This window comes from Ambystoma mexicanum, chromosome 13 (assembly GCF_040938575.1).
Source record: "Ambystoma mexicanum isolate Mex_15411 chromosome 13, UKY_AmexF1_1, whole genome shotgun sequence".
Classification (NCBI taxonomy): domain Eukaryota; kingdom Metazoa; phylum Chordata; class Amphibia; order Caudata; family Ambystomatidae; genus Ambystoma; species Ambystoma mexicanum.
The window spans coordinates 534293714-534870429 of NC_090938.1; the positions used below are offsets into that span (position 1 = coordinate 534293714).

A 576716-nucleotide genomic window follows, 5' to 3' on the forward strand; every position below is an offset into this window, starting at 1 on the left:
TAGGAAAGTCTTTGTTGTCTTCCGGGCCGGACACAACACTGGCCGTCATTGGCTCAGCACAGACGCACCACGTCACCCCTACGAGCCACGTAGTGCATGTGTGCTGCACCAATGAAGTGCCAGCACTACGGCTGGCGTGACCAGTAAGGCTTGATGCCGGAAGGCATGTCAGCCTTGCTTGCCACGCCAGCCGTAGTACGATTCCACTTACCTCACCAGCGTTCCAGCTTACCTGCCTTCCAGCACGTCTCCGGTAAGTGGTCTGTGTGTTTGTGTCAGGTCTGTTCTGCTGTATGTTTGTGTTGTATATGTTGAGATTGGGGGGTGGGGGGCGTGTCGGATGTGTATGAATGTTTGTTTTTTAGTGTGTGTTGTGTATGTTGAGATGGGGGTGGGGGGGCATGTCGGATGTGTATGAATGTTTGTTTTTGAGTGTTTGTGTTGTGTATGTTGAGTTGCATGTATGGGTGCATGCTTCAGAGTTTGAGGGCTGAGTTGGGGGTTTGGGTCTGTATGGGTGCATGCTTGAGTGTGTGTGCAGAGTTGGGGGGGTGGGGGGGTTCGGGTCTGTATGGGTGCATGGCGTATGCTAGAGTGTGTGCTGAGTTGGGGGGGTGGGGGGGGTTCGGGTCTGTATGGGTGCATGGCGTATGCTAGAGTGTGCTGAGTTGGGTGGGGGGGGTTCGGGTCTGTATGGGTGCATGCTTCAGAGTTTGCGTGCTGAGTTGGGGGTTTGGGTCTGTATGGGTGCATGCTTGTGTGTGCTGAGTTGGGGGGTGGGGGGTTCGGGTCTGTATGGGTGCATGTTTGAGAGTGTGCTGCTTTGGGGGTGGGGGGTTTGGGTCTGTATGGGTGCATGCTTGAGTGTGTGTGTGCTGAGTTGGGGGTTCGGGTCTGTATGGGTGCATGGTGTATGCTGAGTTGGGGGTGTGGGGGGGTTCGGTCTGTATGGGTGCATGCTTGAGAGTGTGTGTGCCGAGTTGAGGGGGGTGGGGGGTTCGGGTGTGCACGAATGTTTGTTTTTGTATGTTTGTGTTGTGTATGTTGAGATGCATGTATGGGTGCATGCTTCAGAGTTTGCGTGCTGAGTTGGGGGGTTTGGGTCTGTATGGGTGCATGCTTGAGAGTGTGTGTGCTGAGTTGGGGGTGGGGGGGTCGGGTCTGTATGGGTGCATGCTTGAGAGTGTATGTGCTGAGTTGGGGGGTGGGGGGGTTCGGGTCTGTATGGGTGCATGCTTGAGAGTGTGTGCTGAGTTGGGGGTGGGGGGGGTCGGGTCTGTATGGGTGCATGCTTGAGAATGTGTGTGGTGAGTTGGGGGGTGGGGGGGTTCGGGTCTGTATGGGTGCATGCTTGAGAGTGTGTTTGGGGCATAGTGTTTGGTTGGGGGTGAGGGGGCCATGGGCATAGTGTTTGGTTGGGGTGAGGGGGCCATGGGGCATAGTGTTTGGTTGGGGGTGAGGGGGCCATGGGGCATAGTGTTTGGTTGGGGGTGAGGGGGCCATGGGGCATAGTGTTTGGTTGGGGGTGAGGGGGCCATGGGGCATAGTGTTTGGTTGGGGGTGAGGGATAGGGAGCATAGCGTTTGGTTGGGGATGAGGGACAGGGGGCATAGCGTTTGGTTGGGGGTGGGAGCCAGGGGGCATAGCGTTTGGTTGGGGGTGAGGGGGCTATGGGGCATAGTGTTTAGTTGGGGGCGAGGGGGCCATGGGGCATAGTGTTTGGTTTGGGGTGAATGGGCCATGGGGCATAGTGTTTGGGTTGGGGTGAAGGGGCCATGGGGCATAGTGTTTGGTTGGGGGTGGGAGCCATGGGGCATAGTGTTAGTTGGGGGTGGGAGCCATGGGGCATAGCGTTTGGGGTGAGGGGGCCATGGGGCATAGTGTTTGGTTGGGGGTGAGGGACAGGGGGCATAGTGTTTGGTTGGGGGTGGGGGCCATGGGGCATAGTGTTTGGTTGGGGTGAGGGGGCCATGGGGCATAGTGTTTGGTTGGGGTGAGGGGGCCATGGGGCATAGTGTTTGGTTGGGGGTGGGAGCCATGGGGCATAGTGTTTGGTTGGGGGTGGGAGCCATGGGGCATAGTGTTTGGTTGGGGGTGAGGGGGCCATGGGGCATAGTGTTTGGTTGGGGGTGGGAGCCATGGAGCATAGTGTTGCACTCCAAGAGTGAACTCAATAATAAAGCAAAAACAGGCACAGTTAGGAGACGTACATCCTTTGCTTTTTACTTCTCTTGGGCAACCCAAACAGCAAACTATAGCAGTCCAAAATAACGGTATGTCCAATCAAGGGTCAATAAAATATATATAATTTAAACAGACGATATACAATAACTAAAGCGAAATAAATGATAGCAATGGAAAATGTATAGTACAAAATGTAAGTTTGAAATGCAATAAAAATCGTTACCCCTCAAAAACATATTCTTTTTCCATGTGTTGAATACAAATTGGGGGTTCAAAAAGCCTCCTGACATGTCCCGCCTACCGCTCCGCCCACTTTTACTTTTCGGCCCACTATAGCCCTCATGTAAGGTACTTTCGGCCCTCTGTCAAAATCAGTTGTGCACCCCTGCCCTAGACGATCCTGTGAAGAACCCTGAACTGGAGTGGTGGTCTTCACCTGGGTACCGAGGGCCGGTGCTGAAACACGTATCTCACCTACTGGTACGGTCTCCCTCTTACCAATATCGCCCTCCTTCCTGGTTCTCAGGAAGTCCTTGTCGCCTTTGTTACCAGCCCCAGCTCTGACATGGAAAGACGACGACTTTGCAGAGACCTTGGGTGAATTCCATGACAGAAAAAACAACAGCTCACTGGGTGATGAATACCCAGGCATAAGGATCGGCCGGAGAGAACAGTTTCCTACAACGGATGCATTGTCTGAATCCCGTGGTAAACGGCATGCGTCGGAGGGAGGCACTGCGTAAAGGAAAAAAGGAGAAAAAAAAAAAAAAAATTCAATAAAAAGCACCAGTCCCAGGGGAGTGGACAGCCAAAAAGTAACGCCCCCCCCCCAAAAAAAAAAAATCGGGGTGTCAAGGAACGAAGCAATTCCGACCCACCCAGTAGGCAGAAAAAAAAACACTAACTGGGTGTGGACGGTTGGTGACATATGGGTGTAGGGTTGGACTGGCATACAGAGGGACGAATGCACGCAATTAAGTCGCATCATTCAAAAGTTCTTAAAAGTTCTTGTTCCGCGATTCTTTCGATGCATATAGCGCTGGGTTGCATTTTATAAAAGCACTGCTTATTGCTATGGGGCATGTTACCATCTGACCTTGGCCATCTATTATTGCAGGAATTCGTTTTGCTAGCTGATTTTTCTTGAATAGGTGGCCCAATAGCTTGCCTGTCTCATTTCCCTGCTCATAAGATAGGTGCAGACTGCTCTTTGTGAAGAAAGCCGCTAAACAGAGAGCAGGAGGTTGTTTGCTTTCCTCAGCTGGATCCCTCCTATGGAACAGCCTCCCCCTCCCCTCTGCAGCTTGAGCAGGACCCTCTTAAGATCCAAAAGCACCTCAAGACTTTCCTTTTATTCTCCTCCTTCCCTAATCTGCTAATCCCACAGTTGCTTTAATTGGTGTCTTGGACCCTTAAGCATCCTCAGGGCCCCTGACCACTCATCTCCCCAGCTTCGGTCTACCTTAAGCACTTGCCTCGGCACACTCTTTACTAGAGACTTGCACTTTCCACCCAATGCGGCTCCTGGCCGCACAGCACTTATACCTTGCAAATCTTCTGTGGCTCGACCTCAAGCATGGACACCCCAGCACCTATCCCACTGCCCTTTTCCTTGGTGCACTTGCACGTTATGAATACTTGCAAGGCATAGTAGGTTCGGCCTTCCCGTCCCCCACTGTATTTTTTGTATATTTTAATTGTACTGCATTCCCTTGTTGCCTCCCCGTTGCCCTGTGGGAGCTTTGAAACAGAATGTACTTGCTGTATAAGTGCCTAAGAAGCAAACCAACTAAACTAAAACAATTTGTTTGTAAGTTCAAATCATGTTTTGCTTTATTTGGGGTTGTTCAGAGATGCTGGTGAGGTTGCCCCTGTATTCTTCTAGCTGCTTTATTTTCAAGGTTAGTGGGGAAATTCAAGCTTTTCCTTCTATTTTCTTTCAGGCAACTTGTTCTATGAATTGGCCTCACCATGTGGCTTTTGCAGCGGTACAGAGACCTCTTCAGCCTGGTTGAGCTAAAAAAGAAAAGTCAGCTATGTTCTTCTGCAGTTCTTCTCAGTCTTCCTTTTCCTGATGTATTGATGGATTAAACCTCCATTCTGAAGAAGTCGTCCTCATTTTTGCATTCAAGTATCAAGCCAACATTGGCGAGTTATCAAAGATCCCTGAGGCCTTAATCTGGGAGCTATGCTGGTTCTTTAGAGATCATTAAGGAGTCTATCCGTTTTTACCCTAAATTTCCCAGGGTAATCCAGATGTGGGCCACTTGCTCATTGTGCTTAGAGAGGCACAGCTTCACTTCACTAATGAGGCCCATCAAGGCCAAAACAGGTGTCTGGGGTTTGGGATGGTTCAGAGATTTGCATCAAATTTTGGACTGCACAAGTGGGTGGGACCAGACTGATATGCAAATGCAGGCCTCCAGATAAGGTGAGTACTAGGCCTTTTTACACATGAAAATCTTGTAAATATGACAGCTTGATTATTTTCCTCTGTACATTTACACATACGTTTAGAGCAGAGGGCAGTGCAAAGGTCAGGTTCCTTGACACAAACCAGAACCCTTATTTTGATTTTCATTTACATGGATGTGATTGCAAGCCATGGATAAAAGCCTCTGAACCAAAATGCATTTCTCTGAAGCCTTTCAAAAAAAGAAACTGCAAGAAACTGCACACTGGGATGAAATGAATGTTTAATTTCCATTCAGCTTCTGCTGTGTTGTGTGTGGAGCAAACAGAAGCACTGTGCATATTTATTTTCCTAGCATTTAAGTATTGTATAATAAGATGGGAAAGCTGCAATTCATTCTTTCCTTTCAGTTAAAGCAAACCAGTATCGCCCAATTGTATTTTTTCAGAGTTCCAGTGCTGTGTCCATAATCATGCAAAGGCAGATCATTTTTATACATATAATTTACACTTTAATTATAAAAACAGTGTGTAAAATGATGACTATGTACGGTCTACTTTACATCCATTCAACCTTGCAGTCAATGGGGTACATGACTATAAATGGTCAGTGGTACCAGCGTCTTTGCTCAGGGGTGAGAGTCATTACACCAATTACAGGTGTTCTAGCCTCTCAAATCTTCAAGACTACAATTAAAACATCCAAAACATGACTCTCCAGGAAGTGCAAGCTCTGTTAAAAATCAAACAAATTAAAGTTACATTTGGAATTGAAATAGAAACTCAGCGAAACCGGTCCCTGTGATAATCCAGATAGGTATTTAACTTTATGTAGCGCTTCATACATGGTTTGTCCAACATCTATGTTCTGTGATTATTATACCTCAGTTAATACTTAGTTATCCGACCTCTGAAGGATATTAGCCAATAAGATAATTCAGCCAGTTGCACACTCAATGCTGCAATCTGTAGGTTGCAGATTCGAATCCCGACAAGGCCAACTCAGCCTTTCATCCTTTCGAGGTCAATGGTACTGACTTTGGTTTGGTGATAATTGTGATAAATATCTTCCATGTACAGCACTTTGCCAAAAGTGCTATATAAATAACCATTTCACCATGAGATTAGATACAGAATTTAGCATGGAGTCCTTGCCTCTCTGCACTGTTGTATCATAACATTAGCATACCATTAGGTAGTAATAGCTCCAAGAAATGAGGACTTTCATTAAACATCAAAAGATAATTCTGCCATCGAACCTCAAAACACACAATACAATTTATCTTTGCTGTGGCTATGTTTTTGTGTTTTCAACATTTAAATATATGCAGGAGAGATCAAATGGCCAGACCTTAGAGAAAAAAAATGAAAGGTGTATTCTGTCACAATGCAGAAAGCTGCCGTATAGTAATGATTTCCATACAGCTTTTGCACACGTCGGCTGGATGTCACATACATTTTACTTTCTTGCAAAAGTCATTTTTACTCAGTTTAAAATTAGGGAGTAAAATACTCTCATCTTATCTGGAGCACTGTGCAAATGGACATTACTCCTCTGTGAAAGGTACAGTGAGCTAAACCGTAGTTGTAGACTCTCCAGAGTGGGCACCTTACCATAGAACAGGTAACTTGGCCATGTTCGTTCTCATTAGAGGGTCTCCCAGACCTTTTGGGATTTATTTTCCTGCAAGTTCTGGTGCATTTTGTGATGGTTTTTTAAATCTTTAGGAGCTCTGGTAATGGATTCGGCCATGATGACGTATGTGGATGGATGATGCATGGAGAAAGGATAAAGTGGGTAGGACGAACGAATGGTTGCAGCGCATGGAACGGATTGGAGTGCATGGAATGAATTGGAGTGCATTGAACGGATTGGAGTGCACAGAATGGCGTGACGTACATTGAATGATTTGGAGGGCATGGAACGCCTGAAAGAAACGGTCTGAGTGCTTGAAACAGTCGTAATGCACAGAACGGTCGGAGTACATGGAACGGATGAAGTACATGGAACTATTGGAGTGGGCTCGATCTCAAGCACCATATTCACATCTCCACGCTTACTCTCTTCTTTACACCACCACTCAAATAGAACACAGCGATACTATGACACCATTCGGTATAACTGTTCTCATACCATCATCTGCCTCATGCTCTCCATCACCCTATCTAAAAACACTGCTGGTTACACACCCCCAGCCTAGGCGTTCTCCTCTGGCCTAACGCAGCCAGAATCGGTCTGGATTACAACCTGCCAGAACGAACACATACTCCTAATCACACAACCACCACACCTAGTGCTAAAAAGCAGCTATCACACGAATGCCACACCCGCTGCACACATCTGGCGCTCACACGCACCTTTTGACTCTCTGCTCTCTCTACTGACTTGAACTTTGGTTCCCGAGGGCGTTCAACCTACCAGCGCCTTGAGACTATACCAATGGTACATAAGGCGCTATATAAATGCAAAGTAACATAACATAACATAACATGAAAGACAAAATCTGCTTAACAATATCACTTTCAGACAGCACCCTGTATTTAAAAATAATACTGAAAAAGGATAAGTGCACACATGTATCACTGTATGAATGGTCTACTGATAAACCTAGAAGCTGCCATATACTTTAACAACATAGCAGTCATAGATAACATGTACACTGCAGTAAAAAGCCTGCTGGAACCCAGCTTCCAACAGACAGGAGTCCGTCTTTACCTAAATATAAATATAAGAGCCATGTTTGTTTTGACATGGGAGACTCCTGGGCCTATACAATTATAAAGGTCACAAGCATTTGGTGTCGTCAGCTTGGTGGACAGTGACTCATTCCTAATTGGGCTTATGTGTATTCTGAGTTTCACCCATTACAACCATTTGGGTTCAATCCAGGAAACCCTCCTTTGATTCCCATTAAAAGATATCTTGCCCAGGGAACAGAAAATCTCCCCACAGAGCTATAGTGGAACCAGTGCTTCAAAGGCAGGTGGGAAGTACAATGGACAGTTCCCACCGTGGGCCGATTACTGAAGACTAATGTACACTGACAAGGGACCAGGCACAGTTAGAGTAGCCCAGGAGAAGAATTTAAAGCGTGATAAGGATTCCACCATCTTGGTATGTCCAAAGGCTCCTGTGCCCCTCCCCATATCCTGCAGAAATGCTGTGGGTAGGACATCAGAAGGCAAAGGACTAAATAAATAAAGCAGTGCAAATTGGCCCTTTTACAGAAGACTTGGAATGGCCAATCCACTCTGGTATTATAAAGGGGGAAGAGACCCTCCCTGTACTTAATCTGGACACTTGAAGGACTCACCTGAAACCTAGTTGGGAGCACAGCCTGCTCCAAAGTGCTCTGGCGTAGAAGTGCAGACCAAGATTTCCAAAAAACAGGCACGCTCGCCCCACCCCAACCATCCCAAGGGAATATTTGGGTGATCTGATGGCTGAGCAAAGCCTACAGCAGCCAAGACCATTGATTGGTACCCAGGAAACTGCTCAATGGAGGTGATAAAGCCATTGCTGCTTCAGTGCCACAATGCCGTGTTTATAGCCAGCTGAGCCCACTCACTGCCGAAGGAAAGGCTTTGCTTCTCCGCATCGGAGACCTCCAAGACTTTCTATCCCGCCTACCTGACACGGTTTGCCTTATCCCAGTGTCTTGGACCTACAAGCCGTCACTGCTGCCGCAAATCCAAACTGCATTGTTGGATCCTGTAAACACTGCTTTTTTACTTGACACTTGCTCAGTGCTGAAAGTGCCCAAGTGCCTAGTTAGACATTAAAAAGGGTCCTAGTGACAATCAAGACCTCACCCCTGACCTTTTTAAGAAAATACCTGTCAAGACTCGAGTACCGTGTAGACTAAAATACCGCCGTCCCCAAGCACCAGTCAGGGAAATAAGAACCAACTCGCTGACCTTTCATTAGGGCCACAGGTGGCTGGAACAACTGCACCGTGTCCCCAGATAGCTGAAAACAAAAACAATCAGGTTACAGACAATACAGTACTGTGAATTACAAGAGCAATGAAGAATGGCAGGAAATGGGCCTACCAGTTGAATGGCTGGGGAACAAGCACTGAAGTGGAGAAAGGAAGCAGTGTCCCAATCCCCACTAGATGCGCTGCAGTGTTGTTGGGTGGCAAGTATTCAGCTACCCAGGTGGTTAGTAAATGCTAGAATAGACCAGGACACCGTCACCAGGTAGCGGTGTGGAAGACCGCATCGATAGGAACAGAATCTGGCAGTTCAGGGCGTGGTACAAAGGAAAATCAGGGAGGAAGTCAAAAAGGCACAATCCATGGTCCAAAGCAGTCCGAGAAATACAATTGCGAGGGGAAACTAACGGCGTAGCAGAAACAGTGTCCAAGAGCAATCCGGAGTAAGCAGGCCAAGGTCCGGATTCAGGAGCAAAGAAAGGCGTGGTATAAGGAACGCAGGTAACTCTTGAAGCCAGCACGAAACACAGCGGAGACGCAACGAACGGTGTTCCAAGTGTCCTTTTATACTGTTGCTGTGGTTACTGATCACGTGAGCGCATCACGTGATCAGATGGCCGCGTTAGCCGTCCATCCCGTAGTGTTTATGGCAACTGCCACCGGGAGCGTGGTCGGAACCGCAAATGTAATACCCTCCGAGAGGGGCCAGATAGACCTCCTTGATTATATTCAGTGGGGGTCACGAAGCGTCCACTGCGCCTCAGGCTGACAGTGTGCCGTCGTGAAGGGTGAGCGAGTCTTGTAGGAGCTGGGTCCCTGTGCCCTGAATGCATGACAATGCCTTGATCTGAAGATTAGCTGCAGAAACTGTTTGCCTTGTAACCTCGGTTTTAAAAGCCACAGCGCCCTCTTATTCCAGAATCTCAATTCTCCGTTTCCCTCTTACAGGGCTGAGTTAGTAGTGTTCTTATTTATTGTATGTACTTTTAAATTTGACTACTTTTTTAAAAAAAAAACCTTGGATGGAATTATTTTTAATTTTGGTACTCAGTACCATTGTTGTTTGAATTGCTTATGTGTGAGCTCACATCCCTACCGAGGAGTGGTTTTGCTTTTCTGTCACGTGCAATGACCCAGAACCACTTACCTCATTACACGGACTAAAAGTTCTTGGACTCAGGGAGGCAATAACACACACTTAGACCAATAATTAGAATATAATCGGCTCTTTACAGGCCCTTTAGTCATATAACATATGAGCATACAAATGACTCTTGAGCGTAAATAAGAGTTGGTTATGCATAAACAGACATAAACAAGGATAGAAAGTTTACATCACCGTTAGGACAGTTCAAGGAGAAAGCTTCATCTCAGCCACTTCGACACTAACCAGTCCCAAGGCAGGTGGGCAGAGAGATCACATGTGCCAACGGGGTCTGGAGCGGAGCATCCTCCCTCTCAGCGAGGCTTCATCACCCGGGGTTCAAATTCTCTCTATCACCAGGATTCCCCTTCTCTTATGGGGGCAAAAAAAAAGAAAAAAAATCCCTGCCCACCTCAAGTTGCCAACCGTCTCCGGCCGAAGGACAGACAGCAATCAGGGGGAGCATAGCGCAGAAATAATCCAGTTAGTAGTGAAAAAACCCAGGTTCTCTCCCGCACACCCCTTATCACTGCCCCTGCACAACTCTGACTCTTCTTCTTGGCTCATCCTTGATCTGAACAATACATCAGCTATCCTCTATAGTGATCACACCTGCTTCAAAATATAACATTGCAACCGTTGGCAGAATTCATGCCTGCTAACTGAGCCCACAGAAACGTAGACTTTCATTGCGGTTTGGAAGGGATTGTCCAAAATGGCTGCGCACCGGCACCGTGTTTTTAGCTCATTCTTGCACACGCATTACAGGAGTATAGCCTGCCCCGCCTGTGGGCATTTTAAGCAGCGCAGCCAACCCTCAACGCATTTAGTACAATCGAAGGGTATGTTTTCCTAACAAGGGGTTAGACAGCCTGAACTCTGGGAAGTGTTTTGTATACATTAGTGCCTCCAGGGATGTTTGTGCATGCAACATCACCATGATGTAGGTGCGTGAAATAATAATTTGCATGCCACGCCTGGGGTACAGAGTTCGATATGTGACCTGTTAAAGCTTTCGGCTTCGGCCAAGTGACTTGCTTGTGCTCAACTCCTGTTTCAAGCAGCTGAAATGAGAAGAGTTCTGCTACTAGGCCAGGTGAAAAAAAAAATTAAAATATAGATTGCTGCCGAGGACTCCCTGTCCCTCCCCTCACCCCAGCATAGAGGCTTGCTCCTGGGGTCCCTAAAAGATTGCACTGCCTCCAAGGATGCCAGTCATGTGGAGCAGAGCCTGGCATTGGAGCCTTATCAGCAGCGACACATTTAAATGGTGATGAGGCATGTGACATTCCTCGCTTGGATTCATTAATCCCAGGTAAGGTTCATCCACATGCCCTTCGTTGTTCTGCTACCTTCCTTGTCATGGGCCTAAGGGCTTGTAATGGGCGCTTTGGAAAGGATCAGCTGGTAAACCCCACCTACCAAGGGAATAACAGCACCTTGCACATAGATTATATCCTTTTATCAATGACATTTTGGGCTAGTGGAAAGGACTTAGCGGCTCTGGAAAAAACAGGGAAGTGATAAGAAGCCACTGTCCATAATGTTAATTAACTTGGGCGAACACGAGAGTAACTAGCAAAGTAACCCTAGCTACCCCATCCAAATCCAGGGACAATCCAAACAGAGAATCAAATGGCTTGACCTTGAGTTACTGAGACCAAATATCTACGAATCGATCCTGCCCGATTTGGAGTGGCTCTCACTAATGGACTCCAGTAATTATCCCATCTAAGATAACCGGATACGGTCCATACAACCCATTGTGACTAAGCCCAGTAACAATATAAAGAAGCGCGCTATAAAACATAATACATGGTTTGATGAGGGCTCTAAGATAAAGCACAACTTCCTGAAAAACCAGGCTCCAGATACAAATCCCTGATAAGATCAAAAAAGATAATTATGTCCTGCGAGAAAGGGATAAAATGCAGGTAGCCTCACAGTCTGGGGATATTTCCAAGTTTGGGAAAATATTAAGTGGGAATAAAGAAGGGTGTGGCAATGATTTAGTCGCTAATATGAGCCTGAACACCTGGAGACAACATTTCCAGAACCTTTATGGTCATGAAGAGTGATTAGGTACCCAGGACAGTGCAAGGCAGGACTAGAATAGAGTAAACCCCCCCAGTTCCAATCCAACTCAAATTACGGGAGGTCCAAAATGCCATCTGTTCCCAGAAGTGGGGAAAAAGCCCCCGGACTGGACCTTGTACTGATTGACCTAATCAAGGATGAACTAATCATATGGGCACCAGTGTTATGGCACCGGTTCACCACAATTCTTAGTTTTAACAAGGTACCTCCATCTTGGCAAAATGCAACAATAAACCCAATTTATAAAAAAGGAGAGAGAATCTGGGAAATTTTAGGTCGACCTCTTTACTGGACACAGTGGGGAAAGTATTTGCAAGAGTTATCTACGAGCGCCTACAGGAGTGGGTGGCACAGGAAAATGTGGTTGATCACCTCCAGGCCGGGTTTCGCCCCAAAATAGGTACCACTGACCAGGCATTCCATTTACACTTGGTCATGCAGAAATGCATAGTGCTGAAAAAAATGAAGGTGTTTTCTGGGTTAATTGATCTCAGGACCGCATGGACTCTGTCACAAGAGCTGCTCTGGTCAATATTGATAGAAGGGGGTACTAGCGGACCAATTACAAATTATAGTAGAACTTTATTCCAACAATAGCGCATCAGTGTGCTGGGGGTGAGCTAACGGTATCATTTGTGGCAACTAGGGGGGGGGGGTAACGCAAGGCTGCCTCCCTATTGTTCTTGTTATACATTGTTGAAATAATACATCATGTGAGATTGAAATGTCTGGATCAGGCCACAACGTTGTTCCAATGCTCTTTTTGCTGATGATGCTGTCCTATCTACATCTGCGAGCACCCTTAAAGCTTTTGTGGAGAAATGCACAGAGCTGCACTTTGAGATTAATACAGGGAAAACAAAATCACTCTTTCGCCCAAAATTCAAAATGTTTATGAAACTTCATCTGAATATAAATGGATCCCCTTGAATAAGTGCGATGTTACGATTATCTAGGGGTAAGATTAATGGCCAGGGTAATTGGACATCACAGTGGCTCAAATCCAGTGTAACACTGGCAAAATACGGGGAGTAATAAGGAGGTTTTGCTTTGCCCATGGCCAGGGTGCCATTTCCCCGGCCCTCACAATGTATGCTGCTCAGGCCAAATCTGCAGCCCTGCATGGGGTGGAGATTTGGGGCCATTCGACTGGTAACAACCTGGGGATGGCCGATAGAGCTTTCTTTAAAAGGCTACTGGGGTTATCATCGTGCCCGGGTAGCCCAGTCTACAAAGAGCTGGGCCTAAGACAAATTCAGAGTGATGTTACCCTTAGATTGCTACTCTACTGGCTCAGACTGTAGTCAATCCCATCCTAATCATGAGGCACCATTACAAATGTCGAATACTGAGGGCAGCAGATCCATATCATGGTTAACATGTCAAAAAATCCTTGTTGGACATGAACCTGAAAGATTTGTGGTACAACCCTTAAGGAATAACCCCAGGAGATGTGGGCAAAGTAAAGAGAACCTCAAGGGTGATAGCCATAGTCGAATGGTTAATGCTTGAATAGGTTGGCCATGGGACTTACATACCTGACCGGTAAGCCACCTTGTATCTGAGGTACAGGTTTTCCCCAACTGAATTTGGCATACCGCACTAAAAAGTGGGAGCCTGCAGGCAACGACCTGTGCTTGGTGTGTGGCTCAGCCAAGGGAATCCATCGGCCATTTCTTTTTTTCCATGGCTGCCATGTGGCCAGGTGTAGGTGTTTAAAGTCAATATGCAATGCACACAACATACGTTGAACAAGTGATGCCCTGTTGCTTTTTAGGCGTAGCAATGAAATAAACGTATTTATCATAGCAAATTACATCCACCAAGCATGGTGCATAAGAAGACGACCATTGAAAGCTGCAGTATTTGAGAATTAGAACGCCATCACTGTAAACTGCGCCTAAAAATGATCTCATATATCCCTTATTACTCATGCCATTGATATAACTGAACCCTTCCGATCCCAGACTTCTAATCATATAATCTCATATGCACTTTATTCCGGATTTGCACCTTATGATGCTAATATATTAAGTGATCTCACATATCCTCCATTATTCATGTGATTAATATAACCAAACTCTTCTGGATTCCAGACTTTTACTTATGTAATCTTATATGCACTTTATTGCGGATTTGCACCTTTATGATGCTGCTAATATTTTCAGTGATGCACTTTTACTTGCAACTCTTTGCATATTTTGCTAGGGCTGTGAATTAACATGTGTCATGTACTATGATACAAGGCCTTGTCACGCGCAGCCACGATCGCCATCAGTGCGCCATGGGGTCCATGAGATGTCTGCAGGAGCAGCGGGGCACCGGCAGGGTATCCCATGATGGTGCCGCAGTCGCACAGGTTTCCGGGGCTTGGGACCGTGCTGTGCTTACGGCAGAGACGTGGCCTTCAAAGCAAGGGTCATGTGACCTTGCTCCCAGCTTCTGCGTTCAGTTTGAGGGAACCGCTGACGCCGGAAGATCACCAGGCTCCCTATCAAAGGCTGGCATATTCTCTCAACAGTGCGTCTTAACGCTCCCATGGTCCAGGCCCGTTGTCATTCCTTTCCAATGTCCTTCTGGGTGTTTTCAAGCTCTTATGCTTGCCTGTTGGCTCTCTTCTCAGTCCTACTTGCTTGTTGCTTCTTTGCTGCCATCCTGCCTATGATTTTTCTGCCTCGCTCCAGTTTTCCTACTTCCTTCAATCCTGTCCCGTTTCTGTGACCAATGTCAGAGGGTGGCTCCTTTGACCGACTACTGGACATTTAATTTCCCGGCCCAGTGGTACCCTTGTCGTTCCACTGCCTTACACACCGTTAATTCCAGAAATGAACATGGCCTGTGGTGTGGGGGAACCAGTCCCCGACCCTAGGTTCCCAGGACTTGCTAATGTACATCGGATGCTTCGCCAATTGGCTGCAGATGCACAATGGCCTGTTGTAACAACAAACCCTGTTCAACTGCAGATTACAGGAAGAACTGAAGGACTAACTTGTGCATTACGGGGGAACCTCAGGACCTTAGCACCCTGACTGAACTAGTCCTCCGCATCGATAGTTTTACGGAAAGAAGGTGAGAAAGCAGACGAATGCAGCAACATTACCCTCTGGTACGACCTATCCCGCCTCAGCCTCCGATGGTCTCTGCCGAACCCATGCGGAACCAATGCAGTTAGGGGCGCTGCTGGGTCCCTTGACCGCGAAGGAAAAGAACAACAAACTGCCTATGTTTGTACTGCAGTGGTTCTGGACACTTTTTGGGATCCTGTCGGTCCGGTCCAGCCTCCCAAGGTAGCGAATAACTAGTAAGATTGCTGTCTGAAGTTAAGACTAAGCCTGTCCTACTCCTCGTCTCTTCCAGATACCAACCAGGGGCCAATGCCAACATCTTGTCTTTTAGTCCTGGAATGTTTTTTTTTGTTGGTTTGGTTTTATTGGTTATTACATTTAAACCTTAAACATTACTTCAACCTTAGTTCCTTTACAGATAAGTTCCAAAATTCCATTGTTCTGGCCGCCCGCAAGTTTCCTCTTAGCCCTCAGGCTTCGGATTCAATTCTAAGGATTCCACAAGTTGGAGAGCCAATCCCAGTTTTTCAACTGCCAATATCCCTTCCCAACACTCATCGTCCGTTTTCTTATCGAAGAATCTTCTGTATTTGTTCAAAAAGAACATTAGACTTTCGATCAAGTTCTTGCAGTTTAACACTAGATGTTTAAGTGTCTCGGGGTCATCAGGGTTGTTGCAGAAGGGGCAAAAAGCATAATCCGGAGAAATCTGTTTTCTCAACAGTTGAACTTCCCTTGTAGGCAGTGCCCCAGATAAGGTTTTGAGGTGGGAGTATTTTACTCCCCGTTTTTAAACTTTGAGAGTAAATGTGATTTAAGAGAGTAAAAATTACATTTTACTCTCTTGCAAAGGAGAAAAGTATGTGACATCCAACCGACGCATGCACAAACTGTATGGAAATAATTACCGTACGGCAGCTTTCTGCATTGTGACAAAATACACCTTTCATTATTTCTCAAAGGTCTGGCCATTTGATCTCTCCTGTATATATTTAAATGTTGAAATTACAAAAACCTAGCCAATTACATAGTAAAGCAAACTTGTATTGTGTGTTTTGAGGTTCGATAGCAGAATTGTCTTTTTGGTGTTTAATGAAGGTCCCAATTTCCTGGAGCCATTACTACCTAATGGTATGCCAATGTTATAATGAAACAGTGCAGAGAGGCAAGGACTCCATGCTAAATTCTATACCTAATCTTTATGGTCAAATGGGTACTATATAGCGCTTTAGCAAAGCGCTGCATATAGAAAATATTTATCACAATTATCACCAAACCAAAGTCAGTACTCCTTTATCAACCTCGAAAGGATGAAAGGCTGAGTTGGACTTTCCGGGATTCAAGCCTGCAACCTACAGATCACGCACAGATTGCAGCAATGAGTACTCAACCGGCTGAGCTATCTTATTGGCCAACATCCTTCAGAGGTTGGTTAACTGACTATCGACTGAGGTATAATAATCACAATACATAGATGTTGGACGAACATTTATGAAGCACTACATGAAGTTAAATACCTATCTGGATTATCACAGGGACAGGTTTTGCTGAGATTCTATTTCAATTACAAATGTAACTTTCATTGGTTTGTTTTTGAACAGCACTTGCACTTCCTGGAGAGTCAGGTTTTGGATGTTTTAATTGTAGTTCTTGAAGATTTGAGAGGCTAGAACACCTGTGATTGGTGTAATGACAATCACTCACCCTTGAGCAAAGACTCTGCTGCCACTGACCATTTATAGTAATGTACCCCATTTATTGCAAGGTTGAATGGATGTAATCTAGACTGATTAGTCATCATTTTACACACAGAGTGTAAATTAAATTATCAGTGTAAAAATTATCTGCCTCCGCATGATTTTGCACACAGCACCAGAACTCTGAAAAATACAATTGTGCAATACTGGTTTGCTTTCACTGGAAAAAAAGTATAATTGTTTACAAAATATTAGTTCTCAATTGCAACCTAGTTTTCCAACTAATTAATTATACAATCCTAAAATTCTAGGAAATTATGCACAGTGCTTCTAAAGCTGAATGGAAACAAGCCATTCCTTTCATCAGTGTGCAGTTTCTTTTTTTGAAAGGCTTCAGAGAAATACATTCTGTTTGAGTGGCTTGCAATTATATCCATGTAGATAAAAATCAAAGGAAACCTAGTTTCTATCAAGTAACCTGACCTTTGCACTGCCCTCTGCTCTAAACCTGTGTGTAAATGTACCCATGAAAATAATAAAGCTGTCGCATTTGCAAGATTTTCATGCATAAAAAGGCCTGGTACCCGCCTTATCTGGAGGCCTGCTCGTAGGCAAGATGTTCAGCCTGCATCTCAAGAGCAGATCCCTATAAAAAGGTGGATGGGAATTTAGCAAGGTACTTAGGCACTTGATTCAGTGCCTTCCATTCCCACCATGGGATAAAACCGGTGTTACGTTGTTCCCGCATTGCTAATGTCTCGATCCAATCCCTCCTTTGTAGATTCACTTTTAGTTTACTGGGGTTGTCCATTAACATTTTCGTGTCCTTCTCGTTCGCTACCAAGTATTCTGTACAACGTAATCCCCAGGCTTGTAGCAATTTATTCTTTGAGATTCCACGATTACTTAATATCTCAAAAGGGATTGCTGGAGTGGGGGTTATGCACTTCTCAAACAGGCAGAGGGTTTTCCACATAACTATGGATCTTAGCGATTATAGATGCAGTTCGTATCTTATCATATATATCGTAACTGAGTTGGGCAGTCTCAGGAACTTTTTCCAGAAGTAAGCTTCCATAGTTTCCCATACCTTCCAAGAGAGATCCAAAAGTGATGCTGAGCCATACGCCAGGACTGCCACCACCTTTTGTTTGTAGAAAGTCCATATCTGGCCTATTGAAAACTTCCCATAGCGGTAGTGGATGGCTTTCCCCTGGTTAGTCAATGTGTTCAGTTTGTCTTTTATTAGATTCATCTGACCCTGTTCATTGATATTTTTGTTGATTAGGACTCCCAGATAGGTAATGGAATTCACATTTTCCATTTATTTGCCATTGATGAACCAGCATGGTGTATTCCCTTTTCTGATTTTCTTCTGTGCAGATTCCATTATCAAGACTTTTGACTTGTTCTCATTAGCCTGCATATCATTTTCGTCAAGATATTGCTTGAAGGCGTCCATACTTCTTTATAGACCACTTTCTGTCTGGTCTAAAACCAGATCGTCTGCATACAAGATCCAGGGTATTAACCCTTCATTTATCTTCGTAGGGATAGCACGGATCTCACGTTGTGTATCACCCAGATCCGCCATGTAGAATATGAAGAAGAATGGTGCTAGGGCATTTATACCTCTAAGTTTTGATTTTTTTCGTAAGGACACCGTCCGTGGTTAATCGGACTTGTGTAGTTGTATTTGTACACAAACTTTGGATGGCTTCCACCAGGTCCGGCAGGCAGTTCCACTTTTTTAGTTTGGCCCATAGATGCTCTCGATTTAAAGTGTCAAACGCTTGGGCCAGGTCCATAAATCCGAAGTATAACTTACAATTGGACTCAAGCGTTTGTAGTTTTAGTAGATTCACAACAAATAAATTGAGGGAAGTTCACACTCCTGCTGTAAAAGCGGTTTGTCACTGAATCCCGGATGATGTTGCCCATTTTGAGGTCTCGCAACAGAAGTGATGCAAATAACTTCACTATTGAATCAAGAAGGGCTATTGGCCGGTAGTTTATTGGATTACTTCGATCTCCCTTTTTAAAAGATCGGGATGATCCTCACTTTTTCCAAGATGGAAGTTTTTTTGTTTCAACACTTGGGAGAATAGTAACGTTATTAGATCCGCCCAATGATCTTCATTTGCCTTTAATGTGTGATTCGAGATACGATCTGGTCCAGCCGCCCCTGAAATGGCTCAACCTCTTGATTATTAAGATATCCTCACGATCAAATACGGTATTCAGGGGTTATTTTTTTCCTCCATCTCGACTAATTGCATCACCCCTTTTTTTCCAAAGAGTGCAGTGAAATGATCCACCCATTGTTCCTCAGAGACTTGTGTTATGCATAATGGTGCTTGGAAATTGTCCCAGTGGTTTATAATGTCCCAGAGGATTCTTCCGTTAGTAGATGTCACTGCTAGCATGTTTTCCGCGTCGTATTGGACGCGTTTTGCTTGGGTGGCTTTTCTCCAGTTTTTAATACTTTTGTTTCTGTTTCCGCAACAGATACTCTTTGTCCACCTCTTCAGACTTTTTCAGTTTCCGTTTCTTTAGACTTTTTTCTGTATGCTTTTCTTTTTAACACCAGTTCAGTTCTAATCTCAAAAGATTTTACCCACTGTAGTAGTTTATCAGAGACTAAACAGTAATCAAGACACACTGTACAGAGGAGCGGGGTTTCACTAACGGGCCCATAGATCAGTGCACAACCTCTAGTACTTATAAAACAAGATAGCTGCACCATGTGAGGACTGGGGGTGCAGGATTCACTTACTCCAACACGACTCAATGAGGACGCAAGAGTTTGGCAAAGGGAAGTCCGTTTAATGACAAGTTCATCAAACAGAGAAACAAATGGAAATCAGCAGCATTCCGATCACCTGTCTCGCTCGAACTTCAGTTGAACAGCAATTCTTATAGGCAATATTCGTCATCATTGACGTCTAATTTTACAAAACTCGACATGCAATATAATTGATTAGGAAAGGTAACTTAAGTATAGGTGCTATATCTGTATATGATAACAGAGCATGCGGATTGGATAATTCTTATCGGGTGGGCGTCTACGCTCTTCCCACTACATCTCACGTGATTGACGTCACTACAAGTACAACGTCCTATTGGTTCTACTATCTATAGGACTCCAGATAACTTGGTCCATTGTGATTGGGCAGGTTACAACCCTAGACATAAATCCACATTATAATTAGCGGCATGCAGAATGGACACCCATGTGCCTGGTGTCCCAAGTTTCACCCTTGCTCCATTCCATCAATCAGTATCTTAGGGCTAAGTGTCAATTAGTTGGCTGGGTATGGCCTCGAAACTGTAGCCTCTTATCGGGAAAAGTTATGGCATCCTCAGGTCCTGGATGACATCAGGTGGTGGTACTTCTTTGCGCCTGGCTGATCACGTGTTAGTTCACCATGAATCTGCTTCAGTTTCCAGCTTTTAGTGCATTTAATTCTGCTTCAGCCTCGCCACCTGCATGGGCCCCCCTTATCTTAACCTTCATGGGGCAGGCTGGTATGCTCTGAAGTTTGAGTCTTGTTAGCTGACGCTCTCCTCCCTTCCTCTGGATGACCTAGTCTTCCTAGACATGAGCCGCTCTTTGTTGAGTTTCGATTCCACTCCTTCTCTTGCCTCTGGCTGGGTTACGAAATTTGGCCTGTCAGGCCTCTGGCAACCTGGGTACATTTCTGCTTTTACAAAATGGAGTCGCACTTGTATAATGTGCCTTATTAAGGTAGATATATAGTTGGCGCTTGCCGCTCTAATCTTCTAAGCATTGCAAGCAATATCATTTCTTTAGCCTCTTGCGTCCCAAGCCCATTTACACAAGTTTAACAGGTCGGTTGCTTCCATCTTGTCTCTTAGCAACGTTTACTCATGTTTAAACATCGTCTCTTCTCTGTGTCCATTAAATTTATTTTCGTAGTTACTCGCACTGGCGTGCTTGTCTTTGAAAGCTGATTTTGTTCATTCACGAGTCTGTTCAGGCCCTTGTGTCATTTCCACTGGCCTTCCATTAGGGTTCTTTGGGTCTCTTCATGGACCGTCTGTAGGTACTCTTCATTTCGTATCAGTGGCTGGTAAGGCTGTCTGATAAGGTACCGTGCTGCCCAGGGTTGTCTGGTTATGGGCGCTTCAACAGGTATGGATCTTCTGATGTATACTGGGCAGAGTCCCAGTGCAGCTCTTAGTTGATTAATTTGCTCCTCATACATCACATACCTTGGCGAGTATGCTCCTGGTACCTCGAACTGAGGGGATGGGGTGCAGGCCATATCTGGGACCTCCTCTACAACACTCCACTAGATCCTCTATGCCAGGTGTCAGCCCTCTAAAGTCACCTGGAGTTTGGGCATTCAACATTTTCATGTCTCTTATTTCCATTTCATTTATCCAACATAGAGCCCTATCGTTGAGCTGAGAAATGGTTTTGACTTCTCCATCTTTGATAGCAATTTGATATTTTAATCCCCACATATTATTGGTTTGTCACTTTCATGCAGCATTGCTTCATCCAAGGTTTCCAAGATGGCCGTTAAATAGCTCTAGATATTGGGGATTTTTTCACTCCAGTATGTGTTTATTAGCAAGCGATTCATTAGGCTATACTTTAGATGTTTCTGGATTTCCAAGATTTGGACAAAGGGATTGGGGTATGGTGGGCCATGACCTTAAGACCATTTCCTATTTTAACTAGAGTTAGTAGACCAGCATACGGTTTTCCCAAGGGCACCCTCAAGGCAGTATTGATAAACACCTCATAGTTCTCACATACAGGTTTGTTCCTAATCCACGTTTCCATTTCATACTCTTCCAAGAAATTGGCCTCTCTAGAGTAGAAATGTTGAAAACCACAGGTGTTCCCTGGACACAGAAGACCCTTATCACTTCCGGACTTCTCATTCTATATTGATTTGCCCGCCGCTAGTGCTCCAGAAATCCATGCCCAATCCTGATGCTGTTCGCTCATCGGCTTCCTTGATTTCAAGATCTGTTTTCTAGTCCTGGAAATCCATCGGTTTAATGCAAAGATGCACCAGATGATCACTACCATGGCATTGCTGGATTCATGGGGGCGTCAGGTAACTACATTGACCAGGCATTCACAGCCCTACATGACATACCGTTGGTGGAGAAAGGATGTCCGGCAGCAGTGGCCCTGATAAGACTGTTCATTGATCTCCTCTGGTCCCGTTACCCATCACTCAGTGCCTGTTGGTATAAGGATCAACCAACACCAAGAATGGATCGCTTTTGATGCCCTACAAAGTCCATCATACCCATTGGTACTTGGTCTCCCATGGTTAGCTGTCATGATGCCTACCCCCGGGGACCCAGACCAAGTCCAGCAACCCCGGAAGCAGGCATCAAGTTATCCCAAGCAAGCCCAACAACCTCTGCTAGGGGCTCTTTGGGTGCAGTCCTGGCGTCTATGGCGCCAGGCTCATATGGAGAGTCAGTTCTGGCACCATAGGCGCCAGGCTCATAGATTAAAACTTATCTGATGCAGACCATGCTGCAAGAGCTCCAAGCCAAAAGAGGCTTGGAAGGGACTACTTTACCTAGGGACTATTTTTTTAATCGGGTGGGGCTGGGGAGGAATACTTACCTGGAACTACTTTGGAGGCTATTTAAACCACGCCCGAAGAGCAGCACACGCTTCGCGTTATTCTGCATCCAGCAGGGTAACGCTCACCGTGCCTGCAAGTCTGCATCCAGTGCCACGCCCGCCTCAAGTTTGGAGCTCCTAGAAAAAGGGAGAAAGAAGGAGAAAAGGTTAGAACAAGAGCAATACCTTTGATCCTTACCTGAATTCCCGATCCATCGCGCCTTTAAGCTGGAAGAAAGAAGTTATTTTAAGTGCGTCGCCTAGCCTGCTGCAGCGCCGTGCTGAACTCACTGGCCTTCGCAGCATCTTCACATTCCACCGCATCCTCCTGTATGTTTCCGGCGCCTAAGGAGAAGACAACAGCAAGGTGAGCCAAGGGAATACACAGAGGAATATTAGTTACCCCCCCATAGACTTACCTGATTTTACCACCGGGGGTACTATTCCTCTTCACGGGTCGGCGCAGCTTCCACTGCATCTTCGCCGAACCCCGGCCCCTAAGGGGAAACAAAAGGACAGCAAGGTGCAACAAAGGGACTAACAAGGGGAACCCTCCTCACCACAATAGACTTACCTGATTTTACCGCCGGAGGTATTATTCCCCGAGACTTCATACTTTCTCTCAGCGCCTGAATAAGGGAGAAAGCAACAGGTTACATATTGACATTATTTTATCGAACTGTGTTGGAAAATACAAATCCTTACCAGAATATTACCGGTTGCCATGAGGAACTCTTCACTAGGGTCAAGCTGCAACCTGCAAGGAATCGGACAAGAGTGAAAGTCAGGCATTTGAACTCTTACGAACTACATACTTACGGCATCTTGCCAGGAATCTCCGAGTCAATATTGTTCTGGAACTCACCAATTCCTTCGAGCCAGTGAAGCAACTGGTTATCAACGCGCCCCTGCGCTCAATGCAGGATGGAGAGCTCATCTTTTCAAACCATCAGAAGAATATTCCTACGGGCCAAGCAAATGAAGCTAGGTGGGCCAGTCCAGTCCGTCATCTCGGCCCTACGTGCCACATTGGTGGAGACCGCAGCTGTCAGATCGACGCCTCTGTGGGAGCCAGGTGAGCGTAACATTAAGATACCACAATCGGGTCACGCAGACCATAATATTTAGTTCCGAAATGTGCACTACCTGGTGTTGTATTAAAAAGACTGAAGGAACACACGACTTCCACATTGCTTGCTTCCAACAGTGCCATGTCCAACATTTGTACCATTCATGGAGTCCCTTCAGTGTACTCAGCGTACAAGAGGGTCTTATCCCACCACACCGGCCCGTTGACTGCTCAATCACCCTTCTACCCAACAAGGCTGTTCCTCATGGAAGAAAATACTCGTCAACACGTGAACGGTAGGATCTCCAACAATACCTGAAGGAATGTCTACAGAAAGGGCATATCCTGCCATCTCAGTCTCCTGCAGGCGCACAGTTTTTTGTGCCCAAGTAAGAGGGAACCCTGAAGCCTTGTGTTATCGGGAGCTGAACAGCATCATGTTGAAGGGCCGGTATCCCCTGCCTCTTGTCCGTGACATTCTGGAATCCCTGAAGGGTGCCCACTATTTCACAAAACTGGATCTGCTTGGTTCCTACTACTTGGTCCGGATAAAGAGAGGGCACAAAGGCAGACAGCATTCAAGACTCCTCAGGGCCACTTTGAATAGAAAGGGATGCCCTTTGTCTCTGTAACGCGCCATCGGTCTTTCAAAGATTCATGAATACTATCTTTTTGGATCTCCTCGGATTGACCAAGTGGGCATACCTTGACAACATACTGATCATCTCCCCCACTCTCAAGGATCATCAGGAACATGTGGCACAGGTTCTACGCTGCTGAAGTCCAATCATCTGTATGCCAACCCACCAAATGCATGTTCCAGCAACAGAAAATACTATCAGCAACCAAGGCATTCAGATGGATGTAAGCAATAATATCCATGCCATTAAGGAGCCCCAACAACCAAAAAGCGGCACAACGCTTCCTGCGCTTTGTGAACTATTATCAGGATTTGATCACAGACTTTGTTCAGTTATCCCTGGACATAACCCAGGTGTTACGTGCCAATCAACCTTTCCAGTGGGGTACACCAGCCATCCCGACGATTCTGCCCGCTTCTTAATGGAAGCTGATGCTTCAGATAACGCCATTAGGGACGTATGATTACAGGCAGATCTCTAGACCTTGGTGGAACATCCCATCGCATACTACTCTCGCAAGTTAACCCTCAGTGAAGTAAACTATTTGGTGATTGAAAAGGAACTCTTGGCCATCAAAAGAGCCTTTGAACAATGGAGACATCACATTCAGGGAGCACAACATACCTTAACCGTCCGCACAGATCTTCGTAACCATGTTTGCCATGCCGTAACAGCCGACATGCCCAGTGGGCTTTCTTTTTCTCTCAATACAACTTCGTCCTTACGCACATCTCTGGTTCCTCCAATTTACGTGCCAATGCATTATCCAGATCTTTGGATCCTAATGCCATTCCAGGAGTAGCCTGCAACTATTTTGCCTCATAAGCATTTCATAGGCATTGTTCTCTCCTTCGATCATGTCCGTTCTGCTACTTCAGCAGACCCCACAGTACCAGTTCTTTTGAACCGGCAGGAAGTGCACACCAAGGACGGTGTAGTGTTCTACTCCAAGCATTAGTATATACTGTAAGAAACTTGAAGGGGTCTCACCCGCTAGTCCCCAGGGGTCAGTCATCCAGGTGGCCAGGACACGTCCATCGCTTTTGGATCTAGTTCCTGGAGGTGGACCAGTACGTGAGGATCGCCTGGTTGAGGGGTCTTCAGGGAGTAGGACACCGGATGGCGAGACACAGTATCCCCTTCTCTGTAACACCTTTACCCCATCCTACTAGGTAGGATACTTAGGAACTCAGGCGCCCCCCCTTACTTTCTCACGTACAGCTCACTATGAGAGAAAACGGACTAACACCTGAGCTGTGTACCCGACATGTCCCAATACAATGGTGAAGCAGGGTCAGGCAATTACTGACCATCACACACACCTGACTTCCATTATACTTCCCCACATGGATAAAATGGGGAGCATGAGAGCACACTCTGAGAAAGGCAATACACACGAGGAAGCAGCAGTTCCAAGATGGCACTTAAACACGAAGAGAAAGATGGCAAAACAGAAGGGGGTCGCAAGGAGGGAAGTGCCCTTGACCTTTTCGATGAGGAACCGTTACTTTCACGAACACTCGAGAATGGAAAGCGTAAGACCAGGAAACCAGGCTGAAGAATCCTTTAATGTGTGTCGGCAGTACACCGGACCCTCCCGTATCGATAATTAAGGCGGGGAGAATCCCCTGCCGCCGTGGTAGTGTCCATGGTTCCTACAACAAAGCAGTGCCAGTGAAATCAACACAGCTGGTTAGTTGGGGAGACCGATACAGACCGTTCTGTGCTGAAGCCAAAGTTGCAAGCAGCAACATTGTATGGTGAGCACTGAAGCGAACAGTAACCAACGCAAGTGAAGTTGAACAATAGATGAGTGTTTGAACTTTGAAAGCAAGATACAATACCTTTGACAGAGTGGTCTGGCACTGTTTGTGTGCGCTCATTCAAAGGTCTCTGAGGTAGCCAACTAAGAGTGGAGAAAGGTGAAAGAGTGGAAAAGAACTGTGCATCGAAGTGGTCCTGCAATGGGTCCAGCAAAATCCTGTGCACAATTGAAAGTCTTCGATGTTGACACTACCAAACGAGTTGATGACGAAATAAAGAAAATTGGTCCAAGACCAAAACGAGAGAGATCAATTGAACAAGTTAATGACAAAGTGAGCCCGGCAGAGGGAGACTGATTGAACATTGTGTTAAACCAGATCTGAGCCCAGCAGAGAGGGATCCAAGGTGAATAATCACCTGAGAAATTGAGTACGTGTGAAATTCTGAGAGGAATATAACATATTGTTATCAGGCCCTCTGAGGGAAAAAAAAAAACAGACTTTGAAAGGCACAGAAGACCCTGATAAAGTTTGAACTGCACCCTTGGGCCAGTGACTGTGCTAAGCTTGAGTGTATTGCCTTATCCTGTGCTGAAAGCACCGGGAAGGAAGGCCAATGGCTCCAACATCGCGACATATACTTTCTTGAACACTCTTTCTTTTACATAATATTGTTTCCCCACCCCATTTGTATTTAGAGGTAAGGATTGGCAATAGTTATAGGCCCGTTTATTTTGGCAAGACATCACTAAGACTGCGTTATTTTTTTTATGGTTGGTTTAGAGATGTAAATAGTGCGCCAGAGCCCCTACACTCATCAACACTGGATGATAATGTTCACTGTCACAATGCGTGTGGCAAAAGAAGACTCCCACTGCCTCTTTAAGTACAAAATCAACTGATGCCACACCACAGCTTGCACCAGTGTCAAACTTCATTTTTAATAGGTTTAAATAAATGATGTTCCCTCGGGGACTGACTGATGCAGCAGGGAGATTAACTCTGAACAAGGTATGGGGATTAAACCCAGTGACTGTTTCTTTAGAAGGACTGTGGAGAAGAATAAACATTTGTTACGATTTGTGGGACTATATGTCCGGCTGTGAAGAAGGCGACCAGCCGAAACATGTGTTCTGTTCACGGACACCACTTATTTAAACCTATTAAAAATTTAGTTTGACACTGGCGCAAACTGTGTTGTGGCATCAGTTGATTTTATTATTTGATGGTTGTAGCTTGTTCCCATCTTTAGATGGGTGTTTTTCAAACCCTTTCTGAAGTTCAATAAACACCCTTGAACTGTGGTCACTTGTGTCCGTCTTACTGTTGATACCATTCCTTCCTTAAAATACCCACTCCTCAACTACGGCTGCACCCCAGGGTGGACACAGAGGTTTAAAAGGAATTGGTCTCCCGTACCTTTTGGTGGCCCAAACTGAATAAACAGATTGTATCATATGTGAAATCCTGTCTGGTGTGTGCCCAGTCTAAAACCTCATGCCAGAGAGAGGTTGGCTTGCTATAACCCATCAAGAAACCTCCCAGACCCTGGCATACCATTGCCGTGGATTTCATTGAGGAATTTCCAAAGTCTAATAACGACACCTGCATAATGGTGGTAGTCGATTGCTTCGCCAAACTGGCCCACTTTGTACCCATGACAGGCTTGCCTACAGCTACACAAATGGCTAATTTTTTTCTCCACAAGGCCTACAGCCTGCATGGTTTACCCTCCAAGATCATATCAGACCGTGGATCACAGTTCATTGCCCATTTCTGGACGCAGCTCTGTAAGCATCTGAAAATACAAAGGGGAATTAGTTCCGTGTATCATCCCCAAACCAATGGCCAGACCAAGAGAACAAATCAAACACTCAAGTAATACCTCCGTTGCTATGCCACCGTTACACAGGACAATTGGTCTTCTTGTTTAGATATGGCAGAATTTGCCTATAACAATTCTTGGCATTCCTCCATCTAGAGTCCACCCTTTGTCACCTACGGCCAACATCACCGTCTGTCCCCAATGGAGTGCATAGCGGACAGCCCTGTACCCTTGGCAGATGCCATGGTGCGACCGTTAAGCAGATTCACCTGCTTACGGATTCCATTCTACAGGACACTAGGACCCATGCCAAACAGCAAGCGGATAAACACTGTTGCCTGGAAACCCTGTACCAGAGAGGGGGACCAGGTATGGTCGTCTTCTAGGAATTTGCACCTGCGTAATCTGCCAGTCAAATTGGCTTCTAAATATCTGGGCCCTTTTGTGGTTCTGAAGATGATGCATGGCGGATACATCCTGTGTTTCAGGTTTCCTTATTTGGAATCTTTTGTGCCCGATCCCTATGGGCGCCTGGCTGTCCGGCCTTCCCCAGTGGATGTTGATGGTTCTCCTGAATATGTGGTTCATTCGAGTTGTAATTCTAGTTTCCGTAGGGGCATTTGCCCCCTCCCAATCAAGCAGGTAGTACAGAGTGTCACGCGCAGCCACAATCGCTATCCGTGCTGCCCTCACCACATACCTACTGGTTCTTGGCAACTGTATCCCCGGTGGTGCGGGCGGGATGTCAGCATATGAGGTCCCTGGGATGTCTGCAGGAGCAGGGGGCACTGGTGGGTTATCCTGTGATGGTGTCGCAGTCGCACAGGATGCTACCGAGGTCGGGCTGTGCTCATGGCACGACGCAGCCTTTGAAGCAAGGGTCATGTGACCTTGTTCCCAGCTACTGTGTTTGGTTTCCAAGGAACCCACTGACGCCGGAAGATCACCACGCTGGCGTGTTCTCTCAACAGTGCATCTTAACGCTCCCATGGTTGAGGCCTGTTGCCTTTCCATGGTTCTTCTGGGTTTTTCCAAGCCCCTTTGCTTGCCTGTTGTACCTTTTCTCAACTCTGCTGCCTGGCTGGCTGTTGGCTCCCCTCTCAGCCCTACTTGCTTCCCCCATGCCCCCAACCCCCCCCCCCCCCCAAGCAGGTTTTATTATAGTTTTAGACGCACATATATTAAAAGTATAATGTGCATTCATAATGTATATTAATAAACAGTTACATTGCTCTCACATTATGAATTTAGCAGACTACTTATACATAAACCCCAACTTGCCCTCCCTCCCCTCAACTAGCCCCCCCCAGTGTTTCCTGTAGTATTAGCGTCTAGTCTATGCACTCACTGGTTTTCAAGGGTTGAGCTGCTTGTATTGTTTGTGGGGATGTGTGCTTTGTCTATGTTTCCACTGTCACCGGTGCAAACATCTGAGTCAGTGTAGTCCATGCTACTATATCCTCATTAGTGTCAGAGAGGCTCAAGTGTGCTGTGCGCCGCCAAGCAGTTCGGCCAGTGCCAATTTTTTTAAGTACACGCCACCAGTCTTCTATATTGGGACCCTTCAGGGATTTCCATGTCATTGCTACCCCACATTTAGCTAGTATAAATGCTAAGTCTTTCATCTTAGAGACATAATGTATATGTTTGGGACACGTAAAGCGTCTGATCATACAGGCTGCAGGCGATAGGGAGTTCATATTAAGGTCTCCTCTGTTCATTCTGTCCGCTACTCCCTCCCAGTACTTCTGTATTTTAGGGCAACACCAAAACATATGTAATATACCGGCTTCCAGGGCTGTGCATCCAAGGCAGTGTTGTCTTGCCGCGTCTGGAAATTTGGATATTCTAAGAGGAGTCAAATATGCTCTGTGCGTTACGAACAGTTGAATCAATTGCAATCTCGCCTTTTTGGGACACTGTCCAATGTGTGTCTTAAAGCAGAGCTTCCAGATCTTCCTCCCATTTGGCCCTTATGGTTGTATCTGTGGAGGGTCCACTGGTTAGGAGAAATCCATAAAACTTCGAAATTGTCTGTTTACCTTTGGCAATGTCGTACAAGGTGTCAATTATGGAGTGTGCTACCACCATCTCCTTGTACATTGTGGCCATCTGCGTACAATTGTATTTTTGAATGGTGCAGTGCCACAAGTATTGGCTCTGGTGGAGGCCTGTGTTATCCGCTAACTCCTAGGGTGAGAAGGAGGTGTCTGTAAGCAAGTCCACTATTGTGGCAATGCTTTTAGGTTCCCAATATGCACGGATTCCCAGTGGTGACTGGGTTCCGCTGGGACCATGGAGGCCAAGGGGATCTGTACCGAAAATGGGTCCTTCAGTTTTATTAATGTTAACGCCCTATCCCACAATTTCAGTCCCAGTGCTACCAAGTATGGGTGTTGATCTGTTTGGGCCCGTTTGTTCCATAACAATTCTTTCAGGAAGAAGCGCGGCACCGCAGGTTGGAGTAGCTTAGTGTCCAAGGTGGGTTCATCCGCTAAACAGCCCACTACAACTTGTAGTTGCCCTGCAATCTAGTACATCTTAAAGTGAGGTATTCTGAAGCCTCCCCTTTATTGGGCCTTTGTAGTGAAGCTAATTCTATCCTGCATCTGCCATCCTGCCACAGGAATTCCCTGAATAAGTAATCAATAGCATTAAAGAAGGCTTTAGGTATGTTGTGTGGGACATGTACAAAGTAATGTAGGAGCCTTGGGAAGGCAACCATTTTTAGCAGTGCGTCTCTGCCCATCAATGAAAGGGGTAGAACTTCATTGAGTTCCGTATACCGTCTAGGGCTTTTTGTGTATTATTGTCATGTTCCTGAACAGGGTCAGGATATACGACTCCTAGATATCAGAAAATGGGAGTGCTCCATTGTATCCTCTCGGGAGGATAGCCCAGGGGCAACTTGCTTGCCTTGGAAGCAAGATGAGCCAGAACAACACAGGTTCAAACCCCGGGTCCGCGCTTAGAAACCTCTGGGTATTAAGCGCGTTATAAATAACCAATCATATCATACCAATCTTATCATAGTACGAGCACTGGGAGTTTGTTTGGTTGCGTTTTGGCTAGTCCGGCTAATGGAAACAGATGACTTCTCCATACTAATTGTGATGCCTGAAATCTAACCAAAATGCACAAGGGCTTTGATTACGAATATATATATATATATATATATATATATATATATATATATATATATATATATATATACACACACACACACATTGTCGGCGTACATGGACATCAATGGTGTATTCCCTCAACTGGTATGCCTGCTACCATGTATTCCGTTCGGAAGTATGTAGCCCCCGGTTCCATAGCTAAAATGTACAGCAGTGGGGATAATGGGCAGCCTTGTCTAGTGCCTTTCTTTAGCACCCAGTGCTTTGAGAAGTAATTGCATGTCTTGACTCTTGCTACAAGGTCAGTGTATGTTAGCTTCACCCATCGTATATAGTACAGGCCGAAGCCAAACCTGCATAATGTAGCATAAAGCCAGTTCCATTTGATGGAATCAAATGCTTTTATGGCGTCCAGAGCTGCAATAGTGCATGGAGTACCACGGGAAGCGGTACTGTACATAATATGATGTAAACCTCTTAAGTTTCAGGACAGATCTACCTGGCACATATCCAATTTGGTCAGGATGCACTAGTGTGTGAATTACGTTTTGTTAATCTATTAGCTAATGTTGCCGTGAGAGTTTTGCTGTCCAGGTTAAGCATGGATAAGGGTCTATATGAACTACATTCCTGTGGCGGCTTGTTGGGTTTCAACAGGGCTATAATTAGTGATTCCCTTAGGCTGAGTGGAAGGAGGCCGGAGTCATACGCTTCAGAAAGAGCGTTCAGGAGATGTGGGGCTAATTCTGTAGCAAATTCCTTATAAAACTGACTAGGCAGGCCATCTGAGCCGAGGGTTTTCCCAGTAGGTAGTGACCCTATTGTGTTTATTAGAACACCCTAGTGGTGGTTCCACAATCTTGATGGTCAAACTGCAGGCTATATGAACTGGTATAGCCCGCAGATTGAATAAATATAGCCCAGAGTTTAATTGATCCTTGTTACCGCTGCTACCACCGCCCATTAAAAAAATACATACCGCCTTGCATTCAATGAAAGTGTTCATCTTCATGAAGCTGCGTCCCATTACGGAACTTAATCAGTTAACGTTCCGTGTGCAGTGTTGCCGGGGAAAAGTGAACTCCACAAATACTTTCGATTTCATCAGTCCGAGTGTGACTGACGTGGGCCCTCACAGAAGGTAAGGAAATGAACGCCTAATGTTTATGCTCCGGCAATAATTTAGGTGCCACATTGCCGTGTGAGCAGACATAACAAAGCTCAGCCCCTTCACAAAAGTGAACAAAATGAAAGCTTTCTTTTAAACTCGGTAACACTGTCTGCTCCATTGCTGTCCGAGCAAAAATAACGTCTCCTCTCAACGAAACTAAATAAAGGAAAGCTTTCTTTCTGGCTCCAAAACAGTGCAATACAAGCGCTGCAAACAAGGAAACAAACATCTACAAACCAAAGTAAGCAATCATTACAGTAGTGCACACCTACTGAATGTTAATTATACACTAGTTTTTGTGATATAAAATTACTACATTTTATATTTACATTTAAAACAACTAAACTTTGTCCCTGCATTGCCCAGCACCATTATAAAAAATAAAACTTATGGTACATTCAGTTGTTTTCCATAATTAAACACCCCCCCCCCAATGCTAATTACCTCCCACTACCCTATAAGAAAGCCACAACCCAAAAACAATACCTGTAGAATAGCAGCTTCCACTTTCTACTCCTACACTGTGTGTATGTTTACTACAAGGACAGAAACTAAAATAAATATGTTTCTTTTACAAAACTACCCTCCCCCTCTAACCCTATTCCCAATAAAAATAAATTTCTGATGCTTTCATTAGTCTATCTTTTTTCTAATTTAATTAAACACTGAAGGTGTTCTAATAGCTTTATAGACCTGCAGCAAGGGTCGTACAGGGCGTTATGGTCCCTCATACCTTGTTTAACTCGGTCTTCCGGACCCAGAACGCCCAGTACAGCCCTCGTTGCAGGTCTATAAAGCTATATAAATTCTCCTACCATGATCGGGGTATCTAGGTCGCCGATTGCCACTTCGTCTAACCTGGGGAGTCATATCTCGCTTAACACTTCTATATTTGTGCCAGTGGTTAGGGGCTTTTCCTGATAGAAGGTTCAGTAGAAATTGTGAAAAACTGCATTAAAACCCTCTTGGGTATTGCACGTGGTGCCCTGTTGTGTTTGTAATGAATAGATGGGTGTACGTTCTTCCTTCTACAGCCAGGCTAGTAGTCGGCCTGGCTTGTCCCCTTCCACGTGTTGCCACTCTATATATTTGATATAGCTATGCTTGCTCAGTCCTTCCAAGCAGCTCAGACATTCTGTTTCGTTTGCCTTGATCCTTATGGGACTGTGTCAGTCTTTGCAGCGCATCTTCTGCAGAGGTCAGTTCCCTACAAATGGTGGCTTGAATGATCCCCGATTTGCGATTGCAGTGCCTTTAATGGACACTTTTAGGGCTTCCCAAAGCCGATATGCTGCCATTATTTTGCAGGAAATATTCCGGAATTCTGTCTTTAATGTAGTTCCGTAAAAGGGGCGACCTGTAAGGCCTCGCTCCTCAGTTTCCACGTCGGGATTGGGGGCCTCAGGGTTGCATATTGCCACTTCAGTAACAGGGGGGCATGGTCAGACAAGACCACGCTCTTATATTCTGCCGTCATTGGTTCATCAGTCAGGTCTTTTCCTACGAGGAAATAATCAGCCAGGTGTGGACAACGTGCAGTGAAGAGGCGTGGGAGTAATGTCTAGAGTGTGGGTGGAGCGTTCTCCAAATATCAACTAGCTCGAATGATGTTGGAAGCGTTTGCAAGGACCTGGCTGGTGGGGTGGGTTTTTGGAATTTAGAGTCTGACCTGGACATGCACGGATTCAAGACAGAATTAATGTCCCATGCCCATATGACGTTACCATTTCTATATGGGCCAAATCTTGGGTATAGTGTCTGAAAGAAAGTCACTGTGTTATGATTGGGGGCGTATATATATTTACTAGGCAGGTATCAACATTTTCCAAGAGCCCTTGTAGGAGTATCATTCTGCCCTCATTGTCTGTTTTAAACTGGGTCACTAATCTGGGTGCGATCCAAGTCAGTACCCCATGAGCATACGCTGAATACGTGGAGCCTATAGTACATACATCCCATTTTCTGGCAATCAGCGCTGTTTATCCTCCATAAGGTGGGTCTCCTGTAGTAAGGCAATATCAATTTTATGTCTACAGAGATACGTGTAGACTATTTCTTTTCACATAATTATTCAAGCCCCAGAGGTTCCAGGTAAGCAATTTTATATCACTATCCATCATCTACTACTCGCTGCGATTGGGACCAACTGACAGCCTCCTCTCTTTACTCCATGAAGAGTGTACAAACCTTATGGAATTAGTGATTTAGTGGCTAATACAGGCAAAACAAGTTCCCTTTTAACTTCCCCAACATGCCTAACTAACAATCGCCAACATTATTACCCATGCTCAGACGTTTCACGTCCGCCTCTGGGGTATGGTCCCGAAGCTTGTGCGCAGCGGCTGGACACAAACAAGCGTCCAAAGAAGAAAAACTCTGTGGGAAGGTTGGCAGCAGCCGTGGGACTGGTCCTCTCCTTTGGGAATGATGAGCAAGTCTTTGAAGTGGGTCCTGCGATTTGAGCAAACTAGGTGGAAACTGTGATTCCAAAGGACGGCCAGCTATGTCGGCTACCCACTTGTCCTGGGCCACTAGCTGGCGCTTGGTAACCTGTTCTTTTCGACAAGTTGCAGCAATCCGTAACTGGGTCTCTAGGTCGTGCCGGCTCCGGCGTCTGAGGTGTCCTTGTGTTTAGTTGGTGCGGCATTGATTATCGGTCAGAGGGCTAATCTTCTCACTATCCATCCACGATTGTGCCTCTTTGGGATGGTCGAAGAATAGGGCGTGGTTTTTGTAAAGGACCTTTAGTCGAGCTAGATACATCAACATGGTCGCTGTTACAGGAATGGTTTGTTTTTTAGATGCGTAATTGTTTTTTTTTTGTCTTAGTTGCGTATTTATAACGCGCTTAAATACCCAGAGGTTTCTAAGCACGGACCCGGGGATCGAACCTGTTGCTTCATGTCGTCTTGCTTCCAAGGCGAGCACGTTGCCCCTGAGCTATCCTCCTGGGACTCTGTCGATCGTTGTTTGGTTTCTTTTTTGATTTTGCTGCCCGTTATGCATAAAATCATAGATATTACAGCTGTATTGCTGGTCAGTAGCACATGGGGGCTGTCGTGTAGTTGTGTTATGTCATCAAGCTCCTCTCCTGGCTCTACTTATTTTGCCACATCTTAGTTGTGAGGTGTAGAGAGGAGACTTCCGGTGCATGGTTATTCTAGTGGATTACTCCACTGGGTGAATCCTGTTACTCTCCAGTTGGGTGAGTGAGCAGGGGCAGTGTTTTATTACGCATGTTCCAGTGTCTTCTGCTTTTGGCATTAGTCAAAAGTTCATATGCCCTTCTGAGGCCGTTTGCCTTTCTATGGCAGCAGGAGACAACTTGGGCTGGTCTGCAGTACTTGCCTTATCCAATATGCAGAAGTTGGTAACTTTTTATCCTGCAGGCTACCCTCCGCAGGTTCGCAGACTTGGCGTTAATGTAAATAACTGCATTGGGGCATCTTATGCAGAGCTGGTATTTGGGAGCGCTTGTGCCTTCTTATGCGCTATGTGGATATATATCGGGAACAGGGTGGTTTATCGATTGGCTTTGCGCGAGTGCCCTCAGGCAGTGCATTATGTGCTGGTGTAATTGGCCCACCTCTCTGTTTTTGCTGTGCGAGTAAGCGTATGTCTGCTGGCGTCGCTTTGCTGGCGTCGCTTTCCTGAGATGTCCTCTAACACGGCGGGCGTTTCTTTACACTTTCGGCACCTTTCATCTCAGAGTTTGCAGCATCTCCATCACGGCCACCATTTTGATCTCCCTCCAGCCTCCAGCAGTCCATCTCCGAGACTCGCAAAGCATTTCTTCATTGTTCTGCTGGAGCAGCCCGTCCCTCAGATGAGGAGTCTGCTCCGCTAGCATTTGATTGGACTCGTTTCGTGTGTGGATTGTGCAAATGCAGTGGATCTGTCTTTTTGTCAGATGATACAGGAGCTCACTCAGAAGCAGCCTTACACCATGGCTGCTAGCCATGCCCCCTCAGCCCTACTTGCTAGTTTCTCCTTTGCTGCCATCCTGCCCCGCTTCAGTTTTCCCACTTCCTTCAATCCTTCCCTGCTTATGCGACTGTCAGTGGGTGGCTCCTTTGACAGAATACTGGACATCTAAAAAGCACTTCCTGGCCCAGTGGTACCCTTGTGGTTCCACTGCCTTACACCCCGTTAATTCCCGGGAAGTGAGCATAGCCCGTGGAGTGGGGGAACCAGTCCCCGACCTAGCTCAAGTCCATACATCAGCTTGGAACAGAAGGTGCTGCATCTCCTGCCTGCATTGACCCCAGTTCACCCTGGACGACTCGCAACCCGATGCCTCCAAAAAGAAAGAAAAAGGCTCATCACAGCAAGGACACGGTAAGCAACGTCCAAGTGATCAAGCCCTTGACACTTCGGTTTTAGACAGTTTGCATTTTATTCACTGTTCGCATAATATGATGGTACTAAGAGTAGCTCAATATGATGTATTCTATCGTGTATTGTATTTTTAAACATGGTGATATTATGTGTTTTCTGGCAAATGTCAACATTGTCAAATAAGAGGCAGTAGAGTGTTTGACAGCAGAGCGAGAGTTTAGAGTGGCAATATGGAGAAGGTTGCTGTCCTTGAAAGACTCCCGGGGAGGGGTACATATCGCCCAGTCGAGGTGTAGAAGCAGCCCGAGGGGGGGGGGGCAGAACAGGAAGGAGGAGGGGGCAGGGTAGCCTGAGAGGAGACATCAGGGAGAGGTGAGGGGACAGCAGGAGAAGTAAATTGATGAGGCGCGGGAAGCGTCTATCAAAGAGGAGAAGGTTGGCTTGAGGACCTTGGACAATGACGGTACCATTCAAGTAAACATTAATGATGACCTTAGAACAGTGGAAGGAGGCCAGGAGGGCCTCCCAGCGGGTGCCACCATTAATGGGAGAAAGCAAAGGGACCATATGTAGACTCCATAGGTCTGGCGAGGGAATGACAAAGATGTCAGTGAATGTTTGCCTGGAAGAGGCACTGGTATAGGCATCAGCGACAGGGAGGCCAGGGTTGGAGACTAGGATGTCCTTTTTAAAACTTTTTCCTACCAGATTTAGTGAGGAGAGCAGGATATTCGATAGAGAAGCATTTAGAAAAGATAGGAGAGACGGAGAGCACCATAGAGTAGGTAGGGAGAGGAGAGAAGAGGAAGGGAGTGGGAATGGGTAGGGGAGAACACTAGGGAAGGACACAGGGCAGGGTGCAAGCAGTTGAGACAAGTAGACAATAGGACAGATGACAGGCGCTTGAAGTTTCGCTAGATGAGTGCTTTTGCTAGGAGGCAAGCCACAGAGCAGCACTACCTTCACAAAGCAAATATAAAAACTGGAGAGAACACACCTAGGTTTGAGAGTCCTGAATAGTGGGAAAAAAGGCCTAGGTTTCACAATGCAATTTTAAATACTTTCCAATGCAATATTATAACAGCAGAAAAACACACCTAGGTTTGAGAGTCTGCTCAAAGGTCAGGTTAACGGGAAAGAGTGAAGGTTCTAAACTTAACGGGGGCCACTCCCATCTGCCTTAGTCGCAGCTGGTAGACAGCTGGCTTCCCCTGCTGACACCTGCAGACACTAACTGGAGCCGCCGCTGTGGGAGCCGCCCTTTGCCTTGGTGGCCCTTAGCTGCCGGGCAGTGGGCTGCCAAGGGAGGGCTACTTTAGAGGCCCCCGGCACAATGGGAAGGTGACGGGTGGGACGGGAGGAAGAGGGAAGACGGAGAGGAAACAAGAGAACCTCCCATCTCCCTTTGAGATCAGTTTAGTCCGGGGTATAGTCAACAGCATTTTATCTCCTGATCGGAGATCTCTCGTTGGTTGGAGATGAGGATCCTGGCAGTCAAATATTTTGGTGCATAATCGTAGAAGCATTTATGCATAAGGCAGGCCATCTTAAATTTCACCCGATCCTCCACCATCAACCAATGGAGAGATCTATGCGAGGCTGACACATGGTCTCTTTTTCGTAGATGGGCAATTAAACTAACTGCCGCATTCTGCGCCCTTTGCAGTCTCATCATCTGTTTGGCTGGGATCCCTGCCAATAAACTGTTGCAGTAATCAAGGTGAGAGTTGGTTAACGCCCCGACGACCACTGGGTGGTCTTCTACTGCCAGAAAGGGGAGCACATTCCAAAGAATACGTAGGGAGTGGTACACAGCCTTCACTTTGGCCCCTACCTGGGCTTCGCTCCCTAGGTTTTCCTGCCATGTGCATCCGAGTTCTTTATTTTCCTTGAAAATAAAATCTCTTCCCTTAGGATCCGTGGGGTCGTACTTTGTTTTTCGGCCCTCAGCTTGCTCCCTGCTCCAAATAGAATTACCTCGGTTTTAGCTGCATTCAGCTGTAGCTGATTGCGCGTCATCCATATTCTAATTTCCTACATACACCGGTTGATCTTTTCAAAAGCCTCCTCTATGTTCTCTGTCTCCACATAGATCTGGATATCATCAGCGTAAGAGTGAAATCTTAATCCATACCTCCTTAAAATGTCGAATAATGGTTGGATGTATAGATTGAAGATCAAAAGGTGACAAAGATCCCTGTGGAACTCCACATCTTAGCCATCGTAGTTCCGATAGAAAACCTCCCAGTGTTACTCGCTGGGTCCTATCCTTCAGGAAGGAACTAAACCAGTCTACCACTACTTTCGAGGGTCTCCCGACTGTCTCAATACGTTAGAGAATGATGATGAATCCTATCAAAAGCCGCAGAGAGGTCCAACATCAACAATATTGTACATCCTCCCCTATCTGCAGCTTCTAACAGATCGTCCTGGACCGCCAACAAGGCGGTTTCTGTTCCGTGATTGGGGCAAAACCCCGACTGGCATTCATCCAGGATGCTCTTGCTGCCCATGAACTCCTGAAATTGGCCACAGACCACTTTCTCCAGGATTTTACCGTGCCAGCATAGATTGGCTACCGGCCGATAGTTTTTAAGGACTGTTGGGTCTAAGTTGGGCTTTTTCAATAAAGGTTTTACCAGTGCTCCCTTCAGGACATAGCTCTCCATTAGGGATTTATTTATGAACTTTGTTAGAAATGGCAAGATTGAGGAGCCGATCAGAAAATGGCGGCGGCACTCGGTCAACAGATGCGTCCAAAGACCCTTTAACATCGCCGCCACATCAAGCCGCAGAAAACTCATGAATCATTGGACATAATTGAGCGAGGTAAGTGCGAAAACTGTGCGCAACCTCCTTCACAAATCCCTTGTCTTTCAATATTAGCGGCTGCGGCGTGCTCAAATGAGTAATACATCATTAACCACACAAACAGACATGCCAAATGCCGACATGCCACCAATTATGTCACAGACAGGCATCGAGTGGTTGAAATAAATACAGAGTTGTTTCTCTCTCCTTTCGATGTAACTGACACTCATTTTTTGGAAATTCAAGCTCTATGGCGTCAACGCTGCCGGTGATGGCAGGGAATCAACTTGCAGGCAGACATGATGAAGAAGTGGAGAGAAACGAGATTACCAGGCTGCATCGATCGATTGCAGTACACTTTAACGATGGAGGATTAGACAAAGCTGCAAAGCTTAGCAATAACGTGGCTACCATGAAAAAGACATCTGTGGGCCTGAGTAATCAAACTCCAATAGTTGACTTGCCCGCTATTCCGGCTAAGCAATTTCCGATCCCTTTTCAACAAAGACCAACTTCAATAGATTTGGCGGCTCGTGAAGGTTTAAACAGTTCACTTCAACAACATCTAGAAAGAAGTCGAACTAACAGCAAGATTGCAGCATCGTCTGAGTGAACTGGCATTGAGAGATCAGAAGGATGCAATACTGGAATCCATGAAATGGACGAGACATCAAGACAAGAGAGCGTCCAGTCAGTCTGCATGCTGCTCTAGCAAAGCAGAAAGAAGTCAACATCTAACACCTGCCCTCAACTCGCTACAGGCGAATCAACTGGGAAGTATGGGACTGGGATCAGCTGCGGTACTGACTGCCCCAGGTCAAGGACCAATGTCAAATCCAAACGTACCAGAATGCACGTTAAATCCAACTGAGCCTGTAAAATGTACGGCTGGAACTGTCTCAAAAGTCAGTTATGCCCAACGTTTCACTCCACACAAATGAGACCCAAATAAATGAAGGTCCAATGAAGAAAATCACTGAAAACATGGAAGTAGAAGCCTTAGATAATGCTGTGGATCTTTCCGCTCAATTAAAAGATGCATCAACCGGCCAGTTTTCTGGTGAAAATCCACTGCAAAAACCATGGTCAACTTTTGGGATATTCTCTGGTAAGGCAAAAACAGTGGCGATTCAAGACAACATAGCTGTAACAGCTGAACAACAAAAAGCCACGAAGAGAAAGAATCAGAGAAAAGGAAATACCCAAAAAGCGACACTCGTCTAATGCAAAGAAATTCATAAGAAACCGATCGACTCCACCAAAATCTGGACTATTTGAACAGAAAACAACGAATCAACCATCAATAAAACTGAAAGGTGAGACAATCTATAACCCTGAAGAGTCCAAGAAAGTAACTTAAACTACAAACCCAAATAAACATCCAAGAGTTCAGTCAGACGAACAATATGCCTGCTCTTTATCATCTTCCATCGATCTATGTAACCCATCTACATATTCCATAGATGAAGACGAGCCAGATGTTTCAAACAATCCCGCAGGAAATATATTAGTTCCTGGCTTTAATCCTCCACTGCCAGCACTCAAAATCACCAATCTGAAAATTACTGCCATTGGAGATTCATTATCGAAGGGGAATCAGTCTGGGGAACCTTGCGGCGCTCCCCTTATCAATAGAGATTTGAGAAGCGGCGACATAAAGGTACCGTCTGATTCTATCACAACGAAGACGGACAAAATGTCTTGAAATTTTAACCCAAAATTAACCGTAAAAACAACTGAAAAACTCAGTAAAGGATTCCCCGGTTCAGAGAATAGAACCTCAACCTAACATCTGGAAATTGAGATTAGAAAGCATTCTATTGGATGAAATGGAGGTCAATCTGACCAGAGGTAATATTAGGAAATTACTCCAGTGTATTCCTCTTCTTTTTACTATAGCTTCAGACAACATCATAATCATAGAATATGTTTCAGAAAACAGCTCAGACCAAGTTCTGCTACATATAAAGTCGCAGGCAGTGAGGAAAACACAACTGGCAGCAAAAGATTAATTTGCTTTTCTTTGGATTCGACCTCTCGTCGAAACGGACGGTGCATGATCAAAGTGACGAGCACTTCAGGCGTTCCAATGAGGATCACACAGCGAATGAACGAAGACGAGATGCCTTGAGGGAAATGCTGCATAACAAACCGTCAGATTTTTTCAGGACAAGCACCTCCCAAGTCAAGAGGACAAGTAACCCCTCATCCAAATTTCACCAGAAACATTAGCCACCAGGAGGAAGTTCCTTCTGTGCTCCTTTCATGGAAGACAAGAGGTTTTCGGCATTTGTTCAACGAGCATCCCCTTCACCTTAGAGAACAATTTCGTGATCTGCCTACAAGAAACTTGGTTGCAAGAGCCTCCACTTAAGGATGGCTATTTAACCTTACTAAAAAAAAAACAAGATAGGTCATCCGTACTCCTGCTTGTTGACATTGGTGAACATAAACAACTGGTGGGAAGTCATTGAAACTGCAAATCCAAATATATTTGTGCAAGGAACTATTTTGCGATCCAGAGAGAAAGAATCCATGAACCGAAAACAAATTTTATTGATACCAGCAATGATCTCTTCGAAAAACTACACAAAATCATTAATCGAAGACTGTGTGCTCAACTCTAATGAACTATCAATCATAATCTGTGGAGATATGAATTACTCCTGGTTCGAAAATAAGACCAGAGTAACAGTCCAACTCTGTCACACCGCTTCCTACTAAGTCAAGGACACGCCCCTCCGCGTCTACCTCTATCCGCGCTCCCCGGCACACACGCTCGGATTCATGTACTTCGTTTCCCACTCACGTTTCACACAACAGGGCACGGCATGGCATGTTTGGTGGAGCTGGCGTTTATCGCCCTTCACGGCTGTGGCAAACCAAGTGGAGACTCCTTCACTCCAGGAACTCACATCCTTCGCGGAGACCGGCGCTGCCCGGCGCGTCACGGATCACGTGACTCTTAGTTGCCTAGCAACGCTACAACGCTTTCGGTTCATTTCTCACGTGATACTGTCACGTACGTCCCTTCCAGGGATAAAGAGAGTTCAAAAACCGAAGGCGTTGCTTCACAGCTGTTTCAACTAGGATCACGTGACGCTCTCTCTTCGTTCAAGGACCTGTTCTATTCTGACCTACGCTTGCTCCACGGATCGTCTTTGCTTAACCCTTCACTGACTCTGGAACTTGGATTGCCTATTGCCAACTTACGCTTGTTACACGGATGGTCCTTGCTTAACCCTTCATTGGCTCTGGAACATTGAATCGTCTGTTTTCTGACCTCGGACTGCCTGGAGTTCTCTACGGATCACGTGTTTCATTAGGACCTCGGTCCTACAATAGGTGGTTACCTGCTCTACCTTACAGCCTTGTCCAGCCACAGTCTAGAGGTTCACGCCTCTTTCAGCCTTGGGAAAGACACAAGTCCTCACAGGTATTCCAGTGTTTTGGTATTTGCATTTGGGAGGATTGTGTCCTACTTACATAACCATTGTACCTTGCCTTACAGCGCTCAAGGGGTTCTTCCGGCTGTCCCGCGTCCTGGCTTGGGGACTTCCACCTGTGGCCTTAATAATCACGCTGACAGTATTTCTGGTGTTGTCAGGGTGTTTCTTGGGGACAGAGGGGTTGTTCATACTCTACACGACCAACGAACTTCGTAACAGACTGTGAAGCCTTTTTGGTCGTCCAGAGTATGAATCCCTCCGCTGGGGATCCAGTGACCGCTTTGTTGCAGGCAGTGGCGGCCCTCAGGACCGACATGGCTACCGCCACTACAGCCATACATCACCGTCTGGACGCCCTACAAAGCACACGTTTCCCATTACCCACGGATGCCGATTTCGGGGACACAGTTCCCCCAGCCCAACCAGCACCTGTCACGGCCCCTGCACCCACTCCTGTATTGCTTCCTACACCGGTCCCTCTTGCTGCGCCAGAACGCTACCAGGGGGACCCTCGGAAGTATCGTACTTTTGTTAATCAATGCAAATTACATTTCTTGTGCAGACCCTTAGCGTTTCCCGATTCTGTTACAAAGGCCGCGTTTCTTCTGTCCCATTTGTCTGGGGTGGCGGCCACCTGGGCGAACCCAATGCTGGAGAACGATCATCCCGCTCTATATGATTTTGATCTTCTTGTATCAGAAATGGCCAAAGTCTTCGATACACGCTATAAGGCCCAATCAAGGGATCTCGAACTCCTGGATCTAACACAAGGTAAACATTCATTGATAGAATACATTACTAGGTATAACCAACTCGCTGCTGAAACATCCTGGCCAGAGGAGAAAAAGGCAATCGTATTCTATCGTGGCCTATGCAACGCCATGAAGGATGCACTCTGTGGTTCCTGCCGTTCCCTCTGTGTTTTCGGATCTGGTGGATCTTGCTTTAAAAGTTGACGCAAGGAGATCCGAGAGAAGGGCCGAAACAACGTTCACTAGTCAATCGGGACATTCCGTTTCTACCACCCCTGCTGAACCCATGCAAGTAGGCGGTATCCGTAGTCCGATAATACCATCCGAACGAGAACGTCAGAGAAACGATAATGCCTGTTTTTATTGCGGGTTAAACGGACACTTTGTAAGGGAATGCCCCCGACGCCCCAAGAACAAAACCTCGGGTTTTCAGAAGGCTCGCCCATGATACAGGGGGCACCGGCGAGCCTGTCTATGACCCCCTCTGAACCCACCTTCGGGCCTGTCAGACCAGTGGTAGTTCATGCCCTACTGAAGCCCACTAGGGAGATCGCACACATAGTTCATATTGTAGTTGATTCTGGAGCCACTGGTTGTTTCATCGATATTCCCTTGGCCCATCGTCTCAATCTGCCCCTGGTCAGGAAAGAACACCCGGAACCTGTACACGCCGTGGACGGCACTTCCCTGTCTTCCGGCCCAATCAGGTTCCAGACTGCTCCGATGGAAGTGGTGATACAAAACATCCATAGGGAAACCATGTCGTTCGATCTTATCAATACACCACAGTTCGGCATCATATTGGGAATACCCTGGTTACGGCAACATAACCCGTTGATCAATTGGGGAAACGGACAAGTCACGTTCGAATCCGAGGTGTGTCAACAGTTTTGTCTCATCGAAGCTGACCCGCTGTCCACTCCTGCCACGATCCTTGGTGCCATGGCTGCCACCCATATCGATGACATTGTTCCAGACCCTGTGCTTTCGCACGCCGTGGGGGCCGTTACAGCTAACATACCCGTTGCCTACCACGATTTCCATATGGTTTTTGATAAAGCCACTGCTGAGGGTCTACCCCCACATAGACCATACGATTGTCCGATTGACCTGGTTCCGGAGGCTCCCATTCCCAGGGGTAGGGTCTATTCGTTGTCACAGTCAGAGGAGCAAGCCCTTAAGGAATACATACATCGGGCTTTGAAGTTGGGTCACATACGGCCTTCTTGTTCTCCAGCTGCCAGTCCGATCTTCTTTGTGCCAAAGAAGGAGGGCGATCTTCGTCCATGTGTGGACTACAGACGGTTAAATTCCCCTCACTGTAAAAAACAGGTACCCGCTTCCGCTCATATCCACGCTGCTGGACAGGTTGACTAAGGCTTCTGTCTTCACCAAGCTGGACCTAAGAGGAGCGTACAACCTGATTTGTATGCGGCTTGGGGATGAGTGGAAGATGGCGTTCTGCTCCCGACAGGGTTTATTCGAATATACGGTAATGCCCTTTGGGCTTTGTAATGCTCCCGCGACGTTCCAACGATTCATCAACGACGTATTCTCGGACATCCTGGATACGTTTGTGGTGGTATATCTGGATGATATTTTGATCTACTCATCCTCCCTGGAGGAACATGTCGGTCATGTTAGAGAGGTACTCTCTCGCCTCAAGGCAAACGCCTTGTTCGCCAAACCTAAAAAATGTTTATTCCATTCAAAGGAAGTGGAGTTTCTGGGTTTTCACATCTCCCCTGGGGGCTTGTCCATGAACCTGTCTAAGGTTCGTGCTGTCACTGAATGGCCAACTCCCGTGAACATCAAACAACTCCAGTCCTTTCTCGGCTTTGCTAATTTTTACCGGCGATTCATCGCCGGCTTCTCTTCTATCGTCTCTCCTCTGACCGCTTTGACCAGCCCTCTTGTCCCGTTCTCTTGGACCCCTACACATCAGAAGGCTTTCGAGGCACTCAAGGCCAGGTTCGTTTCTGCCCGTTTTGCAACACCCCGATCCCGACCTCCCCTACATTCTGGAGGCAGATGCCTCCTCGTTTGCTCTAGGTGCGGTACTGTCTCAGCCTTGCCCAACCACGGGTTGTTTATCTGGTAGCCTATCACTCACGAAAATTTTCGGCAGCCGAATCACACTATACTGTAACCGAGAAAGAGTTATTGGCCATCAAGGACGCTCTACAAGCGTGGCGGCATCATCTCATGGGGGCAAAGTATCAGACGGTGGTATATACAGACCACAAAAACTTAGAAGACTTGGCCTCCCTGAAATGTGCAAACAGCAGGCAGGTGCGTTGGCGTTTGTTCTTTGCCGCCTTTGATTTTGTAGTCAAACACAGACCAGGTCACATCCATGGCAAGGCTGATGCTTTATCCCGTTATCCTGGCGGGGAGTCATTGTCTCTGTTCCCCGACACACTACTAGGAAAAGGCCATATTATCTGTATGTGTACGCCATCTCCCACCATGCTTGCCGACATTAGACAATGGGTTTCCCAAAATCCTCATGCACTCACCGAATGGGACGTTGCCCTTCACGAGGGGTTACCATTCATCCAAGGCAAATTGTTCCTCCCTACATGCGATGTACGCAACCAGGCACTAGCCTGGTCACATGATGCTGCTATAAACGGCCATCCAGGGCAACAACGCACTTTAGACTTGTTACAACGTTGGTGCTGGTGGCCCTCCATGAGGAAAGACATTGAACATTATATTAACACGTGCTCCATATGTGCTCAATGCAAACCACGCAGGGGGCGGCCTTTAGGGCTACTCTTACCGTTACCGGTACCTCCCAGGCCTTGGCACACCATCTCTATGGATCTCATCACCGACCTGCCCCGCAGACAAGGCTACGATACCATATGGGTTATCGTCGATTCGTACACCAAAATGGCCCGCTTTATCCCCTGCACAGGCATACCGTCTGCCCCAACCCTGGCTCGCTTGTTCTTTAGAACTATCTTCTGTCTCTTTGGTTTACCGCAGGTCATCATCTCAGACCGTGGATCACAGTTCACGTCCTGTTTCTGGCGCGCTCTCACCAAACTCCTGGGTATAGATGCTCGCTTCTCTTCGGCTTATCACCCTGAAAGCGACGGGCAGACCGAGAGGGTGAATCAGGCTCTAGAGCAGTACTTGCGGTGCCTGTCCCTTCAGTACCAAGACTCCTGGTCCAAACTGTTATACCTCGCTGAATTTGCGTATAACAACTCCCGTCATTCGACCACTGGTTTCTCCCCCTTTTATGCTCTGTATGGACAACATCCGCGCACCCTGCCGCTCCCTGATTTCCCCTCTGCCACTCCTGCTGCTAATGCCTGTGTGCGCAATCTGGCCGGTGTGCATGCCCAGACACTGGTCCATCTCCGTGAAGCCCAAGCGGTGATGAAGACTAAGGCTGACCGCAAGCGGGCGAAGGCTCCGGAGTATCAGGTGGGCGACCGGGTGTGGCTGTCGACCAGACATTTGCGGATCCCTGGTTGTCGCAAACTGTTGCCCCGTTTTGTGGGCCCTTACCGGATTACCAAGGTCTTGAATCCCGTGGCTCTCAAACTCTCTGTTCCCCTTTCCTGGCGGATCCACCCGGTATTCCATACCTCTCTCCTCAAACCGTACCTTGCTTCCACTCGTGTCCTTGTCCCGCCTGCCCCCGTCTCTGTGTCTTCCCAGGACGTTTTTGAGGTTAGTGCTATCCTTGGTTCCCGTTACCATCGGGGTCGCCTTCAATATCTGGTGGACTGGCTGGGCTATGGTCCCGAGGATCGTTCCTGGGTTCCCTCCCGGGATGTCCGGGCTCCGCTTCTGGTGTCGCGGTTTCATAGGGACAACCCTGCTAGCCCACGTGGTCATGGGCCTTGGGGGGATTCTGTCACACCGCTTCCTACTAAGTCAAGGACACGCCCCTCCGCGTCTACCTCTATCCGCGCTCCCCGGCACACACGCTCGGATTCATGTACTTCGTTTCCCACTCACGTTTCACACAACAGGGCACAGCATGGCATGTTTGGCGGAGCTGGCGTTTATTGCCCTTCACGGCTGTGGCATACCAAGTGGAGACTCCTTCACTCCAGGAACTCACATCCTTCGCGGAGACCGGCGCTGCCCGGCGCGTCACGGATCACGTGACTCTTAGTTGCCTAGCAACGCTACAACGCTTTCGGTTCATTTCTCACGTGATACTGTCACGTGCGTCCCTTCCAGGGATAAAAGGAGTTCGAAAACCGAAGGCGTTGCTTCACAGCTGTTTCAACTAGGATCACGTGACGCTCTCTCTTCGTTCAAGGACCTGTTCTATTCTGACCTACGCTTGCTCCACAGATCGTCTTTGCTTAACCCTTCACTGACTCTGGAACTTTGGATTGCCTATTGCCAATTTACGCTTGCTCCACGGATCGTTTTTGCTGAACCCTTCACTGACTCTGGAACTTGGATTGCCTATTGCCGACTTACGCTTGTTACACGGATTGTCCTTGCTTAACCCTTCATTGGCTCTGGAACATTGAATCATCTGTTTTCTGACCTCGGACTGCCTGGAGTTCTCTACGGATCACGTGTTTCATTAGGACCTCGGTCCTACAATAGGTGGTTACCTGCTCTACCTTACAGCCTTGTCCAGCCACAGTCTAGAGGTTCACGCCTCTTTCAGCCTTGGGAAAGACACAAGTCCTCACAGGTATTCCAGTGTTTTGGTATTTGCATTTGGGAAGATTGTGTCCCGCTTTCCTACTTACATAACCATTGTACCTTGCCTTACAGCGCTCAAGGGGTTCTTCCGGCTGTCCCGCGTCCTGGCTTGGGGACTTCCACCTGTGGCCTTAATAATCACTCTGACAGAATTTCTGGTGTTGTCAGGGTGTTTCTTGGGGACAGAGGGGTTGTTCATACTCTACACGACCAACGAACTTCGTAACAAACTCAGAGCATGAACAAAAGCAATAGAGGTAATCGGTGGAAATTAGCATTAGAAATAGGTAATTGTTAAAAATGGCACTGAAAGGCGACATCCCACCGAACTACACATTGCATCGCAATCAGAGCCATAAAATTCTTGACCTCTAACAGCTTGCTTTTGGAATTGATCAGCTAAATGTCTTGAAAACCGTCCATGATGCACTCAAACTTACTTGGCATATGAAATGTGAGACCTTCTCACAAAATGTTGTCAGTAAACCATGGTGCAAAGAGGCTGAAGATAAATCAGTCTCAGATACACAGTCTAAGAAACATCACGGCAACCCTGATGTCGCCAAACAGCCAAAAATGATTCTCCTCTGCTGTTGCAATTCACAGTCAAATCTAAACAAACAAAACATTGTCACAAATAAATACACTTTCAGCTCATCAGTAACACTTTTTTTTTTTTAAACAAAAAATTCTACACAAAGACATCGGAATTTTTTTTTTTTTTTTAAAACCTTAGGGAAAGATGCAGGTGACAGACAAGCATACCGTAACTGGCCGAAATCTTTTGCACACACTCGTTATCAAGAGCGAGCTGAATTTATTCTACAGTTTATCAGTAAGCACAAGTCGAGAGATATGGGAAATATTAAATAAAGGCACAGCTAATCGCAATATATAAAGATGTCAATGGAGTATCCGCTGCGTCCTGGGATATACATTTCTCAGCTGTGTTTAAAAGGCCAACAATTGTTTAATCAAAAATAGAGTCAGTGTGCCATGGACCTTGGAATGTCTGAGTCATCTGAAGACATCGCCCTTGCAATTCAACAGTTGAAAAACTCATGTGCTGCAGGACCGGATGGCCTTACTAACCTAATGTTAAAGGCAAACAAAGATCAATGGTCAATCTTCACAGAAGCCCTATTTAAAAACATCTGCGTCCTGAAGGCACTCCCACAATCGTGGTTGACTGCCATGGTAGTACCGATTTTTAAGAAGGGCAGCCGGGTTGACCCTTCCAACTATCGCCCGATTGCCCTTCGACACAATCGGGAAGATATTTGCCACCTTTCTCCAGCAAAAGCTGACAAGGTGGGCCACGATTGCTGGGATTACGGACTGTCGCCAAACTGGTTTTACAAAGAGCGTGGGGACGGAAGTAAATGTAATCCTACTAAACATATTTAAACTTGAAGCCCTAAAAAGGGAAAAAGAAGCTCTTCTTAGCCTTCGTAGATATGTGCCAGGCGTTTGATCATATAAATCGTGAACTCTTATGGAAGAAATTATTAAAATGGTCATGTCCATCTGACCTTCTCCACCCAGTAATAGCATTGCACATCAATACAAGCATTCGAGTGCGTTGAAATGAAGCCGGCGATCTCCCAAATGACATCATGACGAAGAAAGGCGTAAAACAAGGTTGCTCTGAAAGAAGTCAACTTTTTTCCTCCCAAAGTAAATGGTCAGCAGATTAGTTGAACCACATATGCTGATGACCTAGTTCTAATGGATACTACCCAGATAGGGCTCCAAAGATTATTAAACAGTCTGCAAAAGTTTGTGTCAAAACGATCTTGAAATAAATGTAACAAAGAAAAAAAATGATATCTTTTGGCTAGAAAGTGGGGCCCAGAAACAAAAACTTTAGATGGAAAGTTGCAGGAGAGCTGATGACCACATCGATTCACTACCTAGGAGTGCTATATAACAAATCCATCCAGGAATGAGACTGGTGGCAAGACTTGATCCATCGTATGACATTTGCTCTACAAGGTGCCAAATTGCATGCAGAGTATGGGAAATGTACAGTTAGCCCAATCCTGACTTTTTATACTCAAAAAGTAATTCCGTCTTTAACCTTTGGTGCTGAAGCATGTTGGAATTTGAGTCAAAACGTTTGGTCCCACCTTGAAGGACTTCTGGCAAAAAGGTGCTCAGACTACCTTCTAATATCTCAATGACTGCAATTCGACACGAACTTGCCCTTGATTCCATGTATGGCACAGTTCTATGGAAATCATTTGCAGCCCTAAGAAAAATATATCTAAGCAATCCTGCTCCAGCATATGAGATATTGGCTCCTTCAAAGACATTTTCCACACGCTGGCCTTTTAAAGATCTGGGCAAGTAAAACTGTTAACTCAGCAGATATAAAGATAATTTCAGTTTTGGTACATCCACAATTGACAAAGAAAACATTGAAAATTTGGATTCAAAATAACGAGAAACGGAATAACCTATCTACCTCCATATATACCAGACCTTTGGCGACCGGTCTCGATCAACAACCGAAATATCTAAAGCAATTTGCGTCACGTTATCATTGTGACCAGTTTCTGAGACTACGTCTCAATGCTTACAAAACCAAAAATGTTATGGTTAAAGCACGACAAAGAGATGAAAGACAATCTATGCAGATACTGTAAACAGACGAAGGAAACAGCCAAACACCTGATCATTGAATGCTTGCTCTTAATTGAAATGAGATCACAATATCTAGGAAAATGTGCCCACTTAAATGGGAACATGGAAGACTGGTGGTTTATGTTGCTTTCTGGAAACATTGTAAAACTTACGGTGGACTTTATGGACAAGTTCTCACTGTCATTCCAACAGAGTAATGTTACATTTTTCTTAAGTCATTCTTTTTGTGGCGTTAGGTGGCATTGGAAGACAAGCTTTTGTTTTGTTTTTGGAAAATAGGAAATGCTAAATCATTTCTTATTTTTGTAATAAAAGTTTGTATAAACTAAAGGTTACAATAAAAAAATGAAAAAAAACAAGAGTACGTTTTTTGACTGGTGACATGATCACGCATGACGGTGGAAACTTGAGCTTTGTACGTGTCTTATGTCCAGGGGGAGGGAGAGGGCACCAGCTATGGGTCTTCGTGTTGTGTGGGGGCACAGGGAGGGAGAATGCCATGTACAGGTCTTTCGTCAATTTGTGTGTGGCTCTTAAGAGCCTCTGGTTTGGCACTGCTCTTCCCATAAATGTTCTCACTCCCCCACCTCTAGCGTGGTAGTTATTATGAAGGGATGCACACAGCTGGGCTTATTTTGATATAAAGATAGAAAAACTTGTTAGGAGATGCCACCATGCTATAAATAACTATATGGATAACGACATAAGTACATTCTCTATGGATTTATTAAGAAACCAACTAAAAGACCTGCCAAATTTAATTAATAACTTTGGTTTTATTAATGCATGTGTAATGTATGCATGTGTAATGTAAATGTTCCAAGAGCGATATCGGAATACACAAACTTTGAAAAATGATTGTAAGGTGTGAAACCGCCCAAATTAAAGTCAATGGGGCCGCCTCATAAATTGGTCTGCGTAGGCTTGGACCTAGGATGTGAGGGGGCTTTCCAATTTGCACATGTAGTGCCATAACAGACAATCGTCACAGAATGAGTCTTTAATATGCTAAGGGATCATGGGACGTTACATTTAAAGAACTTGGCGGAAGAAGGACAAGGGGCAAACTTTGGGATGTATATATATATATATATATATATCCACATGAATGATGACTAGCATTATAACATCCGTGGCAACAGCATGAGTGAGGCTATTTCGGAGTAGAGAACAGCGTGCATTGAATCAGTTAGGGACTTGTGTTTTGCTAACTGAAGTTAAAGTTTTGCTTTTACAGTTGCATAGTTGCTTTTATTGTATGGTGTAGCTAGCAATATGCCTTTAGTTCGGAAACTAGATTTGAAGATTATTTTGCCTGTCAAAAGAAAAATCTACAAGCAATGCTTTTATTATTTTCAAAACATACAGGTGAGCTACATACCTATATCTCCTACTGTAAACGCAGGTTCCATGGACGGCAGGGCAGTGATTGGGCCTGGGTCAGGCAGGGCAAAGTGTCGCTACTGCACACCTGTGCGGTCTAGAGGCAGTGAAAGTAGCAATGGTGGTCTTCAAATGTTGGACCCGAGAAAAACTAGCTCTGCCGTCTCCATGACCACACCTTTTCTTCCTACATCCATGGCAAATCACCATGACTCACTTGTCCTCTTATTTTCCCCTCCTCACCTTCAAGTTTGCCTTCAAGAATACACTGCTTTCAAACAATCAGTACACGAATTATAATAAAAGTATTCGCATAAATACGTAACCCCTTATAGACATGTTAAGAAAGAAAAAAAAGTGTATGATTGTAGGATTATTTGTACCAATATTTCGGTTTAATAAAAAAACAGACGAAACCTGTACAAAAACATTTCAAAATAGTCTGCCGAAATTATCGTCTGGGCCCACCTCTGATACTGCCTTGCCCTCTTGCACGGCATCTTCCAGTAATCGTTTCTTTTAGGGGCTTTAACTTTGGGTTGAATATTCACCAGTAACGTATCAAGATGAAGGCCGTCAGGTAGAATAATGTATTGGATATTATTTACCGAATACGTGAGGTCTCTAGTTGCACAGTTCTTCAGGGTCAATTTTACCACTTTAATATGTGTATTCATACTCACATTTACACCTGCATCTATTCCTTTGACCCAGGTTCCGTTTTTCAGTTCAATAGTAAGAGTTTATTGTTGAAATTATTTGTACCCATCTTAAATGAGACTACAAATAACAAAATGCAATTCGAAGGGCTAAAAAAAATTGTCTATTGGCTTTGTAAGTGTACTTTTAGGACATAAATATCCAGAACAAAAGATGCGTGGAAAAGCAATCTAGTGGTATTTCCGTGTTTGACAACGGGACACTGAATTGCCACATGTGCATTCTTATCGCCGAAACAGTCTTCAAAAAATGGTGAAAAAACCCATCGCTTATAAATTGCTTCCACTTCAAATGGCCCCAACTACTGAAACATTTATGAGACCCTCCTGGGGAATATTTATTTCGTGTAACGATGTGGGTGACTGCGTGGCATTCCTGGGACAAGCAGAAAACAGGGCTCCAGAAAGCAGCCCATGTAGAATGCAATCAGTTTTAAGTATACACACGCCAGCTGGTCACTGCTGGACCCGGGTACGCGCCATCTCGAGTTCGGGACCCCCCTGGGCTACATTAGACCTGGGCTACAGCAGACTGCCCATGCGAATCTGGGGCGGACCTGGGTCCGAGTACCGTGTGCTCCAAAGTGCGTTGTCTGCTGTCCCCAGTTATTGTGACTTTAGCGTCGGCACTGATCTGCATCTTAGTTAAAACTCAATAGGCCACATCGCCCAAAATGTAGCTAACTCTGCTTTGCCGCACCTCCAGTTTTAACACCTTTCGACCAGAGCGCGCACACAAAAAGCAGGGAACTTCCCTCCTCCCTGGAAACCAGTTGGGCAGCCAGGCCAACGCCATTAAAACCTACGGACTTGCTACGACACACCGTACGTATGAAAACAAGCACCTGCCCAATCTACCTTGCTACTCCTTCCGTTTTTTTCACGTCTGCGTATCCCCAAATTCCTCTTCCGTTCAGGGTTGCTTCTGAATGGCTGAAGTACGGAAGTTTCCTCCCATTTTTGTCAGGTGACTTTGCATCACCCAGCCCACGCGCAAATTGGTATCTTCTATCAGCACACGAGGTAAGCGGAGGTTTAAGTCTGTGTTATGCCCCTCGGGAGGGGAACAAAAGCGAGAGGCCGAGAGTGCGTAGCGGGGATGGTGTGTAATGGTGGCGGTTGAAGTTGTGCGCAGCAAAGAGAGCTGGTGTGCGGAGCGTGAATGGGGAGATCGAACCGACCCCCGTAACTGGTTTCAGCTTCTATCTGAGCCCAAGTTGATACCAAAAAACTAACATGCAACCAACTTTGAACAGCACAGCTCCGTGCTGTTGTTTCCAGCAGTGTACAACGACAGCCTGCATGTTTAGAACATTTGCGAGGGACACTTAACAATGGAAACATGAATGTGTACATATGTTTCCCTTTGGAATAAGTGATGTTAGCAAGGGGTGGTGTACAAATAAGTAAAGGTTGAGCAAAAATGTGGGCTTTTAAAACCCAACGGTATTTCCCCCTCTCCTAAATCTGGGCCTTTTTGAGTGTCTTTGTGTTGCACTTAATTACACGTTCGGCTGGCCGGCATATCCAGACTCTTAACCCTAAAGAGTGCCTGTAGCATCTAACTAGCATCACACTATCGGCAAATATTTTCACATTGGGCCAGTGGCATTGTCTAAAATATGGTGGGAGTTAAAGTAAACATGCACGTTTTTGTTGATTTCCCCCATATGCGCTTATAACGTTTGCCAAGTGGTGTGGGTTGCCTTTGTCAGTTGCTAGTGCATGTTCAGCTGCCTTGTGCCATTCAGGCCTATATGAGATTTTGATACAACTGTGATTGTCCTAGATAGATGTCAGTGGGATACCAAAGGGAATCCTGGGGTTAGCTGACTACAAATCACCTGAAATCACCTCTTTGTTTTGTCACACAGAGTGTGACCGGTATGCCCAGATCTGGGTCTCGTGCCATCTTGTGTCTGCTGGGCATAGAGAGCCAAGCAACTCTTCACTGATGATGTCCAATGCGATTGAATCATGCCTGGGAATGTTTGTGGTCTCTTGCAAGAGGGATGTGTCCTAGCAGTTTGGGCTGGACAGCCCCTTTTGGGGTTGGTGCAATGCCTGATTTGCATATGACCATTCCTCTTTCTGTAATGACTTGGCAGGAGAAGAAGGTTGCCCAGAGCAATGCCAGTGGTTGAAGATTATTTCTAAACCTTCCAGCCATCACCTATTTGTTTTGAATTTGGGCCCTGGCATCATAGTATGACTTAATTTAACATAACTTGCTCTAGCATAACATTGGCCCTCATTACCGATACTGGCGCTAAACCATGATGCTATTAGCACCATGGTTCGTGCCGGTATCGTAACAAGTCCGCCAATGTTCAATGGGGAATTACCACCCCATTCCAAGGTTGGCGGGCCGGTAATTCCCCATTGAACATTGGCCTTTCCCCATTCCCATTTTTCCCCCATAGGGCTCAATGGGTCTGGGGAAGGTGCTACTTAGCACCAAGGTCCCTTTGCGGGTCCCTACTTTAACGGCTGTCTAGACCAACCGTTCAGGTTGGGTCCCGCAAAGGGACCTCGTAGTAAGGCACTAATGGGTTAATGGTGCCGCAGCCTTTTACGGCGCTGTTAACCCATTAGTGGCAGGGTCGTAATGAGGCCCATTGCCTAGGAAAGAGTTTCACTCTGTTGAGACTTGCTGAAGCAACTGTGGTACTGGCGGCTTCACAGGAAGGAATATCTTTTCATCTGCTGCTTTTAGTCCTGTGTACTAGATGTCTGGTCCCCAGACTTGGTAGGGGGATATATATCCTCATTTCAAATCAAGCATTAGACAGTGCTGTAATAATGCAGTTTTATTTGACAGCAGCAGCTGAAATCCGGGGAACACCTTTTTGCCCCTATAATGCTCATATTTTTTTATTTATTTTTTATGGTCTATTACAAACCTTTAAAATGTAAATCAACTTGAAAGCAATTTTTCACACTTGTTATATCAAAATTATGTGTTCAAAATAATAAAAATCAGGAAAGTAAGAAGAAAGAGAATAAAAGCAATCTTCAATTCTATGGAAAAAAGAGACATGCACATAACCTATGTGTGATTATCATGAAATTGATACAAAGATAACATTTAAAAATGATCAAGTTAACCATTATTTCAATCGTCTATCTATTTGTGTCAAGAAATTAATTAATTTGATTCACATACAGGTACTTCAACCATGCGTTTTGTCATGTCATCAAGAAAAAAAGTCAAGGCAATTATTAATCCTCATATTTTGCCCAATTGTTCTGGAGGTGTTATGACAAAATGGCACTTTGCATGGAACACCTTCATGCATTAACCATCGATCGCCCTGCAAGGAGCTGAATAAACAGTAGTATTACCATTAACCCTGCATGGAACTGCTAAACATTCCAATTGACCAGTCAGACTGCTCAACTGAGATTCCAGGTAACGTTTCTTATTACGCAGTGTAGGACATCCTTCGGACCAGTCAAGATGGGTGTGGGTTCTTTATGGCGTTGGAGCATGCACAAAGTGTTGTAAATGCAGACTACTTAGTGTGATCATTTATGGGACTGGCAACCTACTAAATGGGGAAAGAAGACCTTGATCCCTGATAAAGTGGGTGATCTAAAATACTCTAGACACACATTAAAGTGAATGACAGGAGACAAAATAGATGCTTTGGAATGGATTCAGGGAGTATTGTATTGTGTTGCAAGGATATGTGTGCTTAGCTGATGCAGCAATTGGACAGATGCATTCATTAAGGGTTATAATAGTTGCTAAACTACCACATATGGCAGGCAGCGTTCTGGTAGCAGTGGAATGCCTTCTCCAGGTCATTGTCCGATACAAAGAAATGCCCCATCTGCTGCTGGAGCTGAGGCTTCTTCTCTTCCCGTAGCAGAGCCTGATCCCAACTGTGGGTACTGTTGAGTAATGCAAGTGTAGAGAGTTGGAGTTCCCGCCTGGTGTAGTCTCCCTATCTGCCAGGCAACACAAACATGGCCACAGTAACACAGCACCAAGGGCTCTTGCCCAAAGACACTTAACATTCTGGGAGGCGGCAGTGCTCTTATTCCAAAATGCAGAAACCCAGCTCCCTGCCCCACCCATTCCTGAGCAACAGAGCTAATCAGAAAGAGACGAGGGAGAACTCGCTGGGTCTGAAGCATTGCTCAATGCGCAAGGTAAAGCAGGCAGGGAGTGACGATAAAGCTAGGGCCGGGGCTACATGAGAATAAAGAGCGGGCTAGTCATGGCAACACATTTTATTTACAGATAAAAATCTCATGCACTTAAATGTGATTGGTCAATATCACATTTTGTTTCTCCACTGTCAACTTTCCACATGGCTCTGTAAATCTGGTAATTCATGGACACTAACCATCTTCCCAATCTAAATAAACCTTTATGGCAGGCATTGTGAGGGTTGGAAGAAGGGGTCATTGGACTCTGTAAGGACATTCTAATTCACTTTTATTCCAATTATAACAAGAAAAGGGCCTATATTTCCCTATTTCTAGAGGGAGTTCCCCATTTAGCTAAAGGAACTAAAGGTGCTTGTCTGTCGTCGGGCAGTCCCAAAGAAAAAAAAGTCCTCAATCTGAATCTAATTCTACCTGACCCTATCACTAAGATAACAACTAACTTAAACAAGTGTAGGGGATTCGCTTGATTCTCCTGGTGTGCAAATACGTTTGGACACCCTTAGTATCACTGTCTCTATTTCTTCTATTTCTTGGGCTGCTTGTCTTGCACAATCTTCTGTAATAGTCTCTCTTCTTTGGTTTAACTCTTTATAGGTTTTCTACAACAGTCTGTTTTTTTTACTCTCTATAGTGATGTATCTGTGACAACTTTACTCAAGATACTTTCCCTCGGTCTTGTTGAGGTTTTAGAGTTCATAATCTATTCATCCAGGCTTTCTCAGCTTGGCTGTGGTTTTTTAAAAATTATAATTTATTTTTAGTATCGTGCTTAATACCGAAGAGGTTTCTAAGCGCGGACCCGGGATCCAAACTTGTGTTGCTCTACGTCATCTTGCTTCCAAGACAAGCGTATTACCACTGAGCTATAGCCAGGCAGTAGGTTTCTTCCCACTTGATATTTCCCCTATCTTGGGTTCTCTAGGTAACTTATTTTGTTCACTTAATAGTCTTGTCTGTCCTTTATTACAAGATGTTATGCCACAGTTTCTCCCATTTTCATCTGGTGCTCATATAGTAATTTCCCTCCTTTATCATGTCTTCATAGACTTCCCACAAGGTATTATTCCATCAACTTTACACAGTTCAAATTACATAGGTTTGTATTAAGTCATTTCGTCGTGAGTACTGGGGCGAGTTTCTCCTCTCGTATTCTGTTGACCCGGCAGCCTCCGGCAGCCTCCCGCTTCTCCCGTTCTCCGTGTGACCTCTCTGTATGTCAGGAAATGTTGCGGGCCATAACATTCACTTAGGTGATCCTCTTCAATACTGCCTTTCTCGTTCTTTGGTTTTGTTGTGCTCCCGTTCTCGGCTTCCCTTCTGCCATGTTCAGAGGTTGACTTTGGGAAGTTTTTCACGTTCCCAATAGCCTTTTACATTTTCTGTGGTCTCCCGTTCTCATCATCATGCATGCTTACAAGCTTATCGTTCAGGAGGTTTTGAACTTCTGCACAAGCATCTGACCCAAAAGCAGCTCCAGTGGTCGTAATGTTCTAGATAAGTAGTCAACAGTTCTGTGGTTGAACTGAGTGCCTAGATCTTCAACTCACCAAAGTTCACATCAGTGTTTGAAAGCTGTGCCCTAGTGATACGCATAGTGGCCTGATGTTCTTAACTACCCAAATGGTCACTAATATTGACACTGATGCAGACTCCACACTGCAAAGGATGTGTTATCCTAGTCCAACAAATCCCTTCGACATCTCTGCGACTTCTACTTGCTGCTGTTAAGCTAGATGAGTGGCCACACCCTTTGTTTAGGTTGGGAACCGTGAAGTTACCTTTAAGGCAGGCAAAGGCAATGAAAAAGTGAGCGTTCCTAATGGAATTATACCTATATCCCAACTTATCTATCACACTAACCATCTAATACCGCAATGGCTGCAGAGATGCTGTTAAACCTTTGAAACGTCATAGCTTGGGAAACCGATGCCTGCACTACAGAACAGGAATAATGCCCTGGGTTATGTGATGAATCCAATGGTGTCATCACTCCTTTCCTGGCTCTGACATCTCCCCACGTGGCCAAGGGACAGCAGCCGTACCGTATCCTGACCCTGGGGGCGGCTATATGAGGGAGGTTCACGTGGGGCCGGGGGAGAAAGCCTGTGGAAGAATATCATGGCACCATCGGACGAGGCATGGTATCCCGCTTCTTCTCTTGAGGATACCCCATCCCTGCCCAATGCCTTAATGACATATTGGTATACCTCCCCTCATCCACTTAGGAAGAGTGCTGAAGACCTTTTCACAAGATCTGTATGTAAGATGTTAAAATCTGACATACCTTTTAGACTCATGAAAACACCTTTTCACACTCTACTTGCAAGTCATCGAGAGCTGACTTGCCCTAAAAGATCACTGAGAACTTCACATGCAAATCCTCAAGAATGGACTTCCATTCCCATAACTAAAAGGAAGGGGAAGATGAGCTGAGTAATGCAGAGCAAAGAAGACCAAAAACACAGGCTGCCCTCTAGTTGTTGCGAGTGCATACCTGTGGCCGGGAAATTTAAACCCCAGATGCAGCTGACAGAGGCGTGCTGCTGGCAGGAGAAAGCTGTTCCTCTCGGTACAGACTGAGAGACTGTAGGGCTTCAGTGAGTTCCAAAGGAGCCAACCGGCTTCAGGAAGAGGAAAAGGAATGCTGACCGCGAGAGCGAACACGCTGCGGAAATGCCAGAAGCCGACGCATGGCTCCTGGGTGTTTGCAGATGTTCAGAGGCAGCATTTGCTTTACAGAAGTCCAAAACGAGCTAAAGAGCCTAGCGGGAACTTCAAGCGGCAGAGAAGCCGAGGAGCGCAGGTGGGGAAATGGAAAGACGCGCTGAACAACCGCCACAGGCTTGCTGCGTGAGAACTTGAGTACGCCCGCAAGAGCCGGTGAGTCCACCCAAGGGAAGCGGGGACACCGGGGGGTATTATAAGCCATACCGAACCGGAATAACTGTTAATGAAGCAAATGAAGTACATGAAAGAGAGCAAGTGAGCATTTCTTCAAAAGGGAAAACGGAACAAAGACAGTTTGTGAGGGTTGTGAGAAACCTCAGGGCATCCTCATTCCTACTCCCCCTGCAGCCTCTGCTCAGATGGCCAGGGAATGGCCATCCCTTTTGGATCCGGACTGTGAGTGTGGAGAAACCAGGCGGGTTCACCTGGGCGGAGGGTACTTGGGGATTGGGAAAAGGGTTCCCACAGGCGAGATGTGGTATCCTCCTTTTCCCTGTGGAAACCAACCTATCCCTCCCCAGCCTTTATGAACCACTGTAAACAAAATCCCCCCTCTCCCCCCTCCATTTTTCCTCATATAACCTACTACAGTACTGGGACTAGGAAGAGGTAACTAGGAATAGTGAACACAAATAGGTCATTTCACCACTCTGGGACTGAAACAAGGAAGATGCCTGCAAAGTACTATAAAGGTCAGGCATCTCCCTTTTTAATTGTAGTCAGGTAGTGCTAATTGGCAACTCACACCTGCAACCTGTCGAGTGGTTTCAGGTGTATTAAAAGGGAGGCAAAGGCAATGCATGGACCAACAGGCAGACCTGTGTGGGGGAGACCAGCATGGATCCCTTTTGGTAAGGAGGCAACCGTGGTGGGGCCTGAAGGGAAGCCAGAATGCCGGCAGACGACCCAGAAGACCTGTGGAGCCCTGGGTGTGTTGGGCGGGCAGAATTCCTCAGGCGTGTGAGCTTCCGTGGTCGGAATGGTACAGCTGGAGCTGCGAGCAAAGGAGACTGAAGCAAGCTTGTGCCTACGCTCACAGAAGGGAAGCATCCAACGTGCGAACAGAGCTTGTGGTAACCGATAAACAGCCGGTGGGGCAGAAGTGAGGCGGCGTAGCTGCCCAAAGGGAATGCAGAGAACCACTGAGTGAAGGGGAGTGTCACTCGAAGCCGGGTGCTCTTAGGGGCTGTGTGTCAGTGAGAAGTGCCTAATGAAACAAATGGAATGCTGAATGAAACAAATGATATATGCAAGTTGAAATAAACCCACAGCCACAGGTTTAGTGAGCATTAAGCAGCAAAACAAATCTTCATGAATATTGAATACCGAACTGAATAAAAACATTGTAGGTAAAGCTACGATTTGATGAAAGATCAATATGAAGGCGCCCTTTTGAAAATAACACACAAATTAAGAAAGCAAGTGTGGAAGTTTGTTAACGAACATGACAGAAAGGTGGGGAAGAGATAAAACCACCATGCAATGAGCGTTGTGCATGAATACACTTCGGCAAGGTCAAAGACTGGCAGAGCATATACGACCGATGGTAGCCAAGCCAAGAGGCTAACTAGGAGAAGCCAAAAGAGTGTGAACTTTTATGTAAAGCCAAAAGACCAACAAGGAAGAAACTAAGTGAGAGTTTCTGTACACAGGGATAAATACAGAAGAACCTGTGTGGGCTGAAGAGCCTAGGGTTCCTGGTTGAGCGACCTTTGATGGGTGTACCCTGTGGTCTGACAACTGCGCCTAGACCAGGGAACCCTCCATTGTGAAAGACATTGTGGAAATAAACCATGAAGGAGTGATTTAAGTGAACTGTTAATGCAATCCAGGAGGAGTGCCAAGTGGATCTGAAGTTGTGTTCAAAGTTGAAAGACTGAAACCAAGTTGACAAGTTAGTCTTGGGGATGGGAACCCTGACAATTGATTAACTGTAATGCTGTCTTGAGGACAGGGCCCTCAAGACCCTTTTCTTTGAAACTATAGTGCTTGAACTTTGGGAAGGGAACCCCAAGGATATGTGGAAATGTTTGAACTTCGAAAGGTAATCTTGAAACATTTTGTAGAACTTTCTTGAACATGAGGGAGGGGAGCTGGAAAAGAAGCTAAGAGTGCTGGAAGAAGCTCAGAACTTTGTTTCGATCACTATTTCTTTTGTTGTTGACATCCCTACACTTTGTTTAGCTTTACTTGTGAGGGCGAGGATAGTTTTTGGACATCAACAGACTTTTAAGTTGAACTTTCTGACTCAGACTTTCCTTAGTTTTGTTCAGGTAGGGAAATCCCACCTTAGCATAGGGCAAGTTAGGCTTTTAACCATCCTGACATTTGAGTTTATAAATCATTTTATCTTGAACTTTGATTCTGTTTTCTGTATCTTGCTTTATGACTCCTCACAAATGGTATCCATAGTGGGATGCAGATAAACCGATACAAGTTGGGGGACCTTGAGATTTGAAAAGCTAAGTGCCAGAGCATCAGACCCCTCAGTAGCTGTCAAGGGCTCTATTGGGTTCGATATCTGTAGTTGTAGTGATGAGACTATTCCTCCAAGTGAAAGAAGACTGTTACCCACTGATTTCATGCTAATTCCACCCTCAGACTAGCGCCCAGATATCTAGAGGCCTTCATCCTAAAAGCCACCACCACCCAAAATCCTGAAACACCTGCTCCCTTTCTTCTCTCAGGTTTCCGAAGGAGACATTGAGTGACCAGGGCTCTACTTTCACGAGCATGCTTATGGGAGAAAGTTAGCATATCGCCACATTAAGAACATCCGTGTGTCATCCCTAGACATATGGCCTTGTGGAAAGATTTAAATGGAAAGTTCACTCAAAAATGTAATTTTTTTCAAAAGCTATAAAAATATATGGAACAAATATTTTTCAAGAAACTTGCTATGTAAACGTCTGGGGAAATGAGTGGGCGTGGCCTGGAGCGTCAGCAATGTGGCAGCTCTTCTAAGGGCCTGTGTATGAGGTCTGCAGCTTTCTTTAAATGTAAGATGTTCCCGCGCTTCTTTGTAGTAGAAATGCTGGTGACTGCAAGCAGAATATCAAGGCCACAGATGACAGCGAAATGAGCCCTTAACTCTGTCAGAGCCTTAAAACAGAGTGGCTGACGTTTTTGCGGTGCCGGTCGCCATGGTGGCTCAAAATGGCAAGCGGACCGCAGAGGTTACATCACAGCACCTTAACTGGCCTCTAAAGCGAACCCCGACTGGGGCGACCATCTGAGTGAAGGGCTTTACTCCTCCGTGCGCCCTCCACGGTGCTGTCACCCTTTGTCTGTTGCCGATGTCCGCCCATAAGCACAACGCTACAGAACCCCTGCCGCATCGATCTTTCGGATCCAGCTCTGAGCGCTGACAGACCATTCTGGCGACGGCCTCAGCGGATAAAGGCGCTGCCAGCACCAACATGACAGCGCCCCCCCCGGGAGTCTCACTGACCCCCGCCAGCGAGCAGGAGCACAGTTTGGTGGGCCAGCAGAGCCTGACGGCACAGCACTCTCCGTGCACCCCCCCCCCCCCCCACCAGGCTCTTACATAAGGAGCGTCCCTCCCCAGACATTCTTGATTCTTCACCCAGCCCCGATCCTCGCTGGAGGTCCGACCTGGAGAGGGATACTTCAGCGGCTCCTAAGGGGCCTACCCCTCTACATCAACAACCCCCCCCCACCATGCTCCATCAGCTTTGGCCTCAACATTAGCCGCATCCAGCCCAGCAACAGCCACCGGAAGCACCCTAGCCCACTTCTCCGCCTTACTCCAGATCTCCCGGCCCCTACTTGGGTTCTTTGGGGGATACCTTGGCCCCAGATCCAGAAGTTGCTCTTGACTGGCTCCCCTGGATGTGAGTCGGTGCTCATAATGACCAACCCTCCCTCCTTGTTCCTCCAGCCTGGTCTCCCACTACCTTGCTGCTCAACTCAACGAAGACCCTACGGGGACCAATATGACCGGTTTGAGCTCTGGAAGCACCCAAATACCCTCCATCCTGACTCCCAGTTTACGCCACAAGTGGCTCTAACCCCTGTGAAGTGTTGAGCGGGTCCTGGCAGCTCCCCGTCCTACGGCTGAAGCAACAGACATCATTGGACCCCCCCTCCTATTCAGCTGCCCTACCCCCAACGTCACACTGGAGTCCCCTGATTGGTGTCCGGGATGATGTCTAAGCACCTCATACCCCCTCAGAAAGCAGACATTGCCACCATGCTGCTTTCGACGGACAGGGGAAAAAATTCCAAGCCCCCAAAACTCATGCCTCAAAAGCTTTCGGAGGACAGAGGGATGCTAGTGACCAAGGAAGACCTTCAAACCTTCATGTATGACATCAAGGCGAAATTCGGGGACTGCATGTCCGTACTCATTACTAAGCTTCAGCAAACAGACCAGACGGTAACGAACACGGAGCAAAGGCTGGGAGAAGTGGAGGACCTGACCCAGGAACATTCTACAGCCTTTGTGGAAGTACAACGCTTGATCCAGGCTCTTCTTGACCAAACCAAGCTTCTTGAATTCAAACGGGAGGCCCTCGAACAGGGCCTGGCGCAACTTTCTGCGGATAAGGGGAGGTTCCCTCCTCGGTCCTTGATAAAGACCTGGCGGAATATGTAGGTGACTCTTTCCAATCGCTGCTGCCGCACTTGGATAAGTCACAACTCATCCTGGATCGCACGCATAGGCTGCGCCCTCGGCGGGGAGTAGTCGGACCCAGACGTAATAACAAGGGTGCTTTTTAAAACAATTTCTTTTTTTTTTTATTGGCATTTTAACTTAAGGCAGTACATCGACATTTCGTAAATTCCAGAATACACTACATCACATATTGATTTTAATGGTTTGGTGGCTTATTGGTGGGGGGAGATCGATTCTGGGTTGGGCATCGATTCAGTCTGTTGTAAGGGAAGAGGGGGTGGTAGCGCTGCTGCTGTAATATTTCGTGTTCTCTTGATCTTCCCAGCCAGCGGGTGAGTGGGGGGTCTATGGAAGAGGGTTGGGAACTGTTCTGCAGTCCATGAACAGGGCCCAAGTGTTCTGAAACTGACTCAAGTTCCCTGCTCGTAGGGCGGTAATCTTCTCTGCTACTATTGTGTCCCAGCATTTTGTCCACCATAGCGGTATTGATGGGCCTGTAGGATTCTTCCAGACCCGTGCTAGTGCGATATTCTTTTTAATTGTTTTTTTAAATTAAGTAATTTATTTTGCTGCTGTTAGCTCGTCTATGTGCACCACACCTCCTATGTGTCCTGTGAGGGGGAATTCCCCCGTCTCCTGGGTCCCAGGGGATAGCGAGGCCTGTGATTGCTTTTATGTGATCTAGAACTTTTCTCCAATAGGTCATTGCTCGCGGGCATGTCCATAATAGGTGGAACAGGGTTCCTTCGGCCCTACAGCCCCTCCAGCAGCCTGATGGGATGTTTGGGTTGGCTTTATGCAGCTGCGTGGGGGTCATATAGTATCTATAACAGATCTTATATCCGAATTCTCTGTTGGTGATACATCGAGTGCTTTTGTGGGTTCTCGCCCAGATCTTGTCCCAGGTCTTTCTCCCGGTTAAGCATTTATCTTTCTTTGATTGTGGGGTCGTGATTATCCAGAAGCCGATATAGTGTGGAGACCTTCCCTTTGGGCGGGGCCGTTGTTAGTGTCCGTTCTAGCACCGTTAGGTCTCTGGAGCCCTTTTCCTTGACTGCCCTTTGTGATAGCCGGTGCCATATCTGGGAATATCTAAAGCGTTCCTCTTCTGGAACTTTGAATTTGGTCTTGCACTCCTCGAACGTAAGTGGATTGCCTCCCGCTAGGAAGTCCGAAATTGTTCGGAGGCTCCCTTCTTGCCATGCGGCAAAGCTCAGATGCTGGAGGCCTGGTGAGGTCTGGGTTGCCCCATATCGGTGTTAGGGGGCCTAGGAATCTTGTGCATCCCCATTTTCGTGCTGCTGCTTTCCAGTTCGACACTGTGTTGTGCTTTGCTTTTAGGGGTCCTGTGTTCGACTGGTTTTTGGGCACTTGTATGTGTGGGAGGTCGATTAGGAGGGATTTGCACCATGCTTCTTCTATCTGTTTCCAGTATGGTGGGTCTGTCGTTTGTGTCCATGTGAATGCATGGGTTAGTTGGGCAGCTCGCTTGTACCTGGTTACCTTTGGTGCTCTTAGGCCCCCCGCATTGCGTCCTCGAGTCATGATTCATTTTGCTGTCCGGCCTCTCTTCCCCCTCCCCCCCCCAGATGAATTTCAGTATGGATCGCTGTAGGCCGTTTATATCGCTCTCTGGTATGTGTACCGATAGTGCCATGCAGTGGTAGATTAGCCTGGGGACTAGGTCATTTTGTTGCCGCCACTCTGCCCAACCATGAGATTTCATTCTTGTTCCAGTGGTGTAAATCCCTTTTCAGTTCTCTAAATAGTTGTGGGAAGTTGCTCTGGTATATCTGGTTATGGTTTTTGGGGATCCGTACCCCCAGATATTGGATTGCTTCTTCGGGCCAAGGGCTAGGGAATTTTGGGGAGAGTTCCTCCTTCTGCTTCTTTGTGATGTTGATTGCTAGTGCAGCTGATTTATCGTAATTCACCCTGAATCCTGAGGCTCTTCCAAACGCTTCAAACTCTTCTCGTAGGAGGCCTAGGGAGGTGGCTGGGTGTGTTATTTTTAGGAGAATGTCGTCGGCATATAATGCCGCTTTATATTCCCTGCCCCCCACTAAGATTCCATGTATGTCTGGGTTTTGCCTGATCCTTCCCGCAAAGGCCTCCATAGATAGTGGGAACACCATGGGGGAGAGTGGGCACCCTTGGCGGGTTTCCCGGATGATGGCTATGCTTTCCGATCTGTTCCCATTTACTCGCAGCTGGGTTGTTGGAGATTGGTAGTTCGCCATTATCCATGTTGTGAAGTTATAACCAAAACCCATGTGTTTGAGTGTCTTCTTAATGTAATCCCAACCTACCAGTTTGAACGCCTTGTGCGCGTCTAGGGATATGGCCAGAAGTTCTTCCTTCTGCCGCGTGGGACTTTCTATAAGGTCTAGCGTTCTTCTGATATTATCGAACGTAACTCTCCAAGGAATTAATCCAGTTTGGTCCCTGTCTATTAGATCTGGGAGTACCTTCCCTAGTCTGGAGGCCAGAGCTTTGGACTATATCTTCCTGTCGTGAGCGTTATCGGTCTGTAGGAAGTTGCCTGCTTCGGGTCTTTCCCCGGTTTGTGGACCAGAATAGTGAGTGATTTCCCCATAGATTTAGTGATCTTCCCGGATTCTAGGAATGAGTTAAATACTTGGGTGAGTTGTGGGGCTAGTATTTGCAAGAATGATTTATAGAATTTCGCCGATAGCCCATCGGGGCCTGGGGCGGTGTTCTTCAGGGACTTGATAGCTTCCCCGACTTCCTCGTATTGTTATAAGGGTTTCAAGGCATTCGAGCTGGGGTTTGATGTTGGGCACTGTGAATGGTTGTAGGTAGTGCTTGCTCTGGTGTTGGTCCTCGGGTTGGGTTCCCGTGCCTGTGTATCGGGTTATGCCATCTGCCCCAGTGATGCAAATTATGTTGTTATTTTTGTGTGACCGTTGCAGTTTATGGGGGGAGTATTTGATGGGCCTGGTTACCTTTGCTATAATAAAACTGCTTTGTATAAACTAGGGCTTTGGCCGATCGATCCGCCTGATGTATTTCTAGTGCAACTCTCGCTTTCCTCCACTCTCTCTCTCTCTAGCTTCCTCGAATGGTGGATTTTAAGTCTCTTTCCTATCTTGGAGAGTTTTAGCTCCAGGGCGGTTGCTGGGATCTTGGAGATTCGGTAGTGTTCCGCCGCGACGCTGATTAGTGTTCCCCTGACTACGGGTTTCATAGCCTCCCATATTATTCCAATGGGCATATCGGGAGTTGCATTTTCCTGGAAGTAATTTGTCAGCAAGTCCCTTACCTCCATTTTAATCACATTGTCTAGGAGGATGGAGTCATTTAGCTTCCAGTACCTCAGAGGAGGTGCTGGTAGCCCATTTATAGCGTCTGCTGATACCGGGGCATGGTCTGAAATCATCCGGGTCTGAATTTGTACGTTCTCTAGGCACTGGAATAGGGCCCACATGATTAATAATAAGTCAATTTGGGAGTGCCCTTGGTGGCTGTTGGAGTAGAATGTGTACTCCCTGGTCCCACTGTTCGCGAGCCTCCACGTATCTATTGTTTCCGTTTCTCGCATTAGTGTGGTGAGGGTTAGGGCTTGGGTATAATCCATGTTGGACGGTGGGAGGGTTTTGTCTGTTAAGGGATCCGGGACCATGTTAAAGTCCCCTCCTATGATCAGGTGCCCTGTGGTGAATGTTACCAGTGTTTGGATTAGGTTCTGTAAGAATTTGGCTTGGTCTTTGTTGGGACAGTAAATCCCCGCTATGGCGATAGCTTGCTCTAATATATATCCCTTTACCAGGAGGTACCTGTCTGCTAGGTCTCTTTTTACTGTGAGGTACCGCAGTGGGAAATTCTTGCTCAATAGGATTGCTACCCCCCGCTTCTTTTCCCCACAGGTGGCAAAGTAGGCCTGTTTAAATCATCAAAACCTCAGACGTTGCTCATCTGTGGCCAGTAGGTGGGTCTCTTGGAGGATTGCATTTCACCCGCTAGATTGTTGAGCCTGCTCCCTACTGATTTGCACTTCCTCAGAGAGTTGAGGCCGCCTACGTTGAGGATGCAGACGTTTCTATCCTCCACCAGCCCTGTTAAGTTCATGCTGTGGCGCCTCTATGGGCTCCTTTTGTTTCGGGTTTACGGGCCCGTGTCCGGAGGTCCCCCCCTTGGTGAGTGTGTATGTGATGTGACTGTGTTCGTCTGAAGTGTAGTGCCAAATTCCTTATTAGGGGCCAATGTGCCCCAATTTTCCGCCCACCCCTTCCCCCCCCACCCCAACTCCCTCCTCCCTCCCCCATCTCCTTGGACCAAGACCAGCCTCATCCAACTGGGCAGGCTAGCTGGACCACATTGTTGAGCTAATAGAGGCCAACTGGGCCCAAACACTGTCAACAGGCTGGCCAGGGAGCACAAGGCCCATCCGGGTGAGATTGGATGCCCTGTGTTAAGCTTTGGAGTAAGGGATTGTTGGGACTATGTGTCTGCGGCGATACCGTGGATCAGTGGTGCACCTACACCTATTTCAGGGTCCTCCGGTGGTGTTCCCATGGTTAGGTTGTGGTGGTACCTTATATGGGTCGGACGCTACGGCGAAAGACCGGGTTCTGGCTGTGATTATCGTTCTTAGATCAGTCCGGTTCCTTGGTCTTCCGTGGGCCCCTAAGTCTGCGCTTTCTCGCAGCCCTCGTCCATGCTCCATTGAAAGCGTTTTGCCTTGTCTTGGCTGTGTGCTTCAAACTCAGAGGCTCCACTTTCTGGGTCTTTCCCCATTAATTGTTCCGCTTCCTTGGGGGTGCGGATGTACCTCCTAACTCCCTCCCATGTAAAGTTCAGGGCTGTTGGGAAGCTCCACCGATACTGCACCTTTCGTTATATTAGCCATTCTGTGAGGTTGCAAAGTGCTTTTCGCTTCTGTAGGCTCAGGATAGATAAGCCCTGGTACAGTGAGATGTTTGCCCCCCTGAAGAGAATTTGCTTGGTTGTTCTAGCCTCCCTCATAATCTCTTCTTTTATTTTGAAGAAGTGGACCTGTGCTAGGACATCAGGAGGAAGCGGGGAAGATTGCCTCTGGGCTGTGCGATGGACCCGGTCGAGCTCCAGGGGGGAGCTGTCTGGGAGGGTCAGGATGAATCTAAACAATTCCCTTGTAAAGTTCTCCATTTCTGCATCAGCAATTGTTGTGGGTGTTCCCCCGTGGGCGGATATTGTTCCTCCTGGAACAATTTTCTGCGTCCTCTTGCTTGAGCTCCAGTAAGTCACATTTCGCTTCTAGTGCTACTATTCTGTCCAGGTCGAAGGCATGGTCGCACAGAGTTTTCTAGGTCTCCTGTGCGTTGTTCCACCTCTGCCACCCTTTCGTCGAGCGCCGTAATTTTCTTTGTGACCTCTTCGGTCCCCCTTTTTATCTTCTTTATTATTGCTGCTAGTAGGTTTTTTAGGTCTGATTTGGTTGCGGATTGGGCCGCTTCCAGGCCCTCAGGTGTGGTGGCCAACTTTGCGGCGCGCTCGGATATATGATCGGCTTTCTTTAGCTTCTCAGTTGCGGGGTTGCCCATCAATGCTGTGATATCCGTTTGTTTCGTTGCTTTACCGCTTTTTGTCATGTTTGTTATGTTGGTTCTGGTGCAGCCCCTGAGGTGTATGTCTGCCGATCAGGGCTGGGTGCGAGGGCTTCTGCTGCAGCTGGGATGTTGCAATGGTGTCTGTCCTTTTGGTTTTAGTGCTTGGCTGGGCCCCCGATTCCACTGCGGGTAGTCACTTCCTTCCCCAGCCGTGCCCCTGAATCTGGGGTTGATTGGTTACAGTGCTGGTTCTTTGGCTATATGCGAGTTCAGTTCGTAGGTGGTTTTTTGGGGTTGTAGCCTGCACTGCGTGGGCAGAGGGGGGAGGAGCGGCAAAGTGGCAAGTGCCTTTGTGCTTTGAGGAGCCCGGGGGTTCTGCTTCACTGGAGGGTTGATGGCTATTCCCCCTTTGGCGAAAATGCAGCTGTGGGGGTTCTCCAGCTCCCCTTCTCCGTGCGTGGCCTGATGCAGAGAGTTGCCCAATGGGGTGCACTCTAGGGGCTGTGTGATGACTCCTTGGGCAGCTCCCGTGGTGGGTGTCCTCGTGCTTTGGAGGGCCCGGAGGCTCTGCTTTACTGGTGGATTGGTGGTTGTTCTCCCTGGGGGTACTCTGGCTGTAGGGATCCTTCAATTCCCCTCCTTTTTGTGTGGTTTGCTGTGGAGCGCTGCTTTATGGGGTGCTCTCCCGGAGCTGTGCTGACATTTCTTGGGTGACACTTAAGCTAGGCTGCAGGTCGGGGACTGCCGGGTCTGGAAGTGTCCCCATGGGCCTAGAACAGTGTCGGCTCCGTAGGGGCCTCCTGTTGTGGAGTTTTTGGCGGTGGAGGGAGCTTAACGCTAGCTTGTGCTGTGTTTCTTGATGCTGTCTGGCTCCTGGAATGCCGCGGTCCGTTACGCCGTCAGTCCCTCTGCTTATTGCTTTGCCGGATCTCCTTACGGGAGCTCACGGGTGTTGATGCCGTCGCGGCGGCTCCGTGTTATCTGCAGCTTGGTTTGGTGCGTCTCAATGGGCGGGTGCCCGGGCCTCCCTCTGGATACTGGTATCACGTGCGAGCCCCGTGGTCGGTGTTGGCCTTTGGTGCTGGGCTGCAGCTCTTGCTAGCACATCGGTCCTAGGGCACATTGGGATTACTCCATCGGCGTTGCGCTCCCCAGCATCAACAACGCTAGGCGCTTAGGTCAGTGGCGCTGCTGCTGCTCCTCAGTGTCTTCCTGCTCCACACCGGCTCCGTATGATAGAGCCCGTCATTTTCGTGTCATTGATGGTGGCAGAGCGTGGCATTAATTTGGTAATATCTGAGGGTTGGAGCCTCTGTGGGTGGGTCAAAGCGAAGCGTTAGGGGCGGGAATGCTTCCGCTCCATATGATGCTAATTTGGCATAGTAACGAAGGGAATTCACTTCGTAAGAATGCTCGAACGATGGGTCCAGCCAGGAGCTCTTAGGGTGCCATGCTATCCGCGTTGGCTCCAAGCCAGATGACAAGCAAGGGTGCATTTTTCCACCACCAAAGAAGCCATTTCTGCAATAAGGAGATCCCGAGATGAGTTAACCTTCCAAGACTCCCCCTCTTCAAATCTATCAAGACCTCTCCTTCCTGACGTTACAGAAAAGTAGGGCCCTCCAGCCGCTCACGCTTTTTCTCCAAGACCAACAAATTCGATACCGTTGGCTGTTCCCAACGGCCCTGCAGTTCTTACAATGGAACTTCCCGTAGAATCAGCCACCTTGACAATGCTATGATGATCCTATGCTCGACTCCCCCAGGAGAGCGAAAGATCCCACATCTGATCATGCTGGTAGAGACCCAGGTAAATCTCCCCCCCAACCCAAGATGCTCATCCTGGTCAAGGGTACAAAGAAGCCGGTGCAAGAAATGAACCTCTGCGGTCTAGCCATGGAAAATAGACTGCCTTGGAGCATGGCACGACAAGAGCGACGCTGCAGGCCTCACATGGCCCATGCCCAACTCCAAGGTGCATGCCACCGAAATTCTCTTGGAGTGGAAGTCAGCCTTTACTGACTGTTTTAGTCCTGTTGGCTAGGGGAATGTCCGATAAAAAGAATTGGGCTCCCCAGGTTAATGTTTCGATCTCCTGTTGGAGGTCCATGTTGAGAACTCCAGCCACATGATGACCCCACTCTGATCAACCCTCCGGATGATGATTGAGCTCTGCTCTGCCCAGCCCCCACTCCTGGAATCACCGAATCTCTGAATGCGCCTCCTCCACACCAGAAATGGAAATTTGTCATGCTAAATGTCAGTGGCTTAAATTCCCCCCTAAAAGGAAATCCATCCTACAATGTTTGCAAGATGGGAAATCCTCTGTGGTCTTTCTGCAGGAGACTCACCTAATCCCAGCTGACTTTTCTCGCCTTCGTAGCAGATTCTTCCCTCGACAATTCCATGCCTCTGATGGCACTAAGAAAGGGGGCACTGCAATTCTCTTTGCATGAGGGGTTAGGCCACAAATTCTGGAGACTTTGTGCTGCTAGGAGGGCTGTTTTACGGCGGTCAAATGCCTTATTTTTGGACTGCTTTACTCCCTCATCTCAGTCTATGCTCCAAATGACAAACAGGGGGTTCTACAGAGACTTGGAAGTATCCCTTCTCCCGTTTATTGAGGGTCAGGTTGTCATCGGAGGAGACTTCAACGGGGTCGCCAACCCACTTAAGGACAGATCGAATCCTCCGGTCCTCTGGGACACTGGACTAGCAGCAGTCCTCCTCCTATTTCGGGCCCTATATGTAGTGGACACATGGAGAATGCTCAATCCCAATGAAAGGGATTACCCCTTCTACTCTCTTGTGCACAGGACCTTCTCCCGGATCGACCTTCTCTTGGCCTCCCCCCAAATCTTAGGCTTCGTTGACAATGTCGTCATTGGCTTCAGGGTGCTCTCTGATCACGCACAAGTTGCCCTGACACTCCGGGCCCAGGACCCTGATCCCCCCCCCCCCCCACTCCCCAACGTCGAACGGACCTATATATTCCCGTCCTCAAAGATATGCCTTTAAGAGACTCCATAGCCAAGAAGATCAAGAACTTCTTCAGGGAAAACCTGAACAAAGACACGTCCCCGGCTAACGCCTGGCATGCTATGAAGGCTGTATTGCAGAGGGAACTGATCGCCCAGGGAGCAGCCTTTCACAAACGCAGGCGACAGACCCGCATAGACCTGGAGAACAAGATTCACAAAGCTGGGGCCATTTGTAAACGCAAGGGCTGGTCCCCGAAATCCCACCGGGCCCTACAGGCTGCGCGAAAGAGTCTGGAGGCGCATTACGCAGAGGACACTGCGCATCTGCTTGCTAAAATCAGGCAAGGATACTATGCTAAAGGCAATAAGGCAAATAAACTATTAGTCAACAAACTCGCCAAAGCAAAGAAACGGAACACCCTTCAGGGCCTCCGAGACACCCAAGGCAAAGTCCAATTTGCAGAACAGGACAAGCTGCGACTCAGTCGCCCACCTCTCAGAAACAATGTCGGCATCCCCAAGGAACCAGGCGGAACAACTGGACTATCTGCAAAGTTCTGCTCTCCCTCGCCTCAGGGACTCTGTGAGGGAAAGCCTTGACTCCCCTACCTCCGGTGAGGTGGTTGATGCAGCTATTAAGAGTCTCAAATCTAGAGCCCTGGGCCCAGACGGATATATAACACGGTTTTATAAAGTGTTCCGCCCCCAACCTATAGCTCCCCTCACTACCCTCTTCAATTCTTTCGCTGCTTCAGGTACCACCACCCCCTCTATGCAGGAATCAATCACAGTCCTCATTCTTAAACCAGGGAAGGACCCTAGGTATAATGGCTCATAGAGGCCTATCTCTTTTAAACCTTGACGCTAATATATATTCCCAAATCTTGGCAAATTGCCTGCCGGGCATCCTCCCCGATATCATAGACCCACACCAAACAGGTTTTATACTACACAGATCGACTTGAGACAATATTCGTAGAGTCCTGAATCTAATAGATGTCGTGAATCGGGATTCGCGGAAGCTTGCGTTGCTGGCCCTGGACGCAACTAAAGTGTTTGATAAAATGGACTGGGCATTCCTGCGACACTCCCTCAAAACCTTCCATTTTGGGCTTACCTTCCAAAATCTTGTCCTAGCTACCAATCCCTAAAGACCCTGCTTAGAGTGAATGGCCTCCTATCTAACCCATTCCCTCTGACTTGTGGCACCAGGCAGGCATGCTCCCTGTCACCCTTGCCTTTTGCCCTAGCCATGGAACCTCACACCCAACAAATCCGGCTGAACTCCCAGATTAAAGACCTCCAAGTGGGCTCCTCCCAACACAAGATCGCACTTTATGCCGATAACGTGCTGTTATCCCTTACGGATGTCTCCGCTTCACTGAAGCCTGCCCTTGCTGAGATTCATAGGTGGGAGAGTAGCGGGCTTCACCATTAAATTAGGTAAATCAGTGGTCCTGTGGATTGGGTTGAGATTGGGGGAGCGGGACTCCCTAGAAATACTATGCCTGATTCAATGGAGTGAAAAGGCCATTCCCTATCTCGGAGTCAAGATTCCTTCCCGCCCAGGAGACGTTTATCAAGCGAACGTCCCCCCACTTTTCAAGGAGCTGGAGAGGGATCTCAACCGCTGTCTCTCGCAGGAGATTTCACTTCTTGGCCGTATCACCACCTGCAAAATGAATCTCCTAGGTGGCAGCACAGCTGGCCCACATTCAGGCTTGGGTCATTGCCTTGGGACGCCCAAACTGGGTGGAGATGGAACAGTCCCTCCTGCCCCTCCCCCTGCGTTTCCTCCCATATATCCCCCTGCACTGAACCTGGCCGGGAATTCTGTCTTCCTCTAAACATACCTTGAAAACCTGGGACTGGGCTCTGAAACATAGGGGCATCCCGAGGGGTCTTGGGCCCCTCCTCCCCAGTTTTTCACAGCCCGCCCTTTTCACTGGGATCCTGCCCCTCGAACTTCAGGAACTGGGTGGTGGGAGGCCTTGAAGCCCTGGATCAACTCTTTGTGGAGGGTCAGCCGTGCTCTTTCGAGCAATGCAAAGCAGCCTTTGACTTGGCAGAAACGGATAGGTAGGTTTACCTATTGGCAACTCCCACATTGGTGCTCCCATCCGCAAACCCGATCAGCAGCGCTGCGTACCCCCAGCCTCCTTAAGCTCACAATGAAAAACCTGCCATCACAAGGGAAAATCTCTACTCTTTACAAGTTACTGCAAGCGGACTCTCTCACTGCTAGGGCCAGCTATATGTCACAGTGGGAGACAGACCTGGGGTACGCCAGCGAGGATCAGACCTGGGTGGATATCTGGTGAAGGACACATTCTTCCTCCTTTTGCATTACCAACAGGGAGTGCGCTCACAAGTTGCTCCTACGTTGTTACTACCCGCCCCCCCCCACGCTCCGCTTGCACCACTTTCACCGAGCCTTGGACCCCCTATGTTGGCACCTATGCGGACTCCCTCGGTGCTACTTCCACATGTGGTGGACATGTCCTGTGGTGAGGAAGTCCTGGTCCCAATGCATTGCTACAATAAAAGACATTACTCAGGTGGTGATCCTGCTTGAGGCTGAATCCGTCCTCCTGGAACCGGCAGGAGGGCTGCCCTCCTCACGCAACTCTTGCTGGCCGCAAAAATCATCATAGCGTCCACTTGGAAATCTACTGAGGGCCCCCTGATGACTCTTTTGTGGCAAAAACTTTGGGACATTCTGATAGCGGAGAAATTTACTGCAGCCAAAGCTGGCTTCCTCCACCGCTTTTTGAACATTTGGGCTCCTGTCCTAGATTACGACCAGAACTTCCCTGTGCTGACCCACAAACCACGGCTGATTGCAAGAGCCCTTCAGTCGGATTGTGAATGGCTGGCACCTACCCACGCTCGACCGGATCCCGATGAATCCTGATCGAAGAGAGGGAGGGGGCAGGGGCGTGATGAGTGCTCGTAATTTGATCTGGAGGTAATATCTGGTCCATTGTCCACTGATTTTATTGTCATCTTTGTGCTGGTTTAAAATAAACATGTTAAAAAAAAAAAATTGGGGGGCAAATGAGGCTCAAAGTTTTTACATGGGGGCATCCATTTTGTGAAATGAAGCAGCCTCCTCTGTTCATGTTAAGCTCTGCTCTCGCAGCAATAACCAAGCAAAAGCCCCCTACTGTGAGCTGTTGCTTACTGCTGCCAGAGAGCAGGGGTTAACACACACAGGAGGTTGCCACAGTGTTTATTATTGCAGTGACTTTCTTTTTATGTTTCTTGTGCTCTCCAGGCCCAGGGGAGCACATAAAACGTCAAATGAAAGGTACAGCAATTATAAATACTTGGCCGGCAGAGTCTTCATAATTGCTGTGACTTTCTTTTCAAGTTTCCCTGAGCACAAGAATCTGAAAACGAAAGTCACAGCATTTATGAATACACAGCCAGCGAAGTATTCATAATTGCTGGAACTTTCGTTTTAAGTCTCCCGGGCTCCCCCGAGCCAGGGGAGCTCAGGAGTCTTAAAACGAATGGCACAGCAATTATAAATACAATAATGGTGTATTTATATTTATAATTGCTGCACCTTTTGCTTAGTCTCCTGGGCTCCCCCAGGCTCGGAGGAGCCCGGGAGACGTAAACAAAAGGCTCGGCAGTTACAACAACTTTGTATTTATAATTGCTGCAACTTTCGTTTCAGGTCTCCCCTGAGCCGGGGTATCTCCGGAGACTTAAAATGAAAGACACTGCACTTATAAATACAACAAGGCACGCTGATCACGGCATGCAGCTAGGTTATTATAGTTGCCAGAACTTTTGCTTTAAGTCTCCCGGGCTTCCCCGGCCCAGGGGAGCCTGGAAAAGCAGGAAAAAAATCTCACCAGCAGCACAGGGAAGGAAGGAGCCTGACAGCATTCTCTGCTCTCTGGCTGTAATAAGCAAACTCTCCCAGTAGGGGGCGTATGCTTCATTAATGCCACAAAAGCAGCGCTTAACATAAGCACAGGAGGCTCATTCATTTCACAAAATGGATGCTTCCTGGTGCTTGACATTTTTGACTTTGAGCCTCATTTCCTCTGAATTTTACTTTCGTTAAAAATATTAGTGTTATGCATTTTATTGAGTGAACTTCCCCTTTAATAAAACCCTCAAAACCATACTCTGAAAGGTAGTTGAACAAGATGGTAGGAACTGGGATCAAATAATACCATGGGCTTTGTTCGCAGTCTGGAAAACCCCTCCGGCCTCAACACTGTTTTCCCTGTTTCAACTCCTTTATGGATGAGGACCCCGGGATGTCCTTGACATGTTGAAATCGACGCGGGAAGAGAGGAAGCCCCAATTCCACACCCCTACACTGCAAATGGGCTGAAAGAACACTTGACAGCTGTAGATCTTTAGTATAGACTCACATGATTAAAGCACAGGAACAACAAAATACCGCCTATAATAAAAAGGTTTCTCTAAGATCCTTTTCCATAGGTCAAAAGTTGCTTGTACCATTGCCTACTTCTGAAAATAAGCTGGTATCCAGAAGGCATGGACCATACAAGGTTTTGGAACAAATGGGTCCGTGTAATTATAAGATCTCACAACAGGACCGCCTTCTTAAAACCCAAGTCTACCATGTAAATTTATTAAAGGAATGGAGGGAAAATCCTTCACAATACCAGGCTATAATATTATCTTGTCTGTTACCAGAAGACACAGATAACAAAGCTTTAATTTCACCTGACCTCAGTAACAATCAGAAACAGGACCTGTATGACAATTTACTGATGTGTTTCAAGAGGAGCTTGGAAGAGTGAAGGATATTTATCATCATATTGGCAGTCCCGTAGGCAAAGTGGTACACTTGAAACTTTATCAGTTACCCGAGGCTACAAAAGATACCATCATTCAGGAAGTTAAAAACGTGCATCATCGAACCTTCTAATAGTCCTTGGTCCTCCCTATCTCGTTGGTGGCAAAACCTGATTGAAGTTGGTGCTGTTGCATAGACTTTAGAAAGGTGAATGCCATATCTGCCTTTGACGCTTACCCAGTGCCCAGTATCGACTAGTTAATCAACGGGCTGGGTAATGCTGTCTACCTTTCAACAATAGATCTAACAAAAGGGTATTGGCAGATTCCTTTGCATGGGCCTGATAGAGAGAGAACTGCAGTTGCCTCTCCGATAGGGCTCTTCCATTTTTAAAGTCATGCCTTTTGGTCTGCATGGTGCTCCCTCAACATTCCAGAGATTAATGGATCAAATCTTACAACCATACTTGGAATTTTGCAGAGCCTATATAGACAACATTGTGATACATAGCAGGACGTGGGAAGACTAAGGAAGGGCTAACTGCTAATTCCAGAAAATGCAAGCTGGCCCAATCTGGGGTTAAGTATTTGGAGTGTGGATAAAGGCACTGTCCAACCCCAGCAAGAGAAGGTGAGAGCTGTTCTCGATACTCGCCTTCCAAAAACTAAGAAAAATGTAAGGGCCTTTTTGGGACTAATCGGGTACTAATGCAGCTTTATCTCCCGCAAAACATCCAGATTCACAGACAAATTGAAAAGTTCTGAGCCTCAAAGGGTCAGATGGGAAGGGGAAGATGAGCTCGTTATACGACCTTGAAACAAGCCTTATGGAGTCCCATTTTGAAAGTTGTGGATTTTTCCAAAGAATTCATGCTCCAGACTGATGATTCCTTAATGGGGTTGGGAGCTGTTCTGTCACAAAACTATGATGGTTTGGAACATCCAATTCTGTACGTCAGCAGAAAGCTGTTCCCCAGGGAGAAGAACTACTCAGTCATCGAGTTGGAGGCGCTAGCAATTAAGTGGGCAATGATTCACCTAAAGTATTACCTCCTGGGTCGTAGGTTTTCCCCTAATAACGGACCACTCTCCTCTAGTATGGCTCAGTCGGAGGAAGGAATCCAACCCTCGGATAATGCAGTGGTTCTTGGACCTTCAAACCTAACTGCTTCACAGTAGAACACCGGAAGGGCAGAGAGCAAGGTAATATAGAGTTTATCTCCCGGTTTCCGGGTGAAACACCCCGGTCCAACCCGCGTTGTGGAAGGTATGCGAAACATGAGTGTACCCTCACTCCTACCCCCCATTGGATCCTCTGCTCAGGTGCACAGGGAAAGGACATCACTTTTGGATTTCGACCCTGGGGGTGGAGAAGTGAGGGAGGATCACCTGGATGGAGAGTGGATTGGGAAAAGGGTACCTACAGGCAAGACATGCTATCCCCTTTTCTCTTTTAAAACTAACCTAAGCCTCCCCCAGCCTTTATGGGCTACTGTAAAACAACTCCCCTCAATTTTCCTCATACAACCTACTACAGTACTGGGACGAGAAGAGGCGACTTGGAAACACAAATGGTTAATTTCACCACTCTGGTACTGAGACAAGGAAGATGCCTGCAAAGTACTAAAGAGGTCAGGCATCTCCCTTTTTAATTGTAGTCAGGCAGTGCTAACTGATAACTCACACCTCCAACCTGTAGAGGGGTTGCAGGTGTATGAAAAGAGAGGGAACCAGCAAAACAAGGACCAACAGGGAGGCCTGTGTTGGGGAGACCAGCAGGAACCCTTTTTGTAAGGAGTCTGTCGTGGTGGGGCCTGAAGAGAAGCCAGTATGCCGGCAGACGACCCAGAAGACCTGTGGAGCCCAGAGTGAGGTGGGACAGCAGTATTCCACCAGTGTGGGAGGCTATGTGGTTGGAAAGGAACAGCTGGAGCTGCGAGCAAAGGAGACCAAAGCAAGCTCGCCATCCACATTCACAGAAGGGAAGCAGACCAGGGAGAAGCATTCAACGTGCGAGCAAAGCTTGTGGTGACCGGCAAGCCAGCCGGTGGAGCCGAAGCGAGGCAACGCACCTGCCCAAAGGGAACGCGGAGAACCAGTGAGTGAAGGGGAGTGTCGCTCGAAGCCGGACGCTCCTAGGGGCTGTGTCAGTGAGTAGTGCCTAATGAAACAAATGGAATGCAAGTTGAAATGAACCCGAAGCCACGGGTTTAGTGAGAATTGAGCCGCAAAACAAATCTTCATGAATGTTATGTCATGTTACTTTGCATTTGTATAGCGCCTTATGTACCATTGGTATGGTCTCAAGGCGCTGGTAGGTTGAACGCCCTCGGGCACCGAAGTTCAAGTCAGTAGAGAGAGTAGAGGGAGTCAGAGTCAGGCTCTCATTCCCTTCAGGCTCTCATTCCCTTCAGGCTCTCATTCCTTCCCGTCAGGCTCTCTTTCCTTCCCGTCAGGCTCTTTCCCGTCAGGCTCTTTCCCGTCAGGCTCTTTCCCGTCAGGCTCTCTTTCCCGTCAGGCTCTCTTTCCCGTCAGGCTCTCTTTCCCGTCAGGCTCTCTTTCCCGTCAGGCACTCTTTCCCTTCAGGCACTCTTTCCCTTCAGGCACTCGTTTGTTTTACTCACACATCCGCTCTACGCACTCCTCCGAGCTACGCACTCCTCCGCTCTACTCACTCATCGGCTCTACGCACTCATCCGTTCTGCCCCTTATCCACTCTACGCACTCATCGGCTCTACGCACTCATCGGCTCTACGCGCTTCATCCAGTCTAACGCTCCGCTCCTTTCGTTCCTTTATTCTGCATTACAGGTCTAACCCATGTCGCTTGTCGTACGCACTCCATCTGTTCCGTGCTCTCCACCTGTCTCATGCACTACACCCGTCTCATGTACTCTAATCGTCTATTCTGTACTTTCCATTTATGCATGCACTCATACATTCCATGCCATCTGTCTGTGTATTCATTAGTCTCCTGTATTCATCTTTTATCCTCTTCTCTTTATTCATTTTGTCCATTTTGTTCCTTTCGTCCATTGGAATCATTACATCTATTTAATTAATTTCAACTGCATTACTGTTTTCGTATGATTTATTCTTTTTATCCACTTCATTGCTTTGGTCTAGTTTACTCATACTGTTCTGTTTGTCTATTTAGTTTACATTAGCGGTTATTTTGTCGATTTCTTGCTTGGCTCTTGATGTTGTATTGTTTTTTGTCTTATTATTAAGATCTAGCAGTTTTTTGAGATGCTTTCATTGAGATGCTGTTATTCAGATTGAGTTGGTTTGAGTACGGGGTCAGTTTTAGGGGAAGAGCCACATTTTCAGTGATTTGCGGAAAGACATGAGGTCTTCAGTGAGGCGGATGTGGGGCGGGAGTGTGTTCCACAGCATGGGGGCCAAGGCTGAGAATGATGATCCGCCTAACCTGACTGACTTTGTTTTAGGTATGGCTAGGAGGCCGGCTGAGCTTGATCTTAGAGTACGTGGAGGGTGATAGGGTTTTAGTTTGTCTTGAATATATTGAGGTCCAGTTTTATGCAGTGCTCGGTGAGAAATGCATAAGGATTTGAAGGTCACCCTTCGGGCAACCAGAAGCCAGTGCAGAGTTTTGAGGGCTGGGGAGACATGGTCTCTTGGGCTGAGCGCTAGTAGCATTTTGGCTGCAGCATTTTGTGCACTTTGTAGTTTATTCAGTTGGTATGCCTGGACTCCGCGGTAGAGGGTGTTAGCGTACTCCACTCTTGATATAACAATTGACTGGACCGCGGAGAGTCTGTTGGGAAATGAGAGGTATGGAAAGATGCGCCTAAGAGTTTTAAGGTATGTTGAATACTGAACTGAATGAAGGGTAACGCTTCAATTTGATGAAAGATAAATATGAAGGCATCCTTTCGAAAATGACATACAAAATAAGAAAGCAAGCGTGGAGGTTTGCGGACAAGCATGACAGAAAGGTGGGGGAAGAGATAAAACCAGCACGCAATGAACATTGGGTATGAATACAGTTCAGCAAGGTCAAAGAATGGCATAGGATATATGACACATGGTGGCCAAGCCAAGAGACTAAACGGGAGAAGCGAAACAAGTGTGACCTTTTATATAAAGCCAACAGGCCATCAATGAAGAAACTAAGTGAGAGTGAATCTGTACACTGGGGTAAATGCAGAAGAAACTTTGTGGGCTGAAGAGCATAGAGTTCCTGGTTGCGCGACTTGTGATGGGTGGACCTGCACCTAGACCAGGAAACCCTCAGTTGTGAAAGCCAATGACCTTGTGGAAATAAACCAAAAAGGAGTGATTTAAAAAGAAAAAAAAATGTTTCCCATCTTTTTAGTCAACATTTTCATTCACAGATCACAGTGCAAGGCTGACAGTTAAAAAACATAGTCTTGGCATCAGGGGAAAAAAATAAAAATGAACAAAAAAAACTCAGCCAGGGTATAGCAGTGTAGATCCAATACCTCGGCTCCTTGACTTTCCTGGCCATATCTCATTTACCCATCAACATTACTCCACCCCTCCCTGCGTTTCAACGCCTCCTCCCTAGAATCGTATGAACACCACCTCCAGTAATGAAGGGGGCTTCAAGTCTGCTGAGGAGTGTAGTTGATTTAACAGTTGACTTCAATCCATCACCACCCCATCTTCTACTATAGGATCCCGGGTTCGTTGCAGAATATGTAACTCTGCCATCCCTAATCTACGGATAATCTTCCTTCTCCAACATTGGATCTTTCATGGATTCACATGCTGTGAATATTCCCTGTCGTCCGGCTGGGAATCCCTGGTTACTTTAATTTAGTAATTTTCCAATGGAAAAACTTGACACTTCTCCCATCGACGTCGTTGTGGGTGCTTTTGGTCCCTGCCAATAGGACGTCGAGTGTATAGCTCCACTTCAGGAGCTTCCCCTCAGAATTCAACCGTCTTTCGTGCTGGTCGGATTCCTTGCGTTCTTATCAGCTGAGAGAAATTCACGTTCCTTGAAAATGTTAATATTTCTTCAATTTACTCCCTCCGGAGCAACCGCAACAACTTGCACCCTTTGGCGGAGCAGTCCTGTGTGCGACCATGGAGACTACTGGACCTAAGAAGTCCTTATTCAGGCCTTGAGATGCCTGCGGCCTAAAGAATGTGTATGAAGGTGACAGACATACAGACTGTCTTTATTGACTCTACCCTAACCATTCCGCAGAGGAATGTGAAATCTGCCAGGGTTCCTCCCAAAAAAACCTTAAGGACAGAAACCGTTGCCTCATTTGTTGGCTCAATGAAGGAGCATACCTTGCATCGTAAGTGGTCTTGTCAAGGAGCGGGAGAGCTAGGATTCCCTTTGACAAGCCGCCGCCATCACGTCGGAAATCCAAGTCTGAAGAACCGTTGGCAAAGAAACTAAAGACAGGTGACCCAAAATCATCCACAAGTCACAATAAGGCCAAACACTACTCCTCTTTGGTTAACAAAACACCAGTTAGCGGGGAGAGGTCTGTCATGATGCCTACCCCCGGGCATCTGGATCGAGTCCATCAGCCCCAGGAGCAGGCATCCAGATACTCATTAAAACCCCAAGGATTCAGTCCTGGCGCCAGGCTCATAGACTTTACTTACCTTATGCAGACCATGTTGCAAATGAGTCCAAGCCAACGTGAGGCCTGGATGGGACTATTTTATTACAGGGACTATTTTTTACTCGGGTGTGGTTCTGGTGAACTTCTTACCTGGGACTACTTTGCAGGCTATTTAAACCACGCCCAAACAGCAGCTCATGCTTCGTGTTATTCTGCATCCAGCAGCGTAACGCTCACCGTGTCTGCAAGTCAGCATGCAGTCTTCTGCCACACCCGCCTCGAATCCGGAGCTCCTAGACAAAAGGAAAAGTAAGGAGAAGAGGTTAGATCATGGACATTTTTTGATTCCTTACCTGATTCCGGACCCAGCACATCTCCGAGCCTGGAAAGGACATTATTTCAGCACACGTCGCTTCGCCAGCAGCAGCGTGCGTTAAACTCACCAGTCCACCGCATCTTTCAACTCGGCGCTGCTTCAATCATTTTCTTGGTCGAAACCCAGCACCTGGGGGGAAAACAAAAGGAATAACAAGGTGAGCCGAGAAAACTGACAAAGACAATACCTTTGCCACTAGGGGTGTCACGGTATTAGTTTTATGACGGTACAATAACCTTCTTGCCAAATGACGGTATATCATGGTTATCGCGGTATAGCAGGTTGAGTTAACTAATCTTAACAAATATTTTCTAAAAGGTCATAAATTGTCAGATTTATCATCACAAACAAAACCAGGCACCCAGGGCCAGAATTGGGCTTTTCAACATACTTTCCACTGAAATGCCACCCCTTGCTTCCACCAAACACAAACACACGTGTGGAGAGGAGGAGGGGCGGGGGGAGCCCTGCTGCGCCTGGCAAAGCAAACTGAATAGCTTTTCTTAAGTGGTCATTTCAGCTTTTAGCCCCCCCACTGGCTACTGGTGAAGATGAACATGTTGCCATCTTGATAACCTGCATGCCACAGATCAATGGAGTCTGATGGTAGTATACGCTTGTGCGCATACGCACACATGCACTCTCTCTTTACGTTACAGCCTTTAGTTTACTTGAGGGCCAAAAGGTGTTCAGTTATCACGGACATGTTACACTTTGGTATGGCAGCAGGGAATACCCACAGAGATGAGTAAATTTCGCACTGTGACTTATTATATGTAAATTCAATGATGGAACCAGGGAAATCCCCCACTGTCATATGTTTAGAAAACATTATCCATTATAAATATATAAACCCCAAACCGCCAACCCAAAGTAAACCCTTTTCCTTCTTGGCACTGTATTTATTCTTCCTATTGCTAACATATTGATTTTGTGTCAGGCATGTGTGGTTTATGGAATGGCATTAAAAACTGCTCCAACTGAAACTACTTGGCAGACGGCATATCCAACAGTGCAAGACCAAGACTGCACAGCACTTGCTTACTGCAGCCTTTCCAAATCAGATTAAAAAGCACACTTAACGGTATGAACGGTATACCGGTATAAACAATGTGACGGTTATTATTGTTCAATTAAGTGGTTCACGGTATCTTTAACAGTATACCGTAATGCCATTACATCCCTATTTGCCACCATAGGCTTACCTGCTTTACCACCAAAGGTATTATCCTTTAATTCGCTGCATCTTTCTATGCCGCACCTATAAAGGGAGAGAACACAGCAAGCTAAACTCGTGCAACTTTTACCGGACAGTGTTTGGTAATACAGACTCTTACCTGAACGCCATCAGCTGCCTCCAGGCAATATTCTTTTGGACCCAGCTGCAACCTAACGAGGGAATGGAACAAGAGTGAACATCGGACATATTGAACTCTTTCAACTTTATAGACACTGGAGTCAATAATCCTTCGGAACTCCTCCAGTACCTTCAAACCAGTGAAGTTACTGGTATCTACGCGCCCCTACATGCCATGCAGGATGGTGAGCTCATCATTTAAAAACAAGGTGAGGTTACCAAGAGGGGATATCGGAGGTGATTAGTGGGGAGAACGAGAACAGTTGGGGGGGGCATCACTAAAGTCCATGGGTGGCTAAATCCCTTTCTCCACTTGCAGGAGAATACTTCTACGAGTCCAGCAGACAAGATTAGGCAGGCCAGTCCAGACTGTCATCTCTTCACTACGCATCACTTTGGTGGAGACCGCAGCTGTCCGGGTCCGATCTACGCCCCTGTGGGAACCAGGTGAGCGTAACAGGGTCCCATACCAGCTCTAAACACATGTCCAGGGGCCCGAGGACAAAGACACAGTCGGGTAAATTGAGGGATAAAGGCACACACCCTTCGACAAAACCCACGTCTGTTTCGTCGAGAAGGTCCTCTCCGAATGACGGACAAGCATAGATCCAAATTGGCCACAAAGACTTCCTCTTCATCATTGGCAAAAAAGAAACATTGCTCACCCTCTGAGTCTCGCAAATCCTCTTCTCGACAAGAGTCGTACTTGAGCATCCACCAGCGAGCAAATCGTTGTCGTCATGAACTCTGACGACATACTGGTATGTTTTTTTGGGGAAGGTTTTAGGGGAAGCACAGGAAAAGGGCTGACAGAGGGGCGGAGGAGAGGGAGGCGGGGGGGGAGAATATGTATGTATATTTCTGAGGCTTGTGGAATCTGCTTAGATCACATGCTGTGCATAGGCCGTCATCTAGTGGAAGCTGCAGAGTATTACAGCTCTTTTCGATTTTCGAAAAGGGACGTCGACCGGGCGTGCCAGTAATACTACACCTAATGTGAGGTCCACTTTACCCATGATCCCTCATGCGTCGAGGTCCCTCAGATTGTTTTTTTCCGCCATTCTAGACGGACGCGTATAGCGGAGTTCCTCTTTCGGCGTAAATCCATTTACTTATTTCAATTACTGATAGTTCATTCTTTCTATCCTTAACTTCACTGACCATTGAAACATCACGCCGGTGAAGACAGAGACTGCCCATCGGCCACCAAGATCAGCCTGTGGCAGACTTGCCAGTTTCTAATCGGCTAAATATAACGAGCTGCTGATAAAGGCTGCCCAACACTTCAAGATTGACACCCAAGCCACCCAGGTGGGCAAGGACTTTGTCGAGGACATTCTTGGGGACAAGAGGTCACCCACTCAGTTCCTCCCCCCTTTTACAGTCCATCCAGAGACGTATCCAGCCTTCCCTGCTTATGCCAAACCTCTCAAGGGCGGATAACCCTTGCATTGAAAATAATGTCAAGCCATCACCTACAGACCCCCTGTACATTATAGGTCCGCTCAAACCTGACTTGCTTGTCTTCACCATTGCTAGAAAAAGGGATGGCACTCCTCTGGCATCGGCTGAAGCCCCGCCAGTTAAGGAGGGCAGAGATCTACACCTTCGGTAGAAATGTTGCATCCTCAGCGGCCTAATTGCTAATAACACCACCCTCCTAGCTAGTTATGGCTGTCATGAGTGGAACGAGTTGGAACAACAAATTGAGGCGGTTCCAGAACTCTTAAAGTCTCAGCTACTAAGCACCATTTCAGAAGGCAAGCAGTTATCGAAATGCATTTTTAAGAACAACCTCAACGCTGCTGACAATACGGATCACATCATTGCAGAGGGCACACTTATCAAACGCCATGCCTGGCTTAGACAGTCTGGGTTTAAATTGGAAACACAGGCCACCCTGCTTAACATGCCGGTGGAACCTAATGCCCTCTTTGTTAAGGTAGTCGAAGATGCCCTCAAAAGTGCAAAGGAAGAGTATGATACTCTTAAGTCCCTTGGACAAAGGGTGTGTTGGTCAATTGGCAAACAGGGTTCCTTTAACTCCAGGAGGTTTCGGGGACAGGGCATGCAACGCTCTTCTGGGTATAATCAAGCCGGATAGTCTTCATCATGGGGCTCCTCACAGGGACAGTCTTCCTCTTCTAATTTTCAAAGAGGACAGGAAAGATCCAGAGGAAGAGGCAGGACTTCCCCCGGCCAGAGGCTCCACCCCTTCAAAACAGTGACACACTGCTCCAAGTCCCCTCTTATGCCACGCCAGTAGGGGGTTGCATCTTATATTTTCCCCGCGCATGGGAGGCTATCACGTAAGACAAGTGAGTATTGTCCACTGTAGCGAACGGATATTGCATAGAACTTTTGCAAAAACCACCCAACCACCCGCCAAGACACAGAAGGATGACTCCCAACGCATACTACTGGAGGAAGTAAAAGCCCTGCTGAACAGAGGAGCCATAGAGATTGTCCCGGCAAACAAGGGTATTTATTCAACGTACTTCCTTGTGCCAAAGAAAGAGCTATCCATGCGTCTAGTACTAGATCTTCTGCGCCCAGTGAACACTTATGTCAAACTTCAAAAGCTTTGTTTGTCCATGCTCCAAGAGGTAATCTCCCTCCTAAAACGGGATATGGATATGAAAGATGCATGCTTTCATATTTCAATGTTACCAGCGCACAGAAAATATCTGCGATTCCAAATAGCGGGAGTACGCTACCAGTTCAAGGTGCTCCCCTTTCGGCATTTCCTCAGCCCCAAGAGTGTACACGAAGGTGCTTGCAGTAGTGGCAGCACACCTCTGCAGAGGGTCAATCCCTGTGAACCCTTATCTAGATGACTGGCTAATAATGGGAGTCTCCTAAAGTTTGCAAAGACAACACCCAAAGAACAATCCACCTTATTTTCCAATAAGGATTCTCCATCAATGAGAAAAAGTCAAGTCTCGTTCCCAGCCAAATAAAACAATTTTTGGGAGCCATCTTGAAGACCAAGGAGGAGCTGACTTTCCCGTCAAACGAGAGCATACAAAGCATGCTGTTGCAAGTACCTCATTACAAAGCCGGCCGCCAGATAACATTGCGCAAAGCAATGGGTTTGCTCGGGACGATGGCCTCATGCATAAACTTGGTTCCACATGCACGCCTGCCCAATGCAGTAGTGGTTAGCAAACAATGGTATAAGGCAAGCTGTTAGTGGAACGATCTAGTGGTTGTTTTGCTAACCCTGGTACAGGCTCTTCGCTGGTGGTCCAGGGACAACCTGCTAAAAGAAAAGCCCCTTTGCATTCCGCCAACACAAGCAATCCTAATTACACTTTCTCCACCACACAACCCACGGCCAGTGGACACGCACCACAGCCCAAAAACACATACATTTCCTAGATCTGCTGGCAGTTCTCAAGGCTCTGCAAGCTTTTCAGCAGCATTTTACAGGTCAAATGTTTCAAGTCCTTACAGACAGCACCACTGCCATGTTCAACATAAACAAGCAGGGAGGCACACACACACACTCCAAGTCTGTCCAGGCTATCCCAAGAAATATGGAAGTGGGCACTCCAGCGGAAACCTGTACCTAACCTCTCAACACGTTCCTGGGGAACTTGATGCTCTGGCAGATACTCTACACACAAACAAGAAATCCAAAAGCTGTAATACAATGAGTTAATAGACTATGGTCCAATTTTCGTACTTAATGATCTTGGTATCAAAGATATCCGGAAAAAAAAATATTTTGAAAAACCAAAAGAAAATCTCAAAAAACAGAAGATAGAGCTAATGTTCTAAATAATTTCAGTTGTTTATTGAAAAAAAGACATGGATTTTTCAAAAATCATATTTGCAAAATGCCAATCAATTTTGGTGAAAAAGTACATGTGAAAAATTGGAGCACAAGGATTGAACAATTAATGAAACACAAACAGGATGTAAAATACATATATGCAGAGGTGTAAATTAACAGGTCTGCCAGAATTGAACAATAAATGAAACCCAATCAAAATGTAAAATAAATAAATACATTTGTGCAAAAGTGTAAATTAACTTCACAGATCTTCCTACGTAAAATCTTCACATTTATTGATGTCAAAAGTACTGTCTCAAAATGATGTTACTTCAGGAAGGTTAGGGTTCCAATAAAGAAAGACCTGATTACGTTTGGGCGGGCCACCTGTAAGGCCGTTGATGTCAAAAAAACGCCTTCCTCAGGGCAAAGTAAGAAGTAATAATCCCTGCAGGGAAGCAGACAAACAAAAATACCGAATAGGCTTCGTATACACTTCTATATAGACTATCTTCAGTTTAACAGGATCATAGACATGTTCTTCAAAAGGGTTTAACATGACTACTAATTTGACTTCTCCAGAAAAAGAACCTTACCCAAATAAATGTGTGGGGGATCTTCTGGACAACGTTTTCTGATACAAAGATCACCTCAGTGATAATCAGGAGCACAAATGCCTAGTGAGTGATCAGAACCAGTAATCATCTGTGACATCTATAATTCAAAATGTTTGTGTTTAGGCTCAAAACAATTGCTTGAATGAATGTGGAAAGGGGATAGGCAGGTGCCTACCTTTGTGGCAATGCTGCCGTGGTACCCATTGAGTGGTGAAATCCTAAAGTAGTTGACTCGCCATCGGGAACCAATCTTGAAGGCAGTTAATTAGCAGGGTTTAATCTGGTGGAAAAATAATCTGGTATTAACTCGAAACATTCTCAGGTATCTAAAAAATTGCAAAATATGGAAGAGCAATGCAAAAATGCTTACTTGTCCGGATTGTTTTGGTGGGTGTGGTTTGGGAATCAATTTCACTAGATGCCTGCCAGGTGTCTAGTAACATTTTAATAAACATTAGCAAGTTCCATGTGTAGTTAGGAGACCTGAAGGGAAAGCAAATGAAAACCCTTATGAAATTGTTGCTAGATATGGTTAAAGAATATGTCACAATTCCTGCCCCCAGCCCCCCGGCATTTCAGGCTGGAGCCAGGTCACGGCCACCTAGTCGGCCCCTATGGGCCTCTCCATCTCCCCAGGCACCTACTTGGACTCAGACTTAGCGCCTTTGGCACCAAGCTCACACACAGTCCTGAGATCCACTTAGTATTGGACTTGCAATGTATTATGGGGCAATGGATGCCCCCATGTAATTCAGTTCCTTGAACTGGATGAGCGGTCTAGTCTTTCGGGTGTGGCTCAGCCCAGGGATACCTGGGATACCTACAGACTATTTAAACCACACCCGGCCTGAGAAGCATGCTTTGCGTTTCTCTGCACCTGCAGCGTGATACTCAACATGCTCGGCTCTTCTGAAGAGGCCCACTTCTTTGTTCAGTGCCAGCGCACCTGCAAGAATAAGAACTTCGTTGCCAATACTCACCTCGAAGAGCATCCAACTTCTGTCCAGCTCTTCCCAGTCTTGCGGCTTCCTACGGCAGAGTCATCTCCATCTCGGCATTGCCGCGCCCTACCAAAGGGGAGAAGAATAGAAGAAAAGACGTTGGTAAGCATTCTGCCATACTTAGCTCTCTCGAATTTGCAAATAGAGTTTAATCATTACCTGAACTCCCGTCGATCGGACAACTTCTGCTCCGGAGCATCCCGCCGATCTGAAAAAGGGGAAAAGACTCATCAGGTTAGCGCAAAACATTTGAGAGGTGCCGCACATCACGCTTTCTTACCTCAGCTCATCTCCTCAGCTCGCTTCCATGCTGAGTTACTGCGGCACCTAAAAGGACAAGGAAAAGACGAACATTAGTTAGTGCTAAGGAAGCCAATAAGCATCACGCTCCGCATTCCTACTGACTTCAGCAGCGCATCACCATCCTCAAGACCTTCATCACCTAAGGAAAGAAAGACACATTATTAAAGGGACTAGAGCCATCAGAACTTTTGTAAGACTCATTCCAATTACCGGTCAGGCTGAAGCCGCAGCAAGCCCCGTCCGCCGGGCCCGTGCCAGTGAAGCAACTAGGCACCCTCCATCCCGCATCACCCAACGCACCCCTGCATCGAAGGCAGGATGGAGAGCGCCCCACATCAAAAAACAAGGTGAGGAGAGGTCCGGGGGAAGGTTGGGACCCAGGGAAGAAAAGGGTGGCCAGACAAGCAAGACCAATAGGGAATTGACCTCTGATAATACTGTTTCAGGCCCAGTGCTTGGTTGAGCAAGTCCAGGGAAGGGTTCGAAGTGGTTGAAGTCCGGACCGGCTGAGTGGCGTCCCCGTGGATATCAGGTGAGCGTTACAGAATACTGTGCAGACATTGAAGCAAATTAACAAACACAGGGGGCGAGGCACTGTGCTGGCATGGACGTTCGAGAACGAACATGAAAACGAAGATTAGATGCGGCGCAGTTTATCCACGGAGTGGAGCCAGGGCACTTACCCGCGGCATTGAGAGAAAGAAGCTACGCGAAAGACGCTGTAGCCGGGGAGAACTGGTTAGCTCGGGTGCCGTGCTCAGTATGTGTTCTGAAGCGGCTTGTGCGAACATGATAGGTAGTGGGCGGCACACCCACCCCGGATGAGCAACGCTGGTTTCATGACGTGGCCAGCCATGATAGGTCGTAGGCGACACAGTTCAGCTTGTGCGAGCCTGATAGGTTGTGGGCGGCACACCCACCCCGAATGAGCAACGCTGGTTTCATGACGTGGCCAGCCCTGATGGGTCGCCGCCGTCACACCCTTACTTAGGTAAAGGACCATGAAGATTAGTATACTGTTGCAGGAAACATGGTGTATCGTAGGCCGTTTGTTTGCAAAATGCAAAAGGAATAAAAATGAATTGAAACATCGCGCTAGCAGGGAGGCTGTATGAATGAGCCTCCGTAAACAAACACGGTTGCAAAAAAGGGCGCCGTACGGATATCCGGTAATGAGTGTGATTAGTCCAAAGGCGTCACACCCTGCTGCATATACCGTTAGGTGTGGCAGTATTTTGCATGGTTGCGGTTTGGCCTTAGTGAATTAGGCGGCAGACATAATGGCAGTATTGAAAAAGTATTCAAATGGGAATATAAAAAGATGAAGCCATAGTATTGCAGAGTGCTACCATAATCTTGCAATAGTGATACCAAACTGCTAGAACAAATGCCAGAAAGCGGTGATATGGCAAGAGTATTGCGTGGATCATTCATGGAGTTCAATGATATAACCAAACTGAATGGAGCCATGATGGAGGCTAATAGGATCACAGAGCTCGAGTGTAGAAGAAGTTACCAGTATGGAATTACCAATATGGGTGACCATATATTTTAGCAATCATTTGGTATTATAATGGTGGAATGAATTCTTCATTTAGTCCATGTGTAGGAGTTCCCAAACGAAAAATCCAACGTGCTTCTTTCTCTAATAAGCTTTTGGATGTATTGGTGGAATCTTTTATTGTTTCCAGTATCCACCATAGTATACTGGCAGATACTCTAAGCAGATACCCGTTACCAGAAGAACACGAGTGGCTACTCAACAGAGATATTCTAGATGGAATCTTCTGCCAATGGGGTAATCCCCCATTATACTAGTTCTCCACAAGGCTAAACGTTCAATGCCCAGACTTCGCGTCCAGGTTTCCCCAACCAGGGTCCAAGGGGAACACCCTGTGGATGATCTGGTCATGGAAATTTGCTTACTCCTTTCTTCTGACTCCACTCCTGAGCAGGATAGTGCACCAGGAACAAGATACTCTAATCCTGGTAGCTCCTATGTGGACGAGACAACCTTGGTTTCCACTTCTGCTGAAACTGGCAATGTGCAACCCGATCAAGCTCCCGTGCCCCTACAACATGCTGTCACAACACAAGGGGGCATCTCTCCATCCTCAACCTCAATCTATGAGCTTGGCAGCCTGGCTCCTGAAGTCATACAGTTCGGTCATTTAAATCTTCCATAATGGTGTATGGATATCCTAAAAGAAGCATGGAAAACCAACACCAGACACTGTTACTTCAACAAGTGGTTAAGGTTTGTGATATAGTGCAGGTCACAATCCATAAATCTGATTGAACGTTCGCCAGCCAACATTCTGCATTACATGCTTTACCTACAAGGCTGCTACCTAGTACTTAACTACATCAAGGTACACTTGGCGACTCTGTCCGCTTACACCAGTTCAGAGCATGGTGTCCTGGTGGAAAGTTCCTATCATTAAGGCCTACATGGAAGGGTTAAAGGGGCTATACCCTCCCATTTCTAACCCTCCACCAGGTTGGGATCTTAATGTTGTGCTCCCCAAAGTCATGGGTCCGCCCTTTGAAACTTGCACAAAGCCAGCTTAAAACACTTGACCTACAAAACTGCATTCCTGGTAGCCATCACCTCCGTAAGACAAGTCAGTGAACTACAGGCATTGTCCGTACAAGATCCTTTCTTCGTAATCCACAAGAACTGTCCTTATAACACACCCTAGATTTTCATGTAAATTAATTTCAAAATTCCATATTAATCCATGTATCCAACTTCCTACTTTCTTTTAGAATCCATCCAACTCAGTTGAAAGAAGCCTCCATACACTGGATGTACGGAGGGCAGTATTGTACTACGTGAACAAAACTAAACCCCTGAGGAAAACAGACCAACTCTTTGTTTCCATGGCACCTGGTAGAGAATGTGATCATATCTCTAAAAACGCGACATCCAGATGGATAGTTAAATGCATACAACTCTGCTATTCCCTTTCCAAAAGAGCTTTATCTTTCACTCCCATAGCTCATTCTGCCAGAAGCTCAGGAGCTACCTTAGCCTTCATTGCAAACGTCCCACTAGACGCCATTTGCAAAGCAGCTTCATGGTTATTCTTCCCACAGCATTATTGCATTGACACTTCCTCTAAAGTAGATTCACAAATGGGACAAGCAGTGGTAAAACATCTATTTGCCGCCATATCTTCTCGCATCCCACCTCCTTCTCCAGATACTGCTCGCTAATCTATGCAGAGCATGTGATCTAAGCAGATCGACAAGCCTCAGAAGGGATACATTTCTCACTGTAATCCTATTTCTGATGCTTGTATCTGCTTAGATTCAAATGCGCCACCCTTCCTCCACTCTTGTAGTAGAAGGTGCATAGATGGTTTTTTGGCTTTATCGCTTATCCTCTGCTTTATTACATCTCTACTCACTCTACACTTTATGCTACCTCATGGCAGAAATAAAACAATCTGAGGGACCTCGACGCGTGAAGGACCATAGGTACAGTGGACGTCACACTAGTAATACTGGCACGCCCGGTCGATGTAAATTTTTGAGTTTTGAAAACAAATAATGTAATACTCTGCAACTACCACTAGATGTTGGCCTATGCATAGCATGTGAATCTAAGCAGATACAAGCATCATTAATACGATTACGGTGAGTAACAGCTTTGGGGTAAGAGGTAAAAAGGGGGTGGGTAGGGATTTGGTATAGAGGTAGTAGTGAAGAGGAAAAAGAGTTATGGTGGACCCCCCAAATGTAAAAGAAACATTACTGGAAGTAATCACTTTGAGGTAATTTACTTTGAAGTAATTTTTTCAGTGATTAACATGGAACCCTCTGAAGGAATAATAGGATATTCCGCTCTGATTTTCTAGGTTTTTCCTTTTGTGACGGTACGTTTTTACTTCCTTTTTGTTTTCTTATTTATCCCATTGTCAAACGAGGGGGCAGACATCATTTAGGCGGGTTGCCAAATTTTTCAGGAATTTTCTAGGTAGTATCTTTGTAGTAGCTTGTGTTTATCTTGGAGGGCACATTCTTAATAGTCTTAGTATTTTTTCTTTTTTTCCTCCCTCAATGGGATTAGGGGACATTGTGAGGGCCTGCATAAAAGATGCTGTGTTTCTTTTGCGACAGTATCAGTATTGACATCTACGTTCCACCGCTCCAGACCCACATGATGACGATTGAGCATGGGAATGGACCGAGCAGGGCTTCTAGTAGGTATGATTCCGCTTCCTGGATATTCATTTGGTCCAACGTATTTTCCGGCATGATGTTTTTAATTATTTTCCAAATTGAGCTGACTTTCGATACACAGAGCATGAACACCTGCGGCCCGAGGAGAAGCTTTATCACCCAAATAATTCTGGACCATGATGTCCCGCCTCCATGAAGCATATTTTGGAATTAGTTTCCTTCACCTCTGTGCTGTCGAAGTGGATGTTTTCATAAACTCGCACCAGTGAGTTCAGCACATAGTTCAAAGCTGAGATCGAGGACTTGCATGGTATTTCCAGAGGAGTATGATAGTATTTCTTATGTTAATTTCTTTGTCATTGATGGAGTAGTCCAAAATATCCTCCAGCTCGTGAGCGGAGGGGGTAGCTCTAAACAGATCAGGGATTTATCCAATGAGTTTGAAGCGGGGGGAGTCAAATCCTATTAGGATCTGGATTGGATTCCCCCTTAAGAAATGGAGGGCTAGATCTATTGCTTTCCTCCCTCTTCATTGCCGATGTGTCAGCCATGACCTCCTTATCTTATATTGATCTACATCGGAGGTAGCTAGAGTGCTGTATACTAGATGAGGAAACAGGGGCCATGTTGGTTTCATGGGACTGTTCCGTGTCTTCTGTGGCAAAACAAACCGAACTCAGCTCATGCCCATTCTGCGGTTCAATTTGTGCCGGCAATGTAACTTCTAAATTGTAATTTTCATTGGCGCTGCAGCGCATGTGTTCCCCCTTATCCCCGCTTTCTGGTTCTCTCCTTCCCCCTCCTCCCTGTCCACTGCTCTCCCATTGGCCACCAGGCCCTTACAGTCTGCCACCCGGGCATAGGCACTGCGCTCCCATTGGCCACTAGGCCCTTACAGTCGAACATTGTGGAAAAGGGATCTGAGGCCGAATGAGAGGGATCCAAAGGGAACTAACATTGTACTAAAGAGATGTGAGCCTGCCTGAGGGGGATCCGGGTGAATAGTGGATCACCTAAAGTGAATACTTGTGAAAATCCAAAGAGGAAAACAACTTGTCTGTTTTTTGGTTGCATCAGGCCCTCTGAATGAAGAGACTTTGAGAAGCAAAGAGAATATCGTACAGAAGTCCTGATGCTAATGATGAAAGCCAGAGACTGTGCTACACTCGAGTGAACCGCCTTGTCCTGTGCTGAAAACGTGGGGAAGGGAGGCTAACGCCCTGAACATCATGACATATAATTTTTTAACACTTCTTTCTTTTTTCGTAAACACTATCCCCCACACTATTTGTATTTAGAGGTAAGGATTGGCAATAGATTTATTAGTATAGGCCCTTTTATTATGACGAGACACTAGAACTGGGTTATTATTTGATGGTCGTAGCTTGCTTGCATCTGTAGATTTAAGATTAGATAGGCGTTTTTCAAACCCTTTTTAAGTCAATAAACACCCTTGAACTGTGATCACTTGCGTCTGTCATCTTACTGTTACCATGGTTTCCTTGCGTACCCTCATAGGGTTCAGCACTGTGTTAAAATTGCTACCAATCAGAAGGATTCTTTATACAAACAACTTCAGTGTATGGCCCACACCTTCCAAGAAGGGTAGTTTAGCTTGGTAAGCACGATATTGCCTGAAAATAGCAGGGGGGAGGATGCCGAATGGGCATTTACTGCACACTCGGCTTGCACGAAAACATCGGATTCTATAATGCCGAACATGGGGAGCGGGGGTTGCAGGGGTGTCCTTCGCTCCTCATGTTTGGCATTATGGGATGCAGGGGTGTTCCTTGCCTTTGGAAGCGGGGGACAACAAAGAAACCTCCGAAAAAAAACTGGAAAAGGGACCCTGCAGCGCCAGCTCCAACTCTGATGCCGCAGGAATACAGGAGAGTTAGGTCCTCATTACACGGACGGCGGTAAGGGTTAACGGTCACCGTTAATGGTAACGGTGACCGTTAACCCTTACCGCCGTACTACGAGGTCCCTTTGCGGGTTGGGGAATTTAACGCCTGCTTTTTGCAGGCGTTAAAACCCAACCCGCAAAGGGATCTTGGTGCTAATTACGGCACCGCAAATTTGCGGTACCGTAATTAGCACCTTCCCCATTCCCATTATGCCCTATGGGGCAAAAATGGGAATGGGGAAGGGCAATGGTGGAAGGGGGGAATTACCGCCCCACCAACCTTGGAGTAGGGCGGTAATTCCCCTTTCTGCCAAGGCGGTGCTGGTAATTTACCGGCATGGACCAAGGTGCTAATAGCACCTTCGTCCACCGTCTACAGTGTAATGAGGCCCTTAGTCTGTGTGCGCTGCCAAAACGGTAAGTAGGGCGGAGGGTTGGGATATGCGGGATGTCGGCGACCGTGATCTATGTGATCACTGCGCAGCAGGAATTTGCAATAGATAATTTCAGATTCACAATTTCCTGCTTTGCAGTAATTGCGTACGACAGTATACTGAGCCTATCGTGGCCTTAACTCCATTGACTGACTAGTCCCGTTAAAAAGTGATAATGGCCTTCACAGTCGGTCTTTTCCACACTGAAATTTCATTTTCCTCCAAATAAAATCAAATAAAAAATGTTTTTCCTCATCTCCGGTAGCATAGTAGGCCGTTCCTATACCCCTCCCCTCACAGACGGCTCCTTACCCCTAAGAAAATGGGTTTCCTGCAGGCACAGAAAATCCAACCCTAACCTTCGAAATTCTGACTTAACCAGCAACCTTTGGAATGGTGACTTGAGATATCGGTCATTCAATTTAGTTTATTTGAATGCCCTTCGCAAATCCAGTCATCACTATATCAAAAACCTCTCTACGTATGCCTATCTGTGACCATGCTGCGAAACTTCCCTCAATGTGACTCAACAACTTTCTGGCAACATCGGTATGTCTGGAAGAAAACACAAAATGAATGACGTGAAGAATAAACACAAAATCAGCAGCAAAGGAACCTAATTCTTCAACAAAACATCCCAAGCCGGTTCCCCACTCCTCCACCACCTTTCCAACAGGTGTTTGATTTGGCTCACTCTCAATCCTTTAGCCAGCGTCAAAACTACCTTTGCTCCCCCTCCACACCTCAATTCAACCAAACTAATATATGGATTTGGTTTTCCATCTAAACGGCTGTACCCTCCCGTGTTGTAAATCCAGCAAGTACCAAATGCAGAATCTGATTAAAGCCCACCAGGGCTCCCTCCCATCCCCCAGTTTGTATCCAGCAAAACACTGCAGAATTCAACCCCTCACTGCGTAAGTCCACAGCAGAGGTCTGAAACTATCCCACAACCCTTCCCCCAATAAAGAAGGCGATTCAAGTGGCAACTATAGGGTGGCTCCCTCTATCAAGCCAGGGACTACAATATAATACTCCAAACAATACCCCTTTAGGAGCAAACAAAAATCAATCCTAGTCAGTTCTTAGGCGATTGGGTGTTCAGTTTCTTGAATTTCCTGGCACCCAGATCCTTAATTTCTTGGTTCTTCTCTCTGAGTACTTGACAGAGTTCTCTGTTGTGGATCTGAGCCTACTATCAGGTCTGCACCATCAAACAATGTATTTGTAACTCTCTGGATATCATCCTCTGTGACCGATGAGTATTTCATGCCCTCCTATTCAAATGTAACAGAGAACAGAGATCCTGGAATATGGACACTTTGGCCAACCCAGTCGCCACCGGGCCTTAGGACCTGGATTTATTAAGGATCTTGAGCTTCTCCAAATAATTTCCCACGACCACGAGACCTATGTGCTCTATCAATGGTCACTGCAAGACCATTATCTTCTCTAAACAAAACGTCCAAGGTAAGCCTTAACGAATGCTGAACATCCATAGGTCATTCGCCTTCTTTCTCTGGAAGTCAAAAAGCGAAGGTTATTACGCCACTCTCTATTTTCAATATCATTAATTTGGTAGATCTCGAAAAGGCATTTGATGTGATCAACAGGTAAAGGCTATGGAGCAAATTGGAGGTGTTTGGGTGTCCCACCTACTTAGTACAAGCAATTAGAGAGTTGTATTCAGGAACCTCCATGAAAAATACGTATGAATGTGATAGGGGGCTGGCTGGGCCAATCAAAACCTTAAACAGGGCTGCCCACTAGCACCCATTTTGTTTATCGTATACATCTCGGATCTGGCAGCACACCAAACGCTTGTCAGGGCCTTTCCCCCAAAAATCAGCAGAGTGCCAATACCATGGGTCTTCTATGCTGATGATTTGATCCTGATAGATAAAATTCCCTTAGGACTCCATAGAAGACTTGCATCCCTGGAGTCCTATATCGGGGTCAATTATCTGCGCATCAACGCAAGAAAAAAAGTTATGATAATAAACGCACGTGTAGGAACCAGCAAATTTAGATTGCACATAGGGGAAAAACCCCTGAAAGAATCGAGAATATCATGTACCTGGGAGTATTTATAAATCTGAGCTACAAATCTGGCCGTGCAGTGCCAGGTACTCCACAACAGATATGGTAGATTCTCGATGATCCCGATTGTGTCTTTCCATAACATGAAGGTCATGCCGATCCTAACATATGGTGCTGAAGCAGGTCTCAGTCTCCCCTGGCAGTCTTGGGATGTTCTAGAGGGATTATTTTGGAAGAAGGTCCTGAGACTGCCAAAGGGCCTCCCTAATGATTTGGACTGGAACTCTACACCATGAACGCAGTAATCCTCCTGAAATCTCTAACCCTGTTTCGGAAATGTTTAATTTCTGATTTGGTCCTGCCCTTAAAAATATTGGGAACCCTTAGAGTGGCCCCTTGATTTCTGGAAAAAAAGTGTATCGAATGTCTGGCACACCTAAATTAACAATAAATGACTTGGTCATCACTGCACAGGAACGGAGGACCTTATGTAAATTAATGAGAGATTATCAAGGGGAAACTAGAACTGTAAAATCTCTGCTGAAATATCTAGTTAAGTTCCCATGTAAAAAGTTCAGGGAGTAATTTATGCGAATGCGCCTGAATTTATTTGAAACCGAGGAAGTCCTCGGAGCTCGAAAACAAACTGATAATCCAAACTATCGTGCAGATATTGTGCACAAATTAATGTGGATTCCTTGAAGCACCTAATTGTCTATTGCACGGGCTTGACTAACCACAGAATGTTACACATGGGGAAGTTTCTAACCCAGGTACATACTCTGATCCCAGAGGAATGGTGTATGTTGCTGCAATTGGGGGAAAATCAGTCCCTTGTGTTTGGACTAGTCAGGTTTCTGAACAAAATATTTGAAAGGTAATGAATGCATGAGGAAAGTTGTATTTTTTTTTTAAATGACATAGCTCCATGAAATTAACACCACCAGGATGAATCTGGTGATGGTTTGAAATTTTATATTGTTTGTTTGTTGACTGCTTCATGAAATATTATGTGTCATTTTTGTTTGTTTTTTTAATTTATTTTTTTAAACAAATATTTGTATTAATCAAGGGCTCATACAATTACAGTAGTACCATGGGACGTGCCCTGTCACACGTATACAAAACCTGTTTAACCATCTATAGACCGAGCCATTGTCTGAGGTTTTGGTTGCCACCAATGTTTTGTTCTTAGTTCCTAGTTTAGCCCCCCTCCTCCTCCCTGCTCATCTCCCAGCCCCCTCCCTCCCAGTTCCCCAACTTGTATGGTCCCAGAGTTTCCCCTTCTGTTCTCTGCGTCCTTTTGGTTTGAGCGAAGAGTCCGACCTGCGCTGTCAAATTATTAGCGGACATGAATGTTTTTGAGAATTTGCGGCTTGTGGAAATGCGCTTCCTTGGCTTTTACAAAGCTTTGGAATGGGTCCCAGGTACCCAGGAACTTCATGTATTTACCCGCCTTCAGGGCCCATATCTTCTCCATTTCCATCACCCCCCAGACCTTAACCAACACCTGGCTGTCGTAGGGGCCTCTTTATTGTTCCCTCTTTGTGCCTGTGTCATCCTTGCCACCATCAATAGGTGTGTAATTAAGGTGACCCTGTGCCCTTACGCTGCATATTTGCCTTCTGCTACTACTCCCAGTAGGACCACTTTGGGTGTCATTGGTATTCCTGTTCCCGTTATCTCCTTTGTGCCCCTGAATTTTTTCCAGTATGTTACCACCTTCGGGCATGACCACCACATATGGTACAGATCGCCCCTTCCCCCACATTGTCTCCAGCAGTCTGCAGGGTCCTTGGCGTTGATTTTATGTAGGCGGTGTGGGGACATACACCCCATCTGTAACCTAGTTTATGCTCTGATTCCTTGATCGCCGTACATTTGGACGCTTTGTGCACTCCCACCCATATTTGGCCCCATTCTTCTTCTTCTGTAATCGTTTCCCCTATATCCCTTTCCCAGTTCTCTTTATATGGTGGTATGTCATCTACCTGTGCTTTATTTACCAGTCTATATAGCCTGGCTATCCCCCCCACGGTTGAGCCCTCTTGCATAGTCAACTTCAGCCTCATCAGTGTTCTAACGGCTGGCCTTTTAACTGATGGGAGAGAGATCCAATGTCTAATTTGTGTGTATCTGTATCTGTTTTATTTCCCAATTCTAAATTTCTGTTTACAGTCCATGAAGGATACTGGAACTCCCTCCTTATACATGTCTTTTAGGGTCAGTGTGTTTGCCTCCTCCCATCCCTCCCAAAATGTCTGTTGTAGGCCCGGTGTGAAGTCTGTGTTATGCGCTAAGGGAGAAAATGGGCCCATCCCCTGCCGAATTTTCTTCGTACTCAAGGCCTTATCCCAGCGCGTAGTGACACTCTGGTGGCCTCCAGCAGGTCCCCCTCTCCCGGGCTCTGGTGTTAAGGGTCTGTAGTGCTTGCAGGGAATCGTGGTCGCTGCTTGTTCTATCCCACACCGTGCACTCAGGTTTTCTCGGTCTGCCCAGTTAAGCAATGGAGCCAATTGGGCCGTGAGAATGTATCTCCCAATGTCTGGGGCCCCCCAGGAGCAGCGGGCGCTGCAAGATTCACCTTTGGATCCCGGATGTCTTATTTTGCCAGATAAATCTGAATATTGCTTTTTGCATTTCCTTAGTTAAGTGGGGCGGAATGTCCATGGGAACTGAGCTTACCACGTATAGTAGGCGAGGGAGGAGGCTCATTTTAATCGCAATTCTAGCGAACAAGGACAGTTCTTGGGATTCCCACCTGTGTACATCATCCTGCAGTTGTTTCCAGAGGGGTGTTATATTTGTTCTAAGCAGGTACGCTGTTTCCCTAGTTGATTTTATTCCCAGATATTCCAGTGTGTTTTCCTCCCACAGTAGAGGATATTTACGTGCTAGGGCTGTAACTACCTCCTCGTCCTCCATTATGTTCATTGCTTTAGACTTGGAGTTGTTTATTGCAAAGCCCTATATATTAGCAAATTCTTACAATTTCCCTATAACCCTAGATAATGTAGTCTTGGTGTCATTCATAAAGAGCATTACATCATCTGCGTATAACGCGATTTTATGTGTGGTCCCCCCGTATGTCACCCCTCTAATCTCTGGGTCCCTTCTGATCCGAGCTGCGAGGGCTCCATTTCCATCGCAAAGATCAGGGGGTAGAGGGGGCGTCCCTGTCGTGTGCCCCTCCTAATGTTGTCGTTCTGAGCTTAGCCCATTGACTATAAAGTGAGTGGAAGGGTGTTGGAAATTTCCTAGAACCATCCTTATGAATGATTCTCCACAACCGAAGCCCTCTAGCGCCAGCTTTAGGTATTCCCAATCCAGGCTATCAAAGGCCCGTTTGGCGTCTAGGGTGGCTATCGCAAATTGTTGTTTCGTCCTTGTCCCCATGTCGATGATGTTGATGGCGCGTCTAACATTGTCTTGTGTGTGTCTTCCCCTAATGAATCCTGGCTGGTCTGTGTGTATGATTTCTGGGAGAATGTTCATTAACGTGGTGGCCAATATTTTGGCATAAATGTTTGCGTCCGTGTTTAGTAACGCGATTGGTCGGTAATTGGCGCATTCTGTGGGATCTTTGTCTGGTTTTAGAGTTGGAATAGTCTTGGATCTCCGCATGTCTGTTGTGACCGACTCTTTCACTCTAATGACGTTAAATAGGCGTGTGAGAGGGGCCAGCAACTGTGAGCGGAATGTCTTGTAATAGCCGTTTCCCAGACCGTCTGGACCCGGAGCTTTATTTGTCAGTAGTAATGATATTGTGTCACTAATTTCTTGGACTGTTATAGGTCCCCCCAGTATGCTCCTATCGTGTTCTGAGATTTAGCGTAGGGGTGTTGCCAGCATGTAGGACTTCTGATTTGCAGGGTCAAGGTTTTCCCCCCTTGTGTAATAATTCCTTGTGGAACTGTGCCATTATTTCTAGTTTTTCCTTTTCTGCTATCCGTGATTCCCCCGGTCTGTTTTTGAGGCGTGCAATATAGTTCAGTGTTTTCTGTCTCCTCAGTTTAGCTGCCAGAAATGTTTCTTCGCCTTCCCATCGTGTATATAATATGATTGTTTAGTATTCAATAGTGTCTGCGCCTCCCGGTCGGCGGTATAGCTTTCTAGATGGGACTTGGCTTTTCTCACTTCTCGTAATTACTTTTGTGTTTGTCGGGATTTATGCTGTTTCTCTGCTTCTTTCAATATCCCTTCTAGCCTTACCCTTATAAGGGCCCTCTCCCTATTCTATGCTGACGCCTGTGAGATAAACTCTCCCCATACTACCGCTTTCACCGCGTGCCAGACCAACCTCCAGTCCGTCTCCCCGTTGTCATTTTCGCTAAATAAGTTATTTATGGTACACTCTGTGTGTGCCCTAAGCTATGTCCCTTGGTATTATCTCATTTAATCTCCATGGCTGCCGGGGTCTGCTCCCTGCACCCCCTATTTCGATGTCGACCCGTACTGGCGCATGGTCTGAGATGTATTTTGTCCCTATCCACTTTTGTCACCTGGGGGATCAGGGAAGCCGATAATAACACCATGTCTATTCTGGAGTATCCTTTATGTGCTGCCGAGTAATGTGTGTAGTCTCTGTTTTTTCGTCTTGGAAGAATCGCCATGTTTCAATCACTCCCAGTTCCCTAAAGAGTTTGCCCAGTGTTTGTCTGTTTCTCTGGTCAGCTGCCGTAGATGGGAGCGTTTTATCCAGGATCGTGTCTATAACACAGTGAAAATCCCCATCTATGATTAGTTGGCCTTCGTAAACCCCTCCCCCCATTTTCTGTAGGATCCCTGTTTATATGAATCTTGTTTTTCATTGGGGACGTATAGTGCTAGAATCGTGTAGATTTGGCTTTTTATTGTGCCTTTGATCCCCAGGTACCTCCCCTCAGTATCCCTGATCAGCTGTGATTTTTTTATTTATTTATTTATTTTATTTTATTTTATTTATACAAACAACCGCATTTATTCTAGGTTTTCCGAAAGAGCACGATTAGTTGTCTCGTTTCCCACACGAGGCGTTAGGACCAAACTAGACAGCACTGAATGCCCTCCAGGGAATTAGGGTCACGTCAAACACTATGCTTGGTCCAAAAATAGCTGCACTACTGGATCTTTCTATGATTTTCAAGCCATGTTATCCATCTAGACACAGTTAAGCAATAAGTGCATGTTCTACAGGCTGGAACGGGTGGTTAGGGTGCCGGTTTTGGGGGCAGAGACGAGGGGAGGAGGGAAAACAGTAGAGCCGATGGAGGGCGGGTGGGCAGAGAACTCGGTTTGCTCCGAACCCAGGCTTGCATCTGTAACTCCAGCCCGGGTTTGGAGCAACCTGATTGGCTCCTGCACCCGCAGAGGGCGTTGATGGATATTGTAGCAGTGTTTTTTACGCTCATGGCTGTACTCTAGAATGCCCTCCCGCCACACCTTTGAGCTGAGGCAAATGACTTGTAGGTCATAGGGTCTGGTTTCGCCAATGTGGAGCTGACCTCCTCCCAGAACAAATGATTTAACCCTGAGACTCATATCACAGCGTTACATTGCTGATCCCATTCAGTCAAACTTGTTAAGTCATAAAGCCAATCTCACATTCTGCCCGCTGTCTACCTGAGACGAAGACCATGAATATCACCCCACCTCAACCGGGCCAGTTCAACATCCTGAATTGTATTTGGAGCAAGGTGACGAATTAATGCTCAAGAAGGAGAAGGCCCATGCATACAAACCCCACAGCACTCTATCACAAGACCTGACTAGATAATCTCTCAAAATCAGACCTGGATGTTATGCGTACTGTCATGCACTGAACTCCAGGAAACCAGAGATTTGGGACTTCAACACCTAGGATGCATCATGCTTAGAACGCCAAAGCCAGGAGGAGGTGTCGCGCACAGTCAGAGAACCACTTTAGACAACAAGTGCAGATCCTTGAATGGTAAACCTAACTTATTCCAGCCCCTCCACCAGAGGTAGTGCTTATGAAGGAGAGCACCTTTCTCTCTTCACCTGCAACTGCAGATTTAAGGAAATAAATGTTTCCTTCTCCCTTCTCAAAATGATTTTTCATAGATCTGACCTTTACCAGAGATATTCCTGTACTTTTTATGATGGCCTTTCAAATACCCAAAACCCACAAAATGAACTTTTTTGCAGGGTGACAGCGAGGAGGCAAGGGAGGAGCAGAGCAGCAGGCATTGACTGTTATGCCACCTCTTTAGGCCCTGCACCCTCTGTCCAGGTATCCCAGCTCTGGGTGTGACTGCATTGACTGTTGAGCCCCTCTTCAAGCCCTTCTCCCTCCAGACAGGTGTCTCAAGCCTAGATGTGACTGCATTGTCTGTTGCCACTTTTAAGCCCCTCCCCTTCTTCTATTCGGGTGTTCTTCTATTCCTACCACAGCCCCTATGAATTGTTCTTCTTTCAAATAAAAAAGCATCCTAGCTAATGAGCCTAACGACACCTCTATGTCAGGCTCCATATCTGCTCAGGCGGGTTATTTGACGTGGGCCTTTCATTCTATCAGGTCCCAGTGAGGATTTCCTGCAGGAGCAGATGAGTAGCCCACCCAGTCCCTCAAACTAGTATAACCAACAATCAAATTTACAATTATTGGATTGACCAGAATGGGGGAAAGGGGGAAATTGGAGAAAATAATAAATGGTCAGGATCACACTGGAGCCCTCATTGCTTAACACCATGGAACTCTGGATACCTGTAAAGATATAACAACAAATTGCTCTGAGTTAACTTCACTAACCTTTTCTTAAGGAAATATATATATATATATATATATATATACTTCCCAAAACCCCTTAATTACCTGACAGTCTGTTTCTTTACTGAGAGACTTTAGGAAAGTATCTTCTTTTAAACTTTACTCTTTTCTCTAAAGAATGACCTTAACTTAAAACACTTTTGTATAAAATGGATTCCTTAGTATTGAGTTTACTTGCAGATGCTTAATTCAAATCTGTGCACATTGAATTCTTTCTTTGTTTACTGGTGATTTTAAAAATACTACATCCAATTGAAAATATTTATTTTACTGTAGATTCACTCCGTCTGAAAGTTCATGCCTTTACTAGAAACACCCCAGTAAACGATGACTAATTTAAGAACTGCTTACTGAAAAATCTGTAGTTTCCTCTGCTGCAATTTCGCACTTCATGCGATCGTAATTCACGATTATTTAAATAAATGCAGGCTGAGCGCGGCTTGCAGGAGCTGAATTACGCGCACACAGATAAGAATATTCTTTTTCTGTAGACACTAAGCAGTTTGCTTACACTTGTAACGCTTGTAATGCGTGCGCCCACTCGAACAGTATGATTTCACGGCACGTCTTCACTTTCAAACGAGATTCATTTAACGGAAGAAACTATTACGCAACGACAGCCTTCACTTCCTGGACACGTCGCGTTACGCTTTAATGTGCATTCCTCTGACTTCCAACTCGCGACGCAGGCACGCAAACTCAAACATTGCTATATTCAATGATGTGCTTTTAAAGACGCGCAGCGGCATTGCAATGCTTAAATATTTCACGCGCGAGCCGGCAAAACGTTATAAACACACTTTACTGTTTACAATCCAATGTTAAACTTAAATCTGTAACTTTATATGCAACTTCTTCTTTAAATTAAAAAAAACGTTTTTATTTTCTATTCTGTAAATACTGTCCTTTTTAAAAATATACAGTCTTTCTTTAAAGTTCTCAGGAACACTTATCTGAAATACTGTCTCAGGCAATTCTTAGAAACTTCTTCAAGGATTCTTTATGTAGTTTTTCGAGTTTTCCTCTGGAGCTCAGTTTCTCTGTGACCACTCCCAAGCAGATCTTGAATGAAAGGCAGTTTAGAACCTTTCTTAAAATTCCAAACTGCATCACAGTAGACTTTATCCAATCACTGCTGGTCAGGAAGTTCACCACCATCTTGAGCTGGCATAGAAGTTGTTGGCTGAATAATAATGATGTTTAGATTAAGTAAATACCTTTTGTTCAGTTTAACCAACCAACCCATTATAGTCTAACCTAAAGCCATCTGTTGCTCAGGAGACCAAACAGTACCTAATGTCTTCTGTTACCCCGGGACCTGACACAAGCCTAGATGTGACTGCATTGTCTGTTGCCCCTTTTAAGCCCCTCCCCCTCTTCTATTTGGGTGTCCCAGGTCTAGATGCTGCACTGACTGTTATACCCACACACAGCTAAGTTTCAGGGGCCCACAATCCCTGGCGGCTAAGGTACAGGTCCCCTTTGAGCAATCAATGTTCTCCAATCAGACATTTCCACCCACTGTGGGTTCGTACATTGGAGCCAGAAGGAAAAGCACACTAAAATGAAAAAACGCATGGGTCTACTACCCCTGGTTCAAAAAACATAAACAAGGACCCCAAGATAAATTACATAACCACATAGGAGCCAGAAAGGAAAGAGCAGTAAACAAACCGAACCAAAACGTTTTTTTCAACCGAGGTCTCCACTGTCCACAACCTCACAAATACAAGCAACAACTAACCACAAACAGCAAAGACTAAAACCCAGGGATCAGGAAACACACCAATCCAAAGAGGACGCCCACTCAAAGTAATACAACCCACAACCGAACATCATGCCTCGCCGCAATAAAGACAAAGAAGCTAGAACAGACAACAGAAATATTAACTAAACCCAACCTGCTCGAGAAGGTACTGACCAGCATGATCCTACAACTCTGAAAAACTGGAGAGTAAACAGTCCAGACGCCCCGAGGAGACATACAAAGAACAGAACAAAGACGACAACATCATTCGCTATCTCTTCACATACGACTGGGCGGCAAGCAAAAGTGGCCCAGCAACAACGAACCGACAGCCAACAAGTGTTACGAATACTGACCCCCACCTGGACACTAAATGCAACACAACAAACAATAAACCACCCTAGCCCGGTCTACACCAGAGACAATACCAGAACCAGGGACAAATTTTAATCCATCAACCTCTACATGCCGTACATCACCAAAGACTGGAATAGACTGATGCCTACACAATTTACCACCCTGAACAAACCAAAACTAACCAATCCCACCATAAACCTTATCATTGTACTCAACGAAGAGACTAATGTCCAAAGAACCACACTGCCCTACAGGTTGAACCAGGAAAAATCCACCAACAACGGAAACCCAACCAACAACACGCCAGGCCGAACAAACATTACAAGCAACAACCCGAAAGGGAAATCAAAAAAACTACTCTGCAGCCTTTTCAATGTTGGATCCATGACAAAACACTAAATAGAAATCCATGACCACCTAAGTGAAGGAGGCACTGACTTGCTCTCTCTCTCAGAAACCTGGCTATGAGACGACTATAAAGCCATTGTGAACGAAGCAATACAGAACTATTATAAATTGATACAGGCCCACAGAGAAAACCGAAGAGAAAGCAGGATCGCAATCCTAAACAAAGAACATCTCTGAGCATCTGAACTCATCCTAACCAACGCAGAAGCCTACGAATCCCTCCTCCTCATGATAGAACTCGACAACCAAACTAAGAGTGTTCCTCCTGTTCTACAGACCACCTTCTTACAACCCCCAACCATGAAATAAAACTAGCGGATGTGATCGCCATGCTATCAACCCACCACGACAACCTAGTCATACTGGGAGACTTCAACATATGATTTGAAAAAGAAAACAAGTCAAAAGCAAACTCACTCTGCGCAGCTCCTGGAAACTTTACATTTCAAGCAAATAGTTAATGGACCCACCCACGATGCCGGACACACCTTGGATGTAATTTTCTGCAGGCAAGGACTATGCGCATCCACGACACCTACACCAGTGGTTTGCAGCCACCACTATTTAATAACATTCTACATCACATCCCAAACCCACCTACCGGCCCGAAAGGAGATACTCCTTACCAGCAAGAAAGGATACTGGAAGAACCTAGATCTAGAGGACCTAACAAACCTTCTAGACCTTCTAGACTCAACCCACCCAAGCGAAACAGAACCCACCAAAAAAACCATACACAGCAGAAGACCTACTCAACAATTGGATCACCAAGGCCCCAGCTAAAACATTGAAAGCAATAGCAAAAAAACTGGCAGCAAAATGGTCCACAGAAGAAGTGAAGGAACTAAAAAAAAAAAGACAACCGCAAAATGGAAATAAAATGGAGAGAGAAATATACCTGACCAGACAAAATAAATACCTAAGGCAACTTAAGTACAAATACACTGTCCTCCAAGCAAAAAAGTTCTACTATGCCACAAGAATAGAATCTGCAAACAATCCACAGAAAAAACACTTCAAAATCATCAGAGATAAAAAAGAACCTTATGCAAGAATTCCATCACCCCGACACACGCACTTTGTGACAACATCACCAACCACCTGAGAGCAAAAATAGAAACAATCCAAGACACCATTAACCTAGCCTGGACAAATATAACCATGACTGCTGGACCACAGACAGTAGGCGAAACACAGATTACAGCAAAACTCACCTGCCTAGAACCAATCACTGAAGAAACCTTTGCCACACTGATTAAGAACACCAACCCTGCAGGATTCCCAAGGGATCCCTGACATCTTCAAAGGAATACTCAACCACAGAACCCAGCACACATTTCCAGAACCTAATGAATCTTATCACTTAAAAGAGGAAAAGTACCGTCCTCCTTCAAATCAGCATACATTAAACCACAGAATAAAAAGGAATCAGAAAGCACAGAAGACCTGAGCAACTACAGATGGATATCCAACTTGCCCTACCAAGCAACGATCCTGGAGAACCACGTGTACATAATCCTTCTTAAATACATTGAAACAAATTGAATACTCAACCGGTCACAAGTTGGCTTCTGACCAAACAGAATCGGCACTTCAATCAATATGGGATGGCCTGAAAATAAACGCAGATGACGGTGCCCAATCGGCCCTCATACTATTGGACATACCAGCAGCTTTTGACACAATAAGCCATGCAACACTAATAAAAAGATTGATGGAATTTGGCATCAGGAATCCGCACTTCGCTTACCTCATTTCCAACAAACCAAACTGAGAAAACCTACCTACAACTGTTCACCTCAAACACCAAAAATACATTCTGCAGAGACCCACAAGGATCCATCCTCTCCCTTCTGCTTTTCAACATCTACATGTGCCCACTTATCAAAATCATTCAAACCCATGGACTTTCCACCTAACACCACACAGACAACACACAACTAATTGTGAAAGCAAACAGAACCCAGGAACAAAATAACAGCCTCAACAACTGCCTCACAGACATCTACAATAGGATGACAGCGAACAACCTTCAACTGATCCCAGCCAAAATGGAAATAATGCTCACACCTGCAGTACTCGATGAAGGGAACCCACAACTTGACTAGCTGATTGGCATGGGAATGCAACCAGAGACTACCGACTTAGTAAATAACCTAGAAATACTCATGGACAACAGACTATCGCTGGAACCACAAGCCAACGCAATCACCAAAAAATGCTTTCTCCCCCCCCCTCCGACTGTTGAGAGGATTACTCCCCTACCTCTCCTTCCCCCCACAGTACCCTCACAACCTTTTCCCTGATGCTCGCATTAATTGACTACGCAAACAGTCTCTAACTAGGAATGACAGTAAGACTTGCCAAGATACTCCAAAGGGTGCAAAATACAGCAGCCAGGATCCTATTAAGATTAACAGAAAAGACCACAACACTCCAGCACTGAAAAACATACACTGGTTACCAGTAAAAAAGCGCATCAAATTTAAAGCACTCTGCATCGTTCACAAAGCCTTGCGAAGACGAGGAGCGGAATGCCTCCAAGACATAGATCAGCTGTTATCGCCCAGGAAGGGAACTAAGATCCAGCAATGACCTACGAATAGAGGCAAAACGTTACAACAAAAGGAAATTCAGCGGAACAGCATTCTCATGTCTAATTGCTAACATCTGGAACATGCCCAAAGAAATTAGAACCACAGAACACCACATAAACTTCAGGAAACTACTCAAAATCTGGCTATTCAGCAGACAATGACAATCTCGAAGGGACACCGGCAACAACAGCACCACAGACCAATAACTAGAGAGAACCATAAACAAGAACCTGGCTAGATACCGTCGAGCAGCAACCAAAGAGCCGCACCAGAGGCTCCGCCTTACTAACCCATTTCCCCTTCCTGTTACTCCAACATAACTAACGCCACTACACCAAACCTTGGACTAGCCACACTACTCGTAATCAAACAGAGAATCAATACTTTGTTCACACCCAGCATCTCGATATGCTGAAGCACACCTAGAGTGAACCATCCACATAGTCCATAAAACCATCAACAACACAACTATACACCAAGATACCGGATTATTTAACAGCTACGGCCACCCATGTCTCGGGACCCTTTATGGATACTATCTAACCTCTGCACACGACCGAAGACCCCATATCCCACACAGCACACCAATACCAATGCAAAACACTACCACACAAAAGAGGCACCTAATCTTACCCGTACGGTTATAATGCTCGAGGCCTCTCACACAAACTACCACATGCAAAACAACACTCTCAGACGCCAGTTCCTCCTGGTTCTGAATCTATCCTGTCACCCTATCCCTACTAACCTCCCCACACCCCTCTCTTGCAGAGCCGCGTGAGTGTCTGGAAACTGCCCCTTGGTGGTAGCGGTGCGCGGTATAAATAAACAACCTAACATAACAAACCCCAGAGACAAACTGAACAAATTCCTAAATGGTTGCAAGCCTTTTAAAGACGTCCTCCTCCTGGCATAGACTAGGACACCAATTATCCAATCAATTTGAAGGTTTTCCTCAGCCAATGGGAGGATGGTGAGGGTTTTAATTGGAGAAATTAAAAGCGGAGGCCAAGATTCTCTGGCGGTGTCTCTAGGCTAGGAGCTGAAGATGGGAGTTTTCTGAGGAAGCTGTAGAGTGCCAATAAATGGGAGCTTCTTGTAGCCAGGCTGTGCTCCAGTTAGGGGGCAGTAGAGCCCCTGGAAGCTCAGAAATGGGGACTGTGCGCCATCGGGGGAGAGGGAGTGGCCTGAAGAAGGTTGTGCCCCAGTACGGGTGAGTAGAGCCCTTTGAACCCCAGAAAAAGGGGGGAGCCCCTTGAGACCAGAAGAAAGACACCGTACCCAAGAGGAGGGATGAAAAGTAGTAAGAGTGCGAGTGACTTTGATCCCCAGAGGAGGGGATGTGTAACAGAGGGGCAGAGCAGCTGGGCACAGGAAGAGGGATATAAGTAACGGAGAGCAGGAGAGCCCAGTGAAGTGAAGGGGATGACTTTTGGGACACTTGGAAAAAGGCGGATGCCCTAAATCCACTGAGAGGCAGAGAGGGCATTGTGGTCCCCAGAAGAAGGGGTGAGTATTGAGATCTACACTGCATAACTTTTTTTATTCTGGCATCCATATCTAATCCTGCTTTTAAGGTTGAAGTAACATAGAATCTTTGTTACAGTTATCCTGAAACAATGTTCATGCCATAGTCATACGCTTTATCCATATTTCGGTGTCAGTAGTTGTGTATTCCCTCGGCTTCATGACCGTCAGTTAGGACTGGCCTGAACACCTAAGCAGGTACTGGGGCTTGGTGGTTTGCATAACTTAAAGGTTCTTTACCAACCCAACATTCACTAGGATGATTTACCATGCTAGTAGAGCGTGACCTTCAGCGTCTGCCCATTAAATGGTAGTCCGTTGCACCTCTGGCATGTCCTATTCATGTGTCCTTCCCTCTGTATTATTTCCAACTCCCCCTCATCTTTGATGCCCTCCTCAAAGTACCCCCAGGTTTCAGGAAGCCCCAAAATAAATTACTGCTGGACACTTCTGCACACTCTATTTCTGGGACATAAACAGTCCTACAGAGACATTCTTGTTCCCTCCTCTGTGCACTCTAATAATTTCAGACTTTCAGCTGTACACATCACTGGTCCACACAATCACTGCTGGATTCTCCTCTGCCGGGACTCGCACCATACCTCACTATCACAGCCCTCATCAGGTTCTGACTACTTGAGCCTCTGTATTTTAGCCTAGGGTTAAGGATTTGCCTCTGGAGGCTAGGCATTGGTGTTCTTGGTTAGGGATAGTTATGACCTGTCCCTTAGAACTTTGGGGATGATGGGAACCCACGAGCCCAGATGTCTTTCCTTCACAATCCGTGCTTTCAGGGATATAAGGTTAGTCTGTCTGCCAGTCTTCCCTAACCCCCAGCCAACCCTTCTTCCAACTTTTCCCCATGGACTTTGAAGATAAAAGTATCTATTAAAGAGCTACTGCTTGCCTACGATCTTTGAGACATAGGTTATTTTCTCATTGTGCGCCATGGCCTCTAGGTCCCCATGAGACCCTGTTTTGTTTTCATTGCCACCCTCTGTTTACTTTTCCAGATTTCTCCCTTTCACCCTTATACTCTGCAACCTACTGACTCTTCTTCCCCAATCACACTTTTAAGCAACCTCCAGGCAGTAGTTAGCGCTATATAAGAAACGTCCTGCATACATAACTGCTGGAGTCTCTGCCACACTTCTTCATTGGCGCCTCCATCAATTGGTACTGACCTTTGTGCTGCCCACACCATCCCTAGACTCCGCACCAGAGGTAAAAATGTAATGTTGCAGCTTTTAGCTAAACACAAAGTGAACTTGCCCCCTCCGTTCTCCAAATAAACACAGCACACTATTTCTTACTAGCATTGAGTCATTTTGAGTACAGGTTTTGTGGCATGCCCGGCTTACCCTATCTTTGGCAGTCATCTAATCTGGGGATCGGTCTATTTATCGATTTTCTAAAAAAATGCATATTGCACCCACCAACTCCTCCCTATCTTTTTTTTTTTTTAAAACTTTTCTTTATTGGCAAGAAGTAGTAGCTGGCACATGAAAGGTTACAACAACAGCACACATTACACATTACATATTTAAATTGTAAATGGTAAAGGACCTGTTTAACATGAGGCCACACATAGTCATGACAGAGGTTAACAATAATAAAGGCGTTTATGGTGTAGTATGCTCAGTCCCCGAATCTGGAGATGGGGGAGAAGATAGAAGCTCCAGGTCCACCTTGCAGTTCAAGTAGCTACAAAACTCTGTCCATATGTTTTTAGGCCGAGAATTACTAGGCAACATATTAATGTAGTCTTCTTCACAAGATTGTGTCCAGGTGACGGCTTTCAGCCACATTTCTAGGGAGGGGGGGATCTGCGCTTCCAACATTGCAGGATGCATTTCTTGGCAACACTCGCCGCCACATTCAAAAACTTAGCCTCCCGTTTCGCCTCAGGCCCCTCCCACAGTCCAAACAGTAAAGATAGGGGGTCAGGGCGGACAGGAAAGCCCACTATCTCGGAGAGGGTCTCGAGCACCGCATCCCAGAACGGGGCCAATGCCCCACAGGACCAGAACATGTGAGTGTGGTCCGCATCGTTGGATCTGCATCTCTGACAGGGGTGAGACTGATCCCGGGCAAACTTCCCAATCACATAGGGAGTGTAGTGCAGGCGATTGAGTAGCTTGTATTGGACACATCTAACCCTGGAATTAAGAGAAACCTTGCGTGTATGCATGCAGATTTTGGTCCACATATCATCCGTGATGTTTAATCCTAGATCACGGCTCCAGGCGTCTCGGACAGTGTGGGGGGTTTCTACAGCACGCGCCATTAACATTTTGTATAGGGAGGACATGATGCCCCTACCCCCAGCAGAATTGGTAATGTAGCAGACCTCAGGGGACTCGGGGGGGGGGGGGGGGGGGGGGGGGGGAAGGGGTTCATCTGGGTATGAGGGCCACATGTCTTGGACCGCCGCCCTAAGTCGAAGGTATTGTAGCAGTTCCAGTGAGGACTTGGAGTGCCCTGGTTTCCACGTATATGGGGTAATGAATTTCCCATCGGGGAACAGGTCGGAGAATGCTCTGTATCCCAGGTCCAACCAGTGTCGCATGAGGAGTTTATCTTGTGGGGGGGGTGAGGCCAGAGAACGACAAGAGGGGAAGCCATTTGTAGTAAGGGGGGGGGGGGAACCAGAGCCGGACTTCAGAATCTGCCGCCACGCCCGAATAGTGGAAGCCACTGGGTCGGCGGGGGCCTCTGAGCGATACGAGTGAAAAAGGATCAATGACCTGACGTTCACGTCCTTGGTCGCCAGGATTTCAAGCTTCATATGCGGGGGGGATCCTGATGGTGGTACCAATATGTAGCATGCTGAGCTTGAGCGGCTATCCAATACTGGGCGAGATCAGGTGCGCTAAAGCCACCTCTCTCATAAGGTAGGGTCATATGTTGCCACTTTCTGCGCACGGCCCCAGAGTGCCATAGAAAACGGGCACACCCGGCATGCAGGTCTGTGAAATACTGCTTCCCGGGCCAGAGTGGGACGTTAGCAAATATGTATAAGAGCTTTGGGACAATAATCATTTTTATGAGGGACAGTCTCCCCGATAGTGAGAGGGGGAGGTTCCGCCACCTTTCCAACTTGGCGTCAGCATATTGAGCGGCAGCCCCGTAGTTATCGGACAGTAAAGAGGATCTTGAGAGGGAGACCTGGACCCCTAGGTATTTGATGCCCTCGGGTGCCCATTTGAGAGGAAATTCGCATGTAGGTTGGGGAGTTGCGGGCGTGAGGGGGAAGATTTCCGATTTAGTGTAGTTTATGGTAAAGCCCGAGAATGTACCAATCTTGATAATTTCGCGCATGATCGGGTCAAGGTGGGTTGAGGGGTCTCTGATGTATAAAAGCACATCATCAGCATACAGTGATGTAATTTCGGGGGTATCCCGTAGGCGAATCCCCTTGCGCACGTGGTTGTTTCGGACGCTATCCGCCATGGGCTCGATGGCCATCGCGAATAACAAGGGAGAAAATGGCCACCCCTGCCGCGTCCCTCTGTGAAGAGAAAAAGGGGCCGACAGGTGGGAGTTAACCAGGACTCTGACCACTGGATCAGTGTACAGCAGTTTAATGCAGGACATCATGTATGGGCCGATCCCCATCTTCTCAAGCACCGCCCAAAGGTATTGCCACGAGACCATGTCGAATGCCTTTTGGGCGTCCAGCGTTACCGCCACAGCATTAGCTTCAGGGTCAATTCTAGAGAGAACGTTGAACAGTCGCCGAATGTTTAGTGCCGTGGAACGGGCAGGAACGAAACCACTCTGGTCTGGGTGAATCAGGAATTTCATGATGGGCAGGAACCTATTTGCTATAATTTTGGCGTAGATTTTGGTGTCAGTGTTGATGAGGGACAGAGGTCTGTAGGAGCCACATTCATCCAAGGGCTTACCCGGTTTGGGGAGCACAGTGATGACAGCCTCGCGGAGGGACCGTGGGAGGGTAGAAAGATGCACCGACTCCTCCCAGACCTCGTGGAGACGTGGATCAAGGAGGGCGACATGTTCCTGATAGAGCTCGGCGGTTAGGCCGTCGGGGCCGGGGGCTTTACCCTTAGGGAGGGCCGAAATGACAGCGGTGATCTCATCCAGGGTGAAGGGTGCATCTAGTTGTTCTTTGGTGGCTACAGATATAAGGGACATCGGGATACGGTCCAGGAGATCGTCCAGGTCCTGCGGGCTGTGCTCTGGTTGTTGGGCGTAAAGGGTCGCATAAAAATCTGCAAAGGTCTCAATAATGGGCTGGTCAGACCAATGTCGCACTCCGCCACTGTCAATGATATTATCAATCCGAGCTCTACCCCCCTCGGCCTGGGCCAAGCGGGCTAAGGTACGGCCCGGCCTCTCTCCTTCACCATATTTCCAAGCCGCAACAGGTCGGGCAAGATATCTTATCTCGCTGAGGGCAAAGGACTCAAACACATCCAGTTTGGTTCGTATCCGCGCGAGCTTGGGTGGTGAGGGGTTGGCAGCATATTCGTGCTCCAGCTCCTTGAGTCTGGACTCAGAGCGGCGCAGAGAATTTCTAATGTCCTTCAGGACCCCAGCCTCCCTGGAGATACACATGCCCCTGATGAAAACCTTAAAGGCCTCCCATCTCACCCCATCCGTAGTATCGTGGCGCTTGTTGTTATCAAAGAACGAGGAAATGTCTGCGAGGATGTCAGCCTTAAAGAGAATATCATGGAGTGCATCTGACTTAAATCGCCAGTTAGAGTGCTGGGGGAGGGCCGAGTGTAGGGCGATGTCCAGTGTGAGCGGGGAGTGTTCGGTAAATGTGCGCGGGAGAATCTGTGTGGTAAGCGTTTTGCCCATGAGCCCGGCAGAGAGAAGGAAATGATCAATCCTGGAGTGGCTGTCATGGGCAGAAGAGTAAAACGTGAACTCTTTCGACAATGGATGGAGTACTCTCCAGGGATCCACCAGTCCAGCAGTGAGCATGTGTGTGTGGAGGCGACGAGCGGCTCTGGACAGAGTTCTAGTTGCAACACCGGATCTGTCCAAATCGGTGTCCAGGACAAGATTCATGTCCCCTCCCCCATCCCAGATAATCAGAACCCCAACATATCCAAGGAGGATGTCAAGGATGTGGTCAAAAAATTCAGGTGCATCGAAGCATGGGGCATATGTGTTGACCAGGAGGCATTCAGTATTGGCGAGGAAACAGTGGAGGATGACGTATCTACCCTGGTCATCAATGTGGCTGGAGCGAAGGGAGAATTCCACGGACTTGTGGATCAAGGTGAGGACACCCCTGGATTGAGAGGAGAACACCGTATAATATTTGTTGGAGCCCCATGCGGGGGCGAAAGAGGACGAGAGATGAGCGAGAGCGTGGGTTTCCTGCAAGAGGAGTATTTTGACCCCGTGCCTCTGGACATATGCAGTGATCCTGCGTGCCTTCGTGAAGTTGCTGAGCCCTCTGATATTCCAAGACATTAGCCTAATAGCCATTCAGTAGCCCTTTAGGGGGGATCCCAGTAGCGTGTGAGAAAGTGTGTCAACCAAATGCCGGCCATCGATACAGTGGCCCGATGCCTCGTACCAGAAGCTACTACTGCCTTGCCATTTTTGCCATAATACCCCAACACTGCCCCCGCCCCCTCCCACACTGCCCCCCCCAAATGGGGCGGTGCCCAAGAGCCCACCCGAAATTCCAAGGCACTTGTGCCAAACCCAACGGGGCAAGGCCGGCCCTCGCACCCAACAGGGGTGCAACCAGTGAACATAATAAGCCAAACTCGGCGTTGCAACTGCAGCGGGGGTAGCTGCTGCCGTGAGCCCGATTGGGCGGTTGATCGGGGGACTACACACAATAACGTGCAGCGGAACTCATGTTAAGTTATAGAGGGAACACCATGGTGTAGTACAGTAAGCAGAGGGTATTGAAATAGAAGAACCCAGACAAAGTGCTGTATCAAGTATATCGCACCCTAGTGACCCACTTCGCGTTACATGAGGCTTTCAAACAAGTTACGACAAACAATGGATGCACAAAAGAAAGGATGCATGAAATTACAAGGAAGTTGCGAGTAGCAAGCGTGGCAACGACACTGTGAATGATTCAGGTAATAAGTGCAGGGCAGGCCGAGTCAACCCTCATCAACAGGATCGTCCACCGGACCAGGGACAGGAATATGGGACTCAATAAATTTGACCGCCTCCTCAGGGACCGTAAAAAAGTACAGTTTATTACGGTGGGTGAGCTTCAGCCTAGCAGGGAACAACATGGCGTATTCCACTTTCCTTTCTCTGAGCAATTTTTTCACACCATTAAATTGCCTGCGTTCCATTTGGACATTGACTGAGAAGTCGGGAAAGATGCGAATAGTCTGAGAGTCAAATTTTAGTTCCCCTTTTTCGCAGGCTAGACGTAGGATGTGGTCTCTATCCCTGAAGCTGAGAACCTTGGCTATAATTGGTCTGGGGAAGTCCCCTGGCCTGGGGCGCGGGGCCAGCGAACGGTGGGCACGCTCACTGGTGAAGAACGGTGAGAGTTGTGGATCCCCTAGGAGATCTCTCAGAAGAGTCTCAACTGCGAGCTCCATCCTGCCCTTGAGGGCCGACTCCGGAACCCCCACGATGCAGATATTGTTCCTGCGGGATCTGGACTCTAGGTCATCACACTTCGCCTTGACCTGCTTCATGTTGCGCACCAGGTCGAAGACCGTGCCCTGGAGCATGTGTACCTCATCCTCGGTGGTTCCAATCCTGGTCTCGGCCCCGACAAGCCTAGCGCCGTGTTGGTCCAGTGCAGTGCGTAGTGAGGCGACGTTTGCATTTATGTCATCTAATTTTTCATGAAATGACGCAAAGTTTTTGGCCATGGATTCCATGAGTGTCGTGGGGTCCGGCTGAGGAGAACCTGAGGATACATCTGGGTCGTCCTGAGGGAGGACCGCTCCCCCTCCCCCCCCTGATCCTGTTTGGCAATTGATTTAGCAAACTTGTCCATCGCTCCAGCCTTGTTAGCCCCGCGAGCCTTGCCAGACATATTTGGAGGCACACCTGGAACAGCAGGGCAGGTAGTGCAGTAGGTTAGCAGTGAGGCCCGGGGGTTCAGGGAGGGTCTCCGGGTCCTGGCCAGCACCGAGAAGGTTATTGCATGGGGCCTGGGGCGAAGAACCCTACAAGCAGGTATATAAAAGGGCTCCGGGCCCACCCCGGGGGGCAGGCAAGTGCCTCAAGCAGCCGTGTCCTGGGAGGATATGTGACAGGCGACGCACGCCTCCAAGTTAGAGCCAGCAGTGAAGAACAGCACAGTCAGGGAGCATCAAGCATCCCCAGGGCACGGGTAAGTATTTGCACAGTGTGGGGAGAGGAGGGTGGTGAAGTGCCCAGAGTCGCACCAGTGCGGGACCCGCGGTCAGGTTGAAGCTGGCGAGAGGCGCCACAAGGCCAGGAGGGGCACAAGGCACTAGTGCAGTAGTGGTGGGGGGGCGCAATCCAGGGTCACAAATGAGGGCCTCCGATGGTTAGGAGTGCAATCCAGGGGTATCTCGGAGGTGCCCAGGCAGTGGACCAAGCCAAGCCAAAATGAGTGGCTGCCCACAGGAGAGGAGCAGCGGTGTCCTGAACCACAGGGGGGCCGCCCAGACAAGTCAGCGTAGATGCTGGCCCGCAGTCCCCAGACACGTGGACATCTGCTAAAGTTCACTGTGCGCGTGGACCTGGCATATGTAGAGTGTGATTCCCCCGGGGGCACAGTGCATGGCAGTCCCAGTCCCCAAACCCCTCACCTGCAGGCACAATGTCCAGGTCTCCGTCATCGCAAGGGTCTCAGTCGCCGGAGCGTGGAGTCCGCCGGCAGGCTCCAGTTGTCCAGTGTCGCAGCTTCAGCCTGGGGGGGTAGGCGGGGGTAAGGGCGCAGAAGCGCCTCCGGGAATGGAGGACCCCTGAGGAGCCCCCACGGGGGCCGGCGATCCAATATGAAGGTCCCCTGGTGGATCTGGTGGGAGACAGCAGTGCGGGGGGGCGCTCCAGCAGCCCCCGCGGCGTGGCGTGCGGGGATCTGGCGGTCGCAGGAGGCGGCACTGTCCCCACCGCGGGACCCCTCCAGGGGTGGGCCCACGGGCCAGCAGCAGCGAGCGGCGCACCTGGCCGCAAGGATAGCGGGGGCGAGGAGGCGGGAGGCGGTGCAGTCCCCACACCAAGACCCCCTCCAGGGGTGGCCGAGGAGTACGGCCGCTCAGGCCAGCAGCAACGAGCGACGCACCAGGCCGCAAGGAGAGCGGCAGCGAGGAGGAGGCGCGCCGAGAAGCGGCCGCGAAGCAGAGGGGGCAGAGCGGAGCTCGGGCTCGGCACCCGGATGCCAGCCCACACCGCCACCGGGTGGAAGAGGCAGAGCACCGAAGAGTAGCAGTCCATCGGGCCGGCAGGGCTCAGGGGGCAGGGCTCGCAGCGATCGCACACAGCCCAACAGGCCGGAGTTGTCGGGCGCGCAGTCCAAGGGAGAAGCGGTCTCTCACAGCCCTGGAGCACCGATTTTCGCCCGGACACGGGTCAATTCACAGGGCAGGCCATAAGTAACACAATGCGCTCGTTCCCAGCGCTGGATGTTGCAGGTATTCGCTGATTCTGACGGATAGTTAGCCGTCGGGTCGCGGAGCTGGAAAGCTAGGCAGCCATCTTGCCGGCTGCTCAACAGCGCCCCCAACTCCTCCCTATCTGAAAGAAAGGAGCAGCAGACATGTAACTGGTGGAAATATTTTGGCTGTAGTTTGATTTCATGTTTACATCAAGATTAGCCCAGTCCCATCAACACAAGTGCAGGGAGACGGAAATAGACTCTCTAAGCATAAAAGCCGAGATTCAAGCAACATCTTTTTTCCCGAATCCTGCGTTCCATAACAAACAAAATGTGGTTCCACTGCCCAAACATTCCTAGGTTTTCTCTGGACCAAACATGTCGCCTCGATGCGAGCTATAAGGCTATAAGTATATTATCGATGCCAGAAGCTGCGGGACTGCAAACCCATGCCAGACCTCCAAAGGGATGAGTGGACATAGCTGCTCAATTCCAGTCTTCTTGGGGAATGCCTTTTCTGCTATATTGATCATACAACTGTCTCCAGTGAAAACAAAAATAATAGATTAACAAGCCTGTAATGTAAACGGTTAATAGGGTGTGAAGGGTGGGCTTCAGCGATGTGGTACAAACCAACCCAGCATGCCTCACTAGCCTTTAAAACTCTCCTGTTCGTCTCCTGAATGACCCAGGTTTGCACGCCTGAACCTTGGGACAGCCCATTTCCTTTTGCAGGATGGCATCTCTTTTTGTCACAGAAATGTGCGTTTTGGGCCTCCTTAGCAGTTTCCATGGGCGATCCCCAAGCTATGGTTTCCGCACTGTGATGCACACTGCATTGCTATTTCTTACCCTCTTCCACTATCACTGCTGCTAAACGCAATTGCTGATACCCAGTGGCGTACTGACCAGAGGAGGCAGATTACCCGCTACACAGATTCAACAGTGGAGACAATTGCAAAATTTTGAAGCAATCCAGGACTTCTTTTCTAGCTGCTGCCGCTGTGAATGCAGTCAGGAGGTCAGGCAAGGTGGTAAACGTTTTCTAGTTGATCTTTCCATGCCTTCTTGGTGGCAAACCTCCTCCCTTGTCTTTTCACCTGAAATGCACTTTGAATGGGTAGCAGTTTAATCAAGTGGCTGCAGCAGACATGACAAACCATGTGGAGGTGGCCCTTTCCGTTACAGATTCAGCTCCTGTTAACTGTTACTGTATTTGTTAAATGCATATATCCACATTATGCGTGACAGTAAGATGCATACCTATCGGGGTATCTAATTCTTGAACTTAGTAAGACCTATAGGAGAGTTTGTGGCGAGCTTACGTTTTCCAGTGTCCTATGTAAAATCGTAAACCATTCCTTATATTTAGACTCCTGGCCTGATGCATTTTAGTAAGTGTAATCAAACATAATCTATAAAGAAATGCAAAATTACCCATTATAAAAATGCCGGGTTTTACAGAAATTGATTTTAGAATGGTTGCCTCAATTATATGAAACAGTGTGGAGGAAGTGGTGATGTCATGCTAGGTGAGCATTGGTTTGTCCACATTACTACCTTTTTGCAGACTTTATAATTCCCATATTAAGCAGTTAACTTTCAATAGATTATTTTTGCATGCTAAAGTGAAAACGTGTACCTCTGCCATAACCTTTTTTGGGCAGCACAAAAATGTTTGTCCTTTTTTAAAATGTTATTTTGATGCAAAGCTGGGTGCATGCGTGGCCATGGCTATGGCCCACTTCCCCTGCCACTGTTCAGCTTGTCCTATGACTTTGTTCCCAAGGCCTTTTCTCAGCATGGTGTGAGGGGTCAGAAATGTGAGGCAGGCACAAAAGTATTGTTTTCTCAGAATTTGCCATTTTATAATGGAATAAAGTGTGAGATAAACGCCTACCATTCCCTATTCTAACGTGAATGTCACTACCTGGCAAACTAAAGAAGGATGACCTAGTGTCCAAAAGTCTCTGACCCTCAGACTAATACAAACAACAAAATAATACAAGTAATAATTGGCGAGCTTTAATTGAACACCCCAGTGCAAAAGATTAAACATCTAAGTTCAAAAGAGTATTCCTTATGACCAGAGTTGTGTTCCCTTCCCCTGGTTCAATACAGGGACACTCACAGACAAGTTCTTTTTCAACAAAGTTCCTTTTTAACCTAACACAAGGGTTCCATGTCCCCAAATCGGATTTTGAAGTATTCAATATCGTTTTCTCAAGACCAATCCCTTTCTCACTAACAGCAGTTTATAACTCAAGAAAAATATTCTCTTTAGGACATATACTATTATTAACATGTCACGCTTTTCTTCCAACTGAATACTTATGTCAAGATAGCAAAACAAAGTCTTGTAAAGCAACAGTTTGTAAAGAAATGATTATTGAGATAACATTTTATTTCTGCAACCCCTTTTTGCCACCAACACAAGGTATCACATTATCTTCTTCTTTCCTTGGCCCCTCACCTGCCAGGGCTAACCACTATAAATCCCTTTCCTGATTTACTCCTCTGTCAGGATCAAACTCCTACTTCTACAATTGTTCACAGTGGCAATGTTTGTTCCTCAGAGTCTCCACACCAAAATCGCATGAGAAGAGAGTTGAATAATGGTTACTTTCTTGATAATCTCTTGACAATTTGGATTACAAACTTTCCTCCTTTCATATCCCAACAAAGAACACTGAAACTCTTGTTTCTCATATGCTGCTTCTGTAAAGCCTCTTGGCTGTGGGTAATGTGGGTTGTAGCTTTCTCCAAATTTTTATTCCACGAAAGAGGAATTCTGCCTATGTTTATCATCTACTGCTTTGGTACAGCGTTTTGGGGGTTGGCAGTGTGGGTTATAAATGTATTCTAATTGGCATCCCATATATAAGGAATTATACCCGGCTTGCCGTAATGCCACTCTCTTGGTTTAGTATTAAATTGTCTTTTTGTGCTACATAGTTTGTTTTAATGCCCCATGGTCACCTACACACGTTTAGGCCAACTCGCCGGATTGACTCTGTTTAATTATCAGAGACGGTGGACCTCTCATGGTCTTCCCCGACTCCTGCCAGCATCCTCTTTCCTTCAAGGGACTACTCCTTCTGCTTCGAAGCGCCAGCGTTTCTCTGCTTCGCCGCACACTTACTACAAAAGGCCCGCCTGAATGGGAGCCGGTCTCCCTGTCAGTCGGCTTCCCTCTTCTGATGCTGTGTCCTGCTGTGAACACTATGCATGGTCCTTCGACCTACCAGTTTGCATAGTCATCAACTTGGCTTGCTTCTACGCTCATGGCAGCCTCTGGTCTGCTACAACCACACCTTTTCCACCTTGTTCTCTGAACTGCAATTAATTTCTCCATTTAAACACCCCGCTCAGGTGTTTTCCTCTGTAGCAACTAGACTGCTCATTTAGATTAGTTGCAGTTTTAATCTTTACTACCTCTGAGCCCATCTTCCTTGTCCCAGCACCACAGGTATCTGGACCTTGAAGTACTAAATGGTATTAATATGATGTTCTGTTTTATAGTAAGCCATGACAGTTTTAGGGAGATTGGGGGAATCTGGATTTAAGGGTTTCACGAGTTTTCCCTGGCATGAGTCACCTCCCACATGATCATCCCACAAAATACCACCCCCAGGGTCGGAATCGGGTATCAGCTACCTTCCGCTGGTCATGTGAGAGAAGGCCAAAACCAGGTTTTCAGTGATGAACTCGCTAGATTCATCACAGTGGTTGTGACTAGAAGCGTGTGCAGCACAGCAGGGATTTTCCTTCTCGGTTTATCCATTTTAAGCTTCTTCCCCCCCCTCCCCTCTCCCCACGGGTGTCGATTTCTTTCCCCCTCCTATGCCAGGATTAAAAGGCTTTTCTACTTGTATGTCGCGTCAGCATCATTTCTCTGTTTCAGATCCACACAATATCTGTCTCGAGTGTGTGGGCCCAGACCCTCTTTTGGATGCCTGCCTCTATTGCAGTGTTCTTTGAACATTTTAGGACTGGGCCCCCCTGAGCAAAATGTGGGCAAGCCAGGCCCCTCCGAAAATGCCAAATGGCCAGTAAGTCCAAATGGCTATGAACTATCGCGCGCTGTCCATGCACCCTACTCCCACTATAGTCCCTGGGCTCCCCCACCTGCTCCCCTCACAGTCTCTGGCTTTCATCCCACTCTTACCCAGTCCCTGGGCTCTCCCCACCCCACCATAGAAGCTCTGCTCTCTCTCCCTCTGCTCCCACCACTATCCCATGGCTCCTGCCCATCCTGTTCCCACCACAGTCCGTGGCCTCCCCAACTCTGCTCCCAGCACAGTGCCAGGGCCAACTGGTAAATTATTTTAAGTGCAGGGACATAAATATTTCCCCCAGATATGCCATAGCGACCGAGTGAAGCGAGGGAGCACAAACCAATTAAGGAGGTTTGTGGGGGTTTACCCCCTGGACATTTTTTTGAATAATGGGTTACAATTTTGCACTTTAGAGCACACTTTAAAAACAAAAAATGGGTAAAAAGCCAAACAGTTTGCAGTTGGCACTGGGGAGTTATGTTTATAAAAAAAAAACTATGCCTGGGCTCCAAAGCGCCTCAGAAGGAGAGCTGATTTTGGCAAGTGGGTAGGGGGATTGTGCAACAAAGGCATTTTTAAAATGCCTTTGTTGTAGAACTCCCCCCAACCCCCTTACCAAAATCAGCTCCACAGACCAACACACACGCACAGCAATCACTCTATCATTCACACAAGCAACCATCACCATACGCTCACTCATGATACAAGCATAGACGCATCCACGAACAGGAATCTGGAATGAAGAGCTTCCAGTTTCCATGGGCCTGTGCGGGCCTGCGTGTGGGTGCTGAAGCGGCCCGCTGCAGGCAGCTCTGTCCGTATGTGCGAGGAGGTACAGGAGCTCCCCCTGGCACATACAGACATGCAGTTCTCCAGCCAGCATTTCCAATGAGCTATGCAAGGCTGGCGAAGCAAAAAATGCCCCCGCCTTGCATGCTTCAGTGAGCATGTGTGGCTGGGGAACTGAACAGTCAAAGGGAAACAAAGTTTCACTTTGACAGTTCAGCCAGCCTAGGAGCACTCCCTAAACTAGTAAAAGCAGCTGAGTGAGTGCTCATTGTTTCACTGGGCTGGCTCCTCTACTCCGCCATAATGGATGAAAGGGCCACTGTGTCGACACCCCCTCTCCCATTATGGACGAGCTGCCAGGCTAGGACTGTCATATAGGGCAATCCCTGAAGCAAAAATGCAAAATGCTAGTGTGGGCCAGTTTTTTGGGTCCAAATTGGCCACTTTTTTGGCCAATGTGGGCCTGTTTAGTTACTTCACTATGCAGTTAGTAGTTTTGACCATTGTTGCTGAGTAAATATTCTTTAAATATCACAATCTGCTTGCATTTTAGCAGAAAACACCCCATTGGGTACTATTAAAAGTCTGTCACTAAAGGAATTAATTGCCATTTGCATCTCTGGGACACGTTTTCATTGGTGCCCAATGCAGTTTTATGCTCCAGTCCGACCCTGTGAGCCGCCCCTGCTCATTTCCTCCATTTAAAAAATAAAATAAAAATGTCTTTAAAAAAAAAAGTCAGGCTGGGGTCCCGCGGCCCCCTATGGGGGGCGCCCGACAGTTTGAAGACCTCTGCTCTATTGTGATGCACTGTCAGTGCAGATGTTTGCTCGCATCCGCCGACGATGGGAGTAGTTTTCAGGTAGCAGGAACTCTTACAAGGATTAATCTTTGAGTGGAAGCAGCATCCAGAAGTGATCTTCTTTCAAGGCATCCCAGGCCTCTTTTTCCAGATGTCTCTGATACGAGGGTGTGGAGGTTTACTCTGATCCAAGCACTAACTGGCTTGTACCCAAGATACCCCTTTGGGTAACTAAGGATTTCGGGGAGGTCTCAAAGGTTCCCCGGCAAGAGGTTAAACGTATTGCAAGGTTGAGGATCCCCATTGAGGGGGGTACCTTTACTGGGACCTGCCCCGAGGAGCCCGTTTATGGGGCGAATTCAAGTACTAATCCTGCCAAGGTTCCCTTCTCTAGGTCTACGAACACAAGGGGCATCCTTGAGGGTCCTTTCCATATGGTTAATTTGGTTAGCAGTGCAACAGAGTAGATTAGGGGGTGAACCTCAAACTTGGGTTTTCCCTGAGAATCGCTCTGCTTGAAGGGCTAAAGACATCACTGGAACTGCTGTCGCAGGAGAGAGTTTGGTTGATCCTCAAGCAAAGGGTGATATGTACGCTTGCTTCAAGTTACCCAAAAGGGACACTTCCAAAGAAACTATCACAGCCAACATTTTCTTGATACCCCAGTCAATTGTGTCTGAGATAGGACCATGCTCTCTCCCTAGAGCTTCTCAGATAAAGGAACCACTTAATCCTTGCGTGGAGTGATCGGCTCCTTTTCAAATGGCGCTTTTCACACTGTTGTTGCCAGCATTCTCCTCCCCATTATTGCATGGATCTCCAGATAGCGAAAACATTGTAGAAAGTGATGTTGGTCGACTTCTTGACCAACCCAGTACCCCGGCATACTCCATTTCTTCCTTTCAACACCACTGCTGCAAAAGCATTCTCAAGCGGAGGTAGACCATTTGCACGTTTTTAAAACTCAATGGAGACTTATTTCGGCAAACTAATCCAGTAGCTTATGCCAACTGCTTCCCAGCTGGTTACTCAAATTTCCCTGATTCAGTTCACCTCTAATCATCAACTGAAACAACTGTCTCAGCTTTAACTGCCTCAGTCTGCACTGGGAGATCTGGATTAGCAGGCAGATCACCCTGTTGTGGATGCACAGGATGAACCCGAAAGAAGTGTCCTGTTCAGCAAATGCGTTTCATGATCACTCCTGTCAAATCTGGTGGATTTCCTCAAGATTCCTCGGCTGAAGGTTCCTGAAACTGAGCTAAGAGTCCTGACTGCCACTACGACAATCAAGGTATCGGAAAAATTGGGTGTGGGTGTTGTGGAAGGAGAGACAGACAACTGATTCAATATGTAACAATAGGCGTTAATGAATGAAAAGGTCAGGATTCTGTAAAACCTAACTTGCCCTATACTATGGTGGGATATCCCAACATAAAGAAACTAAGGATAGTCTGTGTCAGTAAGTTCGACTGAAACATCTGTCTGTGTCCAAAACCTATGCTTGCCCTCACAACTAAGACAAAACAATGTGTAGGGATGTGAACCATAAACAAAATAGGGTTCCGAAAGTGAAGTTCTGATCTATTTCCAGCTCTGACTTACTCTTCAGCCTCTTTTCCCCAAATGTCAACAAGTTCAGCACAGTGTACAGGTTACCTTTTTTTTGGATTTAAAGTCATAAAGTTCCACACCTTTGTAAATGTCAGGATGCTCTTCCCCAAGTTCAATACAGTTACAGGGCAGCACGTCTCAGGATTCCCTTCTCCAAGTTCAATATCAAAAGATGTTACAAAAAGAAGTATCTTGAAGCTTTATATTTAAACTGAGTTTCAACAATTCTTCACAGCTCAGGGTTCCCTTCCCCAAGTCTCATATTCACCAATGGTAGTTTTCCTTGTGACACAATAGCAGGTTTCCTTGGTAGCATATAGGGGTTCTCTGGTCTTGACTAGTTGTAGACTTCACAGTCCACCTATTACAGGTCACACAACCAGGAACCTTGAATTCTCTTCCAGCAGTTCATTATTCAACATATAAAAATTCTCTTTGTATAGTTCAATTATTCAATAAACAATTATGTCTCGGGAGGATGGCTCAGGGGCAACATGCTCGCCTTGGAAGCTAGATCACGCGGAGCAACATGGGTTCGATCCCTGGGTCAGTGCTTAGAAACCTCTGAGTATTAAGCGTATTATAAATAACCTATCATATTATATAAAGGTTAGTAGTAAGTGCCGTGACTGCGGAGCAAAGATGTCCGTGACAAACCCGCACAGGATCTTCCTGTGGTGTTTTGGGTTGAATCATCCGTGTTCGGAGGTGAGGACTGCCTGTCGATGACGGCCAAAGCCTTGTGAGAGTGTAGAGGGAAGTTGGCGACAAGTAAGCCTAATAAATCCCCCTCTGCTCTGTCTAAACATAACATCAGACGAGTCGAGATCAACTTCTCACCGAAAGAGGTCTAAACGTTCCAATTCGAGGCATCAAAAAAAGAGGTGCCATAAGTCACCGTCCACCTCATCGTCCAGTTCACCTGAACGGGTCGTTTGTCCGTCCAAGTCTAGTACCCAAGCTCAGTGGCAGGAGTTTAGACTCTGTATGCTAAAGGTGTTAGAGAACACGGCCTTGCCCACCTCGACAACACCTAGAGGCGATGCTCCATTCGAAAGACCTCAGAAGCAGAAGAGCTGTGCTTCTTCGTACCCGGCAACCTAATCTCCTCGAGAGCAATCTGATCCCTCGACTCAAGAAAACCTCCTCAAAGTCTAAAAAAGAAAACCTCATAGACGTCAAAGGAAACCTCTATCACAGGTCCAAAAAGTCTATCTTCGACACTGTCAAGCCGATACCGATGGAGAAGCCATCAACGCCTCGAGTCTCGACCTCCTCTGCGCCACATGTGTCAATCCCTTCAACACAATCGTCGAAATCATCGACGCTATCGTCTAAGTCATCGATGTTCTTGTCAAAGCCATCAACAAATTTGTCGAGGCCATCGACATTGTCAGTTTCGACGTTTTTCGGCTCCTGTGATGACTACCATAATGCCTACTTTAATGGAAAAGACTTCTACATCTCTGCCAAGAGCAGAATACTTAAAACCACTCCCTTCAATTTATGAAGACGCAGAGGAGTCCTCTGAGGAAGAAAGACCCTTTGGGTTTCAATATGGGACACATCAGTGCCTGATGAATTTATGAGAGGATTCTCACATGAAGGATTTGCAAGAATGTCTTCATGAAGCTAGTGGTATTGATACCTCTCCGGAGATTGATTTTGGAAAGGCAGACCCCGGAGACCATGCTGAAGTAACATACAGACAGCTAATGACAAGGGTCATGGAATATATGGGATGGTCGAGACTCACACCTGTTTTTGAACCGGACAATCTCACAGATATATTAGAAAAAGGGCCACAAGAGGATCCAATTGCCCCTTTCCACCAGGCTTTGCAAAGGAGAGTGACTTCAAATTGGGAAACATCAGAGGTTATCCCGGCTGTAAATAAAAAACTAACAGCCAAGTACAGAGCCTCTAGTTCAGATCCTTTGTACCTCTCAAAGCACCCTACACCAGAAAGTATGGTAGTGTAAGCTACCACTTCCTCAGGTAGACAAAATGCCTCCAGGATAGGGATGATGAACGTTCTGACACCATGGCCAAGAAGGTTTTCTCGGCCGGCAGTATGCCTTTAAATCTGCCAATGCTACGTGCACGTTAGCGAGATTTAAGCACACCCTATGGTAGTGCATTTCGATGGCGGCTGACCATATCCCCGAGGGGGAGGAACAAGACGGTTTCCTTAACATTGTCAAGGATGGGAAAGTCTATGTGCAAATTCCTCCAGACTGGGCTTGACTCTGTTGACAGCATCAGCAGAGCCATAGCGGCTAGTACAGTGATCTGCAGATTTGCTTGGTTGTGAAAGTCAGGATTTGCCACAGACGTACAATCCAGACTTCTCAACATGCCCTTTGACGGCACGTATTTATTTGTAAATAAAGCTGATGAGAGTTTGGAGAAGCTGCAACTTCCAAGGCGGCGGCCAAATCCCTTGGAGCTGCAATAAGGCAAACTCCAAACCGCCCCACAGGTGCAACTGGAGGGGCAGGTCCTTTCGCTATTATCTCGCATTCGGAAGGGGCAGGGGATAGCCAGCTCAAAGAGGACATAAAAGATTCCCCCGTGGTGGATGGGGGAGAAGTACTAAGACCATAACGGCAGCGGCTGCCTTGCCTTCAGCCACTGCGTCAGCCTCTCCAAAACTGCTCTGGAGGTCTTCGTACACAAGACTGCAGTAGGAGGCAGGTTGTCACAGCATCTGACAGAATGGCAGGCTTTTACTTCAGATGCTTGGGCATTGGAAATAGTTACCCAAGGTTACTACCTACCTTTCCTGCAAAAACCTCAGTCATCCAACGGGGAACAACTCTTTGAAAGTTCCAGATCCGCTCCTGCTAGAGAAAGGTGCGATAGAACCAGTACCTGTAGCGGAGCGGAACAAGGGTTGGTACTCCCCATATTTTCTAATCCCCAAGAAGAAGAGACGTTTGAGACCCATCTTGGACTTAAGAGACTTGAACACGTTCCTCAGGAAGGACAAGTTCAAGATGGTAACCCTTTTCTCATATCCTTCAGGCCCTCCTGCTTCAGGATTGGATGGTATCATTGGACCTCCAGGATGCTAACTTTCATGTGCCATTCCATCATAAGCACAGACAGTACCTGAGGTTCGCCGTTGGCGGTTCTCATTATCAGCTTCGTGTTCTGATATTTGAGCTGACATCCGCCCTAGGGTTTTCACCAAGCTAATGGCGTTTGTGGCAGCGAGTCTCAGGATAGGGGGATTCACGTCTACCCCTACCTGTACAATTGGCTGATCAAGGCCTGTTCCCCAGAACAGGCCCTGGAACACCTCAGCTACACCTGTCACTACCTTCACAGGCTGGGCTTCTCCCTCAACTTCAAGAAGTCCCACATGATAACATCACAAAGACTCCAATTCATCAGAGCAGTCCTGGATTCATCCCTGGGGAATAGCCTTTCCACCAGAGGTGAGGACTCAAGATAATCTGCAGATGGTGACGGAATTCCAGAATGCCCAACATCTACCGGCCTTCGATTTTCTGAGCTTGCTTGGTCTCATGGCATTCTGCATTTATCTGCTGCCAGAGGCTCGCCTGAGAATGAGATCTCTCCAGTGGGTTCTCAGGACCCAGTGGTCACAGTTCCCAGGAAGGATGTTGGATCTCCAAAAAATCCCAAACAGAGTCTCACTGGATCTTCAGTGGTGGGCCTGTCGGGAGAACATCCTGAAAGGAGAACCTTTTTGGCAACCATGGCCGGAGATATCAGTAGTGACGGACGCCTCACTCATGGCGTGGGGAGCCCGTACCAACGATTTGACCATCAGCGGTCGTTTGTCTCCATCAGAGTCCGAGGACAATCAGACTAGCGCTGAAGACCTTGCCATCTGTACGGGGAAAGAATGTCCTGATAATGACGGACAACAGAGTGGCCATGTACCACCTCAACAAAAGAGGTTGTGTAGGGTCACTACCACTGTGCAGAAATGCAATGCAGCTCTGGTTTTGGGCAATACAAGAAGGAATCTCTGTCGGCAGTTCACATAGCAGTAGAGAAGAACACGACGGCGGATGCTCTGAGCAGGCAGAGCACAGTCTCCCACGAGTGGGAACTAGTTCAGGAAGTCCTTCAAGAGATCTCCACCCTTTGGGGAACCCCTCAAGGGGATCTGTTCGCGACCAGTGCCAACAGGAACTGCGAACATTACTGCTCAAGGAAATTTACCCCCAAGAGGAGCACTAGGAGACACGTTTGTGGTGGACAGGGAATTTCTACTCCTGTACGTGTTTCCTCCAGTCCCTGTGATTCCTCGCGTAATCAGGAGGTTGAGAAGGTTCAAGAAATCCATGTTCCTAATTGCCCCGGACTGGGCCTGGAGGACGTGGTACCCGGACCTTCTGGACATGTCCATCTGCCCTCCGATTCGTCTTCAACAAACAGAGGACCTTCTCTCGCGGCAACAGGGTCGGGTTCTCCATCCGGATATCAGGACTCTCGGCCTTCACGCATGGTTTCTGAACGGCTGAGACACAAGGATTGGGGCCTACTGGACGAGGTAATGGAGGTTTTGGTTTCGGCAAGATGGCCAGCAAACAAATCTTTATACTGCTGCCGCTGGAATAAGTTCTGCAGCTGGTGCAGAGATGAGAATGTTGGCCCTTTCTCATGTAATACACCGATGGTGTTATCTTTTCTATTACATCTGGCAAATCTGGAGTTCCAGATAGGTACCATCAAGGGATACCTGGCAGCGCTTTCTATTTTCAAGCGCACCTCAGAGGAAGTCTCCTACTTTAAGATTCCTCTAGTACTACACTTCTTAAAGGGATTAACTAATGTGTACCCTCCGACCCCCGGTCTAAATTCCACTGTCATCTCAACGTGGTGTTAAACTACTTAAAGAGAGCTCCTTTTGACCCTCTCCATTCTTGTCCATTAAGACGTCTAACTCTGAAAACTGTATTCTTAGTGTCAATTACATCAGCACGAAGGGTGAGTGAGCTACAGGCGTTGTCCTGCAAGCCTCCCCATACTGTGTTTATGAAAGACAAGAGTGGTACTAAAAGTGAAGTTTACTTTTCTTCCCAAAATTGTTTCTGAATTTCTTATTACTCAGAAGATAACATTACCATCTTTTTATCCTCCACCACATCTGGGAAAAGTGGAAGAACGACTTCACAGACTTGTTCGTAGACTTGCACTGAGCTTTTACATCTCCAGATTGGCAAAACTGCAGCCGAATGACCAGTTATTGGTGGGCTATTCAGGTCACAAATTCGGACTGGCCTCACCGAGCAAACTGTCTGCAGATGGATTATATTAAATATATCGGAATGTTGCAGACTGGCAGGCAAAGAACCCCCAGAACATCTAAGAGCTCGCAAAGACCCCCCAGAACATCTAAGAGCTCATTCAACCAGGGGTGTTGCAACTTTGTCTGCGTTGCAGAGGGGAGTTCCGATAAAGGATATATGGGCAGCTGCCACATGGTCGTTTGTGCACACCTTTATTAAATACTATAGATTCCTCCACGAGCCAAAATTCTGCTTTTGGAAAAGCAGTATTGCACTCTGTGCATACATGACGTCATACATTTTACTCCCTCCCACAAATTATGTAAACTGCTTTGGGAGTGTATCAAAGATGAGGAATACGTGGGAGGACACAATCCATTAGAAGAACAAGTTACTTACCCATGGTAACGTTCTTTCGACTGGATGTTCCTCCCACATATTCCTTATCGCCCCTTCCATCGTACTCCAAAGTAAAACTTCTATTGCGGTTGCAATCTATGCTTTCTCAGGGGGAGTAACCATCGAACACAAGGTAATACTCCACTTGTCAAAACAGAACTGAGGCCAACGGCACTGCACATGCTACTAATACCTGCGTTGACGTCGAGACAGAGGCCTCTGAGTGACAGACTCAACCACGCATCGATGCACAGCGTCCTCTGCTGAGAAAAAAAAAATTCTGAGGCAGCAAGCTGGCTATTGGAAATATCAAAGATAAGGAATATGTGGGAGGAACATCCAATCGAAAGAACGTTACCATGGGTAAGTAACTTGTTCTTTTTCACGTGCAGTTATTCTGCTACATTGTATTCACTCGCACCTTTCACATACTGGGTTTCCCATTATGTGAAACTCAGGTTGTGTTCTTGGCCTTCAGCTGGATTCTGTTTTAAACTTCTTTTTCCTCCAAGGTCAGGGTCTTGCCAGCAACCCCTCGAACACTCCTGCGCTCCCTTCTCAGCCCAGGGGAACTAGCATCTCTTCCTAATTACTTCATAAGGGATCGGGGCGCCTCCCGGTTCCTTCTCTGGACTTCTCCGGTTCCCTGGAGAAACTGGGCTCTCGCCGCGCTTCCTCTCGCTGCTTCACTTTGCAGACTCTCTGCGTCTCGGAGTCTCGTTCTCCACCGGCTGGTCCTGGACAACTCTGGCGTCTCAGCTTCTGTCCCAACTAGCTCGCCTTCCTTCCTGTTACTGCTCATTTTACAGTCTCCTGAGACTCTTGATAGATTGCAGGTGGGCATAATTAGTTTGAATTGCCTGACCCTGTATACTGGTGTGCCTCTTTAGTCATCTTCTTCGTCCCAGTACCAAAGTGGTGGGACAAGTGGTGTTCGTCACTCTCAGTTGCTTCTTCCTCGTCTCAGTACTGTCACATACCCCCAAAAGGGGACAAAAGGCAAACTGGTCTACAGTAACTCATAAAGGTAGCGGGAGGTTAAAACTGGTTGTCATTAGGATAAGGGGGACACTGTGTCTTGTCAAAAGGTACCCCATTCCCAATCCTTCTCCTTTTTCTAGTACATCTGGGTTGATAATATCTCCTGTTCTTCTTAGGGACAAGGGGTTATAGGGAATTATACCCCATAACGGCCTCTGGGATGGGGTTATTTCCTGAAAGGGGAATGTGGATTACTGTGTCTCACCCAAGTGCATACCACTACCATTTCCCAAGGACCCTCGACCCAGGTGATCCTCCCTCGGCCATCTAACCCCAGGGCTGGGACCCAAAAACGATGGCCCTTCCCTGGCCACCTGCGTAGAGGATCCAAGGGGAGTAGATGTGAGGACGCCTTCCGGTTTCTCAGTGTGCAGAATGATTTTCTGTCTGAAGCTAGGAAAATATGAGTCAAACCTCTTTTGGCCCAGCCAACAAACAAAACAAGTTTGTTAGATATAGGGAGCTGAATTCTGACCATTTCCTACTCCTATTTATTCAAAAGGTTACTCCTCCAACTCTGATCCCTACAAATATTTAAATGTCCCTACAAAGAATTTCTCACTATCCCTTTGGTGGAACTCTCCCTAGTGAGGCGCTGGTGTGTCGCCTATCTAGGTGAGGGGGATTGAGAGATGTAGAGTTGGAGGAATAACCTTTTGAATACATTGATTTTGTCTATGTTGTGTTAATAGATATATGGTTTGAGACAGAATTGGGAAACCTGTAAACTTTTGTTGTATTAAACATGTCCTACTCATGTCAACAGCCATCCCCTAATGTAGTATTGGATGCTATTTTATATTCCAGAAGCTGCAAGCCTGCCCTGCCTCAAGAAGGATAAAAATCCAGAGGCTACGGTTACACTTTTTTTTTCTCAAATTCAATGGTTTTGCGATGAAGGGCCGATGCTGAGGCCCTCGTATCGCCAACAAATGTGAAACTATGGGGGGGGGGTTGCATGATTATCAAAAATATTCATAAGAGGGGAGCAGTTTAAGGGGAGGCTATCTGATGAATGGGTTGTGGCTCAGGATCTTGTTGATTTGGCATTTTACTATAGTGACACCTCGACTAGAAGGCTAGCTTTGGGTGGAAACGCATGCAGAGAGGTATGGCTGCATGCCACCAAGTTTGCAAAGCCAGTCCAAGAAAAGGTTTTAGACCTCCTATTTGATTGTACAGCGCCTTTTTCATAGTTCTGTTGCTGAGGAGCTACACAAATAGCAAGGGAACATTAGCCATCAATTGTTGGCTTACAATGGCCCCTATGTCCAAGCCATTGCAGTGCTCTTCCTATCAGGGTTTTAGTTCCTGTTCCTATGTGGGATTTCGTAGAAAGATTGGAAACCACTACAATCCGGCAGATCACCCAGCGTGCACAAGCAGCAAAGAATGGGCACAATTGGATTTTGTCTCATCTTTCTTCATCTTTTGGCACTTGCTCCCGACCAACGGACTAACCCTAAAAGTAACATTGCTGTCTAGTTCCGCAGCCTTCTGGTGGGGAAAGGGTATTCAATAGGCCCGTCGTGTAAAAGCTTGGAGGACCATCACCTCAGATCTTGGGTTTTGACTCGAGTTTTGGCTCGCAGTGCCTCTATTTTATTTATTTACATTTATAAAGCGCACAACAACCCTTGTGCATCGCAGCGCTGTTACAGACGGATTACTTAGTTAAAATAAATACTCGGATAAAGAAACATACAAGTGACCTGACCCCATGTTGCAGGGCTGCTTACTTAGTTACATAAGTGCTTACAAAGATATACAGGTTGCCTAACCCTATGTTGAAGGGTGGATGCAGCATACAAATGCAGAAAGTCAGTTTAGGTGGCACAAGCATGTTGCCCAGCCCCATGTTGCAGGGTGGCCTCTCACTGACCCATTCCACCCCTACTGGTACTGGTTGGATCTCCTTCTCTTTTAGAGGAGGTGACGACATTTCTGATCATGTAGGCTATAACCATTGCCACTTGAGGAGAGGGACCCAGGGTACTATTCACAGCTCTTATGGTGTCAAAATCCAACTAGGTATGCCTGTGCACCATTCTCTAGTTGCAACTTGTATTTTGCCAGAGAGAAATTCAAGATTATTACTCCTGTACATATACCGTCAGTTCTCTAAAAGTGGGAATTTCTGTGGGAGAACATTATTTTCAGTAAAGGGTTCTACCTTCGGCCTGCACTCTGACCTCAGGTTTTTACAAAGTGGATTGCTGCAGTTGCTATTGTCACAGATGACCATACAAACTCCCAGACTCCAAGGTGATTCAAGAGTTTTTATTTTTGAACAATATAAGATGTGTTGCTTTCTCAGTATAGTGCGCTGGGCCTGCGGCTATTCAAATGGTTCTCTGCTTCTCCCTCTACCCCTCTCTCGCTCCCTCTCTCTCTGCCTCTATCTCTACCTCTTTCTGCCTCTTTGCCTCTCTGCCTTGCTGTCTCTCTCTCCCGCTGTGTCTCTCTCTGTATCACTCTCTCTGTCTCGCTCTCTCAAGGCTAGTATTCGAATGGTTCTCTCTCTGCCTCTCTCTTTCTCTGCCCCCTCTCTCTCCCTCTGCCCCTCTCCCTGTGCCCATCTCTCTCTGTGCCCCTCCCCCTCTGCCCCCTCTCTCTCGGCCCCCTCTCTCTCTGCCCCCCCTCTGACCCCTCTCTCTGCCCCCCTCTCTGACCCCTCTCTCTGCCCCTCTCTCTCTCGCTCTCTCCCTCTCTCTCTTCCCCCCTCTCTCTCTGCCCCCCTCTCTCTCTGCCCCCTCTCTCTCTGCCCCCTCTCTCTCTGCCCCCTCTCTCTCTGCCCCCTCTCTCTCTGCCCCCTCTCTCTCTGCCCCCTCTCTCTCTGCCCCCTTTCTCTCTGCCCCCCTTTCTCTCTGCCCCCCTTTCTCTCTGCCCCCCTTTCTCTCTGCCCCCCTTTCTCTCTGCCCCCCCTTTCTCTCTGCCCCCCCTTTCTCTCTGCCCCTCTTTCTCTCTTCCACCTCTTTCTCTCTGCCCCCTCTTTCTCTCTGCCCCTCTTTCTCTCTTCCCCCCTCTCTCTCTCTGCCCCCTCTCTGCCTTGCTGCCACTCTCTCTCTTCTCTCTCTCTCTCTCTGCCCCTCCCTCTCGCTGTGCCCTGCCCCCTCTCTCTCTGCCCCCTTTCTCTCTCTCTCTGCCCCCCTCTCTCTCTCTCTGTCCCCTCTCTCTCTCTGTCCCCTCTCTCTGTCCCATCTCTCTCTGCCCCCCTCTTTCTCTCTGCCCCCCTCTTTCTCTCTGCCCCCCTCTTTCTCTCTGCCCCCTCTTTCTCTCTGCCCCCTCTTTCTCTCTCTACCCCCTCTCTCTCTCTGACCCCTCTCTCTCTCTGCCTTGCTGCCACTCTCTCTCTCTCTCTCTCTCTGCCCCTCCCTCTCTCTGTGCCCCTCCCCCTCTCTGCCCCCTCTCTCTCTGCCCCCTCTCTCTGTCCCTTCCCTCTCTCTGCCCCCTCTCTCTCTCTCTGCCCCCTCTCTCTCTCTCTGACCCTTCCCTCTCTCTGCCCCCTCTCTCTCTCTGCCCCTCTCCCTCCCTCTCTCTCTGTCCCCCCTCTCTCTCTCTCTGTCCCCTCTCTCTCTCTGTCCCCTCTCTCTCTCTGTCCCCTCTCTCTCCCTGCCCCCTCGCTCTCTACCCTCTCCTCTTTCTCTCTGCCCCCCTCTTTTTCTGCCCCTTCTTTCTCTCTGCCTCCCTCTTTCTCTCTGCCCCCTCTTTCTCTCTGCCTCCCTCTATTTCTCTCTGCCTTGCTGCCTCTCGCTCTCTCCCTCTCTCTGCCCCTCCCTCTCTCTCTGCCTTGCTGCCTCTCTCTCTCCTGCTGTCTCCCTCTGTCGCGCTCTCTCAAGGCCAGTATCCGACTATTCTCCTTGATCAGCTTGTAAAGGATTATCAATGTTGTGCCTCCAGGCACACAGCTTCATCCTCTTCTTCCACACGCTCTCTTCTTGCCTGATGTTCCTACTCTCCACTCTTTTCTACTCTTGCCCTTCTCCCTCTCACTCTCTATTTCTCACTTCCTCTCTCCCTTCAGTCTCCTTGGCTGCCCCTCTAAGGCTCACACGCTCTCTTCGTTCATTCCATCTCCCGTCTCTTCTTTCCCCACTCACCCTCTGTCTACCCTTAACCCCTTTCACTCAACCACCAATCACTCACTCACACTCTTACAAAGTGGTAACATTCTCGCTCAATGCCATTTTCAATATTTCTCCTTGTACCTCTACTTTTCCCCCTCATTCAAACATGCTTCTATCCTTCATATTCTTAAAAAAAAAACTTTGTTGGATCCGTCTTCTGCCTCAAGCTTTCATCCTATTTCCCTTCTTCCTTGCCTTTCTAAGCTTCTGAAACGGCTTGTCTTCTCTCAGGTCTCTTTTTTTTGTCACTGAAATTCTATTCTTCCCCGTTTTCAAATCGGCTTTGTCCTCTTCACTCTACTGAAACTGCTCTTCTCTCCGTTTGTGATTCATTGCTTATTGCTCGCTATTCTAAACACTTGTCTATTCTCATACTCTCGAATCTCTCTGCTGTTTTGAGATGGTGGACCATGCGTTACTTTTACAGTCTTTTCTTTTGGGTTTTCTGGATCTGTGCTTTCTTGGTTTCACTCTTATCTAAACACACTTTCTGTTCCCTAGGCTGGTGTTTGCTTTGATGCTTCTCTTCCTCTGCATGGTGTTCTAAAAGGCTTTGTCTTTTTATACCTCTTCTTTTTACACCTCTCCTCCTGCGGTTAGTATTTCTTCTTTTGGGCTATCTCAACATTTTTATGCTGACAATAGCCAGCTCTTATTGTCTTTTCTTCTTTCATGCCTGTTATTCACAGTAACTATTTGACCTGTCTTTGTGCTATTAAAGCTTGGATATCTGATCATTTTCTCATTGTTAATGCCCTTTTTTCCCAGCTTGTACTATTCCTCCTTGATTTTGTTTTGCATGTTTTCCTCCTTATCTTCCTCTACTGTTCGTAATCTTGGTCTTTATCTTGACACAGACTTATCTTTTCCCTATTATATTTCTATTACTGCCTGTTCCTGTCGACACCATCTTTTTAATATTTGTAAAGTTCGGCCTTTTCTTACTTTTAGTGCTAGTAAACTTTTGATTTCTTAATTTATTTTTTCATGCTTCTTTTACTGTTCTCTTTTACAGCGTCTTGAATTTCTCCTTTAAAGTCTATTATTAATGCCTGAATTTAACTATTTGCTCTCTTTATGATTGTATTTGTCCATCTTTATCCTTACTTGGATGGTTATCCTTTAATTCGGGCTTAAATTTAACTTTCTTTGTATTGTGTTTAAATCCCTTTATGGGCTTGCTCTTTCTAATCTAATATCCTCGTTCGTTCTTTTTTTATGCTCCTTTTTCAGGCCATTCAATCACAATTTCAATTTCTACTAGTAGTCCTCCCTGTGCTCAATCGTGTTTTCGTTTTTTTTCTTTGCTTACTCCGCTTCACTGGAGTGCTTTCCTTTTCTCTTCGATATATTGTTTCTTCTTCATTTTGTTCCTCCTTGAAAAACTATCACCTTTAATCTTAATTGTGTATAGTATTCGTTGGTATATGTATAGCACTTTGGCGTTAGGTGCTTCATAAACAGCAAATAAAATACAAATGACCTTACCTTCAGTGACCTTCGTCACAATCTCTCAACTGTCTTTCCTCTGCTTGGTCTCTCGGTCCTCCTCCTCTCCTCCTGACCTCACCTGAACATCCCTCTCTGGTCTAAAGTAAGACAAGTTTTTATACTCTCCATTCCAGTTACTAAATGTCCCCCTTCCCTCCATTGGTTTGGCTCACGACCAGACCCTACGGGCCAATCTATGGCGGCTCTTTTCCCCAGAGGAGGGCTTTCCCATAAAAAACTTGATAAACTCTTTCCACGCACCATTTGAATTCAGGGTCGGAATACTGTTGTGCTTGGTTGCGGTGTGTGTATTTGCTTTAGCACAGCAGGCAGCTCTGTCAAGGCAGGTTCTTCAGAAATGTTGGGAGGACTGGACCACCATTCTCTCCAGCTTGTAGAGCTCTCTGGAAGTGGCGAGGCTTGTTGGTCCTTGTATTTCTGAAACGAGACAAAAAGAACTCTGGCAATGGGGCAGAAAGGTATGGTGTGATTGACAGTACCACCATATTCATTCAACACGAAACATACAGGGGGCGCAGAGACCTGTGCCCTCCCAACTCCCTCACCCCACCTCTGGGACAGGACTGGCTCTGGTAAAAACACTTGTAGGCCTCCTTCCCCGCGCTGAGAGGGGTCCCTGTTCTTCCCTGGCTTGGATCAAGACCCTGTCCCGTCATGCATCTTTCTCTCCTGGGAGTCCATGGAAAAGTGGCAAGTAAGGGCACAACCGCAGCGGATGGCTGGCGCACACCTTCATATGTTGCTTTATCTACTCTTCAAATTGTGTGTGTTAAAGAATCTAGAAAAGTCATCCTTGACTGCCTCACAGGACCTGGTACTTATTGGCTTTCGCTGGAAAACTGTTCAGGCTCTGGTTTTCTTGACACCGAATAGAGTAACAGAAGAGACACAACCTTGTGGTCTATGTCTGGGCATCCATTTTACAATGGCATAGTGGCTCGAGGGGCTATCTGGTCTCATGATCACCTCATTTTAGAGGTCCCACTGGCTTTCCTCAAAATGAGAAGAACTTTGTTTTTCCTAAGGTGTGTATGGTTGGTCACAAAGCTTGAATTCACAGGACAAGATCCTTCCCGTTCCAGAGGAAGTCATGTCTGACGGCATCTAACTTGGTGGAAGTGTCCATAAAACCTGCTGGTGATAGGTTCCGTTTGTGGATCAAGTCTCTAGAGGAACAAGGTGATGATCGTGCAGAGAGACCACTCCTCTGACATGTGCTCTGTGAACAAGCATAAGGAAACCAACTCGTCACTGACGATATTGGTGGTTGCAATGTGGAAATGGGCATTTCGGCAGGGTCTCCACGCACTCCTGAGAGGGGCTGAAGCTGCTTTAATTGTCCTGTTTGTACTGTTTTGTAGGATGTTCTATCTAAGGCGGCTACATGGGCCTCCTCTTCAGCTTTCTGTAAACATTGTCTTCAGTACAGCTCCAGGGTGGATATGCAGTTTGGCCACTTGGTCCTCAGGAACCTATTCACTTAATTTAATGTGAGGGAACACATGCAAAGCTCCCAAAAGCAAAGCGGGGGCGTAGGTAGGAGTAAAAGTTACTCTCCATTGTGATTACTGTACTCCTTATCCACTCTCGCCTAAAATCTGATTGTTCCTTTCTTATCCAAGTCGGAGGCGGCCATTATAGACGTTGCGGCCTGACGCTGTGAGGCTCAGGAGTAAGGAGACTTACTCGAATCTCGCTGCAACAGAGCAGCGAGTTCAGTGAGAACAGTGAGCCCAGGCGCAAGGCTCGGAGTGTTGTTACAGCCACAATGAGGAGTGCATCGTTTCTCACCCTTCAAAGCCCCCTGCAGCTGTTCAGGATTCTAGCCCTTTGTCCCCCAGCCCTCCGCCTCTTATTTCATCTGATGGCGGCTCGGAAAGGAGTTTTCCGTAGTACTCACAGAGCGCGTTTTCAGAGCATTGGCGCGCTTGGGCTCTCGAAACCTGGGTAAGCGCCTTATGTTTTCTTCCTTTCTCTGCATCTTTTTTTTCTTCAGCTCGCGAGCTTTGGACCTCGTTGGATACAGGAAACCTTTTTTCTTCACTATCATGCCTACGACAACGTTACAAACCGTGCTTAGCATGGACAAGTCCACAGACCAGACCATAGTATTTGATGTGGCCTCCTCGCCAGTACCATCAAGTCATTTTCCTAATGCTGTGGGTAAGGGGGACTCTCCTCCATATTCACCTTCACCTGGCTCATGTAGGAGCAGCAGTCACCTCTCTGAGGTCTTGGCTCTGAGCGCAAAAAGGAGACAAAATCTCCAAAAGGAACAGCTCCTCCTTAGTAAACTCATGTTGAATAACAAAAATCTCAACTGCGATCCCAGGTTTGGTGCCAGTGTTGTACCACCCGCCTTTGGTTAAAAATAGAATCCCCAATAGTGACTTTAAGGAGGATGTCAGCACTGCATGCTCACCCTCAACCATCCGTATGCACGAACAGTCCTCTGCACCTGAGCCTTCTGTTGATCGTGGATCGGTAGGCCATGTTCTTATGTATGATTAATTTGTGTTACCTTTGCAAATAATAAAAGGGGATCAGCTGGGAGATAAGACATCAGAACGCCCTAACAAGGGGTCGAGTATTCCCAAGGCACCTGATAACTGGTCGTTCTATAAGGATCAGTTGTTGTTGGACCTCGCAGCTTGTCTCAATTTTGAGGAATTCCGGGCCTGGGTGGGGTCTGTTGGCTCAAGATTTAATGCACCTTCTTCACTAAACCTTCTGAAAACCACACAGACAGAAGCAAAAATGATGGCAAATTCCACTCAAACCTCCTCCGTCCAGCTTGGATCCCACCAGGGCTCTCAAACAGACAACTGGGTCTCCACACATGGATATGGTCCCCCAGGAGAAATTGGCTGCCTCAGCACTCTGCCCTGAGGCTGCAGTCCTACCAGAGGCTTCTCCACCCCCATCAAGTTTGCTTCCCTATTGGCCCCTACACTTCATAAGGACCCATGACTCAAAAAATCCACTATGGTGAACATCAGAGATGCCAAGTTAAGGAGCTTTGTCCTGGACACCAGAAACATCATCATTACCAACGTGGAGAAACAGAGACAGTTTGAATCGAAGGAGGCTCTTAGGAATAAAATCCTAGCCTGGCTCAATGTAAAAGCAGGGCCTAACTGTGTTGGAACTCAGGACCTGAGGGTTCTTCATCGAATCCAGATAGATAACTGGTGCAGCACTGTTAACACTGACTGTATTGCGGTGGGATGCGGCGCTAGCAGCCTACCTATGTTTCTGTCTAGAATCTCCGACCTGAAGCATTTGTCAAGCTAAATATTGTTTTGAACTGATCAGTTTTATCCATTCGACCTGCCTGTTTTATCAGTGGCGATTGTATTGCTTCCCTTTTTAGTTTATTTTGCTCTCCTTTTTATGTTTTTGTTGTATATATCTTTTGTGTTGTATGTTTGGAATGTGCCATCACGCCTACGGGTCCATTGTGCGCGATATAAATGAAAAAAAGTAAAGTAAAAGTAAGTAAAATCCCCTTTCCTCTGTATGCCCGCCCACCTTTCAAACGGATTCAGTCGGGTACCGGCCTATGCGGATGGGAAATGGCCTGAGGAGTGAAGCCGCATGCGTGGCTGAGGGGGGTGGGCCGTGTCTGAGCATGATCCTGACTTCGCATTAAAATAAAAGGACAAACATTTTTGTTCTGCTCCATTTCTTTCCCGCAAGGATGGAATATCCCAAATGTATGATGGAAAGGGGACTAGGGAAAAGGGACAATGAGTTAAGTAGTCACTATGGTGAGTAATTTTCTATATGAGTCTGTTAGAATTTGGACAGGGCTGTCCCTGCCTTTCAGTGTCACGCAGTTGATAAAATTAATACCATTTAGTGGGGGTGATAGTAGCATCTATTATTTACATTGCCTGGAAGCTAGTTGGACTCACTAAGATGCAGTAAAGTTTGCTCCTTGTACAAAGTAGCCTCCAGACTATTGGCAGCCTATGCATAATGAGCTTTGGACGGTGTCCCTCCATTATGCACTGGTTGTAACTGTCATGCAGAGTTTTTTGCCCTCCATAAAACTAACAGGGACTCGCTCTGCATGACATGCCTCTGCCTACTACTATGTGAAAAGGGGCGCCATCCCAAATTGGAGGTGTGGGAGGGGCAGCCTGGCGGATCCAATGTCTCTGTAGGTGGTGGGTGGTGCTTAGAAGCTTCAGTTTACAGGGGGCAATGCAGGCCTGAACTTGAAGGAATAAACTGGTTGACGGCGTCCTCCCATTTTTTTCAGGTGGTGGGCACCGTCTTCCCCGTGTGTTTTCAATTCAAGTTTTTAGAATATGCTGCTGCCACTTAATAAAGAGCAGTGTCTGGGATTTGTACCCGGGTTGCGCGGTTGAGAAGCAAGATATGTAGTAACAAGAATCTCGAAGCAGACGGTTGCGTAACACCCTTATTGACTCTTTGATGTACAGGATGCTTTTCTTAAACAGAAGAGTGAGTATAAAGCTACCCCTCCCTCATGGGTCCAAACCTAGTGTCACCTATAACATAAGTGCAGACGTGGAATAAATGCTGCACTGAGCCTCACTCATCCGTTTGTGTTAAATGTATACAAATGTATTATTCAGTATTTCATAATACACAGTAAACACAGTTCGTAACAACGAAAAACAGATTTACCTACACATACAATTCAACATAAAAGTATTTTTCCAATGCTTACAGGACACTATTCCCAGCTTCTTAAAGTGTACACGTGCAGTGTGGGTTTAGTAAAGTGTATCCATTTTAACAAAAAGGATTTGCAGCAGAGCACACTATAGGCCTCCAGATGTGAGCCCACAACTCCTTCTATGGGACTTTTGAAGGTGCAACTTGTGGTTTTTGCTGAGTTGGGGCAGAGCTGATGGAAAAAGGTACAATTAAAAGTGTATGCATGTGTGTCCGGGGCAAAGGTGCAGTTTGTGGCCTCTGAGAGCGACATGGTGCAGAATCGGTGGATAGTGCTGGCATATATTGAGACTAGGTTCGATTTGGGCCCTTGCAGCATGAAAGTGGGTGCTGCCGGCATATATTGTTCAGACTAGCGGGCTGTTTTCTTTGGGCAGCGCGAAAATGTCTTTTACAGTGGCAATGCTGGCATGTGTTGAGACTACCCTCGCTACTTGGGATTAGACGTCAAATTGTTAATGTGTGAGATCTGACATCTATTGAATGGCTTCATGTATTACTGTGTAGAACTTGTGCGAGTGTAAATTATAAGTAATTTTACCCAATTCTTCTGAAATGTGGCCTTCATAATGCCTGCCATGCATTATTTCAAAATGTCTAAGGCAAACAACTGACCAGAATCATACGCGATTAGTTTAGGAGCACTTATTGGGTCGATTTAGGGGAATCCCAGGCTCCTGTGCCATTGCATTTGGTTCTCCGTGCGGACCGCTCTTAGTGCAGACGCCCCCACTTGGCCTGGCCCAGGGGGGTGCGGACCTCCAAAATGACCACCCAGGGGGGGCGTGGCGCATCATCAGGGGGCGATGCTGGGCCAAGCCGCGGCCAAGGACCCTCTATATATGAAGGCCTCCGGCACCTAGGGGCAACCTTTGTTCGTGACGCCCTCCCACCCGCCCTCTTTGCCTGGTTTGGGGCAATGTAATTTCTGATGTTTGTTAATCTGCTTAGAATCACATGCTGTGCATAGGTCCGACATCCAGTGGTCACTGCGGAGTATTGCATTTTGTTTTCGTATTCGAAAAGGGACGTCGACAAGGCGTGTCTGAAACACTATCCCTATAGTGACGTGCGTTGTACCCACAATCCCTCATGCGTCGAGGTCCCTCAGATTGTTTTTTTCCGCCCAGCTACTGGTCGCCTTTACGCGGAGCTCCTCGAGAGACATTGCAGATTTCAGCTCCTCGACCTTTGGTCATTTTCCTATATTAATATAGAACATATCGATCCCCCCCCTCGACGCTGTTGTGAAGCTGTCTCCGCCGAGCAAGATCTTCGACGGAGGGGACGAGCGGAGGAGATCCTTCGGCGTTGCCGAACACGTGGCCTGGCCTCGCAGGCCATATACAGTAGGGAGAGTGGGGGTCGTGGGACATCTCTGGTTCTTTTCTGAGAATGCCTTTCCTTTTCCCCTTCCTTTCCCTTGGGGTGGTTATCACGATTTATTGCCTCGGCTATGGAGAGGACACCCTTTAGGTTTTGCCCGCTTTGCAAGGGCAAGTTTACTTGGAAGGACAAGCATTCACGGTGTAACCGCTGCTTGCCCCTCGATCACAAAGAGGAAGGTTGCACGGCTTGTCGGCTTCTTAAGCCGAAGACCCTAAAAGACCGTAGGGTCAAGAGGTGGGCGGCCTACGCTATGTCGAAGGCCGACGCTTCACCCACCGTTGCTACCACCGACAGTGACGAGGAACGTGATACCACGACCTCCGCTACGGAAGTCGAAAACCCCCCTAAAGAGCGCACACGCGCTTCGTCGTCTGTCCCCGGCCCCGACGGGCTCGGCTCACGCCCTGCTTATGGGGATGAACACCCCGGCGACATTGACGCACACAAGACCACACATAAGCACACAACCCATGGCTCTTCTTCGTCGAAGGCGAAGAGAGCATCAGCGCCCAAGGAGACGCAGGTTCCACCGGCGGCCTCCTCGGACCGTTCGGGTTCGAAGCCCCTCTCGCAACCGCAGCCGCGACCAGCGACTGGGCTTTCGGCAAATAAGGGCGCCGCCCCCAAATCATCGGCCGGCGCGCATCAGCAGAAAGCGCATGCCGCCGTAGAGTGATCGACACCCATAACGTCGAAACCACAGCCCTCCGCTGACAAACGAGTCGCTGAGAGCTTGGCGAGGATCGTGGTAGCCGACGCCCACAAGCGTACGCCGAAAGACACGTCGAGCGCTACGCAGAGGTCGAAAGACACGCCGAAAAAGCCCGAAGAAAGGCAGGGACTACCCCCTTCAGTCGAGGGGACCCCCAACACACCTGAAGGCTTTTCGGAGGGCGACGGGACACTTTCCTCGACGTTGTGGGAGAGGTCGAGCCGTTTTCAGCTACAAGACACTATTTTTCCCCCTCTAGACCGCTCAGGGGTACCCCATGAAACCATGGAGAGGCTCCATCTCTGCATGGAAAGAATGGAGAGGTTTATGAATACACAGAACCTTCCCACTCCCAAGAGAATAACAGAAGGGCCTCAGGAGGTCCCCAGGGCCAAGATTCGGAAATTAGTCAATCCCCACCAGGACACAGCCTCAGACTGCCATAGTGTGTATGACCTCACTGGGGAGGAACATTACTTTGAGGAAGAGGATGATTTTATGGACGAGGAAGAGGGACGGAACCAGGAGGAAGGTCTGGAAGACAGCCCAGACTTGGTAGGAGAAGGCTTCGGAGAAAATCCAGAAGAAGGACCTTCTCACCCCTGGCAATCCCCATCAATATATTCCGACACTGATGTCCTGAACCTAAATCCTCCTGACAATTCACCTATTAGAAACACGTCTCCCATTGACGATCAGCCCACATTCAATGCCCTGTTGCGCAGAGCAGCAGCACATTTCGAACTGGACACTAGGGAGCTCTCTCCTGAATTAGACTTTGTGGAAAGAGTAATTAAGGAGAAACCCCCGGTCAGTCAGACCATTCCCCTCCTCGCTTCGGTGAAGAGAAGAATCATCCCTTCGCTGTCCACACCCGCACTAATCAGAGGGGCCAATCCTAGAATTGAAAAACTTTTCACTCCTTCACCCTCAGACCCGCTGTACATCAGGGGACATTCCATTCCGGATTCCCTGGTAGTAACCAATACAAGAAAGAGGGCAGGGGTACCACTTTCCACCAGTGAGGTACCACCTGACAAGGAGGGCAAGCGGTTATATGCCCTTGCAAAAAGAGTTACATCCTCGGCTGCCTTTTCGGCAAGAATTGCGAACAACAATTCTTTGCTCGCTAGCTATGCGGACGCGCAGTGGGCCAAACTGCGCAAAGACGCTGAAGAAGCGCCGGAACCACTACGTACACGCCTGCTTACAACTATTGGCGAAGGAACCCAGGTCAACCAGAGTATTGTAAAGAACTCTCTGGATGCGGCAGAAACAGCGGGACGTTCCCTGGTTCAGGGAATACTCCTAAAACGCCACGTATGGCTGCGCAACTCAGGGTTCAAACCGGAGACACAGGCGTCTTTAATAAATAAACCTGTTGAAGACTCTAACCTCTTTGGGAAAGCGGTGGATGAGGCTCTGGAGATGGCTAAAAAAGAGTTTGATACTATCAAAACTCTTGACCAAATCTCTAAGCCCTCTACCAGGCGCGGCTATGGCAACAAATGCTTTTTTCGTGGCCAACGCCAACAACAAAACCAGCAGCAACAGTACCCTGCCACCAATTTCCAGACCAATAGTGGGCAGTACAGCCAAAGAGGACAGCGCCGGGGCAAAGGAAGAGGGCGGGGGTCCACCCCCAGAGGCTCCCAAGCCCCCAACAACACCAAGTGACGCGAAGATTCGCGTCCCCTCCCATGCAACACCGGTCGTGGGGCCGGATAACATCCTTTCTTCCAGCATGGGAGGGTATAACGTCAGACCGCTGGGTACTTTCCACCGTAGCCCACGGATACTGCATCAAATTCAACAGTTCCCCAACATACAAACCCCCGAGGGGACGACGCATGTCACCGGAACATCTTGCCATCCTTCTACAAGAAGTACAACAACTGCTGGAAAAAGGAGCCATAGAGGTCGTGCCTCTATCTCAGGTAACGGAAGGTATTTATTCAGTGTACTTCCTTGTACCCAAAAAGGATCTAACCATGCGCCCTGTATTAGATCTGCGCCCAGCGAACAAGTTTATCAAACCCCAAAGGTTTCGTATGGTGACCTTACAGGAAGTGATCCCACTGCTATCACAGGGAGATTACATGACAACATTGGACATGAAAGATGCATACTTTCATATTATAATGTTGCCAGCGCACAGAAAATACCTCCGGTTCATGATAGAGGGCAAACACTACCAGTTCAGAGTGCTACCCTTCGGCATAGCATCAGCACCGAGGGTATTCACGAAGGTGCTGGCAGTGGCAGCGGCCCACCTGCGAAGGTTGTCCATCCCAGTTTACCCTTACCTCGACGACTGGCTCATAACAGGGGATTCTTACGAAACATGCTTCTCCAATACCCAAAAGACTGTAGACCTTTTGTTCCAGTTGGGCTTCTCCATCAACGAAAAGAAGTCCAGCCTAGACCCCTGCCAAATCAAACAATTCCTAGGGGCTCTAATTCAAACAAAGGACGGCCTCGTCTTCCCCTCCAAAGAGAGGGTCCAAAACATGCTGTTTCAGATCCCTCAATATGTGACCGGTCGAGAGGTGACGGTACGCAAAGCAATGCGCTTGCTAGGCATGATGGCGTCGTGTATTTATTTGGTACCTCACGCGCGCCTGCGCCCAATGCAAGAGTGGCTCAACAGCCAGTGGTGTCAGGCCAGCGGACTGTGGGACAATCTAGTGGTGGTCTCGCAGGCCTTAGTTCTCTCGCTACAATGGTGGACAAAGGAAAACCTGGAAAAAGGAAAACCCTTTGCCACACCCGCGCCGGAAGCCACTCTAACCACAGACGCATCCCTCACAGGATGGGGGGCTCACCTATGCCATCAGACAGCTCACGGAGTGTGGACTCCGAACGTAGTATCCAAACACATCAATCTTCTAGAGTTACTAGCAGTGTTCAAGGCGCTAAAAGCCTTCCAGGAACACCTACAAGGCAAGACAGTGATGGTCCTTACAGACAGCACCACAGCCATGTATTACATCAACAAGCAGGGGGGAACCCACTCTCCAGGTCTGTCCAAACTGGCCCAAAATATATGGAAGTGGGCTCTCAAACAAAACATGTTCCTACTGTCACAACATGTACCAGGGGAACTCAATCTGCTGGCAGACAAACTCAGCAGAGATTTCCCCCTGCCCGAAGAGTACGAATGGCAACTGCACGAAGACATCGTCTTCGACGTCTTCACACAATGGGGATTCCCAGAAATAGACCTTTTCGCAACCCTGGAGAACTCACAATGCCTAAATTACGCCTCCAGGTACCCCCAGAACCAATCCAAGGGGAACGGTCTGTCGATACAATGGTCAGGGAAATTTGTTTACGCTTTTCCCCCGACTCCCCTTCTCAACAAGGTGGTGCACAAGATGCACCAGGAACAAGTGACCATGATACTGGTGGCCCCAATGTGGGCCCGACAGCCATGGTTCGCTCACTTGATGGAGATGTCTCTATCTCCCCCAGTGAAACTCCCCTGCCCGTACAACATGCTGTCACAAGACAAGGGCAGGACTCTGCATCCATGCCCCCAGAACATGAACTTAGCAGCTTGGCTCCTGAGATCATAGAATTCGGACATCTACAGCTCCCGCAGAGATGCATGGACATCCTCAGGGAATCCAGAAAACCTAACACTCGCCACTGCTATTCTAGCAAATGGAAGAGGTTTGTCATCTGGTGCAGGGGTAAGAGCATCAACCCAATTGACTGCTCTCCCACACATATTATTCTATACCTGACCCACCTATTGGATTCAGGTCTAGTGTTCAATTCCATTAAAGTCCACCTAGCGGCACTTTCTGCATACACCACTTCCCAACTCAAGGTGTCGTGGTGGAAGATCCCTGTTATAAAGGCCTTCATGGAGGGAGTAAAGAGAATACACCCCCCGATAGCTGACCCAGCTCCCGGATGGGACCTTAATGTGGTACTTACCAGACTCATGGGCTCTCCATTCGAACCCATGCACAAAGCATCTCTTAAACACCTCACTATTAAGACTGCTTTTTTAATAGCTATCACCTCCATCAGGAGAGCAAGTGAACTTCAGGCTCTTTCTGTTCTAGACCCCTTCGTTACAGTTCAGAGATAAGGTGGTTCTCCAGCATGGGGTCTGGCATGGATTCACATGCTCATGAATATTCCCCGTCGTCAGGCTGGGAATCCTCGGTAAAGAAAAAACCAGTATCAGTTTCGTTTCTGATCTGTCTTTCGTAGTAATAACCAATCACTGGTCTCTGCGTCATACTGACCACAGCCAATGACTGCCCTCTACCTAAGCACCGCCTCTGGCAGCCATCTTCAGATTTTTACCGCACGTTCATGTGTTGGGATCCTCGTGCTATTGCTCTCGAGCGTTAGTGCTATTTTTTCGCGCTTTTTACAAAAAACTTCGATTCTTTCGGTCAAAAGAGCCTCAAGCTCCACCGATCCTACATCCGATCAACGGGGACCCGTGTCGGATTCATCTGTGCCCCTCAAGGGTGAAGATTTCGTCGAGCTACACTTCGGAGGACTCCAGAAGCTTCTCAGGCCCTGTCTCGGAGATGGCCCAGGAGAAGGGAAGCTCGACGCCCGGAAAGCTGTTCAGGGTCTGCCCTGGATGCCAGCTGCAGAACGTCTTCAAGGAGGACGAACACTCTTTCTGCCTTTACTGCCTTCATGAGGACAAGACGCACGTGGAGAAGGACTGTGCGTTTTGCGGCAACATGTCTAACGGACCATGAAGGACCGCCATCAACGTCTCGCCAACTGGCTGGAGGGTAAGAGCCCGTCTGGCGAGAAGAAGAAGAAATCCGAGCGGTCTTCTAAGACCTTTGAGGGCGCCCCGGCGACGGGGGCCCAACATAAGGCCAAGCACCGCGAGTCCGCTGGCACCGGGAGCGCCGAACGGTCGGGCTCTACGGGCGCCAGGCAGGGCGCACCCTCCCCGGCACCATCAACCACGAGCCAACGCTCTGGGTCGGGTAAGAGGAAGGCCGAGCACCCGGCGAAGCTCCTGGAGAGGCCCCGGTCGAGCTCTAAGGCAGAGGAGGAGCGTGGCAGTGCCCCCTCCCTCAAGGATAAGGCGGTGAGCGCACCTAAGGTGGTGAAGGCCTTGATCCATCCGACCAAGCCCTCTATCGAAACGGTCGCGGCGGCCCTGGCTCAGCCTGTGGTGGCTGCACCAGTGGTGGCGACCTCAGGGCCCAGAATCTCCCTGCCTCCTCGGAGGGAGTCTTCCTTTGTGCCCATCGATAGGACCCCCGTGAAACCCTCCGTGGGGAAGAAGAAGGGGGGGCAGGGCGTCGTCGTAGAGTCGGCCTCAACCTCAGAAGAGGAGCTGATCGAGGTCTTAAGCCACGGCCTAGGCGTGGAAGAAGGCCAGCCCGTCGGAATGGACCCCGACGCAGGTGACGACGACGACATCGTCGAGGATACCGACGGGGCCCCTGCTCGCCCGTCGGATTCCCCTCTGCCAGCGCCGCAAGACAACTCGGCGGCCATTTTGTTGGCCATACAGTCCTTATGCTCCGAGATAAGGACGAGGCTACCGTTACCGACGGAGGAACCTCTCCCGTCGGGGGATCCAGAACCGGGACCTTCTGGTGTTCCCCCTACCAAGAAAAGAAGGATCCATCCACCACCTCCTTTTCAACCGTCGCGCCCCTTCCAGCCCTCCTCCCCGTCCACCCGAGGGGATGATACGGGGACTGACACGGCAGCGACGGGTACGGACGACGAGGCATACGACGAGGATTTTCCGTCGTCGCCTCCCACCAGGGCCTCTCCGCCCGACGAGATCGGATCTTTCCACTCCATGATCTCCAGGGCTTCCGAGCTTTTCCAACTCTGCCCTGAGGAGAAGAAAAAGGAAGGCTTCCTTTATCAGCGGCGCGAGGCCAAGAGGAAGACGGTCCTCGCAGTGCCTCTGTTGGACGACATTTGGGATGAGGGCCTTTCCCTCCTCAAGAACCCTTCCACGACGCCAGCTAGAAGAGACCGGTACGAGAAAAAGTACCGGGTCCCGGACACGGCCCCCCTATGCCTCCGGGCGCAGCCTACCCCGGACTCCGTCGTCTCCGCGGCAGCCAGGAAGAAAGCGGGGGGGGGGTGCGGCCTCCACATCGACTTCCCCGCCGGACGGCGAGGGAAAGAAATTGGATACTATGGGGCGTAGAGTCATCTCGTCGGCAGCGACGACGATTAAAGCGGCCAACGCCTTGGCTATCGTGGCCCGCTACGACAGGGAGCTCTGGTACAAGATGGCTCCCCTGCTGGATTTTCTGCCGGACGACAAGAGGGCGGAGGCCCTTGAGATCCTGCAGGAAGGTGAGGTGGCCTCGGACCACGCCATCACCGTGGCGACGGACATCGCCGACACTGGATTCCGCCAGCTGGGCAACGGTGTTTGCCTTCGACGTCGTGGATGGCTCAAAGCTACGGACTTCCGGCAGGACGTCCAGACCAGAGTCCTGGACATGCCCTTCGACGGGAACAACCTGTTTGGGAAGACAGTGGACGATTCCCTTCAGGCCATCAAGGCGGATACTGAGACGGCCCGGGCCCTTGGAGTCCTGCAACGACGGACGCCCTTTCGGAGCGGCGGAGGCAAGGGCGCCTCCAAAGGTTCCGGCGGCGGTTTCGCTTCCTACCGTCAAGCGGCCCGCTCGTCGTCGCAAGAGGCCTACAGAGGACGAGGCAAGTCTAGCGGACCCCGCCGTCGTCGCCAAGAAGGTCAAGGCGGCAAGGCCGCGTCCAAGCAGGATTGAACCGGCCGTGGGGTCGGGCCCCCACCGAAGCACCCCGGTGGGAGGCCGGCTGGCGGGCTTCGTCAGCGTGTGGGAGTCCATCTCCACCGACCGTTGGGTGCTGGACGCCCTGGCCCGGGGCCACGCGCTCGAGTTTCAAAGAAGGTGCCCGCGCGTCCCCCCCGTGGCCAGGAAAGAACTTCACGTCCCTCAACTTCTCCTGGAGGTAAAGGCGATGCTCAGAAAGGGCGCCATCGAACTCGTCCCAAAGAGGCTTCGGGGCTCCGGAGTCTACTCGAGATACTTCCTCGTGAAGAAGAAGACGGGAGGATGGCGCCCCATCCTGGACCTGCGACGTCTGAACAAGTTCATCAAGGCGCAGAAGTTCCGGATGGTCACCCTCCAGCACGTCCTGGGTCAGCTGGAGGAAGGAGACTTCCTATCGTCGTTGGATTTGGAGGATGCCTACTTCCACATTCCCATCCTAAAGGGGCACCGCAAATTCCTCAGATTCGTGGTCCAAGGGCGTCATTACCAGTTCAAAGCCCTTCCCTTCGGACTACGGTCGGCACCCAGGGTATTCACCAAGTGCCTTGCACCGGTGGCGGCGCAGCTGCGCCGCGAGGGGATCCACGTCTACCCCTACCTGGACGACTGGCTCATCCGCGCCAAGACGAGGGAGCTCGCCGTGGTCCACACGGCAAGGACCGTCCAACTCCTCACGGACCTGGGATTCTCCGTGAACTACGCCAAATCCCACCTGGTGCCCGCGCAAGTCGCACTGTTTCTGGGAGCGAGGCTCGACAGTGTCCCTTCTGGCCTCCCCGTCGGAGGAGAGGACCAGGACCATCTTGGGCAAGGTGCAACGGATGTTGGTGGCCGACGCGGCCAAAGTGAGGTCCATCAAGTCCCTCCTCGGGATGATGTCTTCCTGCATCTACCTCATTCCCATGTGCAGGCTCCGGATGCGCCCGTTGTAAGAATTCCTGGATGCGCGCTGGATCCAGACGACGGGCAGCTTCGAGGAAAGGATCAAGCTCGACGAGAGTTTCCGACGAGCGATACGGTGGTGGGGCACCCGCGCGCATCTGACGGTGGGCATGGACTTCCAGACCCCAGCCCACCAGGAGACTGTGACCACGGATGCCTCCCTGGAAGGGTGGGGAGCGCACACCGAAAATCTGCACGCAAGGGGACTCTGGCTCCCGACGGAGAAGTCCCTACATATCAACGTCCTGGAGCTCCGTGCAGTGTTTTGGGCCCTCAGGTCCTTCCTTCCGTCCCTCAAGGGCAAGGTGGTGAGGATCTTCACCGACAACACCACCACCATGTTTTACATCAGGAAACAGGGCGGAACCAGGTCCCCAGCGCTGTCCAAGGAGGCGCAGGACCTGTGGCATTGGGCCGTCGCCCAAGGGATTTTTCTGGTGCCGTTTCATCTGGCAGGGATAAAAAACACCATCGCCGACTCACTCAGCAGGGAGCTGCGCTCGTGCCACGAGTGGGAACTACGGCAGGATCTGGTGGACCGCCTCTTCCGACGGTGGGGCACACCCCAGATCGACCTGTTCGCGACGGCGACGAACACCAAGTGCCGGAGGTTCGCCAGCAGGTTTCCCCAGACGAGGAGCATGGGCGATGCTTTCTCGTTCCCCTGGGAGGGCCTGTTCCTCTACGCGTTCCCTCCCTTGCCTCTGCTAATCCGGCTCGTCAACCAGCTCAAGAGGTCACGGTGCAGGATGATCCTCGTCGCACCTGCGTGGCCGAGGCAGATATGGTTCCCGGACCTTCTGGACTTGTCAGCGTCCCCGCCGATCAAGCTGCCGGCGGACGCGGATCTACTCTCCAGGGAAGGAGGCGCCATCCTCCACCACGACCCGAAGTCGCTGAACTTGCAGGCCTGGCTCCTGCAGCACTAGAGTTTGGAGGATACGACATACCGGCCGATTGCAGAGAGGTTCTTGCAAAGGCCAGGGCGTCCTCGACTCTTAAATGCTACGGACACAAATGGAAGAGGTTCTCTGTCTGGTGCCACGCACAGAAGATTAACCCTCTACGGATTACGGCTCCCCAAGTACTGCCGTACCTGCTGACGCTGGCCAAAGCTGGTCTGGCACATGCGTCCATCAAGATTCATCTTGCTGCGATCTCCCGATACACCAGAACCACGGGCCGGACGTCCTTGTGGTCTCATCGTCTGGTGAAAGAGTTCATGAAGGGACTGTTCAGATCGTTCCCGCCGGTGAAGGCTCCGGCCCCGGCGTGGGAGCTCAACGTGGTGCTGACCAAGCTCATGGGACCTCCGTTCGAGCCTCTGCACTCGGCCCCGTTGAAGTTTCTATCGTGGAAAACAGCTTTTCTTGTGGCCATCACCTCCGCACGACGAGTGGGAGAGATCCAGGCCCTTTCCTGCAAGGCCCCGTACTTGACTTTCCACGACACGAGGGTAGTGCTCAGGACGCACCCCTCCTTCATGCCCAAGGTACCGTCGGACTTCCATCTCAACGAACCCTTGGTGTTACCTGTGTTCTTCCCGTCGCCTTCGTCGCCGGCTGAGAGGACTTTGCACTCGCTGGATGTAGCTAGAGCGCTGAAGTTCTACGTGGACCGCACGAAGGGTTTTCGGAAGACGTCACAACTCTTTGTGAACTTTGCACCTGTCAATCAGGGGAAGGCTCTCTCGAAGGCTTCCATCTCCAGATGGCTCTCCGGCTGTATCATGTGCTGTCACCGGTTGGCAAACCGACCGCTGCCTGGCCGTCCGAGAGCCCATAACACCAGAGCGATCGCAGCTACCACGGCGTTCCTATCTGGTGTGCCCCTGCTGGACATATGCAGGGCTGCTACGTGGAGGTCGACGCACACCTTCACGAAATTCTACTGCGTCGACCGGGATTCCAGGGAGGAGTCCAGGGTCGGCCAAGCAGTGCTGCGCAACCTGTTCGCCTGAGGTGAGCCTGGTGAGGAGGTAAGATGCTTAATGTTGAGTTGATGTGATGCTTAATGTTGAGCCTTTGCCACCTCCCGTGGTTGTGCATGTGTGTACTGCTATGTATTCTTTATTCATGAGCATGTGAATCCATGCCAGACCCCATGCTGGAGAAGGAACAAGTTACTTACCTGTAACTGTTGTTCTCCAGCATGGGTCTGGCATGGATTCACATGCGAACCCTCCCGCCTACCCCTCTGCGGCTCTTCACTTGGTCATACTGCCACTTCACGTGCTTCCAAATCTGAAGATGGCTGCCAGAGGCGGTGCTTAGGTAGAGGGCAGTCATTGGCTGTGGTCAGTATGACGCAGAGACCAGTGATTGGTTATTACTACGAAAGACAGATCAGAAACGAAACTGATACTGGTTTTTTCTTTACCGAGGATTCCCAGCCTGACGACGGGGAATATTCATGAGCATGTGAATCCATGCCAGACCCATGCTGGAGAACAACAGTTACAGGTAAGTAACTTGTTCCTTCTACGCACTCACCCAAGGTTTGCTCCGAAATTCATCTCAAAATTCCATGTAAACCAGTCTATAGAACTACCAGCGTTCTTTCAAAATCCTTCCAACTTGGGAGAAAGGACTCTGCACACACTAGATGTCCGCAGAGCGGTCATGTTCTACATGGAAAGAACCAGACCACTGAGGAAAACTAATCAGTTCTTCGTCTCGGTGGCAGCAGGAAGAGAAGGGGATGCAGTTTCAAAGTCTACTATTTCTAGATGGATTGTTCAATGCATCACTCTCTGCTATACTCTTGCTAAGAGAGAACTGCCCTTTAGGCCAAGAGCACATTCTACTCGAGGCACGGGGCGTCCATAGCATTCATTGCAAATGTTCCCCTTGAGTCCATCTGCAAAGCGGCTACCTGGAGTTCTGTGCACACCTTTACAAAACACTACTGTCTAGATACACACTCTAGATCTGACTCCCAGGTGGGACAGGCAGTGTTAAGACATCTTTTCTCTACTGTTCCTTCTCTTAACCCACCGCCAACTCCGGGTACTGCTCGCTAGTCTATGCACAGCATGTGATTCTAAGCAGATTAACAAACATCAGAAGACAATGCATTACTTACCGTAAAAGCATTTCTGATGGTTGTATCTGCTTAGATTCACATGCGCCCACCCTTCCTCCCCGCTCGGATGGAAGGAACATAGACTTCCTTTTATATCTCTCTTTTCTGTACTCACTCACGTCTAGAAGGCTCCCTCAGGGCAGAAGAATACAAACAGAGGGACCTCGACGCGTGAGGGATTGTGGGTACAACGCACGTCACTATAGGGATAGTGTTTCAGACACGTCTTGTCGACGTCCCTTTTCGAATATGAAAACAAAATGCAATACTCCGCAGTGACCACTGGATGTCGGACCTATGCACAGCATGTGAATCTAAGCAGATACAACCATCAGAAATGCTTTTACGGTAAGTAATGCATTGTCATGTTTTTCTTTCAGACTTGCCCAGCAGATGTAACATGGTGGATTGCTACATAAAGCATTGTTGGATACTGCAAGGGGACTGCACAGCCATCAGCTTAGAAAGAACGGCACCCAGGAGTATTGAACTCAGGGGAGAGCCTGTGTAAAGGGGAGGGCAAGGGGACTTGGGAGACTTTTCAACCTTATAACGTGGGTGGGGGGGTTTGGGAGTGTATCTAATCAGAAGGAGAGTAAACAAGGGGAGGGAGATGAATGAAGGGAGTTAAGGGAAAGCCAGCCTTTGGGAAGTAATGAGGAATCTAAGATTGGGGTAGGGAGAGAATGGGGAAGGGAACCTGGGAAAGAGGTGCGGAAAGGGGCGGGATAGGAAGGAATTGGGGAACGGGATGGATCAGCGTATGGATATAATTGGGGATGCAAAGGATGGGGACATTGGAATGCTGTGAGAAGTGGGCAAAAGAGTAGCAGAGTTGGGAAGAATAGCGGAGGACCGTTAGGAGCTGGGAAGGGGATGAAGATGGGGGAAGGTAATGGCTAAAAGGGAGCCGGGGGAAGGTAGCAAACTGGGGGTGGGCCCCTGGCGAAATGGGAAAGAGCTGGGCAATGCAAGGCTTGAGGGTCGGGGGGGCAGCATAGAAGGCAGGAGAGGTTTGGACAGCACTGGGTTTGAGGAAAGGGGTGGAAGAGTCATGATAGGTTGAGGGAAGAATGCAATGGGGACAGGAGAACTGTAGGGGGAAATCGAAGATTAACAATTGGAAAGGAAAAGGGGGAAAGTAAATTGTAATGTTGGTGGGAGAGGAAATTCAAAAAGTGAAGTGGAAAAGACATGTGGAAAAAGTAAATTGGACATGGTACAGTGAAAAAGTAAAGTAAAAATGTTAAGTATAAAGCAAAATTGGCCAGGGGTAGAAAGGGATAGCTAGGGAGGGACAGGCCCTCGACTGGTCCACAAGGACTTTAAGGAGCGGTGCGGGTGGGGTGGGGGTAAGGATACCCCGCTCAGCGCAGAATCCTGAGGCGTGGCAGAGAAGCGGAACACCTGCAAGATAACGCCTGACTTTATGTATGTTTAATGTTTAATAAAGTTTGCTGTGGCAATTTCACTTCCACTCCGCATACTGGTCCTGCATCTTATTTGGGTATCGGGGGTTGGAGGGGGGGAAGAAGGGGGAGCATGGAACGTGGACATGATAGGGCGTATGTGGGGACGGCCCCTGATGCGGGGTGTTGGCGCTAAGTTGTATGCCCCTCTACTTTAAAAATTCACCAGCTGCCACAACTCTTTCTAGAGACGGTGCTTCTCTGTGTATGTATTTATGAACATGAAAGTATTATTTTTAATCTCGAACATTTCTTGCTTATGAAACCACGGTTGGGCAGCGTTCGTCATTACGTGCCCATTCTCGCCATCTTTGCAACAAATAGGGCTCGAGCAGTACGGCTTTAGTTCACTTCTCTGGCACTAGTGTAGGATTTTGCAGCTGGATACAGGGTTAAGCAGTGGAAATGTGGGTGGAGAGAAAAACGAGAGCACGCTTACCCCCGGACTGGTTGTCATAGCAGACGTCTGGTGGGGTGGGGGATGTAGTGGGTGGGATGACAGCGGTTTTCAGTGACAAAGATCCAGACGCATCTGGCGCGGTTCAGGGTTTGGTTATTGTGTCAAGATCCCGGAACCATGGGATCGCGGACATCCCCTTTCTGCGACCCACTCTCAAGAGTTGTCAAACATGAAGTGGCTAGAGAGGTCCGGCGGCATCTGTACGAGTCGGACGGAAGGTGAGAACGTTTTTCAAACCACTTTATCGAAATTTCATTGCAATGCGTCCTGCGGTTTACGTGAGGTATAGCACAGGTCTTTAAATTGGTCCGGGAGCAGGACCGTAAACTCCACATTCCACCCAGTGTTTTTGGTCTGTGTAGATTCTTATCTAATTCCTGGAATGTTGCTCCCAAACTGGCCAGACGTTAACTCTGGTCTATGATATAGCTTTTAAACGGCTGAATCCACAATAGTGGAATACGTGTTCCAGAATGAGAATCCCCGAGGTTTCTGACGGCATTTTTTAAATGTAGAGTTATCCGTCTGTATGCCTTTGAAGAACACAAAACGCAAACGAGTGGTGACGACGAATGGGGAAATAACGCCCCTTAATGCAATGTATGTGCAAGTATTGAAGAATGTGACAGCTCCCCATTAGGGACGGAAGCCGCACAGTTACCCGATGCCAAAGGCGGCGCGGCTTAGGGCGATTTACCCTCGCCCGGACTTCTAAACATGTAGCAAAGTCATGTTTGCTTCAACCAATTGACGTCCTCGCACTGGATTGGGAGATATTACAAACATTGGTTGGGTTGAAGCTGAGCGGGTGTTTTTGTTAGAAAAGCGGTATCATAGAGGAATACGTGTTGGAAAACCCGAGGTAAAACCATCTCCTGTTTCCAAGTTTGTCCGAGTTTCTTCTCTCATTGCACGTAAGTTATTCAATTGTTTCTCTATGGCCCTTTTGTGCCTTTATTCATTTTGCTAAACTTTCATATAAATATCTAACCGTTTGCTTTGTCACGCTGCATTCTGTTTCTGCGTTAACAAAATACAGGAAATTAACGCATTTGTAGCTATTTCCGTTATCCTTCTGGTAGTAGGAGCCATCACTTAACCATACTGTTGAATTGTATTATTCTGCTATTGCCTTGATGTCTGGCAGTCCTGACAACACTGCAATACAGTAACCACATGTAATTGTTCAGATCACGAGATTTTAAGAGTTGTCACAGACATTAAATATCAAAATAAATTGCCATGATAGAGACAGCACTGTGAACATGAACATGGTTAGTCTTTTACGGTAGTGAACAGTGTAACGCTGCATATATTTCTTTCATACTTGTAAAAGGGAAGACCTACTTTTTAGTACTACACTTCACCCATTTCACTTTAAAATAACACCAGGCAAGCTAATCGTGTACATGGTACAAGCCATGCTATTATTCAAGCCAATCGGTTTTTTGGTGCGGGCACTATGTAGCTGTTACTTTTTAATATAAATGTAATATATTTTGCTTATTAGTGCAGCAATTGTAATGTAAGGTGGCCCCGCTCTCAACCATTTCTGTTAAAGGCGGGTGAAATCACCCGATTTTGTTTTTGGCGGGTGAGACGCCCATTGAAATGAATGGGCGTGCAGGAGGCTTGGCGGGTGACGCAGCCCTTTACAAGGCGGGTGACACCCGCCAAAAGCGTGTGAGTTGAGAGCTATGGGAAAGTGAGCGTGGTGAGCAGCTTATGTACAGCGGTAAAAGCCTTCAATTGCTCACTTAAACATACGTATGGTCATGCGGATCTCCTGAGGTTCATTGTATTAGTTTGACATTCCTTTTATATAGTGCTGTATGTCATGGTGTAGACTTGCAAGAGTTGTAGGTGCTCCATGCTGTTTTTCATGTACCCAACCTCGAAAGGATTCGTCTTCCCAATTGCAGCTCTTGAAGTCTTCAGTGTTCTGCCCATCAATGCACATTGTCAATGTTTGAGGCCTGCTGAAAATATTTTTTCCCTTCGCGGAGTGTTGGAAATTAAGATTCGATCAGCAGGACATAAAACCAGCTCTTGGGTGTCTGTCATCACCCACTAGGCTGGAGCAACCGCTGGGGAATCGGGAGTGAGGACATAGCGCACCACAAATCTAACTTCCACGTGCGATGCAAACATTAGCTTTCTGCTTATAATGTATGATACATTATGTTTAAATGCATACTCAGTGCGTCCTAATTCTCCTTTATTAACATTGTCAAATACTCAAATTTAATGTCACATCTGTTGGCCTGGGGGTGCAAAAGTAGCTCCTGTTAGCTTCTGCTTTCAAGCAAACCAGGCTCTCCTAGACTAGAGGCAAGAGCTAAATAGCTCCCAGCAGTTTTGAAGCCTGTCTCTGGCTTACCCATTTGCATTGTTATTTTTTAAAAGAATGTATTTATGTTTTAAATTGTTTGGTTGCTCTGTTCTGCGGGGGATTTTAACACTGTAAATATATTATGGTTAAGGCTATGTGTGTTTGTGTAGCCTGCCTGAATCCTGTCCCTAATTTACATGACTATCCCAGGGTATGGCCATTTCTCTCTGATGGGTTCAGACATGAATTTGGACAGTTAGTGTAGACTTGCTTGTTTTTTTCCTCTCAGTATCTTTTTTGATTACTTTATTCCCCCTGTTAGTAGCTTTACCCACTTTGTTTTAGGGCTCTAAGTTATACTGAAAGTATCCGATTTTAAGGAAAATTGTTTCTACTGAGATTTAGGCTAATATTCACCATTGTGTCTGGATCCTGGGGGAAAGGGCATGTTTTATCACCATTGTTTTCTAGGGTTGTGAGGAACCTGTTTTGAGGTACCTATTGATAGAACTCTGCGCCCTCTTTGTTTGTTTTACACAATGTATTTGTTCAGGTCGCATCAACGTAGGTAACAATGGAGTCCTTGGTTCTTCTACTCCATTCAGAAAAACATAGTTGGTTTGGAGAAATGGGCGCATTAGCATAATTTAGTGTAACTGCCAAAACTAACTGTTTTATCACCATGCACGTTAGCTTTGACGGGTAGTTATTTTTCAGCACTGACTTTGAAAAATCCATGATTGTAGTAGTATGCAAATCTCATGGGGCAAATTGCTCCTTGGGTGTTTCTGATTTCACCACTTTGAAGCAGATGGTGAGTGGACCTCGTTCCACAAGTGCCTAGTCACAAGTCCCTAGTCCTATCTTAAGACGTTTCTCTTTGATGCCTAAGCTTACTTATTAGTATATGATAACCTGACTTCTTCGCTTCCCACTCCTGAGACTATGTTTTTCTGTTTGTTTCTGTTTCTGTGAGCGCCCTGATACCTTTTGGGTGAGTGTTGTCCTATATGAAAACTTAGTTAGCTAGTAGCAGTTATTTCTGGATACAGTTACCTGACCAGTGAAGGACTGTTACAGTCCATGGTGTAGATTGCTCCTGCAGGTGCAACACCAAAGGTGACCACCATAACATGACCTGTGTTAGTTGCCTAATTCCCTGGTTCAGCCCAAGGAGCCCATGTAAACGAACTCTGGAGTTTGCCCCAAGTTCCCTAAAGCCTTAAAATGGTGGCTCACAGTACTATTAATCTAAGCTTTAACTCCGTAGCACAGTCTTAGGTGCTGGCACACAATAAAAGGTGCACTCTGATTCCAAGCCAGGCCCTGCTATTGAATACGGCATCGAATGACTCGAGCAAGGAGGCATTTATTTGAATACTGAATTGAAAGAAACCAGCAAAGGTATACTTTATTAAGTGAAAGTCACAGTTATAACTGAAAGCAGTATCTTTGTCAAACTGAACTACTTACCTGAATGAAAGAGACTTTGAATAAAGCTGAATCAAGATTGATCAACAACATATGTGATAAGGTTTTGAAGCTGTGGTTGAAGAAACTGCCTGTTGATGAAATTATTGAACTCTGAAAGAAACCTGGAAGTTCCTGGTTGCATGACCTGTAGTAGGGGGGACCGTGTGGTCTAAAACTGCGCCAAGACCAGAGAACTAATATTTGTGAAACGAAGGATGATGGAAATGTCAATGCTAAGTTCTTGGTTGTGTGACCTGTAGTGGGTGGACTGTGTGGTCTAAAACTGCGCTTAGACCAGAGAACATATCCATGCCAACAAGGAAATTTACTTTGATGAAAATAGGAAAACTACTGATGATGAAAATCGGACTTGGGGACAGGAACCCTGAGTTATAAAGAATTGTGAAAGTCCAGTTGAAAGGCAAAGCTATAAGACATTACTTTTTGGTTTTTACTTTAAGCTTGGGGAAGGGAACCCCAAGTACTGGTGCCTTGGAACTGTGTTACCCTGGAACTGTGAACTTGGGGAAGAGCACCCCAATCCTCACAAAGATATAAAAACTGTATTTTTTCCCATACAAAGGAAGACTCATTGAATCCTATGGTGAACTTACTGACATTTGGAAAAGGAAGCTAAAGAGTAAGCCAGAGCTAGAAAACGCCTCAAAACTTTGTTTGGAACACTGTTTCGGTTGACGTCCCTACACATTGTTTGTATTTATTGTGAGGACCAGCATTAGATTTGGACACAGACGGACTCTAAGTTGAACATATTGACACAGACTTTCTTTGGGTAGGGAAATCACACCTTTGTTTAAGGCAAGTAAGGCCTTACTCAATCCTGACCTTTTCTTTAATAAAGTACTACTGTTCAGCTTTGGGTCTGTTGTCTGTGCCTCCTTCCATGATGCCAACCTCACAGTTCCTGACCCAGAAACTGGGCTACCTGCTCTGTCGCTCGTTCCTCTGGAACTGAGTACCCTCCATACCATACCCATCCCATAATACCAACATACACATCCACCAAGGCTGATGAAGTTTAATTTCAAGATTTCTTTGAGGGTCCTATGTTTCTTACCCTAATGGTTGACCTCATGATCCCTATGGCTCCCAAACAGGTCGCATTTGGCCTCCTGTTCTAATAGTTGTATCTAGTCTTGCGCAGAACGAGGTGCAAAATCTGACCACTTCAATGGGGTAAAAACAGAGTTCTTCCACAGCTGTCACCAAAATAAGTTTTAAAACAATTTGAAATCTCCTCTTACATGGCAGTGTCTCTCGTTGCACCCATCCTCGCTGCAGCCTTTCCTAGTTAAAGGGGGCCTTCCTCTCCTCGAGCTGATGAAAATTGTTTCGTGCTGGCATGCACCAATGTCAAACTATGCCCATTGGCAACTGGTGAATTTTTTAAAATGTAGGTGATGGCTGCGTAACCATTTGCCATAAATATACAGGAGCAGCTGAGTGTAGCAATGGAGCATGAACCAACCAAGGGGAGTTTGGGGTGGGTTCTCCATCGAAAAATATTGTTTAAAAAATAATGCATTAAACTGGTGCCATCTTACAGCACACACTTTCTGTGAAAAGTTGGAGAAATAGCCACACAATAGCCACGCAGTACACAATCAGTTTCATAGGGTAAGATATGGACAAATCCATTAGATGCCATGTCACCAACATACACAGAGGCATTTTCATGATGCTTTTGCCCACTAAATGCCAATATCCCAAGTTAAACAAATCTTTTTTTCCCCAAACATGTCCATGCTGGCTTCACCAATATATGCCAGTATTACCACATATGTCACGTTTGCTTTGCTCATAATGTCCGCAATGATAGTACAAGAAAACGTGTTCAAACTGGCTATATTAATATATTACAGTATCCCCATGTAAGAACATACTCCTGTTAGCATTGCCCGCAATGCCAGTAAAAAAAGCTAAACCACAGTAAGACATCATGTCTTTGCTTGCTGCACAAGTGATGTAACCCTTCCATGTGCCAAAACACTCCTCATGTTGACTTTGCTCTTAGCATCTGTTAAAAGTGCCATGCCACAATAAGAAAACATGTTTGGACCGGTTGCATCAATGTAGGTCTGTATGAAGAACACTAATGCTGGCTTTGCCCTTAATGCTAGTATAAAATGGCATGCTTGAGCAAAATCATATGCTTTTCCTGGCTGCACAAATGCCACCCACACATGTAATACCATTTTGAAATGCAACAGTAAGAAAATATTTATTTGCTGACAAGACATGATTTCTTACTGTCATGCTTGTTGCACAGATGCTCCCCTTTCCGCCATATGTAAGACCACTCATCACATTGGCTTTGCCCTTAACGCCTTTGTAAAATGCCATGCCTTATTAATAAAACATTTCATGGTGGGTTTTTTTTTCAACAATAAATTTTATTAAACATTTCGACAATAAAGTACACTGACATCAACATAACATTAATCTGTATCACCAATTGTTAAACGGGGCCAACAACACATTTCTTTCTTCAGGCAACGTTAGGGAGGGGGCCGCACCCCACAAGTCCTCCTCAGGGAATACAATTTTCAATTGCCCGTTACTCTCTCCGTTAGAGTTACGGCTCCATCAATCCTGTAGCCAGCGTGTCAGTGGGGGCCTTCAGGTGAGCCTTGGATATTTTTCGGAGTAGTCCATAAATGGTGCCCACGTGTTCAGGAAAGTGTTCAAATTCCCAGAGAGAATCGCCGTTATCTTCTCTGCCACTACGATTTGCCAGCATTTCGACCACCATAGCGAGATCGAGGGGCCATCTGCATTTTTCCATAATCGGGCCATTTTAATTTTCACGGCTAGCAGGTGTGCACAGGTGCGCCATCTGCCCTGAGAGTGGGAGTGCTCCTCCCTCGGTCTCTCCCAGGAGGATTATGCCAGGATCCCACGGGATTGTTAATCCTGTGATTGCTTTAATGTGGCCCATCACCTCTCCCCAATACCCCTCCACTCTTGGGCAGGACCATAGGAGGTGTAACAGAGTGCCCATGTCTGTACAACCTCTCCAGCTGTTTGGGTGGGGATGTCCGAGTTAGCTGTGTTTAGCTGATCTGGGGTGGTATCGTATCTATAACAGAGTTTATATCCCCCTTCCCTGTTCGTGATGCATTGGGTACTTTTATGTAGCTTGGCCGAGATTTTGCCCCATTCTTCTATGTCTATTGTTCGGCCGAGGTCCCTCTCCCAATCCAGAATGTACTTTTCTTTTTTGGAGGGGTCTGTTCTATCTAGGAGTCGATAGAGTGCGGATATTTTCCCTTTTGGAGTTGCTGATAAGAGGGTGGTTTCTAGTGCCGTCAGGCCTCTCGCCCACCTTTCCCGAACTGCCTTGTGCGAGATCCAATGCCGTAGTTGGGTGTAATGGAACCTTGCTGTTTCTGCTACCTTGAATTTTTCTTCAAATTTTTCAAAGGTTATCAGGGAGCCCTCCTATAGTAAATCTGATAGCTTTTGCAGCCCTCCCTCCTGCCATACTCTAAAGCCGTGTGGGGGCATTCTGGGTTATTCCAGAGCAGTGAGTGGACCTAGCGTGCTTTTACAAACCCAATTCCGAGCGACTGCTGTCCATTTTTGTGCGGTGTTTATTGTTGCTGTAAGGGGTCCTCACCTCTCTTGGGCTTTTATGGTCGGCATGTGCGGAAGATCCGCCAGGGGTACCCGGGCACCAAGCCTCCTCTATTTCTCTCCATAGCGGTTGGTCTGTTGACCGTACCCACGTAAATGCATGAAATAGTTGCGCTGCTAATGAGTATCTAGACACATCTGGAGCTCGCAGACCACCCAGAGCCCTCCCGCGGAGCATGATTTTATTCGCTATTCTGGGTTTCTCCCCCACCCCGATACATTTTTGTATGTTTCCCTTTAGGGTAATTAGCAAATTTTCTGGGATTTGTACCGGGAGTGCCGCCCATATCTGAACCCCCAGTTATCCGATCGCAGAGGCTGCCCAGGGGATCGGTACTGCTGGACTAAGGTCCGCCTTTTGTTTTTTTGTGAGATTAATTACCATTACTACCGACTTTCACCCTGAACTCCAACACCCTACCGAGTTCCTCGATCTCTTCTCAAAGGGGGCCCAGGGAGGAATCTGGTTTGGTCGCGGTTTCAAGCACATCGTCTGCGTATAGCACAACCTTTATATTCCTGACTCCTCACCGTTGGCCCCTTTATCTCCGGGTTTTGCCGGATCCTGTTCGGAAACGACTCCATGGACAGAGCAAAGATCAGAGGGATAGGGTACAGCCCTGTCTCGTTCCCCTGGAGATATGTATTATGTCTGATTAGTTGCCATTCACCTGTAGCTGCGTGGTAGGGATTTGATAATTCGCCATTGTCCATTTGATGAAATTCGATCGCAACCCCCAATGTGATAGGACGTTTCGTATGTAGCCCCAGTCCACTAAGTCAAATGCCTTGTGGGCATCCAATGAGATGATCTGCATTCCTTCCCCCGTCCTGCCCGTGCTTTCTAGGAGTTTCTAGGAGTTTTATGCAGCGCCTAATATTATCATGTGTCCCCCTCACTGGGATAAAACCTGTTTGGTCTCGGGCAATTGTGTCTGGGAGAGGTTTTTTTAACCTCGTTGCTAATACCTTAGAGTATATTGTTCCATCGTTACTGGTCTGTATGAGGCTGGTATGAGGCTGGTTGTTCATGGTCTTTCCCCAGTTTGTGAGTGAGAATCGTTAGTGACTCTGCCATTGATTTCAGGATGGTTCCTGTCGTTAAAAAGGAGTTGAATAGGGTAGTCGGTCGCGGAGCTAATATATGTGAGTAGGACTTATAGAATTTCACTGTGATTCCGTCAGGACCTGGGGTGTGTTTTTCAATAATTTTATGGCCTCTACAGTTTCTTCCACTGTAATGGGGTCGTCTAGTGTTTTCAGTAGTGTTTTGTGTTGTTGGGCTTTACTAGCTCAGAGGTAGCTGGGCAATCTGTCGTGGGATGTTGATGGGCCTGTCATTATTGCTTTGTGGTGATTTACCAGCACCTCCATCTTGTCCCCCTCCCTGTATCAGGCCTTACCGTCCACACCTCTAAGGCAGGCTATGTTATTCCTATTGTTTCTACTATAATAACTGTTTTGTGTAGGCCAGAGGTTTTGCTAATCGGTCAGCCCAATGCATCTCTAGTGTTATTTTGGCTTTTCTCAATGCCCTTTCCCCTTTCCTTGTCCAGTGGGATTGTAGATCTTTTTCTAGCGAGGCTACAGTTCCCTCTAGTTTGGATACTAGGATTTTCGAGACCCTTCGCTGCTCGGCCCCTGCGCTAATGAGCGTCCCCCTCACTACCGCCTTCATGGCATCCCAGACTACGTCCATTGGTGTGTCATCTGTTGTGTTTTTCAAAAAAATGTTGGATAGTTATCATCAGTTTCCCTTTCAATACTCTTGTTTAGCAACATGGCGTTGCATAGCTTCCAATATCTCACTGGGGGTCGGGGGGAACCATTTATACTTATGATAGCAGGTACTGGGGCATGATCCGAGATCGCCAGAGTCCAAGCATGGGTATATTGCGTCTGTGACTAACAATAGGTCTATTCTTGAAAACCCCCTATGCGCATGCGAGTAGTGGGGGTAGTCCCTGACCCCCTTATTGGCCATCCTCCATGCATCCACCGTCTGTTTCCCTGAATAGCTTTGCCGGCGATAATGCTTATATATAGTCTAATCTGGTTGGCGGAACAGTTTTATCTAGTTGTGGGTCAGGGACCATATTGAAGTATCCGCCTATGATGATGTATCCCTCTGAGAACGCCAGGATAGTTGGGATTAGTAATTCCAGGTGGTTACTTTAACATATTACCCATGCGCCCATATACCTTTGAGAAAAAAGACAAGTAGCCGTTTTCTCAATTTTTCAATGTAAATGGATTTAATTGTTCTTTTCTTCAAATAAGAGTGCCCTCTGTGATTACACGTGTTTCGACGGATCCACCGTCTTTCTCAAATCAGGGCTAATTGTAATTCTCCACCATTGTACTTTCTGTCATGGGTGTCCAGTCATGGGTTAAATCCCAGCCTTCCTGAATCAAATCTCGTGCTATTCCATCCTCTTGAGCTCACATAGTTGGGATTAGGTTTGCTAGGAACTTGTCTTGGGCGGTATTCGAGCAGTAAACCGCCACTGTGATGGGTTGCTCTAATAGCAGCCCCTTCACCAAGAGGTATCTGCCCCCCGGGTCACGCCTAACTGTAATTCTTGTTAGAGACACATTCCCACTCAGTTAGATTGCCACTCCTCTCCCCCCTCCAGATGTAGCGAAGAACGACTTTTTAAATCTTTTGAATCTGATGCTCTTTTCCGCAGCCTGCAGTAGGTGAGTCTCCTGGAGGAGCACTATATCTCCCGCTAACTGACTGAGCTTGTGCTCCACCGATCTGCACTTCCCTGGGAAATGAAGGCCCTGGACAATCCACGTAAGGATTCTAATTTCCCTCTCATCATCCGACCCCATGAGTCTCCTTAGTGATTGTAGCTTTGCTTAATATCTTATCCATCCCTATTCGCGCTCCGTGTGGCGTGGTTCAAATTGCGTGTTCTTGTGATGTCTGTAGATGTCAGTATATTGTTACTTGTCATTACTTCTGGGAGAGTGACTTCTTGTGCCTTCAACCCCATTGTTATTACTCCCCCCCCACCCTACTCCACCCTTCCCTCCCCCCAAACTCTTGAACCCGTAGGAATGAGACAATCCTATCCAACAGGGCAACTGGTAGTGCTCCAACATCGAGCACATGTGGCCAACTGGGCCCAACGAGTCAACAGCAGGACATAATGTCGACTTGAATTCGCAGCGTAACATGGAAATATTAAGCAGCTTTATTTTGTTTTGTTCTAACCCAGATATTAGGGGTTTCCTTGGTTCCGCCCCCCCCCCCCAGCCTTCATCCCCCTATATCTCCACCCTACCTCGGTCAGAGTTGTTTCCAGCAGCCCCCCCCCGCACCTACCTTGATTGCTCAAGGACCCCTGGGGGCCAGTAACTGACCTTATCTGCACCCAAAATTCTATGGCAGTTCAGTTTGGGTTAGGCTTTCTTCGGGGAGGACCACGGATCCTACGCCTTCTGTTAACTCTTGTCCATGTCGTTGTTCCTTGCTTCTTGGTGGGATCTCGGGCAGTCCTAGCTTGCTCCCGCAACCCCCATGAATTTCTCTGCTTCTTTTAGGGAGTAGAACTGTTGCTGTGCCCTCCCAGGTGATTTTTACGGATGTTGGGAAGCCCCAACGGTACGGAATCTTACTTTCACGTAGCCATTTAGTCAGTGGTTTGAGGGTTTTCCTTTTCTGAAGAGTGGAATTCGCCACATCTTGATATAGGAAGATATTGGAGTCTCTGAAGGAGATTTGCTGCATTGACCTGGCTTCTTTCATGATTTCTTCTTTTACCCTAAAGAAGTGAACCCTGGCCAGGACGTCCGGAGGTGATGTGGCCGATTGCCACGGGATCGTTCTATGCACCCGGTCTATTTCCAGTGGGGACTCATCTGGGAGTGTTATTATAAATCTAAATAAGTCTGCCACGTAACCTTCCAGCTCCGAGTCTGAGACCGACGACGGGATCCCCGGAGGTGGATGTTGTTCCGCCTTGACCTGTTTTCCGCATCTTCCTGTTTTGCCTCAAGCGCTTCGCACTGTGCTTCTTGGGCTGTCAGTCTGTCCTGGCCTTTCTCCCATTCGAAGGTTTGATCACTTAAGGCACTTTCCATGTCTGCTGTTCGGCTCTTTTCTTCTTCAACCCTTTTGTCGAGGGAATTGATCTTTTTCATTACTTCGTCCGTGGCCTTTTGGATTACTTTTGTTAGGGCTGTGAGCAGGTCCTTCAGGTCTGATCTTGTCGCTAAGTGCTCCGATTTCAGGGTCTCCTGGTTAGAACTGGAACCTGATGCTTGTTTCCCTCGCGGATCCCCCTTCTTTGGCTTTGCCGGGATGCTGTTGCCCATCAGCACGGCAATGTCCGTTTACCTAGTCACCTTGCCACTTTTCGCCATTGTTCCCAGTTGTTTGGGTGAGGATTAGGGTGGGGGATGTCTGTTTTATCACCTGTATCACGAGTCTGTCAGCGCCTTTCTCTCCCCGGGATCCCAAGGGTCGTGGGGCCCTCCTTTGGAAGGATTGCCTCGAGCTTCGAGCACTGTAGTTGCTTCACCCTGAAGGTGGTTCCGGGGACGTACCATGGGTGGGAGCCTTGGTCATTCGGTACAGACCTCGCCCCTTGCTGCAGCCCGGTGGGAACTCCGATGAGGGGACGTCTCCTACTGCCAGCTCTCTTTCCGTGGTGCAGAGAATGGTGCGCAGTCCGGATGCCAGTGCGTCCGGCGCCTCTTCTTTGCTGGGTGTCTGGACTGGGTCTGGGATGTGCCCCTAAAATGAGTCCACTTAGTGCTGGTATGATCCCTCTGCAGCGTTTGTCTATGGGGTTCCCTCTTCCACCCGGTTCTTGATGGTAGTTTTATGTGGGCTTGAGGTCCCTAGTGTGCCTGCGGCGCACAGCTCTGCGTGTTCCCGAGTTTGCCCACCTTGCAGGCCTTCTTTGCCGTGTGTTGGTTATTATTCCGCTCAGTGCAATGTCCCCCTGCCGCGGCCTTTTGTCTGCTATTAGTGGCGTTTGTGGCTGACATAGTACTCAGGAGGCGGCCGAGGCCAGCTGCTGCTCCTCCAGCCCCTTGTTGTTTAGCTGCCGCACTTCAGTAGTACTCTTGCGTGGGGGACAGTGCGTGGCGTTATTATTGGGATTCTGCCATCTGTGGTCCCCCCACGCCTTCGCCCCAGATCACTGGGTAAATGAGCGTCAGGTCCTGCCATTCGATAGGAGCCCCTGGTGCTCGACTGTACCTGATGTTCCCCGGCTTAGATTGCTCCAAGCCAGGCGATCCGCCTCTGTGTCTGCTGGGCTGGAGCTGGTGTTGCCTTCCTCAGGTGCTCCGTTAGGCAGTGCAATCCACCCGGGTCCCAGTATGGCAGTGCGGGCACAGGTGGCAAGTGCGGGAGGGAGGGAGGGAGGGAGTGCGTGCTGGTGCGGCGGTCTCGTAGCAGCTGCAGGGTAGTTGGGGTGAGGACACCTTAGTATGCAGCCCAGCCGTTCTTCCAGCGGGAGATTCAGATCCCGCTGAAGTCTCAGACGCTCTTGGTAGGGGCTCCAAGGCTTCGGTGTTGCGGGGAGTTCCAGCTCCCAAGCGGGAGAGGCCTGCTACTCCAGTGAGATCTTAGAGGCGGGCCGCAGCTGATCTCAGTTGCTGCGGGGTTGGTGCTGGTCGTTTGGGAAATCCCACGCCGCTGTTGTCGAGTTCAGGCAGCTGCTCACTATGTGCTGCTTCCACGCCGAGCCTGGATGCCTGCTTGAGTGCAATGGCTCCCCCTCCTTACGCTCTCAGAGAAACTGAAGAAAGTCGCAGCTGCCATTTTCCTTCCATTTTCGTGCCAGTCCCGATGATTTCCCTTTACTTTTGCTCTGCAACCCAGGCGGTACACCAACGCCCCCTGCCTTCCAGGCCCTAGCCCCTCTCTCCCCTTTACACAAGTCGTCTCACACCCATACAGCTGCTCTCAGTCAATCATTCACGCACGCACTGCGATAAGTCAGATATAGGAGCCGGACCAGAAGATATTGTTTAACAGGTTATTAAAGGAAAATAAACCTCAACTGTCCCTATAGCTGTGATACAAGTAATGCAAATGGTGCTTGTTAGGATGTCTCACATAAATGCTGTTTTCTATCCAAAACCTAGTATATCCTTTGCTCGCCCTACCACTAAAACGGAACAATATACGTTGGCCTAAGTAACTTTAATTCCGACTATACTTGAGCTTCTGGTGGCTGGTTTCTGTTTTCCACCTAAACAGTTATTTTCTTGCCATGGGCCAATCCTTATAGTTCAAAACAAAAGAAAGAAATGTCTCTCAGTTCCCCTTGTGGCAAAAATGTCTCTTTAGTAAGTTCAAACAGTAATGCACCTATCCCGTCTCTTGGGATGTATTCTCCTCTATGTAGCTTGTAGGTCCTCCTGAATCCTATTGGTAGGTATTCACAATACTCTCAAGAAGGCAGGCATTCACAAAGGATTTGAGAACATTCTAGTGTACGTTCCTTGTTCCCTCTTAACTCGAGCTGTGGGATTTCTTATCCCATTTTGTACTTTGAATTTTTCGTGCCCGGCCTTGGCTCGTCAGCACTTAAAAGCTCTTTTCTTACCCCTCGTGTTTTTTTTGGACTGTCTGACATGGTCTATAGGCCTTCTCAGCCGCCTGTTTCGTCACCCGTTCATGGTTTATTTGGACTCTCAGCCCTGTGTGGGCTGATTGCTCTCCCAGCCCATTTACCCCCTGATGGGATTCACAGATTCTTAGCTCATTGTGGGCTCTGCTGGGGCCTCATCGCCCTCTAAACCGCGCTTGGTAAGAGGTTGCATACCTTTCTGCCAGCGCCGGTGCTCATCCGGGGCTTCAGCACGACTGGCCAGTGCGATTCCATTTCTCAGACCTGGCACTGGTCTGTGCGCTCTGGTTTCTCTCATTGGTTTCTCCCTTTCAGGAGTAACCGGTCCTGGGAGTTGCTTAGGTGGGATGTCGACCCCTGCTCCTGGCTTGGCTTCCTCCTGCTTTGCCAGTACCAGGCTCCTCTCATTCTCCGCCTTTCCCAAGCAGCAAGGAACCATGCAGAGGAGGAGACTTGGGCAGAGGACGTCCATGGGTGAGACCTGGTATTGCCCATTTCCCTTTTACCACAAATCCTCCATCCCTCAAGCCTTTATAGGCTTTCGTTAGCCATTTCCCTGTGCCCCCCGCCCCTCCCCCCATTCCCCAAAACACCCCAGTATACTACTGGAACAAAGAGGACGATTAGAACAGCACATCCTCCCTTTGAAAAAACAAACTATCATCCCCAGCCAAGTACTACGGCGAGGAGAAGGACAAGAGCAAAAAAGGACTACTGCTCTGATGTTGAGTGCTCTAGTCTGTTTTGACATGAAAATGGAGGCGGGAGCTTTAAAAAACAGCAACCCAAGAAGTCAGCTGTGGAGACAGGGTCAGCTGTGGAGACCAGGTCAGCTGTGGGAGAACGCCCACTACCTGCCTTGTGCAGGCAGACCTCTGCAGCATGGCGGGAGAAGCACTCGAGACCTGTTGAAAAGTGCGGAGCGTATACAGCGGGAAGCGAGGGCACACAAAGCTGAGGCCGGTGGCAAGCCGTAAAAAGGAGGCCGGCGAGACCGAGGGAAATGGTCATGTGAGTCCTGCTTCACCGTGGAAACACTGCTGGGTGTGCGCGAGCCACAAGACCACTGGGAGAAGACACAACCGACCACACGGAGCGAAGGACATCCGTGGCAGTGGTGGACCTTTCAAGGAGTGGTAAGACCGACTGTTGAGTCCAACCAGGAAAGGGGAACAACAGACTGGCAGGTGGTGATCGAAATGAAGCTATGGACAATAGAACAAAATGAAAGCAAAGCATTTTGAATGCGGAACAAAATGAAAGGAAGGCACTTCGAATGAAAGCAAAGCATTTTGAATGCCGAACGAAATGGAAGTGGGGAACACTTTGCATTTTAAGAGGAGTGAAAGATTGTGAATCTTATTGAAAGGAAGTTTTTGAAATGATGAACTGCATAAACTGAAACGAGTGCTAGCAAAGCCCAGCGAGCACATAGAGTAGTATGCATGATATGAGAAGTCCAATATGGGTCCAATTCAAGAAAGCGCAAAGAACTGTGTATGATAAGGAAGCCAGGATTGGCACAGGCCAAGAAAACATAAGGTGTAACCAGTGCATGGTGGCCAGACAAGCCACAATAACGTGTCCGAAGAGTCTGACACGTGACTGAGGCAACCCTCACTGCTGAGGAGAAGCAGTGGAATTGTGTTAAAGGAAAAGCAGCCCAGGAAGGGTCCTAGTTGCGTGAAAAGCCACTGAAACACCTATAAAGATGTTTGTGTGACTGTGTAGTTGTGTTGTTTTTTTGAAGCTGAAGACTTAAGCTCTTGCGGAAGTGAACCCCTGTGTTTGATGAACTACTTTGAATTTGAGGAAGGGGAGCTGATTATAAGCCAAGGAGCTAGAACCTCTGAACTTTACTATTCATGTTTGATGCTGACATCCCTACATATTGTATGCAGTTAGTTGTGAGGGCAAGATATAGGTTTTTGGACACAGACAGATGTTTTTATTTTGGACTACCTGGCGCAGACTAGCCTTAGTTTTCTTTAGGTAGGGACACCCCACCTTAGCTCAGGGTAAGTTGGGCATTATTCCACCCAGCCTTTTAAGTTAATAAAACTTTGTTTGAAGAACTTGAACCTTGTCTGTGTTTGACTCATGCCTTCACACTGGGTGGAACTGAGCCCTTACTTGGGCATTCCTTGCCTCCAAAAGTGGGTGGGAGTCGCCCCCACCTTGAGATCCTACTTTCCATGTCTCCTAGCAAGGGTTTTGCGTAGCAGGCTTACCTCGCTAGTCCTAAAGGGACTGGCTCCACCACACGAGAAGGGACGAATTCCCGGGCTTCATCACAGCACAGAACATTCACAGTGCAGTCTCACTCACACGCTTTCTCATGCAGATACACTCACTGTCACATGCACGCAGCCTTTTCAAATGAACTTTCTAACAGTCGGACACTAACCCAGGCATACACAACCATCCCTTTTTATTGTAAAAACATACCAGTTTGCAGCAGTGTTAGGCAGAATTTTCCTTTCTGGGCTAATTTCCTCCCACCTTGGAGACCCCCAGCTCTTTTGCTGGATTTAGGACTTTTAAATTTTAACTTCTGAGTGAGTGGGACCTTTTTCTCACTCCCTCATGTGTTTTTCCCTGATTTCAATTTTGTGTTTTAAATGTTTTTGGAGTCTGCCAAACTCCATAGGCATCTGCATTTTGTATGGTGACACACATCACCTTCAGTACAGCGTCACTGAGAAATCCTTTAGTTTTTTCTTAAGGTTTAAATACCTTTTCCAAGAGCTAGTAAGATGAAATTAACCTTTCTTACCTTTTTTCTTTGTAGGTCCAGCACACACCATGTTATGTGGAGTGCTGGGGGATACTTAGACTTAGTAGCCCCTTATCCTACTTTCTCATGTAACATTTTTTGTTACTCTCACTACTTTAAACGGATGGTGGAAGTGGTTTAATGTGTACTACCATTGTGCTTTTCTACTGCACGCTGAACCCTCCGCTGCAGTACATCAACCATGGGTGTCCATTTGTCAAAATGGCCCCTGTCTTCTTTTTTCCGCAGTTTTCTGTTTGTCTTTCTTGATTTTTACTCTGTGCGTTGAGACAGGTTTGAGCCCTTTGTTTGTCCTGCCTTTGGCGGGCTTCAGCCCTAAAGCCTGCCCCTGGTTCCAGTGTGTCTGGAAGGACAGTATATGAGGTAGGGTCCCGAAACTCCCCTGTCCTTTTTTTTTTTTTTTCCTTCTAGGAATGCCTGAACGAAACCAGTCCTGATTGGCCGGCTGGCTGTCCTAAAAGGACAGCCACCCTGCTGTGTGATTGACAGCCTAGGTTGTGAATGAATGGGTAATCTTGCTTAAAAGGCGAGGTTCTTGGGACTACAGGCAGAGTCGACCACTGGAAGAAACAACCGAGGAAGAAACTGTGAAGAGAAGCCTGCGACAGCCTCCTAGACCTTGAATTGCCCGGTGAAACCCTGCTGCTGTGCTGACCTCCTTATTCACCTTAACCGAGAAACTCCCGATGGCAGACTTCTCCCCTTGGGTTAGTGGGACAACTAACCTAGAGACGAAATTCCACTTTGGCGCCATCCCCGACTTGCTGTACCTCTCCGTTGTTGCAGAAGCCCAATGCTAGGGGTCGAGTGTCCGTAGTAGAGTGCAGCATCTGCCGCGGATCGAATCGGGCCAAAAGCACCAGGACCCTCCTAAGGGCACCCCAGACGCAGGAAATCCCGATCCAGAGTCCCAGACCGAGGGAGCAAGGAAAGTCCAACCAGTATCTTATCATTCTGCATCAGTGCTGTTTGCGAAGTGCCGAAACCGCGAAGTGCCACTGAAATGAAGAAAACCCGTAGCTGCCGACGACCTTCCAAAGTACTGCCGCAGGAGCCCTCCAGACATACCCCCTCTTGTCCCCATGACTGAGGCTCTGGAGCTAGGGTCTGCTTGGTTGTAGCAAGATAAGAGTCCAGCTGGATCCCTTTCTTCTAACCAAAGGTACTTTTTCGGGCTTGGGCGGACTTGCCTTCTTGCCTTAAGTCATGCTGTCTCACTTGAGACTTGCACCTGTTTACTTTCTGAGTTGATTTCAACTCCATTTGCACAGGCTTGTGTCCCTACAAGTGATTCTTCTGAACTCTTAACTTTGTGCAAGATGTTTATCCAAGAAGTGCATCAGAACTATAGACTGTATCCAAATGACTTTGGTTGTTCTAGCTCCTTAAAGGCACTCTTCTAATTCCACTGTCTTAGCTATTGCTTATCCCCCCATAGGTTGTGGATTGTTAAACACTGCTACTGCTGGGAAAAGCTTATGTAGACTTCATTGGAGGATTCAGTTGTCCTCACATTTTCGGAGAAACTGTTCTAACCTTTGTACTTCCCTTAACCTTTGCTTTCTGCAGCTCAGAATCTACAAAGTATATGTTAGTGTGATACATAAATGCAAATACTATCCTTGTGATTGAAGTCGCCTCCGGGTGTAGGAGAAGTATTAAGTATATCCAAAAATGATTCAGTGGCTTTAATTCTGAAAAGTTTATTCGAATTGTTACAATCTTTTGCCTTTTTAAAGAATGCTTATTTAAAACTATTTATAACTGAAACCCTGAGTGTACGTGTTACTTAGCTACTTGTATTTTCGGATTTCAATTGTATAGACATATTTACCCCTCTTGAGATAGGCCTTGCTGCTCAGTCACACTAGCAACTTGTGTAGTACAGTCCTATACCAAAAGGTGGGTTACGTAATACCAAGCAGATAAGTCTTGTGTAGTCTCACACATTGTTGACTGCACCAATTCTTGCCTAACAAGCAGCTTCCTGCTTTCCTCAAGACGTCATCACGCTTGAGGAATCGGATCAGGAGATGCCCTTCTCCTGCCTATTGTTGCATCAGACAGAGGACCGTGTCGGCATTCTGCCATCGCCCTCGGCCTGCGACTGGCAAGCACAGGGAGTGGTGAAGAGGCCTTCGGTATCCTTCATGCGCTGTATTTTCTGGTGCCTTAAAGGCTGTGACGTTACTGATGGTTTCCCTCGTGCTTTCACAGAGCTCTGCATAAGTGAAAGCATGGGTGTTTTATTTGTTGGCCTTCACACATGTACAGTGCTGTGCAAACCATTGTGGACACCACCAGTCTTTGTATTTGCAAAGATTTTAATTAAGATTCTTGGCAAATGCAAACACTATATTGGCATTATTATGGCGTGAGCTACACTTGCTCCATAATGCAAATTTTATTTTGTTTATTTTATTTTGCTGAGTTACCTTTATTTTAGGAACCTAGAGGGTTTAAAAATGAAGGGGGATGAGCACTGCCCTAGCGGCCCCTCTGGGCGAGCTACCCTTGCTATGGGCGAGCCCTTCCTTGCTATGTAAAGTAGTAAAATAACAATTATTGATCAGACGTGCAGGATGCTACTGAAAGAACGGTCAGTCTAGCATTCTATCCCGATTTAACTCGAAAAATAAGAGGGAACAGTACATGATTTAGGGGAATAAGTATATACAGTCCCTTTGGAGTGCTCAATTGCTTTGATTTGTAATTGGACTTGTACAAATGTGTGGTTTCTATGGGGGAAATCAGCCACTGAAAAATTAAATTCCGAAATGCTCACCCAACAGATTAGAAATATGCTAGTAGATTGGCATACCCCAGACAGACTTTGTTTGCTTAGCTCAATGTGTATTTATCCGTTTACTGTGGCCAGGGGCATCCCTTCATACCGTGCCCTTTTTTTCTATCTTTAGAAGACTGCTTCGGGACATGATTTGCCATTGCTTATGATACCGATCATATAACCTATAGGTTATTGGGTGTACAAGTGATTTAGATAACCAGTTACCTTGTCTCTCTATTTGCCAATTTTGGCTTCAGCTAAAAGGGAGAGCAGCAATTACAAAACCAGTCATTGTGGCCTTGGTACAGTGAACGTGTTTCAGGTACTGCCAGCTGTTGACATCATGTCTAGGTTTGCACAGTTTGCCAGCTATTGGCATTTTGTGCTTTGGTGCACCCGTGCCTGGATTTGACATATGCCCAGGTAATATTGCCATTGTACGCCACGGTACTGCAATCCTTTGCAAGGTATTTCTATATAGCCTCACTTGCCATCAGCAATCTGGTATTGCCCTCTGTAAGGAATCGGGAGTAAGACGCGCACAAAGGGGTCTCATGGTGGATGGGAAAAGACTTTTATTAACCAAAGTAAAAGGTGGTTGGAGAAAATCCTATCTCGCTCTAACTCTTAAGAGTGGTTTCCCTGCCTCAACAAAATGAAATGGTGACCTTGTCGGAATGTGCCAAGTCAAGTTCCCTGGCATGTGTCCAAAGGCATGACCCTCGGGGACGCATGACCCTCAGGGGTCATGCGTTTCCCCTACATTGTACAACGTGTTTACGAAGCCCCTGTTTGATGCTCTAGACGGTCTGGGTATCACCTACACTAATTACGCCGATGATACGCAGATCCTCATCCCGTTGACGGGAGATTACAACAAGGATTTGGCCTTGCTGAACAGGGTGTACCTCATCATCCAGGCATGGATGGCCTCCCACAGTCTATGCCTGAATGATGACAAGACCGAACTCATTATCCTCGGCTTCACCCCTAACCTAAACAAACTGGATCACAACTACACCAGCTTCCTCATAGATGGCAACTCTATCAAGGTAGCCAAGGAAGTTAAAACTCTAGTTATCTATCTAGACTCTTCTCTTTCCTTCTGCAAACCGATTGGCTCCATGGCCTCCTCCACAGCCCACACATGTAAACTAATAAGAGAAGCCAAACCCTTCTTCTCCACCCAGAGCTGTACCACCTTAGCCAGAGCCCTTATATTATCAAAACGGGACTATTGTAACACCCTTTACGTAGGAGCCAACAAATATGTTACAAATAAAATCCAGACTCTGCAAAACAATGCTCTCAGAGCAGCGCTTAGCATTCCCAAGAGAAAACATTTCCAACATCAGGAGAGCCCATAATTGGCTCACCACCACTGACAAAGTTCTGCTCAAAGTAGCCTCCTTAACTCATAAATGGCTCAACAATGCAGCCCCCCGCTACTTAGTCGACAGAATAAAAAGATACACCCCCAACCGACCTACCAGAACCGCCAATGCCAACTTGCTCTCAGTTCCCAGGTGCAAACGAACCAAAACGGGTGGCAACAGCTTCCAGGTGAAGGCAGCCCAACACTGGAACTCTCTGCCACCTTCCTTAAGGACACTTCCCCACTTTAGACGCAATTACATTCAGTGGATAAAAGACAATGACCAATAACTCACCTTGCCTACCCTATGTATACTTGTAAATATGCATATTTGTAAACTGTTTATCACTGCATCTGTTGCAACTGCTTTAACCTATGTACACACTGTAATTATTGTACAGCACTGTAACCAAGCTGAGAATAACCTTGCTGCTCCTGCGCCCTTATACCTTCGGGTCTGGCGCGCAACATAAATGAATAAACAAACAAGCAAACAAATCCTAACCTGACCCTTCCATGCTAAACTCAATATGAAGTGACAAGGGAAATGTCTCTGGCCACTTGCAGCTCTTTTGCAAAGTTCCAACATAAAGTTGCAAAGAAAGGTGCTGATAACAAAACAAATTATCACAATTCTTAGGGGCGGGGAGCTTCCCTTCACCAGAGTTTCTTCAGGTTTCGTAAAGTTCACACTCTCAAGGGGTATGGATCTTGCCTTAACCTTTCTCAGATCTCTACAATTCACAATCTCAATGGGTTTCAATCTTCCTCTGAGCTTTCCCAGATTTTCACAGTTCACAATCTCAAGGGGTATGACTTTCCCGGGTTTTTACAGGCTCAAGAAGCAACTCCACCTCCTTTTAGCCTCAGCAGCAGGGGGGATGATTCCCGGTTTTAGAATATGTCCCAATTCCAGGGGGATTGACTCCCGTCTGCTGGATTCCACACACTCAAAGTTCAACAAGCAGGAGATTGAGTCCCAGACCCTCCCCTGTCAGTCTGGTACACTCTCCTCTTATGCTTTCAATGATCAACAAAATTGGGTGCAGCATCCAGACTTGCAATCCCTATGCCTGGTATACTCTCCTGTCAGGGATTTATTGACTTGCTTCTCCAGCATGGGGTCTGGCATGAATATTCCCCGTCGTCAGGCTGGGAATCCTCCGTAAAAGACAAAAGATCCACTTAAACTTAAAAACTGTATTTCACCTTTAAAGCAATCCCTGTCCTCTGGGTCATACTGCCCCCATCCATTGAGAGTCGCCTCCCTAAGCCCCATCTCTGGCAGCCATCTTCAGAGTTTTACCGCACGCTTCAGTGTTGGGAGTCCTCGAGTTGCTCTCTGAGCTATTTTGTAAGTTTTATTTTGTTTCCATCGGAGCCTGTGTGCTCCTATTTTCTTCGGCCGGCAACAGGGATCTGTTTTCAGTGAAGTTGTGTGCCTCTCAAGGGCGGTTGTTCGTTGAAGTTTCTGGAAGGCCATTTTGAGCCTACTTTGTGCCCCCTGAGTATGACAGAGATGAAAAAGAGGGTAGGACCATTTTCAGGCCCTGCACCCAATGCGGGCTAAGGAACCTCTTTGTGGAGGACAAACATCAGAAGTCTCTGTACTGCCTGCACCCGGACCACAACGTGAATGGGTGCGAGATATGCCTGGGCTTCTCAAAGAAAGACTAGTATAGCAGGCTGGCAGCATGGCTCAAGTCGAGCAAAGCCTCTGACCCGTGCTCCGAGCAGGTTCATGCCTCACCCAGGACCAGTCAGTCCGAGGAGCAGCCTCCCTCTGGGAGGAGGTCTAAGTTCTTTGAGGATGCACGATCGGTGGGGGTCCAAGAGAAGGCCAAGAGCCGCAAGATTGGTTCCGCCTGGTTTGCTGCAGATGTGAGACCCAGATCGGATAGACCGCAATCGCCATCCGCTTCATCAGCCAGCCTGCCATCGGATTTCCTCCTCAAAGAGGAAGTCCTCCACTCCAGCTAAGTAATGAGACAAATCGCAGAGGACGGAGAAAGAGAAGAAGGCCTCACAGCAGGCTCATCAGGAGCAGCCGAAGACTCAACCACTTCGCCGACATCCTCTGGGGCGACTGCTACGGCGGGTGATACCGACCTGACGAGGGTGGTCCCTACAGCGCAGAGGGTATCCCTGCCTCCCAGGCACGACACGGCCACCGAGACAGCAGCAAAGGCTGCAGGCACTCCTGGGGGGAAGAAGGGGGCACCGGTTCAGATCCCGGTACACGACCCTTAGGAGGGAAAAGACCCTCAGGAGGGAAAAGGGGGCAAAGAGGCCCCAAAGCAGCCCTCCAAGGCTTACTTTCAGCCAATGGGCATCTCCTCCACAGACAACGACAAAGTGTCCGCCCATACAGTCCACAAGGAAGACTGTGGTGCAGGCCCTAGCCCTCCATTGTTCCCTCCACAGCCGAGGGACATATCCATGAACATCCTGTCAACTCTCCACACCCTAGTGACGGAGATCCAACAGAGGTTGCCTCCAGTACCGACACCTGTTGTACCGTAGGCCCCTGACCAGCCTCAGCGTAAAAAGAGGAACCATCATCCGCCGCATCAGCCTCCTCCACCCGTCGGGACCTGACTCCACCAGTGGACCCGGATACACACACGGACACTGGTACGGAGATGGCCGTGGAAACCGACGAAGGTGAGGACTTTGTCCCGCCAGACGACTAATCACTGCACTTGGATTCCCCTCATAGAGGCTCTCCACCAGACGAGGTGGAATCATTTCACTCTATCTCCAGGGCCTGCGAGCTGTTTCAGCTGATCCCCCGAGGAGACCAAGAAGGAGGGCGACCTATATCAGCAACGGAAGTCCAAGAGGAAGACTATATCATGGCGGTATCTTTTTTGGACGACAATTGGGAGGAAGGCCTAGCCCTTGTGAAGAACCCATGCATGGCTCCAACCAAACGAGGCAGGTTGGAGAAGAAATACAGGGTGCAGGACTCCGTACCCAAGTGCTTGAGGTCACAACCCTCGCCGGACTCAGTAGTTTTGGCTGCCGCCAGGAAACATTCAGCCAACCCGGCCTCCACATCATCAGTCCCCCTGGACAACGAGGGGAAGAAGATGGACGTTATGGGGAAGAGTCATCTACACGGTCGCTTCTACGATCAAATTGGCTAATGCTCTGGCTATCTTGTCCCGACACGACCGGGAGCTTTGGTACAAGCTGGGCCCTATCCTGGAATTTCCCCCCAACGACAAGAAGATGGAGGCTCTCACCCTCTTTCAGGAAGGGCAGGTGGCACCCGACCATGCCATCGTGGTAGCAATGGACATTGCTGACACAGGCTTCCGACAGATGGGGAACAGTTGGCCTTTGTCGTCAGGGATGGTTGAAGGCCACAAACCCTCGCCAGGATGTTCATGCGGCAATAGTACTGGACATTCCTTTCAACTTCAAAAATCTGTTCAGGAAGGCGGTCGATGAATCCCTTCAAGCCATAAAGACTGACAGACTGCACGCTCCCTTGGCACTCTGCAGCAGCATCGCTCGTCGTCTTTTCGCTCCACCAGGGGAAAATCGAGCCGATCAATGGATACTCCACATCATAAAGGCAACCTCCCCGATCCTTCACGCAGGAAGCCTACAAGGGTCACTCCCAGGCCTACGGTAGCGGAGGTCAGCTTTGCCGTTACCCACAGGACAGGGCACCCAAGCAAGCCTGAACCGGCCAAGATGTCGGGCCCCCACTTGTGCACCCCGGTGGGAGGTCAGCTGACTAGGTTCGTCAGCGAGTGGAAGAAGATCACCACCGACAGATGGGTGCTGGACGCTCTCGCACAGGGACACAACTGGAGTTCCAAAACAGGTGCCCTTGTATTCCACCGGTTTCCCAGAGCAACACATCCCTTAACTCCTGGAAGAAGTGCGAGCCGTGTTACGAAAAGGGATGATAGAGCTTGTTCCCCAACGGCTCTGGAGTATATTCCAGATACTTTCTGGAGAGAAAGAAGACAGGGGGGCTGGAGGGCCATCCTGGACCTGCGCCATCTAAACAAGCATTTGAAATCCCAAAAATTCAGGATGGTCACGTTGCTACACATGCTCGGCCAACTGGAGGAAGGAAATTTCTTGACTTCATTGGACCTAGAGGATGTGTACTTCCATATCCCCATGCACAGGAAACATTGGAAGTTCCTACGGTTTGTGGTACAAGATCAACACTACCAGTCCAAGGCCCTACCATTCGGCTTAAAGTCGACCCCAAGGGTGTTCACAAAATGCCTAGCCCCGGTGGCGGCTCACCTGCATCTGCAGGGCATATACGTATACCCATACCTGGACGATTGGCTGATACGCGCCCGCTCCTGGGACTGGCCGAAGAGCACACAAAAGGGACTGTTCGGCTACTGACGGAACTGGGGTTCTCCGTAAACTATCTGAAGTCCTGCTTAACGCCATCGCAGAACACGCTGTTCCTTGGCACCAGACTTGACCGAGTGGCTTGCATAGCATCCCCCTCAGAGGCAAGACTAGCAGCCATTCAAGGGAAGGTGCAGCGACTGTCATTGGCGAAGACGGCCATGGTTCGGTCCATCAAGTCGTTTCTGGGCATGATGCCATCCTGCATCTACTCATCCGTCACTGCAGGTTGCAAATGTGACCCCTACAGGTATTCTTGGGTGCACGTTGGATACAAGTGTCTGGGAGTTTTGCAGACAACACTCCCCCACCCCCTCAATGAGGAGTTCCGGCAGGCAATAGAGTGGTGGGGGGTCCGCTCCCACATTGCCCACGGGGTGGGATTTCAGACCCTGCCATACCGTGAGACGGTCACCACGGACGCCTCTTTGGAAGTTTAGGGAGCTCACAACGGACGTCTACATACCAGAGATCTGTGGCTTCCAGAGGAGAAGGATCTGCACATCAACATCCTAGAGTTACGGGCAGTGGTCTGGGCCCTCAAGCCTTTCCTACCGTCTCTGAGAGGCAAGCTGGTGAGGATCTTCACGGACAACACCACCACCATGTTCTACATCAGGAAACAGGGGGGCACTCGATCCCCAGCTCCCTCCAAGGAAGCTCGTACCTTGAAGTTCTATGTTGCACGCACAGAGCGCTTTTGGAAGACTTCACAATTGTTTGTGAACTTTGGACATGTGAATCATGGGAAGGCCATGTCCAAGGCTTCCATCTCAAGATGGCTCTCCGGCTGCATCATGCTCTGTCATCAGCTGGCTAACAGGCCGCTGCCGTGCCGTCCGATAGCCCACTCCACTAGAGCGAGCACTGCGACAACGGCGTTCCTTTCTCGTGTGCCCATCCTCAACATCTGCAGGGCTGCAACTTGAAGGTCCACGTATACTTCCACAAGGTTCTACTGAGTCGACAGGGATTCCAGCGAGGAGTTCAGAGTCGGCCAGGCAGTGCTACGCAACCTGTTGGCTTGAAGTGAGTCTGCTCCAGGGTTAAGTGTTAATTGCTTCTTTGGAGCCTTGCCACCTCCCGTGGTTGTGTAACGTGTACTGCTGTGTATTCGTTATTCATGAGCTCGTGAATCCATGCCAGACCCATGCCGGAGAACAATATTTGCAGGTAAGTAACTTAAACCTTATTTGTATTTAGGTGCAGATGAAAGACTTGGAATCCTTATGCCTGGTATACTATCCTGCCAGGGCTTTCTATTAATGAACACACGTTCCTTTTTTATCAATGTTAAACTGTTCCAGTATTTGATATCTCGTTCTCTGCCTTAGTTTCTCTCAACAAATGTCTAGGTGTTCCTGCTCTCATGTTCAGGCTCACCAAGTTCATTAATTCTGTTCTAACAGTATACGATTCATGCCACGAAGCGCCCCGGCATCCCAACTTCCCTCTATGGGCTCAACTGCTTCACTCGGCCGCTTCAGCGTCCTTCGTTGTCCTCGGTTCTCCCAGCGGCTTGCTTCCTTGTCTGACAGGCGTCTCATTGGCTCTCCGGTTCCTGTTTCTTGCACTCACAGCATTTACACAGCTAACCTCTCTGCTTCAGAGCATCTTCTGACGGTGTCTCCAAAAGCTTCCTCCTTGCACGCTGTAGCTTCCATCGGATTTCCCAACGCATGTTGGGAGTAGTGAGACCCCTCTTTCCCAACGTTTGGTGCTTTTGAATGTCCCGGCACCTGTTGAATTCTCCAAACAACTAAAGCGCGTCTCTTGCTTCTCAGCCTCAGCAATCTTCATTGCTCTAGTCCTCCTAGTCTCAGTATTGTCAGACATTTTCAAATAAGAATATGAAAGAACTTTGCGATTAGTCATGAGTGGATGTTCTTGTTTAACTACTGAAGGCAAGCGTCCCCAACCAGCACGATCCTCCCCGCAATGAGAGACAATGAAGGACTCTCCCAGGATGGGAATAAGGCCAAGACAAAGTGCGGGTGAGCGTAAATGGGAGTAGGGCATGCAAAGAACTCTGCAAACTCTGAGAGCGCTCCGTCTGACAATAGCAAAGACAGGCCTATTTATTTACAAAAAACGTCATCAGAACCTATATACTATAGGGGGCACAAGTTCAATGGGATTGGGTGGCGACGACTAGCTATAGGTGCTGCTGCGATGTGGTTGGCCTTGGCTGGAGGACGTCACTGGTCAGCCTCGTGGGTTGGGCTGGGCCTGGCAGGACTGCTGGGTTTATCCGGGCGGTGTCGTCGTGCCACGGTGGCCAGTGTCAGAGATGAATGTCTTTTCCTGACTTATTTGCCCTAGGCCCTGCACACCGCAGTCATTCAGTTATTGCAATATTATCTTCTTTAGTAAATATTTCAATAGGTTATTCTACAGGTTAATGCAACACAGGAGGAATGCACCTTGAGAGGGGTTTGATGGCGATTCATCAGTACATGGTTACCATTGTCCTGTTGACTGGGTACCATAGGTCATGGGGCTAGGTCTCAGGGCATGGGACAGGCGGTACATGTCTTTTTGTCTTTTTAGAAGTCGTTATGAATGTGCTGCTGTATGTTGCCATAGTATTGGGTGTCCTAATTTTACAGGGGCCATAAACCTAAGGTGATCCGGTGGGTTGTGGGGTTTAAGAGAGGGCGCCTTTAGATTTGTGTATTCAGGCGGAGGTTTACTACTGGGCTGTAAATAATGCAGGTGGCGGGCCGTGGCCTTGGGTGTTGCAGAGGGGACTACAAATCTTTGAAGCGGCGCCAGCCTAGTTGGGGGAGGTGGAGAAGCGCGGCACGGGCCTCTGTCCTCTCGTCTGGCAGGCTCCACTGGGTGGGAGGGGGAATGGCCTCGCATAAACTCACAAAGGCATCTTCCTCGTGTGTTGCCGATTTGCGGTGAAAGCATCATAAACATTCAAATAACATACAGTACTAATTGAGTCATTTCAAAGCTCACATCTTAACATTGCTAATGCCTCTCGAATTTAGCCAGTCCGAGCACATTATTTGTACATTATGTTTTAACAACTACAACATTGTGTTATATGCATATACATTTGCAGTTAGTGAGGTAGTAGTGAGGTTGGTGGAGCACATAGGAAATGACTTGCCACCGTACATAACGGTAGTGGCACATAAGGGGCTTGGACTTACACACATGGAGGGTGCATTCTCGCGTGTCCTCCACATGAGCCCTCGGTATGGTTGCATTTGTCTTTCTTTGCACTCTAGCAGCATTAGTTCGGTTGTGGCGCGGGACCGTGGGGTGTAAGCTTTTCAATGAGGCACATAACAAATCACCCCCCCCCCGGGACACTCTTGTTGTTTGCACACACTGCAGTGGTGGGGGTGCTTCATTGCTTATGCCATGTTGAACATGTATTCTGCCATATCTGTACGTTTCACAAATTTTCGAATCAAAGGGGTTTGTGGAGAATTTGCACATATTGCAAGTAGTTTTGGCGTTAGTATTTGGGGACTTTTACTTTTATTAAAGGACCATTTTTCAGTTCTCTTTCCACCCAGGCTCTGCTGGCGAGGTCATGCTGTCATGCTGGGAGCAGCGATACACTGCGGAAGGTGAAATGTTACAGTGTTGGTATCTTACACTAGCTCATGTCCGTCTCGTTCGTGGGAACGGGCTCACAGCGGATCTGCCAGGGAGCTGCGTCCACAGGGATAATTGAAACTCTCCGAAGGTGGGGGCCGCGCTACAGTGCGCCGAGCTCACACCATCTTTATTAGACAAAATGGTTTCTGGGCCTAGCTAAATTCAATACGTTTGGGCAATGTCTTCAGCAGGTGAGCCATCCACCACCTGGGCCTTGGTGGTAAGGAGGGGATGCCCGATGAGCCATGGCCCTCACCTGGGGAGGGGATGTAGGCAAGGGGGGTCTTTTGGACCAATCCTCCCCTACACTACAATATGCCATGGAGGATTGGGGAGTTACGTGGGTGTTGTCAGGCTCTAAAGGAAAGGGGGATACCATGTTACACCTAGCTAGTGCTCTTCACTCCCATGAGGGTTGTCTCTCCTCATGTGGTCCTCCCTCAGATAACCTCCCTGAGGGTCTGGATGAGGTAGCGTCTTCCTTTCCTGGCCACACGAGGAGAGACTTTCCCCAGGGAGGCAGTGATTACATTGCTAGATTTTTCACACCTCATATGCCCTTTTAAAAAAATTGCAGTTTTTGCAATCATATGTACAGCTATTCACACAATTGGTTATGTATATCAATTATACCATATCATTAAGTAAACCGCTTGCAGGTTAAATTAATAAATACTAATCTTTGGCAGAGGTCAACGCGCAGTTTGTAATGTCGAACCCTGACTGGGCCGATGAGGCCCTTCATCCTTCCGAGGTAAATAAATTGAGAATCATTAAGTTGTTCCTTTTTTTATCAGTATTATTTACAGCGCTTAGAAATGGGATGTAACTGGCACATAGCACTATATAACAACCTGATTTCATTAAACAAGAATGCTCAGATATTCCCGGTATTGCCATTTGCCACAAGCTTCTTGTGCTCCGGTGCTTAAGCCTTTTTACAGTTGTAGCCATCATATTCCCATTTATTGGCATCTCTACTCTTACGATATTTCATCTGTTGTCTTAAGATAACCAGCTAAATATGACTAGGTTCTTGTACCATAGCTGTTGTCGTTCTATGCCAACATGGTTGCGCTACATGGTATTTTTTGCTAACCAGTTGCTATTTGCCCCACTTTCCAGATAATTGTCATCACTTGTTCAGGTACACACCCCATTTGCCAGGTGAACGCTGAAGTAAAAGTGAACAGATGAGTGATTGAACTTTGAAACCGAGATATGATATCCTTGAAAGAGTGGTCCGGCACTGTGGGGGTGCTCATTCGAAAGTCTCTTTAGGGTTTCCAACTGAGAGTTAATAAAGGTGAAATATTGGCAAAAGAACAGTACATCGAAGTAGTCCTACGATGGGCCAAGCAAAATCCTGTGCACATTTGAAAGTCTTCGATGTTGATACTGCCAAGCAAGTTGATGACAAAATAGATGAATTCGGCCCAAGACCGGCGGAGGGAGACTGATTGAACATTGTGTTGAAATGGATCAGATCCCAGCTGAGGGGTATCCGGGGTGAATCGTGAATCATCTGAGAAATTGGATACGTGAAAATCTGACAAGCATTGTATTAAAGGGTATCTCAGTCCGGCTGAAGTGGACCGCGAGGTGGCTAGTAAATCACCTGAGAAATTGAGTATGTGTGAACACCTAAAAGGAAAGGAACTTACTCTTTGTTTGCCGTACCAGGCCCTCTGAAAAAAGAGACTTTGAAAGGCAAAAAGACTTGGGCACAGAAGGCCTTGATGCTAATGTTTGAACTGCGCCCTCATGTTAGAGAAGCCTGAGACTGTGCTAAGCTCGAGTGTAACGCCTTATCCCGTGCTGAAAACGTTGGGGAAGGGAGGCCAAAGGCCTGACCATCCTGACATATAATTTCTATAACACTTTTCTTTTATGTAACATTGTTTGCCACACTATTCATATTTAGAGGTAAGGATTGGCAATAGGACTGCGTTATTATTATTTGATGGTCGTAGCTTGCTCCCATCTGTAGATTTAGGATTAGAAAGGCGTTTTTCAAACCCTTTTTGAAGTTCAATAAACACCCTTGAACTGTGGTCACTTGTGTCCGTCTTGCTGTTTTTTTAACTTTTCATAGAGAGCTACATCAGAGCAGAGCCGCACGCAGGCGACGCACTACCACATAGGATACAATCATCAGTTCACGTATACACATTACATAATACACTTTATTGACAGAGCAGGGTGATGTCTGGGGAACAGTGTCATCATCAGATAACATATTGCATAGATAGAGCCGGAACGGACCCCAAATGTCTTTGTAGCGACATGTCGGTGCTACAGTTAATACAAATTGTTCCTCTCATTAATTCACCATCAAGAGGTCCTTGAGGAAGTCTTCTCTACAAGGTGCATTAACGGATTTCCAGCATTTCAAGATGCAACGTTTTGCAATAACACATGCAATATCTAACAGTCTCCTAATGGTCTCCGCCACCTTACCAGTATCCCCAAATAGGTATTTCAACGGGGAGGGGGATGCAGGGATTGATGTGATTTCCTTAAGGATTTCTGCAACTTCACCCCAAAATCTCGCCACTGGAGGGCACGCCCAGTACATAAGGTATGCATCTGCATTTGGAGAATCACATTTTAAGCAGTTTCCCGTGCAGCCGTTCACAAATTTGGCCAGCTTTGCTGGGGTATAGTGTGTTTGGTTGAGTATTTTTAAATTGGATTAATCGTAGTCCAGAATTCATGGATACAGTTTTAGTGAGCTGACAGCATCTGAGCCATAGCATTTCATTTAAATCAATGCATAAGTCCCATTCCCAAACCTCCTTGATAGTTACATGACCTAGAATGAGACTGGACCAGGGCATATAAAATCGAGGCCCCTTTCTTTTGCCCTTCGGCTGCTGTTATTGCTCTTATACATTCGTGGGTGGGGGGTTCTAGCGGGAATGTTGGCCACTTGGAGGCAAATGCAGCCTTGATTAGATGGAATTGAAACCGTTTAAGTTGCCCATCTCCCACCGCTTCAACAAAGTCCCCCAGTTCACAGTATGTACCCCCCGGGAACATATCGCGCATTTCTAGCTGTTTATTCGGGTCCCACGATCTTTGCAGGGCCCTGTCAATGGTGGGTGTGATGTTGGGGAAGTTTCATAAAGGGATTTCAGGGTCACATGGGGTCGTCAAACCAATACTCTGATATATTTTGGACCATGCACGTGGGTTAGTACTCACCGGGTCAAATTCACAAGTGTCTCTGTGCTTAGGGTAAAAAATGACCGACCGGACATCGGCGGGAGAAGCGGCATATTTCTCCAAAGGGATTTGTGGGGCTGTGTCCTTGGGATCGAACCAGTGTTTAGCGAATTGCACTTGGGACACTAAATAATATAATTCAAAATCGGGGGCTGAGATGCTGTCTTTAGAGAATGGTTCCACTAGTTTGGCCCATTTCAATCTGGCTGTCTTTCCCCCCCCCACACAAAGGAGGTGACAAGCGATTGAAGCCTTGCTAAGAAGGCTTTTCCAGGCCAGACTGGAATGTTACCGAAACAGTACAACAGCTTGGGGAGGACCACCATTTTAGGAAGGGCTATTCGGCCATATAGGGAGATGGGAAGCTTAGTCCACAGTTGTACTTTAGTGGTTAAGGTCTGCAAGAGTTCCCCGTGGTTTTGTACGTATAGTGCGTGTTTGTCTCTAGATACAATTCCCAGGTAGCGGATACTTGTAGGGGACCACTTAAACCCGTTTGTATCTGACAGATCGCCGTGTTGGGGGTCAATGGAAACAATTCAGATTTCGAAACGTTAATCATGTATCCAGAGTATTCAGAGAATGTGTGGATGTCAGCCATGATGGGTTCCAGATTATCTTTCGGATTACGGATATACAATAGGGTGTCATCCGCATAAAGAGATATTATCTGCGGGGGTCCTGTCATTCTTGGGCCTCTATGCGCATGATTTTTCTGCACAAATTCCGCCCTGGGCTCTATAGTCAGTGCAAATAACATAGGAGAGAAGGGATACCCTTGTCGTGTACCTCTGTTTAGGTTGAAGAGAGCGGACATAGGGCCTCATCATGAGTTGGGTGGTAACGCCGGCGCTATTACCGCCGGCGCTATTAGCCCTACTGCCAAATCCCCCAGCGCTATTAGCGCCGGATCATGCGTTTGGCGGAACGGTTAGTGCCCATTCCCCATTGGGCCCATTCGGGAATTCCTCATTCCCCATTGGGCCCAATGGGGAAAATTTGCGCTATTACCGCCGGTGGATTTCCCACCAGCGGTAATAGCGCTGAAAATTGGCAAATTTGCAGCAGATTTCCCCCCAGCTCAGAGCTGGGGGGGAAATCCGCCAAGGCCATGATCTGGTGGACCCTTAAATGTGGCGGTAATAGCGCTACCGCCGCATTTAAGGGTTACCGCCAGACACGTGATGAGGCCCATAGTGTGGTTAGTGAGGGCTCTTGCTCCCGGGTTCATATAAAGCAGTCATACACATTCAAGAAAGTAGTGGGCCAGGCCGAACCGTTCGAGAACTAGAAACAGATTGGACCAGAAGACTGAATTGAAGACCTTCTCGGAATCTAGCACTGCCTTTCAGTCAATTTGCGCCATCACCCCAAACAGTCGTCGAATGTTTAAAGCTTTGGATCAGGTTGGGATAAAGCCAGCCTGGTCTGGGTGAACCAAGATGGGTATGTATGGCAACAGCCTGGCAGCAAGGATTTTTGCAAAGAGTTTTGCGTCCGTATTGATCAGGGAAAGGGGCCTATAAGAGGACATGTCGTGTGCGGAACGTCAGGGTTTAAGGAGAACTGTAATAACCGCTTCACGCATAGAATCGGGTAGTGTGTCTCGATCCATTGCCTCCTCCCAAACCCTCATCAGTATGGGGGCCAGCTTATGTGTCACAGGTTTCCCCTTTTCTCACCTGTTTTCTCTGTTTTACGGAGTCCTTTGTCAGGGTTTTCTTCCGAGCAGTTCGGGTCTTGTTCAAGCCCGCTCGGCCGTCTTCGGATTCCAGGATTCGTTCAGCTTCTTCGTCAGGGATCAGTGGAAACTCCAGGAAGCTTGGAAATGGAGGCAGCACACGGAGGCGGTTAGCGCGGAACACAGAAGAAACAGAATCAAGGAAGGTAGAAGGGAAGGAGAAGGAGGAAGGTCCGGGAACCAGGGAGCAACACAGTTCAGGAGAACGAACTACAGGGCACGTCAGGCCACAGCTGTCGGTAGCGTTGAGACGCGTCGAACCGCAGGGGAGTGGCTAATTTATAGAACGTGCTGCATAGGACGTAAAGGTCGATAGACCGCGTTCCGTGTATACGGCCATGTTGGGTGTACTACAGCGAGTAACCCCCGATGTGCCAGGGACCAGGAAGACCAGAAAGGGCGTGATTGACGGATCATGACAGCATGCCCCCTTCTAAAACCCGTTCCACCGGCTTTACCTGGATGTATTCGTTGGAACCTTCTGAGCAATGTGGGGGAGTTCAAATTTGAGACTGGTTCCCAGGTACGTTCGCTGGGTGGATAATCTTTCCTTTCCACCAGGTATTGAAGTTTGCCTCGTCTATATCGGGAATCACAAATACGAGAAACTTCATATTTCAGCTGGTCATTGACAAGCACAGGACTAGGTCTAAGAGTAGTCCGGGTAGTTTGGATGAAAGGCTTCAACAGGGATTTGTGAAAAAACTGGATGTATCTTCTTCCAGGAGTCTGGGAGTTGGAGTCGAAAGGCCACAGGATTGATGATCTCTTTTATAGAGAAGGTTCCATAATACCGGGGAGCCAACTTATTCGGTCTGAGATGTCGGGGTAGAAGTTTCGAGGATAGCCATACTTTATCCCCAATGGAGTATGAAGGCCCTGGTCTTCTCCTTGAATCTGTTCTGACTTGAGTGTCGTGTAGACCGTTGAGACCTCCGTCCCCAAGTGACGCACAGGGGAACCAAAAGAACCCCGCTGTGCGACCTTTAGAGCCACAGGTGGGAGATGTTACTTCCCGGATCCACGGAACCTCTGGAACACCGATGCTGCTGCAAAAGGAACAAGGTTAAGTACCAGGCAAGTACAATATAACACAAGAATCAGAGGATCTGAATAATCTTACCTATCCGGTGGTTGGAAAACCCGGGAAACCTAGTGGAGGCGGTTCGAGACTCAAATGAGAGGCGGTCCCCAGAACAACAGGGAGCTGAGTCAAGCGTGGACTCAGGATAGCCCACCTGTAGAGCTGAAGACGTAGCTTGAGTTCTCAAAGGGCAATGGCGTAGAAGTCCAACAAAGTACCAAGGGGTGATCCGAAGACAGGCAAGAGGCGTGTCGAGGTTCAGCAATGGGTAAACAGTTCCAAGCAAAGGTACAAAAGGGTAAATCCGAGGCAGTCCAGGTGAGAGATCCAAGATCAAGGTAAATCAACAGAGTATATCAAACGTAGTGCCAAACAGAGTCTAAAGACAGCTGAGAAGCGGTGAGTGCTCTGTGCATCAAGCTTTATATACTGTGCGCCTCTGAGTCATGTGACGTCCACCATGGTCACGTGGGAAGCGCCGCTCTGAATCACGTGAGCAAATGAATGATCGATGCGGAGGTGTTCCGCCGCCCCTTCTGCTGTATGTTCTCCATGGCAACTGCCAATGCAGGAAGGGCTGCAACCGGGCACGTACATTGTACCTGGTACGGAGCTTTCGGTCCTTTGGGGTAACCACATCACGTGAGTCTCGAACCCTGGAGGGAGTAGTGTGGGAACCCGGGGAAGGTGTTGTAGCAATGTTCTGGTGTGCAGAGGAGCGTCTTAACAGGATCTGCATAGTGTTTGGTTTGGATTTGCGCTCTTTCGAGATGTTCCTTGGCTTCTCTCTGAACATTAATGAGTGTTTCAATCCAGGAATCGACAGTAGGAACAGGTGTAGGGTGTGGAAGAACAGAAGGTAAGACCGAAGGGTGAAATCCTTGGCTGCAGAAAAAAGGGCTGGTCTTAACTGCCGAATGGTCCGAATTATTGTAAGAAAATTTGGCTACTGGCACTAAAAGTGACCAATCATCCTGGACTTTGGTAGAGAAACAACAAAGATATTGTTCAAGGGTTTGATTTTCTCGTTCTGTGACACTGTTGGTTTGGGGATGATATCCCGAGGAGAGAGCTTGTTGAATCCCTAGTATCCTGCAGAGGTGTTTCCAGAACTGAGAGATATACTGGGGTCCTCTGTCCGATATGATCTTGGAAGGAAGTCCATGCAGTCAGAAGATGTGTTCCAGGAAGATACCAGCAAGTTCTGGTGAGGATGGTAATTAATACAGAGGAGTAAAGTGAGCCATATGAGTGAATAGATCAATGGTGACCATGATAGTGGTATAACCTCTAGAAGGCGGCAATTCCACAATGAAGTCTGTAGCAATGATTTCCCAAGGTCTGGTTGGTGGTGTAGGCTGTAATAAGAGACCTGCTGGTTTCTGGTTATCATGTTGGTTCTGATTACAGACGGAGCAAGATTGAATATACAGTTGTACATCGGTCTTCATCTTGGGCCACCAAAATTGTCTTTGTATTAGACGGAGGGTGTTGGAAATACCACGATGACCGGAATGAAGAGTATCATGGCAGAGATGTATTATTCTTTGTTGTAATTTTTGTGTAGGAATGACCAGATTGGTATCTTTGAACAAGTATCCGTCCTTGACTCTCAAGCCCCATTGATTCCTTTCTGAAATTCCTTTCAAAAGTTCTGAAGTCTGAGTTTGCATAGGAATCTCTTCCAGGAGGTTGTTTGCTTGAGCTACGAATATGGTATGAGGAAACATCTTGGGATATGTCCGATCTTCCGGAGGTTCATAGTCTGGACGACGAGAAAGTGCATCAGCTATTACATTTTGGGTTCCAGGGACGTGGTGAATGTGAAACTGATATTGGGCAAAAAAGAAGGCCCACCGAGCTTGGCGACTATTCCTACATTCCAGGGCCTTGCAACACTTGTAGGTTTCGATGATCAGTGCGGACGTGGACCGGAAATTTGGCTCCTAGAAGTAAATGACGCCATTCTGTGAAGGCTTGACGGATGGCTAACAGCTCCTTTTCTAGGATGGAGTAATGGGTTTCACTAGGGGTTAATGTCTGAGAAAGGTAGGCGATGGGATGTTCCAAGCTATCCTCGAATTGCTGTTTTAGGACGGCTCCAATGGCGTAATTGGAGGCATCTGTCTCCACTATGAATGGTCGATTAACATCAGGCTGAGCAAGAATGGGAGCTTGTGTAAATTCAGACTTTAACTGTTGGAAGGCTTTCTCTTGGGCCATGGTCTAAAGGAAGGGAACATCTTTTTTCAATAAGGCAATTATTGGTTGGACAATCTCAGAAAAGGAAGGTATGAATTTCCTATAGAAATTAGCCAAGCCAAGCCCAGGAAGGATTGTATCTGTTTCGGCGGGGCTAGGCCAGGATAAAATAGCCTTAACCTTGGATTGATCCATACCGATGCCATCGGGAGTAAGGACAAACCCTAGGTAGTGAACAGTAGAAGTATGGAAGATGCATTTCTCGGACTTCACCAGGAGTTTATTTTCGTGTAAGCGTTGTAATACTGCTTTAACATGTTCTTTGTGCTTGAGAGGGTCCTTCGAAAATATTAGAATATCGTCCAGATAGACAATCACAAAAAGGAACAGCATGTCCGAGAACACTCGATCCATGAAACGTTGGAACACCGCTGGGGCATTAGCAAGTCCAAAGGGCATGACTAAGTATTCAAAATGCCCAAAGGGTGTTCTAAAGGCTGTTTTCCACTCGTCACCTGCCCTGATCCGAATCAGATGATAGGCGCCCCTGAGATCCAGCTTGGTGAATACAACTGCGCCTCTTACTGCCTCCAGGATGTCTGAGATCAAGGGCAACGGATAACGGTCCTTGAGAGTACATTGATTTAGACCTCGATAATCCAGACACGGTATGAGTTCTTTACTGTCTTTCTTAGGAACGAAGAACAGGGAGGCCCCTGATGGAGATTTGGATGGTCGTATGGTGCCATTTGCGAGATTTGTATCCAGGTATTCATAAAGGGCTTTCTTTTCAGGTTCTGATGGGATGAACATTCTTCCAAAGGGAATCACAGCGGAAGGTTCCGTTTCAATAGCACAATCTTCAGGTCTGTGGGGAGGTAAGGCCTGAACAATGGCAGAGGAGACTGAGATTGTGTTTTGATGAGTTGTAGGAAGTCCTTTCGACGGCGTAGGATCAAGGTCTGGATGTAAGCAGTGGGACATACAGAACTCAGAACTCAGGAACAAGGATCCCGCTGCCCAATTGATATAGGGGTTGTGTCTTTGAAGCCAGGGCATTCCCAAAACCATGGGGTAATGGGCTGACTTGATGATGTCAAATCTTATCCTTTCTCAATGTTGATTTATAGCAAGCTCAATTTCCTTGGTCTGCAGGGTTATAGGTCCAGAAGAAAGGGGTCTTCCATCAATTGCTTCTACAGTTTGCATGATAGTCTGGGATTTGTAAGGAATATGGTGTTTTAGGACCCATTCATGATCTATGAACACCCCCATAGCTCCACAGCCGACCAGTGCCAGGATGGGGTATATTTCTTTCTTGGATGTTGTCAAGAAGGCCTGTAAGATTACCAAGGAATTTTGTCCAGGAGAGTTCAAGGATGGAATAGAGGTGGAGCAGACATCTCTCTCCCGAGCCTGCGCTCTGTTTGGGATCGGGAGCTGGCGTTTCCCGAGTGCTGTGGGGGGGCAATCGGACATTCTCTTACTAAATGTTTGTCGGATGCACAATACATACATAATCCAGTATGAATCCTTCGCATCCTCTCTTGGGGAGTAATGGGTCCACGGAAAGGCCCCTAATTGCATAGGTTCAGGCTCATTGCTTGGAGTAGAAATGCCTTCTGAGCTCGAAGGGGTGTCAATGGGGTTTTTCTGGAGTGGTAACTTGGTTTTCTTTTTTTCTGCCTTTCTCTCCTGAATGCGAAAGTCAATCTGTAGAGTGAGATCCATTAGGGCTTGATAGGAACCCGGGCGTGCCACTCTGGCTAGTTCGTCCTTAATCTCTTTGTTTAACCCTCTTTGAAATAAAGTAAAACAAGCTTCAGAGGACCAATCCGCTTCCTTAGCCAGCTGTTTGAAGCGTGTGACGTACGTGAGCAAATCCTGGGTACCCTGATGAAAGTCGAGTAAACGTTCCTGGGCACTGTAAACTTGTTCCGGGTGTTCAAACATGGTCTTGAGGGCCTCTATAAAGCCGTCGTAATCATCCAGGAGAGCATCACCAGAGTTAACCAGTGGGGTGGCCCAGGTCAAGGCATTCCCGGAAAGATGCGAAATAATAAAGCCCACTTTAGCCCTGGGCGTAGAAAAATAATAAAGCTTAAATGTAAAGTGGACCAAACAATCTAGGAATCCACGAAGGCTCTTTGCTGAACCGTCGTACTTGTCAACGACACTGCCTAGAATTACACTCTCCTTCGTGATGGAATCACGGGATAACACCAATTGTTTTAACGCAGCGTTTTCCGCCTTCAAGTTTTGCACCTCGGTCGTCAGCTCTTGCACGCCACGCATAAGATCCTGGATGGCCGCTTCCATGTCTGCATCGAGATTGGTCATGTGGCGTCTCAATCAGTCACAGGTTTCCCCTTTTCTCACCTGTTTTCTCTGTTTTACGGAGTCCTTTGTCGGGTTTTCTTCCGAGCAGTTCGGGTCTTGTACAAGCCCGCTCGGCCGTCTTCAGATTCCAGGATTCGTTCAGCTTCTTAGTCCGGGATCAATGGAAACTCCAGGAAACTTGGAAATGGAGGCAGCACACAGAGGTGGTCTGCGCGGAACGCAGAAGAAACGGGATCAAGGAAGGTAGAAGGGAAGGAGAAGAGGAAGGTCCGGGTACCATGGAGCAACACAGTTCAGGAGAATGAACTACGGAGCACGTCAGGCCATAGCTGTCGGTAGCGTTGAGATGCGTGGAACTGCAGGGGAGTGGCTAATTTGTAGAACGTGCTGCATAGGACGTAAAGGTCGATGGACCGCGTTCCGTGTATACGGCCATGTTGGGTGTACTACAGCGAGTAACCCCCGATGTGCCAGGGACCATGAAGACCAGAAAGGGCGTGATCGACGGATCATGACACCCAGACCGTCTGACTAGGTGCTCTGCCGGAAGTTAGTGCCTTTATTGCAGAAGCAATTTCTTCGAGTGTGATGGGTGTATCCAGTCCGTTGCGTGTGTCGGGAGTAAGGGTCGGGAGGTCAAGCTCCTGAAGATAATTCGCTATCTCCTCCTTAGATTTGACATTGTGATTGGAGTATAGGGATTTGTAAAAGTCGGCAAATGTGGCGTTCATGTCTTGTTCCCGGTTCACCGTCGTCTCGCATGTCGTTTGAATGCTGGCTATAGGACTGTGATAACTCGGCTTATAGCATATTGGCTAGGAAATTACCAGCTTTATTGCTTTCCCCGTGTGTACGGGCCCGGGCTGGAGTGGTCATATACAGGATTTCTCTGTCTGCCAGCTTATTGAACTTGTTCAATGTTGTATGGATATCTGAAAGTTTCTTTACTATGAGTAATGCTGTACGTCATTTCAAGCATATCTAACTTTGCTTCCGCTATACCTAACTCCTTCCTGACGGTTTTCAGCAACCCAGTGGACTTTGCCATAATGGTGCCCCGCACCCACACCATGAATGTCTCCCATAGAGTGGCTTGATTATTTACTGATCCCTCATTTAGGTCAAAGAATTCTTCTATCTCTATATGGAGTGATTAGCATACATGGGGATCTCTAAGCATGTTAGGCGGCATCCTCCATCGTCTGGCATGTGGTGCGGTGTCTCGCAGGGTAAGGGTAAAGGATATTGGGGAGTGATCTGAGAGGGTGTAAGGGTGGATCTCATAGCTAGAAGCTGCGTCTGAGAGGGACGAGCTAATGAGCCAGTAGTCTATACGCGACTCTGAGTCATGTACAAATGAGTAGTATGTAAACCACTTTTCTTGCGGGTGTAGTGCATGCCATATATCAGTCAGGGATGTTTGTAACATTATCTGACCTAGGGCAGCCGCTGCTCTTGTGAGCCCCGAGGGAGGGACAGAGGAACGATCAAAAGACACCAAGGATTGTGTTGAAATACTCCACCCCACCCCTCACAACACCAGTGCATCCTCGGATGTAACTTGTATGTCCGATATTGTAGTTGTACTAAAAAATTCAGGATCGTCAATATTAGGGCCGCAGGTATTGACTATCATTATAGGACGGCCAGCGAGCTCCCCCCAGACCAGTACATATCTACCTTGGGTTTCTATTTTGCTGTCTCGATATCGAAAATCCAGCTTGGGGTGAATCAATGTGAGAACCCCTCTGCACTGGGCTGAGTACTCTGTATAATATCCGAGGGGCCCCCAGCGTGGGTAAAATCTAGTATTTGAGCGCATGTGTCTCTTGTAATAGAAGAATCTGTGGACTATGCCTGGTGACATAGGCTGCAATTTTCCTGGCTTTGACTGGGTTCTTGAGCCCCCGGATATTCCAGGAGAGTAACTTGATCATCAACCCCTTATCAACCTGTGTTGTGGCTGTCATTTATATTAGTTCCATTCCCAGTGCTTCGGTGTGTCCCCTCCCCCCCAACAAGCGGCAACCGCTGCAACATAACTCTCTGATTTTTAACATTTAACATTCCCAACAAATTCTGGCCTAGTGCCAGGAGTAACGTACTTTCGTGCCCCACCCCCCACCTGCACCATCAACCCCATCATGATGATGAAGCCCTTTCATTAACTTGTGGAAATTTCCGGAGGTGCTTGTGTTTTGGCTGCGGTCGGCGCAACTGGGCACCACTCATCCGGCTTATAACAAATATGTCAGTGCCAGTGCCACCCATGCACCCATTTTCCATTATGCAAATCTTAAAAGGATATTATGCATCATCTAGTACATCGTCTGGACCTCTCCTATCAACAACTGGTTGCAGGAGACCATTTTGATCCAGACCTCGACCCTGTGGAGGGAACGGGATCGCAGATTCAATATAGTTCATGGCCGCCATGGGGTGTTCAAAGAAGTGTGCACGGCCACCATGCTGTATCAGCAGTTTCGCCGGGAATATCCGAGCGTACAGGACTTGTCTCAGTCGGAGTTTCTTAACTGATATGATCTCCTTTGTGCCTGCACCCCCGCAGCAAAGTCTGGATATATGTGTATATTGTCGCCCTCATGACGGAGGGGTCCCATCTCCCTCGCCAGACGGAGAGCAGTGTCTCTATCTTTGTAGTTTAGCAGTTTAGCGACAATGGTGCGGGGAGGGGCTCCTGGTTTGGGTGCTGGGGCCAATTTACGATGGGCTCTCTCCACCAGAAAGTGTTCTGAAAAGGCATCGTCACCGAACAAGGTCTTCGAAAGTGCTTGGACATGTGATTCCATGGGCCCTTTACAGAAGGATTCTGCCACGCTAACTATACAGATATTGTTACGGCGGGACCTGGATTCCAAGTCATCACATTTGCCGCGCAGCTTGGTCATTTCGCCCTTCAAAAGCGTGATGTCCCATGTGTTTTGGCCAATCGAGTCTTCGTTGGTGCTGATCCTGCTCTTGGCCTCCGTGATCCGTGCACTTTCCTTATCAACGTAGGCTTTGAGCGACCCAATTGTGGCAACAATGTCATCTAGTTTCACGTTGACTGACATGAAGCCATTTTGTACAGTATTGAGCAATTGGTCGTATCTGGAGTTTTCAGTTGACGTCGCGGGAGGATCAGCCAGAGGTGGAGGCATATTGACCGAGGCCTGGCTGCTCGTGAAGGAGTCCATCGGACCAGTTTTCTTCTTGTTGGCGCTGGCTCCCCTTGCATCGCCCGGGAATGATTTACAGAGCGCTGGTGGCCGACCCAATGGTCGACGCTGTCGAGCGCGCGCTGCAGTGCCCAGCACTCCCCGCTACCCAACACTAAACTGGTGTCTGTGTGTAACTACACTTTGTATGACACCGGTGAACGACAGTCAATGGGTGTGCATGGGTTGCATTTTTACACATTTTCTTTTTCTCTTCCCTTTTTTTTATATATCATGGTTTGTGCATAACGAGGATATAGTTGTCACAATATCATGGACCAACAGCAATCAGAGTATCTATGATAGCTTTCACTGAGTCACAACATCTTCGATAAATAGGATTCACACAGTTTGTATTGATACTTTCAGCATGAACAACATCATTGATCAACCAATAACCATCATTAGTCACCTTGAGAATGTGGTATGAGTTAGTTTAGGCAGCACAAAGAGGTCACCATGCATCCATTAATCAAGTACTACTCAATAACAAGACACAGGTCTTGCATTGAATGAATTAGTGATGTATGAATCATTTACTCATACAATGGGCCTCATTAAAAGTCACCCGGTATGGAAATAACGGTGGCGGTAAATCCGCCGCCACCATCGTTTCCATACCGGGTGATCTCGAGTCCTGCAGGCGGAGGTGTCATTCCCGTCAGGTCTGACCTGGCGGGTTTAACACCGCCCGCCTGCAGGCGGACGTGGAAACACCGGCACCATCAAAAAATGGTGCGGTGTTTCCATGGTCCCCATTCCCATTGAGTCCTATGGGACTCAATGGAAATGGGGATTTACCAAATTCCGCCTCCGGAATTCCCGGTTCACCGGGTTGTAATGCCCCAGTAATTCCAGGAATCACGGAGGCGGGATGGTAATACGAGTCCGGCGGTAACCGAGCCGGAAAAACCGGCAGGTTACCGCCGGACTCGTAATGAGTCCCACTGTCTTTTCCACTCTTATCCCTTGTGATCCTCCTTTGTCCCTATGCCATTTCTTTCTATATATATATTTCTGATGTTTGTTAATCTGCTTAGAATCACATGCTGTGCAGAGGTCCGACATCCAGTGGTCACTGCAGAGTATTGCATTTTGTTTTTCGTAGTCGAAAAGGGGACGTCGACAAGGCGTCTGTAACACTATCGCTATAGTGACATGCGTTGTACCCATAATCCCTCACGTGTCGAGGTCCCTCAGATTGTTTTTTTCCGCCCAGCTTCTGGTCGCCTTACGCGGAGCTCCTAGAGAGACATTGCAAATACTTACTATGGACCTCGGTCCTTAAATATACTTATTATATTGTTAAAGATCCCTCCCCTCGACGTTAGCTGTGAATCTGTTTCTCCGCCGAGCAAGTTTTCGACGGAGGGGAAGAGACGGAGGAGATCCTTCGGCGCTGCCGAACACGTGGCCTGGCCTCGCGGGCCAACATACAGTAGGGAGAGTGGGGGTTCGAACTTTTATCTTCTCTTTGAGAATGTCTTTCTTTCTCCCCTATCTTTCCCTTGGGGTTGTTATCACCATATATTATTGCCTCAGCTATGGAGAGGACACCTTTTAAGTTTTGCCCACGCTGTAGGGGCAAATACACTTGGAAGGACAAACACAAGCTCTGTAATCGTTGCTTGCCCCTCGATCATAAGGAGGACAGCTGCGCGGCCTGTAAGCTCTTGAAACCAAGAACTCTTAAAGAACGCAAAGTTAAGAGGTGGGCGGACTACGCTATGTCGAAGTCAGTTTCCTCACCCGCCGCCGCTGTTACCGAAAGTGACGAGGCGGGTGATAACTCGACCTACGTTACGGAAGTCATTAACCCCCAGAAGGAGCGCTCACGCTCCTCGACGTCCGTCCCCGGCCCCGACGGGCTCGGCTCACGCCCTGCTCATGGGGATGAACACCCCTGGCGACAGGGACGCACACAGACCCCATAGGCCTAAGCACACAACCCACGGCTCTTCTTCGTCGAAGACGAAGGATCCATCAGCGCCGAAGGGGACGCAGGGCACTCCCGCGTCTACCTCAGACCGTAAGGGTCTCAAGCCCCACCCGCAAACGCAGCCGCGACCAGCGATTGGGCTTTCATCAAACACGGGCGCTACCCCAAAATCATCCGACGTAATGCTCCATAGAGCGGCCGTCGAGGAACAACGCATAACGCAGGCAACGTCGACACCAGAATCCTCTACTGACAAACTCGTTGTCGAGAGCCTGGGGAGAATTGTTTCCGAAGACACATGTAAGCGGACGACGAAACAAACGTCGAATACCGCACAAAAAGCTATAGAAACGCCGGAAAAGCATAAGAGTAGCCAGGACCTGCCCCTTTCATCTAAGGGCACTTCGGAACTACCGGAGGGCTTTTCAGATGGCGACGGAAACCTTTCTTCGACGTTGTGGGAGCGTTCTAAGCGTTTTGAAGGTGAAAACACTTATTTCCCCCCTCTAGACTATTCAGGAGTCCCCCATGAGACCCTTGAAAGACTCCATTCTTGTATGGAGAAAATGGAAAGGTTTTTGGGAAACCAAAACCCACCCAAACGACTAAGAGAATGGCCCCAGGATGACCCTAGGGTCAAAATTCCTAGGCTGTTTCCCCCTTCTACAGACGTACATGACCTCACGGAAGAGGAGCAATACCTCCAGGAGGATGATGAGTGTTTGGGTGGAGAGGAAGAACATGAGGAAGAGGGGTTTGAAGAAGATCCTTACACTAGTGCAGGAGCTTTCGAAGAAGATACAGCTACCTCGCAGCCTTGGCAATCCCCATCAGTGCACTCGGACCCTGATGTCTTTCACCCTTCTCCTCCCAAGGATTCACCTATTGGAAACACCTCTCCCATAGATGACCAACCTTCACTTAATGCACTATTGCGCAAGGCAGCAGCGCATTTTGAAATAGACACAGGGGAGACTCTTCCTGACATAGACTTTGTAGAGAAAGTTATTAAAGAAAAAGCCCCTGTTAGTCAGTCTATTCCGCTCCTGGGTTCTATAAAGAGAAGAATAACTCCTTCCCTTTCCAATCCTGCCTTAGTCAGAGGGGTCAACCATCGGATAGAAAAGCTCTTCAGCCCTTCGCCCTCTGACCCGTTGTACATCAGAGGCCATTCTATTCCGGACTCCCTCGTAGTTACTAATACAAGGAAAAGAGCAGGGGTCCCACTATCCACTAGTGAGGCACCACCTGACAAAGAGGGCAAAAAGCTCTATGCACTTGGGAAGAGAATCACGACGTCCGCCGCCTTTTCAACTAGGATTGCAAATAACAATTCCCTACTAGCTAGCTACGCAGATGCACAGTGGAGCAAGCTGCGCAGCGAAGCAGAGGACGCACCAGAACCCCTGCGTTCACGCCTGTTAGCTACAATCTCAGAGGGAACTCTTGTAAACCAGGGCATCGTAAAGAACTCCTTAGATGCCGCAGAGACGGCTGGCCGTTCCCTGGTTCAGGGAACACTTCTCAAACGCCATGTCTGGCTGCGCAATTCGGGATTTAAGCCGGAAACCCAGGCTTCCCTGATAAATAAGCCCATAGAAGAAGCACATCTGTTTGGGAAAGCAGTTGATGAGGCCCTAGAACATGCGAAGAAAGAGTTTGATACCATCAAAACTCTTGACCAAATTTCTAGGCCCCCTAACAGACGCGGCTATGGCAATAGACGCTCCTTTCGTGGCCAATGCCAGCAGCAAAACCAACAGCAATTTTACTCTGCTACCACTGGCCCTCTAACCAGGGTAACAACACCCAGTTCAGTCAAAGAGGCCAACGCTGTGGCAGGGGAAGAGGTCGCGGCTCCAGCCCCAAAGGTTCCACGCCCAATACCAACAAATGACCTGAAGATTCGGGTCCCCTCCCATGCATCACCGGTCGGGGGCCGGCTAACATCGTTCCTTTCAGCATGGGAGGGAATATCGTCAGACCGCTGGGTATTATCCACCATAGTCCATGGATACTGCATCGAATTCAACGGTTCCCCGAAGTACAGACCCCCACGGAACCGACGCATGGCACCGGAACACCTCACCATTCTTCTACAAGAAGTAGAAGAGCTACTGAAAAAAGAAGCTATAGAGGCTGTCCCCCTATCTCAGGTAAAAGAAGGTATTTATTCAGTGTACTTCCTTGTACCCAAAAAGGACTTAACCATGCGCCCTGTATTAGATCTGCGCCCAGCGAACAAGTTTGTCAAACCCCAAAAGTTTCGTATGGTGACCTTGCAGGAAGTAATCCCACTGTTATCACAGGGGGATTACATAACACTGGACATGAAAGATGCATACTTTCATATTTTAATGTTGCCAGCGCACAGAAAATACCTCAGGTTCAAGATAGAGAACAAACACTACCAGTTCAGAGTACTACCCTTCGGGATAGCATCTGCACCAAGGGTATTCACGAAGGTACTGGCAGTGGCAGCGGCCCACCTGCGCAGGTTATCTATCCCGGTATACCCTTACCTCGACGACTGGCTCATAACAGGGGATTCTTACGAAACATGCTTCTCCAATACCCAAAAGACCGTAGACCTTTTGTTCCAACTGGGCTTCTCCATCAACGAAAAGAAGTCCAGCTTAGACCCCAGCCAAATCAAACAATTCCTAGGGGCTCTAATTCGAACAAAGGACGGCCTAGTCTTCCCCTCCAACGAGAGGGTCCAAAACATGCTGTTTCAGATCCCCCATTATGTGGCAGGTCGAGAGGTGACGGCACGCAAAGCAATGCGCTTGCTAGGAATGATGGCGTCATGTATTTATTTGGTACCTCACGCGCGCCTGCGCATGCGCCCAATGCAAGAGTGGCTCAACAGCCAGTGGTGTCAGGCCAGCGGACAATGGGACGATCTAGTGGTGGTCTTGCAGGCCTTGGTTCTCTCGCTACGGTGGTGGACAAAAGAAAACCTGTTATTAGGGAAAACGTTTGCCACACCCACAGTGGAAGCCACTCTAACCACAGACGCATCCCTTACAGGATGGGGGGCTCACCTATCCCATCAGACTGCTCACAGAGCGTGGACTCCGAGCTTAGCATCCAAGCATATAAACCTGCTGGAACTACTAGCGGTGTTCAAAGCACTGAAAGCCTTTCAGGAACACCTACAAGGAAAGACAGTGATGGCCCTCACAGACAGCACCACAGCCATGTACTACCTCAACAAGCAAGGGGGGACTCACTCTCCAGGACTGTCCAAGCTGTCCCAGAACATCTGGAAGTGGGCTCTCAAACACAACATGTTCCTACTATCACAACATGTACCAGGGGAACTCAATCTGCTAGCAGACAAACTCAGCAGAGACTTCCCCCTGCCCGTAGAGTACGAATGGCGGTTACAAGAAGACATCGTCTTCAACGTCTTCACACAGTGGGGTTTCCCAGAAATAGACCTGTTCGCAACTCTGGAAAACTCTCAATGCCAAGATTACGCCTCCAGGTACCCCCAGAACCAGTCCAAGGGGAACGGTCTATCGATTCCATGGTCAGGGAGATTTGTTTACGCTTTTCCCCCGACTCCCCTGCTCAACAAGATAGTGCACAAGATGCACCAGGAACGAGTTACCATAATACTGGTGGCCCCTATGTGGGCCCGACAGCCATGGTTCGCTCACTTGTTGAAGATGTCTCTATCTCCTCCAGTGAAACTGCCCTGCCCGTACAACATGCTGTCACAAGACAGGGGCAGGACACTGCACCCATGCCCTCAGACCATGAACTTAGCAGCCTCTATGAGGTCATAGAATTTGGACATTTACAACTTCCACGGAGGTGCATGGACATCCTCAGAGAGGCCAGAAAGCCTAACACTCGTCACTGCTATTCTAGCAAATGGAAAAGATTTGTCATCTGGTGTAGAGCGAAGAGTATCAACCCCGTTGACTGCTCTCCCACACAAATTATTCTGTACCTGACCCATTTACTGGACTCGGGTCTAGTATTCAATTCTATTAAAGTACACCTGGCAGCGCTTTCGGCTTACACCACTTCACAACTCAAAGTATCGTGGTGGAAGATCCCAGTAATCAAAGCCTTCATGGAAGGGGTAAAGAGAATACACCCTCCAATAGCAAACCCAGCTCCTGGCTGGGATCTAAATGTGGTACTCACCAGGCTCATGGGGTCACCCTTTGAACCCATGCACAAGGCAACTCTTAAAGATCTCACTCTTAAGACTGCTTTCCTAATCGCTATTACCTCCATTAGGAGAGTAAGTAAACTACAGGCCCTTTCGGTTTTAGACCCCTTTGTAACAGTTCAAAAAGATACAAGTGGTTCTACGCACACACCCAAGGTTCGCACCGAAATTCATCTCCAAATTCCATGTCAACCAGTCTATAGAACTACCAACGTTCTTTCAAAATCCTTCAAATCTAGGAGAAAAAAGCCTGCATACACTTGATGTGCGCAGAGCTGTCATGTTTTACATGGAAAGAACTAGTCCACTGAGAAAGACTAATCAGTTCTTTGTTTCGGTGGCAGCAGGAAGAGAAGGAGATGCAGTTTCAAAATCCACTATATCTAGATGGATTGTACAATGCATCACTCTCTGTTACACTCTTGCTAAGAGAGAACTACCCTTCAAGCCAAGAGCACACTCTACTCGAGGTACTGGGACATCCATAGCATTCATTGCAAATGCTCCTCTTGAGTCCATCTGCAAAACGGCAACCTGGAGTTCTGTACACACCTTTACAAAACACTACTGTCTAGATGCCCACTCTAGATCTGATTCCCAGGTGGGACAAGCAGACATCTTTTCTCTACTGTTCCTTCTCACAACCCACCTCCAACTCCGGGTACTGCTCGCTAGTCTATGCACAGCATGTGATTCTAAGCAGATTAACAAACATCAGAAGACAATGCATTACTTACCGTAAAAGCATTTCTGATGGTTGTATCTGCTTAGATTCACATGCGCCCACCCTTCCTCCCCGCTCGGATGGAAGGAACATAGACATCCTTTTCTATATCTCTCTTTTCTGTACTCACTCACGTCTAGAAGGCTCCCTCAGGGCAGAAAAATACAAACAGAGGGACCTCGACGCGTGAGGGATTATGGGTACAACGCACGTCACTATAGGGATAGTGTTACAGACACGCCTTGTCGACGTCCCCTTTTCGACTATGAAAAACAAAATGCAATACTCCGCAGTGACCACTGGATGTCGGACCTATGCACAGCATGTGAATCTAAGCAGATACAACCATCAGAAATGCTTTTACGGTAAGTAATGCATTGTCATATATATATATATGTATGTGTATTTATGATGGGACTCACTGTTGTGTGTATTTTGATTGCTTTGATAAATTGTGACTGCATTAACACTTTGTTTTGCTTTCGGCACCTTGATATTATTTGATATTATTTTTACTATATAATTCTGATCTGTACAGCCATGTTTTGAAAAAGGCCCAAGTGGGGCCGAAACACGTTTCAATAAAAAAAGGCAACAAATCGCACTGATCAACCAATAATTTCTTATTCATTGACTTGTATTCAATTGATCACCCATCATCTGGAGTTTGCAGAATGGGTGCCTCTTTTGAAATGGATTATAATTCGAGATGTTTTTCAAATACCCAGACTCATAGGCAGAGAGTACTCTGCATAAGTTACAGGTGAGTAGAGCTCTGAAATTTTATCATGAGCACACCAGGGAGAGCTTGTCTATCGACTGCCTATTCATGACAAGCAGAGAACATAGTCCTGGAACACAAGCTTCCAAAGCATACTTTGCACAATGGATAGTTTGTGCATTTTACAAAGATTCAAGCTGAGAAAGGTAACATGTCTTCAAGGTACGAACGCCCATCTTGTGAGAGTAGATGCTGCATCAGTGGCTTTCCAAAGACCTGTGCCTCTGATATAAATTTGCCAGGCAGCAACATCGCCCTCTCCGCAGGCCTATTGCAAGCATTAATCTATACACGCAGGTCCTAGAGCTGATGCTCAGTTTAGTCAGGCAGTTCTTTCGCTGCAAAACGTATATATTTTTTGCCATCCTGCTGATTTGCTGGGGGGCTTTTGTTATCACACATTTATGTAAAAGACCGAATAGAGGTAAATGAAATTTACCCCGCACAGTGACCACAGTACTCCTAGTGCATAATCCCCTTTCTTTCCTATGGCCCGCCCTCGATCCCAGCTGAAAAAAGTCCAATGTTAGACAAGGGAATAAAGGACTGGGTATTAGAGCTGGGAGAATGTGTCAGAGGCCTCCTGCGCAGACTGTGGCTAGACAAGCACTCTGGCACGCTTGCTGCTGCACTACATGCCCTGGCCCTGTCCTATTCCATGGGCGAAGTCTCCTTGGAATGGGACAAAGGGGGCTATGAAATGGGAGTACAAAAGTTCTTATGGTGGATAACTTTCACTATCTTTACCCTCAGAATCTCTGCCTCGAGTCAAGGCCAGAATCCGGACCAGTCAAGTCTCTTGCAATTTACCATCCATTGTCAGAACTCCATTTATTCTCCATTTGTTAACCCTACCCCTTCTCAGACTTTTTTTGTTTACTTTCCTGCTCACCTGCCGCCTTACTGTTATGGCCAAACTAGGTGGGAAGTTGTAGGTTTCCCTTGTTATGTTTCTTACCTTATTACCCCAATTTCTGTCCTGGCCAGGTTTGGTTTCCAAATACACTTTGTGATGAAGTCACAGGTTAGAGGCCAGGGAATGGTATAAGGAGCCCCTTGTGTGCTGAGTAATGCATCCTGCTCCGTGATGCAGACCCTTTAGGGGATTTCTCTCCATGCCGCCCACGCCACCTAAATCCACACAACATGGTCATTATAGGTGACTCAGACTTTGACTATAATAAACAAGCACAGTCTTTAAACATGTGCTGTAACTTCATTACAGGGCAGTTTACAAGTAAGTGCAGTCCATGAGCCAAACTATGGAAGGGATTGCAATTTCACTTGGTATTCCCCACAGCATAGCCATGATAGAGGTCCCTGTAGGTGGGGAAACCAGATGCAGCACTGCAGAGAAGCGATGGGGCAGGTAGCCACCATCATGGTGCTGCTCGCTTTCAAGATATTGTCGCCTCTATTTATTGCTGGGCTTGTAACTCAGTGGACTAATGCATTTACAAAGGGCATGAGTTTCACCTCATAGTCACAGGTTTAACCCTAGCAGGTCCATTCATCCTTATGAGGTTGATAAAACGAGAACTTTTGAGTTTGCTAACAGTGGACATCTGTTATCTGTCTACAGTGCCAACAAATGCACCTGTGGGGGTGAATGTGCACTCTACAGTTAGACTGTCTCGGCTAGGTTATTGTCTCCAGTCTCTGAGCTACAAGAATTAAACCAAACCACTTTAGGCATGCATGTCCAGTGAGACCATCTAATGCCAATTACCCACTCTTATCACCTCCCTCGCCAACCTGGTAAGATCTTCATTGCTCAACCCTATTATGAGCCTAGATTATAAAAGTGGGGTAGTGGCAGGTTCACAGAGATAGTGTTTGGAGGGAAGATAGTAAAGGTGTGTGAAGCATGCCAGCAAGGAGGGTGACCATGTGAGGATTAATAGAGAGCATGAGTAGGAAAGATCAGAAGATGGAGGAGGAACGGAAGAGTGCAAGAGAGAGGTTGGATGTGGAGCAGGGAAAATCAAGGAGGAGAAAGGATTGATTGTAAGAAGGGATTCAGTTGTAAGAGTGAGTGAGGAGAAAGGAGATTTAGAGGAGCTAAGTGGAGAGAGGAAAGAGAGCGACATCAGTGGCAGAGAGAGTGAGGCGATGGGTGGGAGGGACAGTGAGGAAGAGGTCATAAGTAAAGAACACCATCTTCGCCCAAACCAACAGTGCTGAAGGCTAAAGGGTGTGCTGAGAGGTAGACTGCAAGATTAGCGGGGCCTCCAGCAGGGGTGATTCTAGGGTATAAGTGCTACATATCTGGAGAGCCTTGGTGACGTGGTCTGAAGAAGCTTGAAGACATGCAGTGAGAGTGTGGAACACCAAGGCCAGTCTGGAGTTCTTGTCTGGGCCCTGGTGGGACTAGCAAGCTCAGACAGGCAAATAAATGGCAATTTGCTCTCTGGGAATCTGAGCCAGGATGGCTCTGTGGTAAACCAGAGCCCGTCGCAGCCTCTTGAATGCCCAAATCTGCTGGCTAGTTATACAAGCAAACAAACACTGCGTACCACTCTTCGCTTGCGGGGTCAAAGAATAATGACTGTAGCAGGAAAAATTCAAATGGGAGAGAGTTGGAAGAAATCGACTGTCATCTGGATTGCAGGCTACTCAAATTTCACCAGTGACCACTATAGAAGTGTACTGGACTATAGGAACCGTAGGTGACTTTGTACTATTCATTCAGGGCTAAATACCCTGAACATGAGCTGTTGTAGACTAGTGCCCAGACTGCAGACCTGCTATAGATTAAGGTTTTCAATATTCCTCTGCTATTTAGTTCTCCATGAAACTCTGTGTTATATGTAATGCATCCTAGTTACACTTCTATCCTTGGCACAACCCAATCGTGTTGAAATTAATAAATTGTACTTTGCCGCCATTTCGGTCTCGAGTTATTTGTTGATCCCTTGGCCTAGGCTTCTCTTAGGGTGCAACTCTGATTAAATCATTTTTTAAATTGATTTTAGGGTAAAGGGTGAAAATATACTCTTAATCATCTATCGTCTACACTGTTTCTCTGAGCCTGCACTTTTCCTGGGCCTTCCCGTTGCTCTGCTTCGTTCTTGTTCCTTCTCCCAGTGTGGCCTCAGTCCATTCACATAAGGGTCTCACCTATAACCCCTGCCTTGAGCAAGGCATGTACTTGCATTCCTGCCTCCTCTGACTAGTTCTGGATTCACCGGTCTTGTCTGGCTCCTCCACCTTTTTGAGCTGCCTCCATTCCCCCCACCTGCTGCTTTGGTCCTTCTGCCCCCTGCTTTCCTCACCCTTCTGCGTCACCCCGGCTGTTTCCGTCCTGCTGCTCTCACCCTTCTGGACTTCCTGCTGTCCTTGTCCTTTTGCCCCCCACTCCATTTGTCGTTCTGTCCCCCCCTCCTCCCCACTGCCCTCGACCTTCTGCGCCCTGCCACTGCCCTGGCCCTTTTGCAACACCTGCTGCCCTTGTCCTTTTGTGCCTCACCACTGTTTGTCCTTTTGCGCTTCACCACAGCTCTCTGCCTTCTGCGTCTGCTCCCTGATCTCTTTCTGCTCTCATGCAGCTCTCGTCCTTCTGCATCCCCGTGCGGCCCTTGTCCTGCCCCTCCGCTGGGCCTTGTCTCGCATGGCCCTCGTTCCTTCTGCGCCCCAGCCCTCTACTTGTCCTTCTTTACCCCCTGCTGCTCTTGTGCTTCTGTGCCCCGATGCTCTCGTCCTTCTGTGCCTGCCCCGCTGCTACTCTTTCTGCCCCTGTGCAGCTCTCGTCCTTCTGGACCTCTATGCCACCCACTGGCTGCTCTCCTCCTTCTGAGTCCCCTGCTGCTCTCATCCTTCTGCACCCCACTGGCTGCTGTCGTCCTTCTGCTTCAGCTCCCCTGCTTTTCCTGTCTTGTTGCACCTGCCTCCCAGCTGCTTGCCTCCCTTCCCTCTCTTGCAATGCCAACTCAATCCCAACTCTCCTCCAAATGCCCACACTGGCTCCAGTCTTCTCCTCCCTCAAGACTGGGCTCGGGATTAGGGGTCTCTGGGGCATATGAGTATTCAATCTGATTTGTAATTTTTTCAGTTTTTAAACTATTGCGGCTCAGCTGGTTGCCTGTCCCTATGCAGGTTTTAAGCAGAGGACGGACAGAAGCTTCAAAAGGCTGGTCACCCATCTTGGGACTTGATGGTGCTTCTAGTGCAAGTACCAGCGCACAAAGCCTCATGAGCAGGACTATGTCTGACCCTGCCTTCACAAAGTGTGGACTGTATGCAATGGGTGATTATAAGGTGTTTTCCTACTCTCATGTTTGAGCATGATCAACGTGATTGTAAACTCACGTTTCCCTTGCTCTGGGATGTTGCTGTGCTGGCCACTACCCTCATTGTTGGGGAGTCTGTTTCTGGTATTCCAATCCTTTCCTTAGAGGGCCAATAGCAATTGGTGTGGAAAGGTGACAGTACCCTGTGCACTTCCGGGGGCTAAGTGGAGTCGACCTTTTGGATTCTCTTTGTACCACCCCTAGGAATGGACTATTCCTCCTCTAGCCGGGGAGGCACCCAGCACGCTAAGACACCTCCTAATGTTCTCCGAACAAGATGTTGGACTTTGTTACAGAGGCCACCTGGACTACGAAATGAGATGTCACTATAATAGAATTAATTTTTCCTGACTTTAGATATTTCACTGAGCTGGCACCTTGATGGCACAAAAGTGAATAGTGCCACTTTGCGTGGCTTGACGGTCATGTCACTCCCCAGACTTCACATTTTTTGGTGGTGCCAGCTCGGGCTATTTTATGACATCTGTGCTATGCCATCTAGCGAGTCCAACCTTTTGACATGGAAGGCATTCTTGTTCCAGAAAGTACCGTTTGCTGTAGTAAGGTTCTTTGCCTTGGGCTTAAAAATTAGCTTATTCATTTTTGAGGGAAGACATGGGAGGTGGGATGGTGAGGGTGGAGGGATAGGTGACTGCTTTGGGAAAAATATTAGTTTCCCCTTAAAAAGCACATTGGATGTGCAAAGTAGCAGGAAATATTGCTCCGGCATTGCTTCCACCAGTAAGTAATTTTTGGACAGTTTTTTTGTGAAGAACTGTCATTGAGGAGTACGCCAAGTTCCCATAGTCCAGTGTTTGTCATTTGCCATGAGGGGGCACACACTACACAAGTGGCCTCCCTGGACTTACCTTTGCCCCTGGATATCAACTATGGCTGATACCTTGTTTGGGACACAGAGCAGAGCTGGCAATATTTACGTGTGTATTCTGTCCAGAGAGGCTTCCTACAATTATATTCTGACTAGCACATCAGGGTGACCAACCTGTAAATTATAGGGTTTCCTGCAAGCTTTTACTGGCCCACATAGTGGTAGCAGTGGCTAGTGTGAGGAACCAGGAATGAGACACAGACTCAGCACTCGTGGAGATTGCTATAAACATTTATTTAAATAATAAAGGGGTTGGAAAATACCTCACTGACTCTAATCTAGGTTTTTTTCCTACCTTAACCAAAGGCTAAGGGCCTCTCATGTGTAAATAAAATTTTAAAGAAATAAAGCAAAAATGTCCTGTGTCCGAAATCCTATCCTAGTCCTCTCCTTCTTAAAGGAACTTTAAGGTGTTAAGGGTATTGTCTTTGGCTTGAAAAGTGCAAACATTTTCAAATGCAACAAAATAGTATAAATCCAGCAAAGGTTCCAAATGGGTAATATTCACAGTTCCAGGGATTACTCCCTTTCCCAGGTTTCTCTCCAGCAAAACAAATAATCCCCTGCTCTTGGTGTTGCAACTCACTCCAGGGGAAATGACTCCCTTCCTCTGGAATTTTCCACATTCAATGCAGTTCAAAATCCTAAGGGCATGAATCTTCCTTCGGATTCTCTGACTCACAAAACACCTATACTCTCCAGCCAGGTTCTGTCACATAGTTCCTTGGTATAGTTTTGGGTGCAGATCCCAGACTGTCAAAGCACCGGGCATCCTCTCGTTCCAGGTTCTCTCAACTCACAAACACGTGTTATACTCACCTGCCAGGTTTTCTCATATGTCTATTTACTTTCAAGGTCTGAGGAGATCTGCTTTTCCCCCAATTTCATCTTATCAATGGTGTATTTATATCTCCCCAAATACAGGTATTTATGAATCTCATTTTGTGTTGTAAGCCATAGGTAATTTTGCCTCCTGTTCCAGTAAGGGGGCAGGAATGCCTTCTCCAACTCCTTTCCAGAGCCCCGACCTTCTACTGTGGGCTCACCAGTTTAGGGCAGATCCCTTGGCTTCTCCGACCCTCTCAGGTCCTTCTCAGCTTCCACATTCCCTCTCCATTTCAGGCAGCATGTCTCTGCAGCTGATGGCGGTCTGTGCGTCGCTTCTGCTTCCCTCGCTGGCGAAAAGCTCCTCTGCCTCGAGTCCCGCTTCGGCATCTGTCCAGCCTGTGAGAATGCATCTCTGTTCCAAACGCTGCCTCAGTCTTCCTTTGTGCTGCTTCCTCGCTCGTCCACCTGATAACTTGGGTCCCTTGGCAGTCACTAGCTGGTCGGGTCTCTCTCCAGTGCTCCATGGCTCCTTCTTTGAACGCCTGTGGTAGCGAAGGGCGCCGGCTGGAGCCAATCGGATTCCTCTAGCAGCCAGATGTTCATTTGGGTCTAGCTGAGCAATCTTCACTCAGTTTGCTCTCTTCCTCGTGTCAGTCATTGTCACTGATAACACTGTCTGGTGTTTAAGAGTTCCATGACTAAGAGTTCAGGAGTTTGAGGCTTACTGCCAGAATATGCCATGTGGGCATTAGGTATTGAAGGGTTGGCCCTAAAAGGGAATGGCGGGATACCATGTCTCACCCAATGATGTCCCTTCGCCCCCCTGGGCGTTGCCTCTCCCCCATGTGGCCTTCCCTCAAATAGCCCCCCCAGGGTTAGGATCGGGTAGTGACTGCCGTCCCCTGGCCACATGAGGAGTGGCAACATCTGGGAAAGGAGTGATGACACCATCAGGTTCATCACACTGAGCAGTCAAGGTCACTGCAGAGGCAGATACCAGGGTCATTTCAACATAGTTTGACACTATTAAAAAGGAGGCTCACAAAGGAAAGTTAGGTAAATAACATGCAGGTTACAGGTAAGATTCTTTTTAAAGCAATCTTTATTTTTTTCTCCCATTACGGTTGAAAAAAAATGCAGAACAATGTTGACAGCTTAAAAGGTTGTGGTATAGTACACAAGAAAGTCAGTTTTATGGCTTACCGTAGGCCTTGGACAGCAGCAGCTTCAAATGGGTGGCATCCAGAGGGCAAGTGTGGTCTTTAATTGTTGTTGAGGGGCTGGAGTGAGAGGAGCGAGGAGTGTGGAGCTTGGGGGGCAAGAGCGCCCTCCCCCTGAAACAAAAAACCCTCCCCCCATTGGGAAAGAAACTGAGGTAACCGGGGAACACGGCCCACGTTGACATGAATTAGACCTTGCGGCATGATGCCGGCATAAGCGTGCCACATTAATCTTTTCAGACTTTAGTGTCCTTTTCCGTACACAGAGTCATGGCCAATATCCACAGTCTGTTGTGGCTGGTTCAGTGTTAAAGCTGGGCTGCATTTCTTTATCCGGATGCTAGAATTATTGTTTTGTGGCATGGCACACTATATTGAAATTAGGGGACCGCTCCCCATTGTGAGAGTCATTCAGCAAAACAAGCTGAGCTCGATGTTGAAGGCACAGAAAGAGATTATGTTCCGTCAGGAGCAGAATCTTTTTTTTTCTCCAAAATAGACATTTTCTTCATTATTAATCAATAACATATAAAAAAAAAAAGAAATAACAATTGAACAAACAGACATCAGAATTGACATGAGCATATGAGGCATAGTTCATTATAGTGATGAAATGGTTATGAGAAAATAAAAAAGCAGGAAAATTAGCACGGAATTCATTCGCAGCAATGCTTGACTGAAAAATCGATGGTGGTGGGGGATATCTCCTTGCTAGAGCGGGGCGCTTCCATGTGCAAATTAGCTCAGCCAGCGGACGCCAGGCGGCTTTAGTGTGAGGGTCGGATAGCGGTATGCATAGTCCATGAATGGTGCCCAGGTGTTTTGGAAGGGATTAGGGTTGCCCAGGCAGAGTGCAGTGATTCTTTCCGCTATGGCAATGTCCCAACACTTAGCCCACCATAGCGGAATAGAGGCACCCTCGTGATGCTTCCAGAGACGGGCAAGGGCTATCTTGGCCGCTAATAGTAAGTGTGTGCACAGACGGGCTGCATTCCCCGATAGCGGCAGGTTCCCTTCCCCCAAGTCTCCCAACAGAATGATACCGGGGTCCCACGGGATATTGAGGCCTGTGATTGCTCGGACGTGCATCAGGACCCCCTTCCAATAGTGCGCCGCCTTGGGGCAGTCCCATAGTAGGTGGAAGAGCGATCCCTCTTGCGAGCAGCCCCTCCAACAGTTCGGTGAGGGCCTCACGCCTGCTTTGTGCAGCTGGACTGGAGTAATATAGTACCTGAAGCATACTTTATATCCCACTTCTCTATTAGTAACACATTGAGTGCTCCTGTGGAGTCTTGTCCAAATTTTGTCCCAAGCATCTGGCTCCAGGGAACGCCCCAGGTCCCTTTCCCAACTCAGCATGTATCTTTTTTTTCATTCTGGGCTGGATTTCTCCAAAAGTTTGTAGAGGGTGGAGATCTTGGCCCTCGGAGGGGATGTCAGTGAGAGTTGAAGGGGTGTAAGGTCCCTGGAGCCACGTTCTCTGACGGTGCGTTGCCAGATCCAGTGACGGATCTGTGTATAGCGGAATCGTTCCTCCTCGGTGATGTTGAACTTCGCCTTGCAGTCCTCAAAGGAGAGCGGCTGGCCCTCTTTTAAAAAGTCTGAGATTTTATGAAGGCCGCCCTCCGGCCATTTGGCGAAGCTGCGGATGCAGAGGCCGGGGGAGAAACCCGGATTGCCCCAGATTGGGGTCAGTGGGCCCAGTGAGCTTTTGATTCCCCACTTCCTGTTCGTGGCTCTCCAATTGTCCACCGTGTTGCTAGTTGCTGGAAGCGGACTCAGTGCGGGGGGGGGGGGGGGGGGGCATTTCTGGGGCTGGATGTGAGGCAGGTCAGGCAGGGGAGACTTGCACCACGCTTCTTCCAGTTGTAGCCAGGATGGGCGGTCCACGGAGCAAGTCCATGCGAAGGCATGCGCAAGCTGAGCCGCACGCCGATATCTGGAGATTTCTGGGACCCCCAGTCCACCCAGCTGACGGCTGCAAGTCATGATTTTCCTGGCGATGCGGGGTCTCCCCCCTCCCCCCCCCCCCCAAGATGAATTTCATAATGTCACACTGCAAGGAGGCAAGGTCCACTTCAGGAATATGGGTTGGGAGTGCATGGCAGTGGTATAGCACTCTACGGAATAAGTTCTTTTTTACCGCCGCCGCCCAGCCCAGCCATGAGATTTCCTGCTTACTCCATCGTTTCAGGTCTGCGCGGAGCGTTTTGAATAAACGTAGGAAGTTATGTTTGTAGATCAATGTGCTAGATTTGGGGATTTGAACTCCTAAATATTCCAGTGTGGCATTGGCCCATGGGATTGGCAGATTGGAACACGGGGTGTTTCCCTGTCGCTTTGGAAGGTTGATCGGGAGGACTGAGGACTTACAGTTCACCCTGAACCCAGAGCTTGCCCTGAATGCTTCTAATTCTTCGAGTATAGGTTTCAGTGAGCTGTCCGGATCAGTGATAGTTAGAAGTACATCATCGGCGTAGAGCGCCACTTTGTATTCCATCCCGCACACTATAACTTCTTTGATGTTTGGGATGAGGCGGATTCTTGCGGAAAAGGCTCCATTGACAGGGCGAATACCAAGGGCGACAACGGACACCCCTGACAGGTCCCTCTGGATATGGGGATGCATGCCAATTTCCTCCCATTGACTCGAAGTTGCGTTGATGGGTGTGCGTAGATTGCCATTGTCCAGGTTATACAGGTGTGGCCAAGGCCCATACGGGATAGAGTGAGCCGAATGTAGTCCCAGTTCACTAGATCAAACGCTTTATGTGCGTCGAGGGAGATCACTAGGAGCAGGGTTTTCATTCTGTTTGCGGACTCGATGATGTTTAGTGTTCGTCTAACATTGTCGTGGGTCCCTCTGCCCGGGATAAAGCCTGTTTGATCTTTGTGTATTAACTCGGGGAGAATCCTACCCAGTCTAGCTGCTAGCACCTTGGAATAGATTTTTCCATCGGTATTCATCGAGGCAATTGGCCTATATGAGGCCGCATGTTCGGGGTCCTGCCCCGGTTTTTGGAGTAAGATGGTGGTTGATTCGGCCATGGAGCGTATTACCTTTTTAGTGGATAGGAAAGAGTTAAATAACGGTGCTAATTGAGGAGTAAGAATATGGGCAAATGACTTATAAAACCTATGCGTTAGCCCATCTGGGCCTGGGGCGGCGTTCTTGAGTGATTTTATGGCATCTAGGATTTCCTCTGCGGAGATCGGGGCTTCTAGGGGGGAAGAGACAACTGGGGTGCGAAATGATTCTAGATAGTGCTGCTAATGGGCTCTATCCTCTTGAGATGTGGGAGGCCCTTGCATGACCGCTTTGTGGTGGTCTAACAGGATTTCAATTATATCTGGGGTGGATGAATTTACTTACCCCATCTGGCCCTTTGAGGCTTATAATATTGTTTCTGGTGTGAGTCTTTTGCAATTTATAGGCTAGTAGCCGATTTGCCTTATTGCTTTTATGGTAATAAAATTGTTTTGTATATGCCAGAGCCTTCGCGGTGCGATCGGCCCAGTGCATCTCTAGCGCCCTTCTAGCCTTTTTTAGCTCCCTGTCGGCCCTTCTAGAATAATGGGTCTTTAGCTCTTTTTCCAGGGAGGAGACTTTGGAATCCAGAGTTTGTGTATGGATGTTGGAGACTCTAAACTGTTCAGCGGCTGCGCTCATGAATACCCCTCTTATTACCGGCTTCATGGCCTCCCATAATAACCCAATTGGGGTTTCGGGGTTCTGATTTTCCTTGAAGTAGTTAATCAAGGTGTCTTCCGCCTCCCCCCTAATCACCTGATCTAAAAGCAAGGTATCATTGAGTTTCCAGAATCTGGGAGGGGGGTCAGGGCCCCCCAGGATAGAGAGGTCCGCCTAGACAGGCGCATGGTCAGATACCATCCTTATGTGGATTTCGATGTTGCTAAAGCATGGAAATAAGGTGCTAGTGGCCAGTAACATGTCAATTCAGGAGTGGCCTCCGTGCACGTTTGAGAAAAATGTGTAGTCCCGGGCATCAGGATTGGCTACCCTCCATATATTGACCGTGCCCGACTCTTTTAGGAATCTGGCAAAGGCTAGGGCTCGGGAGATATCCGAATTAGATGGGGGTAGGGACTTGTCCCTTATGGGATTCGGGGCTACATTAAAGTCCCCCCCCCCCGATTAGGAGGTACCCCGAGGCAAAAGTTAGAAGCGGTGGGAGTAGCTCTGCTAAGAATTTGTCCTGATTTGCATTCGGTGGTGTAAATTCCCATGATTGTGATTGGTTGTTCTGCGATATGTCCCCGTATGAGGTATCTGCCCGCTGGGTCCTTTTTAACTGTAGGATTGGACAGAGGAAACTTGTCACTTAATAGGACCGCCACCCCCCGGTTCTTCTCGCCACTAGAGGCGAAGAAGCCCTGCTTAAAGCACTTAAATTTAATACGGTGCTCGTCGGCTGGCAAGAGGTGGGTTTCCTGAAGGATTACTATATCCCCATTTAGTGACGCCAACCTGTTCTCCACCGATTTGCGCTTCCTTGGGGAATTAAGACCCTGGACATTCCAGGTCAGGAGACGAATCTCCCTAGTGTTGTCCGAGCCTGTTGATTACGGAAGCGTGGCTTATGCTGTACAGACTGGTTGTACAGGGGCTGCGAGGGTCTGGGATCTTCCCATGTGTGAGTAAGGGTGTGCTGCAATTACTGATGTCTATAAATGAAACTATAACCATTAACTGGGGCTCCTGAGGAAATGAACAGATCTTCGGGCCAAAAACTCCTCCCCCCCCCCCCAAAACTGTGAAAATGAGACCATAAAGCTCATTCGAGGGATCACTGGCTGACCCCGTCGGCGGAAGTTGCACCCCGCCCGGGAGGAAAGCGAGATTGCAGGGTCGCAGAGCGACAGGCTCAGGGGTCGTGTAGCAAGTATGTGCCTGAGGGTATATGCGGGTGACCCCCTGAGTGCCGGGCGCTGACCTGCTACCCCACGGGTGAGATGGGGAACGCTGGAGAGCAACTGGAGAGTGCATGATACCGGTGAACTCTGGGTGGAGTATGACATAAACCAGACAAACTGACTTCCGGCGGGAAGGTGAGGTCTGCCGATCAGTCCACATTATGCTGCTTCCGGGGGCCTTGAGGCCTGCGACGCCCGCCGGCACGTGACCAGCGACTGGGTGCTGGCGAGCCTGATTGAGATTGAGAGCGAGTGGCAGGATCAGAGTCCTTGTCCGCGGTTCTTATTCCCAGAAATTGACCCGCCTCCTTAGGGTTACGGATTTGCCTGAGTGTTCCTTCTCACTCAAAGCACAGGGATGTGGGGTGACCCCAACGGTTTTGTATTTTCTTTTCTTGCAGCCACTCCGTTAGGTTGCGAAGGGCTCACCTTTTCTGAAGGATAATGCTCGCGAGGTCTTGAAACAGCGTAATGTTAGCACCTCTGAAGGTAATTTGCTTCGAGGACCTGGCCTCTCTCATTATCTCCTCCTTGACCCTGAAAAAGTGAATCCGGGCGAGGACATCTGGAGGGGACGATGAAGCTTGCCTTGGCGCTGTGTAATGGACTCTGCGGGGCGCTGTCTGGAAATGTTATTATAAACCTCAGCAGGTCTTTGACGAAGCTCTCTAGTTCAGCATTGGTGATTGAGATGGGGATTCCTCGAATGCAGATATTGTTGCGAGGGGAGCAGTTTTCGCTGTCCTCTTGTTTAGATATCGAGTGCGTCGCATCTGGTTTCCAGGGTTACTATTCTGCTTAAGCCACACTCTAACTCGAATGTGTTATCACACAGGCCGTTCTCCACTTCCTCCACCCTTCTGTCCAGAGAGGCGATTATTTTTTTTTAGTGACCTCCTCAGTGCCCTTTTGAATCTGTTTGGTAAGGGCTAGTAGAAGATCTTTCAGATCTGTTTTGGTGGCGAAGTGCTCAGCCTGCGAGGCTGGAACTGGACATCATTGTCGCGATGTCTGCTTGTTTTGCTGTTTTACCGCTCTTTGACATGTTCCTGCTGAGTGTTATTTCGCCTGCTGATCACCACCAAAATACCAATACGGGTTCTGCAGATTATGCCCTATGCTGGGGGAGTTTGGCGAGCTCCACCAGGCCGCCGCGAGCGCCAGGAGCAAGCACAGTGCGTTTTTATGTGCCACCCGGAGTCGTGATGATCTTTGCCGCACTGGTAGATGGATCCTGGGTGGCTAGATTCTGCAGCTGGGTTGAGAAGTGATAGGAGGACCCAACAGTGCTGCGTTCCCCGGCTGCCGCTCTAGGTGCTCAGACAAGGGCCGATGGAACCGGGGCAGTGCCGCAGAGCCGCGTATGGAGAAGGCTTGGATGAAGGTGAGGCTGCGCTTAGCTTACTGGAGGCGGTGTTGGTCTGTCCGAGTGTGCGCGCAGCCATGTAAGCACCAGCCCAGGGGGTCCCGAGAGTGAAGCAGAGTGTGTAGATGAACCTGCCACTAAATCGAGGAGTTACTATTGGTAGCCAGTGCACTTGCAGGAAGGGTAGTTGCTTAGGTGCCGGAGCTCCCCCTGACGTGTTTCTAGGCTTGGGGCTCTCCGGATAACCCCCGGCCTCAGCTTCGAGCCCCGAGTCCCCTGATGCGGCGCGTGGGGGGCTCTTGGCTGATACAGCTAGGTCCGGTTGGAGCAGGAGTGACGGGGCCGCCTCAGGAATCGGGAGGACCTCCCGCCGGGAACAGCGCTCGGCTCTCAGGGTCGGCGTCCCCCTGGAGCAGCGCGCGGCGAATAGAGGGGCACCGCCTCCGCGTCTGGCTCGGAAGGGTTGAGGTTAGCTGCAATAAAGTCTGGCACTCCTTATAGTGCAGGCGGGGGACACTGTGGTGTAGATCGGGGGCCGTCAGGGCAGGATCCGGCTCTCTCTTGGTGCTGGTTGCGGAGGCGGGCTGAGCTGCGCCCACGGGCACTCTTCCCGGAGCCGATGAAGAAATGACAGGCTGAGTTCGCGAGGGGCCCCTGTTCTATGAGTTGATGAAATGCCTCCGGGCCAGGGGTGCCGCACCCTCGAGCGAACTCGGGACCGTGTGCTGGATTCTAACACGCAGCTTCATCCTCGGTACGGCCGGATGCCGCGGGAAGTCCTCCGCTTGCTGAAGTCATGGCCGGGCTGGTGTGAAGGCCCCGGGCGCCGAGGCTTGCAGGCCCCCCCGCCCCCCCGGTGACTCTCATGGGAATGCGCGCTGTTGTGGCTTAGTGGGGGTCGGGTCTGAGGTCTCCCCCCGGCACCTGGATCACCGGATAAGCTGGATAGCGAGAACAGAGGGGCGCCCCTCCCCCAGCGAGGCCGCGGTCACCACGGGCACCTGATCGCTATTTTGGATCACACAAGGCAGGTCCGACGGGAGAGTATAGGGCTCTCACAACTTCAGGGCTGCTCCAAACTGCTGTCAACCCCACTCAACAGCGGCAGTGGGTATTCATGGTGCCATTGGTCCGAGGGACGGCTCGGCAACAGCCTTGGTCCGTGGGGAATTCTCTCCAACGACGGGGCCGTCCAGGAGCACTCAAGGAGCCATGCCACACGGTCGGCTCCCGGCCACGCCCCCTTCGAGCAGAATCTGTTTTGTATTTAGAGTTTAGTATGTCATTGTGAGTAAATGTAATAATCATTCCATGTGTTACAAAAATTATATTGTAAAATGGTTTTGCATAAATAATTGGTTACTGTCTGGCACTGAATTGTTGACTGTGTATTTGTGCAGAAGTAGGAATGCAGAGTGTGATGAGATTTTATTTTTCAATTTGTTATTAAGTAGATCTTGGTTTGTACATTATACTATACACATGAGTAATCACAATGAAAATAATCATGTTTCATTACATTACAAACCTTTCATTACAAAATAAAGGGATCATAAAAGTAGTTAATGTCAATACTTTTGAACTTGTTTATGAATAAGTTGTGTCCAAACATCTTGCTCCTTATTTTTAGAACATCAATTTAATCCAAGTTTCCAAATATTGCCAAAATATTGATGTCCAGCTTAACTTCTCCAGCATGGGGTCTGACATGTATTTACAAATATTCCCCATTGTCAGGCTGAGAATCCTCTGTAAAAGAAAAAAACACTTTCACTTTTAAACTATTTCTCTTCTAAACCAATCACTGTCCTCTGGGTCATACTGCTGTCATCCAATGACAGTCCTCTCCCTCAGCCCCGCCTCTGGCAGCTATCTTCGGATTTGACTGTACACTTCAGTGTTGGAGTCCTCGAGTTGCTCTATGGGCTATTTTGTATGTTTTTTCGGATCCATGTTTTTATAACGACGACAAAAATAACTACATACTTTTTCAATAGCGCTTTAATAACGAAAAAAATTACATTTTGTTATTTTTTTTTATTTGAGGGGTTCCCCCACAAGGCCCTAGTTTCTACAGCTTTTTTACCCCCCCCCCAGCTACCTCTACCCCTTTTAATCCTTTACCCCATACCACATATATACTTTTACAAAAAAGTGACTTTTTTTGTCGTTATTCAGGTGTCACTGAAAAAGTTTGTCATTATTTATTTTTCATTATTGACCCTGCATACCGTTTTTTCACAGAAAATTTACATTTTTGTTTACACCAGAGCCTGTGTGCTCTTTCCGCATGGACAGGCAACAGGGCCCCGTTGTCGGTGAAGTTTTGTGCCCCTCAAGGGCGAAGATTCATCAAAGTTTCTGGATGGCCATCTTGGGCCTACTTCGCACCCTCTGACCGTGACGGAGGAGAAAAGGGAGAGCAAGACCCTCTTGAGACCCTGCACCAAATATGGGCTACGGAACGTCTTTGTGGAGGACAAACATCTACAATGTCTTTACTGCCTGCAACCGGACCACAACGAGGATGGGTGCGAGATATGCCTAGGCTTTTCAAAGACAAAGAATGACATGCGTAGCAGGCTGGCGTCATGGCTCAATTCGAGCAAGGCCTCTGCCCCGTCCTCCGAGCAGGGTCATGCCTCGCCCATGAGTGAACGGTCCGAAAAAGCGTCTCCCTCTGGGAAGAGGTTGAAGTCCTTTGAGGTCTTCCATCTGTGGGGGTCCAAGATGAGGCCAAGAACCACATGTACAATTACACCGGTTTCGCCGCTGATGTGGGTCCCAGGATGGACAGGCCGTGATCACCATTTCCGCCCGCCTCCATAGTCAGCCTGCCATCGAGCTCCCCTCAAAGAGGAAGTCGTCCAGCCCGGGCATGTTATGGGAGAATTCAGAAAACCCTAGGCCGGAGGAAGAGAAGGCCACGCTGCCCAAGCAGGTTCAACCGGTGCAGCCAAAGTCATTGTCCACCACTTCGACATCTGCTGTGATGACCTGCTATGACAGCCATGGCCGCCGTAGGTGCAGATCCAATGAGGGTGGCACCTACGGCGCAGGGGGTAACCCTGCTTCCAAGGTGCGACACGGCCACCAAGGCAGCAGCGAAGGCTGCAAGCACCCGCGGTGGGGGGGGGGGAGTTTAGTGGGGAGAAGTCACTGGTCCAGATCCGGTTCAAAGCCCCCAGGGAGGAAAAGGGTGAGGGGGCGAGGAGGCCTCAAAACAGCCCTCCAGGGTTTGCGTTCAACCAATGGACATCTCATCAACGGACGACGACGACCAAGAGTCCGTCCATATAGTTCACGAGCACGACGGCAGCACAAGGCCTAGCGCTCCATCGTTCCCTCCACACCCGAGGGATATATCCATGGACATCCTGTCGACTCTCCACACCCTAGTGACAGAGATCCAGCAGAGGTTGCCCCCAGCTTCTGATCAGCCTCTGCGTAAGAAGAGAAAGCGTCATCCGACACCTCCACTTCAGCCTTCTGTTGGGCCCCGATTTCACCAGTGGACCCGGATACGCACACGGACACTGGTATGATATGATGTGGCATTTATAACGCGCCTGTACGCAAGTGTTTCTAGGCACGACAAGACAAGGAGGGGGAAACAAAACAAGTACAAAATAACGATCTTACTAGGCCTTGTGTCGTTCAGATCGTGCAAGTGCTGGGAAGAGGGAAGGGGAGAAGTGCCAGGGGGAGGGGAAAAGGGAAGTGCAGTTAACTCACAAGCACAGCCATCGGGTGGCTCATAAGTGCAGAGAGAAGGGACTGTAGGGTTGCAGATACAGACCCTTAATTGCTGGGGGTCCCGGAGGCAGTGCATGGGCATCTGGACATGCAGGAGCCTGGGCCCGAGCTCAGAGGGTGAACAGTGCGCGGAGCAGTCTGGTGCATCTGGGGAGAGTAAGAGAGAAAGCAGAAGCGAAAAGGAAGGTCTTGCGTTGCTTCCGGAGGTGGTTCTACTCAAGTTTGAGAAAGGTAAGGAGGCTTTTCCAGAGGGAGGCCCCAGCCAAGGAGATGGATCTGCCCCAAACTCTCTGCTTGGAGAAGCGTCTGACCCTCAGAGTTGGTGGTGGATGAGCGGAGAGCTCGAGAAGGAAGATGTTTTGGAAGAGAAAGTTAGAGGATGAGCGGTCCCAGAAAGCCTTGTGGATGATGGAGAGGGTCTTGAAGTTGATCCTTGCAGCCACAGGCAGCCAGTGAATAGATTTCAGAGCTGGAGAGATACGATCCCTGGTCTTGAGGCCAAAGACAAGTCTTGCAGTCCTGTTCTGGAAACATTTTATATGTTGGTACAGAGACGGCCATGGAAACCAACGAAGATGAGGACTTTGTCCCGGCAGACAATGAATCGCTACACCTGGACGACCCTCATAGTCTCTCCACCAGACGAGGTGGGATCATTCCTCTCGATCTCCAGGGCCTCCAAGCTGTTCCAGCTGGTGCCCGAGGAAACCAAGAAAGAGGGCTTCTTGTATCAGTGACGAGAGTCCAATAGGACGACGATCATGGCAGTACTCCTTTTGGACATTTGGGAGGAAGGCCTCGCCCTCATGAAGAACCCATGAACGGCTCCAACCAAACGAGATGGGTTGGAGAAGAAATGCAGGGTGCTGGACTCCTTGAGGTGTCAATTGTCGCCAGACTCTGTAGTGTCGGCTGCCGCAATGGAATATTTGATTAACCCGGCTTCATCATCATCAGTTCCCCCTAGACATTGAGGGGAATTAGATGGACACCATGGGGAAAGAGTCATTTACACAGCAGCATCCACGATCAAAGCAGATAATGCTCTGGCTATCTTGGCCCGATATGACCGTGAGCTTTGGTACAAGCTGGGCCCGATCCTGAAATTCCTCCCAGACGACGACAACATTGAAGCTCTTGCCCTCTTTCAGGAAGGGGCGGTGTCGTCGGACCAGGCCATTACAGTGGCAGAGGACATCGCCAACACAGGTTTCCAGCAGATGGGAAACTGAGTCTGCTTTCCTCAGCGGGGAGGGTGAAGGCCACAAACATTCGTCAGGACGTTCATGCAAAGGTGCTGGACATGCCCTTTGACAGCAAAAATCTATTTGGGAAGGCGGTCGACGAATCCCTTCAAGCCATAAAGACGGAGACGACATGTTCCTTTGGCACTCTCAGTAGCATTGCTCATCTTTTCGCTCCTCCAGGGGAAAATCAAGCAGATCATCCAAGGGATTCTCCACATCATACAGGCAACATCCCCGATCCTCCACGCAGGAAGCCTACAGGGGTACCTCCCAGGCCTGCTGTAGCAGAGGTCAGCCTCACTGTTGTCCGCAGGGTGCCGGTGCCCAAGCAAGCCTAAACCGGCCAAGATGTGGGGCCCTGTAAGGAACTGATGGTGGCAACAGTAAAGACAGGCACAAGTGATCACAGTTCAAGGGTGTTTATTAAACTGTATACAGGTTGGTAAAACACCTAATCTAAACGTAAATCCAAGATGGGAGCAGGTGTCGACCATCAAATGAAAAATAAGGCAGTCCTAGTGGCGTGTCAAATAAAAAGCCCCTTACTAAAAAAGATTGCCAATCCTTACAACTAATTCAAAAAGGGGGTGGGATAGTTTTCAAGAAAAGAAAGCAATATTCACAAATAATATGTCGGGATGCCGTAACCTCAGTCTCCCTTTGCCATGTTTTGAGCACGGGATAAGGTGGGAGCTCTGAGCACAGCACACATTCAAGCTTTCCCCAGCCCAAGACAAAAGTTAAGGTTTCAACTTCTCAGAAGCCTCGACGGCCAAGTCTCTTCAACAAGTCTCTTGCGTTCAAGGGTCAGTAAAATAACAAACAAATGAAAGTTCCTTCTTGTACTTTCAGATGATTGGTTTTTACCCTTAAATCTCCCCTCTTCCGGGGTCATATCCACCAATAGTTTCTCATGAGGTCTGGACCTTAGGTGGTTCAGTCTCCCATTTACGAGGGTCTGGTAGGTTTATAAACCAAAACAAAAGTTCCATCTCTTTATTTGGGTGTTAGTTTTCCACCCCTTGGCCCCCCTCTTCTGGGCGCAGACCCTTCTCGATTCTCAGCCTCCCTCCATGGGTTCACTATGGCTTTTTAGGGTGATGGTCTTTCATCCTTGGGTCCCCCTCTTCTGTGCCCAGACCCTTCTCGAATCTCAATGTCTTTTTAAACAGTTCCAGTGGACATCCTTCTCCTGGGTTCACCTTTGTCAACACACTGTTTCTTGGCACTTAAGACTTTGCCCACTCTTCGTCAGCATCCCTCTGCCGGGTTCACTCTTGCCAACGTTGCATTCACATTTGCTTTCAATGTCTGCCGGATTCACTTCCCTGACTTTCTCTACAATTTTTAGGTCAAAGGCTTTCGACTGTACAGGGATTTTGCTAGACCTCCTGTACGACCACTTGACATGACTTGGCGACTCTCCTGTGGCCTTCTGGTATTCGTAATTTCTTCAATATGGGATAAAACAGGGTTTCTCGAGACAGCACACACGTGGTGCCGGTCCCCTCTGCAGCTGGTCTTCCTATAACGATTTTTCTGTTTTTTGAACTTCTCTCAATTTGCCACTTTGCGACTTTCCTTCAACGCAGCCCGGTTTTTATCGGTTCTCCTTTCGACTCACCGGCTGTGATGGACCGCTTGGCTTTCCTTCTATCTCGAGCCAAGGATGGTACCACGGTAGCAGGAGTCTCGCTCGCTCCGGCTCATCAGCATAGGCATGTCCCGTGTACTGTGTAGCTATTGTTCTCGGGCTTAAGTTTTCTTTCTTGAACGATTTGCAGGATTGGGCTGGAAAGGGCAAGGTCACTTCTCTCCTTTGCACCCTCTCGATTCTCGCTGGCTTTCTCCTTCTCTTAAACTGCCAGGCTTGATTAGCTGTCTTCTTGTGCGGTCAAGTGTTGTAGGGAATTATAGCCTTCGTCCTATAGAGGGTAGGTTATTTCAGAAGGGTGGGTTATCGAATTGAGTAGGAGGGTTTTTGGGAACTGTAATTGTTGATCACATTCGACTGGGAGTTCGGAAATTGGCAATCAGAGGGACGGGATTGGTAAGGTTTGTGGGGCAAAAAGGAATAGCTGGGATCGTGAAATAAACAAGGGGGATTGTGGGAATGGTAGTGTTTTATTTGAGCAAGTTGGGAGTGCAGGAAATAATAATCAGATTGACGAGAAAGAAGGTGACTGGGAGTATTTGTTAAGAATGATCATAGGTGTGTGGAGAAGAATGTTGGGGCAGGACGCAGAAAAAGACCTGGTGTAGATGATCTTCGGGTGCAAGTGGGTTGGAGATCTTGGCGGATTGGTTCTGTACGGAGGGGTCCTTGGCACTGGGTAGGAGAGATTTAATGGGAGGAGGCGAGGCAGATGTATGGTAGCCTAAAAAGGCCTCAGGGATTTCGTTCTCCTCTCCTTTCCCTCAGTATAATACTGCGGCTCACCTGGGGCATTTCCCCGAGCATAACTCCGGGTTCCCTTACCCTGTTGATTCTCTTCTGACTGTCTAGCCTTGGGGTTGGGGTCTGAGAATGTCAGCCCTTCACAGGCTAGGCCACGTGAATAAGGGCTTCCTGAGGTCTGCTTGGGAGAATACCCTCAGTTTTCTCACAGGCCCCCACTACTGTACCCGGTGGGAGGCTGACTGACGAGGTTAGTCAGCAAGTGGAAAAAGATCACCACTGACAGATGGGTGCTGGACGCTCTCGCCCAGGGACACACCTTGGAGTTCCAACGCAGGTACCCATGTATTCCACTGGTTCTCCGTCAGGAGCAGCACATCGATCAGCTCCTGGAAGAAGTGAGAGCCATGTTGGGGAAAGGGGCGATGAAGCTGGTTCCCTCAAAGGCTCCGGGGCTCCGGAGTCTATTCCAGATGCTTTCTGATAAGAAAGAAGACAGAAGGTTGGAGAACCATCCTGGACCTGCGCCGTCTCAACAAGTATCTGTCCCAAAAATTCAGGATGGTCTCATTGCAGCACATTCTTGGCCAACTGGAGAAAGGGGATTTCTTGACGTCGTTGGACGTAAAGGACATGTACTTCCATGTCCCCATCCACAGGAAACATCGAAAGTTCCTACAGTTCGTGGTACAATGCCAACACTACAAGTTCAAGGCCCTACCATTCGGCTTGAAATTGGCCCCAAGGGTGTTTTCAAAATGCCTGGCCCCAGTGGCGGCCCATCTGCACCTGCAGGGCATACACTTATAGCCGTGCCTGGAAGATTGGCTGATATGTGCCCATTCTTGGGAACTGGCCAATGAGCACACGAAGGAGACCGTCCGACTGCTGACGAAGCTGGGTTTCTCCATAAACTATCCAAAGTCCTGCTTAACGCCATCATAGAACGCGCTGTTCCTCTGCACCAGACACAACACAGTGGCTTGCCTGGCGTCACCCATTCAAGGGAAGTTTTAGCGACTTTCGTCTCTGAAGACAGCCACGGTGCAGGCCATCAAGTCATTGCTGGACATGTCGTCGTCCTGCATCTACCTCATTCTTCTCTGCAGGTTGCAGATGCGACCCCAACAGGAATTCTTGGATGCACATTGGATACAAGTGTCCGGGAGCTTTGCGGACGAGATCCCTCTCAACGAGGAGTTCTGCCGGGTGATAAAGTGGAGGGGGTGTGCTCCCACCTCCCCCAGGGGATGGGATTTCAAACCCCTCCATACCAGTAGACAGTCACCACAGACGCCTCTCTGGAAGGCTGGGGGCCTCAAACCGGAAGTCTACACCTCAGAGGTCTATGGCTTCCAGAGGAGAAGGATCTGCACATCAGCATCCTGGACCTACAGGCAGTGTTCTGGGCTCTCAAGTCTTTCCTACTGTCTCTGAAGGGCAAGGTGGTTTGGATCTTCACGGACAACACCACCACCGTGTTCTACATCAGGAAGCAAGGGGGCACTCGATCCCCAGCACTCTCCAAGGAAGCTCAAGACTTGTGGCGCTGGACCATTGTCTCCTTGTCCCTTTCCACCTGGCAGGCATCAAGAACACCATTGCATACTACCTCAGCAAGCAACTGCACTCCTGCCACTAGTGGGAACTTCGTCGGGATCAGGTGGACTGCCTGTTTGTCAAATTGGACAGACCCCCGATCAAGCTTTTTTCCACAGTCGCAAACTACAAATGCCAGAGGTTTCCAGCACATTCAACCAACCGAGGTGCTTGCGGGATGCATTCTCCTTACTTTGGGAAGGTCTGTTTCTGTAAGCTTCCCCCTCCACCCCCGTTTCCTCTCCTGCTACGTGTCATCAACAGGCTCAGACAGTGTTGTTGCAAGATAATACCTATCGCCCAGCGTGGCAGAGGCAGATTTGGTATCTGGACCTACTCAGCCTGTCCGCGTCGCCTCCAGCCAAATTGATGGTACTTCCGGATCTTCTCACCAGAGAGGGAGGCGCAATCCTTCATTACGACCCAGGATCACTGAACCTGAGGGCATGGCTCCTGCAACCTTAGAGTTTGGAGGTTATGAGTTGCCAGCGGACTGCAGGGAAGCCCTCACCAGAGCCAGGGCATCGTCGACTCGTTCTACGGCCAGAAGTGGAAGCGTTTTGCTATGTGGTGCCGGTTGCAGAAGATTACCCCTCTGACTGTCACGGCTCCACAGATTCTTCCATACTTGCTGTCCTTGGCAAAAGCTGGGCTGGCTCACACATCCATCAAGGTACACCAGGAGGCCATCTCACACTTCACCAGATCCCTGGGAAGATCCTCGCTGAAGATCCTCGCTGTGGTCCCACAGACTTGACAAGGAGTTCCTCAAGGGGCTTTTCCGACTTTCCCACTAGTGAAGACTTGGGCCCCGGCATGGGAACTCAACGTGGTTCTGATGAGGCTCATGGAGGCACCTTCCAAACCTATGCATCAAGCCCCACTCAAGTGTGCCTTGTGGAAAACGGCTTTCCTTGTGGCTGTCACCTCTTCCAGACATGTGGATGAGATCCAGGCCCTAACCTGCAAGCAAACCTTATCTGACTTTGCACGAAACGAGAGTGGTACTGCGTACACTCCCCTCTTTCATGCCGAAGCTTTCCTTGGAATTCCACCTCAACGAGCACTTGATGTTGCCTGTTTTCTTCCCAAAACCTCTGTCGCTGGCAGAGAGGGCCTTGCATTCGCTGGACGTTGCTCGTCCCTTGAAGTTCTACGTAACGTGCACAAAGAGTTTTCTGAAGACTTCTTAATTGTTTGAGAACTTTGGTCCTGTGAACCATGGGAAGGCCTTGTCCAAGGCTTCCATTTCAACGTGGCTCTCCGCCTTCATCATGCACTGTAATCGGCTGGCGAACCGGCTTCTGCCTGGCTTTCCAAGAGCCCATTCCACCAGAGTGATTGCTGCAAAAAAGGCTTTCCTTTCTGGTGCGCCCCTGCTTGACATCTGCAGGGCTGCAATATGGAGGTCCACGCATATCTTCACAAAGTTCTACTGCGTTTACAAGAAGGAGTCCAGAGTCGGCCAGGCAGTGCTATGCAACCTGTTACATTGAGGTGAGTCTGTTCCAGGGGTAAGTGTTAATTGCTTCTGTTGAGCCTTGCCACCTCACGTGGTCGTTTAATGTTGTACTGCTGTGAATTCATTATTCATGAGCATGTGAATCCATGCCAGACCCCATGCGGGAGAAGGAACAAGTTATTTATCTGTTATTGTCCTGGATTCACATGCTCATGAATAACGAATCCACAGCAGTACAACATTACACAACCACGGGGGGTGGCAAGGCTCATGAACCGTCCCTCCGACTGTTCTTGGTCATACTGCCACTTCATGTGCTTACCAAATCTGAAGATGGCTGCCAGAGGCGGGGCTTAGGGAGAGGACTGTCATTGGATGGGGCTGGGTATGACCCAGAGGACAGTGATTGGTTTAGAGGAGAAATGCAGTTTTAAAGTGAAACAGTTTCTTCTTTTACCGAGGATTCCCAGCCTGACGACGGGGAATATCCATGAGCATGTGGATCCATGCCAGACCCATGCTGGAGAACAATAGTTACAGGTAAGTAACTTAAACCATATTTTCCCTTCTGTATTCATGTCTGCAGACCATTTTTGGATTCCTTCCTGTTGAGGACACAGTGCCCAAAGTCTCACACTCTACCAAGGGGTGATCAAGATTTTCAGTAATAGTTTTGGTTTATGTAGCCAACCCAACCCATAAGCAACTCAATGTATGTTTCAAATGTTTTTAGTTTACTCAAGCACTTTAACATTTAGATTCTGCCTTTTTACAGCTGAGGAAACAACATGATATATTCCAAAATGTTATCAGAAGGGTAATTGCACTTCAAATAATCAATAGCTTGCTTCAAATTCCTGGAGGGAACAAGGTGAGTAGTGTGAGCCAACTAAGGCTTTAATTTAACATTTGATTAATTCTTTCTAACATTAAATACATCTATTATGTCAAGAAATTCAAGAAGTCTTGTCTGAACCCTCTACCCTCACTGGGATATTTTGAATGCCAACTCTTGTTTTGACATAAGCCAGAGGAAGTTTCTATCAGAGGACCACATTGTTAGAAACAAATGAATCGCTCTGCCTATGCCTATCTGCCAAAGATGTCAGACCCAGTTCAATCCGCACAAATTCAATTGAGGTACTTCCCTGAAGGCCTAAAACCAGCAGTGACCTCCCAAATATTGGTTTAAAGTGCCCAGGTTTCAGGACTATTAAGTAAAGTGGCCACCACCATATGCTTATTAACTTCCATTACTGAAGTACAACCACCAATTGTCTGATCCCAGCCATAATTTGTGTAGTTTAATTCCTAATCTGATCCTGATGGCCCTTTCCACTGGAACTTATTGCTCAAGATCACTCCAAGATTTTTGTAACTATTCAGTAAGGTGCACATCTAGGTATCATTTAAATGTACATGGCTTTCATTTGTTGCTGATGTTCATAACCCTGAATTTGGGATAATGTATCTCTAGTAAAGGGGAAGATGGCTCAGCTCAGGGGCAACTTGCTTGCCTTTGAAGAAAGGCAATGCAGATCAACAAATATTTGAATCCCGGTCCCATGCTTAGAGCCTGCACTGTGGCATAAAGCACGATATAAGAACCCAATTTAGTTATTTTTTTATTTTATTTAGTACCAATGAAGATGGTATTTTGTATTGTATTTGGGGGTGTGGGTACAAGGGGCTTCAGCAGAAAGCAGTTACAAAAGGAGATAAACGGGCAACTGGGCAATGCTGAATCAGATGTGCGTTCAGGAGAAGTTGGTGAGCAAATGACTGGCAGCTTTTGGGGAATATATTGTGCAGAAACGGGGGACGGGACAGACCGCATGACATCAATTTGATAGGACTGCCTATATACATGTTTGAATGTGCCACTTTCATAGATGTTTAGTACTCTGGGAGGGAGGGAAATATAGGAGTAAGTTGCGGCTGTGCTTTCTAGGTGTAGGAGGTTGAGCTTTAATAAGGGTATGAATTAGTTGAATCGTATCATTTTTAACATAAAGGGGAAGGGTATTCCTGTGGAGAGAGGCAAGAAGGGAAATGGAGCTGAAGAGAGAATAGGCATAGGATGGTTATGTGACAGATAAGGGACTGTACTAGAGGAATGAGTGTGAGGAGGAGAGTAATAGGCGATAGTGTGCTAAGTAGAGTGGTGCAAGAGCATGCAGGGATTTGACCACTAGCAGTTGAAAGCCAAATGCTGTGGAGGCAGTGTTTCGAGGACAAATGCAAGCTGTGAAGATTGGAGAGGGTATGGGTGACAAAGTTGAGCACATTGCCGAGCGGGAAGGAGGAGTAGAGAGGGGGGTCTAGAAGGAGGCTGGCACAGTAGTCAATGTAAATGATAACCATGATTAGTTTGAGGGTTTTCGTGGAGTTGTAAGTGAGCAAGGGCCAGAATTTCCTGATTATCGGGTTAGGCCGAGTCGAAGTAATAAATCATTGAAGGGTAGGGTCGCTATTTAATAGGATCCACAATGTTTCATCCTTTTGGGGGACGAGGGGAAAGTAATTGGGGCTGAATCGAGATGGACATTTGCATGCAGAGATGTCGAGGGTAAAGGCTGGTATAGAGAAGATTTGCTGTTTTCAGGTAAGTGGTAGAAGAACTGAAAGGAAGAGATGAATTGACAAGATGAATTGTCTAATAGAGGGGGGTGTAAAGGGTGAATAGAAGCGGGGAAAGGATGGAATCTTGGGAGATGTCCATAGGGAGAGTGGTTAGGGTCTGAGCTGCCTATATTCCAAGGGATGGGGAAAAAGACCAAGAGGCAATCCATCCAGGATGTTTTTTAGAATTCCAAGGTCTATGGTCTACAGAAGGGAGAAGTGGTTCACCACGTCAAAGGCAGCTGAAAGGTCGAGTAGGATTAAAATGGATGTTCATTTGCAGTGTTGAGAAAAGGTAAAACGTTTGACGTGCGTGTGGATAATTTCAATAGTTCCAGCTTCGAAATCTAGATTGCAGAGGGTCTTGGAGATTGGTATACAGGAAAGAGGAGATTGTATTAAAGACAATACATGAATTTTGATCAGTGAGGGAGGCAGGGCACTAGCCATTGGCTAGTGATAACAGACTCTTGGCGAGTAAGAAATGGTGTGTGTAGAATTGAGGTGGTGAGTGACTTTTTATGGCTGGCTCATAGCTTGTAATTAAAATGTTTGTCCCCTGTAGGAAGGTGAGAAACAAAGGGGGATTATTAGGGTTCTCAGAGGGGGGCTTTTGATTTGGTAGGACTGTGGCTACTGTGTTGAATCTAGCGAAGCTGCACTTAACTCGCCGGGCAAAATCTTCCCTCATGTGGCCAGGGAAAGGCAGGCGATAGTCCCCTGCACGTGAACTGAAGGTGATCATCTATCAAAGGGAAGAACCCCTTTGGAGTGTGAACATTGCCTTAACTTGTGGAATCGAGAACGTCTCAAAAGGAAGAATCATACCCCTTTGGAGTGTGAACATTGTTGAATTGTGAAAGTGAAGGAAACTCATGGGAAGGGTTGTCCCCTTTGAGAGTGTGGAGTATATTAAAGTGACATTGCCAGAGAAATCTTTGTGGAGGGAAGGACTCTTTTGATTTGGAAATTCTGGCAGACATTCCTTAGTTTCGTTGAGGCAGGGAAACCCCTCCTAAAGTTAGGGATAGGTAAGATTTCCCCAAACCCTCCTTTTTTAAAATGTATTTATTAGTAGAACTCTTTGACCAACACCAAAAATGCCACTGTGTAAGAGTATTTTACTTTGATCCCTTACACTACCTTGAAGCAGGCTGAAAAACAACCATGAGAGAGACAATTTGAAGCAGGAGAGGTAGGAATTGGTGAGGGGTGCTAGTTACTGGATATTCTGGGCAAATGACTTAGCAAAAGAAGAGACGCATAAAAAAGTGGTCGAGATGAGCGCTAGGGGAGTTGGAAGGGCAGAATTCCATTTTGGAGTTTTTTTGTGCCTAATGCTGATGGACCTCTACACTATTTACTGGATTCTTTGGTTTCAGACTCCATTATTCCTGCGAGCCAGGCCTAATCCAAAGCTTAATTGAAAGTGGCTCTATTTGTTTGTTCCCTTCCCTTAAGAGTCCTTATTTCGAAGGGATTGGGTCCTCCGACGTATTCCATATCTATGACAGGTAATGTCCACAGCTGTGCTGCTTCGGAAAATCTTCGGTGTCTGCGTCCTGCGTCGATGACGTCGATGCGCCGTCCCCGAGGACCTCCTCTGACGGCGGACGTCACCCGATGTGATAAGTAGGACGCACAACGCCCGTAGCCTCAGTTCCGTTTTTTCCGCGAACGTGTTTGCTTTGTGAATCTCGGTACGCCTCGACTCTTTGGAGTTTGCTGTATTCTTCTCGGTTCGTTGAACCTGTTCGGGTTTTGTGTAAACATGTTCGTGACGATGTCTACTTCGTCTTCAACCCTGCGTCTGGGCTTCAAGAAATGCGGGGACTGTGGGTCCAAGATGTCGGTCACGGACTCGCACGACACCTGCCTCTGGTGCCTCGGGGAGGCCCATGATACGGATGACTGTGTCGACTGCCAGTCGCTCACGGCCAAGGCCTTGCGAGAGCGCAAGAAGAAGCTGTCGGTAGGTCGGGTGTCTAAGCCCCGGAAGTCGAGGTCTACGGGGCTTTCGACGAATGACTCGAGAGGCGACTCTCTGCGTCCTCGTCACAAGTCCAATGGGTCTCCTTCCAGGAGTCGGTCTCGCCACTCCTCCGCATCTTCGAGGCGTTCCCGGAAGCGCCGGCATCGGTCGCCTTCCCCGTCCTCTTCCGAGGACTCCGCCCATCGGCAGGTCGCTTATCCCACCATGCAAGCGACACCGGAGGAATGGGCTTCCTTCGGGAAGCAGATGTTAGCGATTCTTGAATCGCAGGGCACCGGCCTGTCCACGCCTCCGAGTGGGGTCGGTCGGCACCGGTCGAGAGACACCGCTCGTACGCCTTCGGGCTCGGGGGGTCGGCACGGCTCACGGGAAAGGCTCGGACAAGGGTAGCCGTTCTCGCCATGCCCGTTCCAGGTCCCGGTCCTCGACGCGCTCGAGACCACGTGATCCTGTGCCATCTTCAAGGAAGACGTCGACGCCTGTGGCGCCGAGGGTGCTGATGAATTTCTCTCGAGGCTCTGCCTCCGAGGGGGTCGTCGACGCTGTCGGTGCCTAAGTCGTCGAGAGAGACGCTCGGAACTCTGGCTTCGAGGCCTGTGTCGACGCCGTCGATGCTGGCGGCGCTGCAGCTGACGTCGACTCCGATTCGCTCGACACCGATTCTCTCGATGTCGGCACCATCTCGTTCGGCGCCCTCGACGCCTTTCGAGGCGGTGGTGTCGGAGGGGCCCCGTGGCACGGGGTTAGACCCTAGAAAGGCTCTGGCTAAGGTCAGGCATAGCTTTGGTCCCCAGGTGTCTTCCTCTCACCGCCTGGAGTACATTTCAGAGGGTGATGAAGGCTCTGATGAAGGCATGGTTCTGGTTACGGTACCAGATGAGCTTCTCTCGGGCCATAGCCAGTTTGATGACCTGAGGCAGTTACTGCATGATGCCAGTGGACTGGACACCTCTCCGGAGGTGGACTTTTGTAGGCCGGAGCCTGGCACTCATGCCGATTATTCATACCGGCGCCTTATGTCTCGGGTCACCGAGTACTTGGGATGGTCGGCTCCCCCAAGGGAGTTCGTTCAGGATGATCTCGCGGACATCCTTGATCTTGGTCCCCCCACTGACCCGGTACTGCCATTTCATATGGCTCTGCAGAGAAGGGCGGCGGCGGCTTGGACTGCTCCAGAGAGTCTCCCGGCAGTGGGCAAGTCTTAAATACCGTCCAGCCAGTAGCGACCCCTGCTACTTGTCCAGGCACCCCACTCCGGAGAGTTTGGTGGTGCAGGCGGCTCCGGCCCCGGCAAAGCAGGCATCGTATCCTACCATCCCTCCGGATAGGGACAACAAACGTTTTGACACTCTGTGGAACTGTGTTGCATTAGCGGCTGAACATAGTCCTGAAGGGGACGAACGGGATGGTTTCCTTGCTATGGTTCAGGATGGCAAGGATGCCATGTGTGAGGCCGTTCAGTTGGGTTTGGACATGGCAAATTGTATCAGCCGGTCCATGGCGGCGAGCACCGTGATAAGCAAGTTTGCGTGGTTGCGGAAGTCTGGGTTCGCTCCTGATGTGCAGACCCGGCTCCTCAACATGCCCTTTGACGGTGAACATCTTTTTGGCAGCAAGGCTGACGAAAGCCTTGAGAGGTTGCAGACCTCCAAAGCTGCAGCGAAGTCGTTGGGCGCTGCAGTTCGACAACCTCTGCCTTTTCGTCCTAGGGGTCAACAATGGATGGGAGATTCCTTTCGCTATTAGTCCTCAGTAAAGCAAAAGGAGCTGTCAGTCAAAGAGGCCACCGTAAGAGTGCCAGAGGTGGAAAACAAGGTACTCGAGGTGCCAAGGCCGCTCGGACAGTTGCCTCTTTGCCCTCAGGCAACGCCGCAGCCGCTACCACTCAGTCATGAAGCCAGGTCCCATGGTTCGCCGGTTGGGGGAAGGCTGGCGCAGCATCTTGTAGAGTGGCGTGCCATTACTTCAGATGTGTGGGTTCTGGAGATCATAACCCACGGCTACTGTCTTCCTTTTCGGCAGAGGCCTCGCGACAATACACCTGGGAGCCTCTTTTTGAAGAGTCCGGATCCGCTCCTTGCGCAGGAAATTCAAGCCCTGCTGGAGAAAGGCGCCATAGAACTGGTGCCTGTAGCGGAGAGGAACAAGGGATGGTATTCCCCTTATTTTTTGATTTCGAAGAAAGACAGGGGATTGAGACCCATCATGGACTTGCGCGGTTTGAACAAACTCCTCAGGAAGAACAAGTTCAATATGGTTACTCTCTCTCAAGTCCTCCAGGCCCTTCAACTTCAGGATTGGTTGGCGTCTCTCGACCTCAAGGACGCTTACTTCCATGTGCCGATCCATCCCAAGCACAAGAAGTACCTGAGGTTCGCGGTTGGCGACTCGCACTTTCAGTTTCGGGTCCTGCCGTTCGGATTGACCTCCGCCCTGAGGGTTTTTACCAAGCTCATGGTGGTGGTGGCAGCGCATCTCAGGAAAGGGGGGATTCACGTCTACCCCTACCTGGACGATTGGTTGATCAGGGGGAGCTCTCCCGAGCAAGTCCTGGATCATCTGTCGGTCACCTGCCACTCCCTTCACAAGCTGGGCTTCTCCCTCAATTTAAAGAAGTCCCATTTGACGCCAGCACAGCGGCTCCAGTACATCGGAGTAGTGCTCGACACATCCCTGGGGATGTGTTTTCCTCCCCAAGTGAGGTCTCTTCACATTCAGTAGATGGTGCACAAGTTTCAGCTTTGCCAGACTCTCCCAGCGTCCGAGTTCTTGAGACTGCTCGGCCTCATGGCATCCTGCATTCTTCTGGTGCCAAAGGCCAGGTTGTGGATGAGATCTTTGCAATGGGCACTCAAGCTCCAGTGGTCTCAGTCCTCCGGCAGGTTGTCAGACCCTGTTCAGGTGCCGCCCTCGGTCGCCCAGGACCTTCTGTGGTGGGCCGTCGAAGGCAATCTGATGAAGGGGGCCCCATTTTGGCTGCCCTGGCCGGAGGTGACGATCGTGACGGACGCATCCCTTATGGGATGGGGAGCTCATGCCAACGAGTTGACAGTCAGCGGTCGTTGGTCTCCGTCGGAGTCCAGACTCCATATCAATCTGTTGGAGCTGAGGGCCATCCGGCTAGCTCTGAAACCTTTTCTGCCGACTGTGCGAGGAAAGAGTGTCCTGATTCTAACGGACAACACGGTGGCCATACACTACCTCAACAAAAAGGGGGGGGAAGGGTCACTTCCTCTGTGCAGGGAGGCGATGCAGCTTGAGTTCTGGGCCATACAGCAGGAAGTTTCGATCTCGGCTGTTTATCTGGTCGGAGATGACAACGAGACGACTGACGCTCTGAGCAGGCAGAGCGCAATCTCTCACGAGTGGGAGCTGGCTCAGGAGATTCTCCTGGAGATCTTCGCCCTTTGGGGGACCCCTCAAGTGGATCTCTTCGCCTCCAGTGTCAACCGGAAGTGCGAAAGGTTCTGCTCGCGGGAATTTCTTCCAAAAGGAGCCTTAGGAGACGCGTTCGTGGTGGAGTGGTCATTTCCACTGCTGTACGCGTTTCCTCCAGTCCCCGTCATCCCGCAAGTACTGCGGAGGTTACAGAGGTTCGGTTCCCGGATGATCCTCATTGATCCGGCGTGGGCCCGGAGGATGTGGTACCCGGACCTTCTCGACTTGTCCATCTGCCCTCCACGTCGTCTTCCCTACCGAGAAGATCTGCTCTCACGGGAGAGGGGGTCAGTTTCTCCATCCAGAGGTCAGATCCCTCAACCTTCACGCTTGGCTTCTGAAAGGTTGAGGTATAAGGATTGGGACCTCCCTGAAGACGTGATGGAGGTGTTGCTCTCGGCCAGGCGGCCGGCAACAAAGTCTCTGTACCGTTGCCATTGGAGAAAGTTCTGCGACTGGTGCAGAGTTAAGAATGTGGATCTTTTTGAGTGTGACATTCCCATGGTTCTGTCTTGTTTGCTTTCCTTGGCCCACAGGGGCTTGCAAGTGGGGACCATTAAAGTTTACCTGGCAGCGCTGTCCATATTTAAGCGCTCCTCTGAAGAATGTTCCTATTTTAAGATTCCTTTAATTTCTCAGTTTTTGAAAGGGCTCACTAATGTGTTCCCTCCGTCACCTTTTCTGGTGCCCGGTTGGGATTTGAACCTTTTTCTTAAGTTTCTTATGGGTGCTCCGTTTGAACCTTTGCATTCTTACCCTTTGAGACTGTTAACTCTGAAAACGGTGTTTTTGGTTGCGGTTACTTCCGCTCGCAGAATGAGTGAGTTACAGGCACTTTCAGTTAAGCCACCCTTCACTGTGTTTCATAAGGACAGGGTTGTCCTTAGAGTTCGTCCTTCCTTTCTTCCAAAGGTGGTTTCGGAATTTCATTTGAGCCAGAAGGTTTTTCTTCCGGCGTTCTATCCTCCTCCACATCCTGGTAAGGAAGAGGAGAGGCTCCATAGGCTTGATCCTAGGAGAGCGTTGAGCTTTTATATTTCGCGCATGTCCCGGGTCAGAGTGGACGATCAACTTTTCATTGGTTACGCTGGAAAACATTTGGGACAAGCTGTGACGAAACAGACTTTGTCTCTTTGGATTATTTTAGATATCTCCATTCAACCAGGGGAGTGGCTGCGTCTACTGCCCTGCAGAGGGGTGTTCCTATTCGTCACATCTTTGATGCAGCCACCTGGGCTTCAGTACATACTTTTGTACGTCACTACTCCCTCGATTCCATCCGAGGGCAGGATCTGGCCTTTGGCAAGGCAGTCCTTTATTCCGCAATTTGATTGGGCATGCTAAATTTGTGTTCTAAATTCTTTTCCCACCGCCTTGCTTGGTACTGCTTTGGGAGTCTGTCATAGATATGGAATACGTCGGAGGACCCAATCCCCTCGAAGACCAAGTTACTTTCTTACCTGGTAACGTTCTTTCGATGGGATGGTCTGACGATTTATTCCATATCGCTCCCTCCCTATCTTCCCCGCTGCAGAATTTCTTTTGCGATTGCAGCTTGCGTTCCGCAAGGCCTTGTGTGTCTAACTGGCAGAAAACTGGTGTCACACGTTCTGGGGAAAAAACTACAACTGAGGCTACGGGCATCGTGCGTCCTACTTATCACATCAGGTGACGTCGGCCGTCGGAGGAGGTCCTCGGGGACGGCGCATCGATGTCATCGACGCAGGACGCAGACGCCGAAGATTTTCCGAAGCAGCACAGCTGCGGACATTACCTGTCATAGATATGGAATAAGTCGTCGGACCATCCCATCGAAAGAACGTTACCAGGTAAGAAAGTAACTTGTTCAACTCCGAAGTCGGGGGTGCCCCTGCATTTCCCAGAAAGGGTGTCTCTCTTAGTCAAGTGGCTAGGCTAATAGTATCGTTTTTGCCTGTGCAGCATGGCTTCCCATGGTGGAATCCTTTTAACCTGACTGGGACCTTTTTGACCCCCCCTTTCTATTTTAAAAAAATTGAAGTTGTCTTTGTTTGCCTTAAAGAACTGGAGGGTCTATACATGACTATAGTGTGTGTGTGTTGTGGGGATCAGGGGGGGTTGTCGGTGGCCATCTTGGGCCACTGGATACCTGTATCCCAGGACTAGGGCTACAGTCTGCCTCAATCCAGTTCTGACAGATGCCTGTCTGGGATAGTGTGGATTCACTTCCTATGTGTGAGGGCCCTTCCTGAGTACATGGAGGTTTTTGGGAGGGATGGTCGTCAATTGGCTGACAACCCCTCTGCTTGAATAATGCTTGGTGTGTGTTTGGGTGCTGTGTTCACTCACTGCCTCCACTCACTGCCTCCCAAGGCAGATTAAAGTAGACCCTGTACCCACTTCGCTTTTCAACTACTGGAACTCTGTTCCTGTGCTCTTGGAAGGCCCTGCTGCTCTCAGGAGTACCAAAGCTGGGCAACAGCACACTTTGACGCTCCACCTAATCAGCAAAGCTCTTCTCAGAAGACCAGAAGAAACTGACTGCAGCACTCCCAGCCCCATCCATTCCCCCACGATCCAGTGGGAACAACTTGATCACATCTCTTGCTTGAAGGCCTAGTCGCTCTGAATCTCTGCAACACTGGTTCCAGAAATGGGAGCACCTTTGCTGCCAAGACTATATGTGCCCAACTGGCTAGAGGTTTCTTTATTGCAGGACAAGCACCCTAGTTTCATCCCTTCCATCTGTCCTGCGACAACACGGGCAAACTCTCCTCCCAGTCTCAGAATCCCAAGACTCAGAATCTTCAATAATCCTCCTTCCGAAGGCACATGGGGACCCTCTTGCACAGGTGCGTCATAGCTGGAACCTAAGGTGGTCCACAAACAACGTGCACAGTGAACACCTCTGCAAATCTTTTTCAGACCCTGAGTATTTCTCTCCTGACTCTTCAGCACTGCTGGCAAGCCTTTTCTTCTCTTGAATATTCATCTGAGTTCCCACTTCGTCACCAAGGACCTTTGTGGCTTAAACTCCACCGTAACTCTAGAAACTGCTCTTTTGCGCTCTTTTGCAGAAGGTTATTCTACTACCCATATCTGCACAACTGATGTCCCTTTGTCAAGGAGTTCCCCTCTTCTCACCTGGGTCCGTTCTTTGCTGGAGTCCTTGGTCGCTGCCTTCTTGCGGACGGACCTGGTTTTGAACAAGGCTGCCAGAGTCTCTTCCGACTCCAGAGTGCGTTCAGTTTCCGGGACGCGGGTCCAGGAATCCGGGGAACTAGGAAAGGTGCAACTAGCACACGAGTCCAGGAAATAGGAGGAACGGAAGGGACAAGGAACGGGTAGATGGACGGGTACAAGGGAATAATACCGCGAGCTACGGGACACATGTGGGATCGCTACTTTGCAATAGCATTGAGACACGCGGTGCCACGGTCTATTAATAGAATACGTTACGTCCAGCGCGTGGAGCGAGAAAGGGGTTTCATGCTGGACGACCATGTTGGGAGTATTATGGAGTGCAAGCCCTGTTGTGACAAGGACCAGGAAGTCCAAAAGGGACGTGTTCTGTAGTTCATGACACCCTTGGTCTCACCCAGCAATTTAAGACCTAGATAAGAAAGGTGTTCTACTTATCTATGGAAGCATTTTCCCTTCTGGGAAACACTTCATTTAACTCTTTGAAACAGTTTTTAGTTACCGGTTAGGTGTTGAATTTATTTTATGAAGTTTAGTGAATTACCTATTGACTTTTCTAATATAATGATTATAATTTAATACAAAATATAGTGTGTGGATATACTCTCAATTTAGTATTCTCTCAGAAAAGTGTCTACTTTAGCTTTTAACCACCTGAAAGTTAGACCTGGGCACATCAGCCACAATACCACTTGGAGCTTGGTGAGCTTGAGGGAATCAGTGCCACTAATTCAGGAACACCCACCCAAAGAACAGGGCAAAAGGATCATCTCACAGTGGGAGAAGGAAGGGGGGAGAAGCAGGGTAAAGAAGTGGTAAGGGTGTCCCGGATTTGATCATTTCCTGTTCAGCATCTTTTTAATAAGCTTCCTAACAATAGTCCCAGAGGGTGAAATCACTCCATTCAATGTACATTGATAAAGCACCATGGACAATAAGTGCCCAGAGCATTTTACCACTTTTGTGGGGCAAAACGCTATGGGAATAGGGAGTAGGTGGGAAAAGATAAGGGAGATGAAAAAAGGTGGAACGGTGGAGGGGGGGGGACCCATAGAGCACATATAGACCAGTACCCTGAAAAGTAAAACGGAAACATGTCATTCCATTTCCTTGTCAGTAATTTCCACCGCTTCCCCATGATTGCAGATTGTAACCAGGAAGAGGTCTTACAATCGCCTATGATACTGTCTAATAAACAGAAATGAGAAGAGCAATACCTCTCATGAGAGGTTGCTGCCCTCTGCTGGACCATGGGTTGACAGGAACACCTTCAGAAAGAATTCAGCTGCGTCCATCTCCACAAACAGGGCGTTTAGCCTGGTGGACCACTTAGTTTGCCTTGAAACTACTCTGGTGCCCCACACCCTTGTACAAGGCTTTCCGAATCTCCAACACTTTTTTCTCTTAATCATGGAGGACAAGCTTAGATTATCGAAAAATAAAATCTTCTCACCATCCATTTCCACAGTACCAATTTTAACAATCTTCCTCAAGGATTTTCCCAAAGGATCTTTGAGGACCACCAATACTGTTCCACCCCTAGAATCTTCTAGTGATGCATGTGGTCCCCTAGATGGAAGCGCTCTTTGTATTTTAAGAGTGTCGCCATTATTCGGACACATCACTTATGTGTATATGGAATTTGTACTACGTAAGTTAGCAGAGACTGTAGGGTCTCGATCAGTTGCCCACTTATTCAAAAAGATAGCACATGCACCTTCGTAAAAAATACCTTTTGGGTTTTGGAAGCTTGGAGGTATTTTTTTAAATCAAAAATGAACATGGATTTGATGATCCTTTCTTTTATCCCTGAATTTTTGAACCTGCATCTCCATTGTTGCCACTCTTCCTTCTAAACTGGACATCTGGAACTCTCTTTGCGAAAGGCCTTGCTCTCTTGGTTTGCCTCTCCTTCTCCTCTAGATGAGTCTCCATGGAGGACATAGATCCTGCCCGGTAGAGGGAGCCACCATAACATCTCTGAATTCAGAAACTATTTCAGGGGTGTGGAGAGGTTGTCCCGCTCCCAGAAGCATCACCCACAGGCTTTGTGCATGCGGCTAAGAAGTCCACCTTTTATTTTTTTTATTCCATTTGTTTGCAGTACTTGTGAAAGTATACTCACCAACACCAAAAAGTGCTCTCATCCAAAGGTCGGGCTGTCCGGGCAAAGTCCAATAACTGTGGCATAGTCGTCTTATCTTCCTTAGTCTCTCAACCCCCGATGCCCCAGAAGGACGGTCTAAACCCACTCCAGTTCCTGGGTGTGTCTGCAGATCTGCGACAGCATATTTCCAATAACAAAAGTAGTTTGGGGACACTCGCACCCTTCACATGCTTGGAATTGGAGATCCCTCTCACCACTCGCTCCAACATTCCATCCAGACTCACAGGCTCAGTCATCAACGTCTTGCTCGCTGACTCTATGCAGATCTCTGTGCCAGCTTTGCTCCCTTTTGCCCATTGTGTGAGCACATTCTGACACTAAAACATCAACACCCTAAATGGTGCAAAAGTGAGCAACGACTCACAGCGACTCACGGCATCAACCAATCACTCCAGAGGGATAACATAGGTCTTGGCCCAGTGAAGGCATCAGTGTTGGCCATCACTTATGTTAGGCCACCAGGCTTCACAGCCTCCATTCCCCCCACCTTTTAATTTACTTTTCAGCAAAGTAGTGGTCAAAGAGGAGATGAAAATAGCATGAGGACGATAAGTTGCCAGCGTGGCTTGCGGTACGGAATGTTTTTGTGGGTGGGAGCATCTAGTGGTAATTAAATTGGTGAAGTAGGATACCTTGGCACAGACCAGGGCTTTGGTGAAGGGGAGGACAACCTTCTTGTAGGCAAGGTGAAGGAGTAGAGGGGTCCAGTCTAAGCAAGGTGGCACTGCATATTAGTTTTGAGGAAAAGTGCCTGTGCAGGGCGTCAGGGGGGGGGGCGAAGGCTGGGAGTGAGGATTAGAAGAGTTTGAATAGACATGGGTGTTAATTCTGGCCCTCTGCAGGCCTATAGAGGTACAATAAAGAATAACCTATTGTCGCCATAGTGTGGGCAGTGAACTAGGGTGTTATCAAGTTTAGGTGGAAAGGAATGACCTTAACCAACTGCCTCGCCCAGATATCTGGTGTAGGAGTTAAACAACAAGGGTGCTAAAATGCACAGCTGCCTAAGGTGTCTTTATGTGATAATTTAACCTGTTACCCTGCCCCTATGTACCAAACTTTCTCTTGAGGGTATTTTGGTGCAAAACATTTGGAGCTGCTACTCTGAGTCAGATTGCTGGAAGCGTTCTCGTGTTGCAATAAGAACTTGGTGACTCAGCAGTAACTTAAGCTATTCAAGCCTATCAGGCAACTGCCTGTTTGCCAGCTCTGTCCAGGACAGAATTATAGTGCTGTGCCAGATGGCATGCTTGGAACCCCTGGACAAAATGTTCTACTGGTAGCTCACTGGTGTCTCTTTAGAGACCCCTCTTATTTCTATGTAATATGAGCTCGGTGTTACTTGCATAGTAAATCAGGCTGTGCTTAAATCACTTTTGTACTTTGTGCACTTGGATGTCTTAAGGCAGGCCTTTGACAATATCATATTCTTGGATGACTACTTAAAGGGTGATTGGCTTTGTTACATCAAAGAGGGCTTCCCTAATTTGGTTGTAAATTGTATTTGGTTTCGGCCTAGGAGTATACAGAGGCAATACTGTAATTCTACAAGAACTGCACTTTGAGCTGAAGTTTTACGCACCTTATACTTCCAGGCTAGGGGTTCTTCCTGTGGCAATGTTTACAGCTGACTGGAAGTGCAGTCTTAACCCTCACAGGGTTTGCTTCTACATCTGTGCCTCAAGAAACAGTAATGACCTTTTTTAAATTTTGTCCCAAGAATAAGTATTTTAGGAAAAAATTGCTGTGTGCTTGTTTTTTTGTGCTCTAGAGATAAGGGTCTGGAGGTCTGCTTTTTTGTGTGTAAGGCGACTATTGTAAGATGGATCCAGTTTAATGTGGCTCAATTTATTTATATATCTTGGGTCACAAATAGTAATGTTGTAATTGGTTCTTGTTTTTAGTTTATAGTTTTATAATTTTGTCTTTTTGCTTTTTATGTATTGAGCTGTATCTTTACTTTCTGTCGTAATGGCATTGTTTTGCTGACAATACATTTAATTTAATACATTTTACCTGACTTGTCAATATGCCCCAGTTCTCCAATGTTTTCATGAGTAGGCCTCGGTTAACTTGATTGAAAGTGTCAGAGTAATTAATGGAGGCCACATAAAGGGAATCGTGGGTTATACGACTAGTCTTTCATGTTTGTAACTGCAACTTTCCCTATTTCTATAGTAAGTTCCCTACCTATCTAAAGGACCTAAAGGTGCTCATCTGTCGTCTAGAAATCCCACTATACCTGACCCTACCACTAAGATAACCAACCTCTCCTGGTCTGCCAATATCCACTGACCGTTTCTTTTGATCAATGTGTCTATTCCTTGTGCAGCTTGTATAGCACGCTCTTCTGAAATAGTCTCTCTTTATCCCTTGGATTAACTCTTGTAGCGCTTCTGTTTTGTACTGTATATGTGATACTTTCTCACGTTCTTGTTGGAAGTTTTAGACCCTCTCATAATCTATTGATCCAGGCTTTTTCAGCTTCACTGTGGCTTGCTCCCACTTGGTATTTCCCTATTCCTGCTTCTCTCTGTGTATCTATCTTGTTCACTTGATAGTCGTGTCTGTCATTCATTGAATAATATTCTACAGTTTCTCCTCTTTTCATCTTGAGGTTCATATAGCAATTTATCTCCTTTATTAGATATTTGTTCTGAGTCTTCATAGACTTCCCACACAGGGTTATTCAATCTCCTCTTCCGCTTTACACAGTTAAAATAAACCTGCATAATTAGAAGTAATTCGTTGTGAGTACTGGGACGGGTTTCTCTTCCTCTGTTCGGTTTCCCCAGCAGCCTCCCGCTTCTCCCGTTCTCCTTGTTACTTCTCTTAATGTCGGACAATGTTGCGTGCCATGGCACGCACTCGGGTGGTCCTCTGTGATACTGCTTTTCTCTTTCCTTGGTTTCGTCGTGCTCTTGTCTGCTTTGCCTCAGCTGTATGCAGAGATTGACGATGGAAGCTGCTCGCGTTCCCAGTTGCTTTCTTGTTCTGCTTTTTGGGTAAGTCTCCCGCTCGCGGCTTTATTTCTGCCGTCTGCAGGGGGTTAACGGTAGGAAGCTGTTTGCGTTCCCACTTTCCTGCCCACCACAATGTGGATGTGGTCTCGTCACCACCTGACACAGGACTCTGCTTTCCTGCTTCACAATGGCGCCTCTGTTGTTTGGTATGCCGGGCCTCCAGCGTCTCACTCTGGCCTTCTGTAGTTCTTCGAAAACCATGGGCTCTGCGGTTCGTCTCTGGCCCACCTCTCGGAGGCGTGCTCACATCAGGGGATTCCCCCTGAATAGGATGCTCTTTGCTTCTCAATGCTCCTCCTCTCATCCCAGTAAAGCATGCATATTAGACATTCGCCTGTCTTTCTGTGCGCTGGTTGGTATCCGCATTACCTTCAGCCAAATATGCAGATGTTATATTACACTTTCTAGCAGATTGTCCCATGTAAGCTACTATGTTGTGTGGCTTAGGGAGTTCCTCACAGGAACCGGAGTCTTTGTACCCTAAGGGGTAGTCTCTCCCAGTGAGGTCCTACTTCCCAGACCTTTAGGGAGGGTCTTGCGGAGCAGGCTCACCTCCCTAGCCTCAAAAGGGGAGGCTCCTCATTGGGGAGAAGGGACGAATACCTTTGATTCGTCACATAGTCATCAGTGGTTCTGGTCCTCGCAAGATGGAAGTCAGCGGTGGGCCTTACAAGTCTACAATTGTGCAGCAATGGTTCTGGTGGTGAAGCTCTGCAGGCAAGCCGTTCTGCGAAATAACCACTGGAGAAGGTGAGAGGTGAAAGTGAACTCTGAATGCCAGAGAACCTGCAGCTTTCCCTGAGGCAGAAGCTGCAGTCCTGGTGCCAAAAAATTGACTCATGAGTCCATTGGTTGCAATTAGGGCAGCACCATGGCTATCTGGAGTCCCAACAGTTTGTTCACAGACTCCAGCTTGGTCCATTGCTGTTGCTCTGTTATTCGGGGCACCCACCTTTTGTCAGAAACCAGGCACCATTTATTTATCCTGTTAGATCTCTAAACTTCCAGGCTACAGTCACTCTTACATGAACAGTGGAATAGCTGTTGGCTTGTTTGTACATGGATTTCCAGTAGAGACTAATTCCACCTGAACTTATATAATAAACATAAACTGTCACCAATCAGTGAAACCAACACAGCTAAACATGAAACATTGCTCAAACAGGGTCTGTTTTGGGGCACCTGCTCTTCCACCAGGCTCATAGGAGTGTCCCTAGTCATATGATGTGCTCTGCCTCTGCAAACCATAGCTAATCAGCCTTCCCTAGGTGGTGTTATTGCTTTTGCCCTCCACTAAGGACAAAAACAGGGACATGGTCTGTTAGTGCTTGGCCAATGGCTAGAACCCCTGCCCCTCCAATGGCAGACGGGTATTAAAATGTAGCTCTTACAACAACCACAGTCACTTCCTACCTTCATGAATACACAATTAAGGAAATGCTGACACCACTAAAGTGCAACAAATTCTCTCAATCTCATCCACAACCACCTCACTACAATGGCCACGCGTCTCTCGCAACCTAATGCTCATTTATGCACACTCGGCTACCCACCATGTTACCAACATCACCAACCTTATCACCACACAAAATGTCTCTTGCCCCATCTCTACCCACGTCTTTATCCTTTTTCCAACCGGGTACAGCATCCAACATGTCGGCACCAGGAAGTTGGGGGAAGACATGGTAGTTACTCACAAATCCTACTAGACTTGTGCCATGTTCAGCCAAGCAGCCATGAACTCCTTAGTGAAAGGTGGGTTGAGAAGCTCGAACTCATAAACACTACCACATTCCATCTGATCTACTGCCCAGCTCGCAGGTGTGGGTCATTCCTCAATGACATTTTCAACCTCATCACCTCGGTGACAATTGCATACTCAACAACGCTCCTCCTTGGTGACTTTAGACTAGCAAGGACACAAGCCAACTAAAGCACCAAGGATGCTCTCCTCCAACGGAGACTATGGGCATAAAACAACAATTATTAAACCCCAGCCACATCAAAGGAAATATACTCGACCTTGTTTTCTCAGCATCCATCCTGATAAAATGTCTTAACCTGATCAGTTAGTGTGTTTTTTTCGTATACAATTCCATAAAACCTCAACATACACAACAATATAAATGCATACAATTCTGACTATTTCCATAAATAGATTAAAATTAATTCTAAAAACGTTTAATTATAAACCCGCCTTATGAGATCTTGATTGCACTAACCGATCTAACAAGAAATCTTTCAATAGACCAATATACCCTGAGATCATTACATAGAAAAAAGCAGGTTGACGTTGCCCATAATCTAAAATACGAAGAAGAGGTGTAAGAAATACACACCTAGGCTTAGCATACGATTTACAAAAAGAAAAGTGTATAGTTGTTTCACTTGAAAAGCCATCACAACTGCAGGCTATGAGTTGCTTTTTTGTTCCTCCAAATTTTAACCACAGTAAAAATGGAGCCAAGGTCGCAAAATAACCTTATATCCTAACTCCACCCTGCTTGACTGAACAGACCAGGCTGGCATCCCCATCCTTCTTACACATTGTCTCTTCTCAACATGGGACAAGGTAAGCCCACAATGTACATGAGTTGCTCCTTTAGGGACTCAAACCCCCCCCTGGCGTTTTCCACCCGCCCTTGTAAATACTACAACACAAACTAGCATCTGTAACCACCCCCAACAAACCCTAATGTCGACTTTTATCAACTCTCAACCAAACCATAATGGAACTGAATCCTGCATATGCCCTATTGAAACTATGTTGGATCAGGGTTAATTGCCACACTAGTGATGATAATGTTGTATTGTTATAAAACCAATAAAACAAATAAAAAAATAATGTTGGGTCAGGGTTGAGAGCCTCCGCCCGGCTGGTATACTGAAGAATTAACCAACAATAAGCGCACCATCCGGGTACATAGATCCATACTGCAAAATCAGTTCCCTGTGCTCTGATATCACATAACATAACACAAATGTGGACTGTCCTCACTCCACTCAACCCCAAGGATCGTACACCCTTGCGTCACATAAAGCAAACGTTTACAAAGCTGATTCTCTCTCTGCTGCCTTTCTAAAGCAAATCAAAGCGGTCTCCCACACCACCTCCCCGAAATAGTAAATGCCTCACTTGCGCAAGGGATCTTACAAAGTACCCTAAAAACAAGACTAAATAGCACTCTCAAAAACACACCATGTTTCCAGATAATCTCCCGAACTGCCAACCTATCAGTAGGCTCTTGTATATTAGAAAAATCATTGACCAGGCAATTGCCAACCCACTCAATGATCGTCAAATTGGATTCAGACCAAAAGGTAGCATCCCTCCTCAAAGCTTGCAAAATCTACCAGCCCACTAGCATTGGTGAGTAGTTTTTATGAAGGGCGAGTACCATTTGCATGATACTCGACCCTGCTGGCGAGTATGGGGATGTTAGAATCTTATTGTCCATTGACTGCAAACACACTTTGTTTGCGGTAAATGGCAAATGCATGTTTCACTGTGCATGCTTGGCAGCATTGCACCAAATATGAAGCATGCTTATGGTGACCTACATCATTTTACAAAAAACACTGGTAAATATTTTGTCACTAGTCCCCTTGGGGCGTGTGCATTTCTCTTGTGTCGAGTATGTAAACTAAGGAACTCTCCCTATAGGTCTAGTGGGTTTTTTACAATTTGCAAGCCCTGCTCCTGATAGTGTCAAAACAGCCACCATCCTAGCTATATAGTACGTTCTTCAAATCATGGGCAAAGGCGAATCATGCCTCTTGGACCGGTTTGACACTGATAACACTCTCACCAGCCTACTTGCAAATCGGATGGGCACGATGCATGACTGATTCCTATCTTACTCTGGGGAGTGCACCAAGCCACCCAGGTGGTCAGCTTCAGGTCTCCTGTGGAGTTCCACAAGGTTCAGTATTCTCCTCAGTGATCTTCATTCTGTTCATGGAGCCGCTGGGATCACTTCTTCATGACTCAGAAATCTGCTCCTCTATATTTGTTTTTCTCATAACGCCTGCGCTCGATAAGTAGGTCTTTGCTAGATTTAAGGGTCCTTCCTTGTTGGTAGGGGGTGATTTTTGATTGGAGGAATTCCTCTTCCAACCATGCAATGCTCTGTCTGCAATGCAGAGTGCTTTTATTCTTTGCTTGGGTGCTAGCCAGTGGAGGCTTCTCTAAGTTGGGGTGATGTTCTCCCTCAAGTTTAGTCTTAGTAAAAGTCTTGCCATCATGTTTTGTATGATTTGTACTTTCTGGGTGAGGTAGTCGGGCATACTAGGCAGTGCTCCAGATAAGATTTTGAGGTGGGAGTATTTTACTCCCTATTTTTAAACTTTGAGAGTAAATGTGATTTAAAAGAGTAAAAATGACTTTTCTCCTTTGCAAGAGAGTAACATGTATGTGACATCCAGCCGACGTGTGCAAAAACTGTATGGAAATCATTACTATGCAGCATCTTTCTGCATTGACACAGAAAACACGTTGCATTATTTCTCTAAGGTCTGCCCATTTGATCTCTCCTGTATATATTTAAATGTTGAAAACACAAAAACCTAGCCAATTACGTAGTAAAGCAAGCATACATTGTATTGTGAGTTTTGAGGTTCGATAGCAGAATTGTCTTTTGATTTTTAATGAAAGTCCTCAATTCCCGGAGTTATTACTACCTAATGTTCTGCCAATGTTATGATACTACAGTGCAGAGAAGCAAGGACTCCATGCAAAAATTCTATATCTAATTTCAGGTTTATGGTCTTTCCATCGATGGAAATGCATCGAAATGCAAATCCATCGATGGAAATCCATTGAATGCCATTGCATCGAAATGCTAGCTTTTGCACGTAAAAGTGCATTTCCATCGAAACCAGTCCATCGAATATATAAATGGACAAGTTTAGATGGAAATGCATGTTAAAATTTTAAAAATAGCATTTTTATGCATTTGTTTTGTAATGTTAAAACATTATATCGAGCTGTCCAGTGCTGAAATTCCAGAACTGGCCAGCTCCTTGTGACGTTTTAAAGTTTATTGTATATTTGGGGGTGTTGTAACCCCCATGCACACCCCCAACCCATACCTGTAATATGCTCGCACATGGACCTCCTCACGCTCTGCTGTCGTGCTCACGCTCATACATGCCAAAGAAGGGGGCTGACGAAGAGCTGGGGTGCAACACGTCTTTATTCTCGTGTGCCCAGGCTCGAACTGCCTTTGCGGGCGGTAACCCCGCCCCTTCACACGCGCGGGTCGCAGCCCGCGACACAAACACAAACATAGACAGAGGACTTCCGTCCAAAGAGAAAGAATGAGGACATCACACCCTCCCGTCACTAAACCTTAAGTCGGGCTCAGTTCATTTCTTCGATGAGGCGATGGGGTTTCCTTTTCGTTCTCGATGGTCGACTCTCAGTCCTGGTCGACGGGTCTGTCCGGGTCTCGGAAAGTACGTCTCTGTCCGACACTTCCATGTCTCCTTCATATGGAACGTCCCATGAAGTGAGCTCATCACTCAAGTTTGGCTCACCTAGAGCTGGGACACACGTCCGAAGTGAGGCGAGTTTCTCGTTAAGAACTTGCGGTCTCCTTCCGCAGTGTTAAGGGACCCCTTCTTGTGGACGATGAGGAGAGGGTCCTCATTGAATGGTGCTATGTTTTTCCAATACTGGGGCTGACGGACTACCACCATGTCTCCTGGCACCAAATCACTTGTTTTGGCTCGTCGTGTGGTATCCGCAGTTCTTTTCATGTTCTCCTTCATGCGTGCGTCCTTCTCCCTCATTTCTGCATCCCTTTCATATTGATCTTTCTCGACTGCCATGTGAGGTATTCGTGTTCTTATCGTTCGCCCGAACGTTATTTCTGAAGGTGTTTTTCCAGTGGTGCTCTGTGGCGTGTTCCTGTAGTCTCGCATGAGTTGGTATAATAGCTTCTCGACAGGTTCTTCCGTAATGCGAGCAATTTGGGTAGTGCGTTTGATGTTGCTCATGAACCGCTCGACTGTTCCATTGGCCTGTGGCCATAGGGGTGTCACTTTTCTGTGCCTGAAACCCATGTACTCAGCGAATCTTTGGAAATCCTGTCCGGTGAAAGGAGGTCCATTGTCGGACTTTACTACCTTCGGTACTCCGTACGTTGCGAACATTCGATCTAGGGCTGGTATGGTATGATGTGCCGATGTTGACGGGACTATCTGTAGATCGGGGTACCTTGAGTATTCATCAACGGCCACCAGGATGTATTCTCCTCCTTCCATGGGCCCAAAATGATCCACAGCTATTTCTTCCCAGGTTCCCTCGGGCAGTGCGGTCATGTTTAGGGGTTCTGGGGAGGTGTGTGGCGTTACAAGTGCACAGGTGGGGCAGTCTTGTAATAGTTCCTCTACTGCAGTGTCCAGTTGTGGGAACCATAGCTTCTGCCTTAGCATCCTTTTTGTGGATACGATCCCTCGGTGTCCTTCATGGGCGAGTTCTAGTACTTTCTGGCGCAGGCTGCGCGGTATCACGAGCTTTGTGCCTTTTAGCAGCATTCCTTCGTCTGACTTTGCAAGTTCTTCTTTCACAGCTAAAAAGCACTTAATGTCCTGCTTGGTGTCTTTGTTCATTGTGTCTCGAATTTGTTTGGCTTGCTTCCATTGCCCTGTTTCTAGGCATCAGAGGATAGTTTGTATTCCTTGGTCCGTGTTTGACTCACGAGTTATGTGATCCATGTCTAGTCCTTGTGGCGTGTTGTTGTGAATGACATATCTTATATACTGGTCAGCTATGGATGGTTCTGATCCACACGCGTCCTTTGGATGTCTCGAAAGGAAATATGCAGGGTTCTGCTTCTTTCCGGGTCTGTGCGTGATGGAGAATTGATAGTCCTGTAGTCGGAGTGCCCATCGAGCTATTCGTGGCAGCATTTTTGCCTGAGGGTTGCCATAGATGAAGATGAGAGCTTGATGGTCCGTTACGACTACAAAAGGCTTCCCATATAGGAACAAATGAAAGTGTTCGCAGGCCCAGACTACAGCCAGGCCTTCCTTCTCCGCCTGGGAGTAGGCTTGTTATGTTTTGGAAAGGCTTCGACTGGCATATGCTACAATGTGTTTTTTGCCTTCTTCTCTGTCATCCAGTTGTGTGAAGATGGCGCCTAGGCCGACTGGACTAGCGTCGACAATGAGTTCTGTCCTTTTTTTTTGGGTCGAAATATGCCATATTTCGGGCGTCGGAGATGCAGTCCTTATTTGCTTGAAACGCTTCTTGGCACTGTGGTGTCCATGTGAAGTCTGTGTTGAGCTTGGTGAGCGCTCGGAGGGGTTCGCTAATGGAGGCGAAGTCTCTTATGTATCTGGTGCAGTAACTTGCAAGGCCAAGGAATGACCTGAGGTCTGACGTGGTGGCGGGCGGCTTGGCTTCTCGGAGTGCGCTGACTTTCTCCGGGTCGGGCGTCATTCCCTTCTCGGCGAATATGTGACCAAAGAAACGGAGTGTTTTCTTGCGAAATTCACACTTGTCCTTGTTTAGTGTGAGCCGTGCCTCCTCCAAAGCCATGCACACTCATCAGCGTGTCGTCGTGTTGCTCTTGATTTTGTCCGAATACCAGTATGTCGTCACTGTAGTTCAGGCAGTTTGGTACATGTTTGATGACGTTATGAATTTCTGCTTGAAAGATTTCAGCCGCTGACGACACACCAAAACTTAGTCGCTTGTAACAGAAGAGTCCTAGGTGGGTGGCGAACGTGGTTATGTATCGGGAGCGTTTGCTGAGTTCCAACTGGTGATACCCTTTGTTGAGGTCCAGCTTTGAGAACACGGTGGCCCCGTTCAACAGATGTACCATGTCGGTTATTCTTGGGGCTTGGTGGCGTTCCCTTAATATTGCCTTGTTTGGCCTTCTCATGTCTACACATATTCGGATGTCTTTGGAGTCTCTTTTGGGCACGGGTACAATTGGAGAGACGCATGGGGTAGGTCCTTCCGCGGGCTCAGTGATGTCTGCCTCCAGCAGCTTTGTCAGTTCATTTTCAACCTGTTTTTGAATATTGATGGGTATTCCTCGGTAGTGTTGTGCTATGGGTGTGATCGTGGTGTCAATGCGGAGTTCTATCTGCCTGTCCTTCAGTTTTCCGAGGCCTTTGAACAGTGATGGAAAGACTTGGTCTATGCTTGCAGTGGGGTCTAGATATTTGTGTACCATGAGACGGTACAGTATGTGGATTAGTCCCATTTCTATCGCTGCTCGATAGCTCAGTATGCTGCCTCCAGGACGTGCATGGGGGATCTTCTTTTCATGTTCCTTATATTGACACGATGCCATGAAGAACCCTTTGCATGCCAGCAGGGTCTTTGATCCATATGGAAAAATGAGTGTTCGAGCTGGTTGCAGGCAGGGGGCATTTGGTATGCTTTTATAGACCTTTTCGCTGATTACGTTCACGATTGCCCCTGTTTCGATTAGGAACTCTGCTGCCGTCTGATTCACCTGTATTCTGAGTATTGGGCTATGTTCCTTTGCTGTGCTGTTTCCTAGGGCGTATAGATATCCTTTCTTCCTCGGTGTTTCCTGGTGTCTTTCCGGTTGGCGTGTTTTTTCGTCGGATGATGCACTTGACACGCTGTCTGACTGTGACTGTTCGATGAGGCACCGTATGTACCTTCGTGGTCTTCTTCTTGCCTTAGGAAGTGGGGTTTTGTTCTCCTTCCATTCTCTCCTGTCGTGCCTTCTTTCCGTTTGTTCATCGTGGTGTTTGTTGCGCCCTTGCTCATGGGGTTGGTGTGATCCCCGATGGTGGTGGGGTGTTGCTTGATTTTGTTCTGGTTCTGGCATGGACTTGTAGTTTCTTCCTGCTCCTCTCATTTTGCTGCAGAAAATTAGACATACGGCTTTGTAATGGTTTTCTCCACCACACGCGGAGCAGTTCTGACCCATTGCGGGGCACGTTCCTTCGTGGGGGTGTTCATGTCCGCACCGGTAGCAGAAAGGGTCACTGTTTCTTGCTGTTCCCTCCAGTTTGTTGAGGCTTTCGTGTTTCCCGTGGGTGATCTTTATGTCGTCCAGACCTTCAACTTGTGCAGCAAGGGCCGCGTCAGATCAAGCCAAACGCAGGATTTCCTCTAGGGTGCGTGGCTGCTGCAACAGTCGTTTGCGGAAATCAGCACTTTCACACCCCTATGATTTGTGATCTGAGGGCCTCCTCGTAGGAGTAATTATTGAAATCACAGGGTTTCATTTTTGCTCAGAGTCTCATGACGAATGCATCTATGGTTTCACCTTTGTGCTGTTTGGTGGTGTGGAAGACGTGCCGTTCATAATCCACATTTGTGTGAGGTGTGAAGTATTCCGTGAGCGTTGTTTTTAGCTTGATGTATGTGTCTATGCTGTTCTCAGGTATTTCCTCAAGAATGTCTCGCACATTTGGTCCTACAGCGTGATTTAGGAGATTGAGCTTTTGTTCGTCTTCTAAAGTACCTGCTGCTTTGAAACACACTTCGAAGTCCCTCAGCCACCTCTTCCACCTTGATCCAAGAGTGCCGGTGTCGGTGTCGGTGAGGTCGAGGTTTGCTGGCAGCTGGGTTAACAGGCTGTCCGTCATTTTCCTAATGCCTGTAACTATTGGAGTCACTGGAACGGTCAGTGAGTCTTCGTCTGAGTTGTTCATGGGAAGGTGTTCGATATGTGTGTTATTGTGGCTTAGCTGGCTGGTGGTTCCTTTGCCTGGCGCGGTGGCGCCTTAGTGCCAGCAGGGGGCGCTGTCGTGGGTTGCAAGTCTCTGGTGTGCTTCTCCTGCTCGACGCTCTGCAGTTATGAGCGCTAGGTGGTGGGGGAGGGAAGAGCCCTGTGGTGTGGCTTATTAAAACTTGTGATGGAGGGCAGAGGGGCTTGTTCTTACCCCTTTGACGTATGTTGTTGGAGCGGGAGGTTCGCGCCTCCACCGCTCGTCTGCGCATGTTGCCGTTGGCGTGAGGCCAGTGCTCCTCTACTGCCCGGGATGTGCAAACAGGGAGTCTCCGCTCTACCCGCTGATGATTGAAGCGTGTGTGGGCTGGGCCTCCCAGATGTTGCCGTCGGCGGGAGAAACGTTCTCCACCGCCCAGATGACACGCACTTGCGGGGAGCTGTCACAGCTGCTCCACCCGCGGATCTGCTGCGGCGAGCGCACCGGAGGGCGGATGATGGGTAGCCTTCGCGCTCCACCCACCTTGATAGGCCTGCAGGCACCCGAAGTCCGAGGCTCCCAGTGGTGTCAGGTGGCACACCACGAGCGGTGGACCGGAGAGCGCGGGCACGGCGTGACTTTGTGTCCGCCTCGTCGCCAGTGTAATATGCTCGCACATGGACCTCCTCACGCTCTGCTGTCGTGCTCATGCTCATACATGCCAAAGAAGGGGACCGACACAGAGCTGGGGTGCAACACGTCTTTATTCTCGTGTGCCCAGGCTCGAACTGCCTTTGCGGGCGGTAACCCCACCCCTTCACACGCGCGGGCCGCAGCCCGAGAAACAAACACAAACATAGACAGAGGACTTCCGTCCAAAGAGAAAGAGTGAGGACACCACAATACCTAACCCCAACGCCAATCTAACCCTAGCCCCCTATCCCTAACCCTAATTATCCATCGAAATTAACCATAGAAAATGATTCAATGAATATGCTTTTCGATATAAAGGCAATTCAATGAAGAATTTTCGATGGAAAGGTATTCGATGAATACATTTTAGATGGAACGACCAGATACCCTAATTTCATGGTCAAATGGTTGTTTATATAGCGCTTTTGGCAAAGCGCTGTACATAGAACATATTTATCACAATTATCACCAAACCGAAGTCGGTACTCCTTTATCGACCTTGAAAGGATGAAAGGCTGAGTTGGCTTTGCCGGGATTCGAACCTGCAACCAATGGATCGCGCACAGATCGCAGCAACGAGGTCTCTACCGGCTGAGCTATCTTATTGGCTAACAACCTTTAGAGGTCGGTTAACTGAGTATCGACTGAGGTATAATAATCACAGTGCCTAGATGTTGGACGAACCATGTATGACGCTCTACATGAAGTTAAATACCTATCTGGATTATCACAGGGACAGGTTTTGCTGAGTTTCTATTTCAATTACAAAAGTAACTTTCATTTGTTTGTTTTTGAACAGCGTTTGCACTTCCTGGAGAGTCAGGTATTGGATATTTTAATTGTAATCTTAAAGATTTGAGAGGCCTGTGATTGGTATAATGACAATCACTCACCCTTGAAAAAGACTGCTGCTACTGACCATTTATAGTAATGTACCCCATTGACTGCAAGGTTGAATGGATGTAAACTAGACCGGGCATAGTCATCATTTTACACACTGTTTTTATAATTTGAGTGTAAATTAAATTATAAGTGTAAACATTATCTGCCTCTGCATGATTATGCACACAGCACAGGAACTCTGAAAAATAGAATTGTGCAATACTGGTTTGCTTTCACTGGAAAAAACGCATACTTTGCTACAAAATATTATTTCTAATTTGCAACTTAGTTTTGCATCTTGTTAATTTTACAATCCTAAAATGCTAGGAAAATAAATGTGCGCAGTGCTTCTGTTTTGCTCCATGAGCAGCAACACAGCAGAAGCTGAATGAAAATAAGCCATTCCTTTTATCACAGTCTGCAGTTTCTTTTTCTGAAAGGCTTCAGAGAAATACATTCTGTTTCAGAGGCTTTTATGTATGGCTTGCATGGTTTCTGTCAAGTAACCGCACCTTTGCATTGCCCTCTGCTCTAAATTTGTGTGTAAATGTACACAGGAAAATAATAAAGCTGTCGTATTTACAAGAAATTCATGCGTAATAACTCTAGTACGCACCTTATCTGGAGGCCTGATGCTAGGTATAGGTTGTTTGCCTAGTCGATGCTTGATAATATCAATGAAGTTATAGCGATGGTCCTGTAGAGACAGCTGAGGTATGGCATTATGTATCTGATTGATTTTTAGGTAGGAGGAGCATATGGCGTTGACTTGTTAGCCTTCGGTCCATGTGAATTTCACGTTTTTTATCGCAGCAGACATTTCCAGTCTCATTCTCATTTCTGCAGCCCACTGAAGCGGTGCATGCAGTCCATTATTGGTGTGTTGGCGTCCTTGAGTTACCTTTTGTAAAAGAAAATTAAGCTTCAACTGGTTATTGATCCTGCAGTTGTTAATCGCGCTAAGGCAACTAGTGGTGAGTTGTTTGTGTCAATGTCAATTGTCAGCTTGAAAATGGAGTATTGTCTGCATATTCGTAACAAGTTACCCCATTTTAAAATATTATTTTCATGCATGTCGCCATCTGTAGGGTTAAAAATTGAGTGGAACTAGAAGCTATTTCACTCCTGCCTTCAGCCTAGAAGAGCCTGATTAGCTTCATACTAACAGTTACCAGTAGCTACTTTTGTCTCCGTCGACCAACTGATGCCGAACAAACACACCTATGTGAATTTAACTCTCTGCATTTGTGTCAATTATAAAACAAATTAGGACGCAATCTCATTGACATTTAAAGCATAAGGGGTCATTAATAATGGACATATAATTTTGTATCTTATGTGGAAGTTAGATTATGTACTAGCTCCTCTTCTCACAGTTGAAGCTCCTGGTCAGGTATCAGGTAATATTATCCCCACCAAAAATATCGCTGTACATATGGTCGTCGGGAACGCCATAGGCAATATTTTTGGTGGGGATAATTTATGGGGTAAATGGATGGGGAGGTTGCGGGGTTGTCCCCCGCTCCCTTTTAAAATATATGGGGCTTGCAGGGGTGTCCCCCGCAGGTTCCATGGGGTAATATCGACGCAAAAATATGGCGAAATTTTTGTATGGCGATATTTTTGCGGCGATATTATCACATATGGAACCCCTGGTCACTAGTTCATGCTTTCAGCTCCTGCTAATCTAATCAGAATTTCAATCCCTGCATCTGTATGTTCAAAAGGAAAAGTGAGCGAGTTTTCGTTCTGGGAAGCCGGCTTTGATGGTTGGTGTTCTTAAGGTGAAAGGCGGTAGATGGAACCGAACCTAAACAACCTATCTGTGATAGAAGAATTATTTCCCATTGTTGTGCTTTGTTTTGAATTCCTGATTCTCTCGTTTCATTAAGGTTGTGTGCTGATGCTGTTGAAAGCTGATTATACATCGGTTCTATGACATATTTCTGTATATTGAAGGCCGAACACCAAAAAATATGTGGATTTATTTTGTTTGTTTTCCGGCCGATTTTTTTTTTTTAATTATTATTATTATTTTTTTTTTTGCAGCCTTCAATATGCAGAAATATGACACTTTTATGGCCTCCCCATATCAGTTCCCCCTCCAGCGCTAGCAGGATTTCTTGAAAATCAGAGGCGGGTCACCCCTGAACTCTCCTTTCCACCCCCACTGTGTCTTTTTCCCCCACACAAAACCTTCCTCTTCTACCCACCCCCACCATGGACACAGTCTCTCACACCCACCCCCACCATGGACACAGTCTCTCACACCCACACACTTAGATTAGCCCACTTGGTGTCCCTCCCTTGCCAGCCACAACCATTACTCTCACACACTTAATGGATCACCAGCAACTTCCCTCTTTCGGCCCTGCCGTGCTTATCAGCCCCTTCGCAGACTCTATGTCGCGGGACACAGCAGTTCGATTTAGAAAGACCACTAAGTGGTCTCTGAGCAGTCTTTGTAAATTAGTATTTTTCTTAATAATCGATTTTCACTTAGTACCAATATTTCCAGCCGTCGTTCTGCTTATTGTCTGCTGTTATTTTTAGGTCGTCCCAGAAGGACGAAATTACAGATTCTATTTTTCTAGTTGATCTAAATCCTATCCGAGATTGATCCATTATTCATTTTGATTTCACATGTCGAATATGTGTTTGTATATGTGGCTTTTCAGGATTTGGGCTGGGTATGGTAAATTTGATACATGCCTGTAGTTAGTTTTGGTCGTCTGCTCCTCCTGCAGTATTCTTCAGGATGTGGGCAGCTGAAAAACCCTTTTGTACTAGTCTGGTTTCCAACAATCAGGTTCGTCATTTTTGCTGAGTAAGCATTTGAAAACATCCGGTGGGCAGGGGTCACTGGATGATCTGGCCTTATTACTCTTTTACTAGTTTGAGAAAGTGTCAGGACTTGCCCACCCGGGAATGAGCCGTCCTATTGGGACCTAAGAACATAATAAAACCTTTCCCACCACAGACCCACAGAGCGAAAAAATAAACCCCTCAGTTTGCATTGTGTTTCTGGGGCGTCCAGAAGGGCATAGAAGCCCAGGCCTCCACAGCACCATCTATAGCTGCAGCGACATCCCAAAAGATGGCCGCCGCAGACTCGCCTGACCCCGCAGGCACACGACTAGCCAAGCAAGAGCTATGCGATTGGCTACCAGTTCCAATAATACCATTGGATCATCCAAGCCGGAAGGCGAAGCCAACTGTCCCCAAAGGCCAAACCATAAGGCCACTGACTCTCTCAGCAGCTCTCTGCTGCTCGCTGCGTTGTCCTCACATATACGCCTTTCAAGTGGAGTCACAACAACAGGATACAATCATACAGGCTGCACTGCACAAGTATCAAGAGCATCAGATGGACGGGAAGGCTTATCCCTCTACAAACACTCCTAATGCCCTCTAGAATAAGTCTACATACACAACGCCTCCTAAACCTGCCCGCGTAATCCCCCTTGTCACTGCATCATGCATCCCCTTACCCGCCCCCACACTTTCTCCTACCTTGTGTAATTGCACTTGCAGCAAAGCCTTGCAAAATAATCCAGGCGCGCAAGCTAGATGCTAATCATTCTCTGACTCCTGCAGCGCTTGCTGTGCATGCAAGCATTTATGCTAGGCAGCTTACTAGCGGAATCTCAGAACAATCCCGATATCAGAGAACTCACCATGCGCCAAAAGATTCTTTAATAAGGAAACCGTGTATCAGACATGTATCCCCTCGACACGTGTGCGAAACAGCAATCTCAACTTAACTACCTCTCTCCCCTCCATCCTCTATACGGGCTGCCTCCTCTAACTTGAGCCCACACTAATAGGACTTTACCACCCCAGTAACCGTCCCTGTGCGGCCTTTGTGTTATAATCCCAAGCCCTTGTCATCAAACCTACTGACAACCAAGATCAACAGCATCACCAAGTAGAACTTCAATGTGTCCCAACATAAAGCACCAGCACTTTTCTCCTACGCAGTCTGGAAACCTTCCTTGGTGGTCTGATTCACTTGCCCTGCCTCCAGCAAGAACTTCACCAGCTCGGTATCAAACTCACTTGCACCCATACCAGTGAGTGTACACCAACATCACCACCTTTGATCGTCGACCCACCACACTTCGGTAATCTCACCCCAACTTTGCTTAATCCAAATTATCCACTACCACCATGTGTGAGACACTTAGCCTCTTGCTGCTTGCTACTGCTTCTAGATCCTATAACCCTCATTTAACGAAGATCAACCCAGCCAGTATGTATAGCAATTTCCCTGTAACCGACTGTGATACTGCCTTAAAGCCTGTCATCCATACTGCAGACACTGCCACCTATACTGCCATCCAGGCCTTTGCAGCAGACCCCCGTACCAACCTTGCTACTGCTACAAATGCTGATTTATTCTCCATTGTCGCAGATGTGAATATGTGCTTCAATGCCCTTGCCACCGATACTCATACTTCCGCACCTCCTACACACTTTGCTACCGTTACAAATGTTCATTTATGCTCCAATGTCGCAAATGTGAAGATGTGCCCTTGCTACTTCTACTTGCACACCCACACCCCCCCTACTTACCCTGATACCACTACTATTGCTGACATATGCCCTAACACCACCGCACCCAATACTGCTATGCCTGCAGTGGTTACTCACTATGTAACGACAAAAAATGATGTGCTCTACTGCCACTACGAGAAACACAGCTCCACCTCTCACACACTGTCTTTGTCACTAATACTATGAGGTGCCCTATTGCTCCCCTCACCACTGCCACTATTACTGTCTCGCCTGAAGTTGTATCCCCTAGCCCCTTTGCCACTACCACATACGGTGATATGCTCACTATGGCTCCTGCCACCAAAATCGATATATGTGCAGTTGTCCCTCCGATCTATCACAACACCACCCCCATTGAGAACAGTCGGCCCACCTATGCCACCACCCATACTACCTCGCCATACACATCCCCTCTCACCTCCAATATATATCCATTTACTACGCACTCAGATGGCATCCCAACCAGCATAGGCACCGCCCCTTACGCTGCAATTTCGTTCAAGGTATACCCTCTGAACAAAACCTTAGCAGCCTCTAATATCCTCACCAATTCCTCTGCCCCCATTACTTTGGCCTTGCCCAAAACAGTTCAAGGGATTAACAACCCCTCCAAACCAGCTCTCAACCTTTCCTTGATCAACGCACACTCACTTTCTGCCCATGCACTTGACATCCACGACCTTCTATCAGCCAACAATCTAGATGCCCTGGCTGTCACAGAAACATGGCTACACGCAGCCTCAGGCCTAGCCCTCTCCTTGGCCATCCCTCCAGGATACACCATCTTTGGGAGTGACATACCTAACGCCAGAGGAGGTGGAAACACCTTCATAGCTAAAGACCATATACACATTAGACAACTCCACACCTCTCAACGAACCCTGCAACATCCTATCTCTAAAATTGACCATCACCACTGCCAAAACCATTACAACTCGTGTTGTCTATCACCGACCGGGCGTCAATTCCTTTGGGGAAGACCTCATCCAGACATTAGGCCACAACCTAAAGCTATCCTCACAAGTGATCCTCCCAGGTGATTTCAATCTTGGCCTTAATGACCATACCGACCTACACCCCACCTCACTCGCCAATTCACTATCCACCCTAGGCTTCTGTCAATGCATCAGCGACCCTACACACACTAAAGGGCGTGCCCTCGGCTGGCTAGCTGACCTCAATTGCAACATCTCTCTTTAGTCTAACACTCCTTGTCCATGGTCGGACCATCACATCATTGCCCTCTCAATCCCTCTTGATGTGCCCTCCAAACGGTTACTGTCGTCATTGGCTCACAGCTCCAGGAAACTCACCAAGGAGAATCTCCTACCTTTTCTTGTCGCCCTGAATCGCTGAATGCATCGGATCCACAAATCCTTGCTGATCTCTAAAGCACTAACCACTGCTGTCGACTCTATTGCCTCCCCCCCAAAAAAAGCAAAGTCTGTTAACCACGCTAACTCTTGGTACACACAGGAGCTTGCAACCTCAGGAGTAAAAAAAGAGCTGCGGAATCTAGCTGGAAAACACCCCCACCGATTCCGTCAAGCAGAAATTCATCTGCCTGTCTAAACAATACAAACAAGCCATCATTACGGCCAAAGCCTCCACCTTCAGCACCGGCCAAAAGCCAAAGCCAAAGCTAACTCAGACACAAGAGAATATTCACCATCATCCGAGAGCTGGAAGCTCCAGTCCCTCAAGTCTCCACTGAGAACAAAGACTCTGCCTGGTTCACTAGCATACAGAACGCTATGCTGCAAAAAATTGGCATTTTGCAGAGACAAATACTCTCCAAACAAACCTTAAACACACCTGCCAGGACACCCTAGCCAACTACCCCACTACGTTCAACACATCCGACACACCTCTGTTCAGCTTCAGTAAACTATCCACTCAGGATAGCTTGCATATCCTAAAAAGTCTCAAACCGCTGAGATGCAAAGGAGATGTCTGCCCTGCCTCCCTGTCACGATCTGCAAACGGGTGTTATCCACCACGTTGCATGTTTGCTGGGTCTGCACAGTGGCTGCGTACCTTGCGGTTACCATGGCACCTTATGCAGCACCAGGCATACATAGGCAGGCCCTTTGGTATCCCGTTGCCCGTGCAACGACGTCGGACGAAATGACACGTGACAGCATCTGAAGCCTGTTTCTGCTTCGTTCGTCCTCACTGTGGCGCTTCTGATTGAAGTTGCTTCAATACCATTCTGTCTGCACTGAAGACTTTGTTTTGCTTCCTGTTACCGACCTGGAATTGTTTCACAGATTGCCCCTACTCGCTCCTCTGGTTTTGCTGAACATTACTCCACCTGACTTTGGAACGCTTAAAGGATTGTCGTTTGCCTACTCTCTGCTTGCTTCGTAGAAATCCGGCTCCTCGACCTCAGAACGCTAAACGGATTGCCGCTACCTGCCTCATACTTGCCTACGGTGAGTTCTTGTCCCCCCACCTTGAGTCTACTCGGAATCCTTCTGCTGTCTGTATCCTAGGCTGTCCCCGCAATCTGTATCCTTTGCTGTCAGTCTCTGCATTTGCTAATTACAGAGCATTCTAAGGACTGTTCCCACCTGTTCTCATTTCCTTGTCTTCACTGACATACTCCGGGTGTTTAATGGTGCAAGAGTCCCAACTAGACTATTCTTGGGACACTTTACACTAAAGAACTCCGATTGGACTGTACTGGGATATTCTAGAATTCACCCCTTGTGGATTTGGATGATATGCAGTATTCCACCATCAAGGATTGTTTTCCCCTGAACTTTAGTGCGTCCTCCTTTAGTTCGGGATAGGTCCTACTAACACACTAACCTTATCCCATTCATTCCTACCTCCGGTGCTGGGTCCCTCGCTCATCTGCAAGATCCTGATCTATTCCTTGACCTGTACACGTCTGGAATTGGAGTTTGTTTATCTAAGGTTAGCGTTATCTCAGCTTTCCTTTTGTTCTGCCCTTCCTACTTTCCTTGCTTGACATATACTCTTTCTCTTTCTTTCCAGCCTGGCGTGTACTGACAGTACCTTGCTCTTTCATTTGAGCCGTTGTGGTACCCGTATATCCTACATGTAGCATGGTATCTCAAAGGAAAGATCACCCTCTATTCAGGAGACCCTTCTTGCGTTCCAGTCGTGTTCTGGCTGCATCAGTCGGATCTCAGATGGCCTGACCAATTGTACGTGAGTACGACACTCCCTCATCAAAGATTGCGCTGGCCCTGATCATCACGGAATTCATCAATGCCTCTTTCACAACAGGCATTGTTCATCTAGTCTTAAAGAAGCTTTGGTTCTACCTCTAACACTCCCTCGATTCAACCCTACCCATTATCTACAGGTCCATCACCACACTTCCGATTTCTACTGACAATGCTCGATTGACCAGCCTATGTACAGATCCAACACCATCTAGAGTCAAACCACATCCTAGGTGTTCATCACTCAGGGTTCCGTCCAGGTCACGGCACAGAGTCAGCACTCCTAGACCTCGAGAACCAGATGGATGAAATCAGGGATGAGGGAAAGCCTGCTAGACCGGTCTGCGGCGTTCGATTTAGTCGACCACAACGTATTATGCCATCACATCACCTCCGCAGCTTTCTTCTCCTCAGAAGCAGCATCATAGATAACATCCTTCCTAGGAGGTAACGTTATGAAAGTATTCTCCAAGAATGCGTGTGCAGCGCCTGCTCCTATCACCTGTGGAGTCCCCCAAGGGTCATGTGTCTCACCAACACTCAACAACATCTTCATAAAGCCTCTTTTCGACCTCCTGGACTTACAGGGCATAGTGTACACCAACCATGCGGACGACACCCAAATCCTCCTACCACTCTCTGGCACTTACACTCATCACGTTGCCATGCTGAACTCCACATATGCCACCATCCAAGCCGTGGCCTTTGCCTTAATGACGAGAAGACAGAACTTCTCCTCGTAGGGTCCATCTATGTGCTGCAAAACTTGACTCCGAATACTCAACCTTCAACATTGATGGCACTAAAATGTTGGTTTTGCCTGCAGTGAAAACCTTAAGACTACCTAGACTCTACCCTCTCCTTTTCCCGTCAGGTAAACGCAATCTCTTCCTCGGCAGCATACTCCACCAAACTCCTCAACACTGCAAGACCCTACCTCTCATTAGACAGCTACCTAACAATCGTCTGAGCGGTAGTAGATGCAAGGTTAGACTACTGCAATGCCCTCTTGCTGGCAAATCCACCCGCAAACGTACAAAAACTTCAAACTATTCAAAACAATGCCCTACATGCTGCCCTAAACCTACCCAGGTCAGAACACATATTCACCGCCCAAAAAGCAATACACTGGCTTCCTATCCGCCAAAGAGTCCTATTTAAGACACATACCATCACCCACAGGTGCATCTCAAAATCAGCCCCTCTGTACTTGTCCCAGAAAATTGTTATGCACCGAACTAACAGGCCTACTAGAATGCCCTACACTAAGACAGGTGCAAACCAAATTCAAGTGCGCCAGCGTTCGAGGTTCCAGCTTTCCAGTAATTGCAGCAAAACAATGGAACTCTCTCCCACCAGCACTGAGAGCGGAAGGATCTTACTGGGCCTTTCGCAAAGCACTCAAAACCTGTCTGTTTGCATAACCCCCATCATGTTCTTAAGACACCCCACCAAACCCATGCAACTCTCTGATATATGTAATCCTGCCACTAAACACTCTTTTCTATGTAACACATTGTATTTTTATGTAACGTTACCTCTGATTTATGCAACATTTTACTCTGTTTATAATGTTAACACATGTAAACCTTATGGTCCTGAACTAGTACCTTACCTGCCCACAGGCTTCATGGAACTGGTTTCCACAAGTGCCCTGATGCCTGAGGGTTTGTGTGCTCTATACAAATGCACACATAAATAAATAAGTACTTATTGTGAACGGTCAGAAGGCCGCCTTGGCTTTCCAGGAGGCTGAAAAGAAAGGAACATCAATTAATAGTGTTCAAGAGTACAGATTCTACCCACCCTTGCCCAGAGATTTAGCTTACTTGACCAAGAGGTAGAGAGGGTATGTGACTGGAGTGGAACACCAGAAGGTTCGGAAATCTAACCCCTATGGAGCGAGGAGGAACTACAGGGAAAGGCTACTGGAGAGAATGCATGGTTTCTTTCAAAATCAATCCAGGGAAAAACAGTTCCAAAATAATACACCCAAAGGGAAAATCCAAATCTGCCAAAAAAAACAGCCACAGCTCATCTGAGCAACCATAATCCAGTCAAAAAGGGTTCAAAATCTCAATCCATGATATAGAATCCAGAGGTCCAGAGATCCAGGTAATCAAAGAAGCTTCGATAACAGAAACGGCACTCAGTGTAGAACAGCTGAGAAGTGCTGTTATCCTGTTTTCTGCCGCTTGTGAAGTGCCTTAGGTTTGTGGGCTGCTGCATGCCACCGCGCCCCGCATCATATGACCATGTGATGGTCTGTGTGCCGAGATGCGTTAGTCAGACCGGCACTTGGGCGATCTTGGGAATCGTAGTTCTCCAGCATGGGGTCTGGCATGGATTCACATGCTTATGAATATTCCCCGTCAGGCTGGGAATCCTTGGTAAAAGAAAAAACAGTTTCACTTTCACTTACAAACACCTATAAACCAATCCCTGAGCTCTGTCTCATACTGCCCCCAGCGAATGACTGCACTCTCCCTAAGCCCCTCCTCTGGCAGCCATCTTCCGATTTTTAACGCACGTTCAAGTGTTGGGAGTCCTTTTATTTTGCACCGAGAGCTTTTCTACGTTTTCGTGCTTTTTTTCATTAAAAAGTTCCTATTTTTCTCAAATAGAGCCTGAGTGCTCTTTCGCTCGTTTGACCGGTAAGCAGGGATCCGTACGTCAGCGTCTTCACCGCCCCTCAAGAGCAAGAACTGTCAGAAGGCCATCAGGCCTACACTGCACGCCGGACCATGTCGTCGGAGAAGGACGGAGCTCTGCTCAGGCTGCGGATTGAGGAACATGTTTGTGGAAGACAAACACTCCCAGTGCCTCTGTCTTCATCCGGACCACAAGGCACAAGGAAGCGGATTGCGAAATTTGCCTGAGTTTCACCAAGCGCACCGTCAAGGATCGGCACAGTAGATTGGCGGCATGGCTCAATGCCAAGGCCTCTACCCCCTGTGGCAAGCAGGGGCATGCCTCACCCAGGACCGCTGGTCCGAGGAGCGGGTGCCATCCGTGGGGACCCAAGACAAGGCAAAGCACCACAAGTCTGTTTCCGTCAGGCGTGCCGCGCAAGCGGGTCACACAACAAACTGGGCGCACTCCTCTTCACCGTCTCCCTCCATCTCCGGGAGGCTTCGGACAAACCGGTGAAGAAAACACTGTAGAAGAGGATGCGGTCTCTCAGCCCGAGACCGACCCCTCAGGACGCAAAATGATGGGAGTGGGGGGGCGTGGAAGCCTCTACCGTGCTCCAGGGGACAGATATTTCTTCTTCGGACGAAGAGGACATGGTGTCCGTTCACACAGTCTCGGAGGATGTGGGGAACAACAACGGCGGAAACGGAAAGGAGGACGATGACAGCGCCTGGCGCTGATGAGGAATCCAGCTTCAGCCCCGCCGAAGAGACGGGCTGGAAAAGAAATACCAGGTCCTGGAGTCTGCACCCAGGTGCCCGTGTTCGCAGCCCTCCCCGGATTCGGTGGTCTCGGTGGCTGTCGGCCTCCGTTCCCCCCGGACAGCAAGGGGAAGAAGTTGGACGCCATAGGTAGAAAGTTGATCTACTCGGCGGCGACAACGTTCAAGGCAGCGAATGCTGTTGCGATCCTGGCTAGATACGACAGGGAGCTGTGGTACAAGATGGCCCAGCTTCTGGACTTTCTCCCCGACGATAAACGGTAAAGGTGCTTGAAATCCTCCAGAAGGACGAGGTGGCATCGGACCATGCCATCACTGTGGCCCTGGACATCGCGGATACGGGGTTCTGGCAGATGGGGAACGGTGTCTGCCTCCGTTGTCGTCACTGGTTGAAAGCCATCAATTTTCAGCAGGAAGTTCAGACGAGGGTCCTGGACATGCCTTTTGACAGAGACAACCTGTTTGGAAATGCCGTCGACGAGTCGTTGCAGGCTATCAAGACTGACACAGAGACGGCCCGTGCCCTAGTTACGCTTCAGCAGCATCAGCCTTCCTTTCGTGCCTCAAGAAGAAAATCTACCAGATCATCGAAGGGTTTCTGCAGGGGATCATCCTCGTACCTCCAGCCCTTCTGTTCTATGACCCAGGAAGCCTACAGGGGTCGTTCCAAGGCTTTCGGAGGTGGCTGCCGTCGACCCTCCCAAGTCGGCATGCAGCCCTCGAAGCAGGATTGGACCTGTCGGGGCCCCCACCCATGCACCCCAGTGGGAGGCGGGCTGGCGGGCTTCATCAGCGAGTGGGAAAAGATCTCCACCGACCCATGGGTGCTGGACGCTCTCACACACGGACACACACTAGAATGTCAACAGAAGTGTCTGCAGATGCCACCGGTGGCCTGGCAGGAGCAGCACATCCCTCAGCTCCTGCAGGAAGGACGGGCCTTGCTAAGAAAAGGGCCAGTAGAGCTGGTTCCAAAGCGACTCTGAGGCTCCGGAGTCTACTCCAGATACTTCTTGGTAAAAAAGACCGGGGGCTGGAGGCCCATTATCAACCTGCGACATCTAAACAAGTACCTCCAACTGGACGAAGGAGACTTCCATACATCGCTGTATCCAGAGGACGCTTACTTCCACGCCCCACTCACGAGAAGCATCGGAAATTCCTGCGCTTCGTCGTACAGGGATAAAATTACCAATTCAAGGCCCTTCCCTTCGGACTGAAGTCGGCGCCCAGGGTGTTTACGAAGTGCCTGGCACCTGTGGCGGCCCATCTACATCTACAAGGGATACATGTGTACACGTACCTCGCCGATTAGCTCATCCGGGACAAGTCAAGGGAGATCGCCGTCGTACACACGGACAGGACCGCCCAGCTGCTGACGGGTCTGGGGTTCTCCGTGAACTCTCCAAAGTCCTGCTTAATTCCATCGTAGAATACACTGTTCTTGGGGTCCAGGCTCAACATGTTTTCCTGCCTGTTCTCGGAAGAGAGAATAGCAGCCATACTGGGCAAAGTGCAACCGGTCAAGTCGCTGCTCAGCAGGATGTCGTCTTGTATTTACCTGATCAAACTCTGCAGGTTGCGGGTGCGACCCATTCATGAATTCCTGGATTTTTGGTGGATCCAGGTGTCCGGAAGCTTCGCAGACAGGATTGCTCTCGACAAGGAGTTCCGTTGAGTGAGAAAGTGGTGGGGCATGCGCTCCAACATCTCTGGTAAAATAGATTTCCAGAGCCGCCCATTCCAGGAGACTGTCACCACGGACGCTTCCCTGGAGGGCTGGGGAGCCCCCACCAGACTTCTCCACGCCAGAGGCCTGTGGCGACCGGGGGAGAGGGATCTCCACATCAATGTCCTGAACTGCGAGCAGTGTTCTGGGCCCTCAAGTCGTTCCTTCCGTCCCTCAAGGGCAAGGTGGTGAGGGTCTTCATGGACAATACCACCACAATGTTCTACTTCCGGAAGCAGGGGGCACCAGATCCCCAGCGCTATACAGAGAGGCGCAGGACTTGTGGCACTGGGTACACACCCAGGTGATGTTCCTCATCCCTTTTCACCTGGCGGGAGTTGAGAACACCATCCCCGACTCCCTCAGCAGGGAACTACGCTCTTGCCATGAGTGGGAGCTTCAACAGGATCAATTGGACAGCCTCTTCCTCAGGTGCGGCAGCCCCCAGATCGACTTGTTTGCGATGGCAATGAACTCTGAAGGCCAGAGATTCACCAGCCGAGGAGCGTCAGGGACGCGTTCTCCTTCCCGTGGGAAGGCCTGTTCCTGTATGCGTTCCCTCTGTTGCTTCTCCTGCTGCAAGTCATCAATCAACTCAAACAGTAGCGGTGCATGATGATCCTCGTTAACCCGGCGTGGCCAAGGCAGATTTGGTACCCGGACCTTCTCAGCCTGTCAACATCACCTCCAGTCAAGCTACCAGTGGTTGCAGATCTGCTCACCAGGAAAGGAGGCCCAATCCTGCACCACGACCCAGGATCGCTGAACCTGAAGGCTTGGTTCCTGCAGCCTTCGAGTTCGGAGGGTACAAGCTGCCGGCGGACTGCAGGGAGGTCCTTGCTAGGGCCTGAGCATCGTCATCTCTTAAGTGCTACGGGCACAAGTGGAAATATTTCACAAGATGGTGCCGGACGCAGAAAATCAATCCTCTTGAGGATCATGGCCCCACAGATTTTTTGTTCTTGTTGTACTTGGCCAAGGTGGGGATGGTGACGCCTCCATCAAGGTGCATCTGGCGGCTATATCCCGCTATACCAGGACTCCAGGACATACTTCTCTTTGGTCCCACCATCTAGTCAAGGAGTTCCTCTAACGACTGTTCAGATCATTCCCGCCGGTGAAGGATCCTGTCCTGGCATGGGAACTCAACGTGGTGCTGACGAGGCTCATGGGGGCTCCCTTCGAGCCTATGTATCAGGTACCTCTGAAGTTCCTTTCTTGGAAAACAGCTTTTCTCGTGGCCATCACCTCTGCCAGGAGGGTAGGGGAGATCCAGGCCCTGTCCTGCAAGCAGCCTTACCTGACTTTTCATGACACAAGTGTGGTGCTGCGGATGCACCCCTCCTTTATGCCAAAGGTTCCGTCGGAGTTCCACCTCAACAAACCTTTGGTGTTGCCAGTATTTTTTCCAGCACCTTTGTCGCCGGCTGAAAGGACTCTGCACTCACGGGATGTGGCGTGTGCTCTGAAGTTCTGTGTGGCACCCACAAGTAGTTTCCAAAAGACGTCACAACTTTTTGTGAGCTTTGGTCTTTTGAATCGTGGGAAAGTTTTGTCCAAGGCTTCCATTTCCAGTTGTCTCTCCGGCTGTGTCAGGCACTGTCACCCGTTGGCAAACCAACCGCTGGCCGGCCGTCCGAGAGCCCATTCCACCATAGCGATCGCTGCGACAACAACGTTCCTATCTGGTGTGCCACTGCTGGACATCTGCAGGCCAGCTACGTGGAGGTCTACGCACAACTTTACAAGATTCTACTGCATCGACGGGGATTCCAGAGGAGTCCAGGGTCGGCCAAGCAGTGCTACGCAACCTGTTTGCTTGAAGGTTCCGGAGGTAAGAGTCATTGCTTCTGGTGAGCCTTGCGACCTCCCGTGGTTGTGTATTTATGTACTGCTGTGTATTCTTTATTCATTAGCATGTGAATCCATGCCAGACCCCATGCTAGAGAAGGAACAAGTTACTTACCTGTAACTGTTGTTGTTTAGCATGGGTCTGGCATGGATTCACATGTGCACCCTCCATCCTGCCCCTCTGCGGCTCTTCTTGGTCTAAATCTAAATCTAAAGATGGCTGCCAGGGGAGGGGCTTAGGGAGACGGCAGTCATTGGCTGGGGGCAGTATGACCCAGAGTTCAGTGATGGAGAAAGACAGTTTGTAAGTGAAAGTGAAACTGTTTTTTTTTTTACCGAGGATTCACCGCCCGATGACGGGGGAATATTCATGAGCATGTGAATCCATACCAGACGCATGCTGGAGAACAACAGTTAAAGGTAAGTAACTAGTTCCTTCCCTCCACTCAATCGCATTTCCGAGACGCCAGGGAAACGACCATGAATCGCGTATGTTCTTGCAGAAAGGTTTCTCTGGTAATTGGTCAGAAATGACTGTTGGTGATGTTGGACTTTCTGGATCAGGAAGTTGCTAGTTGTATTTGTGTTAATATTGTTGGATGTTGTTGATTCTGTTCCTGAAATGGTCTGAGATGTTGTGTCTGGGGGTTTTTATTTTTTTTTAAATGTTTACGATTTTGAAAATGTCCTTCTGTTGGTTGGCAGCTGTTCTGGATTCTTTCAGTGTAGTGAAATGTCTTGCCCTGTAACACACCCACTTTGTACAGACAAATTTACTGTTGGTTTTTGTCATTGTCCATCTGTTTGTAGGGTTTTCTCCAGGCTTTCTGTAACTTAACTTTCGATTTAGTTTTCTTAAGTATTCAGATTTGCGACAAGATTGGTCATCCCGCTTCTTTTGTGCGTGATGCATGACCAGTTTGAGGGGCGTTGGCAGAGCCAGGCTTTTTGTCATCCAGTTAGAGAGTTAAAGGGGTAGTTCGGTCCGAAATGTTATTGGCCCAATCGATCAGGCATGTATTTTAGATCATACATAGATGGTTCTTAAAAATGCAACTTACCCCAATTTTTCTCACTTTAACACATGCGAAAACAACGTGTCGGGAATCGCCATGTTGTGCTAATTTTATCTGTTGATCCATCGCCTTAAAGTGCCCTCACGGCACTAATTCAGATCACCCGCCCCTAACACTGACATCACTAGACTCTCAAGATGAGCTCCACCTATTTTAATGACATTAGTGGGCATTGTAGCCAAACGTACCCTGTCATCACCAACGTCATAACATTATCTAACACAGAACTAGGAGTATAAACACACACATGCACAACAAACACAAAACTTTTGTTTCTTTTAACAAAAAAGATGAAAAAGTTTATTTTGAAGAAAACCGCAATTGCCGGGACGGTAACTGGTACTTTTAATTTTGACATAACTCTGGCAAGTGGTAATCAAGTCCACTAAAACATTGTGACGATCCATGCCCCTAACCCCCTCAGGTATAACAACCCCCTGGCAACAGTGGGACTACAGCCCTTAACAGTGGCCCCAAGGGCCTTTAAACACCATCATAAGAACACATGGAGTCAGTCCTGGTGCTTCTGGCGCAAGGCTCATTATCAGGAATAGGGCAAGTACCAGTTTTGGACCTCAATCCAGCATGGAGGCCTGTAACACAGCTCAGTTCTTAGAACTGAACTATGCAGACCAGTGTTTTGGGTGTGGTTGGGCCTTCAGGTGTGGCTGTCTATATAAGCCACGGCCAAACTGGAATACATGCTTCGTGTTATTCTGCACTCCTGCAGCGTAACACTCACCGTGTCCAGCTCCTGCTTACCTGCTTGTCTCTGGCCCGATCCTGAAGCCATCGATCCGGATGCCATCACCGACCTGGAAGAACAAAAACAGCATCAATAACCACACTTACCTGAATAAGCAGTGGATCCCGAATCCATCCTGCACTTCAGTTGCCTCGCCCGTCTCGCCGGATCTCACCGCAACCTGAAAAGGTGAAGAAACAAGGACAGCATTATTAACAGCACTTACCTGGGTAAACAGCGGATCCAGAAATCATTCCGCGCTTGGCTCGCTCACCACTCCGGATCATCACTGCAACCTGAATGAAGTAAGAGGAACAGAATACAGGTTAGCAACTCTTGCAATAATTCCAAAATAAACAGCGCCGCGCTCTGGCCATCAACACTTACCCGTAGTCTTTGCCGTCCGGCGCTTCAAGCTCATTTTCATCCGGTGCATAGTCAAAGACTCTAAACGCAACCATCCCTGCGGAAGCAAAAAGACATTATTAGAGGAATAGCATAGTAGAGAAAGGCAACATTGAAAAGAAGGACAAAATGAAGGAAGGAGAAAGAGACGGATTAGAAACTGAAAGACACTATAACTCACCTGAAGACAGCAAGAAGAGTCGGAGTCACAGCCGGTCTGGACCCGACACAAGTACGCCCGGACCAGTGAAGAAACTAGGTCCAATGGAACGCCGGCACCCACAACGCGCCCCTGAACAGAGAAGCAGGACGGAGAGTTCTACGCATAAAAACCTAAGGTGCTACCCACCGCTCGGCACATAACGAAGCCGAGAAGGTCTGGGATAGCGCACAACCACCCGTCCAGCATCGTGTGATGCCCCCATGGATACCAGATGAGCGTAACGGAACGCAAAGCCTCAGTTAATCATCCACCTGGGTATCATTGAAACGTCAGACTGACCAGGTAGCCCAGTTACTGGGGGAATTACAGGCCGAGGTGCACTCCACCCGGCAAGAAACCAACGCCCTTAGGAGGGAGTTGATTGTCACCAAGGATCACACTGATGAGTTAGCCAGACAATTACTCCAAACACAGGCTGGGCAAGCCCCGTTGCCAGGAAGTGTTCCGTCGGTTCCAGCCACATCCATCAATTCAGTGCAGGTGGCCCTCCCTGGGGCAGTTCCCCTGGCCCCACCAGAACGTTTTACTGGGGACCCAAAAAGAAATGCAGTGTTCATGAACAAGTGCCGCCTCCATTTTCTTTGTAGGCCGGAGCCTTTCCTAACTATCAGTCACGAGTTGCCTTCGTACTGTCATACCTGGGTGGCAGTGCCGCGGATTGGTCAGTACCGTAAGTGAGCCAGGATGAGCCACTCCTGCGGGATTTCAGTGGGTTTCAACAGGAAATTAAGAAGCTATTCACCCGACACACCCAGGACCAAGCCCTGGATAATGAACTCCTGTCTCTCCGCCAAGGCAGCCAAGATTTGCTAACATATATCGTTACTTTTAACAGACTCATCGTTGAAACTGGGTGGCCTGAGGAGTAACGAACCACATTGTTCCATTGAGATCCACGGGGGGAACTGAAGGACGTTCTAACCCAGGTGGTAAATCCGCCAAAGGACTGTGCAGAGTTAATCAACCTGGTTGTGAGCTAGACCACAGGCTGCAAGATCGAAGAACAGACCGAGCCAGAACGGACAATCGTGCTGTGTATGTACACCCAAAGGAGAACATTTCACACTCATCAGAAAACTCTTCTGAACCGATGCAAATAGGGGGCGGGGTACGGAGTCCATTAACAAAGGTCGAAAGAGACAAAAGGAGGCCACAGCAATTATGCCTGTACTGTGGGAAATCGGGTCACTTCCTCAGAAAGTCCGGTGAAACCCCCAAGGAGAACAGTTGGAGCTACAGATAAAGAGGGAGGAGAACGAGAGTCGGAAAACTTCCAGGCCCGGCAAGCGTAGAGGTCTGTTTGTCGAGCAAAAGGAAGGAGCCACAGAACCTTGCCCTGCCTGTGATTTTGATCAGTCACCAACAACCGTCTCGGATGTATGCTTTGGAGGCATACATAGACAGCGGAGCCGTTGGTAACTATATAGACCAAAACCTGGCAACAAGGATGGGCCTTCCCCTCTGTCAGAAAACGACAACTGAGAAGGTCACCACTGTCGACAGCACCGAGATAGCTTCTGGTCCTGTGACAAAACGCACAGCGGAATTGACCCTTCTGTGTCAAGATGGACATCGGGAAGCACTTACCTTCGACCTTATTGAGGCCCCTCAGTTCCGGGTGATTCGAGGGATGCTGTGGTTGGTGGCCCATAATCCCAACATCGAGGGGCGTGCGAAAAATCTGGCCTTCTCCAACCAGTGTGCTCACACGTGCTACCAAGTGGAAATGTCGTCGAATTCAAAGACACCTGTCCAAGGTAAAGAGGCGGTGGTACTAGGTGTAACGAATACGCTACCAAGTGAATACCAAGAATTTCAAGATGTTTTCCAAAAAGAACAGGCCAATACCCTACCCCCTCACAGGCTGTATGACTACCAGATCGGCCTCGTACCTGTTGCGCAAATCCCATATAGTCGGATTTATGCACTCACCGAACCTGAAAATCTCCATCTGAAATCCTATCTGGACCAATACCTGGCAAACGGTTTTATCCGTCCGTCTAAGTCCCTGGCAGCCTTACCCCTCTTCTTCGTACCCAAGAAGGAGGGGGACTTGAGAACGTGCATCGACTACCGAGCATTAAATCAAGTAACAATAAAAAACACTATCCTCTACCCCTTATGGCTTATGCCGGTCAAGTGGCACAGAGCGAGTAGAGCGCTCGCTTTGATATCGCTGCAGAGTCTGCTAACGCAGGTTCGAATCCCGGCGGGGCCAAACTCAGCCTTTCATCCTTCCGAGGTCGATAAATGAGCACCACACACCGTGGGTAATAATAAGCAGCGCTCAGATACCTGAGGGTTTGTAGCGCTATATAAATGCCAAATTATTATTATTATTATTATTATTATTATTATTATTATTATCCCAGAACTGCTGGACCAAGTCAAGGATGACCAAATTTACACCAATTTGGACCTCAGGGGGGGCATACCATCTTGTGCGTGTAAACAAAGGAGACGTATGAAAGACTGCCTTTCGTACCAAGTATGGACTGTACGAATATCAGGTGATGCCCTTTGGGCTTTGCAACGCTCCCACCGCGTTCCAGTACTTCATGAACGGCGTACTGCGGGAGCTGATCGATGTATGTTCCCTAGTTTACATTGACGACATCTTGGTGTACTCCTCTTCTAAGCAGGACCATGTCGGGCACGTTCGCTCCGTCCTTGGAAAATTCCGACAGCATCAGCTATACGCCGAACTTGAAAAATGCTCCTTCCATGTCACCGAAGTCGAGTTCCTTGGTTTTGTTCTCACTCCCAGAGGCGTCCAGAAGGATATGCATAAAGTGGATGCCATCCTTAACTGGCCATCACCGTCATCAGTCAAAGGTGTCCAGAGCATGCTCGACTTTGCAAATATTTATCGCAGATTTATCCCGGGTTTCTCTCAGATTGTACACCCGATTACTTCTTTATTACGTAAAAACAAACATTTCCAGTGGACAGAGGAGGCGGAAAAGGCCTTTCAGGAAATCGAGAAAGGGTTTACCTCAGCCCCGGTGCTGCGACACCCCGCCCAGATCTCCCTTATGTAGTGGAAACCGACGCCTCCAGCATGGCAGTGGGGGCTGTTCTTTCTCAAAGAGATCCCGAAACCGGCCAGTTACACCCCGTGGCCTTTTGGCCACGTAAGTTTTCTATACCTGAACTTAACTATGTGCTAACAGATCAGGAACTCCTGGCGATTAAAGCAGCCTTTAGGGCTTAGCGACATTATCTTTTAGGCACCAGACATACCATTGCGGTAATCCCTGATCATCGTAATCTGCAATACCTTAAGACGGCAAAGGCTCAATCATCCCGTCAACTCCGATGGACCTTATTCTTTGCAGAATATGATTACGTGATCACGTACCGACCTCGAGTCCAGAACGGAAAGGCAAATGCCCTGTCCCGCATGGGTATTGATGAGAACGCATATTCAACCCCAGAGCCTGTAGCCATTATTCCGGGTGAAAGACTACTAAGGTTTACAACAACATTATCTCTGGACGAACTCTAAGAAGGAATTCAGCTCCTAATGAACACAGAGGCTTTACAAGAATGGACCACTCAGAGTGAACATCACACAACAAAGGACCAACTCCCATATTTCAGATGACGTCTATATCTACCGAGTAAAGCGTTACAAGAACAAGTAATTTCCAGCTATCATGTCTCCCTGATAGGACATCCAGGAATTCCCAAGACCCTAGTTAAGGTGAAAAGGAGTTATTGGTGGGCGACCTGGCGAAAGGACATTACACAGTTTGTGCTGTCATGCGGCATTTGTGTACGGAACAAATCCCAGAAACAAAAACTTGCGGGCCTTCTTCAACCCTTGGAAATTCCGCCTGCACCTTGGCATACATGCTCCCTCGATTTCATCACGGATCTACCTCCCTAGCAAGGATTTAACACTATCTTGCTGGTAGTTGACCTATTCTCCAAAATGGCCCATTTAATTCCACTCAAGGGCCTACCAACCGCGTCCAGTTTGGCGAAGGTATTTTTTAGAGCAAATCGTACGATTACATGGTTTCCCTTCTGTCCTGATTTCAGACTGAGGTAGCCAGTTTGTGTCTAACTTCTGGAAGAAAAGTTGTGCAATTGCCCAAATAGATGTCCGTCTATCTACTATTCACCATCCCCAAACCGATGGCCAAACGGAGCAGACGAATCAGACACTGGAACAATACCTATGGTGCATGCTACATCAAGTTGAAGGAAGTTGGAAGGATGTGCTATGGATAGCCAAATATGCCTACAACAACTCGCTACACACCAGCACCGGACAGAGTCCATTTTATACCATGTATGGAAGGCATCCACGTACTTCCAAGTTGGATCCCCCCATGGCCTTGGAAATGCCTGCGATAAAAACCTTGCATACAACCATCACTCAAGCCTTCAAAAGGACAACAGAACACCTGGTGCAAGCTAAAGAAAGACAGAAAAGATTCTCTGACCAACATCGAAGGAAAGCCCCAGAATGCCAGGTCAGAGATGAAGTCTGGTTGCCATCTCGGCATGTGCCCATAAGAGGAACTCCGTCCCAGGTACCTAGGACCATATACTATCAAAGCCATTATAAACCCTGTGGCTGTAAAACTAGCCTTACCATCAAACATGCAGATCCTTCCCATATTCCATGTATCACTCCTAAAATCTGTTCAGCCTGGAACTCGGGTCAAGGCACCACCAAATCCGGTATTGGTTAACAGAGAACCCGAATTTGAAGTCCGAGACCTCCTGGATTCAAAACTCACCAGATCCAAGTTATTTTATTTAGTGCACTGGAAAGGATACGGCCCTCAGGACAGGACATGGGAACCTAGCGAGCACATCCATGCGCCACGTTTGGTAAGACGTTTTCATCGGAACCATACGGCCAAGCCAGGACCAGACGGAGGAAACACTGTGAGAGGGGCCTTAGGGGGGAATGCTGTCACGATCCATGCCCCTAACCCCCTCAGGTATAACAGCCCCCTGGCAACAGTGGGACTACAGCCTTTAACAGGGGCCCCAAGGGCCTTTAAACACCATTATAAGAACACATGGAGTCAGTCCTCGCGCCTCTGGCGCCAGGCTCGTTATCAGGAATAGGGCAAGTACCAGTTTTGGACCTAAATCCAACATGGAGGCCTGTAACACAGCTCAGTTCTTAGAACTGAACTATGCATACCAGTGTTTTGGGTGTGGTTGGGCCTTTAGGTGTGGCTGGCTATAAAAGCCACGCCCAAACTGGAATGCACGCTTTGCGTTATTCTGAACTCCTGCAGCGTAACGCTCACCGTGTCCAGCTCCTGCTTATCTGCTTGTCTCTGGCCCGATCCGGATGCATTTGTATTTTATTGAATTTATATAGCCCTTTACTCCAAAGTGCTTTACATAAGAACAGTGAATATACAGCAAGCATTAGATAACAAATGAACCGCAACCAGATAACAGCATAAAGAGCAACTTGCAGTAATGTAGCGGTGAGGAGGGTGTGGGAGGGGGGAGGTGAGCAAGAGAGTGGTAGGTGTAAGAGGAGGTAAGTACGGGGGAAAGAGCAGGAATGTGAGGGGGGAGAGCGGAGAAGGTGAGTCGAGTCAAACGGGGGAAGGGAGGAAGGGGATCGGAGGGATGGAGAGGGTAGGAAGAGGAGGAGTGAGAGGTAAGGGTAAACGGGAAGGGAGGAGGTAGGGAAAGGTGGGGTGTTGGGGAGGTGAGTGGAAGAGGTAAGATGCCATCACCGACCTGGAAGAACAAGAACAGCATAAATAACCACACTTACCTGAGTAAGCAGTGGATCCCGAATCCATCCTGCGCTTCATTTGCCTCACCCTTCTCGCCGGATCTCACCGCAACCTGCAAAGGTGAAGAAACAAGTACAGCATTATTAACAGCACTTACCTGGGTAAGCAGCAGATCGAGGAATCATTCTGCGCTTCGCTCGCTCACCACTCCGGTACATCACCGCAACCTGCACGAAGAAAGAGTAAGAGAATACAGGTTAGCAATTCTTGCAATAATTCCAAATTAAATAGCGCTGCGCTCCGCCCATCAACACTTACCCGTAGTCTTCGCCGTCCGGCACATCAAGCTCATTTTCATCCGGAGCATAGTCAAAGACTCTAACCGCAACCATTCCTGTGGAAATAAAAAGACATTATTAGAGGAATAGCATAGTGGAGAAAGGCCACATCGAAAAGAAGGACAAATGGAAGTGAGGAGAAAGACAGATTAGAAACTGAAAGACACTATAACTCACCTGAAGACAGCAAGAAGAGTCGGAGTCACAGCCGATCTGGACCCGACACGAGGGCCCACGGGCCAGTGAAGAAAGTAGGTCCAACGGAACGCCTGCACCCACAACACTCCCCTGCACAGAGAAGCAGGGCGGAGAGTTCTACGCATAAAAACCTAAGGCGCTACCCACCGCCCGGCACATAACAAAGCAGAGAAGGTCCGGGATAGCGCACAACCACCCATCCAGCACCATCCCATGGATACCAGGTGAGCGGAACAAACATGGGCAACTTTTTCCAAGAGAGGTTATAGCTAGCGAACATCACATGGTTCTCATTTTTTGTTTAACTGTGAACAGTGATTTTATAATTCTGATTCAGTTAATTGATCGACTAATCCCACTTTTTGCATTCTTCACAAAAAGTTATCTTCCATCAATGATTTCTGATCAACGCACATGGTGTTCCATTACAGTGAAGAAATTAGTGCTTTAAATTTTAAATGCAGCACTTTGACATCTGCATGTTTTCAGACCTAAAGGCTGCCATGTTGCTCCTTATTACTGCAACCGCAAAAGGACAAATTGGTGTTTGGCGATCGTATCAGATAATGGTTATCACAGATGCGTTGTTGACTATTATTGTCTAATTACGGTTGACAAAGCCGTTGACCAGTAAACTATTTCAATGACAGGTGCACATAGGTATTATTTAACTATGTAAAATCGAGAATGCAAAAATATTTTTTAGTACCCAATGTATAATTGTATTTCTAAGGCTTGTGGATCTGCTTAGAACCACATGCTTTGCGTAGGCCGACCTCTAGTGGAAGCTGCAGCTTATTGCACATGTTTTTCGAAGTTTGAAAAGGGATGTCGACAGGGCTTGTGACTGTAATACTATCCCTAGTGTGACGCACCCTGTACCCATAATCCCTCACGCGTCGAGGTCCCTCTGATTTTTTTTTTTTCCCGCCATCATGGCTAGTTGTCTATTAGCAAAGTCCATGGCCATGAGAAAAGAGTACACATTCTTGTGAATTTCTCTTGTCGTTTGCATTAATTCGGCGGTTGATATTCTGAGCTTCTCGAGGGCTGAGTCCAGCTTCCAAACGAACCAGACTTCTGCTCCAACAACGGGCTTCCGCCTACACCTGGCTTCGGCCTACCATTAGGGAAAGTAAGGGAACTGATCCTTTCGTATTCAGAGAATGCATACCCCCATTTCCAGAAAAATTTCAAGTATCCCGCATATGAAAATATTTACTTCAATTTGAACGGTATCAACGCTCCTCATCCTACAGCATTTACGTATTCTTTCAAAGATGAACCTGAAGTTCTCTAACCCACTAGTCACCGGGTATCTGTCATCCAGGTGGCCAGGACACGGCCATCGCTTTTGGATCCAGTTCCTGGGGGTGGGCCAGTGCGGGAGGAGCACCTGGATGGGGTTATTCAGGGAGTGGATTTCGACACCGGATGGAGAGACGCAGTATTCCCTTCCCTGTAACACCTTTACCCCATCCTACTAGGTAGGATACATAGGGACGTAGTGACTCAAACACCCCACCCCCCCTTTTCAACATAAACACTTTCTCACTGACAACTCACAGTGAGGGAAAATGGAGCAAGGGCAAAGCACACAAGGAAGCATCAGTTACAAGATGGCAGTTTAATACGAGGCAGAAGACTGGGACCAAGGAGGATTACAAGCAGGGAAGTTCCCTTGCTTTTCACAGAAAAGACCATGAGCCTTTCAGAATAGGAAACGTAAGACCTGGAATTAAAACTGAAGAATCCTGCATAGTGTGTCGGATGTACCTGGGGCTCTCCCGCATCGATAGTCAAGGAGCGGAGAGGCGTTTGCCACTGTGGTACTGTCCTTGCCTCCTACAACAAAGCAGCACCAGTGAAGTCAGCACAGCCGTTGAGTTGGTGAGACTGATACCAGACCGGTCTGTGTGGAAACCAGGGTTGCAAGCGACAATATTGTATAAAGAAAATTGAAGAGAACAGCGTATGAAGCATACGTGGCAAGCATTGCAAACATAATTAAAATAGTAGAAGTGTGACTGAACTTTTGAAGCTAAGATACAATACCGTAGACTGAGTGGTGCGGCATCACGTGGGTGCTCATTCGAAAGTCTGTTAGGTATCCAACTGAAAGGTAACTAACGTTAAAAGAAAAGGAATTGTGAAATCGAAGTGTTCCTGGAACGGGTCAACCCAAGCCCTATGCACATTGGAAAGTCTTCGATACTTGATGTAAAATTGACATTGGTCCGAGCCCGGCTGAGGGAGACTAATTGTGTTAAAGGGATCTGAGACCGGATTAGTGGAATCCAGGGTGAACCGTAAGTCACTCGAAAAAGGAATATCCTACGAACATTGTATAGAAGTGATCTGAGCCTGGCTGAGAGGGGTCCAAAGTGACAAATATTGTGCTAAAGGCATCTCAGCCCAGCTGAGGGGGATCCTGGGTGTATAGTGAATCACCTAAAGTGAATGCTTGTGAGAATCTAAAGAGGAAAGGAACTTGTTATATATTTGGTTACTGTGAGAAACCTGAAGGTGTCCCACCCGCCAGTCCCCAGGGATCAGTCATCCAGTTGGCCAGGACACGGCTGTCGCTTTTGGATCCAGTTTCTGCGGGTGGACCAGTGCGGGAGGATTACCTGGATGGGGGGCCCTTGGGGAGTGGAAGTGGGACACCGGAGGGTGAGACGCGGTATCCCCTTCCCAATAACACCTTTTCCCCATCCTACCAGGTAGGATAACTAGGAGCTGAAACTCCCCCCTCCCCCTTTTCCGACACACACACTTTCTCATATACAGTTCACCGTGAGCGACAACGTGCTAACACCTGAGCTGTATACCTGACGTGTCCCAACATAAGGGTCAGGTAGAGTCAGGCAGTTACTGATAGTTATACACACCTGACTTAATCATACTTCCCCCACACGGATAAAAGGCAGAGCACGAAAGCACACGCTGAGCAAGGCAAATTACACAAGGAAGCAGCAGTTCCGAGATGGCAGTTTAATACGAGGAGAAAGACGGCAAGACCAGAAAGAGTTGCAAGGAGGAAGTTGCCCTTGGCCATTTTGGAGGAAAACCGCTACTTTGTAGAACCCCTGAGAATAAGAAACATAAGACCGGGAATTAAAGCTGAAGAAGGGAGCATTCTGTGTCGAAGGTGCCCGGTGCTCTCCCGCATCGATAACCGGGGTGGGGAGGAGCGATTGCCGCTGTGGTACTGTTCTTGGCTCCTGCAACAAAGCAGCTCCAGTTAAGTCAGCACAGCCGGTGAGTCGGAGAGACTGATAGCAAACTGGTCTGTGTTAGAACCAAAGTTGCAAGCAGCAACATTGTTTATAGAGAACCGTGTGTGAAGCGTTGGCGATGAGCGACCCTAGTATAATTGGAACTGAAGAAGTAATTGAAAGTTGTGATTGAACTTTGGGAGGCAACCCAAGATAGATACCATATACAGAGTGGTCCGGCACCACGTGGCTGCTCACTCGAAGGTCCCTATCCAACCGAGTTAATAATTGTGAACTGTAACATCGAAGTGGTCCTGCAACGGGTCAAGCCAAACCAGGTGCACATTCAAAAGTCTTTGATAGCTAAAACTAACTGCAAATAGTACAAGCACGGGTGAGGGAGACTAATTGTGAGAAGAGGATCTGAGCCTGACTGAGGAAGATCCGGGGTGAACCGTGAGTCACCTGAAAAGGGATTGCAGAAGCATAAGGAGATCTGAGGTGGATCCAGGGTGAAGAGTGAATCGCCCTACTTGAATACTTGGAAAGGAACTTTTTCTTTGTTTGATACATCGGGTCCTCTAAAGCCAGACATTTGATAACTTGAGAGACTTGGGCAGAGAAGGCCCTGATGCTTGTAATGGAATTGTGTCCTTGTTGCCAAAGAAGCCCAAGAGTGTGCTATGCTTGAGTGAACTTTGCTGTGCTGAAAACATGGGGAAGGGAGGTCAACGGCCTGAAAATCCTGACTTATCTTTTTGTGTACACTTCTTTCTTTTTCATGAACATTACCCCACGCTATTTTGTAACTTAGCAGTAAGTATTGGCAATAGATTTTTTAGTATAGTCCCTTTTATTTTGACAAGATACGACTAGGACTGCATTATTATTATTTGATGGTCGTAGCTTGCTCCCATCTGTAAATTTAGGATTAGATGGGCGCAATGTTCCGGATAATATTTTGAGGTGGGAGTCTTTTACGCCCCATTTTTAAACTTCGAGAGTAAATGTAATTTAAAGAGGGTAAAAATTACTTTTCTCCTTTGCAAGAGGGTAAAATGTATATGATATCCAGCCAACATGTGCAAAAACTGTATTGAAATCATTACTTTGCGGCAGCTTTCTGGCCATTTCATCTCTCCTGTATATATTTAAATGTTTGAAACACAAAAACCTAGCCAATTACATAGTAAAGCAAACATGAATTGTATTTGTGTTTTGAGGTTCAATAGCAGAATTGTCTTTTGATTAACGAAAGTCCTCATTTCCTGGAGCTATTGCTACCTAATGGTATGCCATTGTTATGATACAACAGTGCAGAGGCAAGGACTCCATGCTAAATTCTATATCTAATCTCATGGTCAAATGGTTATTTATATAGCGCTTTTGACAAAATGCTGTGCATAGAACATATTTATCACAATTATCACCAAACCGAAGTCGGTACTCTTTTATCAACCTCGAAAGGATGAAAGGCTGGGATTCAAACCTGCAACCTACAGATCATGCACAGATCGCAACAATGAGCGCTCAACTGACTGAGCTATCTTATTGACTATCCTATTGACTAGCATCCTTCAGAGGTCGGTAAACTGAGTATCGACTGAGGTATAAAAATCACAGTGCCTAGATATTGGATGAACCATGTATGAAGCGCTACCTATACCTATCTGGATTATCACAGGGACAGGTTATGCAGAGTTTCTTTTTCAATTGCAAATGTAACTTTCATTTGTTTGTTTTTGAACAGCGCTTGCACTTCTGGAGAGTCAGGCTTTGTATGTTTTACCTGTAGTCTTGAAGATTTGAGAGGCTATAACACCTGTGAATATCGTAATGACAATCACTCACCCTTGAGCAAAGACTCTGCTGCCACTATTTATAGTAATGTACCCCATTGACTGCAAGGTTGAATGGATGTAAACTAAACCGTGCATACTCATCATTTTACACACTGTTTTTATAATTGGAGTGTGAATTAAATTCGAAGTGCAAAAATGATCTACCGCCACATGATTATGCACACATCATAGGAACTCTAAAAAAAAAAATACAACTGTGCAATACTGGTTTGCTTTTTTTGGAGAGAAAAAAACATAATTTAATACAAAAGGTTGATTCTCAATTGCAGCTTAGTTTTCCATCTTATTAATTATTAAATCCTAAAATGCTAGGGAAATTAATATGCACAGTGCTTCTGTTTGCTCCATGAGCTTCAACACCGGAGAAACTGAATGGAAATAAATCATTCCTTTTATCACATTGTGCAGTTACTTTTTTTGAAAGGCTTCAGAGAAATACATTCTGTTTCAGAGGCTTGCAATTACATTCGATAACAATCATTCTGGTTTCTGTCAAGTAACCTGACCTGTGCACTGCCCTCTGCTTTTAAAGGGTACAAGGGTAGCTTCCACGGCTCAGAAAGTGTCCCTGCCCCCAACGCGTGGCACTGCTGCAGTGACTTTGGCAGTCTTTAGGCATGCCAGAAGGGGTGAAACCGGCCCAGGCCTCGGTTCAAGACCCTCAAGGGGGGAAAACACAGGGGGGTGGGGGGAAGAGGCCTTGAAACAGCCCTCCCAGCCCGTCGTTCAAACCATGGAGGTCTCTTCCAGATCAAAAGTCTTTGCGTAAGGTGCACAAGGACGTTAAAGAGGACGACGACGGTGATTGGCGCTCAGCCTAGATTTCCGGTTCTGCCTTCTCAGCTGAAGGGACGTTTCCTTGGATATTCTGTTGACTCTACACACCTTGGTGTCAGAGATCCAGATGAGAATGCCTCTGGCACCGGTACCTGTGGTCCCGCAGGGCCCCATCTCCCCCAGCAGACCCAGACACGGGTACAGGAACAGATACGTCCACGACGATGGATGACAAAGACATCGTCGCAGCGGACAGTCAATCGCCACATTTGGACGCTCCCACGTAGGGTGTCCCGACCGGATGAGGTGGGGTCATTCCACTCCGTGATCGCCAGGGCCTTAGAGCTATTCCAGCTAGTGCCCAAGGAAACCAAGAAGGAGGGCTTCTTGCATCAAGGCGCGAGGCCAAGAGGACTATTGTGGTGGTGCCTCTTCTGGACGATGTTTGGGAGGAGGGCCTGGCCCTCATGAGGAACCCTTGCACAGCTCCAGCCAAGCAGGATAGGATGGAGAAGAAATATAGTGTGCCATACTCCATACCCAAGTGCCTAAGGTCTCCACCATCGCCAGACTCTGTGTCAGCGGCTGCAAGGAAACAGTTGGCTAACCTGTCCTTGTCGTCTTCAGTCCCTCCAGACGGCGAGGGGAAAAGGATGGAGGCCATGGGAAAGAAGGTGATTTACACCGCAGTATCCACTCTCAAGGCGGCACTGGCAATCCTGGCCAGATACAAGCTAGTACCAATCCTGGAATTCCTCCACGACAACAAGAAGGAAGCCCTCTCTCTCTTCCAGGAAGGGCAAGTGGCGTTGGATCAAACCATCAAAGTGGCTTTGGACTTCACTGACACTGGGTTACGGCAAATGGGGAACTGTGTCTGCTTTTGGCGACAGGGTTGGATGAAAGCCACTCATTTCCGTCAGGAGGTCCAAGCAAAGGCGCTGGACCTACCCTTCGATGGGGAAAATCAGTTTGGAAAGGCCGTTAACGAGTTCCTCTAGGTCCTCAAGACAGTTACAGAGACGGCCCGTTCCCTGGGAACGCTCCAGCAGCACCGCTCGTCTTCTTTTGCCTCCTCCGGGGCAAAGTCGATCAGGACTTCAAAGGGGTTCTGTAAGAAATCTGGCGCTATTCTTCCAGGTAGAGCTCAGGAATTTCTCATTCAGGTGGCCAGGGAAGGGCTGGCGCTCTCAGATGCCAACCTGGGGTAGACGACAGAGGGAGGATCACCTGGTTACGGGAGCCCGGCTTTATGCTTGGAGTACCCAAGGCGAAACACCATATTCTACCAGGGACGAAGTCCCTGAAGATTTTCTGGGCTATTCTGCATCCACCTCCGTTCCAACCCCAGAAACTCCCTTTTAATAAAAGCCAACCACTCCATTACACTCAAAAACCACGACTCTTAGAATTCTTGTTTTTATGTCGCCTCCCCGAACATTCCCAGACATTCTTTTCCACGTCCCTATGATCATTCTTATCCGAATACTCCCAGTCATCTTCCTTCCCATCCCTCTGATTATTTCCCGCACTCCCAACGTTCTCAGATAAAACACTACCGTTCCCACAATCTACCTTGTTTATTTCACGATCCCAGCTTTTCCCGTTTGCCCCACAAACGCTACCAATCCCGTCCATCTGAGTCTCACTTTCCGAATTCCCAGTTGAATGTGACCAACAATTGCAGTTCCCACAAAACTCAGTTCGAAAACCCTCCAAAACGAAACCTTCCGAAATCACCTACCCCTGTGGAACAAAGGCTATAATTCCCCATAACACCTCTTCCCCATCCTACCACGTAGGACATTCAAAAACACTGCCCCCACCCCTTTCCGACACAAACACTTTTGCACAACACGCAAGAGAAGGGACTAACACCAGAGCTGTTTACTTGACATGTCCCAATACAAGGGTCAGGCAATTGACCAGAATCACACACACACCTGACGGCCCTTTCCCTTCCCCACAGGGATAAAAGCTGGAGCAGGAGAGCCTACACTGATAAGCCAGAGCGAGAGAGAATCCTGCTACTGTGGTACCGGCCTTTACTCCAGATAGAAGGAAAGCCAAGTGGTTCATCACAGCCGGTGAGTCGAAGGGAGAACCAATAAGAAACAGGCTGTGTTCAATGAAAGTCGCAGAGTGGCATAATGAGAGAAGCTCAAAGAACTGTGAATTTGTTAAAGGAGGACCAGCTGCAGAGGGGACCAGCACCACTTGGGTGCTCCCTCGAAAAACCCTAGTTTATCCCATATTGGGGAAACTACAGATACCAGAAGGCTGCAGGAGAGCCGCCAAGACAGGTCAAAGTGGTCATACAGGAGATCTAGCAAAATCCCTGTACAGTCGAAAGCCTTTGACCTAAGAACTGTAGAAAAAAGAAAGGGAAGTGAATCTTGCAGACATTGAAAACAAATGTGAACGTGAAGTTGGCAAGAGTAAACCTGGCGGAGGGATGCTAACGCAAAAGGCAAGTGAATCCTGCTTGTTGAGAAAATAAGGGAAGTGAATCCCGCAAACATCGAAAGCAAAATATGAATGTGAAGTTGGCCAGACTGAACCTGGTGGAGGGAGGCTAACAAAAAGGGGCGAAGTCTAAAAGTCCCCGAGCGAACTGTGTGGTAAAAGTTGGCCAGAGTGAACCCGGCAGAGGGATGCTGGCGAAGAGGGGCCAAAGTCGAAAGTCCCTAGGAACGGTGTGTTGACAAAGGTGAACCCGGCAGAGGATGTCCACTGGAAGCATTTAAAAAGACATTTAAGATTTGCGTATACAAGAAAAGCCATTGTGAACCCAGCGGAGGGAAGCGGAAAATTGAGGGGTTGTCTGCACCCAGAAGAGTGGGACCCAGAGGTGAAGAATCATCACCTCCATTGTATTCCTAAAGGAACGTTTCTTTTGCTTTGTAAACCTATGAGGCCCTCGGAAACGGGAGACTGAATCACCGAAGGTCCCAATATCACGAGAAACTGTTGGTGGATCTCACCCCGGAAGAGGGGAGATCCAAGGGTAAAAAGTTGGCAAACCGACCCCTGCTGGCCTTCCGAGAGCCCACTCCACCAAAGCGATCGCTGAGACGACGGTGTTCCTCTCTGGTGTGCCCCCGCTGGACATCTGCAGGGCTGCTACATGGAGTTCCACGCACACCTTCATGAAGTTCTACTGCGTCTACAGGGATTCCAGGGAGATGTCCAGAGTCAGCCAAGCAGTGCTACGCAACCTATTCGCTTGAGGTGAGTCTGTTCCAGAGGTAAGGGTTATAGCCTCTTTTGAGCCTTGCCACCTCCCGTGGTGTAATGTTGTACTGCTATGTATTCATTATTCATGAGCATGCAAATCCATGCCAGACCCTATGCTGGAGAAGGTTTAAGTGACTTATCTGTAACTATTGTTCTCCAACATGGATCTGGCATGGATTCACATGTGAACACTCCCTTTGCGGCTCTTCTTGGCCATACTGCCACTTAATGTGCTTACCAAATCTGAAGATGGATGCCAAAGGAGGGGCTTAGGGAGTGCACTGCCAGTGGATGGGGGCAGTATGACCCAGAGGACAGTGATTAGTTTGGAGGAGAAATACAGTTTTTCAAGGTTAAAGTTTTATTGTCACACGTCAAAAGCAAGTCACAAGGAACTCCTCAAATGGTACATGACAGCATTACATTTTGCAAAATCAATGTAGGTGTAAAAATGAACAATTAGAATTAACAAGCTTAACGAGTATTCACCAAGATTAGACAGATGGTAAAAGAAGAAGAAAAGGAAAAAGATAAGGGAAGGAGGAGAACCCCCCCGCACCCTCAAAAAAACATATTCATTAGAATCGGGCGCACAGTAAATAACATTGGTTACATTGTGTAAACATTAGCCATATGTTTCAATTAATGATCCCCATGTATCTAAATTTGTCATCGCCCTCTCATATGTGGATATGGTTAACAACTCTTCCACCCAGTCATCAATAAAGAAGGAAGCTGCTGACTTCAATGCCCTCAGGATCATTTTTTTGCCACCATACAAGCCCGGAGTAGCCAGACTTTCTTACAAAATGGCACGTCCTCTTCGAGTACCAGAATTGATGCATTCATTGTAATAATGCAGCTTAAAACAAGGCCCAGTCTTTCACGTACCCCTTTCCAGAAGTCTCTTTTTTTTTGGGCAAGTCCAGAGTAAATGACTCAGAGAGCCCCTCGTCAGTCTGCATTTCCAGCATTGGTCACTGTCTATAAGGTGTCTCTTGAACATACTTTCCGGAGTCCAGTATGTCCGGAAGCGGAGTTTAGTCTGAAACACTCTTAGGCCTAAATCCATGCTGACCAGCCGGACATTATTACAGCACCTCTGCCAGCAGTCCTGATCAATTGATTCACCTAACCCATTAGCCCAAATATTGGCCAGCTCAGGGTTTCCTCTACGACTGGATAACAGTATGCCGTACATTGTGGCAGCAATGATTCCCCTCAGTTCCCTGTATTCTGCATAGGTGCAATCACTCAAGTCAAAATAATGGCGAAGAGGTCCCATTTCCCATACACAATCAAATCTTTGATATATTTGATTCCTCCAAGGAACCAAGATGGCCAGAAGTGCACTTTCCTTTGGCTGGTCAATGCCGGATTTATTCAGATCGATGCGTCCATGAACAAGTACGGATCACTTCCAATTCGGCCCGACATGCAGCGCCAGCACTCATGCAGGAAGGCTGTCAAGGGTGTTCTAAAGTCGAGATGGTCTTGTCGCTGTCGTCAGCAAGGCTTTAGGCGCCAGGTGTGAGACACTATTATACTCTGAGCAAAAAGATAGAGTTGATCTACTCTATGCATTTCGGTTACAAAAACCTTCATCAGGGCGGTACATTCATTCTATTACCAATTAACAGTTACACGTTTTTCATAATTATAAACCATTAAGTGACCACATTGTTACAATTGAAAAATGTTTTTCACATACCATTTCCCAGTGTCCAAAATGATGTTAACATAAAAAAAGGGGAAAGAGAAAAGAACAACAAACTCATTGTCGATGACTTTGTGTACATTAGTTCTAGCTGATAAGCAAAAAAATGTGGGAATAGATCTTATAATTTAAGTATCTAACGTTTCTCCACCTTGTGTGAGAAGCAACAGATTGTAGTGCGGGCTCCTGTAAAACCCACAGGAAAGCTCCTCAGTAACATACAATTGAAATTATAAGCCGTAAGTGCAAAGAGAGCAGAGCCTGCCTTACCAGACGAAAAATGCTGCGTCACTGGAAGCAATGTCCGCACGAGCACGCGCGCAAGTGTTAGTTTCAGGATTTAAATGTTCCCATGGTGACCAAACGGCGTCGTGTCGAGGCAAGTACGCCTTGGGTCCCACCCCCGTGGCATCACGTTGGGCGGGACTATCACCATGGAGAAACACTAAAATCTAAACATGGATTGCTCGTTGATGAGCGGCTACGTCTCGAAAAAATGTAATTCAAAGCAGACACATTGAGATGCAGCTACTGCTTGAGAAAAAGTGGTTTAAAGCAGGCACGCTGGTAAAGAAACCATGATGAGAAAACTGTGTTCTGGCAGAGCAGATAAATAGTTTTGTGCCTTAAAACCTCTTTAAATATACTGAAAGATACATGGAGATGAACACACATTTAAATTGCACGTGTTAAAGCAAAATATGACATTAGTGACCCTGATCTGTGTCTCCTCCAAAAAAATGACCCAAAATAACAAAACGATACAATATACACAGGACACTGGAGGTACAAATCAGAACAGGGACTCCCCTGGTGCGTAATGAATCGCCCTCAAGGGCGTGTCACAATGGTCAATGTCTCTATTTTCAAGTAATTAAAAATGCTAATTCGTAACAGTCTTATATCAACATGTAATGTTCGAATTTCATTCAAAAACTCAAAAATTGATTAAAAAACACTGCGATTTAGGAATGGCCTATATGGCATTATAGGTCAAACCCTTGATACCATGGGAAAGTGACTGTAAATCATCACAAGTAGCAAATAGTTTGTAGTTTAGCATCACAAGTAGCAAACCCTAGATGTAGATAAAAAGTAGATGTTAATAATTACAAGTAGCACATGTCATTTATTTCTTCATTGATGCCCTTCGGTGCAAGGTGCCCAAACGATCAATCCAAAACGTTCGCGTTGATCAAGTCTTTTTTGTAGGTTTTCATGTTTGTTATACCTCTGAACCACTTCCAGAATCACAAATTTAATCTGTGCCACACTGTGATGTTTCTCGCACCAATGTCTTGCTACCGCTGAGGTGGCTGACCGGTTTCTGATGCAAGATCGATGTTCATTCCATCGAGTTTTGGCAGTGCATTGTTTTTGTCCAACATGGAAAAGTCCACATGGGCATTTGATCCCATATATAATTTTTTGGGTGTCACATGTAGCATAATCCTTAAGTTTAATTTTCTCTCCAGAATGGGGATGGTTGATAGTGGATCCCTTCATGATGTAGTTGTCGTTACTGCAATTGAGGCACGGGAATGTTAACATCATTTTTTTATGTTAACATAATTTTGAACACTGGGAAATGGTATGTGAAAAACATTTTTCAATTGTAACAATGTGGTCACTTAATGGTTTATAATTATGAAAAACGTGTAACTGTTAATTGATAATAGAATGAATGTACCGCCCTGATGAAGGTTTTTGTAACCGAAATGCATTGGCATATGTACATGCAATCTAAACTAATTTCGGCGCAGCCTCAGTGAATATGACACTACAATAATATTCCTATAAAAAAGCTTTGCAAAAGGGATGTGAATAAACATTTCCTGGAACAAATTACCGTTGATGGTGATAATTGATTGCAAATACTTTAACAAAAGGTCACGTATTGGATTCTTAAAAGTGCAGCCCTCCTTAGGGCCAACTGAGAGCACCAGTTTTTTGATAGAGTAGATCAACTCTATCTTTTAGCTCATTGCTATTTGGTCCTTATGCCATAGGACCTCCTTATAACTGGTAGCCGCAGGCTAAAGTTTTTTTATTCTTATAAGAAAAAATATATATTTTTTTGGGACATATGAGCAGTATTGTAGTGCCCACCTTCATACTTTATTTTGGAACACTATTATACTCTGCCACAATCTCATCCGGTAGAACTTGCTCAGAACCAACTGTCCGACATGTCTAACAGTAAACGCTAGATGATAATCGGAGAAGTTCGGCAAATTCATACCACCTTGTTTCAGTGGAAGCTGCCTTTTCCATAAAGCCAGCCTCTGTGGCTTGCCGTCCCACAGGACCTTTTGTACAACACTATCCAGTTATTTGAGACTGATTCTGGCCGTCTTAATGGGGAGCATCGAGAAAATATAATTTATTCTTGGCGCCATGTTCATTTAGATGTAGTAAATTTTGTCCCGCATCAATAGTTTCAGAAGTGGCCATCTATCCGTGTCAGTTTTAAGCTTCGGTATTATTGAATCAAAATTCATCTTTGGCAGTGTCTCTATCTTTGAGTTAATCCAGATTCCTAGGTATTTCTTTTTCGCTGGGCACCACATAAAGTTAAATTGGCTGCATTGTACTGCTATGTGTTCATTATTCATGAGCATGTGAATCCATGCCAGACCCATTGCTGGAGAAGGTTTGTTACTTACCTCTAACTATTGTTCTCCATCATGGGTCTGTCATGGATAAACATGCTAACTCTCCATCCTGCCTCTTTGCGGCTCTTCTTGGTCATGCTGCCACTTTACTTGCTTAACACATCTGAAGATGGCTGCCAGAGAAGGGGCTTAGGGAGAGGGCTGTCATTGGCTGGGGGCAGTGTGACCCAGAGTACAGTGGTTGGTTTAGAGGAGAAATACAGTTTTTAAGTGAAAGTGAAACAGTTTTTTCTTTTACCAAGGATTCCCAGCCAAACGAGGAATATTCATGAGCATGTGAATCCATGCTGGAGAACAATAGTTACAGGTAAGTAACTTAAACCGTATCTTAAATGTAAAAAAATATATTGTTAATAACTATTAGTTTAAATCAGTCAATTATCACTTCTCATACCTCATGCTCCAGAGCGGTTGCAGTAGAAGAATAGTATGTTGTTTTTTCAGGCTCCACCTATATAAGAGTAATTATAATAATAAAGGTGTAACATGATGGTCGATATTGACAAAGAAGCCTAGAAGCCAGTTTGTATCAAAAACTAAAATTATACATAACAATAATCAATATGTTTTAAGTTGAACTTGAATAAATGCATATTTTGTATACTCGCATCTGAAGGAATATGCTAAAAAAAATTACTTGAAAGGTGAGTGAGGTTGCTATTGATTCTAGAATAGTGGTCGATGTAGCATCACGGTCCTTTAATCGATGTATATATTCATACCATTGTTAAATAGAAAATGGATTTTAGTATTCTAATTTAGACCACATCAGAAACAATAAAGTTTGTGTTCAAGTTACTTGGCCTCACCATTAGGATGTTGGACGTGACTGTGGTTTCCTCCATGGTAATGATCTGTAATTCCATCAGCACGGTCTACGTAAAGACGGACATGGTAATTAAAAAAATTACCTATTTTTTTATTTGTATTTGGTTTATTCAAACCTTTACAAAACAACAGGCAACATATAATAAAATCCAAAAACATTACAGAAATAAAAGAAAATTCCAATTCATCATCACCATTAATAGTCATTTAAAACAGAAAAAAAATATATACAATAATCAATACAACCAAACTTTTCCAATAATCATTGAAAAGAGAAAAATAAGTCCTGCTTAAAAAATACTAATCTGAATCGGGTAAAAGCCGATATCCAATTCTTATGGCCTCAATCATAAACATAACACAATGCAACTTTCAAGGTAAAATAAAAGAAATTTGGCTCTGTATTACAAGTTTAAACCTTTGATAAATCCTGATAACACTATACCCTCATGGATAGTTTGAATATTAATGCACCGTTTCCATGCCAGCTCTTCCTGATATAAAATAGATAGGTGTTTTAGAGTCTCCAGGTTTGCCGAACAAAACCTACATTTGGCTTACCCCAGCGGAATCCACGATCTCCTTGCTAAGATGTCCCTAGTAGGTAAGATATTCCATCTGGCCCTAAGAATATTACCTCAGTAAAATCTATCCATAAATTGCAAAATAACCTTGGTAGGAAAACCTCGGGCTCGATGTTTGTGGTTCAGATGGAATAAGGTGGGGGCAGGAGTGAAATTTGTCAACAGTTTGACACCAATCGAGATCAAATAATGCTCGTTTTACTTTCATGGGATTCAAGATCAAGTTCCCCATGGACATTCCAATCTCATCGAGGATGGCTTCCGACCTGTCCCTCAAAGAGGTCAGTGTCCGAGAGGAATCTAGATTTCTACCCATCAGATGGTACAGTGTATTAGGCATTCCAGTTTTAATTTTGGAGTACAAGGAAATACAGGCCCGCTGTACTCGTGCCCACATCGAAACAATCCCAAATACAAACCTAATTGCGGAGACAGGAATCGCATTTAGCACACCCAATATTCTTCTCCAAATGCGGTCCTCTATTCGATTCAGTATTCCGCTTATTTTCTCTGATAGCAATTCCAATCCATAGATTAATTTGGGAAGGATTTTGCTCTCAAAGAAAATTAAAGCGGGTTTCAGGGAAACCTTACCAAACTTTCGATCGATCCTGACCAACTGAGCCTCCAGCAATTTCGCCTTATGTAAAATGGGCTCCGGTATTACCTTTGAACCCTGGTAGGCTGAAAAATGAAACCCCAAGTATTGCACTGACCTAGCAAGTTTCAGCGGAGTCTCACCCAACTTACCAATAGAACCTGAGGTCTTTTCCCTCGCTTTCGTAAAGGATAAGATTTTTGTTTTATAGGGATTATTATCCCATTGGCTTAAGCATATACTTCAAAGTTGGTAAGAGACAGTTGCAACCCCACCTTAGTATTGGCAAAGATTAGTAGGTCGTCAGCGTATGCAAGCCAAATAATTTTATCCCTGCCAATCTTGGGGGCAAGGAGTCCCTCCTTAATTAGCGAAATGGCGACGTCAGAGAAATATTGGGTGAATAGCCAGTGAGTCAATGTAGACCCCTGTCTGACCCCCTGAAAAGATTGAATTCTCCTCGAGAGATCACCACTTTGATTCAAGCGAACCCGAACCCCACAGTTTTCATATACCCCACTGATTAGCCTCAAGAGCCCTAAAGGCATGCCCCATTTGGCCAATTTGTGCCACAATCTACCTCGATCTACCCAGTCGAACGCGGCAGTTAGGTCAATTGAGGCCATGTATGTGCAGCCCTCTGAAATCCACCACGCCTCCTCTTGCACACACTTCAGGGCAAGCCCATTAATATTGGTCGAGTGGCCCTTCCTGAAGCCAGTCTGAAATTGATCCAGCGGATGGTACATGTGTGCCCACTCCTCAAGATGTGATAGCAGGAAAGACGAAAAGATCTTAGAATCCTCATCGATTAGTTAAATTAGTCTATAGTTCGATGGATCCGTCCTGCTACCACACTTGAAGAGCGGGACAACATGAGCTGTGTTACAAGACATTGGGGTCACACCCGAGGACAGAATGTCGCTAAACTCCAGGTGCAAGGGATGGGCCCAAATATGTGGATTATCCTTAAAGGTATTATTTGTAAGACCGTTTGGTCCAGGGGCCCTTGATCGCTTGCACCTAGACATCAGTTTTTGGATGGTTTCGAGTTCAACAGTCGGATTCCACCTTTACACTCTAGTTAGATCAAGTATCAATGGGGGATCTACAGAAGGCTTCCCGAATCTTTCCCCATAGAACTCAATCCAGTCTAGTTCAGATATTGAGTTCTATTGACAGGTGGCATAATTGGGGTCCTGCCCATTCACCAAATACCAAAATGCACTCACGTCGCCAGCAATTAGGGTCCCAAGCATCTTTTCTGCATCTCTGAAGTATTTCGAATTTAATTGATTTGCAGTAGTTTTTATACGATTGCTTGAGCTTCCCAATTAACTGCCTACGGGTGACCTCATCATGGTCAGTATGCTGAATCTGTTTCCCTGATCTCTTCAAGTCCTTTTTTGCAAGTGCTAAATTGGCATTATAACAATGGGCATGCCTAACCTGACGGTGACATTTGGCTCCACACCTCGGGCTCAGCTCATCGATCATTTGTCCAACAAATGATTGGAACACAAGTACATTAAAGTTGGTAAGTTTCCACTCATAGGTCGAGCAATTCACTGCATGCTGTATGTTGGAATTCAAGCGACGAATATTCAAATCAGTCCATCTGACAGCATTGACCCCTAGATTAGCAGTCAGTTGGAGCTTTTGCTGACATTTCCTGATGTTAGGAACACAGTTAAACTGTGCAGTAAGGATAGACTGGTCACTCCAATCGTTCTTAAAAATGTGAAATGCCTGGCAGTGATTCATTAGAAAGGTGTCAACAAAAATGTAATCAATCGTGGGTTAACCATCTCCTCTGTGCCACGTATGCCATTCACTGATATTACGTGAGTCAGTGGTTCTTCCCACCAGAGGGAATAGCCCCCTAACACCCAAACCTACACTCCACTTCTGTCCCACAAGTTTCTTCGCAGAGTTACCCATATGGGACGCTACCGGCTCCCACAATTGGTGGGAATAATCACATTCTGCATTCCGATCACCCATATCTGTAACCATTCCCTCTGGATGTATTCCCATCCACTCATCTCCCACCCGACAGTTCCCATCTACAAACAGATCAACTAGTTGGATTCCCTTATGCCAATAAATCTTGAGCAATAGGAGGTTGACTGATCCATCTTCAGACCTACAGTCAACTCCCAAAGCACGAAAAGGCAGGCCCGCAATTACAACCCCACTAAGGCCCAAAGAAATATCCACTGCAGTCAGGAGACCACCTGAGGGTCTCGCCCCGTACAATCCCTTGCAGGTTGAATGAACACACTGTATCCATCCAGACTGGGGGCTGATGTTAACCATGTCTCCTGCAGACAAATACAATTGGCCATTCACAACACATTCATACAGGCAGTATTAGAGAAAAGATGGTCATTGCCGAGTGAGATATCCTTCTTATGAACCAATTTTTGCCATAGGGAGGAGATGATGGATGGCCAGTCCATATCAGTCGACACCGCACTCTGGGCTAACATGTCGGGGATAGCTATAGCCTAAATTGATTATTAGTAGGGTGAGTCTCCCTTTTTGGATGCATCCCGATACCCGCCTGGCTCATTGATCTGAGAGATTTCAAAACCCAATCTTGCTTGCGCTTCACTTTGGGTAAGTATAAGTTCTCTGACAAGGGGAGAAGACAGATATATAGCACTGGTGCTCAAATCATCTCTCACTGGATAGGAAACCCTCCTAACATCTGCCGATGATACACCAAAGCCAGACTTGGAATGGCAGCAAAAATGGCTAGAATCTTAGGCCGATTCATACAAAACCGATAATCGGATCCCTGAGTACAATGAATTTTGATTTGGTGCATTTTGCGACCAGGGCCCATCGCAGTTAGCTGTGGGTCAGCTATCCCCTTAAGTGAATCAGAGTAGGAACTTCCACTCAGTGGTGCACTTACAGGGCCAGGTGGTCCAGCATTGTTGAAAAACCTGTACCTTGATAGTCTGCTGCAACGGAACTGTTAGGATAGTGAAAACGCTGCAGCAGATCCTTCATCCCAGCTGATACTCGGGGATAATTGGATTCGGGGGGAGGTCGGCCACCTCTTTAAGGAACGTTGATTTTCCCATTCCAGAGCCAACCTCCATCTGATCCAAATTCAATGTAGGATTAAGACCAGAGGGCAGAGGTTGAGGTTCAAAGATGGCCTCTTTATCCTTAATAGGAAAGAGAAGACCATTTATACTTCCTATGCCCTCCATACTTAGCCTTTCCAAATTCACATAAGGTCTTACTGTTTCACATGTAGGCCCAATTTTTCCTGCCATGTTCTTAGCAGGCTGGACGCCGAGGTCCAGCCTGGTTTTTCCCCTTCTGTAATGGCTTGGCAGGCTGAAAAACGATGGTCTGGAGGGTTGCCCAGAGCTTTGCCCGTGGTTATGATTAATTCAAAACCTTCCAGCCATCACCTTTCTGTTTTGCTAAAGTCACCCCGAGTGGGACGGGTATGCCCAGACGTGGGTCCCGAGTCTGCCGGGCCTAGAGACCCAAGCTACTCCTCACTGATGACGCCCAAAAAGGCTGAAACATGTCTGGGGATGCTTGTGGTCTCGTGCAGAAGGGATGTGACCTAGCAGTTCGGGCTGGACTGCCCCTTTTGGGGTAGGACCAAGCCTGATTTGCATATGGTTTTTCCCCTTCTGTAATGGCTTGGCAGGCTGAAAAACGATGGTCTGGAGGGTTGCCCAGAGCTTTGCCCGTGGTTATGATTAATTCAAAACCTTCCAGCCATCACCTTTCTGTTTTGCTAAAGTCACCCCGAGTGGGACGGGTATGCCCAGACGTGGGTCCCGAGTCTGCCGGGCCTAGAGACCCAAGCTACTCCTCACTGATGACGCCCAAAAAGGCTGAAACATGTCTGGGGATGCTTGTGGTCTCGTGCAGAAGGGATGTGACCTAGCAGTTCGGGCTGGACTGCCCCTTTTGGGGTAGGACCAAGCCTGATTTGCATATGGTTTTTCCCCTTCTGTAATGGCTTGGCAGGCTGAAAAACGATGGTCTGGAGGGTTGCCCAGAGCTTTGCCCGTGGTTATGATTAATTCAAAACCTTCCAGCCATCACCTTTCTGTTTTGCTAAAGTCACCCCGAGTGGGACGGGTATGCCCAGACGTGGGTCCCGAGTCTGCCGGGCCTAGAGACCCAAGCTACTCCTCACTGATGACACCCAAAAAGGCTGAAACATGTCTGGGGATGCTTGTGGTCTCGTGCAGAAGGGATGTGACCTAGCAGTTCGGGCTGGACTGCCCCTTTTGGGGTAGGACCAAGCCTGATTTGCATATGGTTTTTCCCTTTCTGTAATGGCTTGGCAGGCTGAAAAACGATGGTCTGGAGGGTTGCCCAGAGCTTTGCCCGTGGTTATGATTAATTCAAAACCTTCCAGCCATCACCTTTCTGTTTTGCTAAAGTCACCCCGAGTGGGACGGGTATGCCCAGACGTGGGTCCCGAGTCTGCCGGGCCTAGAGACCCAAGCTACTCCTCACTGATGACACCCAAAAAGGCTGAAACATGTCTGGGGATGCTTGTGGTCTCGTGCAGAAGGGATGTGACCTAGCAGTTCGGGCTGGACTGCCCCTTTTGGGGTAGGACCAAGCCTGATTTGCATATGGTTTTTCCCCTTCTGTAATGGCTTGGCAGGCTGAAAAACGATGGTCTGGAGGGTTGCCCAGAGCTTTGCCCGTGGTTATGATTAATTCAAAACCTTCCAGCCATCACCTTTCTGTTTTGCTATGGACGCCGAGGTCGACACTCCTTCGGGTGGTCCCCAAATGGACGGGAGTCGATTGGGTAGTGGGCCAAATCTATGAATGCCCCCTCCCTGCTCACCCCATATCATAGGAGGAAAAGGGATAGAGGGAGGGGTAACAGGAAAACCATTTGCCTCCAAACCGTAACTCAAATTGGGGACTACCCTACTCTCTGAAAATGCCACACTCTTTACCACTGAATTAATAGTAGGAGTTGGGGGAGTAGGTGCACGATCCTGCCCACCTGAGACAATTGATACAGTGTCAGTTCGTATCAGAATATGTAGCACTGGTTCTGAATTAAGAATCACATGTTCCGGTACAGGAGACAGTATAGTGCGGAATAGAGTACAGTGAGCCGTTCTAAGAGATAGAATTCTATTTTTCCTAGCCCCCATTCTACGCTTAGCAATTTACCTTTCAATACAGTGGTGGATTTTTTTAAGAGCGGGGAACTAGCTTGCACATTAAGTGAGCTCCCTTCTGCTTCCATATCCCCTTTTACAGCTTCACCCACAATATATTGTTCATTAGTGAGGTCAATGGTAGTAGCAGCAATACCAGTGATACCATGAACCTGATGAACAATTGGCGGGATTATCCCACTCGAGTCAATCGATTCATGGGTGGCCGGCTGATCATTCAAATATAGATCTGAAATTTCAATAACAGGCCCTGGGTCATTGTCTAAATTTGCCATCAACTGCTGCACATTTCACAATGCCACCTCCCCACTCAACCCAAAGTTGCCAAAGCGAACCTCAGACCCATTCTCTTCAAGTTTATGAGTAACATCGGCCAAACCAGCGTTAGTGGATTTCAGTTCAGCCCAAATGTTATCATATAGGGCAACAAAGAAACTTAGCACCATATTTAAGGCTGATACAGTGGGATGAGGCAGGTGAATACGCTTGTCCACCTCTCTCAACGTATGGTGTAACGCTATCGATCCATCCTGTCCTCCAGCGGCGTCTCCTACCTGGGAGGGTGACTTAAAGTCTTCATGATAATGTCAGGATGCATCTTCATTTATCATGTCAACCAAAGGAGTTGGAGGGTCAAAAGTGGGTCCATCACATGGATTGAGTGACTGATGTTTAGAGAGTTCCAAGTTCAAAGCCTCCAATTCGCCCTCCGCTTGGTCAGCCAATTCAATTATACTGATGTCCGTCAGATCTTTAAGCCCTCCCAAAGTTAGGCTGGGAGGCCATCACTGAGTGATCAAGCATTGCTTCACCCTTCAATGCTGAGAAAGATGTAATCTCTGTGTTGGTCGTAGTTGGTTTGACAAAACAATGATCCATAACCCTTTGACCCTTAGATGTTTACTCTTAGATGTTGCCACCTGGCTCGCCTTTTTCTGTGGATTCACTTGGGGTGTATTGATTGCAATTGTAGTGCTTTCCACTCTGGCCTCCACCCCCTTCTCCCCATTACAGATGGTCACCACTGGTTCTAGGGGTGGGGAGGTGGATACCCTGGCGTGAGGGTCAGTTTAATACCAAGGTTTTGGACTCCACAGGCTCTTGCCTGATCATCTGCAGCAAAAGTAACCCCTGTTTCGGGGGGAAGAGATATATTCATCAGAGAGGATGGGCTACGTATATTAGATGTCGATGTTTTGGGGACACCCAGCAGCGGTCCCCTTGCTCCGCTGGATGCCACCATGTGCTCCTGGGCAGGAGTTAGCATGCCGAGCCCGCTGCGTAGGCCAGATCTCATAAGGATTGTTGATATATCCAGCAGCGTGTCAGACCGGTAATACAACCTGGGTAGAAGCGTAAGTAATAACAAATAGTTATAACCTACAAGGTAATTCCCGGGTCAAAGGGTGAAACCGATGGTCACACCCCGAAGTCCCCGGAAATGCAGTTGAAACAAGTGTAGAAAATGTTTTGCTGAGCAAATCCAAATAACGGCCAAAAAAGCCAATTAGAGGGGAATTTCCTGCACCTTAGGGTCCTCGGCCCAAGGGTACTTCAGTATGTGAATTAAGTTCCGTGAATGAAATTAGTGCAGCTTTAGTTGCAGTACCTAAGTACTGATATGTTTTGCCCGCAAGTGCCGCTCCTTACCTTGCTCTTGTCAGTAACTGGGGAATATCTGAAGACAGCAGGATTAGCAGAGCATCTAGGTCCAGCCAAGCAGCAAACAGCCAAACAGTCAAGTTACGAAAATCACCATTCATGCGCTCGGCCTTAACACTGCAAGGGCTGCTGGAAGCTGCTTATGTCCACACACTTCCTGGGTGGGCAGAGCTTGCTTGGCAATCCCAGGTAATTCACAGCCAAACAGTCCAGTTACGAAAATTGAGCTTAACCTATTTTTAAAGGACGCAATGCAAGTGAGTGTTTGGAAAGGCTCCCATTGCACTGAACTATTAGAATATCTGTAAAGTAGCGATAAACAAAGTAATCGAAAGTTCAAAATGTACAAACCACAGTACATTGTGTCATGAACAAAACTTGTGTAATAAATTATCAATGGAAATATTCCCCAAAAACTGAAAACCGCTCATTATGTTACCTGTTCAGACTATTTCATTCTCCAGCATTGGATCTTTCATGGATTCACATGCTTAGAATATTCCCCGTCGTCAGACTGGGAACCCTCGGTACACATATATATAGTCATTTCCAATAGGAAAAACTTCTGCCCTATCCCCGTCTGCGTCCTCTACGGGGCCGCCCACGTACGCCCCGTTGGACGTGATGGTATATAAGCCCCGCCCCCGCGGGTCCCTTCAGATTTCAACCGTCTCCAAAGATAGTGGGATCTCCTCGTGTATTTTCTTCAAATACTTATCGATTGTTTCTAACTCCTGCGAGTTGGTCTGTTTGGTCCGCTTCCAACTCCTACGAGTTTTGTTAGTTAATCGGGCAATAATGTCGGGTAAGCCTCTTTTCCGCCCGTGTGCCACGTGCGGTCTAAAGAAGGTTTATGAAGGGGATGGCCATCTTGACTGCATCTACTGCCTTCACCCCCACCACTCGGCGGACCAATGTGATATCTGCAAGGGGTTTTCCCAAAAAACCCTGAAGGACCGGAATCGGCGACTGGTCTCGTGGCTGAACGACGGCGCTGGAGCGTACCCTCAGTCGGAGGTAGGATCGGTGCGCAGTATCGCCTCAGCGAAAACATCAGAAGCCTCCCGACGCTCACATCCGTCGGAACCTCCGGCCAAAAAATCACGACCTACGGGGAAGGACGTGCCTCGAAGTCATTCCTCTAAGGCCTCATCGAAAGAATCGACGAAGAAATCATCTTCCTCTTCTTCTTCGTCGAAGAAAGACAAGGACAGGCCAAAATCCTCCTCGAGCGATCAGAGAAGATCAGCTACGAGTAGAGAGGCGGATAAACACAGGGAGAGCTCCGCGAAGGCGGGACCGCCTAAGCCACCTGCAGGCCTTCCGTCGACGACGGCGACGATCCAAGTGCCCACTCCGTCACAGTCCCCCGCCTTTCAAACGGGCTCATCGTCGACGACGATTCCCTCGTCGACGGAGTTCCAGGCCTGGAGGCCAGAAACGTTCGACATGGGGCTACCCGACACACTGCTACAAGAACAGCCAGTTTCGATCGCCTCCAAAGAAGACGACGGCTTCAGAATAGTGAGCCCGGAAGACCTGGGGCTACGGCCCAGATTTCCTTCTGGTGCAACCTGCTCTCAAGTTTTCACCCAGCCTCCAAACGCCCAGGCTACTCTCTCCATGGAGGTACTTTCCTCCTTACACTCGCTCTTGAAGTCCCTGGACGAAAGGCTCCCGCCTGTTCCGACGACTCCCCTCGTCGACGAGCCCGGACCTTCACACCGCCCGACTAGATCGGTCGTGGGCCCAACTGCTCCAACAGTACAGGAAGAAGGTGAGCTCTCGGACTCCCTCTCTGAACAGGGGTCAGCTTCTAATATCTCCCTCTCGCCGTCGAGAGACCCGTCATGGGTTTCGGATGTGGAGGTGGATCCTCCGAAAAGTCCCATTCACCCATCTCCACCGGATGACATAGGGGCCTTCCATTCCATGATGGAAAAAGCCTGCAAGGAGTTCGGTTTGACCCAACAAGAAGAAAAGAAGGACTGCTTCCTCTTTGACCACATGGGCAAGAATAGGCGTTCCGTTTTTTCGATACCGATACTGGACCACGTATGGAAAGAGGGCGTCCAAACCATGCGGCATCCATTCTCGGAACCTGCGGTCAAAGGCCGCGTAGAGAAAAAATTTAAAGTTCCAGATTCGACGCCAAAATGCCTCTCTGCGCAACCCACGCCTGACTCGGTGGTATCGGCGGCGGCGACGAGAAAGGCAAAGGCCCAGCATAAGTGCTCTACCCCGCCGGACTCCGAAGCTAGACGCCAAGACGCTTTCGGTAAGAAGATCCTGTCAGTGGGAGCGTCAACAGTGAAAGCATCCCTGGCAATCATGGCCAGGTATGACAGGGAGATGTGGCACAGACTGGCACCCATTTTGGACCACCTCCCCGAAGAACACAGAAAATCAGCTATGTCCCTGGTTCGTGAAGGAGAAGAAGCCTCGAACCATGCTATCAATATAGCGGTGGACCTGGCAGACTCGGGGTTCAAACAAATTAACAATGGAGTGGTTCTACGACGCCAGGCCTGGCTCAAATGCACCAACTTTAGACCCGAGGTGCAATATAAGGTCGTCGACATGCCTTTCGAAGGTGACCACCTGTTTGGCGAAAAGGTGGATGAGGCCTTGAAAGGAATGAAGGAGGACTCTGAGACGGCGCGCTCGCTGGGCTCTCTCCAAAGCAGTAAGCCCTTTCGTTCCTTTCGCCCCTTTAGAGGAGCTACGGGAAACGCACGATTTGCGGGATCCAGGGATAGAGCATTCGGGAGGTCTTCATATCCGTCCCAAGGCTATAGACGCGCCTCACAGTCCTCGACCCGACGCAGAAATTTCCAGGCCTCTAAGAGACGTCCCACTTACTCGTCGTCGACGGGAAAACAAAAAGATCAACAATGACGTTCTAGGAGGGAGAGTGTCCAGTTGCGTCGAGGAATGGGAGTCAATTACGACAGATCGGTGGGTTCTGGACACGGTGAGACTGGGACATTCCCTAAGATTCAAATCCAGACCTCCAAGACGTCCACCGATACGCCTGTCTCAACCACACCTAAGCGTCTTGCGTCGAGAGGTTGCGCTCATGCTAAAAAAAGGTGCCATCGAGTTAGTACCTGCTTCACAGAGAGGCTTAGGGGTTTACTCACGCTGCTTCGTAGTAAAGAAACCAAACGGGAAGTGGCGCCCCATCCTCGACCTACGGGACCTCAACAAAACCCTGCTGAGTCAAAAGTTCAAGATGCTTACTCTACAGGAGGTAATCAGATCGGTCCAAAAGAACGATTTCCTAGCGTCTCTGGACCTCCAAGATGCGTATTTTCACATTCCGGTGCGCACTCACCACAGGAGGTTCCTGAGGTTCCTAGTCGGCCAAACACACTACCAATTTACTGTGCTCCCTTTCGGCCTGAAGTCCTCCCCAAGAACCTTTACAAAGTGCCTAGCACCCGTAGCAGCCTGGCTGCGGAAGGAAGGGCATCACGTTTACCCGTACCTCGACGACTGGCTCGTGAGGGGATCCTCCCCAGCGTCGACCAACGACAGCCTATTGACCACCTTGCGACTGCTACAGCGTCTGGGATTTGCAGTGAACTACGAAAAGTCTTCACTAAAGCCCTCGAAGAGCTTGAAGTTCCTAGGTGCTCAATTCGACACCCACACGGGACTAGTGAAACCATCCCGGGAAAGGTTGTTGAAAATCAAACACCTGACAAGCCAACTTCGTTTACAGAGAAGGTTGTCAGTAAGAAAATATGCGGCTCTCCTCGGCTCCATGGCATCGTGCATCCACCTAGTCGCGAACTGCCGGTTGTTCATGAGACCTCTACAGGAGTTCCTATCAGACAGATGGAAGCAGGCCACAGGCCGCTGGTCGGACAAGATAATAGTCGACGACGAACGAGTTATCAAAGCCATCCGATGGTGGAAAGTGGCGCGCAACCTGGACAGAGGGGTCCCCTTGCAGGAGCCGGAATTTCAGAACACCATCATTACAGACGCCTCTCTGTCGGGCTGGGGAGCACACATGTCACGTCACCAAACCCAAGGCAGGTGGTCGTCGACCGAATCTCGCCTACATATCAACGTCCTGGAGCTAAGAGCGGTGAGATGGGCCCTGAAATCTTTCCTCCCACACATCAAGGGGTCAAAAGTAAGAGTGCTCACGGACAATACGACAGCTATGTTCTACCTGATAAAACAGGGTGGCACCAGATCCAGGACCCTCTCGAAGGAAGCTCAAAAGATATGGCATTGGGCTTTAAAACACCACATCTCCCTAGTAGCATACCACCTACCGGGAGCGAAGAACTTACAGGCGGATTCCCTGAGCAGGACTATGTCACAAATACACGAGTGGGAGCTGGACTCCACTCAACTCGGGGAAATCTTCGAAAGATGGGGGACCCCGTCGATCGATCTCTTCGCCACGGAAAGAAACCGGAAATGTGCTCAGTTCGCGAGCAGATGGCCCCAAACAGACTCCCTGGGGGAAGCGTTCTCGTTTCCGTGGACAGGCAAGTTCCTCTACGCCTTCCCTCCATTTCCCCTCATACGGAGGACGATCCAGGGGATCCACAGGTACAATTGCCGGGTCATCCTAGTGGCCCCGCGCTGGCCGAGGCAACCATGGTTCTCAGACCTCCTTCATCTGTCGCTGGATCAGCCGATACCATTCAGGAAAGTACCGAACCTCCTGTCCAGGGACGAGGAGACCGTGTGGCACCACAATCCGGACAGCCTGAACTTAACTGCATGGCTCCTGACTTCTCGGAGTTCGGGAACCTAAAAGTCTCGACTGATTGCCGAAGGATTCTGCAGGCGGCCAGAGCCCCGTCCACTAACAAATCATATGTAAGCAAATGGAAAAGGTTTTGTATATGGTGTCAAACACAACAAAATATACAACCTTTGGAAGTAACTCCGGAGCAAATCCTCCCGTATCTTCTTCATCTTGCGGAAAGCGGACTGTCATCATCGTCAATCAAAGTACACCTGGCGGCTGTTTCGAGATTTACCAGAAGAAGACAGTCCCCTCCACTATTCAGTGACAGGCTAGTGAAGCATTTCATGAAGGGTCTGTTTAGAACCTTCCCTCCGGAAAAACGGTTCCCACCGTCGTGGAGTCTGAACACGGTTCTAGCTGCCTTAATGAAGCCTCCCTTTGAGCCAATGTCCTCTTCATCTCTACAATTTCTATCTTGGAAACTCGCGTTCCTAGTTGCCATCACTTCGGCTAGAAGAATGTCGGAACTACAGGCACTGGTCATAGACCCTCCATATCTGAGGTTCTTTAAGGACAAAGTTATTTTATCAACTAACCCTTCATTCATCCCAAAAGTACCGTCGGTCTATCATAAGCACTCGACCCTGGTACTCCCTACTTTCTTTGCATCTCCTTCGTCGACGGCGGAGAAGGCTCTTCACACTCTGGACGTCAAAAGGGCACTAAAATTTTACCTACAAAAAACGCAAGATATCAGAACCACCAGACAGCTATTCGTCGCCTACGGCCCCTCGGCTAGGGGTAAGGCTATCTCCAAACAAGGTCTGGCTCGCTGGGTCTCCTCGGCGATTACCCTGTGTCATTCCAAGGCCGGGAGACCTCTACTACATCGTCCCAGAGCCCATTCCACGAGATCGACATCTTCCTCCGTGGCTCTATGGGCAGGAATTCCGCTGACGGACATCTGCCAGGCGGCGGCATGGTCTGTTCCGCACACGTTTACGCGCCACTACTGCCTGGAAAAGCAGCACGCGGATGAGGTACAAATGGGAAGGGCAGTGCTTCGCCACCTTTTTCAATGAGGTAAGCCAAAGTTTCAAGTAGAATGCTGCCTATTATTATTTGGCCTCAGCTGGTTTTTCAGAGTGTATACATGAATGTGCATAGTTTATTGACCTAAACATAAGTGGTTGGGTAGATATGTGCGCAAGGGGTGCATACTGAGTCATATGACATAGCATTGTATGGCGAAAATCCGTTTCGTATCAGTATAATAAGTTGTTGCTTACATACATGGTATAAACGGTAGTGTTTGGGGGTGTCTCTACGAATGTAAGTTACATTGCACTCTCACCTCCTTCTTGATGTTACTGCTTTACAATCTATTCTAAGCATGTGAATCCATGAAAGATCCAATGCTGGAGAAGGGAGTAGTTTCTTACCTGTAACTCCATTTCTCCAGCATTGGTATCTTTCATGGATTCACATGCGCCCTCCGGCCTCCCCGGACTGCAATGTGGAAGATTGGTATGTAAGCAAGTTTTCCCCCCGTTATCTTGGAGGGGTCGAAATCTGAAGGGACCCGCGGGGGCGGGGCTTATATACCATCACGTCCAACGGGGCGTACGTGGGCGGCCCCGTAGAGGACGCAGACGGGGATAGGGCAGAAGTTTTTCCTATTGGAAATGACTATATATATGTGTGTACCGAGGGTTCCCAGTCTGACGACGGGGAATATTCTAAGCATGTGAATCCATGAAAGATACCAATGCTGGAGAAATGGAGTTACAGGTAAGAAACTACTCCCTTATATTAAGTGGTCATTTATAAGACCAATTAGACAGGCAAATTTAGAAAATGGTAAAATACATTTTCAAAATTCAGTGTCCACTACTCACCTGGGTCAGCGTGTGCTGGAATTGAGTTGGAACTACATTGGGAAGTAATTTCGAAGGAATCTGGGACAACACTTTTTAGTGCACTGTGATTGTTCGCACATATCTAATGAGAAGTGCATTCTGCAGACGTGGAATCGATTGCCCCTAAAGTCATCCAAGACATCCTTGGCTCTGCTTTCAATTTCAGACACTGGAAATCCACAGCTCAAGAGCCATTTTCTTATTACATTTAAATCCTTTGGAAATAAATGCAGGACTGTACTCTGACTTTTAGCATGGCTGTTATTAGTGCAACCCAAAATGATACAAGAAGGCATTGTTGGATTGCCCCTATGATCTGTTAAAGAAATATAAATAAATATTACTATTAGAAAAATATCACAATGAGTAAATTAAACATCATATTCCTTTGACAATAAAAATAAATTACTAAAAGTACCTAAAGCAAGCATGCATTGAAAACCTGCACTATGAAAGATTACATTTGGAAACCATACTCTGTAATGTTATGTGCTAATTACAGAGATACAAATGCGTAGGACAGTTGATAATGGTGTAGACTTTTTGAATAAAATAAAATGAGAATAAGGTGTACATTGAGTATAAAGCAATAGAAAGTGTTTTTTCAGAGAACGTTGACACTACAGAAAACAATAGTAAAATTTGGTTAACCGTTGCTTGCTGAATCGGCTCATCTGTTCTTCCAAGTAAGGTAAAAAGTGGAGAGCTGGCGATATCCGTTGTCGATCTCACAGATGTTTTCTTATCAACTCCCACAATGTCTATAAAGGATTACAGAAGTGGGTGTGTATGTGAATTTCTGACTTGTTCGTTCACACCCACCAGGCCTTTATGACCATGTTTGACCTCATCAATCCTGCCCATGCAGCCCCCTTACCTTGCGATCACACGGCCACAGGTGCAAACTGTCATTGATATCGGTGGGGGATGGATGTGGATGAGGCAAGAGCAATAGGCCTGGAACACAAAGTCAAAGGACACAGACATATGTTGATTGCAGGGACAGGGTCTTCAAAGGGGGCAGGGGAGTCTGGAGTGGCCATGTGGATAAGGGTCCCCATGCAAAAGAACCCTTTGTGGTGTACATGGTATTCGACACCTTGAGTGCTCCCATAATTCCAGCCCCCTTTGCGAGCGCACGCCCACAGGGGCGAACAGCCATTGATAACTGAGGGGGGATGGATGTGGATGAGGGGAGTGCGATAGCCCAGTAAACTTGTTTAAGCACATCAATCTTTTACAATACTCTTAGATGTTTGGACATGTTGTGGACTTACAAAAAATGTCTAACTGTTCAGATTAACTAATTTTTTATTATTTTTATTTAGTTTGGTAAAGTGGATGGCAATTACACTACAAATGATACTGCTGCGGTCGAGGTACTGTCTGTATAAATCCACAGAATTGTCTGTGGTCACCAGGGAATTCATCCCGATTGGCTCGAACCACACAGGCAGGTATTACTTGTCGAACGCAAAATCCCAGTCTTCCATCATTCCACCATGTAAGGCATGATATGCCACAATTCTGTACCACCTGTGTAAGATGCAGAAATAGTTTACTTGAATTAACCCAATGATTGCATTTAATTTCTCTGCAACAGCAGTACTCCACCAGTGTAGGCATAAGCTCACAACGATGGCAGGTAGACCAGGTGGAAATGTGTCTTGATGCACTGTTTTTGAATGCAGAACATGTAAGATGTTTGTATCACGGATCGTGGGGGACAGCCTAGAATGTAAATAACATTACTTGACCTGTCCACATAACAATTACACGTAAACATGGCAAGTGTAATGTCTAATTTATGTTGCTGTCTGCCATTTCCAAATGAGAACCTGCAGAGTATGCTAAATGACTCTGTCCATAATGTTGACCCTGGAGGAGAGGTCAGCAGCGATTTGTTCTGGGTCACAGTTCACTTGACCTCTTACTCAGTCAGTGTTTGTGATCTCACAGATTCGCCTTAAAATACTGCAAAAAAGTAATTAAAAAAATGTTTGTGTTCATAACCATGCAAAGGTTTTTATTTTTTTTAGATTATGGGAGGGTGATTAATGTAATGAATCCTGTAGAGTTATCACTAAACCCCAGCCTAAAGTCTCCTCTGTAAGGAAGACATGGTATCGACAGTAAGAAAGACACAAGTGACCACAGTTCAAGGGTGTTTATTGAACTTCAATCAGGGTTTGAAAAACATATATCGAATCCTAAATCTACGGATGGGAGCAAGCTACGACCATCAAATAACGCAGTCCTAGTGGTGTCTTGTCAAAATAAAAGGGCCTATACTAATAAACCTATTGCCAATCCTTACCGCAAAATACAAATAGTGTGGGTAACAGTATTACGAAAAAGAAAGAAAATTATATGTCCTGATGTTCAGGCCTTTGGCCTCCCTTCCCCATGTTTTCAGCACGGGGCAAGGCAGCGCACTCCAGTTTAGCACAGTCTCTGGCTTCTCTAGCACGAGGATACAGTTCAATCTTTAGCATCAGGGCCTTCCGTGCCCAAGTCTATTTGCCTTTCCAAGTCTCTTCTTTCAGAGGGCCTGATGCGACAAACAAACAAGTTCTTTTCCTCTTTTAGATTTCACAAGTACTCAATTTCTCAGGTGATTCACTATTCACCTCGGATCCCCCTCAGCCGGGCTCAGATCCTCTCAACACAATGTTTGTAGATTATTCATGCATCCAATTTCTCGAGTGATTCATGGTTCACCTCGGTTCCCCCTCAGCCGGGCTTAGATCCTCTTTAACACACTGCTCAATGAATCTCTCTCAGCCAGGCTTGGACCAACTTCAAGTTAATCTTTTAACACAAACTTGCTCTAACCAAAAAGCTCTCGGCTGATTTCCCTCCGCCGGGCTCGGACCAAATTCATTGTCATCAACTTTCTTTACGTTATTAACATCAAAGACTTTCGATTGTGCACAGGATTTTACTTGACCCGTTGCAGGACCACTTCGATTCACAATTCTTTGACACTCTTTTGTTTTTGCCACCTCTCGGTTGGATACCTTACAGAGACTTTCGAATGAGCAGCCACGCGGCGCCGGACCACTCTGTCTAAGGTATTGCATCTTGGTTTCAAAGTTCAATCACTCATTTGTTCTTTAATTTTACTCGCGTTGATTCACATGTGCTTCATACACTGTTCTTTTCAGCGTTCACTATACAATGTTGCTGCTTACAACCTTGGCTTCAACACAGACCAGTCTGGTGTCAGTCTCCCCAACTCACCGGCTGCGCTGACTTCGCTGGTGCTGCTTTGTTGTAGGAGCCAAGGGCAGTACCAAGGCGCAATCGATCTCCCCACCTTGATTATTAGCTGGGGGGAGCCTTGGGTACCTCCGACACACAATGCAGGATTCTTCAGCCTTATTTCCTGGTCTTATATTTTCCACTCTCAGAGGTTCCTGAAAGTAACGGTTCCTCATCGACGAGGTGAAGGGCACTTCCCTCCTTGCGATCCCCTTCAGCTTTACCGTCTTTTGCTTTGTATTAAACTGCCATCTTGGAACTGCTGCTTCCTCATGTGTTTTGCCTTGTTCCGAGTGTGGTCTCGTGCTCTGCCTTTTACCCGTATGGGGAAGTGTAATGGAAGTCAGGTGTGTGTGATGGTCAGCAATTGCCTGACAATTGTATTGGGACATGTTAGGTATACTTTTTGAATGTTAGTCCATTTTCTCTTATCGAGTTCTGTCCATGAGAGAGTGTTCATGTTGGAAAAATGGGGGGGGGGGGGGCTGAGTTCCTAAGTATCTTAATTGGTAGGATGGGGTAAAGGTGTTAGAGGGAAGGGGATACCGCGTCTCGCCATCCGTGTCCCACTTCCACTCCCAAAAGACTCCTCACCCAGGTGATCCTCCCGCACTGGACCACTCCCAGGAACGGGATACAAAAGCGATGGCTGTGTCCTGGCCACCTGGATGACAGATCCCCGGGGACCAGCGCATGTGACACCTTAAGTGTCTCGCACCTCACATGTGCTTAGCGTAAGGCAGCCACTACCTGATCCTAACTCTGGGGGTGGTATCACGAGGAAGGATCACATGGGAGGAGACGGCTTTTAGGAGGAAGTGGTGACTCCTTTGGGAGGGACGCGGTATTCATCTTCTGAGGATGAGAGTCCTAGGATTCCTAAATACCTAATGGCATGCTCTTAGTGTACAAGTCCCTCCCATATAACTACCCAAAGAACATGTTCTAAGAAATCATCTAAACGGAATAAGGTTTGTACTTTGGGAGTTCAGGAATTAAATATGACATCTCTTAGTTTTCATTATTCTGCCTTCGGTAGAAATCCTCACTCCAGTGTTAAACTACAAACCCTTTTCACAACCTCCCTTTATTCTGACAACTCTCAATTCATAAATCAATCAAAATTAACTAACTGTAAAATAGAACAAACTAAAGTTGCTGCTGTACAATCCACTATGGACTTCAGTACCCATAATGCCTATGGTACTGGGCCGAGTCAGTGAGGATTAAAAGTGCTGTTAATCAGAATGTGTGGTCTAGTTGTTACAGGCCTAGGCACCTGAGCGGGAAATTTAAACTCAGGAATGAGTTGCTCCTGAGGAGAGGAGATGTGGAAGGAGTAGATGAAGCAGCACACCCCCCCTCCACCTGAGCTGCAGCGTCTGCCGTAGAAGGAAGAACGCCAGTTTATGCCAACTCGAGGAGTAAAGTCAAGTAGCAATGCAGAGTATGTGCAGTGGGAAGTGGCGTGTGGAGAAGAGGCACAGCTGACAGGGAGACATGCTTCCAACTCCATCTCTGCGTTTGCCGTTTCGTTGTGCGGCAAGCTGCGGAAGATCACTGGAGCTCTCAGAGCTCCAGGGAAGAGCCGCGCAGTCCACCGAAGGTACGCAAGAGCTGGAGACGGCATGAGCAGGATGCAGGAGATCCGCCATAGCAGCTGACCATGAAGAGGAGACGCTGCAGAAGACCGATAAGTTGGCTTGATGCTAACGCTGACTCCGGGGTTCTCCGAAAAGGACAATTGTTAACAAATTATCATTTTGAATACCGAACAAGTAAAGAAACATTAAAGAGGTGAGAAGGGTGCAATTCTCCTTACGTGGGATACCAAGTGGAGGAATCTATAACCTGCATTGCCAACAGCCAAGAGGCTGTGAAGAAACTATAAAGAGGCGACAAAGGCATAACTCCCCTTATGTGGGATACCAATTGGGGGAAAACTATAGCCTGCATGGCCAACGGCCAAGAGAGACTGAAAAAACTATACAGAGGCGACAAAGGCGCAACTCTCCTATATGCAACACCAACAGGGGGACATTTGTAACCCATATTACCAACAGCCAAAAGGCTGCCAAGAAGTAGATAAGAAGCAATCTGAGAAGAATTCTCCTTTCTTAAGTTTCCGGTTTGGGGAAGAACTGGAACCCACATTTTGCCAAGAGTCAAGAGACTATATTGAGAGGAAGCCATTGTTCAATCCACCTCACAAAAAATACTGGTGTGGGGAATCTTGGAACAAATATTGCCACTAAGAGTGATTGTAGAGTTAGGAGTTTTCTTCCTGGCAGACGAGTACGCCAGGAAAGGGACCATAGTAGTTAGTCCTGACAGGCGAGTATACCAGGAAAAAGAAGATGATTTGAAGTGTTTGTGGCAAAAAGGTGTTGTAGAAAGATCTTATTAACTCTTATCAGCCTTTTGACAATCTGTTTCCTCATCAAAAGTATCCTGACAAAATGGTTTTATATGAAGAAAGTGTGATATGCTAATAATGGTTTGGCGTAGTTTATGAACTAGTGTTTTGGGAGAGAGACATGTGCCTCACTAAGAAAGATACTGTGGAAACCAAGAGTTGTTTTTTGGATTTGTGAACCAACATTTGTGAAAGAGACATCTACTTTACAAAGTGGAAGGACGTAGTAGATGGAAAATACATTTTATGTTATATTGAACAGAACTTTGTTCAAGGTTTTCCTGAAATGATCCAGGTTAATGGAGTACAACCCTGGCCACAAGGAGTGCTTTTCTAATAAGTTTGAATTGGTATATTGCTTTGTTGAACTGCCAAATGTTCCTTGTATAATTTTGTTTTGCGTATTGGTGGGAGGGCCAGAGACTTTTTGGACACCAAGTCCTTTTTCTTTAGTTTTAATTTGCTAGATAGGGAAGTCCTTGGTAGGTTAGGGAAAGATAGGTGTTTATCTCACTCCTTTTTATTTAATAAAATGGCAAATCTTGGGAAAACTACACCCTTTGTGTCCGTCTCGGATTTCTGACCCCTTACACGAAGAACTGAATATGTCAATTTTATGCATTTGGGGGAGTGATAATTCTATGGGGAAAAGGATGGAAGAAAGCTCAAATAGAGTCCACCTACCGTAGTGTGCAGTGCAACAACTTGCAGCAACTCCAACTGCTGCAATATGCAGAGCACTCACTTGTCATGATATCTAATTATCGTCTGTTGGTGCTCTTTCCCAGTGGTGTGGTAGCAAGTAACCGGCCGTGTGAGAGAAATCTTACGAGTGAAGTCATTGCTGGATTTCGATAATGGAATATCCAGCGTCCAATCGACCGGAGCTTGGCATTCCTTAGTGGGAAGATGATTTTAGGCATTGCAGGTACAATGGGTAGCTCAGGTAAAGTAACTCCATTGCAAAGCCAAATGAATCGCACTACAATAATCTTCAAAACTGGCTCTGAGGAGGACCCTAGGAAGAGCGGTACACAAAATGTGTAAATGTCCTTGATTTAATAATTGTTCCATATACTTTCTTAAGGACATTCAATGAAACTTGACATCTGAATCACAACCTTTTGACATTTTCCATCCTGGGTAAATAGAAATCGCCCATGTAATAAGGAGCGACCACCTTGCAAGAGGACAGAGGCAGTATCAAGTATTCTAAAGGAGGTTAACCTCTTAAAATCAGTGGGGCACAATCATGCCATAGCAATCCCAAACCAGATTTCAGAGGTGAGAACAAAGGACATCCTATACCCTAGGACACATTTAAAAGAAACGACAATGGGATTTGCCATGACTCATAACTAAAACCCTAAATCCAAAGTAAATGCTTTAAAAAAAATAATAAAAAAAGTAAAAGAAAAAAGCAGACCCGACTTTCTAATGATGCTTATTTTATAATAATAATAATTTATTGTGTTTTAGTCCAAAAATTAGAACTTTACACAACACTTTTACAAATTCCAAATTAAGATAAAAATCAACAGCTTTCACAATTATACAAAGATCCAAAAACTTCAAAATCAGATAGAATAAAATTACATAAAATAAATATGTCCCTAATTAAATAAGTACATGCCTAAACAAGTGTGAAACTCAGAAAAGTGCCAGTGCATGCCTATAAATCAATACCAGCAGCTAAGGAACAGGGTTCTATAAAAGTATGGACAGTTCAGCAACAGTAAGTTAAATTGGTAGCCATACATTTCTGACCTATGACCACACTCTGAACAGGGCAAGTTGAGATGATATTGTTTGAGTTGAGACAGTAATCCCAAAATGAGTCTCCAACAATGCTCGCATATCTGTGTACCAGTCTTCCCAGCAGGTTCATGTATAATGGGCCCAACTTAGGGCAAGAGGTAAGAACATGTCTAGCAGTTTCCAGGGAGTCTGGTCTCTTACAGATGCAACAGGACCTGTCACTTAAAGCCAAACCCTGATGTGCACCCGTAATGGCAAGGACCTGCAATTGGTTAGTTCGCAACCTTAGCAGGAAATCCCTCACCGCCGGGTCGGGGCAGAGTAATAAATAAGGCTGTGTTCTCCTGTATCTATGAATTACATTGATTACAGCCTCATATCCTTTCAGCTTTTCAAGGTGAGAGTAATTTTGACACCAATCTCAGTGATTTAATTTGCGCACAAATGATTTTTTCAGATGGATGCGGCATGGATCCATCCAATCTCGGAGAAGAGCGATCATTGAGATTTTTTAAATTACCTCCCCGCAAAACCTTCTCAGCATCATAATTGTTTCCCACAATCGCAAGCAGCTTACATTTCGGTGTGGTAAAAAGACTGCCCGGGCTCGCAAGGCCATACCCCTCAAGGAGGTTAAACCTAGCTCAAGACTTAGATATTGCATAGAACAGGAGGGCCGCAGACCTAATACTGCCCGCCAGTACTGGCCCTCTAGAATATTGAGCCAGTTTAGGTCCTGCGTAGCCAGAGCTTCCAGACCATAGAGTATGGCTGGGACAAAGCACTGTTGGTATAACTTTACTGTACCCGCCAAGCTGTACCCCGCATTCCCTCTTGAGAATTTGCAGGCCTGTAGTGTCAATAATTTAGCTTGTCTTTTTTTGTGTGCAATTATCCTGTTATAGTTAGGAGATGCATCAAACTCCAGGCCCAAATAAGAATGGGAGTCGGCAAACTCTATCAAGCCCAGACTGGATTCAATTCCAAACCGGGTGGGACCCTTTTTACTAATTAACATTATCTTTGTCTTCATTAGGTTAATAGCAAAACCCAGCTCGGAAAAGTACAATGAGAGTTCCTCCAGCATACTCCTGATGCCTGATAATGTTCTGTCGAACAGTATCAGGTCATCTGCGTACAGCATACCTACTATTGGGGTAATCCCCAACTTTGGAGCACAATTTGACTTTACTCCCATACGTTGGAGTAAGTCAGAGATGTAGAGATTATATAGCGTGGGTTCCGCCACACACCCCTGCTTTACTTATTTTAGGAAAAAAACAAGAACTGTGTTGGTTGTTGAGTTTTTCTTTATTTAACAACTTTTATGCGCAGAGCCCACTGTGAGGTGATGGAGCGCAGTACATGCAAAGTTAACGGCTAGGTATAAAATAAAGACCAAACATCTGTATAGGTTTATCATGAAGAAACAAGTTATTCAGAATGTTTTTTCCTTTTTTCTTTTTTTTTTCTTTTCTTTTCCCTTGTTTTTAATTGTAGCTTAAGAAAATGTAGAGTTAATTTTATTGTGAATCTCTGAATTTATATTCTAATTCTGTAAGTGTGAAAAGTTTATTTTGTAAACTATAACACACTATATTAAAAAAATAAATAAAAATAAAGACCAAAAGAGTGGATAGTCAGTACCTAAGGTTAATGTGGAAGTAAACGCTTTCTGGAAGGAGCCGAGGTCGTTTTTCTAGTACTTCCTGTGATCCTGTAAACCCTTGCAACCTGTTTAGCTAAATGGGAGATTCTGTTAAACAATTGCGTAATAGGCATGCTACCCATTGTGGGCCTCTAGAGGCAGCCAATGTAAATGGGCTAGGACAGGGGAACTATGAGCATACCTCCTTGTCCTAATCCTGGCATTTCCTCTATGAATGTGGGACAATCCCACTGATTGGATTACTTTTCTAAAGAGGTCTGAGGCCTGAAAGTGCTTAATTGTCTGTGGAGATTGAAGTTGCCAATTTGGGCCTTTTTGGCCACTTTTTCCTTCAATGAGCGCTTTTTGTCATGCCAAAAGCCATAGGATTTTGCTGGAGAAGCAAGGTCGTCAAAGCACCATCTTTATTTAACAATCGTCAATGGGTGTTATGAGATGGAACAAAGTAACTGTGGTTGTTTGCAAACATCCAACCCTCTGTTTCTGATAATGAAGACTTCAATATTTTGATTTTCTTAATCTATGATACTCGTGTAAAGTAAGGCATCATCAGTATATTGGTGAATTCCAACAGGAGAAAGAATGCAGCCTTGCGTAACACCATATAAAACTGGTAGGGTGGGAGAGCGCTCAAAGCCCACCTAGATGGCTTGATATCTTACTTAATGAAAAAGAAAATCCAACTTAGAACCTGACCCCTTCCCAATACCCATGTTAATGTAGGAGTCTCCCTCTGGAATGGCCTCCCTACCCTCCTCAGACGTAAGCCAGATCCTTTTAAGTTCCAAAAACTTCTCAAGACTGTCCTCTTTTCCTCCTTTCCTCTCCTTTGCTAATCTCCCTCTGCCGCTGAGACTGGTCCCTTAGGACTTCTTACAGGGGCCTGAGCCTCCATGTCCTGTCTCCCCCAGCATCCCTACTAGCACTTGCTTTCGGCATCCTTCCCAGACTTGTCTTATCTGGTCCACCCCGTTCCACTGCACTTGTCTGCCCTCCCCCACCTTTCCCTCAGCACTTGTCCTCAGTGGCTCCCCTCAGCACTTGCTCATCCTCCTGGGCCCCACTCCTGCACTTCACCCCATTCCTTCTCCCTACTCCATCCTCCCCCTGCACGTGTATGTCTTTATACTTGCACAGTAAGAATACCACATGGCCTAGTACAACCTTTTGCTATTTTTACCTATGCCCCCCTACCCTATTTTGCATTGTGGTGCCTAGAAACAATTGTGTATAGGCGCCATACAAATATCCCAAAAAATAAAATAAAGAATAGAACAAATAACCTTGTGAGTGACAATGTTGAATACTGCCGACAAATAGGACAGCACTGTGAGAGACAGGCATCCCCGGATTCTGGAATTTAGGGAATATTGAACATCACTTTCTGCATTATATATTCGGTGCTGCGCAGCCAATGGAATCCAGACAGTTAGGTGCACATTCGATGAAACAGTTCTACATGGGCAAGTGGTTGATTGGCAATATTATTAGAAAGGGTAGTTGCCAAAGAATGGTAAGTTAGTGATCAGCAGGTACTTGATCATAACCTTTTGGGTCAAGTGACGGTTTCTTCATAAGGGGCTGAATCGGACCAGTCTTAAAGCAGGAGGGGAACAGTCCTTGGGTACTTGAAAGGTTAACAAGCATGCAGATGGGCAGAAATGCTTTTCCAGAATGTTTGGTCAGATGTTTGAAATAGGTGTGAGGGAAGCCAACATGGGAGCTATCTTTTTAGGCAGAATAGGATCAACAGATCCCCATAATGGAGTCACATCATTGCTGAATAAAAGCCATTCTGAAGCTATCTCTATTAATTCATCCTGAAACGTAACCATGTTTTCCATGAAGAGATTATTAATCTTGGCACATTTCTCCACAGTATTGAGGACTGCATCCTGCAAGGGAGTTGCAACAATGTTTGACAGCATTATAAACCTTTTCAATTAGTTGCACCCTAAGGAGTTCTGGTCAGTGCAATAGGTAGCTTTCGCTTCTGCCACAAGTTGATGCAGAGATTTAAAAGATTGTTTGGTGATCTAGAGTTGCGCCATAGTTTTGCTAACCACCCAAGTGTATGTTTCTTTTCTAATTCTTTTATAGTAGTGCCAGAGATTAGAATGTAAGTTTTGCTTTCTTTTTAGTTGAACAGGTACAGTAGCATCAGTAGCATCAGGTAGTATAGAGAAAGAGGTGTTAAAACAATAAGACGTTTTTGTCACCCCACGGGCTGAAGGGGTTGTGTAATGATAAGGCAGGTTCTTATCAAGCAGTTCCAAACTGTGCTTCTTGATTCCTGGATGGACTCTAGTTTTTTTACTTTCAATGTGCCATTGTTTGCAGAGAGAATTAAAAAGCAGTGTTGGATGTCAAAGTCAATACAAAAAAGCATGGTGGACATAAATAAAAAAAAAAGACAGTCCAAACTATTCACGGAAAGGAATTGCCCCACCCCTGGGTTTCTGATCAGATAATTATTAGTATTTTGCAAAAACAACAAAATAGGTATTGGATGTAAAGGTGTTTTCAGACATATGCTGTTTGATATCCCTGAACCGATTATTTTTGCCCATCTGTCATCAGCATACATAAGCTTCAAGCCCATATGGACCTCATCACTTCTGTCCATATCTCAAAAGAACAAAATAAAATACAAAACACCAGCATACGTGGGAACGAGGAGAGCTCCTTTATTGACTGGCACGGGCTGCTGAGGAAGAGTGCCAAGTCCAGGTGCTTTAAGCACAAACAGAATATAAGCACATTGAAGTGGAAAAATAAATATTGTTTTGAATGTCCAAGTGACATAAAGCAGATTAATTATCCTTTTGTAAATCAAGCTGACTTAATTCGAAGCAAGTGGCAGAAGCAGAACTTAATAATCAGACCAGAAAGATATGATTATATCTATGTGGGGCAGACTAAAGACCATTACCGAGAGAGGGCACTAACCAGATAAACCAATACAAACAACTATTGCTGAAGCCAAAAGAGAATCATAAGAAGGCAAGATAAAAAGAAACATTACCAAAGCCAAGAGAGGGCAATTAAGTGTTTGTAAAACATTGCCCATATGTAAAGGTCATACGAGGAACTGGCTTAAACCCGCTTTGCCAAAGCCAAAGAAGTATAAAAGTGAGAGAGAAATATTGTCAGCATTTGGTGAATGCGTAAGTGGAGAGACAAGAGTGGCAGGAAGGCTGCCCTTCTGATTGAAGGCATTCAGGAGGAGTGGAGCGTAACCTGCATTGGCTGTGGCAATCACAGGTGTGTAATAAACAGCACCAGTTTTCCAGAAGAAATACTTACGTTTTGATGTGGTGGAGCAAAAGACCTTGCTAACCTGTTTGGAGCTAATCTTTACCACAGAAGTACTTTATTCTGTCCTGGCAGGAGGGTAAACCAGGGCAGAAAACTTTGTAGTAATATTAGGCCTGGCAGGTGAGTGGACCAGGTGGAAGTTGTTGAAGTACTGTAGTTTGGTTAAAAGTCTTGAACTGGCAGAACCACTAAGATGTTTTGTGACCTGTTGCAGAATCATCCTGACAAATATATAGCACTGAAGCAAGTGTTGTGTGAATTTGTGCAGAATCATTTAACATTGTTAAAACAAGTGTATGTGAACTGTTGGCAGAACTAATCTGACGGACATCTTGTTGCTCCCAATGAACTATGGAGATACACTTGGTTTATGAGAGGAAGTTGTTTTGAGCGCTTTGTCACAAGTGTAACGAGGAAAACCTTGTTGAATATTCCTGAACTGTTGGTGGAATTCAACTTCGAACTTTTATTGTCAAGTTGGAACCAAAAATACTGAATTGGAACTTAGTTACAAGACAGGATTTATTTTGTAATCCTTTTGGAACTGTTGAATAGAATCCTGCTTGAATCTCGGGAAGGGGAATACACCCAGATTATAAGGAGGGACAGTTATCAGGTTGTGAACCTAACTGTTATATACGTTATACTGAAAATGCCATTTATTACCTTGTTCAGGTATTTTATGTATAAATGTGAGGTAAGAAACATTTTGTTAGAGTGAAGTAGTAGTAATAGACTTTATTTTGGCACATAGCAATAAATACATTTTTTAAAAAAAACATTACATACTTAAAGCAAGAAGACACATAACCTATCTAAAATAAACAGCCTTAAACCCCTATACAGCATAAAAATCAGACATAAAAATCCCACCCGAGTCAGAACATTCCCAATTGTCAATAATACATAACATTGATAAATTAATTTAAAACAATATAGCTAAAATAAGTCAGCAGCCAGGTTGATAAGTGGCATATTTCAATCTCAAGTGCCAAGCCCTTTTTGTTAGTGTTTCTCAACTTGGAAAATGGTATGACATGCCAAGATGCTAATACCAATAAACCTCTCACAGTGGGCTGGGGGGGGCATTACCAGTCGGGTAATGCCCCAGGGCTATCGTTAAGGTGCTCGCTTCACTCAGGCCTGTACCTGACACCCCCGGGACATTACCTGACGGGTAATGTCCCCTTTGCGAGGGGTTTATTGCTCAAGAATGTAGACATTTAAATTGTAATGTGCAGAGAATGGCTAAAACAAAATGTTTTTGCAATGCACTCTTTGAAAAATAAAATAATGAATGTATTAATTTAAATATGTAAGGTGTGCTGACTATTATTACAAAATAAACGGGCAACCATTTGTGGGATAAGTATTTGTTTGGAGCCGGGACGTTGCACATTTTATCCAGCTCCCGATCTCTGCCTAATGCTAAGTACAGCAGAGGTAACATTGCATTTCCCTTTGAAAAGCTAAACAAAATGGTAAAATCCCAGGTGGTAGGTGCCTTTGAGTGCTGGTGAGTAAGATGCTTGTGGTTTAAGTTGGAGACAAAAAATGCTGTGTCTCTATTGCTCAACCAGAAGCATGATTTTATTGTAGAGGAGAACTCTTAACTTGTTGGCTTATCCTACTGGTTGATAATAGCTATCACACATACTCTGGTTACCTTTAATATACGCTGTGCTCTCCAAACAGTGTTTAGTTTCAGCATTCTCAGCTAATGTCTAAAATGATCAAAGTAAGGGAGTACGGTGTACAGGTCATGCTGGCCGGTTTTTATGTCTGAGGGTGTGTTTTGGAAAGTGTAAGTGGAAAACATGAGTCAGGATGTGATGGAGACGGCATTTCCCCATGGGGCACTGAACTGTACAATGTTTGATATTCTTAAACATGAGCAGATGCTGTGAAATGCAGACTTACATGTGCGCACAGTTCCAAGCTAAATGTTTAAAGCCCTCACAGATCCTTTACAGGCCCAATATATTAGTCAATGGCACTACTGACGGTGTGCCATAGACTGCAACCTATATATGTGACATTCATCTTCTCTGTGGGGAGATTGTCCACTTTACTCCCAAAGCAACCCACTGTGCACTTCTTTATTGACATAAGAGTGACCACTGACTGACCTCTTGAAAGTCCTCCCTTCAGACACATTGCTTGCGAAAACCATGCACCATGGGAAGTGTATTTTTTTTTTTAAAGGTCCTCTGCTTTTCATGACAAAACTCACATTTTATCTATTTGGCATGCAATAAATAACGTAACAATATATAACGTAAGGCTGGTGTAGAGCACTATCGGGCCACAGGCTCAGAAATGTCACGTTGCAAGCTATTATAGCCAGCCATTAAAAGCCTCTTGCCACCTCAATTTTATACATACATGCAGAACACCATTTCTTACTCGCCAAGAGTTTATTATCACTAGCCAGTGGCGAGTGCAAATTTTGCCCCCTGCAATAACCCAGCACAATCCATTGCTTGTTGGTATCTTGCAAGACCAAAAGTTTCTACTGGTCTGTTGTACTCCGTATGCTGTTTGAAACAAAATAGTTAGTTCACACTGAGCTGCAAAACATTGGAGGAAGAATGTTGGATTAGTGTTGTTCTAGAGTTACAATACGATTTGAACAAACTAATAATATTGCAGTCCTCATTTCTGAAATTTGGACTGCTGTAGTCCTTTTTGACAGTCTCACAGCCGCCATGGTAGACGTTGTATAAGATGCAAGTAAAAGAGATTGGAAGGATGTTTCTTTACTGGACTGCTACAAGGAAGTATGCCACCCAAAGTAGAGTGAGTTCGGTGCCCTCTGCCACTCCTTTCAAAGTTCTGTGTCTTCTGTTCATTTTGGCACTTTCTGGTGCTACTCCATGCGTACCCACTAAGCAGTCCCTTTAAGTTGTCTTGTTTTAGCAGCAACCATGTCGTATCTGACAGGAAACTCCTTGCTAGATAGTGGTCTGCAATGGGATTATTACTTCTGTCTGATTTAGTCGTCTGAAATCAATTTCTAAATCAAATGCTTCACTTCCGATCTTTGATATTGTGTGAGATTTAGTGTTGTAGTATCTAATCTCTCATTAGTAACTAGCGGTACTTCCTCATTGCACATCATGCAGTATGAGAGGACCAGTAACCTTTGCGATAGGACCTTAACAGCCTACCTGGAGCCCTGCTTAGGAGTCCAAGCATGCACACTCCTCCCACTAACCTCTGCCTTAGCCAGATTCCTGCATGCCCTGTCTCATTGACACATGTAGGCACCTTATTAAAAGGCTAGCAGAGTGAGAATGGTAGCACATGTTTTAATATGGGGCCAAAGAGGCAAGGTACTACAGTTAGTAGATGGTTCTCACCTTTATATTTTCCTTCTTTTTCAATCAATTAGCGAGCAGACAACAATTTGGAATCTCCTTTTGTTTAGGACGATCTTAAAGATATTTCCTCTTTAAAATATGCCTTGGACATGTATGAGATCCTAGTAGAAAATGTTAGTGGTACTGCAACTGGCATGCACTTGTGCTTATTCGGTTATATGCAATTTTACTATTCCGCAAATATCGGCAACAAAATATAATGGTGAAATAACAGAGTTATAATTTTCAGAGCGTCCCTGTGCATACAATAGAGTAGGTAATTACATGGCGCCTTGAAACACTTGTGTGCAGGCACGTTATAAATACCAAATCAATAAATAAATACTGCTGCCATCACAACGGAAGGAACCAGAAATCCTGTTTACCAATGCTAATATTCTTCACAAGACCTAAAACATCAATTTGCAAATTCAAAAGAAAATAGCAGAATTAAAAGCTCTGTCAGAACGGTATTCCTCAAATGGAACTATATTTAAACTAATATGCAGAAAAATGCCATTTCACATTGCAGAGTATTGCGTTTAACTCAAAATATGAAAACTTGCCCATTAATAGTTACAAAATTCAGCAAACACAGTTGTTAAGGAATAAAATATTAAACTTAACCAAGTTTCACGTTGTAAATATCTGCCCATTGTCTGATTTCCAAGAAGAAATCCAAGAACCATATGCTGTAAAATCGATCAAAAATCCTGAATATATGGACATCCAAGTTTGTAAAAGTAATCCATTGATCTAAACAAAGTATCCAGTTGAATGCATTCCAAAACCCAATGAATCCAATAAAAAAATCCCAAAACGTGATAAAATCGAAGTTCCAACATGTAATCCAACGATCCAAATCCTGTGTGTGCCGAAAAACTTTTTCCAAAACCAGAGAATCAAAGAAAAAAAATCTGATCAAGTGAAATAATCCAAGTTCCAACATGTTATCCAACAATCCAAAAATAGTGAGCCGGTCTGGTGACCGGACACTCTGAGTTCTGTGAGCGGCTGCCATCCCGCCCGCAGGCGGGGCGGCAGCCGCTCACAGACTTTGACAGAAGCACCGGCACAGTTGCACACGGTGCCAGTGCTTCCGTCCTCCCCATTCCCATTGAGTCCTATGGGACTCAAATGGGAATGGGGAGTTACATTTTCCGGCGCCTGGCTTCACGGATCGCCGGGGCTGTAATGCCCCGTGATTCCCTAAAGCCAGGCGCCGGAAAAAAAACACAACTCCGGCGTTAGCCTGACATTTTTGCCGGCACGGCTACCACCAGAGTTGTATTGAGGCCCACTGCCTCGAAAATGCATTCCAAAATCAAAAGAATCGAAGAAAAAAAAACATCAAAAAAATCCAGCGATCCAAATACAGCGTCCTTTAAATATATTCTTAAAAACCAAAGAATCCTGCGAAAAAAAAGCCCAAATGTGACAAAAATATCCAAGGCCTTGATGAATGGGAAACATCTTCACCTGGAACAGTCTCCGGAAACACTGCCGATTGAAAATTGCGGGCTCAGGAAACCAGAGACAAAAACCAACGCAAAAGCCTCCAGTGGATGAAAAGGGAACTACATTAAATAAAACTTGCTTAACGACCTCTAGTGGTTGAAAATGGGATCTACAATAATAGTATTCATGTAATGAAGATTGGCAAAGCGCATAGCGCAGGAAGTCTTGATTCTATTAAAGACACAGAGGCGAGCATTATGCTTATTCTTCTTTATTACTGCCTCAACACAGCACTTCAAATCATCTTCATTTTGTTTTTTTTTCTTCTTTTTTTTTCACAAGTTATAAAACAAAACCCATACACTTTCATCCAACGTAGATCTTTTAAACAGTCCAAGAAGTGTCCCCACTACTTTTCCCATGAGGCCTCTGGTATCCTGTAGTCCCAGCCTCAGTCTCAACCACCAATAGGATTGTTGGGTTCCCTTCCAGGTGGACCTCAGCGCCCTTTCCTTAATAATTGCTGACTGACAAGTCACGGTCGCATGACTGTGTAACAACGGAGTTTCCTTGGCTCCCTTACTGCGTTTAAATTCAGGATACACCAAACTGTGTTACTTATACTAGTGTCATGCGCCCTTGTTGTGGAGAAGAAAAAGAAGATCCCACAGTCCCGGGGACTCTTTGATACGGAACACGCTGACTCAGGGATTTAACCCATGACTATCTAACCTAAACTACCAACTCATGAACCTTGAATCAACCTTACTAGCCCTGATTTGAAAAAGACGCAGATGTCGAAACACGTGTAATCACATAGGGCACGCCTTGATTTCATGTACAATTAAAAGCTCAAAGCATACAATTTGGACAAAATAAGAGGCATTGTAGGATGATCTTTTTCTTCTCCATGACAAGGGCGCATGACACTAGTATAAGTAACACAGTTTGGTGTATCCTGAATTTAAACGGAGTAAGGGAGCCAAGGAAACTCTGTTGTTACACAGTTATGCGACCGTGACTTGTCAGTCAACAATTATTAAGGAAAGGACGCTGAGGTCCACCTGGAAGGGAACCCAACAAAATAGGCTCCTCACACACAAAGGATATCAACCACCAATAGGACTCCCTTTTCTAGTATAAGTCCTCCCTTGACCTGGTGCTTTCCTCTTCTTTTTTGTTGATCTGGTTGAGCTTGCATTAAAAGTCTATCTCCTATTGACTGGTGCATTTCCTCCTGTCTTTATAAGCAGCGAAGGGCTCTGCACTTTCTTGGATACAACATTGAGTCACTTTCTTGAATTTTTCTGCTCTTCCCCTTAAGCAAAAACAAAATCGATATGTTAGGGTGGGGAATTCGCTGATTACTCTCCACAGAAATATAACATTAACTTCACAGTTGCAAAATGTTCAAATAGCGACATTCCCTCAGGGAGGGATAATGCTCGCCTCCGTGTCTTTGATAGAATCAAGACTTCCTGCGCTAGGCGCTTTGGCAATCTTCATTCTATGACAAGAATGGAGGCGAGCATTATGCTTGTTCAAAGCTTTGAATCACTGCTGATGCAATATTCGCTACAGGCTTAAAATAGAAGGTTCTGAAAACGGAGTCACTAGACCAGTCTGCTGCCTTCAAGATCTCCTGCAGCGGAACTCCGGCTGCAAAAGCCCCCAAAGCCATGGATCCTCTGGTTGAATGAGCTCCGAAAACAGAAATGTCTATGCCCGCCAGTTCCATAATTTTTCACCCATCTCGCAATGGTAGCTGGAACTACTTCCTTGTAAGGCTTCCTTCGCACAATGAGAAGCTGCGTGACATTATGGGGTCTAACTGCCGCTGTTGCTGCTTCATAACATTTAATGCACCGTGCTACGCAGAGCTTGCTGTTGTCTGGAAAATAGGGGTAATTAATAACTTTAGAATTTGTCTTAGTGTGCTGTGCAAGGTTAAACGCTATGCCTTCTGGATAAAACATTTTCCTGTCAATCTCTAATGCCTTAACGTCTGATACTCTGCTGCAGGAAACTAAACAGAGTAATGTGGCTAACTTTCCTGACAGTTGCCTGTTCGATAATAGGTCATTTCTTGGCCATTGTTTGAAAAGTTGTAAAACTTTGTTGACGTCCCAAAGCGTTGAATATCTAGGTAATGGAGGTCTAGTAAGCTTCACCCCCTTCAGGTGTCTAGTGACTGCTGGGTGTTCTCCCACCGGTGTTCCGTCTATGAGCTTGTGCCCTGCTGAAATGGCTGTCCTATAAACCCCTACTGTCCTGAAAGCCTTCCCACTAGCTGTTAATGCTAGGAAATTCAGAATATGTTCTATAGGTGCTGAAACGGGAAAAATACTCCTCCCCCTGCACCATCTGACCCAGGCCTGCCAAGCGGAATCATAGCTCTGAGTTGTAGATGGAGCCCATGATACCTTGACAAGCTCCGTAGCTTGCTCTGAAAGTCCCGGCAGGCACCAACTGCACCTGAAATTCTGCACGCTATGAGGTTCAGCGTCTTGCTCTGAATCAGCGGATGTGGATTGCCTCTGGGATTGAGAAGGAGATCTGCTCTGGGGGCAATCCTCTGTGGGAAATCCATAGAAAGTTCCATCAGAACTGGAAACCATGCTTGCAACTTCCACTCTGGTGTCACTATCACTAACTATGCTCCTTCTCTGCAAGTCTTTGGTAGGGCCCTCGCCAGCATCGCAAATGGGGGAAAGGCATAGTGAATGGGTCCCTTCCAGCTGTGCATGAACGCATCTGTCTCCATCGCTTCCGGATCCAGCCTCCAGCTGAAATGCTTTGGCAGGTGGGCGTTCAGTCTCGATGTAAACAGATCTGTATCAAAAGGACCCCATTTCCGTTGCAATTCCTCGAAGACTGATTTGTGTCGCCTCCAGTCGCTGGAGTCTGTTAAGTACTGGGAGTTCCAGTCTGCCACTGTGTTTTTCGCTCCCGGGAGATACGTTGCATCCACTGCTATCTCCTTTTCAAAACATGCGTGCCAAAAGTCCTTGGCTAACTCGGCTAGCATCTTGGACCTCGTGCCCCCTAGATTGTTGATGTATCTCACTGCTGAGATAGTGTCCATACGAAGAAGGATGCAGCATTTTGCTTGCTCCTTGGTAAATGCTTTGACTGCAAAAGATTCTGCCAACAGCTCCAGGCAGTTTATGTGAAGTTCTAACTCTTCTCGGGACCATTTTCCGCCGGTCTCTATGAGTCTGCATCTCGCTCCCCAGCCTGACCTGCTGGCGTCTGACTCTGACTATCTCTGGTATGTCCCTGAATATGGCTCTGCCATTCCAAGCTTCCATGTTGCTGAGCCACTATTGAATTTCTGACTTGCTGTCCTCGTCTAGAGGAACTAGGTGATGATACCTCCATCCTTTCTGCAGGAATCTTACCTTGAGCCTCTGAAGAGCTCGATAATGTAAGGGCCCCGGGAATATTGCTTGGATCGAGGCTGCTAGGAGGCTTACTATCCTGGCTAGATTCCGAAGCGATATAACCGGTTTCTTCAGAGCTGTTCTCAGATCTCTCTTTATCGCTCTGATCTTGGAACTGGGAAGTTCCAGGGAAGCCTTCCTTGTATCTGTAACGAAACCCAGGAATTCTATTCTCTTGCTTGGCACCAAGTCTGATTTCTCTAGTATTGATGAGAAATCCCAGCTCTGCAATCAGTGTACTCGCCCTCGGACTTGACTTACTAGTCTCTCCTTGTCCTCGGACATAAAAAAGAATGTTGTCTAAATAGATGATCGTTCGTATGCCTTCGTCCCTGGGAGCGGCTGCGAGGGGCCTCATTAGTTTCGTGAACGGCCAAAGGGCCGATGCTAGGCCGAAAGGACGAGTTTTGAACTGCCATCTTTGATCCCTCCAGATAAACTGGAGAAATCATCGTTCTTGGTGGGCTACCGGAACTGTCAGATAGGCATCTTTCAGATCTAACCGAGCCAACCAGTCCCCCTTCCTGAGAAGGTCTGCTAGCAGATGGACGCCCTCCATCTTGAAATGTCTGTACACTACCCAGCTGTTCAGCTCCTTCAGGTTTATTACAGGCCGAACCTTGCCTTTCCTGTGCACTAAAAACCTGTTGCTCAAGAAACCTGTTGAATGAGAATGCGCTCTCTATGGCTTGTTTCTGCGGTAACGCTTGCAATTCCCTGTCTAGTAAGATCGCTTCTGCTTCTGATCTATGTAAGCGTGGCAGGAGACTTCTCTGCCTGGGGAAACGTAGAAAATCTAGCCGGTAGCCCTGCGCTGATTGTAGTACCCATGCGTCTGCAGAAAGCTTTTGCCAATTGTGCATAAAACGCGCAGTTCTGCCCCCCAGGGGTGGGTATATCGCCTTGCGTTCTCTCACCTGAGTTATTATTCTGGTGTTTGAAGTAACCTCTTCCTCTTCTTCCTCTGAAGCTTCTGCCTCTATTTGGAAAGAAGGCGTCTTGCTGCCGCGACTCCCAGTACTCGGCTCTCGACCCCTGTGGCCTTCGGTTGGAGTTAAATCGGCTGGTCGAGCGGCCTCTATATCGACCGGCCCCAGCATAAACTCGCCCGTGAAAAACTTTTCTGATGGAAGCCTGCACTTTTTCGAGGGCTTTATAGGTTCCTACGAACCTGCTCATCTCTTTCACGAACGTGTCGCCAAAGAGTAATCCTCGAGCGCCCTCTCCCGCCTCGTATGAGGCTAAATCACTTAGCTTGTTATCTATTTTTAGCAGCATAGATAGTCTTCTCTCTGCTGATATTGCTGAGTTCGCATTTCCTAGAAGACATACAGCTCGCTGCGCCCAGCCTGCTAGAATGAAAGGATCTACTGGTTCCCCAGTATCCTTGGCTCTCTCCACGAGGTCCATCATTTTCCCAATGGGCCATGTTAGGTCCAGCACCTTATCCTGACGGGATCGCCAAGCACGGTCCATCCCTTTCCGCACATCTTTATTTGCTTTGGTGACAAATGTAAGCATTTTCGGGTCTAACTCTGGAGTCTCAGAGACTTTCCCGTTCAGCTCTGGTCTGGGGCACTCTGATTTGAGCCGGAACCTTGTTTCCTTCTCTAGGGGCTTCCTTATTTTCTGAGCCATATAAAAAGCCATCCTTGGTGAAGGGGTCCATTCCGTGGACCGAGGATGTCTGATCGTGTCTGGCTCAACATATCCAGTATGTCCTCATCTGGGGTAGCCTCCGCTGTGCTGGCTTTATTTGGTTCTGCTTTGGGCTGTTCAAGAGCTTTCTCTTTGCCCAAAATGCTCTCATCGTCTTCCTCCTCTTGACCGTTCTCTTCTGACGATGGGCACTCTTCCCCCACTTTATCAGCCCCTGGGGTCGGGGGTAAGAGGCAGGACACTGCTGATTTTGCTAAAAAGGCTTCTTTCAACCTGTGGAAAGCATCAGCTGCCTCCTGGGGCTTTTCTTAGTACCCTGACAGAGCCCGGGGGGGTAGAAGAGTGCTTCCTCTTCCGGGCCACTTTACACCCCTATTAGTTTTCACCATAGGTCTTGCGGAGGTCCCCTCACCTGGATCTTCCTGACTGCCAGCTTTAGTGCCCAGCAAACCCTCCAGGACTTGGAGTCGTTCTTGTAATGGCTGCAGTCCCTGAGCTACTGCTCTAACTAGCGAGTCGCCTAACACTCTTTTGAAGCTGAGTGAAAGGTACATCTCCTCCTCCTGCATCTCCTCCTCCTGCATTTCCTCCTCCTGCTCTTCATACTCCTCCCAATACTCCTCTCCTCTGTCACTTGCCATAATCTTGGCTTGTGGGGCTGTGCTCCCTGATTGGGGGCATGAATTGATATGCTCTTGTGGAGTCTCACCAGGCTTGGTTTGTAGCCTCTGTGGAGCTGCACTCTCTCAGCTGAAATGCCACTGTCAATTTTTTTTTTCTTATACTCTTTTATAGGCTTCTTGCCCTTGTTGCCTCTGGAAGTGGCTGCTAAACGCTGCGTCGTGGTGCTTTCCGCAGGCGCAGTGACTCCCGAGCTGAAGAAACACGCTCAACGCGGAGTTTCGACCGCTGAAGGACCAAAACAACCGCTGTGGGCATCCGTGAAGTCGCGTTGGCGAGCACACAGCGCCACTGCCGTATTCAGGAGGCCGGGCTCCAGCGGCCTCTGAGGAGGTTCATGTTACTGCTTACTGAGGGGCGGGCGGGCCCCTAGAGTGAGCGATAACGCTCGCGGGGCTACGCCTTCCTCACAACATTACAAAGGTACCACGACTATGAAAAATATATCGTCCTTCAAATACTTTACCGCCTAATCTCTAAAATATTACATAAACATCAATGCACGCGCTATGAAAGATACTAGTATTGAAAATACTCTCGTGCGAAATAACTTATGGCGGTCATATGAACAATACAAATATAAACGCTCGACAAAAAACATATAAATATAAAGCTAATGGCATTAAATTGCTGAGGTTCTACTTGGCTGTGTATGCAGCAAAAAAAGAAGAGGAAAGCACTTGGTCAAGGGAGGACTTCTACTAGGAAAGGGAGGCCTATTGGTGGTTGAGACTGAGGCTGGGACTACAGGATACCAGAGGCCTCCTGGGAAATGTAGTGGGGACACTTCTTGGATTGTTGAAAAGATCCACGTTGGATGAACGTTTATGGGTTTTGTTTTATACCTGTTGTGAGAAAAAAGAAAAGAAAATGAAGATGATTTGAAGTGCTGTGTTGAGGCAGTAATAAAGAAGAATAAGCATAATGCTCGCCTCCGGTCTTGTCATAGAATTATAAAATCTTGAAAATATAGGAAATTTACATTTACCAATACATATATATTATTAGGTTGTGGTGGGAATCCGAGGAACCAGCGCTTTGTATCAAGTGTCTTTGTAAGCCTCAATAATATGATCTGTGTATTCCCAGAGTAAACAAGCACTCCTGTTAGAGGTTGGTTCTCATTAGGGTCTTTATTGTTGCTCAATGTGCTGACACGTGTTTCGACCCTACAAGGGTCTTTATCAAGGCTTTGGTATTAATGCATCATACCACAATTGACAAGATTCATAATTAGTGTCCAGATGATTTCGCAAAGTTCAGTATGACCAATTGTGCAATAAAGTGAATTGTTGCCAATGTGAGTGGTGTTTGGTATAGGTGAAGTGAGGTGACATGCCCACAGTGTTGTAAAACATGGGTGGCATGCAGTAAGTCATTATTTACATTGGTTACATACATGTAAGTAAATAGGTGGTTAATATTGTTAAGTTTATATTCTCGAGCATGGGGTCTGGCATGGATTCACATGCTCATGAATATTCCCCGTCGTCAGGCCGGGAATCCTCGGTATATAAAAAAAATCAGTATCAGTTTTGTTTCTGATCTGTCTTTCTTAGTAGTAACCAATCGCTGGTCTCTGGGTCATACTGCCCCCAGCCAATGACTGCCCTCTACCTAAGCACCGCCTCTGGCAGCAATCCTCAGATTTTTACCGCACGTTCAAGTGTTGAGAGTCCTCGTGCTGTAGCTCTCGAGCTTTTGCTGCGTTTTCGCGCTTTTTCAGGAGATTTTTCTCATTTTTCGGTTAAATAGAGCCTCAAGCTCCACCGTTTTTACATCCAATCAACTGGGATCCGTTTCAGAGTTTTCTACGCCCCTCAAGGGTGAAGATTTCGTCGAGTTACGCTTTTGGAGGATTCCAGAAGTTCCGAGGCCTACTCAGGACATGGCCCAGGAGAAAGGAAGCTCGACGCCCGGGAAGCTGTTCAGGACCTGCCCTGGATGCCAGCTTCAGAATGTTTTCAATGAGGACGAGCATTTGTTAAGCCTCTACTGTCTCCATTAGGACAAGACGCACACGGAGAAGGACTGTGCGTTTTGTGGGAACATGTCGGAGCGGACCATGAAGGATCGCCACCTCCGTCTCGCCAACTGGCTGGAAGGGAAGAGCCCGTCAGGCAAGAAGAAGAAAAAGAAGTCTGAGCGGTCTTCTAAGTCCTTTGAGGGCATCCCGGCGACGGGGGCCTAACAAAAGGCCAAGTACCGCGAGTCCGCGGGCACCGGGAGCGCCGAACGGTCGGGCTCTTTGGCTGCCAGGCAGGGCGCATCCTCCCCAGCGCCATCAACCACGAGCCAACTCTCTGGCTCGGGTAAGAGGAAGTCCAAGAACCCGGCGAAGTTTCTGGAGAGGCCCCGGTCGATCTCGAAGATTCCGGCCGAGGGGGAGCGAGGCTCGGACCCTCCCCCCAAGGTGAAGGCCCCAGGCATACAGAAGGTGACGATGGCCTTAATTCACCCTGCTAAGACCTCAATTGAGGATGTCGCAGCGGCCCTGGCTCAGCCTGTGGAGGCTACGCCAGTGGAGGCGACCTCAGGACCCAGAGTCTCCCTGCCACCGCAGAGGGAGTCGTCTTTCAGGCCCATTAAGAAGACCCCCACAAAGTCCTCGTTGTAAAAGGTGGGGGAGGGGCAGATGGCCATCGTGGATACGGACACAACTCTGAAGACGAGCTCATTGAAGTCGTGGAAGGGATCCCAACGAGGGCGACGACGAGAGCGACGGTGTCGCCGACGAGGTTCCTCAAGAGCCCTCGCGCCCGTCGTTTCCGGCGCCGCAGGACACTTCGGTGGCCATTTTGTCAGCGATTCAGTCCTTATGCTCGGAGATCAGGACAAGGTTGCCCCTCCCCCCGACGGAGGTAACTGAGCCAGACCCAACGGGGGAACCGGAGCCGGGACCTTCGGAAAGTCCACCGCCTAAGAGGAGGAGGACGCATCCTATGCCACCTCTCCCACCTCTGCGGCCTGCTCTGCCCTCCCCCGGGTCTACTACCCACGGGGATGATACAGGCACGAACACGGCTACGACAGGTACAGATGACGACGGAGGCGTCAACGGGACGTGTCCCCCATCGCCCCCTGCTCGGGCGTTCCCCGCCCAACGAGATTGGATCCTTTCATGCCATGATTTCCAGGGCATCCGAGCTCTTCCAGCTCTGCCCAGAAGAGAAGGATGGGTTCCTTTACCAACGGCGCAAGGCTAAAAGGAAGACGGTCCTCTCCGTACCACTTCTTGATGACATCTGGGATGAGGGGCTCACCCTCCTCAAGAACCCTGCCACGGCGCCGGCAAAGAGGGACCGGTACGAGAAGAAGTACCGGGTCCCTGACGCTGCCCCCTTGTGCCTTCGGGCGCAACCTACCCCGGATTCGGTCGTCTCGGCGGCGGCAAAGAAGAAAGCTGGGGGGCATCGGCCTCAACATCAACTTCCCCGCCGGACGGCGAGGGCAGGAAGCTGGACACGATGGGACGACGGGTCATCTCATCCACAGCGACGACTATCAAGGCGGCCAACGCCCTGGCTATCGTAGCCCGCTACGACAGGGAGTTGTTCAAAATCGCCCCTCTGTTGGACTTCCTTCCGGACGCCAAAAGGGCTGAGACCCTTGAAATCCTACAAGAAGGTGAGATTGCTTCGGACCACGCCATCACGGTGGCAACGGACATCGCCGACACCGGTTTCCGTCAGTTGAGCAACAGCGTTTGCCTAAGACGACGAGGATGGCTCAAGGCGACGGATTTCCGCCAGGACGTACAAACCAAGGTTTTGGACATGCCCTTCGACGGGAAAAACCTGTTTGGGAAGGCGGTTGATGAGTCCCTTCAGTCCATCAAGACAGACACGGAGACTGCCCGGGCACTGGGAGTGCTCAAACGACGGTCGTCCTTTCGGAGCGCCAGAGGCAGACAAGGTGCCTCCAAGGGATCCGGCAGTGGCTCCTCCACGTACCGCCAAGCGGCAAGATCTTCGTCCCAGGAAGCCTACAGGGGACGCGGCAAGTCAGGTGGTGCCCGACGTTGACAGGGAGGTCAAGGAGGCAAGGCGGCCTCCAAACAAGATTGAACCGACCGTGGGGCCGGGCCCCCGCCGAAGCACCCCGGTGGGAGGCCGGCTGGCGAGGTTCATCCGCGTGTGGGAGTCCATCTCCACCGACCGTTGGGTGCTGGACGCCCTGGCCCAAGGGCACGCCCTCGAGTTTCTGAAGAAGTGCCCTTGCGTTCCACCCGTGGCCAGGAAGGAAAATCACATCCCTCAACTACTGTTGGAAGAAAGGGCGATGCTCAAGAAGGGCGCCATCTAGCTCGTCCCAAAGAGGCTTCGGGGCTCCGGAGTTTACTCAAGGTACTTCCTCGTAAAAAAGAAGACCGGAGGATGGCGCCCCATCCTGGACCTGCGACGACTGAACAAGTACATCAAGACACAGAAGTTCCGGATGGTCACCCTCCAGCACGTGCTGGGACAGCTGGAGGAGGGCGATTTCCTGTCGTCGTTGGACCTGGAGGATGCGTACTTCCACATCCCCCATTCTAAAAAGACACCGACAGTTCCTCAGGTTCGTGGTCCAAGGGCGGCACTACCAGTTCAAGGCCCTCCCGTTCGGATTGAGGCGGCACCCAGGGTGTTCACCAAGTGCCTCGCACCGGTGACGGTGCAGCTGCGCCTACAGGGGATCCATGTTTACCCCTACCTGGACGACTGGCTCATCCGGGCAAGGACAAGGGAGCTCGCCGTGGAGCGCACTGCGAAGACCGTCCAGCTGCTCACAGACCTGGGATTCTCCATCAACTTTCCAAAATCCCACCTGGTTCTGTCGCAAGTCGCCCTGTTTCTGGGAGCCAAGCTCCACACAGTGGCACGGCTGGCCTTGCCGTCGGGGGAAAGGACCAGGACCATTCTGGGCAAGGTGCAGCGTCTGCTGGCCACGGACATGGCCAGGGTAAGATCTATCAAGTCCCTCCCCGGGATGATGTCCTCCTGCATTTATCTGGTGCGCCTTTGCAGGCTTCGGATGCACCCCTTACAAGAGTTCGACGCCCGCTGGGTCCAGTCGACGGGCAGCTTCGAGGACAGGATTCCTCTCAACGAGACATTCCATCAGGTGATCCGGTGGTGGGGTACCCGCTCTCATCTGTCGGTGGGCACGGACTTTCAGACCCCAGCTCACCAGGTGACGGTGATGACGGATGCCTCCCTGGAAGGTTGGGGAGCACACTCCGGAGATCTTCACGCAAGAGGGCTTTGGCTCCCGGAGGAGAAGTCACTCCACATCAACATCTTGGCGCTCCGCGCAATGTTCTGGGCCCTCAGGTCTTTTCTTCTGTCCCTCAAGGGCAAGGTGGTGAGGATGTTAACCGACAACACCAGCACGATGTTCTACATCCGGAAGCAGGGCGGAACCAGATCCCCTGCCCTATCCAAGGAAGACCAGGATCTGTGGCATTGGGCCGTCGCCCAAGGGATGTTTCTGGTGCCTCTTTATCTGGCAGGAATAAAAAAACACGATCGCCGACTCACTCAGCAGAGAGCTGCGCTCGTGCCACGAGTGGGAACTATGCCAGGATCAAGTTTATCGATTCTTCCGACGATGGGGCGAACCCCAAATCGATCTCTTCGCGACGGCAACGAATTCCAAGTGCCGGAGGTTCGCCAGCAGGTTCCCCCAGCCGAGGAGCATGGGCGATGCTTTCTCGTTCCCCTGGGACGGCCTATTTCTTTATGCGTTCCCTCCGCTGCCGTTGATGCTCCGGCTCATCAACCAGCTCAAGAGTTCCCGGTGCAGGATGATCCTCGTCGCACCGGCGTGGCCGAGACAGATCTGGTTCCCGGACCTTCTGGACTTGTCAACGTCCACACCAGTCAAGCTGCCGACGGACGCAGATCTTCTCTCCAGAGAGGGAGGCGACATTCTTCACCACAACCCGGAGTCGCTGAACTTGCAAGCCTGGCTCCTGCAGCACTAAAGTTTGGAGGGTACGACATCCTGGCCGACTGCAGAGAGGTTATCTTGCAAAGGCCAGGGCGTCCTCAACTCTCATGGAAGAGGTTCTCTGTCTGGTGCCGTGAACAGAAGATTAACCCTCTGCGGATTACGGCCCCTCAAGTATTGCCGTACCTACTGTCATTGGCCAAGGCCGGACTAGCTCACGCTTCCATCAAGATACATCTGGCTGCCATCTCACGATACACCAGAACAACGGGACGGGCGTCCTTGTGGTCTCATCGACTGGTGAAGGAATTTATGAAAGGATTGTTCCGATCATTCCCGCCGGTGAAGGACCCCGCCCCGGTGTGGGAGTTCAACGTGGTGCTGACCAGGCTCATGGGGACCCCATTTGAGCCTATGCATTTGGCACTGTTGAAGTTCTGTTGTGGTAGACAGCATTTCTCGTGGCCATCACATCCGCACGAGTGGGAGAGATCCAGGCCCTATCTTGCAAGCTGCCATACTTGACATTTCACGACACGAGGGTGGTGCTGAGGACGCACCCCTCCTTCATGCCGAAGGTGCCGTCGGACTTCCACCTCAACGAACCCTTGGTGTTGCCGGTTTTCTTCCCGTCTCCTTCGTCGCTGGCTGAAAGGACTCTGCACCCGCTGGACGTAGCTAGAGCGCTGAAGTTCTACGTGGACCGCACAAAGGGTTTTCGGAAGACATCACAGCTGTTTGTGAACTTTGGGACTGTGAATCAAGGGAAGGCTCTCTCGAAGACTTCCATTTCCAGATGGCTCTCCGGCTCCATCATGCACTGTCACCGGTTGGCAAACCGACCGCTGCTCGGCCGTCCGAGAGCCCATTCGGCCAGAGCGATCGCTGCTACCACGGCGTTCCTGTCTGGTGTGCCCCTGCTGGACATCTGCAGGGCTGCAACGAGGAGGTCGACGCACACCTTCACAAGATTCTACTGCGTCGATCGGGACTCCAGGGAGGAGTCCAGGGTCAGCCAAGCAGTGCTGCGCAACCGGTTCGCTTAAGGTGAGCCTGGTGAGGAGGTAAGAGATGCTTAATGTTGAGTTGTTGTATTGCTTAATGTTGAGCCTGTTGCCATATCCCGTGGTTGTGCATGTGTGTACTGCTATGTATTCTCTTATTCATGAACATGTGAATCCATGCCAGACCCCATGCTGGAGAAGTAACAAGTTACTTACCTGTAACTGTTGTTCTCCAGCATGGGTCTGGCATGGATTCACATGCGAACCCTCCCGCCTACCCCTCTGCGGCTCTTCACTTGGTCATACTGCCACTTTACGTGCTACCAAATCTGAGGATGGGTGCCAGAGGCGGGGCTTAGGGAGAGGGCAGTCATTGGCTGGGGGCAGTATGACCCAGAGACCTGTGATTGGTTACTACTAAGAAAGACCGATCATCTGGCTGCCATCTCACGATACACCAGAACTACGGGACGGGCGTCCTTGTGGTCTCATCGACTGGTGAAGGAATTTATGAAAGGATTGTTCCGATCATTCCCGCCGGTGAAGGACACCGCCCCGGCGTGGGAGCTCAACGTGGTGCTGACCAGGCTCATGGGGACCCCATTTGAGCCTATGCATTCGGCACTGTTGAAGTTCTGTTGTGGTAGACAGCGTTTCTCGTGGCCATCACATCCGCACGAGTGGGAGAGATCCAGGCCCTATCTTGCAAGCTGCCATACTTGACATTTCACGACACGAGGGTGGTGCTGAGGACGCACCCCTCCTTCATGCCGAAGGTGCCGTCGGACTTCCACCTCAACGAACCCTTGGTGTTGCCGGTTTTCTTCCCGTCTCCTTCGTCGCCGGCTGAAAGGACTCTGCACCCGCTGGACGTAGCTAGAGCGCTGAAGTTCTACGTGGACCGCACAAAGGGTTTTCGGAAGATATCACAGCTGTTTGTGAACTTTGGGACTGTGAATCAAGGGAAGGCTCTCTCGAAGACTTCCATTTCCAGATGGCTCTCCGGCTGCATCATGCACTGTCACCGGTTGGCAAACCGACCGCTGCTCGGCCGTCCGAGAGCCCATTCGACCAGAGCGATCGCTGCTACCACGGCGTTCCTGTCTGGTGTGCCCCTGCTGGACATCTGCAGGGCTGCAACGAGGAGGTCGACGCACACCTTCACAAGATTCTACTGCGTCGATCGGGACTCCAGGGAGGAGTCCAGGGTCAGCCAAGCAGTGCTGCGCAACCGGTTCGCTTAAGGTGAGCCTGGTGAGGAGGTAAGAGATGCTTAATGTTGAGTTGTTGTATTGCTTAATGTTGAGCCTGTTGCCATATCCTGTGGTTGTGCATGTGTGTACTGCTATGTATTCTCTTATTCATGAACATGTGAATCCTGGAGAACAACAGTTACAGGTAAGTAACTTGTTCCTTACATGAGATTTATATGTTGAAAACAAGATGACAAAGAAAGATGCCCCAAGGGGAGAGAAGAAAACGGGGGCTGGGGAGGGGGACAAAGGATTAGAGAAGAAGTGGTTAGGTAGTTGAACCCGGCCCATGTGGCCAGGTCTTTTAGGGATGCACAATTTTTTTTAACAGGTCTTTATTTATCTTACCAATTATTATATTCCAATGGACATGGTACATTTTTGACTGTTGCCAAGCGTTGCGCTTCTTGAAATATTGTATGCTGGTTATCAATCTAAGGAGAGAAGTGAGCAATAACGTTTAAACTCTTGTCCATTGGTGAGTCAATATGTCTGTACCAAGTACCGCAATAAGAAGGTGAGACCCTGGAGGTTATCGTGCACGTGGTCAGTGACAATAGTTTGGTCTCCACCTACAGTTTGAGGTGGCTTGGGGAGCCTCTCGAAGTGGTGTATTGGCTTTGCAATGTACCCTTATATAGGGCCACGACCGACACGCTTCATGTGTTCAAAGAGGTGTTGGGTAAGAGAATTGTACATCACATTTTGAAGTGCAAGACTAGCGTTTGGGGCCACCCAGCACCGGATTGCCTGTTTAGTGGGTGGTGCTGGTTCACATGGGGCTGTGACGGGGTCGAGACAGTGGCAGAGAAGGAGACACAACCTAGAACCAGGTTTCTATGCTATTTTTCCTGGGCGTGCATGCATTGCCACGGTCCAGTGCAAAAGGCAGGCTTACACCCTTGACAAAATATTAGTCCTTGGAGGGTGTGGGCTGGGACGGGTCGCTGACTACGGTTGTGCACTAGATGCAGTTGCGACGTTGAAGCATTGCCTCCGGTGCATGCACGGGCAAGCACACGGTTTACTTACAGTTTTTTTTTTTTAAATAGATTTTTATTGATTTTTCAGCACAAACAACGATATAAACCAAACAGCAGTGCAATAAACAATATTTCAATAAACATTTAACCATTAGTGCGCACTACTCCCCTGATCCCTCCCCCCTCGCGAGCCATTTTCCATGTCTTGTTCCGCTTCTGTTGCACATGAGCGAGCATCGTCATCATCTGGATCTCCCAACATCCCTGTCCCGAATATGCAGGATATCAGTGTCTTCCATGCCATCAAAGAGCCCAGTTCCTCCTCCCAAGACATACAACTCGCCTCTTGCCACACCGCTGTCTCAGCCTCCGCCCATTTCTGTAGGTCATTCCACCACACCTCAACCCGTGGCTTGCTACATTTTTTCCAGGCCATGGCTATTCGTCGTTTGGCCAGCACATACGCTAAGTCTTTCAGTTTGCTTACATGTTTCTGCTGCCGAGGTCTGGGAAACCCACCCAGAAGGCATGCCCAGGCGGTGTCTATGGCAAACGTGACCCCTCTCTCTCTCAGCTTGCGCGCCGCCTCCCTCCAGAACCCCTCAATCACTGGGCACGCCCAAAACATATGCGTCATGTCCGCATTTTCTTCGTCGCATTTGGGGCACGCCTGTCTGCCTACATTCCGAAATTTGGATATCCTCAGCGGGGTCATGTACGCTCTGTGCGTGACGTACAGTTGTATTTGCTGCAGTCTGGCATTTCGAGACACTTTCCTGTGGTACCCCAAAGCCCGTTCCCACATCCCATCTCCCATTTCGATCCCCACCTCACTCTCCCATTCCAATCGTAGGCATGCCAGTTCCTTCCCAACTTTCGACATCACCATCTCATACAGCCTAGAAATTTCATGTCCCCCTTCCGTTGTATCATATATCCCCGCCATCGTAACCTCCGATTCGTCTGCCATGATATTCTCAGGCCACAGTTCCCGTATTTTCTTCCCCAATCTGTGGTATGTAACATATTGGCCTTCGTGCAATCCAATCTCCTCGCTAAGTTCCACAAACCCCTTAATAGCACCTTCCTGCCACACATCGCCCAATGTCACCAACCCCACCGATTCCCAGTAGGTCCTAATAATCTCCCTCAGCTGTCCATCCACCCCCGCCAGGGCAACCAGTGGAATTTGCGGAGAACACGGAAGTGGGTCACCCATCATTGTACATGCCCGTCTCCACACCTTCCACCCCAGCTTCACCATCGCCGGGTACCCTCTCGTGACAGCCTCGGGCAACCAAATGACCTCCTTTAAGAAAAATGGGGCACAATCTTGCCCGAATAGTCTGAGTTCTGGGGTCTCTTCGTCGGACAGCCATTTAGACACAAACTGTAGTTGGCTCGCTATGTAATACGCCTCAAAGTTTGGGAGTTTGACTCCCCCCTTTTCATGAAAGTTCTGTAACTTCCAGAGCGCTACTCTGTTACGAGTACCATGCCACAGAAACTCTCTGCAAACCCCATTTATTTTAGTGAAAAAACCCTTAGGGATCATGTATGGGATGTTGCTAAAGTAATGTAGCAGCCTAGGCAGAACTACCATCTTGATCATCGCCCCACGCCCCATCATCGCTAAGGGCAACTTCTGCCAAAAGCTCATACATGCGCGTATCTTCTCAACAGCCATCTCTGTGTTGCGCTTGTATTCTTCCTCCACCGTGTGGTAGATATCTATTCCCAGGTAACGGAATGTATTGACTGACCAGGGCACCTGGAGCACCGGCAGCCGCTCCGCGGGAACACCCCTATAGCAGCCCAACGGGAAAATGTACGATTTCTGGGGGTTGACCGCTATGCCCGACAACCTCGCATATCTCCCCATCACGTCCAGGATATATTGTAAATTCTCCTCCGGATGACTCAAGTACAGTAACAAGTCATCCGCATACAGGGATATCAGATGGTTTTCTCCCCCCACCTTAATGCCCGCGATATCATACTGCTGCCGCAAGTACAGTGCCAGAGGCTCCAGGGCCAAGATATACAACATCGGGGACCAAGGACACCCCTGTCTAGTGCCTCTACTAAGCTGCCATCTCTCGGATATAATCATGCCCGTCCGAACTCTTGCCAGCGGAGCGCTGTACAGCAGCTCCGCCCATCTAATATATCCTGGTCCCAGTCCGTATTCTCTCAAGGCCGCCAGCAGCCACTTCCAATTAACCGAGTCGAAGGCTTTAACAGCGTCCAACGACACTATCGCCATTTCCCCATCACTGTTAAATCCCATTTCAATCACCCGGTGGAGTCGTCTATGGTTTTGGGCAATGTTTCTCCCCGGGACATATCCCGTTTGGTCCGGGTGTACCAGTTTGCCTATCACTCTCCGCAGTCTGTTGGCCAGGACAGCCGTTAGTATTTTGCTGTCCTGATTCAGCATAGATATTGGTCTGTACGACCCACAACTATGCCCGGGTTTATTAGGCTTAGGGAGCGGTATAATAATCGCTTCCCTGAGCGATTCCGGCAACCTCCCCTTCTCGAACGCCTCATTAAGCATATCAAGCATCGGGGGGAGCACTTCCGCTCCAAAAGTTTTATAAAATTCACTAGGCAGGCCGTCCGTTCCTGGGGTCTTGCTAGTGGGTAGCTGCCGGACGACCGCCTCCAACTCCCCTAGTGTTATTGGGGCATCTAGTTCCTCTCTTTCCTCCGTGCTTATCCTGGGCAGCCCGATATCTTGCAGGGTCTCCAACATTTCCTCCCGGTCGCCGCCACCCGGATCCCCATACAATGCTTTATAGTAATTTGCGAATTCCTCATTGACACCCTCCTGGGTATTTATCTGCTCCCCATCCTCTCTAATTATTGTCCTAATCGGGGGCCTCGGGGTTTCTCTTTTATATAACCATGCCAAAAGACGACCCGTTTTATCTCCTCCCGCATGTTGCCTTTCAATATACTTTTTGTAATTTAGATTACAGAGCCTCCCCCAATGTTCTGTACACTGCTGCTGCAGTTTAAGCACCAGTTCGTTATCTATATGCTCGCTCTTCAGCACCTTTTCCAGCTCTCTCTCCGCCTTCTGTAAATCGACCAGGGCCCCATTCTGCAAACCTTTCGATTTAGCAATCGCCACCCCTCGTACCACAACCTTAAAGGCCTCCCACAGAGTTCCCGCCGAGTCAACGCTGCCAGTGTTGGTATCGAAATAGCTAACTATTTCCTCCCGCATGTCTTCCCTAAAAGCCTGGTCTTTAAGCGCCTCTGCGCGCAGGCTCCACGTCGGGATCCGCGCTCTGGGGCGGCCATATTGCCATCCCACCACCATAGGCGAGTGGTCCGAGAGGACCCTCGCTCTATATTCCGCACTAGACACATCCCCCAGGACGTCAGACGTGGCAAAAATATAGTCTAGCCTGGTGTGCAGCCGCTGCGGGGCCGAGTAATGCGAGTACTGTCTCTCATTGGGGTGCTTGGTCCTCCACACGTCATCGAGCTCAAAGTCCCGCAGCAGCGTCCGCAGCACCCGGGCTGCCGGGGCGGGCCTAATCACCTTATCGTCGGATCTGTCCATCCCCGGGTCCAACACACAGTTGAAATCCCCTCCCCAGAACACCGCACTCCCCACACACCAACTCAAGTTGGTACTCATGGTCCGGAAGTACTCTGCCGTGCCCTGGTTCGGGGCATACGTGTTCACTACACACATCTCTCTGTTCTCGACTACCCCTCTCACCATAGCCAGACGCCCCTCAGTATCCACACGTTCCTGCTGCAGTTGAAACGGGACATGCGGCGCCACCCAGATCAGCACGCCTCTAGCATAAGCTGAGTATGCGGATCCTACCACCGTTCCACCCCACTTTTTCTTCACCAGCTCTAATTTGTCTCGGGTCAAATGCGTCTCTTGCAGTAATGTGACGTCTATCTTTTGTCGCCTCAAGTACAACATAACTTTGTTCCGTTTAAGATAGCTATTGAGGCCCCTGACGTTCCATGTTAACAATTTTAGCTCCCCCATGATGTACTGATATCTTGCACTCTCCCCCCCGACCATCCCTGCTCGTTCATGCTATCCAGAAGTCTCATCCAAAATCTTCCCTCAGGGCTCGCGATCCCATTCAAACCTCCCAACACTATGTACACCCCAACTGCCCCCACCCCCCCATTCCCCCTACCCATCCCCTCCCCCCCAACTCCCTCCCCAACTGTTGCCCAGCTCCATCCCGGGAACTCAGGCCCCCCCACATCTAGTTCCGGCTGTTACACACAGAGCCCAGTAGGGTAAAGTCGCCCTAGCGGCCACTTAACTAAGAAATACTAAACGGGGGTGAATGGACCAGCCCCGAAAGGCTCCCATGTACGACAACAATTGCAGTGCAAACAGTGCATTTAACATCCAGTTCTAGGCCCGACCTCCCCAGGCCATAGCAATAACTATAGTCAAGTCCCATAGTCTCCGACAACACCCTCTATCGTCGTAGAGCACTTATCTCTCATTGCCACCTTCATCCGCCCGGACCTCCGACTCCTGGGGGCTGCCCTGCATGTCCAGCCAACCCATGGCTTCCTCCGGTGACTCAAAAAACAAGGATCTATTATTGTGGATCACCTTTAATTTGGCCGGGTAGAGGAGCATATATTTCTTCCCTGCCTCTCTCAATCTTCTCTTGACCGCCCCGAAGTTCATCCGACTCCTCTGTACCATCATGGTGTAGTCTGGGTAGGCCGTTATAGTGGCCTCCCCCCTTTTGATGGTTCCTCCTTTACGAAAATGCTCTAAAATCCTTTCCCGGTCACGGTAGTTGAGGATTTTGGCTATCATCGGCCTGGGCGGACCGCCCGGTGGAGGCCTCCTAGCCAATGCTCTATGTGCTCGCTCCACCGCAAAACCCTGCGACAGCGCACCCCCGGTGATCTCTTGGAGCAACATATTTTCAATGAAGTCCGTGGGATTATGACCCTCTAATCCTTCCGGGATGCCCACAACACGGATATTGTTCCTTCGGGCGCGCCCCTCCGCTTCTTCGGCCCTGTTCTCCAAGTTGCGTACTTTCTGTTCCAAAATATGCAGGTCGGCCTTGTGTGAGGCACAATCTGCCGTGTTGGCGCTGCCCTCCTTTTCCAGACTCTCTGTGCGCTCCGATAGGGCCTTCACATCCTGTCGAAGTAGGTTCACCTCCTCCCGAACTTCTCCGACTTTGAGGTCGAGCGCTGTTTTCAGGTCCGCCACCACCATTTCAAGCTTGGCCTCCCAAGCGCTTTTCAAGTCCGCTTTCAGTTCAGCGAGAGCAGCCAGCACGTCCTGATTTGGGCTAGCCATGGGTGGCTTCTCCTTGGTCCGAGCACTCTCTGGGCCCGTCGGTGTCTTGGTAAACTCGTCCAATGTGGGCTGTTTTGCTCTCTGTCTGACGGCCTTATTCGCCATTCCACAGCCGCTGTAAGCCGTGGGCCCGTGCACGCGACCCCGTCGTAGGATCAGCCACTATCCGAGTGTCCCCCAAAGGTCAGGGCCAAAGCACGTAGTCCGTTGCACCAGTCAGCTCAGGCGGGTCCTAGTGCCGACCGCCGACCGTCGCCGACCGTTTCCCAGGCCCGCGTTAGGTCATCGGTGCCCAAAGGCTTATCTGTATCTCCACGGCCTGCACCGCCCACGTCGCCGCCGATCACCGCGAGGGTGTTCCTTTCAACGCGTTTGTGTCCCCTCCATTGTCCGGTGTGGCCGCCATTTTCATTCCGTCCGGTCCGCGACTCCAGGAACTTCGATGGCATTTATCTACCGTTGCCGGGCTTGTGGAGGTTCCAGCTCTTCCATAGTTGTGCAGCTCATATTCATGGACAGGTACTCTCGTTTCTGGCCTGCGGGAGTTAGTGCCAATGCACTATTGCACAGGATGAATGTAGGATCTCCGGGAGCTCTCCCAAGAGCGCGTCCTCTCACATGGCTTCCAAGCCACGCCCCGCGACGGTTTACTTACAGTTGTTCCAACTATGTGCGTGGTGTACAAATGGGGGGCATGGCATGAGATATGGGCTCATGATGGAGGTGGGCTGCAGCAGAGGTCGGTGTTGGAGAAATTGTTGTGAGGGCATTCCGGTCGGGCGAGCAGGGTGTTAGGGAGAATTCTCTCTTTAGGCTGAATTTCCTAACCTAGTGAGTCCCTCAGCAGCTTTGCTGAATTTCTGGAGTTTGTTTTTTTCTCCTGCCAAGAGTGAGACTCTTTTTCTCCCACTCTTGGACATGATTTATGGTGTTCCTTTGACTGTTAATGTGTTTTATGGGCTATGGGGTCCTTTACTCCATAGGGTCTCATGTGTTTTTACTATGCGTGTTACACAGCACCCTCTGTGCAGTAACACAGGGGTGTCATAGTGACACCCCACCATATACTCCATACCCTGATATGATATGATATGGCATTTGTAACATGCCTATACACAAGTGTTTCAAGGCGCAACGAGGCAGGGAGGGAGGAACGGGGGAAAGACAGACAACAATCCTACTAGGCCAGGTGTCATTCAGATCGCGCAAGTGCAGGGGTAGGGGAAAGAGAAAAAGTGCAAAGGGAAGGGGAGAGGGGGAAGTGCTGAACAGGGTAAGTAGAATAATAAATAAATAAATAAATAAATAGGGCCAGCTGGTGGCAAGTGCAAGGTAAGTGCAGACAAGTGCTGGTAGGGGTGGGGGGTGTAGGGATGCAGAGACAGTCCCGCAGTGCAGGGGTTGCCAGGGAGGAAGTGCAAGTGGAGAGTGGCTGGGCCAAGGACCGAGGTCGGTGAGAGTGGCCCAGGTGCAGGTTCAGTGCAGTTTCAATGAAGAATTTAGCAGGGGAGATGGTGAGAGAAAGCAGAAGCAAAGAGGAAGGTTTTGAGGTGCTTCCGGAACCGAAGATGGTTCTCCTCAAGTTTCAGGGAGGCAGGAAGGCTGTTCCAGAGGGAGGTCCCTGCCGCAGAGAGAGATCTACCCCCAGCTCGTTGCTTCGAGAAGCGGCTGACCCTGAGGGAGTTGGAGACAGATGAGCGAAGGGCTCGGGAAGGAAGATATTTAGGAAGAGAGAGTTGAAGGTAATTAGGCCCCAGGCCCCAGAAGGCCTTGTGTACAATGCAGAGGGTTTTGAACTTAATCCTCGCAGCCACAGGGAGCCAGTGTAGAGATTTCAGTCCTGAAGAGATACGGTCCCTGGGCTTGAGGCCAAGGACAAGTCTTGCAGTCCTGTTCTGGATGAGTTGCAGAGGGCGGAGAGTGGAGGCAGGCAGATTAAGATAGAGGCTGTTACAGTAGTCCAGCTTCGAGAGAACCAGGGCTCTGGAGACCGTGAGCTTCTGGGGGAAGGAGAGGAAGGGAAGAATACCTCTGAGGCGGTGCAGCTGGTAGTGTGACTTCTTAGAGACGTCAGATATATGAGGAGAGTGTGGAGTCGAAGATGACCCCAAGGATTTTTGCCTTGCAAGTAGGAGCAGGAAGCGGGCCAAGAGAGGCTGGCCAGAGCGCTGCAGGGAAAGAGGGAGTGGGTGTGCCGATGAGTAGAATCTCAGTCTTACTGGCATTAAGGCAGAGGTCATTGGCGGCACACCATTCCTGGATAGCAGACAGACAGTCGGATATGAGGGAAGGAGAGGAGGAGGCCAAGGGTAGCCTGAAAATGAGCTGTGTATCGTCCGCATAACACTGAAAGTTGGGGCAGAGAGTGGCGATGCGGTGGGCAAGGAGTGCCAGATACTGGTTGAACAGCCAGGTAGAGAGATTATATCCCTGGGGGACACCACAGGTAGAGAAGAAGATGTCAGAGAGGAAGGACCCCAGTTGGACCTGGGAGGGTCGATTGGAAAGGAAAGAGGTCAGCCACGCCAGAGCCTGACCAGTGATACCCAGGTTATCACGGAGACGGTTGAGCAGGATGGCATGGTTGACAGTGTCAAAGGCAGAAGAGAGATCGAGCAGAATGAGAACACACAGAGTGTTGGAGTCGAGGTTCGAGAGTAGGTCCTCACGGATGTTCAGGAGAGCAGTTTCCCTGCTTCTGGCAGCTCTGAAGCCAGATTGATGGTCATGAAGACTACCAACAGATTCAGCATGGAGGTTGAGCTGGGAGATGGCCAGTTTCTCCAGGAGCTTGCCCAGGAAGGGAATGATGGAGATTGGGCGATAGTTAGCCGGGCAGGCGGGGTCGGAAGAGGGTTTCTTAAGAAGAGGGGTGCACAAGGGAGTGGGAAGGGGGGATGGGAAGACTCCAGAGGCGAATGAATGGTTGCAAAAGTCAGCCAGGGCAGGAGCCAGGGAGTCAATGTGGTCCTTGATAGTTTTGGAGGAGCAGGGGTAAACCTGTTAAGATGAGACTTTCATAGATTGGACTTGTCTGGAAACCTCGTCAGCAGAAAAAAGGGGAAAGACAGAGAAGGAGGGTGGAGGGGTGGCTGCAGAAGGGCCAGAGGGAGAGCCAGGAAGAGATGGAGGGAGGTGATAGGAGGAGAGTGTGGACAGGATGTCCTGAGTTTTAGAGATGAAGTGAGAGGCCAGTGCAGTCCAGAGGGCCTGGGAGGGGACAGGAGAGGTAGAGACTGCAGCAGGGTTGGCAAGCTCCTTGCAGATTTTAAAGAGTTCGGCCGAGTTGTTAGATGCAGCAGAGATGCGGGCTTGGATAAGGGCTCTCTTCTTGGTGAGAACAGAGAGACGGTATTGCCTTTGGAGCAGGCGGCAGGCCAGTTTGTCAGAGGATGTACATGAAGCACGCCATTTCCTCTTTGCCACCCTGCACTTGCGTTTTAGGGGGACGAGATCCGAGTCATACCAGGAGTTGCATTTGGCTTTGGGCTTCAGGCGGATTCTCATGACAGGGGCAAGGATATCAAGACTATAAGATATAGCAGAGTGGAGTGTGGAGAGGGCTGTGTCAGGGTGGGAGTCAGCCGAAGGGGGAGGGGGGAAAGAAGGTGGCAGCGAAAGCCTCAATTGACACGCGCTTCATGGGTCGGATGACCGAGAAGGTGGGTGGCAGTGATGAGGGTGGCTTTGCCTGTGGGGTAGGGAGGGTGAGGTGGGAGGATAGGAGAAAGTGATCACTCCAGGAGAGAGCAGTGGAGAGAGGGACGGAGAGGGGAAGGTCAGAAGAGATCAGAGCATCAAGAGTGTGCCCTGCAGAATGGGTAGGCCCAGACGTGAGAATAGAGAGTGAGAGAGAGTCGCAGAGGTCACGAAAGAGTCCAGAGGGGGGACAGGAGGCATCCAGGTGGATGTTGAAGTCACCAAGGAAGAGGAGTTGAATGGTTGAGGCCAGGAGTGAGTAGGAGAGGTCAGCCCACTCGGGGAGGAAGGAGGAAATTTGACCAGGTGGCCGATAGATAGTAGCCACTGTAAGGGAATGGCTAGGAGAGAGAGAGAGTCGGCAGACAAGACACTCAAAAGAGGAGTAGGTCTGCGTAGGAGTGACAGTGACAGGAATCCACTCAGGGAAGATAAGGGCCACACCCCCCCTGCACGGTTGGGCATGGGCACGGAAAGGATCTTGTAACCGTCAAGTAGGAGTGTGTCAAAGCTGGTGACAGAGCTGGCCGTGAACCATGTCTCAGTGAGACCGAGGACATCCAGGTCCAGTTCCTCAAGAAGGGGACAGATATCAGAGGAATGTTTGATGGCAGAGCGAGAGTTTAGAGTGGCAATGTTGCCATCCTTGAAGGACTTCCGGGGAGGGGTACAGATCAGAGGTACGCCCTGCGGAGGTGTAGAAGAAGGAGGTGAGGAAGGAGCAAGAGAGGGGGAAGGGAGGGAGGGTAGAGGCAAGGTAGTCGAGGACAGAGGAGGGGGGGACAGCAGGAGAGGAAAGGAAGTTGATGAGGCGTGGGAAGCATCTATCAAAGAGGTGAAGGTTGGCCTGAGGGCCTTGGACCAAGACGGTCCCATTAGCGTAGACATTAATGATGGCCTTAGAGGAGCGGAAGGGGGCCAAGAGGACATCCCAACGGGTGCCACCATTAATGGGAGGAGAGGAGAAAGGTGAGAGCACAGAGACCATATGAAGGGTCCATAGGTCAGGCGCAAGCACAAAAAAGAGGATGTCAGTAAGAGTTTCCTTGGAGCAGGCACTAGTGTAGGTCTCAGCGATAGGGAGGCCTGGGTTGGAGACTAGGATGTCCTTTTTAAACTTTTTCCTACCAGATTTAGTGAGCAGAGCAGGATAGTCAATAGAGAAGCAGTTAGAGAAGATAGGCGAGATAGAGAGCACCATGGAGTAGGAGGGAGTGAGGGGGAAGACAGACGATATGAAAGCACGAAGACAGGAAGTGAGCGGCAAGGCCAAGTTTACCACTTTTCAGAAAAACAACGGTAAATGCGTATTAGGTACACCCAGTGGAGAGGCCACCCTGGGACTGACTACTGTCTCCCAGGGAATGTAAAGTCACCATTGGCTTTACCAGTCCCAAATTATTAACAGACACCAGTACAAAACATCATATTGTGGACGTACTGGTCAGGGCGTTTCGATTGCCCCAGGGTCTGTTAGTCGAGGGGGCACGTCTCTGTCCCCCCTGATCGAGTTTTGGCTGGTGGCAGTGGATACTACTTTTTATATTCCACCGCAAATATATTCCTATGGGATTTTCCCATTGTTCGAGGCTACCAACTTTAATTATTTAATTCTCATAGCCTCGAACATACCGCCGGTTTATTTAATTAATATTAATTCGCCGGTTGGTATTTTTTGCCAGGACTCTATTCTAAAATGGCGTTTGTGTTCTCTTCTGTGACTCCAACTCAAGTCGAGCCCTTTGTTCCACTTTTTGGCAGGCTTCTCCACAGAAGCCTCCAAAAGTGGTGCCACTCTGTCTGGGTACCACAGGGAGTGTGGGAGAGGGTTTAGGCACCCTGGACTGAGTTACCTTGGTAACTCAAGTCGCACTCTTGTGTGATTAGCCCTAGCATGTTTGATTGACAGCTAGGCTGAGTGAATGGGGGTATGCTGCATTAAAGCAGGGCTTTGGGGACTGGAACTTCAGAAGTCGCCACAGGACCTGAGAATCTGACGAGGGAGAAGCTGAGCCGACCTACCACGACGACACCACCGGTGGAGCCCTGCGGAACCGACTCACCACTTCCCAACGACAGAGAAGATATCCCGGCTGGAGAGGCTTCTTCCCCTGACTGGTGGGCACAACCAGTTTACCTTCTTCTCTTCGCACCCCCGACCGGCTAAGTGGTCGAATTGCCTGTGTCAAGCACCCCGGCAACCGGATAGCCACTTACCACGCGAACTAAAGGACCGCTCCTTTCACCTGAAAAACTCTGCGGCTGGTTTCTTCACCGGCAGTGTAACAGACTCCTGTCTTCCTCCTCGACGAGATCCTCTCTTCCCCCAGACGAAGCACCGACTTGCATCCGCTGCCAGGAACAACTGCCCCCGCAGGAGTATTCTCACCACTTTAAGGTACCGTGTCCGCCAGGCCTCCCTTTCTAAAGATTGGTACAAGGTAATAATAACCCCTTAACCTTCTGCACTGGGCTGGCCGCCTTGACCTTCTAACTGGTCCCTTTCTTTGGTCCAACTCCTTTTTGAACCTTTACAAGACTCTTGTGCACTGCAACTCTGTGACCTTGGACACAATTCGTTTGATCCTCTTAAAGTGGATCCGGCCTATTGACTCTAAACTCACAGTGTTACTTGCCTGCCTCTCTTGTTGTGTTTGTGAAAAAGTGTTGCGATCTGTTCCAATTTATTCTCTGCTTTTCTCTCCCTTTTTTTTTTAAACAAATTATTAGAGTGCCATCTACTTTAAGCGTTCACCGCTGTCTGAAAATAAGTGGGGCTTTACTTAAGACTTGTCTAATATTCTTTGAAGGGAGTGTATATCTTTTAGTGACCGTGTTTTTGGATTGCTTACTATTAGTGCCTGTGTGTTTTTCTAGATGTGGTTTTAAATAAATATATCTCTTTTACACCAAGCCCTGGTCAGTGTTTACTTGTTCTATTGTGTTCTTTTGACCTATTGTGAATACTCTGTATACTGCCTAACTCTTCATGAGGGAAGTCTGACTGCTCAGCCACAGCTACCAAGTGAATCTGTGTGGTACAGACTGCTACCAAGTGGGTTTACTGCCAAACACCTGTAGTCCTAAATCTTTTGCAGTGGTCCAGGGGAACTGTACAGGTTTCTGCCTAACACAGGGTTGGCCATGGTGGCCCTATGAGCCATAGTATAATTTATTTTAAGGTAGCACTTGACAGAGGTTTAAGTGTTCAATGCACGGCACAAGACCGGTCGCGTGTGGTGGGTGGTCAGAGGCGCGGGTTGGAAGTTCGGGGTGAGGAGGCCTGTACAGAATATGTCCACGGCAGCCTTGTGTGTTTTGACACGTAAGGGTGGGGATACTCCATAAATTTAAAAAGAAAATAATTGATCCCCGAGAGTATAGTGGAGCCAATTTGTGCAAAAATGCATACCTGGGGGGCCGGCCGGTTGGCCTCTCTGGTCAGATCCCGGGGGTGTCAGTGATCGTATCGATCCCGTCCACCATGTTGGGTGTAATTGAAAATCTATGGGAGGTTATTGGTGAAGGGTATCTTGCCTCTGATTGGTTGGTTCAACCAGTCCTTATGATGGGCTGAGAAGGATTAGTACTCAAATAGCTATGGATATATGGTGGCGTTTGCTGCAGATAATTAGGAGTATAGAATAAAGAGGGCAGGGAGCCTCACTAGCAGGGTGATGCTTGTGCATGCCAAAGGCGAGCATGCGCGCGATCTGCAGATGGTGTGGAACTAATTAAGCGATGAAGTGTCCTGTCGTGTTTCAAGCAGGGCCAAGTTGTGTGTGTGCGCCTATTGTTCTGGATTCCCATGAGGTGTTATGGAGTCGAAAAGAATTAGAACGTGTTGGGGGCAGTTACCTGATAAGATCCTGGTTAGGTTGGATGATAAATGTTCAAATCGCTGCGTGTGATGTCTATCGTCATAGGTTATTTTACAAAAATACATCTTTGTTATAATGCAAAATATAATAAACGATAACAAAACACAATAGTGTACATGATCATATTCCAATATCTATTCTCTATATTCCCTTCAACCTGCCCAACCACCCCCCTCCAACCCGCCTGTGCATAGGGTCTTTAACATATATTTTCCAATTACATTGCATTTACTTCTTCTGATGTATCTTGTAACACTACTGCCCCAATGTCACAGTCAGAGCGATCCACCTTTGTATGTTCATACCTAATTCTTGCTTCTGTTCGCTCAGTGCCTTTTCTCATACCCCAGTTCTGCTGTTGCCCACTTTTTCAAATCTTCCCACCATCTGTTAATGCTCAGTTTCTGTGTGTCCTTCCAACTCATTGCTATGCTACATTTAGCCAGTATGTACATTAGATCCTTGATCTTATTCAGTGATTTATTCTTCGCACTCCTCCCGTAGCGGCCAAGCATGCATACCTCTAGGGTTAGTATTTCAAGATCTATACATCCTTGAGCTGTTTTATGTGCTACTTCCCTCCAGAACGCTTGCACTATTGGGCATCTCCAGAACATGTGTATAAAGCCTGCTTCCCCTTCCCTGCATCTTGGACATTCTTGTTTTCCCTCTCCCTTGAATTTTGCAGTTGCAGCTGGTGTGAGGTAAGCTTTGTGTAAAATAGAGTTGTATCAATTGAAGACTGGCATTTCTGGAGACCTTTTTATGGTATACTGCTATATCCTATCCTTCCATTCTTTATCTTCGAACGTTTTGCTCAATACCCTTTCTGTTATGCTAGGATTCAATCTTACAACCAGTACTTTAGGCAGGAAATGGAAGACCACCTACCTGTATCAAGCTCGGCCTCTGCAGAAGACAACTGACATGGAATCTCCTCACCAAGCGCGGGGCATGTATCGCCGACTCCGGCTCCCAGGTTCGATCCGAGGGGGAGTATCCCTTCCAATCCACAAGGTAATAAAGTCGTCCTCTATGATACCGAGAGTCACATATATCTGCCACCTCATATTCAGGGCCAGATGTAGATAGTATGGGCGGAGGACGATCTGCAACCTTGGGATGGAATGGACTTCATTTATCTGGTTTCAGTTGGGAAACATGAAAAACCGGATGGATGCGGCCCAGGTTTTGGGGAGTCGGAGCTTGAAAGCAGCGGTCCCAACAGCCCCCAATACTCGGAAGGGACCCAAAAACTTGGGGGGATAGTTTAGAGGGGACCAGTTGCCGTGGGAGAAACCTGGATGATAACCATACCCATGCCCCACGTTGGATGTCAGGGGCTGGAGTCGGATGACGGTCTGCAAACCTCCTCACCCTGTCCTGAGATTCTTGCAGATTTAGCGGTTCGGTGACATTTCCATAACTGCTTCATTAATTGATCGACATCTGGGAATTTCAAGGCTGAATCCTGAGTTGTAGGAAACGAAGTGGGATGGAACCCATAAGTACAGAAGAAAGGAGATTTTCTGATGGTCGAGTGATGAGCATTGTTGTATGCATATTCTGCCAGTGGCGAGAGATCCTTCCAATCGTCTTGTGCCGCACTTGCATAACTGCTGAGGTACCCTTTGAGTGTTTGATTTAGTCTCTCCGTCTGGCCATTCGATTGGGGATGATATCCCGAGCTAAGTGCCCTGAATGTGGCAGACCTGTTTCCAATACCGTGAGGTGTATTGAGATCCTCTGTCTGAAATGATAGTTTTGGGGAGACCGTGTAAAGAGAAAATACGTGTTATGAAGATACAAGCCATCTGAGCCGCTGTAGGGATCCCAGAAAGTAGAACAAAATGTTCCATTTTAGTGAAAGAGTCAATGACCATGATGGTGGAATATCCTCCTGACCTTGGTAGTTCCACCACGAAGTCTGTGGATATGATCTGCCACGGATGTGATGGAAGTGACATCTTCACCAGTTTCCCTAACTGGGAATGACGAGGAGTTTTTGTTTGAAGACCGGTTGGACATGACCGCACATATTCCCTGGTGCCTTTCTTTAGGGTCGGCCACCAGAAATATCGGGAGATTAGTTCTTGAGTAGTGACGGTTCCTCTATGGCGAGTGGTTTTTTAATCATGGCACATCTCTAAAACTTCCTTTTGAAGGGCCCTAGTTGGTATGAATAATCTGTGACCTAAGAAGTAACATCCTTCTGTATAGGTCAGGGCTGAATGGGTCCTCTTTGGAAGTGGAGATTTTAGATCTGAACCTGACTGTAGCTTAAGGTGTGTCAGAAAGTCTGGGGTAGTTCGAAGTCCCATCGCAAGACGTAGAAAAATAGGTTCCGCTCGGAATTGAGCCGAGGGAATGGGTTGCTTGCAGGATAAAGCGTCTGCTCTGAGATTATTCCTTCCAGGTATGAAAGAGAAATGGATCCGAAATGGTGAAAAGAAATGTGCCCATCTGGCCTGCCTACTGTTGCAGGTCTGTGCATATTGGAGGATCCTGAGGTTCTGATGGTCTGTTCGAACCTCCAATGGGTATCTTGCCCCGAGTAGGAGATGTCGCCATTCCTCGAATACCCGCTTGATGGCCAGAATTTCCTTTTCAAGGGCTGTGTAATTTAGTTTAGCAGTGGAAAGTGTCTGCAACAGATGCGCTCTGGGTGTTCCTGAGCCTGCTCATCTAATTGTAATAAAACTGCCCCTACTGCATACTGCGAAGCGTCTGTTTCTACTATAAATTGGCAATTCTGGTTGGGGGTCATCCGGATGGGAGCAGAAGTAAATAGCCTCTGGAGTTCTTCAAATACAAGCCGAGTCTGCCGTCCCCATTGGAATGACCTTCACTTTTTCAGTAGATTGGTCAAAGGTTGGGTCAAGGAAGAGAAGTGCAGGATGAATTTCCGGTAAAAATTAGCAAATCCTACAAGGAATAGGCCATTCTCTTATCGCAGAAACCTTCTCCGGATCCATCGCGATTCCTTCCGCGGATAACACATAACCTAAATACACTACCTGGGACTGATGGAAAGAACATTTCTCCAATTTCCAAAAATAGATGATTCTGTTGAAGTCTCAGTAGAACTTCACTGACATGCCGATAATGCTCCTGCAGAGATAAGGAAAAGGCTAATATATCATCTAAGTAGATGATAACATTATGTAAGAGGAGGTCTGCAAATAAATGGTCCATAAATCGTTGGAATACAGCAGGAGCATTACAAAGACCGAATGGCATGATTCGATATTGATAGTGGCCGAATGGTGTTCTGAACGCGGTCTTCCACTCATCTCCTTGTTTGATTCGAATGAGGTGGTAAGCTCCCTTAAGGTCAAATTTGGTATAAACCTTAGCTCCTTTTACTGCCTATAGGATGTCCGGAATAAGTGGCATTGGGTATTTATCCGGTACAGTGATTTGTTCAAACCCCGTAAGTCAATACAAGGGCGTAATTCAGAAGAGTTCTTCTTTGGGATGAAAAATAAAGAGGCTGCAGCTGGAGATGTGGATTTAGTTATGAGACCATTCTTCAGATTTGTTTTCAGGTATTCACGGAGTACCTCCTTTTCTGAGTTCGAGAGGATATACATTCTCCCAAAAGGTAGGGGTTGATCAGGTAGCAAGGTTATGGTACAGTCGTCCCTCCTATGTGGGGGCAATTGAGTATATTCTGATGTGGAAAATACCTCTTGGAATTGTTACATTTCCGGGGGACCGGATATTTGGCAGAGTGTAATGACCCCTCAAGTACCATAAAGAGTTGCTGTGGTTTCCAGTGGCGTATTTTTGTGATCCCCGATACAATCGGCTAAAGAATACTCTGACCCGAGAAGGAACGAGTCTACTGACCAGTTGATAAATGGATTATGTTGTCTCAGCCATGGTAGTCCGAGAATAACTGGATGGTGTGCAGCCCGGATAATGTCCAAAGAGAGAACCTCCTGGTGAGAAGAGATGGTCATTACTAATGGTCCTGTCAGATCCTTAATGGGCCCAGAGACCAAAGGACTGCCATCGGTAGTGAAGAACACCTTAAGGATCAGCATATTGGTGTCCGGAGAACGTGTGCACAGGGAAGATTTTGTTCTAGGTGAGGAACCTTGTTCTTGCAATGTATCCCGGACCGTGGTTCCTCTCACAGCCGGGGGCCGGCGTTTCCTGATCGCCTAGGCGGGGAGATTGGACATTCTTGTACAGAATGGGTGTTAGCACCACAGTACATACAAAGACCAAGAGTCCTCCTACAAACCCGTTCCTCAGGAGACCGAGGCCCCCTTGCTGCTGCCCCCAGTTGCAGTTGTTCAGAAGTATGTGCTCAATTTATGCTGGGAGGATTTTGTAAGGGTCTGGAGAGTCTTCCCTTTCTTCGTTCGCTCTGGCACTCCTTCAGACAGTAGTCAATTTGCATCACTAATGTAATGAATTCTGTGAGAGTGGTGGGGCTTGGTACTCGAGAGACCTCATCCTTGAGGTCTCCTGACAAACCTCTTCTGAAACTGGTCATCTACGCCTCGTCAGACCAGGTGGTTTCACTAGCCATCTGTTTAAACCGAGTGATGTATGACAAGATGTCTTGATTGCCCTGTTTCAAATCCAAGTGGTGTTCCTGTGAAGCTACCCGAATCTCCTGTCTCCCAAACATTGACCTAATGCTATTGCAAAATGTGGTGCGAGAGTCGAGGATCGGGTTGTTTGTAGTGACCAGAGCAGGTCCAGTCATCTGCGAGATCATGTATCCTACCCTGTCTCTGTCAGTATGAAAGTATGCTCCCTTGAAAGTAAATTGAATAGCACAGGAATCTATAAACTCCTTTACTTTGTGGGGATTCCCATCAAACTGTCCACCTGGTAGAGGACCTCGCGGGACCTCTGAACAGTGGGGAATGCAGCTGACTGCAGCTTGTTGTGCAGCTTGTTGTGCCGCCTGCTCTTGGTTCTGCCTGAGAGAGGCATTTTCTTGTTTGAGGTGCTGAACCGCAGCTATTAGTTGGTGTATCTGCTGATCTATGTTGATCAGGCCTATGATAGGGTAGATGCCCTCCAACGCCTACCATAACTCCGGTTGAAATGGGGGAATATCTCCCAGGCGTTGCTATCTGTTATGCTAGGTTTCAATCTTACAACCAGTGCTTAAGGCAGGAAATTGAAGACCACCTACATGTATCAAGTTAGGCCTCTGCAGAAGACAACTGCTTTGTAGAATAAAGGAATCTACATGTAATCCCCTATGGCACCCAGCTCAAGGCTCGGGCACAGAGAGAATCCCAGGGAAACCCCGAAGGGAAGAAAACTCTATGAAGAGCTGCTGAGGTACCTAGTAGCCTATGCGCAGTCTTCGGTCCAGATAGGTTTATGTCTGTTAGCTGGATCTGGAAACCTCTGGATTTAAACTACATGGAAAGGAAGGGACGTTACACCCCTGTTTCTGTTCTATCTCCCTAAGCCATTTCCCCAATCCCCCCGTAACATTTCTTACCCCTGGAATGCAGCAGCAAAGAGGTAATTGCTTCTGTGCCTAGAAGATGAGAGGGTGAGGTCTGAGCAGCTGGAGAAAAAGTAAGGGAGAAATGAGAGGAGTGTTGGTAGCTTGTAACTCTACCTGGAATAAGGATCGAGCAATCAGAATTCCTACCGGCAGGAAAGAAGTGTTCCTTGATCTTAAGCACTCGCGCTTTCTTGTTCGCGGAGATCAGAATGGTGATGGTGTTTGCATGAGCCGTTCCTACTTTGGGAGAAGGAGAGTGTTATTTTCGACCAGGAAGCAGGAGTACGCTCGTAGCTACACGCTAAGGGCGAGGAGCTTAGTGTAGGAATACAAACCGTGGCAGAGGTGGACTGAGCGAGGTGTACGACAAGATCAACATCCGAGTCCTGAGCCGGACAAGCGTTACGAGGACCGAGCCTCTGGGAAGTCTGGGTAAGGAAGAAGAGGAGGTTAATAGGAGGCGGAATAAAGGGTAGAAAGAAAACAAGTTCCCCAAGGACCTAAGTAGCAATAACTAAGCGAACTCACAAAGCGTGGCAAAACTCCTATGAGAGTAGCGACGCAAGGAGCCCTTGATCCACCTTCCGGATATGCTGGACCGAAGGGGCGTGGCCTCCAGGGCTAGTTCCATGGCATGATTAACTAGAACGGCACAAGGAATAGAGCGCGACTCCATCTTGGAGTTAGAACATTCAGAGACAGTAATGCCGTGCATCTGAACAACTGTGGACATATTCAGCACACTTTCCCATCTCTCCCTGCACTTCAATTCTTTCCTTGAGTTGCATTCTATCAATATCTCGTAAATCCTTGAAATGGCATGTCCTCCCTCTGATACGGTAAGCAATGTCTCTATTTCGTCACTTTCTATGGTCTCTTCATTGATTCTCGGCCACCTGTCCTTTAGCACCCCTATCACCGTATTATGCAGAAGGAATTGACCCTTGTGTATACCTGTAACCTCCTGTAGCTCTGTGAATCTAATCGGCCCTAGTTTGTTTCGCAGGCCACTGACAGTGGCTATGCCACATATCTACCATTGTGTTCGCACCATTGCCCCAATGCCTGGCATATCTACCATTATCGCTGTTATAGTGGTCTGTGACGAGAGGGGGTCCGCAATTTCCATGACTTTACAGGTCCTTCTCCAAATTTGTATGCCCATTTTCACCAAGTAGGGATAGCTATTTTTTCCTATTATTTTCTATTTTGTAGCCGTATCAGGGGAGACTACTCAAGCCGAGCGCCTCAACTCAGGATAGAGACGCAAACTAACCAACCCTACTAACAATTTCCCTTTCTGCATACACTTCTCAAACTCCAAACCAAACATAACCAAAACCTACAGCACAACAAACCGCACAAACTTCACTACATTGCAACAACAAAACAAAAACACACGTAGCCTTGCACAACAGTACACAGCGGCTACCGGCCACAAACGCCCCAGGCCCAGACAACGGACCCACCGGACTGAGGCCGCCAACAGCACATCACTGCCCTCTTGCACTTTTTCTGCTTCCTCCTACTAACTCAACCTCCCCTCCTCTTTCAGAGCCGCCAGAGCGCCAGGGGACCACTCCGGTGGTGATAGTGCGCGGTACAAATGTCCTTTAACATTAACATTCTCTAGTGGGAATCCAAATTAGGTCCCTGAGGTATCCCTTTTTTATGGCTGGTTGTAAGAGAGTAGTTTCTGTCGTGGGATCATCAGCCATCCATTGCACTACATATTGTAAATGGCAAGCCAGAAAGTACAACTCAAAATTTGGTATCTTCAAACCATGTTTTTCGAATTCTTGAAAGAATTGCTGTGGAATATTATACGGGACATTACTAAAACAATGCATGAGTCTCGGCAGTGCCACCATTTTTAGTAATGCCGCTCTTCGTGCCTCAGACATGGGTAACTTGCTCCAAAATTCCATCGATTTCACTAACCCAATTTTAGCTTGTAATTTGTTGAATTCATGCTTGCATTTGGGATCATGATATATTTTATCCCCCAAGTATCTGAAGGAGGTCTTGCTCCATGGCAGGGGAAGGACTGGTAGGTCCTCTCACGTGACAGTCGCTGTCTTAGCCAGTGGGAACAGACATGACTTGCTATTGTTTATTTGAATCCCTGTCAAAGTACTAAAATTGTCTAACACCTCAAGCACATATGTCAGGTTTATCTCTGGATTGCACAGGTACATTATCATATCATCAGCATACATATACTTCACCCCATCTTTCTCGATTCCAGCGTCACTGTATTCCTGCCTCAAATAGGCAACTATGGAATCTATAGTCATAGTTGTTGTCCGAGTCATGCTATCTACGTCCTGATATTCGTAGTTTCTGACGTTATTCCGTAGGTTTGGGAGGGCTGAGCATGTTCCATAAAATTGTGGGCTTCTCAAGCTGTTAAGGTAGCTTGGTCTGCCTATAGTAATCCGTGGGCAAGTTAAAAGCTGTCTTTGATTAGAAAGGCAGTAATTATATTGTTTGGCCCGTGGAGGCTAATTGCGAGGATATGTGATGCTGAGGAAAAGTAGGGATTCTCAGCATGCTAAGATTTAGTGCCCTCCCAGTTCAGTGCTCTGTGAATTAGGGGGGAAGAGTTTAACTCTTGTTCAGAGTCCAAACCACGATAGATGTATGCGCCATCCAGGTGTGTGTTGGAACATTGGTCGGCAAGTTTCAAGACGTCTTTAGTGGGAATGCAATCACTATATATCTCTTGGGTCAATGCAGGCTATGTGTAATGAGGAGTGAGACATGGGAGTGCAAAATGAACTCTGTGCTAAAACCAAAAGCCTGACAGTTCAGTGACTAAGTCAGTTTACAAGAAAACATTTAGCTCATGTTCAGTATTAAGACCTAGATTGACATTTCTATATTTACAAGTCTAGCTGCAGCATGAGTTTACGATTGCCGCCACGGGAATCACTTTTCACAACTTCTAATCCCACACACTTGATTTCTCGTTTGTTGTCATCTGATGACCTTCTTGCCAATGGATGGCCAGGGGATATCTAGCATCTGGAGACTTCAAAAGGCTCAAGTGTTCACGTATTGTAGTTCGAAGTTTGCGAATTGTGCTTCCAATATATTTGAGTTTACAGGTACAGATAATCATGTAAACAACATATTTCGTTCTACAATTAATGAAGCGACTGATTTTGTGGCTGGAAGTGTCACTGAATTGCACTAAATTGGTGGTAAATGCATGAGGGCACATTGAACATGTTTCACATTTGTGAAATCCAATTTTGGTTTGGTTGCTTAGCCAATTGGTGTTCTGCAGGGCCAGAGGGGCCATGTTAGATGGGCTATGCGTAGTTTTGAGTGTTTGCGCTTTGGAGTATGAGAGCTGTGGTCTCGGGAGATCCATTCCTGGATGTCTGTATGAATAGAATGTGTCACTGCCTTTTTAGGATGTTTAGAAATGTATAGCTGTCTTGATTGTTTTCGTTAAAAATCGTATGGTTTCCTCTTTGGGCTTTGTTTTTGTTTTGAGATGGTTTGTTCTGGGCATGTTAGCTTTGTTGATAGCTGCTTCAATAATTTCTTTTTTGTAACCTCTGTCCAGAAATCCGTCTTGTAGGAGGCTGCATTCCGCTTGATAATCCTTATTGTCGCTGCAGTTTCTTTTGGCTCAAATGAATTCACCCTTCGGGATATTGTCGATGACTGATTTCTTGTGACAACTGGTGGAAAAAAGAACAGAGTTGACTTCCGTTGGTTTCCTGTATGTTATGTGGAGGCCATGCATGTCCACACTAATCCTTATATCAAGGAAGTCGATCGATTGATGGCTCTAGTTGCCTGTGAGTTCAACTCCAAATGTGCACCCCGTTTGTACACTGCACAGACATAGTTGTAACAACTATAAGTAAACTGTGTGCTTGCCCGTGCATGCACCGGAGGCAATGCTTCAACCTCTAGTGCACAACCACAGTCACACAGCCCAGCCCACACCCTCCAAGGACTAATATTGGCAAGGGTGTAACCCTGCCTTTTGCACCTGAACTTGGCAAACGCACGCACGCCCAGGAAAAATAGCATAGAGACCTGGATCTAGGCTGTCTCCTCCTCTGCCACTGTCTCAACGCCCGTCACAGCACCATGTGCACCAGAACCAGCCACTAAACGAGCAATCTGGGGCTGGGTGGCCCCAAACACTAGTCTTGCACTTCAAAATCTGATGTATAATTCTCTTCCTCAACACCTCTTTTTTCACATGAGGAGTGTCGTGCTTAGCCCTATATAACGGTACATTGCAAAGCCAATACACCACTTCGAGAGGCTCCCAGAGCCACCCCCAATTGTAGGTGGAGACCAAACTATCGTGACTGACCGCGTGCACGATAACCTCCCAGGGTCCCAACTCCATAATGCTCTACCTGGTACAGACATATTGACCCACCAATGGGCAAAACTGTAAATGTTATTGCTCACTTCTCTCCTTATATTGCTAACCAGCATACAATATTTCAAGAAGTGCATCCCTTGGCAACAGTCAAAATTCACCATGCCGACTGGAATATAATAATTGGTAAGATAAATCAAGACACGTTAAAATAATTACTTACTGCATATGTCACCCATGTTTTATAACACTATGGGCATGTACTGCACTTCCTCTATACCAAACACCATCACATTGGCAACACTTCACTTTATTGCACAAGTGGTCATGTTGAACTTTGCAAACTCATCTGGACACTAATTATGAATCTTGTCAATTGTGGTATGATGCCTTAATACCACAGCCTTAATAAAGACCCTTGTAGGGTCGAAACACTTGTCGGCACCTTGAACAACAACAAAGACCCTAATAGGAACCAACCTCAAACAGGAGTGATTGTTTACTCTGGGAATACACAGAACATATTATTGAGGCTTACAAAGAAACTTGATACGAAGGGCCGGTTGCCCGGATTCTCAGCACAACCATATCACTTCAGTAACTGTGGCAAATGAGCATTGGCCCATGGGAACTCCAAAACTGGCAGCAGGACGTATGTCATATACCAATTTAGTTTAGCGCAGGAGAACAACGTTCCTTGTGCTCTTCAACCTTACTTCTCATGTATATGATTATATTGTCGATGAGATTATTTTTAGATATTATGGTATTTCGTTGAATATTCACCACTGATTTATTACATCTTTATTTTATCTGGCAATATTATTACTGGTTACCGCATGTTTTTTCCAAACACTGCACCTTCTCCCTCTGAATGAATCACTCTGCTACCACCTTTTTACCTATGACTCCTAAATCATCTTCTCTTTCAGGCACTTCACGCTTGAATTATCCTATAGTGTGTCTGTCTTACTCACATCTGTTAGCCATTCTCAAACTGAAGTCCTCTGTTTACCAGCCACCACCTATTCACTCCTCTGTTGTTCCCGTTGGCCTTTTCACCCCATGCCCTCAAGGCTCTCACCTTTGAGGTCCTTTTTGACAGAGATCTAACACTTCAACAACTCATTACCTTAACCTTACAGGGTTCAACATTGAGGGGAGCTGGGAGCTATTCCTGCTTGTGGCCTAGAATAGCCTGCCAACAGCTACCAGCAGCTACTTTTGAATATTACCTCTGTGTGCTTGAGGCAATCTAACAATAAACGTCAGGACACACCTATATAACATTTAATGCACAAGGAGTCATAAATTATGGACAAAATGCTAAGTTTGTATCTTATGTGGAAGTTTGATCTGCGGAACACTATGTACTAGCTCCTTCTTCGAAAATGGTAGCTCATGCTCCCTGATTAATGCTGGATACCCAGGAGCTGCTTTTAGCTCCTGCTTATCCAATCTTAATTTTGAACTCTGCTTTATGGCCACCATCATACATTTATAAGCGTACACAGAATCTATCACCCAACTCGCATAACATACCTCGAAAAAACCTGGATGTGCACTCTGGTCCTCCACTGTCTTGATTATTGATATAGCCTTTTCCAGGCCTTCCCCTCTGCTTCTTATTTTTGCATTTGTCCCTCATACTAGACTTTGCAACTCATATCCTATACAAACTGGCAATGTCTTCTCTGTGATAAAGTAAGGTCTCCGACTTGCAGCTTTTATCTGACCTTTTATCAGTTATCTGACCTAAAGGCTGAGATACTGAGTGTAGAGGTAGCCGCTTTCTGTGCAGTAAACACCCTCTCATTGGCTGTCTTATGCACAGGGGACAAGAAGAAATCAATTGGGGCAAGCCCGTGGGCTTGGGTAACTCTTGTGTTACTGGAGAATCTGTGGTTCTGCTAGTGCTGAGCCCTATGACTCCAGAGGATCTGGCCGATTATTGGCCAAGGATCATAAAAGAAGCAGCAACTAGAGATAGACTTGGCAGAGTGCAGCTGTGAGGTCCCACTTGCATGAAGGGAACACCAGGAGCACTTGATAGAACATCTAGGCCTTTTAATAAAGAATTCCACCCAAACATCACCAAGATGAGTGCCTCTGAAATTGAAACGAAGTACAGCACATAGTCATGTTTTTGTAAGCATCCAGTCAGTAAGACAGCAAGACTTCTGCCTGACATTGATGGCTGTCAGTCCTTTATTATTATGTTTTTGTATGTTTGGTTTGTAAAATAAACCTTTACAAAATATTTTAAAATGACACAACACTAAGCACAATAATAATCATTTCTTGGATTAAAACACATATCCAGTTTCTAATACTTTCCAATGATCGACAAATTGTTAAAACATAGAAAATATATGAAATACAAAATGTAAGACCTACAAATTGGTAAAACATAGAAAACATAGGAAATGACGGTATAAAATCGATAGCCATATAAAACAATCTAACATGATTTATTACATGAACCTCCATCATTGATATTCGTTCTTTTTATTACATTCGTTGATTCTTGTTAACATTTGATCCGCCATAATACTACTCAAGAGACCAGGCCCTAATGAGAAAAGTATCGAGAACTATTTATCTATTTAATGTAAGTAGATATTGGGGTGAGGACTCTGGTATATCATAGGAGTGAGATTTGAATTTGATTTAATATAATATACGTCAATTGAATTAGAAGAACCGAACCCTCACTGTCAATGAAATCCACCCTTGGAGATTGATTCAAAATCCTATTCAGTCAAGTTTAAAACACACCCAATACCTATATAGCCTTACTCAACAAGATATGCTAAATGATAGACATTGAAATTTATCATCTAATACAACCATGGACATATTTTACTCTGAACCCTGCAATGAATCAGTATATTCGAGAAGTTAAGACCATTTATACACATTCATGGATCAAGATGCAAGCATGGAACAGATCAGCATAGTTTCGCCATTGAATAGCATACCTTTTCTTATTTTTGTGTTTTTTCTGTGATTTAAACTTTCACATAGTTTATCCATAATTACAAGCAATAAACATGTGAGAGCTAGGACCAATGATTGACTCTCGCCCCACATGCATCTCGGCCAAAGGTTTTCTCTTGAAATCCTAGCAGTGTATATCATATATTTATAAAATATCATGATCCCAATACTTTGGAAATGTATACAATATATGATCAGGTGTTTTAGAGGTTTCAATTTCATTAGTCACCAAACAAATGCGATAGAATCCATTTCAGCTCTCTTCCTCATTAGGATACCAATATTGAAGGCATCAGTTTGTTGGAAATTGATTTAATTTAAAAAGCAGGTACATCATTCTGGCCTTGTCACAAGGAAACTTAGCTATGTAAGGTGGTGTATCACCTCGTTTCCTTATAAATTTGGCATATTCCATATAAGCTTTAAAGCCCGCATTTTTCTCAGTCACCAGAAACCAGTGATAGTCTTGATGTTTTCGCTTAGCACATGGTAAATGCGCAGATACCTCATTCAGACTCATGTTTGCCGTAGATGATATTTTCTTAATTCTCTCAAATGTGACAATTGAGGGCGGATAAGAATCGATGACCATTTGATGTAAATCCTCATACATTGAGTTCCTAGGTGGATTAATAATTTTAACATAATTAGAGAACTGCCGCCATTGCCACTTAGCAGACAGTTGTAATAGTCCTAATTCGTGGCAAAGTATAGAGTTGGGTAAGGATGATGCAAGCCATCAAGGATGTTTCCAGAGCGTGACCCGTGCAGTGTCCAAGAGAGGGTCAATGTCTGCTAACCACATATCCACACCATGAAGTATTATAGGCTCAACCTTACGTAAGTAAAATTGCAACAGGAGGAGTGAAAATTGACTATAGTCGAAATATAAGCTTCATTTGAGACTTCAATGGCTTGATTTTAAGATTTAGTCTTTTCATGTGACTATAGAGTTTAAATCGGTAAGTGTATACCTCAAGTATCTCAGTGTTAATGCCCGCTCAATGGGTATATTATCTATTGCCCATGCGAACCTACTTATTTTTTGTTTTCTGTTAGCAGAAATTACAACAAAAGACTTAAAAAGGATTAGCCTGCAAATTAAGACTGGTAGCAAATATTGGAAATGGGTCAGTTTATTTTGCATACCGAATGGCGTCCTGTCCCAAAAAAATAGGTTGTCTGCAAAGACTATCCAATTTAATAGCAGTTTGCCTAACTTTACTGGGAAGATGTTAGCATTTTTCCAAGAGTGATCAGAGATTAAAAAGAACTGCTTCCAAACTGCACCCCTGCTTCGCACCAACATTGGTAGGAATAGGATCTGTAAGGACTCTGCTTGTTAAATCAGATCTTGTAATTAGTTTTGGTATGAAGCATGGCGTGTATGGCATCTAGATGGTCAGTAGTACCAAGGTAAGCATTTTGGTCCATAGGTAGTTCCTAATGACGCGGTCTAATGCGGCCGTCATATCCAGTGCGGCCATATAAACTGGACAGCAATCTGATTGATTAGTTTTTTTAAGGATATGGGCTAGGATTGTTGCATTGAGTGGACCCCCCATATCCTTACGAAAGCTCACCTGATAGCGAGACAAGACATTGTGAGCCTGAATATATCTTTGGAGCTCTTCCAAAATAAGTAGCGAGAACACTTTGGAAGAAGCATCCATCAGGGCTATTGGGCTACAATTGTGAGGGTTACTAGGATTACCTTTCTTATATATGGGAAGAATTGTCGCTGAACACCATGAAACCGGAATGGTTCTAGATTGAAAAATATTGTCAAACTTTATTTTGTGAATAGAGGCCCATAAATCCAGATTGGATTTTATCACACAGGGCGGAATCCAATCGGGGCCTTCAGATTTAAAACGTTTGAGCTTAGTTATTGCCCATAATATGTCAGTGCATGACCAAGGTGAGATGCAAAGTATAGAAGTTGCATATTTGATGGGATCAGGTTGTATATGGTGAGACGGGATGCAATATTTTTTCGTGATATATTCCGTCCAGACATCAGCGGGAATAGAGGATCCTCTTTGGTCATGTGGTAGACCAGTGATAGTTCTCAAGGTCGCCTATTCATGTCTAGATTTAATTTTTAGCTTATTATACATCATACTGTCGGGGGGAAATTCTGCCGGGGTCGGCCGGGCCGTCCGCAGACCTCCGGGCAGGGAGGCCCCAACTCCTCCCGTATATCCCAGATGAGATAGAGTATGAGACACACACAAGGAGCAAGGTGACTCTGCTGTTTATTTAGACAAAACGGCAGGGATGGGTCAAGGAGCGTACGCGTTCGTCCTGACACACACACAATCGTGGGGCTCGCAGGCCCTTTTTACTGCATTATGACGCGCTACTTGCGTCACTTCAGAAAGTTAACAAAAAACCTATCGCCACTCTTAATTGGTTGCTCGAGTGGTAGGGTTAGTATAGTACACATATAGAGAATGATATTAGTGGACAAGGTGTAGTCAGGTGGTATATCTGGGTTGTCCCTACAATTAGATACATAAGAATTGTTACATGAAGACTCCTGAGGATTGGCTAATATTACTGACGTCTGAGATAAGAGCCCCATGTTCTGATTGGTGCACTCGTGAGCTTCCCAGCCTGGGACCACCGTTGTTCCCAGCTCTCGGTGTACCTGTGATTGCAACAATGTTTCAATATGGGTACGTGCAGACAATGTGAGGATTTATTCATAGGTGGAAGGCTGACCGCTCCCACTGTAGCAGATGTCCATTGATCCTTTCAAGTGTATCGGCCTGTGTCTCGTAGCGAGGGACCCAGACGCCTTTTCTCTCCTGGGTTTTGGCATCTCGTCAGGTTCGGCTTGGTCACGTGGGGAGGGACCGTGAAAGAGGCAGAATTCTGCACAATTAATATTGTTTTTTATACTGCGCGTCTGGTTTAATTTGCCGGCGTGCCTTTATCGTTGAGGCGCGGAGTGCGAGGTTGCAACATCGTGCCTTTGATGATTTGTTCTTGGATGTGGGTTTGCAACATTGCGACCTTGGCTGGTTGCTCCACCGGGTTCTTTCTGCAGGATCAGCAACCTGACTCTTGCTTTGTTAATGTCCATGGGAGCTCTTGGTTGAGGCCTACTTGGGCCTGGTGCATAAGTAGTCTGTTTGGTACATAGGTGCTTTTAGGGTATAATAGCATATATTTCCATGACCAGTATCGTGTTTCCATTATACCTCTCATGGTGGTAACGGGTTTCAAGAGAAGCGTGAGCAAGCGTTATAGATGAGTTCATGATGCGTCTTGCGTTTCTGCATTCTGAAAGCCTATGTAAAAATAATAAAGATGCACGTCCGTGAATATGCCTGTCGCCTACGTCAGAGCACTGAGTATGTTCTTCGTGTAGATTGGTGTGGAGATGTTCAGTGTGTATATTTGTACAGATGTGCTTCCCGTTGTCTAGGTCGTCATGGCATCTCTAACGACGTGTGGATTTTAGTCTAGCTGATCCGAGCCGCAGGTGTTGGCATGGCCAGTGCGGGCTGCTGGGCAGGCAGATGGACACATCCGTATGTTCCTGTACCCGGGTACCTGGTCGTCTGGTAAATGGACAAACTCTTCTCGCGGCGGGTGTCTGGGCCGTGACCCTCTAGGCCAAGCGCGAGAGGTGAAGGACGGGAGCCTGGTCTTCCATTCTCCCACTTCAGTCCCCCCTCTGGTCGACTTGTCGACCACAAACATATCCTTCTCGTTATCTCCTCTTACCCTCCATATCTTAGTTATCCCTCCGAGATGTCCATAATGGTTTACATGATCTTCAAATGACCAATACATATATTCACATGTTCCTCCAGGAGTACAGTATACCCATCTTCCTATGTAGCTCCTGGGGTTCCTTGGGTTCTCGATCTTCACTGATGGTGGGTCTAGATGGTTGGTGATGATTTGGGTGCGCAACTTCTCCCTCTCTTGTATTATCACACCTGTATGCTGGCCGTCATCTGCTGGCATTAAGGGGTGCATTCCCACCATTTCCAGCAACTCGTCAGTCGTGCGTGCCTTCCGGGCCTTCCAAAACCTAATTATGATCAGAGTAGCTCCAGCCAAAATAGTACACCCCACTATTATTTTCAGTCCATCTGACAGCCAAGATGGCATCCATGACCATAATAGTGAAAACCAGCTCTTATCCTTGTCTACACCGTTACTTTCATCCATCATTTTGGAGTGCATCTGGGCCAATTGTGACACTGCTTCTGTCAGTGTACCATTGTCAGCATCGTTGGCAGGTATGAACGTGCAGCAAGATTGTCCTATCTTTGCACAAACTCCTCCTTCCATTGCTGTGAGAAGGTCCAATACATATCTGTTCTGGAGTGCTACCATCCTTACAGCTCGCAGCTCCTCTTTAATTGCGTTGAACCCATTTACTGTTGAATTGATGGTCATCATTAGTTCCCATCTGGTTATTTGGAGCCATTTTGCGTTTGCGTATGCCTGCAGTCCCGGATGTATTATTGAGGAGAAGAACATCGCTGCTCTGCTGAATAGTCTGTGTTCTGGCGGTATTGATGTTAGTTCCGTTTCCGACCTTCCCCACAGGTAATTTCCTGTCAGTGGCTCTCCTTGTCTTTTTCTCCTATTTAGGACAGTATCATTGCTGTTGGTCCTGTTCTCTTGCTCCTTCCGAAGTGGTGCAGATCTCTTTCTTCTCCTATCCCCTTCATCCATTTTAGGAAATTTCGCCACATCGACATTCTTCTTAGGTACCACTAGTGATGGTACATTGACGTGTACCATTGTGCACACACCATTCCACAGGGGAGGCAGTGTATGATATGCCTTTTCTCCGCAGGCCCAATAATGGTCCATTATTACTGCTGTTCCCGCTCCCCCCTCAGGTAACTCCACCACGCTTGCACAATTGGTGTTATATCCTACGTCCACCTCTCCTTTATGCTGGTAGCATACTTTGGGCGCAGTCAATGGTAGTATTGTTATTGGGTCTTCATCTTCTTCTACCCACGTGAGCATTGGTACATACTTGATCCACGTCGTCCAACATCGATGATTGTGTGTCTCGATGGTTGAGATAGTTTCTTTTGTTACCATGTTGCTGCCAATCACTCCTATCTCCCAGCTGCTGCCCAGATACACCTTTCCTGTTATCGTCAGTAGCGGCCTCTCCCAGCATCCTTGTTTACCTGGAACTTCAGTGGCGTACCAATCACATGGTAGATACTGCAGTGTTACCTTCTTTGTTTCTCCTTTTGCAGGGCCACTTGTTATGTATCTGAATGCTTCAGCATGTAAACTGGTCTTGTGATAACTCAGATAGGTCTTGAGGAAGTTGTTTTCATATGGGTATGAGTCTCGTGTTTTCCATGTCATGTGCACTACTGTTCCTTGAAATCTTCCTTTCGTTTGGAACAGGGCCAAATATATTATGCACTGTGCTGTCTTTATCTATTTCTGTGGCAACAAATGTTCGTGAAGCGCTCATGGCGTATGGTATTAATGAGCAAACGTAACAGCTATCCTCAGTTGTCTGCTTACCAATGCGGGTCATGTGCTGGTACCACATGTTGTTTGCGACGTGTGCTGAATCTTGTACATAATTATCAATACCTTTATTGTCTGAGTATGTGCTGCGTTTAACTCTATTTTGCTTGGGTGCAAAGTTACTATTACCACCTGACGTAACACCTGTTGCAGCAGGGAACGGGGGTATATTAGGTTTGGGTGCAGCAATAAAATCGATAGCATAGCTGTACTGCCAAACAGAGGCAGCCAAGAACCCGGTGATCATAAAAATCCCTATTATTTTTATTACATATGCTAATCTCACCGGCATTTTGCTCTTACCTTGCTGCAGTCCTGGCAGCGTATTCTTGTGACGTTAAAGTTGCCCGCCTAAAAATTCTCAAAGGTGCTCGTTATTAAAATGTTAGTTTTGTTTCCTTTAAGCTCTCCCTATCAAGTAGTCATTCAGTGCCCAGGCGAAGAGCTGCTCCCACGCTACTCTAAGTGATCGGTCTCTTAGGACCGGCAAGTATGGGCGGAGGTGGGGCATGTAATATTCTATGGCCAGGAGGAAGGCTGTGTAGTAGACACGTACCCTTCTCCTTTTTAGGTATGTTGGCCTTTTTATTTCGTATACAAATTGATGTGACAATTCTTCTGGGTAGTTATCGTCTGGCAGCACCATCTACGCCTGTACACTGAACTTGTTAATTAGCTTTTTCTTAACAATACAATATTACGCAGTTCCTGTATGTGCGAGAGAAAAAAGAGAACATTCACGTGTTTACATGTGTATTGGTGCAAGCAATGTCCTCCAGTTTTAATTACAACTGTACTTAGCAGTCAATGGGGGGGGATTTGCGCTCAGATGGCGGAAGTATTTTTACTCTTTGAGCGTGTGACCATGGGGTGGGCAGTATGGGGATCACCCCTTTCTTCGTCAGTTATCGTCTCCGAGGCAATTGGGTCGTTGTCTGTGGTGGAACTTTCTTCCGCTGTCGGGGCTGTTGTTGCTGTTCTTCCAATGGACCTGTCGTTGGCGCTGGGGCGGGTCTGCAGATTGTAGATCTTTACGTCATGTAGGTGGTTCCAGGCACGCTTATCCTTTAGTTTTACTGCTCTTGTTGATACGTCCTCTACCAGATGGGGGCCAGTGAACCTCTTCTCGTTCCACTTTCTATTGAAATTGCGAAGTAGTACGTGGTCACCTTTGGCAAGTTTGCACAAGTTCTCCTTTCCCAATTCTGTACTTGCGCCTTTTTCTTGATTGCTGGTAGACCCGCCCCGTGTGCGCTCGAGCTGTTGAGACACAAACACGACACTAGTAATCAAAGAAGACACATATTGATACATTTCATCACCTAACACACTCGCTGAACTTTCGTGGTCTGTGAATGCCCGTGACGTTGGGGTTAGGGGAAGGCGCATTTGACGTCCAGTAACCACTTCGTGAGGGGTGAGGTGGTTGTCGGACCCTGGCCTATTTCAAAGTTCAAATAAAGCTAACGGAAGGCAATACAACCAACTTTTCTTTGTTGTTTGTTGTATTTTAGCAATTGCCTCCTTCAATAAGCCATTCAGACGTTCACATACACCATTAGCCTGTGGGTGGTATGCACATGCAAATTTGTGTTTAATGTTCAGCAGGGATGTGATATGCTGGAACATTTCGTTTGCGAAATGTGGGCCGTTGTCTGATCTTAACACCTCGCACACTCCCCACCTGGGGAAAACCTCCCTTACTATGAATTTGGCTGCTCTAAACGCATCAGGGTGTGAACAGGGCCCTGCTTCAATCCACCTGGAAAATGGGCATACTACTACAATCATATACCTATTACCTTGACATATGTTGATCATATCAACATAGTCAATGTGAAGGTGCCGAAAAGGTCCTTCTGGCCGGGGTATGGTACCTCTTATCACCTTTAGAGTATGACCGGCCGTAAACTGTTGACATGTGAGGCAATTGCTGATAAAATTTGACACATGAGAGTTTAACTCAGGACAAAACCAATCTTCTCTAATTCGTGCTGCTATTATTTCCTTGCCTGTATGGGCAGGGTGATGTAATTGGCTCAGGGCGGTGTTTAACAGTGCCAACGGTATTACAACTTTCCCAGTGCCACCCTGGCGCCATAGTGCGTCGGTTGGGGACATTGTACATCCTCTTTTTACCCATACTTCTTTTTCGGCCATTGGTGCAGCCGCTTGTAGCTCCATAATCTGTGTGGCTGGGAGATGGGTGTACCCTTCTCTTATTAACATCTCCCTAGCTATTCCCCTCCCTCTCCCTCTCTGTGAGTCTGTGGGGTTCCATATCTCACCAAAGTATGCAGCATATTTCGCATGTGCGTCTGCTGCTGCATTCCCTTTTGAGACGTAGTCTTCACCATTGGTGTGTGCGGTGCATTTGACTAGGGCTAGTTCTTGGGGGTCGTTTATTACTTCAATTAGTTCAGCCAACAAGAGGGCATGTTGTACTGGAGTGCCATCAGCTCTCCTAAACCCTCTTCTTCTCCATTTTGATAACCCTGAGTGGACAGTGGATGTAACATATGCACTGTCGGAATATATGGTTACTCTTTTATTAAAACTTTCCTTTAATGCCAATATTAGTGCAACCAGTTCCGCGGCTTGAGCAGAGTAATGCTGTGGTAGTTGTACACACTTCATAGCCACACACACCGGCGCCTCCATCATTTTTACTACTGCTGCCCCAGTCCTTCGTATCCCATCTCCTTGATCAATAGTTGATGACCCATCAATAAACAAAAGCTCACCTCCCTCTAGTGCGTTTTCTTCAACTTTTCTAGTACATGAGTACATTTTAGTTATTTGGGTGCAGTCGTGGGCGTAATCTCCCTCTTCAATTACTTCTGCTAGGAACCTTGCAGGGTTAACCGTGCTACATCTAACAATTGCTAGTTCAGCTTTAGACAAAATAATCTCATAACCTGATGCCCTCTGTGTCGTTAGTGTGGACTTAGGTTTATTCAATATCGCAAATAGTGCATGTTCCACAAACAGTGTAGTTGGACACCCCATAGTTATTGCTGATGCTTTTTCTACTGCAAAAGCAACTGCAGCAAGACCTTGTTCACAAGGGAAGTGGCCTAACATCACAGGGTCTAAGTGCCCGCTGTAAAATGCTACTGGTTTATAGCCCATGCTTGTTTTTTGTGCCAATACTGCTTTCATCACTGCTGAGTCGCAATGTGAAAATATAAAAAAGCGTCGCTCATAGTCTGGGGATGCCAGTACTGGAGCAGTTGATATCGCGTCTTTCAATTCGTCAAATGCCTCCCTCATTTCCATAGTCCATCCCAACTTTTTCTCCCCTTTATTTGCTTCCTTCAAACCCTCAAGCAGGGGTCCTATGTATGAGCTGTAATCAAATACCCATGCTCTACAGTAGTTGCACAGCCCCAGAAATTGCTGCAGTTCTCTCACAGTCTGTGGCACGGGAGTGCTTGAGATGGCCTGTGCTCTTTGTGGTGCAATCCTTCTTCCATGTTGGGATATCAGTTGGCCAATGTAAAGTACCTGTTCCTGACAGTATTGTATCTTTTCCATGTCTACCTTGTACCCCTTTTCAGCCAATATTGTCAACATTTTTAAGGAGTCCTCTCTACATTTACTTTCGTTTGTACTGCAAATTATTATGTCATCCACATACTGTAACACTGTGCTTTCCACCTCAACGTTACCCAAATCCATCTGTATTACTCTATTGAAAATTGAGGGTGATTCACAATACCCCTGTGGTAATCTGGTATGTTTCCATTTTGTATTTCGGTAAGTGAAGCTTGTCAAATCTTGTGAGTCTGGGTGTAATGGTATTGAGAAAAAAGCATTTTTAAGGTCAATCACTGTAAATCGTGATGCTTCTGCTGGAATGCCACACAATATTGTGGCCGGGTTTGCTGTTACTGGATACTCTGCTTCTACTATGTTGTTCAAGGGTCTGAGGTCCTGTATGAAGCGCCAAGATCCCCCTTTAGCCTTGCGCACCGGGTACACAGCTGTGTTACATGGTGATTCTGAGGGGACCAATATGCCATTGTTTATAAGGGCCGTTATGGTTTCATATATGCCCTCATCTGCCTCTTTTGACAATGGGTACTGTTTCACTCTTGGTAGTATGGCACCTTTTTTCAATTTTATCCTTACACCCCCTATGCTTTTTATGCATCCCACGTCATAAGGGCTAATAGTCCATAATGATTTGGGCACCTTTGACATATCCTCCTTAAAAAATGGGACTGGGGTGCCTGCGGGTGCCTCAAGTGCCATTGCAATTTTCTGTGCTACTTGTTTGTGAGCCACTCTTAGCCATATTTCTACACTCATCATGAACACCATTTCATCTTCCTCCTTTTCTTCTGAGAACAGCTCTTCATCTGACACCTGGGTCAGCCTACATCCTTCTGCTAGTGCTATCACCGCCCTCCATGCTCTCCCTTCTTTATCTTGGGCGTGCACAGCAACATAATCAGCTGTTACAATAATGCTCTCAATGTCCATTACAAACACCTTCCCTTCCAGTCCATTAACTGGTGTTTCTGGTCGGAACAGATAGGCTGCTGGCCTCCTCCATATTTTCCCTTCTATCCCTGGCATCCATGCAAATGCCATGTCTGTGCCATACTGGAATAGCTCGCCATCTACTGGCTCCGCCCTAATCGCTGTCTGTCCACAGTATGCTTGCAAAATCTGTCGTGCTGCGAGCATGTTAATCCCTGGAGTAGAGCAAATTATGCCATCCTCTGTAAAGGAGATCGTCATATTCAACCTGTTCATTATGTCTCTCCCCAGTATATTTACTGGTGAGGCACTATAATAGAAAAGTGGGACTGACAGATCATAATCTCCAATAGATAAGGGAACGTTACCTGTAAATGGAACCAACCCTTTAGCCCCAGAAAATCCTTGGGTGTTCATGGCTTCGCCTGACATCTTAAATTTACCTTCCCTTATGCAAGACCGGGTTGCCCCGGTGTCAACAAGGAATGATAATTTTTTGTCACCTATCGTTACCTCTATGCGTGGTTCCTCCGCACTATTAGGTGTTACTGACAGGATGGGACACACCAAGGCCGTCTGTGGGCTGACCTATTGGGGGTACAATGATTGGCCATTCCCTGTGTAAGGGTTGTGTCCCAACACCGTCACCCTACCCAATTGCGTTTGTTGAGTTTGGGGTGGTGGTTGTATTAACGCTACTTGTTGTTGTGGCGGTGGCAGTTGCTGTGTTATTTGTTGTTGTGGCAGTGAATAGGTTTGTGGCTGTTGTGTTGTTTGTTGTTGTAGGTCACTCCCTTGTTGTGACATCTGCTGTCGTTGTATGCCCTGCTGTTCTTGTGAGGTCCTAGGTTGTGCTTGTTCATTCCATGCTGGTGTTCCTGGCCTGACCCTACATGTACGTGACATGTGTCCTAATAGTCCGCAGCTCCAACACACGGGTGGTTCCCTGCTTTGCCATGGGAAGCTCCCTGTGTTGTCCTGGTATACGGGTTGCCCTGTGGGGTAGTAATTTCTAAGTCCCCCAGCCTGTTGTTGGGTATTATATCCGTATCCTCTCCCCCTCATAAACCCTCCTCTCCCTCTGTTATAACTATAATACCCAGTTCCTTGCATTGGGTACCCTCCTCCCATGTTTGGTGCGTGTAATTGCAGATGCGGCACTTGCTGTATTACACCTTGTGGAGGCGCTATTTGAGCGGGATCTTGTGCAGCCACTACTTGCGTTGGGCTTTGGGCCACTGGTGTGGGCGTAGTTATTAGTGCCCCTTCCATTGTGTATTTAGTAAGTTTTTTCTGTACTAGTTTGGCCTCTTCTGTTTTCCTGTCCTCTTCCTTTTGTTTCATTTTTCCTTGCCATGTCCTGCAGTGATGTACTATAGTCAGTTGTATTTCTGGCCATGGTTTTGCTTCCATCCCCACTACTTTCTTTAGTTGTTTCTGAACTCCTTCTGGGAGCCCTTGTACTAGTATATGATAAAATATGGCTGGTGTTTTGTCCCATTGTTCTCTAGTTTCCATGCGCCACTTCTCTTGAATATCCTGGATATAATCAACAGGATCCTCATTTTCACCCATCTTACGGGAAGTAATGGCTCCTATGTCTGATGTGTCTGGGTACTGCACTCTCAGTGCCTGCCATAGCGCATGTCTGCAGTTTGCAAATGGTGCCCCATCATGCGATGTGTTCGTTATTGTTACCCCATGGAATCCCGCTCTTTTCCAAATGTCATCCGCTCTATCCCCTAATATTGATATTAACAGGCCCTTCACATCTCCTACTGCTAGTTTCTGTCCTGCAGTGTGTTTTTCCATTTCATATATCCACTTACCCGCACCTCCACTTAGTGATGGGAGCCTACATTTTATATTTTCTTTATCCGTATGTTTCCAAGGTACATACTGTGGTCTAACCCCTCCTCTCTCCAACAGTGGCATTAAATTCTGTCTTGTGTCACCCTTTACGCTCCATAATATTGAGTCTTCACACCCCTCCTCTTCCCCCGTTTCCTTTACTACTTCAAATTCTTCCTTACTACCTCTGCTCCTACCTCCCTCTTCTTCCTTTCCCCTTTTTTCGTCAATTCCTGTGTTCAATATGGGTATGTTTATTTGTCTGTCTTGCCTGCGACTAGGGAGGTCCCTAAGCCGACATGCATAAGGTGTAAGTTCGTTCATGAAGGGCGCGAGCTTTATTCTGTGCAGTGAGCGTGCGGTGGTTGAACATGTAGGGTGTGACGTGGGAGGGCGTGATGGGGATGTGGGTGGCGTGGTTTCATGGGTTTGTGTTTCCCCTATTCTTTTTACTCCCTCCTTACTTCTCTCCAGCTCCTCCCATCTTCTACTCATCCAGGGCGAATCTATGTTTGTTCTAGTGAGGTATAGCTTATCTAAGCTTTCCCTTTCACTCTTTCTTCCATCCTTCTCCACTCCTTCTTCCTCCTCACTGCAAAAGTCATTCATAAATGGCACCCCCCACTCTGCCTTTTTTCCTTTTATTGTTACTGTTTTTAAGTCTATTAGGTCTCTTTCTCCCCTTTCGTTGTTACCAACTGTTCCCCCTAGTGCTGATGTTGTTGCTACCTCTCTACTTTTATATACATCTCCCCACCTTTCACTCTCCCTACTCCTCCCCTCTCTTCCCCCTTCACTTCTCTCCTCCATTTCCCTACTATTTTCCTCCCTTTTCCTTTTCAATTCCTCCATTACTTCGTTGCTCATCTGTTCCAATATTCTTTCATCCTCTTTCTTCCTTTCCCATTTCACCCTTTCTCTTTCTACTATACTCTCTATTACCTTCCCCTCTTCATATTTCTTAGCTGTCTCTGATAGTACTCTCCTCCTCCATATTTCCATTTCCTTTTCCTTTTCTTCTTCTTCCTTCTTCTTCTCTCTCAGCACTACTCTTGATACCCTATCTGCTGCTGCTTTTACCCTTTCAGCTTCTTTCTTTTGCTCCTCATTTCGTTCCCTTAATTTTTCCAATTCGTTCTTACCTTCTTTCCTTTTCCTCACTCTCTCTCTTTCCTCCCTCTCAAGTTGTTTGATCAATTCATTCTGCTCATCCCTTAGTTTTGCTAATCTTTCCTCCAAAATCTCTTCCTTCTGCCATAGTAGCTCCTCTCCCCTCATTTCACTCTCTCTGGCACTATCCTCGTTTGTTCTCTTTACCGCCTCCCTTTCTTCTCCAGTTAGTGAGCCTCGTAATTTCAATAATATCTGTGCAGCTACCCACTCATCGTTTCCTATCTCTACAGTCTGCTCTTCTCCAATCCTCCCTTCCCCCATTGGTATCTTCCTATGAGCCACATATGGTGGAGGGCTGTATGCCGGGTTCGAGTATCCTTCAGCCGCCCTGAACTGTCCTTCTATTTCTCCTAATTCTCTTAAAGGGTACAACCCTCCTCCCTCTGTTTTCACTCCCGGTGTTATGGGTATCTCATTGTTCGGTTCCTTTTTTATGTCGTTTGATTTATCAATCTTTTCTCCTCCCTGTCCTTCATTCCCCGTATTCTTTGTCCTTTCACACCCCTTTTCCCCATCCGTTCCTTCTTTCTTAATCTCCTTTTCTTCCGGTGTTTCCCCCATAGTGAACATTCCATTTGGTCCTGGTCGGGACCCCTGGAACATCCTCCATAAGTTAAACACTTCCACATGGTTTGCCAACTTCTTCCCCTTGTACGTATTGTGCAGATGGTTTAGTAGTGAATGTTGGGCATATGGATCGAAACTACCATTAGGCGGCCATGGTGTTAACATTTTGTTGTCCGTCCCCTGGGTCCACTCTATGCTGTACTTAATTAATTTCTCCCTATGTGGTGGCAGTGTGGTGCATATGTGTTGTAGTGGGGTAGTGAGGGTATTCCCCCACCCTCCCGACCCTCTCCCGTATGACATAACGGCACTCCCCTTGTTACCCTTCCCTTTTACTAGCAGTTTACAATATACAACCTTATATTGCTTACCTTGCCCCGCAAGTGTGGGGACTTACGACAATCCTTTGACAAATTATGCAATACTAATAATAAAAAAATAAAAATAAAAAAAAATAAAAAATAATAATAATAAAAACAAATATATATGTATATATGTATGATGTTATATTATATTCCTTCCCCTACGGCCCCCTGCGGCCGAAGCGCACGCAGCCCCCCGTGGCTGCGTACCCCTTACGACGATCTTATACAGTCGTCCTGTTTCTCCGTTCTCCTCCCCCTTTTACACTTGCCGTGGCCGGCGTTCTCCGTGCGCAGCCACGCCCCTTTCCCCTTCTCCTCTTTCGATCCACTCGTTTATCGTTTATCTCCGTATCCGCTCCTTTATCATGTTTCTCTTCCCCACCACTCTCAAACCCAAAGTTTCTTGTGCTCGCGATATCTTATTAAATCCCTACTGGTGACGTCACCGATTTCTTCGAGCTACTGGTACATTCTTGTTATGTTCTTTAAGTTCAAAATACACTTGCAATCTACCCCGCTAACCCTACAGCTGTCTTCCTGTCTCTCCTGGAACAAGGTAATCTCATCAATAATATAACCGGACTGCGCACGCTGCGTCGCCTCGCGTGTGATACGCCCCTCAACAGGAGGGCTTAACCAGCCAATTATCTTCCGTTTTGGGCAACTATGTAACTAGCTACCGTCCACAGGGAAACGTCATCTACCTATCGAGTTTCTTGCTCGAACAATAGGGAACCTCATCTACTCATTGATCAATAAATGTCAAATCGTAGGAAACCACACACACCCACCCTCACACGTAGTCGCAATCTAGGCCATCAGTGTCTTACGAGCGGCTGCACGTGATGTTTTCGTGCCCCGCCCCCCTCTTTCGCGTAACTTAGCCTACTGCTCTCGCACTCGTCCGCTACCATTCATTCCATTGGCAACCCTCAGTTAAACCTTCGCCGCACATCTGTACAATACCTCCCTCCTCCCTTATTTACTTCCTCCCCCTCCCTCACAATTTCGCATTGCTCGTTGTGCGTGTCATGCTCACCAAGTTCTCTCGATGCAGGGCCGCTCGACTGCGTGCACCCCTCCAAGCGGCTCGCCACCTCCCCTCGTCTGGACCACGTCTGGACACTCGCCGACCGCGGGCGGGATACTTCTCAACCGGCTCCCGAGGGCCAATATCCGGATTGCGCTGTCCGGTCTTCTCGCAGCTCCGCGATGGTCCTGTAGTCCTCAGAAGGGGGCAACGGCAGAGGGGGCCGCGCCGCCGGGCCTCCTCGCAACGGGAGTGCCTGGAAAAATTAAAAATAAAAGTCGATCTTAAACAGATCTCAGCAGTGCCTCCAACTTGTCGGTGGTAAATTCTGCCGGGGTCGGCCGGGCCGTCCGCAGACCTCCGGGCAGGGAGGCCCCAACTCCTCCCGTATATCCCAGATGAGATAGAGTATGAGACACACACAAGGAGCAAGGTGACTCTGCTGTTTATTTAGACAAAACGGCAGGGATGGGTCAAGGAGCGTACGCGTTCGTCCTGACACACACACAATCGTGGGGCTCGCAGGCCCTTTTTACTGCATTATGACGCGCTACTTGCGTCACTTCAGAAAGTTAACAAAAAACCTATTGCCACTCTTAATTGGTTGCTCGAGTGGTAGGGTTAGTATAGTACACATATAGAGAATGATATTAGTGGACAAGGTGTAGTCAGGTGGTATATCTGGGTTGTCCCTACAATTAGATACATAAGAATTGTTACATGAAGACTCCTGAGGATTGGCTAATATTACTGACGTCTGAGATAAGAGCCCCATGTTCTGATTGGTGCACTCGTGAGCTTCCCAGCCTGGGACCACCGTTGTTCCCAGCTCTCGGTGTACCTGTGATTGCAACAATGTTTCAATATGGGTACGTGCAGACAATGTGAGGATTTATTCATAGGTGGAAGGCTGACCGCTCCCACTGTAGCAGATGTCCATTGATCCTTTCAAGTGTATCGGCCTGTGTCTCGTAGCGAGGGACCCAGACGCCTTTTCTCTCCTGGGTTTTGGCATCTCGTCAGGTTCGGCTTGGTCACGTGGGGAGGGACCGTGAAAGAGGCAGAATTCTGCACAATTAATATTGTTTTTTATACTGCGCGTCTGGTTTAATTTGCCGGCGTGCCTTTATCGTTGAGGCGCGGAGTGCGAGGTTGCAACATCGTGCCTTTGATGATTTGTTCTTGGATGTGGGTTTGCAACATTGCGACCTTGGCTGGTTGCTCCACCGGGTTCTTTCTGCAGGATCAGCAACCTGACTCTTGCTTTGTTAATGTCCATGGGAGCTCTTGGTTGAGGCCTACTTGGGCCTGGTGCATAAGTAGTCTGTTTGGTACATAGGTGCTTTTAGGGTATAATAGCATATATTTCCATGACCAGTATCGTGTTTCCATTATACCTCTCATGGTGGTAACGGGTTTCAAGAGAAGCGTGAGCAAGCGTTATAGATGAGTTCATGATGCGTCTTGCGTTTCTGCATTCTGAAAGCCTATGTAAAAATAATAAAGATGCACGTCCGTGAATATGCCCGTCGCCTACGTCAGAGCACTGAGTATGTTCTTCGTGTAGATTGGTGTGGAGATGTTCAGTGTGTATATTTGTACAGATGTGCTTCCCGTTGTCTAGGTCGTCATGGCATCTCTAACGACGTGTGGATTTTAGTCTAGCTGATCCGAGCCGCAGGTGTCGGCATGGCCAGTGCGGGCTGCTGGGCAGGCAGATGGACACATCCGTATGTTCCTGTACCAGGGTACCTGGTCGTCTGGTAAATGGACAAACTCTTCTCGCGGCGGGTGTCTGGGCCGTGACCCTCTAGGCCAAGCGCGAGAGGTGAAGGACGGGAGCCTGGTCTTCCATTCTCCCACTTCAATACGCTGGTTGTCAGCATTATGAAGGTCGGTCTTTAAGCTTTTCATTTTATTTTTTTAATTTTGACAAGTCAGTAATAGACAAACAACCTTTCTTCAGCACCCTAATAGTTTGTTTTTGTTGCTGTTAAGCTAGCAATTGCCATGTTATAAATGTGTCGGTGAGTGACAACCTGGAGACTATCTAGTTTCTTGTGAAAGAGTGCGTTAAGATGAAATGTAACAATTTTGGCATTTGTAACCTCATCTTGGAAAATATTCATGCTCGGGTCTCTCAGATGTAACACCATACCGCTATCATGAGCAATCGCAGAGTTAAGCTTGCGGCAAAGGTGCAGATAATTGGAAGCTGTCAGGTTCTTTTAATGCCAAATTTGTTTCCATGGAGAATTTAGGATGGGGGCATTTGACCGTCAATTTAATTACCATATGATCCCCACATGCAGAGTGAATAATGAGAGCTGGTTCACAGTCAGGATATATGGATGAGGAGACAAAAAAGTAATTGATATGAGGTCACAGAACCTCTAGCCCAGGTAAAATCAGAGGCAGGGTTGCAAGAACCAACTGCCTGGATATCCCAATAAAGAAAATAATTCACCCAGGTCCGCCCATTATTGACTGCAGAGGAAGTGCCTATTGCATAGTTGTCCAAATTATGCATAGCGGGTACTTTACAATTAGAATTAGTCGCCCCCAAGTATTATTTTCAGCTGAAGGTTTCTAATCAGAGCTTCTTCAATTATAGAATCAAGTTGTGATAGCATGTATGCTAAGGAATATTTATTACAATTCCAGTAGACGCATATTAATAAAAACGTTGTACGCTGGTCATCATGGAGAACGAGTTCTATGGCAAGTTAAATCATCACGATTACGTGTCAGATTAAACAAAGCCCTGAGGGCTACGTTGATCAAAATAGCTAGGCCTCCTGAAGGTCTACCAGTCATGCCTTTCGTAGCAACTTGTGTGAAAGAATAATAACCTTCTATAGTAGGATGGGAGGTAGTCATGGTCTCCTGGAGTAGCATGGTCACCGGTTTATCATCATGAGCTAAACCACCAAACCAGTTTTTAAAATTCCTAAAACCGCATAAATTCCATGACATGAATGTCAATAAATTGGCGCTACAGATTAAGCGCTGTCTTTTTTTTTTGCGTAGTTGTATTATTCATTAGGGGTTCAAGCCATGTGAGCTCCTTAAAAGCCGACTCCAATGCTATGAATTGTTTTACCATTTCTTCATTCATACCAAGTGGGGGTTCCTCGTTGGCTTGTGGCACAACAGGCGCGTTTGTGGGCGGTTTTGTTTGAACAAATAGATTAGCCTCCTCTACTGAGTTAAATATCTGTGGTGTCAGTCCTATAAGTAAGAAATCAGATCATTGCTCCCGTATATATTTTTTACAATATATGTTTTGAAGTGACATATCATCCTGTTATTATTTTTAAATGCTAAGGTTACCCAGTCAATGTCTTCAGATCTAAGCGTTCTGACCGATGGAATTGTTTGGAAGGCTTTTAATATATAAGTTCTAATTAAACGAGTCGTTCCATTAATTATTGGATCGCTTTCCCATCCCATGATTATTGCGAAATCGGAAGCCAACGGAAGATCTGACGTACTCCCCACATTATGGTTCCCTTGCGTGGTATTTTTCGTTAGGGATCGACCTTGCTTTGGGTCGCTTTTATTGGAAGTGTTGCTGGCAGTTTGTAAAGGCAGGGTGTTGGTTTTATCCAAGGACGTGTTGTTCATGGTTAACACTTTGTCACAAATGTGAACAGTCGGTATTATAGGTATTATAGGTTTAGGTTGCTCATTCAACACCACGGCCGGTTGTATTGGGAAGTTGTCAGTTGTCATTTGTGGCCACCAGCGGTGTTACACTCGGTAATTGGCCAGTGGTTGCTATGGGATGATTCACTTGTTCCAATGGCAAATTGCAAGGTGTTGCTTGATGTTTTACCTGGCGTGACATTTCAGCTCTTCCATGTCTTATATCATTGCAGTTCCCAAGAACAGTCTTCTCAGGAAGTATGGCACAGCATTTCTTAATGCCTGTAACTGAATAGAATTGTGATAATTCAGTTTGATTCTGCCTATCAAGGGTAGGCAAAAGATCATATTTCTTTGGGCCACACGAGTCCTATGAGAATCTTCAGTACTTGGGGTCATTCTATTTTTATTTTTTAGCACCAGTTTACCAGGGTCTTTAGGTGAAGGCAACTGGGATAGTTTTCCCAAGTCCAGTAAAGATTTTGATTCGTCACCGAGTTGATGGAAGTCTAGAAGCACATCATCATTAGAAAGGTTACATATGGATTTTACGTTGGCACTATGCCCATGCATTTTCTTAGATGTTTGATTTATTTATTTATTCCAAGGTCTATTTGCAATTTCTTTCGATAGGCTCTTCTTTTTTGTGCCCTTAAGGCCAAGCGTTTTTCTCAGCGTGAAAGAAACAGGCCCAGAGTTTCATGCGTTTCAGAGACTCCATCATCGACGTCCCTTCCAAGTGGTATATTATCAATATTGTATTGTTGGTCCAATAAATCAGTAAGGGCGGAAGGACTGTTAGGACCATCCTCCATTTCGCGCCTTGAAACACTTGTGTATAGGCGCGTTACAAATAACATATCATATCATGTTTTGTACTTCATGACTCAAAGACTGGGGTAGAGGTGACGAGGGATTGAATACTGCCCTTTGAGCAATGGTTAGGGCATTAAGTTCGTTCTCCATCCCTTAAATTTTCTCAGAGTTGATTACAACCATTTGGAATAAATTGTTTTCTAGGCCTTCACTATCAGTGTTTTTAGCGTCACTGGATGCAGCTACATCAGCGTACAATTTCATGTTTATCTTTGGTGTTAAGACATATTCAGTAATTGCATATACTCAGACACCTGAGAGACTGCTTTTTTAGTGCTGCAGATAGTGCTAGAATAGAATCATAAGCAAAAAATAGACCATCTAGTTTATTTAGTTTCCCCTGAATATCCGCTAATGCTAGTTTCATTTCTCGAATTTCCCAGTGTTAGTTCATGGCCTTTATCAAGGAGATTCAAAATGCGCGCGAGTACTGGCAAAGAGTATATGCTATTCTCAAACAGATGATGAGGCGAGGCCGGAAAACCCTCATGGACATTATCAGCGGACGAGCTGCTTGCCCCTAAATCCCTCTCCATGCCCCTTTGACTTTTTGAGAATCAGTTTCCACATTTGAGTGTTTATTTTTTATCACCAGTGGGGGAGAACTGGACATAGGCAACTGCCCACCCCTATCCGGCCTTCTGTCATTCGAGGCACAGGGTGGGGTTTCATTGGGTTGTATTTTATTAACTAAAACCTCCGACCTTCTACTCCAGCTTCTTTGCGAAGCTGGAGTGGAAGGTCAGAGTGATAAACGCATAGGTTTCACCAATTACGCTTCAATCACCGGCGCCAGCATCAATATATCAGATTATTAAATCTTTCATCTATGGCGGGATAAGAAGCAGCGTTGTGGGACCCCGTTTTGTCAATGTTTGACCTCCAGTCGATACTAGGAATGATGTCTGTCATTTATTTCATGAAGGGCATAGATCTGGGGTGTAAACCAGTGTTCACCACGCTGGTTATAATGTGTAATTCATAAAGCTGTGTAGCACTGCCTGTAACAATGTAGATCCTACCATCCTATGTTCCTACACCGACCCATGTTTCAAGAATGTGACATGTAAGTCACATTCTTGAAACAGCGCCGCGATGCCTCTGGGCTGCCAGGTTCTTTACAAATATAAATAAATAAATAAATTGGCATTGAGGCCATTTTTAGGAACTCTTGGTACAACACTGATAGCAAGTAGTTTTTCATTGCTTGTGCCGGGTAGAGAGACTTTAGTGTATGGAGTTTTCACGTCATCGGACCCCACCTCCAGGATGTCATTTTGAGATTCTGAAGGCATCTCGTGTGGTAATTCGGTCAGACATCATATTCGTACTTAGCGCAACTCCTCCAGAACACTCATTTAGCTTCCTTCTGCTTCGTAACCCATTAACCATGGTACAGCGTAACGCGCTTGTGAGATTAAGTAAGGAAGTGTCAGCAGGGGGGCGTGGCCTGTATTAGAAATACAAAAAGAGCATTTTAGGACGCTATATTAATATGTTAACATATTATATAGTGTATAACAGTAAAGGGAAGCATTGTCATGAGAGTTTTCAATTTCAGGGTTTCCACACACCGTTGTAGATAGGTCTGAGCACGTAGATTGAAGCTAGGTACTTTTCAAGTGTCCAGGCGTATCAGGCACTTCTGAGGGCAGCTGGGGGCGCACGCTCGTGAGATTAAGTAAGGAAGTGTCAGCAGGGGGCGTGGCAACTTCATTGAGGCTTCTTAAAGTTTAGTGAAATTTACTATTTGGAGTATTCTTAACGGGGAGAAGTCCTTTTAACAGCTTGAATGGCCTCTGACCTGCAGCAGGGTGGTAAGACCTCATTGCACTAATTAACCTATGTGTAAGCTCTCATGGTTACCTAACAGTGTTTAGATCCAACAACCTGAACTTACTGAAGGTGCTGTTATGAATTTGATGGTGTTATCGCTCCTTTACCAGCGACGACCTCTCCCCATGTGGCCATGGAAAGCAGCCACTACCTGATCCTGACCCTGTGGGCGGCTATATGAGGGAGGATCACATTGGGGGGTGGAGGGGACAGCCTCTGGGAGAATATCACGGCACCATCAGACGAGGCATGGTATCCCCCCTTCTTATTTCGAGGATATCCCATCCATGCCCAATGCCTTAATAGCATATTGTTATACCGCCCCCTCATCCACCTGGAAAGGGTACTGAAGACCTTTTCACAAAATCTGTATGCAAGCCGTCAAAATCTGACTTGCATTTTAAGTCTCATGAAAACACATTCCCCTACTCTACCTACAAGTCATCCCAAACTGTTTTGCCCTTAAAGATCACTGAGAACACTTACCCAGACTTTACATGCAAGTCTTCAAGAATGGACTTCCATTCCCATAACGACAAGAATAATGTAACTAAGAAGATGAGCTGAGTAATGCAGATCAAAGAAGGCCAAAAGCACAAGCAGCGCTGCCAGCAGCCGGGAAATTTAAACCGGCAAAGAAGCTGACTGAGGCGTGCTGCTGGTGGGAGAAAGCTGCTCCTCTCTGTACGCACCGAGAGACAGTGGGGCTGGACAATGTTCTGTGGAGCCGACTGGCTCGTGGACACGTGAAAGGTAAGCTGACTGCGAGAGAGAACAGCAGCGGGAACGCCGGAAGCTGACAGAGGACTCCTGGGAATTTTCAGGGTTTGGGTGGTAGCCTTCGCCTTACAGAAGCCCGAAACGACGCAGAAGAGCCCAGCAGGAACCATGAGAGGTGGAGAAGTAGAGGGACAGAGGTGGCAAGAAGGAAGGAAATGCCGAACGACTGCTACTGGCTTGCTGCAGGAGGAACAGAATACACCAGCGAGAGCCAGTGAGTCCACCCAAGGGACACAGGGATACCGGGGCGTATTGGCAGCCATGCCAAACCCAAATAATTGTTAATGAAGCACATGAAAGCGAAAGAGCAGGTGAGCATTTTTTTTAAAGGAAGAATGGAACGTAAGACTCAAGTTTGTGAGTGTATGCAATACACATATAAGAGAAGCCCTGGCAGAATAGTATACCAGGCAGAGATACGTTATCCAATGAAGCAAACATAAGAGACTATTAAGTTTGGAAGTGTGCACAGATCCCAGATTAGAAGAAGCCCTATCGGGAGAGTATAACAGGCAAATTGAAGGTGCAGGAAAATTCCTATATAAGAAAGCCCTGGCAGGAGAGTATTCCATGCAGTTCTAAGTGTGTTCTGTGGGAAACCCAAAAGCGTCTCCCCCGCTAGTCCCCCCGGATCTCTCAGGTGGCCAGGGCACCGCCATCGCCTTTCGATCCAGACCCTGGCTGTGGACCAGTGTGGGAGGATCACCTCGGTGAGGGGTTCTCGTGGAGTGAGACGCTGGATGGTGAGACACGTTATCCCTCTTACCTGTAACACGTTTATCCCATCCTATCCGATGGTATATTTAGAAACTCGGCCCCCCCCGCCTCCCTTGTCCTGCACAAACACTTTCTCACAGACAGTCCACTCTTACAGACCACAGCCGAGCCGTATATATGACCTGTCCCAATAATATGGCGAGGTCAGGCAATTATCGACAATCACTCAAACCTGACTTCCGTTACACTTCCCCACACAGATAAAAGGCAGAGCATGAGAGCACACTCTAAGGCAAAACACACAAAGGTACAGCAGTTTCGATTTGGCAGTTAACCGAGGGGAGAAAGACAGCCAGGCATGAGCGGTTCGTGAGAAGGGTAACACCCTTGACCTTGTTGATAGGAAGCTGTTACTTTCAAGAAACGGTCAAGGCAGAACAAATAAGACCAGGAAACAAGGCTAAAGATTCCTGCATTGTGTCAGAGATATCAAGGGTCCTCCTGTGTAACTGACCAAGTCGGGGAGGAGCAGCAAACACTGTGGTATCGTACTTGGCTCCAAGAACAAAAAAGCGACAGAGGAAAACACAGCCGGTGAGTTGGGGAGAACGGTCTGTGTTGAAGTCAAGGTTGCAACATTGTAAAGTGAGCGCTAGAAGGAACATTAAGTTTTACGAAAGACACGAGTCAAGCTAAATTGCTGGTGAATATTTGAACATTAGAAGAAAGAATACAATATTTTTTGAGTGGTCCGGCACTGTGAATGTGCTCAATCTAAGGTCTCTGTACGGTATCTTGACGAAAGGAAACAAAAGCAGAAGATCGATGTGAAGTGAATCGAAGTGGTCTAGCAACAGTTTAAGCAAAACCCATGGCACACTCAAAAGTCTTCAATTCTGGTATCAAAAGGGATGAGCCCGGCCAGTCTGGAATTTATGAAAGTGAAACCTTGTCAAAGGAAAGGAACTTTTGTGATTTGTTTGCTGCATCAGGACATCTGCATTAAGAGACTATAATTGCGAGAGAGACTTTGGCGGAAGGCCCTGATGCCTATATGTTGAACTGTTTGTTACCTCTTGGCCAAGAAGCTAGATTGTGTGCAAAGCCCGCACGTCCGCCTTGCTCTGTGCTGAAAACGTGGGCTAGGGAAGCTAACTGCTCAACTATCCTGACATATCATTCCTTGAACACTTTTCTTTTGCGTACATTATCCCACACCATTTTGCATTTAGAAAGAAGGATTGGCAATACGTATATTAGTGTAGGCCCTTTTATTTTCACAGACTCCACTGGACCGATTGAAGTTCAATAAACAGCCTTGAACTGTGATCACTTGTCTGTCTTCACTGTTTAATACCATGCCTTCCTTACAGTTCGTATAAGAAAGCCCTGGCAGGAGAGTCTACCAGGTATTTGCAAGTGTATTAATATAAGAACGTTCTGGTAGGAAAGCACATCAGACAAGGACAAGCTGAACAATGTATAGGATATGCATTACCTTAAGAGGTCCTGAGAAAGATATATCGGGACTAGCAAAAGGCTGTGCTGATCAAGAGAAGAGGATTGCAAATCTTGCAGGAGACTACACCAGGTATCCTAACAAGATAAAGCCAAAGAGCCAAGTTGTTTTGTGTACCAGTTGTGTTGTGTATGAAGAGAAACTCAAGGAACTGATATTCTTGAATATAAAACAGAGTGAAGAGAAATCCAGGGGAATTATCTCTTTCCTTCTGAAGCTTTACTCATTTTCCTTTTTGAACATTTATAAACCACTCGGGGCCAAAAAAAATACCATTTTCACCTTCGAGTTAATTTTGCTAGAATAATAGGGCCAGAATAGTACTTTGTACATGGGACGTTTTTGCTTTGGACATTCTGGCATTGACAGACCCTTAGTTTTGGTTTTAGGTAGGGAAATATCTCTTAGAGCAGGGACAGAGAGGCATTTCCCCACCCCCTTTTATTTTAATAAACCCCTTTTACCAAAGCCATGATTCCCTTGTGTCCGAGTTTCAGTCCTGACTCCTCACAGTGCCAAGAGTCAACCTAGCTGTGGCTATCCAAGGGGCCTTCCATGTTTTAGTCCCTAAACTATGGAATGCTGAGCCTCCTGATCTGCGAAACTGTGAGTTGTTAGGACTGTTTATGAAATCATTGAAGACACATTTGTTTGCCCAATATATTTTTGGTTCACAGATGATTGCTTTACAGATCGTTAGTTTACTGTTCTTTTGATTAGAGCCCTGATGCCTGAGGGCTTGTTTACTGGCGTTATATAAGTGTAAAATAGAAATAGAAATGCCACACACAATGGCAGAGGGCCTGACCAATCTGAAGCAATGAGAGAAGGGCAGTTAATGGGAATCATGAAAGGCCCAATAAACAAAAGGTAGGGAGAAGGTGAGGAGAGTGGATCCAAACCTAGAAGCAGGAGAGAAAGCCAAAGGAGTAGCGGGAGAGGGAGTTATCCAGGTGCCAGCATGTGCAGGGCAGCTTGACGCAGAGCACACCCAGGACTGGTACAGAGAGAACTCAATAGATGGGCCAGACTGCCATGCACTACTAAGGGGACATCCTAGAAGTTAGTCTCTTTGCAATTCTACAAAGGGCTGCACTGCTTGCTGGTGTGAAAGGTCCCATATCTCACATTGTGAGTGAGACGAGGACAATGTCCCTTAGCGAGAGAGCGTGGATCATAGACCTTTGTGACAATTAGTGGGGCTTTATAATTCCTTAAGTAACTGAGGGGCATTCCGCCTCTCCCTCCTTTACAAAGGCATTGAATGTCTAGGCACTATAACCCTGGATGAGGAAGAATTGGCCAGGTGCTTTTCTCCTGAATGGATTAGAAATACTGAGCTAGGCCCTATCCCTATGAAGACTACTGGGGGCAACAAAGCTTCTGGGCACTGTATCCTTGTGATGTTAAGTGGAACCAAGATGGGTTGGACACTACATTTCAGAGACTGAATTTGAGTCCAGAAACTGCTGGGTGCTATTACCATATGAATGTAAGTGGATCCAAGTAGTGGCTTGAAGAGACAAGTATCCCTCATGAAGAGAGAACCTTCATGTCGCTGTCAAATTTAACTTGTCCTGTTGCATTGTCATTTCGGCAATTAAAAGGAGCACTATCCTCTTTTGTTACAGATAAACCACTAGACCCCACAGGCTTTAATACCAACCACCACCTGTTTGTAAATTGAGGTTGAAACCACAGCATTTGTGCCACATGTTCCGGTTCACCCCTTCTCCCACCTTCTCCATATGGGATGACTCTCAATAAAACATCACTCACTCTTCATTCTGGTTTCCCCTCTCCCTGAAGTCCTCACATCACTAACACTGTTTCAATTTTCTTCCCACCTCATACCATGCATTCTCAAATCCTACTAAATGTCTGTTCCATGCCCCCTGCACTTCCTGCTTGCACTATATTACCATTCTTGCTCCCTGTGGCGAACCAGAGGAAAGACTCAGACTAAGGTGTGCCATGTTAAGTGGCTCCTTATTTAAATAAAAATAAAATTCCTATCTATCCCTGCTTGTATGAGGGGAGAGCCCTGCCTAACCAAAGTAAAATAAGGGTGCTTGTCCTAGTCCAAAAGAAAATAGTCTTTAGTCCGAATCCTGCAATTTAACTAGCACTACTCCTTTGACGAAAACAGAAAGAAGGCAGCTGGAGCACTAGACTCGATCCCAGGCTTCTGCCTGGCCCACCTCTCAGTTTGTTTTAAATATTCATCAATGATCGATAAAACAGTTCACAACCTCTCTGCAGGGTCTTTTTGGCAAATGTTAATGTCTTTCATACGGTTTTCTCTTCCTCAGGAAAGTTAAGGTTGTTCTCATACAATTTCTCACAAATTCGCCTGGGTGCTCGAAACTCTCCAGGTTCTCCTTCTCCACAGTTCACTTTGTTAAACTTTGTGGTTCTCGGATTCTCCAATCCTCTGGTACTCTGACAGTCTTACTTTATCTCGGTCTCGGTGGGGACTCGGCCTTTTTGGGTTTTCTCTCTCTTGTAACGCTGATGGCTATCCCATCCTTGAATGGTGAAGTCTCTCCATTTCTCAGGGCTCTCCGAAATCCTCTGGCCTTCTAATAGCCTTGTTGCAACTCAATTTAAATAGGCATCTTGCCCGCCTGGGTTTATCAGGCTCCCGTAACCTCGTCGGCTTTCTCAGCCTTGATTAGCACTGATAGTACATGCAATAGAGTCATGGCAAATCGTACTTTTCAGCCCACGGTTCTGCTATGCACAGCATTTTTGACAGAAGAGTGGCACTTCGCCACTATAAATAGACTTTTTTTATTGATTTATAAAGTAGTTTTCAGCACTGGTGTTCCCCAGCCATCCACACCTCGGTGTTACAGGTCTGTTGCTGAGTATTTCTCAACCCATTTTCTGCATTTCCACAGAAAACCACTATCAACCCTTGCACGTTTTCTTTTCCTTGAAAAAGCGGTGGTATCGGATTAATGTTCTGTTATATTATGTTACTTGGCATTTATATAGCGCTCTATATATCATTGGTATGACATCAAAGCGCTGGTAGGTTGAACGCCCTCGGGAACCATAGTTCTGGTCAGTAGAGGGAGCTAGTGTCGTAGGGTGCGTGGGTGCCCCAGATATGTGTGCAGCTGATGTAATTGCTGAATGGTAGCTGCATCCTAGCGTTAGGTGTGGTGTTGAAGATATCAGTTGAATCTGTGCAGTCTGGTGGGTGGACACCCAGACTGGGCTTTGGCTGCGCTAGGCCTGAGGGAACGCACATGTGAGCAACTAGGCCGGAATGTGCTCGGCTAGCTGCGTTTTATTAGGTTGATGAGGTGTTCATGGGGTCGTATTCGTATGTGAACTGCTAGGCCGAATTAATCAGGGGTACAGCTGTGTTCTAGTTGTATGATGGTGTATAGTAGAGGGTAAGTGTAGAGATGCGATATGATGGTTATCTCTAAAGTGCACGAGACCAGGCACGTGAACAGGATGGCAGGGGACACACGGACACAGAGAGAGGGGCTGGGTTTACAGCAACAGGAGGGAGGAGATACGGATATATAGCAACAATATGGGAAACAGGAAGACAGGATACACAGTCATACACGTGTTAACATTTACATTTGCATTTCTGTCTAGATGCGATTCAGTTTATGTTCACAACTCCACCCAAGTGTCGGACAAGCTAACATTTACATTTCTATCTAGAAGTGACTCAGGCTAATGTTCACGATTTCATCTAAGTGAGGCACCTGCTTCCATCCAGTCCATCGAATGGTACATGCCGACATTTGGAGTTCCGTCTATGTGTGGGACATGCTAACATTTGTCTTTCTATCTAGATGCTACTCAGGCCAACGTTCACAATTTCATCCAGGTGTGACACATGCTACCATTCACAATTCCATCGACATGTGGGACATGTTAACATTCACAATTTTGTCTAGGTGTGGGACATGTCAACACTCGTAACCCCATCCAGGTGTGACTCAGGCCAACTGCCATGATTTCATCATAGTGTGGGAAATGCTACCATTCACAATTCCATCTAGGTGTGGGACATGCTGGGTCATGCTAACATGCTCAATTCTATCTAGATGCGACGCAGGCTAATGGTCATGATTCCATCCAAGTGTGGTGCATGCTACCATTCACAATTCCATGTAAGTGTGGGACATAACATTCACAGTTCCGCCTAGATGTGGGACATGCTAACATTCACAATTCCATCTAAGGGTGGGACATGCTGAAAATTGCATTCTATCTCGATGCGACTCAGGCTAATGTTCATGATTTCATCTAAGTGTGGCACATGCTAACATTTACAATTCCATCGAAGTGTGGGACATGATAACATTCACAATTCTGTCTAGGTGTGGGACATGCTAACATTTACAATTCCATGTAAGTGTGGAACATAACATTCACAGTTCTGTCTAGGTATGTGACATGCTAACACTCACAATTCCATCTAAGTGCGGAACATGCTGACAATTGCATTCTATCTAGATGCGACTCAGGCTAATGTTCATGATTTCATCTAAGTGAGGCACATGCTACCATTCGCAATTCTGTCTTGGTCTGGCGCAGGCTAATGCTGACCGCTCTAATTAAGTGTGGCATTGCTAACATTCACAATTCTGAGGTATGAGGAACATCCCCTGGGCGACGGCCCAGTGCCATACGTCCTGCGCTTCTTTGGAGAGCGCCGGGGATCTGGTGCCCCCCTGCTTTCCTGATGTAAAACATTATGGTGGTATTGTATGTGAAGACCCGCACCACATTGCCCTTAAGGGACGGGAGGAATGACTTCAGGGTCCATAACACTGCCCGCAGCTCCAGCAAGTTGATCTGCAACGTTTTCTCCTCCGGCAACCACAGGCCTCTTGCATGGAGAATTCTGGTGTGAGCTCCCCATCCCTCCAGTGAGGCGTCCGTCGTGACTGTCTCCTGGTGCTATGGGGTCTGGAAATCTGTGCCTCTGGACAGATGAGTGCGAACTCCCCACCACCTGATCGCTTGATGGAAGCTCTCGTCGAGCGCAATCTTGTTCTGAAAGCTTCCCGACACTTGTATCCAACAGTCGCTGAGGAACTCCTGTTGTGGACGCATCTGTAGCCTGCATAGTCGGATGAGGTAGATGCATGACAACATCATGCCGAGCAGAGACTTGATGGTCCTCACTGTGGCGACCTGCAATGTCAACCGCTGTTGCACCTTGCCCAAGATGCCTGTTATCCTTTCCTCTGATGGAGACGCCAGGCACAACACTGTTGAGACGGGCTCCCAGAAACAGTGTCCTGTGATGGAGTCAAGCAGGACTTTGCATAGTTCACCAAGAACCCCAGTTCCGTCAGCAGTCGAACGGTCTTCATCGTTTGGTCGACAGCGATGTCCTTTGAGCTGGTCTGGATGAGCTAGTCCAAGTAAGGGTAGATGTGGATCCCTTGCAGTTGCGCCACCACTGGCCCCAGGCACTTGGTGAAAACACTTGGCGCCGACTTCAATCCGAAGGGAAGGGCCTTGGACTGATAGTGCTTCCCTTCAACCAAGAAGCACAGAAACTTGCGGTGTCCCTTATGAATGGGGATGTGGAAGCACGCATCCTCCAAGTCCAGCGACGACAGAAAGTTTCCCTCTTCGAGCTGCCCGAGCACGTGCTGAAGAGTGACCATCAGGAACATTTGGGTCTTGAAAGAGGTCGAGGATGGGCCTCCATCCTCCGGACTTCTTTCTCACGAGGAAGTAACTTGAGTACACTCCGAAGCCTCTTTGGGACGAGCTGTATTGCGCCTTTTCTTGGCATGGCCCGCACTTCCAGCAGCAGCTGAGGGACGTGGATTTCCTACCGGACCACAGGTGGTACTCGGGGACACTTCTGTTGAAATTCCATGGTGTGTCCGTGGGTGAGAGCGTTCAGCACCCAACGGTCGGTGTAGATGATCTTCCATATGCTGATGAAGTTTACCAGCTGGCCTCCCAATGGGGGACACAGGTCGGTTCAATCCTGCTTGGACTTCCCTGGTGACGACGTCCTCCGAAGGCCTTGGAGCGGCCCCTGTTGGTTTCCAGGGCCGAAGAATGGGAGGGTTGGCAATAAGAAGAGGAGCCCCTGCCAAAACTCCTGGAGGATCCTTGGGACTTGCTGCCTGAGGGCCAAAAGGCCGGCCTCCGCTGTTGAAGAGTGCCCAAGGCACGTACCGTCTCCGTGTCCATCTTTATGGCTTGTAGAGTCTCATCCACAGCCTTCCCAAACAAATTGTCCTAGTCGAAGGGCATGTCCAACACCTTCGACTGAACGTCCTGATGAAAGTTGGTAGCCTTGAGCCAGCCATGACGGAAGCCAAACTCTGTTGCCCATTTGGTGCGACCCTGCGTCGGCAATGTCTGTGGCCACTGTGATGGCCTGGTCCGACACCACTTGGCCTTCCTGCACATTTTCCATTGCTACCAACCTCTTATCATCGGGGAGGAAGTCCTGGATGGGAGCGATCTTGAACCACAGCTCCCGGTCGTAGCGTGCAACGATGGTGAGGGGATTGGTGGCCTTGATGGTCGTTGCCGCAGAATAGATGACCCGTTGTCCCATGGCATATATCTTCTTGCCCCCGCTGTCCGGAGGGGTGGATGCAGCCGAGGAAGAATCATCCGCGGACGACTTCTTGGCCGCCGCTGACACCACAGAGTATTGAGACGGTTGGGCCCACAAGCATTTGTCGGCACCCTGTACTTCTCAAGGCAATCCCTCTTCACCGGGGCTGTAGAAGGGTTCTTCATGAGAGACAAACCTTCGTCTCAAATGTCATCCAGGAGTGGGACCGAGAGGATGGTCTTTCTCTTTGCTGATATAAGAAGCCCTCTTTCTCCTCTGGAGTGAGCTGGAAGATTTCCGAAGCGCTGGAGATCATTGCGTGGAACAATCCTATCTTGTCCGACGGGGGAAGATCTGGGAGGTGGCGACGCAAGGTCCCCTCCATCCCACCGTCATCGCCCATGCCTGTCGTGTCAGGATCCGTCTCATCCCTCAGAGGGAAGGGGGGGGGGGTGCAATAGGCATACTTTTCTATCTCAGAGACCAGTGCATGCAGTCCAGAGAGAATGTCCACAGAATGGTCTCTAGGAGGCAGTTGAGGCGGGTGTGGCAGCTGAGATGGAGGCGGGATAGGCCGCTGGGGCACCGGATGGTAGCCCAGGGTCTCGTCGCCATGCTGCTCTTCCTCAACGGTATCTTCGCTGTCGTTGCGCTTGTCATAGGTCTCCTCCTGGATGGTTTGCAGGCAGATGAGCTCCTCTTCTGACAGGCATAATCTTCTCTGGGGTCTTGTCTATGCGCCGGAACGCAGCCTCCCTCTTGGGAGGATGGGATACCCTTGCCTTCGGGGTTGCGCCCTGCAGAGCCGTCCCGGTGGCCTTTGCAAGAGCTCCACCACCCCTTCGATGGAAGGCTGGGCCTTTGCTAGGTGTACCCGGGCCTTCACGGTCAGGACCGGAGCCTTATCCTGTATGGCCTTGGGTGTCCCAGCCTCCTTGTCCTGCTTGGCCTTCTCCTTAGGAGGAGGGTCCGCATCCCGATCCCCCTTGCCTTTCTCTGGCAGGTCGGTCTTGGGCTTCTCCTTGAGTTTGCCCGGATGGTCCGACTTCCTGTGGGCTGAAGAACCTGAGCGTTGACTGGTGACTGAAGCTGGAGACGTTGAATGTGCCCTGGCCGCTGAAGAGCCCGCCGCAACGGTGCTCCTGGTGGCAGTGGACTCGCAGATCTTAGCCTTCTGCTGAACCTGCATGGGAGGGATGCCCTCAAAGGTCTTAGAAGCCCGCTCAGCTTTCTTGCAAATGGGGGAGGCATGCTGCTGGGACTCCCTCAAGAGCAGGGGCCTTGGTCTGTAGCCACTCTTTCAGCCGCCTGTGCTGATCCTTCATTTTGCGAGGGACCATCGCCTGGCAAAACGCACAATCATCCTCTTTATGCGTCGGGTACAGGCAGTAAAGACACTGGGAATGCTTGTCGTCCGAAACGACATTCTGCAAGCCACAGTTGTAGCAAAATCTTGAACAGGGGTGTTGAATCCTTCTCCTCCGACATGGTCCATGCAGCGTAGGCCTGAAGAATCTTCTGGAAGCCTCCACGAAGAAACTCAACGAAATTCGCCCTTGATGGGCAGTGAAGAATCTGAAAAACGGATCCCCGTTATCGGAAGGTTGATAGATGGAGCATGCGGCTCGATTGACCGAAAAATAGAGTAACACTTTCAAAAAGCAAAAAAACTCACTAACACGAGAACTCCAACACTTGACATGCAGTAAAAATCTAAAGATGGCTGCCAGAGGAGGGGCTTTGGTAGAGGGCAGTCATTGGCTGGGGGCAGTATGACCCAGAGCTCAGTGATTGGTTGTTAGGAGAAAGACAGTTCAGAAATGAAACTGAAACAGATTTTTTCCTTACTGAGGATTCCCAGTCTGATGACTGGGAATATTCATGATCATGTGAATCCATGCCAGACCCCATGCTGAAGAAACATTTTTAATTCACCATTAGTTTCTTGTATAAATTTGAGACGGACCATAAGCCAGGAAAAAACTATAGGGCTCCTCTTTCTCCCTCCTGCCGGCAAAAACCTGGAACAACCTCCCGAAAGGAATAAGAAACACCAAAGACCACCTAAAATTCAGAAAACTACTAAAAACCTTGGATCCAAATGGAAACAACTGAAACAATAAACCGGAAATGCAAAGTGATCCAGTTGACAGAACCTATGACGTTACAGATAACACCTAAAACCAACAGAGGGCAACACCCACAAGAACAAGAGACAATGCTAGGCTGAACGGACCACAAGCAACAACCCATCACGACAGAATAGCTAACAAGGCTGAAACAAACCGGCACTACCATCAACTTTACCCACCACCAAGCCTCTCCTGACAGACATGACTAGATGGACCTTGTGTAAACCCAAGGCAATAGGGCTTCTACACTATCCAACTACCAGCTCACGCTCACAAGACATCCACCTTCAAAGACACTCGTCCATATAAGCTAACCCACCCACCAACCAAATGAGACCACTATCACACCAAGAAACCCACACACATGCTAGTAAGTAAAAGACGAACTGCACTAGACCAACACGCGATACCCTAGCAGTATTCGTGGAGATGTATTGACTTCAAAGATTAAGCCAGAACACACAACAAAATCATCTAATACATAAGTATGGTGATTCACTTCTGCCAATCCAGACATCCTGGTAAGGACCAAACTGTAGCGAGTCCCACTCAGACAGAGCGATGGGACACAAATAGATCTGCGGGGAGCACTTTGCATCAGCCACAGACTAGGGTGTAGGGGTCGGCCCGAGTAAGAAGAAGGATAGAATTGCAGAGATTAACAAACACAACATATGGTCAGAGAGATGAGAGCTTTGTCATGCAAAAAATAGATCACTGTAGGGAAGACATTGTCTAAATCACAAAAGAAAACATATGAGTGTGTTTCTCCAGACAAAGCTAATAACCAACTCTACTAAAACCTCACCCCTCTTCACATACCTCAAACACTAACTAAACACAGCCATACCTCTTAAATCACAGCGACCCACACACACTTCACCACACTGCAACAATCACACCACACAGCCTTACACAACAGCACAGAACAGACTCCGACCACATACCACACCAAAAAGCTCAGCAAACAGTGATAACCTAACTGAAGCTGCCAACAGCACATCACAGCTCCCTTGCTCCTTCTCCAAACTTTGTCCTACTAACGTCCCCTAACTCAACCCCTTTTCTTCAGATCCGCCAGGGGACTACTACGGTGGTGATCGTGTGTGGTATAAAAATATCCTTTAACCTTAACTGAACATATCTTGAACCATCCAGCATGACATAAATAAGTTTTGGGGTCGCTACATACGTTTCTTTTCCTGTGTGGCATGGTTCATTGTCCTCCCTCAATTATTTTTTTACACACAATAGATGAACACATTCTCCAGCATTGGATCTTTCATGGATTCACATGCTTAGAATATTCCCCGTCGTCAGACTGGGAACCCTCGGTACACATATATATAGTCATTTCCAATAGGAAAAACTTCTGCCCTATCCCCGTCTGCGTCCTCTACGGGGCCGCCCACGTACGCCCCGTTGGACGTGATGGTATATAAGCCCCGCCCCCGCGGGTCCCTTCAGATTTCAACCGTCTCCAAAGATAGTGGGATCTCCTCGTGTATTTTCTTCAAATACTTCTCGATTGTTTCTAACTCCTGCGAGTTTGTCTGTTTGGTCCGCTTCTAACTCCTACGAGTTTTGTTAGTTGGTCTGGCAATAATGTCGGGTAAGCCTCTTTTCCGCCCGTGTGCCACGTGCGGTCTAAAGAAGGTTTATGAAGGGGATGGCCATCTTGACTGCATCTACTGCCTTCACCCCCACCACTCGGCGGACCAATGTGATATCTGCAAGGGGTTTTCCCAAAAAACCCTGAAGGACCGGAATCGGCGACTGGTCTCGTGGCTGAACGACGGCGCTGGAGCGTACCCTCAGTCGGAGGTAGGATCGGTGCGCAGTATCGCCTCAGCGAAAACATCAGAAGCCTCCCGACGCTCACATCCGTCGGAACCTCCGGCCAAAAAATCACGACCTACGGAGAAGGACGTGCCTCGAAGTCATTCCTCTAAGGCCTCATCGAAAGAATCGACGAAGAAATCATCTTCCTCTTCTTCTTCGTCGAAGAAAGATAAGGACAGGCCAAAATCCTCCTCGAGCGATCAGAAAAGATCAGCTACGAGTAGAGAGGCGGATAAACGCAGGGAGAGCTCCGCGAAGGCGGGACCGCCTAAGCCACCTGCAGGCCCTCCGTCGACGACGACGACGGCGACGATCCAAGTGCCCACTCCGTCACAGTCCCCCGCCTTTCAAACGGGCTCATCGTCGACGACGATTCCCTCGTCGACGGAGTTCCAGGCCTGGAGGCCAGAAGCGTTTGACATGGGGCTACCCGACACACTGCTACAAGAACAGGCAGTTTCGATCGCCTCCAAAGAAGACGACGGCTTCAGAATAGTGAGCCCGGAAGACCTGGGGCTACGGCCCAGATTTCCTTCTGGTGCAACCTGCTCTCAAGTTTTCACCCAGCCTCCAAACGCCCAGGCTACTCTCTCCATGGAGGTACTTTCCTCCTTACACTCGCTCTTGAAGTCCCTGGACGAAAGGCTCCCACCTGTTCCGACGACTCCCCTCGTCGACGAGCCCGGACCTTCACACCGCCCGACTAGATCGGTCGTGGGCCCAACTGCTCCAACAGTCCAGGAAGAAGGTGAGCTCTCGGACTCCCTCTCTGAACAGGGGTCAGCTTCTGATATCTCCCTCTCGCCGTCGAGAGACCCGTCATGGGTTTCGGATGTGGAGGTGGATCCTCCGAAAAGTCCCATTCACCCATCTCCACCGGATGACATAGGGGCCTTCCATTCCATGATGGAAAAGGCCTGCAAGGAGTTCGGTTTGACCCAACAAGAAGAAAAGAAGGACTGCTTCCTCTTTGACCACATGGGCAAGAATAGGCGTTCCGTTTTTTCGATACCGATACTGGACCACGTATGGAAAGAGGGCGTCCAAACCATGCGGCATCCATTCTCGGAACCTGCGGTCAAAGGCCGCGTAGAGAAAAAATTTAAAGTTCCAGATTCGACGCCAAAATGCCTCTCTGCGCAACCCACGCCTGACTCGGTGGTATCGGCGGCGGCGACGAGAAAGGCAAAGGCCCAGCATAAGTGCTCTACCCCGCCGGACTCCGAAGCTAGACGCCAAGACGCTTTCGGTAAGAAGATCCTGTCAGTGGGAGCGTCAACAGTGAAAGCACCGAACTCCCTGGCAATCATGGCCAGGTATGACAGGGAGATGTGGCACAGACTGGCACCCATTTTGGACCACCTCCCAGAAGAACACAGAAAATCAGCTATGTCCCTGGTTCGTGAAGGAGAAGAAGCCTCGAACCATGCTATCAATATAGCGGTGGACCTGGCAGACTCGGGGTTCAAACAAATTAACAACGGAGTGGTTCTACGACGCCAGGCCTGGCTCAAGTGCACCAACTTTAGACCCGAGGTGCAATATAAGGTCGTCGACATGCCTTTCGAAGGTGACCACCTGTTTGGCGAAAAGGTGGATGAGGCCTTGAAAGGAGTGAAGGAGGACTCTGAGACGGCGCGCTCGCTGGGCTCTCTCCAAAGCGGTAAGCCCTTTCGTTCCTTTCGCCCCTTTAGAGGAGCTACGGGAAACGCACGATTTGCGGGATCCAGGGATAGAGCATTCGGGAGGTCTTCATATCCGTCCCAAGGCTATAGACGCGCCTCACAGTCCTCGACCCGACGCAGAAATTTCCAGGCCTCTAAGAGACGTCCCACTTACTCGTCGTCGACGGGAAAACAAAAAGATCAACAATGACGTTCTAGGAGGGAGAGTGTCAAGTTGCGTCGAGGAATGGGAGTCAATTACGACAGATCGGTGGGTTCTGGACACGGTGAGACTGGGACATTCCCTAAGATTCAAATCCAGACCTCCAAGACGTCCACCGATACGCCTGTCTCAACCACACCTAAGCGTCTTGCGTCGAGAGGTTGCGCTCATGCTAAAAAAAGGCGCCATCGAGTTAGTCCCTGCTTCACAGAGAGGCTTAGGGGTTTACTCACGCTGCTTCGTAGTAAAGAAACCAAACGGGAAGTGGCGCCCCATCCTCGACCTACGGGACCTCAACAAAACCCTGCTGAGTCAAAAGTTCAAGATGCTTACTCTACAGGAGGTAATCAGATCGGTCCAAAAGAACGATTTCCTGGCGTCTCTGGACCTCCAAGATGCGTATTTTCACATTCCGGTGCGCACTCACCACAGGAGGTTCCTGAGGTTCCTAGTCGGCCAAACACACTACCAATTTACTGTGCTCCCTTTCGGCCTGAAGTCCTCCCCAAGAACCTTTACAAAGTGCCTAGCACCCGTAGCAGCCTGGCTGCGGAAGGAAGGGCATCACGTTTACCCGTACCTCGACGACTGGCTCGTGAGGGGATCCTCCCCAGCGTCGACCAACGACAGCCTATTGACCACCTTGCGACTGCTACAGCGTCTGGGATTTGCAGTGAACTACGAAAAGTCTTCACTAAAGCCCTCGAAGAGCTTGAAGTTCCTAGGTGCTCAATTCGACACCCACACGGGACTAGTGAAACCATCCCTGGAAAGGTTGTTGAAGATCAAACACCTGACGAGCCAACTTCGTTTACAGAGAAGGTTGTCAGTAAGAAAATATGCGGCTCTCCTCGGCTCCATGGCATCGTGCATCCACCTAGTCGCGAACTGCCGGTTGTTCATGAGACCTCTACAGGAGTTCCTATCAGACAGATGGAAGCAGGCCACAGGCCGCTGGTCGGACAAGATAATAGTCGACGACGAACGAGTTATCAAAGCCATCCGATGGTGGAAAGTGGCGCGCAACCTGGACAGAGGGGTCCCCCTGCAGGAGCCGGAATTTCAGAACACCATCATTACAGACGCCTCTCTGTCGGGCTGGGGAGCACACATGTCACGTCACCAAACCCAAGGCAGGTGGTCGTCGACCGAATCTCGCCTACATATCAACGTCCTGGAGCTCAGGGCGGTGAGATGGGCCCTGAAATCTTTCCTCCCACACATCAAGGGGTCAAAAGTAAGAGTGCTCACGGACAATACGACAGCTATGTTCTACCTGATAAAACAGGGTGGCACCAGATCCAGGACCCTCTCGAAGGAAGCTCAAAAGATCTGGCATTGGGCTTTAAAACACCACATCTCCCTAGTGGCATACCACCTACCGGGAGCGAAGAACTTACAGGCGGATTCCCTGAGCAGGACTATGTCACAAATACACGAGTGGGAGCTGGACTCCACTCAACTCGGGGAAATCTTCGAAAGATGGGGGACCCCGTCGATCGATCTCTTCGCCACGGAAAGAAACCGAAAATGTGCTCAGTTCGCGAGCAGATGGCCCCAAACAGGCTTCCTGGGGGAAGCGTTCTCGTTTCCGTGGACAGGCAAGTTCCTCTACGCCTTCCCTCCATTTCCCCTCATACGGAGGACGATCCAGGGGATCCACAGGTACAATTGCCGGGTCATCCTAGTGGCCCCGCGCTGGCCGAGGCAACCATGGTTCTCAGACCTCCTTCATCTGTCGCTGGATCAGCCGATACCATTCAGGAAAGTACCGAACCTCCTGTCCAGGGACGAGGGGACCGTGTGGCACCACAATCCGGACAGCCTGAACTTAACTGCATGGCTCCTGACTTCTCGGAGTTCGGGAACCTAAAAGTCTCGACTGATTGCCGAAGGATTCTGCAGGCGGCCAGAGCCCCGTCCACTAACAAATCATATGTAAGCAAATGGAAAAGGTTCTGTATATGGTGTCAAACACAACAAAATATACAACCTTTGGAAGTAACTCCGGAGCAAATCCTCCCGTATCTTCTTCATCTTGCGGAGAGCGGACTGTCATCATCGTCAATCAAAGTACACCTGGCGGCTGTTTCGAGATTTACCAGAAGAAGACAGTCCCCTCCACTATTCAGTGACAGGCTAGTGAAGCATTTCATGAAGGGTCTGTTTAGAACCTTCCCTCCGGAAAAACGGTTCCCACCGTCGTGGAGTCTGAACACGGTTCTAGCTGCCTTAATGAAGCCTCCCTTTGAGCCAATGTCCTCTTCATCTCTACAATTTCTATCTTGGAAACTCGCGTTCCTAGTTGCCATCACTTCGGCTAGAAGAATGTCGGAACTACAGGCACTGGTCATAGACCCTCCATATCTGAGGTTCTTTAAGGACAAAGTTATTTTATCAACTAACCCTTCATTCATCCCAAAAGTACCGTCGGTCTATCATAAGCACTCGACCCTGGTACTCCCTACTTTCTTTGCATCTCCTTCGTCGACGGCGGAGAAGGCTCTTCACACTCTGGACGTCAAAAGGGCGCTAAAATTTTACCTGCAAAAAACGCAAGATATCAGAGCCACCAGACAGCTATTCGTCGCCTACGGCCCCTCGGCTAGGGGTAAGGCTATCTCCAAACAAGGTCTGGCTCGCTGGGTCTCCTCGGCGATTACCCTGTGTCATTCCAAGGCCGGGAGACCTCTACTACATCGTCCCAGAGCCCATTCCACGAGATCGACATCTTCCTCCGTGGCTCTATGGGCAGGAATTCCGCTGACGGACATCTGCCAGGCGGCGGCATGGTCTGTTCCGCACACGTTTACGCGCCACTACTGCCTGGAAAAGCAGCACGCGGATGAGGTACAAATGGGAAGGGCAGTGCTTCGCCACCTTTTTCAATGAGGTAAGCCAAAGTTTCAAGAAGAATGCTGCCTATTATTATTTGGCCTCAGCTGGTTTTTCAGAGTGTATACATGAATGTGCATAGTTTATTGACCTAAACATAAGTGGTTGGGTAGATATGTGCGCAAGGGGTGCACACTGAGTCATGTGACATAGCATTGTATGGCGGAAATCCGTTTCGTATCAGTATAATAAGTTGTTGCTTACATACATGGTGTAAACGGTAGTGTTTGGGGGTGTCTCTACGAATGTAAGTTACATTGCACTCTCACCTCCTTCTTGATGTTACTGCTTTACAATCTATTCTAAGCATGTGAATCCATGAAAGATCCAATGCTGGAGAAGGGAGTAGTTTCTTACCTGTAACTCCATTTCTCCAGCATTGGTATCTTTCATGGATTCACATGCGCCCTCCGGCCTCCCCGGACTGCAATGTGGAAGATTGGTATGTAAGCAAGTTTTCCCCCCGTTATCTTGGAGGGGTCGAAATCTGAAGGGACCCGCGGGGGCGGGGCTTATATACCATCACGTCCAACGGGGCGTACGTGGGCGGCCCCGTAGAGGACGCAGACTGGGATAGGGCAGAAGTTTTTCCTATTGGAAATGACTATATATATGTGTACCGAGGGTTCCCAGTCTGACGACGGGGAATATTCTAAGCATGTGAATCCATGAAAGATACCAATGCTGGAGAAATGGAGTTACAGGTAAGAAACTACTCCCTTCTATTTTCTGCTGATATCTGACCCCACAATACATTTTCTGAATGGCTGGTATTTGTAGAGAATGGCAAATTGTTTACCAACCTGTTCCAAAAACCTACAGATGGGGACAATTTATTGCACTGCTTAAGTGTCCATTTTACACAACTATTGAGAGTCTACCATATGGACAAATGTTGAATAAGAAAATGGTCAGCGATACAGTGCAGTATTAAGACTGCATCATCCCCAGTATTTCTGTCCAAAGGACCCTTTGCTTCCCCTGTGACCACCCAGCATCACTGGACTAGCTGAGAAGTCTTTTTTGATTCATCCAAACTGTTTAAATAAATTTAAAATGGGACTGTGGCAAGCAGGCAGAAGGTCAAACTCAAATGTTGCATTTCTCTGACATCCCGTGTCTGTGTTTTTCATAGCTCTGCTTACTTATTTTGGTATCCATGCGTGCACCGGAGTCCCATTCAACTCACAATAGTTGAAGGATGAGGGGAGGAAACTAATCCATCCTGGAATGCACCAGAGAGCCTTGCCGCCAGACTGAACTATTAAATGGACACTGGCTCATACAGCCCTCTATAGCCTCTGGTGTACTTTGTGTCAGGTATCTTTAGAATTCAAGACATTGTATTTCTGCATTTCTGTGTTTTAGGATATTGACGGTCTGTGCGCAAGATGGAAGAGGGGGTTGAAATGTATTAAGTTTAATCTTGTCAGTTGTGTGCTCGTCCCGGCAGCTAATGCACTTTGTGTGTGGAGCGTGGGGATCCAAGCTCTGCTCTGCAATCTGGTCTTGGCGTCGGTTACCAGGCTCCAGGCCCACCACAGCTTTCTTGTGGTCACGCCACCAAATAAATTCTTTCCCGACCTTGGCTTCTCGGTCGGTCAGGATGCCAGTCTTATGGTCCCTGGCTAGCGATTTGCTTGCTCTCAATGCCACCCAGGGCTCAGTAGTCTAGCATGGCTCTGCTCCTTTCAGGACATCTTGTCAGAGGCTTGCCTCTGTGCGGGTGTCACTCCTCCCTGTGTAGGAGTTTTTCCCCCCGATTCCAAGTTCCTCGTGGTTTTATGTACGTATCACAAACAAAAGTGGTGTTTTCTTCTATTTTGACTGTGGCGTTCAGCGAGATCCAGCATTAACTGAAGCCACAGAGATTGCAGAAATGTCTCTATTTAGTGAGTCAAAACCAGAGTTAACAGTCTTTCAGATTCTCTATATAGGCGGATAATGTGTTCTGCGCTTGGAGTTCCTCGTAGGAATGGGAGTCCTTGTCCCCAAGAGGGGAGTCACTTCCAGTGAGGTCCCACTTGCCCAGACCCCTAGAGAGGGTCATGCTGAGTGAACTTGCCTCCCTAACCTTAAAGGGGGTGGCTAAAGAAGATATCAAGAACGTTTCCAGGTCAGTCATTCAAGGCCCCTCTCAAAAAGGAACTTCTAGCCAAGGGGAAGGGAGCATCAGAGTCCTACGGTGGGGTCTTAGCCGCCCAATTCCCCAACCTTGCATCTTGAGCACGTATATGTAAATAACGTAAAAAATGTTCTGCCAGTCACTTTTGTCCCCTGTCCATGTTTCCATTTGTACCTTCCACATTCTGCTCACCCATCACTATTGGTTGTTGCACAGCACCCTGCAAAGAGAATGTTCAGCCCACAACTCTGCTATGCACAGCATTTTTGACAGAAAGGTTGCACTTATCCACTATAAATAGACTTTTTGTATTTATTTATTAGTAGGGGAGTCTTCAGCTTTTGGTGTTCTACAGCCATCCATGCCTCGCTGCTACAGGTCATTTGCTGAGTGTTTCTCACCCACTTTCTGCATTTCCACAGAAAGTCACTACTACCAACCTTTGCATATTTTCTTCTCCTTGAAATAGTGGTGGTATCTGATTAAGAGTGCATAATCCCCAGAATTTCTGTCCATAGGACCCTTTGTATCGCCAGCGCCTACCCAGCATCACTAGACTAGCTGAGAAGTCTGTTTTGCTCCATCCAAACTGTTTCAATAAATTTAAAATGGGACTGCACCAATCGGGCAGAAGGCCAAACTCGACTGTTACGTTTCACTGACACCCTGTATCAGTGCTCAGCTTACTTATTTTGGTATCCATGCTTGCATTGGAGTCCCTTTCAACTCACAATAGGTAATGGATGAGGGGAGGAAACAAATACATCCTGGAATGCAACAGTGAACGTAACCGCCAGACTCTAAAATATTAAATGTTCACTTGCTCATACAGTACTCTATAGCCTCTGGTGTACATTGTGTCAAGTATCTTTAGAAGTTAATACATTGTATTTTAACATTTCTGTGTGTTGAGATATTGAGCGTATGTGTGCAAGATGGAAGAGGGGTTTGAAGTGTATTGAGGTTAATCTTGTCCTATCTCAGTAGCCCTTCTTCCAAACAAATCCATCTTCTAATGAAGAATCTTAATGATAACATTAGGAAGAAACATTTGCCAGTGAATCAGCAATGGCAACACTTAGTTACAGCAGTGTCTCTTTTTAAACACTGTCCATACTTGTGTATCCCTGAAATAGTGAGGCCACTTGTGGTTACCATGTTAACCTCTTAAAATGTTCTTCTGTTTTAGGACGCTTTCATGAAAATCTGCAAGGAACACAGACCCCTACAGCAGCTCTTGCTGACGGGAGTTCATGACAACAGGTAAAGTGTCAAGTAATATTCTTTCTACAGTAGAAATGGAAAACTGCCGGATTGTCCACGTACATGCGGCATGAGACTCCTGCTCCTTATGCAACCACGGCTCTCTACACTGCTGTCTGCTTTTCTGTGATTTTCTGCTTGTAGTTCTATGCATAGTTTTGAATTTCCCAGTGTTTTTCTCTTTTCAATAGTTCATTAATTCTGCTTCCAACCTCTGGTAATTACTGTCTTCAGGCAATACCTCTGTTGCAGTTCTCCCATGAAGCCCTACATTGTCTCTGACTAGAGCCTGCCTCCTGAGCAGTCATCTTTGGAAATGTCTTTGGAGAGTATTGTTGCTCTGGGCATGACAAAATATTCTTCCGGCCCGAGGCAGAGTACAATGGTATGATGGGCCTCATTTGCTTCCTCTTTGGGCATCTCTTGGGGGATAGGTTTTAGGCCTCATTTCCTCATAAATAGAGGCTTGATTGTGGTCTACCTGAAAACAACTCTCATGTGGTTCTATGGTATGCCTACCTCCTTCACCCTCCCTCCCCCCAAATCTGGAGGCACGCAGCGTCTTTCTCAACTGTACATTAACCATCATGTTTTGCGCTTTTGACACTCGAGAAGAAAAGTTCCTGAGGTTTGCTGCAGAAGGAGTTGCACTGCTAAAACATAGTCCTTCTGATGCCCTAAACAAATTGGCTGGTGCACTCAGATGTTCATCCACTTGTACCTTTTTTTGTACAACTGGTTTGTGAGATACCCTCAAATCCTCAAAAGCTCAAACTGTCTTCACCTTGCCTTGCAGCTTTTTTTCTGATGGATACTTTTGTCTAAGTGGTAGGTCAGAATCGGGACTCTTACGACCAGACATTGTTTCAAGAGCTCTATTTTTGTGGCGTCCAAATGATCTTTCCTGAAGTCAAAAGGGTGGTTGTTGGGATGTCAAAAAGTAATAAAAGTCCCCTGTCCGGAATCCTACTCTAACCTAACCACCACCTGTCTAAGTGTTCCAGCCCGGGTCTTTCTCTGTCTCTTCCCACTCAGGGATTCTTTCATCCTTTTACTCCCCACTCTGGGGCTCTTCATACACCCCACTCTGGGGTGTTCAGTCTTTCTGTGCTTAGGGCTTTTTCCCTTCTCACTCCCCTCCTCTTGGGTATGCTTCTTCTGTCTTCACTCTGGTTCTTTTCCCTAGTCCTCTCTCCTTCGCTTGCCTCCCTCTCCAGTTGAGCAGCTGCGTACTGGACTGCCTCGAGCAGTGCTCCTCGGGAGGGGCGTTGAGTCTGGTCAGCTTGCCTCTCGCTGTAGAGTCGCTTTTGTGACTTTTCAGAAGGGCTCCATGTTGGCTTTCCGGGACTCGTCTTCCTCGTTCTGGCAGCTTCTCAGGGCTGCTGCAGCCAGCCGTTGGCTGCACCTTCCTGGGGCACCTCGCACCCCTGCCTAACGACACTGGCATTCTTTATCTCTATCCACACCTTCTTTGGCCTCTTTGACGCTGTGCAGCTCTGTGGGCCTGCTCTGCCTCTTTCAGTGATTGGCTGTTCCAGGGATGCTCCTCCATGGGCTGGTTCACTCATTTCTTCTTAGTCTTCACAAGAGATGAGCATACCTAGTGTCGGAAGCCAAGTCAGTTATTAGTAAAGTGTGTACATGGTCATTGCAAAAAATAACCCCTACAGATCTTACAAAAGTGTTTGTGCCTGGGGGGAGGAATAGTCACGTATCCTGGTCGACGTCTCTATCCTCTAAGGGGGGAGTCCACTCCAGAGGGTTTTCAGCTTACCCTGTCCCCTGGGGAGGCTGTTGGGGGGGGGGGGGGTTTAAGCAGAGCGGCCCCTCCTCGACTAGTTATAAAGGGGATGGCTTCCCCTTGGGGAGTGGTGACTAGCTCCCTGGAATCATCACATAACAGACCACAGGCCTAATTTTGTAATCAATCGTCTGAGGTGCAGTATGGTTTGCAAACTAGTTCCCTTTCGGCTGGGCACTGTGAGAAACCAGAAGGTGTCTCACCCCCTAGTCCCAGTGTGGATCTGTCGCTCAGGTGGGCAGGGCACGGCCATTGCCTTTGGATCCCGACCCTAGCGTTGGACCAGTGAAGAAGGATCACCTGGGTGAGGGGTCCTTGGGGGAGTGGGACACTGGATGGAGAGATGCTGTATCCCTTTCTTTCCTGTAACTCCTTTACCCCATCCTGCCCGATGGGATATTTAGAAACTCAAACCTCCACCCCCACCCCTCTCTCACCTTTTCCTGCACGAACACTTTTACACAGACAGCCCGCTCTGGGAGAAAACAGACTCTCACCCGAGCCATGAAGCTGACATGTCTCAATACTATGGTCTGGCGAGGTCAGGCAATTATCGACAATCACTCACACCTGACTTCCATTACACTTCTCCACATGGATAAAACGCGGAGCATGAGAGCACACTCTGAACGACACAAAATGCACGAAGGTACAGCAGTTCCGAGTCGGCAGCTAAACGAGGGGAGAAAGACAGCCAGGCGATTAAGGTTTGTGAGAGGGGCAACACCCTTAACCTTGTTGGTAGGAAGCTGTTACTTTCAAGAAACCTTCAAGGCAGAAAACGGAAGACCAGGAAGTAAGGCTGAAAAGTCCAGCATTGTGTGTCAGAGATACCAAGGGTCCGACCGCGTAACTGACCACAGTGGGGAGGAGCAGCAGAAACTGTGGTATCATCCTTGGCTCCAAGACCAAAGAAGCGACAGAGAACAGCACAGCCGGTGAGTTGGGGAGACAGATGCCAGACCGGTGTGTGTTGAAGTCAAGGTTGCAAGCAGCAATATTGTAAAAAAGCTCTGTAACGAACATTCTTAAATGCGTGTGATGAAAGACGCGAGTGAAGCTAAATTGCTGGTGAATATTTGAACATTAAAAGGAAAGATACAATACCGTTCACAAGAGTGGTCCGGCACTGTGAATGTGCTCAGTCGAAGGTCTCTGTACGGTTGAACTGTTAACTCGTAGCCAAGAAGCCAGAGTGTGTGTGAAGCCCAAACGTGCCGCCTTGCCCCGTGCTGAAAACCTGGGCAAGAGAAACTAACTACTCAACTATCCTGACATATAATTTCTTGAACGCTTTTCTTTTACATACATTGTTATCCCACATCATTTTGTATTTAGAAGTAAGGATAGGCAATAGCTTCTATTAGTATAGGCCCTTTTATTTTGACAGACTCCACTAAAACTGCATTATTATTATTATTTGATGGTCGTAGCTTGCTCCCATCTATAGATTTAGGTTTACATAGGCGTTCTACCAACCCATTGAAGTTCAGTAAACACCCTTGAACTATGACCACTTGTGTCGGTCTTCACTGTTTCATTCCATGACTTCCTTACTGCACCCATTCCTTCTCCATGTTCTTGGTGCTTCAGGAGCCAGACATGAGCTCAGAGGTATATAGAGAGTTCTGCACTAGCACCATTTCTAATTTCCTTTTTTACTCGCTCGAGTGCTAGTCTTCAGGACTGCTACCTTACTTAATGCATTACTGCCTATCTCCTCCTGAGCCCCCAGGGTTTAAATCCTATTTGAATTGCAAGAGACAAATGTCAGTTTGATGTACACTGCCACAGTTTGGTGCCTGCACACAGATCGCAACACAGATGTTTGTGCATCTTCCCAACCTGTGCACCACAAAGCTGTAAGAACACAACAGTTTGTCTCAGTTTATATTGTTTTTCACAAGGGAGAAACCCCTTTGCGCTTGGCTCCTCTACAACCCAGATATTTGCTGCATCAAAGAATTGGGGATACAAGAAAGCAGTCCCACTGCTGCAGCTCTGCTTCTACGAAGCATTGTTCTTTCTCCTGCAAGCTGTTCCCTCTGTCTAGAGACTGGGGAATTGCACTGACCCCGGTTCCATCTTCACAGGTAGACCGAGACGTGGAGACTGCACACAATAGTTCTAGATTCTCAAACATGAACTAAAACATTGTAAAGTACTACCCTTATAATGTTTACGCAGGTGCTAAGCTGAAAGCAGGTACACACGAGGACCTGTATCTATACTAAATACAATTGTCTGGATGAACACAACCAGAACCCAACTGCACACTGGATTCAATAAAGTCAAAAATATGGCATCTGAATAAAACTCAAATTAAACCAAAGTTTTCCATAACAATTGTTATCAAACATTTCTTTCTAAATAGTTAAGATGAGATTTATCTCGCAGTTAATGAAGGATTCTCATAAACAAAAATAATTGCATAGAATAGTGCAATGATGCACGATGGGTAAACAAGTAAATAAAGCACCCTAACGCCCATATACCCTATGCGTTTCAATACGTCTCATCTTCAGGGGTTAAATCCTTACAAATTACCTGAAAGTAAAAAAAATCAAATGTTCTTTGCACTCTGTCTCGAAACACGTAGGGTATAGATTATGATCCTTAAAAATTAGGTGATCAGTAGGCGTTGGGGTGCTTTATTTACTTTTTTCAATATCGTGCATAGTTGCACTACTCTAACTATTTTTGTTTGAGAATCTTTCATTAACCGCAAGATAAACATAGTTAATCTCATCTTAACTATTTACAAAGAAATGTTTCCAAAAAAAAGGTTATGAAAACTGTGGTTTAATTTGAGTTTTATTCGGACATCATATTTTTGACTTTATTGAATGCAGTGTGCAGTTAAGTTTAGGTTGTGTTCTTCCAAACAATTATGTTCCAACTGCAAAGATATAATTTCCTAAAGTGTCCTCTTACCGTGTGGAGTGGGAACACTTCTTGAACTAGATGCTTGACATTTTCTTGAAGTCTCCAGCAGCTTCACACTCAGCCCCACAGTGCAGGTCTGCTGCTCCTTCATTGGCGAGCAGATGCCTTTCTGGAACTGCCAGAGTATGCTTCCCATCTCGGTCCCTTGCAGGCCTGTGAGGTCATCAGTCGTAGTGCCATTGACACCAAGAGCTTCGGCAACAAAACTAGACTTGCCTTTACGGCTTGGTGCTCAAATCAGACTGAGTGGCAATTCTGGGTTCCAGGTTTCTGCCACTTACATTCAGGCCTCAGCTGTGGACACTTAAATGGACTCTGCTTTTGAAGAAATCTTCGAGGAAGCTATAGCTTGACCATTTGGCTTGGAGAGTTTGTTGAGGGGAGTGATGCTTGTGAGACCTTTTCTAATGAATTATCCCTGTCACTAGAATATTGACTTGACGGAGTCTAGTGGCCTTGACTCGTCACCGGAACTGGAATTTATGGTGTTGGTTAACTCTGAAAGTACTGGTGTTTCATATTGCAAGACCATCAGGAAGTCTTTAGAATTTGTGGGCAAACTTCAATCACTGGCCAACGTTTTGGAGCATAACACATACTGATGGAGGTACCTTTCCTTTCAGCTCTCCAGGCATCGTTAGCCTGGCCAGAAAGCACAGGCAGTCTCTTAATGATCTGGGATTCCACATGACTGCTGGAGTATCTCACTTCCTTCCTTTCCTTTAGATGGGGGAACTGAAAAAGCTAGATACCTTTGGGTGTAGGATCTTTGCTTCTGGCCGCTTACCACTTAGGACAGCAAATGCCTCATGCAAAACATGATTTACTTTGGGTTGGTCCTCCCACACCTACTGCGATATGATTAGCGAAGTTGTGCAGATTTTCTGCAAGCTGTCTAGGCTCCTTTTGTCGATCTAGTGAATGATGGTGAGAGGGTCACAACCGATTGCGTAGCCAAGCCTACGGGTGAAGTCGTATGCAGGCACTCATGAGGGTGTCTGTTTGCCCTGTATGTCAAAGTAGAATTGTTAAATGATACTCACACCACTAATGCTGGATCTTGTGAGATTTTTCAATTTGCCTAGGTTTGCTGCATACAAGAATGGTCCAGATATGTCCAACGGGTTTTGGAACTAATTTTAGTGCCCATCCTTATCTAAGTTCAACTAACGATTGGTATAGTGGAAACTTTACTGATGTATCACATGATTGCAACTGTACCTCATTCAAATTTGATCTGGTTTTTCCTTGTTTTAATAGTAAATTGTTATGTAGCTTATTTTATTATGTATAATTGTTGCTTTAGTTTGTTTTGTATTATCATTTATCTTAGTTTGCTTGATTAGAGCTTGTTAATTTAGTCAAATGCTTTCAGTATTACATCTCTATTAGGTACAAATCTTACTTTCTTTGTTTCTTTGTTATATCTTGTTAGATTCTTTTGTGTGTGATATGAACCTTACGGGGTATGTGAATATTAAGCCAACAATATGTTTTGACTATCAACTGGAAAGACTTTATTAGGTGGTGCACTATGGGTTGGTTAACCTTGCTTTGTTTCGTGTTTTGATCATTCCAAATTATGTACAAACTTTATTCCTTTTGTTCATGTGATATTTCTCTTCAGATTCTCTTACATTAACGACCATAGGTTATGTGTTCGTATTAATGAAAATGTATTTTGATCATGATTTGAAGATATTGTAATAGGTGACATCCTATCGGTTGTTTCTGTATCTTGATTTGGTTATTCTCCTTTTTTTTCTCTTTCTTTATTATTGTATTGTATACATTTTAATCGCCCTGCAACATATTCATTGTAAATTACATGGTAATTGAGTGTTATAACTTATAAAGATTTGTAAAGGTTTTGTACATAAAGCAAAACAAAGTAAAAAAAAAAAGAATTGTTCAAAGCCATTCAATGGCACTAATCTGTTTAGTACAAAGTTTGATGACTCCTTAGTGACATTTCAAGTCTCCAGATCCACAACTAAAGTCAAAGTGGTTCATGGGGAGTCAGGGCTTGATATTCCAACTTATGGTCGCTGCTTTTTGCTGCTACCCTTTCTTTGCTCAGGGAGTAGGGCCCGGTTGACCTGAGATGCCCACAGTTTGGATACAGGCATTCTTTTTATTCTTTCAAGCTTAAAGGGGCAGGTCTTTAGTGTGTTTCCATTCCTTGTGCGCGTGGCCCTAGACATAAAATATCCAGAAAATAGCATCTTTTCAACAGCATGAGTGTTGGAGAAGCTGTGCCATTTTCTTTCCTAGTGTATTTCCATCGCACTCAATATCTGGGCTATGCAGCTTATTAACCAAGGTTGTGCCTGCTGTTCCTCTGGGTGTCCAGGGCAATATGAATGTACCTCTTTCAGAACCCTGCTCTGTTTGTGGAACATATAATTGTTGCTCAAGAAAGCAGTAATGTTAGTCCTACCATCAGAGATTGGGAAGGGAGGATGATCCTATTACTTACTGGTCCTGAAGAAGGGTGGCACTCCAAGAGCTAGCCTTGAAATCTGCCCTTTTGAAACTTCAGAATAGGTTTGGGTAACTCGCTCTCCAGGGTACCTACCTCCACCTCCCAATCCAAAGCAGACATCAGATGTTACTGACGTTTGTTGTTGGGGGAAGGCACACTATTCACTTCCTGGCCTGCTCCAGCAAAAAGGGACGCTGGGAAACTCAAAGTGACTTATGCCATTTTGTAGAGTGCTTATGCCCACGTCTTTCCCTAGCTGGTCAACGGACTGAAAGCATTCTCCCAGTCTGGTGCCATAGGGCCTCTTCCAAACATGCTTCCTATGCACAGATTTGGTTTTTACCAGGGCTTGTAGTGCTTTTTCGCCATCCATGCTGCCAAGTTGGTGATGGATGCTTAATTGCAAGGATGTGGTGCTTGCCATTGAGATGTTTCAGTGAGATGCACCAATTCCACCCCCTTAATTCCTCCCACGCCCGCGGCTTTTGTTGAAAAATAACGCTACCCGATTGGCTTCGATCCGCCTTCCTTCCCTCAAGGGCAAGTTGTCCGGATCTTAAAGAAACAAAACATTTAGTGTGGACATGAGCAAGAGGGGTAGAGTGGGCTTTCTGTCCCTATGCACAAAGTCATGCTTCTTTGGCCACAGGAGAGAATGGTGTGTCCAACTGCTTAACTGACTGGGAACAAGACAGGCAGGATGGATGCCCTAAATCGACATGGTTCAGTTCCAGGGTGGGAACTTTTTGAAGATGTTTCAGAGGAGATGTATGTGGTGTATGTGGCAAACGAGATTCATTTTCTGCTTCCAGTGAAAATAGGACAATCCCATTGGCTACAGAGGTATCAACTAAGAAGCTTTGGGGAATCCTGTAGTGGTAGGCTTGTTGTTTTTGCTCCTCTATTTTTCCTAATTTCATTGTTTAATATTGCTGTAAATGTTTAGGGTGTGCCATAATTCTGATCACTTCAGAATGAGCCTCACAGAACATTGTACTGTGACCGTCTACACCTGTCAATCGACCATTCCTCCAAATTGCCATGAAAGCACATTGCTTATCCCAGACGTCAACAAGGTTGAGGTATAGGACTGGAACCCCTTCGATGTTATGAAGGTTTTTGTTTGGCAGAAGGAAATCCACTGAATCCATTTCTCCAGCATGGGGTCTGGCATGGATTAACATGCTCATGAATATTCCTGTCATCAGGCTGGGAATCCTCCGTAAAAGAAAAAATAGTTTCACTTTAAAACTGTATTTCGAATGGATTGTGTCCTCCCACATATTCCTTATCTTTGATTAATCCACTTCCAGCTTGCTGGCCTCTGAAAAATGTTTCACAGAAGAGGGCACTGTGCATCAACGTCCCTCGGGTCGGTGTCCCTCGAAGGCCTCTGTATCGGCGCCAACGTCACCATAGGTATAAATAGTCTCGCGCAGCGCCCGTTGATCAGTTCCATTTTTCCACGCTTTGTGAGCCTCGGAGACGCAATGCTCGGCTCTACACTATTCTTTGATAAATCTTCGAAATTACTCGAAAATCTAAAATATCTATGATGGCATCTTCGGCAAACCATCGATGCCACGATCCGGCTTCAAACAAATTTTAGATTATGGAAAGAAGATGTCACTAACGGATCCTCACGGGATGTGTTTGTGATGCCTGTGATCAGAGCACCAGTGTTCGGAATGTGAAGACTGCATGTCTATGACGGTGAAAGCCTTGAAGGAGCGTAAGGGTAAGTTAGAAAGAGGTAAGGCTGTTAAATCTTCTACCCCTTCAAAATTGTCCTCGGCTGAGTCGAGACATTCGTCTCCTCACCGTCAAAAGAAACATTCCCGATCGAGATCTCGAAGCAGTTCCCGTCACTCTTTTGAGATTGACACTCTAAGAAGAGGTGTCATAGACCTCCCTCTTCCTCAAATTCCCTGGAAAGGGTCACCTGCCACACTAAACACAGTTCTCCGACTAAGTGGAAAGAATTTTGTAAAAAGATGCTTTGGGTCTTCGAGAAAGCGCCCCTGATCCCCTTGGAGATGCCTAGAGTTGATACCCTGGATGAAAGACCTGAAAAACAAAAGCGCTGCGAGTCGTTGAACCCGGCGAGCAAAAATCCTCGAGAGTGTCATGAACCCTGGAGTAAAGGTAAAACAACATCGAATAAGGCTGCGTCATCGACGCCATCGTAGAAGGTACCTTCGACGCACCCATCTGTGTCATTGATGCCATCGCCGACCCCGATGAAGGATACGTCCTCGAGGCCTCAAACCTCAACGCCACGGACACCAGAAGTGTCGATTGGTCCGACCAAGGCATTGAGAGTGGCGTCGACAACTTCGACACCGAGTAGGATTCTGGTCCTCTCGAGTACATCGAGGCCCTTTTCAACGTTTTCGACGCCTTTTGCGGTTTTGTCGAGACCTGTAACGTCTACGTCGACAACCACGACATTTTCACAAGCAGTAATCACCAATTTGGCTCCTTCTCTGGAAATGGGTTTTACGCCTTATCCAAGATCTGATTATTTCAGAGGTTTATCCTCGATATGAGGAAGGGGAGGACTCTGACAATGAGAGACCTTTTGGGTTACAAAGAACAGTAGTACCCATTCCAGAGGAACTAATTTCAGAAGAAAATAGATTGAAAGATCTGCAAGAGTCTTTACAAGATGCCAGTGGAATAGATGCCTCTCCAGAGGCAGTATTGGCTAGACCAGAACCTGGAGAACATGCAGAAATACCTTACAGAGCCCTTATGGCTAGAATTATGCAATTTATGGGGTGGACTACACCTGCTCCCTCTTTCCAGCAAGATGATCTTGCTGATATCTTGGATGAAGGGCCCCAAGAGGACCCTATTGTCTCTTTTCATGCTGCATTGCAGAGGAAAATATCTGCAAATTGGGAGACACCTGAAGTTATCCCTGCAGTAAATAAAAAACTCTCTGCAAAATACAGAGTGTCCGCTTCAGACCCTGAATATCTAAGCAAGCATCCAACTCCAGAGAGTTTAGTAGTGCAGGCAACAACGTCGTCAAGTAGTAAGTCGGCATACCCCACTATACCACAAGACAGATATGACAAAAGATTTGATGCCATGTCAAAAAAAGTATTTTCAGCATGCAGTATGGCGCAAGTCTATCAATGCCTCTTGCACGCTAGCGAGATTCAGCCACACCCTTTGGGAGTGTGCTTTAATAGTGGCTGACTGTCTCCCAGAAGGGGAGGAACGAGAAGCATTCTTGAACATCATCAAGGATGGGAAGGATGCGATGTGTTAGTCCCTCCAAACAGGTATTGACTCTGCTGACAGCATCAGCAGAGCCATGGCAGCGAGTACCAGAATCCGCAAATTTGCATGGTTGTGAAAGTCTGGTTTTGCTCCTGATGTGCAAGCCAGACTTCTGAATATGCCCTTTGACTGCACTTCTCTGTTTGGCAAAAAGGCTGATGACAGCCTGGAGAAATTGCAGACATCAAAAGCAGCAGCAAAATCAGAGGGCGTAGGGTCACTGCCACTGTGCAGATAGGCAATGCAGCTCTGGTTTCGGGCAATTCAATAAGGAATCTCTCTATCGGCAGTTCACCTAGCCGGAGAGAAGAACTTGACAGCGGATGCTTTGAGCAGGCAGAACAGTCTCCCACGAGTGGGAACTAGCTCAGGAAGTCCTTCAAGAGATCTTCACCCTTTGAAGAACCCCTCAAGTGGATCTGTTCGCCACAAGTATCAACCAGAAGTGCGATCCGTATTGCTCAAGGGAGTTTCCCCCGAGGGGAGCTCTAGGGGACGTGTTCGTAGTGGATTGGGAGTTTCCACTTCTGTACGCGTTTCCTCCAGTCCCTGTCACTCCTCAAATGATCAGGAGGTTCAGAAAATTCCGGAAACCCATGATCCTAATTGCCTCGGATTGGGCCAGAGAACGTGGTATCCGGATCTTCTAGACATATCCATCTGTCCTCCGATTCGTCTTCTGCAAAGAGAGGATCTTCTCTCGCAGAAGGGAGGTGGGGTTCTCCATCCGGATATCAGGACCCTCAACCTTCACGCCTGGTTTCTGAAAGGCTGAGATACAAGGATTGGGATCTCCCGGATGACGTAATGGAGGTGTTGCTTTCAGCCAGAAGGCCATCAACAAAATCTTTATACCGCTGCCGTTGAAACAAATTTTGCAGCTGGTGTAGAGAAAAGAATATTGAACCCTTTTCATGTAGTACACCGATGGTGTTATCTCATTTGCTATATTTGGCAAATTCAGTTCTTCAAGTTGGCACAATCCAGGTCACAGTGCTGTCAATCTTCAAGCGCACTGCGGAGGAGCCTTCATACTTAAAATTGCCCACAGTGATTCAATTTGTGAAAGGGATAACTAATGTTTTTCCCCCAACTCCTTTTCAAGTTCCAATGTGGGGTCTTGAAATTTCTAATGGGTACTCCATTCGAACCCCTTCATTCCTGTTCATTAAAGTTTCTCACTCTTAAAAAAATCTTTCTAGTGGCTTTAACTTCAGCCAGAAGAGTGTGCGAATTACAAGCTTTTTCTTGCAAACCTCCACATACAATCTTTCACAAAGATAAGGTTGTTCTCGAGGTGAAACCAAATTTTCTCCCAAAGGTGGTCTCAGAATTCCACGTCACACAAAAGAGGACCTTACCCTCGTTCTGTCCTCCTCCCCATCCAGGGAAAGAGGAAGAGAGATTGCACAGGCTGGATCCAAGGTGTGCCTTGAGATTTTACATTAGCAGACTTGCGAGGATTAGGCAAGCAGACCAACTGTTTGTGGGGTATGCAGGGCACAAATTAGGTTTACCTATTACAAAACAAACCATCTCAAGATGGATTATATTAATCGTTATAGGGTGCTACAAATTGGCAGGAAAAGAGCCCCCTCAACATCTCAGGGTTCATTCAACCAGGCGTATCGCAGCCTCTTCAGCTCTCCACAGAGGAGTTCCAATTAAGGACATATGTGCGGCTGCCACATGGCCGTCCGCTCACACTTTCACTAAATTCTACAGTCTTGATTCCTCCTCTAGCCAGGAGACGAAATTTGGAAAAGCTGTGTTGCACTCTGTGCATCTTTAAAGGGAAATATTTCCCTTTACTCCCACCTCCTCTATATACTACTGCTATGGGAGTCTATCAAGTATAAGGAATACGTGGGAGGACACAATCCATTCGAAGAACAAGTTACTTACCAACTGTAACGCTCTTTTGACTGGATGTTATTTATTTAGTTGCATTTATCAAGCGCGCTTGCAGACCATGAAGCATCAAGGCTCTGTTACAGATGATAAGCAGACTTGAGTTACAGGCGGGTGCCCAATGGGCTCATGGTTACACAGTAACGAACAAATATGCAGGGAATTGCTCAAACCAATTCGTGATAGATATTCTGTTTAGACAAATAGTCTAGTTTTGATAGCCTTGCGGAAGGCTAGGTGTGATTCAATCAGTCTTAGGTGTGGTGGCAGTGCGTTCCAGTGCGTGACTGCTTGGGTGGGGAAGCTGGAACCTCCAGTGTGCACCTTTCGTGGGGTAGGTGTGACAATTGTGTTGGAATAGCGTGATCTTAGGGGTCTGGTGGCCGTGTGCCTGATGATTCTGTCGGTCAGGTAGGGCGGAGCGAGCTCTTGGAGGCATTTGTGGATGAGGGCAAGCGTTTTAAAGACAATTCTCTCTTTGACAGGGAGCCAGTGGGCTTGCCTTCTTGATTTCAGAGATGTGGTCTCTTCTGGCGGTACCTGTTGCTGCCCTGAGCGCATTGTTTTGAACTAGCTTCAATTTGGCTACGTTTTTGCTGGAGATCCCAGTGAGGAGGGCATTGCAACAGTCTAGCCTTGACCCGATAATTGCCCTGGCAATGGTGAGGCAATTGTGGCGGGCCAGGAAGGGCCTAGCAGCGTTGAGGATTTTAGAGTAATAGGCTGAAGAGGTGGCGATAGCATTGACCTGTCTGTCCATGGAAAGGTCGGAGTCAAGGTAGACTCTGAGGGTCTTAACATGGTTTGAGACCTTGATAGGAATGTTATCGATGGTGAAGGAGGAGTACTGGTCTCCAAGGTTGCCCAATGTGAAAGGTGATCCTATGAGGAGGAGTTCAGTTTTTTCACTATTGAGGCAAAGCCAGTTCTATGCCATCCAGGATTGGATGGTGGAGTAGGTAGTGGTGAGGGTGTTCCCCCTGAATACGATGTTCCCCCCACGTATTCATTATCGCACCTCCCATCCTTCCCCGCAGTAAAACTTCCCTTGTAGTTGCAGCCTACGCTCCTTCAAGGTTATTAAAGGAGAGTTCCGGGACTTTTTTTTTATTGTCCCTACGGGTCGGCCATGTGTTTGTAAGCATAAATCGGTAGATCGTAGGAAACTTTCCTATGGACCTTACCCGACTTTTCGCCCATTATCGCACTCGAAATCAGCCTCCATTTTGTGATAATCCTATCATTCCGCCGCATCGACCTGGCTCACCTGCCTTTGCGGCACTAAATCAAATCCCCCGCCCCTGAGCCTGACATCAGCAGACGCGTACTGCCCATTTCAAGCACGTCTCGTGTCAACAATCGCTGCGCCTCAGCTATTGACGTGTTGCCATGGAAATGGCAGGACGCCTCTCTCCTCAATAAGTATAAACAGACCGTTTCACAACACACAGCAGCAGATTTTCGATTCCATTCCTCTCTCTGTGTTACTTTGAGTATTCTGTGACTCGTTTCTGTGCTCTGGTCAGCTACCTTCGCCGCTTGTAGCCCGTGTGAACAGATACCAGTACCACCGCTATAAATTATTTTACTATCTTTACCGCACAATGGCCACAATAATGCCGTCTATGTACGAGCCCGAGTACACCGAGGAAGAACTACTGGAAAGGCAAGCACGCGAAAACGATGGGGATTCGGACGGCAGTTGGGAGGACCAGTCAACGGATGAAGAGCCTGGACCATGTCGCATGGACGGCGTCTCCACCTGGTGCACGTGCAATCGGTGCGAGCTAATGCCAACTGAGGAGGAGAACTGCTGCTGCCGTGAAAATTCCGGGTGCTTGGCCTACATTTCGGAAAGCGAGCAAAGTCAGCAGGAAGGCGAGCAAAGTCCGCAATGCATCACCGAGCTGCCAGAGTTCAGGGAAGCCTGCCTCTCACGGACAGTGTTGAGGATGATGATGGTGCTTATGCACGAACTTCGTGGCACTGTTCGTCCGCGTAATCCGAGTAACGAGTAAGTATACTCTGTTTGTGATGTCAGTGATGCCACCACTATTTCATGGTCGTCTCCCACATATAAAATTACATTTACATATCATTCGAACGCATGTAAATTGGTTCCATATAGTGCATTTTCTAGATATAATTTTTTTCTAAGGAAAATGACATGTGTTACCTGAATCGACATTGATAAGAAAGTTTTGTCATTTTAATACAGTTTGCATCTTTCTTTTTCACAGGTGGTACAGGCTGGTGGCCTATCGTTGCTTCACTTGGTGGCTTCACGGGAGGCTCGGACACCGCGTTCGGAGAGTAATACCTGCCTGTGCGGTACTTGCCATTAGACAACATTTCCCCAGTGACAGTGGACAATACCGCGGATTTTCCCTCGATGTGCTGCAACCTCAACTTTACAATGTGTAATGTTTATTATTTATGTTTAATTAAAATCTAAAATAAAGCCCAACATATATTTTAACAATGGTTGTTTTGATTTTTTAAATGAATCTAGTGTGTCTCCGTTGAATAGCCTTCCAGTGCCTTGTCTTGTCACACCACATGTCTCCGGCCAGCATCCTCCCTCACGCTGGCCGCACACCTTCAATCCACATAACCGTTGAACCCATATATGCAGCAGTCATACATATATTATTTTGTGGGTTGGCATCAAGCGTTGGCAATAAAAAGCTGTTGGATTTTATTGATACAAAACATGGTTATAGGTAAATAATAAATATGGTTGATCATAATAAATCCTCTTTTTGGGCACCGGGTACAGAGATGACCGCCATATATTCTCCTGGGAGGGTGAGGTATTTATAAACTCACCCCCCTGCCTTCCATGTAGTAGATCCTGCAGCCATCCTCTTACATTCAGTTAGATGGCCTCTCCTTGGTGAGGCCCTGCGGCAAACGGGTCTTGTCTGCACGACCACCGCCCCGATCCACCCCCCGCCCTATCAAAGGCAGTTCGCACCGGGGTACTTGCGCTGCTGGCAAGTGGAGCTGTCAGGGAGCGATAAAGGCCAAGAGGTGCCAAAGACCATGTACACTTCAAAGTGGTCTATAGAGCATGGGTTTGTTGTTCCCATGTCTACCTCCAGACCCCGTGTCTCCTGCCAAGCATCCCCCTCACGCTGGACGGCCCCCTGCAATCCACATAAGTGTGTCTCCATTCACGAGTCTTCCTGTGTCTTGTCTGCACGACCACCGCCCCGATCCACCCCCCGCCCTATCAAAGGCAGTTCGCACCGGGGTACTTGCGCTGCTGGCAAGTGGAGCTGTCAGGGAGCGATAAAGGCCAAGAGGTGCCAAAGACCATGTACACTTCAAAGTGGTCTATAGAGCATGGGTTTGTTGTTCCCATGTCTACCTCCAGACCCCGTGTCTCCTGCCAAGCATCCCCCTCACGCTGGACGGCCCCCTGCAATCCACATAATGCCACGACATATACACGTCATTCATTCACAAACACACCCCTGGTTCGAATTCTTTATAACCCACTTCATATTTCTAATGAGAACTTCTTTGCGCTTTGCTAGTCAACCCGTGAAGGTGCTGGTTATCTGCTCTTCGTCTCTGTGAACTTCCGTGACCACTTTGAGCAAACTCGTCAGTTTGCAACCTGTGAACTGCTCCCTGTTCTACGACAAGAAACTACTCTGATCCCTGCATCTAACTGTTTGTTCGTCAAGGTAAGTCCATGTACCATAATCATTTTGCGTCCAATTTTTTAATTTATATCTATTTGCTAGTAGTCATCAAATTGCATCCATGTTTTCTTTTCGTTCACGACAGTACATGCAAGGAACTAGTCACATGTTCTGAGTTTAGTCAAATTACTTTTTCTATTTTTTGAAAGTTATTGAAATACTTATCCGCATGTGAATAACGTGTATAGTTCCAAGAACCAAAACGGACCTTGCATTGAACCTTTTATGTGTCATTTACTGTTTTAACACATTGGTATTCATAGAGAATTGTTGATCTTTACTTTTCAGAACTTTCCATAATGCCTGCCTGTTCCATTGGCGGTTGCCCTTCGAAGACCCATAACAAATCTGAAGGTACTATAATGCATGTTTTCCCTAAGACAATAGATCAGATAAGAGAATGGGTCCGATATTGCGGATATCCAGCCTCTGAGCTAGAAACTAGAGTCCTAGAAGTCTTTGCGGACAAGAGGGGTGATCGATACCGCATCTGCAGCAGGCACTTTAGCCCAGACATGTACTCCACATCATTGCTAATAAAGAAGAAAACACCGCGAGCGAGGCGAAAATTGCTCTCAACCGCTATTCCCACTCTATTCGTCCACATCCCTCCACTGGTGAGTCAAGTTTACGTATTTATCTCTCGGCCTTGCGGTAGTGTGTAGCATTAGCTAACAATAATTTCCCCATTTATGTATCCACTCAATATGAAGGCGGAAGATTCTCCATCCGTGTCGTTATTGCAGTCATCAGCCACTTCAAGCGCCTATCGGGTAATCTTACTTAGCTATTCTGACACTGACTTGTTTTAGGCATGTAAATCAATAGTTTTAATTGATCGTGTAATTATTTTACCTAATGGTACACCCTTGTACTCGTCCTCTAGTCTTTGTTTTCAGTTATAATTATTGTTATCCAAAATAATGCAAGTACTGTCTTTCAGGGAGATGCTGAGGAGTCCAACGCATTGACGACAACCGTAGATGTCACTCAGATGCTCGAGGTACGTTTCCGGACAGTTCCATCGATGGAGATCATCAGATCTTGCATTCTTGTAGCGTGATTGTTACACACAATGTTTCTTTCGTTTTTAGCCATTGATATGTCCTTCTGTCGTCGCCCTCCTATTTGTCTTCTTTTTTCAATATTGTGTTCATTACTAATGAAAGTCCTATGTTTCAGGGAGTCGATGGAGCATTAGTCCAAGTAGAAGGGGGAGCATGCAGTTACGGGTCGGCGCAACAGCTTGCAGAAGTGTGCACCGCAGTTACATCGTCCCTTGATGTTCTTATGCATTTCGAGGTATGGATACTGACAGTTCGATCAAGCGAAATCATATGACGTGATTACATCCGCTATACTTCCTTCTTTATTAACGCAAGTACTATGTTTCAGGGAGATGACGGAGCTTCTTCTACAAGAACATCACCCCTAGTAGTTGATGCAGATCTCTGGGTGGTGACACTTCCAACGATCGAGCAAATCGAATCATATTTACATATCCATTATTTATTTTAGACAACTGATCATTTGTGCAGGTCTATTTAGATGAGCCGTTGACGCCTGCTCAAAGTTTATGTTCTTTTTAACAAAATAGAAAAGCATACTAATGCAATTACTGTGTTTCAGGGAGTTGCTGAAGCGTCATCTTCAATAATATCATCAATGGAAGTCTATGCGGAGCCCGAGGTATGGATCTTGACAGTTCAATCTAACTAGATCAACAATGCGTGAACTATTGTCGTTTGAATGTTCTACACAATGCGTTCATTCGTGTTTTGCTATTGAGATGTACGTATGGGTATTGGTCCCCAAGTACATTTTGTGTTTTCAATATTATTATACATACTAATGAAAGTTCTATGTTTCAGGGAGTCGATGGAGCCTCAGTGAGTGATGGATGTGCTTATCATGAAAATATAGTCGTTGCAGCGCGAGAGGAAGTGGAGACATGCACACACGAGTCGGAGCAACAGCGTCCAGATGTTGAAGTTCGAGGCAAGAAAGTTTCAAAGAAAAGAAAGCAAAAGAAGGTTAGTGTCCTGTTCACTATATTATGTTGTCTTTCACTGTCAATAGTTCAATACTGTAAGTTGTGTTTAAACTGAACATCCCTTTTCTAATCTGTCCTCTAGTTGCGAGTGGGTGTAAGAACTAGATCTACACAGACAGTGAAGCGAACGAGAGATGTTGCTTGTCAAACCTTTTGGCAGGGACTTGAGACTGGAGATGCATCGTGCCAATGGGAAGAATATGAAGTGATTGACAACGGAGCTATACCACCACCAGCCATTGATAGTGAATGTCCTCCTGGTAGTTTGGATGCAGTCGGAGATCAATTCACAGAATCCACACCCGCAAAAAATAAGAGCGCGCGAAAGTTGAAGACATTGTTTTTTTCTCCCATCATTGAGAAATACACATCACGGTTTAAATGATTGTAATTTGATTGTCTGTTCTCTCGAGTCTCCTCATGTTGCAGGCCCATTGCAATTAAACCAAACAGTAATATAAATCATTTTTACAAAAATTATAGAATGTTTCCGTATTGCAAACACATGGCCGACCCATAGGGACAATAAAAAAAAAGGCACGCAGACAAGATGTCCCTAAAACTAACTGCAGCTAACTAGAAATGTGTGCTCGCTCAAAGTGAAGGTCAGCTGCTTTGATGTTTTGCTCGGGTGGCGGAACGGCCCACGACCGAATATAAGGTTCTATTGTGATTTGACCTTGACAGGCCGGGACCATCCTGAAAGACTAAGAAAAGATAATGAATAAAAGTTCAGAAACGAAACGATGAGCCACGTTCATTAGAAGAAGTAACGTCGGCAAAGAAGGAGTGGTGTTTCGGGTCTGCCCTACACAGAGACACAATGGAAAATGCAAATATAATGTATGTAACTTTTGATGAGTTTATACCGCAATTTCATTACTATACAGTGGCTTTAAAGACGGGTTCAGTTGTACTTGTTCGTTCTATGTGGCATATTGTTTTCTACCGCGCACTATCTTGAGGAGAAACATCTGCTTTTACTGAAGCACCTCAAAACCTTCCTCTTTGCTTCTGCTTTCTCTCTCCCTCTCCCCTGCTACAACTGGTCCACTGTCTACGACCTCGGTCCTGGGCCCTTCCACTCTCCACCTGCACTGCCTCCCTGTCAACCCCTGCACTGGGGGACTGTCTCAGTATCCTACAGCCCCCCCTTCCCAGCACTTGTTCTGCACTTACCTTGCACTTGCCACCAGCTGGCCCTATTTATTTATTATTTTATGCTACTTACCTTGTACTCCACTCCCCCCCCCCCTCCATGCCTCGCCACGCCTTTAAACACTTGTGTACACCCAGTAGCGCTGTCCTCGCTATGAAATGAATAATTTTAATAAGGATCTGATGGTGAGACTAATTTCATTTTTTATGTTTTTAGGTACATCATTCACTACTGTCTGTGTCACGAGTACCAGACACCGGCGGACGGCTTCTACAGCCGCCAGTTGCTTCTCCGCGTGAACAACGTTACCACCCTGACCATTTTATGGGACGATCGCCAAGTACAAGTATGCCCTTACGCGGTACTAACGGTTAGATGCAACATACCTACCGTTGTGGTGGCCTAGTGCCTCGTTGTTGGAACAGCCATGCGATTATCAGTGCGACCGAAGAGCTTATTTTTATCGTAAACCAACACCCTGTGTACTGCACACGAACATCGCTTCCCTCAAGACGAACTAATTTGGATCGAGAGCAAAGAAAAATGCAAATCGCTGAATATTCTCTAAACATTTGATGTCCAATAAACGTACTTTGCCAAATGTACAATCTTGCCGTTTGCTTTTAAACCACGGTTTCACATTCCGAATTGTGGCGCTGTATTGTGAGATGCTCTAAGACCCTGTGTACAGCAAAGGACCATCGCGTTCCTCAATACGAACTTTTTGGAACGTGAGCAAATAAAAATGTAAATCGCTGAATATTCTCTAAACATTTGATGTCAAATAAATGTACTTTACCACATTTACAATCTTGCGGTTTGATTTCAAAGTACAGTTTCATATTCCGAATTGTGGCGCGCTGTATTGTGAGCTGATCTGTGTTGATTTCCGGGGTCTGTGTGGAGTCGCGTAGAAGACGCCTGGGCGCGTTTGCCTACGCAGCTCAGTCACGTCACGGATAGAGGCGGGGAATATGAATGTTTTGATAAAGTCTGTTTCAGGGGCGGGGGATTTGATTTAGTGCCGCAAAGGCAGGTGAGCCAGGTCGATGCGGCGGAATGATAGGATTATCACAAAATGGAGGCTGATTTCGAGTGCGATAATGGGCGAAAAGTCGGGTAAGGTCCATAGGAAAGTTTCCTACGATCTACCGATTTATGCTTACAAACACATGGCCGACCCGTAGGGACAATAAAAAAAAAGTCCCGGAACTCTCCTTTAACCATTTCATGCAAAGCAAAACAGCACCTCAAAACGGAACTGAGCAAAGGATGCTGCGCAAGACTATTTATACCTATGGTGACGTCGGCGTCGATACGGAGGCCTTCGAGGGACACCGACTCGAGGGATGTTGATGCGCAGCTCCCTCTACTGAACATGTTTCCGAGGACAGCAAGCGGGAAGTGGATTTATCAAAGATAAGGAATACGTGGGCGGAACATCCAGTTGAAAGAACGTTACAGTTGGGAAGTAACTTGTTCTTCTCCTCTAAACCAATCGCTGTCCTTTAGGTCATACTGCCCCATCCAATGACAGTACTCTCCCTAAGCCCCTTCTCTGGCAGCCATTTTAAGATTTTTACTGCACGCCTTAGTGTTGGGAGTCCTTGAGTTGCTCTCCGAGCTATTTGTACTTTTTTTGTAATTTTCGACGAGAAAAGTTGTTTCAAATAGCCAATGTGCTCTTTCCTTTTTCTGCCGACAGCGGGAAAGATTCTCGAAGGCCATCTTGGACCTCCTTCGCGCCCTCCGACCATGACGGAGAAGGAGGGAAGGTCCCTCTTCAGGCTCTGCACCAAATGCGGGCTAAGGAATGTGTTTGTGGAGGACAAGCCCTACAATGTGTCTACTGCCTACACCCGGACCATAAGGAGGTAGAGTGCGAGATATGCCTTGGTTTCACTAGGAAAACGATGAAGGGCAGGGATAGTAGGCTGGCGGCATGGCTTAACACCAAGGCCTCTGACCCGTGCTCTGAGCAGGCTCATGCTTCGTCTGCGACCGGCCGATCCGAGGAGCGCTCTTCTAAGTCCTTAGAGGGCGCCTCATCTGTGGGGGCCCAAGATAAGGCTAAGATTCGCAAGTCTGAGGCCACCAGGTTCCCAGCGGAAGCGGGTCCCAAGGTGTATAGGGCACAATCAGCGTCACCTTTTGTCTCCATTGCTAGCCTACCATCAAGCTCCTCTTCAAAGAGGAAGTCATCTACCACGGCTACGCTAAGGAAGAAATCTGTGAAGCCGTGGACAGAGGAGAAGGCGGCTGCGCACCCTACGCAGGCTCAACCCGCACAGGCAAAGACCTTGTTGGTGACTCTGTCGACGGCTACTTCTACCACGACAGCTAAGGGTGCTGATCCAACGAGGGTGGCACACATGGCGCAGAAAGTGTCCCTGCCCACACAGCGTGACACCACCGCAGAGACTTTGGCAAATTCTGGTTCAGATCCCTCAAGGAGGAAAAAATGGGGCTGGGGGGTGGGGCAAAGATGCCCTGAAACAGCCCTCCCAGGTCCTCTCCCAAGCCATGGCGGTCTCGTTCATGGACGATAAAAATCAGGAGTCCATGCATACGGGCCACAAGAACGATGACTAGGAAGACGACGACTGCGACAACGGCGCAGGGCCTAGTTTCCCTGTGTTCCCTTCTCAGCCGAGGGACATTTGCTTGGATATTCTGTCAACTCTCGACACCTTGGTGTCAGAGATCCAGATGAGAATGCCTCCGGCACCGGTACCTGTGGTCCCCCAGGTACCCAGTCAGCCTCTGCCGAAGAAGTGTCATCTGTCGCCCCCAAATCAACCTCCTCCACCGCGTCAGGACCCAACTCCCCTAGCAGACACTGGTATGGGAACGGATATGGCCACGACGACAGATGACGGCGAAGACATTGTTGCAGCGGACTTTGAGTCGCCACATTTGGATGCCCATCATAGGGTTTCCCCACCGGACGAGATGGGTTTGTCCACTCCATGATCACAAGGGCCTCCGAGCTATTCCAGCTGGTGCCTGAGGAAACCAGAATGGGAGAGCTTCTTGTATCAAAGGCGAGAGGCCAAGAGGAAGACTATCATGGCGGTGCCTTTTCTGGACGATATTTGGGAAGAGGGCCTACCCCTTATCAGGAACACTTGCACAACTCCAGTCAAGCGGGATAGTCTGGAAAAGAAATATATGGTGCCGAACACTGCACCCAAATGTCTGAGGTCGCAAACCATTGCCGGACTCTGTGGTGTCGGCGGCCGCGAGTAAGCGGTCATCTAACCCGTCGTCTTCGGTCCCTCCGGACAGTGAGGGGAAAAAAATGAATGCCATGAGGAAGAAGGTGATTTACACTGGAGCATCCATAAACAAGGCGGTCAGCGCACTGGCAATCCTAGCCAGGTACTACAGGGAGTTGTGGTACAAACTAGGACCGCGCCTGGATTTCCTCCCCAACGATAAGAAGATGGAGGCCCTCGCCCTCTTCCAGGAAGGAGAAGTGGCATTGGACCACGCCATCATGGTGGCGGTGGATGTCGCTGACACAGGGTTCCGGCAAATGGGGAACGGGGTCTGCCTTCATCGGCATGGATAGATGAAGGCCTCTATCTTGTCAGGAGGGTGAAGCGAATGTGCTGGACATGCACTTCGATGAGGGAAATCTGTTTGGGAAGGCGGTTGACGAGTCCCTCCAGGCCCTGTTCAGGATACAGAGATGGCCTACTCCCTCAGCACTATCCAACAGCACCGCTCGTCTTTATTTTGCTCCTCTAGGGGAACGTTTATCAGATCATTGAAAGGGTTCTTCACGTCTTACAGACATCCTTCCCGATCCTCAATGCAAGAAGCCTACAGAGACCGCCTTCAGGCCTACAGTAGCCCAAGCAAGCCTGTATCAGCCAAGACGTCTTGCCCACCCTCATGCACCCCGGTGGGAGGCCGGCTGACAAGGTTAGTCAGCGAGCAGAGAAAGATCACCATGACAGATGGGTGCTGGATGCTCTCACCCACGGGCACGCCTGGAGTTCCAACGTAGGTGTCCTTGTATTCTGCCAGTTCCCCGGCAGGAGCAGCACATCCCCCAGCTTCTGGAAGCGGTACGAGCCATGCTATGAAAAGAGGCAATCAAGCTAGTTCAGCACCGGCTCCGGAGTTTATTCCAGATACCTTCTAGTCAGAAAGAAGACAGGGATTTGGAGGCCTATCCCGGAGCTGCAACGTCTGAACAAATACAAAGTCCCAAAAATTCAGAATGGTCACTTTGCAGCATGTGCTCGGCCGACTGGAAAAAGGAGGCTTCTTGACATCTTTGGACGAGAAGGACATATATTTCCCTGTTCCCATTCACAAGAAACATCGGAAATGTCTATGTTTCGTGGTGCAGGGCCAGCACTACTAGTTCAAGGCCCTACCATTTAGCTTGAAGTCGGCCCGTCTACGTCTACAGGGTATACATGACTGGCTGATTTGCGCCTGCTCATTGGAGCTGGCCGACAAGCACACGAGGGCGACGGTCTGGCTATTGATGGATCTGGGATTCTCTGTCAACTATCCGAAGTCAGGCTTAACACCATTGCATAACACGCTGTTCCTAGAACCCATCCAGACTCAACAGTGTATTGCCTGGCGTCTCCCGCGGAAGAGGGGCGAGCAGCCATTCAAGGAAAGGTGCAACAGCTATTGTCAGCGATGGTGCGGGCCATCAAGTCATTATTGGGCATGTCCTACATCTACCTCGTCCGCCTCTGCAGATTGCAGATGCAACCCCTACAAGAATTCCTGGATGCCCGTTGGCTACAGATGTCCGGATGTTTCACGGACAAGATCCCTCTCAACGAGGAGTTCAGACGAGCGATAGAGTGGTGAGGGGACCACTCCCAAATCGCCCAAGGCTCGGAATTTCAAACCCTCCCACTCCCATACCAGGAGACGGTCCCCCCGGATGCCTCCCTGGAAGGTTGGGGAGCGCACATTGGACGTCTGCATGCCAGAGGCCTGTGGCTGCCGAATGAGAAGGATGTCCATATCAACATCCTGGAGCTATGGGCAAAACCATGGGCAAGCACTTGGGGTCCTAGGTATGGGGTGATGCACATCAACAAATTGTCACTTTGGGGGGGGTGCGGTAGCAGTAATTGGTGCCCCTCCCTGCCTAATGCCTCTGGCCTCTCTTGTCCTCTGAGGTAAGACTGGCTCTGATTTCTCCCTGGTAGGCCTCCTACCCCATGCTGAGAGGGGTTCCCTTCGCTCTTGAGGTGGTCAGGATACTAACCTTGTCACACAGGGGACAGCCATATGAAAGATTTTTGCATACCCCTTCCCCAACTGAAAGAGCCTGATAGCCTCTCTAGCCAGACCCAGACTCATCCGCAGGCAACTTGTCCCACTGCATTCTTTAAAAATTCTACAGTTGTTGGGCAATCTGTACTAGAAAAGTTGTTGTTTTAAAGGCTCTGAGAGATGCTTCCTGATGCTCATATAAGATATAATATTGCCATTTCACGGTTTTACCAGCGAATGATGAATATATACTAACCGATTGTCTACAAGCAGAGTGTTCCCTTACAGAGGATACAAAGGTACACATTTACAGAGGGCCAGCATCCTTTTCACATCCAGAAGGTTTGGAGAGACTGCCAACGGTTTTGTCAGACACAGGTGCACATTCATGGGAAGCAGGGGATCAGAGCCCTTCTCCAGGCAGTGCAATGTAGTACTAGTAAGCGGGAGAAGTTGATTCCAAAATGGCAACCAGATAAAGGCTTGGCTCTGCCTTCTGTGCCCAAAGTAAGTTCAGGTGTGGATCTAGCAAAAGCAGCCAGTCTCAAACCAATTTCTCAATGCAGCCCTTCAAAAAGCCCCGCCGAGGAGTAAGGGAGGAAGCCCCATAAAAACCAGTGAACCCAGTCAGCCAGTGATGGTTGTTGGAGGAGGTTGTTGTTTGTGGTTGGCAGTCGGAGAGCGATAGCAGGAGTATTAAGAAGATATAGGTTGGAGGAGGAGGAAGAGACAACTGAGCAGGTGTGTTGAGAAGAACCAGGTGGAGAGTTAGGACTGGGTGGAAATGGACATGGAATATATATAGAAATCCTTTTCAAGATGGGGTCCACAGATGACCCATTAAGAGAACGGCACCTGGTAGAGAAACTGATTTCAGGTCAAAAGATAGGGTTTCTTTATAACCCATATAAAATCCAATATTGTTTCTGGAAACTATTTCCCTCCTCGTGTCAAGGCTTTTGGAGTCCCTGGGTTAATTTTGTCATTGGACTCTTAATTTTGAACGATTTTGTCCTTGTTTACTTCTGTGGGCTGAACCTCCATTTTGGGCTCCCTGATTCAGTTTGACAGCAGTTTTGTTCGGTTTATTCCTCGCTTTTCATTACTTTCTCTCCCTATTTTGGCTTCCTCACTCTTGCTCCAGCGCCCCATCAAGTTCCCTTCCAGAGGTTTTCATCATTTTCTGAAATCCTGTGATGCCAACTCTTTACTGGTTCCTTTTACCCCCACTCACTTTTTCCCTTTGTTTCCATTGCAGTACTTTGACCACTCCAGTCTTCTGTTAAAACCATCTGCCATCTTATGTGTTGTCCATGGTCCTCTTTATATTACGATTTTCTTGATAGAGGTTGGTGTCCTATATTTACTTTTGACTCCTGTAGTCTGTAAGCACCTGCTCAAATCCTATTTTCCAGGATCTTTTTTTCTCCCAGAATCTCCCTGGCTTCCTTTTCCCCTCTTTTTGGCATGTTTATCTGGCTGATTTTGTTCTCACTGTATACAGTCGTTTGTTCAGTGCACTTGTTTGGCTCCAGCTATTTCATACATGGGTTCCCCTTTATTTTTCTCCTGTTCTCATTGGGAGATGTTCTTCAATAGCCCCTGTACCTTTTGGCCCCAGACTGGAAACGAACAAGGAGAGGCAACCAGTAACCCTTAAATGAGCCAAACTGGGTCTTGGTTGGGGGAGGGGAGACATCTGTCCCTTAATACAGATGGTAATCTCCCTTCCCTATTTCTACGGTTCCAGTCTTGATGAAGCCCCTCTGCTGTTTGGTTTCCCTTTTACACTGTAAGGATGACCCAGTCCGTTTCCTTATATTTCAGCGATTTTTGTTGGGGTAAAGTTGTGAATTGTCAACAAACGTACATCTTTCAGTGAAAAGCCATCTCATACTGTTGAAATTATACTATGGAGGTGTTATGGGGCTTATTGGAATATTGAAGTGAAAAAGAAATAAGTAAATAAAGGGACAGAACTCCCCATCCAAAGATTTGATGGGGCAGGGGAGCATGCTAAAAGAAAAAAAAGAAACTGTTGAAAGGAGAACAAAGTGAGAAAAGGAGAGGAAGAAAAGTAGATGTGTTAGAAAAGGCACCGACTCCCTGTAAGGGATGTTGTCCCCCAGGGCCAAAGACATTTTACATGCCGGGCTGCGTGTGGGAGGCCACCCAGCTTGGTAACCTTGGGCCGTTCTGCATGCCTGGAGAAGCTTGGGTACCCCCAGGGCTCTTATGCCTGTCAGCTCGCCCAGGTCCATACTGGATCTAATGTTACGTTTATGTTATCTATGTTAAAGGGCCCAGGGAGCATGCACAGTGCTGTACTGGCTGAAGAGCTGCCCAGTTCAAGCCGCATCGCCAGGGGAGGAGGGGCAGCTTGAAACGGGCACCCTGGCCCAGCCCCCTTGATGGCCCGTCCTGTAGCTAGCAAGGCGGGCCCCGCCCAGAAATCTTCTGGGGCCGCATATGCCAGGCCACCCAGGAGGTAAAATACAGAGAAGTCCTGGGCTGCCTTATAATGCAGCCCAAGTGAAGAAGATGAAGAAGAGGAAGCCAGAGAAGTCCTCGGCTGCCTCATCATGGCAGCCTGGGTGAAGAAAAGCCCTGTGCTGACACAGCGAAGCAGCCGAGGTGAAGAGAAGCGTCCCGCCCACTGCACCCCCGCCAGGGGCACTGGCACTCAGATGATTAGAAAATGGCTATGGGTCGCAGTGTTGATGTTGGGTGGCATCTCCAAGCCAAGGGGCCCACCAAGATCCGGTGTGCCATGGTGGTAATGATGGCTGGCCCCACATGGGAATGTGGAGGCCAGGTACTATTTCAGGGCCACCCAGAGGAAAGAAGAGTAGGGCAACATAAAGGCCTCTCACCCAGACTCTGTGAGACAGACCCATTGAAGGTACTGAAAAGGGGTGACTGACTACAGCACTCACACCTCACACCTATGTCATATAATGTATTATATCTATATGTCAGTGTTTTTCTGTTAATTGTGTATTCGTTTATACATTTTAGTGAACAGTAAATGTTATGTTATGGTATATGTTAAGTAAGTTAAAGGTTAAGTAGGTTATATGTATATTATGTAGAAGGGAGTGTAGAGGGGGTAAGTACCCTTGTGTGAGGTAGCAAAAGGAAGTGGCGGCCTCAAGAACCTGGCCCATCATGTTTTACTGTGCGTTTTGTTTAATTTGAAAAACATCGACTGGGAGCTGTATAAGCACTGTAGGAATTACATGGCTCTGAGTAGACCTTTGCTCGGCCTCAACATACTCCTTCCACATGTCGTGGGCCCTAGGCCCTCTCACAGCCCTTCCTGTTACTTAGCATACCCTTCCAAACCAGTTTTCTTATTGCCCAACCCCTTCCAACCTTTCTAGCTGTAGTCTCCATGTACTCCTGGCTACTCACATCTGTGAGTTCACCCCTGCTCTTTTCTTGACTGTCTGCTTGCCATGACAATAGGCACACATTGTTGCCGCTTAACACACCTTTCTTCCTTCTTTGTCCCTTCCAAAGCATGTTTATTACTCTGCGCGAGTGCGTGGGATTGCTCCCTTCTATGTAGAATTTGTTGACGCGAAAACAAGTGTGTTTAACATCACAATAGTGGGCCTGCCACAAACGAAATGGTAGGAGCAAGACCAGAAAGTGGAAGGCCAGATTCTGGAGAAAAATGAACCGGGGATTGTGCCCCAGCCTATCTCTTCTGGGTGTAAAATATGTGCAATCTATATGGGCAAGATAGGCAAAGGTTTTCTATGTCTTGTGACTTGTCTTATCGTCCTGCAAATCAACATCTTGAGTGTGCTCTACAGTGAATACCACAGTGTGCGCATGAGGAACCACAGCTCTTAGAGAAAAGAGGGGTGAGGCACCTGCCACCCTCACCCAATTAGTCACTCCCATCTGCTTGCTGATGCCCTGAAATTGGAGGATGGGGGCAGAGGGCTCGATAACTGAATTGATGGGAGATCACGGGAACACACTTACCTGCCTTTTCCTCCTTCATCAAAGGTTTTGCTAGTTCACATGTTATCCCTCCTATGATTTATTGCTGCCTAGTCCACTTTCTGCCATCTCCTACGTTTTCCTACTTGGCTCACGCTGCACTCCCAGGCTCTTTGTTAAGGGTGTGCTGAGGGACAATTCCATTCTCTGTGTGAATGTAACAAGTAGCCAACGTAATATTTCTGCATCTCGGTTTCCCCAGTTCTCAAACAGTAATTAAACTGTTGGGCTGATTGGGATTTTAAACTATTCTTTGGCTTAATGTATCTGCGTAGGTCACCGGGTGTTCGATCCCGACCACTTCAGTATATTTTTCCTCCGAATAGCACACTGTTTGTTGCAGAATTCCAGGATAAGACCATTTTGCTATCCTAACACCCTCTCTCGGACCGCACTCATAATTGCATTAACCGCCACTACCTACGGCAAGTGATATGCTTTTCACTACAGTCATCACCTTCCAGTTTCCCAGGCTCAATGGATCTTTACCGGTTTCCTGAAAACCGGCCATGTCCTTCCTTCCTCATTAAAGCTGCATTCCAGCTGTCCTAATCACACACAGCCCACCTCCTACCCCTGAGTACAAAGTCACAAAATAACTGCAGGCCTACCTGGGTATGCATAACCTACTCCAGCATTGTCAATCCTGAATCAGACTGCCATCAAACCAGTTGTAGATGATGCTTTGGACATTCGTGATACAATACTGAATCTACTTGACCTCTCTGAGGCTTTTGACACTTCAATCAACTCCTCAACACACTTCCCACTCACTTGTGTATGGTGAGGACAATCATCTCCTGGTTTGCCTCCTCCCAAGCAGGATGCTCCCAAATAGTCAGATGGAGTCCTCTCGCTATCTCATGAAAACTACATTGGAAGTCCTACTCCAGGACAATGACATAAAACATACACAAATAAAATAGTAGCACTGCTTTATCTGAAGGTCCCATTTCCCAAAGACATTCTCAAACTAAAATATTGCAGGACCACCTTCCATATGTTCCTTGTCATCATAATCTATCTAAACCTTAACACAACAATAAAGAAAAGCCATAATTTGTAGTGAAAAAACGAGTGAGACACCTTTATCTAGTCACGGTTGCTTGACATTAATCTGGGAAGTCTCACTCCCAAAACCCTGTCCCACTAGGCATCATCATTGACTCTTAACTTTCCTTCGAATAGCACACCCGGAAAGAAATACGAAGTGCTTGGTACAAGTGTTCTATTTACCATGTAGCAACATGCAAGCAACAGTTCAGGCTCTCGTCCTGTTCCAATATTGATAGTGGAAAAGCCATTTCTGCGCCCTCTAAAAGTAGTTCTGCATGCTGCTGCTGCATCAGCACTGGATCACGTAAGTTCGGCTGGATCATGTCCATATTACTGAGCCTGTACTGGTTATCACCCTCCCAAAACTTTTCCTAGTTATAAAATATAAAGGTCTGCAGTTATTGCTCAGCATTGCCGGAACAGTCCTTGAAGTGCTCTTGGAAGGCCAACTACAGCCACCCTCTAAAATGTCCCAAAGACTGACTATGTATTGCTGCTTGGTACTGCAACATTTGCTCAAGGTTCTTCAAACTCTGATCTTCTGTATGGCATTGTACAGCAATAGTAGAGTTCTCTTACTATACGCTTCTTGCTTCCAGTGTCGTCTGTCGAAAGCATGTCGACGTAAATAAGACATTAATCTCTTGCACTATCTTGACCTGCTCAAGCATTTCTCCAAACTGATGCTGGGTTTGTTTGCTTTATTTCTAGGGTGACAGGACTTTGCAACCATGAGCTGGAGCTTCCTGACTCGACTCCTAGAGGAGATCCACAACCACTCCACCTTTGTAGGCAAGATATGGTTCACGGTCCTGATTGTGTTTCGCATTGTCCTAACTGTCGTCGGAGGCGAATCCATATACTATGATGAGCAAAGCAAGTTTGTGTGCAACACTGAGACGCCGGGCTGTGAGAACGTTTGCTACGATGCGTTTGCGCCTCTTTCTCATGTTAGGTTCTGGGTCTTCCAGATAATTCTTGTGGCCACACCATCCTTGCTGTACCTGTGCTATGCCATTCACAAAATAGCCAGAATGGCAGAGCACAGTGACAAAAAATCAAAAATCAAAAACATGGCTGTTCGTTGGAAGCAGCATCGTGGCTTGGAGGAGGTCGAAGAAGACAACGAGGAGGATCCTATGATGTACCCAGAGATTGAGCTGGAAAATGCAAAAGAGAACCAGAGCCCGGACAGTGACAAAACCAAACATGATGGCCGTCGACGAATTCGGGCAGATGGCCTCATGAAAATCTACGTGCTTCAGTTGCTCACCAGGTCTGCCTTTGAGATTGCCTTTCTTGTTGGACAATATTTGTTGTATGGCTTCAAGGTTATCCCTAAATTCATGTGCACCATATCCCCTTGCAGTCATACGGTGGACTGCTTTGTTTCAAGACCCACCGAAAAAACTATTTTCCTGCTTATAATGTACAGTGTTAGTTTGTTGTGCCTGCTTCTGAATGTGTTTGAGATGATTCACTTGGGGTTTGGGACAATTAGGGATGTTTTGAGCAATAAAAAGAAAGTGCTGGAAGACCCTGCTGCCTACCCATATCCTTTTACTTGGAATACACCTTCTGCACCCCCTGGGTACAACATTGCAGTTAAGCCAGATCAGATCCAGTACACAGACCTTTCCAATGCTAAAATGGCCTACAAGCAGAACAAAGCCAACATTGCTCAGGAGCAGCAGTATGGAAGTAATGATGAGAACATCCCGCTCAATCTGGAGAACCTGCAGAGGGAGATAAGAGTGGCTCAAGAACGCCTCGACCTAGCTATCCAGCTCTACAACAGCCAAAGCAATCCAGGGAGCCTCAGGGACAAGAAAGCCAGGCCCTGCTCAAGCAAAAGCAGCACAAGCAGTAAAGCAGGAGATGTGAAAACCAAGTCATGGCTATAAAGGAGAGCGTAGCCTTGTGGCTTGCTGGCCTCCAATTGAATAACAGTTCGAGTTCTGTTTAGCTTCAGAAACTAAGTTTAAGTTAATCAAAGTGGCAAAGAAAAGGAGGTAAAAAATAACATGAGCTTTAAATGAACTTCGATTCCTCCAACAAAAGAATTACAGGACTTTACCTGCGATTCCCAGATTGAAGTCGCTGTGTGACTGGTTCTTGTTGAGCCGTTGTGTGTGTATATACAGTACAGTATGATGGTACTCATACACATTTATTTTTTTGTATCTGTAAATTGGATCACCGCAGTTATACTTTTATATAGAAAAGATCAGTGTTAAAGACATTTTTTTGAAGTGCTGTTATTGCAGCCTTTCAAGTGCCTTGTTTACAAATTCTATGCCACCGATATTTCTTCTGTTCATTTGGAGATTTAAGATGGGTTCCTGTAGACCAGATTAAAACCAAAATGTTGAAGCTGTTTGGAAGCCATGCAGTTGTTTGATTTCTTTTTGACACCCCATCAGCAGTATACCTCACTATTGTGCTTTATGTGTGGGATCGCAGACCCATTATTACAGTATAAGGTACTATGCTCTATTTGGAAATACACAAGTTGTGCTACACACTGTATGGGAAAGCAATATTTCCTAGTTTTGATTCAACCACTGATTTGATTAAAGGTGTAAAGTTAACAGTTCCTTTCCACCACTCGCACAAATCTATCTCACTCCTAAATTGTCTTTTTTCAAGCTATCCCTATTTACAGAACAGCCAAAATGTTGAGTAAATAACCAATTATATTTCTGGTTAAGTGTTTTATTAGAAAAAAAAATCGCTTTACCTATCCTGCCGCAAGTATTGCCCTCTAAGATTCCCATTCCTAAATGTCTCCTAGGAAACACCCCACTCCCAAAATATGGTCACCAAATATGGCCCCCGGGTGCTGTCATCAAATAAGGTTTCTGGAAGTGCATGTCTATTAGATAAAGCCCATGTATGTGTGAATGCATCCCCACCAAATATTGCTCCCTAGAATCGCCCTTGCCTTATAGCGAATATACACAATGTTGGAAGACATACACCTCCTCTAGCTTTAATGGGCAGCTATAATTTGATGACTTGTAGCAATTTCTTTTATTGCAATGTCTATTCTCCCCTAAATGCACATTTTATCTTTTTGACCTACAAGGGTTTAACCACTAAACTCTGGTGCAATGTTTGTTAATTTATTTCGATCCTATCCAAGCACTCCAAATGTTGGCAGGTAAGGGAAAAGAAGACAAGGAGGTAAAGTAATTTAAACCATGTTAACACAATGTGGCTACTGGGCAAAGTTGGCACTAGGAACTGAGCACCTACAATACATGTTGCAGCATGACGCACCAGAATGTTTAAATTGGAATGTACCATGAAGAACATGGACTCTCATCTTACATCGAATGTATATAAACGTTGATCAAAAAATTCTGAGCAACTGAAAACGTGTGCTGTAGCACAGAGCAACTAATATTCCTGCGGAATCTGAATATACACAGGTAATGAAGATTTTCGTAAGAAATGTTTGTATCTGATTGATCATTTTAGGTCCCAGCACATAAAGCCTCATTGAAATGTTTCCTAAATGAAACGGTGAACACGTGTTTTGTGAACCTTGTGCTTTATTAAGGCTTTACATAATAGATGGGGGTTCAGTAATTAAAGTCTGCATCATTGGTTTATGCAGCAATTTACCTTTCAATTCATTGGGCCTCATTACGATCTGGGCGGTAAGGGATTACCGGTACCGGTAAGGGCACCAGTGCCGGTAATCCCTTAGCGCCCTATTCCAAGGTCCCTTTGCGGGTCCTCCCTTAACGCCTGGATTTACCAGGCATTAAGGACAGGACCCGCAAAGGGACTTTGGAGCTAATAACAGTACTGCAATTAGCGGTACCGTTATTAGCGCCTTCCCCATTCCCATTGAGCCCTATGGGGGCTCAAATGGGAATGGGGAAGGGCCCTGGTGAATGGAGAATTACTGCCCTGCCAACCTTGGAATGGGGCGGTAATAGCTCCATTCACCAGGGCGGAGTTGGTATGGGTTTGGAGGCAGCCATGGCGCTAATAGCGCCATGGTTACCTCCAAACTCATAATGACCCCCCATTGATTTCCAATGCATTTGCAAGGAGTGAAACCTGATATTAGGATAGCAGGTGATGCCTTCTTGTAAACATTATTTTCAAGATTTCATGTAGGCATTTATATGATCAGTTGTGCTCATTTTTGATGGTAACAAGCAAGGGTGTGGCTACTCAAACTATATTTCCTTTTCTTATGAACTCACGCAGGAGAAACAAGGACAAGTGGACTCATCGATCCCTCCCCCATGTAAACCTGGCTAGTGCATAACCGAGTTTCCCATCTTGGAAATGCCAAACAACCTTTTTGTTTTCAAAACCAAATGTATCCCAAAATGGGAAACCTGAAACTACTCTGGTTCGGACATGAAGCAGGTGTGCTCTATTAAATTTAGTTAATTTCTTGTATTCCTTTTTCAGCATCTATCCAGTTTGTCGTGTCTTACCATTTTGACAGACAGGGAAGCTTGAATGCTGAAAAAGGCAAAGGGATTTGGCATGGGTTACAAAATGTCACCTAGCAGAGCCAGGATTTATACCTAGGACACCATGAGCCACATTACTTTACAACATATTGTGCCAGAAAGCAGAAGCGTGCTTGTGTCTAGGTAAACAAAAAACATGCTTGACCGATGTCTGAAGATACTTGCCCTCAAGAACCTTGCTGATGCACTTGTGTCACTAAACCAACCTCATACAAGGACAACATCCTTCCGATCACCATCAAGAAACCGTTCTCAGGATTTGCCCTGATTTCACCCCCCCGCTTCCCCCCTCCTCCAAGTAATGGATGCGTCGCTTGATCAGGGCATGTTCCCAAACACCTTAAAAGCATGGTTAATGTAATTAACCATAAAGAAACACTCACCCTGGCTAACTCCTGGACATTCACTAGTCATCCGTCATTGGTAAAATCATTTCTGGGGTGTTTTGACAACAAGGTCCACGATTAAATTAACCAACATTCCCTGCTCTGTGGTAACTAATCTGGATGCAGACCCATATGGTTTATGGAAACTGCCCCCAGCTAGCCCATAGTTGATGCTCTCTAAATAAAGTGACTCCCGCCTCTTGGTGTTCCTTCTCTCTGTCGCGTTTGATACTGTTGACCACTTCACACTTACAATCCTACTTGCAGATAGAACAGGGTTCACAGGCACTGTCCTCGACTGCTGTGGCTGCTACCTCTGGAATGGATACCAAGCATTGCATGAGTAACTTCAGGCCCGTCGTCCAGAATGAAATTACTGAAGCAGAGCCCCACTCAAATCAATTCTCTGCCCAGTGATCTTCAATCTATTTAGGGTTCCACTTGGGTAGCTGCTCAATGATCATAATATTGCACTTCACAAATATGCTGATTATACTCAGTTATACCTCAAAGTGAATTGTATGCAAGACATTTCATACCTCTGGGAATCTCACGTCTGCATCCAAGCTTGGATGACAAGCCAGTACCTGGAACTCAATCCACCAAAATGGAGACTCCTCTATCATCCATCTAAACAGTATGCAATCCAAAGGCGCTGAAGGACATGTTCCTTGGTGGATTCACACCTTATTTAGTCCCATGTGCCAAGTCACTTTGGTTTATTATTGACAGCAGTCTCTGCTTCAGCAACACATCAACACAAAATCCCAAATCGCTTGGTATCAACTAGCGCTCCTTTGGAAGATAAAACCCTTCCTCCCACTCGAAGATGTCAGTACCATGGTCCAGACCCTGGTACTGTGAAAGCATAATGAAGTAGACACAGACAACAGGTTCAGGTCTGGTTCACAAAAGTATTAACTTAAAAGGCAGGATTGAGTTAGGCTTAACTTGCCCTATGCGAAGATGGAATGTCCATACCTAAAGAAAACTAAGGATAGTCTGTGTCAGGAAGTCCAAAACAAATGTCTGTCTGTGTCCAAAACCTATACTTGCCCTCACAACTAACTGTATACAATGTGTAGGGATGTCAGCATCAAAATGAATAGCGTTCAAAATAAAGTTCAGCGCTTCTTTTTCCAGCTCTTGGCATGTAATCAGCTTCCCCTTCCCCAAGTTCAAAACAGTTCACAAGGTACCAGGGTTCCCTTCCCCAAGAGTTCAATCTTTCAGCTTTTAAAAAAAAACAAAAAATTCCATGGGACACTTCCCAACCTCTTGATATCAATACTTTTCACTAGTTCACATAGGCTGTTCTGTTTCTTGATTTCAAAATCACATACGAGGTTGTTGCAAAACACAACCTTCTTTATGGATACTTTCAGTGGCTTTTCCATGCAGGGGGCACTCTGTCTAGGCGCAGCTGTTGGACCACACGGTCCACCCAATACAGGTCACGCACCCAATACCATGTGCTTCCTATCAACAATATGCCACTGCTTCAATTTGATAGTGATGCTTGATTTCTTTACCTGTGCCACACTCTCCTGACACTGTACCGTGGCATGGTTGCCCACCTTGCACTTGTTACACTTTCTTGTATTCTTCTGGCTTGTGCCAATTCAAGTTTTCTCATAAACTGCCGTTCCTTGAACTCTTTTGGCTGTTGTCAGTGTTCATTTTATCATATCATATAACCTTCTTGGTATTCTCTTGACTTTAGAAATACTTGTGTTTTAGATAATACAGTTCGTGGTATCTGCTAATTTGACCACCTTTCTTTCACTCCACTCACTGCTCAAAACATGTTTTTACTCTGTTTGGCACTTATGACTTTCAGTTTGCTCGGTATCCAAAAGTACTTGCAATTTCTCTGTTTGGTATCCAAAACAATTTGATCGTATATTCGCCGGCCATCTAAGTGTTTCCCACACTCAGCTGTCGGAAATTATGTTCCTGATGGGCCTAGAGACCCAAGCTACTACTCACTGATGAGGCTCAACAAGGCCGAAACATGTTTGGAGATGCTTGTGATCTCGTGCAGAAGGGATGTGACCAAGCAGTTCGGGCTGGACTGCCCCTTTTGGGGTGGGACCAACCTGATTTGCATATGGTCTTTGCCCTTTTTTAATGGCTTGGCAGGCGAATAACGATGGTCTGGAGGGTACCCAGAGCAATGCCAGAGGTTAAGATTCATTCTAAACCTTCCAGCCATCACCTCTTTTGTTTTGCAAGGTCTCTGCCACCACAAGTTCTCGCCTTCCTCTGTGGCACCTTGCTTCCTCTCCCAGTGGCTCTTTGTGGCGTTGCTCCCCCAGTGCTCTACCGGCCTCCAGCGTTCCTTAGCTTCGCTTCCTGCTGCATAATCTCTGCATCTTTAAAGCGGTCTTGAGGGCTCCGCTTGCCACGCCAGTGATCTGGAGTTGCTTTCCCAGCTGCTGTCTCTGTTTCCACAGCTGGCTCCATTTCCAAAAGGATGTCGGCTTTTAACGTGTCTGCCACCATGATGCGCCCAGGAAAGACTAGACTGCTCACCATTAGAACGGTAGTGCTGCCCTACTTTTGCTTTCCTCCTCCTCGTCCCAGTACACAGCTGAGGCTGATGTGTGGTTGTCTCAACAAAATTAGGATGTGTCTTCCTAATTAGTCTTTTACTCGTCGCAGTGTTGATGGTGTTTCTTGGTGAAAGTTTGGAGGGAAGAACAGGGAAAGGGCTGACAATAGCCTATAAAGGCTTGAGGGACAAGAGGGTTCATTATGAAAAAGAAATGGGGATACCATGCTTCACCTAAAGACGTCCTTTCCCCAAGTCTCCTCCACCCAGGTGATCCTCCCCCGGATATCCGCCCCCTGGGTCAGGATCCAAGAGCAATGGCCTTCCCCTGGCCACCCGAGAGGAGGACACAAGGGGAAAAGAAGCGAAGACGCCCTCCGGTTCCTCACAGTACGCACACCTCGATTGAATGAATGCTCCCCTTCTTTCTGCCCCTCCTTTCCCTCACCCGCCCATCCTGGCCACGCACCTGTCCTCCCTTAGGGCTGTTCAACACACCACTGAATGTCTCAAAAGAGGAACAAAGTAATTTGACCAACTCGCCCCATCCTAAAAGAATTACACAGGATTAACAACTCAGCAAAGAAATTCTTCAAAACTGCCTGCATCACATATAAGGCAACTACTGCCTCAACACATGACTACCTAACCACAAAACATACTACCTGAGGTGGAACGTGCCCCTCTTGAATCCACACCATTGCAAGGCTCTACACTAATCTGGCACGCAAAAAGAAAAACGAGAAACCAACCTTCTCTTGCTCTCCTCAGCCTCCTGGGACACTATCCCGGTTGCAATTGGGACCGCTCCTGCAGTTCTGAAAAGTACTCAAAGACCCTGCTCTTCAGGGAATACCCACGGGTCACCTAGGATTTGCTATTCCTAGGTATACACCACCACTGTAACATGGGATATCCAAGCTATTATGACCTGCATCCTCCTTTTTCAGCGACCTCTGTTATTTCCACATTATCTTTCTAGAGCTTCGTAGCTATGTTCGTGCTATATAAACCAAAATCTGCTGCCCAATACACTGTCATATAACCTGTCGACATAGTTGTATTATATTCTGCCTAAAAAAATTAAAACCAGTAGGGTGGTTGGCAGTGGAATACCTCTGAGCACATACATCACTTGTGTATTTGTATAGTTACTTAGGATTTAGTGGTAGCATCACTTGGCTGTCTAACTTAACGTGCCCTGTTCACGTTCCATACAATTGTATTCTTCGGTGGAATCATGAAGCAGTTCTGATTCTGATCTAATGCAGCTAGAGGATGTGAACAATATACTTTTAATCACTACATACTGACATTTGCCCCATTGTATAAGTGTTCTAATTTGGGAAGACACACTGGATTTGCAAGGAGGTTAGGAGTTGTTCCCACGTTTGGAAAAAGTGGTCAAGTAAGAGCTGGGAATAGCACCAATTTCATTTCAGACAACGGTCAACCTCTAGCCACTAGACCACATCTCTTCATAAGCAGATGATTGCTGAACAGCAGAGTGGGTATGAAATTTCTGAATGGTTGTTAGTCAGGGCAGAGAGAAGAACACAGAGATGCTTGATAGTATGAGAAAAAGTAGATCTCCTATCACGCTGATACCTACCTGGTGGTACTGCGGCAGAACTAGTGACATACTTGACCCACTGCGTTGGAAAGAGGGGGAGAGGAGCATGGCTCCCTGAATCAACTGCATTTGGGGGCCGGACACAGGGGCAGCAGGGACACTGGACTCCACTCTTGTGTGGACACCTTAGTGATGGAAGCACCCTTCATGTGATGTCAGTTCTTAAGCCCATAATGGTAGTACATGGATAGTACCTGGTCGTATGCTGTGAAATCCTGGAACCACAGACATTATTTGCACTGTATAAAAGCAACACTTTTGTCTTTATCAAAGGTTACATTGTTGACAGCTTTAAAATCCATGTAGTTACAAGGGGTTGTGAAAAATGTGTTCTGTTGCCCTCTTTAAGATGCTATCATCCATGCACAGAAATGTATTCCTCTTGCAGTGATGGTTTACCCGATACTGAAAGCCGCACAGGAGGGGTGGGAAGGGTTCCATGCACACATGGCCTATGTCCTCTGCCTGTAAAACACTGATTCTTGGAGGGTTTGTCAGCAGATTAGATCATAGATGAGCAGTGTGTTTACTGAAGGATTTCTCTGTCCACCCCTGCACAAGCTCAAATTGGTTGAATCAATGTGTGTCAAAACTGCTTTTGCCAAAACAACCAGTGAGTTTAAACCCTTTGTTACTTGTTTATAGTCCATCGTTCTGCACCACCACAGTGTCTCTATTCATTATTCTATGTGGGCTAAATTATAACCAAAACGCCAACATTATAACAACTCAAGAACACCTGGAAAGTAATCACGTTTTTAATGTCAAGCAGTCAGGCTTTCGGGCTAAACATGGGACAGAAACGGCACTCTTCGATCTCGGGTCAAGTGTGGCGGGCATTGTGAACAGGGGCAAACCAGCGCTTCTGATGCTTCTTGACCTGTCCGCCGCAATTGATCTGATTGACCATTCATTGATCCTCAAAAGATTGCATAATCAAGCACTGTGTTCTCCACTGGACACCCAATGGATTGCGTCTTTCCTGGGTCGAAGACATGCGCAAGTATCTGTGGATGATGCTTATTTCCATCCGGTGCCCATTACGTGCGGAGTACTGCAGGGCTCCTTCATTCCCCCACATTATTTAATATATGCACTACCCCCTTCTCACTCCTCGATGACCTGGTTGTCCAATGTACCAATTACACGATCACACACAGGTCATCATTGAACTATCCTGAGATTACGTTAAAGACATTAACAATATTAATTCAACATATAAATCAATTCAGGTATGGATGGCCACAAACTCACTGGCCCTGAATGCTGAAAAAAATGAGCTTCTGTTTATTACATCCGGCGGTAAATTGAAGACACTCGGCTCCGACTATGATGCTGTCACCATTGCCGACATCAAAATTAAAGTCGCAAGGTCAGTGAAGATCATGGGCATTACATTGGATGCTGAATATTCCATGAAGCAGCATGTTGCGCAAGTTAAGGCCTCATGTAGTTAAATTTCCAAACTCTTGAACCACATTTTTCCCTTCATCTCTTTGCAGAATAGAGCATTGCTTGCAACTGTACTTATCAATTTTTGCCTCGATTACGGCAATAGCCTCTTGGCAGGGACTACATACTCTGCATGTCATACAAAATAATGCAGTTGGGGCTGTTTTTGGTCTCTCTCGCAGAGATCATATCTCTGCGACCTGACAGGAACTACACTGGCTTCCACTGAAACAATGTGTTATACATAAGATGCTTAACATCACCTACATGTGTCATCACACAGACGCCCCCCAGTATCTCTCTGGCCGACTAGCTGCACATAGGGTAACTTGTATTTTACGATCCAACGACCCCACAAAGCTTACACATCCTAGATTTAAACTCTCAGGCTTTTGCGGAACTGGATTTGATGTCCAGGCCGCCCTGGCCTGGAATAAAATCCCCACCTATCTGAGGCACTGCAAGTCCATCACAGAGTTCAAGAAGGAAGTTAAGACACCCTTGTTTAATCTTGACCCTGACTAATCTGCCTCATCAATAATTACTGGTGTGGCGTACTACCTTATTTTCCACTGACCATGACAAATCCCGCCCATGGACTGCCTGTTACTCTGTGTTGTATGTCCTGTCTCGGTTTATCGTGTGCTCTGAGGCCTGTGGGCGATTTAGCGCGTTATAAAAATGTCTAAGATCAAATTAAAAAATGTGATGGGTTGGTTGTTTTAAAAGAATCTGAACTACTAGCATTGTTCCGGGGAAGCCTTCCACACCATTGTTTTTTTAGCCCAATTGTGCCATTGCAAAAGGGAACTAACCATAGGCAAATTAGTCTTGGTACAGCTACCAATGGGAGCAGTCCAGCTTGAACTGCTAGGCCTTGTCCCCTTCATGTAAAGCCAAGCAAACCCAGGCATGTTTTGGTCTTGTTGGGCCTCCTCAATGAGGTGCAGCTTGGCTCCCTATGGCACAGTAAGAAAGGGGCCTACCTCTGGGTATCCCTGTCCTAACATAGCTTGTACCTCAAAATTAGTTCCTCTGAAATCATTGACTGCCTTACATTCTTAGGTGATGTGGAGAGTTCTAGCTAGGCTAATAAATCTGGTGCTGGTGAGGTATCCTAGCGAGTTATGCACTTGCTTCACTCTGTGTGCAATCTGCAGTAGGTAGTTTGAACCTAAGCAGGACAAGTTGTGTGGTTATTCAGAGATCTGTTTGTTCACTACCATTAAATGGTGTTATAAAAGAAGCAATTATTACCATAGATAGAAACAGGAGGAATGTGCTGTATCAAAGATAGTATACGTTCCTTCTGTGCGTGGAGTGCCACTGGTTATTTATATGCACCGGTTTTCACACCAAAATGTTTACAAATTGCGCATTAAGGTACTTGTTACTGAAAAATGCTATAATTTAACATTAATAAATTTGGTGAAAATGTGTATTGTGGTTTGTTTGGCAACAATGAGGGGTTCTGTGGGGGGGAAAGGGCGGTGAAGTGTGGGTCCCCATTTTTTTAGGGGAGCTCAGGACAGTGTTCATTACCCTGGCCTACATTTGCGAAAATGTAGTTTCGGATAATGACATTGGTTTATACCTTGCATTCTGCTCATCCTACCAAGCATCCGCAAGAGATGTTTCATGACTTAAGTAGCAACTAACTGCTGCCAGGGAATCTGAGTGACTAGCTTCTCTTGTGTAGTAAGTGCCACTGGTCATGTGACCAGACTCCACCTCCTGTACCCCTTCCAACCCACCACTTTAAACAGGCCTAACTAGGTTTCCTCACGACCGGTGTCCTCGGCAAAGCAGGAAGGCAAGGACATCTGCTGTTAGCCTTTTAGAGTTGGGATAGGCCCAACGGCAAGTTACCTGGCCTGACTTCACTGGCCTAATTTTCTCTCTAAGCTGTGCGCATGTGCGCTTGACCAGCTTCCCTATGGGTGCCATTCAGAAGAGTTTTAGCAATGCACTCAGACAATTCCCATCTTCTAAAGAACTAAAAAGGCATGATCAACAGTAGTTTTATGGTGCCTTAGCAAAGTGTCACCCGCACTTTGTAAACTGTCAGCTCAAATATTGGTTACTGACGGTAATAAGCAGGCTACTTGGATGTGTAACCTCATACCATGATTCCTGGTTTTTGTACATATGTCACACAGGCGCTTTGAAGCGGTGCCTCTAATATTAATTTGTGCTCTAAGCACTTTGAGTAGGCAAATCTCATGCTCAGCCTCTTCTACTTTAGCATAACTAATCTTACCTATTAAGTGGAGCGCAACATTGCAATAGCATCTACTTGGTCTACAGTGGAGTAAGGGTATGGCATATGCCTGGCACTACCCATACATAGCATTAGGGCAATGACTATTCAAACAGTTGCATTGCTTTTCTCACAACCTGCATGGTTTCCAGATTTTCAGAGTTCCATTGGGTGTAGACCTTAAATGATATGGCAATGCTCTGCTGGTTTCACTGTGCACTTGTGAAATCTTGTGCAACACTATTAGGGGAGGTTGCAAACCATCTGGTTTACACTGCAAAATAATTGTGTGCATGCATGTTCATGTCATTTTCTTAAACTGCGCATAATATCATGATGAAGCTTTAAATATTTTTTGTTTGCAAAGTATTTTGGGTATGCAAATACCCCAGTGAGTGTTTTACTGCTACATTCCGTCACTTTTTACAGAGCTCTACCAACTAGTATTGGAGGCAAGCACAGGACCCAGAGGTGAGGGTGGAGTGGCACAGGTGAACACTTCTGGGGTTGAAAAACAAATCGACAACTAAATCAGATGTTGTGGCAGTACTGTGAAGGGAAATGTGTTGTGTATTTGCATTAATGTATAGTAAACTGTAGTAACCGTGTAGGAAACTGCACCTTCTGTTTCTTTCCATGCTCAGCTGCTGAGGGTTCTCCAAAATAATCATGTTTAGTGCCTCTAGCCTCCTCATGCATCTTGTTTATCTGATAACAATGCATTGTAGAAAGGGGGCTACAAGTTACAGGAGAAGGCATTCCATCTGTTGTACCTCTGGGAATTGCTGCTATTAACTTAAAAGGGGCCCCATAAAAAAAACTTTGTGAGGCTGTTACTGAATTTCATCTAGGCTGGTGGGAGGAAGGGTGAGAAAAACCCTATAGACTGTATTATGTGCCCAGTTATTTCACGTCCTATGTAAGGGTTACAAGCGGGGATCTGACAAGTGTTTACCTACTTGAAATCAAATGATATATTAGGGAGTAAAAGAGTAATTAGCGTTGCCAAAGAGCTTATTAAAAGATGTTCTTTCATCTTATAATTCCTCTTGAGAATGGGCAGTAATATTATTAGAGCTCCTTTCTATGGTAAGTTGTGCTGGTCACTGATTCGAAAAGATCAGTGAAACATTGTGGGTAGAAGCAGGGGGTAGGCTCTGATTTGTTCATGGTTTCACACTTTTTGTTAGGCTTATTTGTAAATCCTATTTTATTGTTGGGCATATTTTCCTGTTTTCTTTAGGGAGTAAAACAGGGTAGCATGTGTGCCTCTTATCTGTGGGGCTGGTTTTGAATATGTGTTGCTGCTCTGTTCACTGGGCAATGTAATGTTGATGGTAAGCAGTGGCACAGGAATTCTTATTATCATAATCTGTGGTGTAGCGATTCCGATGCAATTATCATCCTGACACTCATTATGAGAGACATGTTCTCCTGGACCGTGAATTACTTCATTAAAGTGCACAAGAACTTATTGGCATGTTTTCTGACACTCCTTTTAGCTACCGTTGTTTAATGTGTGGATTTTTTCCCAGCCACATCAGTTGTGATAAGATTTTGTATTGTTATAATACACAAGTGTTTCTTTGCTAATGGCATTAAACACATCCTGCATTGTCTTTGAGCAGTGACAACAAATAGCCTCAACTAAAATTATTTATGCTGAGCATACCATTTTTTGTGTGATCTTACTGTGAGAAATCTGAGGGCGTCCTCACTCCCCCCCCCCCCAAATATCCTCCCCTCAGGTGGCCAGGGAAAGGCCATTGCTTTTGGATCCTGGCCCTGGGGGCGGATATGCAAGGGAGCATCACCTGGGAGGAGAAGACTTGGGGAGTGGGGGTGAGGCACCCTTGGGTGAGACACGGTATCCCCATTTCGAATGGATTGTGTCCTCCCACGTATACCTTATCTTTGATATTTCCAATATCGAGCTTAGCTGCTTTGGAATTGTTTTCCAGCAGGGAGCGCTGTGCGTTGGTGCATGTCGACTCGAAGTCCCTCGGAGGTCTCCGTCTCGATGTCAACGTCGCCAAAGGTATATATAGGGCACGCAGTGCCCGTTGGCTTCAGTTCTGTTTTTCCGCTTCAGATCGGGTACGCTTCGTTCCTCTGTGAAGAACCTTCGAGAAATTTGAACATCTTCGAGAAAATCTTCAAAAGAATGGCTTCCTCATTGGCATTTTCCAATCCGAAGTCGTGTTTCAAATAGCGCCTTGACTGCGGTTCGAAGATGTCAGTTACCGACCCCCACAGAATATGCTTGTGGTGTCTGGGATCCACTCATTTTTCATCTGAGTGTGAGGACTGCCTGTTCATGATGTCAAAAGCCCTGAGAGAGTGCAGAGGGAAGCTTGCGGCAGGTAGGACCCATAAATCCTCCTCAACTCTGTCGAAAAGACAAACTTAGGACGAGTCGAGAACTGTTTCTCCTCCCCCGTAAGAAAAATAAGTGATCACGTAGTGGTTCCCACCACTCATCATCGTCTAGACATTCGAAGAAACAGCGCCATAGAGCCCCTTCTTCCACGTCTTCTTCGAGTTCCTCTCCGGGACGGGCCTCGCCAGCTCAGTGGGAAGAGTTTAGGCTTAAAATGTTGAAGGAGTTCGAGAATGCGGCCTTGACCCTCTAGAGTACACCCAAAAGCCATGCTCCGGGCAAAACATCTGAAAAGCATAAGAGCCATGCGTCTTCGGGCCTGGCGGGAAAAACTCACCGAGAGCGGTCTAAGGATCCCTCGATTCGAGGAAAAGTCCCTTTGAGGACTGAATCGTCAAAGCCATCAGCGCAGTGAGACTCTACATTGACACCTTCGGAGTCGAAAGATGCGTCATCGATGCCATCAGCACCGAAAATTCATGAAAAGCCATCAATGCATCGAGCGTCAAGCTCCTCGATGCCACTGGTGTCGACGTCGACTGTTTCAACAATTTTGACTCCTTTATCGACAAATATGACTCCATTGAGTACTCTAGAGAAGACATATACCCCTTTGCCTAGGGCTGGATATTTCAAGTCACTTTTCTCTATTTATGAGGCTGCAGAGCCATTTTCAGATGAATCTAGGCCTTTCGACCTCCAATATTGTACACCATCAGTCTTTGAAGCACTCATTTCTGAAGAGTCCAGAATAAAGAATCTACAAGTGTACCTGCATGATGCCAGTGGTCTAGATATATCACGTGAGGTAGAGTTTGGCAGTGCAGATTCTGATGATCATCTAGAGGTTACCTACAGACAGTTGATGTCAAGGGTTATTGAATATATGGGTTGGGCTACACCAAGTCCAGTCTTTGAACAATATAACTTGACAGACATTTTGGACAGGGGACCTCAAGAAGACCCTATTTTGCCATTCCATGCAGCTTTGCAAAAGCAATTAGCTACCAATTGGGAGGCGCCTGAACTGAATCCAGCTGTCAACAAGAAGTTGACCTCAAAATACAGCGTATCAAGCATTGACCCTTTTTATTTATCAAAACACCAGAAAGTCTGGTCGTTCAAGCTGCCACCTCAACCAATAGAGAACATGCCTACCCTACTATCCCTCCTGATAGGCATGACAAGCGTTACGACACCCTAGCCAAAAAAATTTTTCTGGGCTGGAAATATGGCCCTGAAATCGGCTAATGCCACATGCATGTTGGCAAGGTTCACTGACACCCTTTGGGAGTGTATTTCCATGGCGGTTGACCATATGACCGAAAGGGAAGAACAAAATTGGTTTTGAAACATAGTCAAGGATGGGAAAGATGCGATGTGCGAATCCCTCCAGACTGGTCTCGACTCTGCTGACAGTATCAGCAGAGCAATAGCGGCTAGGATGGTCATGTGCAGGTTTGCCTGGTTGAGAAAGTCAGGATTTGCTCCAGACGCACAATCCAGACTACTCAACATGCCCTTGGACGGCACTCATTTATTTGGAAACAAGGCTGATGAAAGTTTGGAGAAACTGCAAATTCAAAGGCAGCAGTCAAATCCCTTTGTGCTGCAATTAGACAACCTCCAAATAGCTCCACAGGTACGTCCTGGAGGGGTAGGTCCTTTTGCCACTGCTCCACATTTGGAAGAGACAGAGGACAGTCAGTTCAAAAAGGCCAAAGAGGATTTCCCCTTGGTGGATGGGGAAGATGTACCAGGACAGCAGCAACAGCTACTTTGCCATCAGCCGCCCCAAAACCTCTCTGAGGACTTGGTTTATAGGACTGCAGTGGGAGGCAGACTGTCACAGCATCCGACAGAATGGCAGGCTGTCATCCACCAGGCAACAACTCTTACAAAGTTCCAGATCAGCTCCTTATGCAGGAAATACTAACCCTGCTAGAGAAAGGAGTTATAGAACCAGTACCTGTAGCGGAGAGGAACAAGGGTTGGTATTCCCATACTTTCTAGTACCAAAGAAGGACAGAGGATCGAGACCCATCTTGGACTTAAAAAACTTGAACTTGTCACTCCCTTCACAGATTGGGCTTCTCCCTGAACTTCAAGAAGTCTCACATGATAACATCTCAAAGGATCCACTTTATTGGAGCAGTCCTGGATGCATCCATGGGAAAAGCCTTGCCACCAGAGGTGAGGGCTCGAGACATTCTGCAAATGGTGACCAAATTCCAAAATGCCCGGCATCTACCAGCCTATGATTTTCTGAGGTTGCTCTGCCTCATAGCATCCTGCATTTTTCTGGTGCCAGAGGCTCGCCTGAGAATCTTCTCTTCAATGAGCTCTCAAGACTTAGTGGTCCCAATTCTCAGGAAGGATGTCAGACCTCCTATAAATTCCAAGCAGGGTCTCTCAGGACCTTTGGTGGTGGCCTGCCAGGAGAACATTTTGAAAGGAGAACCGTTTGGCAACCATGGCCGGTGATAACAGAAGTGATGACTGCCTCACTCACGGAGTGGGGAGCCCATGCCAACGATCTGACAATCAGCGGTCGTTAGTCTCCATCGGAGTCCAAACTACATATCAACCTTTTGGAGCTGAGGGCAATCAGATTAGTGCTGAAGGCCTTTCTGCCATCTGTACGGGGAAAGAATGTCCTAATAATGACGGACAACACAGTGGCCATGTACTACCTCAACAAAAGAGGAGGTGTAGGGTCTCTACCACTGTGGATAGAGGCAATGCAGTATGGTACTGGGCAATACAAGAAGGGATCTCCCTATGAGCAGTTCAGCTAGCCGGGGTGGAGAGCTCAGCGACGGACGCTCTGAGCAGGCAGAGCACAGTCTCCCATGAGTGGGAACTAGCTCAGGAAGTCCTTCAAGAGATCTTCACCCTTTGGGGAAGCCCTCAAGTGGATCTGTTTGCGACCGGTGCCAACCAGAAGTGCGAGCATACTGCTCATGGGAATTTCCCCCAAGAGGAGCTCTCGGAGATGCTTTTGTGGTGGACTGGGATAAGCCACTCCTGTACGTGTTTCCTCCAGTCCCCGTCATCCCTCACATGATCAGGAGGTTGAGAAAGTTCAGGAAATCCATTATCCTAGTTGCTCCGGATTGGGCCAGGAAGATGTGGTACCCAGACCTTATGGACATGACCACCTGCCCTACAATACGTCATCCACAAAGAGAGGACCTTCTCTCGCGAGAGGAGGGTTGGGTTCTCCATCCAGACATCAGGACGCTCAGCCTTCACGCATGGTTTCTGAGAGGCTGAGATCTAAGGATTGGGACCTCCTGGACGACATAATGGAGATTTTGCTTTCAGCCAAAAGTCCAGCAACTAAGTCTTTGTGTCTTTGTACTACTGCCGTTGGAATACACTCTGCAGCTGGTGTAGATATAAGAATGTTGATCCATTTCCAAGATGGCCGCCATGGTTTTCTTTGTTGTGTAGACAGGCTGTGCTGAACCACCTCTCCCTGTGCAGCACTCCCATTGGTTGCGGAGTGTTTTCTTCCATCCAACCAGGGACCGGCACAGGCTTTAGCCGGCCCCCTCAGCAAAGGGCCACTTCTATGGCCCCTGTGTGCACCCAGAACGCTAATAGGGGTCCTCCCTGCTCCTTAACCACAATGATGCTGCCACCTCACTCCTCTAAGAGATCCAGACTGCGTTGACATTATCACCTCCGGAACTATGGGTTAGTTCCCTCTTTATGGGCTCACTCCTACCAACTTTGACTATTACTGTTCTTTCTGCTTGTTACTCCCATGTTGTCCTGATGCGCAGTGCTTCCTAAAACCCTTTGCTAACATCTGAATCCCTGATTGGAAAGTCAAATCTTGCTGTTTTTGCTTTGTTGCTGCCCATTGCGAAATTCTCTGTATTTTGCTTGTATAGCCCAGTGACCTCACCACTCTTTTGTCCCACACCTACCTGCCTTAGCTCCCCCACCCCCCAGTTTATCCATCCTCTTCTCACTTCCACCCCATGGCGCTTTCTGTTTCTCCTATCTTTTCCAACTGCTTCTCCATTGACTATCCTTCCCTTCTCACTAAGTCTGGTAGGAAGAAGTTCAAAAAAGATATCTTAGTCTCTAACCCTGGTCTTCCTATCACCGACACCTACTCCAATGCTTCCTCCAGACAGACCCTCACAGGCATCCTCTTTGTCGTTCCTTCACCAGATCTATGGACTCCTCATATGATCTCTGTGCTCTGTCCTATCTCCTCCTCTCTGATTAATGGTGGCACTCGCTGGGAAGTTCTCATGGCTTCCTGCGACTCCTCTAAAGTCATCATTAAATTGTCTACCTAAATGGCACTGTCATGGTTCAAGGTCCTCAGGCCAATCTCCTCCTCTTTGATGGACACTTCCCTCGCCTCATCTATTTCCTCATCTCCTGCTGTCCCCTCCTCTCCCCCCTTGGCTACCTTGCCCTCTCTCTCCTCCTCTGCCCCTCCTAGGGCTATTTCTCCTCGGCAGGGCGTACCTCTGATCTGTACCCCTCCCCGGAAGGTCTTTAAGGCTGGCAACCTTTTTCATATTGCCACTCTCAACTCTCGCTCTGCTGTCAAACACTCCTCTGACATCTGCCCCCTCCTTGAAGAACTAGACCTTGATGTCCTTGGTCTTACTGAGACATGGTTCATGGCCAGCTCTGTCACGAGCTTTGACACTCTCTTTCTTCCCTGATGGCTACAAGATCCTCTCCACCCCTAGATCTTACTGGTCCGGTGGGGGAGTAGGCCTGATCTTTCCTGAGTGGATTCCAGCCTCTATCTTTCCCACCACTCAGACCTACTCCTCTTTTGAATGCCTTGTCTGTAGGCCTTCTCTTTTGCCTACCCATTCTCTTACTGTGGCTGCCATCTACAGGCCTACTGGTCAAATCACCTAATTTCTCTGAGTGGGCGGACCTCTCCTCCCTCCTGGCCTCTACCACTCAACTCCTCCTCCTCAGTGACATCCATATACATTTAGACTCTCCTTGTTCCTCATTCAATGGCCTCTGCGACGCCCTCTCCCTGTCCATCCTCCCTTCTGGCCCGACTCGCTCTGCAGAACACACACTCAAGGTCTTGATCCCCTCTGACCTCCCCCTCTCCAGCCCTCTGACCACTCCTCTCTCCTGGAGCGATCACTCCCTCCTCTCATCTCTCCCTCTCTTCCCCCCCAAGCCAAGCCTACCCCAAAACTGCCACCTTTTCGTACATCCGGCCCATGAAGCGTGTGTCAGTTGAGGCTTTTGCCGCCACTCTCTCCCCCCTCCACCTCTGGCTGTCTCACATCCTGACACAACCCTGTCTCTGCTCTACTCTTCAATTTCTGATACTCTTGATGCTCTTGCCCCTGTCATGAGGATCCATTTTGAAGTCCAAAGCCAAATGCAATTCCTGGTATGACTCTGACCTAGCTACACTTAAACGTAAGTGTAGGGCGGCCGAGAGGAAATGGAGGGCTTCTTGTTCATCCTCTGACAAACTGGCCTGTCTCCTGCTACAAAGGCAATACCGACTCTCTGTCCTCAACAAGAAGAGCGTCCACATTCAAGCTTGTCTCTGCGGCATCTAACAACTCAGCCGAACTCTTTAAAATCTGCAAGGAGCTGGCCAACCTTGCTACAGTCTCTACCCCTCCTGTTGCCCCCCAGGTTCTTTGCAATGCCCTTGCCTCTCACTTCATTGCAAAAACCCAGGACATCCTGTCCACCCTCTCCACCCCCCCCCACCCCCCCCCTCCTCTCCCCTCTCCATCTGTGCTTGCTGACCCTCCTTTAGCCACACCCACACCATCCTTCTCGTCCTTTCCTATTTTCTCCCCTGACGAGGTCGCTAGACAAGTCCGATCTATGAAAGCCTCGTCAAAACAGGTTCATCCCTGTTCCTCTAAAACCATCAAGGATCACATTGACACATTCGCTCCGGCCCTTGCTGATTTTTGCAACCACTCCTTTGCCTCAGGATCCTTCCCCTCCCCTTTGAAGCACTCCCTTCTGCATCCTCTTCTCAAGAAACCCACAGCTGATCCTTCTTGTCCAGCTAACTATCCCCCAATTTCCATTACTCCCTTTCTGGGCAAACTCCTGGAAAAGATGGCCATCTCTCAGCTTAACATTCATTCCAATTTTGTTTGCTGTCTCAATGACCAGCAGTCTGGCTTCCGAGCTGCCAGAAGCATGGAAACTGCTCTCCTGAACATTCGTGAAGATCTTCTCTCCAACCTTGACTCTAACATTCCCTCTGTCCTCATCCTCCTCGATCCCTCTTCTGCCTTCGACACGGTCAACCATACCATCCTGCTCAACCGTCTCTGTGAAAACCTGGTTATCGCTGATCAGGCTCTGGCCTGGCTGACCTTTTTCCTCTCTGATCGACCCTCCCAGGTCCAACTTGGGTCCTTCCTATCCTCCATCTTCCTCTCTACATGTGGTGTTCCCCAGGGATCTAAACTCTCGCCCTGGCTTTTCAACTAATACCATTTCCAGTGCTACGCTAACAACACTCAACTAATTTTCAGGCTACCCTCTGCCACCTCCTCTCCCATCTCTGATTGCCTAACTGCCATTCAAGATTGGGGTGCCACCAATGATCTTTGTCTGAATGCCAGCAAGACGGAGATCCTCCTCATCGGCACACCTTTCGCCATCCTTTCCCCTCACTCGCTGGCCCGCTTCCCTTGGCCCTCCTCCTACCCCCACCTGCGAGGCTAAGAACCTCAGGGTCATCTTTGACTCCACCCTTTCCTTCTCCGCCCACATCTCTGAGGTCTCTTAAAAGTCAAACTTCCTACTGCACCTCCTCAGAGGTACTCTGCCATTCCTCTCCTTACACCAGAAGCTCATGGTATCTCAAGCTCTGGTCCTCTCTAGGTTGGACTATTGTAACAGCCTCTTTCTAAATCTACCTGCCTCTACTTTCCGCCCTCTGCAACTAATCCAGAACAGGACTGCGAGACTTGTCCTTGGCCTCCAGCCCTGGGATCGTATCTCTCCAGCTCTGAAATCTCTTCGTTGGCTCCCAGTGGATGCAAGGATTAATTCAAAACCCTCTGCATTGTGCACAAGGCTTTCTTAGGCCTGGGTCCAAAATACCTTCAGCTATCCCACCGCAAATACCTCCCCTCTCGAGCTCTTCGCTCCTCTAACTCCCTCAAGGTCAGTCATTTTTTAAAGAAATGAGCTGGGGGTAGATCTGTCTTCAGCTGGGGCCTGCCTCTAGAACAGCCTCCCTGCCAATCTAAAACTTGAGAACCATCTCTGGTTCCGGAAGCACCTCAAGACCTTCCTCTTTTCTTCTGCCTTGGCTCCCCCTCTCCCCTACTGATGTGTTCTCTCTTGGCACTGTGCACCTGGCCACCCTCTGTCCTGCGGGCCCAGGTACCTGCTCACCCTGCCACCCTCCCGCACTGCCTCTGGGCCACCCCTTGCACTGGGGTCTGTATCTGTACCCATAGCCCCCCCTTTTTTCTTCCTGCACTTATCAGACCTACCCTGTCTGCTGCCTTAAACCTAGCACTTGCAAATTGCTGGTTCCGCTACCACTGTTTGTTGCCTATATTATTTATTTATTTATTATTTATCTGTTTCGCCTTTGCTTCGCACTTTCCACTTCTCCCCCTCTCCCATGCACTTGCGCGTTCTCAATGTCACTGAGCCTAGTAAGATTGTTTACTGTTTTGTTCTCCCCTGCTCCCCTCCCTTGCCTTGTCGCGCTGAAACACTTGTGTATGAGCGCGATAGAAATAAATTATCAATATCATTTACATGTCATTCACCTATGGCGTTATCGTTTTTATTACAGCTAGCTAATCTGCAGCTCTAGATTGGTACCATTAAAGGACATCTGGCAGCGCTTTTTATATTCACGCGCACTTCAGAGGAAGTTTCTTTCTTCAGAATACCTCTAATAATTCAATTTCTAAAAGGTTTGACAAATGTTTTCCCTCCAATCCCAAACCGGGACTTGAAAAGGGATCTCAGCTTGGTGTTGAAGTTTATGATGTGTGCTCCTTTCGAGCCTATACATTCCTGTCCCTTGAGGCTACTAACCCTAAAAACCATCTTAGCCATTACATCTGCCCGAAGGATGAGTGAGCTTCAGGCTTTATCCTGCAAGCATCTTTACACTATTTTTTATAAGGGTGGTCGTTAGGGTAAAATCCACCTTTTTACCCAAAATTGTCTTCGAATTTCATCTCACACAGAAAATAACATTGTCATTTTATCCTCCTCCGCACCCTGGAAAAGAAGAGGAGAGGCTTCACAGGCTTACTAAGCTTCTATATCACTAGAATGGCAAAGATAAGACAGGATGATCAATTGTTCGTTGGCTACTCAGGCCACAAATTGGGTATGGCTATCACCAAACAGACATTATCCAGATGTATAATATTAGCAATATCAGAGTGCTACAGACTGGCGGGGAAAGACCCTCCACAAGGCCTACGGGTTCATTCGACTAGAGGCATGGCAACTTCCTCTGCATTACAGAGGGTAGTCCTAATAATGGAAATTTGTGCGGCTGCCACAAGGTCTGTTCATACGTTCACCAAATATTATAGTGTAGACTCTTCCTCGGGCAAAGAGAGTTTATTTGGTAAAGCAGTGTTGCATTTCATGCGCTCACACCCATGAAAACAATTAAACTCATGAAAATTCTGACTCCCTCCGCTGGAAATAGTAGAATCTGCTTTGGGAGTGTATCAAAAGATAAGGAATATGTGAGAGGACACAATCCATTTGAAGAACAAGTTGCTTACCCATGGTAACGTTCTTTCGACTGAATGTTCCTCCCACATATTCGTTATCGCCCCTCCTAACCTACCCGCAGTAGAATTTCCCCTGCGATTACAGTCTGCGCTCTCTCAGGAGGAGTAACCATCACGTATGGGATATATCCTTCACTCGTAAAAATGGAACTGAAGCCAACGGGCGCTGCACATGATATATATACCTTTGGTGACGTCAACATTGAGACGGAGGCCTCTGAGGGACATCGAGTTGAAAGGCATCGACGCACAGCACCCCTGCTGAAAATAATTTTCCGAAGCAGCTAAGCTGGATAGTGGAAATATCAAAAGATAAGGAATACATTGGAGGGACATCCAGTCGAAAGAATGTTACCAGGCGTAAGTAACGTGTTCTTCCCTTTCATCAGGAATTAAATGTCCCGCAAGCTTTTATGGGATATTTCCAATCCATTCCCTATTGCGTTAGGACATCATCACCCAATGTATACCACTTTGATAGTGAGACGAGGAAAAGACCACCTAGGAACTTAGATTCAACCTTTGTTGATTCAGACATGTACAAACACCACACTGATACTGAGACGAGGAGGAGGAGGGATGCCGAGTACCAAGACCGTTGTGAACTTAATATGAATAGTCTTTATCTTTACCTTTGTCTTGTCTTTAGATCTCTTCATGACCTTGACCCTCCTTACCTCGTCTCTCTTCGCTCATTCTATACCCCCTCTCGCTCCAAGTGCTCTGCTGATCTCTTTTTACTCAATGTTCCCCCACCTCCGTGTGCCTCTTCTCGTTTCCGCTCCTTTCAGCTCCTTTCCCCCCTACATTGGAATTCCCTTCCTTTCACTATCCGCTCCATGTCCACCTATTCCTCCTTCCGTTCCTCCTTGAAATCTATCCTTCACCTCAATCCCTGACTCCTTTCCTGTGCCTCCCCTTCTTTCTCCTCCAAATTCCATCATCCTGTTCTGTTATATTTCCCTGTCTCCCCTAAAATCTCCACCCTCCCTACTACTCTCTTTACTCCCTTTTCTCTCCCTTTTCTCCTTCCCCTCCCCTCCTTTTCTCTTCCTTCTCAAATGCAAATTGCTCCACATGCTGTTTTTCTGGTTTGATTCATGTATATTAATATTGCTTCTATGTTCTATGTTTTCTTGTTGTTAAACTGTAAAGCGCTTTGGATTAAAGTGCTATATAAACAATAAAATACAAATACAATAGCGTACACCTAGAGTCAAAGGCGCTGTATAAATGGCCCGCTCAGGTGAGGCTGAGGAAGAGTCCGAAGAAGAGTCAGGACAGTCGAGAGCAGCAGCAGGAGAGTCCAGAAAGGCAGAGGAGAAGGTTCTTAGAGATGGAGAAGCCACAGCTGAATGAAGGGAGATGTGTGTCCGAAGTGCTGCAGAGTCTTTGCAGCGGAAGCAAAGTGTGGCTAGCGTTGTCAAAGGTCTCCGTTGGCAGGAGCAGGCTGCCGACCTCACAAAGTCAAGAGTACTCCCTCTCCGAAAGCCTGAGATTTCGAAGACCCAGGAAGAGTGGTTTGCCGAGCGGGAGCTGCAGCAACGAAAAGCTGACAGAAGCTCACAAGGGCCCAAGAAGACAGCATACCAGGCGAGTCAAGTGACGCTGAATGACTCTGGGGTGCTGTCGGGCAAGCCACGTGGCGAAGGATGGTTGGAGCGCTCGGTAGTGAAGGAGCAGCAGAAGCTGCAATGTGATTGCCAGTTCATGAAATGTAAAACACTGATGTTAAACGGAAACGATAATGTGAAAGTTGATGAAAGGAGCAGTTTGAGAATACCGAACTGTAGCAAATTTGGGAAGGCTGCTGAGAGGGCCAGAAAAGCAGTAAACTTGAAAGTTAATGAGAAACCTGTGAGAAGGGTGCAAATTCCCAGCAGGAGAGTGAACTAGGAATTCGCAATTACGTTGTTGTGGATATGAATGAACTGCACTTTTGAATAACAAACTAAAGGAAAATGGAAAATAATGCTGAGTGAATGCCACATGAGTGGAAAGAAGAGAAAAGCATTCCCTGATGCAAAGGAACTGAACAAGCATTGGTAATGAATGTAAAGAATTGTGAAAAGTGAGCATTGGCAAGAGGCATAAGAGAAGATGAACTTGCAAATTGAAAGTTGAAATTATGGCAACAATATGAAAAAGCCTGATACTCCAACAAGTGTTGGAAAGAAACGGAAAGAATACCCAATAAAAAAAGCCCAATAACACTGTTGAAAGGAAGCAGTGGTGTTCTGATTGTGGAAAAGAAGCCAATCGGATGAGTCGGTTGCGTGACCTGTAATGGGTGGACCGCATGGTTCGACCACTGCGCCTAGACGCAGTACACCCTATTAAGGAAAAGCCACTGTATTCATCTATAAGTTTGTGCTATTGATGAAAGTGCCAAAAGACTGAAAGCTGGGAAGAATCCTGAGGAATTGTGTTGTTGTGAAAGATATGAAAGCTTGGGGAAAGGAACCCCTTTTGAGACAGAAAGTGAACTATTGTGAATTCTGGGGCAGGGAGAGCCCTTTCCGACCAAGAGCTGGAAGAATCTCTGAACTTTTGTTTGTACACTTTTTTAGTTGATGCTGACATCCCTACACAGTTTGAACAAATGGATACAAGGGCAAGTATAGGTTTTGGACACAGATGGGCATTTAATTTGGACTGCCTGACAGACTATCCTTAGTTTCAGTTAGGTAGGGAAAGGTTGGCCTTACCCCAGCCTCTTGGTGATTTTTTAATAAAAGTTTATAGCCCACACTTTGCTCTGTTGTCCTTCCTGATGCCTTCGCAGTACACATTTTTATATGCATAGGAGTACTTTTGCTAGGTACTGTGGCATATATTGAAATCGTGGACTGGTTGATGAACTCTTTATAATCACATCTAAAATGTGTTTTTTAGCCTATATCTTTGGAAATATTTGCAGTAAGATGAACCTTTTACACTGATTTGTAAACAATTGCAGAGTTGGCAAGGGGGAAATTCCCCTCTAAACGCTCTTCAGAGATGATAGCTCACTATTTGTATTTTATTTATACAGCGCTTCACACCTAAGCACCATCTCAAGGGCACTAAAGGGCTTACCTCATTAGTCATTTGCGCACATGGTAAATAACGTGTGCATGAAAGCCAACCACTTCCGCACATTGAGAGAACAAGTTAAGAGGGAACTGTGGCCCCACTTCCTCACAAATATTCATCACACCTCAAGCACAAATGGATGGCTAACCCAACCCCCACAACTTACTATCCCACCTGTCGGTACACTGCCACTGCAATCCTTTCTCTTGCAAACCATGATTCCCACTCGGCCATCCTACATGCACTGATATTGTGGACCTCATCACTTCCTACCGTCAGGCTCTCCCTCCGCGTCCCCACGCCTGCTAAATGTCCCTACAATGCATACAACGTGCAGGGCTGGCTAGTGGGAGGCCTTGCAGTCATCGATATGTCAGACTAGATATTCAACATTGAGGACCAGTCTTCAATAGCTCTTTACTTGCCACCTCCCACTATCACAGACACTGACTTCCATCTCATCTACCACACTCAAAACTGGAATGGGTCCTTTATGGATAAAGTCACCGTTCTCTTAAAGTCCGCATTAGTCTCACACCCAACACCTCTTCCTTGGTGCCTTTGGCCAGGCTGTCTGTAACCCAGGCCACCATTAACATTAGGAAGGCCCTCAATGACCTCACAATACTATAGACATAAAGCAACTTGTATTAACACCCACCCAAATTAAAGGCATCCTACTCAACCTTGGCTTAACTGCCTCCTTTCTTGCAAAAAGCGTCCAACTATCCTGCTCATTTAGATGGAGAGCACTGTAATTCCCATCGACCCAACACATTTCCTGCCTAACAAATAATAGTAAGGTACAGGACAACCCTTGTCGTACCCCGCCTCGCCATGATACTCCAATGTTCCTGCAGAAACTTTCCTAGAGACTTTTGATGAAAGCCTAATCTTGCTAGCTACAACAAACACAGAGAACTCAAGAATCGACATCTTGCCATGAACCTTTTACCAAACCATGTCACAGTTTAGAGTTCTGTTAAACCATTGCCCGCAGAGCAACCTGCTCCATGGTTCAGCGAGGATCCAATAAACAGTAAACATAACATCCAGAGACTAGAAAGGGGAAAAATGTCACTGTCAGGACTAACTCCTTGCATTTCCTAATCCTACGCCCCCTACCTATAGTGCTCGCTGGGCACTTATCACAGAGCCTAAACCCTCTCACCGCTCTGCACCTTTAGCAGCAGCTAACCGCACAAAAGATGTGTATGTATTCAAAGCTGTTAACACTGCTGCAATCCACTACTCAAGTCACACCCCAATTACTTCATTGACATAATTAATAAAATTCCAGAACCAAAAATGTTTACTATATCTCCGATCCGAAAATAAATTACATTGGCTGCCCGATCTGTTCAGAAGACTGTTCAAGACAGCATGCATCATGTATAAAAAGGCTGTGAACACCTACGCACCAGCTTACCTAAGCGTGAAAATATCCAATGCGGACAACTTGCGTACATTTAGGGGCCCCGCCATAGCCAGACTTGAGGCAAAGTTTGTCCACAAGGAAACCGGTATTCCGCATTATTACTATCCCCCTGATAACTTTTACAGCATCCTGGTTTCAATTAGAACATCAGACACTCCTTCAGTTCAGGAAGGTATAAAGGGCATCATTACAAGTTTGGCGTTATTCCAGCAGTAAATCGTCGGAATACCACCAAAGAGAATTTCTGTTGGCACCACTTGGAGCCTTATTGGTGCATATCTACACTCCTCATTTACTGGTCTCACCTTCCAAAGAACAGCAAGAGATCAGGGTCGAAAAGTTCCTGAATGGGGCCAACCACAGCTCTGTGTCCCCTCCTGCTGTGCATTCTGGTATCTGCCTCTACAAGTGGGGCGATGCCTCATTGTGAGGCTTTGTTCCCATTGACCTCACTCCTGTGTAGTGAGAGAGCGAATACTCACTGCTAGAGTGCCTACTATCCGATGATCTAAGGACTGTCATCTGCGGGACAGAGTATACCTGGGGATATAATGGTTGTAGTTGGCATATGAGAATGTAGCTGACGTGATGGTAGCACCTCGGAATGTGATGCTGTACCTAGCTTATGACGACTATCTCTCCAATGAGACTGTTTCTGACATGTAATGTTTTTAACTATGTGTCCTGTAAATGTGACCATGAAGCCAACTTGGTCTTGTGATGGCTCTCACTGAAAACAATTTGCTGCATTGGATATAAGAGAAGTAAGATCATACCATGTGAGGTTGTGCATAGGCCTATTAGGCTGTACCTGGTTTTCTACAGCTGATCATTAGACTGCACCTGGGCATATGTGCTCTTTAACTTTTTTTTTATCAGAAAGTCAAACGGCCACTGTGGATATAAAGTTACAGTTCATGGTTACATGCAGCTGTATCTGTGCATATGAGGCGTTATTTTATTTCTCCAGCATTGGGTCTTACATGGATTCACATGCTCATGAAAGTTCCCCGTAGTCAGGCTGGGAATCCTTTGTAAATTGAAAGCAGTTTAGCTTTAAGCTAAAAACTGCTTGTCTGCTCTATAGCCTATCATTGCCACATAGGGTCATACTGCCCCAGCCAATGACACTCTTCCTCCTAAGCTCCATCCCTGGTGGCCATCTTCAAATTTTACCACACTTTTTTCGTGTTGAGTCTTCATGTTTCACTCCTCAAGCTGACAGACTTTTGCCTATTTTTTTGAGAATTCATTGATTCTTCGTTTTCTGCCACATTGTGACTACCAGAGTTGGGGACCTGTTGACGGAGGAGATTCTCAATCCGTTGTCAGATCTCCACCTTGTGGCGCCACAGGTCCAAGCTTGGGCCTTCACTTCACCACCAGGACCAACGCCATGAAGAAGAGTCTTTTCAGGTCTAGTGAGAACTGCAGCCTGAAGAATATCTTTGCAGATTGGCACCTGTGGTGCCTTTTACCCTCTACATCTCGACCACGATGCGGACAGATGTGCGATTTGCCAATACTTTTCCTTGAAGACACAGAAGGACCGTCATCAGAGGTTGGTGGTGTGGATCGAAGAAGGGAAGGCCTCTGACACGGCCTCCGGTGTAGTCATGCCTCTTATAGGGCTGGTAGTTCCAAAGAGTGTGCTCCCTCATGTAAAAAGAGTTCCTTTGAGGATTCTTCCTTGACCAAGATCCAAAAGATCCAACCCCATCCTTGTCTGAGGTTACCGCGGCTACAGGACCCAGTTCGGCAAAAGGCTGGTCCCTGGCTCCGTCGATGGTTAGCCTACCTGCAGGAGGCTTCCTCCGTCTGTGAGAAAATTGCTGGTGTCGGTGGCCAAACGAAGCTCTTCGTTGAAGAGCAAGTTGTCCAAGGACCTGTCACTGACTCCTGTGTCATCAACTCTGTCGTCGACTTCGGCACCGTTGACAGTCTACAAAGACTGCCCTTCCTTTGACGGCTGCAACACCAAAGAGTTTGTTGTTGAGCGCCACCTTTACCACTGTGACCGTTACCACACCCAGAGTTTCCTTGTCGCCTAGACCTCCCTCAGCGTTTCCGACGACGGTCCCATCAACTGCAGCGCCTTTGCTTGCTCTGCAGGCTCCAGTCGTTGCCTCTTTCCCTAAGGCTCTGGTTTGGTGAGAGACATGCCTCCAGGGATTTCCTGACTACGCCCACCAAGGTTGCACCACTCTTCACTCTGGCACCTCTGGTATCCCCCAGATGATCTCCAGTAATCTACACCAGTTTTGAGGAAGCCCTGCCAGAGGATTCTTACTCAGATCAGGAAGGGGGCCAAGGGGAACCCGACCCCATTCTGCCAATGCCTCATCATGGATCACTGGCCCCCTGCCTTCCCAGCAGTTTATCCCTTCATGGGGTGCAGGTTGGTCCCCTGCCACTGCTGCACCTGCTCCTGCACCACGGGACATGTCTTTGGACACCTTGACCACCTTGCACACACTGGTGCCTGAAATCCCGTAGCGACTGCCCACTTCTCCTGTCCCTGTTCTGGCAAGGAGCCCTCTGATTCCTTTTTGGATTCAGCCGCCACTGCCACATAAGGCCCCTGTTACCCCCACTCCCCTGGCCATTTCCAGAGGCCTTGCCCCTTGTGGCTGAGGAAACAGCTCAGACGGACACGAACGCTGTCACAACCGGTACACACACGGATGAGTTTTATGATTACATTCCCATGGATGGGGAATAACCCGATGTCGATATGCCGTCCAGGGCCTCTGTGCCGGATGAGATCGGTTAATTCCACTCTGACCTCTAAAGCTGCCAAGCTGTTCAACCTAGTCCCGGAGGAAAAGAAAAAGAGAGGTTTCCTTTTTGAATGACGCAAGGCCTACAAGAAGACCTAGTCTCAGTTCCCCTGTTGGATGACATATGGGAGAATGGCCTGGCTGTCGTGAAGGCCCCTAATACTAATATGTCCAAAAGAGACCGCTTGGAAAGAAGTACCAGGTTCCAGACTCGTCCCTTTGGTGCCTTGGGTCCCAGACTCCGTGGTCTCGGCCGCCGCTATGAAGATCTTCCAACCCCTCGTCTTCATCTATAGTTCCTCCAGACCAGGAGGGAAAAAAAGCTAGCGGGAAAGCGCATCATTAGTACGGCAGCATCAATAATCGAGGCCGCCAACTCCCTCACAATCCTGTCAAGATACGACAGGCAGTTATGGTATAAGTTGGGGCCCATCCTGGACTTCCTCCCTGACGAGAAGGCCGAAGCTCTAGCCCTGTTCCAAGAAGCGGAGGTTGCTTCCGACCACATGATCACTGCCGCCCTAGACATCACACCCTCTGACTTTTGCCAGGTGGGCAATGGTGTAGCCCTGGGTTGGCTCAAGGCCACCAACTTCCACACAGATGTGCAGACCAAGGTAATTGGCATGCCGTTCAGTGGCGCCAGTCTGTTTGGACAGGCGATCGACGAAATTCTACAGGCCATTATAACCTACATGGGACAGCGCGCTCTCTGGGCAACCTTCAGCAGAGGAGGATGTCCTTTCACTCCTTTAAAGGGAGTGTGTCCAGGTCATCCAAAGGATGGAGCTCCCTCTCATCAGCCCTCCCGCTCGACCACCCAGGAGTGTTTTCGGGGATGCTCTCAGGCATACAGCAGTGGCATCCAGCGTTGCCCTCCCTCCCCCGTCCAGGATGCAGACGCCGAAGAAGGCCTGAACTGGCCCAGGGCCCGCACCCCTGCTTCTTCACCCCAGTGGGAGGCCTGCTATCGCAATTTGTCAATCAGTGGCGGAAGATCTCCATTGACAAATGGGTGCGTGATGTCCTTCAGCAGGGGCAACCTCTATTGCCCTTACGTTACTCTTGTACTAAAAGAACTGCACGTGGCACAGCTGCTAAAGGAGGTTCAAGCCATGCTACACAAAGGGGCAATAGAACCAGTACTCCAGGGCGCCAAAGTGTACTCCAGTTGCTTTTGGGTAAGGAAGACGTCTGGAAGGTGGTGACCCATTCTAGACTTGCAACGTCTCAAGCTCACGACACAAAAGTTCAGGACGGTCACGTTGCAGCATGTGCTCGACCAACTGGAGGAAGATTACCTGTCGACCTTCGACCTGGAGCATGCGTACTTCCACATCCCCATTCATCGAAAAACACCAGAGGTTCTTGCGTTTTGTTGTTCAAGAGCCCATTACCACTTCAAGGCCCTGCCCTTCAGCCTCACGTTGGACCCAAGGGTGGTCACCAAATGCTTGGCCCGGCACAGCGCACCTGCACCGCAAAGGAATCTACCCTTAACCTGGACGATTGACTCATCCGATCCTGCTCTCATGCGCTGGCACTCCAGCACACTGGGGACACCATCCAGACCATGACTTCTCTGGGATTCTCGATAAACTATCAGAAGTTCTGCGTAGTGCCATCTCAGAACACACTTTTCCTGGGTGCTCGCCTCAACACACTCTCAGGTCTAGCGACGCCCTCAGGGGAGATTCTGAAGGCCATCCTGGGGTAGGTCCAACGGCTATCTGCAGCTTCCGTTGCAACAGTCCGGTCCAACAAGTCCCGGCTGGGAATTATGTCGTTCTGTATCCATCTGGTTCCCTTTTGCAGACTGCAGATGAGACCCCTTCACAAGTTTCTGGATGCCAGATGGCAGCAAGACACAGGCACAAATCGCCCTCAATCAGACATTCCGCCAGGCCCTGCAATGGTGTTCAGTTCGCAAGCATCTCTCGCAGGGTGCTCCCTTTCAGATCCCTATGTATCAGGCGACAGTCACAACTAATGCCTCTCTCGAGGGTTGGGGTGAGAATGCCCTGTGTGAGGCCCCCTCACCCCACCCCCTCACACAGGGCATTCTCATACCAGATGTCTCTGGTAGTCTTCTGGGCCCTCAAGTCTTTTCAGTCTCAGCTCCAGGGTAAGGTGGTGCAAGTCTTCACAGACAACACCACCACCATGTTTTACATTAGGAAACAGGGCAGGACGTTATCCTGCTGGGCCATTGCTCAACACATGTTACTCGTCCCGTTTCACCTGGCAAGCACCAAAAACACTATTGCGGACTGTCAGCAGGGACCTGCGGCGCTGCCACAAATTGGTGCTTCAGCAAGCACAAGTGTCTTATCTCTTCAACAAGTGGGGTTGCACTCAAATCTGCCTTTTTGTAACAGCTACCAACACTAAGTGTCGGAGGTTTGCCAGCATACCCTCACCCAAGGAGTCTGGGGGACGCCCTCTCGTTCCCTTGGGAGGACCTCTTCCTCTACACTTTTTGATTGCACTGTTGCTACGTGTAACAACACACTCAAATGTTGCCACTGCAAGATGATCCTCATTGCACTGGTGTGGCCCAGGCAGATCTGGTACTTAGACCATCTCCATCTGTTGGTGGCTCCAGCCATCAAACTGCCTCCTCTTCAAGACCACCTCGCCAGAGAACGAGGGTCCATCCTTTACCACGACCCAGCATCTCTGAGCCTCACAGCCTGGCTCCTGCAGCTGTAGAATTTGGGCACTACCCGCTGTCTATGGAATGCAAGAAGATTCTAGCCAAAACCAGGGCCCCCTCTACGTTTGCTTGCTACAAGCACACGTGGAAGCGCTTTACATTGTGGTGCAGACCACAGAAGATTTTTCCACTGCACATAACAGCGCCACAGCTTCTCCCATACCTGCTCTCACTGGCTAATGCTGACCTTGCCCACGCATCTATCAAGGTACAATTGGCCGCCATATTGCGGTACACCCGGGATCCAGGCATGCTCTCCCTGTGGTTGCACAGGCTTGTTAAGGAGTTCTTCAAGGGCCTCTTCAGAACCTACCCCGCGGTGAAGGCGCCTACCCCAGCGTGTGAACTAAACGTGGTACTGTCCAGACTAATGGGGCCTCCATTTGAACCAATATATCATGCTACTTTGATGTTTTTATCCTGGAAGACCGCCTTCCTCGTGGCGATCACCTAGCCACGCGGGTCGGGGAAATACCGGCTCTCTCCTGTAAACCTCCATATTTGTCATTCCACTCAGCCCTGAGGGACTCCACAGGGTTCTATGAAGTAATCCACCTTGTGGGTATCCGAGAATACAATGTCAGTGTGGTCAGACAGGAATGATTGCACCCACCTTGCCGCAGAGTTGGAGAAGTAGGCAGATTGGACGAGCCTGGCGATCAATTTAGAATGATCCACCATATCGAAGGCGGCCGAGAGACCAATCCGCATCAAGAGAGCTGTACTTCCCTTATCTAGAACGTCTAACGTATTTGCCTTGAGGTCCAGCAACATATGATGGCTTCGCATAGTTGAAGATGTGGCTGCACTTGGTACCGAAGCATAGAGACTGCACCTGGTGTACAATGACTGCAGTAAGGGTGAAGAAGTAAGAGTCTGACACAGGTGTAGCATGTTTGTTGGCAAAACTTGTATTTAAAGTAAAAAGAGGGAGGGGAAATTCCTATCTCGCCCTAACTTCCCCTGCCTCAAGCAAAATCGCTAATGTTTCCGTCGGGATGTCAAAAGAAAGTGTCCACAGTCTGGTGTCAGAATCCTAACTCTGTCCCTAACATTGCATTGTAAACTAAATTAAAAGGGTGTCCTTCTGCTCCAGATACATGTTACCCTTCCCCTGGATGAAAGGTTTTGTAATCTCTCAAAGTTGTCTCTCCACCTGGTAGAAAAGGGAAATGTCACTTTCCAAAAAGGTTTGAAAAGTTCTCAGTCTTTCTCCAACTGATAGGACAATTGTCTTTCTTTGCTCATCTTTAGGGTTCCAGACCCCGGTTAATAGACCTGATGCCTTTCTCGACCAGGTACTATGAGGAAGAAGAGGTTTGGATGCTCTCTCAAACCAAGGTGGATTCCAGACCCTTGTTGGCAGACCTGGCTTCCTCAACAACCCGATAATGTGATGAGGAAGAAGAGGTGTGGATGTCCCTCCAAACCAAGGTGGGTCCCAGACCCTTACTGGCAGACCTGGCTTCCTCTGTGACCAGGTATTCGACAAGAAGAAGCTTGGTTGCTCTTGCAATCTGTAGTGGGTCCTTGGCCCCAGTTGGCAGCCCCGGTTCCCTTTTACTCTCGGGCACTGCGAAGAGGAAGAGTGCTATGGTTGTTCTCACTGCTCGTTGTGGCGCCATACCCCTCTGAGTAAACCTGGTTCACTTCCCTGCCAGGCACTCTTGAGGTTTAGTGTCTCTTGCCTGTTACGTGGGTCCCGGACCCACTCTTTCTTCAGCCCGGACCCCTTGGGCTCTCCCCAACAACCCAATTACCTCCAGGTGGAATGTGGGGCTTCTTCATCACCAATGGAGTACTCCAATCTCCCAGGGTCTCCTCTTCCTCCTGGTGCTTCTTTCCCTGCGCTGGCTCCAAAGCGGTAGAGGAGAAGCAACCGGAGGCTTTGTTCTGTTCTTGTTATCGTCGCCGATCTACTTGGTTCTCCCTCTTTCATCTGTCTGCTTCAGCTTCCACTTTGGAGACTACGCAGGCAGGGAAGATTGGTGCATTTCACAAGCTGCACCAGCAGCTCCTTTTTTGGCATGTGTTCTTTCTCCTGGGGTTTGCTTCTGCAGCTAGGATTTGTGGCTGTTCACCCTTCTCTTCCGTCTACCACCTGTAGATTGTCCGGGTCCTCTACAGCCTTCACTCTCGCCTTGGCCACCATCCCGCTGGCCGTTCGTTCCTCCGGGAGGAGATCTCACTTTCAGTAGTCTGTCTTCTCTTTTTATTCCTTTACAGTCCTGATTGGGTCCTGTTAGTCTGGACTGCTCATTTTGGTCCATGTAGCAGGCAGCACTACTTTGCACCTCTTCCTCATCTTGGTGGTTGTTGGTAATACCATCTGCAACTCCTCCCAATTCTTCCTTGTCCGTTTCCCTAGCCTCGGAGGTCTTCAGGTAGCGGCCTCACCTACCTGACTTCATGGGAAGGGGCTCCCCCATGGAAGCAGTGACAATACCTTGGGATGCGTGCCTCTGCATATTGTTATACCTCAATATTTAAGATTTCTTGTAATACAAAATGTTCGTACCAGAGATTTTCACAATATACTTGCATATCATCTTTGCACCTTAGAAAATAAGACGTTGCCTGGCATATGAAGGCTGTATTTAGGCATACAAGTTGTTCTTGGAAACACGGGTCCGTGCTTAAACAGATGAGTATGTACCTAAACATATGATGGCTCTAGCTGGGCACAGTTGTACTTTCCAATTGATAGCTGTACATCGGTATATGTGGTTACATCTGGCACTTGCTGGGTGTTTGTGGATTGCACTTTAGCATAGAAGATTGTATTTGTTCGTTTGATGGCACAAAATGGATATGTGTGCCTGCACCTATAATACAATGGTAGAACATTGGCACATGAGGCTGCAACTAGGCATATGATGATGTACCTTGGAATGAGATGGTGGTAGCCAGGCAAATGAGCCTGCAATGGTCATAAGAAGACAGTGCCTATGCATATGACACTGTACTTTGTATATTAGGGTACATCTGGGCATGTGGTACCAATGTATTTCTTGAGGCTTTACCTTGTACTATGATTGTACTCTCGAAATATGTGTGCGCCTTATTTGATGGCAGTAGCTGATCATATAAAAATGCAGATAACCTATTATAAAAGCATTCCTACTCATTTTGACAATATCTTCAATTAATCTGCAACTTCTGTGCCATAGGGATTTTAACTGCATCAGGGCAGACTAAGGATTTTCTCTGGTTTCTGAATTTGTCTTAAAGTATTTTGTTTGTGTGTACATCTGTAAATCGGTTGCCAGACATTTGGTCGAAAAAAATTGGTCGACCAGACAAATGGTCGAACCAATTTGGTCGAAAACCAAATGGTCGAATTTTTTTTTTTTATTATTTTAACCCTTTTTTTTTGGGGGGGGGGGTCCCCCCCCCCAACCCCCTTTTTTTCTCTAAACACCCCTTTTTTAACTAAACGAAAACCCGAAAAATAAATATATAAATAAAAAATAAAATTCGACCATTTGGTTTTCGACCAAATTGCGTCGACCAAATTGCAGTCGACCAGTTTTTTTTCGACGAGTTGACTGGACACCCTGTAAATCTATACATATATAATATACCAACACACACCTGAGTATTACAATCAAACCAGCAGGCAAAGGGGGAGTGGTTGTTATAATGAGCACCAGTGACTATTTGCAACAAGCACACAGGCAGCTTTGCCACAAGATATCAAACAGAGCTGCAGGAATATCCAATAAAACAATACAAAAGAGAACTCAACAAGATTATAAAGACACTAATGACCTCCAGGAACACATCCATGACTTGGTAGCAGATATCCCAGTAACTGGCACATTCTACATGCTCCCCAAGATACACAAAGAACACTACACTGCACACACAATCATCTCTGGATCCGGCAAGTTAACTCAGAAGCTCTCTGGCTGGGTTGAGAACATATTGAAGCTATTCATTAGCGAAACTCCTGGCTACATCCAGGACACCCCTGAGCCACTGAACAAACTAGATGCTACCCCCCCCCTATGAAGGGGCACAGTGCTAGCAACCATAGATGTGAAGTCACCGAGTTGATGCTAACATTCTCCACATTAGTGGCACAGGTGTGTGTAAGAATGCTCTCTGCTTCATAACCTACTTGCTGGCTCTATAGTCAAGTGCATAGATTTCATCTTAACCTACAACTGTTTGTTAATTGCAATGGACCCTGCTCAGTAAACTATGGCCATGGGCACTTTGGTGCTACAGTACGTATATCTATTCAGGGCACAACTAGCAAGAGTATTCCTTGCCACCTGTGACTGTCGACCACTAACATATCTGTGCTGCATTGATGATATCCTCCTTATTTGGACCGTTGGGGTACATGTCTGCCTAAGTTTCTTTAAGATTGAATCCATTTCCAATGCAACTTTAAACCTCAAACTCTTCTACTCTTCTGAAAATGTATGTCTCCTTGACTCCATAACAATAAAGCATGGCTTGCTAAGGACCAAAGTATATCGCAAAATACAGGACAGAGCCTGCTGTTTAAAGAGGGATAGTTTCCATCCAGTTCAAGCACTGCATGCGACAATTTTCAGACAAGCATTCAGATACAGCCAAAAATGCTTGAACAGAAGGGAACGGGACAAAAGCATGATCTTAGATCCACTTTCATAAATTGTGGATACAACCGCAGAATTGTGGACTTCCAGATCCACAGGGCAACAAAGAGCCTCGGCAGCAACCACCTGTAATTCAGAGGAAAAGGTGCCCAAAATAGAATGCCAGTGGTTTAGATACAATCCAGAGTTGAAATCCCTCTGCAAGATTGCTCTGGAACTGCAACCCATTCCGCAAAAAGATGAATGACTGCAAGAGATTTCCCCTGAAATGCTCCTCCTTGCTTTACGACAATCGGCCAAACTCAAAGTATTGATGAGAAACAAGTTGCATCCTGATTGCATAGAAAATTGATAAGAAAAGAGAAATTACCTGAAACCACCTCAGTTTCTGATGCTCTCAGTTTTGCGGGAAATCCACAAAAGTGTTCCTTAATTTGAAAAACCTTGTTTTTATAACCTTTTAATTTAATATCCTTATCCATTAATAATGCCAGTTGTAATCTATATTTTTTCAAAAATTAGAGACCAGAAGTTGTTTATATAAAATACAGGTCATGTTTAATTCACATTCCTGTTAAGTGGTTGAAAAGGTATATCATAATCCTTAGGCAGATACCAAAACAATGGTCAATCTATTGCATCTCGCCAATGCATTTCGGTGTTTAGAACACCATCTTCAGGGCAATGCAATCTTTACAATTTAAACAAAATTAGTACCATTATATATAATTAGTAGTAACATATTCATTTTATACATACCAAGATGTCATTTGTATATCAAGACAATTGTCACTCAAAATAAAGAAAAAAAGAAAACTCAATCAACACCTTATCTGGATAATACAGCTGTTATCTTCTCAATCCACACAGTTTGAATAAAGTTATATTTCCTCGTACCTTTGCTAAATTGTTCTGCTTGTGTGCTTGGCTGCCATGTGTTAATTTCCAAAGTTAACACGCACCCGTATGATATAGTGAATGCGATCCCTGCAGGAAACAGCTGTGTTATTATCTCCTAATAGTGTGTGTCACGTCTATAGCTAGTAACATGCTGACTCAGCTTACCTTTCGTCTCTCCTCGACCGCTTGGGAACTGCAAAGGACCACGAGAACGCGCGTCCTCTATGTTGTATTTTATATGTTGGCATGGCGAATGACGCTTGGCGTCGCGCGTTGGTACGGAAGTGCTGGTGCACGTACGCCTCGCGTCCCACCCTCCCGTGGCACCAGGAGGGTGGGATGGTCGCTATCGGAACGAAACTGTCAACAATGTGAGTTCTTACGTTTGGAAAGCAAGAACCGCTCGTGTTGTTACCCTGTTCGGTTGTAATCATGATGTACTATGTACATGATCCTTTGTCGGGTGATTTATTGCTAGTAATACAATTTTACTGGTGCGTCTGACAAAATCTATCTACATGTTTGCGCTTTCACCAAACTGTCCTGCATTCAATGCCATTCTACTGTATACTCGTGCAGCTTTCTTATTATTAATGCATATCGTCAGGTCGACAATCAATACATAGAAATAAATCATGAATACGTTTAAATTAATATAAACCGTCCTGAACTGTGACGCAAACGATTGTGCATACAATGTCATTCTACTGGATAATCATGCAGCTTTCATGCTAGTAATTGCATATCATGAGCACTACATTTAGAAACCGCTAAATCAGTTGGTGTTCGTGTTCTTTCTTTTTGATTTACATTAAGGCCTAAATCACAAAAGGGTGCAATGTGTGGTCATGTGTCATTATTTTCTCACTTTTGTCTATTGTCATAACCATCGGGTGTACAATCATACATTTGCAGATGATGTTAATAAGTGTACTGTGTATAATCCTATATTGGACTGTATAAGCCCCACATTGAGGACCTCTTGTGCAATGTATGTAAGACACATTACTAAAACCTTTTCATAGGTAGCACATGTAGTTGATCTCTTCGTTGAGTCCTCTTGGTGTAAGTGTGCCAATTCGTCAATCCAATAGGTTTCCCTTTGGTCAAGTTTTTTCGCAATGTTTTCATACACATCTCGTGTGTTTACCACTTCCAAAATTAAGAACCTTATTTGTGCCAGATTGTGCTTTTTTCGTGCCAATGTTGAGCCACTGCTTAGGTTACATTATTATTACAGATACATGATCTGTGCTCATTCCATCTGGTTTTTGCACCTCTTTTAGATTGTCCCATATAGAAAAGATGATGTTCTTTGTGTCACAAGTAGCATAACTGTGTAATTTGATCCGTTCACCTGTGTGTGGGTGATTGACAGTCCCTCCTTTCATTATATATCCACAATTGCTGCAATTGAGGCTGGGAAAAGTTCCAACTTTATTTGTGAGTTTTTCTTTAGGGGAGGTCTTGTGTTTACCAGTCTGTCTTTGAAATTTCTGCTGCGTTGATATGCAAATGTTGGAAGATCTTTAAAGAGATGCTCTACCCGTTGGTCACATGTGACTGTTCTCCAATTCTTTTCGATAATTTCTTTTATCCTATTGCTCTGTCTCGAATACCTAGAGACAAAAACCAATGGTGGCGCTGTTTGGCTCCTGTCTTTCTCTTTCAACAGATCTTCTCTTTTCTGTGTCTTCCCTCGCATTTCGGCTGCCTCCACTTCTGTTTTTGAATAGCCATGTTCAATGAACTTTGTCCTCATCTGTTTGATTTCCTCCTCATAGTCTTCTGGATCGCTTACGATTCTTTTCACGCACAGCATCTGACTGTATGGTACATTTTTGATTAAGCTTGGTTGATGAAAACGGAGTCTGTGTAACAAATTGTTTTTATCTGTGCTTTTGCAGAATATGTTGGTTTTGTATTCCTTGTCTGTGGCAATAATGTTTACATCCAAAAAGTGTATAGTTTTCCTGGAAGATTCATGTGTAAACTGGATCCTTCTGTCTATTGAATTCAAATACTGGAAAAATTCTTGTAATTTGATCTCTGTATCTGTCCATATTCCAAAAATGTCATCGATGTATCAAATCCAGATTGCTACATTTTGTTCCCATACTGGATGTTCCAAAACATGATCTGTCTGAAATGTATGTATGAATGCATTTGCGTAAGCAGGAGCCATGGTGGCTTCCATTGCGGTGCCCGCAGTTTGTAAAAAGTATTGTTCTTTGAAACGGAAATAAGAATGTTCTCCTATGAATTCCAGTAACACTAAGATGAATTCTTTCTGTGCCGGTATATCTCCTTCGTTCAGGAGAAGCCATTCCACAGCTTCTCTTCCCAAATCATGTGGGATTGATGTGTAGAGGCTTGATACATCTAATGTGAACAATATATGGTTCGGGTTAAATTCGATTCTGCTCAGATGTTGTAAAAAATGAGATGAGTCTTTAATGTAGGTGCTTGTTTTCTGAATCACGGCTGGAGAAAAAAGTCAATATATTTTCCAAGTGGTTGTAGAAAACTGTTTATACCCGCCACAATAGGTCTACCAGGTGGATTACTTAGATTTGTATGTACTTTGGGCAGCGTGTAAAAGTGTGGTATCCATGGTTGTCAAAAATGTTCGAGTATTGTGGTTGATCCATTCTAGTTCTTCTGCTTTATTTAAAAGCTCTTTGATTAGTTTGATTAGTTTTGATTTCACTTGTTGGATCCTTGTCTAGTCTGGCATATGTATTCACATGTCTTTCACATTCCTGGTCATAATCTTTGGTGTTGAGTAGAACTAGCTCTCCACCCTTATCCGCTGATCTTATGGTCACTGTGTCGTCACTGTACAGTTCTTTAATCTCAATTCATGAGGTTTCAGATTCCGATGTTCAGTATGTTTAAACTTGACTTTCTCAAGGTCTCTTGTGACTTGTTTCTGAAAGATGTCCACCAACAGGACTGTTATTGGAGGAATAAAGTTACTTTTACTTCTGAATTCTTTGAAACCAGAATCTTCCATGACGTTGATGGTTTCATTCTCTAGTTCACTGAGAAAGACTTTCAGTTTCATTTTTCTAATGAGTTTGTACAGCTCGATTTTTGTATCGAACAAGGTGCTGTTGTGGATAGGCACAAAACTCAATCCCTTTTGTAATGTCTTTCTCTTTGTCAGTCAAAACCCACTTAGAGAGATTGATTACTAAGTTCTTCTCTGTTGCAATCTTGTTTTCGGTCCTTCTCTTTGGTTTCTTCTTCCCCCTCCTTGTTCTCCTCCGCCTAACTGTAAAAAAGGCTCTCGTCTTCTACTTGGCGTATCCGTGGCAGTCGTTGGTCTTCAAATTGAGTGGAGAACAGCTGTATTATCCAGATAAGGTGTTGATTGAGTTTTCTTTTTTCTTTATTTTGGACAACGATCGTCTTGATATACAAATGACATCTTGGTATGTATAAAATGAATATGTTACTACTAATTATATATATGATTCTAATTTTGCATAAATTGTAAAGATTGCATTGCCCTAAAGATGGTGTCCTAAACTCCGAAATGCATTGGCGAGATGCAATAGATTGACCAGTATTTCGGTATCTGCCTAAGGATTATGATATACCTTTTCAACCAACAGGAACAGGAATGTGAATTAAACATGACCTGTATTTTATATAAACAACTTCTGGTCTCTAATTTTTTTTTAAATATAGATTACAACTGGCATCATTAATGGACAAGGATAGTAAATGAAAAGGTTATAAAAACAAGGTTTTTGAAATTAAGGAACACTTTTGCGGATTTCACGCAAAACTGAGAGCATCAGCAACTGTAGGGTGGTTTCACCTAATTTCTTCTTTCTTATGATTTATTTTTTTATGATTTATTTTTGATCCAAGTGTCTCAGGTTATTTTTTTCTGACAGCCCCAGGCTAAAGCAAAACATTGAGCAAGCACAAAAGAAGAAACAGTTTTTAATTGGATATTAACAAAGAATTTTGAACTATTTGCATGTGGGGCCCACCCCTGCTCTATCTCTGCATAGAAAATTGAACCATGCCATTCAAAAACACAAAGTGCCTAACTTATGGGAAGTTTCACATGTTCATCTAACAATGTTGAGTACTTGTATGTGTGTGTATGAAAATTCCCAAGGGGGAGGATACCATGTATGGAAAAACTGTCCAACAACTACATCAGCGCAGAAATCTCCACTAGCAATGTATTAGAAGAAGAACAAAGGACACTGTCATCAGAGAACACTTCTTCGAAGCAAGCCCACCCTTTATGACCTGCTGAAAGGTAACTTTGGGATAGAAAACGCATGACCAAATATCACTGCTAATGGATGCAGATTTTCAAAACATTAGTAGATGGTTTTGAATAGGCCTTGCAGCTTCCTGAGTCACTATCCCAATTAACAAATTCCCACGGTTTGCACCCATTGATATTCAGGGGTCACAACATATTGACCTGCCATTTTCTATTTTTTTTTCCAAAGCTATTCACTAACGCCTGACTGACCGAGTCCCACCATCCCTGAGGTTATGGTCTGTTGCCGGACTCCAATCCAACCCAAGCCCTACAAGCTCTTTAAAAGCCTTTACCACATGCTTCCCAGAGCCCTGTCAGTGCCCTGGTTCCATGTCCTTCCTCTATCAGAGGTAGAGAAACACATTCTTAATATGGAATTTGATCCAGCCTTTTCAAGCCAGCCTTCACAAGTGACTAATTCTCCCCCTCCCTACTGGCCTTCCAGAGGCGCAAGCCCAACACATGGATATTTGTGCCGCAGCCAATCTCACTGAGACATCAGCTTTACAAATAGCTTTCTCTATTTCATTCTAACCTTTTAGAGGCAAAACTGGATAGGTCACCGGCAGCCTGATTGAATTTTTTAAATGCAAACGTCCAACCTGTGTCTGACTGTGTTTCCTGTCCTCCGCTTAAACATAGATGGGCACGGTGTGCAACATGTACACTTAAGATCACTCAACCGGCCCTGCCTAAAACCTACTGGCTGCCATGACTGATGCTAGTCATCACTTCATGCTTTTCTGAGAGCAGCCTTACAGTGCTTTTGTTCTCATCCCTGCCTGCATACATTTCCAGTGTCCCATTTAAATCTTTCACACTGCATTTCATGAGGGTAGCTTTTGATGTGCATGGCTCTCTATGAAGGAACTACAAAAAGGGCGATAGAGGTGGTCTGGGTAATTATAGACTTCTTGCCCTTTTGGACACCTCTTACAAAATCTTTTCTTTTTTCTGAAGGAAATGGTAAATTGTCTGAATTAAATAACATATTATTGCATGTGGGATGTCAGAGGCATGTTCTCTCTCCAAACAGGGATCCAATTTTGCCCTACAAAAAAGGGTCTCCTTTAATTGGGAAACACCAGAAACTGCAGCTGCAGTAAATAATACCTTTGCAAAAGAATATAGACCATCCATCAGTGACTCTGAATATTTAACAAAGCATCCAACACCAGAGAGTTTGGTGGGTCAGGCTTCTACATCTACCAAACAATCGGAATATCCTTATATGCCTCCCGAGAGGGATGACCAACAATGCCTGGGCCAGAACAATATTTACTGCTGATAGTATGGCTTTAAAATCAGCAAACACAACTTGTGCCTTGTCAAAATTCACGTTTACTCTGTGGGACTGCGTAGCTAAGGAGTCTGGCCATAATCCCAGAAGGAGAAGAAAGAGATGGCTTCCTGGCTATCATCAAGGATGATATGGAGGCAATATGTGAATGCCTCCAGTTAGGTCTGGATACTGCTGATAGTTATAGCAGATCCATGGCAACTAGCACCATGCTGTGCAGATTTGCGTGGTTGGGGAAGTCCGGATTTGATATGATATGGCATTTATAACATGCATATACACAAGTGTTTCAAGGCGCGACGAGGCAAGGGAGGGGAACAAAGGGAGGACGAACAACGATCCTACTGGGCTGGGTGTTATTCAGATCGCGCAAGTGCGTGGGAAGGGGCAGGGACAGTGCAGTGCATGGTAAACATGATAACAATAAGTAGGTAGCGGCCAGCATGTGGCAAATGCATGGTAAGTGCAGACATCAGGTGTCAGGGACTGGGAGGGGGACTGTAGGGATACAGAGACAGTCCCCAAGTGCGCGGGTTGCCAGGTGGGCTGTGTAGGTGTGAAACGCTGGTGGGGAAGGACCTGGTCCCGAGATCAGAGGGTGTCCAGGTAGCCAGTGCAGTTCCAGTTATAACTAGGTCAGCAGAGGAGGGCAGGAGAAAAAGCAGAAGCAAAGAGAAAGGTTTTGAGGAGCTTCCGAAACTGGAGATGGTTCTCCTCCAGTTTTAGGAAGTCAGTCAGGCTGTTCCGGAGGGAAGCCCGAGCCGAGGAAAGAGATCTCCCACCAACTCGTTGCTTGGAGAAGCGACTGACCCTGAGGGAGTTGGAGGCGGATGAGCGAAGAGCTCGAGAAGGGAGATATTTAGGAAGAGAGTTGGAGGTTTTGAGGCCTCAGAAGGCCTTGTGGATGATGTAGAGGGTTTTGAACTTAATCCTCGCAGCCACTGGGAGCCAGTGCAGAGATTTCCATCCTGGAGAGATCTGATCCCTGGGCTTGAGGCCAAGGACAAGTCTCGCAGTCCTGTTCTGGATAAGTTACAGCGGGCGGAGAGTAGAAGCAGGCAGATTTAGAAAGAGGCTGTTGCAATAGTCCAGCCTAGAGAGAACCATAGCTCTGGAGACGGTGAGCTTCTGGGGGAAGGAGAGAAAACGAAGAATACCAGATGTGCACTCTAGACATCTCAATATGCCCTTTGACGGCTCGTGGCTGTTTGGCAACAGGGCTGATGAGTTTGGAAAAGCTCCAGACCTGGAAAGCAGCAGCTAAATGTCTTAGCGCTACCAATTGACAGCTTCAACGCTCCTACCCCGCTTCATCATTTTGGAGGGGTTGGTCTTTTCGATTCTGCTCCTCAGTTGGAAGAGGACAGGGCAGTCATAGAGGTCAGAGAAAATTCCCTCGTGGTGAACGAGGGAGAGGTGCCAAGTCAGCCCAAGCAGCAGCAGTTTTACCCTGAGCCACCACCTCAAAACCACTCTGAGGCCTTAACCCACAAGACTCATGTGGGAGGCAGACTTTCTCAGCATCTGAAAGAATGGCAGGGCATTACTTCAGATGCTTGGCCCTTGGAAACAGTAGCCCAGGGTTACTGTCTTCCCTTTCTAAAAAGGCCCCAGGATCATCCACCCAGGGAACAGCTCTTTCAAAATTCCAGATCCGCTCCTTCTGCAGGAACTTTAAACCCTAGTAGAGAAAGCTGCTATAGAACTGGTACCTGTGGCAGAGAGGAACAAGGCTTGGTACTCCCTGTATTTTCTAATTCCCAAAAAGGCAGGAGGATCGAGACCCATCTTGGACTTAAGAAACTTAAACAAGATCCTCAGGAAGGACACATTCAAGATGAGGTACCCTTTCTCAGATTCTTCATGCCCTCCAACTCCAGGATTTGATGGTATAATTGAACCTTCAGGATGCTTACTTTCATGTGCCTAACCACCACAAGCACAGAAGGTGCCGGAGGTTCGCGGTTCGCGACTCAAATGATCAATTTCGAGTTCTGTCATTCGGTCTGACCCCTGCCTCGCGGGTTTTCACCAAGTTGATGGCAGTGGTGGCAGCCAGTCTCAGGAGAGGGGGATTCATGTCTACCCCTACCGGGACGATTGGCTGTCAGGGCACGTTCACCCAAAAAAGCCCTGGAACATCTCAGCGTAACCTGCTACTCTCTCCACAGATTGGGCTTCTCCCTCAATTACACAAAGTCCCACAGGATGCTATCTCAAAGACTCCAGTTCATTGGAGCAGTCCTGCATACTTCCTCTGGAAAAGCCTCGCCACCCGAGTTGAGGGCTCAACACATTCTGCAGGTGGTCAACAAATTTGAGTACCCAGCGTATTCCAGCCTTCGACTTTTAGAGGTTGCTCGGCCTCATGGCATCCTGCGTTTTTCTGGTGCCAGAGGCAGGCTGTCAGACCCTCTTCAGGTTCCAAGCAGAGCCACAAATGGTCTTCTGTGGTGGGCTTGCGAGGACAGCATTCTGAAGGGAGAAGTCTTTTGGCGGCCATGGCCGGAGATGAGAGTAGTGACAGACGCCTCACTCATGTGGTGGTGAGCCCACGCCAATGATCTGACAATCAGCAGTCGTTGGTCTCCATCAGAGTCCAAACTACACATCAACCTTTTGGAGCTGAGGGCAATCGGACTATCACTGAAGGAGAGAGAATGTCCTGATAATGATAGACAACACAGTGGCCATGTACTACCTCAACAAGAGAGGTGGTGTAGGGTCACTACCAATGCATCGAGGCAATGCAGCTTTGGTTCTGGGCAATTCAAGAAGGTATCTCCCTATGGGCAGTTCACCTAGCCGGAGAGGAGAACATGGCAGCAGGCAGAGCATAGTCTCCACGAGTGGAAACTAGCTCAGGAAGACTTCAATAGATCTTCGCCCGTAGGGGGACCCCTCAAGTGTTCGCAACCAGTATCAGCAGGAAGTGCAAACTACTGCGCCAGGGAATTTCCACCACAAGGAGCTCTAGGGGATGTATTTGTAGTGGACTGAGAGCTCTCACTCCTGTACGCGTTTCCTCCAGTCCCCATCATTCCTCATGTGATCAGGAGGTTGAGAACATTTGGGAAATCCATGATCCTAATTGTTCTGGATTGGGCAAGTAGGGCGTGGCACCCGGACCTTCTGGACATGTCCGGGAGGTTGAAATATAAGGATTGGGATCTCCTGGAAGACGTAAAGGAGATCTTGCTTTCGGCCAGAAGGCCAGCAACAAAATCTTTGTACTGCTGCCGTTGGAACAAGTTCAGCAGTTGGTGCAGGGATAAGAATGTGGACCCTTTTATTTGTGATAAACCTATGGTGCTTTCTTTTTTGTTACATTTGGCAAATATGTGGTTCCAGATTGAACCAATTAAAGGTTGCCTGGCGGTGCTGTCTATTTTCAAGCGCTTTTCAGAGGAGGATTCATATTTTTAAATCCCTCTGATTGTTCAATTCCTAACGTGTCTTACTAATGTATTTCCACCAATTCCATTCCAAGTCCCTATATGGGATCTTAACCTGGTGTTAACATTTCTAATATGTATTCCTTTTGAGCCAATACATTCATGCCCATTAAGACTGTTAACTTTGAAAACTGTTGTGCTAATAACAATAACGTCAGCCCGCAGGGTAAGCGAGTTGGAGGCGCTTTCTTGTAAACCCACACACTGTTTTCTATAAAGACAAGGTTCTCAAGGTGAAACCTTCTTTTCTACCAAAGGTAGTCTCTGACTTTCACTAGTCGCTAAAGATCATTTTGCCAACTTTCTCCCCACCTCCTCATCCTGGAAAGGAGGAGGAAAGAATACATAGGCTGGACACAAAAAGGGCTCTTGGCTTTTATGTATCAAGAATGTCCAAAATGTGTCAATTGACAATTATTCATTTGATATAAAAGTCCTAAATTAGGTTTAGCAGTAACAAAACGGAGCCTATCTACATGGAGCATCCTGGCTATTGGGGAATGTTACAGGTTACCGGCCAAAAACCTGCTACAAGGCTTGTGTGAACACAAGGCACATGGCAACCTCTCCTGCTCTTCAGAGAGGTGTTCCAGTAAAAGACATATGTGCAGCAGCCAGTTGGTCATCTCTTTACACTTTTGTAAACCATTACTGCTTGGATTCATCTTTCAATCAAGGAGGACAATTTGGGAAAGCTGTCCTTCATTTAGTCCATCGTAACAGCTCAGGACGAAATCAAATTCATACTCCCACCACCAAATTATTACTGCTTTGGGAGTCTATCATAAGATGAGGAATACGTGGGAGGACACAATTAATTTGAAGAACAAGTTACTTATCTGTGGTAACGTTCTCTCAATTGGTTGTTCCTCCCACGTATTCCTCATCGCCCCAACCTACCCCACTGTAGAATTTACATGTCTTTTCACGTTGTGCTTTCCTGGAGCCTATGATGTATGGTATGCCTGGTAATTCAAAGAGAGGCCCTCGAGGGACATCGACTCGATGAGAAGGTACAAAGCACACCCTGTCGGAAAACAATTCTGAAGCATCAGAAGCTGGAAAGATATTTATCATAAGATGAGGAATACGTGGGCGCAACATCCAATTGAAAGAACGTTACCACGGGTAAGTAACTTGTTATTCTGAGGCTTTTGGATCTGCTTAGAATCACTTGCTTTGCATAGGCTGACATCTAGTGGTAGCTGCAGAGCATTGCACATGAAGTTTTCGAAGTTCAAAAGGGACGTCCACAGGGTGTGTTTGTAATTCTATCCGTAGTGCGATGTCGGCTGTACCCATTATCCCTCACGCATCGAGGTCAGGTCCAATAATTTTTTCCCACCATCGTGGTCAGTTGTGTTAATTACAGAGTCCTGTAGCAAAGTTACTTCTGAATTAATATTCCTCTTTTCAATACTTTACTAATTTAACGCTCAATGCAAAATCTTGATGTAAGTCTCAAGCACTGAAATAGAAGTTCATTCCAGCAACGAGCTTCGGCCTACACCTGGCTTTGGCCTAGCAGTAGGGAGAGTTGGGGGACTGGTCTTCATATAGAGAATGCATACCTCCATTCCCTGATTTTACTGCTCTTGTCTTGCTGCCCTTTACTTCACTTTTAGACATGGAGAGTACTCCATTTAAATTTTGCCATAAGCGTAATCGTACGTTTCTGTGCAAAGACACCCATATAGTGCGCAGCCACTGCCTCCCCCGTCATCACCAGGAGACCTGGTGCGCTTCTTGTAAGCTCTTTCGACCCAAGACTCTTAAAGAGCGTTGATCAAAATGGTGGGCGACACATGCCATGATGGCAGAGTTGGAAACTACTGCGGGTCTCTTTGAATCAGAACCAGAAGGCCAGGGCGGCGAAGGCTCTGGTTCGGAGCCCGAAGATACCTCGAAGGAACCATCAGGTTCACACTCATCCATCCCCATCCCAGGAAGGCAGTCGCAGTGTGCTGCTATGTGGAAGGCCTCTGGCGCCAGCGGTGCATGCACGCTTACACCTAAACGCACACCCCAAGGCCGCTCTTTGGCAGAACCATCGAAGAAAGGCTGCATACTGGCAGCAGGTGCCTTGCGGACTACCTGTCAAGATCCCTCCTTACCTTGGTGTCGGAAGGTGTTCTTTCTCGCTGATGGTGGTGTCTGGCCCCCGGCAGCCACTGTGAGACAGACTGTGAAACTGTCTTTTGGCTCTACCCAGGGGAACCAAGCCAAATTGCAGGAAAAAATCCTTTTCAGTGAAAATGCCACGAAGAACTGCAGAGGTGAGTGCTGGAGCCAGGTTCCAATGTGGCGATCGAATATCCAAAGGAAGGAAGGCAGCTCAAAATAATATAACAAGAGAGCGCTGCGTAAGGCAGCAACAAGGAGGAGCTCGAACGGAAGAGCTGAGCTGCAAGGAAGCCCAGCGTAACGGGGGTGAGGCAAAAAGGCAGCAAGTACAAAAAAGGCCAAGAAAGGGGAGACTAGCGTTATCGCAACCAGACTGTTGCATCGCACCAAACTGCAGACCGGCAAGCATTAAATAACCAAAGCTGGCTCTGTTCCAACTTCCAGGTGCGTGACATCACTATGGCTGTATATGCAACATGCACTTGCATCCATGAAGTGTCCGCATTGCCATATCGATCGGGATAACAAGCCGGGACCGCGGCGGTGAATCCTGACTACCGAACCACTGCCGAAGAAGCCTGCTGTGGTTCTGTTTCAGCATTTACCGCAAGGCGTCAAGGACAAACTACTGGCAATGGTATGCGAAAATCACATTCAACGGATGATTTGGAGATGCTGAAAAATCTGTCAAAAAAGCACAAGACACATTTTTGACTGAGAAACACTATAAAAAGGCCCATAGCCACAAAACAAACACTCCACTGCCACAGAAGGATACCAAAAGGCCCATTCCCCTCTTTCATTATGTAATGATACTGTGCATTTGTATAGCGCCTTATATACCATTGGTATAATCTCAAAGAGCTGTGGATTGAATGCCCTTGGGGACTGTATTCCAGGTCAGTGTAGAGAGTAGGGTAGTAAATAGTGCTTGGGTGCACTCAGTATGTGTGCAGCCAGTGTGGTTTATGTGGTGTGTAGCTGCATTCTAATGCTAGGCATGGTGCAGTGGTTGTGTGAGCTCAGTAGAATGTGTGCAGCACAGCCTTTGGCCTCGGGTCTGCATTCTGGTGTTGTGGTGAATGTGTATGAGCACACCAATATCTTCATCTGAGGCTCTAATGAATAGCCCTTGTCTTCAACTTCTGAGTCACATGTGAAGAGACAACAATTGTGTCAATTTCAGCCTCTTATTCACTGCTATTTAATTCAATTATGCAGGGTGCTGTTGCTCCTCTTGGCTTCTAGAGACTTGCTCACTCTAACTTGTATAGACTTTGTACACTTTCAATGGTCCAATACTTTGGCTTTTGCAGATGTTTCTTCTGCCTTGATCTAAGAGGAATGTGTCACATTCAGGGCTTATCCGTGTAACTCCCCTTGTGACTTGCAATTATTCCTTAAAATAGTAACCTTGATCATAGGCCAACCTCGACTCACTGCCGTTTTGCACACAAGCTGTAGTTCCAGCGTCTCCTGATTGTGCAGCCTCGGTCTGTCTCTGAGGTAGCTTGTTTGTTTTCGAAATGAGACTGCGTCCATTTTGGTATGATGGCCATCCTTGCCGCATTACATATTCCTCAATAGCAAGCTTCTATGTGTCTCATCTATCTTGAGTTACTGCATATTTACAGTTATTAACCAGTAAGTTACTACATTATTGGTTATATCCATGATTACTTTAGCTTTAGGTACATCTTTCTCTTGGAGCTTCGGTTACATTGTCACTCTTAAGTATTTTCATATTATTTCAGCATAGGTTCATATATCTTCTTTATGACATCACTCTGTTCATGATGCCTATAGGTGCATGCTGACATCCTTCCATGCGGCATCCTTCAACACTTTCAGTGCAATGGTATATTCTATATGGGTGTCTGAGTGCATAACATCTCTCGATGCAGCAGTCGAATTACAGAAGGGGTTCCCTCAATAGCCCTTTGTCTGCTCTTCCAATATGTCGGTGGTGAGGGGGCAGGAACTAGTGAGAAAGCATTCACCTGCTCCTCTACATTCCACCCTCTGGTCGAATCTTCAACCAAATTCTCTTCTTCAGCCTCCTTCATCTTTTCTTCAAACTTTTTCTTTGGAATCCATATCTTTGTCACCCCCACAGGTGACCTGCATTCTTTATATGTTCAATCACACTCCAGGCCATATGGCGTAAATCTCCAGATGGTTGACAGAATATCCAACATCCTACATATTCTATGATTCTTGGGGTAGTAGAACTGTGTTCCTGGAGGTACAAGAGTACTTTTCTTTGTATTCTCACAAGTACTGGCTTCATTATGCATTTGTTCTCCAGTGTTAGTGTCTATATCAATCATTATATTCATTCCAATAGCTTTCGTGGCTGTCTTTTGGCATGACCCCAAGATGATCCTTATATGACAAACTCGTAGCAATACAAACCAATATGATTGCTCCAAGTAGCTTGAAGGCATTTGCCAGCCAGGTTGGAACCCATGAAAACAGGGATGTAAACCAATCATCTTCCTCTGTCTCATCTACTTCATCCACCATCTTTGATTGCACGGTTGACAACATTGTTATTGCTTCTGTCGGTGTCCCATTTTCTTCATCATGTGCATGTGTAAATATACAGCAATATGGCCCAATCTTGGCACACGCACCTCCTTCCATTGTTGTGATTAAATCCCAGACATACCTGTTCTGGAGGGCCATAAGCCTGGTTGCCCTCATTTCTTCTCTGATTGCATTAAATCCTTTTATTGTCATATTGATAGTCTGCAGCAGCATCCATCTGGTGATCTGTAACCACTTGGCATTCACTGCAGTCTGAATTCCTTGCATGAAGATAGATGTAAATATCACTGTTGTCCTGCTGAACAGCTCATGCTCATCTGGAATATCATGATATTCTTCCACTGATTTTGCTGGTGAGTAATTCTGTTTATTTTGTCGTAGTATACTGAACGATCTTCTCTTCCTCAGGTGTGCAACCATCTTCGAAAAATGTGTTCTCTGCAAGTCACTTTGTGGTACCACCAAGGCTGATATACGTATTGGTACCAATCAACACACTCCTTCCCATTTTGGTGGCAATTTCATATATGCTCTTGATGCACAGGCCCAATAGTGGTCCATCAGGACTGCTGTCTTTTCTTCATCTGTGGGACATCAAAAACTCATCCACACTTGAGATTTTCTCCAACTTTGATTGTGTCATTATTTCAGAAACATAAGGACGCATTATTCAGGGGTAGTTTTTGCAAGGATCCCCCTCATCATCTACCCATGTCAACAATCTTCGTCTTAGACCATTGGTCTTTGCATTCTTTTTCCGCATTCATCACAACTTCTTCCCATTGTCCATTTATTGCTAGTGTTTTACACACAACCACTCCATCAACCTATCCCTCAGGACTTAGCACTGCTCCTTTAATTCATTGCTGGCCTCTTTCCCAGCATCCTCGTCTTTCCTCCCACCTCTTGAATTCACATTGGAGCATCTTGTTTTCTTCTGTCTTGTTTCCTGCTCCATTCATTCCAGGCAGTTCATATTCTGTTATTTGATGCTTTATCTCTTGGTTTTCTCTTGACTTTATATCTTGTACATTGGTCTTCTCTTTCAGACGTGTTTTTATTCCCCCATACTATCAATGCTGTTCTGCCTTGGAATTGTCCTCATGTCAGGCAAAGTGCAAGGTGTGTCGGGCAATGTGCCTTTTCACTGAAACTTCTGTTGCTATAAATATTTTAGATGTTCCCAAAGCATAGGATATAAGGGAACACACATAATGGCTTTCATCTGACTTTCTTCTCCCCACCCTTTTCATGTGCTGATACCATAGATTATTCTTTAAATGAGCTGAGTTGTCAAGGTACTTATTTATATTTTCATGGTTCTCCTCAACATTCCTTTTAAATCGAGACCATAGATGTTTAGTTATATTATAGAAAAAGCAGTCTCTGCCTCTAGTGAGAACAAACGTAGTTTTTTCATTTACATCCTCCATATCTATAGTATCCTTTTTGATATCTCTAAACATATTCATAATAAGGAAGAAACCCATATCATAATGCAAAATATCACAGTTATTACTCCATGAAAACGTATTGACTTTCTGGATGGTAGGGAACTTCTGAAATTTTGTATTTTCTTCAATATGCAAATCTGTTATCTCATTTTGGATCACACGTTTATCAAAAACTGTAAGATAATTGCCACTATTATTCTAAAAATAAAATTATTCTTTGAATTACTGAAAAACATCACTATAATCGTATATCGTCTTATTAGAGCTGGGGTAAGATTGTAATATGTAGGAAAAACAACATTTAAGAGGGTGTGTATAATGTCTACAATAGGTATCATGAAAGATTAAATGTGCTTCTTTTCTTCTGGCTCCGATTCTTCTGTTCTATTGTTCCTCAACCCTATCTAGAAAAGAAGAAAAGTTCCCAGGATAACTGCAAGTCTATTTATTCCTTGTCAAATTTAAAGAGATTGATCCCTTGTTTAAAATGCTTTTATGAGCATCATTCTTCTTGTTCTTGCTCCTTGGTCATTGAACGAATCAACATATGCAGAACTACTTCTCTTGCTTTACTGCAGCCAGCTGCAGGAGGGGACAGTGTTTCTACTTTGTATGGCTTGATATGTAAATGCAGCCAAGCTCGCCATCCTCTTTAACTTCACGAGTCAGCATATGCAGAACTACTTCTCTTGCTTCACTGCGGGCAGCTGCAGGTGGGGGCAGTGTTTCTACTTTGTATGGCTTGATATCATGTAAATGCAGCCAAGCTCGCCGTCCTCTTTAACTTCACTGCAGTGGGACTAACTTTTTCCACCTCGTGGGGACCCTCAAAAAGAGGCGTCCTTCAGGTGCGCACGCATTTCCGTGCCAGCACCTTATCTCCTGGATACAAAACAGGTGACTGCAGTAAATCCTCTAAATTAGAGTTTCCAACTCTGGGCCTCGGGGACTGGAACTCCGACTGGTTTTCAGGATAGCCCTCATTATTATTTGTGAGGAAAAATGTGCATGTATTTAGAATCATTGTACGCAAATTTATCTCAATAATATTAATGAGGGATATCATGAAAAGCCGGCATGAATCCGGCCCTCGAGGCCTGGAGTTTGACAACCCTGCTCTAAATCATTGGGTTGATTGCCTTTGTCGCTTCTTTTTGACCCCGCCCTTTGGTTTTGGATCTGTTGAGACATGCAAGAAATACTTGCAGTCATTGTTGTTGGGTAATCATGCTTCTCATCACCTAATGCTTTCACTACACTGTGGGCATCAGTTCTTACCCTAGTTGGAGAAGCAAGTGGGGTTCTCATAAAGTGCTCGGTCAACAACTTACGAGGAGGTAGATGGTGATCTGAACCAGACTGATTTCTCAGTGCCTATAAGGCAAGGGGTAGGCAATGTAGCCATCCCTTTTTAAGGTTATTTTGAGCTTTGCTATTCTTCCCTTTAATAGTCTGTTTAATCTCTCATAGATCCCATTCGCCTGTAGGTGGTAAGCAGAAGGAAATTTGTGCTTAATAGAAGAACTATCTGTTCAAACATCTTGTTTGCGAAATGTGGTCCATTGTCAGACCGTAAAACCTCACCCCCCCCCCCCCCCACCTGGGGAACACCTTGCATACAAGGAACTTGGCGGCACACAATGCATATTGATGTGTGTATGAACCTGCCTCAATACATCTAAAAGAAGGACCTCCTACGACCAGCATATATCTGTATTCGTTGCATGTCTGTAACATATCCACATGATCTATATATGTATAGGCTGAAATGGGCCATTGGGTCTTGGAATTGCTCCTCTTACTGTAAGCAAAGTGTGCCCTGCAGTACATTTCTGGCACACAATGCAATTTACAATGAACTGTGCAAACATGTTCTAACAGATTGGGCGAGAACCATTCTTCTGCAATTGTAGCAGCAAGACTCTCTCTAGTCGTGTGTGCTAGGAAGTGAAGCTGCTCCAGTACTACTCTCAATAATGCTAGAGGCATAACTGGCTTTCCAGTGCTATCCTGTCTCCAAAGTGCCTCATTGGGGGATAAAGAACACCCCACTTTCTCCATCAATCATGTTCTTCTTGTGGGGCTTGACCTTGTATCTCAATTAACTGGACAAGCATGTTCAAGCCCCCCTTTGCGGACTTGCATTGTCCTGTCATCTGTCATCTGTTTAACATCTTTTACTTCGAAACTAGATATGGGTGGATAATAGGCTGTTTTTTTGGCCTCTAAATCTGCAGCTTAATTTCTGCAGGGGATTAAATCCGTTCTTTTGGAATGTGCTGCTCATTTTACGACTGCTAGGCTCAATGGGAGACTTAATGTTTCTATGAGCCTATACAAAAGGGCTGCATGTTTCACTGAAGTGCCATCTGCGCAGTGGAAGTCCCTCCTTTTCCAACATGACAAACCTGCATGTACAGTTGACATCATATAGCCGGAGTCAGAGTACACCGTCACTTCCTCATCCTCAAATCTCTGCAGCGCTTCGATGAGCACCACTAATTCTGCAGCCTGTGCTGAATATTTCGAATACCATCTCATATTAGTCACTACCTCGAATTGCAAGGTTGGTAATAATCACCTAACTTTAAAGGTGACCGCAAGAGCCCGGCTAGCTATAGACCAATTTCTCGCTTAGACGTACCAGGAAAGATCTATTGTCGCATTATCCGGAGAGAATTAAAAATGTGTTAAAAAAAACATAACCTCAAAGATCCTTTTCAAGCTGGCTCTATAACAGGCATAGGCACTATTCTGAATATCTTGATTCTTAATGCAGTCAAAGCTCAAGCTGCCACGCAGAAACAAACGCTATATTTAGCTTTCATCGATTTTAGAGCGGTGTTTGATTCTATTGATTGCAACTTATTATTTTGTAAATTACGAGCCCATCATTGCCCTCAAACCTTGCTTACAATAATTATGCTTTTTCATTCTGATACATCGATGCAAGTCTGTTTAACACTTGATGGTAAACTATCTCCCTCAATTCCTACTAAAAAGGGCCTTAAACAAGGCTGTACCTTGGCTGCTTCCTTGTTTAATTTTTTTATCCTCGACCTGGGCATAATTTATACTGATATCATAAGCGACTCTCCAAAGTTGAATATGCAAAAGATGCATTATTTACTTTATGCAGACGATTTGGTGTTGCTCTCACAAACACCAGTTGGTTTAAATAACATGTTACACGCACTCGCCTCTTATGCTCAGTCTAATAACCTGGTGATAAATACTGAAAAAACACAGGTAGTAGTTTGTATAAATAAACCCAAACATAGAGGGACCCGTTATAAGTGGATGTTACAGCAAAATTAACTAAAAACTGTCCCTCAATATAAGTATTTAGGAGTGTCATTCACTAATTCTATCAAACTGGATCTCTATGAATTGGAAATAAAGAGCAAACTACAAGGCCTTTCTTCTCAAGCTAAATTGTTTGCCTACAAATTTGGAAAATGTTCCTGTATGCATATAATGCTATTCTCTCAACAAAAAGTTATTCCAAGCCTATTATATGGTGTAGAAGCTTCAATCTAAAGGAAGCAGAAGTTTTGGGACCTGCTAGAAGCAAAGTTTTGGAGACATTATTTAATGTTACCATCGTGCATACCTTTGCCCTCAATACATTTTGAATTAGGCTCCTTGTCGATGTACTCCCAAGTCCTCTGGAAAATGGCTGCACTACTGAGGAAATGTTTATTAAATTTAAACACACAGAACATGCTTGGTATAATAGCAGTACATCTTTTAAATCTGACAAGGTGTTCCCAGCTAGCTGGCGTAAACTTATATTGAATGCCCTTGCAGATGCCTCAGTGACAGTAGATTTGCTGTTAAGTAATCCAGGTCGAGCAAAGATCAAAATATTCCAATTTGACTGGATTTGTAACAATTCATTGTGTATTACATATAAATATTTTGATGTCGCTATTTTTGGACATAAGAAATGTAGAACTATGGCAGATTACCTGATCAAGTGTCCTTCTCTCCATATACGTAGGCAATACAGGAGATTTCGTCTCAATCTTTGGCATACTCGGGGAAATACTGTATAGACGAAAACAAATAAACATAAATCAGAACTTCTGTTGATATCTTCTAGATCTTTCCCAAATTGAGTCTTTGCGACAGAGGTTCTTCAGAAACTTGATGGTTTGGTCTAGTTCTGTAGACTCTGTCATCTGGAAAGCCATATTTTCAAGTCCTACGCTGGGAGTGAAAGCGGCTATAGTCCATTTTTTAGAGGCAATTGTTCCTGACCAACAGGAGGATAGGCCTGACATGTCATAATCAGTGATACTATGTCACTAACAGTAGTGATTACTGTTTAATCACCAACTATCCATTCATTGATTCTGAAATGTATCTCTGATGGAACATTGAGGTATTCCATTCATCATGTAAGGACCATTGTGGATGTTGCATTTTAGCTTTGTGTTGGCTTGTCCTTTTAACCTTGTATGGTTGTTGTGTATATATATGAGGACTTTATTTTTTGTTTATTTTTAATTTGCTACCTTGTATGGTATTCTTTAGCTCTGTGTATTAGAGTATCCTGAAATTAAATGTATAGAGCTCCACAGTTAATTGATGTGTCTATATGGTTATATATATGGTTTTTAATAATTTTGTGAAATTTTTGCTTGATATTTGAAAAGTTGTTTTTTTCTTCAACTAACCAGATAAAAAAAATAATCACCTCATACCCTGATGCTCTTTGTGTAGTCAATCTACTTTTGGGTTTCACTAAAATCGCAAATAATGCATGTTCTACAAATAACTTTATTGCACACCCCATTGTTATGCTTGAAGCCTTTTCAATTGCAAATTCAGCAGCAGCTAAAGATTTCTCCCAGGGATAGTGTCCCTTCATGACTGGATCTAATATCCCACTATAATAAGCCAACGGCTTATGTCCATGTCCTAATGTCCTCTGTGTGAGAACTGCTGTCCTAACCTCTCCATCTGAAAGGGTAAATAAATACAATTCTTCATTATAATCCGGGATCCCCAACACGGGCTGTACTGATTGCCTTTTTTAATTCTTAAAACCCTTCAGTCATCGCATCGTCCATTTCACTGTGCTCTTATCTACTTGTGCTTCTTTAAGTCCTTTTAAAAGTGGTTGACTATATGCACTGTAATCAAAAACCCAAGTCCTGCAATAGTTGCATAAGCCTAGAAACTGTTGCATTTCCCTCATTGTTTTAGGTGCTACGGTTTTCATGATTGCTTCTGCTCTCTCAGGTGGCAAGACCTCTTCCTGACATTATTGTAACTTGCCTTTGTCTACCTTGTATGCTCTCTCAGAGTATAGTCATGTGTTTAGCTGAGTCTTCTCTGCATCTTCTGTCTTACTGCACACCAAGATGTCATCCATGTACTGCAGTATTGCACATTTGAGTTGGACATTACCCAGGCCCATCTGGCGGACTCTGTTAAAGATCAAAGGGGACTCACAGTACTTCAGGGCTGAACAAGTATCTTTCAGGAGGGTATTACAATACGAAAAGGAAGTCAAATCTTGTGAGTCTTCATGAAGGGGAATCGAAACAAATGCATTTTTTAACTGAAATATTTGGCCTTAGATGGGATGTTACACAGTATTGTTGCAGGATTGGAAACTAAAGGAAGCACAGCTTTGACTATATTGTTTAGGGGCAAAGGTCCTGTATACAACTTCACAACCAACCTACCCCCCTTTAATATTTACACGGGGTACACTGCTGTGTTACATGATGAATCTGATACCACTAATATGCCTTGCTTCATTAAAGCGGAAATTGTCTCAAATATACCTTAATCTGCTTCTCTGAACATGGGGTATTGCTTTGCTCATGGCAAAAGGGCTCCTGGTTTTAATTTGATTTCAACTGCTGCGATTCCTTTTAATAGACCCACAGCATATGGACTTGTGGTCCGTAAAATCATTGGCACTTTCTCCAAGTCTTCCTGGAAGAATGACGGTCTTCTTTTTACCAGTGCCATTCTCTGTGGTATTTCTATACTCTCTATTTTAATCCAATCAGTGAGAGTGGTCATCTCTAAACAGTTCTTCGTCTGTCAAATCTGTCAACCTGTATCCTTCACTGTGGGCTATCACTGTTCTCCATCCTCTTCCTTCATTGGTCCCACGAATCATCTCCCTTGCTCTTTGACCACTGCTGCTTCTAATTATAATCTGCCCTTCTTCATCGTCCATGGGAGTCTCTGGTCTGAAAAAGAATTCATCAAGTATTCTTAATATTTTTTCTACCAATCTCGGTAACCATAATGGTACAACAGTCACTCCACATACAAAAATACCACTGGATCTAAAGGAACTCCTCGTAATGCCTTCTGGGCTGTAAAGGCTAATATAAACTCTCCCACATTCATAGCATTCATATAGTGTATCCCTGGAGTAGAACACACTATTCCTTTGTCCGTAAAGGATATCGTCATGTTAGGTTTCGTCATCAAGTCACTTTCTAATATGTTAACTGGCTTCTGTCTAGAATATACTAATGGCATTGACATGTTGTGTTCTGCTTTAGATATTGGCAATTCATCTGTAAAAGGAACTAAACTCATCGCCCCAGAGAATCCCTGAGCATTCATGGCAGTGCCCGACAATGGGTATTTTCCCTCACGAACACGGGCACAAGTGGCTCCAGTGTCTACAAGAAATGAAAATGTCTTGCCTCCTATCATTACCCTGACCCTGGTTCCTCTTGGGGGTCTGGTGAACCTGATAGTACTGAACACATCAGGTCGCTCTCTGCGCTGTCCTATTGTAGGTATAAATTCATCCCTGTCCCTGTGATAGGATTTCCTCCGATCAATCGCACTCCCCAATTTGGGTGCAGGTGCTTGTTGGGCTCTTGGGGTCATGATCCATTTTGGTACTATAGCCTGTTCGTCTTGTACCTGCTGTGCTTGCATGGGTGCTTGCTGTGGTTGCCCTTGTGGAAATTGCATTTGCAGCGGCACTTGCTGCATTTGTTGGGGTTGCAGCACATATGTCTGAGCCTGTGTGTGATCTTGGGCATAATATTCCTGTGGTTCTGTATTCTATTGTAGAGCATAACCCATGCCCTCCTTGGAGCTTGCCAATTCTGTTGCATATCTCCTCTACTTCTACATGTTCTGGCTATGTGTCCTAGTCTTCCGCAATTCCAACATTGTTGCAGCTGTCTGCCATTAAATCCTCCTTTTCCTTAAGGGTTCTGAAATCCACCCCATCCTCCTCCTCTAGACCAATTCCCTCCTTCTCTGGGCCATAAATTGTACCCACCCTGATCCATGGGGTACGTTATGCTGTTTTGCTGCACTGGTTGCATTTCCTGTGTCTCCACACCCTCGTTACCTGTCAATACCGCTCCTTCTGCAGCGAATTTAGATGACTTTTTCTGAACTAACTTCGCCTCTTCCTGGCGTCAACTTTCTTTTTATTCTTCTCTTGTAATAATTGGCCGTAAGGCACGGTTTTCAATTGTATTTCTGGCCATCCTTCCATTCCCACCTGTTTCTTTAATTGCGGTTGCACTGGCTCAGGCAGCCCTTGACACAAAATGTGGTAAAATAATGCCACTGTTTTATCAAGACGCCATTTCTCTTGAAAATCTTGTATAAAAGCGACAGGTTATTCATTCTCCCCCCGTTTTCCTTGTCCTAATCGCACCCATGTCTGATGTATCGGGATACTGTAGTCTGAGTGACAGCCATACATTTTCTCTACAATTATTAAATGGGGCTCCACAGCTTCGTATCCTGCTTGCTTCCAAATGTTGCCGGCTCTCTCCCCTATGATGACTGCTAGTAAGCCTTTTATGTCCCCTATAGCTAACGTCATCCGTGCTGTCATCCTTTCTAACTCATGAATCCCTTTTCCCATTTTACATCTCAAATTATCTTCGTCCATTTGTGGCTAAGTATATATTGTGGTCATCATCCCTCTTCTCCAGTAATGGGAATTGTGAAAATCCGAGTCCATAATCGTACTTGCCTATACTCCTAGTCTTCCAGGCGGGGCTAGTCTTGCCCGTTTGTCTCCTTCCTGGTAGTGACCTTAATCTGCTTACATAAGGCCGGGATACATCCCCTTTACTGCGTGATCGTGCTTGTGGTCGCTCAGTGTATGGTGTCGGTTCTGGTGTTTTTTTCTTCTGGGGTCCTCTAGGTCTGTCCATTTACCCCTTTTTCTACACTTGATTCTTTTGAAAACCTGCATGTGCCCTCTCTTTGTGCCTTCTCGTTCCTCTCCCTTTCTTCATCTGCCATCATTTGCCCCAGCTCGTATGGCTGTTGTCCTTCTCTGAATCATCAAGATCTAATCTGTTTAAAGATAACGCTCTGTATTTGTCTGTTATGACGTCATCTGACCTACTTCAGTTCCCCTTAATAGAGATCCTTTTCAGTACTCTTGGGTTTTAAGCCTGTCTTTATCCCTTATTTGTCTGTATAAATTCCCGAATCTCTGCACTATATCTTCTATATCCTGCCCACCAGCCCATGCTGATCTCAGCATTCCTTGCAGCTCCCTGCAGGGCTGTTGTGACCCTCTCTCTTCCTCGTCATCTTTTAATCCCCTACTCATGTTAATTTCTTCTTCTCTTCCCTCATCTCCCTCAATTCATCTTCCTCTCGCCTTCATTGCAACCTACACACTCATTCATTGGACTTCTTGTTTCTTCTCTTCTAATCTGTCCCTTTCCTTGTATCTGTTTTGTTCTTCCCTTGGCTTCCATTCTTTATCCCTCTCTTCTTTGTATGCACTTTCCTCTTCCTTCTCTTTCTTTTCCTGCTATTATCTTTCCTCTTTTTCAAACCCCATCAATGCCCTTTTTATGCACTGTAAGCAATATTTGCCATCCCATCCATTTATTCTGTGCTGTTATCCTTTATTTCTTTGTTTTCTTGCTTCTTCCTTTGTCCGTCTATCCTGTCTGTCCTTTCGCTCATCACGCTGTTTACTTTCATTGCATTTTGATATATCTTTGCATTCCCTTCTTTTGCTCTCTTCTGGATTATCATTGCTACTATAAGCGGGGGCGCATATGTTGGATAACGTACCCCGCAGCTGCTTTTAATTCCTTTAAAGGATTACATCCCTTCTCCTTGATGCTCTTATCTTCAGGAGGAGAAGGGGGAGCCAAAGGCGTTTTATCCTCCCATTTTAAACTACTTATTTTTTATTTAATCTATACAACGATGTTCTGTTTGCTCCTGCGTTTACACTTTCTATCCATTTTTATTATCTGGATCTTTTATTAGTGGAATTTCAGGAGTCCCTTCTTTATTTATATATTAATTTCCTTTGATTTTTACCTTCCTGATTGACTTCAATCTCTTGGTCCAAATATTCACCAAACTCCTTAATTTGTTACTATTGTTTCATATTTATTAGTCTAGACACAACACAATCTTTATATTGACTAATTTATAACCCCATACATTTTCAATTTTACTGCATACGCCTTCCTTTACTATTTTTAGTGAATGTATCTCTTCTCAATTTTACTCCATTTGGAGTTTGATACGCACTCTTCTGCAGGCCTTAACTCAGAAATCCTTCCCTATTGTGAGTCTTTCACTCTAGTGCACCTACCCTGCTGTCCCACTTGGAACCAGGAATCGAGGTATCTACTTCTTCTCTTTAATATCTCCCAAAAAAGTCCAGTTACTTTTGTATGTAATATTTACAGCACAATCCCTCCCCCTATTTTTGCCACCTTTGCTGTACTACTTACACTCGTGACTCAGCTCGAGTCCCTCAGCATCGACTCTCCCTCAATCAACCAGTTCGCCTTCCATCCACGGGGTACCTGTGGGGACCAGACAGGAATTTCATCAAAAGGGGACCTGCCAACCGTATCTTCTTGCACGTGACTCTGCATGCCGATTTCCACAGGTAGCTCTGTGGTCTTCTGGCTAATGGCGGGAGCAGCCAAGCGTCTGGGGGTCTGGATCTGGCCTAAATTGATTAGACCGCAACCATCCGCGCTGCTACCAAAATGTGCTCTAGCACCTTGAAGCGTCTTTTGTGCTAGATGGAATTACAAATAAAGATCTCAAATAACTGGACAGACTCAAGGAATATGGCAAAATATTACTTTATTCTCATTTAATAAAGCAGGCAGAACTGATGGGCATCGGACTGATGCATGTACACTCAAACAGTAGCTTGACTATGTAGAGTTCTTCTACCCCAATATGAGTCATCTATGATGTCATCGTACGTGACAAATCATAAAACCTATCGAAGGAAGGGATTGGTTAAGAGAACATATATACATATAGACTATGTAAGAATTAATACATCATTGGCTGCCCCTTATCTGTAGGACACACCTTGAACTACCTCTAAATACATATAGTACTGATTAGAGCTGACAAAATAGCAGCGGATTGGTCTGTGCAACATTGTATAGCAGGTTGCCCCTTGGACCTACTGATTGGTTGACATACTATCCCAACCTTGGACTTTCGGCTCTCTAGAAGCACATACCTGAAATGAAACCTAGGTGCTTTGAATTGCATCAGATTTCACCCTGTTCTCCCAATTAATCCATCATCCGTCTGTAGTTGACCTTGTAGCCTGCTCACTGTCCTGGAACATTTGAGGGAGTGTGAGCACACCACTATCTTCATCTGAGGGTCTAATGAATAGCCCTTGTCTTCAACTTCTGAGTCACATGTGAAGGGACCGCAAATGTGTCAATTTCAGCCTTTTATTTACTGCTATTTAATTCAATTATGCAGGGTGCTGTTGCTCCTCTTGGCCTCTAGAGACTTGCTCACTATCTTGTATAGACTTCATATACTTTTAATAGTCCAATACTTTGGCTGCTGTTACAGATGTTTTCTTCTTCCTTAATTGAAGAGGAATGTGTCACATTCAGGGCTTATCCATGTAATGCGCCTTGTGACTTGCAATTATTCCTTAAAATATTATCCTTGACCCAAGGCCAACCTTGACTCATCACTGCTTTGCACAGAAGCTGTATTTCCAGCATCTCCTGATTCTTCAGCTTCAGTATGTCTCTGAGGTAGCTTGGTTGATTTCAACATGAGCTAGCGTCCATTTTCCCATCATGGCCGTCCTTGCCACATTATATATTCCAGTAAACTTTGATAGGTCTTATCTATCTTGTGTTACTGCGTATTTACAGTTATTAGCAAGTAAGTTACTTCACTTCATTCTTCTTTATATCCATGATTACTTTAGCTTTAGGTACATAGTTCTCTTGGTGCCTCAGTTACATCATCACTCTTAAGTATTTTCATATTGTTTCAGCATAGGTTCATGTATCTTCTTCATGACATCACGCTGTCCTCGTAGGTTTCACTTAACGCTCCATGATGTCCATAGGTGCATGTTGACATCCTTCCATGCGGCATCATTCTATACTTTCAGTGCAAGGGTACATTCTATATGGCTGTATCCATAACATCTCTCATACACTCGATGCAGTAGTGGGATTACTCAAGGGGTCCCATCAATAACCCTTCGTCTGCTGTTCCAATATGTCGGTGGTGAGAGGGTGGCAACTAGTGAGATTCACCTGTTCCTCTACAAGAGTGTTCCTGATCTGGTGTGCGGTTAGAGTATTGATGACAGGCCTTACAAAGGAAAAGGCCAAGGGAAGAACATCAACCTACTAGAGACACAGAAGCTACTGTTTCTTCTTTGCCAGATACCCCAAGAAAAGGCACTTGGACCAAAGAAAGATTTGAAGAGATCAAAGGCAAAGTTTCATCATTCGTAGACTTCATGAATATATATCCTATTCAGCAAAAAACCTTAGACCTCGAGGAAGCACAAGCCCTTGAGTCACAACAACAATGTATACCATTGCCCACTCCACGCCCACACTTACATCTGTCGGTGCTTCTCAAGGCTCTCAACATGACGACACTCAGCCTGACCAGGCAGACCAGGACATCTGGTATGTTGACCAAGATGACCCCAATCAAGACCCAGATGAGATATATTTCCATGACCAGGATGATCAAGATGTCACCGTCATTGATGCACGAGATATTACAGCTGCTGATGCTGGTCATACTTCCCCTATCGATGAAGAATTATTATATAATGACCTGCTTAAAAAAGCTGCTCACCACTTTCACATACACGCAAAAGAGGCAGTCCCTGACAGCTCAGATTTTGTTTAGGATATTATCGATGAAAAGAAGCCGGTGAGCCAGGCTCCAGTCAATTAAAAAGAGGTCTCCTTCTCTGTCAACAGTGTCACAAGAGCAGTGAATCCAAGAAGTGTATAAGGTCTTCAAACCATAACCATCTAGCACCCTATACATAAGGGGAACATGTCAAACCAGACTCCCTTGTGGTCGCTAGCACTGAAACAGAGCTGGGGGTCCACTCTCTACCTCTACCTGCAAACGCCTTGGCACCGTAGGAAAGCGCATTACAACCCCAGGTGCATATATATAGATCGCCAGAATTGCCAACATTAGTACTTTGCTAGCAAGCTATAATAACACTCAATGGGATGAGGTTCTCAGTGCGCTAGACTCTGTACCAGAACCAGCAAGGTCGCATCTGCCGAGAATCTCAACAGAAGGCAAACAATTTGCTCCGAACATCCTTAAAAACGTCCTGGACTCAGCAGACACATCAGGAAGAGTCATCGCGGAGGGTACACTCAGCAAAAGACACTCATGGCTCTTTGACTCTGGGTTTAAACCTGAGACTCAGGTGGCATTAATCAATATGCCTATTGATGACGCTGTCCTATTTGGGAAAGCTGTCAATGAACAACTAGAGACAGCCAAAAAAGTGCACAAGACCATAAAAAGACTTGGACAGATTACTAACAAACCATATGTCCAAACATGGACTTTTAACACACTACGTACCTTTCGTACCTCAAGCTTCAGCAAGTCCAATCAACCAGGTTCAGGAACAACTGGCTCATTTTACTGTCCTCGATCGCATTGAACCTCCTGTCAGTCCTTCGAGCAGAGGAAAATGGCGAGGCAGAGTTGCAGCCTCTAGAGGCAATGCAACCCCTGCCAACAAAAGACAAACTGATTCTAGTTCCCTCCCATGCATCCTCAGCTGGGGGCCGCATAAGTCTTTTTACTCAGCAATGGGAGGGAGTAATTATAGATCTCTGGTTCCTTGCAACACTGGCAAAAGGATACTCTATAGAGTTTCTCCAATCACCACGCCACCATCCACCATGTACAAGGAAAATGTCTCCAGAAAATGTTCAAATACTACTACAGGAAATCAAAACACTACTACAAAAGGGAGACATAGAAGATTGTGCCACCTCCAGAGGAAGGTAAAGGTATTTATTCAGTGTACTTCCTTGTTCCAAAGACAGATCTAACAATGCGGCCAGTGCTGGACCTGGGCCCTGCAAACACGTATGTCAAGCCTAAAAAATTCAGGATGACTACTTGAGAAGGTAGCCCCCTGCCCCCTTCTAAATCAAGGGGATTACATGGCAACATTGGCCATGAAAGATGCATACTTTCATATTTAAATGTTGCCAGCGCACAAAAAATACCTCTGATTCATAGTGAGGAAAAAGCACTACCAATTTGGGGTGCTACCATTCGACATAGCCTCGACCCCCAGGGTATTTACAAGGGTCCTAGCAGTAGTAGCTGCCCACTTACGAAGAGTGTCCATTCCAGTGTGCCCTTACTTAGACTGGCTAATAACAGGAGACACAACTCAAAGGTGCCTACAAAACAAACAACGAACAGACCATTTGCTATTCCAATTAGGCTTCTCCATGAACGCGAAGAAATCCAGTCTAGTGCCAGCCAAGTAAAACAATTCCTACGGGCACTAGTCAAAACAAACAGACTAGTTTTCCCCTCCAACGAGATGGTCCAAAACCTGCTGTTTCAAACTCCACAGTATTTAGCTGGTCATCAAGTAACGGTGCGAAAAGCAATGCACATCCTAGGAATGATAGCGTCCTGCATTTATCTAGCGGCACACGCCCGACAGCGCATGCGTCCAATGCAAAAATGGTTAGCAAAACAATGGTCACAAGCAATCGGGAGGTGGGTTGATCTAGTGGTGGGTTCACAACATCTAGTTTTATCGCTACAATGGTGGTCCAACAACAGTGTGTTAAAGAGAAAGGCTTTTCAACACACCAGCAATCAAAGCCACTCTTACGACAGATGCATCCCTAAGAGGGTGGGGAGCTCTTTCTCTATAAAACTGAACACGGGGGGGGTGGACGCAGACATTAACCAAGAAGCATATCAACCTTCTGGAACTGCTCTTCAAAGTACTTCAACCATTCAAGACTCTGTACACAAAACAGTCCCCATCCTGACATACGGCTCCACAGCCATGTTTTATATAAACAAACAGGCGGGTAACACATTCTCCAGGGCTGTCCAAACTAGCCCAAAACATTTGGCTGGGGGCACTAAAACACAACGGGCCTCATTACAAGGTTGGCGGTAAGGCAAAAACGATGCCGGTATGGTAATACTGGCATCGTTTACCACTCCAGTGTATTGTGACCCGGCAACCCGGTATTAGCGGCACCCTAAATATCGGTACCGCTAATAGCGGCATGGGCGTGTACACGCGCCCCTTTGGGGAGCAAATACCGGCATGCCGGTAATAGGGGGACATCCCAACCCACACGGACATGCAAATACCAGCATCGCGAAGCCAGTAATCACGGGCTGCACGATGCCGGCTATACAGGCATCACGGACCACCCGCAAACAGCAATCAGGAAACAAGCCAACTGCCACAGGTGCACACAATCCCCACAGGTGGAGGCAATGGAGGCTGGGCCAGTATAAAATGAGCACACCCACACCCCTTCTAACACCAAAATGCCACCACTAGCTGTTGCAATCATGGCGCTGGAGGACATGCCAATACTGCTACAACTACAGCAACAACACCAACTACAACAACAAATACAGCATCAACAACAGGCAGCACAGAGGAGATGCAGGAGGAGAAGGAGGGTCAGACAGGCCCAGCAAATACCACCAGCGCAGCCAGCAGTGCCTCGTAGGCAGCCACCAATCCCTCGCACCAGACCCAGCCCATTCAACCTAACCCCTGAGCAGATCCACACCCTGTACCGGTTGGACCGGGACACCATCACCACCATAGTGGACATGATACACAGCGACATAGGCAGCCTCACAGAAATACGCACTGCCATCCGCCCGCTATTAAAGGTGGTGTCCGTGCTCCACTTCCTGGCCACAGGCACCTATCAACAAACAGTGGGGCAGCTGCATGGCATTTCCCAACCCCTTTTTCACGCATGTTGAACCAAGTGCTGGATGCCCTCCTGAAGCACGCAAGCACCCACATACCCCTACCACGGAATGGCCAGGAGATAGCCAACACCAAAGTAAGCTTCCATGCACTGGCAGGCATGCCCAATGGTGTTGGTGCCCTGGACTGCACCCATGTTGAATTGGTAGTCCCCCATGCCATAGAGGCGGTGTACTGCAATCGCAAGCAAAACCACTCCATCAATGTGCAGATGGCATGTGACTCCAGCAAGATCACACATTGCTGCGCCCGATATCCCGGATCAACACATGATGCCATGGTACTGCGCAACTCCACCCTACCCCGTCACATGGAGCTATATGCTGGACCACGTACCTGGCTGCTTGGTGAGTTGCACAACTGGGTCATGGCAGTGCTCTGCGGTACTGATGTGTAGGGATGCATACTCCACCTGGTTGGGAAAGGGGTGGGGGGATGCATACCCCACCTGGGTGGCAATTGTCGGTGATTGGAGAATGCATGCAGAGCTAAACACTCCAGACCTGAACCTCACAAACGGAACATGACACATCACTGGCACAAATTAAACAAATAATGCATATCGATGACAACAAGTAAGAGGCACAACCAGGCCACCATGGTGATGGCAAGCAATGCATGACTGTACAGGATGGCAACTGGGCCAATGTGGCTAGTGTGTCCATGCATAGAACTAACTGCTTGAATGGGAGGCTAAACATTGTCGTACTACCACAGTACATCCGCCTCAGCATGCATGATTACACCCTGCATCATCTATTGAACGCCATCGAGACTTCCACACCTCATAACAGTTTAGAATGCATCTAGGTGACAATTTTGCATACGTACAGGGACATGTGCATGTCCACACCAAATAGCTGCCGCCATGACTGTGCTTCCTGAAGGTGCCAGCTCAGAGTGACACGCACCTATTTGTATTTGCTTGCAGGTGACAGAGGATATCCCTTGAGGCCGTGGCAACTTACCCCTGTGCGGAACCCGCAGAACAGCCATGAAGAGGAGCACATTTGTGTGCACACCCGCACCCATGTTGTGATAGAGCAGACCTTTGGCCTGTTGAAGGTGCGTTTCCACTGCCTAAGCAGGTCTGGTGGCGCACTCCTATATAGGCCTGAGAAGGTGGCAAAGATCACCATGGCCTGTGTCATGCTGCACAACATGTATGTCCGGAGAAATGTACCACTGCCACCTGACATTGACATGCATGCCCCGGGTGAGGATGATGAGGATGGAGACGGAGGTGAAGTAGCCCCCCTGCTAGTACATGATGCATGGGATGGCCATGCAGTACGCCAAGCACAGATTCACAAATACTCCTAACTCACAGGGACTATGAAAGACATGTGTCAGTCAGACACTGGGCCAATGTGGATATGCACACAGGGAATGTTGGGAGTTGGGCACTGAACACCGTAACACATTAAATGGATGCACACGAAAATAACAATGTCCAGCCATGGATTTTTCTTATCACAACGTGTGTATTATTTACAACAGCAAAGATGTTCCCACTCCCCCCTTCCTAACCCCCCAACAAATTCCCAGACCCCCCCAACAAACTCCAAAACCCCCCCAACAAATTGCAAAACCCCCCCAACCACCACCAATACCCCCAAAAGACTCCACAAGATGCAGCCCTTCACCCCTAAACTTGTGTCCCACTCCCATTGTCCACCCACACTACTTCCGGGACTTCTTCCTGTCCGGAGGTGGCATTTCAGTGTGCCTTGCACTCCTACGTGTCTGGTGCACTGGGCTGGTGGGGAAAGATGAAGCTGGTGTGGAGGTAGTAGGTGAGTCGCTGGCAGGTCCCACACCTCCTGCAAGCCGTGGCCGCTGCATATGGAGCAGCATTGGAGTCAGCACCTGTGTCACCGCCCCCAGGCAGTCCCTCATTAGCCGAGCCGATGCATTAACAGCGTCTGTGTTGGCTGTGATGGCCGCTGTGGTCCCCGCAATTGCTGTGGCAATACCCCGCCTGGTTTCCTCCCCGTCCGCTATGTACTGGTGGAGTAGGTCTAACATGGCCTCCTGTCCGGCCTCCACCGTCGACAATCGTGTCTCCAAGGTTTTGGAGGGGGCTGGAGTGGTGGGTTGTGCAGTCACGTGGATGGCATTTTCGGGACTATACTCCTCAGAGGTGGGTAGGTCACAGTCACAGAGGCAGGGATCAGCTTCACTGGAGGTGGGTGACTGCAGGTGTTGGGGCGAGGGGGTGGGCACGAGGCTTGGGGTGGCCGGGCATGTCACCTCGGTGTCTCCCTCAGGCTCCACACTGGCATCAAGTTCTTCCCCAGTGAAGGCAGGTGCTTCCAGGGACTCCCGTTCGACAGGTGTGGGTGTGGCCTGCTGGGTCAGTAGTGTGTCAGGCACACTGGCATCAGGTGTTGCTGGCTGTGTCTCAGCTCGCATAGGCACACTGGCAGTGGCTCTGGCGTGCTTGCCTCCAGCGGAGGTGGTGGTGGTAGCCCTCTTCTTAGGGTGTGAGATGGATGCCCTCGCGGTGGTCTCCTGGGTTGCTTCTTCCTCATCGGTGCCTGGGGGGTAGAAGAGATGCAGGGCATCAGTGATGGTGTGACATGGCAGAGGCATACGATGGTGCTGTTCATTATTCATTTGATCATGCATTCATGTCTTACAGGTGTGTCACGAAGGGAATTCAGAGGGGGCATGTTAGCATTCACTGCATGGCAGGTGGCATGCCGTTGATATGGGGTTTGTGTGTTGGGTTACATGGGCACGGTCCTGGTATGTTGCCCGTGTGTAGGTTCTGGGATTGGCACTCAGCATGCATTTCTGTGTGGCAGGGTTTGGGCCACAATCTTGACTTGGATATGTTGATGTGGGTGTAGGGACATGCATTGCCTTGCCTAGTCTCACATCCACGTCACTAGTGCTAAGTCATGTTTTCCCCTACAGGGATGTGCAGGGTCACTCGCCTCTTTCTGTGGATGATGCTGCACCCATCTCCATCTCTCCGAATCCCTCTATTGACTCACGATCAATAAAAGTGCTGGCAGTCTCCTCCTAGGGCATCAATTTAGCAGGTGAATGTGGACCCCCACCTGTCTCCATGGCCACCCTCCTGTTGCTCGATAGGATGTTTCGCACCCTCAAGCGGAGGTCGTCCCACCTCTTGCGGCAGTCACGCACGGTGCGTGGGGTGGTCAACACGGCCGACACCTTCCGGGCAACCTCCTGCCAGATTTCCTTTCTCCTCATCTGGGCTTCTTGCTGCATATCATTGCTTTTCATTATGGCTGCATGTGCAGCCAGAGTGCCGGCAAGCATATTGAGCTCAGTGTCTGAAAAACGCTTCTTCCGCTGCCGGGTGGTCGTCTTCCAGGTGGCCTTGGACATCCTCAGGGTTTTCCAACACCACACTACACGAATAGACTGGTGGTTAGGGAGGATGTAATGGATTGTGTTTTTAAAGATGGCCGCCGGCCCATTTCCCGTTCCTGCGCGATGACGTAATTTCCGGGTCCGGTTTTGCGAACCCGGTGTTAGCATGGTGGTATTACCAGGCCGGTATTCAGGGATTGCTCTGAGCCGGTGCCGGTATTGGGGGGGTCCCGTGATGCCGCTATCAGGGGGTTGGAGGGCCTTTAGCGGCATGCCGGTATTACCATTACCGGCATGGGGATTCGCGCGTGCTCGCGCACTCGTAATCACCCGCTTTTAGCGGGTTCATACGAGCACGGACCCGCTCTTACCGGCCTGCCGGTAATGAACCCATTTTTACCAGGCTACTCGTAATGAACATGTTTCTCTTAGCACAACATGTTTCGGGGGGAACTCAATTCGCTGACAGACGTACTAAGCAGGAGTGCGGTCCTACCCTCAGAAAACAAGTGGCAACTAAACACAGTCATGGTAAACAACATATTTTCAAACTGGGGGTTCCCAGAAATAGACCTATTCTACTCAGGAGAACTCACAATGCCTAGATTACGCATCCAGGTCTCCCCAGAAAGGCTCCAAAGGGAACACACTACTTATTAATTGGTCAGGGAGATTTGTGTATGCCTTTCCCGCAACAGCTCTTCTCAAATAATTGTCCAGGGAGCAAGTAACACTTATCCTGGTAGTTCCGATGTGGGCACAACAAACATGGTTCTCACACCTACAGATGTTGTCCTTGTGTCCTCCAATGAAACTACTGTGTCCTGCCAACATGTTAACACGGGATCAAGGGACGACACTCCACCCATGCCCTCAGACATTGTACTTAGCAGCCTGACTCCTGAGATCATACAATTTGGTCACCTGAACCTAGGCCAAAGATGTATGGAAATCCTTAAAGAGGCACGCAAACCAAACACACAGCATTGCTATTTTAACAAATGGAAGTGTTTTGTGTTATGGTGCAAAACACGTTCACTCCGTCCAATTGAATGCTCACCGTCAAATCTAGTTCACTATCTGCTATATCTATTAGACTCAGGCTTAGTCTTTAAATCACTGAAAATATACCTACCTGCTCTCTCAGAATACACCACTCCACAAAGCAAAGTGTTGTGGTGGAAGGTGCCAACAGTTAAAGCCTTCATGGAAGGTGTTAAGAAATGATCCCCTCCAATGTCTAATCCTATTCCCGGCTGGGATTTAAACATTGTACTTACAAGGCTCATGCGTTCCCCCTTCGAGCCTATGCAAAGCCAGTCTTAAATATCTCATATATAAGAAAGCTTTTCTTGTAGCAATTACATCTATCAGAAGGGTCAGTGAACTGCAAGCTCTCTCAGTACAAGACCCCTTTGTTGTTATCTAAAAAGACCAGGCAGTACTACGCACTCGACCACAGTTTTCACCTAAATTTAAATCTAAAATCCATGTAAATCAGTCCATAGAGCTTCCTGCATTTTTCCAACACCCCACAAACGCAGCAGAAAGGAGCCTTCATACAATGGATGTACGAAGAACTGTCATGTACTACCCACAAAGGACTAAAGCTATCAGAAAAACAGTTTTTTTTGTCTCCATAGCCACAGGAAGAGAAGGTGACCCTATCTCTAAAGCAGTAATTTCAAAATGGATTGTCAACTACATCCATCTTTGCTATTCTCTTGCTAATGGAACGTTGCCATTCAAGCCTACAGCACACTCAACTCGAGGCACAGGGGCAACTCCAGCCTTCCTAGTAAATGTGCCCTTAGATGCCATTTACAAAACTGCCACTTGAAGTTCAGTTCACACTTTCTCCCAACATTACTGTCTGGACACACATTCCAAGGATAAAACACAGGTGGGTCAAGCAGTGTTAAAACATCTATTTGCTGCGCTACCTTCTAACAACCCAACTCCTTCTACAAGTACTGCTTGTTAATCTATGCAAAGCATGTGATTCTAGGCAGGCAAGCCTCCGAAGGCATACATTATTTACCGTAATTGTATTTCTGATGCTTGTATTTGCTTAGATTCACATGAGCCCACCCTTCCTCCCCTATTGAAGTTGAAGGTTCTTGGGGAAAACGGAGATCTTTTATGCCTCATGATCTGTAACTTACACTCCACGCTCACACCTTACACTCCCTCATGTTATAAACAAATAACCTGAGGGACCTCAACTACATGAGGGATCATGGGTACAGTCGACGTCACACTAGGTATAGAATTACAAACACACCACGTCTACTTCCCTTTTTGAACTTTGAAAACTTCATGTACAATACTCTTCAGCTACCACTAGATGTCTGCTTATGCAAAGCATGCAAATCTAAGCAGATAGTACTTAGACGAGGAAGAGGGATGTTGAGTTGCTAAACCATAGTGAGTGGTCTAGTTGTAACTACCTACACCCGAGCAGGACCTTTAAACATTTAAAGGCCATTCAGGTGTAAGTTAATGAGAGAGAGCAGTTGGAGCAGTGGAAACTGTGTGAGCAGCGTGAGCAGCAGCGGGAGAAAGTAGATGCAGGGACTGACACAGTGCGAGCAGCGGGACACCAGGCATAGCAAGTGGCGAAGGTCCGAACCCCAAGTAGAAGGAGAGGGCGCACACCATGAAGCGGTTGGAGGTCAGCTATCCCAGAGGAGATGGAGATTTGTCATCTCCTGTATCTGGCTTCGGTGAACCGTCATCACCAAGTGTGGAGCAGTGGGATTTTCATTGACAGCCAGTGTGATCAAAGGAAGGCAAGCTGTAGCTGTCAAACATCGGCTAGAGCTGGACGTGTCGGGAAACAGAAGCAGCGTGTCCACAGGAGCCACCAAGATAAACCAGTCAGTTGGCCTACTGGAGGTAACGCTGGGGCACCCCAAAGTAGACTGCTGGGTACATGGGCACATTTTTAATACCTAACAAATTAAAGCAAGCAGGATATTATTGTAACCAACATTGCCAAAGCCAAGAGGGAACCACAACTAAACAAAGCAAATGTACTCTCCCACGAGGGAGACATCAAGTAGGAGAATATTGTTACAAGTATTACCAACGCCATGAGGGGGCAACAACTAAGCAAAGTAAATGTAATCTTCGAAGAGGGAGACAGCGAATAAGAGAACACTGTAACCAGTATTGCCAAAGCCAAGTTGACAAAATAAAAGAGCAAAAGGGGTACCACTTGCTTAAAGAGGGATATCCAACAAAAGGACATTATAACCCAGATCACCAACAGTCAGGAGGTTTTATAAAAACGAAAATCAGAAACTGCAGGACAACTGTCTTCCTTGTAGAAAGGATCAAGTGGGAGTGGAGTACCACCTGCACTGCCTAAGGCAAACTGATTCATAAGAGAAATATTGTCCTTTTGTACTGTCTGCCATTAAAATAAGTTGTCCCAGTTGTGCTTGAAGTCAAGAGATTGAACCAAAAAGCAGTTAGAAGTTGTGAATCAGATGTGTTGAAAGCTAAGAAATTGAGAGATTGAATCAAGACGCAGTTGGTGATTTCTCTTTCCCCCGTTGAGGATTAAATGTGGAACGACTGGAACAAACCTCATCGCGGAGAACAAATAGTACTGGTAGGAGGTTCTATCCTGGCAGGCGAGTATACCTGGAAAGGGTCAATTTGAGGTTAGTCTTGGCTTGCGAGTGGACTTGGAAGAAGATGATTTCAAGTACTATGAAGTGGTAGAGGGTTGTGGTTGAAAAGAAGTGGTAATTTCACCAATATGTTTTGATGAACTGTTATGTAAACCATCCTGACGAGACGACATTACACATGAAGAAATGTGAAATAATAACAAGTGATTTGCTTTCAAAGTAAAGAATATGTACATTGAAAATTGGTTTGACATCGGTTATGTTATGTTACTTGGCATTTATAGCGCTCTATATATAATTGGTATGACCTCAAAGTGCTGGTAGGTTGAACGCTCTTGGGAACCGTAGTACTGGTCAGTCGAGATGGTGTCGTAGGGTGCGTGGGTGCACCAGAATATGTGTGCAGCTGATGTAATTGCCGGGTAGTAGCTGCATTTTAGAGTTAGGTGTGGTGCTGGAGATATCAGTTGGATGTGTGCAGTAGGATGGGTGGATGCCCAGCCTGGGCTCTGGCTGCATTAGGCTTGAAGGATGCCTATGTGGGCGACTAGGCCGGAATGTGCTCGGCTAGTTGCGTTTTATTAGGGTGATGAGGTGTTCATGGGGTAGTATTCGTATGTTAACAGCTAGGCCGAATTATATGGGGTATAGCTGTGTTCTAGATGAATGATGGTGTATAGTAGAGAGTAAGCGTACTGGTGTGAAATGGTGGTTATCTTCAAGTGCCTGAGACAAGGCACGTGAACAGGATGGCAGCGAACATAGCGACACACGGTCACATAGAGACTCGGGGCTGGGTTTATAGCGACATGAGGGGCATATGGATATAGCAGCGGCATGGGAACAGGAGGGCAGGGTACACAGTGACACTCGACTTAGGCTAATGTCCACGATTTAATCTCTAATTGAGGCACATGCTAATATTCACAATTCCATCTAAGTTTGGGGCATGCTGACAATTCCATTCTATCTAGATGCGATTTAGGCTAATGTCCACGATTTCGTCTCTAAGTGTGGCACATGCTACTATTCACAAAAGCGTTTAAGTGGGGCACAGGATACATAGGGACATGGGGAACGGGAGAGCAGCGTACACAGGGATGCAGGGTGGCATGTTAACATTTACATTCGCATTTCTATCTAGAGGTGATTCAGGATAATGTTCGCAACTCCACCCAGATGTGGGACATGCTAAAAATTGTAGTTCTATCTAGGACCGACTCGGACAATGTTTGCGACTTCATCTAAGCGTGGCACATGCCACCATTTACAACTTCATCTAAGTGTGACGCATGCTATCATTCACAATTCCATCTACTTGTGGGGGACGTTATCATTTACAATTCTATCCAAGTGAGGATATGCTACCAATCGTAATTCAGTCGAAGTGTGGCACATTCTACCATTCACAATTCTATCTAAGCGTGGCATGCGTTGTCGTTCATAATTCCACCTAAGTGTTTGCATATGCTGTCATTTACAGTTCTAAGTGCTGGATATGTTACCAATCATAATTCCAACTAGATGGGGCACATGCTATTATTCGCAATACCATCTAAGTGTGACACATGCTATTGTTCAAAATTCCATCTAAGTGTGGCTCATGCCACCATTCAAAATTCCATGTAAGTGTCATGATTTACAATTTAATCTAAGTGCAGGATATACTATTATTCAAGATTCCATGTAAGTGTGGCACATGCTATGATTTACAATTCTATCTAAGAGTGGGATATACTATTATTCACAATTTCATCTGGGTGTGGTGCTTGCTAATCTTCAATATCATATCTAGATGTGAGGTGGGCTGGTGCTCACAATTCCATCTAAGTGTGGCACTTGGCAACAATCAGTTTCATCTAAGCTGACGTAGAATCTGCCTAAATGAGAGGCTGGCTAATCTTCACCATTCTCTCTGGGTGTGGCACTAGCTACCATTGGCAAGTGTGGACAACATTTACAGTCCAGCCATGAATAGATTTAGGATGGTGGTCAGAATCTCTCTAGGTGTGCTTGGTGTGTGTCTATGGCAGTTTAAATAATGGAAAGGTGAGGTAGAGTGGCGAGGGCTTTCTGGAGTAGAGTAATTGCTCTACACCTCGCCCATGCCACACTTAGTTTTGTTGGTGTCTGCTCACTGCTGGCTTCATTGGCTTCCCCTGCTGACACCTGCAGACACTTTCTGTATCTGCCTGTGTTAGAGCCGCCCTTTGCCTTGGGGCCCTTCGCCACAGGGGCTGCCGGGCAGAGGGCTGCCCGGGGTGGGCTAATTATGACAAGTTGAGTAAGCCAATCAGGGGTATGGGTAGGACGGGATGCGGGAGCGCTGACCAGGAAGGGGAGGGAGCCTGGAATATGCACACTGCACGCAGAGCCTGGGGGGGGGGGGGCTATCGAAGTTGGGCAAATTGGGTTAGCGGGGGGACGCAGGGCATTGTTTTTTTCAAAAAATTAACCAGAATGTGATCATGGGTGGAGGTGGGACATGGGGGCATTATTTTTTTAGAAATTCGAGCAAAATGGGATCACGGGTTGATGCAGGGCATGGGCACTTTAACTAAATTGGGCCAAGAAATGGTCGCAGGGACACGACTCCACTCACCTGTAAGAAGAAAGAACCCTTTCTGGTTTACTAAGCAAAGATTGTGGAAACTGTGATAATTGTTTTCAAGTTAAAAAACTTTTGTCGGAACTGAATTAGTAAACTTAGCCAAGACAAAGGACATTTTGGAATTGTGCATTTTACTTGGTTAATGAAATAGAAATTTGGGTTTGAAACAACCTGTATTGTTACTAGGGAAGAGGATCAAACCAGGATCACAAGGACCCTTTCTTATTATGGTTTTGAGTTTGAGTTATTGTGTGAAGCTCACACTGCCAGACATTACCTGTATGCTTTTTTTGTGTGCATGTTGTATATTGGTGTAAGGGACAGATAGGTTTGGACATTAGGTCATTTTTCTTTAGCCTTAGTTTGTTAGGTAGGGAAATCCTTGTTAGGCTTGGGAAAGATGGGCGTTTATCACACCTTTTATTATGTAACAAAAATGACGCTACGTATCCGCTTCGCATTTCTGACCCCACACATAACTCGCGTCACTTGCTCAAGTTGACTTGCAGCTATTTAGTTATTAATGTTAAAGGACATGCGCCTGGTTTGAGGTCTAATCTTTCTTTGAAATAACGTATTAAGCCCATTCCAAACAGACTTTATGGCCTGATGGGCGACCTCTCGTTATATGTTTGTATTAAACTGTTTGATTTTGATTGCCCTTCATAGCGATAAGTCTCCACTATAAGCTCCAACCAGGCTTTGAGAATATATAAACTCCAATGCAACCATTTTTTTAAGGATATTGTCTGACAACCTCACTGGGAGCATGGGTATAATGTTTTAAAGAGAGAAATTAAATCTAAAGTCTGAGCCTGGGATGGGATTAAATCACAGGAGCATTTACATAGTCTTAAAAGCTATAACACATTTATCTGGTTATATAGGACATTTCTTACTCCCTCTAGGTATCTGGTAATCCATCCTTCGCCCGTTGATTCTAGAATTATCTTATTGATGAGACTGGGGCGACTTCTGACTTTGGCAATTAGGGGCAGATGGCAGGGTATCCCGAAGTCTGAATACCTGTGTTGCCTCTGTCAGGCTAGAGGTTGCATCGAAACTAGCAGACATATATTAACTCAATGCCCTAGTCTTGTTCATATCTATGGACATTTTATTCTAAGGTTTGTCAATAATGTTGCCCGCATACGTGGGGATGTATTTTGGTCTGGTGTTTGGAGTGCTCTAGCCTCTCATTCATGCTTGCTTTATCAGGATTATGAATTTGCAGATAATTTTAAACTTGGTGATAACCATTTTTTTTTTTATTGTTGCTTTTATTTTGTCTCATGAATTTTTTCTGCGTGATGTTATTAGCATATTGTGATAATGTTTATAGATGAATTTATTTGGTATATTAGTTCATTGATAGCTAAGTGTGGAACAGCAACTCGCATGGTGATGACAGGGGTTTGATACTGCTTGATGTTCCCTGGCACTGCCTGACAAAGGACTCACCAAGAATCTGCAATTTAAGAAGCGTTTAGTGTGGAGCAGACATGGGGCAGATTCTGTACCTGTTGCCGGATTGCCAGATTATGGGCTTGCTGGAGCTGCCAGTTTGGCTCAGTGAGCTTGCTGTGGGCGCACGATCTTGTGGATTTGTGGACTAGGAAGTATTGTTACTCTGCCAGTGTTTCTATCGTACCTCCTCATCACGTTCATCTCTTTGGGCTACAGTCTGACTTAATGCCTGCTTGATATTAACTTCCACGGCTCTTATGAGGTTATCAGGACTGTGGCCGGTTTTTGTTTTAAGCGGCCAGATTTATTCAGAAATGTAATTTGAAGATTACTTTTTTTATTGATTTGAATGACTCATTGACTCTCAATTTTACTTGTTTTGACCAGCCCCATTAATTGTCTCCTTTATTTCGCCTTTTCAGCTGATGCGCTATTATTCAATGTACTGCAAATTAACTGTGACTTATTGTAGATTGCAGTTTGCACCTTGCATTTTACTTTTTAGGCAAGGGTATGGTTATGGTTTTTAGGTTTTGAAAAGCTTTTTATTGCATTTTGAATATAGCTGCTTTGTATTGTTTGGTACTGATTTGTTCCAGTTTGTTTTTGTTCTACCATGACTAAACATAAGGCCAGGGTTGATCCCCCAGGCATTAGACAAGTAAAAAAGCAATGAATAGCCTAGTGAAATCCAAAACTAACCCTCATTCCGTCCTGGATCAATATCTCAAGCACATGGCGGGGAAAATCGAGCAATCAGATTTTGGTCACAGAAAGGGCCATAGAAGTTGCTGCACAGGGGCTGGAGGGCTCGGATGAAAGAGACCTGGGAGGGGCGGGGAGAGGGTTTAGTAGTTAGGGAGAGTGTCTGTAATTTTGGTGTGGATTCTGTGGCGAGCCTGGCATCAGTGAATAATGTATTACATGTGTCTACCTTTGACAGTGGAGTGTTTACACAGGATGGTCTGTGGGGGGCTATATAGATGTGATTTCATTTGACATTCAGCAGACCGATCGTGGCTCTTAATCTGTTTCCTCCTCCACATCTAGTACAGAGTTTCTAGAAAATGATGTTAACATTTTATAAATAGTTTTGGAGGGGAAGATGGCCCCATTTGTGAATTCCTCGTCCAGCGAGGTATTCGGTTGGCAGGTCTGGCAAGACTGGATGATGAAGTGCTGGACAAGAAGTTTAGCCGTATTTTGACTTGTTTAACGTAATTTAAACAGGGGATAATGAACACCCTGATGATCATGGATGATTCCATTAGAGATTTGAGAAATTGACATGTTAGACTAGGTTGCTTGCCTGTTAGTAGTAGGGAGGTCAAAAACGTTGTAGTAAGAAGCAGCTCTGTCCTGACTTATCCAAATAGCTGTCCCGTTTAAACACTAGTGGGGTACATGCAACTGAGGGGAGTATTAGTTATCAGGCTGGGAATGTAGTGGTACCCTTCTCAATCGTTAGGGGATTCTATCTACTATTGAGGAGATTGATTGAAGGGATGATCTCCCATCTCCTTTGCTAACCACCTTAGGTATATATCGGGGGGATAATGGCTCTCCCCGAGGTGCAGTGGGGAGTCTTATACATTGGCCAGATCTAATTTAATCTTCATCTTGGAATATAGCCAGCACCAAGGCTACATTTTAGAATCCGCTAATTTTGTCTTTTTTCCAAGGGCATGAGCTGAATTTTTGCAAGAAACATGGCTAGTGGCACCAAGCTTATTGGATGGTGTGATGAATCCGATGGTATCATCCCTCCTTTCCCGGCGGTGACCTCCCATGTGGCATGGGAACAGCACCCGCTACCTGACCTTGAACCTGGGGAGCTGTTATATGAGGGAGGATCACATGGAGGGGCAAACTCTGGGAGGGGGTTGTGGTATCATCGGGTGAGACATGGTATCCCCCTTTCATTTCTGAAGATATGCCTCTGATTCCCTATGCCCTAATAGCCTATTGTAATACCTTCCGTCTTCCACCCATGGATGAAATTATGAAAGACACGTTTCCCAATTCCACATACTCTTCTTCCAAATTTAGTTTGCCTATAAAACCCATTGCAAACATTCAGACAGTATTTTCAGGAAGGGATTTCTATTCCCGTAATCCCCACAACACTGGGACAAGGAATAGGGGCGGAGTAATGCAGAGCATGGGAATCCACAAACACAGGCTGCGCTTTAGTGGCAGCAAGCACACACCTGAGCAAGGAATGCAGGTAGGCTGCTGAAAGGGGCGAGTTGCTCCTTTCTGTGTGAAGGAATGTCTGAAAGTCAGTGGAGCCAGCTGGCTCAGGAACATGAAGGGAGAAGGCTGATGGAAGCAGATGACACACGTCGAGACTCCCAGATGCCAGCATTGGACTCCTGGCCATTCGCTGGTGTCAGCAAACAGAGCTTTGCTCACCAGAATCCCATGTGAAACAGACCAGTGCAGGGGAAGCCTCAGAAAGCAGGAAAGCAGTGGAGAAATGAACACGAAGCAGAAAGGAGCAGGAGACGTCACTGATGGGCCGCAGAAGAAATGAGAAACGCCATCAAGATTCAGTGAGTCCACGAAGGGACAGAGGGAACAACGAGGCATATTGACGGTTACACCAACCTAAGATAATTAATTATACATGGCGAAACCAAGAGAGAGCGAGAAAGCGAGAGACAGGAGCAGTTCATGAAACCAGAGAGAGAAAGACTGACAGAAAGGTTTTCTAAGAGGAGATACCTTCAAGATTGTCAATACATGTTGCAAGCATATAAGAGACATTAAAGAGGCCATATATAAGAAACCATGTATATTAGTCAATAAGGCTACAAATCACAACCATCAAAGGTGGGAGAGTGATCAGGAGCTTACATATGAAAGCACTGGCAGGAGTGTACACCAGGCAGCTATAACGTTGTGCATTTGGGACAAGCCCTGGCAGGAGAGTATTCCAAGCATTTACAAATGTATAAAAGAAATCCTGGTAGGGAATCACACCAGGCAAGTTGGAAGTGATTAAAACCCAAGAACTAGCCAGCAGGCTGTTTTGGTTTAAGAGACTTGGGAACAAAAATCCTGGCAGGAGAGTACACTAGGTATCCCGACCACATATTAAAAGAAAGACAATCAGTTTGATGATAACTTTTGTTGTTGACTCAAGGGAATGGCAAAAACTGTTATTTGTGACCCAAGAATTCGGAGGAAGGGAAGAACACTCTGGAGCAAGGATACTCATCCTTGATAAACTTCCAATGGTGGCAGTTTTAGATTTTCCTTTCTTTTGAACATTTACAAAACATTCAAGGCCAAACACATCCTTCTCACTTTAGAATTCCTTTGTTTAGAGTTCAAGGGTCAGAATAGTACTCTGGACACAAGACGGTTTTGTTTTGGACATTCTGACACTGACAGATCCTTAGTTTTAAGTTTAGGTAGGGAAACTCTGCTGCTGGTGCCTTTTCCCAACCCCTTTTGTGTTCTAATAAAAGTCTTTAGCCAAAATCATGTCTAACTTGTGTCCAAGTACCATTCCTGACCCCTTACAATCGGTATGTGTCTTATGCTGCACCCGCTAGTAAGAACAGGGGTAGATGCTTTGGGCGGGGGGGGGTGGGGTTGGCCATATTGATAAAGGTCTCTCTAGACTGTAGAGTGGTGGTCTCTGACACTAATGCACAGCCGTGCATATGCAAAGATGGCTGCCGTGGGATCCCTGACTCCCAATATATCTTTGTTTGCCCAAATAGAATCAGCCAATTGGCTGAAGCAGGAACATGCCCAGCAGGTGGAAATTCACTGGATGGTGAGGCCTGCCTCAGTCGAAGGCCAAGGTCAAATGCAGCAGGAGTGCTCAGCTGTGCTCCGCTGCTTGCCACAGCTGACTCAGGACTGAAGCACCCTGTGGTGCTGACTAACCTCAATATGGCAGGTAAGCCCAAAGTACCATTATATACTGCCGGTGCTTTAATAGTTAAAAATAATGTTGTACGACTAGCAAGTTGCCCACACCATCCCATTAGCATTTGCCTGACCCCGTTCCTCCCCGGCATAGTCTCGCTCAAGCAGAGGGTTATACCCATCTCCTCCTAAAGAGTCCACTATCCACCTCAGCCCCTAATCTCCCTTGACATACCCACCACACTGAGCCTCAACAACCTGTCAACTCTAGGAGCAGCAACCATCCAGACTAAGACGCAAAGTGCCACAGACCGACACCGGCCAAATCCCACCCCCAACACACGCAGCATCACTGCAGCCAACCACCCCCACACTACTTTACCCAAGCAAAGCCCACCCCCTCGTGATCTGATAAAACAATTTATCTAGCCACCCATAGAGTAAATGCCCACCAGGCCTCCATAACCTGCATTTGCAAGCAAGCATCCACGAAAGCCCCCATTACCAGGAGCTCTCACCTAGGATCACAGAAATTACCCACGTACCTGACCAGGCCTCCCAAAAGGTACTTAACTGGTTTAGCCTGGTTAATAGCCCCATCCCGCCCTGCCAGAGTCCCATAATCATAAGACTACACATGCTAGCACACAGACCACCCCCTCATAAGGAGGAATCACAGGTCCACCCTGGATCTTACAATAAAGAAATCCTGAGTACATAAACCGGGAAGCCCCAAATTACCCCCCTCAACCATCACACCCTCCTATCCCGCAGAACCTCAACAATGCCACATGCTAAATGGAGCCCTGATTAATGCTAGGTCCCTTTCCCCTCGTGCTTTGGAAATCATTGACTTAATCTCAACATTGAAGCTAGACCTACTAGCTATTACGGAAACTTGTCTTCATGAAGCTTCAGGCCCCGCGCTATCCGTAGCTCTGCCGTAAGGCTTCACTATCCTCAGATGTGATAGAACAGACTCCTGAGGAGGTGGGGTAGCCCTCATTCATAGGGACTTCCTCCTTATTAGACCCATTAGTTCCTCCACAGAAGGTGACTGCAAATGCCTCTCTATCAAACCTATCACAGCACCCTGCAATTCCATCACTATTTATACCCTCTACCACCAACCAGCCTCGTCATTGGATTTCGAGGAAGACCTCACCCATTTCATAGGAGAAAATATCAAACCCACATCTAGAGGGATACTCCGAGGAGACTTCAATCTTGGCCTCCATGGTCCACTAGACCATATAGCGACGGGCGTTGCTAATGCCCTCTCAGAACTAGGTTTCAATCACTGCGTTTCATCCACTACACACATTAAAGGCAGCATCTTAGACTGGATAGCTAACCTGAACAACCAAATTGCACCCACTACACCACTGGCTTTACCACCCACTTGGACCCATATTACAAAAAACAAAAAAACTCACCAAAAAGTTTCTCTTCTGCCTACCTCGCGCCACTGACCTTGGAAAATCTGGCCACAGCAGACCCCCAAAAATGTGTGGATATCTACATCAATAACAGGACCAATGCAGTAGATTTAATGGCCCCACTCCTCCTCAGAAACCCGAAGCCAACAGACCACCGTAACCCCTTGGCTCACTGACGTCCTCCAAGCACTGCGCTCCAAGAAAAGACAAGCATAAACTATTTGGAGAAAAGAAAACTCAGAAATCCCGAAACTGGCCTTCAATAAGATTTCAAAATAATATAAGCAGGCCATCATGGCAGCGAAAGCAGAAACGTGCAATGCCAGAATAGCTAAAACGAACTCTAATTTGCAAGAACGACTCAGAATACTTAGAGAGCTTGAAACACCCACAACACCTCCATCTTCCACCAGTAAAGATGAAACCTGGTGTACCAACATCCAGTATGCCATGTGGAATAAAAAATGCCTTCTTCAGAAAGAAATGGAAAAAAAACTAAGCCAAGACCAACCATAGCAACCTCCCTGCCACCACCAATTCTAATGCTGTACCCACCTTCCACATCATAGATGTCTCAGAACTGGAAACAGCTAATATTCTCAAAAGCCTTAAACCTTCCAAATGCAAAGGATACATAGGCCCAGCAACTATCATAAAAGAATGCTTAGCAGCCCTAGTCCCTTTCATCACGAAATTCATTAATGCCTCATTCGCCACGAATCTGGTACCATCATGCCTCAAAGAATCATGGGTCCTCCCATTGTTGAAGAAACTCTCACTTGACCCTACAGTGCCCAACAACTACCGACCCATCACCACAGTACCCTTCTTGCTAAGGATCTTAGATAAGGCAGCCTACAACCAGATCCAAGGATATTTAGAATTGAATCACACTATTAGATTTGAAAATACAAATTGACTCCTTTAGGGACGAGGGCAAACCCATGCTCCTCCTCCTATTCGACCTCTCAGCAGCGTTCGACCTTGTAGACCACAAAACCCTATGCCACCACCTCACCATCGCCACAAATGTTTCAAATGAAACCTCCCTATGGATTGCATCCTTCCTAGAAGACAGTATAATGAGTCATATCAGACACAGCTAGCGTCATGCCCATCCCTATCCCATGCAGCGTTCCCCAGGGTTCCTGTGCATCCCCTTCCCTATGCAACATCTTCACAAAACCCTTATTCGATCTCCTGGATGACCTCAGCATATCATACACTAATTATGCTGACGACACCCAAGTCCTGCTAACTTTGTCAGGCTCTTATGACAAAGATTTTCTTATGCTTAACAAAGTATATGCTACAATCCAGTCATAGATGGCTACCAACTATCTATTACTAAATGACAACAAGACAGAGATCTTGCTAGTGGGCTCTGCAGCATTGCTAAATAAACTCGGCCCACAATTCACAGCCTTCACGATAGATGGAATTCAGACCCCAGTATCTGATGTGTTAAAAACCTTGGGTGTATACCTGGATGTCAACAGACAAGTTAGGGCTATTGTGAGGTAGGCAGCCTGCACAGCCAAGCTCATCAATGCAGTAAAACAATTTATCACCACTGAAAGCTGTATGACCATTGTCAGAGCAATTACCGGTGCGAGACTGGATTACTGTAACACCCTATTTGTAGGAACCTCCAAACGAAAATTCAACAATCTACAAGTAATTCAGAACAATGCCATCAGAGCAGCAGTAAACATCCCCAGAAAGGACCACATTACAGCCGCAAGGAAACAGGCCCACTGGCTACCGATCAGGGAAAGGATTATCTTCAAGACTCTTTCTATCACACAAAAATGTTTGAGTAAAACTGCCCCACAGTACCTGTCTCCGAAAATCAAAAGATTGAAGCCTAACAGACCTCTAAGATACATCCGTGCATACAAATGAGCCATATTGAGAGTGAAAAGGGCCAAAGGAGGTGGGGTCAGCTTCCCATCAGTTGCTGTCAACCACTGGAATTCACTCCCACCGGAACATAGAGCAGAGAAATCATACTGGCCCTTCCGCAAAGCCCTAAAAACCTGGCTGTTCTTCTAATGCCTACTGTGTTAATCACTTGCATGCAACCTGTCTCTAATATTTTTGTCCCTTTGCCTATTGAGATACAAAGATCTTAGGCACTTTACAAATAAAATAAATATGGATTGCTTGCAAATGATTACAATGTCCTTGCCTAATTGTGAGTCTAAGGTCATTTAAAATATTCACAATAGTCCGCATAAAACTGATACAAACAGATTGCACAGACAAAATGTCTTGGCTCCTCAAATGGGGCTTTCACACTGTGAATTGACGAGACCTGCCAGATATCCCAGGCCTCCCTACTTTTAGGAAATTGCCAAGGTTCTTCTACAATCGATTATTTCTGTTTTTTGTCTGATTTTTGGGACCGGATTCAGGGGTTTGAAGTGATGGGAGATCCTTGTAGCGATCATCATCCAATCAGACTGAGGCTTAGAGGATTGCACAGCGTCTCCGATGGAATGACTCGTGTCCATCTGGATTTAGTTGATGTTCACCTGGCCTGTAAAAGAAGAAATGAATGGGCAAGAACTGAAGAGGCAACATTACAGCATATGGTATTGATAGAGAAGTGCCCATTCATTTTGAATATTTTAGAATGTTGTTCAAATGCCTCGGAAGGAGTTGCTAATTTTGTCGACCTTATGGGGATTTTTTCTGTTGGTTTTCAGCATCATTTTCAGGACCGCAAGTTCTCTACCAATGGTTCGTTTAATGAAGCATGTGCGAAGGTCACAGGCTACTATTGGAAGCCTTGAAATCTCCTCTGAGGTCTAAAAGGGAAATCATCTAATCTAGAGCCCATTGCCGGCACATTCTGGAAGGCTGGAAATCTGAGCTTGAAGATGCAGCTTGGGGTGATTTGTTGGAGGCGGTCTCCTCAATCAATTTTAAGAATTGTTGGGAACTTGTTTCTGAGGGACCAACCTATAAGAGAATCAGAAGGGCCCGGGAATCTCATGTAGATGCTAGGGCTAATCATTTTTCCACCCTGTTTCAAGGCCCCGCAGAGGTGCCGGTAGGGACTGAGTTTGCCCCTTGTCTGACTTTCACCTTGAACAGTGTCATCGCTGCTATTGGTAAGCAAGCCCATAACTGTGCGCCAGGTCCTGATGCTGTTCCAGCAGACCATTACCAAGACCTTACTTTTTTGTCAGAGTTCTTTTGGGTTGTTTTGAGGCCTGGATCACCGAAAAATCTTTTGTCGGACATACAGTTTGGGTTTAGTCCTGGGGTGGGCACTGTGGATCAAGCTCTTCATCTTTATCTGATCCTGGCGCGTTCAGGCCCTTATTTACAGAGCATTGTCCAATAGGGTTTTGCCATTATAAAATGCTTCTGTGAATTAGGCCCTCAGTCTTTATCAAGGGAGAAGCTAGATTCCTGGCTTTCATGATCCTTAGCACGGCCTTTGATAAGGTGAATAGGGCAAAATTGTTTGGAGTGCTCGGGGCCATGAATTGTCCAAGGGATATTTTGTCTGCGCTTCAGGCCATTCACTGGAGAATCAGGCTTGTGTTGGCTTTGAGGAAGCAGGGAAATGCAGATTTTTTCGAGATGAACCTGGGGGTTCGCCACGGCTGTGTTTTGGCTCCAGTTTTATTTACTCTGTTCATCAATGGATTACACAAGGCCTTGGTGAACTCCCAGGCTAATTACCCTAGGGTGGCCAGAAGGGCGTTTCCAAATTTTGGCCTACACCGATGATACTGTGCTTATTGTCCGAACCCCAAATGCGCTGCAAAAATGAATCCAGGTCTATACCAAATTTATGAATAACTTGGACTTTAAGCTTAATTATTCTTAGTCTGCTGTGATGGCCTATGTGAGAGAGGCTGTTAAGATTAACCCAATGTCATACAATGGGGTTGTAATTCCAAGGGTCCAGGAATTTGATTACCTGTGCGTTTGCTTTTCTTCCACAGTTACAGGCTTGGCCCACATACAGAAACAGAAAGTTAAGGTGATCCAAACCCTTGGAGGCCTGCCACGCTTTATGGCCATGATTATGAAGCTCTATGAGACCCAGAGTAAGGCTGCGACTACTTATGGAGCCTCGTTGTGGGGATACAAATCCTTCTGAATTGCAAATTCTCACAAATACATTTTTTAAGAGGCGTCTGGGCCTTCCAGCCTTGGGTGCCAAATGTTGGTGTTCATAATGAACTTGGGGTTAACTACTTGGAGGATGCTTGGCGTCTTGCACCGATGCTGCATTGGCTTCACCCATGGTGCAATACCAAAGCGATTTTAACCCATTTTATTATTAGAGCTTTGCTGGACAGGGTGGATTGGTGAAAAATTCCCTGGTTACATGTTATTCATAAACAATCAATGTTATTACAGGCATCAACACTTTTTTCCTCCTTGCATTATTTGACCTGCTAGACAAAAAAATGTATATAAGACATTGTTTAATTGTAGAGTCGGAGACCAGTGTGAACTTAAAAAACTCAAGGTTAATGCTAATAGATCTCTAGCAGCCATTAGTCAAGTTGATATTTTACAGCCTTGTCTTACCTGGAGTCAAGAAAAATCTGACAGGTGGCTTATTACAAGAGCTAGATTTAATTGCCTGAAGTTAAGGCGAAACATGGTTAGCTGGCATGGCTTCCCAGAAACTTGGGATTGTCCTCTGGGAAAAAATGTAAAACAGAGAATAATGGGGATCAAGACAGAACAAATACACTTTGTATAATATACTGGATAAAAAGGTAGCAAGGAAGAAACTAGAAGCGTCCCAACATATGTCTCATGAATATAAAAAGAATTATAGTAGAGATAGGTTCTGTAATCAAAATGCACAGGTTTCGCAGCTAAAGTACAATAATGTAGCCTGTGTAATGTAGCTCAGCAAATGATTGGTTATATGGCAACCTGTATTACAGCTAGAACTAGATAATTGACAGACTCGTAGAAAACAAGCAAAGAACACTTTCCTCATTGATGCCGCCAAACCCCAAAGAGTCCAATCGATTAATCCAAAAGGCTTCTCTACGATCCAGTTTTTTTTAATGTAAGTCCTTGTGAGGATTCTGGGAAATAACTTCAAGTATCTGGAAACGTATCTCGGGAGGATAGCTCAGGGGCAATATGCTCATCTTGGAAGCAAGAGGACGCAGAGTAACACAGGTTCGATTCCCTTGTCCGCGCTTAGAAACTTCTGGGTATTAAGCTTGTTATAAATGAACAATTACAATCTGTGCCAGTTTGTGTATTTTCTTTTGGAATTGTCTTGTCATTGCTGAATTGAAATTCCCTGTTCCCATATTGGACCGATGTTCTTTCCAGAAAATCTTGGCAGGTTGTTTGGATTGGCCGACATAATATATCCCACACAAACCTTTAATAGCATAGATAATGCATGCAGTGTCACAGGTAGCAAAATTCCTAAATCTAATCTTTTCACCTGTCTTGGGATGATAAGCAATATTTTATTTGATGACATTATTACAATTTGCACATTGTAAACATGGAAGGGTTCCACGTCTCATAATAAGAACAATCCCAAGGTTTTGGTCCTTTGGTATCCGAAAGCAAATTTCTGAAATGGTTACTACGTTTGTAGGTGAACACAGGAGAATCTTCAAAGAGAGCTCTCAGTTTAGTATCAGTAATAATGATATGCCAAAGTTTAGTAATAATCCTTCTTATTTTATTACTCTGTATAGACTACTTGGAGACAAAAGTCAAATCTGAGTTGTTCCTACTGCCAGGTTTGGTCATGATGGAATCTCTACACAAAGTTAATATTTTGCTCTTTAAGGGGGATACGTTCATTATCTGCAAAACCATGTTATTTGAATTTGCAGACCATCCTCTAAAGTTCAATTTGACATTGTTCATCATTGCTCACAAGTCTTTTTACCCTCAATAATTGGCTATAGGGTAGATTCTTAATTAGATTTGGAGGGTGAACACTTAATCGGTTCAATAGATTGTTTCTGTCTGTGGGATTCCTGTATATATTAGTAACAAAGCTGTTAATACCACGTGCCACTAAAAAGTCATGGAAGTGAATTTTGGGAGAACAAACTTCGATGGTAAATTTAATTCTAAGATCAATCATATTAAGGTAACCAACAAATTCTTACAGGAACACGCTAGAGCCCCTCCAAATGCCAAAAACATCAACAATGTAACAACCCCAATACATGAGATATGTATACTACAGTGGATGGTGTAATATGGTGTCCAGTACCTTGTTCGCCCACACCAATCCACTCAGTCCTGAATGTCATCTGTTTTTTCTTATTGCCACATTGTTAATTCACAATCCCTCTGCTGACAACCTTGACCTAGCGGCATGCCATGTTTCAGTGCAAGCCTATTGGCGCGGGCCATTTTGCCGCACCACTGTGGCCGCAGAGCCCCTTTCAGTGCGGCGACAGTGGTGTGCAGCCAACTCGGCACCAGTAATTTGACACAAGGGACATTCAGGCGCAGCTGCTGTCAGCACTTGTCTGACTTTGCAGCTGATTTCTAAATGACCCTCATGCCTGATGAGCAACGGCGATTCGGGCTGGATTATTTCTTGTAAATGTCACACGTTCTCATGTGATATTTGCAGAAGATAATTCATTTTAGATGCTTTCCAAAGTATCGTGCCAACCTACCCCCCACCCCAACCCCTGCACAACAACCATTATCTTGTTTGTGCTTGCCTGTCAAATGCTATTTTTAACATTCCTTTTTCCTTTCTGTGTAGCAGTTTAGGACGGTGCACATTGGTTAGAACAGGGGCACCAAGTACATGGCTGCCCTGGAGCCCACACCCCTCCCAAAAAAAGTAATAAGCATAGTGAAGATGCCTGACAAAATGACATCACATACCATTTGATCCAATGATAACAGCATAGGCAGGTCATGATTTTGCACGACTTAACAAGACATCACATGGCAGAATGAGTGACCAATGAGTGCCATAGCCAGCCTTAACCTTTCTGACACTTCTCTACACAAGTACACACTTCTCCACATAAGTACCTTTAAGAGTGTTTGGGGACAGCCACGAAGTGCCGGGTAGAATCAACCAACACAGAGTCTATGAGTGCACCCACAGAAATAAACCAAGTTAAGACTCCATAGCCCGATTTCCCTAGGGCATAGAGATGAGTAGTGCAGAGTTCTGATGGAAGGAAGAGTCTATCACCCCATTGACTATGTGGTGTGTGAGAAGGAGGACACAGCCTCCGACAATCCATTTCGTTGAGGGATTTATTAAAAGAAAAACTAAGCGCCTATCTTTGACTATACTAGGAGGCTTTCCTACGTAACAAAACTAAGGTGCTTGTCAGTCGTCAGTAAATGTCTTAACAGAATCAGTCCACCGTCCAAACTAACCCTTTCTCACCCTAGCACTAACCTAATAACTAAAGACAGGTGGATTGCTTCTTGCAAACTTCAGTTCAATATTTTATCTTCAAATAGTCTTTGGTAACTGTTGTAAGGAAGGCATGGTATCAAACAGTAAGACGGACACAAGTGACCACAGTTCAAGACTGTTTATTGAAATGTAATTGGGTTTGAAAAACACCTATTTAATCCTAAATCTAAAGATGGGAGCAAGCTGCGACCATCAAATAATAATAACGCAGTCCTGTTGGTGTCTTGTCAAAATAAAAGGGCCTATAATAATAAACCTATTGCCAATCCTTACTTAGAAATACAAATAGTCTGGGAAACAATGTTATGCAAAAGAAAAGTGTTCAAGAAATGATATGTCAGGATATTCAAGCCGTTGGCTTCTCTTCCCCATGTTTTCAGCACGGTACAAGGCGGCACACTCAAGCTTAGCACAGTCTCTGGCTCCTCTAGCACGATGATGCAGTTCAAATCTCAGGATCAGGACATTCTGTACCAAAATCTCTTTGCCATTAAAAGTCTCTTGACTTCAGAGGGCCTGATATGACAAACAAACATTCAAAAGTTCCTTTCTCCTCAGGATTCTCATGTACAACTTCTTGGGTGATTTTCGATTCACCCCGGGCCCCCCTCCGCTGAGCTCAGACCCACTTTAATACAAAACCTTCTTGGGTGTTTCACTGTTCACCCTGGATGCCAAGCTCTGTGGTCTTCCCCTTCCCTTCCTCCTCACCTGAGCCTTCAGTGGAACTGTCAAGGAGCTCTATCTTCTTTCTTAGGCGCTCTTGTAGCTTCCCTTTCGTCTTCTTCCTGGTCTTCTTATCGTGCAAAAAGGGACGAGCTCCTTGGGATGCCACGCTGTCGGTAAGTTGGAAAACCGAACAGTGGGGATTCCTGGGAGCCGGTTCCTGGGCAGGGAAAAAGCCACTTGGCAGAAAAAAACCCTGCTAGCTGGTTCCACTTGGAAGATTGTGGAAGCTGGTGTACTAAGTGTCCATAGTCAGTTGGGTCCAGACCGCAGTAGGGAGATGGGAGGCAGATGGTCTGAAGCAGCCCAAGGGACGTGCACAAAGAGAAGCCACAGGTGGGTAGGTACAAACAGGATTCAAAAGGAGAAAGGGGCAAATCACAAGGGAAGAGTGAGAGGTGGAACGTAGGCGGAGAAAGGGCCAGCACAGGAGCAAGGCAGAAAGAGAAGGAAAGTACCGCAGAACGCGGGAGGAGAGAAACGAGAGAACGCCAGTAACGCGAGGACCAGGAAATGGAGGAAGACACAGAATGAAGGGAGTCACTGCAGGACGCGGCGGAAGAGAAAAGAGAGCACATAGACCAGAAAGCGAGAGGAACAAAGACTAGAAGCAAAATCCACGAGGAGAGTAATACAGGAGAAAACACACGGAACAGCGTTACCTTCAAAGAGCAACAAAGGTGCAACGCAGGGAACGCCGGATCAAGCCGGCACTAGAAGACGCGGCGGCCATCTTGGGTGCAACAACTAGACCGATGCAACCAGACGGTCGCCGACGTAGTGGAACAACTAATGCCGTCTCCAGGAGTCCCACAATCGTCGCCATGCAGAATGCATGACACAGGATCCCCTTCTGCCGGGCTCAGACCACTTTGACACAAAATCTTCAATTAGACTCCCTCTGCCAGGCTCGGACCAGATTTGTGTATTCTCCCAAACTTTCTCTATTTCATCAACGTCAAAGACTTTCGACTCTGTGTAGGATTTTGGTTGACCCGTCCCAGGACTACTTCGATTCACATTTATTTGTTCACTTTCAAATGATCTCCCTCTACATCAAATGTATCTACTATCTACTTTCGTTACTCCTCAGCTGGATACCTTACAGAGACCTTCGATTGAGCACACACGCGGGTCCAGACCACTTTGTAAAAGGTACTGTGCCTTGCTTTAAAGTTCAATCCCTCATCAGAAGTTTAACTTCACTCGCGCCTCTTATCACATGCGTTTTAACAATGTTTGTTCCAGCACTCGCCATACAATGTTGCTGCTTGCTACCTTGTCTGCAACACAGACCGGTCTTGTATCGGTCTCCCCAGCTCACCGGCTGTGTTGTTTTCACTGAAGCAGCTTTGTTGTTGGAGCCAAGAACAGAACCACGGTGGCTGGTAATTCTCCCCATCTTGATTATTGACGCGGGAGGGCCACGGGTATCTCCGACACACAGTGCAGGATTCTTCAGCCTGTTTTCCTGGTCTTATGTTTTTCAATCTTGAGGACTCATGAAAGCATCGGTTACTTGTCAAAAGTGTCAAGGGAACTTCCCTCCTTTTAATTCCATTCTGTTTCGTCGTCTTTCTCCTTGTGTTAAACTGCCATCTTGGAACTGCTGTTTCTTCATGTGCTTTGCCTCGCTCAGAGTGTGCTCTCATGGTTCGCCTATTATCCGTATGGGGAAATGTAATGGAAGTCAGATGTGAGTGATGGTCAGTAATTGCCTGACCTTGCATGACCATTGTTTTGGGACGCATCAGGTATACGGCTCGGGCGTTAGTCTGTTTTCCCTTAGAGCGGGCTGTCGGTGAGAAAATGTTTGTGTTGTAAAAGGAGTCAGGGGTAGTGTGCCTACATTTCCTACTGGGTAGGATGGGGTAAAGGTGTTGCAAGGAAGGGGATACTGCATCTCGCCATCCAGTGTCCCACTCCCAGAAGACCCCTCACCCAGGTGATCCTCCAGCACTGGTCCACTTTCAGGAACTGGATCCAAAAGCGATGGCCGTGTCCTGGCCACCTGGATGACAGATACCCAGGGGGTAGTAGGTGAGACACCTTCTGGTTCCTCAAACTGTTCTTATCAATTTGTGTTGTTCCTTCAATACTTTGGAGGACTTGGATTCCGCTTATCTTTGACAATGGATTTCCGTTACTTTTTTGTTTTCCTTTTGGCTTTATTAATTGTTATTCTCTTGTCCCATGGTAAGATTATCCAATACTTATGATTCTCTGTTTTGTCACTCTTTTCCTCTGTAAACAGTTTACAGTCTCTGGTCTCTCCCTGAGACTTGTCCTTTAACCTCTTCTCTGTTCCAACCTTATCTTCAGACTTTTCTGTTATATCTGAATGTTCTTCTTTAACTAGAATTCCTTGGTATTGACTTATTTTTCTATCATCATTCCCACAATGATTTTCATTCACTTTTATGAATTGCTCACATTTTTTCTCTTTGACTGGGGCGAGTATGATTGTTCTCATAATGATTCTCGATGGTATCCCTGGATTTTAATAATAGTCTCTTTTTCTTGACAGGGGCGAGTACGAGTATTCAAATAATGATTCTCATTGGCTTCCCTCCCGGGTCTTCCTTTTTCCCTTCTACCTGTTGCCTTTAGGGATAACGTCACTGAGTGGCTCATTCATTTGAAATAGTCTCTTCTTTTTGTTAGATTGCCTTCTCGTGTTCATTCACACTCTCCTTTTGTGCCATCGTTTATGGTGGCTCCTCTGTACTTCAGAGACCGACTTGTTTCGCTTTGGTAGTTTCAGAGTGGTATTGGCATTGGTTTCAGGACACCGGGTCCACCATGAGTGTATTGTGGGCATGCAACCCCTCTCTCCCGAGGTGTTGGAACGCCACACCTCCAGCTCTGTTTCTCTCTTTCTCGGTATTGTCAGACACAGCACGTCTGTCAGCTTCTTGCTTCCTCGCACCAGCAAAACAGTGTGCTTCCAATCTCTCCTCTGTTCTAGCGTGCAAGCTAAATCATAACTCGTGGCCTTCTCTCTCTCTCTCTCTCTCTCTCTCTGCAGTCTCCTCTACTTTCATACATTACATAGCCATGGGACTTCCCCAGTGCAGTGCCGTGCTCCTTTTTCTCTGTCTCTGGCAGCTTTTCTTCTCCTCTGCATGTCATCTTCCTCGTCGCAGTAAAGGGGGAGTTTTCATTTAGAGTAATATTCAGTTATCTGTTGACAATTACATAGGCTGATATTTCCTTCATATAAATCTTTCAGATAGGTTTGCAGAGGTGTTGTTGGAAAATTCTCTGGAGAGTTCCTCACAGGAACGGGAGCCATTGTCCCCAAGGGGGGAGTCTCTCCCGGTGAGGTCCCACTTGCCACAACCCCTAGGGAGGGTGTTGCGGAGCAGGCTCACCTCCCTAACCTCACGGGGGGGCTCCCTCTTGGGGAGAAGAGACTGAATTGTCACCGCATCCATACATTACTGAATTCTGGTCCAGGTCTTGCATGGTGTAAACCCTCTCTGGAAGAAGACCTTACATCCAGATACAAACCTTTGAAGTCGGTATGATCTGCAACGAATCATGGGTATTCATCCCTTCTCCCCAGTGGGGATCCTCCACTTTGAGACTAGTGAGGTGAACTCACTCAGCTCCCTAGGGGCCTGGGCAAGTGGGATCTTACTGGGAGAGGCTCCCCCTTAGAGGACAATGACTCCCATTCCTGTGAAGAACTCCCTAATCCACACACCATAGTAGCATATATGGGACTATCTGCTACAATGGATACTGTGAGCTCTGCATATTTGGTTGAAGGCAATGCTGAAACAAACCAAGCATGAAATGGAAAAAATATGTCTCTTTAAGAAGAGAGGTGTACTTAGACGAGTGGAGTATCAAGGAGAAGCAAAGAGCGTTGTACATGGGGGAATCCCCCTGGCGTAAACACGCCTTGGAGAGGCAAACATGCGATGAGTCGCAGACTCTGCAGCTTTCGAGAAGGAAAACAATGCCAGTCTGATCCGCTGGAGGTCCGGTGCATCCAGCAACAGAGAAACTGTTTTGAAGCAAGAGAGCTAAATCCCGGACTAGGTAGTGGCTGGACCAGGTCCATATTATTGTGGGTAGGACACCCAATGAACGACACCGAGAACATCTCGGAAGGGAGCGCAAACAGCTTCCTAACGCCAGCACCCGTACACGGCAGTGAGGAACGAGAAGTCACAATCTGAATAGGAATACCCGAGCAAAATGCCATGCCCAGCAACGTTCCCCTGCATACAGAGAGACCTGGGAGTAGCAGCTAGCCTCTGGGGCAGCATTATATGGCAGAAGAAACTCGTCCCAGTAATAACAACGTGATATTAAATCTACATTTATTGAAATGGAAGTGTGTAAAGCATATAAAGAGAAGAGCGAATAACCTTGTGTGGGAAGTAGATAAAGACTGGGAACAAAGAACAGGGAAAGAAGGGAAAATACCCATAAGTCCAAAGGTGAAGGATGGCAAAAGTATGGCATAAAATCCAGTAATATTCATTCATTCATTTTGTCATTTGTTATAGTGCCTTTCACCATAATTATGGTCGCAATGTGCTTTTGGTTGAACGCCCTCGGAGGGACCACAGTCCAAAAATGTGGGAGAATTTCTAGTATGCATGTGTGCATTTCAGCCATGTAGTTATGCAAGGGTGGCCAGGAGCCTGCTAGTCACCCATGTCTAAATGAAGTGTGTATGGGCACAGCAGAGCTATACTATGGACTAAAGGGGGGAATTGTGTTTAAGGGTATAGAGAGTTATGTTCAAAGCTACAGTTCAAATTTTTGTTGTTAAAAGTAGCTTCATTTTTATGGCAGAGGTGATGTGCAATAGTGTTTGTGTTATATTTGAGTGCAGGGTGTATGGCAGTGAGCCTGTGCCTTCTGCTATAGTGTGAAGGTGCGATGTGTGAGAGGAGAAAAGGGTTAGCTGTACAAATAATGTGGTCTACTTCCTGGGTTCCATCTATGTAGATGGAGCAGTGCTATGTTACACAGGCGATTTAATTGCTAGATGAATGCATTATACTGTACACATTTAGGCTAAATGCAAGACATGGCTGACTAACACAAATGGACCAAAAGCATGTTAAGGCAAAGGCATGGAAATGGGGAGCAGGTGCAGGTGGATCTAGGTCAGCTGGCCTAAACCCTGCTCACCTTCTCAGTCCTGCCTCTTCCTTCCTGCTCTTAACTCTTAGATCAAGGGAGTCTCTCGTCCGTGTGTCCGAAGCCAAGGGCAGTCAAAGGCATTGGTAATTCCTGTTTGAACCAGGAGGACCCAGGGCCCGACCCCCTGCCCAGATGGTAGGTAAGCATGCACCAACATGTGTTTACTCCCTCTGTCCCCACAGGCCATCCCCACCCCCTCTGGTCCCGCTGTGGTGTTCCCTTGTGCCCCCATCCTTCTCTCACAATGATGTTGCCTGTTTTGCTTGATTCTTCCACCCTGTCCCCCAGCCTATTTCTGCAGGAGTCTGTCCTAATACATTCTGGTTTCACCATCACCGTCTTGTGGCCAGTGCTGGATTTGACTTTTATGGACTTCATTGATTCACGGTGCGTCACCCTTTCTCAACTCTCATGCTGGACTTCCTTTGCATCTTGTACTCACGTTGGCCCTGAATCATGCTGTTCCCATCTCCATCTTGTATCCTGGCTTGCAACATTGTGTTACTACTGACTTCTGCAATTGTATTCGCTCTCCCCTTTTGCTTCTCCACTCTTTTTGACTACTTAATCTCTGTTCTCTCCTCCTCTCCCTTACTCCCTTCTCCTATCACCTCTCCTCCTCCACTTACTTTCTTCTATGCACTTACTCTATCAGGATTGTCGCTGGACCTAGTATGATAGCACCCTCGTCTGTCTCCCCGCCAAACCCCCTCCAGCACTATCTGAAATGTCGTCAGGCCTAGTACGATAGCCGCTTGTTTTGTTCCTCCCTTTCTGCACCCCTCTCCCTCACCTTTTGTTTTTCTCCAGCTTTACCAGAAATGTCGTCGGGCCTAGTACGGTAGTCGCCTGTCTGTTTCCATTTCCTTCCCACTCTCCTCCTCCCTTCCTTATCTATGTCTTAGCTCTTGCACTATCTGAAATGTTGCCAGGCCGAGTTAATTTCACATCCTTACTGTTCATGGACTGTAAGAATGTCATTGTATTTTCCCTTGTTCCCGCCCTTGCCTTGAAGCACTTTGAAAAACATTGTGTATAGGCGCTATATAAATAAACTATCATATCATACCTTACACTATTGGGCTACATGTGAAATATGGCTACCTGAAAAAAAAGGGCTAAAAGCAAGGTAAGGCTACCTTACACAATTAGGCTAAATGTGAGATAAGGCTGTCTAAACAAATGGGCCAAAAGCATGGTAAGGCTACCTTACACAATTAGGCTAAATGTGAGATATGGCTTCCTTAAACAAAAGGGCTAAAAGCAAGCTAAGGCTACCTTACACAACTAAGCTAAATATGAGATATGCCTACCTTAAACAAAATGGCTAAAAGCAAGGTAAGGAGGCTACCTTACACAATTTAGCTAAATGCGAGATATGGCTGACTAACACAAATGGGCTAAAAGCCAGGTAAGGAAATGCAGAATGAGGCTAATTTACACAAAGGGCTAAATGCAGAATTAAGCTAACTCACACAAATTAAGGGATCAGAATTAAGGTTGGATAAGCAGGAGCAAAAATCAGCTCAAGGGTATGCAGTATTAACCAGTGACCAGGAGCTAAAACTAGAGAACTAAGAGCTAGTGTGTTGCGTTTTGCATATCTAATTTCCACAGATATGCTAACTTCCCATTTTGTCCATGTATTTATTGCCATTGTTCTTTAAATGTCTTATAGATGTGGTCCAGATTGTCCCAAACGCACAGCGTTAAATTCAAATTGATGTTTGTTTGGCATCAGTTGGCTTGAGGAGCCAAACATAGCTTTGTAGCTGTTGGTGTCAAGCTAACCAGGCTTTTCTTGGCTACAAACAGGAGCTACATGGCTCCCAGCTCCCCTCAATTTCGAACCCTGCTTTTAGCCTAATTTGCACAAATGGGCCACATGCAGATTGATGCTAATGTACACACATGGGCTAAATGCATGTAGCTATTTCATATTATGTAAAAAGAGTGGAGGGGCTTTACTGAAGTACAGTAAAGGTTGTACTCCTCACCCACACCATACTTACCTTAGCAGTCGCCGTTGGTTGACTGCGGCAGACGTCCCAGGTGAACATGGGCAAACACGCAGTGGAGCTGCTCAGTCAGGAGCTGCTCTTTGCCTGTGGCTGGCTGCCCAGAATTCCTTAGTTCAGAAGGGAATCCCCAATCACAGGCCTGGTTTCGGAAAACTTTCATAAATCAGGTCGACCCCAAGACCTAAGAAAGGGTGAGCATGAGGTGTTACACATATGTTCACTTTTTGAAAGTTTCCATTCATTGACATCATTGGGACCCCCAGCATATATTTTATAGATTTGGACTTTGGCTGGTTGGTTGGCTGAGTGAGGACTTTTTAACCTCACATACCAGTTGTACTGATTTCATTTGATGTGCACTGGACAATCTTTCGGACTCCTGGAGCAGGGAGATCTTCCCACATTTCTTTCGGCATTTGTTTATTTTAATAACACAACCTACGATAAGTGGAGTGCTCCATGGACAATTTGTGCCCTTTATTCTTTTTCTTTAAGGTAACTTTAGTTATTCTTTGATGTTCACAGAACAGGCTGCTGGCAGTGAACCTATGTTTACTTTCTTTTGCAATGCACTACTATACCCCGGTGATTTTACAGAGATATCTTTATTGAGTACCATTTACTCAAAATGGCTGCTGTTTGTTTGGTTGGGGCCTTCTTCTTTGTGCCATCTTGCTTTTTTGGCTGTGTTCCTGCGCTTTCTGTAGGTGGGAAATGACTAGATGTGGGCATGCACATTGCAGGGTCTGGCCAAGGAGTCCCAGTCAGTGTTTTGTGTGTATGAAACTGGATGTACCTTGGTCTAGGGTCTGTCTAATCCAGTTCCACACTTTAGCCACATGTCTGTTGCTGTGCAAATGTGTGGGGTAGCTGGCTGTCCACAGTTGGACAGCCTCTACCTATTCGAATGGTGCAGATTCATACCATTGGATGGCTGGGGTTGTCCCCCAGCCTAAATTTAGGATGCATCTTTGAAGGTCTGAAGCTATTCTGGATGCCACCCCCAGGAACCAAAAATCTGAAGACTGCATCGGCAGAGCAGCATTGACAAAGCCATACACAAGGGAGCCCGTGGACCATCTTCTTCTGACAAGGCGGAGGCCCTCACTGGGTGCTTTCCTCCTTTTAGACTGGTGGCCTTAAACAGTCTCAAGTCCTGTACATCTGACCTGCTCTCTCTGGACCTCTGAAGTATTGCTGCATCACTCCAGGGCCTGGACCATCCACGGACATTCTGCTCACAGTTTCACCTGAAGGACTGAAACACTGAAGATCTTTCCATCATGGGACTCGAACCTGGTCACCTGCTGCTCTCGACCATGAAGAGGGGCCTGCCTGGAACCTGCATTATATCCACCTTGCATTTTGTGCTTGTTTGTCCCGGTCCGGCGTCCCCAGACCAACTCATTGTGCATGAAGTGCCCTGGGTGTCATCAGATGCTGTGGGAGTTGAAGCAGTATTGGGTCATCAGAACTGTAATTCCTGTGAGAGTCTGGAACTGCTGCTAGCTGGACCCAAAACCAACCACTTTGCCAGTGACCTCTGGACCTCCTGCAAGCAGATCAAAGGCACAAGTAGTTGCCTGCAGAGACCAATACTTAGCGGGGGTGGTTTTTCTTTTAGTCTGATTTCAGGGGCTAAGATTGTATATCACTTTTGCCCCCACCCTTGGTCCAATAGGGATTCAGCAGGCTCAAAGTCCTAAACCTAGAAAGACCCGTACCTGACTAAGGGTGGTGGACTTGTGGTCTAGGATTCCTTCCTAGGGACCTCTCGGTGCTTAGGAACTGGGAATTGCACCATCCCTTTTTGAGAAACCCAGTTTCTAATAATTGCTTGCTGCGTGCTAAAATGAGCAGTTGCCCTTTTTTTGGGTTACCTAACTGTGTATGTATACATTTAGATTCTATTGTCTATAGTGAGTAGTAGTTGTCTTGATATTGGGCAAAATCTTCCTCGGGGCCAGCCCTTTGAGAGCAAAAATACCCAATTCAGCCCAAAATACAGGTTCTATTGTGCTGAGCAGTGATCTCATGCAAGTGACAAATGACACCCTCAAAGTGTTATTAGCATATTTATTCTAAGCAGTGAATTTCATATACATTTGGGATTCAAGTTACAGAATATTACAAAGCATAACACTTAGAGCAATGCAAAATATAGTGAAACATGGAACTTAGATAAACATAGAGAAACATAGAGAAATATAGAGAAACATAGAGAAACACAGTCTTACGTCCCTTTAATCAGCACTGGGGAGACCTTGGGCCCTCATAAGCTAGCTGTAAACAAGCCCCGCTCAGAGGACAATGCTGAAGGACACCGTATGAGCCAATGCCGGGCACCTGTTTCTGCACGAATCAAGTCCACAGGCGATCTCCCCCTGATCCATGTGTGCATGGATATTTTATAACTTCTTGCTGTCAGTCACCATGACGCACAGTTCCAGAACTTTCCCTGTGCAACTGGCTCATGGAAAAAACCCAGCTCTCTCTGAGATGCTCCCTGCTCGCTCCTACCCCCTCCCTTGTTCCCATCTGCGCTGGCTGAGGAATGTCTTATCAGTACCTTCCCAGAGAAAAGGAAGATTAGCTTGGAGCCAGGGCTAACGTTAGTGAGGCTGAATATTCTAAGGGAAGCAGGGATGTATTAACCCCATCTGCAAGCTCTAAAAGGCATGCACTCATAGCTTAGTGTTTATAGCGCTTAAGACTGGCTATCTAAGCGCTATATAGGTGCCATGATGTTCCAAACACTCCAAAAACCTATTAGCTACATAGCTGGGGGCCCTCCCTGCCTGTCATATTCCTTGTAGCTCACTACTGCATAATGGAAGTGCTACAACAGACTACTGTCAGCATTTTTAGCACATACCTTGAATACACTATTGGCTTTCAGCGGCTAATGCTGTCATCTAAAGCCCTGATTGGCAAGGTTGCAATTTCGTGTATCACTACATTCCACCCCTATTCAACGTGTGTGCGACAAAATGCTGACTAATACCTATCAATATAGTATTTAGTGCAGCGATAAAGACCTTGGGGCTTTGCAAGAGGTTTAAGCAAACTATCTTATAGCGGTTAGTTAGCGTGGCATGCAAGGTAAAACACTACCTAAACAAAAATGTACACAAAGTGAACAGTGACATATACCCTTGCCAAAACCTGGCCTACACAAAAATACCTACACAAAGTGAACATGGACATTTACTCTAGCCAAAACCTGGCCTACACAAAAATACCTAAATCAATTTTGTATAACTGATTGTCAGTTAAAAAGCAGCATGCAGTTAAAATGTCAAGGCAATCCAGTGTAGTCTAATCTACAATGCACTATTGCATTTATGTATGGTTACCAATTCTAAAACCTGGCAGCCTTTCACCCTAAGGGCCTACCCTCCCCCTGATCCCAGGGCATTCAAGCGTGACTATGGGCTGTGTGACTAGACACTTCCCCCAGGTAGGTGGAACCCAACCAGAAACCATCTAATTTCGTGAACAAGGTGAACCCATGGGCACCAGGTTGTCTAAATAAAAACAATTCTACTAATTTACATCAAAGCATGGCATGTGTTATTCATGCAATCAAAAGCAAGCAATTCAATCCATATGTATGCTGGTAACTGTAGCTCTGCGTGCCAGTGTGTGGAGGATGGTCGCCCCCACCCAGTAAAAAGCCAACACCTGCTGATTTAACAATGTTTGCCATACAATGCATTGTGTGTATTTAGCAGTCTTGTTGACCTGCCCTATGGCAGACAAAAATGTCTTCATGTCTAAAATTCTGTTATCTTCAATTGGCTGTCAATACTTGTAGCAGTGCTGGGCATATCAATGGGCCCCACTAGGCCAGAAGTTCTATAGCAGAGCTGGCATCAGAACCCATAGTGGCTAGCTTATAGTGCACAGTTTCTATGTCACAAGCATATAAAGCTCCTGCAATTAATGAATCTAGCTCCCTAGCTACGCGCACTCTAGTGATGGGCCATAGAAATGGACTCCATTTGTAGCAGCTTGGTAGTACTAAGGAAACATTGCCTCATGATAAATCTATGTCTAAGTGTAGCACTGTAATAATGAAGGTGTGCATTACCAGTCTACAATTTACATGTTGTCTTACTACTGGAAAATCTAACAGGTTCACAGTGTCTACCTTCTGTGACTTGGAGAATACCCTTCTTCAAGTGGGATATCTACCATATACAATATTAACTTTAGCCACAAACACCATACTACTATCCGGCAGTGGCTGTTTCATCACACCATGGAAAAAATTCATTTAGTCAAGTTATAGTTCATTAAATCTTGGCGAGAACACTCGCTGCAGTTCTTGGTCAGAAAAACATCACATTAGACAAATTAAACAAATGGTATCCATTCAGTGACAAAAGATGCCTGACAATGTGCCAGGCCAGTACACTAGCAATTCCATGTGGATACTCATTTGCAGCGCTTTTCCAAAGAATTATTCCAAATGTTTACAATCAAAAGGTGACTCTTTGCATTAGTGTGCTGGAGACAGCTGTCCCCACAAAAACATGAAACTGGTTGGTTTAACAAAAAACCGTGTCACACTCTGTGTCATAAAATCAAACATCAAGTCAGTCATGGTTTCATTTACCTGCCTTAAGCTGGCTGTAAAAGTATCCAGTGTTTCAAAGATTACCATTTCAAATTATAGCTCATACACTTGGCAGCATTACTTCAATTAAGAATCTTAACCTACGCACAGGTGACTTTGATGTGCGCACCCATCTTATCTCAAAATAAATTACGCTCCTGCTTGCATAATTCTGCTGCCCCAACAGTTCATAAATCATTCTCCTGCCTACGTGCAATGTAGAATATTTTTTTTTTTCAAAAAACAAAACATCTCTGGTTAAAGCCATTCAGTTGGAAGAGTAAAACCATTTGGTTTTTTCAGATTCATCTCAACAGTGCATTTAAAAACCATTTTTCAATGTGTTAGCATTCAATTGCTGTGTCACACAGCTGTATGTGGTGCCTGATGTTACAGTCCACAATTCATTGTCCATAGTCCTTTAAACAAGAAAGGGCAAAACATGTCATTTAAATGTGTAGCATCAAATACTTGATAATTAGCCAAGTCTGCACCGTGCCAGTTCAGCAAAAGTTATTACTCTGTTGGACACTATTCGCAGGTTACAGCATTGAGTGCGGTGCAGGGCACGTTAAAGTTGAAATAGCATGTCGCAGTGGCTCGCTTTCTCTGAGAATGCGTCTGACCCTTCTTTGATCAGTGTCACCCACAAACTGCATATTATCTTCCTATATTATGAAATGTCTTGTCGTGCTTTGCCTAGGCAAAATACAAACAGAAATGTTAGGATTTCATCAAAACTTCAATATCAGCGTTATCCACCCCTTCCCATAATACCAGCCCCATCTTCAAAAAGTCTCATCAGGTAACTACACACTTTGTCATTGCTACTGCAATTATTTATCACCTTTCTGCATGTTTCTGGGGGCTTATTTACACTCAACCATACGGGGTGTAACTGCCTAATCACAAACTCATTTGTGCAATGCAATCATAGCTGGTCAATGGTACCTTAGACTGATCTGTGCTTTTACAAAGCCATATAGTAAGTACCCAGGTCGCACAATGCTTTTCTTTTTCACCAAAGCGATCACCAATGCCAGGCGCCAACTTGCTTCCAGTGTCCCATGATCTTGGTTTAGGTTGCCCTGCTGGCATCACTCCATTTTTTCAAAGGGCGTTTGCTGTTTTTGAACCACTCCTTTGAGTGCGATAGTCTGAGTCAGTTTCTTTTGTTGCTTCAACAAATCATTCATTCTTGCACTAAGCCGTGTGGCTTCTGGATCATGGCTAATGTGCAGTGTTCATGTTGTACTTCAAAGCCCCGCTCTGCATGTTGTCTCTTGCAAAACGGCTAAGCACTTTTGTCAGTTTTGCTTCCATCTGGAAGGCCATAATGTCTTTGTCAGTTACTCCATCCCCTGGCAATGTAGCTTGCAGTTTGCCAGATGTGTATTTTCTCTTCTCAAAGCGCCTAGAGGTTTCTTCTCCAGTGCACAGCGCTTTACTTCAGTTCACATCACATGGAGCATTGGAATGCAGCTTGCACAGCAATAGCGCTTTACTTCACTTCACATCACATCACATGGGAATGCGGTTTGCACAGTAATGTCTGTTGGAATGGGCAGCTGTCTTTTCTTGGCCCATTCACAGATGCATAGGTAAATGTTCAGATGTGATGTGCCCGTCTGCCATCCTGCATGAAGCCTTTGCTCCGTACCACAGTTTACTGGGCAAATTCTTTACTTTTTGAACAGCTCTCTGTTTTTGCTCCCCCTTCCTCAGGAATGCAGGCATGTTTATCTTTCGTGTGCACCTGGCAGCGCCATTAGCACGCAGCTTATCTCTTTTGCCTATAACTCTTATACTGTGGCGGCTTCACTCGTTTCAGACAATTCATCCAGATTAACTCTTTCTTGTACTGTTTCTGCTTTTGTTTGCCTTCACGCACCTCGCCCAAGACAGCTTCAAGGCACAAGCTCTGCACACACAGCAAGACTCTTGTTTTCAAAAGCGGCACTTTTCTTGTCATTTTTCTACTCCATGTAATTTTGCAAAATGTCAAAGCGTCTTTTTTTTCTTGTAATGTGCGATCTTTCAAGAGAACTCACAACCCATTAAATCTTTGTGCTATCTTATCACACACAGATGTTTCATTCTGTTGTACCATTGCCAAACTATAACCACTCAGTTCAGTGCATTTAAAAAATAAAAATGCCATATTTAGTGCAGCTCCCTGCACGTTTTTTTTTTTGCAAGAACAACCCACACTCTATTGCTTGTGGGCTGTTTAATGTGTCAACAACATTTTTCCCCATGTATCACAGTCAACAGGTCACTATTTCCAAAGCATACATCACTAATAAGGCAACAGCACAAATCCATGGCATAGCATGGGGACAGTCAAAAATACTCCAGGGGCAATTTAGAAAAATATAAATTGTTTTTCCCCCCAACCATTGCAAGCTGGTTCTGCAATTTCAAATCAGTACACAAAAATCGAAAATCCAAATAACATTCACTCACTTTCCTTTTAAGTGAGTCTCTCACCCAATAAAAGCATGGCACAGCCTAAAATGCAATATAACCATTTTAGTGTGTTTCCTTTAAACAGAATTTGCCACCATTAGCACATGGAATTTTACAGTTGCCAAAAGAAAGAAAAAAACTCTTTAGGCTCTCAGCACAGATGTTACTCATTCTCCTAAGCATGGCTCATTCCCCTTCCTCATTATTCAGGAATGCCAACCCTTCAAAAGCATATATCAAAAAAGACGAACCTTCGCCTCCGAACATTACAGCCCCCACTCGCTAGCACACTGGGGCTGAGTCAATGGTTAAATCACTATTCACAATTTGCATGTCAAATCCCTGCAATTATTTTTTTTTCCTGCCCTCATGACAGAATAGAGATGAGAACTCCGTCTCATTATGCATTCCAAATTACAACTTTAAACTTGGGAAACCACATGATAAAATTCTTTTTCTAATTGAGCATACATCTTTCTTAACCATTCATCGGAGTGCTTTAAACAAAGCCATTTCCCGCTCGTTTATTGCCTTGTACTCCCTGGCACCAATCCCATGCAATGAGTCAGTCATGACTGATTTACTGAAGGGAGTCTTAACCACACAAGCTATCGGCCACGGCAAGCCGACACAACATTGCTGCCTTTTGAAGTCTCAGAGCTGCAGTGAGACCATCAAGGAAATGCGACAGCCTGCTCCCCACTCTACACTGTGTTCTCTCACACCATTTGTCATGTCAGCATGGCACTGCTCTTCACAAATCCCACCGCTGCCACCAAATGTCTTGATATTGGGCAAAATCTTCCTCGGGGCCAGCCCTTTGAGAGCAAAAATACCCAATTCAGCCCAAAATACAGGTTCTATTGTGCTGAGCAGTGATCTCATGCAAGTGACAAATGACACCCTCAAAGTGTTATTAGCATATTTATTCTAAGCAGTGAATTTCATATACATTTGGGATTCAAGTTACAGAATATTACAAAGCATAACACTTAGAGCAATGCAAAATATAGTGAAACATGGAACTTAGATAAACATAGAGAAACATAGAGAAATATAGAGAAACATAGAGAAACACAGTCTTACGTCCCTTTAATCAGCACTGGGGAGACCTTGGGCCCTCATAAGCTAGCTGTAAACAAGCCCCGCTCAGAGGACAATGCTGAAGGACACCGTATGAGCCAATGCCGGGCACCTGTTTCTGCACGAATCAAGTCCACAGGCGATCTCCCCCTGATCCATGTGTGCATGGATATTTTATAACTTCTTGCTGTCAGTCACCATGACGCACAGTTCCAGAACTTTCCCTGTGCAACTGGCTCATGGAAAAAACCCAGCTCTCTCTGAGATGCTCCCTGCTCGCTCCTACCCCCTCCCTTGTTCCCATCTGCGCTGGCTGAGGAATGTCTTATCAGTACCTTCCCAGAGAAAAGGAAGATTAGCTTGGAGCCAGGGCTAACGTTAGTGAGGCTGAATATTCTAAGGGAAGCAGGGATGTATTAACCCCATCTGCAAGCTCTAAAAGGCATGCACTCATAGCTTAGTGTTTATAGCGCTTAAGACTGGCTATCTAAGCGCTATATAGGTGCCATGATGTTCCAAACACTCCAAAAACCTATTAGCTACATAGCTGGGGGCCCTCCCTGCCTGTCATATTCCTTGTAGCTCACTACTGCATAATGGAAGTGCTACAACAGACTACTGTCAGCATTTTTAGCACATACCTTGAATACACTATTGGCTTTCAGCGGCTAATGCTGTCATCTAAAGCCCTGATTGGCAAGGTTGCAATTTCGTGTATCACTACAGTAGTGCAAACTTTAAATGCACGTGTTTTTAAATAAATAAGATGTTTTATACATACGTGTGAACATTCTATTCCGTTTCACCTTCACCTGTTAACAGTACCTTCCACAGGAACACCTGATCTTCTATGTCTGAGCCTTACTGCTCAGTCTGGAGAGTTTGGTTAGACTGAAGTGTGAAAACGCTTGCAGATCCATCCACTAGGTTGGCTTCCCAGAACCCCACACCAGTCTTGATTCTTGAAAACCCTCCTAAACGGGGCAAGGAGACATAAAGCGTGAGGTGTATTGCTGGTTGCGTGGGCGGTACCCCCTGTTTATAAAGAACAAGTGGGAAACCAAACAATAAGCCAGAAAACGACCAAATTGAGAAGATATTATTGCGTAAGACATTTTAACGTAGAACCCTGAAAGCTATGGAAAGCTTACCCCAGAGCCTTCCTCCTTATGTACATTAAGATGGCTTGTTTTGCGCTTCTTGTGTACTTCAAAATCTCACCAGATCTTGAGTTGTGTGCCACCAACAATAAAGCAACCTAGACCCTGCTTAGGGTGTCAACCATAGAATTGCACTGGGAGGCGCCATTTTGGGCCTAAAAAAAAATCTAATCCGTCCCCATTGTAAGAAAGTGGCAGTGCAGAAGTGACACTTTGCCTGAGCCAGCATAAATCCCTGCTCCAACCCTGTGCCATTATTGACATTTTGAATTAAATCGAAGACGAATAACATCACTGAATGATTCATTTATGTAAGTAGTAAAATGGGTGAAGTTGTTCATTCCGTATTTCTAAGCGGTCCACGTGATGCTTGTCAAAATGTACATGCCAGAAACAAGACTTTTCTTGAATTGAAAAGCACATAGTTTTTGATGTCAGAATGAGCAACATGATTTACCTTGATCAGTAGCATGTACAAAATAAATGTAAATTCAAGTGCTCAAATCCTAAGGCAAGAGAGTGCTATTGGAAAAAAGTGAACAGCATTCAGTATCTGCACTGCTAGCAAGACAGACAAAGCGAGAACTGACAAATCTATTGTCCTTTGTGAAATGTACTTGTTAGAATTATATCTTAATGCCAGGGGAAGTTTATTCCAAATTCCTGCACCTTGTACTGCAAAGGTTCTCCCTCTGGCGTAGTTCAGCTTAAATCTTGGACAAACAAGAGTCATAAGAAGTACAGTGCCGATAGGTTTATTAGAAGAATAAGAGGGGTCAATCTCTGTGTCATATAAGATGGAGCTTTACCATAAATAAATGTATGGACCAAAGTAGCAACTTTAAATGTAATTCTGGCAGAGACTGGTAACCAGTGAACATTTCTCAGAACTGGTGGAGTATGTGTGCGGTAGGGAACATTCTGAATTATTCTGGCTATATTATTCTGTAAAATGTGTAGTTTGTGGCAAAATAATCTAGGAAGGCTCAAGTACAAAGAATTACAATAATATAACGTGGTACCAAAGATAAGCTTGAGAAATAACCGGTCAGAAATTAGGTAGGGTTGGATTTGTTTAAAAATACTAAGAGCCTCATTACAAGTTTAGCAGTATTTCAGTGGTAAATCTGCCAAATACCGCCTAACAGAATTACTGTTACTGCCACTTGGTCCCGCAGGTACTGCAGGATTACAAGTGGTGGTAGGGTGGTATAATTCCCCATTTTTGGAGTTCATAGAACTCCATCGGGATTTTGGCAGAAGATTTTTGCTGGAGGTTTATCTGCCAACTTACCACCAAACCTATAGCATAGTGGTGGATTGAATTACCACTATGCTACCGCCGGTTTTTCTTGCAGTGCTGTGCTCGTAATAAGGCCTTTAGTAGGTTTTGCTGATTCTGTCTTATTTACCTGAGCTGAACATTTCAGTGCTGAATCAAAAGAAAAACAGTAATGATTTAACTTTAGGCATGGTCTTAAGAATACGGGAAAAAGTGGAAAAAAGGCAAGGGAAGATGAGGATCTACGAGGGTGGACAGTTATCAATTAATTTGTATCAATGTTAAGGCTAAGCCAATTATCTTCCATTAGCACCGTGCGGGGGGGAGCCAACCAATCAGGAGGCTAGGAATGATGGCTGATATTGCCGATCTAGCCCGCGTTTCAAGCCACCTGATGGTCGGAGAGCCCGGCGCACCATCTTCTCCCCCGCATTTCGTATCCATTTTTATCAATCCCCCCTCTCCACTTACCGCATTGCGGAGGCTGCGAGTACCGCCACTGCTCCTTCCACTCTGCCCTGGTTGGCCGCCATGGAAATGGAAGAAATGGAATTTCTTTTCCATGCCGGCTCTGTTTGTATAGCGTTTTCTTTCTGTGAATGGGATGCCGTGAGATAACCCGTTCACGGAAATAAAATAGCTCTGTCCCAGAACATGGGTCACATGCTAATAGCTTTAACCACCCATTCCAAGGCCTGAAACAGTTGGTAATGTTGCAGGGCCTTCGTTAAATACCCAGGCCTTTAAGTCGGGCCCCGGGCCGCTACCATCCGTTCCAGCCCTTGGAACGGGTGGTTAACGCTGAATTCAAGCATTCATCTGTGACAATGAGTCAACAAGGTCATTGTATTCCAAAGAGACAACCAAATAGCTTGAAAAACATTTGGGTGTCATCCGCATAGCATTGAAATGCAATGTTCAACCTATAAAGTCAGTCATGAAATCCTTCAACCAAAATATTGACCAGCCACGGAGATAGGCGTATCCCTGAGGAACACCAAACTTATGGGGTAATTCATAGATTTCAGCTTAGAGGCAGCGCACGCAAGCACCGCAGAGAGGGAGCGTGCGCCAGCCGTGTGCACTAAATAGCATTCTGGCGCACTGCGTATTCATGGAATTGGCAAGCCATTTTGAGCGCTGGCGCAGAGAACATCCCGCAGCGCCAGTTACGCCCCCAAGAACGCCCCTTGCGCAAGGAAAAACCATTGAAATCCCCAATGCAGCGCAAAGGGCCATGCTAACCCTGGACCAGCTAACAGGGCCGCTACACTGCAATCACGCGAGTGGGGAATGAGTATTCCTGGGGTGCGCGGGTACTTCCACTTGCGATTTTGCTTGCAGAGCGGGGTACGTGTATTCTGAGGGGTGCGCGGGTACTTTCACACGCAATTCCACTTGCAGAGCAGTGTACGTGTATCCAGTGGGGTGCGTGGGGAGTCTCACACGCGATATGCCTTGGGCGAGCGGGGTACGTGTATTTCTGGGGTGTGCGAGGAGTTTCACATGCGATTCCGCTTGCAGAGCAGGGTACGTGTATTCTGAGAGGTGCCTGGGTACTTTCACACGCGATTTCGCTTGCAGAGCGAGGTACGTGTATCCAGTGTGGTGCGTGGGTAGTCTTACACACAATAGGCCTTGGGCGAGCGGGGTATGTGTATTTCTGGGGTGCGCGGGTACTTTCACATGCGATTTCGCTTACACAGCTGGGTACGAGAATTCAGTGGGGTGCGCGGGGTGTTTCACACGTGAATTGGTAGTGTGGGTCCTCCCAGGTGTGCCCTCTACCCCCACCACAGCCCCTGCAGGCAGCCCACACCACAGGCGACTACCTTGCACCCCTGACATTGTCCCGCAGGCAGCCCATCCACCATGGGCATGCCCCCCAGCCAGGCCAAATGTCACCTTGCACTAGTGATCACCAACTCATGTCCCTCTGCACCCCCACCCCCCCAGCATTGACGGGCACCTGCCAGCAGGCCCCGACTCATGTCCCCCTGCACCCCCACCCACCCAGCATTGACTGGCACCTGCCAGCAGGCCCCGACTCATGTCCCCCTGCACTCCCACCCCCCCCAGCATTGACGGGCACCTGCCAGCAGGCCCCGACTCATGTCCCCCTGCGTCCCCACCCACCCAGCATTGACGGGCACCTGCCAGCAGGCCCCAACTCATGTCCCCCTGCACCCCCACCCACCCAGCATTGACGGGCACCTGCCAGCAGGCCCCGACTCATGTCCCCTCCAACACGTCATGAAGATACCCAATCATGGGCCTCATGTCGACCAGAATCCCACAGCACGCCACCCCAGTCTTGAGACGCAATGAATTTCCCAATCCACCCCACACTGACATGCCTATCTCATGACACAAACCAAAAGTCAACTATGTACATCAACACATGTCTGTCACACACACACACTGGGTGCCATTGAATGTGTAAACCCACATTTTGACATATGTGAACCCAATGAGCGAATCCCACACATGGAAGTAAAATATCTAAATGTATTATGAACAAAATGAATGTAATGAAATGAAAGCATAAAAAATGTCAACCATGAAATGAAATGCATGTCCAAAACATAATAAAATGAAATGTAGAACCAATCCAAAGAAATCCAAAAGAAAAATCGTCCAAACTCTCCGTCCACCAAAGCAAATCCAAAGGAAACGTAAAATGTAAAATCCATTGATCCATGGTGATTTCCCCAAAAAAAGTTCTCAAAAATCCAATGTTCAACTATGTACAACGAATTTTCAAAGGGTCCATGAGCCCAATGAAAGAAATGAAACCTATCAAAAAAACGACCTAACAAATAACTATATACAAAAGTGTGGGGCATAGTCCATTCACCCCGAAATAAAGCAAAACGAAAATGAAACCTAACACTAAAAACTATATACAATGGCGGCGGGCTAGTCCGACGGCTCACTTTCCGATTTCCCGGGCCAGGGCATCATCAAACTCCTGCTCTATGTCCTGGAGGCGGTCCTCTTCCATGGCCCCGAGGCTTTGCAGGGACGATGCCATGTTCAACTCCATGCGAATTGCCACAAGGCACTTGGCCCGCCTCAGCGCCCTCAGCATGGAGTTCTCCACCCTGACTATTGTGAGCTGTGCCTCTTCCGCCCCAGCCGCCGCTCTGCACCTATGGCCTGGCCCAACCGCTGCCACACGGAAGACACTCGCAATCCTGGGTCCTCCTGCCCTCTGGCCGATGCCTGCCCTTCGGATGTTGATGGCCCCGAGCTATCATCGCTCCCACCTTGTTGTTGCTGCTGCTGCTGTGCCTGTGCCCTGGCTCTTGCTGCCTGCACGTCCTCCTCCGGCTGGGGTGCAGTTGTTGTGGTGGCCACCCCTGCTGGACGTCCGACTACCGACTGTGGCAGGGATGTGTCCTCCACCAGCCTGGCCGCTGGGTCAGAGGCAGCTCCACAGGGTACCCAGATGATTCATGGGTGGGAAGATGGCATGGAGGACGACTGGCGCATAGGGGGTTCAGGTGAGGAGGGGGTCGGAAGAAGGTCCAGCCCACGGAGGAATCCAGCACTGGTGACACGTCCCAGTAGGTCAACACGGTCAAAGAGGCATCCGAGATGACGTGCAGTGTCTTCACGAAAACACTGCAGGTCACCTCACATGTCCCGTTGACGCAACGCTATCCCAGCTAGGACAGGCTCAACCCGGTCCCGGATTGCCACATCCGCAGGGAGAGGAAGGCCAGTTGTTGTGCGCTTATCCCCTCCCTGAAAATGGGTCAGGACGTAGGCATCCCTGCAGGTGCAGGATGATGCAGTCACAGGATCGGGGACAGGATTAAACACACGCACCTCCGCGGCGGCCTTTGCTGCTCCCTGCCCCTTCCACCAGTGGAATCCCCACCTCCAGACCCCATGTGTGTCCCTTCCACGGCTGCCTCCTCCACCAAACCCCTCACCAACCTGGATGACTCCGTGCCATCTTCCTCCGTCGGACCCTGTGGGGTCTCAGCTGCCCCTTCTGCTGCCGAGGAATCCACCTCCGACCTCCGCCTCTTGGACCTACCCTCGGCAGCTGCGGCCTGGGACGTGGCACCAGACTCCTCACTCCCCGACGAGATGACAACCTGGGACGGGAGCCCGGCCTTGCGTCTCCGGCTGGCGGTGCGATCCCTGCCGCTTTGCTCCACAGCACCCTCTCTGCCCTCTTCATCAGTTGACGCTGCAGACAGGGAGAGATAGAACACAGGCATCAGGGCACTGTACAATGGACTGATACACACATGAAAGTTGTACATGAGGGGCAGTGTCAAACTTCAGACATGGCATCAAACTCCCCAACACACATGTCATTTCAACTCACACACATAAGCAAATCAACAGGAATATTGCACTAGGCAGCACCATCCATACACAAACAACAGCACGAGCAGCCGAAGGTGAGCCTGATGTCACATGCAACACGGGGAGTGCAGAACACATGCACACACGCCACCAGACTTGCATGCATCTGTACATCTCCACCACCTGTCGCAGTGATGTCATCGCTATCCATGTCTCATCTGGCATTCAGCCTTCTACATTTCATTGTCACATGCATCCATGTTGCATCACAGTTGCACACTTGTCAAATACACACAAATGCACATGTACATAGTGCAGATACATGCAGCAGTAACCAGCATCCATGTGTGACACCACAACCATCCCACAGTACATACATATAACTTTTACATATGTGCACCCACACATGCATTTGGCCATCATGCTTGCCAACACATACACCATCGATGTGTCTCGCACAAGAGGAATCCCATGTGGCAGGTACACGTCCCTGTACATATGCATCCATACATGGCCCTACAAAGACATATGTGCAACCTGCACACTCCTGACACACCACAACACGCACAGCGTCAAATCAGTACCCATGTACACTTACCTCTCGACTCCAGACAGGTCTGCGTGGAGCGCTGGGCATATACGTTCCAGGACCCTCATTTGGTTGTCGGTTAGGTGGACCCGGCACCCCTCGGCATCCGCTGCCTTCAAGAGGCGCCGGGCCTTGTTGAGGGTCCTGGACCTGAAGTCCTCCCAGCGCTTCCGGATGTGTAGAATGTCGCGGACTGCCACCCCCTTCTCGTGGATGGCAGTCACGATGTCCATCCAGATCCTCTTCCGTCCTTCATTGTCGGCGCGCCAACTTCCAAAGAGGGCATCATACTGCCCCAGGACTTGCTCCACCAGGATACCAACTTCACTGGCACTGATGCTGGTAGCCCCTCTGCCTCTCTGGCTGGGGGTTGCCAGTGGTGCCAGATGGTGTTGTGTCCGACATGGCAGCCCCAGAGGCAGGTGTGGGTGGGCAACTGGGTCCTGGGGCTGGGCTGTGGAGCGATGGTATCCCAGTCAGGAGTCTTCTGTTCCAGCAGGGGTGGTCACAGCAACTACCCCCTGCAGATGGCTGATGTGCAGGCTCCACGTGGGTAGTAGGCAAGCAGCAGCAGATGGCAGGTGGGAGCGTGCTCGGGGCTCTGGGGGGCAGGAAAATGGCCTTTTGGGCAGGAGCGTGGTCTTCCATGTGTTGTCACGTGGCCAGCTTGATACGGAGTGATTTGGCACGTGAAAAAAGTGCACATCAACGTGTAAATCGAGGAAAGGACCGAAGCGCGTCTATTACATTACGCGCACGGGCGTTTCCCACAACACGGGTGCATGTTTATTGTACACATGAAAAAAGTGCACGTCCGGGTGTCACTGCGTGTGATTGGAGGAAAGGCCCTCAGCGCGTAGGCACCTAAGTGACGTTGCACGTGTGGGCTGGCTTAAAAGGTACGTGTAGGACGCCATTTTCTTGTACGTGCTTTTTGGGGAGAGCGAGCGGGTGATACTTGTACTTCTTGTCGGTTCACACGCGATTACTTCAACGGTTCCAGTTCGTACTCCCTGTTTCCTCAGACTGCGTTAATTTCTTCTTTTGGCGGGGGTGTTGCCAACGCGCAAGCGTGTGTCTTTTTCACGTTCTTATTCCAGACCGACGGTGAGTCGCGCACGGATTTACCAACTGTGGTTGCGCCGTGTGTCGCGTACCCCTTCAGATGTCATTGTAGGCTGCGTGTAACACGAGTACGCTTATTTTTGTGTTTCTGGGTGCCACAGCGTAGTGCGGGTTCATTTTTCCACGCACGTGGTCTGCCAGGGGTTGCATGCACGTTTACTTTTGTTTTTGGGGTGCCTGTGCATTGCGTGACCCGTCATCTTCCCCCAGGGGTCACAGACAGCCTTGCTAGAGCACTAGGGTACGAATTCCATCTAGTACCCTACCCCTTTCACCCCAATTGCCCAGGACAATTGTTTACTGCAACTCCCATACGCACAACATCAGTGCCATGGTTGGGAGGCGACCAAGCAGTAAGGGAGGCAAAGGTGGCCGACCTTCAAAAGGTAGGTGCGGTAGGGGGTGTGGCCAGGATGTGCAGGGTGCCCCAAGAGGCCAGTGTGTGGAGGACCAATCGGGGCCACCTATGCCCCCCCTCACCCCCATGGTTGTGGGAAATGTAGCTGACACCATCCCAGCTCAGCCCTTGTTAAACCGGCCCATTTTGTCAACTGAACCGGCACAGGATGACTCCCAGGCTGACTTCCAGGTCCCCAAGTCAAAGCCACGTGTGGCGGTGAAAGTTGCTGTCACCAGGCCATGTGGATCTGGGGCAGCAATGTCATCTGCTGCCCCAAGTAGCCAGGGTGAGGAGGCTGCAGAGGCAGCTGCAGCTCAATCCACCCCAGCTCTGAGTCTCCTAGCCGGGACAGTGTTGGTCCAAGTCCATCACATCGACGTTGGTCAGGCCAACATCACCCTGCAGCCAATGTCTGCACTGAGACCTTTGGTCATTGTGCCTTTGCAAACTTCAAGTACCCAGTCCACCTGCGCTTCTGCCCTTACCAACCAGAGCGGCGTAAGCCAATCAGGATCCGCACCACCTTCCAAGAAGAAGGGTGCTCTTGCACTACAGGATGGGACCCCAGACACAACTACAACTCCGGCACGTCAAGGAAGCCTAGCTTCAATGACGCCGAACTAGATGCACTTGTGGCCTATGTGTTGGCACATAGCCGCGAAATGGTGGTGACTGCAGGGTGCAAGACTACGCCTGCTCAACGTAGGGCCCACTGGCAGACCATCGCAGACCACATTAGTGCCCTTGGATTTGTGAGGCGCACAGCTGATGATTGCTACAAGCGGTGGAATGATCTGAAATGCAGAGCAAAGAACAAGCTGGCTTCCAATCATGCCTCTACTCTGGTGACTGGCGGTGGGTCTCCACCAGAGGACGACCAACTCACTGAGCATGAGTCTGTCGCTGGAAACTTTGTCACAGAGGAACAGATCCGAGGCGTGGGAGACCTACCGGATCTTGAAGCATTGTCCGGTGAGTGCCCATGCATGTGTGTGTAATCCATGTGTATGTTGCTTGGGTTAGGTGTTCTGATTGAGTGCCAGGTGAGGGTGTGTAGTCATGACTGGTATGGGTCACCCATGTGCTTCCTCCAAAACATTCCCCGGACTTGGGTTTTGGTATGACAGTATCCCTTCTGACCACAGTAGCCAATTTGCACCAGATTACCTCAGTTGCCCTTCAACTGTCATCTTACATCAATATTGTTCATAATGTTTTCCTGTTCATTCAGCCTGATTGTTTCAATCCTTGCCATTTTTACGATGCATTTTTCTGCCCTACTGCCACATATGTGACCTGCTTCTGTCATAGATTACACCCCACAATGGCCCACATTTATTACCTTGTTATGGGAATGATTTAACCATTCAGGCTGAGTAATGGCCTGCTCACATTAATTTGTGGGCCCTGTTTGAATGTAGAACATGACTGTTGTCTTCTGTCTTGTTGAAGTGACCAACCATTGATATATCCATCTGCCTGCCACCACTGTATAATTGAACACTGGATGTGTTGCAGTGTGTGGCACATGTGTATTTTGTCACACTATTTTGCTATGTTTCATCTCATCATGTCCATCTCCCATGGATGGGTGATAGTACTCATTCACTAACATGGCTGTAGTTGTCAAATGTACCTTGGCTATGCTACGTGACATCTGTGTGATGGCATGTGTCATGTATGTGTATTGGACATACCACTCACAGGCTAATGTGTGCTGCCAGTGCCATCCAGCATGCTGCACATGTGTTGCTTTTGCATCTTGGAGTCCTCAGTGTGTGCTTTTTGCCTCCCCTTCCAACTCATTGACAGTGCATGCATGCCAGAGTTATATTCACGTGGGGCATGTGCAATTTATGTACTGGATCTCTGTCTTGTCAGGCCTATGCTAGTGCTATGGTGCTCATGCCTATTTCCATTTGTTGTCTGTCATGTTTTTGCAGGTGATGAGGCACTTGCTGTTGAGGAGGAGGGGATGGTGCAGACCCAGGAGGGATCTCAGCCACAACCGGTCACCAGTGGAGGACGAGGGGTGGTGGTGGGTGAAAACCCATTCCTCCTGCAGACCATAGTGTCCACGGGTGTCTCTGGGTACACCTCCGGAGAACTCTATGAATCAGGTGCTGAATGGGACAGTGAGACATATGTGCCATCGCAGGTGAGTGTTTCTGGCAGGGATGCTGTCTGTCCAACCCACCTGCACCAGGGGTAGACCCCTCTATGGGGATGTCAGTGTTGGAAAGTCCGCCTGTGGCGGTTACGGATGCAGGTTCACACTCCACAATGTTTGCTCCTGTTCCTGGTCCAGCAGATCAAAGGAGGAATGCAGTCCTGCAGCCTCAGGCAGTGCCATCACAGCAAGGTGCAGATCGCCTTGCCCCAAACAGGTGTGTTGCCCGTCAACACGGTGGCCGTGCGCCACCAGGCAATGCAGTGTGGGAGAACTCCATGTACAGTATTGCAGCACAACAGGGAGCATTCTGTGAAATGATGGCTCAGGCAATGGATAGGGTGGCCACTTCCATTCTCCCCGCTGAAAGGCAGATGGAGCTCCAGCAGCAGGCAACAGACTCCATCTGCCACTCACACAGGGGAGGACATGTTAGCGTCCAACAGGGACCGACGGGCTGGACTGGAGGCTCTGCGTGAAGCCATATCTGCAGAGTCACAGGCGCACAGGGAAGCGCTGAGGTTAGAGCACAGGTTCCTCAGAGATACTCTGAGTGAACTTGAGGCTTCCCGGAATTTTAGGTCAGAACAGCAGCTGGAGCAGTTCACACGTTCGCTCTCAGCTGGCTCCAGGCAACCCGTGCGGAGATCCGGGCATCACGCGAGGCCATGCATGCAGAAATTCGGGCAACCCGTGAGGTGCTGCATGGGGATCTCCGTACCATCATCCTGCAGAACCAAACCTTCCAGACCCGCATGCTTGCTGCCATGGAGGACAATACCAGGGCTTTGCGTGGGCTGCCTCCTGATGTAGCAGCAGAGGGTGAAGAGAGTGATGGCAGTTCTCCCACTGTAGCGTAGCCGTGCAGGCCATGGGCCCATGGAGGTATTTTATATTTTTTCCAACATCCATGCATGTGGGTGTTTGGTATGCACCCTGTACCTCGAGCCTCCTGGGTGCCCCCGGTCCACACACGGCCATTTATTTTTTTTCAATTTTTCTTTTTACAGTGTGTTGCTTTGTGTGGCTCCCGTGGGCATCCACTGTGTATTCCAGCTGGGCACATGCAGGCTTGTCCTGTCTTTGGGTTAGAGGCTTGGTTTCCTGACACACACACCCCTCCTGCTTCCCCTTTCCATGAGCTTGCAAAGGGTGTGACCAAGTGACAGTAACTTACACAGTGACATTGGGCTCCCATGAGTTGTATGGGCAGTCTGTAGTCAAAACTGTGTGTACATCCCTAGTGGGGATTGATGTTGGATTCTCCAACGCATGGTGTATTGATATGTGCTTGTGCATCCATGTCTTTCTCCTTATTTACATGTAGGTTCTTCATGTCTTCAGAAGGCCATCTCCTTTGCAGATGCAGTTCATGTTTCATGTTGTATGCAGTACACTGACACATTTGCCTGACAGCAACACTCTGCAGTTGGAAGGGGTCGATGTGCTGCCTTGGTCAGGTTGTGATACTTGCACTACTTTGATTTTTTCCTGTCTTATATTGCTGTCATGATGCCTACCCCCAGGCATCCGGACCAAGCTCATCAGCCCCGGGTGCAGGCATCTAGACATTTAGTAAAACCTCAGCAGCCCCGGCTAGAGGCTATCTGGGTTCAGTCCTGGCGCCTTAGGCGCCAGGCTCATAGTAGGAATCAGTCCTGGCGCCTAAGGCGCCAGGCTCATAGTCATTACTTACCTCAGGCAGACCATGCTGCAAATGACTCCAATCCAACATGAAGCCAGAAAGGGACTATTTTCCTACAGGGACTATTTTTTTACTCATGTGTGGTTCTAGTGACTTCTTACCTGGGACTACTTTTGAGGCTATTTAAACCACGCCCGACCAGCAACACACGCTTCGCGTTATTCTGCATCCAGCAGCGTAACACTCACCGTGCCTACAGCCTGCATCCAGTCTTCTGCCACGCCGGCCTCGAATCCGGAGCTCCTAAAACAAAGAGGAAAGAAAGGGACAAGGTTAGAAAACGAATTTATTTCTATTCCACACCTGATTCTGGATCCATCTTGTCTCCGGACCTGTAAAGAACATAATTTCTGCACGCGCCGCACCTCCAGCTGCAGCGCCGCGCCATACTTACCAGTCTTCACAGCATCCTTCGGGTCGGCGCTGCCGCCATCATTTCTTCACCGAACTTCGGCACCTAGGAGACAAAAGAAAACAACAAGGTGAGCCGAGGGAACCAACGAATATAATTCTTACCACCATAGACTTACTTGATTTACCACCGGAGGCATCCTTTTGTGACTCCATATTTTCACGTGCCGCATCTGTAAAGAGAGACAAAACAACACATTTTCCTCATGCAACATTTACCGGACAGCGCCGGGTAATACAGACTCTTACCTGAGCCCCACCAGCTGCCACAAGAGCATCTTTTCACGAGCCAGCTGCAAGACAAGAAAGGAAGGGGGGGGAACAAGAGTGAACATCGGACATATTGAACTCTATGAACTTAATACTTAGTGGTCCTCACCAGGAACCTCAGAGTCAATACTCTCCGGAACTCTCCTGAGCCTTCAAACCAGTGAAGTAACTGGAATCGACGCGCCCCTGAAAATCCACGCAGGATGGAGAGCTCATCTTTCAAGAATATAAGGTGAGATTGCTGTGAGGGCATTTCAGAGGTGATTAGTTGGGGAGGACTGTGGGGGGTGCCATCACTTGAATCCACAAGTGGCTAAATCCATCTCCCCACTTGCAGGTGAATATTTCTACGGGTTAAGCAGACAAGATTAGGAGGGCAGATCCAGTCAGTCATCGCTGCACTACGCATCACGTGGGTGGAGACCGCAGCTGTCTGGGTCCGACCGACGCCCCTGTGGGAGCCAGGTGAGCGTAACAATTGCCACGCTTTCTTCCTGTACTGATGTATTGTGTTGCTGGTAAGTATTTGTTCATGTGTGCTGTTTCTTATTGATTACTGAGAACATATTGTCTGTGGACCGTTTAGATTTGGAACATTGCACTTTGTGACACTTGTGTCATGTGTTGTGCATTCATTTAGTTGCTTTCACATTGCATGCCATGCCATGGTGTGTTGGGTAGCTGAGATGGAGAGGGGTTGGGTGACATGGCAGTATTTTGATGTGGTATTTTGCAAGGGGGTAATCTTTCCTGCTGCATGAATGTGTGTCTTTTTGTGACACAGCATTGGGTGTCTTTGAGTAGGTAGGGATGCACACAATGTGACACTTCCAGGTGAACAATCTCAGATTGGTATGGTTGTGACAGTTGACTGTCCCTTTTGCCAGCATCATTGATTGTCAGCTGATATGTGCCAGGGCTGTGTGCACTCCGCAGGGGTGTGATTTTAGGTGAAGTAATTTGCCACAAGCTGGGTACGGGCTGCCTCACCACGTGCCCTTTCACCTCCCATGCACAGCGGCAGTGCATGTGGTTGGGGATGTGGGGGCACCACCATGTCCACCGGCGTGTTGCAACGTTGTGCAGGACACATGCTACCACTATGATCCTGCACACTACTGGGGGCGCGTATAGCAGGTGCCCACCAGAGCGGTCAAGGGAGCGAAAGCGTGACTTGAGCACTCCGAATGTGCGCTCCACTATGCCCCGGGTTGCAATATGGGCTGTGTTGTATCTTACCTCGGTGGGGTTCTGAATTGGCGTCATCATGTAGGTGCTCAGAGGGTAGGCAATGTCCCCTGAGGAGGTGATAATGGTTCTTATTAGTGGGGTTTTCCCTTTTCTCCGTTTCTGATATGCATGCATGTGCAGAGGCATTTATACTCACCAATTAGCCATGTGTCGCCATGCTGGCCAGCTTCCAGGTCCCGATTTAGGGGTGACATTCTGAAAATGAAACTATCATGGCTTGTCCCTGGATAGTTGGCATATACTGAAGTGATTATTCCCTTGGCATCACATACAACCTACACGTTGATTGAATGCCAGTGTTTGCTGTTTCGATATATGTGCTTAGTAGCCCTGGGAGGACGTAGAGCCACATGGGTGCAATCATTGGCACCTAGCACTTTGGGGAAGTGTGCCACCCTGTAAAGGTCCTGGACCACAGCCTGCCTTTCTGCAGGTCTTCTGGGCATGTATATGTGCCTGCGGACAGAGGGGTGTGTAGTCATGATGGCCAACACCTGGTGTAGGCAGCGTGACTGCGTGGCCTGTGACACCCCCCCCACTATGGCACTTGTCCGCTGAAATGACCCAGTAGCCAAGAAGTGCAGTACATTGAGCACCTTTTCCAAGGGGCTCAGTGCTTGCGAGCACAGGGTGGGTGATGTGAGGTCATCCTCCCACTCCCTGACGAGTTCTAGGATTATGTGTGGTGAAAACCTGTACCTCCCATACACCTTGTCATCAGGCATCCCAAAAAGGCTGGTCCTGGGTAAAAAAATGTGGGGCCTGGCTATCCTCCGCCTCCTGCGGGGTCCCACGACCACTGCTGTGAGGAACGGTATATTCATCGTAGCGTCTGAGCTTGTTTGTTGTTTGCGTCCACTTTTATGCTGCGCGGGCCCGCTTACGCCTGCTTCCTGCTGGCGTACGTGTTTCCAGATTAGCGCATCTTTTTTGGAGCACGCCTTTGCCCTGTTCAATTCCATGAATACGTGTTGTTGGCGTGCGTGTGGACGTTGTAGGCATTTACCTCCTGTACTTCCCCCGTAACGCCCACATTTTCACGTGTTGTTCCCCATTCCGCGTGTTACGCCCCGTGTTACGCCCACTTTTGTTGTGTGTGCTGCGCTATGTGCACTTTCCCTGTGCGCGTAGCACACGCCGTTTAATGACGTGTGTGTGCGCGTGTGCCAACCACGATTTCACGCACATCCCAGGATTTACACGCGCACTTAATTCCATGGATCGATGTGCGCGGCTTTGGCACCAAGCGCTGAGATTTTCACATTTGCGCAACGATTTTCCCGCTTGCGCTCCCCGTTTCGGTGCACATTTATTCCATGAATCAGCCCGTTAGTATCAACAAATTCAGTGGAGATACCATTGAGGCTTAAGCAAAAGCAATTATCAGAAATTAGAGGAAAACCCCAAGACCCTAGCAACCGTGACCAATCTTTGGAGAAGAACTTGGTGGTCCAGGGTATCCTGCTGCAGACATCTCGAGCTGAAACAACAATGAGGAGTCACGATTGTCTAAATTCGAAAGCATATCCTCTCTGATAACTAACAACGCAGTCTCATTATCATTACATTACACTATCATGTTGAAGCTGAAAGCCAGACGGATACTCACCAAGCAAGTTGTGAGATTCTACAAAGTTTTGTCACTGTGTGACTGCAGTCTTTTCTAAGGTTTTCATATGAAAGGGAAAGTGTGTTATGAGATGATAATTACTAGCATCGCCTGGATCAAGTGTGGATTTTTTCAAGCAAGGGAGTAATCCAGGATATTTTCAGAAGAGGGTGAGGAATGGATCCTGTAGAAAAAGGCAAGCATACAAAATTGTCTAAAAAAAAGTTAAGAGCATCAAGGCAATGTTGAACCATGAACATAGGAGAAGGGACATGAAATGGGACATAGGGAAACGATAAAGAGAGCATAGTTGTTTTGGAGAAGTCACATCAAAAACAAAATTTGGAAGTAGTGTAGACTTATCCAGAATGACAGCAGTAGCTATCGTTACAGGCTGGGAAAGGGACTGTGTACGTGAATAAGTGAGAGCTGGTAGGGCCACAAGCATCTGTGTTGGGTGACCAAAGTCACTAAGGAGGATCACACTGCCCAAAACACATTACGGAGCGATGTTGCACTTCCTATTCAGCATTAATAAGGTAAGCATCTTTGCGTTCTATGTGGCCCTAGCCCTTGCTATGAAATAGCCTGCCACCACTAACTTCAAAGGTAAGAATAACAGGTTGGAGGATTTCTTCAAATATTTAAGGGTCTGGTGTTCTTTAAAAAAATATGTATGGCTAATTGGTGGGCTTTTTCTCAAAACCCTACTTCCCAGTTAGGCCTTCAGTACTCCTTATTCTATTTCAGAAGACCGGGTCAGTGATGGATCCTATACAGGTGAGGAAAAGTCGCTAGTTCTCAGATATACTAATAGGAAACTGTGTACAGGATACAACATGAATCGACTGGCAAACCCATTGTGTATTCCAAAAAAGCCACAACCTTGTGTTATTGTTTAGCTTCCTAGATTCAAACCGATTCTGGCTTGTTGTGTTTTCATAAAACACATCACTGGATATAAACCAAACCACTGTCTGAGTCTTCTCAATAGCGTCAGTGGTGCTTCATAAAATTCCCAATTTTCCTTTGATCTGGGGGAGAGGACAAGTCCCGAAAAGTGGGGTCTGTAAGACTTTCTCCTTATTCCATCGTAGGGTGGTAGAAGGAGACAGAATCGACCTCGACGCGGAACACGGCTCGGCCATCCCAAGCTCAAAACTTGTGTCACCGAGGCAGCAAGACTCAAAATCAACTCAGACTCTTAGACCAAAAGAGAACGATGACATTGCTCCTATTTTTCTCAGCAAAAACAAACCGGCTCCAACTCCGAACAGAGCATCCACGAAGATCGATGCCATGACCACCAACAACATGGGCCCATTGCATAACCAGGAGCTGGGGAAAAAAGCTCTTAAACTTGCGGAGAAGGAGCAAACAAACCCTCCAACGCGACACCTCCTCAACGCGAACTACTCATCGCTCACAAGGAAAATTGCAACAACACACGATAACGCGGTCATAGAACCACTGCAAACGTCTGCTGCCGATGCGATAGACCTAACTCACTCACCCAAAACTGCCAGGGAATTCTCAGACTCCAGCCCTCTAAGCAACTTCTCGCAGCATCCTGATCCAGAGACCCACACGGCCTCCGGGCACTTGGAGGACAATCCTCAAAAGGAAGCAAGACGGCCCTCAACTCCCACAGAGAAGATAATAACCCATCTACCCTCAAGAACCCAAAAAAGGGACGGTCCTCCAAGCCAACAACCCAGGAAAGATGAAGCCCACCTCCTATCCATACAAACTCCTTCAGCGAATAAATGCTCCACAACCCCAATAACTGACTCTGCACAAGGAAACTTGCCGTCACACCATACGACACCACACAGAGCTACAGGAAATACTAAAGCCTATGTCAAAAACGTCAAAGCCACCCGAATATTCAAAATTGAACAGTCCTCAAACAGAGGTAAATACATCGTTCTCAATCGCAGAACGGTGCTACAGATCACAGCATCCACATCTGAGCTAAAGAACTTGAAAACGGACGATTTCACACTAATTGAGCCCTACCACAGAGACAGCAAGGCGAAAGCATATCTCCACATCAAATCAGACTCAATCCAACAGCTAACCCGGAAAGTCGCATCTGAACTAAAAGCAGCTGGATTTCTTCTATCTGAGATTAAAAGCTCAGCTCCATCAGCTAAGAAAGGAATCCAGGAAGAGAACATAGTCAGCAAAAGCAAAGATAAGACAACCTCACCAGATCACCACCACACTCGAAAAGCGGAGTTAAGACCCCATTTCCGGGTGAGTCCAGACATGGAACCCGCCCGCCATGACGAAGACAGTAAGACATCCAGAAGAACTGACCCGATATCCTCCACAAGGAGACTAGGAGTGTCCGTCCGCCGAAATTACCCGACTGATGAGTCGGAGGGCTTTTCACCTCGAGACTCTCGACACAGAAGTAGGCACAGCCCGCCCCAACAGTCTTTCACGAGACACCACGACCCGCAAAGAAGCGGGAGGAAACGAGAGCATTCCCCGCAACGAAGAAGACTCAACAGCTACAGAAATCGTAGGAAGCAATCAACATCTCTGAGTTCCGGAAACATCGGCCCACTTAAACAAAGATTCGTCGGCAGGCAGCCCATGGAACTGGCTAAAAGGAGCGTTAACCGCCAATCGAAGCAGATAGCAACTACCCACCGGAGCCAGTTCACCTTCCCTAACAAAGACGCTGTCACTGGCCTCGTGGAACACCAGAGGCCATGCCCACTTAACCGACGCCAATAGTGAGGACCTGGGCCGCTTTGACATCCTTTGTCTCCAAGAGACATGGCTCCTAGAAAAACCATCCATGGATGGATTCGAGATGGAGACTTCCCCGGCGGTCAGGGGCCTACTAGGCCGCCCCTCAGCTGGCCTACTCATTACTGTAAAAACAGGCCACAATTCAAAAAATTGTCAAAACCATCGTGAGATCCTACGGGATACTGGCATTACTCATTGAATGGACCCACTTCACGGACTCGCCAAAGCAACGGTCAGTGACCTAGCTGGCAATTGTCACGGTGTACTGGAACCCTCAAAGAACGTCGTCCATGGCCTTCTGTCAATCTATGGCTGAAACAATCAACAAAATCGTAATCGAGTGCAAAACCGTCCACCTCTTAATATGCGGTGACCTGAACGCCAATTGCCACCATCCAAAAGAAGCTCCTTTGCAATCGCCAACTGCCGCGTCAACGGATTCAAGAGGACATGCCTGGATGACACTGATGTCGGCCAGGAACATACATAACGCAGCATGGATCAAAGACTGGCTCCTGCAAATCCCAACCTGGGAAAGAGGTTCTTCAAAGGCTACGTTGGACTATATCTTTATTTCTGAACCGATGTGCCCAGAGATCGAAAACTTCAATGTTTCCAAAACGCTCCAGAGCGATCACAACATGCTCAGCGTCGTCTGGTCTTCTGTTTCTCAAGAACCCAGCAACTACAAATCGTCGGTAGAGGTAAACCCCCAACAAACTCGTCTACGCTTGACAGCGGCCAGTGTCAGAGCCATGACCAAGCAATACGCTACAACCTGGGCCGATCCAACAACGGCTGAGTCACTGTTGAGACCCAACTACATTCCGCTTCTGACCAACCACAAGTCCATCCAGAAAAAGAGAAACAAACCTCCCACCACTTTCAACCACACCTACGACAAACTCATAGCGGATAACAAAAAGGCTCTGAGGAAATTGAAACACAGTGCAAAAGCTGAAAATGCCATATCGGCATGGGCACTTTGGGCAAAAGAAAACAAAACCTACAAAGCATGGATAAAATTGTGAAGGGCCACTATGTACCAAAACGACGCAGAAACCATGATGAGAACACTGGCGTCAAAAAAATCTGCCAACTTCTGGGCCCTGATCAACACTGTGCAAGGCAACACCCGAGCAAACATGATCAACTCGGTTCCGGCAGCCTCCTGGGTACACTTCTTCACAAAGCTCTTCGCTACTCCTGCTTTGAACATGACCCAAGAGCCGGAATTCAACAGGACCCCCTGGGTTGATCTTTCCACGAAAGCTGACATCTACAAGGGGATTCAGAAGCTTAAATCATCCAGAGCTCCGGGACCTGACGGGCTCACGAACATTGACCTAAAAAAAAACATCGATGAGTGGACAGAGTTTATCAGTCTTCTGTTTACACACTGTAGAATCAGCAGAATGATACCATTGTCGTGGACAGAAGCCACCCTGATTCCGATCTTCAAAAAGGGAAGCAGAGAAGACCCGGCAAACTACAGGCCTATAGCCCTACTTGACATCACGGGCAAACTGTTTGCCACTCTTCTCCTCGACCACTTTCGTCGATGGGCCAAATCCGCCCCATGCGAAGATCAATTCCAGACGGGCTTTAAGAAGAACGGCGGGACAGCAGTCAACATCCTCATCCTCAGCATTCTAAAGGCTAAGATAAAGCAGGGCGCTCCAACTGTCTTTGCAGCTTTTATAGACCTGTCACAGGCCTTCGACAGAGTCGATAGAACGCGCATATGGAAAAAGCTTCAAGAATGGAGTTGCCCAGACGAAATCCTCCAACCGATCATAGCTCTCCACTCGAAGACATCCCTACGCATCCGCTTGAACAACCAAGGCTCTCTCACCAAAGAAATTCCATCAGAAAGAGGAGTGAAACATGGATGCCCGCTGGCGCCGGCCCTCTTTGTTGCTTTCCTGGGAGACTTCCAAAAATCTGAAGTGACGGTCCGCAGCTTTCCTCCAAAGCTGGGTAACACCGTCCTGTCCCGTATTCTCTATGCGGACGACATGATCCTTCTGGACCAGACACAAATAGGCCTTCAACGCCAGCTAGATAACCTGGCAGAGTACATGGCTATCAACAACCTTACAATAAACAACAGTAAGACAAAAATCATGATACTGGCCAAGAAGAGTCAGCCGAAGAAATCGGCGCATTCATTGTCAGTGAATAATTGCAGCATTGAAGTCGTCCCACATTTCAAATATTTGGGAGTCTACATCGACGGGTCTCCAAAGGAGACAAAAATGCAACTGCATCTCTGGGAGAAAGTAAAAAACCTAACCTCGCAAATGAAGATGATTGACCGCAAATTCGGCAAATTCTCTTGGATGCCCGTCATCAATTTCTACAAAGGCAAAGTAGTACCTGCACTAACCTACGGCATGGACGCCACCATTAACATGCCTAGTTCAATA

The 576716-nt window shown here is 47.1% G+C and overlaps 1 protein-coding gene across 5 annotated transcripts; it reads left to right on the forward strand.

Moving 5' to 3' along the window:
- Positions 1 to 53462: 53462 nt before the first annotated feature.
- On the forward strand, positions 53463 to 447790 carry GJC1 (gap junction protein gamma 1). Of its 5 annotated transcripts, none has more exons than XM_069634266.1 (4): positions 160128 to 160310; positions 235340 to 235435; positions 415645 to 415718; positions 446118 to 447790. In XM_069634266.1, the coding sequence occupies exon 4, from the start codon at positions 446138 to 446140 to the stop codon at positions 447308 to 447310; it is 1173 nt and encodes a 390-aa protein (XP_069490367.1). In that variant the 5' UTR covers positions 160128 to 160310; positions 235340 to 235435; positions 415645 to 415718; positions 446118 to 446137; the 3' UTR covers positions 447311 to 447790. The 5 variants fall into 5 exon arrangements, with proteins under 5 accessions (XP_069490365.1, XP_069490367.1, XP_069490366.1 ...); XM_069634265.1 differs by lacking the exon at positions 235340 to 235435 and adding an exon at positions 263060 to 263187; XM_069634264.1 differs by lacking the exons at positions 160128 to 160310; positions 235340 to 235435 and adding an exon at positions 53463 to 53567.
- Positions 447791 to 576716: the final 128926 nt, after the last annotated feature.

Bases quoted from the DNA above. Each gene is read 5' to 3' on its own strand.
- GJC1 (XM_069634264.1), top strand. From the start codon at position 446,138: ATGAGCTGGAGCTTCCTGACTCGACTCCTAGAGGAGATCCACAACCAC.